The 561,579-nt window shown below is 43.1% G+C and overlaps 3 protein-coding genes, 5 long non-coding RNA genes and 1 other non-coding gene across 22 annotated transcripts; 4 read left to right on the top strand and 5 right to left on the bottom strand.

Moving 5' to 3' along the window:
* Positions 1-85,935: 85,935 nt before the first annotated feature.
* On the bottom strand, positions 85,936-88,576 carry LOC120398822. Its single transcript, XR_005594729.1, has 3 exons — positions 88,460-88,576; positions 87,781-87,827; positions 85,936-86,765 (listed from the first exon to the last, which is right to left on the bottom strand). It is a non-coding gene; the product is annotated as an uncharacterized LOC120398822 (long non-coding RNA).
* Positions 88,577-95,415: 6,839 nt separating this feature from the next.
* MYO10 (myosin X) lies at positions 95,416-340,291 on the top strand. Of its 5 annotated transcripts, XM_039527600.1 has the most exons (41): positions 95,416-95,683; positions 142,583-142,681; positions 197,739-197,897; positions 224,637-224,824; positions 234,668-234,802; positions 236,618-236,742; positions 237,726-237,739; positions 237,863-237,947; positions 238,963-239,066; positions 243,982-244,111; positions 245,762-245,880; positions 252,878-253,024; positions 253,211-253,311; positions 253,555-253,621; positions 255,237-255,329; positions 256,196-256,264; positions 256,425-256,507; positions 259,983-260,091; positions 265,158-265,238; positions 292,036-292,160; positions 292,332-292,446; positions 297,044-297,150; positions 298,159-298,371; positions 298,677-298,716; positions 299,104-300,006; positions 302,631-302,754; positions 304,723-304,966; positions 308,494-308,589; positions 314,647-314,740; positions 315,869-315,924; positions 320,961-321,103; positions 321,646-321,840; positions 323,305-323,462; positions 324,938-325,061; positions 327,799-328,096; positions 332,138-332,345; positions 333,030-333,166; positions 334,240-334,360; positions 337,447-337,899; positions 338,314-338,505; positions 338,877-340,291. In XM_039527600.1, the coding sequence occupies exons 1-41, from the start codon at positions 95,663-95,665 to the stop codon at positions 338,985-338,987; spliced, it is 6,186 nt and encodes a 2,061-aa protein (XP_039383534.1). In that variant the 5' UTR covers positions 95,416-95,662; the 3' UTR covers positions 338,988-340,291. The 5 variants fall into 5 exon arrangements, with proteins under 5 accessions (XP_039383534.1, XP_039383535.1, XP_039383536.1 ...); XM_039527601.1 differs by lacking the exons at positions 95,416-95,683; positions 142,583-142,681; positions 197,739-197,897; ... (4 more) ...; positions 237,863-237,947; positions 238,963-239,066 and adding an exon at positions 241,479-241,609; XM_039527602.1 differs by lacking the exons at positions 95,416-95,683; positions 142,583-142,681; positions 197,739-197,897; ... (4 more) ...; positions 237,863-237,947; positions 238,963-239,066 and adding an exon at positions 242,475-242,533.
* LOC120399711 lies at positions 225,690-225,791 on the bottom strand. The gene has a single exon (XR_005595314.1). It is a non-coding gene; the product is annotated as a U6 spliceosomal RNA (small nuclear RNA).
* Positions 240,495-242,253, bottom strand: LOC120399399. Its single transcript, XR_005595131.1, has 2 exons — positions 242,199-242,253; positions 240,495-241,027 (listed from the first exon to the last, which is right to left on the bottom strand). It is a non-coding gene; the product is annotated as an uncharacterized LOC120399399 (long non-coding RNA).
* LOC120399398 lies at positions 315,128-389,389 on the bottom strand. Of its 6 annotated transcripts, XR_005595130.1 has the most exons (6): positions 389,288-389,389; positions 328,539-328,623; positions 328,031-328,263; positions 326,441-326,489; positions 316,308-316,371; positions 315,128-316,195 (listed from the first exon to the last, which is right to left on the bottom strand). It is a non-coding gene; the product is annotated as an uncharacterized LOC120399398 (long non-coding RNA). The 6 variants fall into 6 exon arrangements; XR_005595125.1 differs by lacking the exons at positions 315,128-316,195; positions 316,308-316,371; positions 326,441-326,489 and adding an exon at positions 352,596-352,723 and having other exon boundaries at positions 328,091-328,263; positions 389,288-389,378; XR_005595127.1 differs by lacking the exons at positions 315,128-316,195; positions 316,308-316,371; positions 326,441-326,489 and adding an exon at positions 367,551-367,804 and having other exon boundaries at positions 328,091-328,263; positions 389,288-389,335.
* RETREG1 (reticulophagy regulator 1) lies at positions 389,380-493,197 on the top strand. Of its 3 annotated transcripts, XM_039527606.1 has the most exons (9): positions 389,380-389,856; positions 417,230-417,336; positions 420,033-420,063; positions 467,622-467,748; positions 471,719-471,803; positions 476,245-476,382; positions 480,216-480,280; positions 488,247-488,373; positions 490,298-493,197. In XM_039527606.1, the coding sequence occupies exons 1-9, from the start codon at positions 389,615-389,617 to the stop codon at positions 490,807-490,809; spliced, it is 1,434 nt and encodes a 477-aa protein (XP_039383540.1). In that variant the 5' UTR covers positions 389,380-389,614; the 3' UTR covers positions 490,810-493,197. The 3 variants fall into 3 exon arrangements, with proteins under 3 accessions (XP_039383540.1, XP_039383541.1, XP_039383542.1); XM_039527607.1 differs by lacking the exons at positions 417,230-417,336; positions 420,033-420,063; XM_039527608.1 differs by lacking the exons at positions 389,380-389,856; positions 417,230-417,336; positions 420,033-420,063 and adding an exon at positions 445,439-445,706.
* Positions 493,198-504,536: 11,339 nt separating this feature from the next.
* LOC120399068 lies at positions 504,537-513,572 on the bottom strand. Its single transcript, XR_005594942.1, has 3 exons — positions 512,982-513,572; positions 505,917-506,036; positions 504,537-504,846 (listed from the first exon to the last, which is right to left on the bottom strand). It is a non-coding gene; the product is annotated as an uncharacterized LOC120399068 (long non-coding RNA).
* A 319-nt stretch (positions 513,573-513,891) lies between these two features.
* On the top strand, positions 513,892-534,517 carry ZNF622 (zinc finger protein 622). 2 transcript variants are annotated; one of them, XM_039526274.1, is made up of 7 exons: positions 513,892-514,009; positions 521,728-522,333; positions 524,005-524,244; positions 525,032-525,194; positions 525,858-525,970; positions 531,492-531,635; positions 532,925-534,517. In XM_039526274.1, the coding sequence occupies exons 2-7, from the start codon at positions 521,730-521,732 to the stop codon at positions 533,050-533,052; spliced, it is 1,392 nt and encodes a 463-aa protein (XP_039382208.1). In that variant the 5' UTR covers positions 513,892-514,009; positions 521,728-521,729; the 3' UTR covers positions 533,053-534,517. The 2 variants fall into 2 exon arrangements, with proteins under 2 accessions (XP_039382208.1, XP_039382207.1); XM_039526273.1 differs by lacking the exon at positions 513,892-514,009 and adding an exon at positions 514,055-514,457.
* A 7,931-nt stretch (positions 534,518-542,448) lies between these two features.
* LOC120396652 lies at positions 542,449-559,734 on the top strand. Of its 2 annotated transcripts, none has more exons than XR_005593281.1 (3): positions 542,449-543,270; positions 557,164-557,329; positions 559,501-559,734. It is a non-coding gene; the product is annotated as an uncharacterized LOC120396652 (long non-coding RNA). The 2 variants fall into 2 exon arrangements; XR_005593280.1 differs by having other exon boundaries at positions 557,159-557,329.
* The last annotated feature ends 1,845 nt before the right edge of the window (positions 559,735-561,579 follow it).

Raw genomic sequence — 561,579 nt, 5'->3', positions numbered from 1 at the left:
ATGGAGCAGCTGCAAAATAGAACCAATTGTACAAAACTTCTAAATGTTTTGGTGAAATTTAGTGCAAAACTTTCTACTATTAAAATGGCTACAAAAATGTGGTGGCCAATTTTTGCATTACTTTTTTAGAATTTCAAGCTGGGTTGGCTGTTATGGATCCCAAAATGTGTATTCTGGTCCTCTGAGGGGCTGATCCTGCCCTTTAGAGTCTTGAGGGCAATTAGCAAAAATTGTCTTGATTTATTTTCTCATAAGGCATGATTTAATTTTGTGTCTGTGCTCTGAGCCAGAATATAGCCAGCAGGAATGGCTCTGTGCTTACCCCTGTGTCAGAGGACACGGGTCTGGGGCTGCTTTTCAGATATAGAATGATTTGATGTGCTGTTTAGAACCGGGCAAGAAATGGTTTTCCCATCCTATGAACATTTTTAAGATTTACAGAAAAAATTCCCATTCCACACTGGGACAAAACCAGAACCTTTCACAGTTTTTGGCAAAAAACAACACCACATACAGGGTATATCTACACTACAATTAGACACCTGTGCACGGCCCATGCCAGCTGACTCAGGCTCACAGAACTTGGGCTGCGGTGCTGTTTAACTGCAGAGTAGATGTTTTGGCTCAGACTGCAGCCCAAACTCTGGGACCTTCCCACCTTACTAGGTCCTAGAGCCCGGGCTCCAGCCTGAGCCCAAACATCTACACAGAAGTTAAACAGCTGGACAGTGGGAAACTCTGATTCAAGTCCCGCTGTGTAGCAAGGGGGCATGGCCTCCCTCAGAGACTGACAGGGAGGAACCTCCACCCACTTCTTGATGGGCAGAGCCAAGACACCCATTCCCACCCCACTAGAAGCAGATGGGCGGGACAGGAAGTATAAAAGGTAGGCCTTGCATCTCAGTTGGGCTGGAGCGGCAGAGGGAGACTGAGCCTTCCTATCTGCTGTTGGAGCAGGAGCCTGAAGAGAACGTCTGCAGCACTGAGAACTCACCAGAACTGCCAGCTGAACAGGGCACTGAGGAACTACAGGGACTGCTACTGGCAGTGTACCCTGGGGAGACAGAGGATGACCCAGAGATACAGGTACACAGCGAGGGGAGCATAGAAAGTAGCAGAGATGCCAGACTTTACTTCAGGTATGCTGTTGCCTGAACCCTGGTCAGCGTGCTTTGTTCGGATTCCCACTGCCCCAGCGGTGGAACATACACCACAGTTAGGAACCTGGGCTGGGACCCAGTAGAGCAGGGTGGGACCCAGTAGAGCAGGGTGGGACCAGGTCCCCCTACCTCCTGCTACCATCCCCACCCCTGGGATGGCAGCATCCCCACCTTAGGCCACGAGGCCTGCATTTGTCTGCCATCTGCCTGAACTAGGACATCAGACTGTTTGGTGCCTCGCCCTGCCTGAGGCTGTTGCCCTGGACTACTTGCTGTTTGGTCCTGCCTACAGGGCCAAGCCTCAGAGACTACTAATTTCCAATAACCCTTGCCTTGCTAGGGACCAAAGAGTGAGAGAGTGTGGCCTCCCTCCAATAGGGTGAGACGGCCACACACACCTACACACCAAAACAGAGATTTGAGCATGTGATTCCCCTGCTAGAGCTCTCTTGTTTTGACTCAAAATTCTACTCTTCCTCTTCAGCGCTTAGCCTAATGGTCGGCTGTAGTGATCATTTGCCATTTGGTCCATTCCTGTGTCGCCACAAAAGCTTGATGAACCAAAAATCCAATGTCAGAAGAGATTTGATGCACCCATATAATAGGGGGTCTGCCTCTGGGCTGCCCCACCCCTTGGTTGGTGGAATTTTATCCTGGATGTTACAAGTGACATGGAGAACAGTGTTTGCCGGAACATCTTTTGGCCTTCTTGCAACATGTCTGAAAAGAATAAGACACTGAAATTCTACTCTGGACTTGAGAAACTTGCTGCCCTCCCCAGTGTCCCTGTGGAGACATTAAGCATGAGTGGTCCATCCACCCAATATGCAGGAGGAGGGTACCAGCCCACTGTTCTTTCTTGCAGGAAAACAAAATAGGTCAGTGCAGGGGGATTGTTAAGAGACAGTTCTTCTCAGTGCTTGTTGGGTGGGAGTAGTACTGTATGGCCTGGTGGGGGTAGGGTGACCAGATAGCAACTGTGAAAAAACGGGACAGGGGGTGGGGGGATAATAGGCACCTATATAAGAAAGTCCCAAAAAACAGGACATCTGGTCACCCTAGGTGGAGTCCTCCATGTGCCTAAACAGCCCAGATAAGCAGCCAAACACTGAATCTTTTGTGGTTCCTCCATCATAGAGCTGAGTTCTATTTTGAGCCTGGCCTTCATCAGCTCCATTTTTGTCCCTGCAAACTTGGAAGTACAATCAAGTTCTTAGCTGTCCAAATGGCCTAAATGCCATAACCAGTCAGGGAGAGCAGGCTCTGGAAATCTGGGCTATGCAATTCTGTTAGACTGAATGGTTTACTGTGTGCTTTTACATGTGATTTTGCAGTGATGAAGCTAGCTTACTGTGTTCCCTTATATGCAGTTTGACTAATATGACGTTGGGGTTGAATGTTTTTCTTTTATTCCCCTTGCAGTCGAAGTGCACAGGTTACAATCAGTTATGCTTTGAGGACAATGTGGGATCTTGCTAGGGGAACAGGCTAGCTATTGTTTTAGTGACCTATTTCTCTTCAGCATTATTGGGAGATTATTGGTTTTCCTTAGTTTTCCATGGCTAGGTGGAGTGTGTGTGTGCTTGAGGAGTAGCCAACGGCCCTGAAATAGATCTAAACACCAAAACATAATGTTAGTGTAGTATAACACTTTAGTGCAGATGCTCCAGAACTCTGGACTCAGAGGCCCTCACATCATATTGCACTGGGAAAACCTGACTCCTGGTATCAAAAGGTTAAATTCAAAAGCAGTTATTTGTAGAAGCATTAAACAGTTCTTAAACCTCAAATAAACAGAGGAGGGGAGAGGAATATATTTTATTCTCCAGTTTCTTAGCAGGTCCAAAATATCAGATTTATAAAATATTTCCCCAGATTCTGGGTAGCTCAAAACCAGAAATCTAATGGAGTTATGAAACATGTTTGAGCAAAATCTTGCACTACAGAGCAGCTATTCCAAAGGTGGGCAAACTACATGTGGCCCGCAGGACCGTCCTGGCCAGCCCTTGAGCTCCCGGCCAGGGAGGCTCGCCCTCAGCCCCTCCCCTGTTGTCCCTCCTCCCCGCAGTCTCAGCTCACCGCGCTGCCAGTGCTCTGGGTGGCAGGGCTGCAAGCTCCTGCTGGCAGGGGCAGCTCTAGGCATTTTGCCACCCCAAGCACGGCAGGCAGGCTGCCTTCGGCAGCTTGCCTGTGGGAGGTCCCCGGTCCCGCAAATTCGGCGGCAGCCTGCAGGAGGTCCGCCAAAGCCGCGGGACCAGCGGACCCTCCGCAGGCATGCCGCCGAAGGCAGCCTGCCTGCCGCCCTCGCGGCGACCGGCAGAGCGCCCCCGTGGCTTGCTGCCCCAAGCACGTGCTTGGCGTGCTGGTGCCTGGAGCCGCCCCTGCCTGCTGGGCAGCGTGGCGACGTGGCTGGCTCCAGTCGGGCGGCATAGCTGCCAGTTCTGGTGCTCTGAGCAGCATGTAGGATGACCAGATGGCAAATATGAAAAATCAGGACAAGGGGTGGGGGGTAACTGGTGCCCATATAAGAAAAATCCCCAAATAGCAGGACTGTCCCTATAAAATCAGGACATCTGGTAACCCTAGCAGCATGGTAAGGGGGCGGGGAACAGGGGGGGTTGGATAGGTGTGGGAGTCCCGGGGTGTTGGGTAAAATCTGTTTCTGTCCTGTTTTACGTAATGTCCATCTTGGATTTATAAAAGGACAGCTAAGCCTCCATCTCGGATACCCTTCTCCTCCGATGATTTAGTGGCCTTTCAGCCTTTTTCAAGTCAAGGAGGGGAAAGGTCAGGGCAGTTAGAGTCATGTGATAGCCATAATCTGCCTAGCAACTGCAGGTTATTTAGTGAGTGGCACGCCTGTCACTCAGGGCTGTCCATCTGAGTGGCAGCCAGAGTCCCACACAGTTCAGCTAGCTGCCAGGAACCCCAGAGGGACCAGGGCTCATAGGACTTTCGATTCTTGGCCTCTATTAACATACTTGCACTCAACTGCTACACACCATGAGCACGTACTTGCACTGGACTGTGAGGTCAAGCAGAGACTGTGTGGGCAAGCACTGAGGGAGGAGATCTACCCAAGAGGGAGAAGACCTGCCCAGAGGACCTGTCCAGAAGGACAAGAATACCCAGTTCCTGAGTTCCTGTTTGGTGTTCAGTGCCCCTGATTTTCACCACTATCCCTGACGGTATCCTGAGTTTTTGTCATTGTCTCCCTGTCTTCGGGATATGGTATTGTAATACCCATTGTGGTTTCCTTTGTTTTACATCCATTGGTTAAGGGGGTTTAAGGGCTCTGAGTTTCATACTATGGTAACTGTTAACAACAGAATGTATCTTCGTTATGTTGTTTATTGTCTGAAGGGGGTCTTTGTCTAGTTTACTGACTAGTGGCATAATAAATGTGTGTTTTACATCTTATTCTGCCTCTGTCTTACTAAATCACCCGATGACAGATGCGGGAGGGGGTGGGATCTGCAGACAGCCCATCTTCTGATCTGTGTAGACCATAGTTAAAATAGTTTGGGCTAACAGGGGGGCCTGTCAGGGGGCAGGGGTGTGCATAGGGATCAGGGCAGTCAGGGGACAGAGAACAGGGGGGGTTGGATAGGAGGTGGGATTCCGGGGAGGCAGTTAGGGGCGGGGGGTCCTGGAAGGGGGCGGTCAGGGGACAAGGAGCAGGGGGGTTGGATGGTTCTGAGGTTCTGAGGGGGGCAGTCAGGGGGCAGGAAGTGGGGGAGGCAGATAGGGGGTGGGGGCCAAGCTGTTTGGGGAGGCACAGCCTTCCCTACCCGGCCCTCCATAGTTTCGGAACCCCGATGTGCCCTCAGGCCAAAAAGTTTGCCCACCCGTGAGCTATTCTGTATGTGGAGAGCAAATTCCATCTACCTTAAATAGATTATGAAATGTTACTTTGAAAAACAAATCTGTCTGTTGCAGAATTGCTCTACAATTTTGTATTTTTAACTGTTTTTCTTTTAACCACCAAATTCCCCCAAAACTTTAATTATTCAAAATAATTGTGTTCAAAGTGGGTGTGTACTTCTTTCTGACCCAAAAGCAAAATAAAATTGGCCCAAGCCAGCTCTAACTGTATTTATTTAATATCTATCTGGACATTTCCTATTGTCACTAGACCAACTAATCAGCCTTTTTGTTTGGTGTGTGCATTTCTGACACTTACTTTTGTTTTTTCCTGTCTCTTTCAAATTTATTATTAATATCCTCAAACATTGATTTATAATTGAGAATATGATTTGAGTCTCTCAGGGATGCAGTTTTCAGAGAAAGGGTGAGTGAAGATGAATATAGTTGACATTTCTACGGAAAGGATTGCTGCCATTTTAAGGTTAGAAGCCAAATAAGGTAATTTGATAGAGCTTCAAGGGCCAAATATGCTGAGAGGAATGATGCTAACAAAACAGACTTCAGTTCTGTTTCCTATCCCCATATTTGAAATTTAGGAGTGCACTCAGAAATAATAAACACTAGAAAGCTGGCAGTGATACTGGACATGGACTTTGCTTGCACATGTTAGGTTCACCGTTCTTAACAACATAACACAACAACTTTTTTTTAAAAGTGTCAGGTACAACTCAATTCACTAATCCACACGCTCAAGACATTTTTTTTCCTGTGAACTATAGAAACTTTTCAAAAACAACAGTGAGGGGCTCTCTTACCTCAAAACGAGTGGTTCTCAATCTCTTCCATACCACACAATCTCATGTTACAACAAAAAGTGTTTCAGGACCCTTCTCCCATCTAGTCATAAAGAAAGGGATGCGTGAGCATGACCTCAGGCTGAGGATCCAGGCTCAAAATCAAGGAAAGTTGGAGCTCAGGAGATAGTTCCACTCCTCCCACACTGGGCCATAAAAGCCTTATTACTCAGATGCCATTAACAATTCCACATCTATAAACATGAGTTATTTTGATGAGGATGAGCAGCCTACCAGCTAAAAGGTTGATCCTTCCAAAATGGTAGACATGAGAGCCTAAATATTGAAGAGTGGCAAATGACTCTTAATTAAAGTTGGGCAAATAATAGATTTTTTGGTTTGCTGGCAATTCCAAGAAGTCAGAAAAAAATTATGTTGGCTTAAACCTAAAATTAAATTTTTGAAGGTTTTGGTGAATTGAAAAGTCAAACAAATGTTTCAATTTTGAGCATTTAATATTCTTTTATTATTTTTAAAATAAAATTAAAGGAAATTTTGAAACAAAGTCATTTGAAATCAAGATATCAGTGTTTCATTTGGAAAATGTTGAAACAAAATGTTTGGGTGTTTTTTTTTATTTTATTTTATGTATTTATTTATTTATTTATTTTAACACTTAAAGATATTATTGCCTGAAACTATTTGGTGAAATGGACAGGAAGTTGCAAAATGCTTCTATCATAGGTCTCACCCCCACTTGAAGCTGTTGGGTTCCAATGTGGGGACCTGCCTTGGTTTCCCTCTAAACTAAAATCCTAGTTTAGATCTGGTAAAACTGCCACCACCCAATCAGGTACGTGGATTGGGACACAATCCTTCCCCAAAATCCTAGGGGATCCCAAGAGCCCCAAATCCATGGAGTTCTTACACCCAGGAGAAATAAACCATTCCCCCTGCTTCCTCCCCCCTCCCTTTTCCTAGGAGAGATACCGGGATTTAACTACAGAGGGACCTCCCCCTCCCCTTTCCCTGAGAATCCACCCAAGGAAAGGTCAACCAAGTCCTTAATAGAAAAGAATTTATTAAAGAATAAAAAAAAGAAAGTCACGGTCTCTGTAACCAAGATGGAACAATATACAGGTCTAAACTTATCAATCTCTGGAGAGAATTCCCCCTCCTTTCTTTCTCAGTAAAAGCAATACAGCACAGACTTAAAGAAATTATATAGAGGATGCCGCAGTCCTAGGAGTGACATGGGTCCTGGAGCAGAAGTGACCGCGGGCGAGACACCATCGAGAGTCAGTGTACCAACCTGTGGAGCTGATTGGCTAGAGCCAGCAGGAGGTACCGCAGTGGTAAGTGACACACCTGTCACACCTGTCCTTAAAAGAATCTCAGTGGCAGAGCATATTATATAAAATGTTCAAAATGCCTCTGTGAATCTTGGATGATACTGATACAACAAAATATTTGATTCAAAATGGATTGGATGCCACAGAGGTTGTGCAAGATAAAGGTCTTAGCCTATGTGATTCCACCATTATCACAGCACAGTGTACAAGCCTGGGCTAAGGATTGGGGGGAGAGGGTGGTCAGTGACATGATTTCTGGCTGCAGAGGCAAAGCTTGCTCTCTTCAATCCTACTGATGGGTTTATATTGGTTTACATTTTAAAAGATATCTTCACAAGAAAGAAGGCTGGAAACCCTTTAGAAGATTGAGGATATAGTCAATTTTTAGACTCCCAGTTCTTCTCAGATCAGATGGGGTGCATAGAGCCATCGGGCCCAAAGTCTGGTTTTGCCTGCATGACTGCAGGGTCTCCCTGTCTGAGTGATAAACATCCTGTGGCCCCCTCCCTGGAGGCACAGGACCTCGTCATCTTAATTATTTCTCCCATTCCTAATTAATCGTGGTCAGAGGAGCAGAAGCATACATAATCCCACATGATCACTAGACTTTTTTAGTGCAGTTTGACTCAATGCCTCCACCCCTTTATGGGGGGGTCTCACTGGCAGCTACAGCAGTTCCTAGGCAGCAGTAGTCTCTAAGGTCCTTGAATATGAGGCAAAGGGGAACAGTATCTGCAAACTCCTAGTGGAGAAGGGATTGGGAATTCATTTGCATGAGCTTCCCATCTCTGCTGAGCCTCTGCAGGTGCTGGCTACATGGCATCTGAACAACCATCCACACCACTACACTAGTCTGACCGTCCTGCTGATCGGTCTTGAAGCCACAGACTTCCTCTCCAGAGAGCATAACATTTGGGCCAAATATTTTGGAGATGGACCCAAACTGCAACATTTGGATTAAGATCTGGATTCCAGCTTACAAAAAGTTCAGTGCTGTTTGGATCTGGAGTTCTGGTGCTGCCTATTAAAGAGAAGGACCAACTAGGAAGGTTGAATCCCAAATGCTTCAACATTCAGGGCTTTTCAGACCCCAGGGTTTGGTTTGGCCCATCTCTGCACAGAAAAAGGACTACTTTTTCATAACATTTTTCACTATGCCAATTCAGCATTCACTTGAATAAGGTCTAGCACCATCAAAAAATTCCCATGGTGAGGTCAGTGGAAGTCTAGAAAAATGACACTGTGAGGGACACATACAAGATTTAAATGGAAATTTAAGACACAAAAGAGACACAATTACATTGATCATGCAACTCTATAGCAAAGATATCACAGTGTAAAGGAAATATATTAATGTAGGTTTTGACATATTTAGTTGTGAGCAAACCTCACACAGTCTGGCAATTCCATTCAGATCATCATACACAGGTTTGGATTCTTATCCAAGCCTCATTGAGCTGGAAGTAAGTTATGATAAGAAGTATACTCAACTGTGTACCTCTACCTTCCCTTCCTCAATATGAGCTCTACCTCCCCCCAGTCTTGTTCCCCCATCCACCCACTTACAGACCTCTCCCTGCAGCACTGGAAGTAACCATTCACCCACCCACCCATGAGCAGGCAAAGAGTCACAAGTCTTTCCTCTGGGGGGAGGGATAGCTCAGTGGTTTGAGCATTAGCCTGCTAAATCCAGGGTTATGAGTTCAATCCTTGAGGAGGCCACTTAGGAATCTGGGGCAAAAATTGGTCCTGCTAGTGAAGGCAGGGGGGAGGACTTGATGATCTTTCAAGGTCCCTTCCAGTTCTAGGAGATTGGTATATCTCCTTTTATTACCTTGGTGTTAGCCTCACCGTTCTGTATGGAAATATTTTGGCCACTGTGCCAGTTCTTATATTCCACTCCCTACCCTTCTTATAGGTGCTAGCTCTCCCCTGGTAGTTTTTGGCCTTCAGGGAACCTATGTTTCCATAAAGGGCATGGATGAGGTTGGAGCCACCAGGATTCTCAGCAGGTATGAAGCCTGAACCTGGTCTGACATCCAATGGTCAGAAATCTTACCTCTCTAAGACATACTTCTCAGTGGCCCTGAAGAAACTAGTGATTGACCAGTTCTAGGCTGACATCCACATGAGGATTAACTTGTTTAAAATGTGAGTAAAGTTGAGACGGCTGCATTTAAACTATCTGCTTGTCATCACTACTCGCTTTTAAAACAAACCACCCTGCTGAAATTCCCTTCCCAGAGGAACTATCTGGATCATGTCACAGTGACGGAAACTGGAGGCTGATGCCATAACAAGATCTCAAGAAGTACTACTTTCTACAGGGTCACTCTTGGAAATTGAAGGACAACTATTGGTTAATAGGTAATGGGGCAAACATGTTTTTCCTGAGTCTGTTTTGCTGATCAACAATATTTAGCTAAATTAGCTAATAGAAATTGTACTATGATAGGAGGAAGGTCAAAATAATGTACAGCCGAAGCATGTGTCCATGAAGCTACAGAATGCAAAACAATGTCAGTTTGTATTGGTGGAGATCAAATTACCAGGAAAGGAAAAGAGTAATTGAGGTCAGGAAAAAGAAACCTGGTAAGTATGTTATATTACTATGTTGTACCGTATGTTTATATCTGTGTGAATAATGTAGTTACACCAATTTCCATCAAAAAGTTTCCAATTTTGGATATTAAAAGCTATTCTGAAAAAGTTGTAATGTAAGCTGCATCAGCTTGTTTAACCTTGGACCACTAGCTTCAGATTACACCACTAAACAGAGTCAATATTATTTTTTGCTTTTATTACTATATCTTATCATCCCATGCTCTATGGCAGTGGTTTTCAAACTTTTTTTCTGGGGACCCAGTTGAAGAAAATTGTTGATGCCCGTGACCCAGTGGAGCTGGGGATGAGGGGTTCGGGGAGTGGGAGGGGTTCAGGGCTGGGGGTGAGGGCTAGGTGGGGCTAGGAATGAGGGGTTCAAGGTGTGGGAGGGGGCTCTGGGCTGGAGCATGGAGTTGGGGTGTGGGAGGGGGTCAGGGCTCTGGGCTGGGGGTGCAGGCTCTGGGTGGGGCCAGGGATGAGGGGTTTGGGGTGCAGGAAGGGGTTCCAGGTTTGGTGGGGCTCGGGGCTGTGGCAGGGGATTGGGGTGCAGGGTTAGGGTTTGGAATTACCTCCAGTGGCTCCTGGTCAGCAGCGCAGCCGGGGTGCAGAGACAGGCTTCCCGTCTGTCCTGGCACCATGGATCACGGCCAGCAGCAGGTCTGTCTCCTAGGCGTTCATGTACAAGCAGCTTTTTGCGACTCTCGCCTGCAGGCACTGCCCCCCCACCCCGAGCTCCCATTGGCCAGTTTCGAGTGCTCGGAGCAGGGGCAGCGTGCAGAGCCCCGTGGCCCCCCGTCTATAAACCAGACCCGCTGCTGGCTGCTTCCAGGGCGCAGCACAGTGTCGGAAGAGGTAGGCACTAGCCTGCCTTAGCTGGGCAGCACCGCCAACGGGACTTTTAACGTCCTGGTCGGCAGTGCTGACCAGAGCAAGGCGACCCACTGCCTTACATGCCACGACTCAGTAGTGGGTTGCGACCCACAGTTTGAAAAACACTGCTCTATAGGTACTTATCTACTTTGATCAGGGGGAACAATCAAAATATTAGTTATGTTGAACCTGACCCCACAAAGAAGAAGAAAAGACTCCCGTTAAGGACTAGTAATGTAAAATTTTATAGAATATAACATTTGTTGGTTTTTGAACCATCCTATAAAATTTAATCATTATCTCCCCTCATATGAAATTCTATTTAAAAAAAAACCTACAGAGAGGCTACCATTTTCTATTAAACTGTGTTTGATTTAAAGAGCATTTTCTATAGAACCCTACTGATTTATCTGCATTAAATTCTATAGGATTTTCCCATAAGGATGAAAATATGTAGCATGGTTAGTTTTTATTTGTAACTGTATCTAATGGATAGCCACATTGTATTGGCCTTATTGTTTTTCTTTTTTCACACTTGCAAAGATGATTTTATTTTTGTGGATTTAATTTTATTTATGTTGGCTGCCACATCGTCCTTTAAACCTTCTACAAATACACAGTGAAGACTGGGATCTTTAAAAGCTATTGGCATTGACCTAATTCTGCATACCACTGGTTTAAAAGGCAGCAGAAAGAGGATAAAACTAAGCATTTTGAAAATCCTATCTCTCAGGTGTGTATAAAACCGTTGCTCCTAATCTAACCAGCTAAAACTGTTATCCTTTCTTCATTTGCAGGGTGGTTGCCCCCTTTCTGTCATAGCATATCATACTGTAGCACAGCTAGCCCCCAAAACAGGGTGTGATGGGTCCCCCCTGGGGTCCACCTGGAACTGGGGTTCCACTGAGCCCTCTGACTCACTAGCCTGGGCTCCCTCTCACACAGTGCTGCTGTGAGAAGCTGCAGACCCGCTCCTGGTCTTATGCTTCCACGAGCATTCCACCCAGCTGCAGTTACATACAGGCTCTCTGACTAGCCACTGAATGAACCAACAATACAGAGGCTACAGCTAAGATAATCCCCAACTCCCCCAGACACATGCCCCCTCTAGAATAAAAACCCAAAAGTAACCCACCTTGCGCTGCACAGGGAACTGTACAGTGTAAGCTCATAGAGTTCACTCCTCCCTCAATGTGGAGAGGAAATGCAACAGCCCCTCCCCCTTGAGCACTTCACTCCAAACTTACTGGTTTAGAATAAAACATAAAACAAGTTGATTATCTACTAAACAATAGGTTTTAAGTGATTGTAAGTGATAGCAAACAGATCAGAGCAGATTACCTAGTAAATAAACAAAAATGCAAACTAAGCCTAAAATACTAGAAAGATAGGATATGAATTAGCAAATTCTCACCCTGGCTGATGATACAAGCAGGCTTGCGGATTCTCAAGGCCCAAACTGCACTTGCTTTGCAGCTTGGGATTCCCCAGGTTTTCATACACAGGCTAGAAATCCCTTTAGCCTGGGTCCAGCACTTCCCCCAGTTCAGTCTTTTTGTTCCTTGGGTGTTTCCAGGAGTTTTCTTTTGTGTGGACTGAAGAGCAACATATGATGTCACTCCTTGCCTTATATAGCTTTAGCATCTGGTGGGAACCCTTTGTTTTAAACTTGGTTCCCAGACCAGTTTGTGGAAAAATACAGGCATCCCAAAATGGAGTCCAGAGTCATATGGCCTGATCATATGCCCTTGCATACCTTGCTGAGTCATAGCAGCCATTACATACAGGCTGTCTGGAGCATTCTCAGAAAGGCTTACTAGGTGTCAGATAAGCTTCTCCTATAGGGTTTTTCCTAATGGCCCATCACCTTGAATAGGCCCTTCACAGCCAGCTATCTAGACTGGAAACATTTTGCCTAGTGGGTGTCACCCAGGTGTAACTACATTTGAAATAAAGATACATAGTCAATATTCATAACTTCAGATGAAAAAATGATACATACATACATACAAATAGGATAATCATATTAAGCAAATCAGCCATTTCAATGACACCTCACATGACCCATCTTGTACAAAATCATCATAATTATGCCATAATCATATCATAATATCACTGTGAAGACTCTGTGTCGCACAAGTTTCTTAGGGCTAGTTACACTGGCAACGCTAAAGCGCTGCCATGGCAGTGCTTTAATGTGGCTTGTGTAGTCATGGCAGAGTGGTGGAGAGAGCTCTCCCAGCGCTCTAAAAAAAAAACACCTCCATGAGAGGCGTTGCTACCGCTGGTGCACTGTTTACACTGGCGCTTTACAGCGATGAAACTTGCTGCGCTGGGGTGGGTGTTTTTTCACACCCCTGAGCAAGAAAGTTGCAGGGCTGTAAATTGCCAGTGTAGACAAGCCCTTAGTCAATTTCTCTTCTTTCCTCCTAAGTAAGAGCTCTGATTATGGGCTTAGTGCAGTAACCTCCCCCCAGAATTCTGATATAATCCTAAATGCAAAAATCTTTCACCACTCTGCAGTCCAACATAATCAGCTTCAGAAAACACCTTCCAGGCTTCTTACAGCCATTTGATACCCCCCTTGGAGAATGTAACCATACTAGCTGGAGTCACATAGACTCTATGAATTAATTTATCATTTACTTATTTGAATTGTGTCATCTTAGGACATGATCTTACAAACTCTTTCTCATGCAAGTAACATTGGTCCTATTACAAAGTGGGACTACTGCCATGAGTAATTAGTACTCACGTGAGTAAGAGTTTTACATGATCAGGCCCTTAGACAACAAGACATTCCCAGATTTTTGCAGTCTTCTTTCCCTTTCACAGAGCTTTCTTAATTTATTATCCCGTGGTCCTTTGATCTCCTACAGAAAGAGAGACAGACTAAAAGCCTAGATCCAAACATTTCCGAACTGGGTAGGAAAGTTTGCATCCAAACTTTGTGGCTCATCCCTCTCACAGTTCTGAACCAAATCAAACCCCTGGCGAAAAGCTCCACCCAAACTTAGTAAAGTTAGAATATGGATAAAGAGACCAACTGTGCAACTCATTAGACTTATCCATATACTATTTTGTGTAAGTCATGAATGCTAGGCCCTTTTTCCCTTACTTTAACTGTGATTCTTTTGTCCTATTCTACCTTTGCTGTGCTCTAGACCTACTTGCAGTTAATAAAAGAAAGGGGAAATAAGTACAAGCTGAGGGATTCAAAGAACTGAGTCGCATTGTATAGTCTTTAAATCCAGTTATCCTCTGAGGTCCACATTCAATGAGAGCTAATCCCCTTCCTTTCTCTCCAGTGTGGTTCAAACTGGAATGTGAGGGTTATAGCTCCCTCTCATTTGTCATTTATTTAGCACAGAGAGATTTTATACAATCTTAAAGATTAGCAAGTAATAAAACTAGACACTGAAGTAATCAAATCACCGAGGAAAAGAATAATTGTAAATGACCCAGAGTCACCAATGGCATCTCTCTGGCAAAGTGTCGACTGCACAAAAGACATAAAATATTAACCATGGAAACACAGGGGTCTTGATTCTCCACTGTGCTGCACTTCATGATGGCATTTACAGCTGTGCAAAATGAGCATGAAATACTACCAGATAGAATGGTAGCGCTCTATAGTGGGTCCAGCTGGGGATGTTGTGGCAAGTTTGGTTTTGCTGTCTTTTGAGCAAATAATGACTAAACACAGAACCAGGAAACATTAATCACTGGTGAAGTTAATGGAGTTACTCCGGGGATCTAATTGGCCCCAAAGGTGCAGAACGGAATTGCCTTCTTCTAAATCAATATTGATCCAAGGTCTCAGCATATTGTTAGGGAGTACTGGCAGCTCATCTTTTAAAGGAGATGAATATATATCAAACAAAGATCCAGATCACTTATCATCAACAAAAGATCCCATAGCACTTTTTGTAAAGTGTTAGTGCCAGTACCCCCACCAAAATCCAACAAAAGTAACTATATTCTACCTTCAGTGAATAAAACTGTGTTTTCATTTGGAGGATATTTTCTTTACTTCATCTCCCAAGAGCTGTTCTATAGTGTTGATAGTGCAGAACAGCTTCCACACATGCAACCTTAGAGCTATGATGCTATGAGACACAGTCCAAAAAACTCTCTAAGTTCCTAGAAGTTGCTTTTGGGGATGATGATGCTTATTTCCACCTCCCTCCCCTGCTGCAGATTAAAAACCCAGTGGAGTGACCTTGAACTGGATAGGATGTAAATGTGCATGATCCAGGGCATAAACCACCCTCTAACTCACAGGGATTAGGAAAAAAATTCTCCAGTGTGCAGGTTTTCATAAATTTCCACTATGGGATTTCTTCTACCTTCTTCTGAAGCATCTGACCTGGCCACTGTCAGAGACTGGACTAGATGGACTGCAGGTGTGACCCAGTATGGCAATTCCTAGGTTAAACCATAATACGTTCAAGTTGCTACAAAAATAGCCAAATCTGTGAAATGGTGGTAAAATCCTATTAAATGATAGTATAGATAAATTGACATGACTGATGTAAAATGAAGTAGGGACCACAGGGAGGGAGGTGATCGAATCTAAATGCTTTCACCGCCTAGTCAGAATTCAGATCCTACCTAGTTTGGTAGCAACACAAAATTATTATCTGATTGTCCAGTGGTTTGGTAACTTCAGTCCATTTTCCTGTGGAAAAGAGCCCACACAACAAAAAAACACTACTACACATGATGCTTATTGGTTTTCTGAGGACAGATATAAAAGACTGTAGAGATATGGAGCCTGAACCAGTGGCAGATTATCCAACAGGCCCATGGGGCCCATGCCGAGGGACCCCAGCCGATTCACCCCTGGAAAATGAGTATCTCAGCAGAAATCTGCTGCAGGGCGGGAGAAGTCCAGAGCCCTGGCAGAAGCCACGGGGCAGCCCAATGTCCTGACCCCCAGTCCCCGGCAGCAGCGCCGGGCAGGGCGGGGGAAGCACCACACCCAGACCCCGGCTGCGGCCCCAGCACTGGAGGAGTTCTCTCTCCCTGCCGTGGCCTCAGGGCTGGAGGAACTCTCTCTCCCCACTGCAGCCCCGGGGCTGTGGTTGGGGGGGACAGAGCTTTCTCCGGTCTTGGAGCTCCAGTGGGAATGGGGAGAACAGAAAGAAGTGAACGGGGCAGGGCCACAATAGGGGGCGGAATGGGGCAGGGGGAAGGGGCAGAACGAAGGAAGGGCCAAGGGTGGGGCCACAGTTGGAAGAGGAGGAATGGGGGTAGAGCCATGGACAGAAGGGGTGCGGCAGGGCCACAGTTCTGGCACCAGGGGCCCCTCCACTTGCTATGGCCCTGGACCCCAGAAGACCTTAATCCACCTCTGGCCTGAACTATCTTCTAACTCCTAGAGTGGTGCCCTCCATGACAATATGAGGATGCTCAGGCAATATTTGTTATAATTATACATGGCCCTCCTTTCTGCACCTCAGCAGAAGCACTGTCTTTTCTGTTCAAAAAGCATTACACAGAGTTAACCTCAAGGCTTTTATATGTAAAATCTTCATAAATGGATGTTATTAGTCCGCAGTCAATTTCAAAGACAGAGCGCCATACACTTCCTTAATATTTGCTTCCAAAAAACCCACTGCAGGTAGTACATTTTATTGTAAATAATATTTGGATTACTATAAATAACTTATAAAGCAAAGCTATTAGACAATAAATCAACTGGTGTTCCTTATGCAGAGTTCCTCCCTTTTCCTTCTGTTGCAAACATTCAAATTTAAGATTTCAGAGTAATATTTTCTATATTTAAGCCCACACATAAAAACACATCCCCGGTGATCTTTTCTAACAGCTGATTTCTCACTATTTATAGTATGTCCATCGTACATGTGCGTCACATAAACCAGGAGTGGCAGCAGGTCCCTAGAAGTGGGGGGCCCACCAATGCCCAAACTGTGGCCCTGCCTTCCCATGCCTCCCCTTCCTCCTGAGTCCCTGCCACCTCACCGCCCCTCCTCCCCGAGCCCCCCCCTCACGCCACCCCACCTCCCCAAGCCCCCACCCTCACATCACCCCTTCCCCCAAGGCCCTGCTCCAGCACTGCCCCTCCCCGCCAGGCTCCCTCTTACTCTTGTCCACCCCCTACCCTCCCCCACCCCAATTGCTTGTCCTAACAGCCAGTAAAAAGTAGAAGGACATAGCCTCCCACTTTTAAAATTGGGAAGGGCCATGACCCCCTGGCACCTCCCTCCCTTTTCCAATGCCCCTGACGTGAACGCTCCAGAGACTGAGAAATGGCAGCATCTCAGTCCTTTCAAAGACTTCAGAACCCTGTCAGCAAACAAACAGGCTGGATCTCCACAGATAGCGGCATTCCAGCCCTTGAGTTAATAGCTGACTGTTCCTCTCAGTTGCTGGTGAAACAGAAGTCTGTAGCCTGTATCCAAAGTGGTGCAGGGAATGGGATCAGCATATAACATATCAATTTCCTGGATCCCTACAAGACTCTCACTCTATAAACTACCATCTTCTCCCATAAGCCCAGCTAATTCAGGCAAGAATTCACACACCCTCACCTCATTAACTGCTGCCCTGTTCTCGCTCTTTAACTGAGATAGAATCCCAATTTACAGCAGTTAGCTGATAGCTAAATGCAAGTTCAACAGATTCTGTAGCTTCTAAGGGTAACAAATGCCTCAGCTCTACCTCTTGGTCCATAAAACACACCACAGTGGACCAAACATTATCATAATGAAGGGATTCCCTAGTAAATAAAATTAGAATAGCATTCAGTTGTATCCAAAGTGGTACAGACAGTGGGACCCAGCCCGCACAGTTGACACATCTTGGTCTTGTGTTGATCAGCCACTGAGTCCACAAGGACAAGAAAGACTGTCTTTTACTTCTGTATTCATAGCCTTTCCCCCCTTGCATTCTGATTGGCTCAGCTCTAAAAGGGTGTGACCTGCCAGGTGGGTTGCCAACTTGCCAACAATTAGAACTATACAGCCTCAGAAACAGCTACTGTGCATGTGTAGAACTGCCATACCCTGTTCTGGATGTTTCTGGGTCCTTCTAATGGAGTTGCCCTGCCCTGCTCTCTGCATGTGTGCAGAGACACAGACTACCCAGCTAAGATCCATGTCTCCACCCCACTGCTTCTCTTCTCCTCCCCTTGAGAAACAAATTCAAATGCTGCAGTACAAAACATGTGGGTTACACATACAGCTTCCCAGCTTGGCTTGATTTAGGTGCTTCAATGGCCCTCATCACCATTCTTCATGTGTAGAGTACATATTGCGTTGCAAAATTGAGACCTTCGTTCATTTAACTTTTGCCCACAAAGTATGCTATTACTAGCAAATTACCAGGGACTTTTTAAAATGTTTATAGCCCACATCATCTGCTTGAGAGTGTGAGTCTATGTAGTGGAACAAGGAGAAGAATGGTACTGAGAAATCAGTACAGTTACTAAAATATCCAGTGCCAGCTCTGATACAAAATTATTGTACCTATAGAGAAAGCACTATTGGAAGGTAAGAATGCATCACAAATATCTTCTCTTCAGGCTTTCTACTTGCTCTTCTCCAGTATTCTTGATTAATTTCATTATTTAGTATCACTGGCTCCTAGAGATTTATCACTCCCCATTTGATAAAAAGCCAGTACAATTTCCTCTCATGTTAAGCATTAGGGTTTTTATTTAAAGTCCTCTTCATCTGTAGTACACAAACCATGCTTCTGGGCCAGTTAAGCTCTGTCCCATGCTTCACTGACACAATCAATTCTCCCTCTCTCTTATAGACTAAAAAATTCTCATGTTATCATTTTAAGGTAGCCCCAGCAATCCCGCTCAAGCAGTTTAATTTACAGAAAGGCTACAAGTTAAATGAGGGGCATGGAGGAAAGGAATCATTCCTCTTTGAATTACAGCACCAAGTATGAGTATAATCCACTTACAAATGATACAAGTTGACATCCCTTAAATCTGCTGCGAGGGAGTCTTGCTTCTAGCAGAGAGAGCAATAGAAGGCATTGCAGTTCACTACAGCCTTCATTAGGGCTTCTCCAGTGTGTTGGGCAGCTGGCTTGGAGCAGTGCAGGAGTTTTATCCACAGCATCACCACGATGTGAACCAGCCTACATTAACTTCCTATCATGGAGCCTGATCATCCTTTCTACTCCTTGAGTACAGGGAGTCCAGAGCAGATGGAACTGGGCTTGAGGAGCCCAGCTAAACTCCACTGCAACCTGACCTTGCAGTAAACCCTCTGTGGGTATCAGACCATGGGTATCAGACCATGTGGGACTGGTTGGGAAATGGCTGCTGTCTGCAGCAACATCCCCCACAACTTTAGCGTGCAACATAGCATAATACTAATACATGCAGCATTACTTTATATTGGTAGATGTCTCTACAGAGGGGGCCTTGGGGGAAGACACCAACAGCCAGGCCAAAAGAAGTGGCCTGGTACCTTGAAATTAAGACTTTGCAGCTATTGGTAGTTTAAAACCAGGTCATGCCTGAATCTAGATAAAAATGACACTGAAGCATCTAGTGTCCTCTATGTGAGATTAGTTGTTCATATCCTATGGGAAGACAGATGGGCAAGTCAAAAGACATATACCTAGGGTGACCATATATCCCATTTTGGCAAGGATGGTCCCTTTTTTAAGCCCTGTCCCAGCTGTCCTGACCTTTTTGGCAAAAGTGGAATGCAGAGGGACAAGCAGTAATGCCATCCCAGTGCAGAGTGAGGAGGGAAGGCCTAGGTGGGGGCCAGGCAGGGCTCGGGTGAGCAGCTCAGGTCAGTCCCACATGGGGATGAGGGTTCAGGCAAGCAGCTCAGGCCAGCCCTGCGCAGAGGGAGGGGGAGCTCAGACAAGTGGATCAAGCCAGGCCAGGCCAGCCCTGCCTGGGGGGCCAGGCACTAGCACACCAAGCGCGTGCCTGGGGCAGCAAGCCTCGAGGGGCACTCTGCCAGTCGCCACGAGGGTGGCAGGCAGGTTGCCTTCGGCGGCATGCCTGCGGAGGGTCCGCTGGTCCTGCGGCTTCGGCGGACTCCCGCAGGCGTGCTGCCGAATCTGCAGGACCGGGGACCTCCCGCAGGCAAGCCGCCAAAGGCAGCCTGCCTGCCGTGCTTGGGGCTGCAAAATGCCTAGAGCTGCCCCTGTTGAGGGGGATGGCCTCGAGCTAGCCTTAGGGCATCCCATTTTCCTTTTGGGAAATATGGTCACTCTACATATACCAGAGACCTGGTAGGTTAAATTGTAGATCCCCCCCAGCAGTTTCCTATCATTGTCAATAGCTTGACACACGTGGATACTGTCAGGGATCTTGTAGCCACATTACTCAAACCCTACCAGTTTTCATGTCAGGAGTCTGACCAGCCTATCCATTATTTGGAGAAGAATGAGGAGGGGAAGGCTTTTCTAATGACTTTCCTCAGGATGATCCTGCTGACAGGGAACGAAGCAGCCCAAGAGGCATGGTGAGGAAAACAGGACCTTGCTTGAAAGTGGGAGCAGATTGGAAAATTGCTAGGATTTCAGTATCAGAATAAAGAACAGGAGTACTTGTAGCACCTTAAAGACTAACAAATTTATTTTAGCATGAGCTTTCGTGAGCTACAGCTCACTTCTTCGGATGCATAGAATGGAACACACAGACAGGAGATATTTATACATACAGAGAACATGAAAAGGTGGAAGTATGCATACCAACAGGAAGAGTCTAATCAATTGAGATGAGCTATCATCAGCAGGAGGAAAGAAAACTTTTTGAAGTGATAATTAAGATGGCCCATAGAAGGTGTGAGGAGAACTTAACATAGGGAAATAGATTCAATTAGTGTAATGACCCAACCATTCCCAGTCTCTGTTTAGGCCACAGTTAATTGTATCTAGTTTGCATATTAATTCGAGTTCAGCAGTTTCTCTTTGGAAAGTTTTTTTGTTGCAAAATTGCCACCTTCAAGTCTGTCACTGAGTGGTTAGAGAGGTTGAAGTGTTCTCCCACTGGTTTTTGAATGTTATGATTCCTGATGTCAGATTTGTGTCCATTTATTCTTTTGCGTAGAGACTGTTCGTTTTGGCCAATGTACATGGCAGAAGGGCATTGCTGGCACATGATGGCATATATCACGTTGGTAGATGTGCAGGTGTACAAGCCCCTGATGGCGTGGCTGATGTGTTTAGGTCCTATGATGGTGTCACTTGAATGGATATGTGGACAGAGCTGGCATCGGGCTTTGTTGCAAGGATAGGTTCCTGGGTTAGTGTTTATGTTGTATGGTGTGCGGTTGCTGGTGAGTATTTGCTTCAGGTTGGGAGGCTGTCAATAAGCGAGGACTGGCCTGTCTCCCAAGATCTGTGAGAGTGAGGGATCATCTTCAAGGATAGGTTGTAAATCTTTGATGATGCGCTGGAGAGGTTTTAGTTGGGGGCTGTAGGTGATGGCTAGTGGCGTTCTGTTATTTTCTTTTTTAGGCCTGTCCTATAGTAGGTGGCTTCTGGGTACTCTTCTGGCTCTGTCAATCTGTTTTTTCACTTCAGCAGGTGGGCATTGTAGTTTTAAGAATGCTTGATTGAGATCTTGTAGGTGTTTATCTCTGTCTGAGGGATTGGAGGAAATACGGTTGTATCTTAGAGCTTGGCTGTAGACAATGGATCGTGTGGTGTGTCCGGGATGGAAGCTGGAAGCATGTAAGTAAGTATAGCGGTCAGTGGGTTTCCGGTATAGGGTGGTATTTATGTGACCATCATTTATTAGCACAGTAGTGTCTAGGAAATGGACCGCTTGTGTGGATTGGTCTAGGCTGAGGTTCATGGTGGGATGGAAATTGTTAAAATCACGGTGGAATTCCTCGAGGGCTTCTTTTCCATGAGTCCAGATGATGGAGATGTCATCAATGTAGTGACCATCAGAGATTTGTCTTAGTAGGACTTTGAATTCCAGATTTATAAACCTCTCAGAATATTTGGGGGAATTTTTGTGATCACTCGCTTCAGCTGTCCTTATGGTTTACAGTGGAAGGAACTGGCTGGCCCCAGGTAGTTTCCAAAACACTTGTAATGGTAGATTAGTGAGTGTAGTCAGGGTAAATAATGCGGATTGAATCTCCAGACCTAAAAGCATGAGCTGAAGACATCTCTGGGGGTCAGGCACAGAGGAAAATATATAACATCCACTGACTAATAATAATATATATGGAGATATACCTATCTCATAGAGCTGGAAGGGACCTTGAAAGGTCATTGAGTCAAGTCCCCTGCCTTCACTAGCAGGACCAAGTACTGTCACTGACAAGTTTTTTGTTTTGTTTGCTGTCCCTAAATGGCCCTCTCAAGGATTAAACTCACAAACCTAGGTTTAGCAAGCCAGTGCTCAAACCACTGAGCTATCCCTCCCCCCTATGTCCTGTCTGCAGTCCCATTAAAATCAATGGGGTTCTCTTGAATAAAATCTGGAAATGTGTTGATAGATAAGCATACAAGCAACATTTAATATATAGCAATAGGTGGATAACATCTGCCCCCTGGCTCTTCACATTTACATGAGTTCCTCTGATGCTTCTCCACTGGCAGAGAAGCTACTTCAGTAAGAGAACAGAGTTGTGGGGTGTCTTTTAAAATGCCATTTAATAACTGAATAATATTAGAAACATTTGAAAGGGCTTAAAAGCAATAAGATAATCGCTGTATAGAACTGCTGGTGTTCTGGTACGATTCTCTGACTGCTGTTTTTCATCCGCAAATGGTGATTACAGGAGAAAAAATGAGCATGACAACAATGAGAATTTTTCCAAAGATGGTGATAAAGATCTCTTCCCTTGTTTGGAATTGCCCTTTGACCACTAGACTCTTAATCAACAGAAAGAGGAAACAAAAGCTTCCTTCCCTGACTTGACCTGGTTTCAACTGAGATGCAAGATTACCTTTCAGAAAACACTCTCGTCATCATCTATGTAAAAGCCAGTTTTTAAAAATAGCTTAGGGTCTTGCTTCCTCCACTTCTTAGACTAAATAATAATTATAACAGCACTCTTTTTAATGTGCGTTTGTACAAGGGAAAAGCCCTTCTTGCTTGACGCAGATATAGCAGTTTCAGTGGTGTTATTCAGACTGCTTTACAAGCGCCACAACTGTTTACATCTAATTCAAGGAATGACATTTCAGTAGGTAACCTACATTTAGGAAAAAAGAAAAAAAAAACCTAGCCAGCTCTGTGGGAAGTCAGACTAATTGCAGGTTGCTGACAGTTGTCTGCATGTTTGAAAGCAGCTAATCGGTCCCTATGCATTACTTGGAAAATTTTTGAACTCTAGATCTGGTGAAGAGGGGTCCAAATATGGGACTATGGGCTATATTATCCCTTAAGTGGGGAAAAACCCATGTAGAAATCATGGACTTATGGAGTTTCAATTCTGATGTTCCATTCGGGGCTGGGATTTACCACCACCCCTTGCAGAACAGACAGGGAGTTCATACTATTAGCCCATATAACTTGGTACATCCACCAAGGCCAGAAGCACATCTGTGCCTACAGCCCCCTGGACTATCACCACTGGGCTTCTCCACTAGTGGCTTCATCCAAAGCCACCTTCAAAGAGCTTTACTATGTGCAGGGGAATGACCACTAAGTTCCCTCTAAGTCGGTCACTGAGTGGTTAGAGAGGTTGAAGTGTTCTCCCACTGGTTTTTGAATGTTATGATTCCTGATGTCAGATTTGTGTCCATTTATTCCTTTGCGTAGAGACTGTCCAGTTTGGCCAATGTACATGCCAGAGGGGCATTGCTGGCACATGATGGCATATATCACGTTGGTAAATGTGCAGATGAACGAGCCCCTGATGGCGTTACTGATGTGATTAGGTCCTATGATGGTGTCACTTGAATAGATATGTGGACAGAGCTGGCATCGGGCTTTGTTGCAAGGATAGGTTCCTGGGTTAGTGTTTATGTTGTATGGTGTGCGGTTGCTGGTGAGTATTTGCTTCAGGTTGGGAGGCTGTCAATAAGCAAGGACTGGCCTGTCTCCCAAGATCTGTGAGAGTGAGGGATCATCTTTAAGGATAGGTTGTAGATCTTTGATGATGCACTGGAGAGGTTTTAGTTGGGGGCTGTAGGTGATGGCTAGTGGCGTTCTGTTATTTTCTTTGTTGGGCCTGTCCTGTAGTAGGTGGCTTCTGGGTAATTTTGGCAATTTTGCAACAAAAAAACTTCAAAAACAGACTCCAAAGAGAGACTGCTGAACTTGAATTAATATGCAAATTAGATACTATTAACTCAGGCCTAAACAGAGACTGGGAATGGTTGGGTCATTACACTAATTGAATCTATTTCCCTATGTTAAGTTCTCCTCACACCTTCTATGGGTCATCTTAATTATCACTTCAAAAGTTTTTTTTCTCCTCTCAAGTACTCCTGTTCTTTTTACTCAGACATGTGTATCTTCAGTACTTTCAAGAGAGAGAGAGAAAGTAATGAGCACACAGGAAAGATACATTGGGCTAAATTAAGGTCTGAACATACACTGATATAATTATACCACTATAATGTCACCATGTGGACACTCCTGTTTCAGAATAAGTGTGGCTTTTTTCAGTTTATCTTATATTACTTTGGAAGGGGTTCAAGCTAAAATCAAAGAAAGGTACTCTTATTCCAAAATAAGTGTGTCCACACAGGGGCCGGTTATACCAGTATTGGTTTAATTATATCAGTATAATTATATTGGTATAACTAGTGAAACTTTCCCATGTAGACAGACCCCAAGAGAGTACATAACCTGTTGTAGTGAAATGTAGGAGTGCTAACCCCTGAATTATCTCCACTTTTTATTGACCTTGCAGTACTTTTAATTTAAAAACAAGACAAAAAAAAAACTGTGAATGTAACCACAGTGACCTCAATCAGATACCTCAACTATCCTTTCCTACGGTATAGGATGTGTTGAATCAAAAGCATTTTTGCACTTGACAAGTTCCCTTGATTCATATTTTCCAGTTGTCATGAAGAAAACACTATGAAGTATACATAGACAACTTTTCTTTAAACACTGATCAGGAAAACTCCTGACAAGAAGCTTCCAAATTAAAAAGTAGAAGTTCAAGATTGAGACTCTTCACCCAAATGGGACATCAGTGTTCATTGTGTTGGCCAGTGTGATAAGGAAAAGAGATCCTAACATTACCAAACAGTTTTTTAGTTGTGAAAAATTGTAATGAAAGTTTAACAACCCGTGCAAAAAGAAAAAATCTATGCACATTTGTACTGTATTTGAATACAGTGTAAAAATTACAAACTGTCACTTTAAATCCTAAGGGGTTTCCTGGTCCTGCTTGCAGGGTAGGGGGCTCTGAGAGAAGCAGGTGATTGGAGTCCTCTCTCTACAGTGAGTCTGCAAAGAGCCAGCCTCAAGTAAGGTGGGTTGAGCTGTGACTTTCTGCCATACGGAGCAGCCCATTTTTTCTGTGGTTTTGGATCTTGCATGTTAAAGTTTTGGATTGTAAGAAATAAAGTAGTTTATATTGCAGCCTTCCAGGAGGAGCATTTTATGTTTTTATATAAGTGTTTGGATGCCATAAGCATAACAACTTTCACCACAGTGACTGAGATGGAAAACCTAATGTTTTACATAACCATCAAAAAAGTTATTTGCCCCAATGGTGGGTAGAATTTTTGTAAGGCTGCAATTCAGTTATATATGTTTATGTCCTCAGAGCATTCTTCCCAAGAAAGTGCCAGCCTGACTTATTCCAGCCTATACACAGGGCCGGTGCTACCATTAAGGCAAACTAGGCGGTTGCCTAGGGCACCAAGATTTGGGGGCGCCAAAAAGCGGTGCCCGCAATTTTTTTTTTTTTTTTTACAAAGTTCCTGGGCTGGGCTGCAAGAGGCGCACTGACATGTGCGGCTCAGACTCCCTCTCCCAGCGCAGCTGCCGCTCCACTTCTCCCACCTCCCAGGCTTGCGGCGCCAATCAGCTGTTTGGCACTGCAAGCCTGGGAGAGGAGGAGAATTAGAGCAGGGGCGGCATGCTAAGGGAGGAGGAGGAGCAGAGGTGAGCTGGGGTGGGGTGCTGCCGCACGGCTCCCCGGGGGCAGGGGGGAGCTGCTGCGGTGGGGGCGCCTCAGGGCGGATGGGGGGCGGGGAACTGCCATAGGGCTGGGGGGCGGGTGCAAGGTGGAAGTTTCGCCTAGGGCACAAAACTTCCTTGCATCGGCCCTGCCTATACACTATTCATTCTGCCTAGAGGATGAGTGTGTTAATGGTTATTTAGACCCTTTGCTATATTCAGTGTCATATGCCACTCTAGATTAGGTGAGGGTAGCAATTATGAATTTTGCCTAAGGCTCACTGTGACACAGAATGAGCTTTTCACTTTCTTACCCAGCCAACCAATTTTCACTAGCTTGGCTCTGACTATGAAGACAGCAAAATATGCAGGTAAACATATGCCTGCCGGGTGTCACTTTTCTTCATTTTTTGAGACATTAAAGTGTGGTTCTGTGCTTAAAAATCACTATTCAAAATTACACCTTCTTACTTAGCATTTCCATTCCCTGACTCTATTTCTATTTGCATCTGCTTTCTGGGATGACAAAAGTAAGTTTTCCGTACTTTAACCCTGAAGAACCAACACCGCTCTGGGTCAGTGAAGTGGATCTCTTCTGGCTCAGATATCAACAGAATTGTAAATTATTAAGGGGCAGATTTTCACTCAAGAATCAGCCCCAACAATTGGGACCAGATTTTCAGAGGAGCTCAGCTCCCATTTCGACACCAGAATGAGTAGCCAGATTTTCAGTATGGCTCACTGACTTGGGTGCTGAGCTGTTGTGAAAATCTGGCCCTAGTATAGGTGTTTAAATGGGTGCTGGGGTCTTCTGGAAAATCTGGCCCTGGTTATGGGTGCTGACCACTTGAAAAATTAGGCCCCATGTTCCCCTTGCAGAGGCACCTGTGCAACTCTCTTATCCTCCAATTATCCCCCTCAGTGACAGCTGTGCAACTCCACTGGTGGCAATAGGGTTGCACAGCTTAGGCATCACTAAGAATGCAATTTGATAGTGGGTCTGCACAAATGTAACTCAGGAAGGATTTAGCTTGAAGACTTTATTACTGGTGGTGTGATTCCTACCTGAGTTTCCAGGACCTCCATCTTTACACTGGTAAACTGAACAAATGTGATACGCAAAAGATTTGCAAAAAGTTGGTTAAATAGTCTTCTAGGCAGAGCTTGATAACTAGCACTATTTAAGACCCTGTTGTCAATTACTTATAACTTTGACAAACTGTAACTGTTCAGGATGAAATTTTCCACGCCAAGTGTCTGCTGCAGGTTGAATTTTTTTCCGGTTTCAGCTAAAATGGTTCATTTATGTCTGAGATTAAGACTAGGAAAAAATACATTGTTTTGACTATGCTAAACAAAAAAATTTCAACCATTTTGTTGAAAAGGTTGGGTCCCCCATGCTTTGAAGCAAGGCCTTGAATTTCATAGGAGGGTGGCCTGTCTATCAGGTATATATGTCTTTTGCTGTCTCTATAAAATTGGACCAAGTTATATGCCTCTGAAAACTCTGTTTGCTCATGATCTATAGAGTGTTTTAGAGTGTAGCAGCCAAATTTTCCAAAGATTCCATCTGCCATCCAGACAGAATATCTAGCCCTAATGTGCTGACTGGAGCGCACATGTGCCACTTCCATGGAGCGACAGAGCATGCTCCAGCCTAGGGATGCAGGGGCTGAGTGGTGCTTTTTCTGTAATTGCTCCTCCTAGCAGCTGGGGGACTACTGTGGCATCAGACCTGAGAGCAGGGAGATACTGGTTGGTGCTTTCAGTGCCTCCTCCACTAGTTCCCAGGCAGTGGAGAAGAAGGGGGAAATAACGTGACTTCAATGCAAAGAGGTATGGGGGGGCAGGGACAACAGATGGGGTGTAAATAGGAAATGAGGGGCACAGGGACAGTAGGCATCAGGGTGGGGATGGACAGTGGCCAAGGGTGTGGAGGAGAAGAGGGCTAGGAGTGGAGTGGGGCAGTGGCAGGAGCCAGGTGAAAAGAGAGTTGCGGGGAGGGATACAGGGACAAGAACTGGGGACTTGGATAGGAGCAGACCAGGACAGAAACGGGCAGAAGATTCTATAACCATTTGAGAAGATTCCCCCACAAACCCAAGAACTGAACCCCTGATTCTTCAGTCTCAACATTCCTGTGCTGTCTTACAAATAGATGAGAAACCCTCTGGCAAATTGTCTTCTTCCTCTAGTGGTCGGTCCATGTAGACGAGAACAGCCTGATACTACTAGTTACTCTGTTGGTTGTAGTGACAGTCTGTGCTGTGGATCAAAAAGTTACAATCCTGCTGATGAGTGATGGCCCACATGGGTGTCAGTACTGTTCCAAAAGATGGAATTTGATTTTCTGTTTGTTTTTTTTTAAATTTTAGCTTTTCTGTATGTAATTTTCTATGTTAAAAGAACACGATTAAAGTTTCAAGTCAAGCCCTCAAAAGTTGGGAAATGCCAGAACTAAATTTGCCTGTGTAACCTTAGTTGGGCCTGAAGTGCATATGCATTATGATGCAATCTTTAATTAAGTGATCACATATTTCTTCCATATGTCCATAGATTTGTCCAGTATGAATTATCCTTTTACTGACAACTTTCTGGATGTGTCAAGTGCTTCTACCAGCACTAATCTAGAAACATTGCTAATAATTTCAGAGGACTAACGTTTGCTCTCACTTAAACCCATGTAATTCTGAGGAGAATTTGGCGTAGATATTTTAGCAGAAGAAAAGCTTTAAATTAAAAAAACTAGAAAAGGGGATTAATTAAAATACTTTGTATTAAAATTAGGATTGTTTAATACCCCCATTTACAGATAGATGGATTAAAAACTGAGCAGGGAATCTGATTCTATTTTTATATCACAGCTTATAATCAAGAAAAGGAGATGAGTTAAAAGGATGGATCTCTTGCTAGTAAAAAGTTAATTCGGATATCTAAAGTAACTTTGATCTTTCTAAACTACTTCGTTGTGTAAACATGTAGGCAAATCCAGAGAGTTTAAATTGTAGGGGATTTAGTAAAGTATCATCTTAAAAATAAGCAAAGAAACTGCATGCTTGAAGAATAGCTCATGCATTCGTCACTGATTAAATATGGGTATTTTTTCAGTGACTTACTTTATTTTTATTAACTAAAAGAAAATATAGCCAGATGTGCCATCCAAAACAAAAGCAGCTTTATATTAATGTTGTTAATAAAGTTGGGATTTTTGGCTGCAATTAAAAGGACCTTCCTGTCTTTCTCAGTATTAAGCCAAATACAGATACGAGGGCTCTTACGACTTTAGTATTTAGAGACTTGTTAATCATGCACCTATTGCAACTATGAAGGACAGTTACAACAAGGGCACTGTTTGTGTTTATTACATGAATCTGGCCTATATCTGAATGTTCATAGTGATGACAAATTCTCTTTAGGCCCCTTTTTGCTTATGAGCCCAATCCTTTTATGAAGTGCTCAACACCTGCAGCTCCTAGTATGCCAAACTCTGAAGTCCTTGCATAGGGCATGCCATGTCATCAATTTTTAAGTGACTTTGAGATTAATGGAAAGTGTTTAAAATCTGATAAGTTCAGGCCTGCAGTTTAAACTCAGTCCTTCCTCAAGCAAAACTTGTATCGACTAATGGGAGCATGATCAAGACCTAAGATTGTTTGGAATGGTCAGCATGTTGTATTTCATGGCTTCCTGCAGCGAGGCCGTGGGACACCCCACCGCTCCGCTGAGCGACAAACCTCCCCCAAGCCCGCTGTGGGCGGAGCCACTGGGTCCTGCGCCTGCCCCTCAGAGGTCACAGCGCAGACCCGGAAGTATAAAAGCTGGCCTGCAGAACTCAGTAGGGGCCCAGCCACCGCAGGGACCAGACGTCTGCGGCCGCGGCCCGCCGGGGCGTACGCCTGCCCAGCCGAGCCTGCCCCGCACTCGCTACCCGGAGGAGGACTGGCCAAGCCTGCCCCGCGCCAGCTACCCCGAGGAAGACTGGCCGGGACCACCCCGTGCCGGCTACCCCGAGGAGGAGCCGAGCCTGCCTCTCACCCGCTACTCCGAGGACCCGCTGGGCCTACCCTCGAACACTTACCCCGAGGAGCCGATGGTGGTTGAGACCGCCAGTGACACCATAACGACGCAGGTACTCGACAAAGGGGAGAGTGGAAGTAGCCCGGGGGTAGCCGACCCCAGTCTGGCTGCAGCACTGCCAGAGCCCATGTCAGTGTGTTGCAGCCAGGATCCCACACTGACACAGCAGCAGGCTGCCTGCTGCTGTTAGGGCCCCGGGCTGGGACACAAAGGAGTGGGTGGGCCTGTGTCCCCCCTGCCACCCCACTCCCGGGTGGCAGTATCCCCCTTGCCCCAACGCTCAGGCCCAGGAGCCTGGGCTTCTTGGGCTTACTGAACTGTTTGCTCAGCCCTGCCTGAGGGCCTGAGCATATTGACTCACTGGTTGTTGCCCCGCCCTGACCGAGGACCGGGCTTAAGGCTATTTGTAGCGAGGCCGTGGGACACCCCATTGCCCCGCTGAGGGACAAACCGTGGCCGAGCCGCGTTACACTTCCACTGTGTTTATTCTGTAAGGATAAAATATATTAAGGACCAGCTCAGAATCTCAGCTTCACTTAGGTCAGGGCCCTCAAAAGTTTTGAAGTGTTTCTCTGCACTGGCATGAATTTCACCCTCAGTGCAAAAAGGATATGACTATATCAAATTCAAGATCTTGGCCATCATCTTCAAGGCTGATCTGGGCCTGGGATACTTAAAATTGCTGCATAATCCTGAATCAAAATGGCATTTGTCCATCCTACTCATCTGGCACAGGAGAACTGCCATCTGTAAGTTGGAGAGCGCTCACCGGCACTGCAGTTATAGTCCTGCTGACAGCCAGAGCTCTGTGTTCTGCTTTCTGCTAGATGATTTTTTTTTTAAATAGGTAAACACCCTAGAATGGCTTTTACTGCATGCACAATCTCTCTGGTGCACTAGAACATGAAAAAAAGCTGTGCTTTGCAGCATAGGCACCAACAGCATCGGTGCTCCGGAGCTGGAGCACCCAGGGTAAAGAAGTAGAGGGTACTCAGCACCTACCAGCCACAGCTGTCCGGCAGTTGAGGGAGGGCAGAAAGCAGCAGGCAGGCGGGGGCCTCGGAGGAGGGACAGAGTGGGGATGAGAAGAGTCGGAGCAGAGGAGGGGGTGGAGCGGGGCAGGAGGAGGCAGAACAAGGGCAGGGCCTCGGGAGAAGAGGCAGAGTGGGGGCAGGGCCCAGCGGGGAATAGGGGTAGAGTAGCACCAGGGAAAAATAAAAGTCAGCACCTATGCTTTGCAGAGGAGAGGCTTCAGTGAAAGTGGGGGGCCTCACTTGAAAGGAAAGGCCGTCTATGCTGCGGACCTGAAGAAGGGGGAACAAATCGCCAGAAGCCTGCCTTGAAGAGCCAATGGAGGAAATACATGTCCTGTCTTTCCTGATTTTCCTGATTGGCAGTCGATAGATCCTATAGTATCTGGCCTTACTTGGAATGGTTTTACCACCAGCGAAGCCATAGAGCTGTGCAGAGTACGAAGGAGAGGCAAGATGGGCATGTTAGATTTGTTGCATCAGTCTTTAGAACCTAGGACAGTAGGAGATTGCCCTAGCCAGATACAGCACATCCAGGACAGCTGAGCCCTGTGTAATCTCTTCCCAAGTCTTGTTTGGCTGTGCCAGTGGGAACCAGGCACATTTCACATAAACCACTGAGCAGATACTTGATAGTAACAACTTTTGGTCACTACCAACCCTGCCTGGATGTGAACTCTGAGGTGAAAAACTCAAGCCCATTCAGGTCTCAGGTAAGGTATAGGTGCCATAGGCCTGGCCCCTGCTCGTGCAGTGGTATGATCAGTTCAGAATCTCAGCTTTCATTTCTAATAAAGTCAGTTTCTCGCCTTCATGGTTGTGAAGAAAAGCTTGAAAATGTGACCTGAGTGTAAACTGGTGCAACAGCAGGCTGCAGGAGCCTGATACAATAGTTTTGGGAAGGGGAATTGCCCCATTTATCTCAATGGAGTGTTAATACGAAGACCCAGTGCTCTGAGTAGCCCAGCCTATCCAGTGAGGCACATTGTCCCAGCCGCTGGGGTAAGTACTGCCTCCCACCTCACCTTCTATCACCTGCCTCTCTGGAAGGAAGAGGATGCCTGCTGCTGCTCCCAAAGGGAGGGGGCCCCTTTTGCCATTTCTAGGGAGGAAAAGGATGCCACATGCTGCAGCCCAGGCCCCTCTTTGGAAATGGAAGCCCTTGACATGGGTACTGTAAGTGCAGAAAGAGCAGGACCATGGTGTGTCAACAGCAGACAGCTGTTCCTAGACCCGCAGATTGGCTTAGACCCTGACCCCATTATTAAACCCCTTGCTCTTTCAACGTCCACAGACGAGGTTACTTTGCTTGCTAACATTATGTTGTATAACAATACATGCACATACAACACGAAACAAAAAACAATAGTGTTTACCTTTGCTGCCATGCTGCCTTTTTCTAAAACAAACCAAAGAAACATTCCCCTGGTGAGAACTTAAGGGCTGGCATTGCTTACTGAGGAAGGAGTATGGGGCTAGCTATTTCTGTCAAAGGAGGAAAAGCTCCAGTGAATGTTGATGATTGTTCCCATAGTATTCGGACTTATTGTTTTTCAGTAGCATTGTGGAGCAGGTTGTGCCAGGAATGCAATGGACTTTGAATGGAAGTGGATGTTGATTGGTACTGCACCTCTCATTGTGTGCCACAATGGACTTTGTGAAAAAGGAATTTGTGCTGTGTGTATTGCACTGCTCAGACTCTCACATGCTAAACTGGCTTTAGAGATCCATAGAAGGAAATAAACCTTAACCATGAAAATACAACTCTGAGCAAATAAAAACAAAACAAAACAAAACAAGGGGGCCAGCTAAGATGGCGTGCGGTGCAGCTGTAGAGAAACAGGTACATGGAGAGTTAATTTCAGACACTTAAGATAATTATCAGTGTGGTCCAGTAGACAAGTACTGGACTAATAGTCACAAGACTACTATTCCGCATAGACTTATAACCTGCTGTTGTCTTGGACAAGTCCTTGTGCCTGTTTTCACTCTTGCACGTGTCTCTAATCCATTAAGACTGTGCAAGTACTATGTTTGTTTGTACAGCACCTAGCACAATGGAGCTCTGATCTTTTGGGGGGGTCTCTAAATGCTAAGATAAATAATCTTATCTGACAAATCAGTTTCTCCATCTGATTTGAATTTTGCAGGCAAAGTAAGATGGGAGAAATAACACTTAATGTTTTAATGTTGCAATAATTTGCACGTTTACTGCTCCTTCCATCCAGAAAGTCTCAGAACACTTCCACTCAGATAAATTAAGCCTCCTGGGCAATATCCTTTTTAGGCGAGTGATAGGAGACCCATTTTAAAGATGAATAAACTAAATTACATTGAGCTCACTTGTGCCATTTAGGCACAGCCCTACGTAGCCAGTGATGCTAATCTCACAAGCCCCCAGGGTAGCACTGGCAAGCAAATGGAGAGCAACTGCACTGGTGTGCCTGTTTATGGGTACAGTATCTTCTCCTTCTCTCAATCACCATTTAGTATTAACTATTTCAGTGCCAATCATTAGGCATGAACAACCCAGGCTACTTTTTTAATATGGACAAGGTTTGGGATTGTGGGAGGAGCTTGAGAAGGGTACCTCCACTTTTTTTCCCCATTTTGCCCCCCGATTAGCTGGTTGAATTTCCCATAAAGAAATCAGAGGGGAGTGTAGTTGACTGGTTCTATATATTATTCAGTCCTTTCAGGGATGTAAAAAGAACATGCTCATGAGAGGCTGCATTTGTGCCTAAAACCTAGGCATAGAAACCTAGAACACAGGAATGTGCCAGTATGTGAGACAGCATAAAGTGATGTTTTAGTCCTATCAGCATGTTTAATGTGTGCATTAGTGTGAAACACTAAGAACACGTAAGACTTGAGATGCGTATCAGTAAAGCCCTGTGCTATGAAAAGCTGTTGCAAACTGCATGTTAAAATAAAGTTTTCTTTCATCCATCAATGTTTGCAATGTGTAGCTCTTGTAATAGAAAATGTGGAAATGGCAGAGGTGCTTAATGACGTCTTTGCTTCGGTTTTCACCAAGAAGGTTGGTGGTGATTGGACATCTAAAATAGTGAATGCCAGTGAAAATAAGGTAGGATCAGAGTCTAAAATAGGGAAAGAACAAGTCAAAAACTACTTAGACAAGATAGATGTCTTCAAATCACGAGGGCCTGATGAAATGCATCCTAGAATACTCAAGTAGCTGACTGAGGAGATATCTGAGCCATTAGCAATTATCTTTGAAAAGTCATGGAAGATGGGAGACATTTCAGAAGACTGGAAAAGGGCAAATATAGTGCCCATCTATAAAAAGGGAAATAAGGACAACCCAGGGAATTACAGACCAGACAGCTTAACTTCTGTACCCAAAAAGATAATGGAGCAAATAATTAAGCAATCAATTTGCAAACACCTAAAAGATAATAAGGTGATAAGTATCAGTCAGCATGGATTTGTCAAGAACAAATTGTGTCAAGCCAACCTGATAGCTTTCTTTGATAGTGTAAGAAGCCTTGTGGATAGGTGGGAAGCGATAGATGTGGTATATCTTGACTTTAGTAAGGCTTTTGATACTGTCTCGCATGACCTTCTCATAAACAAACTAGGGAAATACAACCTAGATGGAGCTACTATAAAATGGGTGCATAACTGTTTGGAAAATCATTCCCAGAGAGTAGTTATCAGTGGCTCACAGTCATGCTGGAAGGGCATAATGAGTGGGGTCCCGCAGGGATCGGTTCTGTTCAATATCTTCATAAATGATTTAAATAATGTCCTAGAGAGTACACTTATAAAGTTTGTGGACAATACCAAGCTGGGAGGGGTTGCAAGTGCTTTGGAGGATAGGATTAAAATTCAAAATGATCTGGAGAAATGGTCTCAAGTAAATAGGATGAAATTCAATAAGGACAAATGCAAAGTACTCCACTTAGGAAGGAACAATCAGTTGCACACATACAAAACGGGAAATTAATGTCTAGGAAGGAGTCCTGCAGAAAGGGATTTGGGGGTCATAGTGGATCACAAGCTAAATATGAGTCAATAGTGTAATGCTGTTGCACAAAAAGCAAACATTCTGGGATATATTAGCAGAAGTATTGTAAGCAAGACACGGGAAGTAATTCTTCCACTCTACTCCGTGCTGATGAGGCCTCAACTGGAGTATTGTGTCCAGTTCTGGGTGCCACATTTCAGGAAAGATGTGGACAAATTGGAGAAAGTCCAGAGAACAGCAACAAAAATTATTAAAGGTCTAGAAAACATGATCTATGAGGAAAGATTGAAAAAAATGGCTTTGTTTAGTCTGTGGAAGAGAAGACTGAGAGGGGACATGATAACAGTTTTCAGGAACATAAAAGGTTGATACAAGGAGGAGGGAGAAAAATTGTTTTTCTTAACTTCTGAGGATAGGACAAGAAGCAATGGGCTTAAATTGAAGCAAGAGCGGTTTAGGTTGGACATTAGGAAAAACTTCCTAACTGTCAGAGTGGTTAAGCACTAGAATAAATTGCCTAGGGAGGTGATGGAATCTCCATCATTGGGGATTTTTAAGAGCAGTTTGGACAAACACCTGTCAGGGATGGTAATACTTAGTCCTGCCTTGAGTGCAGGGGACTGGACTAAATGACCGCTTGAGGTCCCTTCCAGGTCTGTGATTCTATAATAATGCCACAGCTTTTCAATTAACCAACCAGGAAAATCTATGGGAAAAGTGAGGTTTCATGGTTAAAATAGTGGGTGGGGAATCAGGATTCCTCCCTTCTCTCCTGCCTCTGCCAATGACTTGCTGAGTTTCCTAGGGAAAAATCACTTAACATAACCTCTCTGTGACTTAAGTCCTATCACAGACCAGTATGATGACTACGAAAGTGCTGGTGATGTTCTTGCTTCTGAACAAGGCACAACAGAGGCAGGTTCTGTCTCACATGTAAAATGCACAGTAAAATGCGAAAAACACATTGTATTCAGTCTATAACAGCAAAATCAATTATCTTCAACTTTCTTGAGATGTTACCCTCTTATAAATCAGATCCCCATCACAATTGTTACATGAGATGATGGAGTTTTGTTTACTACTCTATAAAAGAGGTATAACACTTCACAGGGGTAGTGTTAATAGCATGGTTACTTAATAAATGATTGTGGTGTGTTCTAAGATCCTCAGCTGAAAGGGACTGTATACTTGTAATGAATCATGACTGAAAAATATTAATAAAGTGTTCTGCATGATTATTATACAGTAGCTTGTGACAGGTTTATCATAATAAAAATGATAGATTGAAGTTTAAATTAAATGTGTGTTCCCTGACCACAGTTTATTATTATTCCTTCAAAATCTGATTATCTATGTTAACTGGAGAGGGTCCATGTTCACCTCTTCCTACAAATTCCAATCTACACTATTAATAACTATGCTGTATGAAGAGTCATCAGATAACCCATTTAATCACTATTCATTACATTTCTGCTCCATGCAGCTCATCTGATCTGTCAGCTTGAGATATTAAATGTTTCTTTGCAGTACTTCTGAGAGATAACAGAACATCTTAAAGGTGAGCTGCAAAGAAGAAAAAATTTGGGTAAGTGCTTCTTTATAATTGATGAAGAAGGCCTGAAAAGTGTTTTTTTCAGGGTATTTTCTTTGGTAGTTTTTTTTATATGAAATCAGGAACTGTCTACGTTCCCACCTATGCAGTGTCAGTTCTGAAAGTAAAAACATTTTTTTGAGCCCCGGCTGCAGTTCTCATGATCCTCCAAGGAGATCTGTATAAAAAGCAGGGGATACTTGTTATTTCTGATACATCTAATATAAAAACAAGCAGGAAAAAGTTTATTAAATACAGAGCTTAAGGACACAAATATATTTTCTTTACAAGACACATTTAGCTTCAACTGTAAAAAATTCAACCCCTACAAGTGCATGTTCTTAGAAGGTATTTTGAGGTCTAACTACATTATACAAAGGCTGTTGTAATTGTCCACAATATGATGTAATAGTATTTATCAGGATTTTCTAAATGTAGATGTCTAAAACTTTTTTCTAATTACAAACTATCAATTTAGCCAGCTCTTTGGTTATCTACCAAGAAATTAGAAAGCCATAGGCTCCAGAATGATTTCTGATTGTATATATCAGCATGTTGCAGTAACTTATTTCTTAGCATATTTTCTTCTTAAAATTATCCTTCTGATCATTCTGGTTTATTCATTAGCCAAACATAAGTCAGGATATATTGGGCAGTATAATTCCAAATGGGGGCACCCACTTTTGATTTTTTTTCCAGGTAGTCCCTCAAGCTGCTGTAAGATTAGTCTGTTTCAAAGTATTGAGTGATCACATTCCATGGGCTTGTCTACAGTAAGAACAAAGGTGTGCAAGACAGACATTTTATTATACTAGCCAAGCATAGAGAAGGAATCTCAATGTAGCTGGTTAAGGTGAACTGACAGGGGCAGAAACTGCCAAAGGAGTAACTGCTTCACTGAGAGAGAAGGGGTAAAAATGGGGCCCAGCCAGGGCCACCTCCATCCCCCTCCCGGACCGATATCTGCACAGAGAAGACACCCTCCCCCCCCCCCGCCCCATACACTAGGGGCAGTAGGATCCACAAGGTGTCTCTCTCCCCACTACATAGGCTTGGGAGGAAACTGCAAAGCGGAGCCAGCCAGAGATTTCAATTGGGAGAAGCAACCAAAGCAGGGACCTCTGGTCCTTTGGAGAATTTTCTACTGTTTTGACTGGACTTCCTCTGCCTTGTGCGGATTGGATGTTTGTGCCAACCTTCTCCCTCACAGTCTCGCCACCCCAGTCTCACTCCTTCCCTTTAGTGGCCCTTCTCCCTTCCCTTTAGCTTGGCCCCTTCTAACAAAACACATTAAAAAAAGGTGGAACTAACATGATATTTGCTGTCATCACATTGTTCACTCTGCTTGTGAGTTCTACCCCTTTTTCCATCCTGTGTCTGTCGTGTCTATTTAGACTATGAGCAGTTTGGGGCAGGGACTGTCTTTTTTCTTTTCTTTGTACAGTTCCTAGCACACTGGGGACCTAGTGCATGACTAGGGCTTCTAGGTGCTACAGTAATGCTAATAATAATAATAATAATAATAATGAAGCCTTGGTGAGGCCTAGCCTTCACCTCCACCAGCTACACTGAGATAAAAGTACCACTACATTGAGGTTGGTTGTCTCCGCTAAGATATTATGTGACAGATATTTCATTGTTAAAATACACACCCACACACCTTTTTTCCCCTAGTGTAGGCATAGCTCATATTAATTCTGACAAGGGCTGCAGGAGGCCATTTAATATATGATCAGATTTTTAGTTTCATTTTGAAGTCTGTATATAAGATTATACAAGACAAGACTGGCAAAGCTCCCAGTTCCACTCATGTTGCTCAAAAACATGCAGCTGGGGGCAAATGTACAGAGGGGTCTTTGATTAATGTTACCTAAACTCTCTGAGCCACAAAATAAAATCAAACGGATAAAGGGAAGCACTGTGTTTTTAAAACCGAGTCAGTTAACTCCTCCCCTAGGCAGGCTTTTACACTTTGACGAGGTGTGACACTAAGCATTGACCCAAAATGAGTATTGTCCTGCACAAATCTGCTGACATCATCTGACTTATTAACGTCAGCTTCTGACAAAAATGTTTAAGGTAATGTGTAAGGTTCTAGAAGGCGGTATACAACTAAAAGAAATTGAATCCCACCTTTTAAGCTTCTGCCTCTGCTAATTTTTGTTGACTCCTTCATTTAGAGTGTTTCCAATTTTAAACACTCTGTCATGTCATACATTTGGACACCAGCCAGCTCAGAGCTATGGGCCTGTGTAGTCAGTGGGAAGCTTTCCATCAGCTTCAATGGGCTTTGAATTAGGCCCTGTGTCACTAACGCCTTGGTGAGACGAGGAAACAAGGTGCTCCCCCCCTCCAGACAAATTAGTTCAATCAAGCTAACTTAACTTGATTAAAAACCCCATTAATATCCACGTACACGGGTTATATTGTCACTGCCAAAAAAGCTGTCTCCGCTAGGAGTTTACAAGGAGATAAGTCAGGGGTCGTTTTTACCTTGATGTAGCTAGGTAAACCCTATACGCTCCACCTGGAGTTTACCACACTAGCTACATCAGGGTAAAAAGCCCAGTGCCTTGAGTCCACTAGGATTTTACATCGAGATAGTTGACATGAGTGATCTAGCTTGCTGTAAAAAAACATTCATCTTATGCAGTGAAGACAGCCTGTGAGAATGGAGCAAGCAGGCAGAGTGCAGCTATGGTGGGTGTGGTGGGCACAGGTGCAGTAGAGATCTCAAACACAGTGGTTGGAAAGTTGCCTAGCTTTTAAAATATCCGTCCTCCTTTTCCTGTGCTAATAACAGCATCCAGTGCTCACTCAGCAACTAAAATGTTCTCAGAGTGAAAATATGGAATAATGCCTCTAGCAGAGCTAGTTTCTAAAATACAGGTCTCCTCTTGGCAAGTTTGAGTCTGTCTTAGAATATTTTAAATACGGGATCTGACCTGGCAGCTACTGAGCCCCCTCCACTCCCATTGAAGTCAATGGGAATAAAAGGCATGTGGTACTTTACACAAGGCCCACAGAACTTCTCAGGGTCAGCCCCAGCAGAGTGGTTCCTAATGCCCCAAGCCTGCACGGGTTGGCTCCTTTGCTCATGGAGAGCTCATCACAGGGTCAGGGTCAATGCTAGAAATATCAACGCTAGCAAACCCTTTAATTTCCAAAGAGCTTTTTCTGGAAGCTCTGAGGTCACATCCACATTAGGAAAAAATGGGTGTTCTTGCCCCACATACTAGTTAATATATGGTAAAATCCGTAGTAAAGACAAGGCAGTTTTTAGTTTTTACATGTATTAACAGGTCAGGGTACATTTTAATGATAAGAACACGCCTTTCTTATTAGGGAAGACAAGGCCTCTATTACACAGCCATGTCACAACATGTTACAATGCCACTAGCAAAAAATATTCCAGCTTGTGTTTTCTCCACCCATCTATCACATTCCAGCCCAACGTTAATGCTATAAATCAGCTGCTCACTTTTGTCAATAGCACTCGGTAGGCATCTTTCTAATGCTAATAGGAAAGTTTACGCAGACCAGCGGGCTCATCTGAATTTGTCATCACTCCATTTCAAAGGATAAGAGGGAAAGACTTCCAACTCTTCTCCTTCTCCCCACCTCTAGTTGCTGTGAGTGGGGATAAAATTGGGCCCAGGTTGCCCTTTAATTGTGGTATTTGTCTATAAGTGATAGTGATAAGGGCTGAAGTTAATTTGTTCCCACCGATATGCTGCCGTCTTTCAGTCCATTCTCCTTCTGTTGGGTGGGGCGTGGTTTACTTGTTCCGAGATATAAGCCCACATTACTTGCAGCCAAGATCAAATGGTTACATGTCTTGATTAGAGGGACTTCATCTGCAAAACTCAGATTTGGATTTGAACACTACAAAGTTTAGAAGCAGTCCCATCCAATCCAATTTAAAAATGTGGAAATCACCAGGGCTTTGGAGCGGAACCCGGAGCTGGAGCGCAGAGCAGCTCCGGAGAAGTGGAGCTGAAGGTTTTTTCCTGGAGCTGGAGCAGAGCCGGAGCACAGCTCCAAAGTCCTGGAAATCACAATATGAAGATGCTGCCATTACTTGCCAAATATTGTATAGAAGTTGTTGCCTGCTTCCCAATTCTGCCATGATAATGGGGTCTGACTCATCCTTCCCTTGTACATGCCTCACCCACCCTGACGTGATGATGGGGATCTCTCTCATCCTCTCTCTCTAGAATGGGGTCTATCTCTCTCTTCCTTTCCCCCCCATAATTTGTGGATAAATTTGAATAGATGGGCCACAAAGTTTGTCTCAGATGAACCTGTCCATAAATTTAAAAAAAAATGTCACATAATCTTCAATTTCTTGTACTTGATTGCATATTTCCTTGACAGATAACTAGGAGCTTGTACTTTGTATTTGCCAGCAGTACAAACCTGTGGGTGACCAGTTTTATCTTACCCTTACTTAACCATAGCATCTGTCCTCACTGCAGAGTTATCCAGGCTCTTACTCAGGTTTTAGCCCAAACCCTCCTACCATCCACACACAAACATTTTACCTGGGTTTGGTGATGCTTTAAGACTAAACTAGTTTACCTGGCTTGGGGAGGAGGGATTAAAGCCCAGGTGCCATTTTAAGTCAGGCTGGAACATGGAACCCACCCGTTGTACAGGAAGGATGCAGGCTAAATCACTTAAGTGCCGATAGTTCTCCAATGCCTTCCCACAATTCCCCTCAAAGATGGACAAGTTCTTCTGAAATTGACTGGGAAAGAATCCTAGATCATCTCAGCACAAAGAACCATGGGATATGTCACCCGACACACAGGTGAGTGCAGATACAGTGAGGACTCAGTAACATGGGTGGGGCTGTGCAGTGAGGATGCTCACACCAAGGCTAAGCTAACCAGGGTGCTAATCATCCAGGCTAACCCTACAGTGAAGATATATGCTAAGAGAGTGACCATGAGCTGTATTTGGCCTTTGGGACTCTTTTTTTGGAGTCAAATTCGAAGCAAAGAAGGCACCCTTATGTCATAGTGAGACATAGGACTTGCTTCCATTCACATTGATTTCAACTGAAACAGGATAAGAACAAAAGAACAGCCATACCTGGTCAGACCAATGAGCCACCTAGCTCAGTATCCTGTCACCAACAGTGGCCAGTACAAGAGCTTCAAGGGGAGAGTACAGAACAGGGCAGATGAAGTGATTTCCACCACCACCCCAACTTCTCCTCCTGGCTTCTGGCAGTCAGAGGTTTAGGGTTGCCTGAGCATGGGGTTGCATTCCTGACCATCTTGGCTAAGAGACACTGATGAACCTATCCTCCATGAACTTATTTAGTTCTTCTTTGAACCCATTTATCTTTTGGCCATCACCACATCCCATGGCAATGAGTTCCACAGATTAATTGCACATTGTATGAAAAAGTGCTTCCTCTTGTTTGTATTAAACTTACTTCCTATTAATTTCATTGAGTGACCATTGGCTTTGGTATTGTGGGAAAGGGTAAATAGCACTTCTGTATTCATTTTTTCTACACCATTTGTTGATTTTATGGACCTCAATCATATCCCCCCTTAATCACCTCTTTTCTAAGCTGAACAGTCCTAATTTTTTTAATCTCTTCTTTTTGAGACGATCAAGCAGAATTTGCTTATTTACCCAAAACAATTTTTTAAAAGTGGAATTAACACGTTTGCTGCCCATCGTTCTGATCCCTTTGCTTGTGTGTTTACATACTTTTTCTCTTCATACGTCCGTATAAAGATTAAGCCCTGCAGAACAAGAACTGTCTCTGAGTCCTGGTCCTCACAACACCTCTGTGAGGTAGGGACTATTAGTATACCCATTTTACAGATAAGGAACTGAGAGGCTAAGTGACTTGCAAAGTATACACAAGCAGCATATAACCAAGCAGGGAACTGAACCTGGCTCTTCCAAGTCCCAGGCTAGCAATCTAATCTCTGGACCAGGCTTGCTCTCTTCATTCATGCCAGGTACTGATATAGGTAAAGCAATACAACCGTCTAGCGCTGATTGGGGCCTCTAGATGCTATTGGAATACAAATAATAAGACCTGACTAAGGCTTGGTCTACACTAAAAAGTTAGGTCAACCCAGCTAAGGACATAGTTAAACTGGCCTAACACATGGCATAGACAGTGCTAGGCTGAGAGAACAATTCTTCTCTCCACCTATCTACTGCCTCTCAGGTAGGTGAATTATCTATGGGAGGAGACCCCTCCCATCGCTATAGGGAATGTCTAAACTGAGGGCTTGGCTACACTTGCAAGTTACAGCGCTGGTAGAGGCTTTCCAGCGCTGCAATTACACCCTGTCCACACTTGCAGGGCACAACCAGCGCTGCAACTCCCTGGCTGCAGCGCTGGCCGTACACCCAGGTCTGCTTGGGGTATAAGGGTTGCAGCGCTGGTTCTGCAGCGCTGGTCATCAAGTGTGGACACTCACCAGCGCTGTTATTGGCCTCCAGGGTATAAGGAGTATCCCAGAATGCTTTTAACTAAATTATTCCCTTTGTTTTGTTATGCAGCCTCTCTTTGTTTTGTTGTCAATTCGGAGCTCCGGGAGCTGCTTCAAACATAGCTCCTGTTTGCTGTCATTAATCTGTAACTACTGTCAACAATGAAATGAGATAACCCCTGCAAGGGTTGAGTGTTTGCTTTGCTTGAGAGAAACGGGGGGAGGGGGCAGAGGGGGGAAAGAGTATGTTGGATGCAGGTTGTTTGCAGTTAACAGTAAGGGGGTGGGAAAATTTTCTGATTTTGCCCAGTGTCGGTTCCAAAAATCCACTCTCTCTCTCCCCCCCCCAGTCCCTGTCACACTGCCCCACACCCCCCTCTTTTGAAAAGCACGTTGCTGCCACTTGAATGCTGGGATAGCTGCCCATAATTCATCACTCCCAACAGTGCTGCAAATGCTACAAATGTGGCCACACTGCAGCGCTGGTAGCTGTCAGTGTGGCCACACACCAGCGCTGGCCCTGCACAGCTGGACGACCAGCGCTGCAACTACCAGCGCTGCAGATTTGTAAGTGTAGCCATAGCCTGAAACTCTACAGCAGTGCAGCTGCAGTGCTGCAGCTGTACCAGTGAAGCATTTCCAGTGTAGACAAGTCCTAAGGCTTTAAAAAAAAGGGTCTGCATACCTCATTTCTCAGATAGGCATGCATAGGACCAATTTCTAGCAGGGGCTAAAGTTTTCTGATGAAAATGGCTATTGCTGAATGAAAACAAATATTTGGGGGATAGTAAAGGATCCTGATAAGATGCAGCATAGCATTCAAAAGATGTACATTTGAGCACTATGTGTCTTTCAAATCCTAGAGGAGAAATCTTAAATTATAGGGAGATTCTTTACATACTCAAAAGTATCAAAATGATATTTATAATATTGAAGCATTACTTTTTTCTACCAAAATCTGAGCAAGTCACACCCCCTAATGCTGGCTTCTTTGACAAATCTCTCTTGGAATTTAAAGAGATCACTGAATCCTAATAGGAAGACGATTCCTATGTACTGCTGAACTCATCTTAGCATATGACCACAAGTTGTGCTTACTCTTTTTTTCCAGCATGACTGGAAGATTTACTATTGACTAGGGAACTACTGTAATCAGTAATAGTAGCCAGTCTGCAAAAGATCTGAAAGGTTTTCCCTTCGTGTTCATTGTGAGTCTTTGCAGAAATAAAATATATTTTCAACTATTGGAAAACTGATTCTGAGAACCAGAAAATCTGGGGTTTACTTTCCATTTGGTGTTCAATTCCTGAAATGCAAAATGCATGCAGAGCCTGATGCTGCAGTCCCATACAGTCAAAACTCCAATGTTCCCACCCCTCACAATTTTATCATGAGTCTCTCAATATTTGGTGTTTTTACTTAAATCCCCAGCTTCTGGAGTCATGTGATTATTGGGGTGGGATCTCAGTTTTTAATACAAGATTAGGAGGAAAAGTTTGTGGAAAAAAGTTTGAAAACGTAAATCCTAAAAGATAAAAAACCAGAAGAACCAAGAACCTTACACAGGCAAAGCTTCCATTGATATCAATGAGAGTTTCAAGAATGTATTATTAAGAACCAAGAATGTATTATTTTCAAGCCAGTCTTGTGATTGGCAATATTGAAACTCTCATTGATATCAATGGAAGCTTTGCCTGTGTAAGGACAATGGGTTTGGCCTTATAGTCCTTTACATGATATGGTACATCGATTAGCTGCTTTGTTTTACTAAAGATAGAACACGTCATTAGGATTCATCAAACTGCCAAAGACTGGATAATCACAAATATTGACATAGTTCCAGTTTGGATGCTGAGTATGAAAAAGTGTCAGATGGGTTTTTATTTCTTCTTTCTTTTTAAGAGAACCAATTACGTATTCATTTGTTTATCCGAAACTGACTATAATTAGCTGGAAAAGAAGCCCCATTTTAGGAGCTTAAGCCCACCTCGCCTTCTCCCCGGAAGAACTCTTGAGAGGGATCAGAGAAAAGAATCTCTGAATTCGTCCATAAAGGGATGGGCACTTGTCCCTTGCAGAAGAGTCAGGGAGTCCAGACTCCATAGCACAGAAGGGATGAGCAGGAAATGCTATCCTCACTTGGTAGCATATTCCCTGTGAGGATTGTGGAAGGAAAGATATGTTAACCCCACCAGGACCACATCTGGCCTAACTCCTTCCATTCCACATGCAGGCTCTGCAACCCACAGAATGGCAGGGGGGAGGAGTGTCTGGGGGGAGCAGCTGTCCCATCCTTCTGTTCAGACACGGCATGATCCTTGCACAGAGGACTGCTCCCAGCTTGCCTTTGATCAGTGGGGACTGTAGTGGTGCCTTCACCCAGCCCCTCCACAAATGCAAACAGAGACCAACTGAAGTGCAGCACCCGTGTCCTTTTATTGTTTGTGTCCGTTCCCACCACCTATTATTTACAGATATGTATAGAGACCAACACTCTGGGAGACTGCTAACTTCCCAGCCAGCAAGGCACTAGAGTCCACACTCCTCCCTTTCCTGTCTCCCCCTGCTTCCTGTCTCTTAGCCAGCTTTATAGGGCAGGCTGGCTACCCAGGCCTGCAGGTGGATCCAGTCTGGTAATTAGGGCGTGGCCCCTCAGCCAGCCCAACTACTACCCTTCTTCCCCTGGAACAGGGCTAACAGGGGCCTGGCTTGTTTTTCCTAGCCAGCACCCTGTTACAGGGAGCAATGGGGCCTACAGTCGTTAATGAAAGAAATAACTAAATAGATCATTTAGGGAGCTTTGGGTTTGATATTAAGAAAAAGCTCCTAACTATAAGGTTAGTTAAGTTATGGAATAGGCCTCTAAGGGAGGCTGTGGAATCCCCATCATTGATGGTTTTTAAAAACAGGTTGGACAAAGGCTTGTCAGGGATGGTCTAGATCAGGGGTGGCCAACCTATGGCTCCGGAGCCACATGCAGCTCTTCAGAAGTTAATATGCTACTCCTTGTATAGGCACCGGCTCCGGGGCTGGAGCTACAGGCGCCAACTTTCCAATGTGCCAGGTGGTGCTCACTGCTCAACCCCTGGCTCTGCCACAGGCCCTGCCCCCATTCCACCCCTTCTTGCCCCCTCCCCCGAGCCTGCCATGCCCTCGCTCCTCCCCTTTCCCCTCAAGAGCATCCTGCGCGCCACGAAACAGCTGATTGGGAGGTGTGGGGAGGGAGGGGGAGGCGCTGATTGGCGGGGCTGCCGGTGGGTGGGAGGCACTGGGAGCGGGGGTACGGGGAGCTGATGAGGGGCTGCTGATGTATTACTGTGGCTCTTTGGCAATGTACACTGGTAAATTCTGGCTCCTTCTCAGGCTCAGGTTGGCCACCCCTGGTCTAGATTTACTTGGTCCTGCCTCAGCATAGGGAGCTGGACTTGATGACCTCTTGAGGTCCCTTCCAGACCTGCAGGTCTGTGATTCTATGATCACAGAGGGCTAGACTTATTTAGGACATAGAACCAGAATATATCAGATAAACCAATATCATGCTTGATCTTCACTCAAGAGCCTTCATCAAATGAGGTGACTTTAACTACATTGCTTAGCAGAGTAATCTTGCTCATATCTTGTAAATTGTCCAATCATGCATTAATCTGAATTTTAAAAAAATAATTAAATACAAAAAACACAACAAGGATAAAAGTAGCACTGGACCTCTCCGTAATACTTAAATCAACAAGCACTGGAGAACTATGGCCCAGTCCTGAAAAGACTTCAGCACATTAGCAACTTTACTCACATGAGGTTTTTGCCAAGGGGGCATCTCACAAGTAGTGATGCAACTGGTGTTGCTAACTCTTGCTACTTTACTGTGAGTCTCTCAATACTTGAGTGTAAAAGAGGACGTTTCTAGCCCTCATTGCTGCAGAGAAAAGCTTGAAAACATTAACCAATGCAACCTAGAGGCTCAGAACCTCAGAGGCAAATAAAAAGAACCAAAAATGATTGCTTTTTTAAATCTCATGATTTGTGGGAGGTCTGACTCAAGATTTTTGACTGCTTAGAATTTGAACTGCTCTGGCCCTGATACAAAGACCAATTAAGTCAATGGAAAACACAGAAAAGCTCAGGCACCTAGGTAAACTATCTTACAACAATGACATTTTTCCCAGTTATATGGCCACATTCTACGCTTATGGTATTGAAGGAGTTTATTAAAATTAAACTATAAAATATTTGCTTTTCCTAGAGTCTGTTCTAGCTATGGATCTCCAAACCCTTTTCAAGCAAGCTAAATATGACTAACTCCTATGTGAGGGAGGGAAGTATTATCAGACACATTTAAAATGAGGAAACCAAGTCACAGAGAGGTGAGTCAGGCCAAGAATTCTGTTGTAGAACTGGTAATGGAAGGTAGATTGCTTGACTCCCAGTCCTGTTCTTTAACCACAAGACAGTCCTTCCTGTGTTGCTTCACAAAATAAACTGGGAATAGTTATGAAACAGAGTTAATTACATCAGAAAATTGATGACATCAGGTAAGCTATCAGCTATAACAACAAGTGTATATTGTAATAAACGTGTAACACAGTAGTTCTGGAAAGAAATTGAATCGTATTTCATGGGCCCATCACTTGACCTGAGTCAGAGTTACAAGAAGCTAATACCCTGCCCTTTGGCTTCAGTGGCTCCTGTTACAAATGTGGTGTTCAAAGTGGGTGACTAACAGCGCTGACCAGATCCAGACGCAACGTCTGCAGACTTCCCTGCACACAGCTTTATATCCCGTCTAATTTACATCATCATTCTGAGTCCAGTCTTGAGCCTTTCCTGGACAGAAACTTCCCAAATTTACCATGTTGCACAATGTTTGGTGATGTGGCCAGGCATCCACGAGGGACTGAAAATGAGGCTGCGTTCATTTTCACTATTGATCTAAGGATGTGAGTAGCATTGTTTTGTGAATTAAATCTCTTGAGGGGAAAAGAAGCTCTTTGTCATTTTATTCTGACTCACGGCTTTTGTACAGTATTTTCCAGCTTGACTGTGGACAGTGTTTTCCTTCATATTTCCCCCCCCTTTTTAAATAACACCTTTATCCTAAATGAAAAGTGATTCAGGACCCTGTGTTTTCATGCACATTCTCTAATACTGTATATAGATATGGCCACATGTTTTTCTTTCAAGAGACATTCCTGCAGGGTCCACCTGAGTAGCAGCTGAATAGGAAACCCACAAAGAGTTGTTATAGCTCCAAATGCATTACTTCCTGGCCGGATTTCCACACAGAAATCTGGCAAGCCCCCAGGGGCCTGTGCTGTGGGGATCATCCAGTTCCTGTTCCTCCCCTGGCTCCCCGCCCTGCTGTCCAAACCAGCTGGAGCCATAGCAGAGAGACTTGCACAGGTTTAACACAGTGAGGGGAGCAGGGACAGATGATGTACGTTGATCCGGGCAGAAACCCATCTTGTGTTTGTACATCACCTGGCACAATGGAGCCCTGCTCAATAATCGGGGACCCTCGGTCTTACTGCAATTAGAACTAGTTGGGAATGCTTCAAGGAAATGGTTTATCGTTGGAAAATGGAGATGTGTCAAAACTGAAACTTTGCGGGGTGGGGGACTTCCCAGTTTAGTCACAGAGGTTTCTCAGGTCCAGGATGGAACTTGGAGAGACCTCACCCCACAGTAGTCAGTTGACCAGAGCACTCAAAGTCTGATTCAGGCCAGGGAGTTGAACCTATGCTGGGGTGGGTCTCTTACTTGCTCTGTTTTGTTACGAAAAACTTGAGAACGTCTCAGTTTCATCCCACTGCAGAATGGGAACATTTTTTAAATCTCAAAGTTTCATGGACGGAAGAATCATCTCCCACCCTGCACTAATTACCATACAAATAACCATGCTCCCTATCCACCCAGGCAGAGGAAGAAGCATGTGCAGACATCCTGCTCTGTGCAGAGCTCCACAGGTGGAGCCAGTGTTAAATCAAAGACTGGTCTTAAATTCCAAAATAAACTGCCCACTATTTGCTGTGGGTGAGGAAGAGAATAGATACAGAAGAGCAGAATCTCCATCCTGCCCAAGCTACGCACAGTGCAGGCAACAGAACCTGTGGCTTGACCTCACCTTTGGGTCTGCTCATACTCTGAGCTGGCTGAGGGCTGGTTTGACTTCAAGTGCAACTTCCAGCAGCCTCGGGGCTGCTATAAATTGCACTGATTTGTAAGAGCTGCAAATGAGAATAGCTGGTTAGATGCATGCTCCAGCCACATCCCTGGCACCCTTCCCATTGTCAGAGAAGGAAACAGAGCCATTTTCACAGCTCTGTCTCACCAAGGGAACTCTCTCACCCTAAGAGTATTTCCTGGGGCTAGATTATGACTTCTTTACACTGCTCTGGTAGTGTACAGGTGTCCTCAGCATACTGCAGAAGCTGCCCAAGTATGTTCAAAATCTAGTTCTAAGGTGACTTGAGCCCATCTCTTATTTTAACCTTGGTTTGTGACCAGTAATAGAACAGGTAGAGGAAGAAAATACTTTTTCTTAGCCTGATAGTGACCTAAGATCAGTCATGGTACTAGCCTGATAGACTCCGTCCATGGAAACTCAAACAAAAATTAAAAACAATTCAACAACAACATTCCCAGAGGAACAAGCCAGCCAGCTCCCATCACTGACAATATTCAAGCTGGCTGCAGGGTCATCCATGCTAGAAATACATTGGTTAATGGCCAAAACATCTCAAGAGATGTGCATGTGTCCTTGAAATTATACCTTCAGTTTTGTCAGGTATAGAAAAGACAACCTCACATGTATTGTCCTTTAGGCTTTTCTTTGTCAGCATCAACTCTCTCCTTTTCATTTGCATGCTGTGACTCATATTGGGGAAGAAAAGCACTTTACTCTAGTTGTAAGGGAGAATATATTTTCTTCTGTATAGCATGCAAAATCCAAGCCAGTTTCCCATATGTTGGAAACTGTAATTATAATATTTCTTATACTGGTCTTGTTGGCGTCCCAAGTCTCTCATTTTGCAATCCTATAACAGTTAAGTAATATTAGTAGGTTAGACTGAACGCCAGCGTTAAGATCGTTTTGTGGTGAAGGCATGGGACTAGAACATCTGTGTTCTATGTCCAGTTCTGACACAGACTTAACCTCTCTGTGTCTTGGTTCCTCATCGTAAAATAGGGATAATACTCACCAACTTAACTAAGGTGTGGAAAGGCTAAATTCATTAATAATTGTCAAATGCTTTGAGATAGATGGTGTCACAGAAAATTACAAGCTGTTGTAACTTCTGGGATCCTTTTACATTAAAAAACTATGTCTGAATCATTTTAAAAAAGCCCCAGTTTCTTCTTCTTTTGTGTCAGGATCAGTTTGCAAATGATTCACAAATAGAAAAAAAGTGCTAAACTCACAGCAAATATGGATAATCTGATCAGCTTTGTTCAAGATTACACTGAGCTTCATCTTAAATTTAAAGAAAATTAAGGTCACACGATCATGTGTCCAGCTCAGGCCCCAGTTCAGCCAAATGCTGAAGAATTGCTTTCAGTGAGACTTAAGCACGTGGCTCAGTGCTTTTCTGAATGGGGGCCACAGGCACTAGCTTGCTCACCTGTCTTCAAGCTATATTTTTAAAGTTCATTTTAAAATAATAGTTATTGGGGAGATGATTTAGTTGGGGATTGGTCCTGCTTTGAGCAGGGGGTTGGACTAGATGACCTCCTGAGGTCCCTTCCAACCCTGATATTCAATGATTCTATGAGAATTTCCAAACTCTACAAAGAGCATTGTCTATTTGAGATTTGGTGAATATTCTTATTTTTATTATTATTGTTATTATTATTATTAATTATTTGATTACCATAACACCTCAGCCAGGAGCCTTAGTCATGGACCAGGACCCCATTGTGCTAGGTGCTGTACAAATACAGAACTAAAAGACAGTCCCCGCCCCCAAAGGGCTTACATTCTAGCCCCCAAGTTCCTGCCAGCTAAGACTGTCAGCCTGTTCTTGACTTCATAGCCTTGGTGGATATTGGATCAGATGTAGTTAACTGTCTTGCAACTGCTAAACAACTATTAAGATGTTGGATATTGGTAGATCAGGTATGACTCAGGCTGGCAGGGTGGTACTGTACTATAGACCTTTGACTCAAGCAGAGCTGGCACTAGGCATAAGCAGACTAAGCAATTTCTAAGGCCCTGAGCTTGCTCAAGGGGGGCCCTAGGCCTGCTGAAAGCAATTCCCGGCCCCAGAGCAGAACAGTCAATGGGTGCCCTTCCAGCATGGCCAGGGCTTCCACATGCCCATCCGGCTGCCTTTGCCTCCGCCGCCGCCGGTACCACCCTGCACGCACCTAGGAGCCCTGCGTCCCGCCTGGGCTATTTAAAATGGCCCAGGACTACCCAGCCCTATTAAATCGCCTGGGCCCCTGGGCAATTGCCCCCTTTACCCTCCTCCCACCCCTCAGCAGGCCTGGGGAGCCCTATTAATTATTAGTATATGTTGGGGGGGCCCAAAATATTCCTGCTTAGGACTCCGAATGGGTTTGCACCAGCAGTTGCAGGGGGCCTAGAGAAACATATGTGGCATGAAAATAACTGCAAACGGACGCAATGCAGAGATTAATGAAGACTGTGAAGTGTTGATAAATTGAATTGATGACCTGGAAAACAAGCTCAGATCAAGATGTTAGATTAGCAGGGGGTTCCCAAAGGCACGGACGCAGCAATAATGAAGCTGTTATTATTTGTCAAAATGGATGAATGGTGCTGTGGATGGAATATTTTAAACTTTCTTTATGGTCTGTTTTGGTTCATTATGGGCCTAATTTTGCTCCCAGTGAAATCACTTGCATTTATTTCAATGGAAGCATATTCGGAATATCTGTGTGAGGAGCCCTCTAGGGTAGATGCAGCTTTGGGAATAAGGAATAAAATGTGAAATTTATAGATAAACATTAATAAATACGAGGGTGAACGACACTTACATTATTTCATGTTCAGCTTGCTGTTTGATGGCGTTTATTGAATATTACACAAACATCCTGAGATGAAGCAGAGAAACTGCCAGCCAACACAGCAGGGGTTAAAGAGAACCTTTGGGCTCAGCTAGCCCCACCCCGCTATACCTGCGGCCAGTGCCAGGCCTCGGGGTGCGGGGGGAGAAAAGGCTCAGTTTGGGGCTGACTGGCAAAGAGGCAGGAGCTAGCTGCCTCTCTACCTGAGGGGCCAAGGCAGCCCAGAAGGTGTAAGCCCTGGACCACAGCCAAGGGAGACTGTGAAGGGGACCTAGTAGCCTCCAGTGCTGGAGGTAGCTGAGTGAGCGAACCCCAGCGCCACTGTGGGGCTTGCCCTCACCACCTTGCAGCTGCCCTGCCTGAAGGAGCCTGGGACTGTGGCCAGGTGCTGCCCAAGACCCCAAAGAGGACCCTACGGGAAGCAAGCAGCCCAGCAAATTGTACTAGACGGCAGGGCCGGTGCAACCACTAGGCAGACTAGGCAGCCGCCTAGGAGGCCAAGATTTGGGGGCGCTGCCGCCAATCAAGACGCTGGCTGCAGATTGCAGACTGTAGGGAGGGAAGACGTATATGGTAAGAACCACACTCCCAATGAATTGCTCTCCTGCCTTTAGAAAGTCAGCGAAGTCCTTTGATTTGATTGCTGTGATGATAGCTACATTTACACAGTAATAGCTCCTTTGTCTTGTAGATTGCACAGCAGCCAGAAGGGGAGTGGAGCAGCTTGCGGCAGGAAGTGTAAGGGCAATTTTAAAATCCCTCCCTCCTGCTGCAGCCAGTGTGTGTGGTGTGCAATCAATCTTTTTCAGTGTGACCATGCCCCCATGCGCAAACGAGCCCCAGCATGGGAGCAATGCGAGCTGATGGACCTCATCAGTGTTCCAATCCACGGATGACATGGACACAGGGCAGGCTGGGGAGGGGGGGAGGAGAGGAGAGAGAGAGAGGGAGGCGCGGGGGGGGGAGAGAGGACCGAGTGAAGAAGCTCCTGGGGGGGGGGACCCAGAGAGTCTGGAGAGGCATGCAGCCAGGAGCTTCTCTCAAAGGAGGGAGAGTACCCAATCGCAGCAGCCAGCAGTTGCAGAAGGACAAGCAGAGGAGTCCCAATCAAGCTCAGCACACACCCCCCAGCATTTTTCTTTACCACCCCACCCTGCCCCCCCCCAACACCCACCCCCCCCCCCCCCTACCACTACTACACCACCACACTACCCTCTTCATTCCCCCCCATCACACCATATATATATGCCTGAAGTGCAGGGATTCATTAAACAACATACATACAGACAGGATGCAAACTTGTGACTGTACAGTTCACCAACCCACACCCCCTGCCCTCTTGTGTTCATGAAATGTTGTGTGTCTGTCTGTCTGTCAAGGAAAAGACCCCTGCTGGGGCTGAGCTGTGCAGTCATTGAGGTGCAGCCGGGCCGGCTTGCATGGCATGCTCGGAGAGCGGGCTGCAGGATTTGCAGGCAGAGGCTCTGCTGCTCTGTGGGCTCTCTCGCGTGGAGGGGCGGCTAAGCCGCTTTAACCCACCTCCCTGTGCCCCAGCTTTCTACCCTACCGACCCTGCTTTGGCATGAGGGCAGCACACTCTCTGCCTCACAGTCCTGCCTGCCCCACACCCCCCTGCCAGAGCGAGAGCCCAGCATTCAACTCCGCAGCCCGGGCGCAGGACGGACTCGTGAAGGCAAAGCAGGCGACACGCTTCCATTGCCCTGTTGCGGTTGCACTTGGCCTGCTGCTGCTGCATGCCAGGGACTGGAGAGGAGAGCGCCCATCTCACCTTGTGGCTCTTTGAATCAGGGCCGGTGCAAGGATGTTTCACGCCCTAGGTGAAACTTCCACCTTGCGCCTGCGCCCCCGCCCTGAGGCCCCACCCCCCGCGGCAGCTCCCCCCTCCGCCCTGAGGCACCCCCCCATAGCAGCTCCCCACCCCCCCTCTCTGCCCTGAGGTCCCCCCCGCCCTAGCTCACCCCTGCTCCACGCACGAGCACCCTGAGCATACCGTGGCTGCTTCACTTCTCCCGCCTCCCAGGCTTGTGGCGCCTAAGCTGATTGGCGCTGAAAGCCTGGGAGGCAGGAGAAGTGAAGCAGCCAGGGCGTGCTCAGGAAGGAGGCGGAGCAGGGGTGAGCTGGGGTGGGGAGTTCCCCTGCGTACCCCCCCTTCCTTGCTGCAGGCGGCCCTCCCTGCGCTACCCTGCCCCAGCTCCCTCCGCCTAAATGCCAGCGGCGACCAGGGCAGCCAAAGATCCATTCACCGCGGTCGCTGCCGAAGAAAATGGAGCCCCCCAAATCCCAGCATCCTAGGCGACCGCCTAGGTTGCCTAAATGGTTGCACTGGCCCTGCTTTGAATCCTTCCCCACCCACCGCCCCCTGGCCAAACCCAGATTGCGCCCTCTCCCCCCTCCACACCCAAACCCGGTCTGTTTCCCTTCCCCTCCCCAGCCAAAACCGAACCCCGACTGACCGAACCCAGTCTGCTTCCTTCTCCTCCTGGCCAAACTCAAACCATCACTGACCGAATCTGGTCTGCTCCCCTTCCCCTCCCCAGCCAAACCCAAACACTCACTGACCAAACCCAGTCTGCTTCCCTTCCCTAACAAATCCAGTTCCCAGCCAAATTCGAACCGTCACTGTCACTGACCGAACCTGCTCTGCTCCTCTTGCACTCCTCAGCCAAACCCAATCCCCCACTGACTCAAACCCAGCCTGCTTCCCTTCCCCACCAAACCCAAACCCAATCCCCCAATATGATGGAGTATCTGCCATTCTAATTTTATAAAAACAACAAGGAGTCCGGTGGCACCTTAAAGACTAACAGATTTATTTGGGCATAAGCTTTTCTGGGTAAAAAAACCCACTTCTTCAGATGCATGGAGTGAAACAGCTGCAGGCATTATATAATGACACATGAAGAGACGGGAGTTACCTCACAAGTGGAGAACCAGTGTTGACAGGTCCAATTCAATCAGGGTGGATGTAGTCCACTCCCAATAATAGATGAGGAGGTGTCAATTCCAGGAGAGGCAAAGCTGCTTCTGTTATGAGCCAGCCACTCCCAGTCCCCATTCAAGCCCAAATTAATGGTGTTAAATTTGCAAATGAATTTTAGTTCTGCAGTTTTTCTTTGAAGTCTGTTTCTGAATTTTTTTTGTTCAAGAATAGTGACTTTTAAATCTGTTATAGAATATCCAAGGAGATTGAAGTGTTCACCTACTGGCTTTTGTATGTTACCATTCCTGATGGCCGATTTGTGTCCATTTATTCTTTTCCATAGGGACTGTCTGGTTTGGCCAATGCACCTGGCAGAGGGGCATTGCTGGCATATGATGGCATATATCACATTAGTAGACATGCAGGTGAATGATCCCTTGATGGTGTGGCTGATGTGGTTGGGTCCTCTGATGGTGTTGCCAGAGTAGATCTGGGACAGAGTAGGCAACTAGGTTTCCTACAGGGATTGGTTCCTGGGTTAGTGTTTCTGTGGTGTGGTGTGTAGTTGCTGGCGGACTCCTTGTTGTTTTTGTGGATACAGACTAACATGGCTACCCCTGATACTTGACACCATGCACGGCTCTAATTTTATAAATGTTATTAATAACAATAATTGGATATTATAAAGGTAGAATAAAATGTAGTAGATTTTGATATGAAAGAATGAAGGAAGGAACTGACAGTGTATTGTGTATAATGTATGTGATTTATTTTAAGATCCATGCTATGTTGTGCAAAGTGAAAACATAATGTCAACACTGTCAGGTTGTTCATTTATTTTTATTAAATATGTAGTCTAAAATAGTGAAATTAATAAATTTTCAAGCCAAATGTGTATTAATTATAATGAACAATGCCACATTATGCAGTATTCATTTTTGAAAGTTTATAATAAGCGATGCTCCAGGGGAGGGGAGGAAGTGGGGGGGGGCGGAAGGTGGAAGTTTCTCCTAGGGTGCAAAATATCCTTGCACCGGCCCTGCTGGAGGGGCCATGCCCCAAACTGAATAGACTGGTAGAAAGTAGTCCAGGGCAGTTGATTTTGACTCCCTGCCGGGAGGGCCTCCTCCCCCATCCTGTTCAGGGGTTGATGTACACAGGGCCCTGGACGAGGACCCGGTGGAGACAGAATGCCCACGTGCCCCCATACCCCTTGGCCTTAAAGACTGAGGGTCCTCAACCAAGCAGGGGGCTGAGAGCCAGGTACTCTAACCACTAGGCTACCTGGCCCTCCAAGCTGCCTGTCACACACCCAGTATTGAATAATTTGGGTCTGGAATAGAGTGGGTCCAATTATTCATTGGAACTAATATTCATAAGAAAAATAGTTCTCTTTTCTGCTTGTGAATTGGTCCTGATTTCTAAGAGTATATTTTTGGATTATTTGATCAGCTCTGGAACATGCATTGTTTTATTTTGCTAGTGCAAGAAATGGCTGTGCATGTATCCAATGTTATCAAGGCACTTTATTTCTCCTAGCAAATTATTGATGTCCTGAAAACTTATTAACCTCCAGACTATCTTTTAAATAAGAAGGCTTTCAACCCTAACAATCAAGTTTTCATAACCAACAACTTGTTCATTCACCTTGGAGTTTTTCTTCATTGACATTGTTACAAGAGCTTCCTTAAAGTGTGGTGCCCAAAACTGGCTTCATCTGGAGCACAGTTTTGAGCACAACACTTTAAGAACGAGGTTGGCAAATTGGAGACAGTCCAGAGGAAAGCAACAAAAATGATAAAAGTCTTAGAAAACATGACTTATGCGGAAAAGTTGAAAGATGGGCATGTTTAGTCTTGAGAAGACAGAGAAGAGACATTATATGTCTTCAAATATGTCAAGGACTGTTATAAAGAAGATGGTGATCACTTGTTCTCCAATTGTAGGACAAGAAGTAATGGGCTTAATCTGCAGCAAGGGAGATTTAGGTTACATATTAGAAAAAAAATTCTAACTATAAGGATAGTTAAGTACCGCAACAGGTTATCTAAGGAGGTTGTGGAATCCCTGTCACTGAAGGTTTTTAGGAACAGGTTAGACAAACATCTGTAAGGTCTGGTCTTATAGGTATACTTGGTCCTACCGCAGTACAGACTTTTTGAGATCCCTTCCAGCCCTACGTATGGACAGGGCCATCCAGAGGATTCAGGGGGCCTGGGGCAAAGCAATTTCGGGGGCCCCTGCCATAAAAAAAATTGCAATACTATACAATACTATATTCTCACGAGGGGCCCTGCGGGGCCCAGGGCAAATTGCCCCACTTGCTCCCCCACCCACGGGCGGCCCTGGGAAAAATAAACCTTCTGCATCTCGGCACAAACCCAGTTTTGAGAAAACTTCTTTACAAGGTATCACTGGTTCTCAGCATCAGCTAGTGCTAAAAGGCACTAAAGCTCATTAAAAGAGTTGGACAAATATTTTTCATCAAAACTTTTTCTGGATCGAAAACTAGGGGGTTTTACAAAGCAGAAAAAAATCGTGGACAATGTCTGCTTTCCTTCAAAATTTGTTGTGGTTTTTTTAATTGAAAAGCTGAAATTAGTCTGCCAAAACCTGAGTATGGTTTGGAGTTTCAGAAGTGTGTGGCCAAATATTTGCTGCTTACTGTGTTTGATTGTTTAAAGAAGCGATAAAAAAATTCTGCTAAAAAAAAATCCAAAACTTTTGGACCACCTCAGCTTGTGACCAAACGCCTGAGCCCATCCAGTCAGAGAGTTTTCCAGGTTTCTGATACTGTGCTGGCTTCCTTGACTCATATCTGTCTCCATAACTTTGGGTTCATTTAGGTTAGAACATAAGAACAGCCATACTGGGTCAACCAAAGGTCCATCCAGCCCAGTATCCTGTCTACCGACAATGGCCAGTGCCAAGTGCCCCAGAGGGAGTAAACCTAACAGGTAATGATCAAGTGATCTCTCTCCTGCCATCCATCTTCACTCTCTGACAAACAGAGGCTAGGGACACCATTCCTTACCCATCCTGGCTAATAGCCATTAATGGACTTAACCTCCATGCATTTATCTGTTTCCTGGAGACTGGCTCCACGGGGTCCCTCACAAACTGGAGACGGTTCCTGTGGGTTTGTCTTTAGTATAGCTTATGTACATACTCCACGAACTGAGCATTTGAGCTTGTTCCAGAATCTGGGATGAGCCTATGCTGTGAAAACTGAAATGCTCAAAACAGCACATGCATGTGAATGGACACAGGGTGCTAAAATTAAATTAACCCAGGGGTTCTCAAACTAGGGGTCGGGACCCCTCAGGGGGTCATGAGGTTATTACTGGGGGTCGTGAGCTGTCAGCCTCCACCTCAAACCCTGCTTTGCCTCCAGCATTTATAATAGTGTTAAATATATTAAAAAGTGTTTTTAATTTATAAGGGGGGGGGTCGCACTCAGAGGTTTGCTATGTGAAAGGGGTCACCAGTATAAAAGTTTGAGAACCACTGAATTAACCCTTCTGGAGCCTCAGGGAATGCAGGGGAGGGGGGAGTCTCCCTTGGTAGGGTTGGGAAGGATATTGCTCTTCTCATGTGATTCCCTCCTCCAGTGGCTAATTTTAAATGAAGCTACCCTCCCCTGACATGAATCTCCCTATGGCACTGACATTAAATTTAGACTATAATTAGGCATTTGAGAAGTGAAAGGGATGGAAGCCCTAATGGAAAAGCTAACAGCTTGGCTCTCCTGCAAGCCTCAAACTGCTGAATGAGCTTTAGAGTAGGGAAGGCTGTGCCTCCCAAACAGCCTGGCCCTGCCCCCTATCCGACCCCCACCCACTTCCTGCCCCCTGACTGCCCACCCCCCTCTCAGAATCCCCGACCCATCCTGCTCCTTGTCCCCTCACCATCCCCCAGAGACCCCCCCAACCACCACCCCAGGACCCCACCCCTGCTCCCTGTCCCCTGACTGCCCTGACCCCTATCCACCCCCCCGCTGAGTCCTGACAGACCCCCAGAACGCCAATCCAACCCCCCCATTCCTTGTCCCCTGACCACCCCCCCAACCTCTGCCCCCTCCCTGTGCCCTGACTGTCCCTGGGACTTCCTGCCCCTTAACCAAACCCCCCGGCCCTAGCCCCTTACCCCCGGCTCCCCCCTCACCCGGAGCCTCAGCCCATCCAGGAGCGTCCCTCGACAGCTGCAGCATGGCTCCGGCGGGGCCCCTGAGCTCCTCCCCGCTCAGAGACGCGTGGTAAGGGGAGGAGCCGCTCGGCCCGGAGCTCGCAGCCCTGCCCCCTTACCACGCGGCTCTGAGTGGGGCGGAGCTCAGGGGCCCCGCCAGAGCTACTCTGCAGCTGTTCAGGGACGCTGCTGGATGCGCTGAGGCTCCGGGAGAGAGGCAGAGATGAGGTCGGGTGAGGCCGGGGAGGGAGCCTCAGCCATTCTCGTGGGGGCCCCTGCAGAGCCCAGGGTCTGGGGCAAATTGCCCCCCACCTCTGGACGGCCCTGCATATGGATGATTATCTTGCTGTTGGTTTAAAGAGAAGAAATTCTCCAAACATTTAAAATCGCTCTCTTTCTTGAGCATCACAAAATTCTAACACTGTCAGTGTTGCCAGTTAATAAAAACAATTGAAATCTCTCTTCAAAATAAAAACCAAATGTATGCTTGCAGGGTCATTCCAAAGCTTAGTTGTGCTGAGTCCCGAATCCCATCTATATCAAACGACTTATCTCCTGCTTCCAATTCTTTAGAGAATTAGCCAAGATTTAAAAAAAAAAAAAAAAAAAAGTGCCTAAAGTTAGACTCCTAAAGCCATATTTAGGCACTGAAATAGGTAATTTGGTTTTGAAAAGTGCAGATCACTCAGCAGTTTCTATTGAAACCCAAGAAAAGTGCTAGGGCTCTGCACTTTTGAAAATCAGGCAACCTATTTACCAGGCACCCATTTAACTTCGGGCACCCATTTTTTAAATTCTTAGCCTCCTTAGTCCAATAGTCCACATAACTATATTGTCTTGTTAAGATAATGCTGAACTTATGTCTACACTGAGCAATGTTTACACTTACAAGCTTGCAACAGCATAGTACAGCTGTGCTGCTGTAAGTGCGTGCATCACTCCTGGGGGAATTCTGTGCCACTGCAGTACATCCAGGGATGTTAGTCCCAGCTGGTGGAGGGGGGGAGGAGGAGGAGGAGGAGGAGGAGGAGGAGGGAGATGGAGATGTCCTCCACTCCACTGAGCCAAACCCCCTGCATCAGGAGCCCCCCACGCCCAGACTCGCAGCCCCCTGAGCCCCCAACAACTGCACCCTGACCCCTCACCCCACCAAGCCCCACTCACCCAGCCCCTACCCCCCACTGAACCCTAACCACCTTCACCTGGACTCCCCTGCGGACTCCCATTCCCCCTGCACCCAGAACCCCACACCCAACCTTTGTGCATCCAGATTCCCCCCCGCACCCAGACCCCCCCACACCAGATTGCACCAAACAGAACCCTGGTACTCTTGAGGGAATTCTGTGCCAAAAAATAAATAAAATAATAAAATAAATAAACGTTTTATAATTCTGCAAAGTTCTGCATATTTTGTTTGTCAAAATAACATAGTAACAACAATATAATCACACCATTTTCAGTTATTTTGGTAATTTATTTCAAAATACTTGTCAGCAAATAATTGAAAATAGTGTGATTATATTGTTTTATTATGACAAATAAAATATGCAAAAAATTTTTGCCATAGAATTCCCTTAGGAGTAGCGCTCCTGTAGCCGCTTTACACCGATGGGGGAGAGCTCTCCCATCAACATAATAAAACCAGCTCAATGAGCAGCGGTAGCTATGTTGCCAGGAGAGCATCTCCCACCGACAGTGCTGTGCACCCGAGCGCTTATGCCGGCAAAATTGTTGTTGCTCGGGGGGGCAGGGGATGTTTTTTCACACCCCTGAGCAACAAAAATTTTGCCGACATAAGTGCTAGTGTAGCCATGGCATTAGAAGCAGCGTTTTACACATAAGAACCTTTTACTAAGGTACACTTAAGAGAGTTCTGTAGACCATTTTGCAGTCTATTACTGGTACAATAAAGTGACTACCTCATTGATTGTGAATATTATTTTCTGAATCTATTACTGTTTGCAGCAGTTGCTATTAAATTCCTCAGTGCTCCATATTTTACTTTCTACAGCATTTCTATTATCATTAAAATGAGATCCAGCTCAGCTCATCACTATTAAAAGGGCTCTGTCAAGCCTCAGCATTCAGCCTCAACATTGACATCAAAATGATATATTTGGTTTTAAAATAGCTACCGCAGCTTAACTGTGGATCCTCCAAAATGAGTGTTGCAACAGGGTTTCAGTCCCAGCTGTTATGCTGAGTGTCGCAACACCAACAATTTCTAGATAATGGATTTGTTACAAATCTGTATGTACATATGATGGGAATGCATGTGTGCCTGGCATGCTTTTCCTCTCCCCTCCCTTTTAGTTCCAAGCTTCAGAATCATCAAGGGATTACAATTAACAAGATTCTTACTCTCTAAAACCACTTGAAGAGTGAGGATCTTGTCAATTTCAGTCACATGCCAGTTCACAAGATGAGACAAGACAGAGCACTGAGACACAGTGCCTCTAAGTGGGTGCCTCTGCAGTCATATAACTAAACATTTGGAGTCTGATGGTGGAAATCTGGTGGCAAGACTTTTAGGTGACTAGTGATTTTGCTGCCCAACTTGGAATACCTTTAAAGGGTCTAATTTTCAGAAAGTGCTGGGCATCCACCTTCTGAAAATCAGGCTCCTCTAAGATGGCCGTTGGGACACCTAAAATCAGAAATCACATTTGAAAATCCTGGCCGGAGATGTGAAAGCCCTTTGTTATGCCAGATAGTACAAGGGAAACATTATCATGCTTAATAAAAAAAGAAACATCTTGACCTAGGGAGAAATCAAATTATATTCTTCAACAATGATATGTTAGACCAGGGGTCAGCAACCTTTCAGAAGTGGTGTGCCAAGTCGAAACATCTTGACCTAGGGAGAAATCAAATTATATTCTTCAACAATGATATGTTAGACCAGGGGTCAGCAACCTTTCAGAAGTGGTGTGCCAAGTCTTCATTTATTCACTCTAATTTAAGGTTTCGCGTGCCAGTAATACATTTTAACATTTTTAGAAGGTCTCTTTCTATGTCTATAATATATAACTAAACTATTGTTGTACGTAAAGCAAATAAGGTTTTGAAAGTGTTTAAGAAGCTTCATTTAAAATTAAATTAAAATGCAGAGCCCCCGGACCAGTGGCCAGGATCCAGGCAGAGAGTGCCACTGAAAATCAGCTCGCATGCTGTCTTTGGAACGCGTGCCATAGGTTGCCTACCCTTATGTTAGACTCTAAAGATAAACTAGTTACAAAGAATGGCTAACCCCAAAGGAACATACTAATGGTAATTTTTTAGTTCTGCTTATTTCATTCTGCCAGTCCTTGAAGTTGAAAGGCTAGAAGAATGAGGAATTCTCCAGTCAGTATCAGAAGGAAATCTGCTTTCCTTGCTGAATTTAAATATGAATTCTGCAAGGCTTTTAGATGAATTCCATACCTGATTCATTACTGTTGTATCATTTGCATCCTTATTTATGACTGTGTAGAGTGTGCACTTTCTGGTGTTCTTTATACAGTGGATACTCCAGAGACCTTTTTCAAAAGCTTTTTTTTTTTTTTTTTAACTACCAACAAGTTTATTTTGTTGGCTTTCACAATTAGTGGCCCAAGTCCATCACAGTCTAGTGGACATTTGACACTAAAAAAGTGAAACTGTTCAAGGTTCTGAACAGCAATTACCTCAAATTAAAATGTGAATCCAGTTACCCATGAGTTTTGAGGAACTTCACATTCGGATGTGCACCTTCATAACTTGGGCCCACCTACAATACATAAGTATCCATACTACATACGTGGTCCTGCCTCAGTGCCAGGGGATGGATTAGATGACCCCTCACGATGCCTTCGAGCCGTACATTTCCTTGATTCTGTGAATTTTGAAATACTTAATGTTACAACCACACAATCCCCACATTAACTTGACTGAACAATTAGGTCGCACAGTTAAGAGTTGAACTGTCAGGAAATGCTCAAATTAAGGTAACCTTAATTTTCTCCTTTGATGTAGTCTTTTGTAACCACACACTAAGACCTGGTCTACACTACGGGGTTAGGTCGAATTTAGCCGCGTTAGGTCGATTTAAAAATGACTGTGTCCACACAACCAACCCCGTTCCATCGACCTAAAGGGCTCTTAAAATCAACTGCTGTAATCCTCCCCAGCCACGGGAGTAGCACTAAAATTGACTTTGCTGGGTCGAATTGGGGGTAGTGCGGACACAAATCAATGGTATTGGCCTCTGGGAGCTATCCCAGAGTGCTCCATTGTGACCGCTCGGGACAGCACTTTGAACTCCGATGCACTAGACAGGAACACAGGAAAAGCCCTGGGAACTTTTTAATTTAATTTCCTGTTTGGTCAGCATGGCGAATTCAGCAGCACAGGTGACCATGCAGTCCCCCCAGAATCGTAGACCGTAGAATGTTTCTACGCTCCCCCTATCATCTCTGTCCCTGAGGTTATCGCAGATTAGAAGGCGAAAAAAACCGCACTCGCGATGACATGTTTTCTGAGCTCATGCAGTCCTCCCGCACTGATAGGGCGCAGCTTAATGCATGGAGGCATTCAGTGGCAGAGGCCAGGAAAAAATTAAGTGAGTGCAAAGAGCAGAGGCAGGACGCGATGCTGAGGCTAATGTGGGAGCAAACAGACATGATGAAACATCTGTTGGAGCTGCAGGAAAGCCAACAAAATCACAGACCCCCGCTGCATCCACTGTATAACCAGCCACCCTCCTCCCCTTTTTCCCTAGCCTCCTCACCCAAACGCCCAAGAATGCAGGGGGAGGGGAGGCTCCTGGCATCCAGCCACTCCACTCCAGAGGATGGCCCAAGCAACAAAAGGCTGTCATTCAAACAGTTCGATTTTTAGTGTGGTTACAATAAGCAATGTGATCTTGTCCTTCCCTCCTCCCCCACCCCACCCCGGCTACCTTGTCCATTATCTCTTTCTTTTAATTAATAAAGAAAGAATGCATGGTTTCAAAACAATAGTTACTTTATTTCGAAATGGGGAAGGTGGTTGGCTTAAAGGGAATTAAAATCAACAAAGGGGGCGGAGAAACACAAACACACACAACTGTCACACCGAAGCCTGGCCAGTCATGAAACTGGTTTTCAAAGCCTCTCTGATGTGCAACACGCCTTGCTGTGCTCTTCTAATCGCCCTGGTGTGAAACGATTGTCTGCCATTGCTTTCATGGAGGGAGGGACGACTGACGACATGTACCCAAAACCACCCGCTACAATGTTTTTACCCCATCATACATTGGGAGCTCAACTCAGAATTCCAATGGGCGGCAGAGACCGCAAAAACTGTGGGATAGCTACTCAGAGTGCACCGCTCCATAAGTCGATGCTAGCCACGGTACTGAGGACGCACTCAGCCAATTTAATGCGCTTAGCGTGGACATACAATCGACTGTATACAATCGATTTCTAAAAATCTACTTCTATAAAATCGAAGAAATTTCGTAGTGTAGACGTACTGTAAGGGCTCATCTTCACTAGACTTTTGTACCTAAAGTAAATTGATTGCCAATTAACTCTAGGTACTTAATACACTTGTAAAGGCTAGTGTGGACACTCCCTACATGTTTGTTCTTGGTTACTAATGTTTGTTCTTTAGCCTTACGTGATCACTAGTGTAAAGGACATGTAGGGAGTGTCCACACTAGCCTTTAGACGTGTTTTACTACCTCAGGTTAATTGATTGACAATTTGTATGTCTTCACTGGGGAAAAAATGGTGTTTTTATATCCATAGCATTCTCAACATAAAATCCTGGTGGAGACAACAAGCCACTCTAACTTCTTACCTCAGTGTAGCTTGTTGAAGTCAGTCCCCCTTAATATCAACCAGATAAATAGAGGTAAAAACTATAGCACCGTCTCTACTAGTTTATATGGTGATATTGTTATCTTAATGTTAATACACCTTTTTTTCTTTCAGCGACAACAGAGCCAAATGGTATAGATGTATGGCCTATACCTAAAAGGCCTAGAGGAATGGAGCTCCCGGGAGTCCTGTGTAGGTGAAAAGGGGAGGAGACAGCTGTGTGAATTCTACTTCCATAATTATTTACCCACAGTCCTACTTATCAGGTTGGATATTAATTTATGTTTGAGTATAAGGGCAATAATAAATAATTTCCTTGTCAGTACTTATTGTCAGTACTTACAAAAGAGACATCGTAATTGTGTTGAAAATGCCCCGAGTGCAAGGTCACCCTAACACTACCAGAATTAGATTTCAGTGGGGTAATGAAGCTTGAGCCCAGAAAGAACAGATGGAAGGAGCTCTTTCAGGTATGAGATGCCTGACTCCAAGAAGCAGGCACTCTCCCCAGGGCTTCTGTGTGCCCTTGGTTCCTTAACTGAGGATCCTGCAACCTAAAGGGAGTATCTGTGGATTCCAGACTGGCAGTGGTGTGGGGTGGACTCCCTGGCTGGACCAGCTGAGCAGACTTCTGCATTGGGGCGAGAGTGGAACAGAGTGGATTCTAGACAGGAGGCAGTGACAGAGTAGACTCCATAGCCAGGTTAGCAGAGTTATATCAACCCAACTTTGTGGGCCCCCTACCTGCTCCATGCTAGGGCAAGCTGACATCTCAGGGTGGGATCAGGCTGAGCAGCACTGGATAGACCAACAGAGAAGAGACTCAACACTGGATGAAACAATAAAATTGTGAGTGAGTGAGTGGAGTTGTGGCGATCAGTGTGTTGGACTTCCAGCTAGTGGAAACTTCCTGAGACTGGGGTTGAATAAACTCTTATTATATTGATTTGGGTTTCTTGCTTATAGTATATACATAATACACACACATAAGAACGGCCATCCTGGGTAAGACCAGTATCCTGGTCCAGCATCTAGCCCGGTATCCTGTCTTCTGACAGCGGCCAATGCCAGATGCCCCAGAGGGAATGAACAGAACAGGTAATCATCAAGTGATCCATTCCCTGTCGCCCATTCCCAGCTTCTGGCAAATAGAGGCTAGGGACACCATCCCTGCCCATCCTGACTAATATCCATTGATGGACCTATCCTCAATGAATTTATCTAGTTGGTTTTTGAACCATTTGTCCATGTTCCCTTTCTCATTAATAAAATATTTCTTTGCTTAATATCCCATACTAGACTTGGAACTGCCTGCTAAGGGTGACCAGGGAGAGTTTTTTTTTTTTTTTCCCAGACCTGACGTGAATAAAAGGCTCAGTGGGCATGCTCGAGCCATTTATTTTTAGTTAATTTCCGAGAAGGACACCTAGACATTTTGATGGTGGCCCTTGATGCTGTAAGGTAGAAGGGAGAACTCTTTTTTGAAGGATGGATTTTTTGGATAATATAATGCTTAGGAAGCTGTCAAACAGTTTCATGTGTGTTCTGCAAATTTTAAATCGCTTTTCTTTGCCTTCTGCCTTTCATTCTTCCTAGGAAGAATATCAGCTAAAAGGCACAATCCTCTGGGCAGCCCTCAAACACTTGGGTTGTTGGGGGAATTATCTCTGGGAACTTTCACGCTGTGGTGAGAACACTACAGACAAGGTGACAGAGACAGGGATTAAGGACCTGAGCCTCCACAGTGCTACATTCACTCTGTTCTCATTACAGATAGTGGGAGCTGAGGGTGTCTGGCACTGTGCAGGGCCAGGTCCTAAGTGACTTGTCCAAGCTCAAACAGGAAACCAGGAGCACTGCCAAGAGCACTGTCACTTCACATTCCATACCTCAAAACCATACCACCATACTTCCTTCCTGATCATGCTAATGCAATATTAAAGCTGTACAGCTAAAAAACCAAAGTAAGGCCCTGATCCTGCAAAGACTTTTGCACCGGCTTAATTTTACACCCATTGAAGTCAATGGCATTACAAAGCATAAAGTTAAGCACATACAAAAGTCTTCACAGGATTGGGAACTAAGTAAGGGAATGGAAAACTCAAGGTTCCAAGAGCACCCTTAAGTTGAGTACAGATGTATGAAGTGGCCTTCTCTCATCCCAGTCATCTTGTAAAATGTGGAGCTTATATATAGTGTCTTCCCCTTACAGCTGGCTGTGCCATTGTACAATACTTCATGGGCAGATACAACTCTAAAATAAGAGTTTTTGTTGACTAAGTTCCTGGTGGGAAAAAAACACAAGATTTCACTGTATCAAGAACAAAAAATACAGAATGTGCCACGTGGCCGTAGTAATGTTGCTGTTGGAAAAAGTGTAACTATTGTATTTTGGGTTTTTTTTAAATTAACTCTGCTAACTTAATAGTGCATTAATGCAGTTTTTTGCAGGAAATATGTAAAGACAGCAAGAGAGTCCCCTACAGAAAAAGATTAAAGATCCATCAAAACCAAAAACCAGGCTTCTGAAATTCTGCTGTCAAAATTATTTGATATTAATTTAGGCTCTGGTTCAGCAAGGTATTTATGTATGTATGTGAATATTGTACATTGGCCAAACCGGACAGTCTCTACGCAAAAGAATTAATAGACTCAAATCTGACATCAGGAATCATAACACTCAAAAACCAGTAGGAGAAGACTTTAACCTGTCTGGTCATTCAATGACAGAACTGTGGGTGGCAATTTTGCAACAGAAAAGCTTCAAAAACAGACTCCAACGAGAAACTGCTGAGCTGGAATTGATATGCAAACTAGATACAATTAACTTAGGCTTGAATAGGGACTGGGAATGGCTGAGCCATTACAAACATTGAATCTATCTCCCCTTGTAAGTATTCTCACACTTCTTATCAAACTGTCTGTACTGGGCTATCCTGATTATCACTTCAAAAAAAATTTTTTCTCTTACTTAATTGGCCTCTCAGAGTTGGTAAGACAACTCCCACCTTTTCATGTTCTCTGTATGTATTGTGATACAGCATGGCCAGAGGGCAGCAGGAGAGTGTTAGCAGGGAGCCTTATTCCCTGCAAGGGGTGGAAGGTTTGCTATAAATTAACTAGAGCACCTGAAGCCAATTAGAGTACCAGCAGTGAGTCACATGATATAAACCCCCTGCTTCAGGTCAGACAGTGTGGGTTGTTGGAGCAGGAAGGTTTGGTTGGAGCAGAGAGCGGTTTGAAGCAGAGAACAGTTTTTGAAGAGAGACAAAAGGGAAGTTTGGAAGAGTGCTGCAGTGGGCTGAGAAGTCCAAAAACCCTAGGTAAGGGGCACCTGGCTTGTGTAGAAGGAAGGCAAGAAGCCCCTCCACAAGCTGAAGGGCAGGAGAGGGAAGTAACCCAGGGGTAGGAACCACCAGTACAAGTGGTTCACCACTAACCTCAGGGACCCTGGGTTGGGACCTGGAGAAGAGGGCGGGCCCAGGTCCCTCCCTCTCCACTCCACTCCTCAAGGACACTAGTGGGGTAATTAAAAATACCGGTTCAGAGGCAAGCAATGGCGCCCTGAACCTTCCCCAATGAAGAGAAAGCGCGAGACCCAGCATAACAGTACCTGCAATTTGCCACACGATGTATATATGTCTCCTCAATATATGTTCCATTCTATGCATCTGAAGAAGTGGGCTGTAGCCCACAAAAGCTTATGCTCAAATAAATTTGTTAGTCTCTAAGGTGCCACAAGTACTCCTGTTCTTTATGTGAATAGTGCCATTGACATCAATGAGACTACTCATGTGCTTAAAGTTAGGCATGTGATTACGTCCTTTGCTGAATCATGATTCATGACAAAGGTCATTTATGGCTTTTGTGTGTCCGTCCATCTCTATCTGGACCAAACTGAATCCTGGTGTATAGCGAGTACTCTCTCACTGAAGTCAGTCGTAGTTGCATCCACTTTATGCCAGGTCTGAATTTCCCTCTGAGGCCTGGTCTACACTAGCCTGTTATTTCAGCATTAGCCGAGTTAATTCCAAAAAAAAAAAAAAAAAAAAAAGAAAGATTCCATCCACATGACCAAACCATTTTTTTTCAATTTAAAGAGCTCTTTAATCCAATTTCTGTACTCCACCTCGGCGAGTAGTGCTTAAATCGAGATCACAATTCCAGGTTAAAGGTATTGTGGATGCAATTTGACATTATTGGCCTCTGGGAGCTATCCCAGAATGCTTCCTTGTGACCACTCTGGACAACGCTTTCAACTCCGATGCACTAGCCAGGTGAGTAGGAAAAACCCTGGGAACTTTTGAATTTCATTTCCTGTTTGGTCACCATCAGCACAGTCCACCATCACTGGAGATCACACAATCCCGGATTCGCAGATGAGCTCCAGCATGGTCCAAACGAGAGGTACTGGATCCCATTGCATGTTGGGAAGATGAGTCTGTTATATCAGAACTAGGTTCCAAAAAAAGGAACACAAATACATATGCTAAAGTCTCCAGGGCCATGACGGAAAGAGGCTACTCCAGGGACACACAGCAGTGTTGTACAAAAATCAAGGAGCTCAGGCAAGCGTACCAAAAAGCCAGGGAGGTGAATAGGCGCTCTGGGTCACAGCCCCATACATTCCGCTTCTACTGTGAGCTGCATGCAATTATGGGGGGGGTGACGCCACCACTGTCCATGGACACTTGCAAGGGGGGAGTTGCATGGATCAAAGAGGAACAGTCATTGGAGGACAAAGAGGAGGAGGAGGAGGACAGTGCACAGGCGGTAAGTGGGGAATCCATTTTCTCCCCAGCCAAGAAGTATTCTTAACGCTGGTGCCAATAGCCTCCCCCACTCCCAAGGTGGGCTCCTGGAGAAGTGAGAACTCTGGCGAGTGAGATCCTGATCGGAGCCACGCGGTCGGGTGGGCGGGGGGGAACCCAGCCTCACTTAGTTCACATTTAGTTTAAAGGGCTCATCCCTGCTTAGAGCCTCATCAGAGCCACACGGTGGGTTCCGGGGCCGGGGGCAGGCGGTGTTGTGTGAAGCGATCATCCCAGAGAGTCTGCAGTCCCTCCTTTTATATGGCAAACCCACCAGGCATTGCTTGCTATGGGAAAGGGAGCCCTGCAGTTTGAAAGCACAGAAATGAATCTAGAAGAAGCAGAACCCCATGTGCCCGTAGGCTGCCTGCAAGCTGAATTCTGTTGCCCAGCCATGTGTGATGGCTTATTCACACCAAAGTATCCCCTTTGTTCTCTGAAATGTATATTTTAAAATACTACCCTCCCTTTTTCTCCTCCTGTAGGTGCAAAGGTTTCAGTGTGGCCTCTATCTACTCCATCCCAGAGGCTGGTCTAGATTAGAAGGTGGAAAAAATTAACTCAGGACGACATGTTCGCTGAGCTCATGCAATCCTCCTGCACTGATAGGGCCCAGCTGAATGCGTGGAGGCAAACAATTGCAGAGTCCCGTAAAGCATTACAGGAACACGAAGAGAGGAGGGAGGCGCGCAATGAGAGCAGGCAGGACGCTATGGTCAAGCTCATGGTGGAGCAAACTGACATGCTCCGCTCAGGGGCGGCTCTAGGTATTTTGCCGCCCCAAGCATGGCAGGCAGGCTGCCTTCGGTGGCTTGCCTGCGGGAGGTCCCCGGTCCCGTGGATTTGGAAGCGCGCCTGCGGGAGGTCCGCCAAAGCCCCAGGACCAGTGGACCCTCCTCAGGCATGCCGCCAAAGGCAACCTGCCTGCTGCCCTCTCGGCGACCGGCAGAGTACCCCCCATGGCTTGCCGCCCCAGGCACGCGCTTGGCGTGCTGGTGCCTGGAGCCACCCCTGGCTCCGCTGTATGGTGGATCTAATGTGGGAAAGGCAGCAAGACCACAGCCTGCTACTGCAGGCCCTGTATAATCAAACTCCCTCCTCCCCAAGTTCCATAGCCGCCTCACCCAGACATCCAAGAACACAAGGGAGGAGGCTACGGTGACCCACACACCCAACCCCAGAGGATCGCCCAAACAGCAGAAAGCTGGCATATGCAAACTTAATTTGGTTTCTGGACTTGTCCTTCCCTCCTCCTTCACCCCCCTAACACAATACCCACCCTCCCCCAGTCTATCTTCGGATTTCTCTCAATGTGTTGTGCAACAAATAATAAAGAACAGTTTTTAAACAATTGACTTTTTTCCCCTTTCATATTATATATAAATAAATAAATAGGGGGCAGGTAACTTCAAGAGAAACAAACACAACTGTCACACCATACCCATGCCAGTCATGAAACTGGCTTTCAAAGCTTCTCTGATGCGCAGCGCGCCCTGCTGTGCTCTTCTAATCGCCCTGTTGTCTGGCTGTGCAAAATTGGCCGCCAGGCAAGTTGCCTCAACCTCCCACCCTGCCATAAATGTCTCCCCCGTACTCTCACAGATATTGTGGAGCACACAACAAGCAGCAATTACAATTGGAATATTGGTTGTGCTGAGATCTAACCGAGTCAGTAAACTGCGCCAGTGAGCTTTCAAACGTCCAAAAGCACATTCTACCACCATTCTGCACTTGCTCAGCCTATAGTTGAACTGCTCCTTACTACCGTCCAGGGTGCCTGTGTATGGCTTCATGAGCCATGGCACTAAGGGGTAGGCTGGGTCCCCGAAGATAACTATAGGCATTTCAACATCCCCAACAGTAATTTTCTGGTCTGGCAAGTCCCTTCCTGCAGCTGTTCAAACAGACCAGAGTTCCTGAAGATACGAGCGTCATGCACCTTTCCCGGCCATTCCACGTTGATGTTGGTGAAACGTCCCTTCTGATCCACCAGTGCTTACAGCACCATGGAAAAGTACCCCTTACGGTTTATGTACTGGCCGCCCCGGTGTGCCGGGGCCAAGATAGGGATATGCGTTCCATCTATCGCCCCACCGCAGTTAGGGAACCCCAGCGCATTAAAGCCATCCACCATGGTCTGCACATTTCCCAAAGTCACTACCCTTGATAGCAACTGGTCAATGATTGCATTGGCTACTTGCAGCACAGCAGCCCCTACAGTAGATTTGCCCACTTCAAACTGATTCCCGACTGACCGGTAGCTGTCTGGCGTTGCAAGCTTCCACAGTGCTATGACCACTTGCTTCTCAACTGTGAGGGCTGCTCTCATTTTGGTGTCTTTGCGCTTAAGGGCAGGGGACAGCAAGTCACAAAGTTCCATGAAAGTGGCCCTACGCATACGAAAGTTTTGCAGCCACTGGGAATCATTCCAGACCTGCAACACTATGCAGTCCCACCAGTCTGTGCTTGTTTCCCAGGCCCAGAATCGGTGTTCCGCAGCATGAACCTGGCCCAATGCAACCATGATCTCCCAATCGCCACATGCCATGCTTCTAGCAACATCTGTGTCCATGTCCTCATCAGTATAGTAATTGCACTGTTGTTGCTTCCTCGCCCGGTTTTGTAGGTACTGCACATACTGCTGGATAATGCGCGAGGTATTTACAATGGTCAAAACTGCAGCGGAGATCTGAGCGGACTCCATGATTGCTGCACTATGGCGCCTGCATGGGTAATCCTGGAAAAAAGGTGCAAAACGTAGGAGGCCTGTTTGGTTCAAGATGGCCAATAAGAGCCAGTAAATGGTTGTCTTCTGTAGCTTTCACGGAGTCGGGAAGCTCGCTACAGCTGCAAGAGCAGGAGAGCAGAGTTTGCGGTGGAATCGTGAGCAGAGTTTGCGGTGGAAGCTGTGCAGCTCAGGTCACGATGGCCAAAAAATGGCGGGGAATTGTTGCTATCTGTAGCTTCCATGGGAGCCCAGGACCGACAACATGGAAAAAACAGCGGAAGCTGTGCAGCTCAGTTCACGATGGCTGAAAAACAGCGGGGAATTGTTGCCTTCTGCAGCAACATGGAAAAATTAACTAGCGATGCAAGAGTGGGAGAGCAGAGTTTGTGGTGGAAGCTGTGCTGCTCGGTTCACAGTAGCCAAAAAAGGCAGGAAAATGGTTAGATAAAAAAGTAGATAGAAAGACGAGAGGACATGCGAGGTGGATTCATAGTACCAGGAGACAGGCAGTACACCGTACTGCACTGTCTGCTGGCAGTATGGCGTCTGCCATAGCTTTCACGGAGGGAAGAGCGAATGACAGCACACACTCAGAAACACTCGCAAGAATGTTTTTGCCCCATCATGCACTGGGAGCTTAACCCATAATTCCAGTGGACAGCAGGAACTGTGGGATAGCTTAATGTGGGATAGCTTTCCACAGTACACCACTCCGACATTCGATGCTAGCCTTGGTACTGTGCACGCACTCCGCCAAATTCACGTGCTTTAGTGGGGACACACAACACCGAATGTATATAATCGCTTCCAAAACTTTGAATAGAATAAATTCAAATTAATTTGATACTGTAGACATACCCGAGTGTCAGTTTTCTCCTAAAAATTCCATAGACGTCAAATAGAAGTGGCAACTGACTTAAATTAACAGGATAGCCTAAAACCGTCTCATGAATTTGTTAAGGCAGACTTGAGATGTGGGCTGAGCATTGCTGATCCTTTGGGGATTTCTGACTGTTTAATTACTGTGAATCATATTGAAACATGGATATTGTCATAAATGCTCACTTCATTTTATGAAATTCTTTGCTTGTGAGCACAGACTTTGATGACTTGCAGTGCCTCTACACCAAGAGAGGAAATTTCAAGACCAATTTTAGTTAATTCAGTGGCCATGATTATATGCAGCTGTCACTATTCTGCACCTGTATAATCCACTGTCAAGTGCCAAATTCCAGAAGTCCTGACTTTTCATAGCTCCAGGGCCATAACTCTACTAGCCATTAGATTTGCTTTAACTCTTCCAGTGCAGTGCATCTGCAATATATGCTCAGATAGTCACAAATCTTTTAAAAATTGTGAAGACTGGGGAAATGTTCCAAGGTGCAGCTCACTCAGCACATCAGCATATGAAAAAAAATGCTTGTGTGGTAAACCCAAGGGAGTGAGTCATTGGTTTCTCATTACAGCATGCTTTTAAGTCTGTAAATGACATTAATGAGGAATGAGGCACATTGATAAGACTCAGGAGGGGAATCTGCATTCAGAAAAGGCAGTAGTACTAGTATCTGTTCTGCAGCTAAATAGAAATTAGCAGGACTTTTCTTTTGGCAACTTTTGTATGAGCTAAATTCGCTGTAAAAGAAATGCTATCACCTGAGAAGTCATGAACTGGTAAAAGACCATTTTGCTGGGCTACAGGATGTGAACCTGTGGGCCACTGGTGATCTAAAGAGCACTTGTGAGTGATCATTGGAAAGCTGGCTGGTAACTTGGTACTGGCCCCTCCTCATCACCAGCTACCATATCTCTTTAGAAGAATCTAAAAACTTATATTAAATGCTTTTATTTTTCCATACAAGCAACTGCTGTAGTTGTCAGGGGGATGTTTTGCAGTCATGGATGGAAGGGAAGCTGGTCTTTGGAATGAATCATGACTAGGAGGGAGGTGACTCATGTGAGTGACTCTAAGGGTATGTCTACGCTACATGCCAGATCGGTGGGTAGCGATCGATCGATATATCACATCTCATCTAGATGCGATATATCGATCCCCGAACACGCTCCCGTCGACTCAGGAACTCCACCAGTGGCGGTAGCGGAGTCAACACAGGGAGCCGTGGCCATCGATCCCACGCCGTGAGGATGGGAGGTAAGTCGAAATAAGATATGTCAACTTCAGCTACGCTATTCCCGTAGCTGAAGTTGTGTATCTTACATCGACCCTGCCCCCTAGTGTAGACCAGGCCTAAGATGTGGTCCATGCAGGGTAAAAGCCCCATTGTGCCATGCAATTAAAAATGTCAAGAAAAAAAAAAGAGTAAACTGGATCAGCAGAAGGGCTAGATGACCAGGCTCCTTTCTTGGGAGACAGCAAAAAGCCTCTCCCTCAGAAAGTTGCAGAAACAAAGGCTGAACTGATTGCTGATGTTCTAACAGAATCCAACGTCCTTTACCTCTGGTGTTATTTAGTTGAGCTTGTTTCCTGTTGACCTCATCCACTGTTGCCACCAACATTATTCAACAGCTGAAATCAGAGTAGCATCTCTTTGAATATTTCCATCCGCATCCTCCATACAAAAAGGCATGAACTTTGAAATATCGGCTATCTCCTCTCTCCACTAGCAGCAGCAGAATAGTGTAATTCTCTGATAATTAGCTGACACTGAAACCATGACATCTTTTTCTAACATGTGATACAATGAGATGCACGTAGTTATTAGTAAACTAATATGTAGCACAATCCATATTCAATAAATCTTATAAGGCACGAGGGTGATGTCACATTCAGGAATGGAGACATTCACCTCTCAAAGCCCAGCTGCTTTGGACCCAATTGATACAGGGGTAATTTTAAGAGTGCAGCTAAACCAGCTGCTGTAGCTGCAGTTTGAAGCAGAAGGGGTCAGGACAGAGGGAAAGGAAAGCTGGGCAAGGAGCTAAACAGAAGGGAAAGGAGGGGGAGTGGCAAGATGAGTCAAAACAGGAGGGAAGGAAGTGTAAAATGTGGGGAACTCTATGGACATAGTGCTGTACATAACATCAATAGGCAAGTTTTGAGTTATGAACCTCTATTTCTATTGGGAGGTTCTAGTGACTCAAGATTCACTCTCATAGTTTGACATCACCTGAAACTTTTGATGGAATTATAGCCCTGTAATTTACAGTTGCTCATAATTTATTCCTCATATAAATCGGGACAAGGACTTTCAGTGATATCGTAAACCGCAGAAGCATCGCTCAAGCTATAAAATCAGAATCTTGATATTAGTTTATAATTGGACAAGCTACCCACATGCATTATTTTTGAGAACATACAGAGAAAATGAAAGCTTGTGCTTAATTGTTAGATGTACCATATATACTTGATCAGAAGCCAGTTCGTTTATAAGCTGATTTCCCCCCACCCCCAGCTGGAGAAGTAAAAATGAAATTTTTTATAACCCGTTCATAAACCGACCCTATAATTCAGGGGTCAGCAAACTTTGGCTCCCAGGCCATCAGGATGGTTTGTTTACCTCGAGCGTTCGCAGGCATGGAGGTAAACCTAAGTAAACAAAGTGTCCCGGCGCACCATCTGCTTACCCTGACGGGCTGGGACAGCAACTGGTGGGGAAATGTTTTGGGGGTGAGAAGCTGGGGGGGTCAGGGAGTAACCCCATGACCCCACCCCTAGCCCGGGACCCCCACACTCTCCCCATCCCATCCCTTCCCACCTTAGCTGGAGAGGGCCAGGGGAGGAGGTGTCTGTCCTGGCTGGAGCTGCTCTGGCAGGCTGGGTGGCGCGGCTACAGCATGTTCCAGTGGGCTGGGCTGGGCAGCGCGGCCACAGCGTGCTCTGGTGGGCCAGGCAGTGCAGCCACAGCCTGCTCTGTGGGGGCAGGGCTGAGCGGCACAGCTGCAGCCTACCAGCTCCAGAGCTGCAGCTGCTTCGGAGGCTGTAGGGAGAGCAGCCTAGCCAGAAGCGGAGACACTCTGGCCCCGCCTCTTCCCTTCTGGCTCTGCTGGTTGTACTGCCTCTGTTGGTGGGAGGGGCTGTGTCCCACCTCTCCCTCTCTATACCCGTTCATAAGCTGACCTCCTTCACTGGTGCTTCCCTTTTTTACTAAAAAAATTTGGCTTATGAACAAGAATATACAGTGTGGTGTTTAGATGTGCTTGTAATTATTAGAACTGGGAGCACTGGCTATTGGGAGTCTGAAAGGAAAGGAAACAGGAAGGAGTGGGGAGGAGTTGAGGAGGCTGAGTGGGAGTTACAGAGGGTGCACTCTGTTTCCACTGTAAAAATAAAGTCCTGTTGAAGTTGTTAGTAACTTGCTTGGTTGATACAACATACAGTAATTGTTAACATATGAATTTCATTTATAAAATTCCCTTCCATGTGAATGTTGTTCTTATGCCTCAAATGACTCCATGCTTATTGGATCAATGAACAGGTTCATTAAAAAAAAGTTTTTGCCAGAGTTGTGATTTTACACTGCATATTATAACCGATTCTGCAGCGTCTCATGATGTGATTGTGTAACCCAACGTGATGGGGTGTCCATTGCATACAAGGGGTTAAGGTGGCCAGATGGGCCAATTAACTGCATAGGCTACACCTGGAGGAGCTAGGGAGCAATGCAGATTAATTAAAGAGGAATCTCAGGTGGACAGGAAGAGCCTGTATAAAGCCCAGTAGCGGAGAGTAGAAGTGGGTTATAGAAAGAAAGACTGCAGTCACTCTCAGGATGAGAGATGGCAAGGTAGGTAGTAGCCCCAGGATACAGCAGTAAGGGACAGGACTGTGCAGAACTTGACTGCGGGTTGTAGGGTCCCTGGGCTGGAACCCAGTGTAGAAAGTGGGCCTGAGTTCCTTTACTAGCCACTGGGGAAGTGGCACCGTTAAGGGACAGTGAAAGAGAACATTGCAGAGGGCAGTTCTGAGAGACTTTGTGCATGTGATTACCCTGGAAGAGGAGGACTGTTGTGACTTGCCCAGAGAGCTAAGCCACAAAGATGAGGTGCAGCACCGCCTAAGGAACAAGAGAGGGGATGCAAAGCAAGAGAGCGATGGTGACAGGCCAAGGAACTGCAAGAAGAGGGTGTTGGGCCAAAAGAGCTAATTCCCAGAGCAGCCAGGAGGAGGTGCCACCTAGTGGGGAGTAGAGGCCCCCGACACCCAGCCAAATATTGTATTTACATGTCACAGGTACAAAGAATATCCAGGTTTCTTCTAATCAGAGATTGGTAGCCATGAGCTTAGGCAGTAAATCAGTGTTGGGAATGGTTCAGTGGATATTTCATATGTCCCTGAGCTGAATCAATAGTAGCTTGCTTGCCATATCTCTAGTGCTGTCCTCTGTAAAGTCACTGATGTGCTTTATTGACCTTAATAACTGTTAGAATATATCCAGCAAAAATGAAAAAGGCTTTATTCTGTGATGAAAATCTGATATGCTCTTTTCTATAGTCCTTAGACCTTCAATACATATACCTATATCATAGAATGGGAAGGGACCCTGAAGGGTCATTGAGTCCAGGCCCCAGCCTTCACTAGCAGGACCAAGTACTGATATTTGCCCTAGATTCCCTAAGTGGCCCCCTCAAGGATTGAACTCACAACCCTGGGTTTAAGCAGGCCAATGCTCAAACCACTGAGCTATCCCTCCCACCACTGTACTATGCAATTAATGTAAAATTCCTTGCTAGTCATTGACCTACTTATGAAGTATTTCCTAGGAGTGATACTTTTCCATCCCTCTTTATCTTAAAATACACTAGATCTGATTCTTCTTCGTCTTACACTTGTTTTACACAGAGGTAACTCCATTTGCTTCAGTAGTTACACCAGCGTAAGTGAAAGAAGAACTAGCTCCATTGTGTGTAGCACCTGTTACCTGTTTAAGTAAAATTAGATAATCGTAACAATGGTGCAGTGAGAGCCATAAGTGTTAGTCATCTTTTTATCCCCCACTGAATAAGGTCCGTCCATACAGCAGCACAGACTTCCCCATAGCACCCTGCTAAAGTGCCTCATCTCTGACTTGGAGGGACCACTTAAAGTGAAAGCAAGAGTTCAGCATCCATAACTACTCAATCCTTGGCGTCCCTGGGACTGTTAACAGCAACATGTGTTCGTTCTGGTTTTGTGAGGTGGACATTTAGGACCTGATCCAAAGCCTAATGAACTAATGGGAATCTTTCCCCATATTTCAGATCAGACCATTATCCAGTAGGAACAGAGACCATCAACTTGTTCAATATACCCACCTGTACGGCAGATTCCCTTCTTGACTGGGATGGGGAATTAAAGCGCTCCTTTGTTCCCAATCCAGCTCAACTCATTGCACCTGTGAGGCTTGTCCAGCCTGGAGATGGGTAGGCCCTTAAAAGGGAGGGTTTCCACTTAGTGCAGGGAAAGTAACAGAATTGCAACCCAGAGCTCCCCAGCTTCTGGAAATGGGGTTGCTGACTGGGAAAACAGTTTGAGGGCCTTGGCTAGCCCTCTCAGACAGGGGAAGACCAAGTACTTTTCCCATTAGCTTCCTGAAGGAAATCTGCTTTTTGTGGCCAGCAGAAGCATGCAGACTTATTTTGTTTGGCCTACTTTAACTCCCCATGTAAGGGGCAGGCACCCTGAATAGCATAACTGGAGGGCTGTGTCTGGACTCTGTCAGAAGTCCCCTCAAGGGGGTGCTAGAGAGAAGTATAGGCTACTACACTACCATGGTATGGTATCAAGTATCAGAGGGGTAGCCGTTGTTAGTCTGAATCTGTAAAAGCAGTAAAGAGTCCTGTGGCACCTTATAGACTAACAGATGTATTGGAGCATGAGCTTTCGTGGGTGAATACCCATTTCGTCAGATGCATGTCATGGTATGGTAGTCACTTTTGATCACTACCAACCTAGATTAGATTTGAACCTGTAATCTAGTATTGCAAAGGACTCTGGTCACATTACTGATCCCCTGAACTATCTAGTTCCTGTACAAGTGCACTTTCAGACAAAGTGGTGATCAGAATAGCTCGCTATCCCAGCTTCTAAAACAAATTAAACCAGATGCTTCAAGAATCAGCTATGTACCGGTGTCTTGTTACTGGAGATTTTTAAGACTGATAATCCTATGGCTGCAGACTCATCAGTGAACACAAGTATTTGCTCAGTATTGTGAGCCTCTTACATGTGTTGTTCAAGAAGGTCTCACAAGAAAGCTGATGGACATTCTATGTGAGATTCATACAGCAAATGCTCTATCACACATTTCAAGTGCCGAGGGAGTTGCAGCAAGGAAAGCTTTGCTCATCTGTGTTTCTGAATGGTATAATGCTACCATTTCTGGCCTGATAATAGGTCATAATCATGGCATTTTCAATTGCTGTTTTATCAGGGTAAGAATAAAGACCAACTGCAAGAGATCCTGTAGGATTATCATATTACAAACACATAAAACCACTGGTGCTGCTCTAGCAGCATTCAGATTTTGCAGTAAAGTACCATATAGATTGGCTAGTGCTGAGGTCAAAGTAATCTGGGCAAAAAAAACTGCCTTACAAAAGAGACAATATTCCCTTTGTTGGTCTGTTCCTCAAAATGAAAGCGATCCAATCTCAGTACTGTTTCCTGCTGGCATTAGCCTTCAAAAAATCAATTCTGCCTTTGTGAATTTTTTAGAGGTTGTGCAAGCATTAAAAAGGAAACCTCTGTCCATAGATCTAATGTAGTTGGGACAAAAGACGTAAATGGCTGTGGGGGAGGGCTGCAGTGGAAGGGGTCTGAGCATCCTAAACATCCCCCACATTGTAGAGTTTGGGTAATTTGAGGTCACTCAAAAAAACAAGCCAGTTATAACTTTACTGCTTCTTTAAAAAAAAAAAATCTTTTAATTACTAAATACAAACGAAGTGCAACTATGAGGGCAGGGAGCTGAGTTCTGCTCTTAGGGCATGGCTACACTTGCAGCTGTACAGCGCTGGGAGTTAAACCTGTCTTCGTACAGCTGAGTAGGGAAAGCGCTGCAGTCTGTCCACACTGACAGCTACCAGCGCACTGTCGTGGCCACATTTGCAGCATCTGCAGCGGCATTGGGAGCAGTGCATTATGGGCAGCTATCCCAGCGTTCAAGTGGCTGCAATGTGCTTTTCAAAATGGGTGGGGTGGAGTGTAACAGGGAGTGTGGGGAAGAGAGAGAGTGGATTTTTGGAGCCAACACTGTGTCAGCAGCTGCAAGTTCCGACCCCCTCCCCACCCCTCTCTCACTCACTGAAAGCAAACAACAGCTCTTTTTTTCCCTCACAGACCAGATAAGCAGCCTCGCCGAAACGGACCCCCTCCCCTCCCGCCGTGCTGCTTCTATCCTCAAGCCCTCTCCTTCCCGCTCTCCTCAAGCAAACACTAGCTGTGGGCATTCCAAAGGGAGCCCCCTTCCTCTGCTCATTCACAGCAAATAGGAGCTGTGTTTGGTTTTTTGATAAGCAGCTCCGGAGCCTGGAGTTCACAACAAAACAAAGAGAGGCATCACAACAAAACAAAGAGCAGAACCTTCACTTAAAAGGATTATGGGAAGCTTCCGGAGGTCAGTCACAGCGTACTAAGATTATTCCCTGTTTACACAGGCAGCGCAGCGCTGCAGCAGCAGCGCTATACTCTTTATTCCTCTCGTGGAGGTGGAGTACAAGCAGCGCTATAGCCACGGAGATACAGCGCTGTATATATCTTGCCAGTGTGGACGGGGAGTGAGTTACAGTGCTATAAAGCCACCAACAGTGCTGCAACTCAAGTGTAGCCAAGGCCTTAGAGAGGAATCCAGTCTCTTCCTCTGCAAGCTTAGCTGGCCTCTTTGCAGTGGAACCACATTGCTCCATTGTGCAAGCTCTGGGGAGGGCACAGAAGGACAGGCACAGGTGTACCCCAGTGTGCAGCAGAATGCCCTGCTCTGCACAAGATCCCTAAACTGCAGCACAGGGGACAAAGCATAGGCAGGCTGCAGGAAGAAGCAAAAGAATGCAAATGACTGAGCAAATCCATGATAGGAGTTGTGTTAAAGAGCATTTGGAGGCCACTAGCCTGAAGTCACCTCTCTGGAGCAACTCCACAATCACTTCATGGCCTAATCTGGGTATACCTCCACACTGCCCATCTTGCCCAAGCTACTCAAGGTGGACTCTGGATTTATCCCTCAATTACACAGATGTAATTAAGATGTAATAGTCATTTCATTACAGCTATTGAGTTGCACTGATCTGAGTTAATCAGTAGTAAGTCTCTCTCAAAAATGCCCTGACCTATGTTACTAATATTACCTGAAAGGCTCTTAAAACTGAAATTTATTTTATCATTTATGCAGTTTGGAGTGTTTTGCATGTCATTCAGCCTGGATAATGATGCCAGACTGTTCGGTTATCTGGTTCTCAATATTAATTATGCAATGCTTGAAAACAGGCTAGGTACTCTCCAGAACAACAGTAACAAGGCAAGCTCTTACAACCAGTGGCCCTAGTCTTTCCAAGACTTACACAATCTCCTTTACATATATGGCTTTGGTGGGCTATTCAGATGCATAAGGGTGAGCACGTGTTTGTCTGAGCAGAATGGGTGCCTAATTTATGGCCCCCATCCTGCAGCTGCATCTGTGCAAGTAAATCCCTGCATCCATGCAGACCCCCATTGACTTTGTGTGGTTCTCCACAGTTGCAGTAGTCTACCCATGTGGGTACAGAGCCATGATGCCTATGAGTGACAGTAACACATAATAGGAGGACATGGGGTGAGGAAGGACAAAGGTTAAAGCACTGGGATGATACAGCTACATAGACTTGAATATAAGCAGACCCTGAAAGACTTTTTAAATATAAATAGCTCACGTGAAGCATAAGTCTAATATCGTTCCCGGAACCCAAGGGATTGCTTAAACTTTTAAAAAGTTGAAATGAATTAAGACCAAAACCTCATTTCTCTATTAAAATGTTGTAACCCACTTTTTTTTCCCCCCACAAAGTCTAAGTTTGGGGACCTGTCTTTTTAAAATTATTTACAAATAGCCAATTATGAGTTGTTGTTTTTTTTAACCTATTGCATGTACAGCCATAGGTACAATTAAAACACATGCCTTGATTTAATATGAATTTATTATTAGTCTCCAAGATCAGATCATAGACCTGCTAAGACCAAGCCAAATCAATTAAATATATGGGAGAAGACAAAATGACTAGTCTGACCCTAAAATGCCCTTATAGGGACAATTCTTTATTATCCTTACGGGTGAGAAAGTGAAAAAAAAAATTATAAATGTGATGCTGAGGAGCCCCAAGGCAGGAAAGTAACATGCATTACAAATAAACTGTCACCCACGTTAATAGCACGTATTAGAATAGTTCCAATTGCTAGAAGGTCACAATGACCTCTGAGTTCAAAGACCAAAAATGGCGTCTTTTAGTCCAACATCTGCCATCCTCCTCCCCGCAGAGAGACCCATATACAGCCATGTTACCCGAGTTCAATGAAAGGGCAAATTTTATAAATCTAAATAAGGAAAAGTAACACTGAAAACAACAGTACTAACGCCCTTTATTGTAGCCCTTGTTATAAGCTAAACAGCTCAAAGGCAAACACAAAAGCAAGGTGCAAAGAGAAATTACAGTTGCTGGATTGCAAATAAAGATTCTTTGAAATTAGGCTCAATTCAGGCTAAACAATTTAACCAGATTGACTCCTCTCAGTCCTGTAAGTCTGACACCTCTGAGTTGGGATCAATTAAGTCCATAGTCACCAGACAGCTGACAAATTCAATCACTGCTTCTAGGGATAAAATGTGGTATTGATCTCTTAATGAGTGGGTGTGAAAGGGGCATGCTTCCATTTCAGCTACTCTAGCCTCTAAGTGACTGTCTCCTTTTATAAAACCATGCCAGTAGGTGAATCACGTGGACAGATGATTAAGCATCTCTACAGATTCCTCAATAACTTGAGAATTTTGTAGCGTAAACTCAAGGGTGTAAGCAATCATGACAGATTTCAGTTTAATCTGACACCTTGCTTACACAGGGAAAATAGAAGGGCTTTACTGATTCTAGATATATTGGCTCAGAATTGTCCCAAACCACAAGTACTTCAGTCATCTAGCGAGTCAATAACTCCTGAGCTGCTACTATTACAGGAACATCAAGCTCTACAAACCTAATTTAGCACAGTCTGTTCTCAACTGCATCCAACTTAAACTTCTGATGTTCCTTTATTTTTTCTGAGAAGATTATACCCAGTTTCCCAGAAAATATTTAAAAGGAGCAAACCTTCTACCCATCACCTTGAGCTTGAATTTAGCTGGAGCCTACCCTAGAATTTAAGTAAAACTGAGTTACAATGTGCTATGTTGCGCCTAAGCTATGAAAAAGGTCACGTTTAGGTTGGGTTTAGCTACTTCATGTTAGCTAAAACTGTTCTAAACTCAACTACTTTTCCTAGTCAAGACAAAGCCTTAGGTTTGTTTAAATGACCAAGAGAGACTGAAGTTTGCTAGCATATGTTAGCTAACCCTGACCTAACTTTGACCTCTTTGCTTAGTTTACTCTAGTCTAGACAAAGCCTTAGACTGACTCTGCAGGTCAGGATGGAGGCAAGCCTATATTGTACCTGTTCTCTGGATGGATAAATAAAGGGCTTCATTCTCCAGCATTTCCACTCTGGTACCTTTCATTAGCACTAAATTCACATGAACATGTTTTTAAAAGGACATTAAGAAAAAATTCTTAAAGGTGTCCATTAAAATTTGCAATTGATCATAAGGATGTACAGAACTACCTCTTCCAGCATCTTCTAACAGCTGCCTCCCATGGTAGCTGCTCAAAAGCGACCTTCAGTATGATATTTTGTATATCCTGCAATAAGCATTCAAACAATAGTATCAAAAAGCAAAATAAAACAGTTCCCCCCGTGGCCCATCATCTTGCTATTCAAGTTAACCTGGGAATAAAGAGGATATTTATAGATGACAAACAAGACAAATTCTTAACACCTGGTCAGTGGCTGAATAGACACCTCCAAGGAAGGTCCATCATTTTGGGAAATGGTGTTTGCAGTTCATTATTTGCAATATGTTTCTTATCTGAGGCAGCACTGAGCCATGCTTCATGGTGCTAGGGGCATTATGATACTGGAGGTGTGGTCTTTAGATCAGATGCAAGTCTGAGGTAGTAACCCAGCTGTGGTTATTGTTAATCTCTAGTACCATAGCACCCGGAGACCCTGGTTATGGGCAAGCACACATGCCATTGTACTATCACCACAGTAAAGATATCGGGTCTGGAGGGCTGGCAAAATTCTAATTTAGGTCATTTCCTTCTGTCTGACTCAATTCTGCTGGGAGTTTCAAACGGATATGTTGTCTTTCACTTCCTCTACTTACCTAAGAGGTTGCTTTCTGCTTTTAAAGCTGTTGAATCCAGAGGGTTCAAATGTCCAGATTAGGTTTAGATATTGTAGATTCTATAGAGAGTGAGTTGGGATCCTTTTGCATGACACTCACTGTGTGACTGTCAAAGATTTAAAAAGCCTGCAATGGAAATACTTACCAGCATATTAACCGAAGAGTAAAATTAAATATATCCCACAATGTTATATACCAACTTCTGTCCAGAACCACAAGAAACTCCTCACAGTTATGGGAATGCTGAAATGTTTAAAAACCCAAAAATCTTTGGCAGGTTAGTGTGCATTTATTGTTGTTAGCCAGAGCCTCATGGGCTCCCACACCCACACAGTAACATTCACCACTGGTATAAGCAAATTGCACTCCAATGCCAATAGAGCTTTCCTGCTTCATCTATGAACTGGCCCCACAGTCTCAATATTCTTGACATGCATGTGTCTTGATGAATCCAGACTAAAATCAGTTGTCTATGGGGCAGATTTTCAAAGGTACAGATGGCAGTCCTGTAACTCCCACTGATCATCAATGGGAATTAGGGGCCTAAGTACCATTCGTGCCTTTGGAAATCTTCATCTTTTTGCTACTACATTTCCTACATATCAAAAATCCCATGAGTGTTTTCTGCAGAATTGCTCTCCTCTGTTTTTCCATCCAAGATTCAAAATACCACCTATAGTTTATTGCTGCAACCTATTCAAATCCCATCATCTTTGCAGAAGCATAAAATAGGTGCTGCCGGGTAGGTGCTGGAGGAAGCACAAGTTGTATGAACATTCTAGGCCAATAAAAACTAGAACAATTGCTTTCTTAATATTCATAACCTCTCCAACCAGCTGGGAACAGAAGTTCTTCATCATCCCAGTTTAGTCTCTACTCTGTTCTTGATTGCCATTAATGTTGCACAGATAAAGAACAAGTGCAGACTTCATGCCACTACCACTACCAGCACTATACTTGCTAATTTCCTGAACTTCCCTGACTTCCTCTGAGTCTTGAAATTGGAGTGCGTAATCTTGTTGTTTACCCAAAAACAAATGCCTTCCTATTTCTAAATAAGGACAAAACTAGGCTGATTACATTGTAATCCCAGAACAGACACAAGAACAATCTCAGACAGGAATTTTGCTTTTGTCTAGTTTTAATTAGAGAGCCATTCAAACAAACATACAAAATCCAATACATAAGCAAACCTATAAAGCTGTAATTCCACAAGGACCCAAGCCACTTCCCAAAATAACTCAAGAAAGTTAGACCTTAAAATGACCACAACTAATCAGGCCTCTGATATGTATCATGTGTAGTCCACTGCCAAAGACTCTGTTGTGGGGAGTCTGAGGACAATATACCAAGTTGTTAATAAAATATACCAATATGAAGAAAAATCATATTTCATTTTTATACTATTGATCACATTTTTGGAAGGTGATTTTCCAAACCACCTTGGCCTTGAATTTACAGATTTTCTTTATTCTATATGCCCATTAGCACTTTGGGCAGGGTGCTGTGGTTAATATTTAAATTTGGTACAGGCTGCTGGAGAAGCTTTGAAAATTCTGCCCTGGGTAAAGTGGGTATCACACTTCCATATACAGTCAATGAGGCTGAGACATCCAAAGATGACAGGAACTGAATAGAGACTGTTCTCTCTCCCTATCTGTGTTAATGTTGTGTGAAAGAGCAGAGGAGACAGGTACTATAGGAGGAAGTGAAGAAAAAGACTATGTCTTTTAAGTAGATCATAGCAAGATTTAAAAAAATGGGAAGGCAATGCCTGGATGCCCTAACAGAATTTAGAAACTGGAATCTGAAATGTATGGGGAGTCATGGAGTGGATTGAGAATGGAAATCATGGACTTGTGCTTCTTGGTACATGTGTTGCCTGCTGCTAAATCCAGAGGTGACTGCATTTCAGTAGTAGATGAAGAGATTAGGTTAGACACAGTCTGTTCTGGAGAGTGATTGAGGATCCTTTTGAGTACAAGTCACTGCGTAAATGTAGAAGAAATTTTTTTAAATCATGTAATGTAATTACTTAGTAGCATATTAAGTAAACAGTAAATCCCAATATATCCCACAATGTGGTTCTGGGCATAAGTTTGTAAACAATCAAATCCTTGCTCTTGTGGGAACTCTGAACAAAAATCATTGGCAGTGTAACAGGCACTTAATGCTGTTAATCAGAGCTCCATAGGATCCCAGACACTCAGGACTAAATGCACTGTGGGTGTAAGCAAACTGAACTCACCAACCAATGGAGTTGTACCCACTTACACAACATGTGAATTGGGCCCATAATCTCAGGACTCCTTATAAGCACCCAGCCTGACAGATACAGAAAAGCATCAAGTCTCTCTGCATGTTGCTACTAGGGTGACCAGATGAGAGGGAGAAAATATCGGGACACATCGGGGGAGAGGGGTCCGCCAGCGGAGCAGTGAGAAGAAGGAAAAAAAATAAAAGGCGAGTGCTGCTGGCGGAGCGAAATGTCGGAACAAATTGCGTCCTGACCAAAGATCGGTCGGGACACAGGACAAACACCTAAATATCGGGACGGTCCCGATTTTATCGGGACGTCTGGTCACCCTAGTTGCTACTATATTTGCTACCTGTCTATTCCAAAAATCTGCAGTTGTTCTAAATCTTTTTCCACCTAGGAGACTCCCAAAGCTATCTATACTGAACAGATAATAGTTTGGAGACCTGGGGCTTATGGAGGTTATAATGAAGGAAGAGGCATTAGTCAAGGCAGGAAGATATGGAGGTTTGCGAAACAATCAAAGAGTCTCCCTTCCTAAATTTTTTCCTCTCCTATCAGAAGCTTGTTTACTTAATGTGGGAAGGTTGGGATTACTCACTGCTACAACTGCTATAAACATATAACCAAATTCTGCCAGCTATACACATTTTTGAATTATTACTCCTAGTGGTTAAAAACTAAAGTTCAGATATAAACATTATTAACTTGATCCATTACTAGTTAAGATTAAGAGCCTTACTCACCTTTCACATTGGTGTAAATCAGGAGTAAAATCCATTGAACTCAGGTCCTATGTCAGCATATAAAACTGGTGTAAGCGAAAGGAGGTTTGCTCAAAGCCTTACGCTGTTCTGCAGTGAATTTCCTGATGATTCTACAATCAAATCCTCACTAGGTATGGAAAGCCATTATGAGTCAACCCTCCTATTTTGTGCTTCATTTTTAGGTGTAAATAAAGCAGCCTGTGTGGCCTTTTCATGGGATAAGCAGCAAACCATGGTTTAATGGGTGTTATTTTCAAGTCACAGAATTAAGAATTATTCAGGAACACGATGTTAATCTCAGGCATTTGCTCATTAAATGGAGGATCCTGCAATAACACCCTTGAAACAGGAAGTCTTTCCTGACATATCTTAACAGTAAAAACAATTTTGTTCCCTGTTGTGGCCCAACTGGTAGGAATCAAACAGGAAACAGTTTTTTTGATCATAGTTCCAAGCCTCTTTCCACCCAGCACTCTGCCCAAAAATCCTTTGCTTTGCTTTTGCTCAGAATCACACTCCAACTGCTCCTCTTATGGTCTCTTTAGCTTTCTGGCTGCTTCTGCTCACAGATAGTTCCCACTCCCAAATATACCCAGTACCCTACATTTGCATTCAGTGCCTAGTGAAGTCCCCCCACCCACACAGCTCAGCTTCTCACCAGTATTGCATGTGACTTGTGAGTGGCTTCTACTGTTTCATGTCAGGAACTAGGAGCTTGAGTTTTCTCAGATCAGTCAAGGACTAGCTTCCTCAGCCTCAGGCCAGTTAATTAATCTAGCTGGGCTGTGTCAGGATCAACTAATTGGCTGGCCCACCCAATTGGCTGCAAGTAGCCAATAAGTCTTCATTTAAGCTCAGCAGCAGTGACAGGTGGCCAGCTACACAATACTTGTACCTGCAGCTGCAATTGCTTCTGGGTCTACCTTGCTACTGTCTCATTCCTGTCATGCTCAGTTCTGCTTGGCTTTTGTCTCCAGCTGTGATCCCTGGCTTATCTCCTGGTTCCTGTACTTAGGTCAGATTACCCATATCCTGGTCCCTGAAACTTCCAACATTTGTCCTGAAGGAAGGGCACTATCACATCCATCAGCTTCAACCTCTATTAGAATAATACCTTTGCATTTCTAAGGCAAGTCATCATCCAATTGGATCTCACATTTCAGGACAAATGTTTGTAGTGAAAACAAACCCTTTAAAAGATAATATCCAAGATCTAAAAAATACACATGTAGCTATAATGTACTGTCCTACACTGACTGATAATAACCAAGGCTCAAACGCTATACTGATTGGACAGACCTCTTGTGAACAGCTCCCAGTTCAGCTCCTGGAAAGCTTGGCTGCTAAGCATTCTTTGTGAATTAAGCAACACATGCAGTCCATCAGGGTACCTTCACCAAACAGCTTTTACTATTGTTTATGCTCAGGTACCAGACAACATAACAGTAGCTATATGAAACCCCTTTCCTGCACACTGGCTCAGCCATTTATGCTACTTGCTTTCTTCTCAGTGCTACTCAGCCGGTGAATTAATAAACTCATTAGTGCATCAGGCTCCCTACAGATGCAAGGGATCCCTTTCACCCATCTCAACCCAAACTACCTAAATTTCTCCTATGCTCTACCCAGTGACTAATGTGCTGGTTTTCAAAGGGCTCAATTTATAGCTGCTAACAGCATGCTGTCACCCCCCTACACACAGGCAACTAGATGCAATTCTGTTCAGGGGGTCAGACCAGATGAGAATAATGCTTCTCTCCTCACCTTAAAAATCTATGCAGAGCTCTCATTACTTCAGAGAAGTCCTATGTGGATGCAAGTTGCCACTTGTGTGAAGCTCATGATAGTTCTGTGACTTAACACTTTTTTGTTCTACTGACACTTGCATTGTTACTCTGTAAACTCTGTACATTCTTCTCATGGCCATATTGAGTTTAAAGCTACATCTGGACAAAAAGTTTACATTCTTGTAGGCCAGTCCTATAAATCCTTACTCAGTGTACAATGGAACCACTTATTATAGGTGGGGCTGGTAGCATTGCCTATTATTAAGATTTCCTTACACTCACCATTATGAGACCCTGTTTGAAGTTGCTTATAACTTTGCCAAAGTTAAAGCATTCAGTCTGAAATTTCCCAGGCAGGGTATCTGCCTCAGGCTGATTTCTTTCTTTCTTTCTTTTTCTGGAAAGTTTCAGCCAAAATGGCTCAGCTGTTTCTGAGAAAAGGACTAGGGGAAAATATGTTGTTTTGCCTTTGTTACATTCTGGCAACATTTTCTTTTAAAAGCTCTAGAGCCCCAATTCTTTGGATCCGGGACTTGAAATTTGACAGAGAGGATGTTTGTGTTGAGGATGTGCCTTTTGTCATCCTCATTAAAATTTGCCCAAATTTGGCCAAGTTATAAACCTTTGAAAAATCTTTGGGGGAGGAGGAGCTAGGAATAGAGTTTGGCAGGGTAGGGGAGAGAGGGAAACTGGGACTGGATGTTGGACGGGGGAGACTTGAATTATCTGGAAAAGGAGACTGGGAGATGAGGGAGTGGAACATGACTAACTGAGTAAAGAGACTGGGACTGGGGGTAAGGAAGGGAAATGTGTGTGGCGGGAGACAGAGAATCAGTAAGTGAGGGGGAGACTTGGTTCAGATAAGGGGCCAAGATGGGGAGAGGCTTGGAATGGCTGGACAAAGAGAGGGACTGAGAACAAGTGGGACTGTAGAAGGAGGGGAAGGGAGACAGATCTGACAAGGAGCCAAGATGTTGGGGGAGGGGGGGCAGCTAGGACTGACTGGGCAAAGAATCTGGAACAAGGACCTTGGAGGCTGAGGGCAGGAACTGTGAATTGCTGGACAAGGAGATTGGGACTGGGAGTTGTGGGGAGACTGAGATGGGAAGTCTCCAGAGATGAGACTAGGACTTGCTAGGCAAGGAGATTGGGAGTGGAGAGTGGTGCTGGCCAGGTGAGTAGAGTGAGACTGGGGGGAGCCATGGGTGGGGAATAATAGCCAGGGTGGAAAGGGGACAGAGCAGAAGTGGTGATACCTGTGGGGCAATGGGCAGAAGAAGGGTCTGTGCCACCTGAGAACACTCCCCTCCAGAATCTGGAATGGAACCCAAGATTCCTGAATTTCACCATTCCTCTGCAGTCAACAAATACTGTGAAACCCATGGAGAAGTGTCTCATCCCCCTCTAGTGTTTGTTCTCATAGAGGATGACAACTTACTACTGTTATCAGTTAATCTGTTACCTCAAGTGGCAGAGGTTTATGCAGTGGATCTAAAAGTTCCAACCCTGCTGATAAACCATGTGGGTGTCAATGGAATGCCATGTGATGGAATTTCTGGTTTTCTAGTTTGCTTTTCAAAAAACACACACAAAAACCCTATATTAAAAGAACATTATTAAGGTTTCAAAATCAAGCACTCAAAAGTTAAGAAATGCCGGAATTAAGGTTGCCTGTGCAACATTAATTTGACTCTCTTGTATGTCGCTTTATGATACAGTCTTTAATGACAAGATCGCATACTATTTTTTCCACAGGACCCTGCTTCAGTCACTGCATTAGTTTGAGGGTCAATCAAAGTCAATATGTAATTCCTAACTTTCTCCCACTAGTAAAAACCTTCCATGTTTATTTATGGGCCAAAAAAGGATGATATTGCTACTCAAAACATAAAAAGAGGACCCTTTCCAAAATTCAGGTGCCCCCCCCCCAAAATGCAAGGCAGTTGTCATATTAGCACTGTTCCATAGTTCCTTCACTTTACTTCTCACAGTTCATCCTTGCTGTCAGTCATGCTAACTACTTATGAAAAGTCAAATATTTTACAAATATTTATAACACATGCATGGCTAAACAGAGTACTAATTTTCTGTGTGGCAGATCCTCAGCTGGTGTACACTGTCACAGCTCTAGAAGGCAATAGTACTTGAATGGTAATGGTTTATTGCAAATTAGTAAATGTTTATTTTAAAATACATATGCTACTTTTATTGGAATGATGAAAATTTTTCACTTAACTTTTCATCTTTATGAATTTAAATTATTTTGTTTTTAAAATTGTAAATTGCATTTAACAAATGTCTGCAAAAGGATGTATAAAAGTCAAGCACATGAATTAATTACCAGTTGCACATGGATCCAACGTCAAATAAGAGTCAATCAGAAGTCTAAAGAATTTAATATATCCCCAGCCTGACTCAGCCCTCTTCAGATTAGAGCAGGCCTGCACAACATATAGCCCACGGGGGGTGAGTAGGCAAGCAGCGGGGTGAGGCAAGCCAACGGCTGGCCGGCCAGCGGGTGGGCGGGGTGGTGAAGAGGCCAGTTTGGACTATGGAACAGAGGTATTATGTTGTACCCATGAGAAGAATTACTAAATAAACCAGGGGCCCCAATCTTCACTAGCTAAAGTGAATGAGCAGTTTTCAGATGTAGCCTCATGTAGAAAGCTTTGTTTTATTCCAAGCTGGATGTGAAAAAGACAAGGTTCCTGGTGTGTGTGAGTCACAGCAAGAAAAAAAGTTTTTTTCCACAGATGAAAATACACTCTTGGCTATAGCTGCAACTTGACTATCTAAAGACTCAAAATGTCTAGCTAGAGGCTGAACTTTATTTTGCAGCCTTGGTCACCTGACCTAAATCAAGGTTCCAGGGTAATTTGCACTATCATATGACAGGGATCAGTATCTATTGACTCTAATGGCTTATGTTATAATGGTCAAGGGGAGCAATCAGGTAAAGACATTGTGACAATTCTTGTTGCTGGACTGAGGTCCCTAGAGGTCTATCCCCAAACAACAGCCAGACAAGATTCAGAAGATGTGCTGCTTATATCCCAAGTCTGAATACATGCAGACAACAGCCAGTTTCAGAAGTAGTCACAGGAGCTGGAATGGCTAGTGGAGAAAAATGCACTGAGTGGCAGAAGTAGAGAAGTGACAGACAGTGCTGCTTTCACATGGTGATGTCATAGGGTTGGGTGATGCATTCCCAATTACTCTTCTTTCCTGTCCGTCTCTATTGTGATCATTGCCTGTACCAGATCACTGTCTTTTGTCTGTCCTGCTGCTCATGCTGCTATGTGCTTTTGCCTACTCTTTCACAAAAAGCTCTTTGGGTATGGTACTGAAGCCAGAGGCTCTTTTATTTGAAAATGTGTATTTCATGGGAGAATACAATACAGAGACATTTTCCCCTGGCTGTATTCTGTGTTCCTAAGGCTATTGCTTCTGGTGCTGTGTGCTACAGGAATGCAGCCATTCCCTTCATCCTTTTATGAGCTGGGGGAGCATAGCTATTAGAAGAGGATTAGTACCTCTTTTCTCACCCTTCTCAGGAGTTTATCCTTTCTTCTGTACCTTCAATGGCGAAGATCAAGCCCAGACTGTTTACAAACACAACTTCATGTAAACTAAACTAAAGATGTAGCTATTAGTGTAAATGACCCCCTTGCCTCAACTGTAGGATTTTTGTATATGTCTGATCCTACTTTTCAGCTGTATCTCCCATTGCTTTACCTCTCTTATTTTAGATCTAAATCTACTTTTGTCAATGTCATACCTACTGGAATTTCACTTTTTATTTCTACATATTATGACACCTAAAATGTGAAACTTCAAATGAGGATGAAAGGTAACTTTATACATTTGTGCTGAAGAAAAGATCCCATGTTATTTCAAGTTTGTGTAGTAGTGTTTGTTGTGCACCTTACATCTGAGTCTGTTACACCTTAAAAAGGCCAGTGTTGGATGTTATGCTGCTGATTTCCAAGGATCCTGTCCTTATTACTCACCTATGCAAAACTCCCAAAGAAGCCAGTGGGGCTCTAGGTGTGAGAGGAATGCAGGACCGAACACTACATTTTCTTTATCTATTGTTGTAACTCTTTTTTTAGTGCAGTTCTTTCTGAAATATAAATGTGCCAGGTCACACCTTTTTAACCATATACTTAGAGGGCCTGACTCTCCCTGGCCTTGCACCTTGTGTAGTGATTTATGGCAGCACAAGGCAGGTGTAAAATGATATTAAAGCAAAATGGTAGCATTCTACATTCGCTGTGTACAGATGTAAAAATGGCTGTACAAGATGCAGGAGAATTAAGCCTAGGATACTCTAAAATGATGGACTCCCACACTGAAATAGGACTATTTTGATATGTACTACTATGCCTGTAAAATATTGAATACTACAGTATATTTTTATAAGGGCGGAGGATGTGCCCTGATGAAGTAGGTGCTAAGTACAAAATTCCTACAGACTTTAATGAGTTTGTTGTGTGCAAAAAGAGTGAAGGATGTATATCCTTTAAAACAGGTGTAAACAATGGTCTCCTAGTACCTTTGTTTGATGACAACACTTCACAGGGCTTTGCATTTCAAAATAAACAGAACCTTTTGCACTAGGAACTAAGGGAGTATGCAGGGCCAACTCTTTGTATCTTATGTGTCTGGGTTTGTTTGCATTTGTGTTTACATTTTGAAAAGGCTTTCGTATGCCTTAGGGTGGGATTTGAAGTGTCTTTTCATGGCAATTCAACTTCTGATTGATAGGAACACAGGAAAGAGAACAAATATATATTATTTTTGCCTCCTCCATGGCTCACTGAGGCAAAAAATAGAAACAAAACAATAATTTAAGAACACCCTTCAGCCGGCAGGAACAACACAAAATCCAGACGGGTGAATTTCCTTTATTGCATTATGAGGTGGGAAAGTGCATTGGATTCCACACGAGCCTCTAATAGCTCAAAGTAAGCTGCTTGGGACAGAGACTAGCTTCACTTCTGTGTCCTTGGCGGCACTAAACAGATTATTTTTAAGCACCAACAAAACAGTGGTGTTCCTGAATCGTTTACTGTACACGGCTCCAAACAGCGTGCTGGACTCTTGCGTCTCCCATAAGTTTATTTAGTTTGTGGCTGCCTCAGGGAGCCATCGATGGGGGGTGCAAATGAAGCGAGATCAGGTCTTCGCAACCACGCCGCTGCAGAGCAAAGAAGTGACCCCCAATGCCTGCGTTCCCCCAGGCAGCTCTGAAGCCCCCTTCCCTGCTCCTCTTCAGGAGACTGCGCGGCTTAGTGAACGCTATTGCAGGGCAGTGGGAGGCTCCACGCGCGGCCCCGTCTCTCCGGGTAAACACCCGCAGCAGCAGCAGCGATCGCATCGGCTCTTTGTTGTGCGGGGGCAACCCCGAGCGAGCCCTAGGTGAGCCGGGCAGAGCGCGCGGCGGCCGCCCCAGCCCGCGGGCAGAGGAGGGCTCGCGCCGGCCGGGCCGGGATTCCAAAGAGGCGCTTGGCCGGGATTGGCGGCGCCTCTCCCGGGGGGGCGGGACTCTGCCAATCCCCGGGGACTCTCCCGCGAGTGACCTGAGCGGGCCCTGCCGGCTGCTGCTCTGCGCAGGGAGCAGCGCAGCCGGAGCGTGTGTGTGTGTGTCTCGCTCTCTCTGCAAGTCCTCGCAGGAGCTGCACGCCCAGGGGAGCTTGGGGGCACTTACGCGGAGCAGACACGTGCTTCTCGGCGGCTGGATCCTCTCTCTCTCCTCCTCATTTTCCCCCCCAGCCCCCGCTCCAAGCGAAGGCAGCAGCGTGCCACCAAGGTTTCTGGTGCAGCCACTTGCCACGGATCTGAGGACACTGGGAAGAGAAAGAGACAAAGGAGCCTGTCTGAATGAACGTGCTGCTGACTTTGGGGGAGAGGAAGGAGTCAAGCGAGGGGGCAAAAGTGATGGCTGCGATGGAAGGGGTGTGAAAACTGAAATACCTCAGTCTTGCTGGGAGTAATCGCCCTGGCCACACATGGTTTGCTGCTCAGCCCTTTTGCTGGACTGACTTCCTCAAGTTGCATTCTCCACTTCAACAATGGATAACTTCTTCACTGAGGTGAGTACGGCAGGGGGCAGTTCTCTGCTGTAGTGATCATCTCTTTCTAAAGAGCAGATTTATGAGATCTATTCCCCCCTCCCTCCCTATCTGGATTGCTTTGTTACAGGAGCCCCCTCCCTTTAAAAATAAAAGGGGGGCAAGCTTCTCTTCCAGTAACTAGCCCTTTGGCTGAAAGTTTTCCCATTGCAAAAAATATTCTTTAATGACAAGAGGGAGATAGTTTTAAAACTATGAGTCGTGGCAGGTCTGCAGTGCGATTGCCTCTTTCTCCACGTTATACTGTAGGTGAGTTTCCTTTTGTGTAGACTGTTTGCTGTCTGTGTGGCACACGCTCAGTGTACTCTGTGTTAGGTCAGCAAATCATAAGGCTTTTGGCCCATTGACGGCATCTGTGAGCTAAATGCTAGAAGAAAAGTGCCGGCTTTGCAAGATCACCCTTGTGCAGAAAGCCCACTAAAACTTTAAACAAGGACATGGCTAAATGCCTGGTTTCTCACGGAGAGGTCTGGTATTTCCTTTCAAAAACTTGTTGGCTTCCTGTGAGAGGGGTACACTAGTGACTGCAGGGGTTCGTGCACTTCACTGCCAGAACAGAAGGAGGGGGGCAAGGGGAAAAGAAAGGATTTATTCCACTTCTGTTTCCCCTGCTGACCAAGTCATAACATTGGCCAGACATTACTTTTTTTTGTAGCTTGGGATAATTGCAAACGATGCAATTTTAAGATTGTCACTTGTAATCCTGAGTTAGGTCAGTTCATGGTTGATATTAATTGTGCTCTGACTCAAGTTAATTTAAGAACACTTTGTAAAGAGTATAATAAACATTTCTGGGGGACTCTGATGGCTTGATTTACGGAAGTGCTGAGAACTCACAGCTCTACTGAAGTCAATGGGACTTGTTGATGCTGTGCACCTTTTGAAAATCTAGATCTAATGTCCCAATCCTGCAAAGATTTACACTCTTGTTCATCTGCACAGCGAGTAGTGCCATTCAGATCCCTGGGACTGCTCACTGCATAAAGTTAAGCACATGTGAAAGTCTTCACAAGATTGGGACCCAAGTGTGCTACTGATTGTCAACCATAATGTCTTCAATTTCACATTCACACATATTTAGAGCTGAAGTCAAAATAGTAGGTTTAAAGCAACAAAGAGTCCTGTGGCGCCTTATAGACTAACAGATGTATTGGAGCATAAGCTTTCGTGGGTGAATACCCACTGCATCTGACGAAGTGGGTATTCACCCATGAAAGCTCATGCTCCAATACGTCTGTTAGTCTATAAGATGCCACAGGACTCTTTGTTGCTTTTTACAGATCCAGACTAACACGGCTACCCCTCTGATAGTAGGCGAGTTTGCTACTTGCAAAATAGCTTTGGTTGCTGTTCCCTTAGCTGACTCAACAGATTTCAGTATTCTTGCACAGTACTTCTGCATGTAATTTTGTATTCAGAGAAGGTGGTGTGTGACAGTTCTCCCAGTTTTTTGTTTTGTTGAACGTTGTGGTTTTAGCATACTAAGGGGGTACCCACAAATACAGTATAGTGCTTTTGATCTTTTGACACAGAGAAAAATGAAATATATCTGAGGATAACAAGCAATAAAAATGACACAGCTTTGACCATCAGAATGTCTTATGGACACTGCGTAAATGCTGGTAATTAAGGTTTTGGATAACCGAGGACTTTCTCAATACAATACATATTGGCCGACATGATCCTGTTTTGGATAATTGGGATAGTACTAATAGAGAACAAGGCGAGGTGTTGTGTGTGATTAAAACAGGACCAGGTATCTGGAAGTCTGGTTTCTATTCTTAGCCCAGCCACCAATTTACTGTGAGACCTTTGGGAAATCACTGCTACTCTGTGGCTTAGCTTCCTTCCTCCATAAAAGGACCAATCCTCTCCTACCTTGCAGAGGTGTTTGATGTCTGTACAATGCGTTGTAACCTCAGAAGAAAGGTGTTAGAGACGCAGGAAGTAGTATCACTGTGAATGGTAAAACACAGTGTCTTCTCCTGAAGTGGAAGGGAAAAGCAAACAGCATGCTTTATTTTGGCATAGCTATTCCAGTACAGGAAGTGGAATAACTATACTGGTATAAGCACATCTGCAGTAGGACTTCTTCCAGTATAACTATTCCAGTTAAAAAAACACAACAACATACTGCTAACTGAAATAGTTATGCCAATAAAGCTTCAGGTGTAGACTGGGCCTTTGTCTTCCAGTACTGTGCTTCAGCCACAAGACTGTCCTGTACCCTCATGATATAGCATCTTTCATGTGTTTGCTGCTGCTGCTATACCGCCACCCCACCCCCATGGAAAAAGAAAATAGCTGGTCTGTTTACCAGAATTGTAATTAGTCAGATAAAAGAAGGTTGTATCCAGCACTGCATACAAGACATCTTCATATGTAAGGCAAGAAAAATTCTGTCATATGCCGTAAGAGGGAAATTTGCTAGGTTAACTCGCAAGAATTGTGAGTGGTAAATCCTAAAGTAATGTTGGCTTTTCTAAAGAGAATTGTCCCTCATCTTTCAAAAGCTTATTTTGCATTAAGAGCAAGTCTCTCTGTAACGTTGCCAAATTATCGTAAAAAGTCACCAGCCCTGACATAAAATACACTTGTTCATCCTACTATGATGATGAAGAAAAGAACTAATGGTATTTACTTGTCCATTAGCTGAAATTACTTGCCCCAGGCAACTGATTGAGTAAAATTTTGCCAGGCTGTATTAGCATTTCAACATATATTTATGTTAATTTATGGTTGCTAAATGTGCCTTTGATCTCTCCTAAGAGCTTTTTCAACATGTTGATATTACTTTAAAAGATCGGTAAACATAGCACCTTGGCTTTAATCTATATCCAAAGTCCCACCCAAAAGTATAAACATTTTCTTTCCTTGAACTGGTGAATGTAAGTTCTATATTGAGCTCAATATATAGTAAAGTAGAAACACATTAAGGGCCTGATCCAGCTGCCACTGAGATCAGTGGAAGTCATTTGAGTAAGCCGTTAGTTGGCTAAACTTGATTGAAGCAAACATCCTGTAACTGATATCTTTGAGAATTTAATTATTTGTGACCCATTATATTAATATCCCATTGTACCATGTGAAAGAAAGAAGCTGTGTAAGAAAAATGTGTATCCAGGTGACAGGCCTGATTCTGCTCTCTTTTAACAGCAGCATAATCAAGAGCAATCCCTTTGAAATCAATGGTTAAAAACTGTTATGAGAACAGAACATATATGACTTTATTTCTTTTTTAAAAATAAAATTTACAGCGCACCTCCAGTCTATGTGTTCTCAAAATATTGCAGGCCAGGTTATTCACAAAACTCTCCTTTTTTGAGATTTGATAATAACTGCAAAACAGCAGGACTGTTGCAAACAGGCATTATGGGAAAAACATACCCATTGTTGTCTGCATGTATTTTTTTCATAAGTGCCTAGATAATGATAGGTGCTAATTGTAACCAGCTTTTAATACATTGTGTTACTCACTGGAGCGAACACATCAAGCAATTGCCTAATTGTATTAACGTGTGTGTACGTTACAAAAAAACCCATTCTTGTTGGCACTTGTCTGTTTTAAACAAGATCTGGAATCCAGACTGCGTGTTGGGAAGTTCATGCCACTCAGCTGACATACTCACTTCAAACTGATTTTTTTTTTTTGGAGTGAAAAACCTGAAGGCATTAAACTCACAATTGAGTTTCTGTTTCCTCACCACCTACCTTTGTTAGGCAGTGCTGTAACAAGAACTTGTGTCTGGCCTTCCATAGAAGCCTTTTCTTTTTTCCAGTGGTTTATAACTCAGCCGTTTAAAAATTGTTTCAGGGAGAAAACTAGTCTAGAAGGTCTCAGTCCAAGAACCCGTTTTTCCCCTCCCGCCTTCTAAATCCTGTTAAAGTTATACTTTTAAAGAGTTACTTTCTTAAAGTTCTTAATTAAATAAAATTAATTAAAAATTGATTTTGATTTTAAAATACTTTTTCAGGATGGTTAACGTGGATTAAGACCTTTGTTTATTTGAAAGAAACTGATTGATTAGGTTATTAACTTTCACTGACCATGAACTTAATAGTATTTCATATTCTTTTAAAAATTGTCTGTTAACATCCTAAGGCTCTATGATAAGCAAATCCATTTTAAAAAAATCATTTTAATTCTTAATAGAGCCATTATGATCCATTAAATAAGACAGCCCAAATATTTCCCATATATATAGCCAACTGGTTAAAAAGACTGGCTCAAGAGGAGACATTCTCGTCTTTTAGCTGAGGTCGAAATCTTGGGATTTCAGTGGGAGTTTTGCCCAAATAAGCACAGTTGGCTGCGGGATATAATCGTAGCGAGGAAGGAACACAAGCAAATATTGTGTCTGCACACAGAAATGGAGGCATTGGCGGCAAACAGCACCATCTCTTTTGCCCCTGAAACTTGTAGGAGGCCACATCTAGGGTGACCAGACAGCAAGTGTGAAAAATCGGGACGGGGTGGGGGGCAATAGGAGCCTATATAAGAAAAGGACCCAAAAAGTGGGACTGTCCATATAAAATCAGGACATCTGGTCACCCTAGCCACATCACATGTTTAGCTTCTGCAGTTTTGGAGGCTGTGTAGCAGAGGATGAGGCCAGGAGAAAGTTGCTCTCCATAGCATCCATCCCCTTCTGACCCCATGAGGATGTTGCAATATAGAGCTTGTCAGTGCTGACCCAATGATCCATCATGCGAGTCGCCTCTTGGGGTGAAGCTGAGGTTCCTGAGGAAGCTGTGCTATCAGGGGGGCCAAGGGTGCTCCGAGAATGGCCTTCCCTTTCTCATGGAAGTTGCATGGGATTCCCTCAGGCTCACAGGAGCTCTGTGCTCCTGCTGTTTCTTTGGTGGAGCTTGTGTGGCCGCATCCCCTTGAGCACTTGGGGGGGGGGGGGGGCAGAAAACACTTTGGCCTACACAGTTGAGAGACTGATGAGTAGGAGACTGAGAAACTTCACACGCATCAGGATGTATTTCCCTGATTATGCCAAATGGTTCCAAACATAGCATGTTTCCTTGAAAGAAAAACAGAATGTGTTAACCAAAGCAGGCTCAGTCCTGCAACCTGTCCACATAGCGATTGAGTTCAGTGGGACTTACACATACAGAAAAGCTGCAAGATGGGACCCAATTGCTGTTATACCTAAAACTCTTTAAAAAGACAGCACCAAGGGACTGTTTTCCCTAATTCTTGCAACATCTGGGCCAATGCTGGCCTCTACCCTGGACTCAGATGATGTATGGGCCCTAAAGGCACTGCAGCCATCTGAGGGGGAGAATGCTTCCTTGTGCAGGAGCAGCGTAGGATTGCTATATGCAGTCCTACCTACACCCCTTTGCAGACTTTGGCACAGAGGATGGCCTGGGGAATAGAGGAGGAATCTCTTGTGGCACAGCATAGAATGAGTCTGTGTGTTTAATTTAAAGTATTTTATGCTAGTTGACCTGTCCTTTTACACCAGTGGTTCCTAGCCCCATGAAAGAACAGAAAAGAAGTTTCAGGATACTCTGGACCCCCTCCGATTTAGCCACAAAGAAAAGGAGGATGGTCATGATTCCCCTAGATCTGTTTGTGGAATCCTTCCCCCCTCCTGATTGAGAGCCCATGTATTAGACCAAAACCTGCATCTGACTTCTAGTAAGTAGTCTGTCTACTTGAACATTACCAAGATTATATTATTATTTGTTTAATAAATAGAATATCTTACATGTATGTGTAGATCAAATGCCTTTCATTCCAGATGATCACCCACCATTTCACTAACTACATATGCAATTAAAATTCAGCCACTACTAGGCCGGAGAGCAGCCGGAGGTGAGATATGCAGCTCCTATAGATGTACCTGCTTTAATTTAGCTAGCTCACTAAAAATAGCAGTGAGGATGCAGCAGTGTGGGTTTGAGCATGGTCTGTACAAGCCCACCCAGCCTCCTGGATTTGTACTGGAATTGCTAGCCTGTGCTGAAGTCTGCTGCTGTGTTTTTGCTGCTGTTTTTGGTGAGTTACCTGATTAAAGCCAGAATGGGTATTTTTGCACGACTGCAATTTACACCACTGGTTGCAGTGTAGAGATAGCCAAGTGCCAGTTGTAAGCCTCCTTTTATGTGATTGTTGAATCTGTTTTACAGGCTGAGGAATGGAGGTTACAGCTGAAAATATAGCAAGTACAATAGCTATTTTTCTAAATGAAAGTGTCCTGCAAGTGGGCCAAGTATATTTGTTGCTTTTTCCCGTCCAGAAACAACCTGAACGTCTGAAAAGATTTACTCTGGAGATAGTAAGTGAGCTGCAATGTATACATGAGGCCACCCTTATAAGGCAACTTATTTATTTTTTAAAAGGAGCTAGTAATTTATCAAAATAAGTCATCTGTATAGTTTATTGACCAGTGGCCTGTGGTTTATGATTATTTTATTATTGGTTGAAAATGTAATCCAACAGATGTGTTGGATTAGAGAGTGAGAGTTTCAATGCCCATCTATGTGGGGAAACAGAGCTCAAAGGTCTGTTTTACGCTATACCATGCTAGTAGAAATCACTTGAAAACCGTGTGGTTTAATATATTTAGCTGACAGCCTAACCCTGTGTGCAACAGCAGTGTGTGTCACTGACAGATTCTGTGGGCTTTCAGTGGATTTGCCGCCCCATTATGGCACAGATGATGGGGTGGTGCAACTCATCAATAATTACAATGTTAATTAGGTCAGGCTTTCAGTAGATTGTACTGTCATTGTAATATTCTTGCTGAATCCTAGGTTTATGCTTGGTGAAAGCCTATTAGTTTTTCATGAAGCTCTTAAATTATTTAGCTTTAAAAGTTGTCTCCAGGAAAAGTGATACTTCTGGATCTTTGTATAAACTACTGTAGTTCCATGGAACACACAAACAGTCCCAGTCCCTGGTAAGCGTGTGTGCGAATGTTGATATAATTGTATTAGAAACTAACATTCTGCATGTGTTCAGCTTCTTTTTGTAGAACTCTGAGAAGGTTCCAGTGGCTGGGAACATTCAGCAGATAAAACTGGCCACAAGGGCTGTACTTTCCTTAGTGAATCACAGTTCCCGCTTGTGGTCTGAGCAGAGACATAGTTCTGGGTGGAGTCATGGTTAAAGGGGCAGGAGATGAGGAAGTCTTTATGAATCAATAGACTGCTGGAAAAAATAATACCAGCCTTCAACTACTAATTCTAGCCACTACTGCATATGTACTTACAGTCTCTTGTAAAGTATTCAAGGCTTGTCGTCGTCCCAGACAGATCACAGTTTCAAATTCCAGGGAAAGGGTCGTGGTTTGGGTGTTACAATTTCTTTTGATTTTCTTCTATTTCCTCATTATCCTGGATTTTGCCAGTAGAGAGGCAATAAGCAGCAGGATGGCTGGGCACAAGGACAGCAGTTTTCACCGAATTCACATCCATTTATTTTTTGTTTTTGTTCTGATTTTTGGCTGAGTGAAATATAGTTAAGTACCCCTGAAGAGGAAGAATAAAGGTATGTTAATAATGGTTATAATTTCAGAGAATGCTACCATGGAGGTCCTGGACTTCAATCTCTTACCTAGCAGCCTAGATTTGGCCTTCAGGACCTCTCTCCTATCCTTCCCTGTCTCATCGGTACCTACGTGTCCCACGACCACTGGCTCCTCCCCAGCACTACACATACATCTCTCTAGATGTCTCAAGAGATCTGCAACCTTCGCACCAGGCTGGCAAGTCACCATGCAATTCTCCTGGTCATCACAAATCCAGCTATCTATGTTTCTAATGATCGAATTCCCCATAACTATTACCAGTCTCTTCCTAATAACTGGAGTTCCCTCCCCCTCTCAGTGCAATTGGATACCATGACATCATCTGGAAGAAGGGTGTCAACTATGGAATCATTTCCCTCTGTTCCAATTGGATGTTCTCCTTCCCTGAGACTTTCATCCTCCCCAACAGCACAGAAGCTGTCAGATGGGGGTGGGACCGTTCTACTGTGTCCCGGAGAGTCTCATCTGTGTCTCCCTTAGCTCCTCCAGTTCAGCCACTCTGGTCTCCAAAGCCCGTACACGGTGTATGAGGGCCAGGAGCTCCTTGTACTAAATTCACATATATGCCACCTGCCCATAGGGCAGATAATCATACATGCTGCTTTGGGTGCAATAAACTGGATAGCTCCCACTGTGTTGCTGAACTTCTGCCTGCATTCTCTTTTTACTCCTGCAGTTCATTCCTTTGTTGACGTTTTGTTTTTATCAGGGGTGGTTTTGGCTTTAAGTTTAAAGAATGTTAAGTGTATCTAGCCCCCTCTCACAATCCCCCTCTAAAATTTTTAAAGTCTTGGTCTTCCTGAGTATCCCTGCCTTGTGGTTAAGGGTTGATGGGTACAAGTACAATTCCGTTTCAGACAACCCCTCCATTAAAACAGGTTTACAACATTTTCATTATTGTAGAAAAGCTGCTAAATAACTCTGGCACTCTGCAGTTTAAAGAGGTGACCTTTTGAAGTTTGGGAGTAAAATGAGAACTGATACTGTGATACAGAGCTAGAAAATTTAAGTACATCCATGCTAAGGAAAGTATTAAAATGCTGAGTGGTCTGTAATATGCCAAGGCATTATCCATGTTTTGGGAACGTAGGGGGGACAAAACTTCTATCTAGTCTTCAGCATTTCTAAAGATACCATTTAAAGATAGCATAGAGACAGGATTAATTTGATTGGCTTCATCGTAAATTCAAAGGTGCAATGAGGGTAATTAACCATTGGAACAATTTACCAGACGTTGTGGATTCTCTGTCCATTTTAAAACCAAGATTGGTGTTTTTCTAAAAGATATGTTCCAGTGGAAACAAGAGTTAATTCAGGGAAATTCTATGACCAGTGTTATAAAAGAGGTCAGACAATTGTCCTTTCTGATATTATAATATATGAATCTTTTGTATACAGGATGAGTCCCTCAAAATTGGAGAAATCTGGATTATTTATTGTTGGTTTTGTCTAAGATTAGCAACAATTGGGAAGGGAAGAATGAAGAAGGGGGGGAAACAAGGTTGTCAATTAACATCAGCTTTGGGTTGATTTGATCTGTGGTGTCTGTCTAGATCAAAAGATATTACTATATGACGGCTGTCCAATTGGGTTGGTGATCACTGTTCAGTTTCCCTTGGGCAGGTGTCTATGTCACACAAATCACAACATTTGGCTCCCTGATTAGCAACCTCCTTAGAGAAGCCAATGACCGAGTGGGTAGGGACACTGAATTATCCTACATGCAGTCTCCTATTATTGCAGCAAACCTTATAAATTAGGTAAAAGGTTCCCCACGGTCACTAATGCTTTGGCTAAATAACTGTTGTACAAATTCTGTTCAAGGAGGGAAAATATTTATTATGAAATGATCCTGACAGTTTCTAAAAGGCTTTTCTCCAAGTAAGCTCATTATAGTTCACACCAGCATAAGGAGCTCTTCCAGTCACAGATGGGTTCAGATGGGTAGGTAAATTGCAGTACAGTCCTTTATAGGTGATATTATTACATTTCTGTGTGTATTGTGCCCTTCTCCCAATGGAAGAAAAAGGGAAGCAGGAGGGAGAGGAGCTTTTCAGCATGGAGTCTAAGCCTAAGATTCTTAATTACCCATATGATCCCAACAAAGGGCTATGCTCAATATATGTAACACCTTTTTTAAGCTAATGACTCAGAAAATATTAGGTTAGGCTCACTTGCATGGAGTCAAAATCATTTCCTTTTTATCTTCTCTTCAAAAACCGTCCACCCTCATTTCCTTTCCCCAATAATAGCACAACACTAAAAAGATTAGGCCAAAACTTTCAAAAGTGATCCTGATTTTGGTGCCTCAGGTGCCTGCTTGGAGATAGCAAGGGCTTGATTTAAAGATAAGTGCCAAGTACCTGCAGCTGTCACTGACTTTAACTGGGTTAGTGAGTGCTCAGCACTTTGGAAAATCAGATTCAACCTAGAATCTTGTATCCCATCTTCCTATAACTTCTTGCTGGATGCTGAAGGCATCGTCATTTAGAGCAGTGTTTCTCAAGGAGACCCCAGGGGGTCCACGGGCCCTGCTGATCAACTGCACCCCCTTCCTCCCAGCGCCCCTGAACATTTTAAAATCAAAATGTGGGTCCTCGGGTGGCTAAAGAACCCCTGATTTAGAGAATGCTCAGTCCACAAAGTTTCTCTACATTCTGGTATCCAGATTCAAAAGTGTCAAATCTGTTACAGACTTGATAAAAAAATGTTTTTATTATCTGTCTTCCAACTTGCACATTTTTGTATTGTATGTAATGTGCACGTTCCTGCTCGCGTTGAAGTTAATAACAAAATTCCTCTTGACTTCAGTGGAAACTGAATCAAACCTTACAATTGTGTTTAGTGAAATCAGTCCTGTTCCCTTTTTTTAATGAGTCTACTCATGCATTTCATCTGTTATACTTCAGAAGAATATTTAGTCCCATTTTGTAAATATTAATTGGTTAGCATATCATTAAAATGTTTTCAAATGAAGTTAGCATGTACTTTTTTTTTTATTAAATTGTTACTACTGTTGGAAAAAATCAAGTAATTTTTTTTTGTCTCTCTGTCTAGTTAATGGCAACAAACTGAACTAGGGGGAGGGATAATTGCAATTTGACCAATTTTCCTTCTCTGGATAATATAATGAATAGCATATCTTGGCATGGGATATTTATGTACTCCAGAAAAAAGCCAAGCTTGCAGAATTATGGAGTTCAGGTCAGGACAAGAAGTGGTGGAGTCTCTAGTTCAAACTTCTAGTCTTATTTGTCTTGGTGTTTGTTTTTTTTTACTTAATATACACTGTAGTTTTGTGATTAGAGCTTTTTGTTGATCTGCGCGATGAATAGTTTGCTTGCTGTGTTTTGAGATGTAGAACACATTTATTAATTTTTTTCGTAGAAAAGACCAGTGTGGCTTTTATGGCAAAGCTGGCATTTCCTGTTTCTTTTCAAAGTGTATACCAGGAAGAATATCCGATGAAGTGAGCTCTTTGTTGTTTAAAGTCTGAGAATCATATTCTGCCATGTGATACTTAATAGTCTGTTTTCAAGAATAAACAAGTCATGGGGCTGTTTGTCTATGCTGCATAGCATAATTTGTGCAGCTGCCTTCTTTTCATGATTTTTTTTTCTATTTCCAATATTTTACACTCCAAGTCTGAAAATGTATAACAGATGGCAGGCAGTTCTTGGGGCTAAGGAGGCTTGGGGAATGTGGAAGTTGTGTTTTTATCTTATACAGCAGTTGCAACAAAGGATGGTTTTATTACTATTAATTTCTTACATTGCAACACCGAGGGCCAAATTCTAATCTCAGATGTGTATCATCATTACAATGGAACAGCCACAAAATCTGCCTTGCTCATTCAGGTCCTAAGTCCCACACAAGGTCCTTCAGTCATCTGGGCTTGCTCTCTGGGCTTTCCTGAGGGAGCACAAGAAGAATGTAATGTAGCTCTTTATGTTGAGCTGATGATTACCAGGCTCCTGCACATGTGTAATTGGGCTACCTCCTCTTTTATATTATAAAGGCAGGGGCACTATCAGTGCCTGGTGCAAGGACAGAAGGTTATAGCCAATTAAATGTGACATTCCTAACATTTTTGCTCGCTTTTGGGATGCTCTTGTTAAAGGCTTAAGCCTTAGCTCTCTGAGGTTCTAAGCAGCAGTTATTGGAGTCTTAAGTGGCAAATTGTTCATCACCTAGCACACTGTGAATGCTGCTGGAATCTAATATGTGTTGCATTGGTGGATTTGAAACTATTCTGAAACTTTTACTGCCACTTTATAAAATTAGTAGAATTTGTGTTGCCTGAGAATTCTCTAATTGGGGAGAATCAGCCAAACAGTCCCTTCGTGAAGTCAGTAATGCCACAAAAGCTTTGCTGTTTCCCTGTCTTTGTCTGTTAGAAACACTCTGGTACAGGCACAGAGAAGGACTTTGGGAAACCGAACAAACATGAAAGGCAAGAGAGTGCCTGTGACGCTCCCCGAGGGTAGCCAGGGTTGTGAGGCACCTCACCGCCACCTGCTCTTAGTCTGAGGAAGACTTGTTGATGCCTGCTGTGGGTCAGCTCCCTGAATTCACCACCAGCCTTGGGTGACACAAACACTACCTTCGAGGCATCGCTCTCCCTGTACAGGTAACGACAGGCGTATTGCAGCCCCTTATCCACTGAATGCTTGCAGAATTACCTGGCCTGTTCCCAAAGGAATGGCGCACACCAGCTTAGATTCAATTCAGGATCAGCACTTTGCTTAACACCACAGCACTTAAACGTATTCCTGTTTTCACTATAAATATATCTCTTATCAAAGAACAGCGATTCGGGTGATCCTGAGGAAGAATATTGGAAGCAAATGGTTACATATAAAACAAAATCATAACATAGGTGCCGACTCCATGGGTACTCTGGGGCTGGGGCACCCACAGGGAAAAATTAGTGAGTGCTCTGCACCCACCGGCAGCCAAGCTCCCCACCTCCTCCTCCGCCTCCCCCCTGAGTGTGCCGTGTCCCCGCTCCTCCGCCTACCTCCCAGCGCTTCCTGCCTTGCTTCTGTTTGGCGGCGTGCTGGGAGGGAGCAGGAACGCAGTGCACTCAGGGGAGGAGGCGGGGCCGGAGCAGGGGTTTGGGGAAGGAGTCAGAATGGGGCAGGGAGGGGGCGGAGTTGGGGCGGGGACTTTGGGGAAAGGGTTGGAATGGGGGTGGAGTTGGGGTGGGGCCAGGGGCAGAGTGGGGTTGAGCACCCACCGGTGGGAGCAGAAGTCGGTGCCAATGAATCATAACACGCTTTCTAGAGATTAAACTTAACTAATAAGTTATCCTTCTGTTTAAGGAAGCTTATCTCACCCGAAGTTCTCGCCAGCATTTTCAGCCAAGCCTAGGTGAGGTGCCCCACTGTTTACTTCCTAGATGAAGGATGTCAGCATGTCTTTGTCCAAAAATATACTACAACAAAGCTTTGATGTGTACCTAAAGATAGGGTTCCCTCGTGCCACGGCCCCCCACCCCTCACTATTTTCTTCTTCTTGTTACTTTTCTCTGAATTTTTCACAATCCTTCATTAGCATTTGATTCAGGCTTATGAATGGAGGCGCATTGTGTACCAAGCAATACTTACTTTAACAGATAGATACAAATATTTTTGCCCGAAAGAAAACCTGTTTTCCACCTTTCCTGGTGACCAATCTCTAGACACTTAAGAACATAATTTTCAGTGTATATACATAACTCATAAGAATGGCCATATTGGGTCAGTCCGATAGTCCCTCTAGCCCAGTATCCAACAGTGGCCAGTGCCAGGTGTTTCAGAAGGAATGAACAGAACAGGGCAATTTTCAAATGATCCATCTTGTTCAGTCCCAGCTTCTGGCAATCAGAAGTTTAGGGACTCCTAGAGCATAGTCATTGATGGAGCTATCCTCCATGAAGTTTAGTTCTTGTTTGAACCCAGATGTACTTTTGGCCTTCACAACATCCCCTGGCAATAAGCGCCACAGGCTGACTGTGTGTTGTGTGAAGAAATGCTTCCTTTTGTTGCTTTAAACCTGCTGCTTATTAATTTCATTGGGTGATACCCGGTTCTTGTGTTATGTGAAGGTTCTTCACTTTCTCTACGTGCTTTTGTAGACGTCCATCATATCCCCTCTTAGTCATCTCTCTTCTAATATGAACAGTCCCAATCTTTTAAATCTCTCCTCATATGGAAGCTGTTCCATACTCCTAATAATTTTTGTTGCCCTTCTTTGTACCTTTTCCAATTCTAATATCTCTCTTTTGAGATGGGGCAACCTGAACTGCACACAGTATTCAAGGTATGGGTGTACCATGGATTTATAAAGTGGCAGTATGATATTTTCTGTGTTATCTATCCCTTTCCTGATGGTTCCTAACATTCTGTTAGCTTTTTTGGCTGCTAGTGCACATTGAACAGATGTTTTCAAAGAACTATCCACGAGGACTCCATGATCTCTTTCTTGAATAACAGATAATTTAAATCCCATCATTTTGTATGTATAGCTGGGATTATCTTTTCCAGTGTGCATTACTTTGCACTTAATTGAATTCCATCTCCATTTTGTCGCCTGATCACCCCAGTTTTGTGAGATCTCTTTGTAACTCTTTGCAGTCAGATTGGATTTAACTGTTTTGGGTAATTTAGTATAATCTGCAAACTTTGCCACCTCACAGTTTACCCCCATTTCCAGATCGTTTATGAATATGTTGAACAACATAAGTCCCAGTACAGCTCCTTGGGGGACCCTGGTATTTACTCCTTTACGTGGTAAAAACTGAACATTTATTCTTCGTTTCCTGTCTTTTAACCAGGTATTGATCCATGAGAGGACATTCCCTCTAATCCCTTGACTGTTTACTTTTTGCTTAAGAGCCTTTGGTGAGGGACTTTGTCAAAGGCTTTCTGAATGTGCATGTACACTATATCAACAGGACCACCCTTGTTCATATGCTTGTTGACACCCTCAAATAATTCTAATAGATAAGCGAGGCATGGCTTCTCTTTACAAAAGACAGGTTGACTCTTCCCCAATATCATCTGTGTTTGATAATTCTGTTCTTTACTATAGATTCAACCAATTTGCTGAGTACTGAAGTTTGATTTACTGGACTGAAATTGCCAGCATCACCTCTGGAGCCCTTTTTAAAAATTGGCATTACATTAGCTATTTTCCAATCATTTGGCACAAAGGCTTCTTTCAGCCGTAGGTGGTACATACAACAGTTTGTAGTTCTGCAGTGTCTTCTTTGAGTTCTGTCAGAACTCTTGTGTGAAAACCATTTGGTCCTGTTTAAAATTGCTGTTCAATTATCAATTTGTTCCAAAATGTCCTCTGTTGACACCTCAATTTGGGACAGTTCCTCAGATTTGTTACCTAAAAAGAATGGCTCAGGTGTGGGGAATCTCCCTCACATCCTATGCAGTGAAGACTAATGCAAAGAATTCATTTAGCTTATCTGCAGTGGCTGGGTCTTCCCTGAGTGCTCCTTTAGCACCTCAATTGTCCAGTGGCCCCACTGATTGTTTGGAAGTCTTCCTGCTTCTGATGTACTTATTTCTTTGGGGTTTGTTTTAGTATTAGAATCTTTGGTTAGTTGCTCTTCACATTTTTTTTTTTTGGCATGCATAATTATACTTTTACACTTGACTTGCCAGATTAATGCTCCTTGCTATTTTCCTTAGAAGGATTTGAGTTCCAGTTTTTTAAAGGATAGAGGCAAAAATACATCTGCTTCTTTTAATCTTACATGACATCCACACATGTGTTTCAGAATGATATTGATGGACAATGTGACATGGGCTTTTTAGTAGAGACCTCACATGACACTGTTAGTGAACGAGAATGTAAATTCGAGGCCCAGGAGATCCTTGTAACCCCTACTCATCTCCTCTGTGCTCCTTGCGAGTTGCCACTGAGAGGTTTCTGGGTCAGAATGCCCACAAAGGAGCTGATCACAAGATAGAAATAATGGGCCTGATTCAGCACCTATCATCTGTTGTCATTATGTGGGTATACAGTGAGGCTGGATAAGGTGGAGGTTCTGTGGGCTAAAATTAAGGAAAGAAAAACAAAATATCTGACCATTAGAGTAACTGATCATTGGATTAAATCACTTAGTTAGGGATGTAGTTGAGGTAACCTTTCTGGAGGTAATTATGAAAAGATTAGATTAGAATCTAGGCAGAATAGAGGAATCAGCCTTGTAGAATACCTGTCAAACTGAGGGCTGATCTACACTATAGTTAGGTCAGTTTAACTACATTGCTCAGGGCTGTGAAAAATTTCAGCCCTATGTGATGTAATTAAGCCAGCCTAAGCTCCAAAGTAGACCCTGCTAGGACAAGAGGTAGATTTAAAGTTTATTAGAGAATATTTGAAAATAAACGATACAAAGTGTTTGAAGCGTCAGTTATTGTGTCATTGGGTGTAACATACAGGTTGTAGGGGGATATTAGCGTTTTGGTATTGGACAGCATATACCATATACAGTCTGTCATGTCCCCAATGTGGGGTGTACGGTGGGTAGGATCAAGATACAGTCAGGAGGCAGTGGGGGTACATCACTCATACAAACAGGTTACAGACAGTCATGGGCATGAATAAGCGGGCTGGATAATGGGGATGGGACGACCCTCACATGGTGGAGTTCGGTTCGGTGGGTTTAGGGCTCAGGGAATAGAGTCCAGCAGGGGGGGTTCACAAATCTCCTCACCCCTGCAGGTGCATGAAGCCACGCCCGCTCGCTCCTGGTATTGGCGGTGGCCGGTGATGTGCTCCGTGTAGATGTCTCTAGACCAGCGAATAGTGTCCGAGACCATTAGGCATCTCATGAGCCGCGCGTAGCGACGGCCCACCCCACAGGTCCGAAGCACGCGTTCATTGCAACGGTCCCAGGCACCCAGAGCCCCAACAATCAGGGCGTCGGTGCAGACCTCGTAGTCCTTTGACCGCAGGGTGTCCGCCAAGGGGGCGTATTTTTCAAGCTTGCGGGCTCGGGCCTCGCGGAAGGCCGGGGTCCTATTTTCGAATGGGATCGTCACGTCGACGAGGATAATCTTTTTCCGATCCTCGTCCGTGACGACGATGTCCGGGCGCAGCAGGCTGTCGGTGTCGGGGATGGTGCGGTTGACGGCAATTTCTCCCAGGTGCGGAGCGATGAGCGACTGAAGAACCCCTGTACTGCTGTAATGTTTCTTGTGTAGACCAAGTGATCAGTCTTTCCTGGCCCTACTATCTACAAGTTCTGTTTAATAAATAATGTGTTCATACATTATTGTTTACAAGTGTCTTCCCTGCTCCCTCCAAGAAGAAAGATTTCTCAATTGTTATTTGACAATAGCCAAGATGGTACTGGCCACAGGTTGAGAGACGGGTCAAGCTGATACATAGACTTGCCCATTTGAAATCTCATCCAGTCTGTCAATCCCTGAAAGAACTGTGAGTGAAATCCTGACCCTGTTGAAGTGAATGGGAATCTTGCAATTGAAGTCAGTGGGCCCAGGGTTTCATTCTGTGGCAAAGCCAGTGGGCTAGATCATATGGTTTTAGTGACTTTCTGTCAATGAGAACTCAGTTTTGAGGGAGTTTTGCTACTTTGGAGAATGGAATTAGTTTCTTTACCCATAATTCTATTAGGTTTGTTGGTTTTATAACCATGTTTTCCTGTCCACAGTGACAATGAAAATGTTTCATAACACTTCTGCTATGGTTAGTGATGCTCGGCTCTTCTTGTAGCATAGATAGGTGCTTGTACTTGCATGAAAGAGAGAAACATGCCTCTTAGGCCTGGTCTACACTAGGGGGGAGAAGGGGGAATTGACCTAAGATACACAACTTCAGCTACAAGAATAGCGTAGCTGAAGTCGACGTATCTTAGTTTGACTTAACTTGCGTCCTCACGGCGCGGGGTCAATTACCGCGGCTCCCCCATCGACTTTGATTCCGCCTCTCACCGAGCTGGAGTTCAGCAGTTGATGGGAGAGCGATTGGAGATTGATTTATCGCATCTACACTACACATGATAAATCGATCCCCGATAGATCAGTCACTACCTGCCAATCCGGCGAGTAGTGTAGATGTAGCCTTAGCTGCTAATTAAAAAACAAACCCAAACACCCTTCTGTCTTTGCAGTTCAGATCCAATTAAGGGAATGGCTTTCTGTCACCGTTCTGAAAACAATCAGGTGTTTTCATGGCAGTAGTTTGTATGTATGTTTTTATACTCAGTGGGATGGTGTAATCACTGGCAGTTGAGCAGACCTTAGTTCTTATACTATATTGAGCAATGAAATCTACTATGACTGTTACAGTGCGTGTTTTAGGTTGACTATAAAGGGATTAGTGGTAATGTTTTACAGAAAACAGCAATTTGTTTCTGTAGAGAAAACAGGTCTTGAGCATTGTTGTTGTTAGCAACGTTGCATTTGTGGGAATATTATTGTGGTAACAAATGTAATTTTGTTTTGTTGAGACTGAAATTCTCCATGAACGTTGTCTTCATGAGATATACTCCTCTTCCCTTGATTTAGTTCCCGAACTGATCAGAGGTTGCATTTTATGTTGGTATGATATGGTGGTCTTCTCTTTCGTAGTGATGCTGTTGCACCACTGTCATTCTTTACCAAATGGTTATTACAGTAGGCTGCAGTACTTCTAGTAGATTATGTAGTTACAAGATAGAGAAAAAAGAGGGAAAAGTTTAACACAGAAAAATGCTGAAGCATGACTCTTGCACTTCAGAGATAAGATGGTAGATCTATAAGGCAGTAAATTGATGAAATGATCAGAATCTTGAGAATAATTTTTTTTTAAACCTAAAAGGATATGTGAGGTGTCAGAATCTGAGAATTGTTTGTCTTATAAAAACAAAACAGAACTTTGACCTTCCTGAAATATGTTTTTAAAATGTCACTACTAATATGGGCATATTTATTTTGGACTTCTTGCAATACAATAACAGGACATCTCTCCCTATGCCTGCCACCTCCACCTCCAAAACTGGACTGTTTTACATTTCTGCAAATACAGCACTAAACGTGATATTATTGGAGTTCTCTTTAGATTGCTGCTTTGCCCTCCTTTGCATTAGAAATGGTGATAACCAACTTGTACTTTGAAGTAATGTCCCTGTACTTTGCAGATGCTTTATTCTGTTTGTCCATTTTTGCTTTTAAAGTCTGAATAAATAATTGGACTCAGCTGGGGGGAGTGTCTCTGATTTTTTGGAGAAAGCATATCACAATGAATTTATTTGGGAATATTACAGTAAAAAATCGGAATTCTTTTTATGCTGCTTTCCTCTCAAATTTTCCTTGGTTCTCTTAGCTGGAGTTTAATCATTCTGTGGGGAAAAAGTTACATATCTTTTTTGAGTTTATTTGGCAGTATACTAGGAATCATGCTGATAGTTTTGTTTCGGATGGTTTCTGAGCTAACGGAAAAAATCTGAATAGCTGAAAGCTGAAATTCAATTTTGAGGAGGTGGTTCATTAAGGAGAAAAAGTACGTCTGGAAACAGTAACTGTTGGTAGCTATAAATAGATTGCTTACTCATTTGGATGCTTGGATGGGTAAAGGAAGATGGTGTCTGAGATTTTCATCTGTGCCATCTAGTAAAGACTGAGGTACAACATGATGTGTCATATCCAAGATGTCCCTAGAATAACTGCATTCGTTTCATTCTGAACTAAATTTATGTTCAGTGTTTTCTACTTTATGAGCATATACATTTTTCTGTAGCAGAGGCTGCATAAAAAGTAGATTGTATGTAAATGATTTAAGCCTGAAAATCCTTCCACCCCCCACACTTCCCCCCCCACATACCTTCCCCCCCCCCCCTTCTATTTTATGAGCTCTTCAGGGCCAGATCTATTTTGGTATTAGTATGTTCACTGCAGTGGGGGGACTGCAGGATTGTGATCTAAATTCAAGTCTGTTCTTTAGGATCCTCTTGCAAGATTCCGGTATTCAGAGCAATTGGTGTGTGTGGTGACGTTGTGCGTTGGTCTTTCTAGGGACAGAAATTGGTTTGCATCCTCTTGGATTGTATGGTTAGAGTGCATCCCTTGTTCCATTTCCCAAGAGTTTGCAGTGGCACTAAAATTTAAGGGAGAGAGAACTGCTTTCATAGTATTGAAAAAAGCAACGTGAAATTAAATTTGGGCTCAAAATTGTGCTCTTTAAGGATTTGGATTAGTGATTTCTGCTTTTGACAGAACACCTACAAAACTACTTTTAGTTTCAAGTTCTGTTTTGTTGGGTTTAGTGTGCAGGCACTGGCTCGTGTTGGAGGCCTATGATATATAAGAGGTCATGCTACATGATCTGGTGGTCCCTTCTGACCTTAAACTTTCTGATTCTGTGACTTTAATTTATTGTGCTGAAATATTGCCAAACATATAAGATCATCATTTAAGCGAGGAGTTTAGGGCATGCTTCTGCTCCCATATAAGTTAATAGCAAAACTCCCTTTGACTTCACTGGTGCAGAATTTGGGCTTTAATTCTCAAACCTGAATTTCTCTGAGTTTACCTGACCTTTTAATTTTGACTTGAACATAGCTTTTTAAGGAATAACATGCTAATATCCATCATGCAGTATCTGCATATGCTTGTCTGTGTGGATGTGTTTCTTCTAAACAAACCTAACTGAACATCCATCTTAAGCAAAAAGTAATTTAAAAGGACACTGTCCAGCACATTTTGTTAAATTTTAAAATTGTTTTTGGTGTTGGGATGTCCTACTCAGTTTCTCTCTTATTTTAAAGAATAAAACTAATAAAACTGCTCTAACATGAAGAAGTAATAAACACTTCCTCTGCAGAGAGGGTCTTCTCCTGACTTGCAGCAAATTAACAATCACTAATTCTGTATTTTCGTCCCGTTCCCAGAGGTGTTCTAGTTCACAAAAAGTACATAAACAAAAGGGAAGCCAGGACAGCAGCTTCTCAAAACATGGGGAGAGGAAATTTGTTTATTTGGGGGAGGGAGAGAGACAATATTTGTTAGCGATTTGAACCAAAAATATCTGAGATTGTTACCAATAATGGTTAATCAAAACAAACAGTAAAAAAATAGACTGGCGGGCACTATGGTCAAATTATTCAGACTTGGATACCTAGATTAGAAGTTAAACTCCTGACATTTAGCAGCCTAATTTTTCTGAGGTTCTGAGCTCCTGCAGTATCTGTTGAAGTCATTTTTATTGAGGTACCTGTGGTGTTGATTCAGCAAGGCACTTAATCGTTTTTAAGGCCTAAATGTGCATTTAGGTTCCCCGGATCACACTGGAGCTGTGGTGAAACCCAGTCTGTCTATATTGAGATGATATATAAGTTGGTCCTTGCTGTGGAAGAGTTTATGAACCTCTGGCTTAGTCAAAACTCCAAAAAACTGAATTGCTGCTTAATGGTAACTTACTGATTTGTAACAAAACTATTAAAATCCAGCGGACAGATTTTCTTTTGCGCTAAAGTAACAGGCCTCAATCCAACAAAGCATCTAAGTAGAAAATGTTTAACTCCAATGGGACAGGTCATACATTTACAGTTAAGTATAAGATGAAGTGCTTTGCTGGATCAGGGGTTTAGTTTGGAATTTGGTAATGAAGTGGAATGGGTCCCACTCTGGTGTATGCTCCTTTGTTTTTCCTTTAACATGGAGTACTGATGTGAGCTCTCTTGCCATGCTTATATCCTAAAGTAATAGAACAGGAAGTCTGTATCACAGTTGGGTCTGTGTTCTCACTACATAGACCAAGGCTTTGTTAAAAAGTGACTGTTCTAATGCTTCTACAGCTTTTTAAACCATGTCTGTGTCTTTGATGCACTGATGTACATGTTGTCTTTAGAGCTGCTTTAGTGGCAGCTACATTCCCCTGGAGCACTGAGATGTCTTCATAAATCAGAAACTAAATTTCCCTTCTCCTTACCTATCCGGTGAAACAGTGGAGGCCATGCTGTGGGGAGAGGGCAGAATACATATGGTGAATTCATGGCTGAGATGCTGAACATTTACTTAAAAGTTCATAAGAAAATCTCTTTGGCTACCTGCTCTACTGTTCTTATGGGCCAATTGTGTTATAAAGAGATGAGTTTATACTAGACTTCTGTAGATTTGGGAGCAAGACAATAACCATACAATATAGAAGCATTGTATTTAGAAATCTTGTTAGGTGAGTATGATAGCAATACAGACTGCTGTGAGGAAGACTTCATTTTCCGCAAAACGTCTATTTTTATTCTCTTCATCTAGAATTAGGAATTAGGCCCAGCAAAGAGGGAACGGCCTTTCTCGAGGCAGGGTTTTGGACAGTTCTTTGCTCCTTTGCCCCCTTCCTGATGGAGGAATGAAACTGCACCAATGGTAGACAGAACAAATCACATGCTGCGTTGTGCCTTCTGGGCACAAGATAGTGCCATTTTGGCATCGGAGAGGGGAGAATGGTGCAAATCTTGAGCATGAGAGGGATTGTAGAGAAAATAGGTAGGCTCAGAAGGAGAACTAGGCATTGCTCTTGTCATAGAACATGAAGGGGAAAAATGTGTAAATGATGATGTTACATACAATACAGAGTAACCTGAAGAAAACAGGTGAGTTATGCAAGACATTCAGATGTTAAACCTCAGCCAGGAAGTATCACCGTGTGTAGTTGTGTACAAATCACACACTACACACTTAACCCGTGGAACTTGTTGGCAGGGGATGTCGTGAGGGCCAAAACTATAGTTGGGTTAAAAAAATAATTAGATATGTTCAGGGAGGATAGGTGCATCAGTGGCCATTAGCCAAGAAGTTAAGGAATGCAATCCCATGCTCTAGGTGTCCCTACACCTCTGACTGCCGGAAGCTGGGCCTGGACAACAGGGGATGGGTCACTCAATAAATTGTCATGTCCTGTTCACTCCTTCTGAAGCATCTGGCACCGGCCATTGTTGGAAGACAGGATACTGGGCTAGATGGACCATTGGTCAGTTAGAGTATAGCTATTCTTATGCTCTTAGGTAGCATGTACACCCATACAATATTATATCCACACATTTATCTTAAGAAGAGAGTGTATAAACTTACCTGCAATAGACATGATTCATAGCAAATTAATATAATCACATGCATGCTCTCTGTCTCTCACACTCACATATTGTTTTTATCTAAAAGTAATTTTATTTGAGAGAAAAGAGCAGCGTAGTGTACTGATGATTGAAAGAATAAGCCAAAACTTTCAAATTTGGGTGTCCAAAATTAGTCATTTCAATTACTATTTACCATAGACACCTAAATAAGTGACCTAACTTACAGATGTGCTGAGCTGTCACAGCTCATTGTAAATTAAGCTGAAGCTGCTCACCACCTCTGAAGATCATGGTGTTTAATGTAGGTGTCTAAATATGCATTCAGGTGCCTAAATCTAGGCATGCATGTTTGAAAATTGTGGCCATAGGACTTAATCCTGCAATCCTTAAGCAGGCAAAATTCCCATTAACTGCATTAACTTAATTCCCATTAACAGCTGGAGGTTTAAGCCCATAGAAATAAAGAACAAAACAAAAACAAAAAACCTCACACAAAATCTTGCGTGTAGCTCTGTAAGTGGATATTTAAATAAATTGTGTGTGTATAAACACAATGAGGAAAAAATGTTTGACAAGGGCTGTCTTCAATACACAATCATGCAGAAGGCCACACAAGGAGTGTTCAAAATCAAATGGGCACCTACTTGGCCATTTAATAACAAAAACATAGCTGTTTAGATGAACTAGTTAATGTTTGTGCAGTGCTTATCAGATAAAAGCATTACTAATGTAAAGTCATTTGCTACATTTATGTAAAACAAAAGCAAGGAAGCATTTGGACTCATCAAAAACCATAAGAAAGTTTTGCGATATATAACCTATATAGAAGAGGGAACATCATGTTCATGTTGTGATTAAGGCAATGAAATGGGATGTGGCAGATCTAGGTCCAGTTACTGGCTTTGCCAAAGATCTCTGGTGTGATCTTGGACAAGTAATTTAATCTCTGTGCCTTGATTTCTCCACCCATAAAATGGGGGATAACAGTTCTTCCCTTTCCTCATTCTTGTTTGTCTTCTTTATGTAGATTGTAAGCTCTTCTGGGCAGGTGCTGTCGCTTTCTGTGTGTTGCACAGTGCCTACCACAATAATGCCCTGATCCTGATTGGAACTCCTACATGCTATTGCAATACAGCAAATAATACTGATAATGGCTAAGTCTTTTTTGGAAACAGAAACTGTTACTTGCTGCAGTAGCAAGGGTTATGACAGAATTCCAACATGCCTGGGGCATGCTGTTCTCCAGTGGACATGATCCTGAATATAGAATGTTCCCTATGCAAATATATTTAGCTCTTAGATAAACACTGATCCTCCTCCCATTTAAGTCAGTGGAAAAACTCCAATTAACATCTATGGTTCAGAATCAGGTCCATAATCCTTGCAATATAAAATGATAGTAGTATTCATGAAGGGAAAGAATGGATCAAGGGATGCTGTCAAACTCTTTAGTGCTCAAAAGGTTAAGGAAAGAGAAAATCTCACTCATCCCTGGTAGGTGAAAGATTTTATATGCTGCGTGGGATTTCAAGGTAGGTTTATTTTTTTGGACTGAACAAGCTGTCATTGTTCCTTTTAAATTGTTTTTATAGGTGTTTTTGGAAAGCAGATCAGTTACTTTTACAGTCATGTTGTTTGAAATGCACAAGTGTTTTTGACTATCAGTTAAGACAGGGTAATATGGAGCTGGCAACAGATAAGCATGAAGCTAATGAAAGGTTTATCTATGATAAAATGTAAGCAGATTTTGATAGTTCCTCCTGTTGCAGCCCTAGGAAGCACTATGTTGTCACAGCAGTTTGAGGTTTAATAGTGATGTGTGCGATGCTTCAGATGGCTTCTGTATATCTGTTGTTTTTAAGATTAATGATGGTAGGAAAGCTAGTTTACATGACAGAGAGAGAGAGTCAGTTCCTTCTTGGAATGAAAAGCACTCAAGGAAATCTTTGGACTAAAATGGCTGTGAATAATCAGCAACACTGTTAAAATGTTTGAAATTACTTTAGGCTCCCATCCTGCCATGAGCCCCGTGTGAGAGTACCCTAATGGGGCAGAGGTCCGCCAGCATGTATGAACTTACAGGATTCTGGCCTGAGCGTTTTATAAAATGAGGCCCTGATTCAGGAAAGCACTTAAGCATGTCCTTTAGTTCCATTGACTTCAATGGGACTTGAGTACGTGCTCTGCCCTTCATGCATAAGGATACTTTTTTCAACTGGGGCCTGAATCCTGTATTGCATATTATTCCTGACATATCCATATAGCATCTAGCTTTGTACACTTCTACATTTACAAGTTATGAAAAGACTATTTTTAATTTTATGCAGTTCATCTCACTACATCTTTTACATCAGATTTTAAAAAAATCACAGTAAACTAATTACATCGGGAATGAGAAGTTGATTTCACAGTAATGTCCAATGATATGAGAAAGTGACCGATATTGCTGTGTTGTGCAAGGAACACAAACATTAATTTAAATCTCTCCTTTAACTTATATATTTGCAAAATATTTTGTGTGATGTGAGTAGCAATGCACGTAGGTTACATTTTGCATTCCTGAATCAGGGCAGTAAAAGTCTATGTCAATATGCAATAAATATAACTGAAGCATTTTTGGTAGCAATATTTTTAACAGTCAAAGAAAACTCTAGATCGGAGTTTGTGCGGTCTGCATGTATTTGGATACTGTTAATCTTCTACATTTTTTTTTCCTGTGGATGGGATTTTCAAAAGCATCTAAGTGACTTGGAAGACTAAGGGATGTGTGCTTCTAATGGCACTTGTGCTCCTAAGTAATTTAGGAGCTTTGAGAATCCCACCCACATAGTTAAATACATGTATATTGGGTTTATTAGGTAACAAAGAACTTGCAAACTTATGGGGTAAAATTGTTTTAAGAAAATTGCGAACACTGGTCTCATCTTTTGCAGGAATGCCCAGATTTCAGCTCTCCTGCTTTCAGAACCAATTTTCCAGACACGGGTGCCATATTTGGGGCACTTACATATGGGTGTAAGCATTCTCAGGCCAAGTCTTTGTTTAAAACATACACCAGCATGGCTATGTGGGTAAGGGGTGTGAAACCCCTAGTGACATAGCTGTAATGACACAATCTAGAAGACACATCTATACTGACATCAGAGTTAATGTCATTTGGGGAGATGGTGTTCCTAAGTCTGAAGAACTCCTTCTGACAGCGTCCACTGTGTGTTTACACTAGGACTAAGGCAGTGGCTCTCAAACTTTTTTACTGGTGACCCCTTTGATATAACAAGTCTCTGAGTGCGACCCCCCCCCCTTATGAATTAAAAACACTTTTTTATATATTTAACACTATTATAAATGCTGGAGGCAAAGCGGGGTTTGGGGTGGAGGTTGACAGCTCGCGATCCCCCATGTAATAACCTCGTGACCCCCTGAGGGGTCCCGACCCCCAGTTTGAGAACCCCTGGACTAAGGGGTTATGATGACATAGCTACACCAGCATAAACTCTGTAATGTCAACATGGCCTTATAGTTTGAATAGAACGTGTGGTCGTTTTAAAATTGAGATAAGGTTAACCAGCCTCTTTGTGGAGTGTGTAATTTAGCATCTACAAATATTGTCACTTGAAGTAAATGTTTGTGGAGTGTCTTGATGAGCATTTACAACAGCATTAATTGATGGCCAGTTAACTGCACCTAACTAGAGGTAAAAGGGGTGTGACGCTGTTGTGTACGCATACCTTATAGGTGTTTATGGGAAATCACTCCTCCTCTGGAAATGCACATGGTTGGGAAGGTTGTTTATGAAAATTCCTTATTGTTCAGTCCTTGAAGTTTCCTACTTATCTTCTTTGGGGGTGGAAGAACAGGTATTTTCCAGCTCACTAGGCACTGTATTAATTGAGATGGAGTATATGGGTCAAAGGTATTAACATAACCCAGCCACTGTCCAGCATTAAACAGTGTTAAACAAGATTGGGGGTTTGGTATACAGAGACCTTAGCTTGCTTAGTACCATGGCAAACACATAATTAATAAGAGTGAAAGCATTTTTAAAGCTACAGAAAAGAAGGAAAAACTGTTAAAGCATTTGAAATATGAAGTATTAAATGGCTTTCATTTTAACAGCATCCATTTTTCCTTTTCTCTTTAGCTAGAGAGTTTTTAGAAGGGAAAAAAACCCTTGTTTTTGACTGTCTCTTAGATGGTATCTATAGTAATAGCTGTCATTTTGGGGAAAAGGCTGGTGCTGTCATCGTTGCTGTTAAAGTCTGATCCTGTTTCCTAAGAAGATGAAAACAAGACAAACACACACAAAAGGGGTGTGAAAAAAATAGCAAAGATTTAAAAAAATGTAGCTTCTGTCTCTGGTGTTGACTACCACTTGCAACCTCACTTCTGGGAAAACACAGGCAACAGCACACAGTTTTATCACCAATCTGAGACCTGATCAATTTGTACCAGCATGGAGCATTATTGTACCTGTGCATTGCTTTTAGTTGCTGCTTCCTGATCACAGGCTCATAGCTAGGTTGCAAAATATACAGTCTTGGCTGACTAAGACAAATTCTTATTACACGTAAAGAAAAGGGAGAGGCATAGGAAAGAAAAGAAATAAGGTAGAGAAGTGGGGTGGGAATAAGACAAAGTCTCTCATCCCAGCTGGTGATTGGGATTTAACCAAAGCTTATAGAGGTGGCAGGGTCACTGGCTCCCTTTCTCTGGCTTGGTCTGGGGCCAAGACACCTTTCAGCATTAGAAAAGAGAAGGCGCAGGTGCCAGGAGATGGTGGGGATGGCAGCCATGGTGGTGAAGTTTGCTCCAGTAACCAGTTATTCTCTTTCTATAAGGAACCCAAAAGGGAAACACCAATTTTGATTAATTGATTTTGGTTCCACGCTGTTCTTGTTTACCAGGCATGACCTTAACACAGTCCTTGAGTCACATCAGTGAACCTTTTTATTTGGACTGTCAGTCGTCTTTTTGTCTCCCTTTCATACTTTTTCCCATTAACATTTTGCATGTTAACATGACAGTTTATTTTAACATCTTATAAACTTACACTCGCTTTTTGCAGTTCAGTTCACTATTAGAGTAGGGTTGTAGGCTCATTACTACAACAGGCTTTGCCTTCAATTAGGAAGAAGGTGTGGGTTTTTCAATACGTTTAAAATCCTAGCATTGACAAGGAAAGATGTAGTTTAATGTGTGTGAGCTGGTTGAGGTAAAGCCTAAGGTCCTTAATGAGTTAATGTGTTACGAGTGTTTAAAAACACACCTTGTTCCTAGTGAAGATAAGGCCATAGAGGGAAGAGGTGTGTCACTCCAGTCACATGCCCACGTCATGTCTCCCAACTGGCAGAATGACTTACTGACAATCTGCTCTTTTGTTGACTCCCTGTATAAATACTTGTGTAGTGTGTGCACGTACACACGTACACACTCTTGCTCCCTCCCCCAACACCCCGGTTTGCAAACTTGGAGATAATGCTGAAATTGTCAACTTTAAAGTCTACTGGAATTTCTTGTGGCAATTTCACAAGCTTGTTGGGGGAAGTAATATTGCTGTGTAAAACAGATGTTTCCCTGCTATATCCCCTCCTGGTTTAACACACAGTCTCCCACCTCCAATCCACAGCGCTCCCACCATCCAAACTATACTCACTGGTGTTTCCAGGGTCCTGGGGGAGGAGTGTGTTTGATTGTCTAGCTTCCATATTAGCTTTTCTGCTTATGGGTATATGTAGCAGGTATGTGTGCAGTGACCATATTATCCTACCCCTTTGACTTTAGTGGAGATACTCTGGATTTAGACCCAAGAAACTGAGATCAGAATCTAGCCCTCAGCAAAGTATATTGGGATTAAGAGTCATCACTTAGGGCTAGTCTACACTGGCAATGCTAAAGCGCTGCTGCGGCAGCACTTTAACGTGGCTTCTGTAGTCATGGCAGAGCGCTGGGAGAGAGCTCTCCCAGTGCTCTAAAAAACTCACCTCCAGCGCTGGGAGCACTGTCTACACTGGCGCTTTACAGCGCTGAAACGTGCAGCGCTCATGGGGGGGAGGGGGTGTTTTTTCACACCCCTGAGCGAGAAAGTTGTAGCACTGTACATTGCCAGTGTAGACAAGCCCTCAGTTTCAGCCTGATTCTGTAGCATTGTACTCCAGTCAGCAGGGTTCAACTCAGGATAGTGTTTGACCCTAACCCATGCTAATGTCCATTGACTAGAGGTGAGAATTGATTGCATGTGCGTGCAACTTCATCAAAGCTCTCTGGTTGACACAACACTGAGACCGAAATAGACTGATTTTAAGCACACTTTCATTGATGTGCCTTTCTGCCTTTTGCTATTTGAGGCATTCCACAGTTTAACCTTACTCTTATGTAAGCTCACCTTCATTGTGCCTGCATCCCTGTACACTGAGGGGGCAATCTCAATAAAATAAAATCTCAGCTCATCTGTGAGGTATCTTCGTACTGAATTACTCCAAGTCCTTGTTCTGTATTTTCTATCAATTATCTCTGGGAGAAATGCCCATTTTGCCAGGTATTAATGCTTGAAATCACTTTTGTTTAGTTAAGCGTGATAACTGCTTTGTGGTTTAGTACTGGATTATATGTTGCAGTACAGAATGACACGCGCATACACACTTAAAAAGAAATAAAATGAGCAACTGCTTTTTGTTCTCCTTCTCCTGCCACAAATACTGTGCTCAGATGGATGTTCTCTGCCAGCTGCTGCAAGCCTACCTGTAGCAGTGCCATAGCACCGGGAAATGTTTATAGCTCCACTATAGTGGAAAAAGAAGGAAGTATGAGAATGAGTCAGATCTCAAGAAGTGACAAAGAGTCCTGTGGCACCTTATAGACTAACAGATGTATTGGAGCATAAGCTTTTGTGGGTGAATACCCACTTTGTCAGGACTCTGTCGCTTTTTACAGATCCAGACTAACGTGGCTACCCCTGCAAGTGAGGAAATTCACACGCCTTTTCTTACTGGAAGGTGGAGTGCAAATGTCTCTTTATTTAAAAAAGAAGCGTTATGCCAAAGGGCAGGGTCTGTTACATGTCCTATGAGTTGCATTATATCTGTTGTCCTGATATATCATCAAGCTCTAGCCTGCTGTGCACTAACTGTCCATGGGAACCCTAGTGACGCACACTAACTGTTTGTTAGGGCTTGTTTGCACTTAAAACGCTACAGCGGTGCAGCTACGCTGCTGTAGCTACAGTGAAAACACTACAATGGGAGGGACTGTCCCATCAGCATAGGTAAGCCACCTCCCTGAGAGGAAACAGCTAGGTGGATGGGAGAATTCTCCCGTTGACCTAGCACTGTCTACACTGGCAGTTAGGTCAATTTAACTTCGTCGCTCAGGGCTGTGGATTTTTCACGCCCCCTGAGAGACATGATTATACTGACCTAATTTCCTACTGTAGAACCAGTCATTTTAGTGTACTTTAATGTACCCCTGCTTTGAAATGGTTCTGTTTTTTAATGTTAGTGCACAGCAGCAGGGTCCACATGGACAGTTAGTGCACAGCAGGCTAGCATGGATTAGAGTCACGCTCCAGCTTTCTGCAAGCTACGTCTTCGTGTAGAGAAGCCCTATATGAATTTATACAGGGCTAGAACTAGACTGAAAGCAACATGGAATTACAAATTTCAGTCAACCCTGTGTAGTTAGCTGGAGTGTTTGTAGTAAGATCAGGCGTGCTTTGAAATAACTTGTTGTTATCTGGGTTCTCTAGTGTAAGGTGTTAATTTATCACTGCTTAACGGTGAGCAAGTTTAAAGAAGAGTTATTATCCGTTATCTGTAACCTTTGTGATAGACTCCCAATAAAAAAAAAATTACTCATGAAAGTGGGTCAGATGGCTTTCCTGTTGGACACTTCATCTTACGGTGGCATAGTTACAGAAAAATAAAAATGCCATCTGCTAATAGAGTGTAGAATTACTAAAAGGAAATGCATCTGGTTGGTGGGAAAGGAGGGAGACCAAGCAAAAACAGGAGATTGCTTTTCAGAGGGTTGTGACCTTGAGGGATTGATTATAATGAATGCAGTGTTTCAAACCCTTTTTACCTTGGAATTCATGCATGCTGTTGGAAAGTTCACTGACAGTGATGTGGCTCTGCTGTAGAAAATCATACAATAGCATCACCTCATCACTGGTTGGAAGCTTTCAGAATGTGAACAGGTAAATAGTTTACACAAACCAAAATTCACATTTTTCCAAAGTTAATTAAATCATTCATGGATTTAACTTAAAATATAACCTTAAAAAGTTTGATGTACAGGAGACAATGTTGCATAGCTTATTGTCTTCATTAGAGATCCTGAGCCTGAATCATCACTTCTTCTTTGAGTGCTTGCTCATGTCCATTCCATTTTAGGTGCGTGTGCTTGCCACATTCACGAGTGCCGGACTGGAGTGCCACGCATATATGTGCCGGGGTCGCTGGTGGGTCTTGAAGTGGGCTCAACAGGAGTTGGAGTCTGGCCACTGCCTGGAGGGGAAGAGCAGATCTTTGCTCATCTCTGGCTCTCTCTTCCCTTGATGGGAGGTAGGAGATTGCCCCTTCCTGGACTTTCTTTGCTTTTTAGCTGCTACTGGGGATGGGGATTGGTGCTGGTCAGTTACGGTGGCACACTCCGCATTGAGGTTGCGGTGCTTGGAGCAGAGTCTGATCTCGTTGGCTGCGAGGCCGGTGCAAGGGCCGACTCCATAAGGAGCGCTTGGAGAGGAATGTCCCTCTCCTTCTTGGTCCATGGCTTGAAGCTCTTGCAAATGTGACACTTGTCGTTCACGTGGGTTTCCCCTAAACACTTCAGGCAGCTTCTGTGGGGATCACTGACTGGCATAGATTTTTTTGCAACAGTCATGAGGTTTGAAGCCCGGGGACTGGGGCATGCCCTGTCCCTAGGCTGAGTCCCGTATGGGACTAACTATTTCTAATTTAAGACTAAGGGAACTATTAACTATACAACTTTAAACAACTATATACAACAAATTCACTATTAGACACTGTAGAAATAGGAAACCTTGCCGAAGCAAGGAGATGTTCCAGCACAGTCACTGGCGGCAGGAAGGAATTGAGGGAGGGGGGAGCTGGTGGCACCCCTTATACTGGTGCATATGAACGCCACTCCAGAGGGCGCCAGAGCTGGTCCCCTACGGATACCACTGAGGGAAAAACTTCTAGCACCGATGCATGTGGCGAGCACACACACACCTACAGTGGAATGGACATGAGCAACAAATCTCAAAGAACAATAGTTATGAAAGGTAACCATCTTTTCCTTGCACATTGTGCTGTCATTTACACCTATGTAAAATGCTGTAAAATCCGAATACCCCAAAGTCATGCAGCAAATTATTGATAGATTTGGCACTAGCCCTGATTCCCAGTCCCCTGTTCTCACCACTAAACCAAACTCCCTCTATTTGACTGTTTTAAATTAAAAATGTGACCACATCTTGAGATTCCTCATCTCAATTTTTTTTCTTAAAGGCCCCATTCTCTTGATAACGTGGATGTGAGTTGAATATTTTTAAAAATTCTGGTGCTGTCAATTTTTTTTTATTTTTGTAGTTAATTTTCAAACAACTCTTCAGAAATAAACAGTGACTGGTTCAGTACCTGCATTTACATGAATGGAACTGTTCTCTATCATGGGAAGGATAACTATGGGCATGCCTATATTACAAAATTAAGTTGACTTAAGTTACGTTGATGTACAGCCACCGCAGTAGTTAAATCGGTTTTGTATGTCCACACTAGCCCCTTCTGTTGGTGGTGTGCACTCTCACCAGGAGCACTTGTACTGGCTGTCAGTGTGGGGGACTGTGTAGAACTGACAGCCAGAGCACCACTGGGCTGATGGCAGGGTTCCAGCTTTCAGCTACCAGGGGCTGATAGCCAGAACAGTCATCACAGTGACTACACTGAGGCTGCATCAACCTAACTACGCCAACCAGAGTGCTACGCCTCTGGCAGAGGAGGAGTTAAGTCGGTGCAGTGGTTGACTTACATCAGCGAAAACTCCATGATAGTTTAGACGCTTACAGAGTAGTAAAGTGTAGATCAGGCCTTAGTGATGTATCATTGTATTTTCCAGCAGGCGGTTGAGTCTTATCGCTAGGCAGATTAGGACTGAGAAGGTTCAAGTCCCATTTAGGAATAATTGAAAAAGCAGACTGTTTTTTAAAGTGAAGTAACATCAGACATTTAGGGAGCCACCCTTTCTCCTTCCACAACTTTGCATATTCAACACAAATCTGTGGGTTTTTTCCTTTATTGATGCCTTTTAAAATAATCAAGTGAATACTGGTATTTGTGCTTTAGCTCAGGGGTGGGTTTCGTTGAGACCCTGCTCTCAGTTCCTGATTGAGAACAAGGGAAATATTTAGTAATAACACGTGGCATAGGAAGAAATGGCAACAGCTGTTGCTGACAGCCAATTTCTCTGCCTACTGAAAAGCCAAGAGAACTGCTTCCCAGACCCTAGCAAGGGGCTTCTTCCCCAAGAGTCCTAGTATCTTATTAGGCCATGGCTACACTTGCAAATTTGCAGCGCTGCAGCAGGGTGTGAAAACACACCCTCTCCAGCGCTGCAAATTGCGGCGCTGCAAAGCGCCAGTGTGGTCAAAGCCCCAGCGCTGGGAGCGCGGCTCCCAGCACTGTACGTTATTCCCCACAGGGAGGTGGAGTACGGACAGCGCTGGGAGAGCTCTCTCCCAGCGCTGGCGCTTTGACTACACTTAGCACTTCAAAGCGCTGCCGCGGCAGCGCTTTGAAGTGCAAGTGTAGCCATAGCCTAAGTATGGGAAAACTGCGTAAAGTGAAGCAGGGGGCAGGAGAGGGTGCTGCTGCTTCTCCTTGCTAGAGAGGCGGTCAGGCTAGCATCCTCTTTGAGCTGCAGGGAGTGCTGCCTCTGGGCAGGCTGCTTTGCAGTTTAGATTCTAGAATAAATGAACATGAGGGGCAAAATTCTGCCCTTTGCTACACTTATGTATCCCCCCAGTGGGGCCTGCCGGGGGGGATGAAACTGAGGAATGATGCTGGGCAGAAAGCTTGCCATTTCAGAAAACCGAGGAAAACTTAATTTAACTGACAAATGCAATAATTGCTGTAGAAGAGAGAAGAAAGAAATGCCTGTTGAATTTTTCTGTTTATTTGCTACTAGGTTCAATGTTCATCCATCCTTTTATATAATATAAAACTCTTCTTGGACTACATTGCACATTTCTGTGAAAAAGAGAAGTTGGCTAAAAGACTGCCAGGATTTCATTAAGATAGTGTTGTCTGCCCATGTTTGTTTAAATCATGTTTTTTCTTGTTGTAAATATGGCAATAAACCCCAGGAAATCTGAGGAAAAGGATGTCCGGTATTACATTCTGTAAAGAGCGCAAACATCCTTGTGAGTTGTCTCCAAAAAGGCAGAGAAAAATGTTGTTCTTTGTGTGTTCTTGTGTGCGTTTATTAATATTCTTGTTCCCTTAGGCCCACAACTAACTGACTTTCCCCACGTTTTAAGAGTTAGCTTAAAGATTGCAGCAAAAATTTTATATTCATAAACGTATTCTGAGTGGAGGCCCATTGGCTTCAGTGGACTCTGTACAGACACAATAGTTTGCCTGAGTGATGTAAAGTACGAGACAGGGCCTTGCTGTGCCCAAACCAGGAGCTACTATCTCTTCTGAACTGACTGGTGTTTGCCAACTATTGATATGCCTACCAGTACGAGTACCTCAGTTATTCGTGAATAGGCCCCTGCCCTGTATTTTAATGATATATAAGCTCTGTGCGCCATTGCTGTCTCTTGCCCATGCTATTAGGAGTGCTTTTACCGTGTGACCTCACACATTTTGGAGCTGTTCAGTGTGGTTTCGAGTAGGGGTTTACAACTGCTGTGGGTCTCCTACCGGCGGTATGTGAGCTCGATGTTCCAGCCGTTCATTTCACAACCCTTTTTTGAGATGGTCATACATGAACCAATGAAGTTTGCTCTAAATCAGCAGTCCCCATACAAACTTGAATTTGAAGCTGCTCGCAGTGGCTGGCAATATTAGGAACCACCTTCTGTGCTGATTTAAAACAAAAAAGGCAACAAAAGAAGAGTTGCAGGAAATCTTACATTCTGTCCTCCACTCATCATGATGTGTTTATATACTACATTAGTGCCTGTTATTTGAAGACCACCCACTGTTTGGAGACATTCCCCCCTCCCAACCCCCCCGTAATACCAAAGCACGACAGATGTGTTCAGAATGGAGTGATGTCCCCAAATCTTTAATTTCCTTGCTCTTGTTTGTTGTTACAACTTGGTTTTAGTTACTTGCATCCTATATACATAGCACGCACTCCCGGCTGTCCCTACTTGCTTCATAATCCCTCTTGATACCATTTGTATCATGCTGGAAGTCTAGTAGAAATACTTTGTTGAGGTTTCAACACTGTCCTTAACTCTGCCCCTGGCAAGGAGGGGAATTTAGTTGTTGCAGGAATGAAATTTTAGTCTTCCCGGTTGTGTGTGTCTGTTACAATCACATGACCTTTTGTTGCTTGATATTACCTGCACCTACTTTTCTTGCCTGTGTAAAAAGTATGGGTTCTCCTAGACCTATTTTAAGAATGGATGGGCTGTTCCATATGCTCCAGGAAGACTTGGAAAAAGTATATCTTCATCCTGTGTCTGGAGGGTGTCCTCTCTGGACAACATTGGGACTGTGAATGGAGTGGGATAAGGAGTGTGGTGGTGGAAAGGGGAAGGTTTTAGTGGAGAGTGTAGATCACGTGAGTTGTAGTCTGTGGAAAAGGAGTGAGTGGACCCCACCCACAAGTTAGCAGGTAGGTTTGCAGGTTAGAGTTCATTATCTCAGGGATAATTGCGATTTGTGTTCCTTTGTTCAAAGTTGCATGGGAAATGGTGATCATTAGTTAAAAAGCAGCGCTAAAGTTGCTGGGGGAATTTCAGCTGAATAATTTCAGTGGAACATTCTGACTTCCTGACTTTCAAACAATTGAGTTCTTTCCTTTTAATGACAATATTCTAGTCAGATACCTGTGTACAATAAATCCTGATCCTGCAAACACACGCTCACATAATTTTAGTCACATGGGTAATCTCACTGATTTTGATGAAACTGTAGTTGAGTGAAGTTAAGTGCAAGTGGATTATTATTTATTAATTTATTTATTTGTGGCGCTTAGGAACCGCAGTCATGAGCACCAGGAGCTTCGTGTGTTAGGTATTGTACAAACAGAACAAAAAGCCATCAAAGTACAAGACAAGAGACAACAGACGGATATGGACAGAGAGACAAGGTAGTACAAGACAACGAGGAAATGTTGTCTAAATAGACACGGCAGACACTGGGTAGGGGAAGAGGTAGTACACACAAACAGGGTGAACAATGTGATGGCAAAACAATAGTTCCACGAGTTGTTTTTTTTTGTTTTTTGGGTAGGGTGACCAGATGTCTTGATTTTATGGGGACAGTCCCGATATTTGGGGCTTTGTCTTACATAGGTGGCTATTACACTCCACCCCGTCCCAATTTTTCACACTTGCTGTCTGGTCACCCTATTTTGAGGGTTTTGGTTTTTTAGGGTGGGTTGAAAAAAAGAGAAGGGCAGGGGGACAGGGCAGGGAAAGAGACAGTAGAAGGGGCAGGTGTGGAGTGAAGCTGAGACAAAGGGACTGTGAGACGGGAGGAGTAGGGTTGGAACAAACAGCCAGTCAGCGCACAGCAGAGAGAGAGAACAGTCTCTCTAGCTTTGACAAGAATGTCCAAAGGTCACAGCTTTGGCTGCTTCTGGTCCTTCCAGTGTTAGCAGAATCAGGGTCATAAACTATTAGCTGAATCTGGTCCAGAATTTAAATTTGATAAAAGCTAGGATGATAGAAATATTTCTACAGATTGTTTGTTTTCTTTAAATTCCAGTGAAAACTTTAAAAACAAATTCATTCCTTGCAGTGTTTGAAACCCAAACATTGCAATGCCCAGACTCTGAAAATGAAACTATAAACAGAAGTGAAACTGGCTTAATGATTATTCTTTGCTCAAGGTGAAAGAGGCAATAAGCAAAATAAATATAAATATGACTTAAATAGTGACAAGTAAATTGGAATTTTAAAATTCTTCCACTTTTTCAATAATCTACGGTGTTATTAGTAATATAAGTAAAAGAAATGTTTGACTGTGTTCAACAGTATCCCCTTATTTTTATTAGATCTGGGAATACAGTATTTCTAATCCAAAGTGCTCAGAAGTCAGGAGCCAAACAATCCTGAGATTGAGTGATTTTAAAAATCAGGAGACTTTTTAAAATTTGAGTTCTTTTTATTTCCCTTTAGCCTTTAGGGTTCACATTTTCAAGTTTATTCTCTGCAGCCATGAGGGGTGTGTGCGTGTGTGTGTGTGTGTGTGTATATACACACACACACACACACACACACATATATATATATATATATATATATATATATATATATATATAAATGCTGAGATTCTCATGTAATCAGATGTTTCCAGGAGCTGGGACTTTAAGGAAAACACCAAATATTGTGAACCTGGCAGTAAAATCATGAAAATTGGCAATATAGGGAATAGGAAGTGAATCAGTCCTCATGAGCCTTATTTGATGATCATGATTGGCAGAGGTGGAGCTGTGGCTTTCTTACACTGGGAGTACAAGTAACTCCTCACTTAGTCATCCCAGTTAACGTTGTTTCATTGTTACGTTGCTGATCAATTAGAGAACATGCTCATTTAAAGTTCCGCAATGCTCCCTTATAACTTGTTTGGCAGCCGCCTGCTTTATCCATTGCTTGCAGGAAGAGCAGCCCATTGCAGCTAGCTGGTGGGGGCTTGGAACTAGGGTGGACTGGCAGCCCCCCAGTTCCCTATTCCCCTGAGTTCCCTGTGTGGCAGATGCCCAGCAGGCTATCAAGTGCCGGCAGTTCAGCTGTCCCTCCCCCCACTGCCATGTGCTGCTCCTGTCCTCTGCCTTGGAGCTGCTCCCTGAAGCCTCCTGCTTGCTGTGCAGGGGGGGAAGGGGGAAAAGGGGGGCTAATGTCAGGGTGTCCCCCTTGCTCCTGCACCTCGTTTACCCCATCTTCCATAGAGCAGGGGGGACACACGACAGGGCTCAGGATGGAGGAAGCTTCCTGGCAGCAGTTCACGGTGTGTGTCTCTGCCTGTCTCTCCCTCCATCTGTGTTGCCTTGTAGAGTGTGAGGCTACATTAACAACGAGTTAACTCTTGAGGGCTCAGCCAACTGTTAGTTCATCATTTAGCAGTAAGGCATTCTCTGGGAAATATCCCACCCTCTGACTTCACCACCTCAGGCAAGCTTCACAATCATCATCGCTGTGTACCAGTATTAAATTGTTTGTTTAAACCTTATAGAGTGTGTGTGTGTGTGTGTGTGTGTGTGTGTGTGTGTGTGTGTGTGTGTGTGTGTGTGTGTGTGTGTGTGTGTGTGGATGGCGGCGTTAGATTCCAGGGAATTTTTTTTCACCAGACAAAAGACATTTTATATATATACATTTTGTCTGGTGGAAAAAAAATTCCCTGGACTCTAACGCCACTATCTATATTAACTCTTATGTGGAAATTGGATTCGCTTAACATCATTTTGCTTAAAGTCGCATTTTTCAGGAACATAACTACAACGTTAAGCAAGGAGTTACTGTACTGTTTTGAATGTGCCTATCATTTTGTGCAATCTTCTGTATATTAAAAACAAAATGCTTGCTTTTCAGAAGGATTTCATTGAGCCAAGTAGAAGAGGGACAAACTTCACCAGAGTCAGGCAACAGTCTGTCTCACACCTCTGCTTTCAGATCCAGCAATGACATTGTGTATTTTAGTGTTAGAGCTTCTTTCACACAAGCAAATCTTAGTCTGATACACTCCACATACTAAAAAAAAAAAAAATAGGATGACTGGCAAAAAGTAGTTAAATAATAGAGGATTTAGCTACATGACAAATTTATGCCATTGTAACCTAAGAGGTGAATTAAGCTAAACGGACAAAGACTTAATTCAAAATAAATGTGTCCATACAGACATTTGTACTGGTTTAACTAAACAGGTTTAAAAATTGATTTTAAGTTGAACCAGTGCAACTTCCCTGTGTAGACAAGGCATAATGGTGGTTGTGTAGTGTAATTACAGCCTGCAAAAAGTACATTACGACAGGGCTGTGGGGTATTATGTTTTATTCTGAAAAGTGAACAGTAGAGTACATCTTATTCAGCAAAAAAATGTTCAGAAACGGATGCAATCATTGGTGTGATGAGCTGGAAAAATGTGCATCTTTCTAAGTAAATGGCAATTGCTTCCCACCCAAGTCTGTAAGGAAGAAAATTATTTCTTTACTGTTAAATCAGTTTAAAATAATTGGATTAAAGCTGTTTGACCCTTGCCTTACTCTGCAAGTAAAGAATTTAAAAAATAGATTATTTTTCCCTTGCAAGTTGAAAAATTGTTTTTGCAGAGGAATCTGCACAAGCCTAATAAACAGTTAGCAAAAAACATTGATCACCATTGGTCTCGAACTGAACCATGGGCTTTGCTAGTGAGTTCTTCCTTTCGCATGTTGCTTGAGGCATGCATGCCACACAGTACTCACGAGTCAGCTACAATTCCCTTTGTTGTGTGTTCTTTTCTAATCAGCCAGGTGGCAAGCAGAAGAAAAAAACAACTTGGATGCTAGGACATGCTCCAGATCTGTTGTGAATAGGGTTGAAATACTCTTCTCTAGATTGCCAGGTTGCTAAAAGTTAAATAACCTAGAATGTTTTAAGAGGAAGATTTCTGAGTTTAAAAAAAAAACAACAAAAAACTAAGCAGAGTGTTACTGCAAAGCTAGTGCACAGCTAGTGTAGAGGAAAATATTTGTGCATTAATCTAACTTCTGGGCTACCAAAGTTGTCTGGGCAGAAATCTAAACGTAAGGAGAGGGTGGGAATACTAGAAGATGAGAAACGTGACAGTTGTCATATTTTAGAATTCTTTCTCCAGTTAGTCCATCTTAATTTATGATCTTGTCCGCTGTCATAAGCTAAGATTGGGCAAGACTGGCCAGCTTTTGAACTGGAGCCCACCAAACTGCTGAGGTGCTGCATGCACTGTTTGCTCTGAATCCCGGCACAGTGCTAGAAGTGCTCCTTGATGTTTTTGCTGTTGGAGTTACTCTCTTTGGATGAGATGTAAAAACATGCTCCTGACCGTTTGTGACGATTGAAGGTGCCCAGGGTATCAGGAGTTAGGGCTGTTAAATCTAGTGTTTGGCCCTATTCCCACTTGTTTGGGCAATTACATTGGGCTAAATACATCTCTTCTGTAACTCCATTGATTTCAGCAACGTTGTATTAAGGGGTGAAAGTGGATCTTCCCCTTGCCCTGCACCTTCATTTAGACAGTTTATTTTTCTTTCTTCCTGTCCTAAACTACTGTGTAGTTTTGCTGGTTCTGTTAAGTAACTGTCATGTTCCACTTGGAAGATGAATGTGGTGTGTGCGTGCGTATGTGTGTATAGATTGTCAAAGACTTTGAGATTCCTCTAGATAAAAGGTTCTGTAAGGTAGTTAATCAATTAAAACTAATAAATGGGGGAAGGAGGGAAGGTTCAAAAGTGCTCAGTGTTGGCCTAATCTTGTTCCATTTGGATTCAATGGTAAAACTCCCTCTAATATCAATGAAAAAAGAGTTAGGGCAGTGCTGAGTGCTTTTGGAAATCCCACCCCAAGAGAGTAATATTTATCTATTTATCCTATTATTTCAGTACTTTAGATTTATATAAAAAAGGCTCCAGACTTATGCAGTGATTCCAGCCCAGCTGTGACCGATGCTGTTAGGGGACTCGATCAGTATGTGCTACTGCAGCCGTGATTCTACAGTATACAATGGGTGTTCTTCACTGTTAGAAACAATCGTATTTTTGGGAATTAGTCTAAATTTAAATAACATTTACGATGACTCTTTAAAAATTAATCATTTTGGTTGTATTAAAGTATAATGTTACTTCTACAATGTCAGCAGTATGGCACTATAGTTGCAATGTCCTCAGCTGAAGGATTTTCTTTCTACCTTATCTATTATAATGGTGTAACTAAAGTAGCCAACATATAGGTGAACTAATATTGCCTGGCAGTCTCCAGTCTCCTGAAGTTGATGTCCGCTTCTGAAATCCATTAATCAAGGAAATTGTGTGTGGCCATAGAAAAACATCCACCAGTAATAGGTGTGTTGAAACCAACCAAAACTGGTGTGCAACACGTGCCTCTGTGTGTGTGTGTAATATAATATATATATATATATCAGATATGTTTCCATGAACAGTTAGGTTCTGTTTATGAAGGAAATTCATTGCCAATAAAGAATGAGAGAATGAATGGGGTCATGGTCCATAACTAGGGCTCCTCTGTGCTACAATAATACAAACAATAATAGTAATACTATGTACCTAACTTTAAGTGTGTGAGTCCCATTGAGCTTGAAGTTCTTTAAGTATCTTACTAACTCAGGGCCTATGTGAGGTTTTCCCATGAAAGATAGTCACGCCATTTTGTCTCCTTTCAGTGTCTTCACAGACATATTGAGTTCTCCTTACCCCACCTGCCAAATGTCAGTGAAATACTGTTAGTGGAAAGGTAATGCATATTGTGCACTAGAGTCAGTGGATTTTTCCAGAACTGAAATTCTGGAATAGTCATTTATTTTCCTGTGGTAGGTTGCATGGTGCTGCTGAAATAGTAGCTCAGATTTTAAATAAATAACATTGATTTAATACTGCACCTTGCATAAAAGTGCAAATTCTTCTTGTGCTTTTATCAGCAAAGTGATTCAGGAAACATACTGGGAAAATCAATACTACTAGGAAGGAAACATGGAGCAGACAAAATGGCTAGAGACACTAAAAGTGGCATAAAATACATAAAGCAATGTAAACAAATTGTAAAAAATGTCCACTAAATTTGGTTGCCCCGTGCTTGAGTGTCTAGCCTGGCATACACATGGAAGCTTGATTTTTAGAAAAGCTGAGCACCCACAACTTGAATTTGAAGTCAGTGGGAGCTAAGAATATTTGGCATGTGAAATCCTGGTCCCATTGAAGTCAGTGGAAACATTGCCACTGACTTTCAGTGAGGCCAGGGTTTCACCCAGCATTTCTGAAAATCTGACCCCCTAGATGTCTCACCCAGAATTGGAGGTCTCTTCTGGAAATGTATATTTTTCTTGTTAACCAGAGCAACCTACGTTATTAGGTTAGTACTGTTGGTGTGTGTGTGGAAGACCTGTTAAATTATCTTTCTTTGAAATGTTGCAAAGTCTGTAATTTCTGACTGGAAAACTCCTCAAGTTGTAGCTCCTCCACTGGTTTGAGTGTGAGGTGGTAGTCAGGAAGAATTGAAGGCAAACATGGTTTCTTGGGCAGGATTTTTTTTTTGTTCTTACAATTTTTTTAAAATTTTTTTTTAACTCGACCCAGTTGAAGTTGCATCATTTCTCTCTCTCTCAGACTTAGCATTTATAGCCAAGTTGTTGTATGGTGCATAAACTAGAAATCTCTGTATGGCTCTGACATCTATGACTGCTCCATTTCTCTTGCCACACATGAAAACAAAAACACTTAGGCTGATTAGTGAATATAGCTTAAATAATATTAATCACTAGCCTAAATTTAAAGCAGCTTGAAAATATAGTGTAAATAAATCAACATTGTAAACATGTAAATGAATGGCATTTGATGTGGATCCAAAAACAAGTAGTATATTGTATGTTATATGTATAACATTTTAATTACTGTGTAAACAAAAAAACATTGTAACAGTCAGTGTCATTAATATGGACTCTCAATAGGTCACATACAGGTTGTTTTCCGCAGGTAGCTTGTATGCTCACAATTGTCCATTCTTTGAACAATTAACTTTGGACTTTGCTGGCTTTGCAGAAGGTTGGTTTGTCCGTTAGTAAATTCAAATACAGTGTTTGACTAATTTTGTCATTTGTAGAACATACCGGTATATTTCCCATACAAAGGAAATAAGAGCTGGATTTGTTATCCTGACAGCACATAGGTAAGAAAGTATGGGCCATATTTTTATTTCATAGTAAAATATGCTAGATAATCCCCACCCCAAACCTCTTAAAGAAAGTGATCTGCAGATGTGCAATTTACAAACCAAGAGGTAAAACCAATAATAAAAGCTATTTTGGAAATGATAGTGGTCAAAGTGACTAGGTACGAAATCTTACTGGTAATAGGCCTCTCTTTTTCTTGGCACTCTGGGGAAATGTATTTGCTGGTTATAGAAATGATTGTGATGGCCCTCTTCTATGAATGCTATTCTAAACATTTTTATAGTCTCATTTAACTGAAATAAAAAAGCGTTAGGCTCTAATCCAGTGAGTAGTATCTGTAACACAAATGTATGTTTCATGGCTTTATTTTTCCTGTTTATTTTGCCATAGAATAACATATTGGCAGTATGTCAAATTGCATATTAGGGAGCTTTATAGTAACAAAGTTATCAGTTGTTTTTCATCTAAAAATAAGTTTGGAACAATGAGCGATAGCCTGTGCATTCACCAGATCCCTTCCTCATATCAGCCAGTTGTTTGAATACCAACATGAGGCTGGCCAATAGCATGCGATGGTGATATCCCAACCGATACAAAAAAGAAACGGGCAGTTTCTTGTTATCAGCATTTATTCATAACTGTCCAAAAGACCTTTGGAATAAAGCAGTTTGTATTTCTGCTTTTTTTCCTCCTTCAGGGGAAAATGTTGCTTGTATGGACATGCACAAAAACCCTTCACTTCAACCTGTGGTAGTTTCTTTCTCTCATCAAAGTGAAGTGAGCACCCATGGTCTTGAAACTGTTCTTATGAATGGAGTCGCCAAAGATATTGACCGACACCAAACCACTGTTCCCCAGTCTCATCTAAAAATGATGCAAACCTAAGAAAGGAAAAATTTCATTATGAGTAAAAAGTTCAAGTGAAAATGTACGTAAAGATTTTAAATGAAGCTTACCTTTGGTAAGATTTATTTAAAAAGCTCTTGATTCTGAGGTAGAAAGAGGTGTCTGTTTTCTAACCAAATATAGTCCAGTGAGATTTCTGTGTCGCTACCCAGTACATGTCATGGGCTATTGTATAAGGTCTAAACCATGGGTACTCAACCTGGGGGTGGGGGAGATCAAGACACATGCCCTTGGGATCACAAACTAGTTTCAGAAGGTTGGGTACATCCACCTTTTCTTTATGGCTAGATGTAAATGGTGTACGTTTGTCCAGAACTTTTTTTTTAAATTTCTGTTTTAACATGGGGATGGAAAAATTTGAGAAATATCCTTAATAAACAAAACAGAGGTGCTGCATCCTACAGCATATAAGTCAGTTGCACTTAGTAAATGATTTTGAATGCATATGAATGGGTTACAACAAATTTACAAGATGTATCTTTATTTTTCACACCTTTTAAATCTGATTCCAAGCCATTACTTGCTGTGTGTGCCAAATTTTGCCTTGTAATCCAGAAATATTCACAATGGGCAATTTAAATGACAGGCTGACATTTACCTCCTCCCCTTACGAGAAAACGATTTGAACACAGAAGTAAAAGGGTATACATGTGGGTAAATATTTGTTTTGGCAAACCTTGCAGGTCTGTGTTTGTAAGTCAGACAGTATCCGTACAGAGGAAATGACAAATCCTGCAAAAGTGCATGGACCTGATTTACCACAGTGGATTACTCCAACTGTACATGGGCGGGACTCCGGTTGATTTCAGCAGAATCACGCTAACCTAAAACTAGGGTAATGCAATGGTGAATCAGGCTGCACAGTTGTATTTATGTAACATAATTTGTGCTCAAACAGCTTCTTTCACAGCAGTGTTCTCAAATCACTTTCTTGACATTAAGCCTCACAACACTCCTGTAACCTAGGTATTATTTTCGCTATACAGAGGGACAAAGCTAAAGTGGAAAGGATCATGACATGACCAAGGACATGCACGCAGTCAGTTGCGGATGAGTCCATGCTGTCAATTCTAACCACTTTACCATCACTTTCTGTATATATGTTATGTCTTAGTTATGTATAGATATGGCCAGATTGTGTAATTCATTCACTAGGGTACTGCTAAATCACACATTACCACAGGGGAAACTTCAGGAGTCTGTCTGTGTTGAGAGGCATAATCCCTCCCAGAGTTTTAGCTGGTGCAGGGGAAATATGTTTACTGCCCCGTCCTTCAGGGAATATGCGCCTTTCTTTGTGATGGCCAGTTTGCAGGCCCAGCATTGTTCCTGGGAAAAGGTTTATGGACCTTTCTTGCTCCCCTTGTGGTAGTTTGGACCTCTGGTGAGAAAAGTCCCTTTACTTGCCTGGGTAAAGAGACTGCAATTATGAATAGCCTAGAGTGGGAAAGACACTTAGTGCTCTTCTTTTTCCAGTGTCCTTGCACAGGGGCCAGCATAATCCAGGTCTGTGCGTATGTCTACTCTGGCTCTGCGTTCATGCAGTTTAAAGCAAACAAAAGCGTGAATGTTAAAACGCCACTTAGAGAATTGGAGAAAACAGCCATGCTTCCTAGGCAGCAGCTGTCTGCTAATAACTGAATTGACTGTGCTGACAAGCAGCTGCAAGTGTCAGTTTTATCTTTTGAGCTACTGCTGTCTTCATATCACACTGTCAACAGTGAAGACTGTTTCGATCCAAAGGGTATGGATCTGTATGAAAACAATAAGCATGTATCTGAGCAAGCACGGGCTGGCTTTGTGGGGTAGTTGTGTTGGCAGAACCTGTTCTTACTGATGGTGACGAATGTATTTATAGCAATAATGTGTCAGTAGTTAACATAAGAAGGCCTTTGTCCTTTGCATTTGGAGTGCTCTCATTTGTAGTAATGGTGAGAAATACTGCTCGATGACAAGCCCGTTTCCTTGTAAGTTGTGTCATCACTCTTGAATCAGAATGAGCGTTACACTGATCTGTAGGAGAAAAATAACTTTTGTGGGAATACTTTGTACAGACAGATACTTTTTTTACTTACCTTGTCGGCTCTTACAGAAATGTTAACAGTGGGAGAAAATCCTAAGATAAAATGACTATTGTGCTGCAGTACTAAAGTTGGATAGATCTAAATGTTCTGCAAACCACATGACTCTCAAGCATCCAGAAACATGGCTGTCCTCAAAGAGGAACAAACCTACCATCCTCCCCTGAAAAGGCAAAATAGAATGTGCTCCCAAGTCATCATCCTAGGGCCTGATCCTGCCAGGGCTAAACGTACTTGAGCTCTTAATTCCTTGTAGGAGAGGCCCATAGGGTTGGGCTGTTAAGCAGCTTTAGGGCCTGATCCAAAGCTCATTGAAGTCGGTGGGAGTCTTTCCATTTTCTTCAGTGGAGTTTGGATTAGATCTTTAACAATCACTTAGGGCTTGTCTACACTTGAAATGCAACGGCAGCACAGCTGTGCTGCAGCAGCTGAGACACTGCCTACACCAATGGGAGAGCTTCTCCGTTGGCGTAAGCAATCCGCCTCCCCAAGAGATGGTAGCTAGGGCAACAGAAATGTTCTTCTGGCAACATAGCGCTGTCTGTGTTGAGTGGGGTTAGGTCAACTCAGGTTCGTCACTCAAGGACGTGCATTTTTCACATCCCTGAGCAACGTAGCTGAATCGACCTAACTTTTTAGTGTAGACCAGCCCCCAACCCCCTTCTGCCTTCCTTTGTCACACCTCTTTCCCAGTCCCCCAATGTAAGGAGAGATTCTGAAATGTCTAAAATGCAGTTGACTTAAAGGGTGTGGAAGAGCAGTGCCTTCAGGAAAGGTAGAAAATGAAAGCACAGTGGGGTTGCCAGCTCTAGGAAAACCCTTAACTTGGGCTGTAAACTTAAAAACCACTTTGATGTAACTTCATGTACATTAACCCATAAGGCGTAAGACCCAGTGATTTGGTTCCAGCTAGTTTTGCTGACAATAAAGGGAGCATTGTAGTCTAGATATCCCACAATTACTGTTTGAGTAGTAATTGTCAAATATTCACTGGGAAATGATCTTATTCCATTCTCTTACTTGCCTAATTGGACCAGACCTTTGCTTTGTCTCTTGTTTGGCAAATGTTTCCAAGAAAAATATTTCAATTGAATAGTTTGTGTTTGTTGCCTATGTGCACCCACCTTCTAAAGTCTGAATGTATTTGTTTGTTATAGGGATCACGAGTCTGGTTGCGAGAAAATGGTCAGCATTATCCAAGCACTGTACGTTCCTGCGCAGAGGGAGTTGTTGTTTTCAGGACAGATTATGGTCAGGTAAGATGCTACTCTTAATCTTTGTTATCACTGTTTAGAAAATAAAGAAGACGCCCTATGTTTTAAAAAAAAAATTATACAGGGTTAAGACGGGTGATGAACTTTGGGGAATTTGGATATAAAAATGTTGCCGTTTTTAATAGATCTTCCGGTTGTATTGCTGGTGGTTTGGTGTAACTATGTTGGACAAAGCTGAAGAAACATTGTCAACATTTGTGAGGTTTAAAAGTTGATCATCTTCGCAGAAACAAAAATCCAATCCTTATTGACACCAGTTGGAAACTCTGATCTCATACGAGCTATACATTGGTAATCCACAGTTCATATGATACCTATCCAGTAATTCTGCCTATTCTCACTGCATCTTACCCTGTTTCATCCATTGACAGAGATTGAGCTCCAATTGTATATTCTCCAATCCTACAGCAGGTGACCGCAGAGAATCAGATTTTTGTAAGAGTAGTCAGAATCCCTCAGCAAACATCTTTGCCTTAGCCTGATGCTAAAAAGTAACAGGAATAAAACCAAAATGTGTGCTATCATAAGAGAGAACCCTTTATATTTTGGCTTGTTTATATTGAGGGACACGTTAAGTTGGGTGTCGAGTTAGCTAAAGCTTTAAATGTCAAGCTCTTGAATGTTCCTTCTTTACTCTCCATTCTTCAGTACCAGTTTGAAATGTTGGATGTAGTTCTACCCACCCTGCAGTTGGAAACATCACACAAATTCATTCCAATTTGTCCAGTGAATTTTTCAAGTTATTTAGGTTTGACCGTTCCTGTTCGATCCATTTGTGTAATGTTGATCCATACCACTTTCCAACCCTTCTGAAATTTTAAGACTAGATCATCAGTTGGTGTAAAATCTGTCACTTTACAAGGACTGATAATCTAATCAGAAAAATGGAAAGACAGGTCACGTTAAAGCTTTGTAACTTTATTTGTGTTTACAGAATAAATTAATATGTACATCATGTGTACATATGACACACGCATACTTATTTTTAAAATAAAATGCAGGCTGAGTCTGGTACTAGCTGTCTGGTTTAATCACAAACCCTACCCAGCTTCTAAAAATAACAGCCCAAATTTTCAGTCTTGGGCATCTAAAGTTGGGCATCTAACAGAGCACCGCAACTCCAACTGGAGGTAATGGGAGCTGCTGGTGCTTGGCACCTCTGAGCCCGTTTTAATTAGTTGTTCTAAAAAGGAATTAGGTGACTGACTTTGATCCCCCACAATGTAAAATATGCCCAGTAGTTATTATGTGAGTATGAACAACTCTTGTGTACACATAATATCTGAAATGTAGTGTTGCTCTCTTTTCAGCATGTACATACTGAACGGCACAGGACTTGAAGCAGGGTTCATGCTGTTACCTTTGTAAAATATGAATGATTCCATTTCCTGAGGGACCCCTTACCTGATAGTAAATGGCACGTTGAGTGTTTTAACAGACACTATTATTTACAGTAGGGTGAAACATAAGATGTTGGCAACAACCAGCAGAACCATTAAGTAACATTGAATATAAATAATACAGCCTACAACTTGATTGGCTAGCATATTTTTAGTGGGACAAAGCAACTTTTAGTGGGACAGTGAGTAATCCTGGTGTTTTCAGAAGGATGCTTTGGGGTTTAGCAGTACCACACCGGTTGACATTAAGGATGTTGCACAAGTAAATTCTCTTGCACTTATTTGAAAGTTTCCCCTTGATGCGTTAACCACTTGTGTGCTGTGTAATGTAACAAATATATGGCTTAAAACAGATTACCAGTGTTGCCTGTTATACAGTACCGGGCAGTCACCTTTGAAGTGCTGACAATCCAATGAGACGCTAGAACTTTAAAGGAATACTGCTGCATGGGAAGTCACACGGGTGTAGGGCTGAGATTTTCCATAGAGCTTATGTCCAACTGAAATTTTATGAGTTTGGTAACTAATTCCTGGGCTCTTTAGGAAATTCCAAGCATGACACTTATGTCTATCAGCAAATTGATTATGGAAGTGTTAAGATCTTTACTGTGCACAGAACTATGTTTGACCCCATATCTGCTGCCAGAACTTGCAGGTATTGCCCCACACTCAGTTTTCAATTGTACATTCGGTCATTTGAGTGGAATGTGAAGATGTAATCAGGGAAACATTAGGAAGACATGTTTCCTGGGGTTGCTCTTGCACCCTTGTTCATCCAAGAGACTCGTGTTATCTTGACTTTAGCATGCTCAACATGGGAATCTTTTTCTGTTTGGACTTGAGCTCATTGTCACTTTATATTACTGCAATGGACAATTTGCTATAGCTAAGCAGAAGACAGTGTTTCATTTTTTCTTCTTCTTTCTTTCCATACTATTCTGAGCACTGGAAACTTATTTTTTAGATGACTCTATGGCACTTAATTGTTCTTTGAAGGAATGCTAATCGAAGTGAATGCTGCTGAATACAAACACCCTTGCACAGTGTTTGATACGACATTAAGATGACAGTAAATTACACATCAGGAGTCCTCATGGAAAATGGAGTGCACCACTATTTCTTGAACAGGAAAAATTCAGATAGTATTAAACTAGTCATTTAAAATAAGGCTGTTTGATTTATTATGATTGAAATGCTGTGGTAGCATCACCCTGCCGCTGATGTGGTACTTTGTACATCTGCATGGAGACAGTTTGAAACTAGTAGCAGCTGGTAGCTGACTTTGTTTCACACAACCTGGCTACACCCAAGTCACACCAGCAAAACCACAGACACAGTGGTCACCCTCTACCACCTCTCCACAACCCCAACAAAAGAAACCCCCAAAAGATCCCAACACCACCTTAACAAAAAAAACCACCATATAATCAGTCCCAAACCACCCAAGACCCCAAAACCCATACAAATCAGATCCCTAAAGAAAATCCCCATGTTGCCAATCCTTTTACATAAAAAATCAAAAATCTAAAGGTTTAATTGCAAAAAAAATAAAGGCAAAATGATTAGTTGTTTAATTCAAAGTTGAAAGTACAAATGAAAAAAAGAGAGGTTAAAGGGCAAAAATTAAAGCAGAGCATCTGGCATGTAGAGAGAGTCTCTGGAAGCATTCCCTGGGATGATCTGTCCTCAGTCCCCCTTAAAAAAGCTTCAAAGCCCCAAATGAGCATCCAGAGTCAGTCCAGCAGGATTGAAGACAAGATGAGCGAAGCATCAGGCAAGATGGAGTTTTTTACAGCAAGATGGAGCCTTGAGTCTCACTGTGAACATAGCAAGACTGCCTTTTGTTTAGTCACATGAGTCTGCCCTCTCATGCTTGTCTGAGTCATCCTTAATGGTCCTTAATGGCCCTGTGAACCTCCAGGCACAATGGTCGTGGCTTGGCCATCAAGAAGGCTAGAACAGCACACAGCTTGCTTGTGGCCACTTCACACCAGCACCAGCACTAACACCAGCTTGTAAAAATATAGCAGACATCACAGCAGCATAACATAAAACATACAGACGAACCTGCAGCATACAGACTATATAACCCTATTACCGAACATTAGACACACCTACAGGACCTTGGTTGCTTATTTAGGACCTCTACACAGGATATATGATAATACTCATGTTCTATGGGGCCCCATTTAACCCTTGGGCACACAATAATGACATATAGTGCATGCATTGATCCCCCACCTCCTCGCTTAAACCCCAGAGCCCAGAATTGGCCTGAAGAGGCCATGACTGCATCCCAAATCTCAGTGTGGGTGGTGATTGGTTTACCAATGTCATGAAATATACAATCAACCAGTGTATAAACAAACTTATGGTATAACTTACAGAGCTATGTTTATGTGATCTTGTTTTCAGCAAAAGAAAATGTAAACTTTATCCATACCAGCCTTGCCAAATAAATTGAAGCTACTTACATTAAACCATCTTGGATATTGTCCATACCAATAATTAACAATAAACCAATGTAGAATTGAAATTTGTATATAGTACATGATCTTTGTTCATAGTCCATTGAATGGCATTTAGCCATGTATTCCCTTTGATAGTAGTGTTCCCTGTGCAAAGTCCCATTTTCCCTGTGAAAAGTCCAAAGTGAAACATCAGTATCTTAATGAAGTTTCAGTATAAAGTGTGTTTTTTGCATAACAGTAGCACATGTTTTAAGGGATTTAAGTTATTTAATACATTTTTTGATGATGTTACAGATTTTACAAAAGATACATATTATTGTACAGCACAACAACAAGCACAGCACAAAACACATTAGCATTTGCAATTTACAATCATGTTACACATACCCACAAACACATTGTTTTGTCAAGTTTTTTTTCACAATACATTGCCCTTGGGCATTTTAGGGTTCCTTCTTTCCTTCCTCTTCCTTTCTTGTTTCTCTCTTTCCTTCCTGATTTCTTTCTCTCTTTCCTTTGCTTAATTTGTGCCACTGATTCCTCTTCTTACCTCTCTGTCATCTCCTCTGTTGAATTGCTTCTGTCTTCAACCCAGTGCTAAAAGCCAACCACTCACAGCCCTTTGGATTCCAAGGCTCTTTTCAACACAGACCCTGACTTTTAACTTTTCCAGACAGCTGGCTGAGCTTGAGAGCAAGAGCTCAAGACTGAGAGCAAGCATTCAGCCATAAAACTGTTCTCCTTCTAAACTGAAAACTTCTGAATACAAACTTCAGACACAGACTTCTCAAGAACAGACCTGGCCTCACTCCTGCTGACTCCGATCCTCACTGTAGACATCAGCATGTCCCAACAACACCACCCACACCAGCAACTGGTTAACAGCCCCTTAAGCCAGCTTTCCAGCCAACTTCTGCACTACCTCAGCTTCAAAGCTGCCCACACTGGACCTTTTCAAAAGGGCAACTCCCTTCACAACAGAAACAGAAAAATCTTGATTCTGGAAACTTTCTTGATTCAGCTGTTTCTTAACTTTACACTCTTTTTGCTGTGCAGCTGTTCTCTTTTGCTTGCACCCCCTTTTCTCAGGATTCCTGCTTGCACAATTCACTCTGAGATTTTCTTTCCCCTCTTCACCTTTCTGCCCTTCCCCTCTCCCCCTCTTCACTCTGCCTCTTCACTCCTCTACAGCTTGGAGGAGATCACAAAGCAGAAGCACTTCACACAAGCACAGAGTCTCCAGACTTTTCCTCAAACAGTTCAGAAGCAGTGAAGTCTTTCAACAAGTAACAAGTTCATGCTTTAAATATGCTAATGCTCACCTTGTCTGTCTTGACTCTCCTGATTGGCTGACACTGCTGCCCCACCAACACCAACCACAGCAACTTTTCTTTTTCAACATTAGCAACTGGCATCTGTCAAGCCACATTTTGTTAACTGGCTAACTGGATGCAACAGACTTACAGTTTTGCTATGTTCACCACCACAAACTCAGGGTTCACTCCTTCCTTCCACCAGCAGACACAACTTCAGCACCATTTCCACCCCTTCCAAACAACTAGCTGGCAGGCTCTCTCTTCTGAACACAGGAGGACACACCACTTCTCACAGACACAGACACTTCCTCTCCAGGGACACACAACACCTCACACACATCACACCACCCAGCACACACAGACACCTGCCACCAGACAGGGGAGACAGCACACTTAGACTTTGAGTCCACACCTGCACTTGCTGAGGCAGTCACCTTCATGCCCACACTTGCACACCACAGGACTGTCACACACAGGCAACAGGGAAGGGACAGATCCACATCACTTCCATCCCTTCTCCACTCACAAATCTGCAAACTCACTTAGACAACAAACTGCTGGCTGCACCAGCCCTGCACTCCCTCCTCTGCCCCTACCAGGCTTCTTTTTCTTTTTCACTACACTTTTTACACTCTCCTTACTTTACTGTTTACTGTTAGTTACCCATTTCTAGCTTTTTTCTTCCACAAGCTACCATTACATTACAAACTTCTACCATTCCATTTTTAATCTCCTTCCTTAGTTTACCTCCCTCTCTACTTCCACATTTTCATCACCTCCCTCATCTTCTTTCTTCTGCTCCTGAATTCCTTTTCAATCAGATCTCTCTCTTGAGGATCTTCCTCAGACAGACACACAGACCATCAGACAGAGACAGACACAAACAGACAGACCAGACAGACTTTCTTGAACAGTCTCCCACATTACTCCCTCCCCACCCCCCCTGAAAAACATACCCAGAGTAACCCCCAAAACTTAAATAAAAAACTGCCATATATCAAGACAGTTATAAACTTTGTTTCAGTATTTTTTTTTGTTGCTGACTCTGCTTTTTTGCTTCTTTTTTTTTGGAGCTGAGTTGAGCAGAGTCTTGTTGTATTTTCCTGAGTCTCCTGCAGCACCTTCTGCTCCTCCTCGTCAGCTCCAGCTCTTTCTTCTCTCTTCTCTCTCTCTCTCTCTCTTCTCTCTCTCTCTCTCTCCTCTCTCTCTCTCTCTCCAGCCTCTTTCTCTTCCTCTCTCTGCTTTGCTTCTTCCATGCCTTTTTTGCTCTTCTTGCTCATAAATCAACTCTCAGCTGCTCTCTCTGCAGGCTCTTGTTTTTTCTTTTGGTTCTCTTGCTTGATTAACCAAACCAACATCAACTCTCAATCCCACATGGAAATTTTGGATAGCGTTGGGGGTTGAGAGGGTGCTTGATTCTGAATAATTTCCCTTCTGACCTGCCTCTGTTGCGCCTGGTTCTGGCCTGCTGTGACTCTGTGGAACCCCAAGGGAGTGCCAAATCAGGACATGCTTACACAGGGGCAGGCACAGCCCAAGGCTGGGCCTTTCCACCAAACCAAACCAAACAAGCCAGAGAAGCCAGACCACCCCACTGGGTCACAACAGCTCACACAAATTTCACACACAAGCAATTTCCTTAGACCTCCAGTCCAGTGCACCACACCACCTGTCCTGGGGAGGGAAAAACCAACAAAAAAAAAAAAGAAAAGAAAAAAAAAAGAAAAAAGCATCCCACCCCCAGACCCCCCAGGTCCATCACCATCACAAATCACACACAAACAAATAATTGCAAAAATCTAATCCTTTAGAAATAAAAAATTAAAGTTTTTATTTACAAAGGGATAGAGTAGAGGAGATGCAATGGTTAAATAAAATCAATTACATACAGTAATGTCAGTTTCAGCTTTCAGGCTTGCAGCACTGCTGCTTGCAAACTGCAGGTTTAGATTAAGTCTGGGATGGGTCCCCTGGATGGGTCCTCCAGTCCCTTGTTGTGCTTCTTGTCTTCAGAGGTCAGAGAAGTCAGAAGCAAGAAGCAGGATGAAGACAAGATGGGAGCATCAAGCTTATTATATATACTTTTTTCCTGTGTGAGAATTTTGTGTCTCTTTTGTGGAATACAAAAAATGGAGTGAGCCACATGAGCCCCCCCAGTCATGCTGCTGTCTGAAAGTCATGTCTGTCTGTCTGCCTGGGTCCATTGTGTCCTGTGTGGTTAATGTCCCTTAATGGCTAAGGGGCAAACAGGAGCAGAGCTAACAGAGCTTCTGGAAGCTTGCCAGAACACACAAAACAAACTTGATATTTTGAGCCAGCATGCCCATATTCATAACTAACTAAAAACAGACATACAGACAGACAGCATAATATAGCAACAGCAAACGAACCTGGTCTTACCTGGTATATATGACCCCCTTTACTTAGGATTTGGTGCCACTACAGGACCTTGGTTGCAACCCATGTTCTATATGGTCCCCATTTATATCAATAACGTCACAGTAGCTTAACTGTAATATGTGGTCCTGGCCATCCCCAAGCATCTGCCCATCCAGTTATTCCTGGGGTCCACTTTTGGGGACTCCCCTTTTATCACCCTCTTCTCTCTCAATTCTTGGTGGAAAGAAACGAGAGAGTGTGTTGCTTCTTCGTGTTGCATTGAAATCAGCTGGTGGATGAACTTCCAAAGTGGTTTGAAGACTAGGTTGAAGCAGAGATTTATTTGTCCTGTCTAGAATGAGCTAAAAATTGTGATGAGTGGCAGTTCAAAATTTTATCCTCTTTTCTTTATAAGCTTCTATGGGGTCTGGGTGCCTTCCAGAGTGGGAGAAACTTCACTGTGATTGTTGTTTTTGTATCAGACTCTTTCCTTTGTTTTGACCTGAGTAATGCTAATGTGTGTATAGTAGTTGAGGCTATGCATAATATTTTGTAAGGTGCATGGAACATCTGTGTATGGTTCTATATAGTGTGCGTGTGTCTCTGTGTGTATTACGCATACAGAGTCTGAGACTTATTCTTCCCTTGGATCCCCATCATATTTCAAAGAGTGCATTAAACTTACTGAATCATTTTTATACTTGTGAGTACTTTCATAAGCTCTTTTGGGGATAAAATATGATATTTTCTCCTTTTAAAAAGCCTTTATTTATTTAATGATAAAACAGGCATTTCCTCATCTCCACGTTCTATAAATTTTAATGGAGTTGTGTGAGCTTATAAAATACTCAACTGAATGAAATAAAACCCTAAAAGCACTGCTGTCACTGTAAGCGCCACTTGAAATGGGTGCATTGCACACACTCAATAAAGAGTATGAATGGCTCCATCTATCAAGATGCCACAAGAGACCTCAAGCAGCTGTTGAAGTTAGGAAAGGGTCCATCTATCCTTTTGCACTTCTTCAGATAGTATGGATTTCACTCTTACTATTATTATTACTTTGTTTTATACACTGTAGTGTCTAAAAGCTCTCCCGAAGATTAGGGCCCCATTGTGCTAGAAGCTGTACGTAGCCATAGTATGAAATTAGTCTCTGCCCCAAAGAGGTTAAATCTAAATAGGTAAGTCAAAGGGTGGGAGAAAGGTGAACCCAGATCTCTTGAGTCCCAGTTTAGTGCTTTAACCACAAGACCATCCTTCCTGTCCTAATCAAGATCCTTTTCCAGCGCTTATATGTCAAAGGGCTGGTCCATGTTTAAAAGTGCCCAGAACCTTGTATAAGCTATATAACAGCATACTGGGGATTCAGTTTTTAGGCATCTGTTCTTGTTTGCAGAAGTTTTATATAATGGATTTGAGATGGATAGCTAGCAGTCTTCTGAACAATCCCATGAAGAATATAATTTCTGTAACATCCCTTTCCTTTCCCTTCCAGAAGACCTTGCCTGTAAGTTTAACAAGACTTGACACAATGGGGGGACACAACTTGTTCTGGTATGAAGAAACTTGCACAGAGAGTATAAGCTGAATTAATTGCCACAGACTGATTAGCAACTGTGACATTGAAATTGCAGAATGCTTAATTACATACTCCTTTAGTTGACTGAGAGAAACTTTTTAAATCAAAATACATTCTAAATGGAAGCAGCTGAGATATAATATCCCTAAAATATAGGTTCTTTAAAAACACAGATGGTAAATATCACTAGCAAAGACCTTGTCAGTCAGAACAACTTTCTTTGAATTTGCTTTACAAAGAAGTAATTCATGGTACAGTATTATGTCAGCAAACAGGACATAGCTTAGTATCCTCGGCCTCAAATAAGAGCACCTGTAAATGGTTTGGTCTGCGATTTCTAGACATTTAACTTAACGTGGCTCTGCTGGAGTATTTATGCACAGCAAGAATGGGAAGACTACATATGTTCTGTGTTAAGCACAACTCAAGTATGTTTTCCACAGGGGTTTGCACCTTCCTTTTTTCCTCCTTACTCTGGGGGCTGGGAGAGTTTCTCATGATGAGCTCATTCAGGAAGGTTAGAGCTGGACTTTACTTGAGAATATGCTTAAGGCAATGATGTTCCTACAGTGAAGTTGCTGTGTGATATATACATCCATCCAACTAGACAACATTTAAATTAATTAAAGCAAATCCCCACAGTGTTACAACAAGCATCCTGAGTCTTATTTTTATATAAACACTCTGTCCTATGCCTCATGTCATCTATTCTTGCATCATAATTTAGGCCCCTATTCTGCAGACTTGTACTACTGGGTGTAGTGTTAATATGATGAGTTGTCTCTTTGGGTCAGATTCTGCTACCCATACTCTGTGTGGCATACTCAACTGTGTAGGTAGACCCACTGAAGTCATTTGAACAAAATTCTTCTTTGCCTTGATGCCGACAAAAAACTTGTGGTTAAGCTGTTTGTGGACAGAGATCATTGTCTATCATGTTTACCAATATTGTTTCATTGTTTACCTGTACTCTGCCATTTGCTGGCTCCTTCTGTTGTCTCCTACTGAGATCGTAAGCCCATTGGGGCAGGGACTGTCTTTTTGTTCTGTGTTTCTACAGAGAGGTCCTGGTCCACGACTAGGGTTCCTAGGTGCTATGGTGATAGTACTACTACTACTAATGAATAATTAATAATGAAAATACTGAAGGCAATTGAACTGGTCATCAGTAAATGCAATACTCTATGTTAAGAGTTTGTAGACTCATCCCAAAATTCTGAATTCTTCAGATCAGGGATTGTACATTAGTTCGCTTTTTAAAGTCCTATGCGCTCCTATGACACTACATACAAATAAATGGTCAGTAATAATCCCCAAACCATATTTTATTATAACTCCTCGGTTGAACCTGTGTCACTACTGAAGCATGCCCACCAAAAGTGTCTGCTTTTTAACACTCCTTCATGGTGTTCCTTGCATTTTCAAACTTGCTTAGAAAATATGCAGGGATACTTAGGTGACTTTTTTTTTTTTCTGAAAGCAACTTTTGGAGTTAAACTTTGCATAAATACTGAATGATTATCACTTGTAAGGATTTTTCCAGGATGCTTTCAGTTTAAAAAACGCAATAAAATAATTTGCAGGACTATTGGCTTACACCATTGTAGTTTTACAGCATCTTTCAAATAGCAGATATACACTGTCCCTGGGCTAGATTTCAGATTCAGTGGCTTAATTTCAGGAAATTGGATTCCATCTGTCTAAACACTGTGAAGTTAGGACTAATTCTTTAGTTAGTGGATATTGGGCTCTGCTATAATAATTCTGGTATTAAATCTGATTCTTGGGTATACTTGCAAAACCTACTGCTGCGCTTATTGGGACCTTGGTTTCCCAGAAGAAAGATAGGGCAATATTGGGGATGGAGGCAGGGAAAGCACTAAAACTCAGATTGTTTTTAGTACCCTGGTTTTATCTTGTGTTGAGTAATGTATAAATCTTTGTGCAGGATGTCAAAGTTCAGTGTCTTTTGCTCCAAACATCTGTTGACACCCTTGTAAACAGAGCTAATGACAAATGTTAACTGAGTGACTTCTGGAGATGTATACTTGTGTAAAAATGGGTTAGAGCAGGGGTTCTCAACCCTCATTGCACCAGGACCGCCTTGTGACAACAAAAATTACTATGCAAAGCCTGCGCCCCACTGCTCCAGATACAGGGGCCGAAGCTGAAGCCCAGAGCTTCACCCACAGGAAGGGGGCCTGTAACCTGAGCCCCAGCGCCAGGGGCTTAAGCCCTAGAGCTTCAGCTTCAGCCCCGAATGGTGGGGCTCAGGCTTCAGCCCCAGGCCGCAGCAAGTCTAAGCCAGCCCTGGCAACCCCATTAAAATGGAGTCATGACCCACTTTGGGGTTCCGACCCACAGTTTGAGAACCGCTGGGTTAGAGCATGTCTTACCCCCAGTCAGCAAGTGATTGGCCAGTTTTTGTGCAAATATTGTGATATTCTAGAAACAGCCTCACAGAGTATAACTGCCAAGATGGCAATAAGCTTTTTAGGTCATTTCTCAGCTTTTGGGTCATGACCCCAAGAGGTCACCAGAAGTTGTTGGAGTGAAGAGGACTGTGTGCATAGTCTGTCTCTGGTGCGCCTTTGAGGCAGGTTTGTTTAAACCAATTCAGTCCTCAGATGCCGAAAGTACCTCATGGGGACCATTGTGCTGAATGTCATAGTGCCTCCTATCAAGCACCTTGTGAACTGTTGCAAAAGATTCTGGGATCCATTTAGCACCTCACTAATTCACACCCCCTATAACTGAAACACAAAAAAGCCTGTCTCTCCACATCAGTACAAAGATTTGATAGAATGCTGTCATGAGATCTTGTGTTACTAAGGCGTTCCTTACTGTTACAAATGTATACTTCAGAACACTTTCTGATATACTAATTCAAACTAAATACACTTGCAGAATTAACAAAGTATATTTTCTGATGAATGATTCTTGCCTTTTGAGTACTTTGTTTAATTACTTACTAATTTGCAAAATTCAGTAGTTTGCAACAGGCCTCGTTAGTGTGTGTTGTGGAGGTTCTGGTTTATATAAATGCTAAAAAGAAAAATGAAAACATTCAGCACAGCCATTACTTTAAAGGAAAATGTGATTCCTTTGCTTGCAGTTGAGCTGATATAGCAACTGTCCAGTTATAGCTTTGAAAGGCCAAACCACGTGCTCTGTCACTTGCTTTGCACCAAGTGTGATGTTTTTACACACCAATATTAAGTCCTTGAAAGCTTGTTCAGGGCTAATTTAGTCCATAGCGTTTTTATTTGGCCTTGCTCAAGACTAACCTAGTGTTCAGAAAAACAAGCCTTGCTGTGTTTGTTTATATCAAAGGCTGAGTGGAGAGATTGCTACTAAGAAGGAGCAGTATTTTTTTCAATTTGTTCCCTCTACTATTTGCTCATTCCATCATACCCTAATGGGCATTTATTGTAAAATGTGTAAAATATCATCTACTGAGGCATACATTGCCTTTTCTTTTCCAAAGGCACAGTCTCTTGGTATTTGTCCCCTTTCACTCACCAAAACACTACCCTTGGTTAGCTGCAGGATGGGAGCATCTGGGAAATAGAGTGTTTAAAATAAAGTTTAAATTGAACAAAGATTATAGGCCAAATTATGCTCTGTTATACCTATGCAACTCCATTAGAGCCACTGGGATTAGCTCTCTAATTATAGCAGTTTAGCCACCCTGTATTTAATGCTGCATGGTCAAAAATGGGAGGGTTTGAAAGAGGTCGAGCCAAAGAGTTAATAAGCACATGAATAATTCTTAAAAAAATAAAAATGACCACCAAGTCAAACAATTTGTTTCTTTTGTTTCTTCAAGGGTACTGTTCTCGACTTACTGAGCATTATTAGGTACTATTTGTTGTAACTGCGGAAATCCATTCTTTTGGGATTAGTGTCGCTATCATTTTTGGAAAAATGAATGTTTTAGTGCAGTATGAATTAAAACTTTCCTCTCACCGCTGTGCAATGCAGAAAGTGGTATTTTTAGTCCCCGTGAGATGTCAGTGAGAGCAGTAAATTTCTGAGACACCTACATAGGGTACTTTTTTGTCTTCTAGAAATTCTTGACCTACTATGATCCCTATGATCTGTCTTGGCTATGTAAATAGTTAAGATGTCAGTCTTTTCAGTTGCTTTCTGTAAAGAAAATCTAAACCATCTGTGCTTTTATTATGCCTGCACTAAAGAGAGCAAAACTGCTTTTGTTTTAAGATTAAAGCAGATGTACACAGACTGCCATTTTAATTTCTTTTGTAAGGGTTACAATACATTTCAGCTGTTCACAAAAAATGGACAGGAATTCAGGCTACTTTGTTCGTAAAAATCGAGTATTGTGATGAGTAAGCTTGTCAATTCAATTTTTAGCACTGTTTCCAGACTCCTTTGGATGTGGAACTGAGTTTATTGTTCGGTGTTATCAGTGCCTTATGAGCATATGGTTTGGGTTAAACAAAATATACATTACTGTGTCAGTTTGCAACAGGGAGATGCTTCATATTGCTCAGCTGAAGTGTTGTACCATTGGGCCAAATTCCGAGGTTCTTATTCAAATCAAAACTCCTGTTGCCTTGAATGGGACTTTGCCTGAGTAAGAACTGAGTGAAAATGTAAGGATCTCTAATGGCTCCATCCTGCAAAAGTCTACTTTCAGGGAGACACTGAGGCTACTTGTTTGAGTAAGGACTTCTTATGTGTTGGGGTTTGCAGATCGGGACCAAACGTTTTAAAGAAAAATGTAAGGAAACTAAATTAGGTAAGTCTTTTTCTTGGGGTCATTTAATTGCATCAACTTTTCAAATAGATAAAAATATATTTCCCCCCCTCTCAGAATAATTTGTCCCAAACATTGTATAATGGCACATTGCAAGCTGCAGTGTTTGAGCCACTACTATAGAATGCTGCTGTTCTGGTTTTTTTTTGTTTTTTGTTTTTTTTTTTTAAATAAGGCTTTATACATGATGGAATACCACTACTGTGTGTGAAGCATGGCAAGGGAAGACAACTACAAGAAAAAGACAGGCTGAACTTAAGCAAAGAGCTATGTGGCAGGAACTTCACCACCTGTAATCACATAAGAAGTAACTGTTATCCTATGAAAAGGAGAGGCCAACAGTCCTTTTAACACTTAGGCTTGGGTCTCCAATAATTGGCTGTTGAAAAGAATCTGATAGCAAGTACAAGAAACTAAGAGACACTTATTCTGGTAACATGTAATTTATACTTAGCCACCCTTCATTAGTGTCAGAGTGAGCCATATCTCTTTCCTCTGTTTTTGTACTGTCTCTTTTTATTTTGTACATGGTTTCTCAACGTAGCATCGCCAAAAAAGATCCAAACTCAAGAACATTAAGAGTCTGCCTCAAATTTTCTGAGGGTAATGTGTGAAGTTGCTGCTTTCTTTCTTTCTTTTTTCTTTTTTTTTCTTTTTTTCCTTTTTTTTAACCTCTAAGTTATTGGTTCAAATCCAGCCAAGTGAGTAGTTACAGATTTATTTATTTTTTTTAAGTCATCTGACAGCTGTTCGGGGCCTATGTGAAATGAGTGATCTCAATCCAGTCCTTAGTGAACAGCTATCCAGGTAGTAAAAAACAAAAAAAAACAAACAAAAAAAACCCTATGGTCACAGCTGGCATTATTTGGCATAATAGTTGCCAGTTTCAGCAGACAGGCCAAGTTGGGAAGTTTGTGCTGCTGACACCTTCTCTGTGCCTGGTTTGTGGATTTAAAAAATGGCTTTAATTTCCACTGTAGGCAATGAGAATGATTTAAAGAGCTGAATTAACTTTATAGTGTTTTAAAAGAAATAAGGAATAAAGAAAAGTGGACACTACATGAGATCAACACTCCTTTTTCCACACAAAGTAGCTTATTTTGTTTATTTCAACTTTTCCCCTCAGGACTCTCAATGATATTAATATTCATTATGGTTAATGTACAGATTTTTTTTTTCCTTCAAAAAACCTGATGGATTTTGGAAAGAGAAAATCAAATAACTTTTTGTAGTTTTAAGTTTTCCTTTGAACTTACGGAAATAGATATTTATAATGGAAATGCTGTTTGCTAACTGCAGTAACTTTAGTCAGAAATATTTAAGCGAGAGAGAACATATGCTTTTCAGATGTAGAGGTGAGCCCCAAATACATGTGTTCTGGAAAATTTCTAAAGTGACCTTTTATTATTTAATTAAGAATATTAAATTATATCATGAATGAGAGGAATATCTGTGCAATGTTTCCCCCCAAAGCATATTGCAACGTGACAGTGAAGTTATTTTGATATGGATATTTTAATTAGCTTCAAAAGAGCTTTGAAGTACTTTTGCATGTTTGGTTTAACTTACTCAAAACACAGAAAAAGACTTTGAACAAATAGGTCACCCTTTCCTCCCCTCCATTTTTAGGAATAAGTAAGTCACACTTCATTGCACACAGGTTGGAACTGAGATAGCTAAACAGACATATTGTATCCAAGCTGATTTATATTAACTATATTGTACATTAAAATACCTACATTAAAAGCACATTATTAAGGTTGCAAACTCAAGCACTGAAAAGTTAGGAAATACCGTAATGAAAATTGACTGAAGAACCTTAATTTAGCTCCGTTGTGCATATGGATTATGATGCAGTCTTTAATTACATGATCAAGTACTATTTTAAACTTCTTCACTTAGTCCTATATTCAACTCCTCAACATTAGCGTTTTGGAAAGGGTCCTCACTTTGTTTCGAGTAGTATCATCATCCTTTTGGGGGCCAGGAATAAACACAGAAAGCTTTTAATGCTGGGAGAATGGCAGGAATTACATATTGACTGTGATTTACCGTCAAACTAATGCACTAAATAAGGCAGGGTCCTGTGAAAAAAATAGTATGTGATCATGTAATTAAGGATTGCATCAAAATGCAACACACAAGAGGGTCAAAGAAATGTAATGTTGCACAGGCAGCAACCTAAATTCTGGCATTTCTTAACTTTTCAGTGCTTGACTTTGCAATCCTAATCATGTTCTTTTAACATAGTTTTTTGTGCGTATGTCATTCATAGTTTAAAAAAGCCCTGAAAAAACAGGAATTCCATCATGTGGCACCCTATCGATACTGTACAAGGGTTCGCTGGGGCTCAACCCTCTCCGGTGTGGCGGGGAGCCACACCGGCTCACTACACACAAGTGATATTGGGGAATTAGTCTGGCTGCGGGGTCTCCCTTGGCAGCCCTTGCTGTAACAGGGACAAATACTGTAAGCCCAGGCCCTGGGTCAGGGCAGGGCAACACTGGGTCAGGTGCTCAGGCCCTTGGGCTGGAGCTGAGCACTGGTACTATAAACAGTAGCAATAAACCCAGACCCTGGGTCAGGGCGGGGCAGTGCAGAGTCAGAGCTCAGGCCCTCAGACAGGGCTGAGCAACAATAGTAGGCCCCAGGCCTCTAGAGGCCTGGGAGAGGGGGAGACGGCCACCCCTGCGTTGGGTGGCAGGGGGGGACATAGGCCCTCCCATTCCTCTGCGTCCCAGCCTGGGGCCCTAGCGGCGGCCGGAGACCCACTGCTTAGTCAGTGGGGATCCTGGCCGCAACACACTGACATAGGTTCAGGCAGTGCTGCAGCCAGACTGGGGTCGGCTGCCCCCGGGCTACTTCCAGACTCCCCCTTGTAGGGTACCTGGGTCAGGGGATGTCCTCTGGGGGGTTCAGCACCATAGGGTCCTCCGGGTAGCGAGCGCAGGGCAGGCCCGGCCAGTCCTGGTGGCCACCTTGGGCCGCGGAGTTTTCCCAGCCATAGGCTAGACTGGAGGCATCTGGCCTTTCCGGCGGCTCAGGGCTTACTGAGCTCTGAGGCCGAGTCTTTATACTTCTGGGTCGCTGCCTGACCCTCTGAGGGGCGGGCTCTGAGCTCCCTAGCTCCGCCCACTCCAGCCTCCGGATGGGCTCTTCCCCCTCAGGGGGTGGCGGGGAGCCACACTGCCTCACTACAGACACCAACATGGTTCATCAGCAGGGTTGGAACCTTTACATTCACCACACAGACTTCTGCCACTTGAAGTAACCAAGTAACTGATAGCAGTAGTAGGTTATCATCCTCTATCAGAAGAAACACTAGAGGGGGATGAGAAGCTTTGCCAGTGGATTTCACAGATGTTTGCTGACCACAGAGGAATGGTGAGACTCAGGAGTTTTGGGTTCCGTTCTAGACTCTGGAACGGAGTGTTCTCAGGTGGGCACAGACCCCGTACTCTTTCCCACATGCATGACCCCTTCTGCCCCATTCCCTCCAACCTGTCCCTATCTCAGTCCTGTTCCTTTACTACCACAGCTGCTTATTCCATTCTCATTCTCCTGACCTACCCAGTCCCAGTCTCCACTCCCAGTCTTTTTGCCCAGTAAGTCCTAACCTTGCCCCTCCTGACTCCTAGTCCCAGTTTCTCCCCACTCCTGGTTTCCTTGGCCAGCCATTCCCAGTTTTTTTTCCTTACTTCAGTTCCTTAACCCCAGTCGTCTTGCCCTGCCAGTCCCAGTTCTCCTCCTCCCAGCTTCTCATCCAATCTCTCTTCCCCATGACCTCCAATCACACAGACCTGTCCACTTTCCCCAACCCCGCTGGCTCCCCTGGTTTCTAAATAAAAAGAGGAGGAGGAGAATGACTATATCAGATTTTTTTAAAATTGTTGAACAGGGGCTGCTTGGTTTGATGCTTCCTGAACAGAGACATACTTAAACTGAACCCCCAACAAGCTAAACAAACAGAAGTTACCCTAAACTCTTAGCTGTTTAAGCTGCTTGAAGGAGCCGAAGTCTTTAATTTAAATTGTAAAGGTTTAGAGGACTTCAGTTGCTGAAACTACTTTAGAAGTATGGGACATGTATATGCTTGAATGTTTAGCGGGTTTTAACACATTAACTAATTGTCAGTTATAGTGTTGCCACTACCCAAACATAGTTGCTAATCGGGTTTAACTCTGCAAGAAATACTTGTTTTATTCAAGCTTGAATAACTAGGAAGTGGCTGATTGTAAACAGTTGACTATTTTAAAACAACAACAACTAACAAATCAGACTCCAAAACAAATTCATTTTGGGTTGAGAGCAAACATGGAAAACATTAACCTCAAAGGCTTTCCATCTTGGGAAATTTCTAAGTAAAAATGACATTTTATTATGGAAGATGGAATTCAGCCTTAAGTACAATGGGTGCAAAATTCTGTCCTAACATCAAGGTGCAAACTGAGCCCCTCTGCATACCAGTGAGTAAATGGAGATTGCTATGTCATGAAAAAGACAATCTCCCTCACCATTTGTGTGATGCAGGTTTTAAACCTGTGCTAAATTTGCCTTCAGACCTACTTGCATTAGAAGTGGCAGGCACTGAAAAAATGATTTAGAAGCATAAGTCAGTCATACTAAGCTCTAGCCTACAAATCTACACAACACTCCATGACTTACTTGGGAGTTCCACACACACAGAGGGGTTGCAGGGTTGGGCCCCGTGTTTGCGTCATGAGAAGACATAACTGCCCTCCTTCCTGTCATATTTACTAAGTCCAAAATGCACTATGATTATTAAAGTTTTTGGAAGGGTTTGTGGAATAGAAATGTAGACTAAATTCTGGGTACTAATCTGGTAGTTGAAAATTATCTCTATTGTAATAATTAAACCTTGAGCACTTGTAGTTTTGTTGAGTCTGTGTTTTGTTTGAAGCTAATTTAGTTTACAGTCTGGTGAGAATAATCCCCTGAAGTCAGTTTTTGTTTAGCATTCCTAGTTTAGTGCCTAGTTACAACGGGGATAGTATAAGGTGTCTATCTACTGAACACGTCCCCAGAATATTGACCTAGTTCTTGCGTTATACGCCTACCATCATGCTTGTCTCCTGGGTGAGTAACAGTTCTGCAGAGCACATTGGGTAAATATTTACATTCTAGTTCCCTCCCACTTGTTAAAATATTCTATTTTTAAATATTTCAATGAAAAGCACTGTGGGTATAAAACTCAGACTGTGCTTTTTGTTTTGAGGGGGTGATGTATTTATTTAACAAAGGCCAACCTAGACACAGCATGTGTTTTCCAAGTCTTGTTTTCAAGCAATTTCACAGCTGTGTTGACAGATTTACTAGGAGGTGATGGACTTTCTCAAGGTCACACAGTGGTTGATTAGAGAGTAGAACTCCAGATCCTGCTGGCTCTGGTGCTTTGCTTAGTTACTAGAACATACACCTTTTTCTTTCCAAATTATTGCAACAAATAACCAGTGCTCTACTGTTAATTTATATGAATAAACATTGGCTTGGATTCTATAAGCACTTACAGCGAGATTGGTACTGAGGGACCAAACTTGCTCTCATTGAAGTTGGTGGGAATTTTGAAAATTATTTCAGTGGGATGTGGCCGTGAACGATCAAAAAGACGAGATGTTTGGCAGCTTTACATTAAAATAAATATATATACATGGTTTTTAGGTGAACCAAGTACATTTTTGTGTTTTTGATTATCGTGGTTTCACATTCATATTGTGGACCCAAAGGCCCCAATCTTGATTGGGGTTCCAGTGTGCAAAGAGCTGTACCAACACAGGTAAAGAGACAGTCCCACAAAGTGACAAAATAGCAATGTGTCAGTTCTGTATAAGAAACTATTGCTGGTTTGGGCCAATCTCATTCCAAAATATATTTTTTTCCCTCCATTCCCCTCCCCTGTATTTTGTAATCGGGTAAGGTGGACTCTAGGGAAGAGGGTGGGCTTGGGTGACTAAGTGAAGCCAAAATTGGCATTAACCATTCTTTTCTAAGGAATAAGTCACTCCTTGGAAACGGGAGTAGCTTATGGAAGCCAGCAGCCCTGTGGGCAAATTTCATGTTGATGTGACTTTTTAACAGCAGTAATTTCTGAAGTGAATATAACACACTCTGTGGCACATATGCCACTGGAAAGGCCAGCTTCTTCTCCCCCTAAAGTCAATGTGAGTTTTGCCATGGACTTCAGTAGGATCAGGAGTCCCCAGATTTTCCGACATTAAATAAAGGGAAGCATCAAGTGTTTTTATACTCCAAATTTTGCTTATTGTAAAATTAATAATTTTGCAGATGAAGATTATGCCAAACGTCTTCCTTGTTCACCCAATAACTGATGTTTTTGTCACCCATACTCAGATTTATCCATACAGAATGTTCCATTTCTTAAAAATATGCTTTTAAATTCAAATATATAGGTTAGATATGAATGAAACTTTACAGGTGACTACAAGGAAAGGATGGAGAACAGTCAGCATTTCTTAAGAGATCTTATACTACAGGAAATTAAAAGCAATTTATAACTATGTAGCTAATATAGTGATCCATACAATACATTTCTCTGTCACCATACATATATATATATATACACACTCACACATGGTATTTTTGCATGTTTGGGGTTGGCTGTATAAGACTATACACATGTATTTTCCAGACACAATTAGGACACCTGCTTCTGAAAACTTGGCTAAAACTTTTTAAAAACCCTTAAGAACAATCAGCCCTTTAAATTATTCAGTTGTTATTTAATTAATTATTTATTAATACTATATTTTAAACTTTAAAAAAAGTTTTAGCAAGAGTGGAGTGGCCAACAGACCATCCCATTCTCATTGTTTGGAGTGGGGAATATTTACAACACCTCTTACACCTTTTTGTCAGACATGCGTCTGACCAAGTGGGTCTTCGCCCATGAAAGCTTATGCTCCAATACGTCTGTTAGTTCATCAGGTGCCACAGGACTCTTTGTCACTTTTTACAGATCCAGACTAACACGACTACCCCTCTGATACTGGACACCTTTTTGTTTGTATTTCTTATATAATATCAGGAACCTTGTTTACTTGCACCTGTTGATACACACTTTTGGATTTATTTTTGATTGGTCAGTCTTATTTATTTTGACTATAAGAGATGAGAAGATGCTGCTGCAGTCTTGTGTTTGTAACCCTTGTCAAAGGACTCTAGAGTATCAAGCAACTTTTCTAACTTCCTTCATAAATTGCAATTGATAAATTACATGTCATTGTGGTTTTGGTTTGGACATGCCTTGTGGCTTTGGGGTCTTCCAGACAGCTCACAGGGCCATGCTCTATCAGTGAAATGCAGTGATAGGCACAGGTATTTCTAAAATAATACCTTGCATTCAGATAGTAATTTCCATCCCAAAATAAGCACCCTGCACCAGTCCCAGTGTCTTGCAGGATGTGACCTGTATGTTCAGGAATACCCCCTAACCACCACCCACTTTGGATCACTGATATGTAGCCAGCCCGAGAGAGAAACACAGTGAATCTCATCTATACTAACAGTTTAAGACCAGAATTACTCAAATTGAAATTTGACCTGGGGACCGGACATCACACTTCTCTTGTTAAAAGTGCCACGGAATCTCAAATGACCACAAGGGGTCAAGACCTGGGCTTTAAGTCACCTGTAAAAGAGGGTACCCTCAGCAACTGGAACATGAGTTCAGTTCTGAGCCATGGGAATAGTGCCAGCACTACTTCCTGCAGCACTCTGGGTTTTCCTTTGTGATCTCCTATCTAGCAACTCACCCTGTTTAGCTTGTGAGAGCTGATGAGTTTGCAGGTTAGGGTGGTGTGGCTAAATAATAATTGTATGGCTTTCTTTTTAATTTTCACAGTATGCTAAACAGACATCCATTTCAAAAGCCCATTTCCTCTTTAAGATCAACGAAAGTTTCTGCTACTGCAACCTCTTTATACATATGATACAATATTCCTGATCCAATTTTTTTTCCAGAAGCCCGATGTGATGAATCATTTTTTGTTTCAGCACCACTTGTGGGTGAAAATAATTGTTTAAGAACAGAATGATGCAGTACTTCATCTGTGTGAAATACTTACCAAGGCCAAAGCTCAGGTTTCATGTAGGAAACTAAATGGATATATCCTGCTAGCATGGAAAAGGTCACTTAGACCCTTACTACCTGTCTTTCTGCCAGTTGCATAACGCCCACACCCAAAAAAACCAAGCTTTATGCATTTAATAATTAGATTTTATTGTGGTGTTATCAGCTTCCAGTGGTCTGCTCAGTTGGAAACTTGATGTGTGGTGAGAACTAAAGCTAATACTTGCTGTTCCGGTTCCAAGGAGGAAGGACACCAAGAGCTCAGGATAATGGAACAACAAATTTTGCTATTGGGCACAGTTTAAAAAGTTCATTAAAGGAGGACAGATTTGAGAGAAGGCTTGGTAGGGAAATCAACTCTATTGTTCATTTACAAATAACTTAAATTTTGTTTTAAAGGAAAGTGTGAACTTGTTACAAGTATTTTGAATCAGAGTAGCTCTAAAAGTCTGTTCAGTTTAGGTGGTCTGCAAATGCCCAGAAAATTAAGTTTCTGGACCTAAAAACTGAATGTAACAAAACTTTTGATTGCTCCTGTTCCTTATACCCAAAAATCCAAAGTAAAACTGACTAGTGAGCCCCTCTGGTTTTGCTCTCCACTTCTACTTAATTTTCATTGTTCTTCTATTCTTACTATAAGTACTTTCCGGGGAAAAAGAGAGAGGGGGAAAATTGAGTAATGGAGACACAAACATTTCAAATAAAACTTGTATTAGTCCATAGCAAATCTTCACAAACACACTCTGTTACAAGCTGTAAAGTAGCTTATCTGAGCTAGTTAATAGCTCACTTGGAACAGAGCTAATTCCTTAGCAGACATCTGTTGCTGTACCCTGCGCAACAATGGCATTCTCCTTTTAACCTGCAACATACTTGGAGGATATAGAGCAGGGTTTGGCAACCTTCCAGAAGCGGTGTGCCGAGTCTTCATTTATTCACTCTAATTTAAGGTTCACGTTCCAGTAATACATTTTAACGTTTTTAGAGGGTCTCTTTCTATAAGTCTATAATATATAATGAAGCTATTGTTGTATGTAAAGTAAATAAGGTTTTTAAAATGTTTAAGAAGCTTCATTTAAAATTAAATTAAAATGCAGAGCCCCCTGGACCAGTGGCCAGGTCCTGGGCAGTGTGAATGCCACTGAAAATAAGCTCGCGTGCTGCTTTCGGCACGTGTGCCATAGGTTGCCTACCCCTGATATAGAGGTTAGTCAACAGGAAGATTTCGGACCTAAGCTTCAATTAGGGAAGAGCTCAAGAATCCTCTAGAACTGTATTGTAAACATAGACTATCTACTAATATTAATCGTCTTATGAGGAAAAAATTGTCGTATGATAACGGGCAAAAAATTTGAGCTCCCTTAGAGGTCTTGCCCAATGGAAGCAACCTCTTTGCAATCCATTACATTAGTTTCACTCCTTTATGCTGCCAGTCATAGCATTTATACTGGATATTTTCCAGTTTGCTACTTAGTTTTGAACTTATAAAAGTAACATTGTTTTACATTCTGTTTATTTTGAGGTGACAACTTTTACTACTATTATTTAGACTGCCATCAGGTTATGAGACCTGGCCAGAGCTTCCACTTTATACTTTATTACCATGTATACGCTCCAACACTGTGAAATGTTTTGAAAGAAGATGGGTTGTCTTAGTCATAGTGTCTCTGTTGAGATTTCTGTAAAGAACACAATGCTATAAACAGTCTCTATCTTTGTAACTGTCCAAAACATATTTCAGTACAGCTTTGAACCAGATGCCGTTTAGTCACTCAAATTTTGACTGTCACTGTTATGGAACACGCTGCCCCTCCTTGTCTAAACAACCACATAAACCAGTGTCATACTCAATTGCCTCCTGTAAGAAGCTCCTTGAAAAACCACATCTGCTGGTTGGTCCTGTGCTAAAAATATAGTCACTGACAAAAGGAAAAACTCCCTTGGGAGTTCTTTTACAGAGCAACTTCAAGATACTTAAGGCTTGTCTACACAGGAAAGCTATACTGGTATAAGCTAAGGTGTGAATTTGAGGTGCTGTGGTTATACCTGTGTAACTCCCCGTTTGGTATAAGAGTGCCTTTTCCGGGGTTTATTTGTTGTTTTGGAAGTGGTTTAAGCTAAGCCAAAAACAAAAGTTACTCTCATTCCAGAATAATTATGTCCATATGGAAGTTACACTGGTTTAGCTCCATTGGTTTAAATATAAGGATATAAATGTAACAGTATAACTGGAAAAATCTCCCACATAGTCAAGCCCTTTCTTTAGAAATTAGATTACTTCAGATAGACTATGTCAGAAACAGTACATTTGAAGTATATATGAATTGTCTTGCTGCTTGTTGCATAAAGATGCTACTTAAAGATAATAGGCAGATTTGTTTATTGCAACGGAGCTTACGTGTGCACTCCTTAGCATGCATTCTCTGACTTAATCTAGATAAAATGTGGCATTTCTAGCATACAATTTATTTGATTGTCTCCTACAAATAAGTAGATACATACTTGGAGTTTATTAATAACGAAACTAGTTAACAGAGCTACTCCCTGTACAGCAATCTAGCAGCATGGAGTATGTATCCCTGATAAGGAATATAAAATTCTGCTAATGGCTTGAGCCCAGGAGTGGGAGTACTGAATTCTCCCTCAGTCTCTGACATGAACATCTCTCCTGGTCTTGGGCAAGTCACTTAGCTCAAAATTTTCAAACTGGTGCCTGAAGTTAGGCACCTAAATCCACATTTGGGCACTGTGGCTGGATGCTGGGAATCAGCAACTTGAACTCACACTCTGGTTAACCAACTAGGCCCCCAAGGAAGGCTTGATTAAGGAGAGGAGTTCAGGATTACCAGGTCAGATTGGGGCTGGGTTGCTAATGAGCTAATTAGCCAATTAACAAAGAGACAGGATAACAGAGCCCACGAAGAAAATGCAGGAGGGGAGATGTGAGGATGAGAGAGAATCAAAGACAGGAAGTGAGAAAGAAAGAAAGAAAGAAAGAAAGAAAAGGCTAATAGGGCCTGACAAAAGAGTTTTCTGGATTATGACATCTTCCTCTGCTCAGCCTCCCCCCCGCCCCTTTTGTCCTGTCCTTGGGGAAGGTGTAGTAAAGATGGATAACCTTGTAAATACTGTGACCACACTAGTATATAAAAGGTGGTGAAGTGAAACACCATAAGGGCTGGTCTGCACTGGGAACTTACATCGGCATAGCCACGTTGCTCAGGAGTGTGAAAAATCCACACTGCTGAGTGATGTAGTTAAGCCTCCCGAACCTCTAGTGTAGACAGTGCTAGGTCAATGGAAGAATTCTTCCTTCAGCCTAGCTACTGCCTCTTGGGGAGGTGGATTACCTACACCAGTGTGAGAGTTCCATCGGTGTAGGTAGCATCTACACTGAAGTGCTGCGTGGTAAAGCTGTGCCGCTGTAGCATTTCAAGTCTAGACAAGCCCTAAATAAACTGCATGGCGATAGCTACAAAAGAGTAGGTCTCTGAGCAGTCAGTGTGAAGCAAAAAAGGATGGGTGCAGGGGGATGCCATCACAGGTGCATAGATTAAGTGACTTATTTTTCATTCAGAGATGCTAAGCATTGATATCAGTGGCACCTTAAAGACTAAAAGATTTATTTGGGCATAAGCTTTCATGGGTAAAAAACCTCACTTCTTCAGATGCATCTGGTTTTTTTACCCATGAAAGCGTATGCCCAAATAAATCTGTTAGTCTTTAAGGTGCCACCAGACTCCTTGTTGTTTTTGTGGATACAGAATAACATGGCTCCCCCCTGATAATTGATATCAGGGATATCTGTTGGTGCTGAGCACCTCTGAAAAGCAGGCCACTTGATTTACATGCCTAACTTTAGGCATCCATGTTTGAAAGCTTGGATCCTACTCTCTCTGCCTCCATTTTGCCTTCTGAAAAAATTGGAATAAGTTGCCTACTACACAGTGACGTTGTGAGGATTAACTCAGTTAATGTTTTTGGAGTGCTCTGAAAATAAGTGCAAGTATAATTTTCTTACCTTGACTCCCATGTCTTTATATCACTAATTTTGGGCCCAGTTCTCTGAGGTGTTGCATGTCTCCTTTAAGGTGCTGAACACACTCAACCTATATTGACTTAACTAGGAACTGAAGTCACTCAGTGTCGTGAAGGGTCTGTGGCTTGCTCAACAAATAACTCATCAACACCAAAAGGAATAACAATCTTAAAATTGGTCTCCTTTAAACCTGTCATAGTGAGGAAGGGCTGATAATTGCCCTTCAAATAAAGTATAACCTGAGTGTGCTTCCCCTAAACTTGGAGAGAGGAATATAATTTAGCAAATCCCTTTGGAAAAGCAACTCTTCCTGAATTAGTTTGTTTTTGACTGTAAGAAACGCACTTAAAGAGCATGTTGCTGAAGCACGTTTTGAGCGTGAAAGAGCTTGCAACACAGTTGTTATGAGACCTTTTTGGTAGGATCACAGCATTTATCAAGATTTGTAGTTGGTTTAGGGTTAATCGTTAATTAAACAGTACCTGATGATGGGTCAGTTTAGCACTACAAGGTCACTTCACTATGAATTCCCCTTTTCCCAAGAGTTGGGGTGGGAGAGAAGGGAGCAGGGACTTGAAATGAAGAATTACTGTGCCATAAGGCTTTCTGCTCACCCAGGAATCGCGACCTTCTGTAGCAGTGCCACCGTCCCTTAGCTCAAGTCAGTTTTTGTGGAGATGGTTCAAATAAAATATTTACAGGAGGCAGTTAAGTACCCAAGTGCTGTGAATACGTGATGTATTGTATCTTTCTCATTTTGAGTCACCTCATCTTTTTCCTCAGAGGTGTGGCAAGGATGGCCAAAGTCTAGAAAGTATGATCCTTGCCTTGGATCTGGAACTCTCAAGTTTTTGTGAAGAGCAGAGTGCCTGCCAGTATTGCACTAAAGACTCATCTACACTTCATTGAGTTGGGAGCCAGTCTGTACCATAGTTGATTCCACAGATGGTACTTAGCCACACACAACATATTTGAAGCATGATTGCTTGCTGTGGGGTGAATTGTGTTTTGGCCTTGCTGGTGAGCAGCATTGTAGTACAGTTGTCAAGCTTTTAACATGGTTATGGGATGTTACTGCTGAAGTGTATATGGGACTGCCTTACCATGTCTGTATAATAGTGTTAGCCAGTCTTCATATGTCCCAGACATGAAGAGCTCCACTCAGCACTCTGTGCCCCCTGGATCAGATATCCCACAGCATGTTCTGTTGAGGCACGGTGGTTTGCCCTGTACTTTGGTACACAATTGATACCATGGAATCTAATGATTCTGGGATCACTACCAAGCCCCCTAGAGTCCTATGTTCCCAATGGAAGCCAAGAAAGAGTAGAATAATACTGAGCTCAGACTCTTTAAAAATGAGTGAAACAAAAGATAGATGTTGTAAGACTTGTAAAAAGAACATCTCTACATAAGGGAAAGGTTTCTGTTGCCCATTTAAGTCAGTAATGTGAGTGGCAAGGGAGAATTTCAGACTTGATACTATAAGATAATGAGATTGGGAGATTGCTGTTCTTAAAACAAAGAATTGTAAGCATGCTAGAAACATGCTAGAGATTGGGGGATTGCTGTTCTTAAAACAAAGAATTGTAAGCATGCTAGAAACTTCTGGGTTAGTCTACCAAACTCAAGAACCGGCTAAATGCATTAAGTCAATCGAATAATAAAGACGTGCGTAGAATATATATCCAGTGATTAAGCACCTTCTTTCTAAATCATGTAAAGTAGAAGGTGGGGGGAAGGGTGAAGCAAATAGTAGTGTGAATTATGATGACTAAATACTTCCAGTGTGAAATGCCATTAGCTAAAGATCGGATAGATAAATGAAATGGGTATCTAATATAGTCCAACTTTCTTCTAATCCGATTCCGCGGATGCTCCCTAGAAGTTTTCAAGGTTAACTTCTTTGCTGTGCTATAGTAGGTGAAGGCAGATGCATCCATCACCTTGGAAGCCTTGTGTATAATGAATACTCAGAACAACCGCCCTGGTGTTTGCGGCAGAAATCGTTTTGCTTCCCTTCTGTAACATAAACTAGGTTAATTTTTTTTTTAAAAGTTCCTTGGCTTTCTAGCATTCCACCACAGAGTGGAATAAACAGGGCAGTCATAGTACAGGATGTGCTTCGCTGTGTTAGTATTATTGTATAGTATTTCCATTGTTGTGTGAGCGAAAAAGTGAGAGCAGAGTTTCAGTATTCAACTTGTGAGGACAAAAGTGACCTAAGAGAATCCTTTCCCCTGCGTGGTTGTGTTACTTTTATTCCCTATCCTGTCTCATGTTAAAGATGAGACCAACACTAGAAAGTGCTGTAACTTAAGAACAAATACTACACAGGTAAATTGAGAAAAATGCACAGGAGACAAGAGCATGCAATATGTAAGATGCTCAAAACAGAGCCTACGTTATCCTCCTTGAGGGGATAATCTCATGGAAAGGAAACACTGATATGGTATCAGTGATTGCTGGGAAATCTGGATGCATTCCCCTTTGCCACACTCTAGTTTCCAGTTGCATGACTCCTTTATCATCGTATTGCAGGCAGAGTTGAATAAATTGTAATAAATGCTTTTGCTAATTTTCATCAGACAATTTAGTGCAATTCATTTTGGGTAGCTGAGAGGTGCATGGGAAGGTATGTAAAGAGTAATGTTATTCATCAAATTAGAAGGTTGTCCATATAAGTGTCTCACAACCTTTGCTGCCGTGTGAGCCGATCAGAACAGGGTCTGATTTTATTCAGTTCCTTTTAGCTTTAGAGTGTTTTCAGTAACATGCCTGGATAATCTGACAATATTTCCTGTTGAACTCAAGTGTAACCCTTGTTATTTAAAAGAATGCAGATGAGGGCTTTCAGGGTCTCATGTGCTGAAGGTTCATCAGGCAAAACTCACAAACAAACAACAATGTCCATACTAAGATTTTCAGAAAAATGCTGGGTTTTTTTCCTCCTCTTTATCTCAGATTTTCTTTTGTGTACATATAACTTTGTCTGCAGTTTTATAAGGCTAAACAACTCCCTGTATTTTAATCCTCTTTCTTGCCTACATTCTCCATAACCCCAGCGGTATCTCTCAGAAATACTGTCCTTTGGTGTATCAGATAGATATGGTTTATCCTTTGTGCTAAATGTGCCATAGAATCATAGAATTTAAGGCTGGAAGGAACCACCAGATCTTCTAGTCTGACCTCATGTATATTACCAGTTGGCCTTGTATTGAGCCCAATAACTTGGGCTAGACTAAATTATGCATCCCTCAGGAGACTAAACTATTGTGTGCCACTGGCAGAAAAGAGAAGGAATGGAAGTGCACTAATGCCTGAGGCCTTTGCAATGGCAGGGAATTGATTTGGTGAGATATACCTAGCTAATCCTAGCAAGTGACCCATGCTATTCCTATGTATTCTGAATACCAAATTTTATTAGGGTCCCCCAATATGTATACATGCAAATTGGGGTAGCAAGGTGCAAAATTTTCCAGTATTTAATGCAGATATTGCTTCTGCCTGTAAAAACAGGCTAGTTGTACAAATTAATGTGTAAAAACAATGAGGAGTCCTTATGGCACCTCAGAGACTAATGAATTTATTTGGGCATAACCTTTCATGGGCTAAAACACACTTCATCAAATGCCTGGAGTGAAAAATACAGTAAGCAGGTTATGTATATTACAGCACATGAAAAGATGGGAGTTGCCTTACCAAGTGGGGGGTCATTGCTAATGGGGCCAATTCAATAAAGGTGGAAGGGGTAAATATCAACAGAGGGAATTACTTTTAAATTCACCCCTTCTTGCTGCAATGGGTGATCAGCTGAACATCTCTTCATATTAGGGTGGTCAACTTTCTAGCTGCACAAAACCAAATGCCCCACCCTGTCCCTTCTTTGAGGCCCCACCCCCTACTCACATCACCCCCCCCCCACCCCCCATCACTCACTCTCCTCCACCCTCACTCACTTTCGCCGGGCTGGAGCAGGGGGTTGTGGTGTGGGAGGGGGTGAGGATTCTGGCTGGGGATGCAGGCTCTGGGGCGGGGCTGGGGATGAGGGGTTTGGGGTTCAGGAGGGGGCTCTGGAATGGGGCAAGGGTAGGGATGCAGGAGGAGGTCAGGGGTGCAGGCTGCGGACGGGTGGTGCTTACCTCAGGTGGCTCCTGGAAGCAGCCAGCATGCCTGGCTCCTAGGTGGAGGGCTGAGGAGGCTCTGCCCGCCCACCCCTCAGGCGCCGCCCCCGCAGCTCCCATTGGCCATGGTTTCTGGCCAATGGGAGCTGCGGAGCCAATGCTTGGGGTGGGAGCAGCATGCAGAGCCCCTGTGGCTACCCCTGCACCTAGGAGCCGGACATGCCGGATGCTTCTGGGAGCTGCATGGAGCCAGGGCAGGCAGGGAGCCTGCCTTAGCCCCACTGCGCCGAGCCCCAGAGGTAAACATTGCTTGGCCAGAGCCCCCACCCTGAGCCACCTGCCCCCAAGCCAACTCCTTGCCCAAGCCCGCTCCTGCACCCCAACCCCTTGGCCCCAGCCCGGAGCCCCCTCCTGCACCCCAAACCCCTCATCCCCAGTCCCACCCCGGAGCCCGCAACCCCAACCAGAGCCTTCACCCCCCTCCTGCACCCCAACTTCCTGCCCCGGCCCGGAGCCCCCCACGCACCCTGAACCCCTAATTTCTGGCCCACCCTGGAGCCTAGGGGAAGCCCCGAGCCTCCGTGCCCCCCTGCGGGACTGTGTGTGGCCTACAGCTGATTTTTTAATGTGGGTCAATGGCCCCTGATTAAAAAAAAAGGTTCCCCACCGCTGGTCTAAAGGGTGCTTCAGAAACTTCCTCTTAAATGTGTATTTTTTTTTTATTAAGTAAACACTAGATTCAAAACCATGAATTCTCTGCTACTTAGACAATTTTATTCAACATTAAAAATGTATTTGATAGGGTTTTAAATCAGCTAAAACAGCTATATCCTTGCCACATTATATGCATTTCAGAATAGAAGGGTAACAAGTCTGTATATACTCTTTTGAGAAAGTACTGGCGCTAAGGAGATACAATAAGGATTTACCCCTCTTTTATTTGTCTTCTCTGCTTCACAGGAGACCAAGATTTACAGTTTAAATTGTTGATCTAATTAATCGTCAATTTGCTAGTCATGTGGGAGTAATGAGCTGACCTATCAAATATAAAGAGCTGTCAGTATTTTTACCGGCCAGCGCAACTTATGTCTGTCTGTACATGTTGGCATGACATCCATGGAATAAACATGGTTCTGCAATTTATCACACACCTTTGACCATTTCACTTGCCCTTTGGCTGCTAATCCATCTCTTGGGGTATCTGACATTCCGGGCCTCTGAGCAGCTTCAAATAGCTGCCTTTGTTGTTTTTGTTTTTTCCAGTAACCTGCTTGCTAGAGAAATCTGCTCCACGATGAGCAATATACAGTCCCGAACCAATGATGTGTTTAAAGTTTGATAGCTTGCAATCCAGCAGGGGATTGGAGAGATGAGTTTCGTGGCTTTCCAATAGGTTGCACAGCATTATTTCTAGATGTACAGGGTGGAAGTTGTGACATTGTAAGCTACAGAAAAGCTATTCTAAATCATTCTACAGGTTTCATTGGTTCTCTCTAAGCCTGATATAATTGGGCTTCTTGTAAGTGAAGTACCTGGTTTTATAGGCAAAGAGATTGGGGGGGGGAATTCACTATTAAATCATTTTGCATAATTCAGCTTATTATTTGTATTGCGGTAATGCCTGGCCCTGGGGAGCTTAGCCCCACTATACCAGCTACTGCAGAAAGAGATTGTCCCTGCCCCAAAGAGCTTTCATGTTAAGTAAGAGGTTACCGTGGCATGTCGAGGAATACATGAGGGTGGGGTATAAAGATTTATTAGCACTTACTTGGAATAGCCTACATAATTCATTCACTGCTATACCACTTGTGAGTAATGCAACTGCCCTTACCACATGCTGCTAACACTTTTATATCGCACTGCATCATCATGCACCCTGGAAGAGCATTCTGAACGAAGCAGGGCTTCTGTGGTTCACTGGCTCATTCAGTGTGCAAATCTTGATTACAACGTGTTCTAATAGTGTAGTATACAACTAGGGTAACTATTCATGTGTGCATTATGTAGCCTTCCTTCATCTTTTACTCTGGCTGACTGACGGTTGTTAAAAATATCATCGTTAGTCTTAAAACTATGCACATAGGCTCATAACTCAACCACGTCAAAACCAAGAGCTCTCTTCTTCCACAGGGGTTGAATTTCTGTTTTCTATCCTCAGTTGTTAGAATTGTTCCAAACAAAGTGTGCGACAATGCTTTTATACTGGGGAATGAGTGTTCCCTCCACACACACTTCCATCATTCTTCAAGACTGCTGAACTGCTTTTGCCCAAATTAGAAACAAAAACAAAGTGTAAGTGTGTGTGTGTGTGTGTGTGTGTGTGAGAGAGAGAGAGAGAGAGAGAGAGAGAGAATCATCTTTGAGCAGAACAAGGACTGGAAATTTTAGTTCACTAGCTTATTTGGGGGGTGGGGGTGGGGGCGGGGGCCTGAAAAAGGAGCTCTAATAGAAATTCTTGGGCAGTTGCAAGTAGCTGTGAGCAGCGCACTAGCTATAATGAGTTAGTTAACATTGCTTTATCCCTGTGCATAGAGGTATGATTTCAGTAAACATGAGTTGGTCGTGCTTTGAGGGTGTGGAACATGGTTTCACAGTCCCAACGAAACATGCTCAGGCCAACTTTTTGCTATTATGAGACATGCATGCTCCGGCCTGCCTCTTTGGCTCTTACAGCAAAGATTTTTCCTACTTTGGTTAAAAGTATAGAGAGGGGGAAAACCAGCCTTTAATTACGTGTGCTGTATAATACGTGCTCATCCCTCTCTGACACAGGTTGACTCAGTAGTGGCTATTTAAAGCAACAAGGCTTGGCCGTAGGTGTGGTTCTGGCAAAATGATCACACATCAGTGGAGTCGGAAGACTTCTTACAAAAGCAAGAGTCTTGATTATTTCATAATCTCTGCCCTTCCTGTGTCCAGCGAGGTGCCTTGGTAATTTTTATAACAGATTCCTCGTAGTGTGCAGAGTCAAGTCAAATGAAATGAAGCTGGCACAATGACAGGAGGCAGCAGTATCAGTGTTGCCAGCCCTTGTGATGAGTGGTGTCTTGCTAAAAGCTGCAGCTGCTGGAATCAAGACACTGCAGAAGAGTCTGTTTTCAGTTGCAGATAAAAGCTTGAAAATGTGAACAGGTTTCAGTGGTAGCCGTGTTAGTCTGCATCAGCAAAAAAACCGAGGAGTCCTTGTGGTGCATCATAAAGACTCAGAAATCAGCAGGCAAAATGTATTCATTATTAACAGTAAACTTATGATTTTAAACTAATCTAATTATTTTGGGGGCCCTGATCTTTGGTTTTTGAATGCTTGGGGCTGTCAGTGTGGAGTACGTGACTTGTGTAGTAACCATAAATGATCTAGAGAAAGGGATAAACAGTGAGGTAGCAAAGTTTGCAGATGATACTAAACTGCTCAAGATAGTTAAGACCAAAGCAGACTGTGAAGAACTTCAAAAAGATCTCACAAAACTAAGTGATTGGGCAACAAAATGGCAAATGAAATTTAATGTGGATAAATGTAAATTGCACATTGGAAAAAATAACCCCAACTATACATACAATATGATGGGGACTAATTTAGCTACAACGAGTCAGGAAAAAGATCTTGGAGTCATCGTGGATAGTTCTCTGAAGATGTCCACGCAGTGTGCAGAGGCGGTCAAAAAAGCAAACAGGATGTTAGGAATCATTAAAAAGGGGATAGAGAATAAGACTGAGAATATATTATTGCCCTTATATAAATCCATGGTATGCCCACATCTCGAATACTGCATACAGATGTGGTCTCCTCAACTCAAAAAAGATATATTGGCACTAGAAAAGGTTCAGAAAAGGACAACTAAAATGATTAGGGGTTTGGAGAGGGTCCCATATGAGGAAAGATTAAAGAGGCTAGGACTCTTAAGCTTGTAAAAGAGGAGACTAAGGGGGGGTTATGATAGAGGTATATAAAATCATGAGTGATGTTGAGAAAGTGGATAAGGAAAAGTTATTTACTTATTCCCATAATACAAGAACTAGGGGTCACCAAATGAAATTAATAGGCAGCAGGTTTAAAACAAATAAAAGGAAGTTCTTCTTCACACAGCGCACAGTCAACTTGTGGAACTCCTTACCTGAGGAGGTTGTGAAGGCTAGGACTATAACAATGTTTAAAAGAGGACTGGATAAATTAATGGTTGTTAAGTCCATAAATGGCTGTTAGCCAGGATGGGTAAGGAATGGTGTCCCTAGCCTCTGTTTGTCAGAGGATGGAGATGGATGGCAGGAGAGAGATCACTTGATCATTGCCTGTTAGGTTCACTCCCTCAGGGGCACCTGGCATTGGCCACTGTCAGTAGACAGGATACTGGGCTAGATGGACCTTTGGTCTGACCCGGTACGGCCATTCTTATGTTCTCTTTGGGAAGGCTTGCAATCATCCCATTGGAACATTTTGCAGTCCAAATGCTCATGTTGATTTAGATGCTCAGGATATGCAGGTGTTTGGTGTGGGTGATGTCTCCTACTTATAAATGGACATCTGCGGGCTATGTGGCAGGAGTGAGAAAGGGAGGAGCAGCAACTGGAGTGGAAGGAGATCTTCAGTACATGCCCTATCAGCCAAGAGTTATCTGCTTGGCTGGGTGGACTGAGTCCTCTGCACTCTTCTCCTGAATCCTGACTCAAAGGGTATGTCTTCATTACAGAGTTAACTTCCGTTCTTACCTGAGTTTCGACCCAACCCCCCCCCCCCCCGTCTACATTCATAAACCTTTTGCTGGCTTTGGAGATGCTTTAAGCTAGGGCTAGCTGACCTGGCTGGGTGTATAGATTCTGCTTTCACTCGGGCTTGAATCTGCCCACTTTGCAGTGAAGATGCAGTTTTAAATCACTTAAGTGCTGATAGTCATCCAGTGGCTTCCCACAAATTCCCTGAAGTTGACTGGGAAAGAATCTTAGTGTCTCAATGCAAAGAGCCATGGGACTTTCCCCAGACAACCATGAGTGCAGAAACAGTGAGGGTACAATAACATGGGTGGGACTTCGCTGGCACACCCAGACTAGGCTAATCCAATGAGCTCACACCTGGAGGCTCATTGCCCAGGCTAACCCTGCAATGAAGACATATCCCAAAGTTCCTCTGTTGGGATGATGTTGGCAGGGCCCTCAGAGTAGGAGGTTTTGAAGTTAACACCCCATTGAGAGGAATGAGGCAGGTCAGACCTCTCAGAGCTATTGTTTCAGTCTGTTTGCAGACTCAGGCAGCCATCATTGCATTGGTTATATTTGGGTAACTTTAAAAAAATAAATAAATAAAATAAACGCTTTTCTTTGCAACCATGAGGGCTAGAAACTTTCCAAAGCAAAAGGTGAAATTCTGATGTAATCACATTTCTGGGAGCTGAAGCCTGAGGCAAGGACTGCTTGATTTTCTGTCTCATAAAATAATTAGTCAGCAAAGGGGTTTAGTCATGCTTGATGTTTGGCAAGGGGAAAAATCCTATCTTGTCATAGGGCCCACCTATATGTTTGAAAGCTGAGTAACAGTAAACTGAGAACTAATTTGGATAAGGCTGGAAAAGAGAGGCCTAGGAACTAAGTGGATGCTAATCTGACACTGCCCACGTTAAAATCCCCTGGACATGTCAGAACAAATGGCAGAAAATGAGTAACTGAGAGGCCAACACAGCCTCCCTTTGGTGGCAATGGGAGTTTTTACTTTTTACTGTAGTTAGGTACCATTGGGCAGGTACAGTACTTTCTGAGGTCGGTACTTTATATTATAGGTGGGTGCCTATCAGTGTTCCCCACTGTCCTAATAGAATTTTTGAGCTCTGAATGAAATGTGTCTTAGGCATATAGTTAGCATAATAACCATCTGAAAATGTGAAAGTACAGACAGTCTGTGAGGATAGCTGAAATACACTGTCCTACACAAAAGGCAACCCCAATTATGACTCCAGACAGGCTTCAAACATCATCACAATGGTTAAGAAGCTAGCCCGTTCCCAATTTCTTGGTCTGAACAAAGGGGCGTAGTGGCAATTGTTAGGAGAAGGAGCACATTGCCAGAAGTGCATTTGTTTGCTGTCACATGTTTGTTATCAGTGCTATTTCGGAAGAGGATAAAAAGGTGAAACCTAAAAAAGATGGGTTCTCTATGCCCAGTTTGACAAAATCTGATTTCTGGCTTCATGTACTTTATGTTGAACTGCCCAATGCAATAATTGTATTTATATAAGGTACAAAGAACAGGGTCACTAAACTTGTTAAGAACACAGTGAGATTTATATGTACTGGTACAGTTGCATAAGCTAGTATTTCCCAAATTTAGGAAAGCTGAACTTGGAAAATGAATCCCATCATCTCTCTTTTTTACATGCTTGAGGAACAATAGAAATAGCTAACAAAGGTGACATTTAAAAGGAATATCATTGGCATCGAAATAGCTAACAAAGGTGACATTTAAAAGGAATATCATTGGCATCTGAGGAAGCAGCTGTTAAAATGAATGGGATAGTTCATACCTCAGAGCTATGTTTCAGGCTCTCTCCAAACTCTAGACAGGTGTGTCTGCTTGGAATACACTTGCTTCACATTTTGAAAGTTTTTTTTTTTCTTTGCAAACATAACAACTAGCTACTCCCTTTTTTTTAAACCATGAAAGCTGAGACTTTAGTGTCTGATCCAAAGCCCATTGGAATCAATGGGTAGACGCTGGGAACAGGACTCTGGAGATCATTTGAGAAATCTGTCCATACCTCTGTCCCTCATCATGCAGGACTTCTATGCACCCCGCACTTTGGGACACTGGCTAAACAAAGGTACCTTAGAGATAGACTTGATATTAAGGTTGGAAAGTCACAGTGAAAAGAGAAATTAGGATGAGTGAGAAGAGTAGTCATATAATGTGCTATTTTTGAAAATATATCACAATGTGCAACCATTCCTTCACCTGGAGAAATGTACACCAGTCCTTTAATGTTCTGCAGGCTAGGTGTGGCGGTCTGTACTGAATATATGGGAAAATAAACACCGTACACTTGTGTGGTTTTTTTTTAAACTCACAATCATTTGTGAGATGAGTAATTTGAGAGTAATCAGAGGATGTTGCTGCTATGTGTGTGATACTTAAAATAGGAGAAACAAAGCCAAGATTTAGTGTATATCAGAGAGACTATTATAAAATATACATTTAATCAAAAATACTACCTTGAAAAGAACAATAACATTTCACAGTTGAGGACTCAGAAGCAAGGAAATGTGAAAGCTAAGCTTGCATGTGTATCTGAACTCTGTGTCCATCAATTGTTTTTTGTCTTAAACCAAGGGTATGTCTATATTACAAACGCTACCGTGGCACAGCTGTAGTGTATGTAGACAGATGGAATGGGTTTTTCTATCCCTGAAGTAAATCCACCTCCTCAAGAGGTGGTAGCTAGGTTGATGGAATAATTCTTCCGTTGATCTAGCTGCATCTACAGCGGGGATGAAGGGAGGTTATGTTGGTCTAACTACGTCACACAGGGCTTGAAATTTTTCATAGCAGTGAGCAATGTAGCTAGGCCAACCTAAGTAGTAGGTGTAGACCAAGCGTTAGATTGTAAAATTTATGGGGTATGGACTGTCTTTTTGTTCTGTTTGTATAATGCCTACCATAATGGGGTCCTGGTGCATGACTAGGGCTCCTGGGCACTATGGTAATAAAAATTATAAATAATAATTAGAGCTGTCAATTAATCGCAGTTAACTCAAGCCATTAACTCAAAAAAATTAATCATGATTAAATTAATCTTGATTAATCACACTTATAACAATAGAATACCAATTGAAATTTATTAAATATTTTTGGATGTTTTTCTACATTTTCAATATTGATTTCAATTATAACACAGAATACAAAGTGCACAGTGCTCACTTTATATTATTATTTTTATTACAAATATATGCACTGTAAAAATGATAAACAGAAGAAATAGTATTTTTCAGTTCATCTCATACAGGTACTGAAGTGCAATCTCTTTATTGTGAAAGTGTAACTTACAAATGCAGATTTTTTTGGTTACATAACTGCACTCAAAAACAAAACAGTGTAAAACTTTAGAGCCTACAAGTCCACTCAGTCCTACTTCTTATTCTGCCAATCGCTAAGACAAACAAGTTTGTTTACATTGACAGGAGATAATGCTGCCTGCTTCTTATTTACAGTGTCACCTGAAAGTGAGAACGTGTGTTTGCGTGGCACTTATGTAGCCAGTGTTACAAGGTATTTACATGCCAGATATCCTAAATATTAGTATGCCCCTTCATGCTTTGGCCACTATTCCAGAGGACATGCTTCCATGCTGATGCTTGTTAAAAAAAAAAAAAGCGTCAGTTAAATTTGTGACTGTGCTCCTTGTGGGGAGAATTGTATGTCTCCTGCTCTGTTTTACCCATATTCTGCATATATTTCATGTTATAGCAGTCTTGGATGATAACTCAGCACATGTTCATTTTAAGCAGCAGATTTCACAGCAGATTTGACAAAATAACAAAGAAGGTGCCAATGTGAGCACTTGACCCAAGGTTTAAGAATCTGAAGTGCCTTCCAAAATCTGAGAGGGATGAGGTGTGGAGCATGCTTTCAGAAGTCTTAAAAGAGCAGCGTTCTGATGCGGAAACTATAGAACCCAAACCACCAAAAAAGAAAATCAACTTTCTGCTGGTGACATCTGACTCGGATGATGAAAATGAACATGCATCAGTCTGCACTGCTTTGGATCATTATCAAGTAGCACCTGTCTACGGTGACCAGACAGCAAGTGTGAAAAATTGGGACGGGGGTTGGGGGTAATAGGAGCCTATATAAGAAAAAGACCCAAAAATTGGGACTGTCCCTATAAAATTGGGACATCTGGTCATCCTAAACCCATCTGACTTTCAGGGGATGTTGTAAACAAGAAATAGGCAGCATTATCTCCTTCGAATTGTAATCAACCGTGTTTGTCTGAGTGATTGGCTGACCAAAAAGTAGAACTGAGTGGACTTGCAGGCTCTAAAGTTTTACACTGTTTTGTTTTTGAATGCATTTTTTTTGTACATTATTCTACATTTGTAAGTTCAACTTTCAGGATAAAGAGATTGCACTACAGTACTCATATGAGGTGAATTGAAAAATACTACTACTTTTGTTTTTTACAGTGCAAATATTTGTAATAAATAAAATGAGCGCTGTAACTTTTGTATTCTGTGTTGTAATTCAAATTAATATATTTAAAAATGTAGTAAATATCCAAAATATTTAAAAGTAATGGTATTCTATTGTTTAACAGCACGATTAATTGCAATTAACTTTTTAAATCATGCAATTAATTTTTTTAATTGCTTGACAGCCCTAATAATAATAATAATAATTGTGCATTTACATGAAAACACAATCTTCAATCACATACTTTTCTAAAATAATATAATGTACAGTAATAAACATTTTTGCCTGTTGCAAACCTTAGATTCCTAAGTAACACCTTGCAGTGCTCTTTCAGTGCTTATTTTCATTGTCATGATGGTTCAGTTCATCGTAACTTTGACTTTATATGATCTAAACTTTTTCGGGAATGTACTTCAGTAATTTAGTCAGCACCCAGGTATTATCTATTTTATTTCCAATTAACACCTCTTCCTTCCTTTGGTGCAATACAGGGGACAAACCAGTTAACTATAAATCTGATTTACTAGAGTTCACATGTATGGTACAATCTTCTGTGGTTGCAATTCAGGGAATGAGGTAGTTAATGACAAAGCTAAATTAATACTATATGTCCTATGGGATTGAAGTTAAATGCTTCAGGGGATAATCCACCATCTTGTCACGCACATTATTGGCCTGGCAACGCTGTTGACTGGAATAAATCCAGTGGCCCCATCGAAAAAATTCCTTTGGTGGAGAGAAGAAAGGAAGGAAGTGAAGGTAGTAGAGGGAGGCAGGAGGGAAGTGGCATTGTGGCTGGAATGGAGGAGGGACATTGGCAGTGGGCAGGTGTGGGATTAGTAGCAGTAATGGAACTGGAATTTGAGTAACTGTGGAAAGTTGGAAGAGAGACCATCAGGAGGAAGAAGTAGGAAGGAAATTAGGATGCCAGGCGAGATACAAAGATCGCTGTGTGGACTTGTCACAGATAGCGATGTACAGTTCTAGGTAATGTATAGTGATATTGGATTACTAGATATTTTCCATGGTCAGACAATAACATGTTCATCAGCCCATAAGCGTATTTAGGGACTAGATCCTGCAGTGGCAGTGTGACGATCTGATGGGACTTTTCTGACTCGGCCTTCCATGATTTATGTTCTTTGAGTGTGTTTCATTTCCATACATGATGGAGGAAGCCTGGGAGCTAGTGCCTGTCAGCACGCTGTCTTAGGTCAGCCAGTTAGCACTTGGCTCCGTACACTGTGAAGTTCTCTTGGCAGTAGCTGTTCAATTGTCATCACTGCTGTGCGGGAGCATGAGACACTTCTCACTTCATCATGTCAAGCAAGGAGGGGCACGTGATCCCTTCGTACAGCTACTGGGACATGGGACGTAGTTCTCCCTAGCCAGCCTTTCAGTTGGCATTGTTAATCAAGCAGGCAGTAAAACACGTGCTTAACATCATGGTATTCACTCACAAATGATTGAAATACAATGGGACTGGCTTTTAACTAAAAGTAGATTTTGTCTTGGTTATTTTTAGTAAAAGTCATGGACAGGTGACGGGCAATAAAGGTGTGAAGCCAAATAAAGCCAAAGCTGTGAAGCCATGGAGTGGGGCACACAGCCCCAGCCCTGGCTGAAGCTGCAAGGGGTGTGTGTGTGTGTGCGGGGAGTGCATAGCTACGGCTCCGTCCCCACTGCTGGTAGCTAAAGCTGAAGTCAGGAGGTCCGGTAAAGTCACGTGACCTCTGTGACTAAATCATATATTGACTCATAACAAACGATCCAGTAAAGTAGAATGGATGTCCTAAATTGTTTCAATGCACTGAAATGTGCCAATTGCAACTGTGACTGTGGCAAAGCTCTGCTTAAAATTATTTTATGAGAATATTGATGTCACCATAAGAGGCTTTCCCTATACTGTGTTTTGGTTTTCTCCTTTCCCAGCCTGCAGATTCTGCCTGCCTCCCGCAATAGCTGAGTGACTGTCACCTTCCAGCCTCTGTTGGAGTTGAGGGCACTCAGCACCTTGCAGGAACTGGGCCTTTGTTTTCAGAGTCAATGCTGAGGAAACCCACTTAATTTTTGAAATCATGTGATAGTAACTCATTCAGGAAAATTTCATATGAAGCATTTCTAACAAACCAGCTGTGTTCTGTTGCGTTTCACAGTGCAATTACCTCCCTTGCTTTCTCCAGATGAACAGTCCCCTGCTAGTCATGCTTGATATTAATGTCATAAATAACGGCATACTGGTGCCGCTGCAGTGTGGCTTACTCACTTAATCGCACACCCGCATACAGAGAACCTTTTGTCTCGGGCAGCAGCCATGACTGCAATAATGTTTAGTCTTTGCTCCCCTAGAATGCTGCATGGCTAATAAGCATACATAGGATGAGAGTAAAATAGCAGCTTACGTAGGTGCAAATTATTTCCTAATTCCCACAGGAGGTATGGAGATGGGGCTGCAAGGAACAATTTGGCGAAGGTGTGAAAGTGGGTTGTATATGGAATAACAGACGGCAAATCCTGCCCCATTTCCCCCTACCATTTGTGGGTGTGGAAGGCCCTATCCTGAGGCAGTTCTGCTGAGTAGAGGGGCCATAATGCCAGGGGCCCTTGCAGAAGATGTGCACCATTTACTCACTGCAAATTGCAGTGCCTTCTTTTACATGCACTCAGGGTGAGTTCAAGATGGTGCTGGGCTGAGGGAAAGGTAGGGACAAGGTCCGTGGAACATCAGAAGTGTCCATTTTCCTCAGCTAGGGAGTCTCAGTATCAGAGTCTGGATCTGTAAAAGCAACATCTGTAAATCAGGGCAGACTATCTGTGGCACCTTATTTTTTAGCATGCGCTTTGTGAGCACTTCTTCGGATGCAAGTCATCCAAAGAAAGTGTGGGTATTCACGAACAGCTTCATGCTGTGCAACTCCTGTTAGTCTATAAGGTGCCACAGGATTCTTTGTTGCTTTTAGAGTCTCAGTGACTGACTACCATGGCTCCGGGGGTACTGTGATGCAGCTGCATCCACTACTGCCCCACAGTTTGAAGGAGGATTCATTTGTCTCAGACCCTGGCAGAACCTATCGAAGGACAACCCACTTACTGCTTGGATTTGCTTTTGGGGCAAGATTTGCTCGATCGTGATGGCCTGACAGATGTTAAAAACAGACAGGCTAATTGGCCTCCAGATTTTGTTAGTGTAACATTTCACAAAGATCATCCATTTCTCAGATCCAGAGACAGTCCAGTCAATTGCCTGTAATAAAAAAACCCAACCAAACAAACCCATTTTAAGACTAATTTTGTTACCTCAGCAGAGCTAGTGTAACTGACAGGCTGCTAATTGAAGAGGCTTGTTCCAATTTTCCTAGCAGGATGCTTTACTCAAATTCTGCCTGGTTTGTTCAATTGAAAATAATCATTGTTTATATCTCATGAACCATTGAGCAAATACGAATTCAAAGCAAGGAGTTTGACTTGAACTCTACATTATATTGACAGACAAGTGAGCTCATTCAGTGCCATGTGTTATCTATAAATGTATTTCTCATCTCATGGAATATGAGGTGCAAAGAGTGATAGTTGTGTTGATCTTCCTTCTGTGTGTAACACCAGTTTCTTTCTCTCTACTGGGCTAATCACTGTGGTCCACGCTGAAGGTGGATAGCAGATGGAGTATTTCTGCTACTTTTGTAAGTTAGATGGCACTAGAGTGACAGCTGTGCATTTAGTCACTCCAGCAAACAAGGAAATGAACCAATTATGGGGGTGACCCAGATTGTTATTCTCCTGATGTATGTTTGGCCTTGCTTTCTGATTCCACCTCCCACACCTCCAATTTACTGCAGTTTATTCCGAGGCCCCTTTCAATGATTTATCCACCAAGCACTCAGCCTTGGGGTTTGGTCCCGACTCTGCCACTCTGCTGCATGACATGAGGCAAGTCACTTCACCTCTCTGTGCCTCTGTTCTTCCTCCCACTCTGTCAGTCTTATCTATTTATACATAGTCCCTGCCCCCAAATCTTGCTATCTCTTCATACATGCGTGTGCAGTGCCTAGCACAATGGGGGCCCCAAGTGCAGATGATGATGAGGGAGGTTTGCAGGGTGCCTTTGTTGACTATACAGACAGGCAGGATGACTCTTCATTTGTGCTGTCTCCTGCCTCAAGTTACAAAAAGTTCTGATCAGACGTGCTGGAATGGCAGCTACAAAAATCAGGAGATTCTGAAGGCAGTCAGTAGATTGCACCGGAAATTAGGACATCCTTTCTACAGTCAAAAGTTAAGTCAACCCAGCTTCGTCACTCAAGAGTGTAAAAAATCCACACCCCCTGAGTGATATAGTGATGCCGACCTAATCCCCAGTGTAGACGGTACTAGGTTGACAGAAGAATTCTTCCATGGACTTAGCTACTGCCTCCTGGGGAGGTGGATTACCTAAAATGATGGGAGAACACCTCTCGTCACTGTAATGAATGTGTATGCTGAACCACTGCAGCTGTGCCACTGTAGCTTTTCAAATGTAGACAGGCCCTTTGTCTTTTGGCCTCACCTAGTTTGTGAGGTATCAAGGGGTAGCCGTGTTAGTCTGGATCCACAAAAACAACAAGGTTTTTCTAGTTTTGTGAGGTCCTTTAGCATTTCTCTGAACTGAACGTTGGGAGCTGCATTATTCTTGTGTTGGGAGGAGAGGAGGTACTAAAACAGTGTAATCTGCTTAAAGGATAAATTCTCTACAAAACGTGGGATTTGTTTATCAATTAAACCATTTTTGTTGCACAGTTGGGCAAAGGCTGAAACACCTTTACAAACAAATTTTATTTATTGATGGCAAGATTGTCACTTGTCCTTTGGTGCTCCAGACAATAGGTCTGAGTGCTCCAGCTCCTGCCCCTCAGCCCAGATCACCACTCTGAGCATTAGGGGGAGAGTCGGTGGGTGGGGTGGGCTCAGGGAGTGAGCAGAGCCTCTGGCTTCATCCATCCCAGTATTTACCAGTCAGTGGAGCTGGGTGGATGCAAGAGAGAGGATTCTGCTGTAAAGGGCTGTGCCAAAGTATTTCCTCTCCCCAGAAATAAGGGGGGAAACCATTGGAAAAATTGTGGCTCTGAGTTGCAATTGCTTCTCAGGGTTTCATTTTTGGAGCAATGTAGCTCTGTACCTCCTTTACTCAGGTATAATAGCAATGTCTCAATCTAGGCTTTATATAATCAACACAGTTGAGGAGAACACGTTCCCACCCAAGGATCTTTCAGCCTGAATTAGACAGTCAATACATAGGGGTACATTATTTAATTGAAAAAATTCATTCATTGGTGGTACACCAGTGGTGGATTTGCCCAAGTAATATACCAGATAACCAGAAGATGGCCTGGACTCAAAGCATCATAGGGTTTTTTTTTCTCTGAACATGTTGTGTTTGTGTTGGTGGATTGTCTTTGGAAGGCTCTGTGGGGGGCAGCGTGTATGAAAGAGTGTGAACAGAGAGAGGGTGATCATTTAGCGCACTGGGAAGTGGCTAGGAAGAAGGCACAACGATGAGTCTGAGAAGGATCCAAAAGGGGCTCCCAGGAGGGAGTCTTGGGAGCAGCTTAGATCATGGTAGGTGTAGGAGGAAATGAGAGTAGGAATATAGGTGGGGCAGAACTGAGCAGTGCCTTGAAGGCCAAGGTAGTCAGTCAGTAGAGGATCTGCCTGGCGATGACGCATTGGTAACAGAAGAGGGGCAAAATATTTTAGTAGAAGTGTTTATGGCTGGAGCAGGGGAAGATTAGATAACTTTTCTGTGAGTGTCTGAAATGACTGATAGGCAGTCTCCGGTGTTAATGAACCAGAAAACCCAAGTCTGGAAAGTGGAATCCACTCCTTGTCATCCATTGCTTTCCCTGCCCTGGAGGGAAGACTGAAACTATAAGTGGAGCTACCAAAGGGGATCAAGAGTAGCTGGCAGAGGTTGAGTGGGTATTTCTTGGGGAAGTTGCCAGACCCAGAGCTGAGAGAAGCTGGCATCTGGGCTTGTATGAGAAGACTGTTAGAGGTGGTAAGGAAGAGCTGGTAGTTCCAGGCCCTTGAGAAAACGTCCCACCATGGGGTTGGCAAATACAGAGCATACAGATACTCCTGGCTGGAAGGCCGAAATAGCAGCGAGGTGTACCTTGATGGATGACCCTGCCAGGCCTTGTTGTTTTAAGTATAGGAGGTACTCTAGGATGAGTGGTATAGGCACCTGGATTGGAGTTGTGTGATGCTGGGCACAGCAGCAAGTGAACTTTTTCAACTTAGCTGGATAAGTGGCCCTGGTGAATGGTTTCCTGCTGCCAAGTAGGACCTCCCTTACAGGTTCCGAGCACAGACATTCCATGGGGTTTAACCATGAAGCTTCCAGGCCGCGAGATGGAGAGACTTGAGGTCTGGGTAGAGCAGGCGACCGTGGTCCTGAGTGATCAGGTCGGGGTGAAGTGGCAATGCAGTTGGGGCATCCACTGACAGTTCCAAGAGCATGGTGTACCAGTGTTGTTGAGGCCATGCTGGGACCACCAGGACTACTTCCGCTCTGTCCCTGCGGACCTGGAGAAGAACCTTGTGCACCAGCAGGAATGAGGGAAAGGTGTACAACAGGTGGCCTCCCCAGGGTAGTAGAAACGTGCCCATGACTGAGCCTGGGCTCTGATTCTGAAAGGAGAACATCGGGCACTTCTTGTTGCTGCGGGTGGCAAACAGTTTGACCTGGGGAAACCCCCACCTTTGGAAGATGGAGTGTATGACGTCCAGACGGATGGACCACTCGTGATTGCGGAACGATCTGCTGAGGCGGTCTGCCAGGTTGTTCTGAGGCCCTGAATGATAGGATGCTTCCAGGTGAATGGAGTGGGCTATGCAGAAATCCCACAGCCTGAGGGCTTCTCGACACAAGGGGGAGAAATGGGCTGCACCCCGCTTGTTGATGTCCGTCCTCACTGCCACGCACTGGCCTTGCAGCTGGGCCTAAAAAGTTTGGCATGCTAGACATACTACCCTGAGCTCCTTGATGTTGATATGAAGGGAGAGCTCGTCCTGCGACCATAGGCCCTGCGTTTGTAGATCTCCCAAATGCGCACCCTGATGCATCCGTTACCAGGGAGAAGGAGGGCTGGGGGCTGTTGAAGGAGACTCCTTCGCACCCATCCGAGGGTCGAGCCACCATTGGAGGGACTTGAGTATGTGCTCTGGTACAGTCGCTACTAAGTGCAGGTTGTCGCAAGTCTGATTGGTGCCGCGAGTCTGATTGGTGCCGGGACTCCAAGCAGTATCTTGTCCCTGATGGCGCCGAGGGGCGGAGCATTGTAGGCTTTCTGCGGGACAGTACCACATATGTGGCATCGGGGGCTTGGCGTGAAGAGCCGGGGATCACTGTGCCGTCATGTCTATGAGGTCTTTCGTGGCCTCAAATGTGTCTGGGGTGGAAGGCAGTTGTACCTCCTCCGCCACTTGACATGGTGAGTCCAATTGCACCAGAGTCTACAGCTCCCTTTCATCCAAAGTCCTTCTGCGGTGCCATCTCCACCACTGCCTGGGCATTATACGCTGATGCACTTGGTGCCAGGTCCTGCTGCGCCGATGCTGGTTGCGGTCTAAGTGCCGCCTCCATGAGGAGCTGCTTCAGTCTAAAGTCCTGCTCCTTCTTCATTCTCGGGCAAAAACCTCCGCAAATCCTGCACTTATCCGCCTGATGTATTTCTCCCAAACACTTTAAGCAAGCGCCGTCGCCCATTGGCATAGGCTTGTTGCAGGACTTGCAGGGTTTGAATCCCTGGGACTTAGGTATGCCCTGAGTCCCCAGAGAGAGCATGGTCGGGTTAAAGGGGAACCCCCCACTCCCGACAGCTAACTATTAACACTACACTAACTAATGACTAAACTAACTAAGGAAAACAAACACTAAAGTAAATAGAGCTAGGGAAAGGTAGAGAGCTTGCTGAGCAAGATGCCACAGTTCTAGCGACCCACCGTCATTGGCGGTAAGAAGGAACTGAGGAGGTGCCGGGTCGGCAGGGTCATCTATAGAGCACTATGGAGGCGCCATTCCAGGGGGCTCCACAGCCCACCTGAGGGGTGCTGCTAGGGGAAATACTTTCCAATGACTGTGCACGTGGCACACGCACACCTAATTGGAATGGATATGACCAACACATCTCGAAGAAAAACTCCATTTTGCAGTTAATCTCAAAAGAAATTAAATTATGGATTACAATGGCATTTGTTAAAAAAAAAAACTAGTCTTGGGCTCTAGTAGACTGTTTTGCCTGAGGATCATATTGTCCCATGTCGTAAAATAAATGTTAATAGAATGGAAGTTGAAGGTCAGGTTTCCAGTGGGAGGGGGAAAATAAGGAGGGGAAGATAAAGAATCAAACCACAGTGTTACAGTGGTGTGTAATCTTATTGAAACAAACGCTACAGAAATTTTAAATTCTGCACTTGCAGTTTGCTGCTTCCCTTTTGTGTTAAATTGTTTTGATTTCTAAGCACTCCTCTTCATCCCACATTTTAAATATTTACATTCTATTTTATATAACTAGAAAAGATAAGATTTACAAAACATTTTTTTTTTAATTTGTGGGTCCTTGAAGGACTTCTGGTAACTTAAATTTTTCTCCCTAGGATGTTGCATTCCACAGCTTGTAATGTGAGCTCATGGCCTCTGTTCCCCACTTGGACTCACGTCTAGAAAGATTTTGTAAGATTTATTACAATAGGTCTTGTAACTTCTAAACAGAGGGGAAACATGAATGATTACTCTCCATACAGACCAACAGCAGAGAATGCGTAAAGTTATTTTAAAGCGGATGTTCTGGCTGTAAGCAATTTACTGGAATTTCCCTACAAAAAATGTGATGATATTATTCTCTCTCTCAAATTGAAATTTGAAGGATGTTGTCCAGTTAAAATCCAGAACTTTATAAAATAATACAGACATTACCTGTGTTTTCTTTAAATAGAGATAAATTTAATAAACAATTTTATAATCTAATTGTCAGTTATGCTTCTTGTTCACTTTTTGCACCCCACTCAGGGCTCATCCACATAGGAAGTTAAACCATTATAGTTATACCAGTATAACTGCCTGTGTAGACACTAAAACAACAAGGAGTCAGTCTGGTGGCACCTTAAAGACTAACAGATATATTTGGGCATAAGCTTTCGAGGGTAAAAAACCTCACTTCTTTAGATGCATGGAGAGAAAGTTACAGATGCAGGCATTATATAATGACACTCTTAAACATCCTTATTCCGCTTTAGCTAACACTGTTTCCAAAGCAACATAAGCTAAATAAAAAATGGCACTCATATCAGTATAAGAGTTCCTACCTAGGGACTTATACAGGTATAACTATAGTTTATATTTATGCCTTACTTTATACTGGTATAACTTCCCATATGGATATGCCCTCAGTTTGAGCAATGAAAGGGGGAGGCCTGTCAGTTTCCCTTTTGTTTATAGTTAAATTCATTTTCTGGCTTCCATGCATTAACAAGATGCTGTAGGTCGTGGGTTGCATACACTTCAGGGAAATGTTTATTCTCAAATGTTTCTGTAACAGTAACTTCTGTAAAACTCACTTTCTCTGCCCCACACCTCTTTGAATTTTAGATCTAAACTATAGTACTTTACAATAACCCTCTAATTGTATAAATTCACATAATTCAAATGAAAGTTCCTTTCTTGCACATATGAATTTCAGTAGGGTCTCCCATAGCATTATATATGCAGCCTATGTACTCAACAAAATAATATAGATGTACATTTCAGATGCACAGAAAGTTGCAGTTTAAGTAGATCAGAATGGCAGTACAGAAAAATGTTCAGCTCCTGTACTTTATCCCGCATAAAAACACTTGAGTGTATTTCCACACCACAACACAGATCCCAAAAAACAATGGCATCCTAAATTAAGCCAACATTTATGCCTGACTTAACACCAGTCTCCAGCTGCCATCATGATAGTAAACGACACCAACACATTAATACCCCCCCGCTTTAACCGATTTTCAGTTCAACACTGTCACCAACACCAGAACTGGAGGGGGGGAGAATTCATGTTCCCCGGAGATTATTTTTCACGCCTGCAGAATCTATTCTGCTGGGGAGGCACTGAAATTACACCTTTTACCCACCAGGGTCTGCTGTAGCTCCAGAAGAGAGGGCAGCTGGCTCACTGCCAGAGCAGCTGGCCGCAGAGAGGGAGGGGTCATTTTGGCCTTGTGTCCCCCTCCTCCACTTGTACAAAGTTTCCAGTTCCTTTGGTCACCACCCTCAGTGCTGGATATTTCTGCTAAAATGATCAGTGCTGAAATAGTCGTAAACAGTGTTGACATTTAAATTGTAACTGACCACACCCAGTGGGATTGCTGGCGTGCTGCATCTGAACCATATAAAGTCCTACTAGTCAGTGAGTTTTTCCTGTCCCACACTCCGTGCTGGGAGTCACTTTGACTCAAAGCAAGTATAAATAAAAAGAGAATGACAGAATGAGTGAGCGTGTGGAGGCAGGGATACTACTTGCATGGCATGCCAATAACAGTGATCTCAGCAGGAGACAGAGCCTAAAGCCCTCAGATTGGGCCCCTAGTGTCTATACATTGAGTTACAAGTTAATTCCGCTACTATCATGTTTTTCCATTAGTTCTTGGTTCTAAGGGCCGATTTGTTACTAAAGAGAAATTGAGGCAGTGATTTTTTTTAAAGGTAATGATTAATGAAAAAAGATTCCTCACTATTTTCATTAGAGATTAATCACTGTGCAAAATAAAGTGGTATATTGCACATAAAGAAACAGGGAGGGGCAAACTAGTGGAGATTTTTAATGTTCCTTTAAAAAGCGTCCTTTGAATATTTTAATTATAACGTTACACTTCAAATGCATGGCTTTTTTTTTACTTTTCATAATTCGTCAATGAATTTATGAGTAGGTTTAAAAAAAGGCATGATAACTTACAATAGTCGAACAGCACATTCTAAATGCCAGGGATATATGTAATTCATAAAAGCATGACTTCTAATCATATCACAAACCCAGCCCTCGTGTTCGCTCTTGAACAAAAGGGGTTCTCAAACTTTTTCATGGTGCGGAACCCCTCCCCCCCCAGTACATAACATCCCTGCATCACAGGAATGGCTTATTCAGAAAGTCATTCCTAGAAAAATGTGAACATTGCTGTGATGCCCATATCTTTGTACAGCCCCTTGAAGTACTTGCATACCATTACAGAATGGGGGAGGGATAGTTCAGTGGTTTGAGCATTGGCCTGCTAAACCCAGGATTGTGAGTTCAATCCTTAAGGGGGCCATTTAGGGATCTGGGGCAAAATCAGTACTTGGCTCTGCTAGTAAAGGCAGAGGGCTGGACTTGTTGACCTCTCAGGGTCCCTTCTGGTTCTGTGAGATAGGTATATCTCCATATAGTTAATTCCCCTTTCTAGCTGTCACTTCCTTAGCTGAACACATTAAGGTCACAAAATCATGCCTTGTGTGACCTTGCTTCCACCCCCTCAATCATTTCCTGTTGTCTGTACTACTTCCAAAAGGTGGGTATAGTTTTCGCACTCAATACCCAGAACTGCGTGTGTTATTTCATGGGAGGCCTGGCAAATGGAAGGCTTCAGATGGTACTAGCCTTGAGTGGGTTTTTATTTATTTATTTAAGCACTGGGTGTTTGGTCTGCTTTCAAGTGAAATCAGTGGAACTTTACCATTGACTCAGAGGGAGTAAAGTTAGGCCAACAATAAGCATGTTTGAAAATCCTATCTACTATGTCCCTAGAGTTCTAAACAGAAGTGAGTCAGAAAGCTGAGGTGTGGGGTCATCTCATGCCCACTTCTCTTGCAAGCTTTGATGAAATCAGGGAAGATTATCCACTGTTTTAATCTCACCTTTCTTCATTCCCTCTCCCCCTCTCTGCCTATGTCACCCTCTTGCTAATGTTAACATTTATCTAATCATCCCTGTTCATCCATGTAACATTCAGTATTTTTAGCTGAGAGAAGTCTAACATAGTGGCCTGTATTGACCTGCCTTCAGTCATATTTTCCCCCTTCTCTAAGTTTGGCACTAAACCAGTTTTCCTCCAGTCCTCAGGTGTGTGTGCTCTGTTTTTAGCAATTTCATGGTATCTGGGGATTTGGCAGTTCCCTTCTAAATTCCTTTAGAACCCTGGGGTGTTCATGCTTGTATTTCTTTCACACTATGTTCCCTCCTGACCATAGTTCACAAACAGCCTTCTCCTCACTATTGTCTGGTCAATAGTCACCTCTATCTTTGCTTTATCTATGGCGTGTTTACCTCTGCAGGCTAGTCATTAAGCATTTCTGAGGTGTCACTGTCCTCACCAGGTGGGGTGCCCTTTACTCCTTTAGAGGGACCTGTTTTCTTCTTGTGTATTTTCAGAGCATTTGTTTCCTTTCCAGTTATTCCACACTCTGTGTTCCCTTCTATTTTAACCTCAAACTGATTTTCTTGCAAGATTGAACCTTCCGATTGTATTCCAGTTTTGCTGCCTCTCCCCCCTCCATGGTAATTTTTAGACCTCTTACTTTTATTTTGCATACCCTCTCTTCCTTAGGATTTAATTCATAGCTTCCCTATGCATTCAGCATGTACAAATTATCTTCCTGGTATATTTATATCTTGAGAGGAAAGCATTTTTGCTGAGTCCTCATCTAGTGCTGTCTTAAATTTTGTTCCAACCTTCCTGTGTGTTTTGTGTGACCCTGCGATATCGCTGTCAGTTCAGAGAGGGTGCCAGGTTCTGTGTTCTGCCAAAGTTTGATCTTTTAAAGTACAGAAATCTGCTTGTTCATCTTCCTCTTCTTGTGCTTGCATCGGTTCTGTAACCTGTCATGGTGTTGTAGTCACCCCACCCCGAGGGGTTTCCTGTGCTACAGTATCTCAGACTGTGACCTTCTAATTAGTCCTTGCAAGGTTTAAGGTTGTTTTGGTTTTTTTCACCCTTGTTTCATTCCTTTATTTATTACTCATGCTAATAGTGTTTGTGCTTAACTATTCAGGAACTCCCTGCTCACCTGCGTGACCTGCCTGGATTCCGAGGCAGGAATATGAAGGAAATTGAAATCCCCTAAAAATAAATTTCCCCCTTTTAAAAGTGTGTTTTGTCTATTTCCTTGTCTAGTGCTTACTCCCTTTACATGACCCATACCCTACAGGAAGCTGACTTCACACACACTTTTTTTTTCTTTTTGGCTTCTTAACCCTTCTCAACAGAACCCATTTTGTTTTAATTTCATCTCTTTCCTCTTTGATAGCCTCTGCTCAAGTTGCTTATTTCTCTCATATAATGCTATCACTCTTCAGTCATTTCCTACCCCCTCCACCCCTCTTCTTTTTGTCTGTTCCCTGCCCATGATGTTCTTCCTTCTATCCTGTTCCTTTTGCTTTCCCACCATACGTCTTGTATTTATTAATTAATTTATTAATACATTTACTCTGTTTGATATTGTGATAGAGTTTAAGGCTAGAGGGAACCACCAGGTCATCTAGTCTGACCTCCTGTTTATCACAGGCCACCAACACTACCCAGTGCCTGAAAACTAAACCCAGCAACCAAAATTAGACCAAAGTTTTACAGCCCACAGGAGACTAGGCTGTTATGTGCCACAGGCAGAGAATAGGAGGGATCGAGGTGCACCAGTGCCCAAGGCCCCAGCAATGGCAAGGAAATTGTGCCTGGCTCTGTTTCCAGACTCTGTTCTTTTTGTATGATTTAGTCTTAGGGACTCTAAAAATGTTTGCAGGCCACAGATTTGTTGTGACTTCATTTACTTTTCTCTGACCCAGCTTTCCTCCTGCCCATTCTCTCCCTCCCACTATTGCCTGGTTTAATTCCCTTCCCCTCCTATTTAGCCATTCCAAACAACTTCAGTCTTCCCTGATCAAGTGTTTTTCTTGTCTTCTATATCCAACAGTTCTCCCTGCAGAACACTGTCCAGGGCCTCCAGAAGCTGAACCTTCATTTGCCCTCAGTTAACCATGCATCTTCTGGATCAGCCTGGGTCTTTGTGAATGTGCCTGCAGTACTGAGAGGTTTTGGAAGTCTGCCACTTTTGTTAGAATTGTAAAGTTTTCTGAATTCTTCCTTCTCTTCCACACTATTTGTTCCAATATGAATAATAGCTAGTGGTGGTTCTCATACTTTCTGCCACAAACCTGCGTTCCATCCACATGATTTTTAATGGACTTCCCAGAAGGCCTATTATTCTGATAATGATCCTGAATACTGAATTTCTTCAGCGTTACAACCTGTTTCTGCCTTCCGTTCAGTCTGTAACTGAGCTTGGTCTCCTTCCTCCCTCTGGTTCTCTTGTAGCAGTGACATGGTTTTCACTGTTTTACTATGTCTAGTAGTGGAGGCCTCTTTTTTTGCGGAGTGGCTTCCTATAATTCTGAACATTACTGCACCTGTTCAGCTCCTCATTAGAAAAAATATGTTCAGTGTTTTTCTCTGAAAATATTTGGGTTTTAAAAGTTTTTTCTTTTCCTGAGAAAACTTGGCCTCTTGCACCGTATTGTTCCAATCTCCAGTAACATGCAATTCGTAGCCCACATAGGCAACTCTGAAATGTTCACAACTAGCTAGACTGCCAGTTATCACAATCTTTAAATCGGAAGAAAGCTTTATAAATATTATTTCAGAAGGCTTTGGAAGATTTTTTTCATGTACCACATTATTAAAATCTCTGCATTACCCCGGTGTTTGGATTTCTCAGTTTTTAAGGGTGATTGTTACCAGTGAATAAGATTGCTAAGTAGAGTTGGCTATATAAATAAAAAAGCAACTCCTACAGAAATTATTTTTATGATATATTCAGTGTATATAGAGGTTAGCTGCCAGGAATGTGAGTTAAAAAAGAAACAGGAAACTGAATTCCAAAGATATTAGAATCCTTGGTAATGATTTTGTCACAAGAACCCATACAAGGTGATTTACTTGGATTCTGTATGTAAATATCTTCCAAGCAGATCTTTAGAACAACTGTATGGAAAATGCATGAACTCATTTAATGAGTAAATACTCTAATTGTGTTTTGTCCAATGCATTTTCATCACAGTCTGACACCTGCTCTTGAAAGGCCGCACCATATGGTACTTAACCTGCACATTAATGTTGGATTAATGACCTAACATGTCATTGATCCTGATCATAGTGTACAATGGAAAGATTTAAATGAGCGTTGGACCAAGCCCATAAATGTTTACTTTGCTAGCAATGATTGAATCAATCATTTTTTATTTCTGACACTTGTTACTGCAAAACATGTTTCTTTCCCAGTGTAATTTCACTGAAATCAGTAGCGTTAACATTAGAGAGAAATTTGTTCTGGTAAATGAAGTCCTAAATAGTGCAGTGTGCAATGATGGGTCTCTATTCACCTCAAACTGAACTACCGTCCTCTGACTACACATTATGTAGTTAATAGTAACCTCAGGAGTAGTTTTTTCCTGTGCAGGTCTACAAGACTTATGTCTCCCATAAATCCTCAAAATAGGTATAAATTGGACGGACGTGGTGAAGGTGCTTTGTTTTGACCCTCTGAATTTCACCTCTGTCCAGTTTATCAGCTTGAACAATACTTTCTTGTATAGCCATGATACTTTAATGCACCGCCTGTTTTTCCTCCTTCAGGTATTCACTTACAAACAGAGTACAATCACGCACCAAAAAGTAACGGCTATGCATCAAACAAGTGTGGAGAGTGTGGAAGACATGGCAGCGCTCGTAGACCTCCATGAGGGCTCCATCATGCACAACTTATTCCAGCGATATCAGCAAAATAAAATCTATGTAAGTATCTTCTGAAACAAAAACCATAAAGAATGTTTTCCTGCATGTAACAGCAATATTTTACACTGATCCAGCACCTCCCATCCCCTAAGTTCTTCAAACTATATACATGCATAGGACTGAAATGAATCAATCTATGTGTTGGAGGATGACTTTCCACCAGAAAAAAATGGAGGGAAAGTTTGGTCAAGGGCTTCAGGGAAACCCCTGCTGATGAGAAAAGTGCAATGGAATCTTTGATGTCTATGAAAATCAGACATGATACTGATTTTTAAGGTCTTCCTTTTTTTATTCGTTAAAATATGTTGGGACAGGACAGGAGAGCAAAGATGCTGTTTTTTTGTTTGTTTGTTTGAATATACTGCAACAGATGAAGTTGTGAGAAGATTGTCTGAGAGGACACAATGGAACAGTACTTCTCAACTTTTTCCATACTGAGTCCCCCTCTGGGGATCCCATCGGATCTAGCTGAGACCTTTCTCCCATTCTTCAATATGGGTAGGACAAGGTGGTTATCATGATGCCACAGGTGGAGAGCCCATGCCATAGAAATTGGTCAGGTTCAGGAGCTTACATCAGTGGAAGCAGCCGGGTGCTCAGGGCCTCTGAAAATCAGACCATTAGTCTACATGGAGTTTTATTTTTCTTGACTTTATATTACCCACTTCTGTGGCTACTAGAGTTTAAATTTTACTTTTTAGCACCAATGTTGATCCCAATCTAACATTATTGTGAGCAACATATGGAGAACAATAATGGCTCCTGTAGGCTTTTTTTATTCTTATTTTTCATTTTGTAATAAAGTGCAATAAAATAATTTGACATGCAGAAAAATGTAATTTAGCCTAATTTTTTTTTCCAATTTCTTGAACTAGCCAGCATAATGTTATTTTCTGCCAAGGTCCATCTCTTATAAACAAATAGGCTGAATTTAAGTAAACACATATTTAAAATCCAAACAACTATCACCTTTAGGGAATTTGATTATCCACCACAAAGAAACACAAAGGGGCACAAACCTGTTCTTGTTCCGTTACATGTTGCTGCCAAAGGAATAGTCAGTGATGATAATCTTAAATTTTGAGCTTGTTTTTTTTTAATATGTTTTGTGAGGTCCTCATAATTTTTATTAGGGCTGTCAAGTGATAAAAAAAATTAATCGTGATTAATCGCACTGTTAATAATAGAACACCGTTTATTTAAATATTGTTGGATGTTTTCTACATTTTCAAATATATTGCTTTCAATTACAACACAGAATAGAAAGTGTACAGTGCTCACTTTATATTTATTTTTTATTACAAGTATTTGCACTGTAAAAAAACAAAAGAAATAGTGTTTTTCAGTTCACCTAATACAAGCACTGTTGTGCAATCTCTTTATCATGAAAGTTGAACTTAGAAATATAGAATTATGTACAAAAAAACCCTGCAATCAAAAATAAAACAATGTAAAATTTTAGAGCCTGCAAGTCCACTCAGTCCTACTACTTGTTCAGCCAATCACTCAGACAAACAAGTTTGGTTACAATTTTCAGGAGATAATGCTGCCAGCTTCTTGTTTACAGTGTCACCTGAAAGTGAGAACAGGCGTTCTCATAGCACTGTTGTAGCCGGCGTCGCAAGATATTTATGTGCCAGATGTGCTAAAGATTCATATGTCCCTTTGTGCTTCAACCACCATTCCAGGGGACACGCGTCCATGCTGATGATGGGTTCTGCTCAATGACAATCCAAAACAGCTTTCTTTTTTGGTGGTTCGGGTTCTGTAGTTTCTGCATCGGAGTGTTGCTCTATTAAGACTTCTGAAAGCATTCTCCACACCTCATCCCTCTCAGATTTTTGGAAGGCACTTCAGATTCTTAAACCTTGGGTCAAGCACTGTAGATATCTTTAGAAATCTCACATGAGTACCTTCTTTGCGTTTTTTCAAATCTGCAGTGAAAGTGTTCTTAAAATGAACTACATATGCTGAGTCATCATCCGAGACTGCTATAACATGAAATATATGGCAGAATGCAGATAAAACAGAGCAGGGGACATACAATTCTCCCCCAAGGAGTTTAATGACAAATTTAATTGACACATTTCTTTTAACGAGTGTCATCAGCATGGAAGCATGTCCTCTGGAATGGTGGCCGAAGCATGAAGGGGCATACGAATGTTTAGCATATCTGGCACATAAATACCTTGCAGTGCCCACTCAAAAGTTCTCATTTTCTGTTGACATTGTAAATAAGAAGAGTACAGCATTATCTCCTGTAAATGTAAATAAACTTCATTGGCTAAACAAGAAGTAGGACAGACTGGACTTGTAGGCGCTGAAGTTTTACATTGTTTTGTTTTTGAGTGCAGCTATGTAACAAAAAAAATTTCTAAATTTGTAAACTGCACTTTCATGACAAAGAGATTGCAGTACAGTACTTGTATGAGGTGAATTGAAAAATATGATTTTTTTGTTTATATTTTTTACAGTGCAAATATTTAGAATAAAAAATCATATACACTTTGATTTCAATTACAGCCTAGAATACAATATATATGCAAATGTAGAAAAACATCCAAAATATTTAATTAATTTCAATTGGTATTCTATTGTTTAACAGTGCGATTAAAAGTGTGATTAATCACGATTACATTTTAAAATCACGATTCTTTTTTTTGAGTTAATCGCATGAATGAACTGCGATTAATCGACAGCCCTAATTTTTAAATTTTTTTCCTCAAATGAACCATTTTCTCTAACAAAATAAAATAAAATAAAAATCAATAAATAAAAAATCAATGCTGATAGCTCAGCATACATGAACTACTTCCTTTGCATGCACAGAGTTGAAGAAATTAGTGAAACACGTTTCAGGCTTCCTTGGGATTTATTTATTTTAAGAGTAAAGCTACCTATACATTTCCCAGTGCGTAGACAGGCTGACATTTAGATTCTGCCTTTTTTTTAAGGGAATAAAAGCCCTTGTGGAGAATCAAGAAACAAGCTATATTTACAGAGCTGTGTTCTAGCTTGTTCCCTGTCTTGTCATGGCAACTCATGGATCTCTCTAATATTCTGGTGATGAGTGCAGTATAAATTCCTAGACAGACAGATTTGTGTTCTGTTGCTGGTGACGTGGCACCTTCAATTGCTGATGCTGCTCATTGTCCCTGCGATATTGTTGATTTTACCGTTTGGGTCCACTGTGTCGTCATCTCACAAAACCCAGGCTCATTCAAATACAATGCAGTGAAATTTGTATTCAAGCAACCCACTTGGCCTACATATGCGACCAGAGTCTGATATAGGAAGCAGTTCTATTCCAACCCCGCTAGAGCACTATCGCAGTGCTGAGGGTGATGCAGTAATGGGATAAGGGCTCCAGGAGTGGTGGCACTTCAGATAGCAAAAGATGCAGCCTGAAATTTTTTGTCACTGGGAGTAGCCAGTCATAAGGTGGATACTGTATGCCCAAATCAGAGCTATTGAACCATGTAGGGACAGTGCAATGATACGTTACTGGGATAAAGCCAAAATTTGATAGAGGGGGAAAGGTTAGATTAGGTTCACTTAACATTTGCCAAATGTTTTCATACAGCTCAAGGGATAAGCTTCATTGTCATTCTCGCTTTGCACTGGATTGTTCCTTGCACAGAACACACAAGGAACCTCCCCCTTACATTGAAGTTCTTTCTACCAGGGCCAGAGGCAACCATAGCCTTCCTCCATGTCCTTCTTCCCCACTGGGTCAGGAAGGGTATGGAGCCATTAACCTGACTCCCTGCCACTAGCCCACAGAGGTGGCTGGCCAACAGGAGCATAATGTATTGTAGGGAAATCAGCAAGGAATTGTGCTTCTCTAAGCACTGTCCTCTTCCTGGGGTGAGCTGTCTCCGGACCACACCCTATCACAGGCCATTGTGCAAATGCCACAACCTGGCCTTTAGCTTGTAGATCTGTTGTGGTCTCCCTGCTAACTTTATTTTTTTCTGTGGAAGAATGTATATTCATTGAGTAAAGTTTAATGTGTGTAACTTTTTTTTAAAAAGCAGCATACAAATTATATTTAAAGTAATACAGACATTATGATGTTTTTAAAAAACCTTCTGGCTCCCATGGCAATGATACTAGGAAGGAGCTTGATACTCATCATAGTGAGTGCAGTGTAATGCTGTATATTTACTTGTTTGTTATAACATCCTTGTTTATACAGCAAAATGTCATGATCTGAATGCAGTCCACTAATTTCTAAATTGTATGTGGAAAGGCTTGTGAAGATTATCTGTGAAATTACAAAGGAGAATAAATAGATATAGATATTGTGGAGAGAAAAGTTAACATTGTTGCTTTCCAATGAAAACATTTTAAATGTAGCTCTTTTCTCTTGATAATCCATATGTTCTAAACAGTAGTTTTTCTTTCCTGTATTAAAACACTCTTATTCCTGCAGAGAAGACATAGGTAAATATCTGAAGATTTATGTACAATTTCAGTTTGCAATTCACTTCAGTTAATTACGCCTTTTATGCCTTTTTGTCTGGCATAATGAGACCTTTATCCTTAAACCTTCCATTATTTCCTTATTATCGTAAAGATATTTGCCATGGATGCCACAGTTTATCAGGCTCCTCATTGATTTGCTTAGCCTCAGCCAGCAACTCCAGCAGTGAAGATCAGTGTAAAGTATAAGCCTTATTGTTTTTCCCCTCTTCCATTCAGGGAATGCTGGGCTATAAGAAACTTCTGCACTATCAGAAACTCGTCTAAATCAGTAGTCAATATTCTGAAGCAGATTGAGGCTGGAAGAGATAATAAACTCCATTCTAATTTGAGTTGAACCATTTTGACGTCTCTGCGCCTCCTTTATTTAGGATGTATTTTGTTTTGGAGGAAGTTATCTAAGGAAAGGGACAGTCTTCTTAGCTCTTCTGTAGCCTTTCTTGTGGACGTCTCTCCAAAGAGGTGTGCTATGGGTTGTGCTCTAAAAGAGGAGACAGGAGCTTCTCTTTATCTCTGGTGGTAGGGAGCCCCATAGTTCAGGGCCCTCCATGCAATGCATTCTTCTTCTAACTGCTGAGAGTTGCACCTTGGGCTCTGTCTGCTGTAATGTCCCTGCTGATAGTAGTTTTCTTGGTGTAGACATGAGGAAGAGGTGGATCCTGAGGTAGCCAAGTCCTAGTCCATTGATGGAACTGAAGATAAGGAATTGGCCCTCAAGTGGATCTAGAAATGCACAGGGAAAGAGTGGGGAGCATGTGCCTCCTATCTCTCCTAGAAATGAGGTGAGTTGTCTGGTGTTAGATGAGCTGAAACTTAAATGTGGCTTTCTTGGACAGACCCAAAGAGATCGCGTAACAGTAGCCCAACCTGAGGGGGACGAAGGCACAAGTCACCATGACAAGGGCCAAATCTGAGTGGAAGAGGTGCAGGCTCCTTGATAATCGAATATGGAAGGATATGTTTGTGGCTACTGATGCAGCTATATAGAGAGGAGCCTGGAAAGACTCTGTAGCAATGCATGACTTCAATAATCGAGGAGCAGAGGTTTTGGATAGAGAGAACAGTTGTTGTTTCTGCCATTAGTGCTGTCTGTGTGCCATGTGCAGGTCTGAAGCCTTATGAGGAAGCATTTAGGCAGGACACTAGTGGAGATCAGAGGCTGTTGAGGTGATTATCTCTACCTTCTTCATTACTTTGCCGGGGGAAAGCTGGGGTTCATAGAATCATAGAATATCAGGGTTGGAAGGGACCTCAGGAGGTCATCTAGTCCAACCCCCTGCTCAAAGCAGGGCCACTTCCCAACTAAATCATCCTAGCCAGGGCTTTGTCAAGCCTGATCTTAAAAACCTCTAAGGAAGAAGATTCCACCACCTCCCTAGGTAACCCATTCTAGTGCTTCAACACTCTCTGAGTGAAAAAGTTTTTCCTAATATTCAACCTAAACCTCCCCCACTGCAACTTGAGACCATTAATCCTTGTTCTGTCATCAGGTACCACTGAGAACAGTCTAGATCCATCCTCTTTGGAACCCCCTTTCAGGTAGTTGAAAGCAGCTATCAAATCCCCCCTCGTTCTTCTCTTCTGCAGGCTAAACAATCTCAGTTCCCTCAGCCTCTCCTCATAAGTCATTGGGAGTCCAACTTTGTGTGTGAGCCTAAATGAGGTCAGACTCCCATATTTGAAAGCTCAGATCAGCACTCACAGTAGGTATGTGAATAGCCTTTTAAAAATATCTAGATGCCAGTATCTGCATCCAAATGCTAAATATGGACATCATATTAAGGTGCCCATGCTTGAAAATGTGACCTCTTTGAAGGGAAACCAGGAATTGAGACAGTCTTTCCTATAACTAAGCCAGCGATGTGCACATGATAAAACACACAGTTGAAGGATGTAATTTCTACTTCATTTAAATGTTCATTTCCAAAAGTAGAAGTGTCAGGCAGTTCAGTGGTGTATAGCGGTTATGCTTGTTGCCATATCAAAGGGATAAATGTCCCCAAGCGCTGTTGAGACTGCCACTCCTTGGGTCAGTTTCAGTTAATCACACATCATAGAAGAGACTAGCTCTGTCTTGGGGAAGACACCATAAACCACATCACTTGGAGTGTACCAGGGGACAGGACATTTAAATTATGGTGTTAGAGCTGACACTGAAGAGAGCTGCCTCTTTCTTGTCCCAGCCAGTCAAGTGGTTAGTGACTGGTCCAGGCAAGCACATTTTGTAGAGATCAGAGTAAGGAAGTTTTTTTTGAAGTTAGAAGATATCTAAAAATAAAATTTAATATGCAAGCTCACCTCCTCTTCTACACTTATAAATACTGCATTATTCAATGTTGAAAGCATCTTCATTTGACTTGTTTGTCATTTAAACACAATCCATAAACACGTTTGATTTTTCCTTTTGAATTCAACTCTGAAGTAGGAATTAGCTGGTTCTTGCTTTGAAGTGATTATTTCTTTGAAGTGTGCACTTTTCAAGACATTAGGAAGCTATGAGTAGCTTATTCACTCTAACTTAAACAGCCTTTTTCTTTTACCATGCTTGTGATGCCCAGAGTCAGGAATTCATTCCACCAGAGGTTCATTACCTTGGATTTGCAATTTTGAATCTGTGTTTCATTTTCTTAGCTCAGTATATTCAGAGAAATTCAGAGTGGGTTCTCTCTGCCCCGCTTTTCCCCAGCAAGTGCCAAGGAGCAGTTTGTATGTCATTGCTGCAAGTTCTCATGTGAATAATGAGCTGAAGATTGTCAAAAAGGTCAAATAGTTGTCTCAAATTTGGCAGACAGTCTGTAGTGGGATTGCAGGAGGGGTGGGGTAGGTGAACAAAATGGATTATTTTCTAGCTCAAATTAAGACTGTAGCTGCCTGCAGATGATTGTAACCATATGTTAGGTTGTGTGTGTGTGTGTATACATAGTTCTTGTACCAAGAATTGAGCCGCAAAGTATTCCATCAGACAGTGGCAGTGGTATTTGAGAGCTCTGTTTCCATTATTTTTGCTTTTATACCATCTTTTTGCTACCACTCATTCTCCATTAGATGAAGAGGCAAATGTATAGTAACCTGGGATGAGATAGCAAAATCACTCTTAATTTAAAAAGCTCTGAAACTGGTACTTAGTTCCTTCCTGATTCTTTGTTTGATTGCAGAAATCTCAGCAACTTCATTGGAATCAAAACTAGTTCTATGTCTTCAGAAAAGTATATAAAGTGTCTACAATCAGATTTAACTCTGCTTTCTTTTCATATGATTTCTTTTAACTGAGTATGCTCTGCTGCTAATAATTCAGCCATCTAATTACAGCATGTTTTTCTCTAGTTTAATTCACAAGAGTTCCCTGAGGGAACTGATTCATGCTTGTACATAATAATCAATGATATAATGAATTGTCTTGCCTTTTTTTGTTTTTCAAATTCCACTCAGAGAGCTTTAGCTTTAGCATCCAGGTCAGTAAACCCATCCAATCTATCTAGGTTCTTATATAGTGTCCATTACTATGGTATTTGGTAATTAACATTTCCAGAGGCAGCTGCCTTAGATTATACCAAAGTTTTATTTTACTCACAAAAATATCATTAGGTTTTGTGTACTAGTTGTGCAGTTGCTCTGTGTCGTGCCATGCCTGTGTGGCCAACAGGAAACTGATGTCAGTGCATGTTACATGGGAAAATAATGAAACATGCTTCTGGAACTGTTACCCATCCTAAGGAATTCTGTTTTTTATTGGGTTTAACTAATGCACTATAGAAGCATTTGTCTGATATCCCCTGGCATATGTACAAGTTTAAAAGAGGTGCAGAGGTGAGGGTGAATGGGAGGACATGGTCAAAAAAATAAAATGGTGATTTACAAAGCCAAAACCTGTAGTGATTTTATGCAAAAGTTTGGATGTATTAATCGCAAGCCTTTACGGTATATGTAAACTGCCCCCAAACGGTCCTGAGCAGCTGCATGTAAACAGCCTTTGGGCCAGATCTTCAGCTGTCACAAATCAGCATAGTTTTACTGAGTTTGGTGGAGCTATGCCAGATTACACCAGCTAATGATATGACCCTTTGCCCCTAATTACACTGAAATTGGTGTAATCAGGAGTAACTCTCAGAAAACAGTAGAGTTACACTGCTGTGAAACTCTTGTAAATGAGATCATAAGCATTCCTATATGTCAGTGTCAATTGCATCAGTACCGTTCTCAGTAATTTACAATAGAAGTACATGGCTGTTCTGTATGCACAGATTGGCCAGGTCATCAGTGTCTCAGGACAGATCTCTAGAATGAAGTTAATTCCTTTGTCTTGGTCCAGTTATTTGTAGAATAAGATGCACCATCCAACCAGTAATTGCACATTCCCCTGAATTGCTATTCAGTGTTCTGTAACTATCCCATATTATCATTCTCCATGCAGAGACAACCAAACAGTATTAAATACTCATTAAATAAACTGCTGTTTATCTGGTTACTACACTTGAACCGCATATGTTATAGATATTAGGTCTCTACATTGACAAAGTGGATTGCATAGCTTGTATTAGGTTCCGTCCTGTTGCATCACTGGGCTGAGATAGTTGTATCTGAAAGTTGTTCAGGTCTGTACTAAAGAGAGATAGGGCATGTGTTAAAACTAGGGTTGTCAAGTGATTAAAAAATTAATCGTAATTAAAAAAATAATAGCAATTAATTGCACGATTAAACGTGCTGTTAATAATAGAATACCATTTATTTAAATATTTTTGGATGTTTTCTACATTTTCAAATATATTGATTTCGGTTATAACAGAGGTCCCCAACCTTTTTGGCACCAGGGACCGGTTTCGTAGAAAAAAAAATTTCCGCGGATCTGTGGGATGGTTTTGGGACAATTCAAGCGCATAACATTTATTTTTGTACTTTTATTTCTATTATTATTGTAATATATAATGAAATAATTATACAACTGACCATAATGCAGAATTAGTGGGAGCCCTGAGCTTGTTTTCCTGCAACTAGACGGACCCATCTGGGGGTGATGGGAGATAGTGACACCCGAAGTGTGTTGCTTATGTCCAGTCTACTCCGTAATCTCGTTTTGGTTGCTGTCACTGCAGAAAACCCTGCTTTACAAAGATAGGATGTTGAAAATGTTTATCAGGGGACAGGTAGGGGGTGGGGTCCTGGGGGAAAGCTGGGGGGGGTCTCAGGAGGGGGCAGTTGAGGACAAGGAGAAGGGAGGCTTAGATAGGGGCTAGGGTCCCAAGGGGCAGTTGGAGCAGGGGTCTTGGGGCGGAGCAATTGGGGGACAAGGAGCAGCGGCATTTAGATAGGGGGTGGGATCCTGGGGGGCAGGAGTCCCAGGAGAGGGGTATCAGGGGACAAGAACCAGCGGTGTTAGATAGGGCGTGGGGGTCCTGGTGGGCAGTTGGGGCAGAGGTCTGGGGAGGGGGCAAACAGCGGCTGCGGGCCGGGATTCAAACGGCTCTGGGCTACCCGCAGCCGTGGGGAGCTCTGAGCCCTTTAAATCCCAGCCACGGCTGGGAATCTCTGCGGGCAACCCAGAGCCCTCTGACTCCCGGCTGCAGCTGAGATTTAAAGGGCTCTGGGTTCCCCGCCGCTGCGGGCAGCCCAGAGCCCTCTGATTCCTGCCGCGGCTGGGATTTAAAGAGCTCTGGGCTCCCCGCGGCTGCAGGCAGCCCAGAGCCCTCTGATTCCTGGCCGCGGCTGGGATTTAAAGGTCTCTGGGCTCCCCGCCACTGCGGGCAGCCCAGAGCCCTCTGACTCCCGGCGGCGGCTGAGATTCAAAGGGCTCCCCGTGGCTGCGGGCAGCCCAGAGCTCTTTGCTTCCTGGCCGCCGCCGGGATTCAAAGGGCTCTGGGCTGCCCGCAAGAGCTCTGTGTGCGCTCGGTTCGCAGCCCGGTTCCTAACAGGCCAGGGACCGGTACCGGTCCGCGGCCCGGGGGTTGGGGACCCCTGAGTTATAACACAGAATACAAAGTGTACAGTGCTTGCTTTATATTTGTTTCTGATTACAAATATTTGCACGGTAAAAAACAAAAGAAATAATATTTTTCAGTTCACCCAATACAAGTACTATAGTGCAGTCTCTTTATCATGAAAATGAACTATGTACCAAAAAAACCTGCATTCAAAAAAAAAAAAAAGGTAAAACTTTAGAGACTACAAGTACACTCAGTTCTACTTCTTGTTCAGCCAGTCCCTCAGACAAACAAGTTTGGTTACAATTTGCAGAAGATAATGCTGCCCGCTTCTTGTTCACAATGTCACCTGAAAGTGAGAACAGGTGTTCATGTGGCACTGTTGTAGCCGGCGCTGCAAGATATTTGCATGCCAGATGTGCTAAAGATTCATATGTCCCTTTGTGCTTCAACCACCATTCTAGATGACATGTGTCCATGCTAATGACGGGTTCTGCTTAATAACGGTCCAAAGCAGTGCAGCCTGATGCATGTTCATTTTCATCCTCTGAGTTAGATGCCACCAACAGAAGGTTGATTTTCCTTTTTGGTGGTTTGGGTTCTGTAATTTTCACATCAGAGTGTTGCTCTTTTAAGACTTCTGAAACCATGCTCCACACCTCGTCCCTCTCAGATTTTGAAAGGCACTTCAGATTCTTAAACCTTGGGTCAAGTGCTGTAGCTCTCTTTAGAAATCTCACATTGGTACCTGCTTTGCGTTTTGTCAAATCTTCAGCTAAAGTGATCTTAAAATGAACAAGATGTGCTGAGTCATCATCTGAGACTGCTATAACATGAAATATATGACAGAATGCGGGTAAAACAGAGCCGGAGACGTACAATTCTCCCCCAAGGAGTTTAGTCACAAATTTAATTAACACATTATTTTTTTTAACGAGCCTCATCAGCATGGAAGCATGTCCTCTGGAATTGTGGCTGAAGCATGAAGGGGCATATGAATGTTTAGCATTTCTGGCATGTAGATACCTTGCAATGCTGGCTACAGAAGTCCCGTGTGAACATCTGCTCTCACTTTCTGGTGAAGTAAATAAGAAGAGAGCAGCATTATCGCCCATAAATGTAAACAAACTTGTTTGTCTTAGCGATTGGCTGAACAAGAAGTAGGACTGAGTGGACTTGTAGGCTCTAAAGTTTTGCATTGTTTTGTTTTTGAATGCAGTTATGTAAAAAAATAATCTACATTTGTAAGTTGCACTTTCATGATAAAGAGATTGCACTACAGTACTAGTATGAAGTGATTTGAAAAATACTATTTCTTTTGTTTATCATTTTTACAGTGCAAATATTTGGTAATAAAAATTATATAAAGTGAACAGTGTACACTTTGTATTGTGTTGTAATTGAAATCAATATTTTTTTAAAATGTAGAAAAACATCCAAAAATATTTAATACATTTCAAGTGGTAGTCTATTGTTTAACAGTGTGATTAAAACTGCGATAAATCGTGATTAATTTTTTTGAGTGAATCGCGTGAGTTAACTGCAATTAATTGACAGCCCTAGTTAAAACACTGCATGAAATATGTCCACACAGATCCATTTGACCCTATACTGGGCATTTTGTACTAATATGTACCATGTAAACTTTTGAAAATGTACATCGAAGATAACTCCTGTCACAAAGCATTAATTGCTCTTTGCATTTCCCATTCATTACTAGAAAACAGAATTTAAAAAGCGCTTTAAATCACTGTAGACAAAGATCTGTACAAACACAGTGGATTTATAAATGGAATTATAGTAGCATTTGCTTTTAATGATCTCCATTTCTAGTGGCCATTCAGTTATATGGATCAATAATTTATTTTCCAAAGGCCAAGTGCTATTGATGCTGATGTATGCACCTTTATTCCGGTGAACTGAGTTTTAAGGATCAGACTAGAAGTACACTTGTTTATTTTTATTTATTTTCAAAGTGCAGGTAAAGAAACTTACAACTTATAGGAGTGCCAATTAGAGCCTTACCTAGCTTGGTATAAAAATATGTAGCTGAATTCACTCCACACTTGTTACTGGAGATGGAGATTTTGCTGCTACTTTGTATGTCCCTCAGTTGGGATGTTTGCAGTTGTTTTTGGATTTAGGTGTAGTGATGAGCAGGATATAATCAAAATGGGAACTGTTCAAATAGATTCTGATAACTGAGTTACATTGTAACACTTAGAAAATAGAAGATTACAGATAATGCTCATCACAAGTTGTGTCCATGCTGCATCCACTTGTTTGTCTGCCTGTCTACCTCTGTGGTCCCCATCACCATAATATCCACGCATTGCATAAAGCATAATGTATTTATCCTCACAACACCTCTGTGAGGAGGCAAATATTGTTCCCATTTAATAAATAGGAATTAAGGCACACAAGGGTCTGATCTAAAACCCATTGAGGCCAATAGGAGTCTTTCTGTTGAAGCCAGTAGGTTTTGGATCAAGCCCAAAGTGTCACAGGAAGTCTGTGACAGAACTGGGAAATGAACCAAGAGCTCTAGAGTCCCAGATCTTCTTCGAGTGATTGCTTATGTGCATTCCACAGTAGGTGTGTGTGCTTGCCACGTGCACTGGTGCTGGAAGTTTTCCCCCTAGCAGTACCCAGAGGGGAGTGCCCTAGCGACCCCTGGATTGGCGCCTCCATGTCACGGTATAAGGGGTGCTGCGCTCTCCCCCCACCCTCAGTTCCTTCTTGCTGCCAGTGAAGGTGCTTCAGAACTACTCTGCTCCAGCTCATCCCCCAAAACTGCTTGTTGTTCAGTGTACGGTACCTGTAGTTAGTTAGTTAGTTTAGTTTAGCGAGAGCGCCCGGGTTTTAAGTCGTGTGACACGTGTAGGCGATCTGTGCCAGTGAGTGATCCGCACGTGGACTGTTTACACTGTTTGGGGGAAACCCATCTCAGCAATCGCTGCAAGATTTGCAAGTCGTTTAAGCCTCGGATCAAGAGAGAAAGGGACATTAGGCCATTCTGATGGAGTTGGCGTTGACCCCGGCTCCAGCACGCCACTCCAAGTCGGCACCAGGCACTGCGGTGTGGGTGCGCGGCGACCCTTTGGTGCCATCAACTAGTCGGCACCGCTCCTCATCCACAGGGCACGCCAAGAAGGCTAGGAAGAGGCCTTCTTTGCCACGGCACCGGAGTAAACCCGGGACAGAGGCTAGACCCGTGTCGGGCAGTCCTCAATCCCCACCAGCCTCTAGGCCGCTGACTCAAGTTGAGCGGAGTAGCCTGGCCCATTCGGAGCAGGCCTCCCTAGATGTCCAGATGCCCTCCACACCGGAGGCCCTGCAGGCGGCCCGGGATGTTATGTCCATGCTGGTACCAGGAGCACTGCCGATGTCGGCCCCGTGCTCCAGAGGCAAGCCGCCGCTGGGATCTCCGCAGTCACCCCTGGCTCGGTACTGGGCTCGGTCGAGGGAACATTCCTGATGCCGTTCACCGCTCAGCGACCATTCAGGGCAAAGTCCATGTAGCTCGCCCTCAACGCCCATCAGGCTGTCTGGTTGGGTTCTGTCTGACCAAGACTCTTGGCACCACTCTGCCTTGAGGAGCAAACACCGACGGGACCGAGGTAGAAAACGCCAAAGAACATACCATCCATACCAGGGGTCAGCAACTTCTGGCACGCGGCTCGCCAGGGTAAGCACTGTGGCGGGCTGGGCCAGTTTGTTTACCTGCTGCGTCCGCAGGTTTGGCTGATCGCAGCTCCCACTGGCCGCAGTTTGCTGCTCCAGGCCAATGGGGGCTGTGGGAAGCTGCACAGGCCGAGGGATGTGCTGGCTGCCCTTTCCGCAGCCCCCATTGGCCTGGAGCGGTGAACCGCAGCCAGTGGAAGCCGTGATTGGCTGAACCTGCTGACGTTGCAGGTAAACAAACTGGCCCAGCCCTCCAGGGTGCTTACTCTGGCGAGCCGCATGCCAGAGGTTGCTGACCCCTGGTATGGATGGTATGGTGCCAAATTGCACTATTGTTGGGCTGCCTATTAGTCCTTTGATTCAGTTTATTCATCCTTGTGCATATGCATGTGGAGATCGAATTTATCAAGCACTGCTAAGGGTTCCTTTTTATCAAAGGCCTTTCCACTTTCACCTCAGTAAGGTTTTGATTTTTCTGTATAGTGAAGTGATTCATAGATGTAAACACTTCTTGCTGTTATGGATTATTACCAAGTGTCTGGATACCAAATGGAAGTCTGGAGGCTATTTTTCCAACCGTGGATTTTGATGATATGATTCAGTGGCATTGTGTTTCTTACTGTTTACAATCTAGTTTCTGCTTCATTCTGATCACTTGTTCCAACTACAGAAGGAACTGCTGTACTTCTGCAAGTATACACTTGTATGATTAACCATTTATTTCAAAACTATAATGATATGTAAAAATATAAGTTTTAAAAAAAAGGTAACATAGTAAAATTTTCTAAAGTATCTAAGCTCACCAATAAGATTTAGGCTCTTAAATGCCTCAGTTCCTTTTGAAAAAGGGCCTTGGTTCTTAAGTCTTGGGTGCTGTAGGTTCCTGAAATGGTACTGAACGTGGTTTGTCCTTTCCTACGATTGCAGCTAAGCAGTGTTCGGGACCAGTTCAGCTATGCCATTGTCCAGAATGGATTAGTTGTACTATAGTCAAGGTTATTGTAGTAATAGCTTAGAAGAACAGAGGAGTCTCAAGCAGCTTTCACATAAGCATCCAAACTTTCAACTTAAGTGAATCTAGCTGAGACTCTGAATCTTTTGTGAGTTACCCATCACCAACATGAATGTTTTTAGCATAAGACAAGCTGAAGGTTTTAAGAGTAAAGCAGGCAGGGTACATTTTACTGTCTCTGCTACATACTGCTTAACTGCCTCTTTTCCATACAGTTCCAATTTAGAAGTGTTGTAAGTGTGAAAGCAACTAGATAACCTGAGCACAAACCAAAATCATTGTTAGGGCTGTCATTTGCCTGCATATGGGTCCACAGTCTGCCTTTTGGAAGGATGTAACTTTGTGTGTATTATCCCTCAGTTAGGGTCAAACTTTTCCCTCTCTTCCTTCTGCTCGTTCGTGTTTCTTTTAAAGTCAGTGGGAGCCCAACATTTCCATCTAAGGGTAGGTCTACACTTACCGCGCGGGTCTACGCGGAGAGTTCGACTTCTCAGAGTTCGAACTATCGCGTCTAATCTAGACGTGATAGTTCGAACCCCCGCGCGCTCCGGTCGACTCCGGAACTCCACCACTGCAAACGGTGGTGGCGGAGTCGACCTTGGAGCCGCGTACTTCGATCCCGCGGCGTCTGGACAGGTGAGTAGTTCGAACTAGGGTACTTCGAATTCAGCTACGCTATTCACGTAGCTGAATTTGCGTACCCTAGTTCAACCCCCCTTCTTAGTGTAGACCAGGCCTAAGAGAAGAATTTGACTGTTAATGTTGTTTGTATGTTTTCCCTTTGTGTGGATTTAAGATACGCAGCCATTTGACGGCTAAGACAGTTCAGTGCCCCCACATTATTCTTGGAACTGCTTTAGTTTAGTTAACTGATTGCCTTTTTACATGGCAGGTTTTTTCCCCATGATGGAAGTGAATTGGAGTATACTTATTCTGATTTGGGATTTTTAGTTTCTTTCCTTTTCACGGTCTGTCTACTAATTGCATAGTAAAAACAAAAAAAAAATCCTTTTTTATAGAGAAAGTTTTAAAAGTTTGAAGAAACATGCAGAATATGAAAATCTATGTGCTGGTTTAGAAAATAACCTTAGACAAAATGAGAGCACAGAACTTCAAACTTTATGGTACCCGTAGGGTTCTCCAGTTCTAGAACTCTGTTCATCTATATTTCGTGTAGCAGAATGGTTTTTCATTTGCATGGGACTCTTCTAGGTGGCCAAGAAGCCTCTTAGTCAACACAACATTTGGGTACCTGATTACTTTTTCTGAATGTAGCAGTATGTCTGCATTGGGGCAGGGCTAGGTGGTGTGCATGAGCAGAGATTGATGCCATGATGGGCTTGCTTTTGACCTTGCTAGAAAATTGCATAGGACTAAGCACTTAGCACAATGGTGAACAATAAATGTATCATTTAGGAGCGGAAGAAGAAAGAGGAGAAACCGGGTTTGTTTCATGCTAGGGTATATGTTGCATGCGTGTGTGTATGTTTGCTCTTGATTTTTCTTCTTTTCAAGCCTGAAAATAATGCTGCCTCCACATCCTCTGCTATTGGGCTGTTACAGACTCTCACAGGATGGATGAGGAGTCATGTTCTGTATTATTGCATATAAAAATGAGCAAAATCAATCTCTCTTCCTGAATAATTGAGGCTTTGGCTACACTTGCATTTCAAAGCGCTGCCGCGGCAGCGCTTTGAAGCGCTAAGTGTAGTCAAAGCGCCAGCGCTGGGAGAAAACTCTCCCAGCGCTGTCCGTACTCCACCTCCCTGTGGGGAATAACGGACAGCGCTGGGAGCGCGGCTTCCAGCGCTGGGGCTTTGACTACACTGGCGCTTTGTAGCGCCGCAATTTGCAGCGCTGCAGAGGGTGTGTTTTCACACCCTGCTGCAGCGCTGCAAATTTGCAAGTGTAGCCAAGCCCTGAACCTTTGTTTCAGAAGGTCACTAAACAATATATTTTTTCTATCACAGTATTGAAGGGAAATTCCACTCCAGACAGAGCAGGTCCTTGTACTGATAAACTGTACAAGGGACTAATGGAGGATAAGGGTTTTCTTGTTTTGGTCATAAACATATATATGACCGAGGAAAAAATATATGGTGAGAACAGTAAGATGTACTATACTTGTATTGAGGGAAAGCTCACTTGAGCCTAATGCAGATGTCCCGATTTTATAGGGACAGTCCCGATTTTGGGGTCTTTTTCTTATATAGGCTCCTATTACCCACCACCCTGTCCCAATTTTTCACACTTGCTGTCTGATCACCCTAAATGCAGTCAACTTTTTCAAGCAGGAGAAAAAGTCCCTATGTAAATACACCTCTACTCTGATATAACACGAATTCAGACATAACGCGGTTAAACAGTGCTCCAGGGGGGCGGGGCTGCGCACTCCGGCAGATCAAAGCAAGTTCTCTATAACGCGGTTTTACCTATAATGCGGTAAGATTTTTTGGCTCCCAAGGACAGCATTATATTGGGGGTAGAGGTGTAATACCAATATGACTCTCTGCAAGGTCTCAGAATTTAAGTTTTTTGCCTGGGGTGGTAGCAACACATTCACCCCAACATTTCAGCACTTTACCTGTTTTTCTTTTGAATTAGCATGACTTGATTGCTGCTGCTGCTGCTGCTTCTTTGTTCTCTCTCACCTTAGAGTGCCTCATTCTTTGGGGTTTTTGGACTCTTCCTCCAAGCAGAAATCACCTGGGTGTGCTGCTGCTCAGACTCTGGGCCCGGAATAACCTAATTTCTCTATAGTCACCCATCACTGTGGAATCTGATATGATAAAATCTCTCTTCTTCCAGCCCTGCCACTGGGAACAAGCCTAAAGTTATCTTCGGGATGTTTTGGAGCTCTTTAAAATAAATATGCAGAGCTCAGTTCTTCCCCACATCTGAGCTCTGCTTGGCACAGGGAGCAGAAGGTCCATCAGGGAGATGATTGGTAGTTAGAGCAGACAACAGGCTGCTCCAATATATGCCACTGAGTGGCCAGAGCAGAGCAAAAAGTACAGCCTAATATGCAAGAATGCTGATTTATTTGAGAGGAGGGTTATGGGAAAGCTAAGTTAAGGAGGGGGGTATTTTGCACTTAGTTCTGAATGGGGAGAGCTGATCAATCTTATTTCATCAGGTGGTGACTTCTTTAATCTTGTTCTGGCTCCTAAAAAAGCGTGGACGCCTGTGGATACTAGTTTTCCTCTGTTTTTGTGTGTGTGCGCGTGCATGTGTTTTGCAACCAGTGCTGGCATTGGCCCAATGAAAAGAAAAACAGAAAAATATTTTTTGCTGTGTTTAACAATAAACACTTTGATACCGTGAAGCAACCCAGATTTGTGTTTGTATGGATCGTTTGAAACACGTTGAGCTGAATGCACATGGTAAAGCCTACAAAAGCCCATGCATAAGCATGATTACAGGGTATGACATTTCCATAACAGAAATGGCTCGACTGGTTGAAAACTTCTTAACTTATAATCAAATTGATGTGCTAAACTATGGCTTCTAAGAAAGAAGCTTGGCCTCAGACATATAGCTTATAATTTAGGCAGTAAACTGGACTCAGTCCTGTCCAAATTAGTATGAGACAAGCTGAAATACAGGACATACTTACCACAGCATCTGTAAATCAAGCCAGTAGCATGCGCAAGAGCATTAAATATTTCTCTGTTTGTGATGGGCCAAAAAAAAAAAAAGAATATGCCAAAATGCGGTTGCATCTTGTTTTGCCTTTTGTGCTAATGTGTTTCATTGTTGACCTACTTGACTTTGCCTAGAAAAGAAAGCAAGAAAAACAATGTTAACCCCTTTTACCTGGAAAAAATTAAGGCCTTGTCTACGCTGCCACTTTACAGCGCTGCAACTTTCTTGCTCGGGGGTGTGAAAAAACACCCCCCTGAGCGATGCAAGTGTCAGTGCTGTAAAGTGGTAGTGTAGACAGTGCACCAATGCTGGGAGCTACTCCCCTCATAAGGGTGGGTTTTTTTACAGTGCTGGGAGAACTCTCTGCCAGCGCTGGTGCTGCAACTACGTAGCTGGTTAAAGCGCTGCTGCGGCAGCACATTAACGTTGGTAGTGAAGACATACTGTAAGAAACAGTTGAGGAGACATCACGGCATTCAGTAAGCTCTTCTGTTCCCTGGATTTGTTTTTTGAATCTCTGAAGTTTCAGACTGAAAATGGACACAAAGAAGCCTGGCAGCTATTTGTGGCATTTCAGACTGTAAGTCTTTTAGTGCGATCACTGAACATGACCGAGGCCAATCTTGTAATGTATGCATTAGTTTAAAGGTGATGTGTAAAAGTTGTATAAATGGTGAAGGCAGAACAAGGTTAGGTACTGAGTGCCCCAGCTATGCAGGGGATTCCAGCAGATAACATTGTTTAAAGACCCAACAAGACATCTTGCTAAATGCCTTTTTAAAAAAAATGAGTGTACTGCACATTCTGTACACAATTTAGGACTCAGAGGGCCAAATTCATCCCAGTGAGGTCAATGGAGTTACTTAAGAAATAGTTTGAAAAAATGTCTTTAGAAATGTATGTAAGATGCTCTCTTTTTTCACAGTGAAGATGAATATGTTCATATGTACGATCTGCATATCATGACCTGAAGAGGGGTATTTGGCCAAGAAAAGCAAGGTCTAAGGCAGTGGTTTTCAAACTGTGGGTCGTGACAGTACTGCAGGGGTGGGCAAACTTTTTGGCTTGAGGGCCACATCAGGGTTCCGAAACTGTATGGAGGGCCGGGTAGGGAAGGCTGTGCCTCCCCAAACAGTCTGGTCCCCGCCCCCTATCCACTCCCTCTCACTTCCTGCCCCCTCCCACTTCCTGCCCCCTGACTGCCCCCCTCAGAATCCCCGACCCATCCAACCCCCCCTGCTCCTTGTCCCCTGACCGCCCCCTCCTGGGACCCCTGCCCCTTACCCAACCCCCCCTCGCCCCCTTACCATGCCTCTCAGAGCAGCAGGACTGGCAGCCGCGCCGCCCGGTCAGAGCCAGCCACACCACCGCGCTGTCCGGCAGGAGCTCGCAGCCCCGCTGACCAGAGTGCTGGCAGCGCGGCGAGCTGAGGCTGGGGAGGGGACCAGCAGGGGAGGGCCTGGGGGCTAGCCTCCCCGGCCGGGAGCTCAAAGGCCAGGCAGGACGGTCCCGCGGGTTGGATGTGGCCTGCAGGCCGTAGTTTGCCCACATCTGCATTACTGGGTCGCGGAATGTAAGGCACTGGGTCGCGGCGGCTCTGGTCAGCACCGCTGACCGGGCTGTTGTTATTGGTGCTGCTGGCTAAGGCAGGCTAGTCCCTACCTGTTCTAACACCGTGCTGCGCCCCGGGAGCGGCCAGCAGCAGGTCTGGCTCCTAGCCGGGGGGCCACCGGGCTCCATGTGCTGCCCCCACCCCGAGCTTTGGCCAATGGGAGCTGGTGGGGGAGGGCCAGTGCCTGCGGGCGAGAGGTGGACCTGCTGCTGGCTGCTTCCAGGGCGCAGCCTGGTCTGTGGTGCCAGGACAGACAGGAAGCCTGCCTTAGCATCCCTGCTGTGCTGTTGACCGGGAGCTGCCCAAGGTAAGCCTGCGCTCCAGTCCCCAGCCCTGAGCCCTCCCAACCCAGAGTCCCCTCCTGGACCCCAAGCACCTCATCCCCACCCCCACCCCAGAGCCTGCACCTCCAGCCCAGAGCCCTGACCCGCTACCACACTCCAAACCCCTCATCCCCAGCTCCTTTGGGTCACGGGCATTAACAATTTTCTTCAACTGGGTCACCAGAAATTTTTCTTTTTTTTAAACCACTGGTCTAAGGCCTGCTCTAGGCTTTAAAGTTTTGCCGGCACTGCTGTGTCGGTTAGGAGTGTTGAAAAAAATCACTGCCTTGATTAGCATAGATATGCTGGCAAAAGTACGGTTACACTGGCAAAGGAAGACCTGCTGGCAAAGGCATCATTTGCCAGTATAATCTGTCTCTACACTAGGAGGCTTTGCCAGTGTAGCTATAGCAGTATGGTGAGTGAAAATGGGGAGTAATGGGGATGGGTACACATGGAGTCCCTGTCTGGGGTGAGAATGGGGGAACCATAGGTGCTGGCTTGAAGTGCTTTCCATCATATACAGTGTTTACAGTTTGGTTCAATGGCTCTCAGCACCACCACTATACAAATTGTACCAGCATGCCTGGGGAGGAACAAGAGGGGAATGAGGGGCACACAGGAGCCACTGTCATGAGGAGGTGCGGAGGGGAGTCCCTGAAATAAATGCTGGGGTGGAAGGGTGGTACACTGGGAGCTTGCGGGGGAGGGCAATGCAGGTGTGCAAGGAGCTCAGGCTTTAGAAGCAACAAAGTTTAAAAGTTGGACTTACCCTTCTTTGTGGCTCTATGTGTATAAAAAGGCTGAAAGGTTTTCTGAAGTGTTTAATTTTTGTGTCTGCTTTTCTAACCAAAGTTCTTTTTCTGCATGAGAAAGTTGTCCTTTTTAAAACTTAAATAGATTCTTAAACCGAGTTAGTTAAACTGTTGCAAACCGATTTCTAATCAGTCTTAATCTTAAACAAGACAAAGCGTCCACCCAGCTTTTTGCACCATTTTGACTAATGTTGAAAATCACACCCTGAGTTAACATATTTTGGGGGTAGGCAAGTCCTTAGACATATCACGCATGTCCACTCTGATCTTCCCTGGATTTGCTGGAGGACTTAATCTTACTGTGAACTCTAGCACATTAGCTGAAGGATTTGGGTGTTGAGTCTTTAACAAAGGTTTCCTTTCTCCAAGGTGTTAATTAGTCACTGAAATTAAGTGTTAGCAAAACCAAAAAGAAACTAACAATAAAAGTGTTTTAAACGCCAGCTAAAAATCCCTTCATCCCTCAGGTGCTCAACTTTCACTTTCTTGACTCTTGTTCATCAGTCTTCATAAAGCCTTCTGGGCTAGAAAGGAGCTAATGTAAAAAGACCTTTCTTACAAATATCAAAAAAATACTATTTCCCTCTTTCTGAGTTATAAAGAAGCAAACCCAATTATCTTCTCCTTTTAAATGGACAGACTCCTTTTTTGATTTATTAATTATTATTATTAATTATTGTTGTTTAACATTTTTATTGCAGTGGTACCAAAGCCTCCTATTAGGATTTGGGCTGCATTGTGCTATATACTATTTTCTGACTGTTTTGTACTGTAAAGCAGATTATTAAATAGAGTCGTAGCAGACATCTACAAAGAATGAATTATTGTTCTTGGTTTTGTTACTTCTTGCTCTCAGTGGCACTACAGGGTCTCTATAATAACTCTCAGCAATTCTGTGGGGATCTGCAGTGGGGGGTTGCATGGAAGCTGTTGGCCCTAAGTCTTTTATTTGGATGGTGGTTGTTTAATGGGAACGACAGACAAGTAAATATAAGCTTTCCCATCCAAGATGTTTTAACTGATTTATGAAACTTGGGCTTATGGTGGAGGCTAGGAAAGTGGAAGCTCCTTTAACTGTGTTTCTTTGAAACATCCTTTAACCTTTTCAGAACGTGAAATCCTGTGTGCTTGTTAGACCACTGGCAATTGTAAAAGCTGTCCTGTTCGTTATTCCCTTGTAATGTATGCATCACAGGAAATTAACTCATAATTTTCCAAGTCCGATTAGGAGTTTCAGGAAATCAACAGAAAATGGAATTCATTCTGATTTCAGCAAAGGGGAAATGACGGTCATTTAGTGAGAACTGCCTTCCTTCTGGAACTGCCTTTCTCTGAACCATTGCTGCATGGTATTAGCATAATGAAGCAGTTGATACATATTTTTGACTATTGACTGCTTCAGTTTACGATATAAATGAGGGTTGGCGTAGACATATGATTATTGATGTCAAACCCATGTAATAAAAAATTCTGCTCCTACTTTTTTGCACGTGCACCTCCACCCCTCACAATCCTATTCACCAACACATTCACATATGCACACACAGCATTAGCAAGGAAAGGGTTGTGTCATTTCTAATTTTGCTTATTGTGATTCAGTTAGTGTAGTTCCCATGCTCCCATGTGGGCCAGAAAGTTAAGTCCTAAACTAGGATACAAGCCCATAGTAGTTCTGATCCATACTGTTTAGATTATGTAGGTAATGAAAACAGCCACGGTTATATTAGATGAGCTAAAAATTAGAAGTATCAGGGTCTCGGCTACTGGGCGCAGGTCAAGGCCTGGGTTGGAGGGGGCTTGATAATGTGGCCTTTGTTCAGTCTATCTGCTCAAGGCCAGAAGCAGAAGTCGGTACAAGTGTCACAGTATAGGCTCAGGTCAGAGTTCAGATAGATGAGCCGCAGTGGATAGGAGCCAAGTGAGTCAGCCAAAGTAGGATTAGGGGAACAGAGGCAGGGCAAGGGGCCAGGAGCTGGGACCAGACTTGAGGCTAGGTGTCAGAAGCAGGGCTGGAACCAGGAACAAGGTAAGGTATCAAGAGCAGTGTAGCAGGGTCTGTTTGCAGCAACTAACCAGGGGCCCACCTAGTTGCACAGACACTCTTCACTGCAGGTGCTTTCCCTAGGCTTTAAATAGCATGCCTGAGCCAGTCTGGGCCTCCCTGGGTGGGACATCCAGTGCCGCTTGAGCCCATAGTGCTCATAGACTGGAGTTCCCGTTTCCCCAGAGCTGTCAGGTGACAGCATAGACATGGCAGCAGACCCAGACCTCTCATGCTTAAGGGCATAAATCAGCTGCTAACTAACTGGGGTTAGGATGAAACTTCCCGTATGGCCAAACTCTTGCAGAATTGTCCGTTGCAGAGATTCCAGCAGTGCTCCTCTGAAGCAAATGGTCTTGGCTTCTGGTTTGTCATGAGACCGGGATGGAATGTTCTTTTATTTTGTTGTTACATTTTTGGTCGTGGGAGAGGTTTAGGGTGCATGTTTATATTCCATAAAGGTCAGATTAGTATTGATGTGGTTACATGGGGTCTCCTTAAATCAAACACTGAGACTCAGTAATGTGGTACGGAACTACGTGCATAGCTGTAAGCTTTATTGATTGTCTGTACTGTATTCACGCAATCCGTACTAGTAGCTGAAAATCTTGCCTATCCCAACCTATGCTGGAATCTGTATAAAACCTCTGAGAGATTCTCCAGGGGATGTTTCCTCTTTGATTATTCCAAAATCCTAGAGGGGATGCCCCCAGTAGATTACAGTGATGTTAATGCAATTCTGTAACACGACTAATGTTATTATTATCTTACATTTAGCTTGTGCCTTTCCTCTAGATGTCATGTGCCCTTACGACGGTTGCACGGCATGGGAATTTTTATAAAACCAATGGATTATAAGTACACAGATTTGTAAAATATCCACAGGTTATAATGTGGAATATTGTTCCCCTAACAATGCATAATAAAGCTGTCATAACACCAAGGACATTCTAGTGACATTAGAAAACAGAAGCTCAAAGCATCTGCTTTTATTAGACCCACTGTATAAAAATGAAGGCAAAAGGATTGCAGGAGAGGGAAATACGAGTGCAAGAGAACAATGGGGGATGAGAGCACATACTAAGAAGAGCTTGAGATAAGGAATGTGAGTACTAGGGTGAGATGGGAGGGAATGAAGGAAAGAACAAGAATATGTAAGGATGACAGAGCAGACCTTGGGAAAGGGAAGCTTAGGTTAGTACATTTTGTTGAATTGAATCATGTTTTCAAAGCTTGTTAGAAAGGGGAATTGAAGGGACCAGAGAGCCTGAGGCTACTCTCCTGGGGCATGTAGTGTGAGCCTGGTGGGGAAGGTAGCAACAGAGCAGCACTTTTTTAATCTTTCCCAAGTCAGGCACTGAATTAATAGAAATAAGGTCCCAACTCTGCAATAAGCGCCACACAGGTAGACTCCTGTTGACTTCATGTAGACACAGTTCTGCTCATGAGGTGCTTGTTGCAGGATCAGGGCCTTGCTATGCAAAAGGTGAGTACAGATACTTTCTAAGTGTCCTAGGTCCAACTCTTCTCTTACACCAGTGCCCAGCCAGACCACCTTCTTTGAAAACAGGAATTTGGCCCCTGAATCTAATTTCTAAACATCCCTCAAACCAATGACTAGCAAAATGTAAATCAGAATACCGTGCTCAACAATGAGTGAGTACATGCTCCAGAAATATATTCCAAATGAAGCAGCTCCCCGGATGGGGTGAAATGCTCCTGCCCATTTTAACTCAACTTTATTTGAGGGGCCTGCTCACTGACAAGCAGACGCCTGTTTGCTCTGCCAGTTGGGAGGAAAGTATCCTCCATAGCTCTTCATTTTGTGTTTGTGTGTGTGTGTGTGTGTGCGCGTGTGCGCACGCGCACACAAGCAAGCGCATGCATATGTGTATGGATAGGTTTAATTGCAATTGGAATCAGGATGCACATTCCTGTCTAAAATATGCATTAGACCAGGGATCGGCAACCTTTGGCCTGCGGTCCACTAGGGTAAGCACCCTGGCCCAGTTTGTTTACCTGCCACATCCGCAGGTTTGGCCGATCGTGGCTTCCACTGGCCGCAGTTCGCTGCTCCAGGCCAATGAGGGCTGTGGGAAGCGGCAGCCAGCACATCCCTCGGCCCGCGCCACTTCCTGCAGCCTCCGTTGTCCTGGAGTGCCGAACCGCGGCTAATGGGAGCCGCAGTCGTCCGAACCTGCGGATGTGGCAGGTAAACAAACTGGCCCGGCCCGCCAGGGTGCTTACCCTGGTGAGCCGCGGGCCAAAGGTTGCCGATCCCTGCATTAGACATTGTGAAGATATGCAAAATGTTAGGTAGACTTAGCAGGTAGCAGTGATTTGTGTATGAGTGAGTTTCATGGTGTGGGGGAGCAGGAGAAGTATATACACTTGTTACCCTGTTTGAGAGAAGGATAGATGATATGGATAGTTTGCCCCTGAAAATAGAGGAGACAAAAAAAAAAGAAAGAAAGAGTAAGGGCTTATTTACTTACAGGAAGTAATTAAGATGGAGATGGGGTGTGAATTTAATGTGCAATAGCTATTCCTGATTGATTTGTGTGGAAGCTCTTATTCCGGAACAAAAGTGCCTTATTCCAAATTAGCATAATCCAAAACGGATTAAATGTATTCAGCATATAGTACGGTTATTCTGAAATAAGGATGTCCACACAATCAGTTAATCAGGAATAGCTGTTCCAGAATACCTTCCGTTGTAGCAAAGCGCCCCCCCCCGCCCCCCAAATACTTAAATGCCTATCTTTGGGCCTGCGCTAGCACATGGGTGACTGGCACAGCAAGAGATGCTTCTCTCTCAGTATGGTTGTGGGTTTTGGCACTGTGGACGGTTCAACCGAGTCCTCCAACTGTTTTACGGACCCATGCGTAGCATAAAATGTTAACAGATGAGATTTTAGCTCTCCAAAAGTGTGTGTGAAACAAGCTTTTATTAGTCTTTGTTGACATTTGCATGCAGTTATAATGATGCCCAAATGTGCTAGGCAGGTGGAAACATTTAACAGGCTGCTGCTAGTATCAGAGCAAGACACAGACAACATACTGTACACCTATATCAGATAGTGCCCCTGCCATGTGCCAGGCATTTGCAAACATAGGGTAAGTTGCTTTTTCTGTCTCCAAAGAACTCCCTGTAGATCCTTAACATACATAGTTAACCCAGAGATCCTGTTTTGTGTGCCTTTGCAGACCTATATCGGCTCCATTGTTGCCTCTGTGAACCCCTACAAGACCATTCCGGGACTCTATGGCCGCACTGCAGTAGAGCAATACAGCAAGCACCACATGGGGGAAATTCCACCTCATATCTTTGCTGTCGCTAACGAGTGCTACCGCTGCCTATGGAAACGTCATGACAACCAGTGTGTTCTCATCAGGTAAGTGGCTACTGCATTCATTATTCCTAGTCCTGCCGCTGAGCTTTAAAGGTAAATTGAAAATGAATGCTTGGAATGCCAGGGGGAAAAGCACAGAGGAAGAGCATGCTCTGACCCTTTCCCCTAACCTCATTAATCGTTAGATTTGTGCAGATGTAGAATTACTACGTGATCCTAATCAGCCCTTGAAAGACAAGGCATTTTTTGCTTATATATGCCCAGCAGTCATTTAATGAAAAGATGTCTGAACTCCACACACTTTTTGACTGTTCGCTTACTTCCTTATTTTGCTCTAAATGCGTCACTTTTTCCATTGGCTTCTGCTTCACTGTGCAGTGTGATAATTTGTCATCACTAGTCTTGAAAATTGAATGCATCAAAAAAAGAATGTCAGTGAACCTATAAATAATAATAACGAAGTCCTGCCTACTCATTGGCTATTTAATTCAGTGTAATTAATTTTTCTTGTTTCTCCTATTGTTTAACCTGATTATGCTTTAGTTTGAATGGAGCTATAATAGCTTCCCCTGTGGTCTGCTGTTTGCTGGTGTTCAGAACTGCAGCTGGCACTTCAGTAGCGCTCAGTCGCAGTTCAGCCCCTGCTTCCCCCTTGTTGCATGGGAGAAGTTCAGTGAGCCAGCTCTTTCCTTGAGGCAGACCACTTCCCCTGCTGACTGAGGGTGAAGCTAAGGCTCCGCCTACTCCGTGCCCCTGCTTGCCCATTCTCCACACACCTACGCAGGATGGGGAACAGCAGCCTGGTGGCAGCTGCTTCTCCACTCTTCGCAGGGTTTAGTGATATGGATAGCCTGCATGCAGGAGCAAGAGGCTCCTCACACCCCCTTACATCCTCTACCTAGCTGGGCTCATGACCGAACACTTCATGAATTTGCATGTCATCCTTGCGCAGGGGCCATGCTAATCTTCTCTGTATCATTCCAGTTTTAGTATATGTGCTGCCGAGCCCCCATTAATTAAGCCTCACAACCTCGTAACGTAAGTAGCTTATTCATCTTGTAGAGGAAAAAATAAAGACACAGTAAAGTCAAAAGATGTGTCCGGGATGACCACTGAAGTTACAAGTAGCAGAGTGGGGACTAGAATCCTGGAGTTTTGATTTTCCTCTGCTCTAACCATGAGAAAACACAGCTTTCCGTGAGATTAATGTAAACTGCTGATGTAAGCCCCTCTGAAGCAGAATTATTAAAGCTCACGGGTCATTGGATTTCTTCCTCTCTCTAGTTTATCTTGCTCACTTTCTTAGAGGAAAACAACCTTTTGAAACAAAAATGATTTCTAGGTTAAGCTGTGGAAGATCAGTTGAAAAGGACAGGTCCCCCTTCCAGGATGGACCCTGGAAACAGAGGCATATCACTCCTAATCCAAAAGAGAGGCTGCCTGACCAATATGTTGGAGGTGGGGGGGTAGTTCAGACAAGTAAGATACCACAGGGCCTGACCATGGTCTCTGGAAATGAAAAGGTTCCAGTTTTTGTTGGAGAGGAGATTTGAGGCTCAGACAGCAGCTTTCCTCCCTCCAACTCCACAAAAAGCCCTTCAACAAGTGTGGCGCTCTACTATTGTAAGGGGCATGGCTGGGTTTAGAGGGGATGTGGCCAAGTGAAAGCCACTCTGTGGCATCATTTCCCTCCCATCAGCAGAGGTTTTCCCACATAACCAACACTGCTGATCAGTATCCTCTTTTTCTTGTGAAGGGCATGATCTGCCACATGTAATTCAGAGCCATGCTCTTGCTGGGAATGTAAACCAGATTGAATTATGTTGCCCCTTAAATGTCACTAAAAAGCTCTTAAATACCAATCCCAGCACCCCCCTCCCACACAAACGCTGCCTAGTAACAGTGCCAGTTTGGCTGACTGCATGTTTCAAACATGGGCTGAGAGAATCCCATTTCTCTTTGGACTGTGTAATGTTGAGTCCAGATGGTACCTCTTAAAGCAATAATATACAAAAAGGTCTCTGTCACTGAATATGAAACTGGAGTCAGATGATTTCATGGCATACTATCAGAAAATTGCTTGAATACAGCCTGTTTGCTCTGAAACGCGGAATGTGAAGCCACCTGTGGAACCAGCGTAGTGGCTACTGGTATGACGTCCACTATTTATTAATCCCGTTCCATGCTCTTTTGTGTTGAGACAAGAGGCACCTTTCTTCCAGCTCTTCATATGCCCCTGAGAGGAATGCTGGGTTTTGTCATAACTAGGAACCACAGCACTGGTGAAAAGAGTCGGTATATGTAAGCAGTTTCTATAGAGTATTAGCATAGTGAGGGACAGGGAAGGGCTTTTGCCAGAAAGACATGGGCATGGGACAAAATCCTACACTCTGTCAAATACATCTGGCTTACAGACCAAGACAGTGGGAAATCCTTTTACATTAGTCATAGTAATTACTTGGCTTCACAAAAGAGTTGATGAAGGATGACCTGCGTCATATTGTCATTGTGTTCATATTGGCAGTAACTGATTTGATGCCAGATACAGTAGAAACATTGTAAGTCAACAGTTTTAGCATTTTGAAAGCATCCCCACTAGCATCACCAGTGTTTGTGACAAACCTGATTAATTTACTTGTTCAGCTGACTTTTAAACAAATGTGTCTCAAATCTTGTCTCTGTTGATTTACACGTGTTTATTCGTTTCATTTTTCTTGTTCACTGTTCTCTCATTTGGTCGTGTGTGTGCTCTGCCGTGGGTGTAGCTAATGTTTTGGTTAACATCTGGCCTGATAACTGTGCAAATTGTTTGGAAGAGGTGTGCTACTGGGACCCTCTATCTAAGATGCTGAGGAAGACTTCCTGTGTAATAGCTGAGGAGGCGATCAGAATCATGCCTAACTGTGACACTTCCTTTGGGTGCCCAGGACCGAGTGTAACCTTGTCTCCCCCCGCCTCTTTCCTGTGGTAGCTGAGTGTCAGCGCCTGAACAGCACCAGCCTTTCAACCTCTCACGCACTCTCCTCGGGACTCTACCTGTCCTACTCTGCTTTGTAAGTTAACAACAGGGAAACCCCAAGCACCCTTGAAGAGCATTCCCCTGTCACAGACACTCATGGTAGTTACCAGGTTTGCTGCTTCCAAGGAATAGTATAAACACACCAACTTGTTTGGAGCTGATACTCAGTTGAATCAATCTAACAACACAGCGCTGTAATCTACTTATAGTGAAAACAAATCAAAGGTTAAGATTTAGGAGATAGTGAGCAAGGATAACAAGAACAACAGGTTAGAAATAAAAGTATAACATGGTTTTTTGAGACTAAAAAGTAATATAACAGGCTACAATCCTTGTTGAAAGCCGACTTATCTCACCTAAGCCTTTTCTGCAGCGCTTCAATCCGGGTTGGCTGAGATCCTGTTTTCATGGATGTAACCGCATTGCCTGGTTATCCCCTCAGGTGCAGGATAACGGAGGGGTCATGTTGCCTTCTAATGCCCCAAAGTTAGACTCTGGTGTGTGCTCCCCTGTTGAGTTCACATCCCCACCATCAGCCTGTTTTCCTGTTGACTTTACATGCAAATAGGGCTTGTTTTGTGTTGGTTTTACAATGCTTAATTTACACTGGAGACCTAGTGAGAGAGGTGATTCCACATCCCATTGTCTGGCAAAACCTGCTTGTCTACCTGCCAGGGACACATTCTAAATATATGTTTAAGAATTTGTATGTATGTATTGAATGTCACCCATACTTACATCACACAATGACCAGGAAGATTAGTATGACGTAAGCTTCCATTGGACACTTTGCACAACCCTTTTTGGGTGAATACTGTGAAGCAGTGTGCTAGGTGCAGTGAGTGACTCAGGCCTGATACAAAACTGTGAGTCCTTTGCCAGTTGGCATGGAGAGGTTCTTAGGGGCCACACCAATAATAATAGCAATACCTAGTTTTTATATAGCATTTTCTATCCGTAGATCTTAAAGCAGTTTACAAAAGCAGAAAGTAATCATTTCATCATTCATGCTCGTCACCCCAACCGGGGGGATAACCGCCAAACTCAGTCTCTCTCTTCTTCCTGCCCCATTCGCTCTTAGCTAGCTGGGGTATAGCCCATTTTTTTTTTTATCATCACTGAAGGTCGTGTCGCCAGGTATTTCTTGGGCGGCCTCTTTTCCGCTTGCCTTGGGGGTTCCACTGCAGTGCCTGTCTGGTGATGTTGGTTGGCTGCTTGCGTAAGAAAGTAATAGTACTGCCATTTTACAGATGGGGAAATGAAAGCACAGAAAAGTGAAGTGACTTGTCTAAGATCACTCGGCAGGCTGGTGGCACAGCCGGAATAGAACACAGGCCTGCCAAGTTCCAGGAGCGTGACGGGTCTGTTGAGCCACAGTGCAGGCAAAACATCATTTGGGAAAATTTCACATTCACAGCTTCTGTCCTTACAACAATTTTCTGCAGGCCTGGCCCAAAGCAGTTGGTTAGCATTTGTATAATGCTATGTTTTGGACAAATACTGGAAGACAACTTTATAAGGGTAGGTTTCACTTTTACAAAATTTAAAAGGAAATTGTGCTCATCTATAATTAAAAAAAATCAAAGAAAATCAATGCCAGTTTCTGTGATTTATTTTATTTTATTTTTTTTTTTTTTTTTGGCTGAGAGTCAGTCTGAGCAGACTAATAACATGGGCCAAGACTTTTAAACGTGGCAAGTGTTTTTGGCCATCTCAGTTTTGAGTGGCAGACTTGAGACCTTCAAGGGGCCTGGTTTTCAGAAAGCGCTAAAACCCCACTCTTTGTGGGGACATGGCTGCCCCATGGAAGCTCCCTGCTGACTGAGGATGGTGTGGCTGAACACTCCCTGTCCCAGTTTCCTTTCCTGAGGTTATTCTCCTCGGCTTCCCAGACATGGGTCTGTGCTGGAGTTGTGACTTAACCCTCTAGCCAAGTCACAGAACAAGAAACTCAAACTAAAAATCCCAACAAACAAAAATGTTTTTCTGCTTGCTGGGGGCTTTCCTTCAGCCCATCCTCTTGGGTCTATTCCCAGCCCCTTACTGGGCTACCTGTGAGAGTTTTTATGGCTCTGGGATAGAGCCTTCAGCCCCTGGGTGGACTGTGTTCTCACACCCTGCTGACCTCTCTTCCTGGCATCCTTGCCTGTTCCACTAGAGCGCACTGGGCCCCCGAACTGGTTCTTCCTGAGTAACCCACCTCCTGCAGACCCTGGCTCAGGACCTGCCATAGAAGCCTGCCCACTCCCTGTGGTTCCAGCACACAGACTGGTCTCTAGGCCCTTTTATAAGGCCCAGATGTTTCTTAAGCTATCACGTGCCCCTCCTTAGTCCTGAATCTTCAGGCTGGGAAGCCGGTAATTACTTACGGCACAGGTGTGGCTGGACCCATGTCCCATCAAAGTGGGCAGTTATCCTCTGACACCCTCTGAAAATCGGGCTCCATTAAGGCTTCTCATTCGGGTTATGCAAAAATTGATGTGTTCAAAATGACTAGTCACTTTTAAAAACCTTGGCCATGCCTGGTTTATTTGCTTAGAATTGAAAGATGTTGGAGTGATTAGTTTTGTCAGTTTTATTGGGCAGGTTAGCTCTGATGTTTGAAAATGGTAATGAGAAGCAGAACTTAGCTGCCACATGGCTGAATTCAGAATATTAGTTACATTGCCTGCAAAAGAAGGCACCAAAGGAAATCTGAGCAAATTCCATCTTGACTATGGTATTAAAACAAGTATTGTACCCAAGTTAAGATAAAATGAAGTTGTGAGTTGTCAGCTTTCAAATTCCAATGTATTGCTCCTGTTCATTGTTATGTTGTATCTAAAATTATAGGAGGTTAGAACTGCATTATAAACTAAAGGCATTTAGCACTATTTGGAATTGTCTAGGCATTAAGCACCCCCTAGTGGAGTTAATCAGTTTTACAATGTTTTTGACGAGACTCCTGTGAATTCAAATGTTCAGAATATAATTTAAAAACAAATATGTGGGATTATTTTTAAATGCTATGATTTTTTCTCTAATTGGAGACGTAAGGTAGGAAAATGGGAGTGTAATGTTACCAGGACTGACTCAGATTGCAAAATAAAACCCAGTGTTTATTAATATAAAGCCATCTTTACCACATAAAAGCCAGGGGAAGATTGAGGAAGTGTTTTAAATGAATTTGCAGAAAGACACAGTAATTAAGCAATGTCTGTTAGACAGTGCTGCATTATTACACGATAATACTGAGTCACAATGATGCAGCATCCTAACATACTGATCTAATGCCATGTTGCAAACACTGCTATCCAGCATGTGCATAGCATGCTGTGATTCTCATGTGACTCCATTGCTCCATTAAAACTGGCACCGTGTGAAGTGGCCCTTGAGCTCTGCCAGGCTGAATATTACTGGTGCAGTTTATATACTTAAAGCCTTTGGTACAGAGATGACTACACCGAGGCATGTTCATATTGCTTTAAACTTTGTATCAGTCTACACCTTACCTCACAGGATCATTTCATTCGAAACAATTAGCTATTATAACACAACAGACAGACTGCACAATAACCTACCGCTGTTGTGTTTGGAGAGACGAACCCCAGGCCCGGCACCCAGCCTGAGTAGCTGGACTGGGCTCTGGGTATCTCTGCAGGGGTGGGAGAGGAATCCTCCCCTTTTCAGCTCACAGGGCGGTTGTCTTAACTAGGAAAAGTGGTCGAGTTTAGGTCAGGCATAGGTAACACATTAGCTAAGTCAGACCTAAACTGGACCTTTTCCCTAGTGCAGATGCACCTTAGCTTGGTTTTTAGCTGGCCGTATCCATGTGTATTCCTCTCCTCGTATGTTAGTAGTTCTTCCATTTTTTAAAATTAAAAGCTTAAAAAAATACGGACCCTAAAACAACTAAAGAAATGGAAACAGCAAACCTGAAATCACAATCCAACATCAGACCATTCACTTTATTATCAGCTGACTGCCTGAAACATTTTCGCTCAGATTGAAGATCAACATAAAACAAGCTACTCTTTGGACAAGACCTGAACTTTTTGATGGGAAGACTTTATTTATGAGACTGACATACCAAGATTAAACAGTGCATTTGAAGAGCCATGTTTGCTGTGGGGGCTTTATTTTTTATCTGTCATGTAAGTTAGAAAGCCAAAAGATTGATAGAGTGTGTTGGTTCAGTCATTTTGCATATGAAAGCCCTCGGAGTGAGAAGTCTTTTACTGATCCTCTTTCCCCTCCAGTAGTCCAAAGTTCAGACTGTTTTGCCCTTCAGAAAGCATGACATGTGGAACAAGTGATGGAAAAAGATTAAAGATTTCCAAAATGAGGACCTCACAGACTGCTGTCATACTTCGTGTATCCAGAGTACTGAATGTAATGGATTGGAACAGGCTTTGTGTTTAAAAATGCTTGGGGTGAGAGGTTAGTTGAAAGGTTGAGTGCACACTAAAAAGAGTCTACTTCCCTGAGGATTTTGTAGGACTGAACTACCACAACACAATGTAAGTGTTTGAGTTGTAGCCGTCATGCACATGATGAATGGAAAGTTTGGAGTACATGGTGCTTTTTCATATTTTTTATTAATAATACAACTTGCATTGGGTCAAAGAGCTGCAAAGAAAGCAGCAGCAAAACATAACTAAGCATGGTGCCAACTATATTAGAAATAGGAAGAAAAAAACCTTTAAAAACCAAATTAAAAACCATTACTAGCACAAAAGTATAGCCAAATGCAGCTCCCAGTTACCCCCAGTATAAATCCAGAGTGACTCCATTGACTTCAGTAGAATTACTTCAGATTCACACCGGGGTGAGTCAGAGCAGAATTTGGCTCATGGCACAGGACAGAAATGGCAACTCTAATAATTGGGGAGCAATCCAGATCCTTAGCTGTCTTACACTGGCATATCCAGATAACTGCAGTGAGTCTATGCTGATGTATGCCAGCCAAAGATCTTGGCCCAGAGGGCAGGCAGGAAAATATACATCAGTAAAGTGGAATGTTTTGTTGTTTTTCATTTGGCAAATGCAAAGGCACTGAAGTATAAAGCTATTTTAAAATGAATCCCGGAAGTGCTGTTGTTAATTCTCATGTGCGCAGGGTACCAATGTAATGGAAGGATCGCATGAGAGTTATAAAAGATCAACATAAATTAAATGTTCTGCAGAATTTTTGATAGAATGTAAATGTGTGATGGATGAATGAAGGTCAGCCAAGAGCCTGTTACGATGCTAGAGTTGAAGAGACTCCAGCACATATCAGAATAAATATACTATATCTTATATGAAGTTGTGAATCATTTTTAAGAGTTGCTGACACCTTCTGGAAAGCTATGCAAAACATTTAGACACAGCTCTATCGATACATTTTATATATATATTCTAGATTTCTCTTCCCTGATTTTTATTTTATTTTTAATTGTTGAGGTGTACTTGCATGGAAATCTGATGTTTGCTTCTTGGTGCTGTATCTGTTCTTTGCTCCTCACTAGAAACCACTGTGATAACATAAGGGCACCACAGTCACCACTTTTGCTTAGTAACCAAATTGTGCATTGTATATGTGCCCAGTTCTCATCCATTAAAGTCAATGACAGAACTCCCGTTGGCTGCAATGTGGAGGTGGGATCAGGACCTAAGTGTGCCCAATTTCCATGAAAGTGAATAGGAATTAAGTGCATGTATTTAAAGTCAGAATTTTGTCAAGTGACTTCAGGTGAGAAATGAGCAAGTCAGATAATTGAGTTTTTAGGAAATAAGCTCTGTTAAATTATTGGTTAAATTATGCTCTGAACCTGCCCACATGCAACATTATTGAAGGAAATGGGATTGGACAGGAAAGCAAAATTTGGCTCACTGTGTTTAGGCAAATGGTCTAGTAATAGAAATTCGGTATTTCATATTCTGTTTGTATCAGCATTGATTGTGTTTAAATGGTCTCTTTTTTTTCAAATATCAGTGGGTCTTTAAATGTGTCACATCAAAATCTCGGCACATTTAACTTTTTCCTTTGTTTTGGCACAAATTTTGCATATAATTTTACCAAATCAGATTAGTTGCTATATGGGGCAATAGGCGTGGTTTTGGATTCTGTTTAAAATAAAATATAATTTATACATATAATATTTTATATATAAAATAAAAATGAGTGAGGACTAAGTAAATGTACATAGAGTTGCTGTGGATTTATGCTGGTATGACTAAGTTCAGAGTCTGCCCCTACATGAAAAACCTTTGTTTAAAAGAAACCTGTATCATCATCTTTATTATGAACAGTAGTAATAATATTTAAGTATGCAGTGCTATAAATGTGCATAGATGACTGTCTGCACACTTATTAATGCTCTGTTTCACAGCAAGGCTCCCTCCCCTATGGTTATCCTTCTACAAATAACCATGCTGCAGCCTTACCAAGTCTCCCTCATGTGGTAGAACGCTCCTGATTTGAGATTAGCTTTACAGCAGTTTTTAGCATATCTGTAGCTATGTGGCCATGCCTCCTTGTGCTGTTTTCCATTCTGCGGTGGCTGCATTTCAGCGGTGGTGTATTATGTCATCTCTATAGCCCTGGGGTGCCTCACAGGAGTTGAAGGGGTGCTTGTCATATGTTAATAAATTGAGATCCTGGCTGAAAAGTGTTGTAGAAGCGTGGAGCTATTATGTGTTTAGCATGGTGTTCCAATGAGACATTTAAATTCTCATAGCGTTTTAAATCTCACTCATTCCAATTGTCATGGTCTGACAGCACTCGCCAATCACTCCCTTCACTTTGGCTTGCGAGTGCCTAGATGTAGGCCAGACCAAGGATTTTTTCCCCCATGAGCATAGTCAAAGTAGAAACACTGTGGTATGTTGTTTTTGTCTTTCAGTGGTGAAAGTGGTGCTGGTAAGACAGAAAGTACTAAGCTGATTCTCAAGTTCTTATCTGCCATGAGCCAACATTCGCTGGAATTGTCCTGTAAGGAAAAGACCTCCTGTGTGGAGCAAGCTATTCTTGAGAGCAGGTATTATGTTCATATCCTCATACGTGGTCCGTAGTGTTGCACACAATACAGCGTGACAGAGGTAGAACAACCACTGAAGCTGAAGACATTTAAAACTAGACTGCTGCACAAAACACTGGAAAATAATCCTGCACTGGCATCCAGGGAGTGGCCAGATGACCTGCGAGGTCTTTTCCATCTCCAGTGTTTGTGGTTCTTTGGCTGTAAATTCTGTGTAGCAGACACCAATTTTTGGTGTATGTGGAGCTGTTGATTTACATTGCAGGTTTTTCCCAGTGATTTTTTTCTCTCTTAGAATTTCATGTGCACTATGGATTTTCCACTGTTTTCCCCCTTACATTTTAAATTACAGCTCTTATTTTTTAAAATCAAAATAAAAGTCAGTAGAGCTCTAGGTCAGGTTTGAAGTATATTGATAAGGCTGTGTGGACAAAGCCTGCCCTTCAGATGCTATAGCATTACTGATTATTTGTGTTATGTATTTATAAATCACCAAAATGTGAGGCATTTTATAGAACAAACTAGACTGTCCCTGCTTTGAAGAACTTGCAATCTATTTTATACATGACACATGGGTGCATTTAGAAAACAATAAGCATGGTGGGGGGGAGGGCCTGGGTCACAGTAACAGGATCACCAGTGGAATGGTTCTGCGCAATGCGTGAAGTGGTTTTATACAAATTGGGATTGTTTCTTTTTTAGGTTTTTTTTTTTTTTTCATTTTTGTTTGGGGCTGAGCTGAGGGGATGGGAGTGAGGAAGGCAGCAGGAGGTGCGAGGGAGGGAGAGGCAGATGGGGTGGGGAGATTTTATTATTTGGTGGATAAGAGAGGGGTTTGAGGGGGAGCTAAAGGGAAACAGAAGGGGGCAGTAAGGATCAGCAGGACAACTGCAGGTAGCTTGCTGAGGTAAAGGAAAATCAGGCGAGCTGATTTGATGGCTCTGTTGTTAATCAGGTACCTTCCACAAGCACTAAATTCACTCAACGTTTTAACAAGAAGTTGTGCACACAGCTAGACTATGAACAGATCTGCTGCTATCACTGTCACACATCTTCCCTGTCCCTCCCTCATCTCTGTTTTCATCCACTAAAGTAAGATTGTGTAAGTTCTTTAGGACGAGAACGTTCTCCCATACACCCATATGGCACGCTGCACAATTGGGTCTTGGCTTGACTGGGGGCCTCTGTCTTTACTATAATGCAAACACTAAACAACACTTATAATATAGACCTGTTATAATAAATCCTATTTCAGTTATATATGCAAAGCTGTACAGTGGTTAATGTCTTTTTGTTGTATAATATTATAGCTACTTTACTACCTGCAGACATACAGCCTGTGGTATAACTGAGTTGTCTAGAGCAGCGGTTCTCAAACTGGGGGTCAGGACCCCAAAGTGGGCCGCGAGCCCATTTTAATGGGGTCGCCAGGGCTGGCTTAACTTGCTGGGGCCTGGGGCCTAAGGGCATCAGCCCTGGGTGGTCAGACTCAGGTTACAGGCCCCCTGCCTGGGGCTGAAGCCCTTGGGCTTTGGCTTTGGCCCCTGGATGGTGAGGCTCAGGCGGACTCAGTCCCCCCTCCTGGGGCCGTGCAGTAATTTTTGTTGTCAGAAGGGGATGGTGGTGCAATGAAGTTTGAGAACCCCTGGAGTAGAGCTATGGTAATGAGGAAGGATGTAGGCCATGTCTGAGGATAATGTTAGAGCTGGGCTTTATGGGGATTATGCCTTTCCTTGAGCACTGGAGTGCAGTGCTCCTATCAGTGGCATTCCAGTCACAAGTTAATACTTTTGTCGTCCTCCCTTATTTTCACAGCCCAATTATGGAAGCTTTTGGCAACGCGAAGACTGTTTACAACAACAACTCGAGTCGCTTTGGGAAGTTTGTTCAGCTGAACATCTGTCAGAAGGGAAACATCCAGGGAGGAAGAATTGTAGATTGTATCCTCTCTTCTTGCTGAGTGCCTTTGTAGTTCAGGGTGATGTGCTCCCTGTATCTGTTCTGTGGAGAGTAGCGGGGGGAAATATTAGCCTTTGCCTGTCCCTCTGCCCACACCCAAAGATCCCAGGTTAAAAAAACTGTCCTGGGTGAACTTCAAGAGAAATCAATAAGTCCAGATTCAGTGTTTGTGTCCATCTATCCATTCCTTTATCTAGATATAAAATCACCAAACCTCTCTCATTTTTGGTATTATGGCTAATGAGCATGTTTCTTCAGAGTGAGCTAATAATGTCTTAGCTTCATGGGAAAAACTCTGATTACCAGCTCTTCACCATCCAGGTGAAATTCATCCAAGGGCATAATGGGCAAGGAAAGGCCTGTACAGAGCAGAAGTGAGAGGTTCCATTGTGTGAGGGGGGTATCTTCAGGTTGGCCACACTGCTTGCACTCTGTAGCTCTGGGCTATGCACCAGTTCCACATAGGACACTGCAGGTTGGGGAATTAGGGGTGTATCCTCAGGATTTGCAGTTACGTAGATGAAGGAGGCATAGGCCCTGTATAGGGGTGTTGGGTTGTGGTTGCTATTCCTGCATTGTAGCAGGATTACTGGCTGTGGAACAGCTGCATCCCACTTGCATGTCTTTGAGGGGGGTGATTCTGTCCCCACACTCTCAACCGCCAAATCCTACCTAGATCTTTGCACAAAAATTGTTTGTTCACAGTTCATGCAAGGTGGGTGAATTTCACCCTTAAAGCAGGCACCAAACTAACCAGCAAACAGAAAGTTAAGCAGAAAGGTAGGTGTCACTTCAAATCCTCATTTGGTCCAGAATATGACAATACTTTGTGCAAACAGGTACATGACACAGACCACAATGTTCTTTTTAGTCTCTGAAGTCAAGCCACTAGGGAGTTGTAAGCATATAGTTCTTTAACTTCACCATTTTATTCCTTGACGGATCACTTTCTTCCACACTAAAGATTTATTAGAAAAAGTAAGTCAACATTTGCTGTCATCCAGTATTTTTGTTTTATTCATAGACTTTCTCAAAAATTGCTGGTGAATAGGTTCCCTTTAAAAATAATCCCCTAAACAGAATTCTTATTTGCTTTGACAGAACCGTGTAGTAAGGCAGAACCCTGGGGAGAGAAATTATCACATATTCTATGCACTGCTGGCAGGGATAGAAGAGGAAGAGAAAGGTGAGTGACAAAGCTCAGCTCACACAACTGTTTGCAATGGCTTTTTGCCAGTACTATTTCAGTCATGAAACACCATCTTGCGGTGACAGTGCTGTGGTAAACCAATAACCGAACAAGAGAAATAGATTATTTATTTAATCTGAATTCACCGAGCATGTTTTGTGAGCTCATCTTGCTACAAGCAGTGCCTCTAGCATAGGAATGCGACCAGGCCTCCTGGGGTTTATTCCCAGCTGCCGCAGACTCACTTTGTGACCTTGGGATAGTCACTCAGGCTCTGGACACTGCGATGTGGGCTTGTCCCTGACTATCTTGGCTGAGCACTAGGAAATTCCAAAGGGAAGAGAGGAGAAGGAATCATACTCATGAAGATTAACCCCCAGCAAGAGAAATAGCATTTGTGTAAAAATGTCTAAGCTGTGTTAGCACCACCTTTTTGGCCAACTGTACAGTTCATGGTGTTTCACAACTAATTAAAATGAAAATTATCCAATGAATGTGATACATTTTCCATTGCTTTAAACCAGAGGCTCTCAACCTTTCCAGACTACTGTACCCCTTTCAGGAGTCTGACTTGTCTTGTGTACCCCAAGTTACACCTCACTTAAAATCTATTTGTTTAAAAAAATCAGAAATAAAAATACAAAAGTGTCACAGCACGCTGTTAGTGAGAAATTGCTTACTTTCTCATTTCCCCCATATAATTATAAAATAAATCAATTGGAATATAAACATTGTCCTTACATTTCTGTGTATAGTATATAGAACAGTATAAACAAGTCATTGTATGAAAGTTTAGTTTGCTGGTGCTTTTTATGTAGCTTGCTGTAAAACTAGGCAAATATCTAGATGAGTTGCTGTACCCCCTGGAAGACCTGTGTGTATACCCCTGGTTGAGAACCACTGCTATAAACCACTTGATTTTTGTGTCCCTGCTCATGTATATCTCAAGTAAATGAAACATTAATTATTTTTTTAACTGCTAAGGTGGTGACTAGTTTTTTTGTCTTTGCAGATGCATTTTACTTATCTGTACCAGAGCACTACCACTACCTGAATCAGTCCGGATGTGTAGCAGATAAGACAATCAATGACACAGACTCCTTCAAGGAAGTCATTGTGAGTTGTTTGACCAGTTCTTTATGGTTCAAGGGTGATAAGTTTCACTTCTCTTTGCTTGATAGTGGTTTCAATGAAAGCTATCATGATCTGCAGCTAACTAGGGTCCTAATCTTGCAGAAGGATCAGTCCATGGTCATGGCTAGGTGCAATCCCATTCACTTGAACAGCACTCCACCTGGGCATAAGGTGCCTCATGGAGGATCAGAGTCTACTGTTGCTCAGAAGTGACTAATTTTTTGTCATACACTTCGCTATCACAGGGAGTATTTCTTTCCTTGAATGCAGGATATGAAGTCTCTCTCCCACCACTCCTTGGAAAGGAAAGCAATTAAATTGCAGAACAAAGAAGACAGCAGTGGAAGGCAATCAGACATTAACCCACCTTACCTTCCATCCACGACTTATGTAGAATTACCGTTACAGTAGTTTATAACAAAGGACATATGCATTCATACCTAGGTGCAAATTACTCAGTGCATGATGGTGAGGATGGGATGCTACAGAGTAAATACGTTAATAATGCATATCCGAAATAGGACACCACAGGATATAACAAGGGATGTACACAGAGAGCGATGGAAGCATAGAGCGTCTTGTTTCACAGTTGATTGAGAACCTGTACATTTTCTGATTCATTCCCACTTTTTTTGACAAAACCAAACAAGTGTTCTGTTGTTTACCTAACTTACCCCAAGCAGCCATTAGAATACAGTGTAGCACTCCCATCCCATTCTAAAAGTGTTTGCACCTTGTGTAAGATTTTAGTATCTGGAATAAACTAGATGGCTTTTTTCTTCATAACTATTAGGTGTACACTGTGAGGGCTGGCTGTGTGTATAAAAGAGAAGCATCACTTCCTTATCTGTCTGCTCTTTATGTTCCTGGGACAGTTCATACAAAATTGTCAAATAAAAATACCGAGCAATCAGGAAGCAGCCTTTCTTTTATGGGAACATTAACCTTCTTACTAAAAGAAAACAAGCCACCTTATTTTACATGACCAGTGTACATATTTCTGCTGCTTCTCTCATTTCAAGGATTCATACACTTTCTGCAGCATTTACTGAAATATGGAAATAGCAAATCCATGGTAGTATGTGGACTTCTGCAGCTTTCCAATCTCTTCTAGCCGTGTGCCTTTGGAAGAGAAGGGTGCGATAAAGATAATCTGGTATGTGGAGTAAGTGATCAAATACGATTATTAAATAGAATGGAAACATGGGTGAAATGGAGGCACTCACACTAATTGAGGATTTCTCTGGGTAGCCTTAACTTTCACACCCACATTAGCGTCAGCAATTAGCTACAGTAATTAGCTGTCTCTTACTATTACCAGAATTACCAATTTCTTTTCCTAGTACCACCACCATTTCAGTGTGGCATGTATTCTATGAGATTTGAAAACCAATAAATGGCCTGGTACAGTTTATTTAAAAGGTGTTTATGTATATTTGTTTTTGCAGCTGTAAAATTACCTATTTTCATGACAGAAATATTTTTGTGGATGTGGGTGATATACGCATTGCAGTCATATAGTTCAGGTTGAGTAGCATGACACTTAATTTGTGCTAATCGCCTTGAGGCAGGTAGAGCATGAAATTAACTTGACATTTAAATCTTGCATCCTGGAGTATTTTAGAAGCAGAAATTTGGGAACAGAATTGGGGCTTTTCCACACGGCTTTCCTTATAATGAGGGACAAGGACATTTTGCATCATGGGTTCCTGTTCCTTCCCCGTTTTATGCACTCCCATCCCTTGTTTCCTTACAGATCTTCCTAAGGCCTGAGAATGTGGCTTCAGTGTCTTCAAAATTCCTAAGCCGTACTTCATTCTTCTCTTTCTGTCATATGCATTCTAATGATCTTTTCCAAGAGGCTACAGATGATTTCCCCTCTAGATGTTTTTCTTTCCTTTGTGTTCCAAAAGTTCTTCTCCAGTGGAGTGGGGATCTGCAGTCTGAGCACACACACATGCATTCCTAAGTATTCTTGTAACATCTGTTATTATTGTGCCATGAACTGGATCCTATTAATAAAATCTCTTCAGCTTGTACCTCCCTCTATAGCTATAACTATGGCAGATAGGATTAGAGACAAGCACAAGAAATTTGTTAAAAATCATCAGGAATAAGTGGAATTACTGGGTGAAGTTCCATGGTCTGTGTTATGCTGATTTCAGATTAGATCAGTGTTTCTCAATCTGTGGCTCATGAACCAAAAGGCTCCAGTTCCACGGAGCTGGCTGAGTTCAGTTTCTCACTCCTGATGTTGTGACTTCTGGGGTCGCAGTGCCACTGGGCTTTGGCCGAGCCGCCCCTCCATCATGATGGGCGGGGTGGGCAGCCAGACCAAATTTGAGTGAGTGGCACTGTGACCTCATTTGACAAGTCACAAAACCACTCACGAAAACTTGGCCCTGCTGCAGGCCCCTCATTAGGGAAGCTGAGCCAAAACTGAGTGGTGCTGCGACCTGAATGTCACCACGTCTGGAGCCCAGCCAGCCCTGCGGAACCAGAACTGCAGTAGCTGCTGTTAGGGGGTACGCACAGTGTCATTGTTTAGTACCAATCATGTTAATGTGTATGTTCTATATCATGGGTAAGGAATACTTAGCAAGACGGGGTTTTTGCGCTAAAGCTATTTACTGGGTTGTGACAGGCCATCAAGGTTTATGAATGGGTCCTGAGCCCAGAAAGGTTTGAGAACCGCTGGACTAGATGATTATTGTGACCATAAAATTATGAATCTACCTACAAAGTATTGGCGATGGTATATATTTATTGTGTATTGGAAGAGTGTACATTTTCTCAGGTCTATGTGGATTGCCACGGACTCGCAGGGGACTGTTATTTACCAGGCTGCACGTGGCAACAGACTATATTGGTAAGGGATGCAAGGAGAGTGTGGGTCACGATGCAAACTGCAGACACACACACACACACACACACACACACACACACACTAGACTTAATCAATTTAAAAGTTTTATTGGGGATAATTACAAGGGGTAAGGAGCAGTGTATGATTAGCTAATAGAGTTAATGAAACTTAAAACACACAATGACTAAAATATCTACTAACAATATTTATAAACAAAGATGCAGCATTTAGTAATAACTGATACTTACAAATACAAACCAACGCATAACGACCGGCAAACGTAGAAGCTCTGTTTGAAACACGTGAGCTGAGAGAGAGGCTTCGAGGTGATCAGGCTTGGTTACGGGCATACACAGGATACACGGGTATACACAGGATACACGGGTATACACAGGATTTGTTTTTCTTTCTCCTCTCCCTGCCTGCACATGGCAGGCAGGCCATAAAGTACCCACTATGACATCATAGAAGTGTCATAGGGGACGGGCCCAAAACCTGTTTGTGTTCGTTTCTGATTGGCACAAGCAAAGTTTACACCATGTAGGAGAGCAGGTGCCTTAAAGTCTGGCTTCGCCCCCAAAAGGTGAGGAAATGCATATTGGTATAGAATGCGTACAACACTGAATGACAAAAGAAGAGGCCAGGGCAATACTGGTATGGCAAGTTTTACAGGATGCAGACAGGAACTCATCTCAACAGTCTACAGTACTAAAAGGTGTTGTATGTTCTGTGGGATTTTAGTAGTAGTTATAACAGCTCTTTCTGTGCAGACACAGTGGAATGGATTCCCAGAGCTTCTGCAGATATCCCTTTCCTTCTTATTTACTAAAAATGTTGTTGCAAGTATGTGACTGGAGGTGTGGCTGGGGGAACAGGACGATCCCCTACCAATACCTTGGAGGGATGATAGGTATGAGAGAGAGGAGAGAAGAGAACTTCTTCCTCAAACCCTAAGCTGGCTCACGTCGGGTAGAGCTCCTTTGTGGGGAGGAAGTAATTCCGAGAGCAGCTGCAAAAACACCTCTCAGTGCTGCTTGCGTTTTGCAAAATGACACTATTGTCATTACTGATACACACTATGACCAAAGACCATCTTTTTTTAATCACATTTGCACAGAAATACAACACACTCAAATAGCCCTACTCAAATATGTCATGCTCTGTGTATTCCGCGTCCCTGAACTAAGAGTATTTCATCAGTGCAAACCATGAATTACAGTGAATTTGCACAATCTGGTTCAGATTGCAGCACTATAGAGAGACATTTGGAAAAAACAAGCCATTCCCAAAGAAAATAGTTGTCTGTTTTTCTTGCATTAATCAAATAATACATGTTTTACATTGATTTCTTTGTTTGTTTTGTTCCTGATATACAGTGGAACCGTGGGCATTCTTACTTTGCTCATCCGTAAATCTAGTAGTTTTCACAATAAATCTTTGTCTCACCCCAGTTAGTAGTGTACAATAATGAGGTTTTTCACTTAGACTTTGTTAATTTCTCAAAATATGAGGCAGAACATTAGTGTTACAAGTAAAACTAAATTAAAGTGCACTGACAACGTACATTGCATGATACACATTTGGTTGCTTCCAGGACTAATCTGCAAAATCTGGTAACACACAGGGGAGGTTCCTCCCAGTTGCTAGTACAAATTAGTGAGGTTTTTTACTATGGCCCTGATCTTGTAAAGTACCCAAGCACATGCATAACTTTAATCACATTCTGTTACAGTGGAACAGCTTTTTAGAGGGTCAATGACACTCAGGGGGATGAGATTTTAAAGATGTCAGTGTGTTACTTTATGTGCTTAAAGTTGCACACATCATGTGTTAAAATGCTTGTGTAGATTGAGGGCTAAGACAAGAGATGCATTTGCTGTTCCCATTCCACTGTCCCTACCTATGTCGTTTCAAATGCTAAAGGCTGCAAAACTCAGTTGTTGTGTTTTGTAATTTATCCTCCATAATCTGTTTCAGTTTCTGGTTCTCCAATAAAATCAGACACAAACTGAAAGAAATATTTTCTTCCAGACTGCAATGGAAGTGATGCAGTTCAGCAAGGAGGAGGTGCGAGAAGTTCTTAGGCTGCTAGCTGGAATTCTGCATCTAGGGAACATTGAGTTTATCACTGCTGGTGGGGCACAGGTGTCCTTCAAAACAGGTGAGATCGTTATGGGATAAGGAAATGTCCATGATTGCTTAATAGCAGTGTTGGAAACCATGCAGGACAAAAGTCTCTGGTTCCTTTTTAAGATCTGTGAATGATGGTTAAAATACCATCGTTGTTGTTTTATGAAGATGAAATGAGTTACTCCTTGGCACTGAACTCTGCCTCCAGTTCAGGAAAGAACTCAAGCATATACTTAACTTCCTCATGTGCTTAAGTCCCCTGAAGCCAATGCTGTCCTGAATTTGGAATGCTTTTTCTTAGGTTGATGAGACTTAAGTATGTACTTAAGTGCATTCTGGATTCAAGACTTCAGTGCACTGTGCCTGCCTTGGTTGCCTTGTCAGCAAGTTACATCTGCAGCTGTGTAACCATGGGACAGAAAGTTCAGGGATTGGGTTTGGGAACAATGACATCATCCCTTACTTTTATACCAAATTATGGCAAAGTGCAAATTCAGATGCACAGTTTGGACAAACTCTTCTTCTATTCACCAGAAACATCTACATGATCCGGGGAGAAAGCAGAAGTACCTTCTAATGAATGAGGAAGTGGGTATTAGGTTTCTATATCCATAAAACCGAACATTAGTATTAGCAATAAGATTAGGTTTGGATTTTTATTACGTTAAGAACAAATTAAAGGCTTCCAACTGTGATCTGTAATGAATTGGGGGTGTTTTCAATCAGCTTCTTTCTTTTGTGCACGTTTATAATACTGTATCCTATTTTTTCAGGAGCACTGAAAAGGAATAAGTGACTTAGACAACCACTGTATCAATTTTATTGTAAATGCATTTTCAAGACAGTATTTCAACCTTGTCTCTCTGAAGTTGAGCATCCAGACATTAATAACTGGGTTCGACTGACAGTGAAAATGAGTACAGGGATTTAACCTATGTAGAGATGCTGTACTGGAATGCATTAGCAGCTGGATTTATGCATATATTTCAGGGGATATTAGACCTCTGTGAATGACAATTTCTTTATGATTATAGGTTCTCAGAGGAAGAATTAAAGGGACACTCTCACTCTGAAATGTAGTTAGTTTCAAATATGAGTTAAATGTTTTCCAGAATTTCAACTGTCCCTGAACTTACTTGCTAATTTTTTGGGGTTTACCATGTCATTTTCCTGTTTCTTAAAATGTGCTTTAAGAATGACTAAGAAGGGAAACTGACTGACCCGACCTGTACAGGGAAGAGAGTGAAAATTGAGTGAAACAATACAGAATGCTATCAAGTGCATAAAGTAAAGAAAATGGGAAGTAGACGGTGGTGCCAGTTCTGCTCTCCAATGTAGTGGATGAGAGTGGCGGCTGATGGGAGCCAGGTGTGGTTCCCTGATTAAAGGCTGCCTGGCTCCAGTAGAAGTTAGAGCAGGAATGGAGCTCAACCATGTCCGCTTAAGCTGTAGGTGAGAGATGTCTGGTGTAGAAGGCAGCTACATTACCCCTTCCAGCACTTTGTGTAAGGAGAGCAAAGTCCCTTTAGCAAACCAGAGAATCCAACTCAATATTTTTTTCTAATCTCTGTCAGAAGCTGCTTGGGTTTTGCTTCTAATTACAGTAGGTTAAAAAAATGTTGAGAGAATTGTGCCTTCTGCATACACGTGTGTATTTATTTTTGGCTCCTTCTGTTGCTAGCTCTGGGCAGATCTGCAGAGTTACTTGGGCTGGACTCAACACAACTGACTGAAGCATTGACACAGAGATCAATGATACTCAGGGGAGAAGAAATCTTAACACCTCTCAGTGTACAACAGGTAAAGACATACCACTTCAGATATATTTTAACAAAACAATTGGGCCAGACTTTCAGCTGATGTAAATCCAGCACAGAGTTCCATTGAGGTCAATGACTACAATGAACCAACAGCTTGAAGCATGTATAAGGGCTTGTCTGCACGGGGATACTCAGGAAAATTAATCCGAATTAACAAATTTAGAATTGAAGTAGTCTTCATTCTGTGTCCATAAAGGGGTTTAATTAAATTTAAATAATCCACTTTTAATTCACACCTTTGGTTCATTTGGATTAATTTTCCTCAATGTCCCTATGTAGACAAGCCCTAAGAAGCTGACAGCAGAATTTTAGTCAGATAACTTGTTGGGGAGGTTCAAGTAACCAATACATTACGGGATTTTCTAATATGGTTTTAAAACAAGTTGTTATGATTTATGAGTCAAATAATGCCAGAGATGTGCATAGCATTTTATAACACAGATAAAGACCAAATCCCTGCCTGTTTAGGGGCCCAATCCTGCATGGGATCCACTAGCCTTGTGCCTTTTGTAGAGTTCAGTTGACTTTCATAGAATCATAGAATTCAAGATCAGAAGGGACCATTATGATCATCTAGTCTGACCTCCTGCAAGATGCAGGCCACATAAGCCGATCCACCCACTCCTTAGCAAGTGAACCCTGCCCCATGCTTCGGAGGAAGGCGAAAAACCTCCAGGGCCATAGCCAATCTTCCCTGGAGGAAAATTCCTTCCCGACCCCAAATATGGCGGTCAGCTGAACCCCGAGCATGCGGGCAAGACTCTCCAGCCAAACCCTCTGGAAAAGGTTATATCATACCAGGCACATAATTGACCTATTGACTAAGCCCGTTATCCTATCATACCATCCCCTCCATAAACTTATCTAGCTTAATCTTAAAGTCATGGAGGTCCTTCGCCCCACTGTTTCTAGACTGTTCCAGTATTGCACTCTGATGGTTAGAAACCTTCGTCTAATTTCAAGCCTGAATTTCCTGACTGACAGTTTATATCCGTCGTGTCCACATTAGCACTGAGCTGAAATAATTCTTCTCCTTCCTGGTATTTATCCTCTGATATATTTAAAGAGTGTACTCATATCTCCTCTCATCCTTCTTTTGGTTAAGGAAAACAAACCGAGCTCCTCAAGTCTCCTTTCATACGAAAGGCCTTCCATTCCTCGGATCATTCTAGTGGCCCTTCTTTGTACCTGTTCTAGTTTGAATTCATCCTTCTTAAACATGGGAGACCAAAACTGCACACAATACTCCAAATGAGGTCTCACCAGCGCCTTATATAACGGGACTAGCACCTCCTTATCCCTACTAGAAATACCTCGCCTAATGCAACCCAAGACCGCAATAGCTTTCCACATCACATTGCCTACTCATAGTCATCTTGCGATCAACCAGGACTCCTAGGTCCTTCTCCTCCTCCGTTACTTCCAACTGGTGCGCCCCAGCTTATAACTAAAGTTCTTGTTAGACATCCCTAAATGCATAACCTTACACTTCTCACTATTGAATTTCATCCTGTTACTAATACTCCAGTTTACAAGGTCATCTAAATCTCCTGGAGAATATCCCGATCCTCTTCCGAATTGACAATACCCCCCAACTTGGTGTCATCCGCAAACTTTATCAGCCCACTCCTACTCTTGGTTCCCAGGTCAGCAATAAATAGATTGAATAAAATCGGACCCAAAACCGAGCCTTGAGGAACTCCACTGGTAACCCTCCAACCGGACAGTTCCCCTTCAATACTACCTCTGCAGTCTCCTTTAACCAGCTCCTTATCCACCTCTGGATTTTCACTGATCCCCATCTTTTCCAATTTAACCAGTAATTCTTCATGCGTACCGTATCAAACGCCTTACTGAAATCCAGATATATGAGATCCACCGCATTTCCTTGTCTAAAAATCTGTTACTCTCTCAAAGAAGGAGATCAAGTTGGTTTGGCACGATCTACCTTCGTAAATCCATGCTGTAATCTATCCCAGTTGCCATCGGCCTCATGCTCCGAACCACTCTCTCTTTTAAGATTTTTTCCATGACTTTGCATACTACAGATGTTAGACTAACAGGCCTATAATTCCTGGGTCACTTTTTTCCCTTCTTGAATATAGGAACTACATTAGCTAATCTCCAGTCAGTCGGTACAAATCCGAATTTAGGGATTTATTAAAGATTACGCTAACGGGCTAGCAATATCCTCGCCAATTCCTTAATATTCTAGGATGAAGATTATCCGGCCCCGATTTACTTCCGTTAAGCTGTTCCAGTTTGGCTTCTACCTCAGCTACCGTAATGTCTACCCCCATATCTTCATTCCCATCGGTCCCTCTATCACTATTCCTTAGCCCTTCATTAGCCTCATTAAAGACCGAGGCAAAGTATTCGTTCAGATATTGTGCCATTCCAAGATTATCCCTAATCTCCACTCCATTTAAAGTTTTAAGCGGTCCCACTTCTTCTTTCTTGGTTTTCTTCCTATTTATATGGCTAAAACCGTTTGCTATTGGTTTTAATCCTTCGCTAGATCCATCTCCACTTTGCCTTTCTCACAGCTTCCTGCACCCTCTGACCTCAATAAGGTAGGTTTTGCTGATCCTCCCATTTTCCACTCCTGGTACGCTTTCTGCTTTTTAATGACCCCTCTAAGGCGCTTGCTCATCCAGCTCGGTCTAAAACTGCTACCATACATGCCTCTGACAACTCCTGCAACTTCAACTTGAAGTAACCCCAGGCGTCATCTGCCCTTAGATCCCTAAATATGTTAGCCCAGTCCACTTCCCTAACTAGTCGCCTTAATTTAGTAAAATTAGCCCTTTTGAAATCATACACCCTAGTCTCAGATGCACTATTGATTATCCTCCCATTTATTTGGAAACGAATTAGCTCATGATCACTGCCAAGGTTTGTCCCTACAACAATGTCCTCAACAAGGTCCTGTTACTCACCAAAATCAAATCTAAAATGGCATCCCGGTTCAGCAACCACTTGATGAAGGAATTCATTAGCTATCACATCTAGGAAAAGCTGAGCCATATTATTATTACTAGCATTTGTTTCCCAATCTATATCCTTGAAGTTAAAGTCACCCATGATCAAGCAGTTCCTATTAGTGTTTACCTCCTTAAATACATTATAAAGCTCTCTATCCATCTCTAAGCTAGATCGTCTATAGCACACCCCAATCACTATCCTGGATGAGGCTCTGGTAGTTTTCTTCCCCAATGTGACCATTGCCCAAACAGACTCTGTATTGTCCATTGCAGCGCTAGTTATCTCATTACATTTTACCTCATTATTGATATACAGTGCTACTCCCCCACCTTTACCTTTGCATCGGTCTTTCCTAAACAGCACATACCCTTCCATACCTGTACTCCAGTCATGGCTACTGCTCCACCATGTTTCTGTTATTCCTACGATATCATTTCAATTCCCGGACCAGGAGCTCCAGTTCCTCCATTTTGTTACCTAAGCTTTTGGTGAACAAACATCCTAATTTTTCCTGTTGGGCTCCTCTCACTCTTTTCACCCAACTCGGTAGGGACACAGTACTTCCAGTATGACTTGTAGATCTAGAATCTGTGGCCTCTCCACGTAAACTGCCCCCTCTGGCTATATCTGTTATCTTGTTGTCCTCACTCCCAATGTGAAAATTTGGTGTGGAGAGCACTAGGACCTCTCCCGACCGTCTCCCCCCAGTATCTAGTTTAAAGCTCTTTTAATCAGATGAGCCAGCCTCCCTCCTAGAAGTCTACTTCCTTCCCTACTTAGGTGGAGCCCATCCCTTGAGAACAGTTGTCTGTCCCCAAAAGCCTCCCAGTGCCCATACATCCCAAAGCCCTCCTTGTAACACCACTCCTCAGCCAACTATTAATCATCACGATCCTCTCACCCCTTTGGCGCCTTCCTAGGGACAGGTAGAATCCCACTGAAGATCACCTGAGCCTCATTCCTTGAGCGTCTTACCCAACCTGGCATAGTCTCCTTGATCCTCTCTAGCGCGAATCTCTAGCCGTGTCATGCTCCCACATGAAGGATGATCAAAGGGTTCTTACCGCTCCTCTTAGGATCCTTTTCAACCTCAGGTCCACATCCCGTATTTTAGCACCCGGTAGACAGCACACCCTTCTGTTCTCCGGATCGGCCCTGGTCACAGGCCTGTCCAACCTTCGCAGTATGGAATCCCCAATCACGTAGACCTGCCTTCGCCTGGGGACAGCACGGTCCTCTAACCTATCCCCCTCCCTGGTTGCAAGCTCCTTCCATTCCTATCATCCCTTGTGGTTCGCCATCCTGCATCCTCCTGGGCCCAAACTTGGTGCTACTTCCATAGACTCCTCCCTTTTCTATGGGACTGGCCGCTCTCTTTTTCTTGGCCTCCCACTGTCAGTGACCATCTGCTTTACCCCTTCCTCATTCTCCAAACCTTCAAACCTGTTCCTTAGCTCAATTTCCCCCTCACTGGCTCTCCTTTTCCTTGGCCTGCTTCTCACGGTCACATGCTTCCACTGCCCATCTTCCTCCTCTGGTGGTCCCCCTTCCTTGGCCTCAGCCCCTGCTCCCCTGTGCCCTCGGTTACTGCTTGCCATTGCTCCATCAGCCTCTCAAACCCCCTTCTATTCTCTATCAGGGTTTCCACCTGCAGCTCTAGGCCCTGGATCTTTTCCTCCAGCAGCTCTATTAGGCGACACTTCATGCATATATAGTACTGTTCAGGGTCCCCCGCTAGGACCAGGTACATACCACAGCTGCTGCATGCTCTCATCCTCGGTGTGTCCTCTGCTGCTTGGCTCATGGCTGCTGGCTGCTGCTGTCTTGGCTCCGCTAGGTGTTCTTCCCTGGGGGGCGCGGGGCCTCCCCTTCAACTCCCACGCTAACTCCCCTGTTTGCTGCCTCCTGTGCCGCTGCTCGCAGCTGTGCCGCTGCCTGGCTGGGCGGCCGCTTTTATAGGCCCCTCCTAGCCTGGCTCCTCCCCCTACTCAGGGCTCAGCCAATCCTGGCTCAGCTGCCCCTTCAGCAGCCTGCCCCTCTGGGCCTCTACAGCGAGATACAAACACTACACAAACAGACGCAAAGACACTCACCTGCTCCTCCAATGGCAACTCCCACGCTAACTCCCCTGTTGGCAGCCCTGTTTGCTGCCTCCTGTGCAGGAATCCAGGCTAGCAGATCCCAGTGCAGGATTAAGGCCTAAATTAAGACGAGAACAAGAGTAGATGACCTCATGGGATGGGGAAGAAGAGGTGGACAAGACACAAAGACAATTTGGTTGTCCAGTCATTTGGGAAGCTAATGCATGCTGCTTCTTTGTTACATTTTTTAAAAAAATCTTAATCCATAAAATACAGAAATATAATTTATAAACGTCCTTGAAGAAGGGGTTGTGGGACTAGGCTGAGAGGAAGAAGAGAGTGGAATTGTAGCTCCCATGGTCATGAAGGGTCTTCCTGTCCTAGAGAACAGCAGGAAAGAAAGCATGGCGGAAGCAGGGTGGAAAAGGGGTACAAAAGGGATGGGGGCATTCAGATTAGCAGTTTGGGCCGAACAAACAGGATTAGAGGAGCATAAAAGGAGGCAGCACCTGAGAGGTAATCATAAGAAATGTTGTTGAGAGCCTTGAAGGTAAGACTACCTAATTATTTATTTAGGGGCGTGTTCTGCTGATATCTTTACTCACATTGGGTAGTACCTTACTCTGCAGGTAGCTCCATTGATTGCAGTGAGGCTTCTCTTGTGGTACAGAGCTATTCAATGTGGGATAAGAATCTGGCCCTTAGATTTTTAGAAATCTCTATGGATGTCCATCTAGTAATTATAAGAGCATGAGAGGTGCCATGCTGATCTAGATCAATGGTCTATCCAGAGCAGCCAGTACCAAAGTTCAGGGCTGTGTACAGAGCAGAGCAGTTGGAGTGATCCACCCAGTCTTCCTCTTTGTTTTTTGGCAGTCAGAGATTTAGACTCACCCTGTGCATGGGGTTGCATCCCTGACCATCTTGGTTAATAGCCATTGATGGACTTATCCTCCATGAACTTATCTAGATCTTTTTTTGGTACAGTTATACTTTTGACCTTCCAACATCCCACGGCAATGAGTTCCACAATTCATTATGCATTGTGTGAAAAAGTACTTCCTCTTGTTTGTATTCAGCTTGCTGCCTATTAATTGCATTGCATAACTGCTGGTTTTTGAATTGTGGGAAATGGTAAATAGCACTATTCACTTTTTCCAGACCAGACATGATTTTATAGACCTCTGTAAGTGGAGCAGGAAGGGCTTCCTTTGGTTAAAGGGAGGAGGGATAGCTCAGTGGCTTGAGCATTGACCTGCTAAACCCAGGGTTGTAAGTTCAATCCTTGAGGGGGCCACTTAGAGATCTGCAGCAAAATCAGTAGTTGGTCCTGCTAGTGAAGGCAGGAAGCTGGACTTGATGACCCTTCAGGGTCCCTTCCAGTTCTATGAGATAGGTATATCTCTATTTATTTAAAGTTGCTCGCCACTTCTCACAGTAGGATCCTGTTTTTAGTTGCCTATAACTTTGTAAGACTTGAACCATTTGGGTTAAAATTTCCCAAGCCAGATAGATGCCTACCTCAGGCTCAGTTTTGGAAAGTTTCAGCAAAATATGGTTCAGCCACTTCTGAGAATGAGATTAGGGAAAAGCATACTGTACATTCAGATAATATATGTTTATGTACAAAGGAGCTGAATTAGGTAGCACAGACACCCTTAATTGTGGTATTTCCTAATTTTTGAGTGTTTGACTTTGAAACCTTAACTTCTTTTTAAATGCAGTATAAATACTGAATTATAATAACTCACAGTGGAGCTTTCAATCATTAGTGCTTTGATTGTAACCAATGTAATGTATACAGACCTGATGGAAATATAAAACTACTTTTTCATTGCACTAGGCAAAGGACACTGGCAAAATGTGGTTTCTAATTAAATTACTATGCTGTGTATTACCTCTCCAATGCAGGCAGTAGATAGCAGAGATTCTGTGGCTATGGCACTTTACTCCCAGTGTTTTGCATGGGTTATTAAAAAAATCAACAGCAGAATCAGAGGCAAAGAAGATTTCAAGTCCATCGGAATTCTTGATATATTTGGATTTGAAAACTTTGAGGTATGTTCCAAAAAAATTGCTGGGAATTTATTCTTGAATTTTTATGTATGCCATTGTTCCACAATTCCATTTAACTTCTCTAGAACTGGATTATCAAATGCTTTAGGACTTGAAACAAATCAGTTTATCATTTACAAAACAAATGGAGTTGGAAGTTTTTACCTTTGAATGTCTGTGGTTTTTCAGGTTAATCGTTTTGAGCAGTTCAATATTAACTATGCAAATGAAAAGCTTCAGGAATATTTCAACAAGCACATTTTTTCCTTGGAGCAACTGGAATATAGCAGGTAAGAATTACAACTGGAGTTTGAAAGGTGCCTAGGGGAGAGAAATAACCAAAGCCTTGACATTCAATGGGATTTGGGTGCCTAACTCCCATAAGCACATTTTAAAAATCCTGGCCTATAGCTGCATATTATTATTTTTTTTAATTGATTTTACCCTAACTTGCATGATAAGCATAGCAAACCGCCTCTCCTCCCAACACATTTGTAATTATGAATAAAATGTCCTCTCTTTTCTTACACTAGAGAAGGACTAGTTTGGAAAGATATTGACTGGACAGACAATGGAGAGTGCCTGGACCTGATTGAAAAGGTAATACGTTATTTGATATTGTGGTATGCTTGGACAGATTACTGTGTTCTCATCACTTGTGTGAGCAGGAATTTTAAAGCAGCATGTGATCAAAAGGCAGCCTATATTTTATTTGTTTAAATGTTGATCTTTTAATACAGTGGTTTTCAAGCTTTAGTATATTGTGGATCACTTTCATAGGATCATTATACTTTCATGGACACATACCCCTCCCAATCCTGATTTCCTCACTTTGCCTATAATTTACAGTGCATGGTTGCATACAAGAATGTATTATGAGATCATTAAAGAGATAGCTTGGGGAGAGATTCACATTACTGTGATGCTTCGGGACTTCAACCATGATCAGGATTTGATTGCACTAGGCACTGTAGAAATGTAGATAAAGAGAGAGTCCCTGCCTGAACTCTTTACAACCTAAATAGACAAGACATACAAATGGCTGGGGGGAAGAGATGAAGCATACAAGCAGAATGAACTGTAGGATAGTTGACAAAAGTCAGATTAGTTCCACAATTCTTAAATTGCTTTGTTGGGTGGAGTTTTGTTGAGATGGGGGTTATATATTCTATCTCTGCTCTTAAATTCCTTTTCCTGAATGTTAAACTTCACATTTCAATGTATCTAGTCTTCTCTTATTGCCCGTTTTCCCCCCCACTGCCATAGTGTCTCCAGGTCACTTCTGCAATTTATTTCTGTCCTCCTGTGTTTTTATTAGTTGCCCCTCCCCCATTTTTCTTCCATCCATAAAAGTGATCATGGTTGAATGTACACCAAAGAAACACAAAACGTGTGAAACAGCTGCACAGAGTGTTGATATGTGTGAGTGCATGTTGTTTTTGTTGGGATGGAGGAGAGACGAAATTGATTTAAGTTCTCTCCTTGGAACCAGTAACTCAGGAGTTCCTGTCCCTGTTCAACAGTGACTCCGTTTGGGGCATAGGACAAGTTACTTAACCTCAGTGTCCCTTTCGGTAGAGCTATAATACCTGCCCGCTTCCCAGGGCTGTTATGAGAATTAATCAATACTGTAAAGCACTTATAAAAGATTAGATGTGGTGGTGATTAGTAAAATCTGAATGTAGTTGGTTAAAAAAGATTCTGGAAACTCTAAAAGAGACGTATATTGTTATGAAGTTATCAGTAACTGACTTGAAGAATGACACATGCTTCAGCACTGTGACAGAAGCAGCTCTGTGCACCATTTGGAACTGTTTCTCAAACCTCAGGTTGAGAATACTTGGGCAAATAACCACATTGCAGTTTCTAGCTATTCAGAATATAGCTTGAGCTGGACTACTGGCTCACCCAAAGCAAATTTTAAAGAAAAACAGGATAAATCCCCTTCACTTGAACAATGAATTTGGGCTAAAAAAGTGCTCACATTTTCAATAACTGCTTTTTCCTCCATTGTTTTGCTTTTACTTGCTTTATGTTCCCAGATGAATCCTTTTCCTCTAACAACGTTACAGTTCCTGTGAGAGTTTTTATGATATATTGGTTTGCTTATGCCTCTCTTGACAGCATCTTCAAGACGATTTTCACTAGTGGAAAGATCAGTGTAAACACTCGATGGGCTAATTCATCTTCGTTCTCTTTATTTTTACCGATCTAGAAACTTGGCCTGCTAGCACTAATCAATGAAGAGAGTCATTTTCCTCAAGCGACTGACTGCACCTTGTTGGAGAAGTTACACTCCCAACACGCGGTATGTGATACTCTAATTTATTTAGCGTGCCATTTGTAAGATCCTTTGTTTCTCCAGAGATTTGTGATTCATATGCATGGATGCATAATTTACAGTACATATTAGGCCCAATTCTATTCCCAGTGAAGTCAGTGGCCAAGTCATTTGCTTCAGTGGGAGCAAGAGGGAGCTTGTTATCTGAAAATACGCAATGTGGAGATAGATACTTCCATATGTATAGATAGTGAAATAGGCCAGATTCTAATCTCAGATACACCAATGTAAATCTGGAGTAACTCTATTCACTTCTCCAGAGTTACTCCAGATTTACATTGATATAACAAACTGGAATCTGGCCTGATGTCCATATTCAGATGATCATTACCTTGATTGTACAAGAGCCCCTTTAATATAGAGACAAGGTGGGTGAGATAATATCTTTTATTGGACCAACTTCTGTTGGTGAGAGAGACAAGCTTTCAAGCTACACAGAGTTCTTCTTCAGGTCTTGGAAAGGTGTACCTACAACACCCCCTTTAATACAGTCATATTTCTGTTTTCACAATTACCTAACCTGACAACAGCCAGTTCAGGCAAGCCCTTCTTGTCCACCGTGTCTTTAACTGATCACTTTGCCAGATGGCTTAGGGTTAGTCTAATGCCTTTTAATGTACTATAAATCTCCCGTTACTGTGTTTGAAGCAGCTCCAGACTAACAAATCCTATTACCAATATAGAAATGGTTGTTTGCTTTTGGAGCACTAATCTTTTAGGGTGTTCACTGGAAGACAGTGGTTTGGACAAATTCAGATTGAAGACAACTTGGCTGTTTATCTAGATTCCAATTGTTTTCTCCACTAAAATGTTTTTATTCTTCCTTAAATTAGAACAATTCCTTTTATGTGAAACCAAGAGTTGCTGTTCACAACTTTGGAGTGAAACATTACGCTGGGGAGGTAATTTTCTTTTCTTCATTTGGTAAAATGCTTCAGAATCACAGCCACTCACAAATTAACTGAAGCATTCTGTTCCCTCAGTACACTTTATGGTACCTGCCTTTGTGAGAGGTACTTAACGACTGTGCTTTTTATCTGAGCCTGTTCTGCTTTTTACTAGGTCCAGTATGACGTCAGGGGAATCTTAGAGAAAAACAGAGATACTTTCAGAGATGATCTCCTAAACTTGTTACGTGAAAGCAGGTATGTTGGTGCATTTGCATCTTGGGATGATGCTGGGAGGTGCCACGTGCTTGGATTTCAGTGGGAGTTGAGAGCAGTAACTGCAACATAGGATTGGACCTTTACTGAGGAGAAGTGAGCAACAAACAAGTGGCTGAGGAGATTGGCACTTAATGAACTTCTCTTGTGTACAGTTCTAAATATAATACTACTTCTCTCTCACAATTGGGCCAGATTCTGATACCCTCACCAGGTGGCAGAGTACCTTATTCCTAGTGATTGCAGTGCGTCTGTTAGGGTATGTCTACACTACGGGATTATTCTGATTTTACAGAAACCGTTTTTAAAAAAAAAAAAAGATTGTATAAAGTCGAGTGCACGCGGCCACATTAAGCACATTAATTTGGTGGTGTGCGTCCATGTACCGAGGCTAGCGTCGATTTCCGGAGCTATCCCATAGTTCCCGCAGTCTCCCTCGCCCATTGGAATTCTGGGTTGAGATCAAAATGCATGATGGAGCAAAAACAGTGTCGCGGGTGATTCTGGGTAAATGTCATCACTCAATCCTTCCTCCATGAAAGCAACGGCAGACAATCATTTTGCGCCCTTTTTCTCTGGATTGCCCTGGCAGATGCCATAGCATGGTAACCATGGAGCCCATTTAGCCTTTTTTCACTGTCACCGTATGTGTACTGGATGCTGCTTACAGATGTGGTACTGCAGTGCTACACAGCAGCATTCATTTGCCTTTGCAAGGTAGCAGAGACGGTTACCAGCCCTATTGCACCATCTGCTGCTTTGGAAATTGGCGATGACGGTTACCAGTCATATTGTACCATCTGCTGCTGTCATGGGTGCTCCTGGCTGGCCCCACTGAGGTCGGCCGGGGGCGCATGGACAAAAATGGGAATGACTTCCCAGGTCATTACCTTCTTTAGGTTTTGTCTAAAAATAGAATCAGTCCTGCCTAGAATATGGGGCCAGCCTACTAGAGAACCAGAGAGCACAGCTGCTCCGGGTCAGAGCCCCGGATATCCTGCAGAAATGATGAGCTGCATGCCATTCTAGGGGGTACCCTTGCAACAACCCCACCCGTTGCTTCCCTCCTCCCACACCCCTCCTGGGCTACCGTGGCAGTTATCCCCCCATTTGTGTGATGAAGTAATAAAGAATGCAGGAATAAGAAACACTGACTTTTTAGTGAGATAAAATGAGGGGGAGGGAGCCTCCAGCTTCTACGATATTCCAGGCAGGACATCTCCATTACTCATTAAAGGGTGAGGGGGAGAGGAGCACAGCCTCCCACTGCTATGATAGTCCAGAATCTCCATTAGACATGAAAGGGGGGGTGGGGAGAGGAGCTCAGCCTCCAGCTGCTATGATGAGGACAGTTACCAGCCCTATTGCACCATCTGCCAGGACTGAATCTCCAGGACACAAAGCTTAAAGAAGGGAATGACCGGGAGTCATTCCCATTTTTGCCCAGGTGCCCCCGGCCAACCTCACCGAGGCCAACCAGGAGCACTCACAGGATGATGACGAGGACGGCTATCAGTCATATTGTACTGTACCGTCTGCCACCGGGGAGGGGAGAGGAGAGGATGCTGCTGTTTAGCGCTGCAGCACCCCGTCTACCAGCAGCATCCAGTAGACATACGGTGACATTGAAAAGAGGCGAGAAACGATTTTTTCCCTTTTCTTTGAGGGGGGGTAATGGGGGGTAAATTGACGACATATTCCCTGAACCACTGGCGGCAATGTTTTTGACCCTTCAGGCATTGGGAGCTCAGCCAAGAATGCAAATGCTTTTCGGAGACTGCAGGAACTGTGGGATAGCTCGAGTCCTCAGTCCCCCCTCCCTCCCTCCCTCCCTCCATGAGCGTCCATTTGATTCTTTGGCTTTCCATTACACTTGTCACACAGCACTGTGTTGAGTCCCTGCTTTGGCATTTCATCTTCTGGAACGGAGCTCTGATAGAACAGATTTGTCTCCCCATACAGCGATCAGATCCAGTATCTCCCGTACGGTCCATGCTGGAGCTCTTTTTGGATTTGGGACTGCATGGCCACCTGTGCTGATCAGCGCTTCACGCTGGGCAAACAGGAAATGAAATTCAAAAGTTCGCGGGGCTTTTCCTGTCTACCTGGCCAGTGCATCCGAGTTCAGATCGCTTTCCAGAGCGGTCACAATGGTGCACTGTGGGATACCGCCCGGAGGCCAATACCCTCGAATTGCGGCCACATTAACCCTAATCCGACATGCCAATACCGATTTCAGCGCTACTCCCCTTGTCAGGGGAGGAGTACAGAAATTGGTTTTAAGAGCCCTTTATATCGATATTAAGGGCTTCGTTGCGTGGATGGGTGCAGGGTTAAATCGGTTTAATGCTGCTAAATTCAGTATAAACGTGTAGTGTAGACCAGGCCTTAGAGGAGTAAAGTACTACTCAGTGTGAGTAAATGTATTAGAATCTGGCCCAGGATACTTCATATTTTCAAGGTGCTTTACCAAATGTATGTGTGATTTTTTTTTTCAGTGCCTCTCATAAGGCTTGATTCTGCATTCCTTGCACTTCCCTGACCCTTACTTCACTTGGGGTTTGGGTGCACAAGGAATTGACAGTCAGGCCTGTACTCCCTCTGGGGCAGCGACCATCTTTTTGTTCATTGTTTGTGCGGTGCCTAGCTCTGGGGGGTCCTGGTCCGTGATGAGGGCTCCCAGGAGCTACAGTAGCACAAATAACAACAACAGTAATGTAGTAAGTGACTTACAGGGAGATTTTCAGGGATTTAAGTGCATACATCCTGTTGAAAGTCAGTGGGACTTGTCCTGCTCCTAAATCCCTTAGGTGTTTTAAAAAAATGTCCTTTTAATAAACCCCTAATTGTACGTACTGTTTTCATGTTATGCCTGAGGCCACATTTCTCTCAGCTGAAATATGCAGATAAATGCAATAGGGGAGTTAAAGCTATAGGGCTTGATTCTCTTCCCACTTACCCTCATCTCAATCAGGAACAATTCCATTCAAGTCAGCGGTTATGTGGCTGTCAAAGTGGTGTGAGGGGCCTCCTGTAGTCCTCTGTAATGTACATACAACACCCACAACTAAGTGCTGAAGCTTAAGTTCCCACACACAGTTATCTGCACCCTTGTGAAAAGCAAACAGGAAATGTTATTTCTTGGTCTTCACTCCAGCGTAGCATCCATTAAGGTCAATCGGTTGAGTAACGATCAAGTAAAAAGTGATAAAATCTGGCCATTCATTTCCAAGAGGAGGTGTTGAGAATGTAGTGTATGGCATTTGGACTGTTTTTTCTTGGTCTCATTGCACAAATGATACATCTGAAAGGTCTGTGGTTAATTGTTGTTGAGGGTAAGAGGAGAGTCAATAGGAGTTATTTTTCTTTAAGGAACAAAGCTTGCTCTGGATTGTACTGTGGTCAATTTTGTGGTGTCTTGGGATATTTTGTAAAGATTTTTCCTTCCCTGTTTCAGACTTGATTTTATCTATGATCTGTTTGAACACGTTTCAAGTCGGAACAACCAAGACACCCTTAAATGTGGAAGCAAACACCGGAAACCCACTGTCAGCTTACAGTTCAAGGTTCGTTAGTATGTCCTCTCCTCTACTGTCAGCAACTGACAAATGATAAATAATCAGTAGTCAACAAAGACTCAGAATGGCTGGGTTGGGGGTATATGTCCCTTGGAGATTTTAAAATGCTGAAAATCTTCATTACCAAAATGTTGCCTCCTCCCATATGAAACTTCAGTTACTAATCATGTAATCAGCAATGTTAGCCTCAGGAAGAAGCTGACCTGCACAGCACCTCCATCTTCAAAGAACTGTTGCTTCCCATTCATTGACTTGTCCTTCTTGTTTCAACCATGTTGGCCTCTCCATGGACTAGACCCAGCATACTTCATAGGTTTGTCTTGCTCTTACTCCCCATCTTGCTCAGTTTCCACTTCTATCATTGGTTCCTTCACAGTCTCGCTACTTTTAGGCCTGGTCTACACTAGGAAATTACATATATTGGTATAATTATGTCGCGCAGGGGAATGAAAAATCCACCACCCTGAGTGACGCAGTTAGTCTGACGTAACCCCCAGTGTAGACAGTGCTAGGTCAGCAAGAGAATTCTCCCATCAACCTAGCTGCTACCTCTTAGGGAGGTGGATTGCCTATGGTGATAGGAGAACCCTCCCTTCAACGTAAGTAGTGTCTTCGCTGAAGTGCTGTAGCGTTTTAAGTGTAGACAGGACCTAAGTGCCTCTCCGTCTGTCACTTTTATTTTAAATTGGCTATGCTAATGTATAATCCCGTAAAACCAGGGGAGTCTGTGCCTGAACAGAGTGGGTGCAAAAGGCTTCCAGTATGAATGGATAGCATTTTGCACCCATTTTGCACAAGTATAAAGGACTAGCAAAGGGCCAAGGCAGTGGAGACTCAGGCTGTGTCTACATTATGCACCTTACAGTGGCACAGCTGTACTGCTATAGCTGTGCCACTGTAAGGTCTCCTGTATAGCCACTCCCCTGCTGGCATAACTAAACCACCCCCAGAGAGTGGTGTTAGCTATGTCGGCAAGAGAGCCTTTCCTCCTGACACAGTGCTGTCCACACCAGTTCTTTTGTTGGTGAAACTTACGTTGGTCAGAGGGGTGGTTTTTTTCACACCCCGACTGACAAAAGTGCAAGTGCAGACAAAGCCTAAGGCGCCCTGTGATTGCTTCTGTCCTCTGTGGACTTAGCAGCAGGCCTTCAGTGGGCATAAATCACCATAGCTCCATTGAAGTCAGTGGAGCTGACTTACACCAGCCAGAGATCTGGCCCATAGTGGCTCCAGCATTGTGACTTAGGAGATGCTTACAGCCGTACATATGAAATGATCCCAAAATCAGCTGTGAAATTGGCCTGAGACACTGAAATGAGGTCTGCACACTAGGAAAAATAAGCACCAAATACCTAATAAAAATACTTACAATTCTTGTGTTGACTAGGGAAGCAGGGCAACATTTTAATTATCTGCCCTCTTGGACAAGGAGAAGCAGGTGAAAGATTGTCAGACACATGGGATGGGCTTAAATGGCAGGCTGCAATGTTATTAATTATATCTTGGGGAGGGGCACAACATTACCAGCCCCCAGCTGTCATGTACCAGCCATTTAATTGGCTCTGCAGTGCACGTTACAGGGCTTTATCATGAACCAAAAACTAACTTGGGGTAGGCCCTCCCTGGTCTCAATTCAGTTGTGAAACCTCTCCTCCCTTCCTCCCTCTTAAGGGGATGGAGTGACAGAAGCCACAATGCTGGGTGGGGGAAAACTCAGTCCACAAAAACTTCAAGCTCCTTCCCCCTTATAAGCACACGGTCCACTTGCACAATCCTGGGTCTCGTTTACCTCTGGGAGCTGGCAGTTTAGTCTTTACTCGCACTGGACACCAGCTGCCAGTCATGAAGAGTCGATAGTTTAACAGCAATATAGGAACCTCGAATCCTTGTTTCTAACCCAACTGTGCCTCCAGAAGGCTACAAGGAAGGTGAAAAAACTCACAGGACTACTTGCCAATTTGGTGGGTTTGGACAAAATTCCTTCCTGACGTCTTAAAGCAGATGATCGGTAAGATCTGCAGCATCATAAGTGGCAAAGCTGCTAATCTTCCAAGGGACAGCTAACTGGCGGTAAGCCCTGGCTTAACTTACCTAGGCAAGGACCCGAGGGAGGGTGCACAGCAGCCAAACAGCCCCATTTCCCTTTGCCCAACCAATAGCCAAGCAGAGAACTGAAAGGGAGGGTTGGGGGAGTGGAGGGGACAGCCCCCATCTTCCCCTCTCTGCCATACAATGTGTTTTGGATTCTCTCATTCGCCGCTGTCCAGTCAAAGTACCTCCCCTGCTACAGAGGGTTTATAATTCAGCCATTAAAAATTCCCTTGGGCTGAAACTCAGCATAAACATTTTCATCTGAAAGTGATTATTTTAAAGAAAGATGGGTCCAAATTGTGCTCTGAGTTACATTAGAATAAATTCAGATTAACTCCTTTTCATTGGAGTTATTCCACCTTTATAGTACAAACAAAAGCAGAATCAAACAAAAGCAGAATCGAGCCCATTGCTAGTGGAATCATTACAAAGAAAATCTTGCTCTGATAACTTTTTGGTGTGTTGGACAGAACAACCTATGGAACATATGGTGAGATGAACACTGCTATTCCTTTGAAAAGGAGCATTGCATCCCCTTGGTTGGTGCATGCTGCATACACAAGTGAGGCTGGAGAAATGGCTCTGACCCTTGAGTAGCACACAGCACCCCCTTGAGGTTGTGGAGCGCCATTGGCTGCAGAAGCTCATTCTCCTAACCCTCCTTGGTATCTCTTCAGATCACTGAGGGCTTGATTCACTGCTGCCTTTGCAGTCATTTGCACTTGGGCAAAGCAAGCGTGAGATGTTACCGCATAGGAGTAGCAGTGTTTTGCACTCACTTTGCCCTGGGGTAAATGACTACAGAAGGTGTAAGGCAAGAGAAAATCAGGCCCCTTCTTTCTCTTTGTTTCCTCTCCCCCAGGGGCCCTGAACAACACATGATTTGTTCAAAAGTTTAAAATGTAAAGGAATAGAACTGGTGACGATTCATTATGACAACGTGGTTATTGATTTGTAATGACCCTGATTCAGAGTAGTCTCTGGATCCTATCTTGAGGTGTGGTGAGCATCCTCCTATCCCACTGACTTGGGTGGCAGTGGGAGTCCAGGATGTTAGTAGCTCATGAGATCAGTCCAGAGCTGAGCTGCATATGAAAATGGAATATATCATCATCCTACCTTTGTTCAGGCTCACTTGCCTTCCCTATTACATTTACAAAGTGATTGCCATGACTACTATCCTCTATTGCAGGGTTCAGCAACCTCTGGCACATGGCTTACCAGGATAAGCACCCTGACAGGCCGGGCCAGTTTGTTTACCTGCCGCGTCAGCAGGTTCGGCCGATCGCGGCTCCCACTGGCTGCGGTTCGCCGCTCCAGGCCAATAGGGGTGGCAGGAAGCTGCAGCCAGCACATTCCTCAGCCCGTGCCGCTTCCTGCAACCCCATTGGCTTGGACCAACGAACCGCAGCCAGTGGGAGCCATGATTGGCTGAACCTGCCGACGCGACAGGTAAACAAACTGGCCCGGCCCACCAGGGTGCTTACCCTGGCAAGCCGCGTGCCAGAGGTTGCCGACCCCTGATCTATTGTCAGAGATCACCAAGGTTAGCCAAGTTGTCCTGAAATATAGTGTTCACACAGCTTAAGCATGGATAAAACTTACATTTTTTTCAAGAGGTAAATATTTATTTTACTGCTAGAAGCTGGAGCCTTTTCTATGAAATATTTGCTGCTTGGTTCTTTTGCCCTCTTTGTTCTGTAGCAAACAATGGTTAACCAGACACACTGGAAATAATGGTCAAGTTTCAAATCACTTCAGCATTTGCTTTCTTTGCCCCCATTGTAATATATAGATTTACAAAAACATCTCAGTATCTCCTCGAATAGAATGGGGGAACATTAAATTGGCAGTTCAGTGAAGGGGTGAATTTTTCATGTAAATAATATATGTCAGAAGAGGGATGATGACTTCATGGGCGACCTTTATTTCCAGTTAGATGAGGTAATAATACATTAGATAATCTATGTTATATTGTGTATTTTATAATTCAGAATTCTGTTAGTGCTGAGGAGAAAATAGTGTGTGTGTATAATTACACAATATATATGTAATCTGTTTTATTTTTTATATTGTATTGTAAACTTGGTGTTTTCTTGCTAAGGATATTATAGGAATTTTATTTAATGGAAAAACGTGCATCTGATGCACTGTATTTTAAGTTAAATTACAGCTACACTTAGTAAAATACATATGAATGTCTTTGTTACAGATATACTCTCAACGTGAATTTTGTTCATTGATTTTTTTTTTAAATCTAGTTTCTGAAAGTGTTTTTTAAACACAATTTTAATGTTACTTTTTAAAGAACTTTTGAAATACTAGAGCTAGGTTTTTCTGTGCCGTTGTTGATTTAGTATCTTTCTTATAAGTGTCTTTTCATCAAGAGAGAAACTGATTGCCATATAGGAGAAAGAGTGAAACTGACTATACACAAAATGCTGTCAAATGCACAGAATAGAAAAACTGGGGGAAAATGGGAGGAGGGGAAATTATTTTTGCTAACTTCTTTCAGTAACAATGTTATCTTATGCCTGGATCGTGAATTGTGATTTGCATGGGCACAGCAATGCATACATACAGATCACAATGCAGGACAGAATTCTTAAGTGTTTCTTGTAACTACAACAGGTTCAGCATTTTGAGACAGAAATGAGATTTTCAAGTTGATGGTGTACCTTTATAAAAAGAGCTTTCTTCATGCTGATCAGGACTCTTGTCAGTACTTTTAATCAAAAGGGAAAACAATAGAGCAGTGTGTCACCTCACATGTTAAGGCCTGTATCCCCATTAGCATGACTGACTCTATCATGGAAAAGCTTGTACTATTGTAATTTCTAGTCTACATCACTAGGTGTTGCTATAGGGACTGCCTGCAATGCTTAGTTTTGAGAGAGCTAAAGTGTAGGACTTAAGAAAAAGCCATTTATAAAGTACTGTCTTCTCTTCTACTTTTGTTTTAGGACTCGCTGCATTCCTTAATGGCAACTTTAAGTTCCTCTAATCCTTTCTTCGTTCGATGTATCAAGCCAAATACGCAGAAGGTAAGATTTAAAACTCTATTTGTCTGAGTTGCTTTTCCAAGTATGTGGGGCCCAATGCTCCATATCTTGTATGGTCATTTTCACCTATGCAAATCAGATTAGTAGCATTTTGGACTCACTTTCACAGGTACAATTGACTCCAAAAAACGGTGGCAGGTTCTGGAGAAGTCTCCAGACTTCTGCAGCTCTCATGTCTGGGTTTTTTCATAGCAAGCTATTTCACATGCACTGTACGCAACTAGAATAATCATTACCACAGTTAAATCTGTTTTAAGTGACTACCCAAAGATCTGACAAAAATCACTTACCTCACCGTGTTGGTCCTCTAATAAAGGTGAAACAGAATTGTACTCAATACATTTGGGGATTTTACAATAACAGTCTCTTACAGCAGGAAATTGCCAAATAAAGATGGTCACTTGTACAGGTTTCACTGTGCTATTGCTGTTCTGCTTACTACAATTTAATTTTTAAAAATACTGTTTATTTCCTTTAATGACTTGCAATCCAGTAATTTGAGGGGTTTGCTTTACTGTATTTTTTTTATCATCTGCCACTTAACCTTTCAGTTTCTGTAAAATACGAGGTGAAGTCATGTTTGTTCTTATGTTGTAGGTCTGAGACACTTAAGTACTTAAAACAGAAAAGATGTTTCAAAGAGATCAATATTCACTGTACCAAGTTGCCAGGCAAGCATGGGAATGTGGGGCCCTCTAGGAAATCAAAAAGTTTGAGATCTAGGAGTCACTTAGTCTAATGATGGTAACCTGAAAATGTCAAAGTAGTCCTTTTTATTTGCCCATCATGGTGTGATGTCTAATGTTGAAATTGCAACAAGCAAAGACATTAACAAATGTTAAGCTTTCACAATATAGTCTGCAAACAGTAGCTAGAAATACACTACACCTCTACCCCAATAGAACGCGGGTTCGCATATAACACAGTAAAGCTCTGACATGCTGCTCTGAGTAGTGTGTTAAGGGTGCCGGACCAGGCCAGGGCCGAGGGGTTTGATGAGGGGCAGAGGGTCTCAGGGGTGGTCAGGGGCTTCCATCCCCCAGGGTCTGGGCGGCAGGAGCTGTGGGAGGGCACTTTTGGAGACCCCACAGTCCCAGAGTGGCCTGGGAGATTAACGGGGGGCTGGGAGCAGCCCGCTCTGCTTCCCTCACCCCGGCCCCAGCCGTGTCGCTTAGGGGAGGGGACTTGGGGGAAGGGATCCCCCCCTGCACTCACTGGCATCGACGGGAAGCGGAGCAGCCCGGCCCCAGCCCGCTCCACTCCGTCAGCTCCCAGCCGCAGTGAGTATGGAGGGGCGTCCTTTCCCTAACCTCCCCGCACTCACCGGCGACGGGAAGCAGAGCGCCGCAGCTGGGAGCTGGCAGAGTGGAGCAGACTGGGGCCGGGCTGCTTCGCTTCCCGACGCTGCCGGTGAGTGCCTGTCGGGGGCGGGGAGGGGTAGATAGGGGTCAGAGCAGTCAGGGGACAGTGGGGTTGGGTAGGGGGTGGGATCCTGGGGGTGATTTGGGATGGAGGTCTCTGGAGGGGGCAGTCAGGGAACAAGGAATGGGGGGGGGGGCAAAGTAAGTTTGATATAACGCATACTTATCTATAACGCGGTGAGATTTTTTGTCTCCCGAGGACCACGTTATATCAGGGTAAAGGTGTATTTTGTGACACAACCCCGGTCTTTGATTTATCAGGGCTGTAAAACATCAAGGAAGTTGGCTAGATTCCACTAAAGATTTCATGGCTGTCTATCCCCAGAGCTTTAAAACGTGTTAGCTGCTAACTGTGCTTCAAGTTTTCTTTATAAGGGGAAAACTTTAACCTAGGCTGTTGGGTTTCAAATGATGTGTCTGTGATGCCACCCATGCAATATCTGGGCATTGTGGGGAAATGGCCTGATGCTGGCTCTGAGTGCATCTCGAGACCAACTGTTCTCAGCCTTGGGGCCTGTAGGGTGCTAAGGCCAAATTCTACACATAAAAATCCCTCAGCTTGGTACGTGACCAGTGGCTAGGCCAGTGAGGGCCCACTTAGTCAAGTCACAGCACTGCTCAGGGAGGGATTCATGCACCTGAGAAGACTATTCTCCCTCTTGCTGCAAGGACCCACAGAGCCCTGACCAAGCCCCATTTCTTCTGCCATTTGGGAATAACAGGGGCCCTTTTGTATCTTCTTGCAACCAGGAGCCCTGAGCAAGCCCCTCCCCCCAACAGCAGCAAAAGTGCAAGGACCACAGATGGATGATGCAAGGATCAGTCTCATTGCATTATGTTGCTTGCATCACTTGCGCATGATCCTTGCATTTTGCCAGCATGGCTCTTTCAACTCTTAATGCTGTTGCCACCAGGGAAGAGAGCACAAACACTTTTGCCTCCAGCTCCCGCTGGGGAGCCAGAGAGTTCTCGGCAGCCCCCTTTCTTGCCTCGTGCTACCACTGTCTGGGAACAACAGGGCCCTGTGTAGCCTTCCCTCCTCAGCCTGCCAGTGACACTGAGGTAGGGTAATAGGGGAAGAGAGTGGGAATAAGAAGCGTGGGAGCTCACTGAGTACCACCGCCAAAGTCAGTAGTTTTTCCTCCCATCCTGAATCTTCTTAAAGGCTCCACCCACTACTCTGAACCTCCCAGTACTTCCCATCCAGCACCCCATTACTTCCCACCCGGTCCTCTCCACTCAGTATTCTTACCCTAGCCTGCCCAAGTTTAGTAAAATATGCTGCCATCCTAATCTGTGCATACATTTAATTAAAAATCCTCTCAAAATTAGCAGCTGTGAAGGAGACTGGGCCATGGCTATAAAGAATCCTGGGACCGAGGCTGCAGCAAGAGTCCATGGCTAGTTGTGGGATAACATGTGGGAACAGATTGAGAACTCCTTTCCTAGATAATCCCTTTCAATGTGTTAATAAACTGTCAGCAAAATCTTGTTCACAAAGAGTTTATTCCCTAGTTTTCTTCTTGCCTTGCTGTGATCGTAAATTTAAGCTAAATAAATGTAAGATGACTTTGCCAAACAATAAGCCCTATTTGAAGAACTAGATTGATGGCTTAATTACTAAGAAAGGAGTAAAAAATGTTCTAACCAGCAGCGCCAATTCATACAAGATTTCATGGAAAAGAGGAGGGGCAGGCAAGCAAAAATTTCAGACAATGGCAATTTCCATTCAGTTTAAGGTTCAAAAATCAATGTCGGAAAATTTCTGTTTTTTAATTTAACCCATTGTGCACTGGCTTTTCCTCCGGCGTCTCAATAAAACCACTTCTATTTATTCATCTTTTTATTTCTGTACTATTATTTTTGTGAATGAGAGTAAAATTGTGTAGGTTGAATTTAAGGTACTTTTTTTTTTTTTTTAGAAAAGGAAGTTGATTAATGTGTCACTATAAAGCAGGGATTTTATTAGTTATAGTTCCTGAGATTGCAAACCTCAAAATGATATGAGGAGTTGTTCTGGTCTTATTTTCCCTCAGATCTACTTTGGATTTAGTGAGGCAAACATCAATGGAGTTTAGCAACATTGGGCCTGTGACTTTTATTGGCTGTACATCAGTGTAACTGCAGTGAGGTCACTGGAGTTGGTCTTCATTTAAACTGTTGTAAGATCAGTATCAGGCCCACTAAACCAGATTTGACCCTGGTGTAACTCAGTTGAATTTTTTTTTAAATAGGAACTTTCCAAAGACAACCACTCCCTGAACACTGCTTGTAACCTATTGTTTGACTTCTTCAGGTTCCGGTCTTTTGTAATTGTTACTGTCAGGTGATTTTCCTTTGCCAAAAAAAAAAAAAAAGAAGTACTGTATGATTTATATTGGCTGAGAAAGGTGTGTCAGTTTGTTTAACTCCAAGACAGCTTGGCTAAAAGAAAATTTAGCCTTGTGCTCGCATTACTAGGGAATTGATGACATGTATGTGAGTCAGACTGCAGGCTCTGATAGGTAGACTTGATTGCATGAGCTATTTAGATTAGCTGCTAACACAGAGAAACAAAGGTTGGAAGAACAAGAACTTAGTGACTGTCAAGTCCTTGTCATGTACTGTTTCTGCTCCTACTTTTTACCCTAGGTAAGCAAATAAAGAAGTAACAGGGATCTGGAATGCTAGAATTTCACCCTTTAAATGATGGTACTTAGCATATGTGGCATTTGTAAAGTAACAAATGATATAAAAGGAGACATAGCTACTTTTCCTGCCTTTTGAAACAATACTGCATTATGGAAAGAGGCACAGGAGAGAATCAGAGCGGCGATGATAAAAAAGGAAAGAAAACCACTTCCTAAACCACTTGTTGCCCTTTTGATTTAGTTACACACAAGTTACATCCCTTAGTAAGAAAGTCTGTAATATTTCCAGAGGGCAATAGATATAGGAACTTCAGTATAGTAAATACATATTTGGACTCCTTAGTAAAGGAGATACGACATATGGAAGATAAAATTCAAAATCTGAAAAGCAGAAAAGTACAAGGGCAATACTCCACATTCAGTGCTATATATCAAAGGTTGTTAACAGTGGACAAGAGATTTGATGATTTGTAACAATTATTGAAGTTGTAATTGATTAAGAAGTTGATTTTTATCAAATGTTACAGAAGCAGGCAAGAACAATCCACCAAATGCAGCAAACCACTCATCATTTACATATCAGAGCAGAATCTGCCCTCATTAGAGCTACTCCCTAAAGGGAGCGCACAGAGTGCATAACCTTTTGTCTTAAGGCATTTCAGCAAATAAGCTGTAGATGGAAGAATAAGAGTCCTGTTCATCTTTCTTGGGAGACCCCTAAACAATCAGTGCATCTTTTTTCACATTTTTCAGTCTGAGTTCTGCTCTAGGCAGAGCATGGAAACTGCTCTATGCTGTGTGATTCAGTAATACTTTCTGCTAATGAAGGGTCCTTCTCCCTCATTCTTGACCTCAATGCAACTTTGAGCACTGTGCATCCTTCCATCCTGCTGAACTTTATCCACGATGATTCAGGTGTCTCTCAGTTCCTCCTGTCATGATTCCACTTCTAACTTATCAAAACTGCTCATGCAGTGTATCTGATGGTGATTTCTCCTCTGTACCAAGACCCTTGCTCTAAAGAGTCCCAAAGTTGCATTCTTCCTCTTTTTTCCATGTTCCTCTCTTTCATCTTCGTACCTTGAAGCTCATCAACCACCATCTCAATTGATAATGTTCACAGTTGTAGATATTTTCCAATGCAATGCCTTTAGCATGACTCCTTCCTGTTAACGCCCTCCATCTGTCTTCAGACTGATCCATGGAAATTTAGGTTATTGACTTTCTATGCTGAATGTCTCAAAGACTGAAGTTTGTCTCTTGTTGGGCAGGAGGAGCACCCTCAAACTCAGGTCCATCTTCTCAGTCTCCTTTCCTAATTCAGACTTTCTACTTGTCTTTACTGTCTGTAACACTGGCATAATTCTTAACCCAAAGCTTTCCTGCTCCTTCTCAATTCCCTGTGTCTGCAAATCTGTCTAGCACAACCTCTGAAACATTGCCCACATATTTCATTGTCTCAGCTTCCCCTCTGCTGGACTCTTCATCCACTCCTTCATCTCTTTTTACCTTGACTATTGTAACTGTCTTCTCTATGGCTTCCCCAAGTCACAGCTCTTCAGACTGCTGCATGTGCAGAATGGTGCTGCCTGTCTTCTCACACGTAGAAAGAAGCATGGTCACATCACCTTCATCCTCAAAAAAACCCCATTAGTTACCTCAGGATCTTGTTCTAAATCACCCAGCTTGGGTGAAATCCCCATGGGCACAATGAACTAGATTACAGGCTGTGGCATATTAATTTTTAAACTGGGTTTCAAACTGACCTCTAATACTGCACCCTAATTACCTATTTGCTTTAGTAGCCAGGTTTGATTAGGCTTCTGAACAGCTACAACTGCTGCCACAAATAATTGGGCTACTACTTATTCTTTCTAAATCACCCACTTACTCATAAGGCTTTATTGTTCTTAGGAAAGCCACCATTAGGTGTGGCATCCTGTCCAGCTGATATGCTGCTGAATTCAGCTACCTTCATTTTCAGACCTGGAATTTTGCAGAATTTTATTGTTTCAAAATCAATTCCTGTGAAGTGTGTCCAGCTGTACCTTCTCCTGACACACTGCTCGAGTAACGGGGCTGGGCACTGAAGAACTCCTTTGGGGAGAGGAGGCAAGGGACCCTTCTTAGTTGTGAAGCAGCAACAGTACAGTTCTGAAGCTACTGTTGCAGTCCATATTGTATAGGACCAGATGATGTATCCAGTGGCATGTGTGCTGCCCAGATGGTGCCTATCCCCTGCATAGTCTTCCAACAAGCTTGCTCCCTCCTTGTGCAGCCACAATAGTTCTGCTGCCAAGGGTTTGTCCTTCAGTCCATACCTCTGAATATAGCTGCCTTGAGATGTTGAAGTGGGTGAGATTCTGTAGCCTGCATTGTGCAGGAGGTCAGACTAGATGATCATAATGGTCCCTTCTGACCTTAAAGTCTATGAGTCTATGAGTTTATTGTGTGGATAATTCAGCTTTCTTGAACCAGTGTTCATTAAGATGGGTTGCCTTATTAGTAGCAGAGCGCGTTACTGTTGTATACTATTTGAAAATGCCCTGTAGCCATTGGAATATATTTTGATATTTGGTTATTACATCTTCTGATAATTTTATCACTGTCTTTTGTGTGAGAAATGCATTTGGGCAATCACACATGCAGATCATGTGTATGGAATGTTTGCCTTTATAAACATCAAGCCACGTTGTTTTTTTTCTTTTTTTTTTCTTTGTGTGCTATATCAGTTATGTTCGCATTTTCTTGCAGGTGTATGGATCAAAAAATTGTACTTTTGAAAAGCTATTCTCCAACCCGCACCCCACCCCCCCATCCCTCCAGATCTCTAGATAGAAATTCAAATCCTGTTTACCATGTTGTCATGGTAACGGCACCAAGAAGCTATGCATGGCCCATGATAAATAGCTATAGTTAATGCTCCAGGAGCACAAAACGGGAGAGCAGAATATGTATTCTAGCAAAAACTTTTAAAGCTTCTAAGTCCCTGGCTATACTATGTCCCTGTTGCATTTTACACGGTTTTTCTCTGAAGGTCTAGGAATTCTTTAGCTTTGAAACATATTTACATTCTTGATATTCATAAGGTGAGATTTGCCCTCATATACTGTTGGTCAGGGAGTATCTGCAGTGATTACTGTTGAGCCAACCCTTGCTAGGCGTGACTTCCTGCTGAGTAGCAGCAGGAATGAATTAAACAAGCTCAGCCAAATATATCACATGAATGACTTGAAATACCAGGGAGCTGAAGAAAGCCCTGTTTTGTGTGTCAGTGGTCTGTGTTTGCGTGCGTAGCTGCAACAACTAAAGATGCAGCCTTTCACAATGGACAAAAACTGAAGGGGGGGAAAGCCTCAAAGGTAGGGGGGTTTGTTTCAGCTGAGGTTTTAAAAAGTTTTCATTTTGTGTGCTGGAGCCTTAGTGGACTTGTAGAGGGAGAACACATAGGTGACTGGAGTTTGCTGTTGCAGACTATACTGGAAATGTTTCTAGCCTTGCCATTTCTTTTAAAGAGGGTAAGTGCTGACTCAGCTTATAAATAACTAATCTAATCATTTGTTAATGCCAAGGAAGCCGTATAGCCACACAGACTGCTTTGGCAAGGGTATTCCCTTTATGACTGAAAGGGCTGATTGGTTAAAAAAAAGAAAAAGAAGCAGAAAGTAAATGAGCACATAGTTTTAAATTGAGCTGCGTGTGTGTAAAAGGGTAGAGAGGGTGGTGCTGCATTGATGCTTTGTGTTTTGTACAGAAATATCCCTTCTCCTATCAAGCCAGTTCATTAAATAGTTATAGCTAAAAGCAGATATGCACCTCGTTACGCGTCAACAGTTTTGGAACAAATTGCTCTGGTTGTACATTAGAATATAAAGCATGTCTGTATTTTTGCTTTGATTGCATTATGGCCCACAAGAAAGCCAGAGGGTGAAATGGAAAGTATTAAAGTAGAATGAGTTGTCTGCTGCATGAGTCTGTTTTATACAAGCACCCACAAGTCTAAATGAATTTTGCAGTCGTACTGGAGAAACCTGATGGGGCACATTTGTTGAAATGATGATTCTTTCTTCACTGGAGCAGAGGCAAAATAATTTGCATGAAAGAGAATGTGGAGCAGTAACAAAGAGGTGATACTCTAACGCCTCTACATTTGACCCTGCCTTTTTAGTGGAGTTTATTTTTAACTTTTAACAGGTGTAGAAGTGGTGCTGCTTTGTGGGTCAGATTCTAATGAGTGCTGAGCAACCTCACTGTGGCTACAGAAGGAGATGGGGGTGCTCAGCATCTGGCAGGTTCAGGCCCTTTAGATGGGAAAGCAAGAAGTAATTATTGTACATTCAGCCTGAAGAAAATCTTAAAGGAGAAAACAATGATAATACATTTTTCTAACCTGATTTTAAAGTATATGGGCTTGATCTTGCACCATTGAACTCAGTAGGAGTTTTACCATGGTCTTCAATAGGAGCAAGCTTAAATTCCCATTACAAATCTGGTGTGATGAACTGCCTATGAAGCTGGGAAGCAGGAGACTTCTAACTTGTAATCCTTGTTCTACCACTGACAGTCCATATGGTCTAGGCAAGGAGCTGCGCCTGTTTTCCCCCATCTGTAAAGAGTGGTAGTTATACTTGCTTATCTGCCTCACTGAGGTGTCATGAAAATTTGTCAATGCTTGAATAGTGTTTTGATAATATAAAATGCTACATGGTGTATTGTTAGGTAGAGCATCATATATGTTTAGAACATTTCTTTTGCTAGAAACAGTTAGTAACATATGACTAGATATTTGGGGTTTATATATATATATATATATATATATATATATATATATATATATATATATATATATATATATATATATATATATAGTTTTTCATTTTGCATTTGCTTTGTCATAAATTTATAGTTAACAGCCTTGCACCTGGCCACCTTGCAACAAGAGAAGCAAAATAAATAATTATAACAATGGTAATTTAGATTTTTTTTCCTGTACAGCTAGGTCACACAGCATTTATCTAATAATTACAATATTGCCACGCCTAAGTACTTAAAAATCATGAGTCAGGCCCCCAACAACATGTGTTTGGTGTAAAAATCAGGAGGTTTTTTGTTTTGTTTTTTTTCCAGCAAAAAAGTCTATTTTGGTTTCTGTCTATATCTGTCTTTTCATTTTTGAGACTTTGTGGTGCACTTCGGTCATATTTTAAAGCTTTTTCTCCTTAACCATGAGCCTAGAAACTTACATTTCTTTCTCCTTTTCATACTGGAAGCTGAGTTTCTCTCATAATCACAGGATTCCATAAGAAAGCTAGGACTTTAAGAAGCACACCAATTACTGTAATAAAATCACAAAGGTCAGCAACACTTCAGTTATTTTACATTCATCTAATAATTTAGTCTAACTCAAGAATATCTTTGGGAATACTATTTAGTATATCTGGGAGTGTCTTAAAGCATGTTTTTGTTACCTTTATACTGTCTGTTTCCGTTTCTCTAAAATTTCTGCAGAGTGATTTATTTACAAGCCTAAAAAGCATGAAAATTTCTTCCAACACTATGCTACTTTAAAGATTGAATATTTGAGATGCAATGGGCCAGATTCTGATTTCTGTTATATCAAACAGAATTTACTAGGTGTAAATACCCAGTTTTTCTCTTTAAGTCAGTAGAGTTGTACCTATGTGACTGATCAAAATCTGGCAGAATACTTTTTGCCCAAAATACACCTCTACCTCGATATAACGCTGTCCTCGGGAACCAAAAAAATCTTACTATGTTATAGGTGAAACCGTGTTATATCGAACTTGCTTTGATCCACCAGAGTGCGCAGTCCCCCCCCCAGCACTGCTTTACCGCATTATATCTGAATTCATGTTATAGCGGGTCGCATTCTATCGAGGTAGCGGTGTATGTTTGAGTTCATCTACGCTAAGGCATCTCTTTCAGGTTATAGCTTTATATATCAGTTCAGCAGATTTTGGCACCAGGAAGTACTGACCGGATAAGAAAGTAATAATGCAGATCTCTTTAGGGTCACATGGCTATGTCAGCCACCTGAATTTTGTTATCCAGTCCAATGATGTAATAAATGTTTTATTCTTATCTTTGGTGCTGTGAAGTTACGGGTTTTGTTGCATGCAAGCCAAGAGAAACTTCTCCCTATGGGAATGACTCAGGGCACCAGGTAATTCCTATATGTTTATTATACCCATGGATTGTCAAATACACCTTTGCGTATTATATCCCACTGTGCTTCACTTGGTTAGCCCATAGGGCAAGTTTACCCTAAATTACACCCAGCATCATCTTATCTATTCCTCATTTCTATGTACGATTATCAGTGATCTCTCAGATAACACCCACAAAAACTACATATGTGTAGTGTAATTACGTGAATAAACAATGGATTTCTAATGGCATTTTTGAGAGTGCACTCTGGAGACCAAACTATTTTACATTTAAGAAGCAAGGAGCAAATAATCACTTTTTAATACATTTGACTGTCATTTGGAAATCTCGGTGCCTACAACTTTCTGTAGCAAAATAGAGAGAGAATGTACAGATTGAAAGAACACCTTCGCTTTCAGAGAGCCACTGATAATTGCCAAATCCTGTGTGGTATCAGCTTTCTCCGATGAATGGCTGCCCCAGATTCAGTTTGAAAGAATAGAATACCAATGCAAAATGTGCCAGCCACATAATTTCTGCTTGTTTCAGCTAAAAGAAATACTGCCCAGGCTCAAAACTACAGTATCATAAATTTTAAGCAGTCTTTCAAAGGAAGAAACAGTGGCTTTGTTACAAGTGCTAAAGCAGATATGTCAAAAACACTACATAGCTAATTCCAGACCATAATTCCCTTTAGCAAGCAGAAATATGCTCTTGTAGAAAGCAGAATTTGCTTGAAACGTCTAATTCTGACTCAACCAAGGGCTAAATTTTATCACAGGGAAACCTATTAAGCGGGGTGGCACCACCCAAGGAATTTCCCCTGGGGAAGAATTGTAAATCTGGAAGTGAAAATTACCTCCTTTCTTCTAGTAGATAGTAATTTGCTGCTGTCTTATACTATCAGTAAGGTCCCAATTCAGCAACATACTTAAGCACATGCATAAGTGTCACTGACTTCAGTGGTGCTTAAGCACATGCTTCAAAATTAATCCTGCGTTCAAGCATTTAACCACCCTGCACTTGCTCAGCTGTGCTGGCAAGTGAGTAAAGTGGGTAAAGCCAACGCGCTACCTGCTGTGAGGAGAGAGTGGGAAGGCATGTAGCCCTGCTTACTCTTGCACTCCACATCCAAGATCCAGGTAGTCTGTGTAGAGATGCAAGACAGGTTTTTCCTATCCCTCACTCCACTGATATATGGTCCAAATTGCCATCCAGCCCCAAGACAACCCATTTCAGTATGTCAGTAATCAAAATGCACATAGATGGCTAATGATAAAATGAAGAGTCTAATATTGAATCGTGCTGTAGGTCCCATGACCTTTATCACAGTGCAAACCTACTTAGAAAGAACAAGGGGCCAAATTCTGATTTGTCACATTGTAGTAAGATTGCAAAACGTAAGTAAGCGCAAAATCTGGGCTCACAGGTTTGTCTTTTAAAACAAATTCTTTAAGGGGGTAGATATATACCTTCATACAGCTAAGAAGGACTCAGTGTTAAGGTAAGTCAAGATCAAAAGGACTATGGGTCACAAACTCTACGGGAGTCGGTTGTCAGAGCTCTATTGATGTGAACAGTTGTGCCAATTTAAAGCCACAGAGAATTTGGCCCTACATAGGAAATTTAAAGTAATTTAGGGCCTGATCCAATGCTTATTGAAGTCAGTGGGAGTCTTTCCATTGACTTCTGGGAGCATTGGATCAGGCTAATAATGAGGAGTTGTCTTCCTGTGTGCTTATCTCTGACCTGAGAACAGACTAGGAGTCTGGACAGACAAGTAATCTATGCAGTTTTGTCTAGAGAATTGTCTGGTAATATTTAGCAGTTTCCATTAAAAGGTCAGCATTTACCAACAGTTATCCTGCTGCAGTATCTGAGATCACAATACTTTCCTACATTACAATAAGAAATTCCGGTGGCATCACAGATGCTGTATTGTGGTAATTATTGTGGTAGATGGTTACCACTCTAAGTTGATCATATGTGTTAAATTGTGAATACCACAATCCACTGGGCAGATGAAGTTAAGTTACTGTTGCTTTAGCAATGGTATCGATAAGGGTTACCGGCAAAGAAGGGATGGGGGGGGGGGGGGAAGAGTGTGTGTCATTTTGTATGGTTACACGAGGTATAAATCAATCATGAAAGATTTGTTGTTGTTTTTAGGGGAGGGTTGGGTTGGGGAAGGGACAGTTTTGTTGTTTGTTTGTTTGTTTGTTTTTTGCCTGGTGTATTTTTACCTTAGAAATATCAGGTCTTATTTTTGATGGTAGTCTCACTGGAGCACCAGAGAAGTGTAATGGGAGATTTTTCAGCTGCTAAAGAGGCAGGATGTGTTGAGTTTGGAACAAAATCTTTTCTCCAAACTGTGTGTCAGGCATGTGAGTAAAGTAGGTGTTAACAAAAGCAAACAATTACCAAACTGTTTTAAACATTCTGACTGAAATCACTCCCCTTTTCAATTGGTCAGGTTCACTTGAATCTCCTTATTCTAGTTGCTATCCAGTTACCTGCACAGTCTTCTAGACAAGAGCTGAATTTCTAATATAAAAACAAGTAGGAAAAGAAGACCAGTGTGTGAGAGTAAATTCTGAAGAGAACAGCAAAGAGAGATGCAAGAAGACCAACTGAGATTGTCTTTAAATATGTGACCTCAGAGTCACCAGCTACAGGAAAATACTGTTTAGGCCTGAGAGGAAATTCATTGGAAGGTCTTTACACAATAGAGTAGCTAATATGTTGAATATATCGGATAAAGCTGGATCATCTTCCAAGAGCATGGCATGAATCTTTTGTAGTTAGCCAGGTGGCAAAATGAAACATTTCAGTGCTGATATAAAAAGTCAGTGCAGTTTTTCATAAGTTGAGTTTCTAAGATTGGAGCTAGAGAGGCCATTTAAAATATTTAATAGATCCTATCAGGCTGGCCACAATTGGTTATCTTAAAGATAGCTGGCAGTCGCTCTCTGGGAGCCCTCATAATGAAACCATTGGACTCCCTGACTATAAGTTGACTGGACACCTTGGGTATAAGTTGGGCCCTCAGTTCCATGTTCAGGCAAGCAGGCAGCATTACTTGAATCTCCAGGCAAGGGGAAACTGAAGCATTCAGCCACCATCAGAGTTCAGGGAGGCTGGTGTCATGGGACTCAGATCTGAATCACAATTAGTCTCTATGAGTGTCAGGTCAGAGAGTCTTTGCAGCCAGCACCCACGGAGTCAGGAATTTGGAATGAATAGAACCCTATGAATTTACCAAGGGATGGGAATAATCTGACCTTTGAATGCTGCCTGACCCTTGGTTTCCTAGCAACACAAAGCTGGTCAGTGGAATATTTCGTAGTGCTCCTAATTTACACATATTAAATATTAGCTGTGATCTAAGCCTGGCTAATTTCCCCTTATGACTTTCAGACCACTACCTTAATACATGAAGAAGCAAAAAGAAAGGCTCCTAGGAGGCAGCATTTTTTAATTGGTATTTTCTTACTCCGAACATTAACCTGCTTGAGAAAACACTGAGAAACAAGCCTACTTATTACAGTTGTCTTGTTGCAGAGATTTTTTTCCTGATCTATGAATATGATATTGAAATAAACTCTTATGGGAACTAATTATGTCAGAGAAAGAGAAGTAATTCATTTCCTAGTTCAAGAAAAAGAACAGTGATCAAATATTATGTTTTTAATGCTGCCAACGCCCACAATTTTATCATGAGTCATGAACTAATTGATGTTTTTCTAAAATCCCCAGCTGCTGGCATCCTGAGAATATATGAGAATCTCAGGTTTTCATTTTTTGAAAAGGCACTTTCTAGCCCTTATGATTGGGAGAAAAGCATGAAAATGGGACCTTGGTACACCCTAAAGTCTCAAAAATCCAGAAACAATTAAAAAAACCTGTATCTTTATTGTTCTTAAATCTTGTGGTTTTTAAGCCAATCTCACGATTTTCTGAGGCCTAACTCATGATTGATTGACTGATTTTTAACATTTGGAGTTGTCAGTGCTGTGTTTTCCATCATCTGATGGCTGTGAAATGGTTTAAGTGAAGCCAGTTGATGCTCTCTGTCTGCATCCTCGTGGGCAGGTGTCCATATCACAGTTGGCACCCTTCCTAGCATTGTCAAACATGGGCATAGAGAAGGGATGGTGTTTACCACAGAGACTGTTCGCCCAGGTTGGGGATGAGAATCAGGATTGAGGCACATTGGTGGCACAGTACACACTTTGCTAGTGCCTGTCCTCTACGTGTTCTGTGGATAAATTAAGAAATTCAGTCTTTGTGGCTGTCTGTCCAACACCTGAGGTCAAATAAGCACAGAACTAAGTTCCCTTTAAATAAGTAAAAGTTGTTGTTTTTCATAGATCCTAAAGCTAGGAAGGGACCACTGTGATCAGCTAGTCTGATCTCAATGTAGAGCTACAGCTCATAGGATTACCCTGAATTAATTGCTGTTTGAACTTGAGCATATCTTTTTAGAGAAGGAAAAAAAATGCAATCTTGATTTTAAAAATTACTAGTGATAGAGAATCCACCACAACTCTTGGTTAATTACCCTCACTGTTAAAAATTTACACCTTACTTTTAGTTTTAATTTGTCTTGTATCAGCTTCCAGCCATAGGATCATTTTATACCTTTCTCTGTTAGATCAAAGAGCATTGGACACACTATTCAGTGGCAGTTGCACCAGTGCCAAATATGGTAATATAACCTCTTTGCTTTGTGAATAATTAAGAATGCTGAGCAGCCTCTGCAAGATAACGCATCAGAATGGAAGCCCATCAAATCACTGATAGCATTCGGGCTTGCAATCCAAAAGAGCTAGATAGTAACTTTATAATCTGCCCTAAGCAAGGGGCAGCATGTTGCTGCAATGCACCAGGAGCAGACCAGAGAATAAATTGGTTTCAGAGTAGCAGCTGTGTTAGTCTATATCCGCAAAAAGAACAGGAGTACTTGTGGCACCTTAGAGACTAAAAAATTTATTTGAGCATAAGATTTTGTGGGCTACAGCCCACTTCATCGGACACATAGAATGGAACATATAGTGAGGAGATATATATACATACATACAGAGAACATGAAAAGGTGGGAGCTTATGCTCAAATAAATTTGTTAGTCTCTAAGGTGCCACAAGTACTTCTGTTCTTTTTTTAGAGAATAAATTGTGACTTACAGTAACGGTTCCTCCCATGCATTCTCCTGGCTCTGGGGAGGGAGTTTACTCTTTGTGTGGAGCAGTGCATTGCCCACTTACAGACATCCAGCTACTCTGGCTGGTGAGAAGGAAGGGTGGAGCTGGGCCTCCACCCCTCCCCATCCCTTTTCTTTCTCCTCCCTGCCCACTTGGTCACGGTACGGAATATCAGGCAAGCAGTCCCATGACTTCTCCCCATGTCTGGAGTCACAGTCTGAGCAAGGAGGCCTCATTCCCCATCCTCCCCTGTGTGCTGAGTAAGGGCTGTGACAATCGAGCCCATCACCGTTTGTGCCATTGTGTTCAGGATATGCTGCTGTTGCCATAGTGGCAAAAAGACACATATTAGCACCTGAGTGAGGACTAGCCACATGGACAGTTTCACATTTTAAAGACCGCTGAGTAGTAGTAAGCACTACGCTGGCTAATAAAATGTTTGTGGGATCAGACTCTGTTATAACATTGACTATGCTTGCTGGTGTAGATTGAACAGAACATGTTCTATCAGATCCATGATCCATCCCAGGTATTTATCAGTAGTAAAAAATATGATTTTGTAACATGTTTTTATTTCTGTGCCACACAGGCATGTTACAACCACCATATTTCAATGTTGTTTTGTTTTGTTTTTTAAATGTAGATGTGGACTTTTAAAGAAAACATGTCTTAATATATACCAATTGTAAACTGCTGAAAATGAATCCATATGCCTTGAATTAAAAAATCGAATGTGGATGGGACTGCCATTGAAAATTAAAGTTTATGAGTGAAATCTTGGCCCCATTTAAGTCAATGGGAGTTGTGCCATAGGTTTCTACAGGATCCGTATTTCACCCTGTGAGACTAGTTTGTATGCAGCCTGAGGAAGTGTGCATCTGCTAGTTTTAACAGCAGCCATTATTCTATAAATGGAGTAGTGTATGTTGCAGACATAGTTCTCTTGACCATTGTCATGAACAGTGATGACCTCGACTCTGGTCATCTTAACAGGGTGTTGTAGGGAAGGACAGCTGTCTTTTAATTAGTATTTCACAGCATGTTTTTTCATGGTAAGTCTGTAACTAACAGCTTGCTTGATATTTTTTTTTCAGGGGAGCACTGCTGACCAATTACAATGTGGCGAGAAAGAGTGGCCAGATTGAGGTTTAGCCTGCAGGGATTGGAGCCTTTAATTAGGATGACTTTAGATAAAATGGCAACAGATTATTCACAGGTGGAGAGGAGGGTCTATGAAGATTTCCAGCTGGGGTCTGCGCTGTAAACTGCACCTTCTGTCAGTTTTACCAGGACTGTATCAGTCAAGGCTGCTCCAAATCTCAAATCCCCTTTCTTCAGATGCTCTTAATTGTGTGTGTCTCACATGAGTGGAGACTCAGTCTGTTTTGCGATGAACCCTTGTGAACCTCTCAGTTGATTTCAGTCGGCTCTTTGAAATAACATATTCAAGCAGTAAGGCCCCAATTCAGCAACACGCTTAAGCAAATACTTCATTGTAAGCATGTAGGCCTAACATTTTTAGGAGACAGCATGTCTTTGGATGTATTCGTCACCAGGCTGAAGGCACAGTTGGCCAAATTCTGCCCTTGTATCTCTGTGGACCCTCATTATAATTGAGGGTAGAATTTGGCCCATTTCAACCCAAGAAAGTGATAATTGCCCTGATAATTGCCCTGAAATGTAACACTTCAGTGCTACTATCTTAATTACATTGAATTTTAAATAATAACCAAGGGGGAAGTCTAAAATTCTGTGAATTGACTGGTCATTATTGACAATAGTATGGGATTGCAGCCATTTAGAAGGATCCTGTCTCCCCCTACCCTCCCCCCTCAAATTTGTAAAGCCACTTCTAAATCACATCTTTACCATAAAAACTATTATAAACTCTGGGGGGCAGGCACTGTCACTACTGTATGTGTGTGCAATATTTAGCACAATGGAGCCTTGGCCTGGTTGAGTCTTCTGAGTGCTTCTGCAATACAAATGTAATGGTAATAAAACTGCTCAATAGCTACAGCAACTGTTTAACAGTGCAACATTTCATGTGTCTTAGAGGTAGCAATATGTGTGTGAGGGGGAGAGAAACATGCAATCAGTAAACGTTTGTAAAGCAGTTTGAATGAAAGGCCTTATATAAATGCCATTGTCATTTGTGGTGATTCCTCATGTAATAACTATTTTTGTGAAGAAGAATGGGTAAAGTTGCAGCACTCCTACAGCACTCTTTTAAGCATAAGGGTACAGTAATCACCAAAATTCTGTTGTCCCTCGTCAGTCCGAAATATTCAAGGGGAACAAACTAGAGATAAGTCATACTGTAGCATGCAATAATTGGAATTAAATAGAAGATAGCTAATTGCATATACAGTTAGAAATCATTAGTTATTCCTTGTAATTGGCAAATGTGGTGCTATCATGTTTGTTGTACAGATGATACAAAAGAGCTAAGAGATTGTTATCAAATTAGCGATGAAATCTTGCCTGGAATTTGGTACAGAATGTTTAATCTGAGTATCCATTTCTCAAATCCTCCCTTGGCACTGCTAGATGTGTGTAACTGTCAATTTCATATTCACACACCCTCTCTCTGTATTGTTGCCTTAATCTTAGCAATTAATCACCATCAGTGTTACTATCTCTCCAATTTTTGTTAGAGCTTTTTTTGTGGGGGAGGGGATGGATCAGGGAGAGAAATATGCACACACATGTATATACATGCTCACTCACTCAAAGAGATCCTCTTCATTGTTTCTTACCTATCCAAATATTTCCTTGCCTAATATTGTAGTCTAGTAGTGGTGGCATGTGAATTTCTAGCATTTGTTATCCTGTTCTGTGTCCATGGAGTTTATTTTCTCTGACTCATCTTCATTGGAATAGAGAAGGAACATCTCCCAAAGCCAGTGAACCATCACTTTCGCAGCAGTTCTTTTCAGAGCACTCAGGAGTTGCTGCTGGCTGCATGCTGGAGGGACCAGACACTTGTACATACTCTTTTTGTTTTTTTTTTAAGTTGCCTTCAAAGTGTGTTTTCTTTAAGTCAGTGGGGTCTGAGGCACTCCACACCTTGCTGGATTTGCTCAGCTGTAAATAGGATTGAGCCCTCCATGCCACCTAAGACACTGTCTAAATTTATTTACTCTCTTACCTTATAAAAGGTGCATTGAGAATTAACTCTGTGGACATTGCAGTGCCATGGAAACTGAAAAGAATGCTTAGATTTCACCCCTTGTGGCCTGTGTACCTGCGGGAGATTTGGAGCAATGTAGCTAGACAAGTGCAAACCCCTAACATAGAAGTGCTGCACCAGTGCAAAACAAGGCTTACACCTCTGTGACTTGCCCTGGTAATTTAACCTCTGGGGGCAAAAACTTAAAAACAATGTGGTTCTACTGTACAGAAGGATGGGGTGGGGCAGAGCAGGTTTCTAAAGGATCACAGGTGGTCTGAGGGAGAGGAAGGCATTTGGCCTTCCAGTCTTTTCAGGGGCCACATGGGGCTGGAGTAACTTCCCCAGAGTAGTCCTGCAGCCTGGAAGAAGGATTTATCTGCCTGGCATTCTAGGTCCTGACTGAGATTGGAACCCCACTGTGCATACACACACAGACAGTCCCTGCCCCCAAAGAGTTTGCAATTTAAATAGACAAGACCAATGTGAGCTGGGGAAGATGGGCAGACAGCAGATAGATGATACAGAGATATTTTTTTTTAAAAAAAAAAAATATGCTGATTACATATGTGGAATGGAATTTGCTTTGCTCATCAAATTCATATAGAAAAAACAAGTAGGACTGTGGATTAATCACAATTAACTCGTGCAATTAATCAAAAAAAATTAATTGTGATTAATCAGTTTTAATTGCACTGTTAAACAATAGAATACCAATCAAAATGTATTAAATATTTTTGGATGTTTTTCTACATTTTCAAATATATTGATTTCAATTACAACACAGAATACAAAGTGTACAGTACTCACTTTATATTATTTTTATTACAGATATTTGCACTGAAAATGATAAACAAAAGAAATAGAATTTTTCAGTTCACCTCATACAAGTACCATAGTGCAATCTCTTTATCGTGAAAGTGCAACTTACAAATGTAGTTTTTTGTTACATAACTGCATTAAAAAATAAAACAGTGTAAAATTTTAGAGCTGACAAGTCCAATCAGTCCTACTTCTTGTTCAGCCAATCGCTAAGAGAAACAAGGTTGGTTACAATTTGCAGGAGGTAATGCGGCCTCTTCTTGTTTACAATGTCACCTGAAAGTGAGAACAGACATTCCCATGGCACTGTTGTAGCCAGCGTCACAAGATATTTATGTGCCACATACGCTAAAGATTCATATGTCCTTTCAAGCTTCAACTACCATTCCAGAGGCCATGCGTCCATGCTGATGACAGGTTCTGCTTGTTAATGATCCAAAGCAGTGCAGACCGACGCATGTTCACTTTCATCATCTGAGTCAGATGCCACAAGCAGAAAGTTGATTTTCTTTTTTGGTGGTTCAGGTTCTGTAGTTTCCACATCGGAGTGTTGCTCTTTTAAGACTTCTGAAAGCATGTGCCACGCCTAGTCCCTCTCAGATTTTGGAAAGCACTTCAGATTCATAAACCTTTGGTCGAGTGCTGTAGCTATCTTTAGAAATCTCACATTGATACTTTATTTGCATTTTGTCAAATCTGTAGTGAAAGTGATCTTAAAATGAACATGTGCTGGGTCATCATCCGAGACTGCTATAACATGAAATATATGGCAGAATGTTGGTAAAATAGAGCAGGAGACATAGAATTCTCCCCGAAAGAGTTCAGTCAAAATTTAATTAACAAATTATTATTATTTTTTTAATGAGTGCCATCAGCATGGAAGCATGTCCTCTGGAATGGTGGCCGAAGCATGAAGGGGCATACGAAAGTTTAGCATATCTGGCACCTTGCAATGTCAGCTACAAAAGTGCCATGCAAATGCCTGTTCTCACTTTCAGATGACATTGTAGATAAGAAGCCAGCAGCATTATCTTCCGTAAAAGTAAACAAACTTGTTTCTTTTAGCGATTGGCTGAACAAGAAGTAGAACTGAGTGGACTTATAGGCTCTAAAGTTTTACCTTGTTTTATTTTTGAATGCAGTTATTTTTTTGTACATAATTCTACATTTGTAAGTTCAATCTTCATGATAAAGAGATTGCACTACAGTGCTTGTATTAGGTGAATTGAAAAATATAATTTTTTTTGTTTTTTTTACAAAGCAAATATTTGTAACAAAAAATCAATATAAAGTGAGCACGGTACACTTTGTATTGTGTGTTGTAATTGAAATCAATATATCTGAAAATGTAGAAAATATCCAAAAATATTTAAATAAATGCTCTTCTATTATTGTTTAACAGTGTGATTAATCACGATTAATTTTTCAAATTTCTTGACAGCCCTAAGAACAAGCTTGCATTTTGGAAGAGCACAGTGACCCAACTGCAAAGACCTGGTGTAATAAATCCCTCCAGGGAGCCGAATTAATTTGTCTTTGAATAGAAATCAATAAACTTTAGACCTGTGCATTAGTACAAAATCCACTATAAAACAAACAAGGAACAAATGAGCTCTTTTAATCAAGTGTGTCTCCCTCAAGATACAATATTGCCAAGATTTCCTTGCTTTGCATGTAGAGTGTTTACAAACAGGGAAAGACTTTCACATTTTTAAATGTATCCTGCCACGTCCCTCAGTTAAATCCTTTGCTCTCTCTCTATATATCTGGCTGTCTCTTAGACTCATTTATACTATTTGTTTCAGTGGACTTGTCAGCCTATTTCATGTGTTTCTTCTTTGCCTGAGATAGTTCTTCCTGAATTTTCTTAGGGTATGGCTACACTTGAGAGTTGCAGCGCTGGTGGAGGCTTTCCAGCGCTGCAATTAGTAACTGTCCACACCTGCAGGGCACATCCACCGCTGCAACTCCCTGGCTGCAGCGCTGGCTGTACACCTGGGTCTGCTTGGAGTATAACGATTGCAGCACTGGTGCTACAGCGCTGCTCGTAAAGTGTGGCCACACACCAGCACTGTTATTGGCCTCCAGGGTGTTAGGAGATATCCCAGAATGCTTTTAACTAAATTACTCCCTTTGTTTTGTTATGCTGCCTCTCTTTGTTTTGTTGTGAACTCGGGGCTCAGGAGCTGCTTATCTAAAAAACAAACACAGCTCCTGTTTGCTGTGATCAATCTGTAACTGACTGAACAATCAAATGAGATAAACCCACTACCTTGCTGTGAATGAGGCAGGCAGGGGGATGAGTGTTTGCTTGAGGATGGAAACAGTGGGGGTAGGGGGGAGAAAGGGAGTCCGTTGGAGCAGCTGCTTATCTGGTCTGCAGGCTGTTTGCAGTTAAGAGTAAGGGGTCGGGAAAATTTTCTGATTTTGCAAGGCAGGGAGCTGATACACAGTGTCGGCTCCAAAAATCCACTCTCTCTCTCTCCCCCGGTCCCTGTCACACTGCACCCCACCCCCCTCTTTTGAAAAGCACGTTGCTGCCACTTGACCGCTGGGATAGCTGCCCATAATGCATCACTCCCAACAGCGATGCAAATGCTGCAAATGTGGCCACACTGCAGCGCTGGTAGCTGTGAGTGTGGCCACACACCAGCACTTTCCCTACACAGCTGTACGACCAGCGCTGTAACTCTCAAGTGTAGCCATACCCTTAGGCAATCTAGAAATGAGGAACTATTTATTTTTTATAACGTCTCTGAGCTGTGAAGTTCTTTCTACGTAGCCAAAATCAGTCTGTTTCGCTTGGCAGGGCCATGACTGCCTTATACTTACAAGGCAAGTTTTCCAAGGCAGTTGTAATTATCTTTTGAAATGGAGACTAAACCCAAATTACTCCTACTACTATTTTAGGTGAGGTTTAACCAATGATTGGCACAGTAAGAAAATTGCATCTTTTTATGTGTATTTTTTCCCTCTAAACTCTAGCCCCCCACAGCCAATTTACAAACTAAGGAACTAATTCATATGAAAAAAACCCATGAAGGTGTTAATGTCTGCCCTAAGGGCTTTTACTGATGATAATCTCAGGCACAAGCTTTGCACTTCCAGGAGGCTCAGGACAGATCAGTGTATGCATTTAGCATCTTAAGGAGCCAGAGTCGTGCCTGCATGGACTTCAGGTCATATTAAAGCCCTGACTTTAGTGCCTTCTGGCACAAATTTATTGGAGATCTGTGGACATCACAAACTGATAAATTGCAAGTTGCATTTCCAAAGAGGAGGAGGAGGAGAACAACAACAAAAACATAGCATCAAGCAGAATGGTTCTTACTTGCAGCCATTAAAACCAGGGAAATTCCAAGTTAAGGTTACCTCCTTGCCCTAAACGTGGCTGAGGTGAGATTCTATTACATTTACACTGGTGTAAATATGGAGTATTTCCATTAAAACATTTTGGCCTGTTAGTGAAGCTTCATGTGATCCTCTGTCAGAGTAGCCCACAGCACAGCTTAGTCTGATCACTGATGAGTTATTTATTTTTCCAACACTGACTGTGTGCTGATGGAGCAAATATTTGACAGAGGATCTTGTGTGCAGCATTGAATAGGTGCCAATAAGTCAAGATAAAGGGATACTCAGTTTAAAAATAAAATTGCCCTCCTTCGGAAACTTTGAATATACTCTTGTTACAAGTAACATTTAAGATTCCTGTAAATGAAAAAGAAGAGAGAGGAAAAAAAACATTTGCTTCAGTTTATTTTGCGCATTTCTCAGTGCTTTTTGTCAAGTAATTTTCACAGTTTCTCCTGGATAGTTAAGTCATTTCCCTCTTTTGTTTGTCCATGGGGGGAGGGGGAAACATGATTATTAAAAAGGAAGAAAGGAAAATGCACAGGCATTCAGAGCTGGTACAGAACCTGAAACAATTTCAACTCATTTTGGAAATTGACTAGATTTTATGTTGAGCATATTACAGTAAGGGGCTTTGAGAGCCTTCAGTTGAATCTCTGTGCTTTTCTGAGTTTGCTAGAAAACTGATGTTATTTTAGGATAGTTTTATTTTTAGTATGTTATTAATTTTTACATCAGAGGATACAGTGTATGTTCAATATAGTGTATGTTCAATACAGTGTGTATGTTCAATACAGTGTTTTAGAAGAGATAAGTTGTGGTTCTGCTCACTTTAAAATACTTTACAAAAATCCACTCTTTACAAGTGTGTTTATAAAGTAAACTGCTTTGAAAGCAGTAGCAATCAAATGAGTTTCTCTCTTGCTCTAGTGTACTGGATTCCAGGGCCAAATCTGCCCTCACATTACACTGATTTAAATTGGAAGTACTCTACTGGTGTTACTTCAGACTTAGACTAGTGTAAGTGAAATCAGATCTAGCACAGTACATGAAATAGACACTCTGTGCTAGAGTGAGCATACTTCTGTAGTTCAGGATACAGTTGGCTGCCATTTTCAGTCTCAGAAGTGGCTGTATTTTAATAGTAGTGTATATACACTATTTAGCCTCCAGTTCCACAAACACACACAATTAACTTTAAGGACATGAGTAGTCACATTGATCTGAGGCATAAGTGTTTGCAAGTTTGGAACCATAGTTTGTAAAGTTCTGTTAGATAAAGAAGGAAATGAGCTACCTACCGTCAATTATTGGTCTGTGTACAGTGCCTTCCACGGGGGTCATGGTCCATGACTAGGGCTCCTAAGTGCTAATAATTAATAGTAAGTGTAAGATATATTTATTATTACATCTTAAGGTTTCTGTGCTTTCTTTATTTAAATAAGCTTTGAATGAGTCTGCTGGATAGTTAAGATTAGGACTCATAAAATGATACTTTTCTGTGTATATGCTGCATGTTATGGTATTGTGCTTAGGACTGAATTAGTGTTTCTTTTAGTTGTTTTACTTCTAACTGTAAAACGGTGGATATGCTTAAATGTCTTATCTCCTGGCTCTCTGCAATTTCACCCTGACTGCAGTCTGAGAGCACTCCAAACAGCTTCTTGTGTTGTCAGTGCCAATATTTGCTGCTTATGTTCCTGAGAGCAGAATAGCCAGCAGCGCTCCCTCAAGACAATAAAGTTCACTGCCTCTACAGGCCCAGGTAGTGTGAAATTTGTATCTGCTGCCATGGGGCAGACACACGTAACACAGCAGGCAGTGGCTATTCAAAATGTATTGATGAAACTAGCTTACATAATGGTGGAATTCCTTGAAACAGTAACTACACTAGTAAGAGGAATAAATTATTAAAGTAATGCCAGGCGTGAAAAGCAATTTTTATAGATTCTTCGCCCCTCCCCTTAGGTAAATCAGCATCTGGGTTCCAGCCATCCAATCTCAGTGCGGTGGTGAGAGACGTAAATTTTAGTGGCTGAATTTCTTACTGGCCCACCGTTCTCCCTCTAACCCTTTATCAAATCCTGCAGCCACACCACACTAATTATCCTGAGAATGGGAGGGGTTGCCATGGTGACCGAGCACTTTTTAAAGCACAGGAATGGTGTTCATTACTGTTCAGTGTCTTTAGCTGTGGGGAAAAGGTCAGTGTGGCAGTTGTTTTCCATATGAATTTTGGCCTCTGTGCCAAAGAGGAGGCTGAAATGTACTTGCGATGTCTGTAAAATGGTGAGTGTTACTGAACTTTATAGAGCTATTTGGACTAAGCAGCGTGGTTCAGAAATTTTTTTACTGCCCACGGAGATAAACATGATCAAATATTGCTATGAGAGAGAAATGACTGAAAGGAAGATTGTTGTGGTATTAACATCTTTGTTTTAAATGCTGATTGCTTTTTTGGAGGGGAGGAGAGGTTGAAATTAATACACTAATATTTTTGAAGTTCCTTTCTGTACATATTTTGCTTTATTTTAAATGTCTAGTAAATAGAACATAAAACTAATAAATTAGTTGAATTGTGACTGGCAGCAACAGAAGATATTTAATTCAATGAAGTTGTGCAGTTCTAAAATAATTATTGTGAGGTTGTGTTTTCTGAAAATTACTTGTGATAAATAAAGCGTCATTAAAGTTCACTGTTTGACAAGTAATGGAAAAAGCATTTTGAACCAGTGTCACTTAGCACTCCCACTGATGTCCATTGACTGCGGTAGGAGCTGGATCAGGCCTTATATAACCCATTAGCCATATGTGCCATACTGTGCACTCAAGGCTTACTCAGGTAGATGGCCTGTACCAGCAAAGCAAGTGGTTTACCGTAAGCAAGTGAGTAGCCTCACTGAACTCAGTGGAATTACTCACCTTGTGTAGTTAAGCACATACATATGTACTTTTCAGGATTGGGGTTAGAGTGCTCAGTGCCTTGCAGGATTGCCACCTTACACTGACTTCAGTGGCTTTTCTATAGTTGTAATTTAGGGGAGAATTTGATTCTTCCACTGCAGCATCTGGTCAAAAAGCAAGATATGGCAAAAAAGTAGCAGTGGATCCTAAATAAGAAACACCACTGATGTTAATTTTTAAGCTTTAATATGTGAATGACTGGGTTTATAACTTATCTGGTGCATCTCTGTTCTAAATAAAAAAGGATGTTAAAATAGCTAAACATAAAGCTAAAGAAACAGAATGCTGTGGCTGAATATGCTAGGTAAATAAATGTTTTCTACCATGTACACACAATAAAATGACCTGTCTGCTGCTTTGAATTGTTAGCCAATACATGACTAGTATGAAATAATAGTAATGAAATCTATGACTAATCAGAAGAGGGGAGAGACTGACAAACTTTTCGTCATCAATTTTAAATAGGAAATGAAGTGTTTATCATTGTTACAAAATTAAGAAAACATAACACACACAAACCTATTCCTTAGCTATTCTAACTGGGCTCAACCCCTATGTTTGGTGTCACTGACATTTGACACAGAAGCAGGATTGATTATCTCCAGGGAATGCAGATTAAGGGGTTTTAATTTTTTTTTCAAGCTTGTAGCTATTAATTTAGCAATCCCTTGGTCCTTTCCACTGTTTCATTATTGAGAGCAATGTCTAATTAACAAATACAAGTGAAATGAAAAGAGATGGCTGATTGAGTTAAACAGGGGTTGCAGTGCTGCATAAGGAGATTACATTGTGTAATTATCCTTTTAGTTTGTTTCATCCTGAAGAGAGATTTTATATACCCTGAAATGTTCATGTGTTTAGAAACTATATCTCCAGTGTAAGGTATTTTGGGTGTAGGAAGCTCTGACTTGGCTCCATGCTTCTCTGATTTGTATGTATAGCTTTTCCTTTATTTTTCCAAGATTTCACATTACAAATTTGATAGAGACCATGTTAATATCCGTTATTGTTAAGAAAGTTATTTTAATTTTAAAAATCCATTTGTTTTAGATGCCAGACCAATTTGATCAGGCCGTGGTGCTTAACCAGCTACATTATTCTGGGATGCTGGAGACAGTGAGGATACGAAGGGCTGGCTTTCCAGTGAGAAGGCAATTTCAAGATTTTTATAAAAGGTAAACATGCGATGGGACAAGTCTATGAAACAAACAAAAATCCTGGATATTGAGCTCATGCTCTTAACTAAGGGGATTCGAAACCTTATGAAATGAAATGGGGGAGGGAGGGGGACTCTCTATTGTCAAATTAAGAGATAAGTAATTTTTTTTTCTTGTGGTGGGGACCAGGTATAAAGTCCTAATGAGAAACTTGACTGTGCCTGAAGATTTAAAAGGGAAGTGTGCCGTCCTCCTTCGTCGGTATGACAGTACTAGCACTGAATGGCAGCTTGGAAAAAATAAGGTAACATAATCTTACTAGATGGTTGTCCTCTTTAATTAGAATCATAGAACCATAGAATATCAGGGTTGGAAGGGACCTCAGGAGGTCATCTAGTCCAACCCCCTGCTCAAAGCAGGACCAATCCCCAACTAAATCATCCTAGCCAGGCTTTGTCAAGCCTGACCTTAAACACCTCCACCACCTCCCTTGGTAACCCATTCCAGTGCTTCACCGCCCTCCTAGTGAAAAAGTTTTTCCTAATATCTAACCTAAACCTCCCCCACTGCAACTTGAACTCCTTGTTCTGTCATCTGCTACCACTGAGAACAGTCTAGATCCATCCTCTTTGGAACCCCCTTTCAGGTAGTTGACAGCAGCTATCAAATCCCCCCTCATTCTTCTCTTCTGCAGACTAAACAATCCCAGTTCCTTCAGCCTCTCCTCATAAGTCATGTGCTCCAGCCCCCTAATCATTTTTGTTGCCCTTTGCTGGACTCTTTCCAATTTTTCCACATCCTTGTAGTGTGGGGCCCAAAACTGGACACACTGTTCCAGATGAGGCCTCACCAATGTCAAATAGAGGGGAATGATCACGTCCCTTGATCTCCTGGCAATGCCCCTACTTATACAGCCCAAAATGCCGTTAGCCTTCTTGGCAACAAGGGCACACTATCGACTCATATCCAGCTTCTCGTCCACTGTAACCCCTAGGTCCTTTTCTGCAAAAGAAATTCCATGGCTAATATGAGTCTAAGGACACTATTTAGGCAGCTCCCACACATTTTTTTTTATTATTATTATTTTTTTTTTTTGCAACAACAGAGAAAAAAGCTTGATCTCAAACAACAGGCCTTTGCAGAGATTTCATCCTTCCTGTGAATTCATGCCCCTAGCCTTCTCAAATCATTTAATAGTATTGCATGCATAGATATTCCATTTTATGGGAGTCTAAGAAACAGTTAAAAGTATACTGGGTAAAGTACTAGGGAATATACTGTAAAGATAAATTCCGAATTGGTCAAGATCGTCCAGCAGGCCTCTCATCTGTTACTGCTTTGCCCCTTGGTGTAACTCCCACTGATGCCTTATGTATGGGGAATAAGGGGATAACAGACCCAGAAGTAAAGCTGGCTGAATTGTCGGTGGTCCAGTATAAATATTTGTGAAGAGCTTTGTTGTTGTTCTTCATGTGTTTTTACCATAAGGAATCCATGGCAAAGATACCTTGTAAAATCCCATTGATTTCAGTGAGACTTTCTATAGTAGCATTTACATTTAATTGTTCCATCCATTCCATAGCTCATCTAAAGGGCTTGAAAAGAAGTGAATGGAAGTACCACATGGTTCCTGTGTGTTGTGTTCTTACAAGGTGAAATCTCAACAAAATAGCAGCATGTTAGTAAATCCAAAGGAGCCCATTAAGATAATATAGGTAGAATTGAAACTGTCTCCCATTATTAAGGGACCTAAAGATTTATAGATCACTTTGATTTACATTGACATTGGTCCCACCTTCTTGTACACCACTGTTTACAAATAACGCAATACATTCCAAACTAGGTTTTGCTCAGCCATGCAGTGTGTTAACTGTATTACACCCATTCACGTGAATTAGAGTAATGTTGATTAAACCATGGGCATTGCTTCAAAATTTAGGGAAATATATAGGAGAGACTCCTCACTGCTCTGAAAGCTCCATATACATTATAACCTTTGCAGCTGTCAGAGCTGGTTTTACAACTTTTCCAGCGATGCGCAAGAATCACCTAAGGGAATTGGTGAATGTACTAGTGAAGCAAGTCAGTAAGGAGCTTATTTCTGAGGAGGGCAAGAGGACATTAAATTCAAACCGTACATCTTGCGTGGGCACAAGATCACCCGTATCACCTGCAAGAATCAGTACAGGGAGCAAGCCAAGGGCAAAGTGGCAGCCAGTTGTCTTGATTTTTGCATCTAAGTCAGACCCTAAATGTTGTTTTAACTTTACCTGTAACTGCCCTTCACGTTATTGAGGAAAGAACAATACAGTTCGTCTGTACTACAGTGAAGAGGGAAAGGAGAGCTTTGTATCCGTTTTTTAAAATTACAGTATACAAAAAGAGGAATAAAACAGTTTTAACGGATAGAAAAAGACTTACTGTTTGTGGTATTTAATGATATTATCCCTTCCATTTTGACGTAAAAGGAATGAAGATAACATCATGCGGATTATGGCAGCACTTGAGATATGTCTTGTTCTTACAAGCCCAGATTCAGGAAAGCACTCCTCTTTGGGAAAACACACAAGCCCAAGCTTAATACATGATTAAATCCATCCCCTCTCAGGAAAGCAATTTAGTGCTTTCCTGAATCAGGACCATAGTGATCTAGAGAGTGCTAGAGCAAAATTGGATAGGAAAGGACAGTAGACCCACTGAAGCAGAGGCTGTTTCACACACGGGAGTAAAGATTTTCTATAAAAAGCTTATAAAAAACTAGATGGTGCAACCTTTACACTGGTGAGCACTTAGGCAATGGGACTTCTTATGCAAGCGAGTGCTCACCAATGTTGGATAACTGTTGTATAATCCAGCCCCTTTGAGGCTCCACTCAGGACTGGATTATACCCTCCCATATGAGGAGTGCGGCTGTCTTCATTGGTGAGAAGTTGGCTTGGTGTTTTGTTGTTGTTGTACAGAAGTAAAACAATTCCAGAAAAAGCCCTTATTCCTAGGGAAATGCTCTCTTTCCCATTGAAAAATGCATCAGTGCAGAATAATAAATTTTAGTCGTATCTGACCGTCACCCTTTTTAATGGTTATTTCTGCCAAGTTAACAAACCTTGCTTCAAAAACAAGGGGCCACAATCCAACAGAGCTCTCCCGCTAAGTAACTAGCTTGCGCTTTCCTCACAACTCATTTCCTCGGTGCCCATTGACACTGGAAGAGTGGTGAGGATTCTGGCTCCAAACAGCCAGGAGAATTGCATCCTTTTTCACCTGAACTCCACACAAGATTTTCCTCCTCCCTCATCTCATAGCAAAACCCAACCAGTAGAGTGTCACCCTGTGAGAACCGCAGGGGAGGGGAGGAATGTGAAGGCAAAGCAGCTGCACAACCACCACTACAGCCTGTGGACGGGAGTAGCAGCTGCTGCCTCCTTGTCTTCTTCTGACACCTTCTTGCCCTCCTGCACTACACAGAGTTTTGGCTCAGTGAAGCAGGTGTGTGCCTGTGTGTCCACACTGGCCACACACTCGCCTCACCTCCACAATCCCTAACTCCAGGCTTCTATAAACAGCTGCCCCGAGCTTGGCTCTGGTGTGCTTCAGATGCACTTCCTCTGCCCCAGTGCAGCCTAACACCACATTCCCACCATATTTCAAGCCATATACCCATAGTAGGTACCAGACAATTGGGCCCTAAGATGCAAATGGAAGAGGAGGTCTGGAAAAGGTCTTATACCACACAGGGCACATAGCACAGGACTACGTTATAGCGTCTTAATCAGCACCATTATTATTAAGATTGGATCAAGCATAGAAGATTTGTGATTCAACCATAAAAACTTGCTCCAGGCTGAAAATGAACTTTAAACCCCCCACTTGGTAACGGACTTTCTTTTTTGAGTTCCAGATTGTTTAAAAAATCAAGTTCCAGGAGTGCGAGACTATAAGTAAGATTTACCCATTTCAGTTGCAATTTACACACTACTGTAAACCTCAGAAGCCAAGTGCAACTTTGCAAAGTTGGTGTGGCTTTCGCATGAGTGCTGTAGCTAAGAAGGTACTTAAAAAACAGAAAATATAGAAATAGTAGTAATCATTTACTACAGAAGTGGTTACTCTGCATACCTTTTGCTCATCAAATTTCCAAAGTTTTTTCAGTGAGCAGATTATGCTTTCCTCTCAGCAAGTGCATGTAAGTCTTACTGAGCTATTTGTCCACAGTAGTAGATTCACTGCTTAACAACAGGATGAAAATCTGCTCCTTAGTCAAGCCTCTGGACCTAAAACTGCTTTCATTTACATTGATGCTACTCCTGTTGATTTGATTTGTGCCCTGGCAAGAGGAATTTGCAGGAATGGGCCCTCTAAGAGTTTGTAGTAATTTGTTGTTACTCTGAAGCAGTTTGAGCCTCAAGGCTGAATTTTCTGGCTCTGTCAGTGTAAGTCAGACTGTTCACATTGCCAAGCCAAAGTTCTTTTATGTGTGTATTAATCTTCAGAAGGATAGAGCTACTTTGAAGAAAGTCTAGTAATAATGTTGCTGACTATAGGCATTCATGAGTAGACAATTTGGGTAAAATCCTGGCCCTGTTTAAGTCAATGGGAAAATTCCCATTGACTTCAGTAGGGTCAGGATCTCATGGAATGGAGGAGGAGGAGTTGCCATTTTAGGGATTTTTTGTTTTTTATTTTTAAGAGGAAAGTGTTCCCTCCCACCCCCTTGCCTTTAGGAAAATACATATATTGGATTCTGAATTCCTCCTTCAATGTCAAGGGTGCTATCTAGCTACCTATGTAACCTTGCATCCCAACAGCCTCTTATTATTGTCATTGTTATGTTCATGTGCATTTGTAAGACATCCGTCACTGTGGTAGCTGAATTCAATTAAGCCAGAACTTTTCTTGCATAGGTCTTTCTTCGGGAGTCCTTGGAAAACAAGTTGGAGAAGCAGAGAGAGGTAGAAGTCACCAAGGCAGCCATGATTATCCGAGCACATGTCTTAGGCTATGTGGCACGGTAGGTAACAAGGTGGGAATATTAACTAGTGGGCTGCATATGCAGACTCTCCTCTGGGAGGGATTTCCAATGCTGCTAGAGGATTCTCATTAATTTCTGTTAGGAATTGGGCACCCAGATCCCATAGGTGGTTTGGAAATCTCAACCCCATTTTGTCAACCTTTTAATAAAACAGTAGGTGGTTTGAATTGTTTTTAATAACTAAGATGTCAGAGTGTAGAAGATACACAGAGGAGCATTCATATAATATCATGGGACCAGATACACAGTAGCTCCACTGAAGACTATGGAGTTGCACTGAGTTACACTAGCTGAGGATCTGGCTTAACCTTTTTGCCATGACAGAAAGAGGGAAGAGAAGGTAAATTAGGAATAATCAGTTTATGATTCTTTGTTCAAGAACAAAAGAACAATGGCATTGGGTGACTGAATTATGATGATGTATTTGCTCACCTAGTTTCATGCATTATGTATTAGAGTCGGGGTAGTACATCCCATCTGTTTACTTCTTTATTTCCTCTAAGTCAATAGAGGACAGTTCAATAGTTGTTTGCATAATGAGGTAATTTCTTTTCATGTGCATATTAGTCCTGTCCATATAGTCTGAACAGTATGTCTCATAAAACAACAAGAATTCTTTTTTTTTTTTTCTTTTAAGGACAAAGCTATCTTGCTGTGTGTGATTTTTCTTTTCATGGTGCAGGATATATATAAAAAACCCTTGTAGTTTCTAACAGCATCTCTTTGTCAGGTGGTATTAAAAATGTCAGGCTGGGTGGTGTGTATTTACTTAGTCAAGATACAGCTAGCTCGCTCACAGAAAGGCCTTGTCCGCTTTCTAGGGAGAGATAACATAAACTATAATGGGAGAGCTGTCACAGGACCAGAGTTAGTACCTCTGTCCTTTTTACTACCATGGACTCTTTAAAGCAGGGCAGTTACATAGAAACCTCAGTTAGTTGGTAGTCAAACCCTCTTTACAGAGAAGCTCTTTCTGACTTCTTCCAGAAAGCATTATAAAAAGGTGCTGTACTACGTGGTTGTGATACAGAAGAACTACAGGGCATTCCTTCAAAGAAGAAAGTTCCTTCACCTGAGGAAAGCAGCCATAACCTTCCAGAAGCAGATGCGAGGCCAGATTGCTCGACGTGTTTACAGACAGCTACTAGAGGAGAAACGGCGACAAGAGGAGGAGAGGAGGCGGAAAGAAGAGGAGGAAAGGTGTGCAGTGTGTGCTGTTGTCTGCCTTTCAGATCCAGTCAAACATTAGGCTTCATGCTGTATCACCTTTGCCTTAAGTAATCACAGCTGATTTTGTAAATCTTTACTAATGATGACAAGAGATATGTGCAGCCTTTGTGGGAGTTTCTCAGGCACACAAGAGGAGAATATACCCTTAGTGGTTTCTTTTTGAGTTGCTACTTGTGTTTGACAAAACCTATCTGAAAATTCTACTACTGCCCTAATGAAGTCCCCTCCCCACTTTCTTATTCTTGCTAACTTTTTTTTTCTTCTTATCCTTGCAGGGAAAGGCAAAGGCAAGAAGCAGAACGTCTTGCCCAGCAGGTAAATTACACTGTTAATACTTTCTGCTACCCTGTTTATTTCTGTCTCTTGCCCCAACCAATTTAAAAAAAATAAAAAGAAAAGAAAAAGCACCCAGGGCATTTAAACTAAACTTATTACAGAAGTTGGCAGGTGAAGCCAAAAGAAACTTGATATAGTTGTTTGCATGGGGATGTCTTTCACATCACACTTCATTTAGTTCCTGGCAAGGATTGAGCCTGTTGCATGCATTTGAGCTTTCCAGTGTCTATGGGTAAATGTAACAACACTTTCACTTCATCCTCTTATATGGAGGGGAGAAGGGTTCTTTTAAATGAACAGCATGGAAGGATTATGGAGCTTGAACAACAGAGAGTAAGGAATCTTGCATTTCTTTTTCGAATGCAGGCTGAAGAGGAGAGGAAGCAGCAGGAACTGGCAGCCATTCAGAAAGCCCAGAAGGAATTAGAGCTGAAGCAGGAGCTGGAGAAGCAGAAAGAAAACAAACAGGTGGAAGAGATCCTGCGCCTGGAGAAAGAGATTGAAGACTTGCAACGCATGAAGGAGCAGCAAGAGCTGTCCTTGACAGAGGCTTCCTTGCAGAGGCTGCAGCAGCTCCGAGACGAAGAACTCAAACGGCTCGAGGATGAGGCATGCCGAGCAGCTCAAGAATTCCTGGAGTCTCTGAACTTCGATGAGATTGATGAATGTGTCCGAAACATCGAGAGGTCACTTTCTGTGGGCAGTGGTTATTCTGCCAAGCTCAGTGAACTGACTGGGAATGCATGCAGTGAAAAGCCCAACTTTAACTTCAGCCAGCCGTACCCTGAGGAGGAGGTGGACGAAGGCTTTGAAGCTGATGATGATGCGTTTAAGGATTCACCCAATCCAAGCGAGCATGGCCATTCAGATCAGAGGACGAGTGGCATTAGAACAAGTGATGACTCTTCAGAAGAGGATCCTTATATGAATGACACAGTAGTGCCCACAAGTCCTGCTGCTAGCAACACCATGCTTATTGCTTCCGGCCACGACTCTCTCAGTCTCCACAACTCTTCGAGTGGTGAATCCACATACTGCATGCCAGAAAATGTGTCCTGCAGACCCCAGAATTCTGAGGAACTGATTTCTCCTGATGGGGACTATGATTATGATCAAGATGACTATGAAGATGGTGCCATCACTTCTGGCAGCAGCGTGACTTTTTCTAATTCTCACAGTAGCCAGTGGTCTCCTGATTACCGCTGCTCAGTGGGGACGTACAACAGTTCTGGAGCATACAGGTTCAGCTCTGAAGGAGCCCAGTCATCTGTGAGTACCTTTATTTCTTGTTATCCACTAACATTATACATTCAGAAGAAATGGTAGTTAAATTTTTCCTTGAATAGTAGAGGTACCAAATCCAGTAGCTGTGTCTGTTACTATAAATATGTGCGTGCGTTATATATAGCTTGACCTTGATTACTCTGAACTTGGACATAGTTATCAACTGGCAACTAGATACCATTGGGATGGGTGTACTAGAAATCCACAGACCAATTAGATGTGTGAACTGCATTCCTAGTTAGAGGAATCTCTGGTTACAGGGTTATATCCTATCAATTTTGATGCAGAACTTCCCATTAATTTCAATCGGGAGTTTCATGCCTGGATTAGGACACAGTCTAAGTCCAGTTCTTATATGGGGAAGAGGAGTGAATTCATTGTAAGAAGATTCAACTATATATACAGGATAGAATAGTATTGAATCAACTGTTTGCAAAAAGCCTTGAGAAACTAGATACACAAAACCTTTCTTTGTCAAAAGTAACTATCATATGATAGCAAATGTTCATATTATTGAATGTGAATTCTTGGGGCTCTTCGTTCTCCTTTGTTGAAGGCTCTTCTTCAGGGCTGTTGCTCAAACCCGCTGTAGGCTTTCAGTCCTTTTATTCTTCCAGCCATAAATCTCTTGAAAGAACTTGGTTTCATCTACCAAATATACACCCAAAAGATTTATGTCTGGGAGAATAAAGGGACTAGAACCTATAGCATGTTTGAGCAACCATGAAAACATACAAATTCTGACTGGCTCTGAGGGCAGAAGCAGCACTACAATATCTCAGACTGTTATATTTCAGGCAATACAATACAAAACGAGTTATTTTTACTCTTGTTTTGACTGCTGTTGCCCTAGGAATAAGTTGGTATTTATTCGACTAATTCTGGGGAGTTTGTTTTTTCATCAGCTTATCTTCTGGGGAAGGCTCTTCCTATGCTGGACAAGAGCAGTCTTCAGGAGACATGGAACAGTTTTGGGGCAGAGGATTAGGACCTGGGGATCTCTCCAGATAGGAATGTGTTACAGGGAAGAAGTAAACTCTGGTGCCTTTTCCCTCCCTGACATCAGGGAATTAGCTCATGTGGTGCTATTTGGGAACCTTTCCATACCAGCTTTGCCTAGGATACCTAGTGACCAATTTCCCACCTCAGAGAATGAGTGAACAATTACATGTTTCATCCTGCTACATTTCAACAGTATAGACTAAAGACTCTTTCTATCCCCCACCCCCTACATGGTTATCTGTATATGAAACCAGATCAGGAACTTGGCAAACCTCTGAATATTTAAGGGCTGGGGGGACGGGAAGGGAACTTGCCCGATACCTAAGGATACTTTGTAGATTTTCCTTTTTTGAAAACCTTCTAAGTTGAGTGTTACATACAGGCCTTGAGGGGTGGGAGGAGGTAGTGTACACCAGTTGCACCCTTCAAAAGGATAACTCCCCTAACAGCTGTAAAGCTGTTATATATAGATAGTAGGGCTAATTATAAACCAAGTGCACAGTGTGAACTGCTGAGCTTCCTTTGACTTCAGTGGGAATTGTGAAAGCTCAGTTCTCCTCAGAATTAGACCATAAGGATTAAATTCAGATGTACATGTGTGTGATCAGGCTCTGGGGAATAATATCTGAGGAGGCAGTGACTTTGCCAATGTTCCAGACGGGGTAGGGGGCTTCTTTCTCAGATGGGATGCCTGAATGGGCCACACTGTTCAACATAGTGGGAGGCATTTCAAACAAGCCTAAGTGAGTTAGTTATGCCACTAGAAGTTAAGCACAAACTCACTTAGCTGTTTTTGAAAATCCCACCCTGTAGTCCTGACTGACAGCTCCAAAATGAAATTGTCAGCCCTGTAGAAGATAATAGACTGAAAGTCTGCCCACAATGGGAATTGGGAGAAGAAAGAGCCTTGTTCCCAGCAACACTGCCTACTCTGGCCCCCCTTTTTTGTCCCCACAACACCTTTCCTTCCCCACGGGAGCAACCTGGGGATTACTATCAATGAGGGTATTAACTACAATGGGGGAACATTATTTTCCCAGCTGGAAGGGTATGGAGATGGTAAAGATCCTCCAAGAGCTGTTTGACAAGTGGGTAGGGTTAAGTTTTTCATGTCTGACAGGTTTCAGAGTAGTAGCCGTGTTAGTCTGTATCAGCAAAAATAACGAGGAGTCCTTGTGGCACCTTAGAGACTAACACATTTATTTGGGCATAAACTTTCGTGGGCTAAAACCCACTTCACATCATCTGATGAAGTGGTTTGTAGCCCACGAAAGCTTATGCCCAAATAAATTTGTTAGTCTCTAAGGTGCCACAAGGACCCCTTGTTTTTTCATGTGTGTTTCTCTACTCTCCCCACCCATCCTCCTTATTCTGTTGTGCAATACATACCTGACCACGGAGCATGTGCCGTAGAACACGTCACAAAATGGTATGGTATCATACTGCAAAAAATCTGCTGTATAAAAATCTAAACTTTGCTTTTTCTTAAAATGTTTTCATTCTGGTGTAAGCTCCATCCTATATTAGAGGCAGTTAATGTTTGTTTGACACAATGTGCTTCCAGCCTCCTGGCTGCTCATTTCACCTTTCTTCCCTTTCTTCCACAGTTTGAAGACAGTGAAGAAGACTTTGACTCCAGGTTTGATACAGATGACGAACTTTCCTATCGGAGGGATTCGGTCTACAGTTGTGTCAGCCTGCCCTACTTCCACAGCTTTTTATACATGAAAGGTACAGAGCCGACCAGAGATGGTTAAAGAACCAAAATGTTCAGAAATCTCTCTAGTATTTTCCCCTTTTAAGGATTACAGCTCCACTTCAGCACTGCTTGCTGTTCTATGATTTCTTTAAGGGGTGAGAGAATGACCTGGAGAGAGCCATTCTCAGCTTAAGCTCTGATTGCAATGTCTTGTATCAGGCAGATTTCAGATAGTTCCTCTTCTGCAAGGAATATGGACTGAGCAGCGCAACTTCATTACCTTTTATAGTCCGCATTCATTTGACATAACATCTTCACCGACTAGTGAACAACTGAACATCGGATATGTCTTATAGAGTGGCGAGACAGCCTAGAAAGCCAGGTTGTACCAGAGGTAAAGGAGAGACCGTCCCTGACCCAAGGACCTTACAATCTAAATAGATAAATTAAAAACATTCTGACATGCAATGTACTGGGGCCAGTGCCAGAGACCACTCTGAAGTCAATAGAAGTCTTTCAGTGGGCTTAGGATCAGTAATCCAAAAGAAGGCTACGTTACAAAGTACCATGAGAGATTTAGGAAAGAATATATTCAGGAGTTTTTTTCATTACGATTCTTAGTTTTTCCAGCAGATGAGGGGCAGCAGCCTATAGATTGTATTCTATTCTATATATGAGGTTTATCAACTTAGTGCCCTCACGTAAGAAGCCATGGGAACTTACATGACCCACGAAAATTCAAGAATTTGCTGTACCTCTCCCCTCTAACGACGACAATTACTCTACAAACCATTCAGCACCACAGCAACTCTCTGTACTAATCACAACATCATTCCGTTCACAAATCCAATATTACAAAAATACATTCATCCCCCAAAAATAAATCCTTAAAACCAGTTAAAGTTCCAGAGGGCATATCAGATGTAAATCACAACCAAATTAATGAGTAAATATCCTCCAAGAACACTGCCATCCTACAATGGACAGAGTTAAAGTTATCTGAGTTTGTGTCAGCATGATGACTGTGGCTGATTCGTATAGAGATGGTGAGGTATTTGTGAATGGGGGTGTGTGTGGGTGTGTGTGGAAAAGGTGATGTATGCAGAATGGCTTTATGCTGTGGCCTGGCCTACCCTCAAAAGTTTTACTACTGTAACTATGTTGATTGGGGGATGGGTTGTTTGCTAATGTAGTTATATTAAAAAATCCTAGTGGGGTTGCAATTAGTTCTGGTATCACTTATTTTGTTTCCCAAACCATAATAAGCTATGTTGGTATAAGCACTGTTATACAGGTATAACTGCACCCACGAGTTATGGTGCTTTAACTGTGCGTGTATAGTTTAAGCAGCAACAGTTTCCATGTTAAATTCAGTTCCCTCAGCTGTACCAGCTCTGGTGATTTTGAGTTTGGCATTATTTGCTCATAGCAACCTTAAATGTTTAAGGAGGTTTTTCGTACGTTTGAATAAAATATATTAAACTCCGGTGTTAGCATTGCTTTTGTTGGGATAAACTACTAGGGGCCTAATTCTTATTTACAGTAAGGTCTGTTTTCACCGTTCACCCACTTTAAAGCTGTTTTACATTGCCAAAACAGTGTGAGGTGGCCTTAGGGTACATGAAAATGAGGTCTTCAGTCTCATGACTTATAACAGAATAGGGTGACCAGACAGCAAATGTGAAAAATCGGGATGGGGGTGGGGGGTAATAGAAGCCTATATAAGAAAAAGACCCAAAAATTGGGACTGTCCCTATAAAATTGGGACATCTGGTCACCCTATAACAGAAAGGCATTGATATTGTCACTTCACTGATTGGTTAACACCTTCCCATCGTCTGTGTTGATTCAGTCTCTTGATTTCATTATAAATAAAGGTTACTTATTTCTTAGTTTCTTCGAGATAGACATACTCAGGGGATTAAATTTTTTGGATTGGTGTTTTTTGTTGTTTATTTTTAATGTAACCTTTTAAACTAATCCTCTCTCTTTTCTGCCAGGCGGTTTAATGAACACATGGAAGCGACGCTGGTGTGTCTTGAAAGACGAGACCTTTCTATGGTTCCGTTCCAAGCAGGAAGCTCTCAAACAGGGCTGGCTGCACAAAAAGGGGGGTGGATCATCTACACTTTCCAGAAGGAACTGGAAGAAACGCTGGTTTGTACTCAGACAATCCAGGCTCATGTACTTTGAAAATGACAGTGAAGAAAAGCTGAAGGGCACCATTCAAATCCGAACAGCCAGGTAGGTTTAGATGTGCATTTTGGTTGGACAGAGCTTTACATAAACACCTGTCAGGACTCAACCCTGAAAGTTGCTGAGTGCCCTCAACTCCCATGCATTTGTACATGTTTGTGTGTGTGTGTGAGAAAAGTACTCAGCACTGGCTTAACTTGACTCCAGCTGAAGTGAACTGGGGTCTTACCACAGTCAGACCAACACTGAGCACGTTTGAAAATCCCAGCCCTACTTATTCAGTAGTCACTGAGGACAGTTTGAGACATGCTGTCAAGTCTTCAATCACAGGGAGACCTGGAATGAAGAAGGTGAAAGAAGTATTATTGTCTAGCCTTTAGTCTTAGTAATTTTTATTCTACCGTGAGTCACAGTCAGATGTCTTCTCAGGGAGGCCTGTAACCACACATACATTTTCCTTTACCTTTAATATAAATGCACTAATTTCCTGGCCAAACCAGTTTTCTAAAAGTATATGGTGGTTAAAAGAGGGCTTTATAATGGAAGCTGGTTACAACCTTAACTGTGTAGAGGCTACCATTTCTCTGCACTATACCAGATTCTTATAATGAATCAAAATGCTTTCAGTCACTAGAAAGTGCATTTTCACAACACTGTTTGGGGCTTTAACCAGCATTGACTTTAATTGGAATCAAGTCACTAAAACTCCCACACAGCACTTTAACAATGTAGGAGTGGGCGTATATACTGTTATCAGGTACAGACAGTTCCACGAGTTTCACAATTCCAAGTCTCTGAAGGCATGTTTGAAAAAAAGATTTTCTATGTGAAAATGTCTTTGCTTTCTCTTCTAAAATTTCAGTACATCTTATAGGTTTGGGGGTAGGAGAGTTCCTAAGTGGGTATGAAGATGAAAGACTGATAGTGCTGGCTAGTCTCAGTTCTGTGTGGAAGTGTGTGTAATTTTCCCCACATGGCTTTGCTAATGTATGTTAGGATTGGTTACAACATCTTGTTCCTGTTCTTTGCCTATCTTGAGCAGAGCCTATCATTTGGATTCTATTACTACTAAATTATTTTTAACCTAAATCAAAGCTCCGTCAAGTTTTCTTTGTGGAAGTGGCTGTTCTCGATCTGCTCTTTGGGCTTGATCCAGTGCCTGCTGAAGTGAATGGGATTCCCATTCACTTCAGTGGGCTCTGGATCAGGCCCTTTGAGCAGGTACAGGTCTGTCACAATAGTAGTAATGGGCAGCTACTGACATAGTAAATCCATGAATCTAGATCCTGGATTCTTACAAGGAGCCTTTTGTTACTCTTGAATTCGATATTCACCTACACCATATCGGGTATGGCTAAGGCTCCGTGTTTGTCACAGAGGTCTTTCTGTGACCTCTGCAGTCATTGGTATGCCTGGCCCGGGGCCACCTGAGCAACTCGGGCAGCCCCTGGGCCAGGGCCCCCTGCCCACCAGCAGCAAGAGTTTGGGTGTGGGAGCCTGAGCTGGGGGTTGAGGTGCAGAGTGGTGCTTACTGGCGAGGGAGGGGGAAGGCTCCCCGGAAGGGTGACAGGAACTCCCCTCCCTCAGGTCCTAGCTCCATGTGCTGCCTCCACCCACAGGCACCGCCCCCACAGTTCCCGCTGGCTGCAGTTCCCAACCAATGGGAGCTGCAGAACAGAGGCTTGGAGCGGAAGCAGCACCTGGAGCTAGAAGCTGGGGTTGCTGCTTCCCAGGAGCCAGGTAGGAAGTCTGCCCCTCCTGCCCCCGAGCACCCCCCCACCCCCACCCCGGCCACGACGCAACTCTCCAGCACCCACAGTATCCTCCCTCCCCCTGGCCGTGACACACACACACACCCCAAAGCGCCCTCAAGGCCACCCTCCCGAGCCGCCTCCCCACTCCCCGCCCAAGTTTAATCGGGGTATATAGTAAAAGTCATGGACAGGTCATGGGCTGTGAATTTTTGTTCACTGCCTGTGACCTGTCCATGACTTTTACTAAAAATACCAGTGACTAAAATGTAGCCTTCGTTGTGATAGTCCTTACTACGATGTCTATCAAAATCCAGATTTCTTGTTGCTACATTATATCAGAATATCGTTTCACTAATGGTCATCTTAAAAAGCTTTTTGATGAATTCATCCATTATCCACTCTTCTTTTAAAGATGAACCTCAAAGAAGATGTTTAAAGCTAAACTGAACTCTTCAGATTTTTTTAATCAATAACGGAACATTTATAAACATAGAATAACAAAAAGGAGCTTATATCTGAAAAGATCTACGTGGAACAAAAAATAAAGTGTATTTTCTAGGCAGTGGAATTGGAATTTAAGGGGTTTATTTAATCAGTGAGCAGATTCCTAAAGTATCTGAGCTTTAGTCAAAGACAATGAAATCGTGTGCTCCTTCACTTACATTATTTAAAAGGCAAATACTAGGGTGACAGCATACAGGGGGGAGGGATAGCTCAGTGGTTTGAGCATTGGCTTGCTAAACTGAGGGTTGTGAGTTCAATTCTTGAGGGGGCCATTTAGGGATCTGGGGATGTTTCCTGCTTTGAGCAGGGCATTAGACTTGATGACCTTCCAACCCAGGTATTGTATTGTATTCTATTCTATAGTAAGGAGGAAGAAAGTAAAATTCAGGAAAAGGACAAAATATGGGATCACTTTTTTCTCTTACATTTAAAACTGCTTTTTAATTTTTTTTTATCTGTACATGGATGACAAGGTAGATCAGAAATGTCATGTGCTGTGATAGGAAAGAGATTTATGAGAAGAGTGTTGGTTAATTAACAAGGGGAAAAATAAGCTTAAGATAGTAACTGGGCAGGGGGGACAAAAAGCCAAAAATCACCATTTAAGCCTTGGGAAATGCTTAGCCGTACATGGAAATAACCAAAGTTTGTATATTGCTTTAAACACACAGGGCAAGATTTTTAAAAATGACTTGCGGTATTTTGGGGGCCTTGATATTTCCATGTCTGACTTGAAACACCTCAAGAGGGTTGGTTTTCAGAGGGTGGGTGCTCAGCACTTCCTGGAAACCAGGCCCCTTTAACGTGCCTTAACCTGGGCACCCAAAAACTGACAGAGAAAATGCCGTTACGTTTGAAAATCTTGGCCTGCATTTCTGGCATCTTCAGCAACCCCTTGAATATTTTAAGGAGTCCGAGTAAGACCTTATGTTCCTTTCCTCAACACTGGTTATTTTTTCAGAGATGACTCTCTTCCCCCTTTTGTTGCTCTTAATAAGGTTTTTCTTTGTTGTTGTAAGTATTTATTTTTTAAATGACAAGTGGAAAAAAAAGGCCACTTTAAAAAGTGAGGCTTCATAGTGCTTTAAACATGGGTAACTTGGACAGTAGCTACAGTGGCCATGACAAATATTGTTTTGGTGAATTGATAATGTTTAAGTAACAGAAGTCTGCATTACACATCTTAAGTGAATCAGGGTAAAATAAGTAAATATTATTCTGAAATATTAGAGTGTCTAAGCCGCTCACTATAAGGGCATATTCACTGTGCATGGGGTATCTCTCTAGCTTTAATTCTGGCATTTGCATCCATTTCAGAGAGATTGTTGATAATACTGGTAAAGAAAATGGGATTGATATATTAATGGCCGACAGGACCTACCACTTGATTGCTGACTCTCCTGAGGATGCTAGGTAAGAGAATCATTAAACTCTTCATCTCCGTATCATTCTAACTCTTGCAAACAGCAGCAGTGTATTGACTGTCTTTTATATGTGATCTCTGAAGGTACTGGCCAGCAGTATTAAACACACTGCATTTAATCCCCTTTGAAAGATCTTGAGGCAGTTGAGATTGCAGCCACCAGAGGCTGCCAGTGGCAGAAAAGAGCCATATCAACAGTGCTGCGATAACCAGGATTCGGCCATGCCTGCTCCCTGTGACACCTTTAATGTTCTCTTGCCTGTACAGGGTCATTTCCTTTGGCCACTTCTCTCACTGCTTTTTGTGCTTCTCAGGCCCTTCTTCACCTGCTTAAAAAACTGATGCAATCCATATGATTCACTGTAGGCTCTCTGAAATAAGGCCCTGGTCTGGCAGGCTCCTACACTGTTCTCTTTGCAGGATTAGCGCCTAAGATCTTTTCATATGTGAGATTTCACATGGTCACTGTAATGCAGAGGAGTGCACTCATATTCACAAATGAGAAGACTGTGGTATTTAGAGCAAAGCACATGATCTCCATCTGCTCAGCTGTTAAAGGTCTTAGAATCTGATACAGATCCTTGGCGGCAGCAAGGAAAAATCGTTAACCATGGGCTAGGAGCAAGCTAATGCTGCTAGATCTATTATATTCCAAATCCAAAAATCTGAATTTAAAAAACTGCCTGCAGTTGCTGAGTGACAATAACATACTTGCCTATCACATCATTTACAAAAACACAAGCATTCAAATGTAAGAAAATAAATAATTAAGGTTATTTTAAAATCTTACACTGCCCACTGAGCTGTACTGCCAGGACGAGAAGTGAGGATATGTGGGTATTTTTACTCTGTGGCCTCATCCAAATTACTTAGTGCTAGATCCACAAGGGACTTAGGTACCTAAGTCCAATATTTAGCCTCCACTGAAATCCTGATAACCCCACTCAGCTGCCACCTAACCATGTAGATGTCTAAATTTGTATCAGTAACGTTCCCTAGGTGCCCAAGTTTCTACCAGGAGACGTGCAATATCATCTAAATTCTGATCCCGCTGAGCTGTGCAGCATCCTAGCTCATGCCTAAGCCAGGCCTGATGGGAGTCACAAGCTAGGCATTTCCATTTATCTTTCCTGTGGGGTGACCACACCTACTGGATTGGGCCTCACATAAAACAGCTGGAAGTGACAGATGGGGTATGTGTGTCCATCCCAGAATGCTTAATAGCCCAGTGGTTAGGTCTCCCACACTCCACATGAGTGTCTTCAAATCCCCCCTCTGCCTGAGTTGGAGCAGGGACTTGAGCGTGGATAGTTGGTGGTGTGGCTCCTTCAATCTCTCCTGTTGAAGCTGTTCCATTTTGTATAAATAATTGTTCACTGGACCAGAGAGAGAGACAGACTCTATAGCCTGCTGGTCAGGGCACTCCCCTGCGTACGGGAGACCCAAAGTCAAGTACCTGCTCTTTATCAGACAGAGCAAGGATTTGAAATCAGATGTCCCACCTCCCAGTGAATGCCCTAACCACTACGCTACATAAGCGAGGGAGGGGCACGCTCGCTTATGAGCACATGTGAAAAGGCTGACCTGGCTTAGCCATGTATCTCCAGGAGTGGGTTCAGGGCTGTGAATCCTAAGTAGAGATAGATGCCTCCAACCCAGAGCTAGGTGCCTAACTATGTTTGAGAGGCGGGTCTTAGGTCCCCAGCCCCCTTCTTACTGGCTGTCTTGGGCAGCTCCCCACTCAGCATGCTGGCTTCTGTGGATCCTATTCTTAGCTGCCTTCTCTCCCCTGGCAATATTTAGGGAGCCTGGGCATCTAACTCATGGCTGAAGGTTCCATTGGGCAGCAGGGCATCTAAAAGTCAGGTGTTTCGACACTGAGCCTACATTCCCTTTGTGGATTTAGTCCTTAACATTTCTATTACTCTGTTTTCTCATTTGTAAAATGGGAATAATGCTTCCCTCCATCACAGGGGTATTGAATATAAATTAATGTATATATATTCAGAAGGCCTTGAGATCTTCAGATTGCAGTTCTTCTTATTCATACTTTAAAGGGCAACTTTTCATAGGCTATAACAGCACAGTTAATTCAGTGATCTCTTTTGAAATTAAAATGAGTTGCTAAATCATCCTTAAAATTATAGTGTGAATCCATTTGTAAGCTTTCCATTATTAACTTGAGAGATTTGTCATAAGATACAGTAACATATAAGTATGTAATGATCCAGTTAGTTAGTTTTGTCTGTTTGAACTACTCTACATCTCTGGCAAACTGCTCTACTGAGGAGCCAACAAGAAATTACCAGAGTTTAGGGGCTTTCATGCTCTCAGTTACGTATCTCTACCTTTTTCCAAAACATAGGAGATGACAATGACTTCAGTTTCAGTGTTCGTTTAGTATACACACCACACACATTACAGGTTAATTCACCTGCTGGCATTTTCCTTGTTTCTGTTCCCACAATACACAATTGTTCAAAGATACCTTGGTTCCAGTAGGAGATGTGTAAAGATTTTCAGAGGTGCTGAAGTCAAGGGAGCTCTGAATGTTCAGCACTGTTGAAAAGCGGGTCAAAAAATGATTTAGAAGTATCTGTTAGTTCATTCTGATTACATTGAATGACGTAATGTGTTGTTCCCTATGCAGGTTAATCTCACACATGGGATGGAAATGCCACAAATTTTGTACTTATTGTTTTCTTTGCATTGTTCTGGTGTGGGGAGAAATGCAAACAAACAGTTTGGGGGTTAGCTGATCCTCTGAGACCCAATCATTAACTTGGGAACTGTAGAGCTGAGCTGCCATCTTCCTTTCATCTAGGTGCAGGGTTTTCATTCATTTTGAACTAAGTAATTTCTAAAAAATATTTTAGGAAAATATGTACACCACTTGTACTTGAAGTTAAACTTCGATCACTCTTTTTAAAAATACTACACCTCTACCTCAATATAACGCGACCCGATATAACACGAATTCAGATATAATGCGGTAAAGCAGTGCTCGGGGGGGAGGGGGCTGCGCACCCGGGTGGATCAAAGCAAGTCGGATATAACGCGGTTTCACCTATGACGCGGTAAGATTTTTTGACTCCTGAGGACAGTGTTATATCGAGGTAGAGGCGTACTATGTGCCCACATTAGCTGTTGTATAATAAAAGGTTAGTAGGTGGCTTATACTACGAGGTCTGGCTTTTTTTATATGATTTAATTAACACATTGGATTTTAAATAAAATACCTGTGGGTCAGAATCTGGAAAGGAAAGGAAAGATGAATCACTGTTTATAATTTTGGGTTTAGGATCCTTTAAGAGCCGAACCTTTCCCTCCCTCTTCAGAGGGGCCCTCCTCATGTCAATACTCCCTCCAGCAAGGGAGGGCTGGAGGAGATGCTCTCTGGAATCTGTGTCATTCTGAGCATTGACTAGGGAGCTGTTTGAGAGCTAATAGACACTGGATTATATCTGGGCCAGGCTTCCATAATGAAACCGTTTTGCCTGCTTTCAGATTTTGTCACAAACTAAATTTCAGGCCAAGTTCAGGAAAAGGCTTGCGGAACTTTTGATCAACTTGAGTTTTGAGTAAACCTGGGCTGATTTATGACCATGAGTGGAAACCATGTGAGACACATCCTAGGTTTGAATGGTTTCATCTGAAACTTGGCAGCTCTCCTTCAAGAATTGCCCTGTGCCAAGCTCCATTGCTAGGGCACCTGCACCCTCAGGATGCAGGTACACGAGCCAGTTGGAAATCAGTGTCCAATGTGGATCCAGATTTTTCATGCAGAGGTATATTAAAGGACCATATCCCTAGTCTCAGCTTCTTTCCTACTAACATAGGGTCTGGATCAGAATCAGCACTCTCATTCACTCCCCATTTCCTAGATACTGAAGTTTTTATAGCTGCTATTAATTAAAATGTTACATTTGTGGAAGGAGTTAGGCAGGGTACTAAACCCCTGGCTGTTGTGATGCTGTTTTAACCACTCAGTCTCTCTCAAACTGTTACCAGAATCCAGTTTCCAGATGTGTATGGGTGTGGAAACCTGGCATTTCCTAAACACCACAGTTTTCAATTACATATGTGTGGCCAGAGGATCCATGAATGTAGGCGGTTGTTTCAAAGAGGCCTCTAAACTTAAACCCACAATTTTGCATAGAAAATGTTCATGTATACACAACTTCTGCAGTTGCAAAAAGTTTGAAGATGCAGTTTTAGAGGCTGGGATGAGGCCCTTTGAAACTTAGCCTTAGGGTAAGTATCTTTAGAATGGCAAGTTTCTCAAAGAATGACGTTCAGGAAACCTGCAGAACTGGCCAAGTTCGGTGCTCATATTTCAGTGGGATTGCACAAGATAATCAGGTTCTAACTGTACAGGGACCAGAAGTAGATGAAATATATGCCAAAGGCAGACCATGTGGCTGAAGTTCAGCCCTTCTGTAATTGCTACTAAGGGTTACAGTTTGGAATAGCAACTCCTGCTCCACCACCTGCCAGCTATTTGGGGATAACTTGACCACTGGATTGGAATAAATTGACACTGGCCCATCTTCAGTGCTTCCTTCCAAAGCAGCCTAGCGCTGACTGATTTTTGCCTTGCTCCTGACTACAGACAAATGGAATGTGTGGGGAGTTCTTTTTGTCCTCCTCTTCCTTTGCCACATGCACAGAGGACTTAAATACAAGATTATATAAACAGTCACTTTTTCAGATGTATAGAAATAAGAAATGTCCAATCACAACATTACTACATCAGGATTTAGGGAATCATTTGAGGTGTGAACATCCAGTGTTTTAAAACAAACAAACAAAACATGCAGATTACTAATGTATCTATTCCAGCTGAAGTGTTTGCTGTATGTTTGGGTACATCCAGGTCATAGGAGGGCTTCAGTTGGATTACAGTCAATTCTTTATAGATACCTTGTGCAACTAAAATGATTAGGGGTTTAGAGAGGAGAGGGTCCCATAAAGAGAAAGAGGCTAGGACTCTTCTTGGAAAAAAAGAGGAGGAGGGGGGGGGATATGAGGTATATATAAAATCATGAGTGATGTTGAGAAAGTGGATAAGGAAAAGTTATTTACTTATTCCCATAATACAAGAACTCACCAAATGAAATTAATAAGCAGCAGGTTTAAAACAAATAAAAGGAAGTTCTTCGAACTCCTTTACCTGAGAGGTTGTGAAGGCTAGGACTATAACAATGTTTAAAGAGAACTGGATAAATTCATGGTGGTTAAGTCCATAAATGGCTATTAGCCAGGATGGGTAAAGAATGGTGTCGAGGATGGAGATGGATGGCAGGAGAGATACTTGATCATTGCCTGAGATGGACCTTTGGTCTGATGTTCTTATGTTAACAAAGAGTATTTACCTTAAAATGGTATGGTGTAAAGGGAATTGGTATTGGAGATCTAGGAAAAAGACTTGGGGCAGAGAGGGTATTCAAGGATATTCTGGTTATCAGGGCCATCCCTACCCATACGGCACATACCCAAATTTCCTGGTGCCCTGTGCAGCTGCGTGCTGTCCCAGCCCTGCCTCTTTTCACCCCTGCTCTGCCCCAGCCCTGCCTCTTCTCACCACTTCTCCACCGTAGCCCCCTCCACTCCACCCCTTCCCCAAAGCCCCTGCCCTACTCCAGCCCTGCCCCCACTCTCCAGAGGACTGCAGCAGGGCTGGACCTGCACTCACCAGCAGTGGGAAGTGCAGTGACCCGGTCCCAGCTACACCACCAGTGAGTGCTGGGGGGCAGTTCTCCTCTGTCCCCCAAGCCAGTCCCCCCCACAGGAGGAGTGGGGGTGCTGCATAGGGCTCCAGACTAGCTAGGGACGGCCCTGCTGGTTATTTCTTCTGGGATTCTGTCATTATTTGAACTGACTGCACAGAGGCTTGCTGTTTTTTTGAGTGCTGAGAATAGAGATCCTTTCTGAGGCAGTTCAGGAAACCTGTAGAACCTGTTGCTTTTCTACAGGCCACAAATGGGATAGAGATTTCTTGGGTGTGAGCCTTTTGTCATGCTGGTGTTTGCCTTTCTCTCTTGCAGCCAGTGGTTCAGCGTGCTGAGTCAGGTCAATGCTTCCACAGAACAGGAGATCCAGGAGATGCATGATGAGCAGGCAAACCCACAGAATGCTGTGGTGAGTCAAAATTTAAAGGCATAGAAGCCTATATTTTTAGAAAACAAAGGGCCTGATTGTGACGGGTTGAACACCTTGGACAATCAGGCACAAATTTCCTTGTGTATGTTACAAACGTATTTGTTGTAGTGGCTAGAGGGCCCCATTGTGCTAGGCACTTTGCACACACACATATAATGAGAAGCTGGACCCTGCCCCAAGGAAATATACCTATCTCATAGAACTGGAAGGGACCCTGAAGGGTCATCAAATCCAGCCCCCTGCCTTCACTAGCAGGACCAAGTACTGATTTTTGCCCCAGATCCCTAAGTGGCCCCCTTAAGGATTGGGCTCACAATCCTGGGTTTAGCTGGCCAATGCTCAAACCACTGAGCTATCCCTCCCCCTGTTAAAGCTAATATCTAGAGGTTAAGATTTATTTTATTAATCTAAATTTCCTTTTTACTATTTATAGCCTCTTGATTTTGCATTTCACTGTCCTAAACTAAATGTATTAGTTAGTTTCACGTTTTTTCTAGTCAGTTTCCCTATCAAATTTTCATGCTCCAACGCAGTAGTGCAGTACTTGCAGTTAAAGTACTGGAAAGGCATGCTTGTTTGATTAAATTAAAAAATACAACTATCTGTTAATTAAAAAAAAAATTGGAACATTTCCGTTGGTTATTTTTACAGAACATATAACTGGGGGGCAGATTTAACCCATTCAGTTTAGAGAGTGCTAACAAGGAAACAAAGGAAAATAAAAATCTAGATTTCTGTTTGATGTTGGCTTCCCAAGGTTCTATGCTGTGTGGTGGTAAATTCACTAGAGGGTATTGTAAATTATGTCAAAATTGCAACTGAGTTGTGAAACTCAGAAAAATAGAAGTTGTTTTTGAACTTGCTTTGCAGTGAACGTAACTAAAGTTGATCTGTTATTAGATCTGTTTATCTGAAACCCCTGTTCCCTTTCCCCTAAATTTTAGTGGTTAGAAGAAATTGGCACCTAGATCTATATAGTTTTGCATAACCAAAGTATGCAAAGTAATTCCCAGTTTTGCTTATGCCTAAAAGTAATATATTGAATAATATATTTTAGTGATGTTAAAATGTCTGCCTCTTTTTCTTGGTTGGGTTTTTGTTGCACAGGGCACACTGGATGTTGGACTGATTGATTCTGTATGTGCTTCTGACAACCCAGATAGGTAAGTTTCACTGCCATTTTTGGCTGGGGTGCATGTTTCCTCTTTCAAAATTTGATGTTTTTGACACTGATCTCCATATTTTGCACATAAACTTATTTCACTGCCTTTCCTTTTTGATAGTGCCAAATTGAGATTTTCCAACATAATGTACGAAGTGGGTGGGGAAGGATCTGCATCACTTCTAGAGTGGGTTCTGCTAACTTTCCTGGCACAAACGTCTCTCTTGTTTGGGTCAGCATGTGCATCAATCAAGTCTTGTTTCTCAAGAGGCCTGAAAGTAGGAGAGGAACAATAATGCATTTTTATTTATACAAACTACTTTTAAAGAACAAGGCTTCTTGTTTTAAATCACCGTAAAAAGTAGGATTTTTATCTACCCTTACCAGGAAAACGTCTTTGCATTTTGTTATGGGTCTCTTGCATTTCCTTTTCCTTGCAGGTTATGTTCTATTAAGAAAATTATTTGGATGACACATACAGTTAGAGCAGAATGTTTTTGGAAAACATTTATTGAAATGTTAGAAATGATTTATTGAAACCCCAGAACTCTGGCCAGGATGTACTTCACTTTGAATAACAATGCATAACAGAAGAGGAAGAAACTGACATTATTTTGGAACATAGGGCTAGATTCACTAAGAAATTTAAGCATGGCTAACTTTTGTCACCTAGAAAACCACCAAGATTCACAAAGCCAGAGTTCAGTGGCTAGGCTCCCCAGAATGGGATTCACAAAAGCCAGCATTTCTAGGAGGTTCTTCACCGAAACTAGCCAGTAGGAGATGCCAACCTATGGGATGTGCACTAAGCCCCGTCCCTCTCTTGGAGATAGGTGCCTAAGCCTCAGCTGCAGGGAGGCACTTCCCTCTACTTGGGATTCTCAGCTGCAAACCTCTTGGGGTTAGGTGCCTGTGCCAGTTTAGTGAGGGGGGCGCAGCAGCAGCATGAGGTGGAGAAGCTCACTCATAATTTTGAGCCCAATGGCTAGGTTACTCATCTGGGGTGTAGGAGACCCCTGGTTCAAGTCCCCTTCTGCCTGAGTGAGAGAAAGGGGTTTGGCCAAGAATCTGCTAAGTGCCTTTAACCACTGGGCGATGGAATATTCTGATCAGAGGCTCCCTTGGTCTCTCTTATTGCACTATGGCCAAATAACGAATAATTGGGCAGGAGAGAGAGCAAGCATGAGAATGACTCTGTAACTGGTGGTTAGAGTCCTGCTTCTCCAATGATGTTGGCGAGCTCTGAGCACACTTACTGGATCAGGCCCTGCAGGCAAGTTATGCATAGGAAAACCTGTCTTCCCTAAATGTGTGCATTGCTTTGGGGCATAGATGTCCAGACACCTGGCGTGGGGCTGTAGTGCGCATGCTCAGAGGTAGCAACATAGGACTGTAAAAAAATGTAGGCCCTGAGTGAGCTTATGTGCCTCCAAGGTTTGGGGGCAGCTGAGCAGGGGCTTTGTGAATCCCAGTCAGGCCTGACTCTGGGATTTAGGCACTTAAAGTGGCGGTTATGTGCCCAAAACCTTTTGTGAATCTAGCCCATACTAGCTTGGGCCTTAACAATACTGCAGTGTTATCCGGTCAAAAATGCAAATTATACAGTTCTTTTCTATCCCCTCATTTACAAATATTCATGGAGCAGCTGTTCTGAAGTTATTAACCCCACCACAGTCTACAAAGATCTGAACATTACCAGTTAGGTTAGTAGTGAACTGAAGCTTTATAAACAAGGCAATGCAAGAAAGCAAAAGCCTGCAAATGCGATGGTAGTTAGGTTAAAAAAGTGTTGCTAAGGAAATGTCTGGTGTTCATGTCAGCATCCCCATGGGACCCATCTTAAAAAGAAAAAACTTCTCATCTTCTCACTTGCTGTATTAAGAATCACATAGAAATACAATTTTTGCATCCCCTAGAAATCAGTTATCAGAAAAGGAAAAGAAATATTAGGTTATATAGTCAATTCTATTGTCAGTACAGATTGTTCCTTTCGGTACCAGTGCCTAGTGCTTTATCTAATTCAGTTTCAAGGACGAAATTAAAAAAAAAAAATCTTCAATTTAGCAGGTGCACGACACAGAAAATGTATATCTGCCTGATATGGGTGATAGGACACTTGTGTCGTCCAATTAGATAGCTGATGGCAGTAGTCATAATTGCAGGCTCAAAAGTAAGAGGCTGGGTTGAGATCCCTTTGAATATTTACTCATAAATATTCTAGAATAGGCTTCCGCCACTTTGCTAAGTAGATCTTTTGATGTTATTGATTACAATCTCCTGCCTGATTGTTTGTCCTGACTTGTCTTTTGCAATTTATTCCTGGGGGAATTCTGCTCCAAAAATTTAAAAATTCTGCTCATAATATTTTAAAATTCTGGAAATTTCTGCATATTTTATTTATCAAAATAACACAATATAATCATGGATTTTTTAATTATTTTGGGAATTTATTTAAAAATACCTGTCAGCAAATATGTCTAACAATACAGACAACAAAAAAGATTCAGGAAATGTTTTTTTGACAAACAGATTTCTTAGTAGGCATATTAATACAGAACTTTGAGTAATAATTCATTTAAACTCCAATAAAGAAATGTATTTCCCACGCCCCTCAGAAGCAGTGCAAACACTTAAGGGAATTGGGGTAACGGAGGAGCTCAGGAAGAGGGAAATAATTGCGGGGAAGGAGCCTGGGAGTGAACCTGGAGGTTTGTTGGGTGTGGGTGGGAAAAGTATGAACCCTGGAGTTTTTTGGGGGGGAGAGGGATGGTTAGGGAGTTGGGAGCCTCCCCCTGCAGACCCTGGCTGACCCCTAGCCTCTCCCGTTCAGTCAGGCACCCCATCCCCATGTGTTCCTGCACCCCCACTCAGCCATCCCCATCCCCCCATCTCCATGTGGTCCTGCATCCCCTCCCATTTAGCCCCTGGCTCAGTGCTGTCATACCACTAGCTCCTGTTCCTCTGCCCAGTTTGTCCCTCCCACTAGCCCTACTGAACCCTGTCTGTGAACCACCAGCAACCCCAACAATCCCCCCATATCAGGGGTCCCCAACACGGTGTCCGTGGGTGCCATGACACCCGTGGGGGCATCTAAATGCACCCACGTCCTGGCCGGCGGTGGAGTATCCGCCAAAATGCCGCCGAATTTCGGCGGGTGCTCCACCGCCGCCATGGTCCTTTGTCTGGCACCCGCCAGACGAAAAGGTTGAGGACCACTGCCCCATATCCTGTTCCTCCTCACCTGGCCTCTGCCTCCTCCCTCTTTGTGGCTGGCTGTGCTGGCCTGTGAGCTGGCTGCCCTCTTCTTTGGTGCCACAGCAGCTCCTGGTGGGGGAAAGGTGTAATTGCAGTGCCTCTCCAGCAGAATGTGTTATCTATGGGGGACATGAAGTCTCTGCATGCACAGTGGCGCAGAATTCCACCAGGAGTAGCAATTGTGGCTTCCCTTGGTTCTCTTCCCACCTCTTTGACCTTATCTTCAGCCACTCGTTTGGATGTCTGTCCTCTCCAGCTTTCCAGGAGGGTGTTTTACCAGGCTGCATTCTAGGCCCTCTTTTCTTCATGCTCTCCACCCTCATCTACTCATCTGGTTTCAACTTCCATCCAGTTCCACCTCTCCACCTGTCTCCTGTATGTCTCTGATAATGGTTCACCATCAGGTTAAATGTAACATACCCAAAACTTTGAACTGTTGCTCATTCCTCCTGAACTCTCTCTACTCCTGTTTTTGTTGCTGTTGAGTTTATAACCTAGGGACCAATTTTGACACAGCACCAGCCCTTTCAACACATCCAGACAGTGGCCTGATCTTGCCACTTCTTTCTACATAATATTTCCCTGTCTACACTAAGCTAAAACTAGTCTAGGCCCTTCATTCTCTCCCATTTTGACTACTGTAACCTCCTTTTCACTGGCCTTCCTGATACCCATGTTATCCCCACTCCAGTCAATACAAAACAGTTGCCTGCAGTCACCCTGATCACTTTATAGGTTCTCTATCTTTTCCTTGCCTTTCATCTGTCTTTTGGATTGCACACAGTTTGTTTCAGGAATTATCTTCCTTTGTGTTTGGAAAGTGCCCATCACATTAGGATGAAAGCCTAGTAGCTATTTTTTGCTGCTTTTCTCTGAATTGTCTCCAAATAATTTTGCCATTAAAATGTCCAGAACTGAGTGCAATATTCCTAATGTCTTCTCACTAGAACTGCAAAGTGAAAGTCTGTTATCTTCCTGCTTGATGCTGATGATCTGCTTATGCATCCCAAAATGGCATGGGCCCTGATAAAGGCTTTCTGATATAATTCTTGTGAGCTGGTATCTTGGGGAGACAAAGGGTCTGAAGAGTTCAAAACACATGGCTTGTAGAGACAGAAGGGCACAACAGTAGAATCTAATCCATGTAGAGCCCCAAGACAGTCCACTCGTGTGATCTTAGGCAAGCAGGTCAATTTGCTGGTGCTTCAGTGAATGCTGGGGTAGGATTGGATGAAAGCCAGAATCTCATTAAAAAAGAGACTATTCTGCCTTAATTGCACTGTATTAAAAATAAAGGGATCTGTGTTCACATGCTGCTTCATTATAAATCTTTGTAAATTAGAGTTGGTTTTAGCTAAAGTGGCTACTGAAGCAAACACTTTATATGGAGATGACCATGAACTACAAAGTTTGGATCCAGAGCCAAACTTCAAGGTGGTTTTTTTGTTGTTGGAGTGGGGAAGGGTCTTATGTTGGGCTGATATAAAGATGGGTCAAAGACTGGATATAAGTTTTCCCAAAGTTCAGGGCTGCATAGACCCAGCATTTGGTACAAACCCATCTCTCATTTTAAACAGTCTTTTTAAAAGCTTAACATGTTATAGGGCTAGAGTTCTTGAAATAAATGGTGCAGAAGTGAGGAACACTTGCCTGAATATAAAATACAAACAAGAGGGAAGTGTTTATGCTTATGGCAAGTGAGGTAACTCAGTCATTTAGTTGTGGTGCAAACAGTAGTTATATTTACTGTGTGGGTTTTTCCACCTTTGTTTTTTTCCGTAGACCCAATTCATTTGTGATCATCACTGCTAATCGTGTTCTCCACTGTAATGCTGACACCCCTGAGGAGATGCACCACTGGATAACACTGCTACAGAGATCAAAGGGAGATACCAGAGTGGAGGGGCAAGAATTCATAGTGAGGGGTAAGAATTAATGGGAAAGCAAATCAGAGGAGTTGAATTGTATAGATAAGTGGTTCCCAAACAGTGGTCTGTGGAGCACTTGCTGGTGGTCTGCAGAGAGCTCGCTGGTCACATGCTGCTGGCTTTGTTTCCTGCCGCTAACTCAAGAGATACTACTAAAAACACATTCAGACTTTCTTAATATCACTCTTCCAGGTAAACAGTTGCTGTAGCTTCCACAAGGATGTTTTGTGATTTGTGAATGGATGGGGAAGGGTGTCTATGAGTCAGTCTTTTTAGTAAAATGTGGTTCATGCCATTAAAGTTTGAGAAGCCCCAGTATAGATAATATGTAGTATTTCAACCTCACCTTTTCTTGGGAGTTAATTTGACACTGTTAACTTAAACAAAAGTTATTTAAAAAGAGGACTTGGCAATACTTAGTGATACTTTTATAAATTGTATTAAAATCATTTTTTAAAAAACTCTAAGCTGCCAAAAGTTAACCACAGCTTTGCCTAATTCCATGAAAAGCTTTAATTCATTGGGTGTCTATTTAACAGGATGGTTACACAAAGAAGTGAAAAACAGCCCGAAGATGTCTTCACTAAAGCTGAAGAAGCGCTGGTTTGTCTTAACACACAATTCTTTGGACTACTACAAGAGCTCAGAGAAGAATGCCCTGAAATTGGGTACCCTAGTCCTGAATAGCCTCTGCTCGGTGGTACCGCCTGATGAGAAAATCTTCAAAGAGACAGGTAATTTGTTCATGAGCATTAGGTTTTTGTGTGCACTGAGCTGCGCTCCAGCCTACCTGGAAATGCAACAAGCACAGTAGGAAAATATTTTACATCCACTATTTGGATTTCATGAATACAGATGGGTAAAGAGGTCAGTGGAACTTAGGCTTCTAAATCACTGAGGTACTTCACACTGCAATAAGTCCTAACACTCCTAACTAATTATTCCTATAAAATCTATTCCTATAAATATTACACATCAAGGGAACATTACAAGGCAGGGAATAAAGGCAGCCTACTTCCTTTTCTAGCCTCTCCTACTTTCTAGCCTTTTCTTCCAGCTTCTAGAGAAACAGACTGAGTGTCTACAGTCTACAGATCTACAGTACAGTAATCAAATTTACATCACTTTCTTTGTGTTGTCCTGTCATGTTTGTTTCAAAAATTTTTCAAAAATTTTTTTTCTTTCAATTCAGATTTTTTTTTATTTTTTTCTTTTTTTATATTTGATGTTTTTTGTTGTCTGTACACTGTACCTTTTGACCCTTGAAAAAATTTTTTTTAAATAAAAAAGAGTAAATAAGCTTCGTCTAGACTCTCTTCAAATGAAAATTTGAAATGCAAAATAAAATAAAAATGAATATATGAATATATGCTGGACTCTATCAGCTGTGTATTTGTGTGTAGTGAAAAACAGCAAGAGAACAACACAGACAGTTTGGTTTTAGTTTTTGTTGCTTATGTTAGTATACATTAACAATACATAAATAATGCAGGTTATTAAAGGATTTGTTCTGTAAGACAATGTTGTCCTCTTTGTCCCCTTGTCCTCAGACACTGTCTGGACAAGTCTGTCTTACAGTGCCCTCCAGCCTTACCAAGATGAGATGATGAGGCCTGTGGAGATTGCACATGTATGGATCAGGTGGATGGATGATGCATCCATCTGTTGTCTTGGAGGCTGTAGAGGCCCTCCCTAACTAAACATGGGGTGACTGCCGCACGCTTATTTTTAGTTAGGCTACTTAGGTCTGGTCTACGAACTAGGGGAACTAAAAGTTAGCTATGCTTCAATAGCGTGGCTGAACGTCGAAGTACCCTAGTTCGACTGACCGACGACAGCGGCGCGGCGGCGCGTCGAACTCGGCTCTCCCAGGTCACCCCACACGCGCCGTGGTGGGGTGTGGTGTTCGTCGACCGGACGAGCGCGCGGGGAGTTCGAAATATACCGTCTAGATTAGACACGATAGTTCGAACTCCGAGAAGTCGAACTCACCGCGTTGACCCGGCAGGTAAGTGTAGACTAGCACTTAGTTGCAGACTTTGGGTTCAAGAGAAGTTGCCAGTGAGACTCCAGTGGAGCAGTTTAGCTGTGCCTGACATGCAGTTTGTGTCTTAGTAAAACACTTACATCTCTGCTTACATCAGAATAAGCAAAGCCACAAAACGTTTTGTAATAACTAATTTTTACTATTGTCATAGGCTACTGGAATGTAACTGTGTATGGACGCAAGCACTGCTACCGTCTCTATACAAAATTGCTCAATGAGGCCACCCGCTGGTCAAGTGCCATCCAGAATGTGACTGACACAAAAGCACCGATTGATACACCAACCCAGCAGCTTATTCAGGATATTAAGGTAAAAATAAGCCTCTGAAGGGGGAGACAGTATATACATTTGGAACCTGAGCCCTTTATGCTCCCTCTGTCATGTGATGTGAAAGGAAATAGAAGCCCAATGACCCAATTTATAATATAATAATTATTGGAGATATACCAATCTCCTAGAACTGGTAGGGACTTTGAAAGGTCATTGAGTCCAGCCCCCTGCCTTCACTAGCAGGACCAAGTACTGATTTTGTCCCAGATCCCTAAGTGGCCCCCTCAAGGATTGAACTCACAACCCTGGATTTAATAGGCCAATTCGCAAACCACTGAGCTATCCCTCCCCCTGTTATTAGATGCCTGATACAAACAATCTCAGACACACATACACCATCCAGAAGCCCAAGGAACCTCTCCTTTAACTGTTCCAAGAGCAAAAGAACATGGGGTATATAGCCTGTGGAGGGGAAAGAGTCAGGGAAAAGCTACTCTGTATGTATGTTTCCCTTGGAAACCGGTGTAACTTTTGCCCTGATAATTCGTGTAACTTAATGCTGCTTAAAGCAGCATTAACTAATGCACTTTGTGATCCCATTGGAGGGGTTACATGCATGGGCTCTCACCATCTCTCCCAGGGGATCTCTGTTGGTCTCACTTCAGCAGATAATGTGGTGGATCTTCAGAAAAGATAAAAACTGCAGGTGTCTTCAGAAGGTTTCTAAGGTGCAGGGCTGTGTGGCTACTTTTCACCAGAGAGAGATTAATTGAAAACCTGATCTTTTTGATTGGAAAACATGTTTTGACACAATTCCATTTTGCAAAAATTTTAGAAAGGTTTTGTTTTCATACCAATGTGAAATGAAAATAAATTTTGAAACCTCAAAATTAATCCAAAAATGGATTTTCCATCCTCTGCACAGCTCTTTTGATTAGTCTGTGCAATAAAAGCATTAAAGCGTGGCTCATTCTGGGCCTCATCTTGGAAGCTGCTGGGCACCCATTACTCCCTTTGATGCCAGTGGGAATTGGAAATACCAAGCACCTCTCATGATCATTATTTATAGTAGTGTGTTTTAGAGAACAGCTGCTTGATCTTGTCTGTCAAACTCTGAAAACATCTGGCCAGACATTCTTTAAGTAGGGAAACTGGCAGGACTATGAAGTGTACTGGATTTAGGAGAGTCACGTATAGCATATTCTGTTCTGGGCATAAAAACAAGATGAGAATGCCACTTTGCCATGATACGAGTTTCTACATCTTCAATGCGTAGAAGAATGGCTGGCACTTCTCATACTCTTCTGAAATGATGCCTGACCCCCTGAAGAAAATTCTGCAGGTCAGTTTTTATTGCTGTATCTTTTAGCAACAAGTAATTTTACTAACAGACTTTTTCACATGGTACTGCAGTTGAATAATTTTTTGGACCAATCTGTTCACATGCATCCATCACTGGATTATCATTCACACTGAACCAGGAATTATGCCTTTTCTTTTTTTAAACCCACCAGGAGAACTGCCTGAACTCTGAGGTTGTTGAACAGATTTATAAGAGAAACCCTATTCTCCGTTACACGCATCATCCACTGCACTCCCCATTACTGCCGTTGCCATATGGGGACATCAATCTAAACCGTGAGTTTTTCAGACATGTAAACTTGCTCTCTCTTTCCCCCAGGTTACCTACTATACCCTAGGGAGCACAACTTTAGTTTCCCATCAGGGGCTCCATAGAAGCCCTGCCTTGTAAAGGCTGCAACAGAGATTAGTTAAATAATTTAATCCCATCAACCACCCTGGACACATCTCCTTTTCTGATTATCACTACGCACTTCGGGGCCCCCTCTTCCTGACTGGAGGGGGGACTGCAGCTGCCTTAAGCCACTGCAATCTCCAGTTTAAAACTGTTACATATTTCATCATTTGTGTGGGGAAAACATGGAACCCAATATACATGTATTATTTTTGAGGCTATTTAATTTGAAAAGTCATTGATTTAGATAGATATTGTGAACTTTGATTTCCAAAAAACAGGTGTAATAACCACGCCCGCCAAGTCATGTTTTACCTCCAGGTTAGCACCTCATAGACTTTGAACACTGGGACAGAGTTGTTGCACGATGGTTATGAATTTGATTTCCTTAAAAAGATAAACTTAAGTTATTTTAAAACTCATATTGCCTGTCAAAGAGAGAAGCCTATCCAAATCAGGACTGTTCTGTGAAGATAAGGTGGCAATCATGGGGCTAAACATCAGGATATCAAATGGCATGTGTGTCAGATTTTCTTCTCATCTTCTCTCAGACCCAAGTTATACCCTGCTGCCCCATGGATTTCCTGGGACGGGGAAGGGGACCTGCAAGGGGCCCCTGCTGAGTCTTGTGCAGTGGTAGAACACAGGAGCTGCAGCTCTTCACTCTTTTAAGCTGGCGTCTCTTCACTCTTTTAAGCTGGCTGTGCATGCAGGAAGAGTAAGCTACACCCCTTGATGGGTATAGCAGTTGACATGCTCTAGGAAGAACTCTGGCTACTGAGCAGTGGCGCTGGAACACTTTTAATAGTGGGGGTGCTGAAAGCAGTTTTTACTTCTTACCTCATCCCTCCCCATCCATGCCCCCAATCCCCCAGATCTGGGCCGGAAGAAGGGCTGTGTCTCTGGGAGGGGGGACCTAGACAGGGGTGAGGGGGCAAAGGCCGGGGCTGGGAGCGGGGTGCCAGGAACGGGGCTGGGAGCAGGGCCCTGCGCACAGAGCTCCAGGCACGAGGCCAGTGGCCGGGGCCGGCTGCTGAGACCTGCGCCCCAGGCTGGGAAGTGGAGTCCTGGGCGCAGGGCCGGTGGCCAAGGCCCCGCATAAAACCTGGGGGTGCTGCTCCTGAGGTAAGATTCCTGCCAGAGTTGTCCCTAAAAATGATGCAGCTTCACATAGCTCCTAATCTGAGCTATTTTAAATTTCATTTGAGGCCCAAATTATTTTCTATAATGATAACACGGTAAAGAAAAGTCAGTCACTCACCACTCATAAAATAGACTGCTACCTATCTTGCCAGAGCGATTAAACCTAACTGTGAATCAAACATAAGGATTACTCATCCATGCAGTGTAGTCCCTCCCATTCCTCAAATCCAAATTGTATACAGTGCTTTTAGTTGTACTGACTAAGCCCCTAGTCAACATTAGGTAATACAAAGAGTGATTAATTCATTTTCTTGCATTAAAAAGCAATAAAGCAATTAGCTAGTTTAGCCATTAGAATTTAAGCAATATGCTAATATTACAATATACATGTATATTGATATATTACAATTCCATGTATATTGAAAATGAGTAAATGCAAGAATTCATTAATTAACTTGTGATCTCCACTTAATTTTCCTTATGTTGTTGAAAGAGCAATAGACATTTCAGCAGTACAGATTCTAAGCTGGTCAAAAATGTTCTGACAATGTTTTTATGTTGGAAAATGATGATTCATTTGGGGAGGGGGAACAATTTTGATAAGGGGACTTCATTATTTTTTATTTCAAAATGTTATATTATACATTATAATATAAAATGTTAAAAAGTCAAAATCAAATGCTTCAATTGACCTGAAATCTTTTTTTTTTTTTTTTTTTAATTTCCTTTCATGGGAATTCTGAAATTTTTGTTTTTGTTCAGGTTCAGAATAAAAACAAACTTTAACAATTTCTCATAAAATGAAAATTCCATGTTGGTTTCCACATATTCTAATGGATTCATAGACTTCAAAGTGAGACGGGACCACTATGATCATCTGAATAACACAGGCCATAGAGTTCCGCCCAGTAGTTCCTGCTTCAAGCCCATACTTTTTGGTTGAGCTAGAGCAGGGGTTCTCAACCTCTTTTTCTCTGAGGCCCCCCCCTTGACATGCTATAAAAACTCCAGGGCCCAGCCTGGGGGTAGAGGGGAGAACGGCTCATGGCAGGGGCCTTGGGCATAGACATAGTTCGACTTCTATGGGTGGGGGGAAGGGCCAGCGGTCCAGGGAAGGAGTGCCACTTCCACCCACTGACTCACCTCAACAGGCCATCCACCTGTCTGGGCTGGGGGGAGAGCAACCAAAAATTATAACTCAAAGGTGAGGGGCTTAGCTCAGAAAGTTTGAAAACAGCTTAGGTGCAGGGACGGGGTAGCTAGGGGCTGTGTGCAGGCAGGGGAGTAGCTAGGGCTGTGTGGCTGTGGGTGCAAGGAGGGGGGTGGCTAGGGGCTGTGCATGGGCGGGGGGGTAGCTTAGGGTGCAGGAGGAGAGGTAGCTGGGGCTCAGAGTCTGGGTTTCAGCCATGGGACCCCACAGCCCCCTTGAAAGAGCATCTCTTTTATAAGACCTTATGGCTTACTCTCTTTTTGTAGTGCTGAAAGATAAAGGCTATACAACTCTCCAGGATGAAGCCATCAAGATATTTAATTCTCTGCAGCAGCTAGAGTCTATGTCTGATCCCATACCTATAATCCAGGGTATCCTTCAGACAGGGCATGATTTACGACCCCTTCGAGATGAGCTCTACTGTCAGCTCATCAAACAGACTAACAAAGTGCCTAACCCAGGGAGTGTGGGGAATCTGTATAGCTGGCAGATACTCACATGCATGAGTTGCACATTCCTGCCTAGCCGTGGTATCCTCAAGTATCTGAAGTTCCATCTCAAAAGGTAAGAGGCTACAAATACTTAGGATATAAAAATACTGTTTTCAGCTCTTTTTCTTCACTTTGTCTCCTCTCCTGGTAATTTTTCATAACAGTTTCCAATAAACAGGCATCTTGTGGGGAAAGGATTAGGAATCCCTTGAAGTGTACCAAGTATTTCAACCACTGAGTCTAAAATTTAGAGGAAAAAAGTAATCAAATTCATTTAAAATGTACATGGAATAATTTTAATAGACGTCAATGTTATCTTTTGAAGAATCGGTTAGGACCTCATTCCTGCAAAAACTTACTCATGCACTTAGCTTTATGCACAGTGCATAGTACTTTTTAAGTGAATGGCACTAATGACAGCATCTAAAGTAAAGCATATGCTCAAGCCTTTGCAGGATCAGGGCCTTCTTTTTGTAAACCTGCACAGATCTTGTATTTACTATAAAAACTCTTACCTACAGAAGTAGTCTTAATGGTTTAGAGCCCGAACTCCTGGATCCTACTCCTGGCTCTCCCACCAACGTGCACATGTCACTTCACCTATTTATGCCAGTGTTTAGTGAGAGAAGATAACAAGAGTGTTATGATGCTTAAAGAGATATTATGTTAAAACAAATATTTTTTAAAACCTTTCATTTCTGCCATTTAAAGTGTTACTAGTTAACTTTACTATTTAAAAAGGAAAGTTTTTAAAATTGATTCCCCCCCACAATTTTTGTTGATTACTTTATTTAGACAATGAAATAGATTAGTCAATATCACTCTGAATTATAGTATCATTAGGTTCACTTTTGGTTCTTATATAGTAGAAAGGTACAAAGTGTCTGGGTCACTGGGAAAGTTATTCCTTTAAAAATAAACAATTTCTGTTGGAATTTAAGTCATGTCAACATTTCTGTTCATGTTTGTATTGGTACAAATGCATTTTTTACAAAACCAAAGTTTTGCACCTGAATTATTTGTGTTGCTTTTAATTGTAAGTGTTCCTTTAGTGTTTGTGAAGCATTTTGAGATCACTGGCTGAAAGATATGACTGCAGATTTATTATTTAATTTTATTTAAAAACAGTAGTCATTGACTTTGAGTATATGTTGGCTTGGCAGAATTGGAATTTTGACAGATATGGATGGGTTTTTTAAAAACATTTTTCACAATATTTTAAATTTTCACAGTTGCACAAAATTATGGGTTTGAAGTTTGTTGTGTTTTTGTCTGATTTGTATCATTTTAAATTTTCACAGTTGTCGGAAATTATGAGGGTGGGGGTCAGACAATTATTTAATGAAGGCTAGGACTATAACAGCGTTTAAAAGGGAACTGGATAAATTCATGGAGGTTAAGTCCATTAATGGCTATTAGCCAGGATGGGTAATGAATGGTGTCCCTGGCCTCTGTTTGTTAGAGGATGGAGATGGATGGCAGGAGAGAGATCACTTGATCATTACCTGTTAGGTTAATTCCCTCTGGGGCACCTGGCATTGGCCACTGTTAGCAGACAAGATACTGGGCTAGATGGACCTTTGGTCTGACCCGGTACGGTTGTTCTTATGACAGTAGGTGTTAAGATTAAAAAAGCTAAAGCTTTGTAACTTAACACAAAGTACCAACATAATATGTCAAAATATACAAAGTAAATAGTGTTAAATCAAACGCTAAGATGTTCTTAAGTGGCATTTTTCTTACTTTGCCTAGCTCTAAATTTCGATTATAGATGGAAGTGCTTTTTGCCAGTGTGTGATGAAATTAGAGAGACAAGGTGGGTGAGGCAATATCTTTTAGTGGACCACCATCTGTTGGTGAAAGAGACAAATTTTTGAGCTTACACAGAGCCATTCTTCAGGTCTGGGAAAGATACTCAGGCTTTGTCTACACTAGCACTTTTGTCGGCAAAACTTTTGTCACTCAGCGGTGTGGAAAAAAAACCACACACACCCCGACCAACATAAGTTTCACCGACAAAAGCACGGGTGTGCACGCCCTATGTCGGCAGGAGACGCTCTCCCACTGCCATAGGTACTGCCTTTCGTTGGGGTGGTTTAATTATTCCATCAGGAGAGCTCTCTCCCACCGGCATAGAGCAGTTACACAAGAGACCTTTGGTATAGATGTGCCACCGTAAGGTCTGTAGTGTAGACACAGCCTTAGAGTGTCACAGCTAAGTACAAGGTGGAACAGATCATTTAGCATAAGGAGTTAAAACACATTGTAGGACACCATTCAGGGTGAAGTAGTCAGTCAACACCTCTGCAGTGAGGAGGCAAAAATGGGCGGTTGGGAGGGGGGTTATTGGGTTATAGGTTGTTGTAATAAGCCATGAATCCAGTGTCTTTATTATGTCCATGATTTTTAGAGTCTAGCAAAGTTATGAATATAAGCTTCCTTTCTCAGACCTGAAGAAGAGCCGTGTGTAAGCTCAAAAGCTTGTCTTTCACCAAGAGAAGTTAGTTGATTAAAAGTTATTACCTCACCTCCTTGTCTCTCTAATATCCTAGGACCAACATGGCTACAACACTGCAAACTATGGTGAAACTGACGTTTACTGATAAAAATCTAATCTTTCTAAGCCTACGTATATGTTACAAAGAGTTAAGACTTGTTTGTAAATCTAGAACAAATGCTTAAAACTTGTTTGATGTAGAATTAAGCAACCACAGGTATGGCCATGGTTCAGACTTTTGTGCTGTACTGCTGCATGTTTAAAGGAAATCAGGTTACTTCCTGAATCCAAGCTATTTTATAACACAAGATAAATCCTCCAGTTTTCTTAAAACGAGAATCTGAATTTGTGTTTCATGTAATTGAGTTTTTCCTTTGTAGGCCAGTTGTAAAATATCAGTGCATAAGAATACCATAGTAATGCTATAAACAGTACTTCCATATGCACATGGGTATGTCTACACTGCAGCTGGAGGAGTAACTTTCAGCTCAGGTAGATTTACACACATTAGCTTTGATTGAGCTAGCATGCTAAAAATAGCAGGATAGTCCTGGGAGGTTAGGTACCTAGGGTCTCAGATGGGATTGTTGTACTCAGGCAGCTAGCCTCTCCCACCACCCTTGCAGGTGCTGCTTTTCTGCTATTTTTAGTACAGTAGCTCAATCAAATCTACCAAACGTAAATCTGCCCAAGCTGGAAATTGCATCTCCAGTGTAGACGTACCCCCTGATTTGGGGATCTCGTAGCCCTTTTCACACATCAATTAATTAAGCCTCACAATGCCCCTGTGAGGAAGGTGGTATTAGATCTGCTTTACAGATGGGCAGAGCATGGAGTCTCTTCGTGCTTCAAGTTGTCTAAGATTATCAAGGCCCAGCCTCTGCAATGGTTACATTGTTGAGCACTTACCCAAATTGTCCCATTCAGGTCCATTGATTTACTTGTGTGAGTAGATACTCACCAACATCAGTAACTGTTATACAGTATAACCCAGCCGGGAGGAGACACCAGGAGTCCTGACCCCCGACTATTCTAGCTGGTAAACTACATTCCCTCACTACTGCCACTACGGCAACATGGAGTGGTCAGGACACATTTTGTTGGGCCTTTTTCTTGCTTTTGATTCCTTTTTGGGGGAAAAACATTCTGAGCAAAATAGAACATATTAAGGCTATGTCTTCACTGTCAAAAAGGTTTGCTTTTACAGTGAGATAACTAATGTGATAGTTATCTTGCTGTAAAGTCCTAGTGGAAACAAGGCACCTGTAGTTTTTATCATGAGGGAGCTGGGCAAGATCAACACTAATGCCCTCCCTTACCTTCCACTCCTGCAATGGTTGATCTCCTCTAACTCTCCTCGTGATGTAAACTATAGTGCTTGGTCTCCACTAGGCTTTTTACATTAGGATAGCTAACATGCATTAGTTGTCATGCAGGGCTTTTTTAGCAGTGAAGACAAGCTTCAGCATGTCAGTACACAACTGTGCAGACTTGTACTAACCACTGGAGCCCTGTGTGTGCATCGCCTCCGTGTCATTTAGTCAAGGAGTCCCTGGTGCGCCCCACAGATCTTCCATTTTATCAGCAGGTGATTTAAGTTCAGTGTTTGTGTCACAGGGCCCGTGACCAGTTTCCAGGAACGGAAATGGAAAAGTATGCCCTCTTCACTTACGAATCTCTCAAAAAAACCAAATGCAGAGAATTTGTGCCGTCGCGGGATGAAATAGAAGCCCTGATCAGAAGACAAGAAATGACATCTACAGTTTATTGCCATGGTGGTGGCTCCTGTAAAATCACAATCAACTCCCATACCACAGCTGGAGAGGTGAGAAGAGGTAGTGACAGAGCAGGGCCTCATAGGGATAAGTGTTAAATGTTCTCGTGGACACTACAATTTTAGCCACTAATTCTCACTGAAACTCTGGAGGTGCTTAGGCATTTTGGGCTCCACATTGGGCCCAGCTGATGGAGATTATCAGCATCTTCATTCAGCGGAGGTGAAATTTCAAGGTTTGTACAAGGAGGCACTGATGAGACCTCTGCTTAGGAATCTTTTCACTGGAGAGTCTTGGTGACCATTGATCTGCATCAAATCTGGTTTTGGGAAAGATACCTAGCAAGAATGTGAAGAAGTAACCCTGGTACTATCCAGACTTCATAGGAGTTATTCCACTATACCCAGGGGTAGATGAGAGCATATTTGTCCCCATGCCTGGAAAAATTCAGCCCAAATTTTGATACTTCAGAAATTTGAGTTTGGAAAATTAGGGAGTTAACTGTTGAATGCTGCCATGTACCTGCTACAATTCAATAATCTCTATAGCAAAAGGAGGAGCAGTTGAAAATAAAGTGTTTGGGGAAAACCATTGTTAAATCATTCTAGACAGTAGCTTGGCCACTTTTTTGCCCTAAAATGACTCCTACCTTGTCTTAATTTTCCTTAGACTTAATTACCCACTAAGGTACTAACTTTTTTGTTATGGTTTTGTTGTTGTGCTTTTTTCATTAGGTTGTTGAAAAGTTAATTCGAGGCTTAGCCATGGAGGATAGCAGAAATATGTTTGCCTTGTTTGAATACAATGGAACTACTGATAAAGCAATTGAAAGCAGGACCATTGTGGCTGATATCTTGGCAAAGTTTGAAAAGTGAGTCTCTTTCTCTGTGCTAATAAGCAGCAATTAAAAAAGAAAACTTCCTAACATCAGCAATATGCTCAATTCTCCCTTTCTTTAGACTTGTTAGTGGTGAGGCAGCATATACAACTGCATTCCACATACTGCTATTTCTGAAACAATAGCATCTTTTTTAGAATGATTAACGAAGTGCTTGTAAACTTGATTTCCTCAGTCTCATGACAATGAAATACAAATTTTCCATCATGGTGGTCTTTGCATTCTGTTGTTTCTCTCTCTTTGTCTCCTCACCTCCCATTCTCCTCCCGCCTCCCACCCCAGTTATGTCTATGCTAGCCTTTTCTTCTCTAAAATTTCCCACCATTACCGTGGTGCAGCTCCATGGGGTGAGAGCAGTGCCAGAAGCAACAATATCAACCGGATTCCAGGCAGTCACTGCTATTTGAATCACTGTGTCATTTAACCTTGCTCAGAGCAGATGCTTAAGACACTAGTGTTCCCAAATTGCTACTGCCAATGATAGCAATGGTGGGAGATTTTAGGAAAAACTCCCTAGTGTAATTCAATGTTCAAATCCATATTTCTCTCCTTTTCTCTCATCTAAGGCTACTGTGCTCGGTGTTCCACTACTTCTAAATCTAGTTATAATAAAAATATTTGAAGCACCTTCTCTAGAGATTCCCTACCTTTTAGTTGTCAATAGCCAATCAGACTTTCTGATATCATTGGTGCTTTTCTCTCATTACACATTGTTCAAAAATTTGTTCATTAGATTATTGATTATTTGTTGCCTCAAATCAGAACTAACATTTGTAATACCGGAGTCTTTTTGTAGCCTAACAGATTTACAACCATGAGCAAAATCATCTTTTTAAAGCAAATTGAAAATACTGGGCCAAATTCTTGATCTGTTACTCTGGTGTAACTCTAAAATAATTCCACTGATGTCACCGAGTTACTCCAGATTTACACTGGGTATATGACAGAGCAGAATTTGATTGCTGTCTTGTTTGGAATTCTCAATATTTTGTTAATTTGGAAAACAGTTCTGGTCACTGATGTCTGCTCCAAACTTCTTTTTCTAGGCTTGCTGCCACTTCAGAAGCTGGGGACATGCCATGGAAGTTCTACTTCAAGCTTTACTGCTTCCTGGACACACAAAATGTGCCGAAAGACAGTGTGGAATTCGCATTTATGTTTGAGCAGGTAAAGAATGGGGGAAATGAGATTTATTTTCTTTTAGAGGGACAAGGAGGACAGGAGATCAAGGCAACAGAAACAAATGCTTAACATGCCAGATGGGAAAGGACTGTGCATTCCCAGAGAAGATTGCTCAGAACAGGAGGCTTCCCATATTAAGTTTTAGGGCTAAATTCAGAGATGAGTCTAAGATAGTGTAGTTTACACATTGTTTTCCCCCACTTTGCTTTTACACTGCAGCAGCTTAGACTGCTTTGCCCATCCTAGTCTCTCACCAGTACCATTATGTTATCTACACCCTCCCTTACACATCCCATTTGAATTTGGCTCACTGCATCTAAGCTAGCATAATTTACACACCTAGAGGTCAGAAGAGAAGTATATAACATTAAAAGCAGTTGGCAGGAGCTATAAACATACTGGTCAAAATAATCTCCTTGTCCTTGCTATAAATGTAAGTCTTCCAGCTTCTCAGTATGCAAGTCACGCTAGTTTAGACACCTTTGGATTTCCTTAGTCTACACTTATTTTATACATTTAATCTGAAGAACTAATAAATATTTGGAACCAAGTCCTCAGATGGTATAAATTGGCTAGCTCCATTTATTTCAATGGAGCTACACCAGTTTACATCAGCTGAGGACCACCTGGTCTTCATGATCAGTTACAACTGCTTACGCTTCACCTCTGAATTTGGCCTCTAGGTTTGTGACCTTTTTTCTTCCTAAACCCCTTCATTGTTAAGTCAAAATCATAACTCCATCCCCCAGGGATGGGAACCTGGATTTGCATCCATATATGCTCTTAAGTCGGCACAAGAAACATAAAAGGTAAATAGAAAAGGGAACAATGAGTTTCTACAGAAATACATAAGGGTTGGCTTTTTTTTTCTTTCCTTTTTTTTTTTAAATTCCAAGACTTATACTGACAACTGCAGACAACTAATAGCTCTTGCATTTTTCAGCAGTAGATTAGAGCTTAATAAACTCGGTAATAAGCAATCAGTCTGGCTCCCCCTGTACCCATCACATCACTGTGATAAGTAATGAATGTGCTCTGCTCACCCTAGAATGGGGTTTATTATTGCAAAAGGACAAAACTGGTAATAAACTAAATGGATTTGTGGGTGTAAATTAATCTTAAAATAAATATTGACAGGAAACAGTTTGCTGGCATAATAGAGAGCTTGTTATCAAGCAAAACAAAGATTCTCACTGTTGGAATTTATTATTGCAGAAGGTTTTAGCTGTTGTTTCATTTTGTGCCACACTGTGAAGGACTAAGGAAAACTCTTAAGTAGGCTGTCATCTTCTCTGTCTAGTGACCACTTTAAAATGTCCCCAAGGCTTCCTGAATAAGTATGTTTGACCTTTTGTTCCTTCTGTTGACCTAGCATGGTCTGCAGTAGCTAGGTCAACTTAACTTTTTAGTTAAGACCTGGCTTAAGTATCCACATTACAGACACAGTCCTTCTGGTCTACCTGGGCGCCTCCCTTCAGAGCTGATCAACACACTCCTTCATTACTACTCCTTGTTTACTCCACTGTCTGCACAGATCTCAGAGGCTGAACAGGCTACCGCTGCAGTACTCCAAGCCCCTGCCAATCTAGAGAGAGATTGTTAGGCATTGAACAGCCAAGCAGTTTTTTTTATATGAAACTTGAAGAGAATCATTAAGAAAATCTTTTACATAATATAACCTAGAAGAGCTGTGGAGCACTGAAGTGCTGTCTTCTGAAATATCACATTGTGGTATTGATCTGAACTGCAGACATGTGCTTGCATAGTTTGCAATTCAAATGAGTGCAATTATATGAAGGCAATTTCCTCAGAGAATCTGCCTCGTAACTGTCTTATGGCAACTATAAACACACCCTGGTCACTCAAGCACTCTGTGTATATTGATAGGAACAATAGTAATCCAGCTAGAAAGCATAGAGTATTCAATCACTAAAATGAATTTCATGGATATATCTTAAGGATGTGATTAATTGTGATGTGGTTTCAGCCATGCTGCTCCCTTTTTTATTCGCTGCATGGGTTTGCTGCCAAGTAATTGGTATTATTTTATCAGTTAAAAATCAGGGTCTCCAGTTTTGAATTTTAGTGTCTCTAAACCTCTGAACTGTTTTAACATCTAAAGTTAACCCTTACAGTGAAGACACTTCTTTGACACTAAGGTGCTTCTTCACTACTTAACTCTGCTGCACACATGTGCACACACGCAGCCTCAATCCAACTATTCATCTCTTTCCCTCCCCTCTTTTCCCCCAGTACACCTGGTTAGACAATCGGGGTTTTTTTTTCCCTTCATGGAAAATTTTGACCAAAAAAGTATGTCATCAAAAATTTTCCACAGAAAAAATTGACTTTTCAGGAAAAAAAAAATAATTGAAAACTTTTGGCTGAAAATTTCAATTCAGAAATATCACCACAGTGGCAATGAGTTGTAGTTTGGCTTCCTCTTGCCTTCATGCTCCTTTTATGGGCTGGACTACATCTCTCACAATGCACCATGATCTTTCTTTTTGATGAGCTAGTACAGTGCATCGCGGAAGATGGCAGCCCGACACATAGAGGAGAACCAGGACATGAGTCACCTGAACTATAACTCCCATAAGGCACCAGAGGAGCATTTCCAAATTGAAAGTTTCTGATTTTTTGATGGTCAACATTTTCCACAAAAAGCAGACACTTTTCACAAATTTCATTTTGTCAAAAAAAGTTTTCTTATCAAACCGGTTGATGGAAATTTTTCAACCAGCCCTATAACCCAGATTAATTTCTTCTCCCCCATTGCTGCCACCGCTACTGCTGCCTGGTTTCCTCTCCGACCCCACTATATTCCCCACTGATCTCTTGCTGTTCTTGGCTTGATAGTCCAATTAAGAAGGCACTTTGAGATACTTTCCATTCACGATTCCTGACGTACCCTCCCTCTCTAGTCTGCTAGAGACAGTCTCTCAAATCCCTATACTAGCTCTCTAAACCTGCTCCTAGGAAGAAGCCAGTTTGCAGATATTATCTAGTTTCCAAAGAGTTGAGTCCTACTAGCTGTGTGTAAAGCTAGCCCTCTTCTTACTTTCCATTAGGCTCATGAAGCAGTGATTAAAGGACACTACCCTGCTCCTGAAGAAACCCTCCAGGTCCTTGCTGCCTTGCGACTCCAATATCTACAAGGAGACTACAGTCTGCATACCACGATACCAGAAATAGAAGAAGTCTATCCCTTACAAAGGCTGAAGTCTCGTATTACACAGTCTACTAAAATGTTTACCCCCGCAGAGAGGATTGAGCGGAAGCGAGCCAGCTTTCTTGAAGGAACGCTGAGGAGGAGTTTCCGCAGTGGCTCCATCAGCAAACAGAAGATGGAGGAGGAGCAGATGCTGGATATGTGGATCAAAGAGGAAGTCTCAGCTGCAAGGACTAGTGTTATCGACAAGTGGAAAAAACTGCAGGGAATGAACCAGGAACAAGCTATGGCCAAGTACATGTATTTGATTAAGGAGTGGCCTGGCTATGGGTCAGCACTCTTTGATGTGGAGGTGAGCAACACAATTAGCACTGATGAGCTGCTACTATTCTGGGCAATGAGCTTGATGCCAAAGTGTCCCCACTGAATGTAACAGTATATTATTTCAATGAATATTACTATTTTTCTCTTGGAGGGAGAGAAGGCTGGCATAATATGGAGTATTTAGTTAAAAGGCACTCTAGTTATAATGCCCAATGTAGACATTTATATTTGTCTATTCATGAACCATAATATTTTTCTACAAGATCAAATAACTGTCTCCCATAAAAAAGTTGGCAGGATGGAGAATAGAAAATATTGTACAGAACGTAATATTGTACTTGAACTGTGATTTAGGGTGCACAGAAGGCGACCTCAGTGCTAAGTGTTCCCCACCACCACCCAAGTTTTCCTGAATGTTCATTTATACTCTTTCCTTCACTAGTGTAAAGAAGGGGGCTTCCCACAAGAACTCTGGTTGGGAGTCAGTGCTGATGCAGTTTCTGTCTACAAGCGTGGGGAAGGCAGGCCTTTAGAAGTGTTCCAGTATGAACATATCTTGTCCTTTGGGGCACCACTTGCCAACACCTACAAGATTGTGGTGGATGAGAGAGAACTGCTTTTTGAGACCAGTAAGGTAAGTAAAGAGCAAGAGGAATTTTAATATGCTCTTCTTGTTAATTTCATCTTTTATTAACTAGCACTCTTTTTTCCAGGTAATACTTCTAGCTCAGTTTTTAAAGGTTTAAATACAACTTTGTAGATCTTCATCTAAAACTGACAATTGTTGTTAAAATCAATATAAGTAATTGTTGTTCTGTAGCAGAGACAGAAAGAGGCAAAATAGGAATTGGGTAGAAGCTACTAAGTTTCTAAGTATTTGTGTTAACTAACAGTAAGGGTTTTTTGTAAGTGGTTAGATAATGGAAGTCAGACTGCTACTTTATGTGCAGAGATGCATTACTGTATCACATTAAAAGGTTTGGGTTATTTTTACTCTCTTGGCAGGTGGTTGACATCGCAAAACTGATGAAAGCTTATATCAGTATGATTGTGAAAAAACGTTACAGCACCTCTCGATCAGTGAGTAGCCATGGGAGTCAAAGCAGCTCCAGGTGAAAACAGAACCAGTCTCACTGTGCCATTACTATCAAAACATATCACTGCTGGCCTGGAAATACTGATCAAATTTGTCAACGAGCTACCCAAGAAACAGAATTTGGGGGAAATCTTCAATCAAAGTTTTTTTTTTTTTTTGAGGAGGCCTTTGTAAAATATCAACTTAAATAGTCATATACTAAAAACAGTTGGCTAACATTCTTCAAAATTTCCAAAGCTTTATTACCTTTAGTTGACATACTGTATGCCTTAATACACTGCCATCCAAGCAGTAAGAAGTGCCTTAAGACATTAAAACCAACTTGCATTTACATAAATCGTGGTGTTGAGCGGGATGTGCTTTTTCTCCCTCTTCAGAATACGAAGAAAAGATGGAAGAGGAATTAATTGATCCATAATGCACTAACCTACTGGCCTGATCCATGTGTGGGGGAGAAAGTATTTTTGTTGGAATGCTGCTGGCAGCCTTCCTTATGGACTTAGTTAACTGTGTGTTTTGTTTTCCCCTTGTTTTCATGGATGCATGCTTGTGTGTGCATGCATATGACCTGTGTAGACTCTAATTTTATTCCATATTTCACAAGCATTTAAAGCAAAGGGAATAATGATGTGCAATGGTGTAAACAGTCTTTCTGTACATTTTAATAGTCCAGAGAGTTATAGTTGTTTCAATTTTACAATTACTTTTATAAGCCAGTTTTATTAACAAATCAAAATCTGGGATTTTCATATCTTTTTAATTTACTATTACAAATGCATTTTACCACGTATGTAGCAAGTCTGCATTCTGTATGTGCTGTATTATAAATAGATATGTAGCTGAAAAACTATTTATAAACTGCTCTAATAAGGAAATGCAGTTATCCGTACAATATTCTTTTATTTGTTTCAATTAAAAATTTTAAATATTACACATACTTTTAAAGATGCTATTCTTATAAAACTCTGATTGGATGCTCCAAAATAAACCAATCAGAAAAAGTCAGAACCCTTCAAAGTAGAAATTAAACAGGAGAAAAATTATATATAGTTAAACTATTGTATTGTATTGTATTGTTATAAATGCCTCTCAATATTTTACCCTGCTGCCTAATGATGGTTCTTGACAAAACACCTGTAAATAAGTCAGTGCTATCAGCCAATAGTAAAGCTGATTTGGGACTTTTATTTTTATATGGAAAAGCTGTAATATAAGGTAAAACTTGAATTGATGTCTTTTGTCCATTGCAATAAGCAAACATGTATTAGCCCTTATTGATGACCTCAGCCTTTAAGAAATATTGATTATTTGCTCAAAGAAAGTCCAGCAATAAAAGATCTTAGTTATCATGCTTGTTTCCCATTTATATTGAATCTGGTTTCTAGATAAACATTAGTTGTCTGCCAACTTTTTGGGGGCAAGGCTATGAATACACTGCAAACTGGAGTTGCTTTTACATCTGTGATGGTATTTGTGTTTTACATCAAGTAGAGAACAGTACAGAAATATATAAACGCTTCTAATATATTCAGCTTCCAAAAGCCCAAGTGTAAGCCCAAATCACCTGCTTGGTAAGAAGCTTTATGAATTACAACAAAAATTGGTATTATACAAACAATCCACAAATAGCAAAGGATCTGAGTGCAGCCTGAGGAAATGTGAGAGGAATCAGGGAAATGCTAAAGCATGAGAATTGTTGAGTTATCCCTGTACAATGTAAAATCTCTCTGGAAACAATGCAATTAAACACAAGAGCTTTCACTTGTGCTGCCCTAGCAATCAATAACTTAATCAGCAACCAGACACACCCTAATCAGCAACAGCAATGGGAAACAGACTCTGCCAGCATGTAGAGCTATGGATATGCTTGCTTGGAACTAACCCTAATAAATATTGCATTGCCTGCACTTTGTAATTCTTGTACCACCTAACTATGAAGGCCACCTTTTTAGTGGCCATTACCTCAGCCAGGATAAGAGAGATTCAGGCACACATGGCAGGGCCTCCTGACTTAGTATTCCACAAGGACAAAGTGACCGTGAGGCCTGGTCTACACTACAGCATTAGGACAACTTAAGGCAGCTTATGTCAACCTAATTATGTCACCGTACACACTACAGCCTTGCTACAGCTGATGCAACTGCCCTACTACACCGACATAATAACTCCAGCTCCATGAGAGGTGTAGGGTTTAAGTCTGAGTTAGGATGACGTAGTGTCCCTGTAGACACTGCATTACTTACATCTATTGGCTGTCATTCTTGCCAATTTCACAGCTCCAAAGTCGGCTCCCCAGCCAGGCTGCTGCCTGATTTCCTCGCTTTCTGTGGGAAGCCCTGCTGCCTCCCGGAGTCCTGGCTCCCTCTTCCCAGCTGGGCTGTTGCCCAGGCTCCCGGCTCCAATCAGGGAGCATGGCAACCAAACGAACTCCGGGGGCAGATCTCCCCACTGGAAGTCCAGCCCCCCCGCACATCCCCTCCTGGGCTCTCTGCTCCCTGCCAGAAGCCGGGCAGCTGTATTGGGCTTCTCGACTCCCACTCCTTGCCGGGAACAGAGCAGCTGCACCGGACTCCAGGTGCGGATCTCCCCACCAGGAGCCCAGCTGCCCCACTGGGCTCTCGGCTCCCCACTCCCCACTGGGCGCATGGCTGTGCCCAGTGAGGAGCTTTGCACCTGGAGTCTGGTCAGCTGCCATGCTCCCAGCAGGGAGCTGAGAGCCATGGGGGGCAGCTGAACTCCTGGCAGGGAGATCTGCACTCAGTGGGATTCCCCATTCCTGGCAGGGAGCTGGGAAGCCCACTGCCCCTTTTAACTCACTGGAAGTGCTCTTGGTGAGGACGCGCACCACTGACAGAAGAAGGGCAGCATGGACATGAACCACCATAGTAATTACTGTGGTGGCTGTAAGTCGACCTAGCATATGTCGACTTAAGTTTTATAGTGTACACATGCCATGAGACTTCACCCGAGGTTCCTACTAAGTGGTTTTTTTTGTCATTCATATTAATCAGCTGATTCACCTGCCTGACTTCTTTTTCCCCCTCCAGCCTCACACCCCCGAAGAGGAAGCCAAAACATCATACTCTGGTTATTGTCAGGTGTCCCTCTCCCATTATTTGGGGAGAACGAAGCTGTTCAGGAAATCTAGACTGTTGTAAGCATTTGCTGACAAAATGGGTCTTAGACTGTAGTAAAACATGATAAGAACAGGCCTACTTAGACCTATCTGGACATATTTGTGCTCCCTCTACGAGAACTCAAGCTGACTCTGTTTCATCTTTCCATGGTATCCCACTCTAAGAGATTTGTAAAGTTGTTATCTAGAACTCAATTCACACCTTCACTCAGCACTCCTTGGTAGAGAGCTCCCAATCCAATGCTCAATTCAGCAGAGCTGACTTGCAGGCCTTATTTCAATAGATTCAGAGTACCCACCTACAGGATATGAATTCACTGCTTGTTAGTTACCATATGAGGAAGGAATATACATGGCCAAGAAAAGAAGAAAACAGTTACTTACCCTATTGTAAGGTTGAGGTTCTTCAAGATGTATTGTCCACATGTACTCCATAACCTGCTCTCCTTCCCTGCTTTTGTGGAGTCCTTGACCATTGGGATTCTGCTCAGGTAAGGAACTGGAGAGCAGTTGCAGCCACCCTGTCCTTTATATCCTTCTCTATGGATTACTACATGCAGGGCACAGGTGCAATTCCAAAATACACTGCTACTCAGAAAGATTTGTCTTGAAGACATGGGGTCCGTGCGCTCTAGAAGTGGGATACATGTGGTCAACACATCTCAAAGAACCACAGTTATTTTAAGGTAAGTAACTGTTCTTGCTGCTCATAACAAGTTGTTTAGATACATAAGACTGCTATTGCCTTCAATGGGGGCCTGGATTTCACCACTGAAGTGACACTAATGAGGAAGGGGTACACTTTAGATTTAACTATTACAAATAAATATTTAAAGTACTGCATTACAATAGCATCCTACGACTCTAGCCAAGATTGAGCCTCATTGAGCTTAGTGCTGCACATCTGCATAGTAGGAGGAAGTCCCTGCCCTGAAGAGTTTGCAATCTAAGCAGATAGACAAAGGGTAGGAGAAAGGAAGATTATCCCCATTTTGTAGATGGGTAACAGGGAGATGAAGTGACTTGTCCAAGGCCACGCAGGAAATCTGTAACAGAGCTGGGAATCAAACCCAAATCTCCAGTGTCTCAGTCCAGGGACTTAACCACAAGTCTGTCCTCACAGTAGTACCCCAAAATCTCATCCCTTGTTAGGTGACATACAGAGTAAGACTGTTCCTGCATCAGTAGCCAAGCTATTCATTTTTACTGGATATAAAATCCTGCTGCAAGCCATATCTATATCCAAGCTTTACACCTCAACATTTTTATAAAAACCAGATACTTCTCACTAATGCCAAAGCCAAACTATGCCCTAGACCGGGGTCGGCAACCTTCCAGAAGTGGTGTGCCAAGTCTTCATTTATTCACTCTAATTTAAGGTTTTGCGTGCCAGTAATACATTTTAACGTTTTTAGAAGGTCTCTTTCTCTAAGTCTATATTATATAACTAAACTATTGTATGTAAAGTAAATAAGGTTTTAAAATGTTTAAGAGCTTCATTTAAAATTAAATTAAAATGCAGAAACCCCGGGACCGCTGGCCAGGACCCAGGAAGTGTGAGTGCCACTGAAAATCAGCTCGCATGCTGCCTTTGGCACACGTGCCATAGGTTGCCTACCCCTGCCCCAGACCCAAATGAGACCCTCAACACAGCCGGTCCTTTCCGTTCCTCTCAGGCTACATTCATGGCTTGTCATCCAACTCAGCGGTCGAAATAAAACAAAGATTCACAAACTGACATTTGGGTCATGGAAAATTAGAACTCTTCTTGACAGTGACCAAATACCAGATTGTAGAACAGCCCTTATGGCCAAAATACTGAAGAGGTATAAACAGACATCACTGACCTCACTGAAACCAGACTCGCTGATGAGTCGCACCTTGAGAAGATGAGAGCAGGCTACACCTACCACTGGACTGGCAAGACCAAGGATGAGCCAAGACTGTCAGTTCGCCATATGGTCTGACACTTCCAATCAGTTTCACTCCCTCCCCAAAGGAGTTAATGACTGACTCTGGTGTTCCACATAAACTTGCCCAGAGACTAGTAGGCTACCATTACCAGTGCCCACATGTCATCAATGACGCAGACAGATGAGGTCAAGGAGGCATTTTATGAAGATCTCAGCACTGTTGTCAGAGGAGTGCAATACCAGGACAAACTCATTGCCCTTGGGGCGTTTAATGCTTGTGTGACACATGGCTTAGGATGCTAGGCGATCAGGGCATTGGAAGGTCAAATTCCAATGGCCAGTTACTTCGCTCCAGAAGTACTGAGTTCAATCTCACTATTACCAACAGAGTCTTCCAACAGGCCAACTAATATAAGATAACATGGATGCATCCCAGGTCAAAACAGTGGCACATGCAATTGTATAGTCTAAAGATATTAAAGCTGTGCACAACATCTGCTCACTGAGAGGTGCCGAATGCTGGTGTCTGACCATTGGTTTGTGAGAAGCATTAGTTCACTGAACTTCTTACCAAAGCATGCCAGAAGACACCTCCAATCACCAAAGAAGAACAATGTGGCTGCCATGAAAGACCCTAACAAACAAGCAAAGTTGGACCCTTCTTTAGATGAGGTTACTAAGGCCATCAAGCAGCAGTCCGTAGGCAAGTCTCCAGGTCCTGATGGCATGCCAGCTGAAGTGTAGAAATGTGGAGGTGCCTACCTGGTCAGGAAACTTAAACCTGCCTTTTCAAGACTATGGGAACAGGGTACCATGCCCCAGGAGTATAAAGATGCTTCCTGTGGTTAGATGTTGATAGATGTTTGGCTGTGTGTGTTTCCTTTGTGTGGCACCCCAGCCCTGCGCAGACAGCTGGCATGGCAGACCTCAAGTAAACCACCCAATAACCACAAGATCCGTTAAGGGACGAAGGCACCCAGCCAGGTTTATTGTTGACAAAGCATGGTACTAGTTTCCGGCAGACTTTACCGGACCACTAATACACATATGCCCATAACAATGGACCAGCTCAGTGAATGGTGGGACTTTCCGTTCCTCCCTAAGGCCAGACAAATATATTCCCTCTGAGATACATCTTTATACCCCAATACAAACAAGTTAGTACTGCCTCTCTGCCATAGTTACTGCCCCTTGACGTGGCTAGTTATTATTCATTATTTTGTACATGTTGTTTGATTAAAACATTTCTATTACATACTGTCATCCTGACCTTTTCTTCTATGAGGAGTCAGTGTGTTCCTATTATTTTTGGGGAATGTTTTTGTACCATCTTTGATATTGGGATATTCTGGTGTTACTTGATATCGGGAAGTGTTTGCGTGGGCACTCTGTGGGCAGGTCTACACTAAGGGCGGGGGTCGAACTAGGGTACGCAAGTTCAGCTACGTGAATAGCGTAGCTGAATTCGAAGTACCCTAGTTCGAACTACTCACCCGTCCAGACGCCGCGGAATCGAAGTCCGCGGCTCCAAGGTCGACTCTGCCACCGCCTTTTGCAGTGGTGGAGTACCGGAGTCGACCGCGGCGCTTCCGGAGTTCGAACTATTGCGTCCAGATTAGACGCGATAGTTCGAACTCCGAGAAGTCGAACTCACCGCGTCGACCCGGCTGGTAAGTGTAGACTAGCCCTGTGACTAGCACTTTTTAGGAATATGTATTTCTGCAATATTAGCCTTGTTCTTGCTAAATTCTGTTAACAGGCGCTGCCTCATACCAAGCCTCTGATACAAGGGCTTATGTCTTAGGCTCTCTTCCTACTACATTTCCATAGTTCATTTATACAAAAGGAAAGGAAGCATATCTAGCCATGACAGCCATCACCAAATCTCACTGCTGTTTATAGTGGGGAAGGTCCTTGCACAGGTTGTCCTCAATATGCTTGTGTTACACCAAGTCCACTAGGTGAATCTAGAGTCACAGTGTCGTTTTCATGCTGGCTGTGGCACCATGGACATGATCTTTGCAGCCTGACAAATACAAGACAAGGCTTGTGAACAGATCAAGGACCTGTATATAGTGTCTGTTGACCTGACCAAGGCCTTCGACACAGTGAATCATGAAGGGACTATGGAAACTCATTCACAAATTTGGCTGCCCAGAGAAGAAGACTGCTGTCATCCACTCATTTCACAATGGTATGATGGCCAGGGTGATAGAGTGTGATGATTCACCAGAAGCCTTCCCTATCGCCAACAGCGCCAAACAAGGATGTGTAATGGCTCCAGTTCTCTGTGCCATTGTCTTTTCAGCCACGCTCTTGTTCACATTCCAGGACTTTGACAGAGGCGTAACCATCCAGTCTATTCAATGTATAGTAACTGAGGGCCCACATCAAAGTAATTGAGCCGTTTGCTGACAATTGCACCCTCATTGCACATACACTTGAGGACATTCCGCTTATCGTGGATCACTTTGCCTACGCCTCAAAATATTGTGGTTTCATAATCAGCTTGCAAAAGACGGAGGTGCCATGGCAGCCAGCACCAGACTACCAGCATAATGAGAACCATGATCCCATTGTCACAATTGACAACACATACCTCAACTCAGTCAGGAAATTCTGCTACTTGGGTAACACGCTTTTCAACACCCTCCTGTTGGATGCTGAAATTATTCAGGGCCTGGCAAAGGCCAGCTTGGCATTTAGCAGGCTCACCCACTGGCTCTTGAGGAAGCATGGAGTCTGCCCTCAGAACCAAAGTAAGAATGTTCTGTGCTGTTGTACTCACCTCACTCCTCTATGGCTATGAGACATGGATGCTCTAACACCACCACCTCAAAACATGGAGACCTTCCACCTTTGCTACCTAACATCAAGTAGCAGGACAGGATGCCCAACACTGAAGTCCTTGAAAGGTGCTAAATCCCTGGCACATGGTACATATGGAAGTTTCCCATATACCAAAAGCGGTGCTCTACAGCCAACTGAGCATGCAAACCCACTCTAAGGCAATGTCTACACTATGCAGCTTTTAGCGACAGCTGCGTAGCTACAGCTGTGTTGCTAAAAGGCCCGCAGTGTAGCTGCTGTTTGTCAGCTCTCCTGCCACCAAAAAACTTCCACCTCCAACGAGTGGTGTTAGCGTGGTCAGCAGGAGAGTGCTCCTGCTGACAAAGAGCTGTTCACACCAGCACTTGTCGGCAAAATTTTTGTCTTTTGGGGAATTAGGGGTTTTTAAAACACCTCTGAAAGACAAAAGGTTTGTCGTTCAGTTGTCAGTGTAGACATAGCCTAAGTGTCAATCCATCCTTGTATATAAAGACAGCCTGAAGGCAACCTCAAAGCATGCACAGTAGACATTAAAACCTGGGAACCTGTTGCACTGGACAGGCCCAGATGGAGAGGTCTGTGCCACGAGGCCACGTCCACTTTTGAGGAGTGGCATGTGAGGTCTCTGCAGGAGAAGAGAGCACATCACAACAATGGCTACACTTCCAGACATGCAACCACATTTGCAAATCCAGGATTGGACTCACGTTTCATGTAAGAAGCCATAAAAACAAAAACTCAGGACTCAAGTCAACAAATCTATGAAAATCTGCTAGAGGAATGTGTAAGTAAGGAATTCTAAAACTGCAGTGTCTGTAAAGCATAAGAATGGCTAGACAAGCTGAGTGATTACTTGTAATCAAAAGATCACAGGCTATAATTCTAAAGGGAGTGTTGGTTCTGTCTGTTTCTTTGAAATGACAGACATTCATTTAAATATTCAACTGAGCTTTGGCACTTGATACAGGGGTGATATTAGTGGATTTTTCCTTTACATCATGAATCAATGAGCAAAGTCATCCCAGTGGGGTTTTAAGGCTGCTGTGGGAAAAATAAGGCAAAAATAGAATGTAAGCACAAAACTGTAGATACAGCTGGCTGGAAATGTGGCAAAAGGCATGAGATGGCTGATAGAGAGGGAGGGATGTAAAAGCTAATTTAAAAAAAAAAAGCAGACTTGATGGTGCAGAACAGAGGGGGAAAAATCTAGTAGAAGGATAGCAGCAGAAAGACATGAGGCCACATCCTGTTCCCTTTGAGAGAATGGGACTTTTAGTACTCATTATGGCATCCAGGCCCAAAAGCTGGTGTAACCATCTGCAGGGTGATCACCCTAGAGTAGACATGAAGCTAGTGCAGTGTCTCTTCTGTCACTATCCCCACGACTGCTACTGGCATGGCTTGAGATTCTACACAGCCTGCTGATCCCTGACTGATCTTTAGGCCCCTTGGTAGCTGGTATGAGTCAGAGCTGCCCTGAGTTATAACAGAATTTTCAGAATCAGAGGACCACATAAGCCACCTTTGCACCATACTCCTCACTTGTGAGCTGCATAGGGGCTCCTCAGCCATAAACAAGGATCTGCATCATGAACGTCAAAAGGGAGAAAATAGGAACCATGGGGGACCAGGCACAGTGCAGCTATGTGAAGGAAAGAGAGGCTGGAGCCAAGGGAGAATGAGGCAAGGAGCAAAGAGGCAGTCCAGACGGTCATTCCATATATAGTTTATGTGGGCAGGAGTCTCAAAAAATGGTTCAGAGATGTTATGAGGCTTAATGCATGAATGTCTGTAAAGAGTTTGAGATCCTTGGATGAAAGATGTATACATTCACAATGTTACTACAAGAACTACAAACTATTCCTGAATGGTCATTTTTGTTCTGTAAACAATATTATCCATTTTAATTTTTGCTAATCAGGGACAGACAGAATCCATTCTGGAGAACTTTAGATAATCGATTAGCACTTTTGTAATATACAAGAGAACGGCGGTATAGCCCACAATTTTTTTTTTAAAAGGCAAAGCTAAGCTGATCCAAATACAGCAAATACTGATAACAGTTCTGACACTGGCAAAAAAGAAGTGCCAGCTCATGCTAAGGCCCAGGGCCTCACTGAACAATGACAAATGCATAACTGGAAACCAGTCTGGCTTACCTCTGGGTTTGTATAGTTAAAACAGATATTAGTGTTATAAGAATGTGTTTAGACTTTATTAAATGCTTGTATGATGCTGGATGTATACAACATGGCATAAAGGTATATTGAGTATTTGCATTGTAAACCTCTATAACTATGTAACTCACCAAACAAGAATAGAAGCATAGAAGAATTAATTAATATAAAGTCCTGACCCTGCAGATGAGAGGGCCTTTGAAACCATAGGAGCCATTGTGTGACATCAAAAGGACAAAGATTGTGTTGACTGCCCTCCCCAGTTCAGTTATATGAAGAGAAGTCAGATACTGAGACTTGTTCTATCAGTTTGGACTTTAGGAAGAAAGGGATAAAAATCCCTGACAAGGAGAAACTAGGTCTCGGGGGGGGGAATAGCTCAGTGGTTTGACCATTGGCCTGCTAAATCCAGGGTTGTCAGTTCAATCCAGGGGTGGATCTGGGGCAAAAATCTGTCTGGGGATTGGTCCTGCATTGAGCAGGCACTCTCTCTGCTGCTTAAGCTTGCAGCCTGTTTGCTCTGTCTCACTAAGTTTAAATCTCTAGCATAAAACCCCATTGGTTACTTTCTTCCTCTCTGATACCCCTCACATTCTACATTTACACCACTGTGACACATTTTTACCTAAAATTGTTTGTTATTTAACACATTTTATCCATAACTGTTAGTTGGTTATATGCTGCTGTGACACACCTTTTTACATAGAAATCGCTAGCTACCTGTTACATTTATACCTCAGTGTTAACTGATTACCCACTGTATTGTATCCTACTGTGTTGTACCCCACTATTGAAACCCCCTTACTGTTTACCAAAAAAGAAACCCCTGCCCAATTGTCTACCTTAACAACCCCATACCCCTCACTATTGAATTTTCCCTGTTTTTGTATTTTCTTAATAAAGTTTATTTTGCACCCCACCCATGTGGTAATTGTTCCCCAAGATCCCATATACCTGCTGGCAGGGACAATTTAGTAAAAGGGAATTTTTTTTGTTCTTATTAAGTGGGCTTGATCTTTCCCTGAAGAAGCAACATCTGGCATCTCCCTGAGTTTAAAACATGTCCAAAAATGAGATTCCCCTGACTGCTCCTCCCCCCCGTCCCAGATTGGGCTCTGTCTTGATTAGTAAAGAAAGGAATAAAAACTCATGATGAGCAGCAAATGCAGCCAATATATTAACATGCCAGATTACGGGTCTGGCTGATATAAAGTTTAACAATACATGTAGGGTTAAAGATCACAGCCATTTCATAACACTACAGTTTCTGATATTTTAGGTATTTATATGACCGTCATCACTGAGCACCTCAGAATTTTTAATATATTTATCCTGGCAACAACTTTGTGAGGAAGGGGAGTGGTATTAGCTCTGTTTACAGGATGGGGAACTAAGGCCCAGAAGCTCAGATCCTCAAAAGTATTTAGTCACCGAACTCCCACTGAAATCAGTTAGGAACCTAAATGCCTTTGAAGATCTGAGCCAAAGAGACTAAGGCTCAGATTATACCAAGTGGGATTTTCAAAAGTACCTACATGCCTAATACCCATTGAAATAAATGGGCATTAGGTACCTAGATGGTTTTGAAAAATCCCACCAGGTAGCTAAATACCTTTAAAAATCTGGCCCTAAGTGACTTGCCCAGGGTCATCTAGGATGTTTGTGGCAGAGTGGAAATTGAACCCAGGTCTCCCACAGCACATGCTAGTGCTCTCTCCATTGGATCATCCTTCCTTAAAATCAACACCAACAATGCAACGCAGCAGAAATGCAACAACTTCTGATCAACACCAATAATCCATGCTTAAATAATACCCATGTTTAAATAAGCTTCATGGGATAACATGTACAATTCACGATGGAATATGAATGCATGACTCCACAGTATTGGACTTAAGAGTTTAAAATAGCACCTAAGGAAAAAGCCTCTTACTTTAATTTAAAATACCTGCAGCTAACCCCACTGAAGAGAAGACTAATACTATACTTGTGACTCCTTTTTAAGATTATCCTTAAAATCAAAAGGATACATTGTACCCAGTACACAATAAGATAATAATACTACTGCTAAAGTACCTCCATCTAGTGGCCATAGGGACATCATCTAGTATTTTCCAGTCAATTACAATCCTGTAACTCCTACTATAAAAAAATTCTATAGTTTTGCACAATAGAAGTATCTCACTACATCTTGCTTCAAGTATAAGGATTCATACAATTCAAACTACCCTGTGCCATTTTAAGAACTCTGCCATTTACATGCAATTTACCATTTATACAATATAAAGGCTATTTGCATAGAGTGACCCTGTCAACGTTCTTTGAGAAAGACAAGAATACAGATTTCTCCCTGTCACTGGGTGCATTTTGTGCAGTATAGCCAGAGAAAGAAGTTCCCTGACTCCATGGGACATAGACGCTGTTAGAGTCTGTCAGGGGACCTGTTGTGTAAAACCCATTCAAAAAGCCAATGAACCTGTTAGGCTGAATGATGTAAGAAGGAAAAAGTAGCTGCACTGACAACATGACTGTGTCAAAGTCTTATAAGAATGCTCGTATCCAAATCCCCTAAAACCTGACCACAGCCTGGAGACAGTAATGGACTTCGGGCCCAATCTAATGACCGTGTTTCCCTTTTGCCTCATGACACAAATATATCAGACAAGGCAAGTCATTTAAACATTATGAAACAGATAATTAATATCTTTCACTGATATAATGCCTTTCATTCCTAAGGAAACTCTTTAGAAACTTAAACTGATATACAAACTAGACAGAGGGAATCACTTCATCCAGAAAGCAGCAACAAGTGTTTGATCAGAAACAGGCCTCGAGTCCTGTCTGCATGAAAGAAATTTAGACTGCATTACTATACTGATCTAGTAACACCAGTACAATCCGCTAATGTAGATGTGCTACTCACAGGTAAGTCACAATGGCGTAACAACAGGTAAGTCACAGCAGTGCAGCACATCTACATCAATATAATCACATCAGTGCAAGTTTCTCTAATGTAGATTGGACCCAATTCTCCATTGGCTTGCACCTTGGATCATCAATTTCACCTACGCAAAGTGAGGGTAAAAGACCCTCAGAACAGAATAGCCACATTTTATGCAAGTTCAAATAAAGCCACAATGTGCAAGGCAATAGAAAATCAGACCTTAATTTTTTCTAAAGCAGTTTAGTGCTTCATTAAGGCCAGTAATCTCATATTCAAATATAGGTTTCATCCCACTCATGGGCCAACTCCATTAAGTTATTACCAATAAGAGCATTTTCTGTACGTATAGCATCAGCTCTTTTAATTTATTTGTATTATTATAATAGGGAAGCACAGAATTACATACATAGCAAACTAAATAATGTGTGTTTACACAGGCCATACAGTTGGTTTGTCGTCCCCCCATCCTCCTTTTTTAAATTATTATTAAAATAAAAAAGGTGGCCAGACCAAGTAAGGTTAAAATAAAATGTATTAATCCTCCCATTACAGGGAAAGAATGCAATAGTCACAAGTACAATAAAAGTTATAATATTTAGCCCACAAGTGGTACAAGGCTTATTAATTACCTGTGAACTAGATTTCTGGTCCTCTCTTCAGAGCTTACTCGGATAGGCTGACTTTCTCCTGAGGTTCTTTTTAATATTCCTGTAGCTTCCTATATGTCAGACTCTGGGAGATTATACATTTGCTACACCTGTGAGTTAATCAAGACAGAGCTGATCCGACCCTACTAGCCAGGTAACTACCAATCCCAATATTACTAGCTTCATATACACAAAGATATATATATTTCCACATTAGTTGTTTTCCACAGAGAAAAGAGCAAATCCTCTAAGGGCTTGTCTACACTAGGACTACATACTCTCTCGATCTACTTAAGTGAAATTTGTGGATTCGACCTTAATAAGAATTTGTGTATCCATACTAAATACACATTTCCTGGCTGAATGAAAAATGGGAAAAAATGTGATTGAATTGTCGTCCCAATCCTCGTCCTTCTTGCTCCCGGGGGAAGAAATCTGTCGCGCCTGTTCTTACAGCGGCGGCGAGCGCGCGCGCAGCACAGCAGAGCATGAGGCCATAGCTGCACGATCGCTGCGCTGCACTTAGCCGCTGTCAACTCCGTTATACGTTATCACTCCTCTTCACCAGTCAGCCAGAAGAAACCGGAGGAGGAGGAGCAGCAGGTGAGGAGTGAGGTGGCGCTCTCAGAGAAAGAAAGCAGACGGGCAGTGGTGGTCAGATCATGGTGGCAATGGGTCAAGTATGGTGGTGGTGCGCGATTCTGGGGGGGAAAACAAGCACAGACTGGTGGGACCGCATAGTGCTGCAGGTCTGGGATGAAAACTAAGGACATGTTTAGTAATAAATAATAAATCTTTCGTTGACTTTGCATTTCTCTTGGATGAGGTTTGGGGCTCAGGGCACGGGAGGATCGTGACTATGGTATGGTCCAAGTGCATGTGAAGGAAGCCTGCCTTTATTCTGGATGTGTCAGGCACAGGACCTGCTGCAACATACACATCAAGGGAAGACGGGGGCGCATACACACACAGACTGTCCCTGGTGCCTAGTGACTGCAGTCTGTGTGTGCCTGCAGGAACAACAGAAGTCTCTTCTGACACAGACGCGTGTGACGAAACAGTAACACAAACCGCTTTTAATTAATGTATACACAGTGGGGGTTTGAACTTGGAGTTGGGACTGGTTGATGCTTTAAGGAAAGAGCTTGTAAATTTACATATTTAGGTGCCTAACTCCTATAGAAATCAATAGGAGTTAAGCACCTGAATGTCTTTGAGAATCTGGGCCAAAGATGAAGTAGGAAGAAAATGAAAGAAGAGTTTACTATGTTTCACATTGTTCCACATGCTCACATCATACAAAAAAGCCGTGCCCAAGGGGGGGGGGGGAACCCTGATTCTCAAGGGGAAAAACACTAAATCAGAAAGTGAGTCTTAAAATAACAACCATCTTCTCATAATATCCCAATACAGATTTGTATCATACAAGAAATATAAAATGAAATGAAACAACAATCCTGATTCTCCACCGCCGTACTACTATATTTGGCAGAATTCATTTTTTTTAAATGAATTTCTACAGATTTTAATCACTGTTTATTTTTGTAGGAGTGAAAGAGAGCCTGAAGCCCTGGGCCTGGTGCAAGACCTGAGGCCTGAACCCGAGGCCATGTATTAAGGCAGATGCTTACAAATTCGTGGTCCAATACATGAACTTGGCAAAGGCACTGCTAGCATCGCTAAAACACAGGCACTCTGACAAAGCAACGTAGCTGAAGTCGACGTACTTAGATCTACTTACCATGGTGTCTTCACTGAGGTAAATTGACAGCTGACGCTCTTCCGTCAACTCCACTTGTGCTCCTAGTTCTGGTGGAGTGCCGGAGTTGACGGGACAGCGCTCAGCAGTCGATTTATACTAGCTGCGATAAATCGACCCCCCCCTGGATCTATCACTGCCCGCCGATCCGGCGGGTAGTGTAGACAAGGCCTGGGAATGTATGTGAACATATTCCAGATTAGCCTAGGTACATCCTGACCTAACCCGGATAAGAGGGTTTGACAGAGGTGATGAATAGGGATGTTTTGCCTGAGACATCTGGAGGAAGGTACCGGGGGGAGGGGAGAAGAGGGGCAGTTACAAGCAGATGTCATGAAACATGTAAGGTGGTATGTAAATTGTTTATCTCAGTCTATAAATGTGAGGGTACCTCGCCTTAACCATTTCTGTGGCCTAGGGGACAGCAGAGACTCCCACTGTTGACTGAGCTACTCCCTGCCACTGGGCACTCATGTTAGTGTAACCTGTAACCATGGAGCCCGGACAATAAACAAGTGCCTTTGTCACCAAAACCGTGCCTGTGGTCTTTCTTTATGAGTAACATTGAGGTCTGCTGAATTAGCAGGCTGCATTCTCTGCTAGTGCTAGTAACACCAGAGCTACAGAACAGAAACACTGAGCAGCCAGGACAAGATTCTTCAGCAACATTCTTAACAATTTAAGCTTTTTTTCCTATTTTTATCTATTTAAATTTTCAAAGTTGTGGAAAAATATGGGAGCTAGGAGTCGGACAATTATTTAATGACAGTAAACGTTCAGATTAAAGAAGTTAGAGCTTTATAACCATTAAAACACAAACTGTCAACATTAGACCAAAATATAAAAAGTTAATAAATAGTCTTAAATCAAACTGTAATAAGTTCTCAAAACAGCATTTTTTTTCTTACTTTGCCTAACTGTAAATTGCTATTATTACTGATGGAAATATTGTTTCATTGGTGGGTGTGTGTACTGTAAAATTGATGTTTACTGACATTTACTAATAAAAATCTAATCCTTCCAACCCTAATTACTCCAATGTTACATCTTAACATCAGAAGAGTTTCAATGGCATGTAATGGAGTAGAGAAACAGGCCCAGAAATTTTAACAATGTCTAAACACTATGGCAGCATCAGTCAATATTTATGAATCTTTTGTCAACAAGTGCTACGCCATTGCAACACGTTCCAAGTTCTAAGGAAAATATTGTATTTTGGAGTTTTGAGTATTTCAAATTATAACTCTTTTTGAAGTGATCACACTTCACAGCAGCTGCTAATATAATAATGCATGTTTCCTGGCCCCTGCAAATGAAAATTACTTATTTCCACTTAAGTGACATTACAACAGAGGTGTCCTGCATTTAATCACCAGGACTTATCTTTCTGTTTCATGGGTCAGGAGCTTTGTGTAGGCAGTGAACTCAATTCTGGGTGGAGAAGTGTGCAAAAGTTGTTAAAAGAATTTTATATAATCATTACACCTAAATAAGTAGTTAGAAAGGGACAGTTCTTATGCTATATTCGTCAGGTTGGTAACTGGACAGGACTCAAAAATGTAAATATTTAGCTCAAAACATAACTGCCAACATCTGAAAGAAATAGAGATATCTGTTCTGAAAATAAGTCATGCCCCTTCAAATAGAAATAGATTGGACTAGGAGAGTTTTTTGAAGGGACAGAATGAAAAAAAAAAAGTGAATATTTAGCTCAAAACATAAGAACTGTCCCATCATACACAGCTGTGACAGAAAGCCTCAAAAATGTGAGGAAGAGAATTTAATCTTAGTGGCTAACTAACGTAAATACACTTCTACCCCAATATAACGTGACCTGATGTAACACGAATTCGGATATAACCAGTGGTGAGCTGGAGCCAGTTCCCACCGGTTCCCGGGAACCGGTTGTTAAATTTAAAAGCCCTTTTCGAACCGGTTGTCCAGCAGCTCCCTGCCCTTCCCCCAGCCCCAGCTCACCTCGCTCCGCCTCTGCCTCCTCCCCTGAACGATCCCCCGGCTTCTCCTCCCCCTCCCCGGCTTCCTACGAATCAGCTGTTCGCGCAGGAAGCCTGGGAGGGCTGAGAAGGAAGCAGCGGCTTCCTGCAGGTGACCTGGGGCAGGGGCGCGAGGAGGGCTCCAGGCGCCGCACGGCTCCGGCCTGGCCCCCGACCCCGTCCCTGGGCGGTGCGGCTCCGGCTCAGGCCTGACCCCGACCCCAGCCGGCACGTGACCAGCCCGGTCCCGACCGCAGCCAGCCGGGCAGCGCAGCTCCGGCTCGGTCCCAATCTCAGCCAGCCAGGCGGCGTGGCTCCGGACTGGCTTCTGGGCCCGGGCCCGGCCCCAACCGGCGCAGCTCCGGCCCGGCCCCTACCTCAGCTGGCTGGGCAGCCCGGCCCCTGGGCCCAGCCCCGACCGCAGCCGGCCAGGCGGCGCGGCTCCGGCCCGGTCTCATCCGGCTGGGCGGCGCGGCTCCGGCCCCAACCGGCGTGGCTCTGGCCTGGCCCCTGGGCTCGGCCCTGACCATGGCCAGCCGGGCGGCACAGCTCCGGCCCGGCCCCTGGGCCCAGCCAACAAGGAGGCACAGCTCTGGCCAGGCCCTGGTCCCGGCCAGCTGGGCGCCCCGACTCCGCCCGAGCGACTCCGGTCCCAACCCCGCCCTGGCCGAGCGGCCCAGCCCGGCTCCAGCTGAGCGGCTCCGGCCTGTGGCCCTGGCCCAGTCCCCACCTCCAAGCAGGGCGGTAAGGGAGCAGGGAGGGGTTGTTGGATAGAAGGCAGGGGAGTTGGTGGGGTGGATTAGTGTCGGGGTGGTCAGAGGACAGGGAACAGGGGGATTGAATGGGGGCAAGGGTCCTGCGGGGGGCAGTCAGGAAGGAGCAGGGGTTGGATGGGGCAGTGGGGGGCAGTCAGGGGTAGGGATTCCAGGGGCAGTTAGGGGACAGGGAAGAGGGGTGGATGGGGCAGGGGTCCTGGAGGGGGGGGCTGTCAAGGAATATGGGAGGTTGAATGGGGCAGGAGTCCCTGGGCGGCATGACCCCCTCGTGGGGTGAGGAGGAGGGAACCGGTTGTTAATATTTTGGCAGCTCATCACTGGATATAACATGGTAAAGTAGCACTCCAGGGGGGCGGGGCTGCGCACTCCAGCAGATCAAAGCAAGTTTGGTATAACGTGGTTTCACCTATAACGCGGCTCCCGAGGACATTATATCGGAGTAGAGGTGTACATTGAGCCAAGTCTTACCATACACCAAATTCCCTTTTGTGCCACTCCAGCTGCACCAAACTCTCAGGAACCAGGACTTACAGCAGAGCCAGTCTTCAGGCAAACTAATGACCACAGCTGGCCTGCAGCAGGTTGACTAATTGGCTCCAGAACCTGATTGATTGGAAGGGTCAGCAGACTGGCTCTTAAGCCCAGCAGAAACACTTCACTAGCTCCTCAAAGCATTTACCTATGTTGCAATAGTATCTGTCTGTTCCCAGCCTTGCCTTATTCCAAGTAAACTGGTTCCGAGCCCTAACTTTGGCTCTGATGCTTTGCTCTGGCATTGGGCCTCTGACTCCTGTTCTAATGACTAGGTATGACCACCCATATCCCAGTCACTGATACAAATGGACTTCTCTGAAGTGGCAGCTGGGGTTTTGCCTTGCGCACAGGAATCCTCAGATGGCATCAACTCAGCTGTGTGCCTCCTGCTCCCAAGTTGCACTTATAAAATCAGTGAGAATTGAGTGCTTCTAAGGGACTGGCCATAAATCACTTAACACATCTTATGTGATTTTTTTAAACTGCCCCCACCTCTGCCCCCAAGACACTGTAATACTGAAACAAACATGCAAAATTAAAAAACCACCCTCTGCCTAATGGGTTATATAATTCATGGGCAGCCCCTAAAAAATTTACCCACTGTGGTGTAATACATAATTTTGAAATACACTTATTTGCACCTTGTGCGGTTGAAGTTATGGAATTTTCAACTAATACTCTTTAATGGTATAGTCTATTACTTTAGGCTCCAATCCTGCGAGGACATAAGCTCCAGGAGACTACCCACATTCTTAAAGTTAAGCACATGCATGATTCTTTGCAGGATCAGCCCCATCAACCTGAAACAAATACTCACCAATAACCACCCACCACAGAACAAAACCACTAACCCAGGAACCTATCCTCGCAACAAAGCCCGATGCCAACTCTGTCCACATATCTATTCAAGTGACACCACCATAGGACCTAATCACATCAGCCACACCATCAGGGGCTCATTCACCGGCACATCTATCAATGTGATATATGCCATCATGTGCCAGCAATGCCCCTCTGCCATTTACATTGGCCACACTAGACAGTCTCTACGCAAAAGAATAAATGGACACAAATCTGACATCAGGAATCATAACATTCAAAAACCAGTAGAAGAACACTTCAACTTCTCTGGCCATTCAGTAACAGATTTAAAGGCAGCAATTTTGACTACAACAAGAAATTGCTGAACTTGAATCGATATGCAAACTAGATACTATCAATTTAGGCTTAAATAGAGACTGGGAATGGCTGAGCCATTACGCACATTGAATCTATTTCCCCCATGTTAAGTACAACAGTTCATCTTAATTAATTAGCCTCTTGGAGTTGGTAGGGCAACTCCCACCTTTTCATGTTCTCTGTATTTATGTATATATATCTCCTCACTATATGTTCTATTCTATGCGTCCGATGAAGTGGGCTGTAGCCCATGAAAGCTTATGCTCAAATAAATTTGTTAGTCTCTAAGGGCTAGTCTACACTTACCAGCCGGGTCGACGCGGTGAGTTCGACTTCTCGGAGTTCGAACTATCGCGTCTAATCTGGACGCGATAGTTCGAACTCCGGAAGCGCCGCGGTCGACTCCGGTACTCCACCACTGCAAACGGCAGTGGCGGAGTTGACCTTGGAGCCGCGGACTTCGATTCCGCGGCGTCTGGACGGGTGAGTAGTTCGAACTAGGGTACTTCGAATTCAGCTACGCTATTCACGTAGCTGAACTTGCGTACCCTAGTTCGACCCCCGCCCTTAGTGTAGACCTGCCCTAAGGTGCCACAAGTACTCCTGTTCTTTTTGCGGATACAGACTAACACGGCTGCTACACTGAAAAGTATCTCAAAAGTTACATGATTCTTTTTGAGAAAAGTTGATTAACTGACATACAAAATTATGTATGCAGTGAAACTGCAGCCGTGTCAGTCCCAGGGTATTAGAAACACAAAATAGGTAAGGTAATATTTTTTACTGGACCAACTTCTGTTGGTAAAAGGGACAAGATTTTGAGCCACACAGACTATGTCTACACAGCAATGAAAGCCTAGAGTTAGTGGGACTCGAGTCAGCTGACCCATGTCAGGGAAACCTGGGCCTGAGTATCTGCACTGCATTTTAACCCTAGATTAAGGATTTTGTGACCTCTACCTGAAGAGAAGGTTACTCACCCTGTGCAGTAACTGAGGTTCTTTGAGATGGTTGTCTCTGTGGTAGTTCCACTTTAGGTGAATCTGCACTTGTTATCAGAGATTTTTAGTAGCAGTGCCTGGTTGGGTTGCACAGACACGTTTCCCCATCTCATGCTGCCTCAGGCAGTTACATAGCATTGTGCGACCAACCCCCCGCTCACTTCCTTCTCTACTACAGTCTATGGTTCAAAAGAATTCTGAAGTAGAGGAGAGGAGGGAGAGTAGTGGAGCACCCCCAGGGATAACCATCTCAAAGAACCTCAGTTACTGCACAGAGTGAGTAACCTTCTCTTTTTCTTCAAGGAGTGTCCCAGTGGGTGCTGCACTTTAGGTGACTGTAGAGCAGTGTCCCTTGGTGGAAGGAAGGTGTTTGAGAATTGCAGTTCTAGTGAATGATAAAACTGCAAGTCACAGTAGAGCATCTGATGTCGAGTGCTGCTCTATGGCATAGTGCTGTGTGCACGTATGGGTGGATGCCCAGGTTGCTGCCTTACAGATGTCCATGATAGGCACATTGTTGAGGAAGGTTATCGATGTAGAGAGTGCTCTGGTGGAATGTGTGCAGGTCCCTGATGCAGGTTGTAACTGTTGCTGGCAATACCAAAAATCAATGCAACCGGAGATCCATTTCAACAGCCTCTGTCTGGATACAGCCTCTGTCTGTCTGCAATACGTCTGTTAGTCTATAAGGTGCCACAGGATTCTTTGCTGCTTGTCTGGATATGGCATCTCCCCTAGATCGTTCCATGATGGAGAGAAATAATTTTTGTGACTTTCTGAAAGATTTTGTCCCTTCAATGTAAAAAGCTAGCACTTTCTGGACATCCGGAGTGTGAAGCATTGCTTCTCATTTGTTCCCAAGAGGTTTTGGGAAGAACAATGGGAGATGGATGGATTGATTCAAATGGAATAATGAAACTATTTTAGGTAGGGATTTTGGATGTGGTCTTAGGGTAACTTTGTTTTTGAAAAATATTGTGTATGGAGACTGTGCAATGAAGGGCCCCGGTTCCCCTACTCATCAGGTGGATGTGATAGCAATGAGGAAGGGCCACCCTTCATCGAAAGTGGAGAAGTGAACATGTCACTAATGGTTCAAAAGGAGCCCCTGTAAAACAACGCAGCACAAGACTGAGGCCCCATGATGGAGTAGGGGCCCATATTTCAGGGTAAAGGTTATGAAGGCTCTTGAGGAAGCGTTTAGTGGTAGAGTGGGTGAAGACTGAGAAATCATCCACTTTGTGGTGGAAAACCCTGATTGCAGCAAGGTGTACTCTGATCGAGCTCATTGAGAGGCAAGATTTTTGGAGCTCCAATACGTAGTTGAATACCATTGGTAAAGGACAGGTAGTTGCCACTGTTTGCCTATTTTGGCACCATACATGGAATCTCTTCCATTTGTGCAAGTAGGTATACCGTGTAATATACCTTCTGCTGTTTAAAAGAATGTCCCTTACCTCTTCTGAACAGGTCATTTCATTATCTCAGAACTATGAAATAACCATACATTCAGGTGGAGTCTTGACATATTCGGGAGGTAGACCTGGCCTGCATCCTGAGACAGAAGATGAGGTAGATGTGGAAGAGTGCATGGTGGGCTCACTCCTTACATCTTCAAGAGGTAAGGAAACCACATTTGTCTAGGCCACATCGGGACTATCAAGATGATTCTGCACTAGTCGGTCCTTAGCTTATGTACGAGTCTGAATAGGAGAGGGGTTAGGGGGAAAGGCATACAGTAGATGTGTATCCCATTTTAGGAAGAAAGCGTCACTGATAGAACAGGGTCCAAGTCCCGCTCTGCAACAGAAATGTGGGCACCTGGAGTTCTGATTTGTCACAAATAAGTCTATAGTTGGGAACCCCATTGTTTGAATATGTCCTGCAGTACCCTGGTATTTATTTCCCACTCATGGTCCTAGAAAATTTTTCGGCTCAGTGCATCTGCAATGGGTTTTGGCATCCCGGTAGGTAGGAGGCTGAGATGTCAATGTTATGGCAGATACACCAGTTCCATAGTAGGATGGCTTCTGTGCATAGGGAGTGTGACTGTGCCCCTCCATGGCAGTTTATAGAAAACATACAGGTGATGTTGTCTGTCAGCACCTTCATGGTCTTGTCCCTGATCGCAGATAGGAAGCGTGAGTATGCATTGTGAACTGCCCGCAGCTCCAGTAGGTTTATCTGTAATGTTGATTCTGATGCGGACCAGCAGCGATGGATTGTGTGGTTGTGCTGGTGTGCTTCCCAGCCTAGCAGAGAAGCATCTGTAATGACCATCATTGATGGAGAGGTCTGTGCGAAGAGAACTGCTGTGCAAATGTTGGGTGATTGAGCCCACCAATGTAGAGAATTTTTTATGTTGGTTGGCATTGTAAGATGTTTGTTTATACTGTGTCTGTGTGGGGATATACTGTTCTGAGCCAGCCTTGATGGCATTGCATGTGCAGTCTGGCATGTTTAAAGACAAATGTTGTAGCTGACATGTGGCCTAACAGTTGGAGGTAGCTCCTGGCTGATGTCTGTGGGCTGGCTTGCGTTGTAGTGATTAGGTTGAATAGAGGGGTAAATCTGTGACAGGGCAGGGAGGATGTAAATTCCAGAGAGCTGAAGTAGGCCCTGATGAACTCTAGTGTCTGCACAGGTATGAAGGTTGATTTTTGTTTATTTGTAGACCTAGCTGCATGAAGAGAGCTACTGTCTTTTGGGTAGCTTATAAAGCCTATTCTCAAGTCGAGGTTTTGAGTAAACAATTGTCCAGATAAGGGAATATTATGACCCCTTGTCCATGGAGGTGAGTCATCACTGTCACAAGGACTTCTGAGAATACCCATGGAGCCGTAGATATTCCGAAAGGGAGTACTTTGTACTGGAAATGATCTGTTCCCAGAACAAATCTGAGAAATCTCCTGTGTAAGGGATGTTTTGTTACGTGGGAATATGCATCCTGGATGTTGAGGGCCAAGAACCAGTCCCCTCATTCTAGTTCTGGAATTATCATGGCAAGTGTGACCATCCTGAATGGCTGGATCTTCATGAATTAGTTGAGTCTTCCTAAGTCGAGAATGGGCCTTCATCTTCAGTTTTTTTTTCTGGGTTAGAAAATAATGGGAGTAGAAACTCTTCCCTCTGTGTTGTGTTGGTACTGGTTCTATGGCACAGGTGTATGAGGTGGTTTACCTCCTGTCATAGAAGGTGTTTGTGAGAAGGGATCCTGAAGAGGGACGGGAAAGGAGTGTGGATAAGGGAATAGAGGTAAGTTGGATGGAATAGCCAGTTTCCATAATTTCTAGTACCCATTTGTCTAGCATGATGTTTCGCCACACCGGTAGAATGGAGTCAGCTGGTCCCCAAACGGATAGATGGTGTCGGATGGTTCTAGCAATAGAAGATGTGGGAGGTGTTTCTGGTCCTCGACCAAACCCTCAAAAATGTTGTTTAGAGAGAGGATGTTAGGATGTTGAAGGCTGAGAAGGGAGTGATCTCCATCTTGTGGGTCTCTGCCTCCACCTTTGTGGGTCATATTGCCTCTGTGGTTGGATGTAGGGTGCGGATCTAGCTCTCTGTGTCAAGTAATACTACCCCTCCCTCCTTTTTTTTTTTTTGTGTAGGCACATAGGGTACGTCTACACTACGGGATTATTCCAATTTAACATAAACTGGTTTTGTAAAACAGATTGTATAAAGTCGAGTGCACGCGGCCACACTAAGCACATTAATTCGGCGGTGTGCGTCCATGTACCGAGGCTAGTGTCGATTTCCGGAGCGTTGCATTGTGGGTAGCTATCCCGTAGCTATCCCATAGTTCCCGCAGTCTCCCCTGCCCATTGGAATTCTGGGTTGAGATCCCAATGCAAAAACAGTGTCGCGGGTGATTCTGGGTAAATGTCGTCACTCAATCCTTCCTCCAGGAAAGCAACTGCAGACAATCATTTCGCGCCCTTTTTCCCTGGATTGCCCTGGCAGATGCCATAGCATGGCAATCATGGAGCCCGTTTTGCCTTTTGTCACTGTCGCTGTATGTGTACTGGATGCTGCTGACAGACACGGTACTGCACTGCTACACAGCAGCATTCATTTGCCTTTGCAAGATAGCAGAGATGGTTACCAGTCATATTGTACCGTCTACCATGCCATTGTAAATTGGCAATGAGATGATGGTTATCAGTCGTTCTGTACCATCTGCTGCTATCATGGGTGCTCCTGGCTGGCCTCGCTGAGGTCGGCCGGGGGCGCATAGGCAAAAATGGGAATGACCCCAGGGGGTCATTCCCTTCCTATGTTTTGTCTAAAAATAGAGTCAGTCCTGCCTAGAATATGGGCCCAGTCTACTAGAGAACCAGAGAGCACAGCCGTTCCGTGTCAGAGCCCCAGAGATCCCGCAGAAATGATGAACTGCATGCCATTTTAGGGGGTGCCCCTGCAACAACCCCACCGTTGCTTCCCTCCTCCGCCAACCCTCCTGGGTTAGGGTGGCAGTGTCCCCCCATTTGTGTGATGAAGTAATAAAGAATGCAGGAATAAGAAACACAGACTTTTTAGTGAGATAAAATGAGGGGGAGGAAGCCTCCAGCTGCTATGATAGTCCTGGCAGGACATTAAAGGATGGGGGGAGAGGAGACCAGCCTTCCGCTGCTATGATAGTCCAGGCAGTACAGAATCTTTTCTTTATACATGACAGAGGGGGTGCTGATGGAGCTCAGCCCCCAGTTGCTATGATGAGGACGGTTACCAGCCGTTCTGTACCATCTGCTGGGAATGACCAGGAGTCATTCCTATTTTTACCCAGGCGCCCCCGGCCGACCTCACCGAGGCCAGCCAGGAGCACTCACGGGCTGATGACGAGAACGGATACCAGTCCTTCTGTACTGTACCGTCTGCCACTGGGGGGAGGGGAGAGGATGCTGCTGCTGTTTAGCTCTCCAGCACCCCGTCTACCAGCAGCATGCAGTAGACATAGGGTGACATTGAAAAAAGGCGAGAAATGATTTTTTTCCCTTTTCTTTCGGGGGGGGGAGGTGAAGGGTGTAAATTGACGACATACACCCTGAAACACCCAGGAAAATGTTTTTGACCCTTCAGGCACTTGGAGCCCAGCCAAGAATGCAAATGCTTTTCGGAGACTGCGGGGACTGTGGGATAGCTGGAGTCCTCAGTACCCCCTCCCTCCCTCCATGAGCGTCCATTTGATTCTTTGGCTTTCCGTTACACTTGTCACGCAGCACTGTGCTGAGTCCCTGCTGTGGCCTCTGGAGATTTTTTCAAATGCTTTGTCATTTCGTCTTCTGTAACTGAGCTGTGATAGAACAGATCTGCCTCCCCATACAGCGATCAGATCCAGTATCTCCCGTACGGTCCATGCTGGAGCTCTTTTTGGATTTGGGACTGCATCGCCACCTGTGCTGATCAGAGCTCCACGCTGGGCAAACAGGAAATGAAATTCAAAAGTTCGCAGGGCTTTTCCTGTCTACCTGGCCAGTGCATCCGAGTTCAGATTGCTGTCCAGAGCAGTCACAATGGTGCACTGTGGGATACCGCCCGGAGGCCAATACCGTCAATTTGCGGCCACACTAACCCTAATCCGATATGGTAATACCGATTTCAGCGCTACTCCTCTCGTCGGAGAGGAGTACAGAAACCGGTTTAAAGAGTCCTTTATATCGATATAAAGGGCCTCGTTGTGTGGACGGGTGCAGCGTTAAATCGATTTAACGCTGCTAAAATTGGTTTAAACGCGTAGTGTAGACCAGGCCATATATGCCCAAAGACCTCAGTGTCACCCTCGGTGTGTGAAGGAACTTCTCTGTTTTGGCTGTGAACAGCTTGGGGCCTTGAAAAGGGAGATCCTTGAAAGTGGGATTATACATCTGTGACACTCTGACCTCAGGGGAACACTCTACACCCCCATGTTCATCTTTATAAAATGATTGTGTGGTATCCAATGCAAAGTTTGTCATGTTGGGTGTCTTCGGAAGGCTCATAATGCACTGAGCATGATTATTATAGTGATGTCATAGTAATTGTTACGGTAATGTTATAGTAAGGTTATAGATTATAATTTCATGTACATAGTTATGAGGCTGAAAATGTATCCTCAAGGCTTAAAGCAAGCCCATCATGTGCCAGCAATGCCCCTCTGCCATGTACATTGGCCAAACCGGACAGTCTCTATGCAAAAGAATAAATGGACACAAATCTGACATCAGGAATCATAACATTCAAAAACCAGTGGGAGAACACTTCAACCTCTCTAACCACTGCCCACCTAAAAGCTGGAGCTCTAGACTCTCAATTTGTGGCAGCCCTAGAAAGTGATGGAGGCCCTAAAAGTGATGAAGGGTTCCACCATTGGGTCAGCAGGGAACCTACCGAAACACAATGACCTGTGCTCCGGCAACAAAACCGGACTAAAGTCTGGCTTCCCTGGGCTATTTTCTACCACAGTCTGGGCGTGGGGGTTCCATAGTCCAAGGGTCCTCTGTCTCCTCAGGGTATACTGTGGATGGCAGTCCCTGTCAACTTCTCTCCAGGGTTGGTCTCCTCCAGAGGGAAGCATGTTGCACAGAACAAGTTCAGCTCTGGAGTCCTGCAGCAGGCTGGAGATGTGTGTCTCTTTTCCTGGCTCCCATTCGACTGAACTGCGGGGCCCTCCCTTTATACCTCCTGCCCTGCCCCAGTACTTCCAGTGAGGGAGGCGGTGCGGGTTTGGCTTTGCCCACCAGGGGATGACAGTGGTCTCTCGCTCTCAAATCCAGAGGGAGACCACTCCACCTCACTAGAACTATACTAAGGGGTATACTAATAACTGAATTTAAACAGCTAAGGTAAGAATTTTTTTAAAGAAAAAAAATTAATGGGGAAGAGATAGAGTAGTAAATTATGAACTAACTGACTGGGTTCTAACTGGTAGTCTAAAGTTAACACTAGACTAAAGATAAGCTCAGAGGCACTGCCAAGTGCTCTGTCTCAAGTTGATGGTGGTAGAGAAGGAAAGGAGGGGAGGGGGTTGATCACACCACACTATGTAACCACATGAGGCAGCACGAGACGGGGACAGTGCATGTGCGACCCAGCTAGGCTTTGCTACTAAAAATCTCCAATTACAAGTGCTGGCACACAGATTCACCTAAAATGGCGCATCCATAGGGACGCTCCTCGAAGAGCCTAGGGCTCTGGCATCCACATTGCAGTGCACACACCTGAGTCAAAGTTACTCTATCCCAGAGTGCCTAGTGTCCCCCTGCCCAGTGTCGACGCTCCAACCCTACAAACGTGTTGCACTGTGGGAAAACTCTACTGCCAATCCTGTTTCCTAACTGTGACAGTGCTATTGATGGGACTCGGGTGCCCATAAGGAGCCCATGAGTACATGGACCACATAATTAGCTTATTTGGTGGCTGTCTCAGCAGAATGACTGCAGTTTGAGAAGGCTTTATACTGAACTATCATCTAATCTGATAATTGGGCTCTCCACCGCTAGACTGAGTCACATTGGCAGGAAAATGCCCCTGTGCACCTGTTCTGAGGATAATTAGGACATCAGTCTCCAGGGCTGTCAAACTGTTAAAATGAAACTTAACAATTTGTAATTTTTAAAATGGGGTGTGCAGTGTAGGTGGTTTTGTAGGCTTGGTTTTTATTTATTTATTTTTGGTCCGTTTTGAAGTTTGACATAGAAGAAGAAGTTACTCACCTTGTGCAGTAACGATGGTTCTTCAAGATGTGTGTACCTGTGGGTGCTCCACTTTAGGTGTTGGTGCATCCCTGCGCTGCAGATCGGAGATTTTCGGTAGCAGTGCTTGGTCGAGACGCACATGCGCAGAAATTGTCTCGCAGTGCTGTTGGTGCCTCATGTAGCACACACGTGACCCAACCCTTCAGTTCCTTCTCAACCATCCTCAGCTGCAGACGGATCTCAGTGGCAGCATTGCTCTTCATTTTTTATCTCTATAGAACAAGTTAGACTAGTTGTAGTTTAGTAAATTTTGTTTAATTAGCTAGTTAGCTAGTGGTCTTTTTAAAACATTTTTTTTTAAATTAGAGATATTTTTTCCACCCTTTCCCCGTTGGGAAACTTTAACAGACACAATGCCCAGCTCGCCCAGGTTTAAATGATGTGACTCTTGCCATGAAGCGATGCCTGTGTCAGACAGCCACTCATCATGTGTCCGTTTTCTGTGTCCCACTGCAGTAATCTTAAAGAAAGGGCACAGCGTGACAAAGATTTTCACCTCAAGATGATTTTAATGGAGAAGTCCTTTCAGCCTACTCCTCAGGGACCAAAATCAACACCAGCAGATGGTTCCCCAAACAATACCTCTGCTAATGGGAGTGCTCAGTCTTCCAAATGGTCCAGGAAGCGAGCCACGACTTCCCCAAATAGGGACACTCAGAGAAGGGAAAAAAAAGGTCCCCAACGAGGTTGCTCTCCTCAGTGCCGAGCTCAAGTAGAGTGAGCACCTTTGAGGCTCTGGGCACCTCCAGCACTGTCCCTTTGCAGACCTCTACCAAGCCCCGCTGCTCCGGAACGGAATCAAGATGCTTCTCCTCCCCAGCACTGATCACCCCGGTGTGGGAGTTGGCACTGAGATCATTAGAACAGATAATGCCACTCCCACCAGCACCAATCCAGTCATAGGCACCGACAGAGAGACCAAAAATGGCACCAACCATCTCAACAAAGGCACCACCTGCATCTACACCAGTGGCACCACCATCACAGAAACAAGTGATGCCGCAGCAGTTACTACAGCACAAGGATATAGCGATCACCTTGGTGCCGCAATCACCCTTGCTCGGTACTGAGGAATCTCCGGGCTAAATAATTGAGCAGTTATTCACTTCTCCTGCTCCCCAGCCTATCTCCAGTGACAAAGAGGAGGAAGTACAGGGGAGCCATTTCTCTTCCCACCACTCTTCATCACGGGACGAAGACCACCATGGGAAGCTGCTAGGACCAAATCTTGCCAATCTTGCGAGATGCAGCAATGGTATGGACAAACCTGGATGTGCCCACTGATGGTCCCCCTGGGGCCCCTGGGCGGTGTATAGGGCTCAAAACACTAGGCCCTGGAACCCAGCCCAAAGGGAAATTCATTCTCCACCTTCCCCAAACAGGGAGATATCAGAAACACAGGGGGACATGGGAGATGAGGAGGAAGAAGGTTCAGACCATGCAGACACTTCTCCGGACCACAGCTCATCATCCTCCCCTGCCGAGGCAGTCATAACACCATCTCCAAGCACACTAGACAATCTGAAACAATTTCAGGAACTCTTTAAAAGAGTAGCTGCTAGCCAATACATCCCCCTAGAAGAGGTGCAAGAAAACCAACACAAGCTACTGCAAATCTTACAGATAACCACTACCTTCAAAATTGCTCTATCAATCAATGATGCTCTAATGAACTGGCAGAGAATATCTGGCAGACCCCTGCCTGGATACTATCTATCAGCAAACGAGCTGACAGAAAGTATTTCTTCCCAGCTAAGGGGATGGACTTTCTCTCCTCTCATCCACAACCCAATTGCCGCCAATCACATGGCCTCGTGGTTGCAGTCGTCCGGGATCCCAAAAGAGCTCCAACTCAAGGTAGAGGATCTACCTCTTGGTCAGGGGAACCGGGCCCACCCTCTCCTCTGGGTCCTGACCTGGGCCCTGTTAGTAGCAAGTTCGGGGATCTGCCCAAAACACGCTGAGCCTCTGTGCAGCTCTAATGCCATTTTCTTCTAAAGTTTCCCTGGGTCACTTCCTACCATAACCTCCGGGTCCTCCATTTCAGGGGGTCCTCTGGTCTGTTCCCCTTCTGTGATGTACGCGGTCTGGGCATCGGGGCGCATCCCAGCTTGGCTGGCTCCCGGATCCTGGCACACAGGCTGTCTCTCCTCGGGAGCTGGCGGCGAGGCTCCTTCCCCTCCGGCAGTCCACCCAGATTGATCAGCTCTGCAGGCTTTTATACCTGTTCTCCAGTTGGAGCATACCCAGCAGAGCCTCAGGGGCATGGCTTCCTCAGCCAGGAAGAAAGGGTTAACCCCTGTGGTACCAGTGTGGGGCCGCTCTGCCCCATCACAGTATCATGGCAAACGAGGGATCTGAAGGAAGGTAATGAGGTAGCTTTGAATATTTTATGGGGAGCTCTCCCCAAGTGAGAAGGATAGCACGGGAGAAAGCAGAAAATGTTTTGTTTGAACATGTAAAAAGTGGGTGATGGAGATGCATCATCTGACCAATTGGAAATGGGAATGATCATGAATGAGAGATGATAGATAAGATGGGGACAGTCTGCAAAGGGCCTTGAAAGTGAAGACAAGCAAATTCTGTTTGATGCAATAGAGAAAGGGGAGCCAGTGGAGGGATGAAAAGAGAGGGGTGATATGGTCGCAGCAACAGGCTGGGGAAATGATCTTATGTAGCAGCATTCTGAATGTGTATGATCAGGGCAAGAATGTATTAGTCAACACCAAAGAAAAAAATGTTACGGTAATCAAGATGCAAGATGAGCGTTTTAACTGTGTGAATGGATAGAAAAGGCCATATCTTAAAGATGGTATGTAGAAAGAATCAGAAAAACTTACACATAGCCTATATGTGAGGGCCTAAAGAGGGGTATGAGTCTAAGGGTTACAGGCCTGAGCATCAGGCAGGGAGAAACAGGCCCAGTTTGATTTGGACAGAAGGAGACAGGTCTATAGTAGAGAGGTAGATCTTTGAGTAATCAGCACAGAGATCACTGTTGAATTTGTATTTGTGGATGAGATATCCAGAAGGGGACCAAGGGGAGAGTCCTGTGGAACCAGCATAGAAAGTTGGAAGTGGGATGAAGAGGATCCTGCAATGGACATGCTGAAGGAAGAATTAAAGGAGCTAGGAGGAGACCCCCTGCCCCAGCCCTGACCCCCCTCCTGCCCTCCAAACCCCTTGGTCCCAGCCCAGAGCACCTTCCTGTTCCCCAAACCCTCATCCCCAGCCCCACCCCAGAAGAGAAAGTTACTCACCTTGCAGTAACTGAGGTTCTTCGAGATGTGTGTCCCTGTGGGTGCTCCACTCTAGGTGACGGTGCGTCCCGGCGCTGTCGATCGGAGATTTTCGGTAGCACACACCCAGATGGTATCTCCCGTCTAGTTGGAATCTTCCTGAGTGCGTGCGCCCTACACTCTTCTCAGTTCCTTCTCTACCGTGGAGAGTCATACCAGTACTCCAAAGTAGAGGGGAGGAGGGCGGGGAGTGGAGCACCCACAGGGACACACATCTCGAAGAACCTCAGTTACTGCAAGGTGAGTAACTTTCTCTTCTTCTTCGAGTGCTGTCCCTGTGGGTGCTCCACTCCAGGTGAATGTGTAGCAGCACCCACTATGGTTGGTGGGACTTTGGAGATGCGGCAGGAAGTGCTGAAGATAGTACTGTATGGCCTACTATTGTGTCTGCCGTGGTGTCTTGCGTGAGAGCATAGTGTTTTGCAAACGTGTGTTCAGATGACCATGTAGCCGCTTTGCAGATATCAGGAATGGGAACGTTGTGTAGGAAGGCAACGGATGCCGACATGGCTCTAGTGGAATGAGTTCTCATGTCGTCGGGCGGTTGAAGATTCTTCACACGGTAACAGGATCTGATGCAGTCAGAGATCCACTTGGATAGACGTTGTTTAGAGATAGCCGTGCCTTTCGATCTTTCGGCAATAGAAACAAAGAGTCGTGGAGACTTGCGAAATGGTTTGTTCCTGTCTAAACAAAAGGCAATTGCTCGCCTGACGTCGAGAATATGCAGGGTTGCGTCTTGCGGAGTTTTGTGAGGTTTGGGATAGAAAGTAGGTAAATATATAGGTTGATTGAGGTGGAAGGTCGACACCACCTTAGGAAGAAATTTAGGATGTGGTCTCAAAGTGACTTTATCTTTGGAGAAAATTGTGTAGGGAAGGTGGGCCATCAGGGCACTCATTTCACCAACTCTCCTTGCTGATGTTATGGCAACTAGGAAAGCCACCTTCATGGACATATGGAGATGAGAGGAGGTAGCCAAGGGCTCAAATGGAGGTTTCATGAGAGCATGAAGAACGAGGTTAAGATTCCATGTAGCCACTGTTGGGTGAATTTCAGGGTAGAGATTTTGCAGGCCGGTGAGAAAGCGTTTAATGGTGGGGTGTTTAAAGAGTGAGTACCCATCCAATAGGTCATGGAAGGTGGTAAGCGCCGCCAGGTGCACTTTGATGGAGCTGAGCGAAAGTCCATCCTGTTTTAGTTTCAGGAGGTAGTCTAGAATGTTAGGGAAGGTCACATTATTGGGTGCTAAATGTTTATGTGACCACCAAAGAGCGAAATGCTTCCACTTCTGCAAGTAGGTTTTACGAGTGGAGTCTTTCCTACTGTGCAGGAGGACATATTGGACTTGCTCGGAACAGGCTAGTTCATGGGTTTGGAACCATGAAGGAACCAGGCTGTGAGGTGGAGCTTTTGGAGCTGGGGGTGAAGAACTCGTCCGTTGTCCTGGTAAAAGAGGTCTGGCCTGTTGGGGGAGAGCCTATGGGTGACGGGAGGACATGCGGAGAAGGTAGGGATACCACATCCGTCTTGGCCAAGCCGGGGCAATAAGGATGACCTGGGCCTTGTCGTCCGCGATCTTCCAAAGAACCCTGTGTAGCAGAGCGATAGGTGGGAAGGCGTACAGGAGGTAGTTGTTCCATGGGATGAGGAATGCACCCCCTAAGGATGCAGTCCCGAGTCCCGCCCTAGAGCAAAACGGGGCATTTTTGGTTTTGGGTCGTGGCGAAGACATCTATTGACAGGGTGCCCCAGTGGGAGAAAAGCTGTTGGAGTATTGCGGGGTGCAGTTCCCATTCGTGTTCTGTCGAGAAGTGCCTGCTGAGTGCGTTGGCAGTAGTGTTGTGGCAGCCTGGTAGGTAGGAAGCAATGATCTGTATTCGATGTCGTATGCATCAATTCCATAGTCGAATGGCTTCCATGCAAAGGGAATGTGATCAGGCTCCCCCTTGTCTGTTTATGTAATACATACATGCTATGTTGTCTGTTAAGACCTGCAGGTATTTGTTCTTTATGAGGGGAAGAAAGTGAAGGCATGCTCTCCTCACTGCTCTGAGCTCTAAGAGATTTATGTGTAGATGCGTCTCTGATGCGGACCACCGGCCTTGTGTCCTGTGTTCCCCTAGATGCGCTCCCCAACCGATCAGGGAAGTGTCTGTGGTGAGCATGAGCGTTAGGGATCGTTGCTGGAAGGAAACCCCTGTGCAGAGGTTTTCTGGACTTGTCCACCATTGTAGGGAAGTTATAACATTGGGAGGAGGAGTTAACAGCATCCCTAAGGGATGTCTGCTGGGTTTGAAACTGGAGTTGAGCCAGCCCTGGAGGCATCTCATATGTAGCCTGGCGTGTTGAACCACGAAGGTGGTGGCTGTCAAGTGACCAAGGAGCTGTTGGCAGATTCTTGCTTGCGTCCTGGGACGAATGAGTGTGCGTATGAGCTGCGTGATAGCGAGGAATCTGTTGTATGGGAGCGAGGCCCTGCTCTGGGTTGAGTCGAGATGAGCTCCGATGAACTCGATCTGTTGCGTAGGTGTCAGGGTGGATTTTTGGATGTTTATTTGGAGGCCTAGGCTGTGAAAGAGGAAGATGGCGAAACGCGCGGCTTGAAGTGTCTTGCCATAGGAGTCGCCCTTGATGAGGCAATCATCCAGGTAGGGGAACAGTGTGACCCCCTGTTTGCAGAGGTGAGCCACAACCACGGCTAGGGTCTTGGAAAAAACTCTTGGAGCTGTGGAGAGTCCGAAAGGAAGAACTCTGTATTGAAAATGATCCTGACCAATTGTGAATTGTAGGAAGCGTCTGTGAGCTGGATGAATTGATATATGGAAGTAAACATCTTGTAGGTCGAGGGCTGTGAACCTTGATCCAATGCAGGTATTATTGTGCCCAGTGTGACCATCTTGAATCTTTGTGTCCTCACGAGTTTGTTCAGTCGGCGTAGGTCTAGTATAGGCCTCCATCCCCCGGTATTTTTCTGTGTTAGAAAGTAATGGGAGTAGAAACCTGTCCCTTGGTGTTGCGTTGGCACAGGTTCCACTGCGCCTAGTTGCAGAAGATGTGCCACTTCTGTGAGAAGTAATTGCTCGTGAGAAGGGTCCCTGAAGAGGGACGGGGAAGGGGGAAGGGTAGGAGGGTAGGATATAAAAGGGATGGAGTAACCGGTCTGAACTATTTTGAGGACCCAGCAGCCCTGTGTAATCCGCTGCCAGGCATGTTGGAAATTCTGGAGGCGGTGGCCAAATGAGCAAGTAAGCGGTGGAATCAAGAGGTGGTCATGCAAACCCTCGACCAACGTTTCAAAACTGTTGTTTATTGCCTGGTGGACGGAAGGTGGTGGCTTGATTTTGATTTTGTCTGTGTTTGGGGGGTCTAGTACGATTCCTAGTTGTGTCATATTGTCTGGGTTGAGGGCGATAGTACTGATGTGTGCGTGGTCTTTGGTAGGGTTGGTATCGTTGTCTCCTGGGAAGAGATGGGTGAATGCCCAGGGAGCACAGTATTGCTCTCGAATCTTTCATGGTGTGGAGGAGTTCATCAGTTTTTTTGGAAAAGAGTTTGTCCTTATCAAAGGGGAGATCCTCCACTTTGGTCTGGAGTTCTTTAGGAATGCCTGACGCAGAGAGCCATGAGGATCTGCGCATAACCACAGCAGTTGCAGTGGTACGGGCTGCTGTGTCCGCCGTGTCTAAAGACGCCTGTAGGGCCGTTCTGGAGATCAGTTGTCCCTCAGTCAGGATTGATTTGAAGTCTGCTCTTCTGTCCTCTGGAATGTAGGAGGCAAATTCGAAAAGCTTATTGTAGTTATCAAAATCATAACTGGCGAGGAGAGCAGAATAGTTTGCAATCCTGAATTGTAGTGTAGAGGATGTATAAACCTTGCGGCCCAGGACATCAAGACGTCTAAGGTCCTAGTCTTGCGGGGTGGGTCGATATTGTGACTGTTTGGTCCTCTGTGCAACTGCATCCATGACAAGAGAGTTCGGTGGTGGATGAGAAAATAGGAAGTCTGCGTCCTTTGCAGGAACGTAGTATTTACGTTCAGCCTTCTTGCAAGTTGGTACTAGAGAAGCTGGGGTTTGCCAGAGAATGTCAGCTGGCTCCATGAGTGCTTCGTTTATAGGGAGCGCGATTTTTGAGGGCGCAGACGGTTGAAGGATTTTGAGGAGTTTGTGTTGCGTCTCCTGAACCTCTTCTAAGAGGATAGCCTGACTGAGTGCAACCCTCCTAAAAAGTTCTTGAAATTGTTTGCAGTCATCCACGGTCTGTGGAGGTGAAGAGAGGAGGGCTTCCTCCGAGGCTAGTGGAGAGTTAGGGTTAGGTGAGTCAGGATATGGTGCGTAGCTCCCAGTCTCAGGAGGGGGCTCAGGCATCCTAGAAGTGGATGGAGCAGGAGACTGAGGCACAGAAGGAGGATGATTGGTAGGAGGATGTTGCCACGGGTACCAGTGAGGCCAAGGCATAGGGTAGGAGAACCCAGGTGCTGCCCACGGGGGGGGCAAAGTAGGGAAACTGAGGATGCTGAGCTTGAGCCATGACCTGAGGTGGTAAAGGCGCCTGTGGAGGAGAAGCAGGAGGGGAGAACTCCGCTTGCTGCTATAACTCAAGGTCACCGTCAGTGAAAGCCAGTTCAGGTGGAGAGAGTGGCGGTTCAAGAAAAGAGTCCTCTGTATCTAGGAGCGGAGAGTGAGGCTCAGGTGGCACTAAAAGGTCACTTTGAGTGAGAAACTGTTGCTCCTGCTCCCTGGGCTGAGCTAAGCCTGCTCTCTGCTCTAGCTCATTAGTAGGAGAGAGTGACAAAGAGTATACTGTTGTATTGGGCTTAGAGGTGCCCTGCAGGGGGTCTGCTGCTGGTGCACGGGTAGAAGAATGGCTGGGTGCCGACGCTCTTCTCAGTGCCGAGGCTGAGCGCGCTGTTGGCACCGCAGCTGTTTTTGCTGCTGAGGCAGAGTGCGCTGTCGGAACCGCGGCCGCTTTTGGCACCAAAACTGATCGCGCTGTGGGTACCGTGGCTGTTTTTGTTGTTGGTGCTGAACGCGCTGCCGGCACCGCGGCCGTTGTTGGTGCCGAGGAGGAATGCGGTGCCGGTGCTGTGGCCGTTCGCGGTGCCGAGGAAGAGTGAGGTGTCCGCACCGCGGTCATTTGCGGTGCTGAGGGGACCAAATCAACAAGTACCTTACCGGCGCAGGAGGTCAAGTCCCTGCCTCTGTGCTCTGTCAGAGCCGTTGCTGAGGCATTAGAGGAGGCTGAAGCACCTGCCTTTCGTGCTGTCAGCACAGAGGGTAGGGATCTCGCGGGAGATCCCCTACCCTTGTTAGAGTCTCTTCTGTGAGACTGTTGCGCTTCTTGCCTCCGCTCCAGGGAGGGTGAAGCAATGCTCCCCACCGGTTCCGATCTGGCTGGGGAGCGTGTGGGAGCAGGTTCAACCTTTCCCGTCTCCGACAGTGGCTGCAGGGATTTTTCCATCATGATGATTTTGAGCCGCAGATCCCTGTCACGACGAGCTCTTGATTTGAGACTCGCGCAATGGAGGCACTTGGCGGGGATGTGGGTGTCCCCGAGGCACTTCACACAGTGTGAGTGCCCATCTGACCTTGGCATGGATTCCTGACAGGAGATGCATCTTTTAAATCCTGAAGCTCCTGGCATTATGAATTAGAGATGGGCGAGGAAAGTGTCTCACTGGGAGACAAGCCTGAGGGGCTCTTTTCTTTTTTTTTTTTTAAACTAAGTAACTAACTATACTAAAGGAAGGGAAACAACTGGGAAGTAATTACTAATTATTTCTATGTTTTTTGTTTCTATTTCCTATAGAGACCAGGGAAGAAAGGCAGCACTGCCCCAAGTCCCGTCTTCAGCAGAGGACGGTTGAGAAGGAACAGAGGGGGGTGTGGGGCGCACGCACTCAGGAAGATTCCAACTAGACGGGAGATACCATCTGGGTGCGTGCGCCCCAACCAGCCACTGCTACCAAAAATCTCTGATTGACAGCGCCGGGACGCACCGTCCACCTAGAGTGGAGCACCCACAGGTACAGCACTTGAAGAAGAACTCACACCTCCAACCGGAGCCTCACCCCCCCCCCCGCCACACCCCAACCCCCAGCCCGGAGCCCCTTCCCGCACACTGAACTCCTGATTTCTGGACTCACCACGCAGCCTACACCTCATGCCAGAGCCCTCAGCCCTCACTTTCATGAACATTCATGGCCCGCCATACAATTTCCATACCCAGATGTGGCCCTCAGGCCAAAAATATTGCCCACTCCAATGTATCATTTTTGTATCTGAAGTTAGGAATATTGACTAGGTATCTGTATTTCAAATGTGCTTACTTTGGGAACACCCATAGCTAGCCTTTCAGGTACAACAATGAAGAAGCTAAACAAAGCTGATGGCCCATCAGCAAAGACAATGGACTATGGAAGAGTTTAACCTTCCTGTAAACATTTCAGCCAGCTTGTAAGTAATGGCTGCTATGACTTACCAAGGGCATGTGACCAGACCGCATGACACTAAACTCCATTTTGGTACCTGTATTTTTCCACAACCTGTACTGGGAACTTAGCTTGGAACAAAGGTTTCCCACCATATGGTAAAGCTATATAAGGTGGGGTGTGACAGCATCTAGGGGCCTCACTCCCAACACAAGGAAACTCCTGGAAATAGCTGAGGAACAAAGACTGAACTGGGGGAAGTGCTGGTCCCAGGCTAAAGGGATTTCTAGCCTGGGTATGGAAACTTGGTGGACTGCTTTTGTGACGTTACACTCCAGATTCTTTACGGAAAATATGCTTATGGTATGGATATGACATAACTGAGATATACTTTATGCACGATGGCTCATGTAAGCGATCATTGGAAAGATTATGATTTACCAAATGTGATTATTCAATTTGTATGCCTGTATCATTTCTGTATCTGAAGTTAGGAATATTGACCATGTATCTGCATTTCAAATGTGCTACTTTGGGTGTCACCCATAGCTAGTTCTTCAGATACAACAATGGAAAAGCCAGACAGGACTGATGGCCCATTAGCAAAGACAATGGACTGTGAAAAAGTGTAGTCTTCTTGTGGACGCTCCAGACAGCATACAAGTAATGGCTGCCACAGCCCTGCAGAGACATGGGTCTGGGTCACCTGGTACTGGACCCACCCCTTGGAATACCAGTGTTTTTCCACTGGAAGACAAAGGGTTCCCGCCATACACAAAAGCTATATAAGGCAGGGGAGTGAGGGTTCTCCTCAGCTTCCCCACCCAAAGAGACACTGAAAAACATCTGGAAGTAAGAACTGAACTGACAGGAGAAGGGTTGAACTCAGGCTGGGAGGGTGTTCAGTCTGTGAGTGGAAACACCTGAAGTCTCAAGCTGCAGGCCAGTGCAGCTGCCTTTCAAGACTTTCTGTAATCTACCTGTGACAATATTTAGGGTGAGAAATTACATTTTGCAACCTGTTTCTTTAGTGAATCAAGCTTAGTTTGCATGTTTTGTTTTATTTGCTTAGTAATCTGCTGTTCTGTTTGCTATCTCTTATACTCACTTAAAATCTACTCTTTCTAGTTAATAAACTTGTTTTTTGTTTATTCTGAAACCCAGTTTGTGCAAATCATAATGGGGAGGGGGGAAAGAGGCTGTGCATGCCATCATCCACATTGAGGGAGGGGGTGGATTTCACAATATATGTTTGGGTCTGCACTCCAAGGGAAGTGGGCACTTGAGTGCTGGGGCAAGTCCCTTAAGCGAAGTCTTCCCAGAGCTGATCTCAGTGTCTGTCTCTTTCTACAGCAGGGTATGGCCCTGTGTGTGCTAGAGGAGGCTTAAGAGCCTGGCTCAGCAAGACAGGTTAAAGGGGGCCCATGCTGGAAGAACAGGCGGGCTCAGTGGTATCTCGGCACATCAGGTGGCATCTTAAAGAGGGCAACCCGTCACACCTTGTATCATCAGTCAGGGTGATAAATAGATTTGATATGAATTAGCAATCTAGTATGTTAGGCTTAGTTTGCAGTTTTGTTTATTTACGAGGTGATCTGTTTGCTATCACTTGTAATCACTTAAAAACTATCTTTCTGTCATTAATAAACTTGCTTTATGCTTTATCTAAACCAGTGTGCCTTTGAGTGAAGTGTCTGGGGAAAATCTCAGCTTGGCTAACACAAGCTAGTTGTGCATACCTTTCCCACATTGAGGGGACAGCGAACATATTAATGAGCTTACTTTGTACAGATCCCTGTGCAGTGTAAAATAGTATAATTTTGGGGTTTATACTCCAGCAAGGGTGCAAGGTGGGAGGAGCTGGGAAATTGGCTGTTGTTTCCTGCCTGTCTTTGATTGGCATAGGTAAAGCACTCAGGTAGCAAGTTTGGGTGTGTGATGCCATCTGCTGTCATGTTGGGTGATAACAGGGCCTGGAGGGGCTGAATCAGCAGCAAAGCAGTGTGAGCAGGGCCAGCCAAGCTGATTAGAGGGGCAAAGCAGTTCTCACGGCTCCCAGACTGCACCCCAGGCGTGACAACCCATCACACATGGTTGATAGTGTCAAAGGTGAATGACAGGTCAAGGAGGTCAGGGATGGAGTACTGGTTCTGAGCTCTGGCTTAGAGTAGGCCATTAAAAGCTTTGGTGGGAAGTGGTTTCAGTGGAGTGCAAGGGGTGGAAGCCAGATTGGATGGAACTGGAGAGGAAATCCACAATGTAATCATAGACAATACATTCAAAGATGAAGGCAAAGTGGGAGCCATAATTGGAGAGACAAGTGAGGTCAAGGATTTTTTTTTTAAAAAGATGATAGAGTACATGCTAATATTGTGAAAGGAAAGAACCAAGAAGAGAATTTAAGGACGAGTGCAAGGAAGGGGATAAGTGAGTGCAAGGGAGATCAGGAGATGAAATGGCATCACTAAGGCAAGTGTAAGGGCTAGAAAAAGAAAGCAGATGAAAAATGTATGTGTCTGTGACAGGAGAGAAAAAGATTTGAAGGAGAGGAAGAGTAGCAAGCCGAGGTGAGGAGGAAGGTCAAATTGTATTATGTCAATATTCTCTTGGCAGAAACTGGAAGGTCCTTTCCATACTATCAGTTTCTGTGGTCTCACCAATGGATGGAGAGTAGTATGGGGAAAAGTCAGTAGAGGGTGTACTGTTTAAGAACAGTTTTAACTCTGTATGTCCTCTGTTTTTAACAGGGCCACCCCTAGACATTTTGGTGCCCTATGCAGCCCCCATGCGGGGGGGGCTGGGCCCAGGCCTCTGCGGGGGGTGGGGGGAACCCAAGGCCTCCATAGGGGGGACCCCCAAGAGCAGGCTTGGGGATAGGGGGGAAACCGCCCCCCAGCATGAGCTGGTGGAGCAGAGTGGGTTGGGGCCAGGTTGCTCCACTTCCTTCTGCCTGGTGATTGCAGGTTGGGCAAGTGGAGTGATCCAGAGTGAAGTGGACTGATTTGGCCCCAGCCCACTCTGCTCCGCTCCCCTGGCTCCCAGCCTTGGGACTTGGGGGGCAGGAGGGAACCTCCCCCCCAGCACTCACTGGTGGCACGGCTGGGAGCCGGCAGAGCAGAGTGGGCTGGGTCGCTCGACTTCCTGCCGCCCGGTGAGTGCAGGGCACGCCCGACCCCTCATGCAGTCCCCCAGGATGTAGCTCAGGGGAACAGGTGGAGTGGAGGTGGGTCTGGGGCGGAGCAGGGGTGGGGGCTTTGGGGAAGGGGTGGAGTGGGGGCAGGGCTGGAGTGGAGCAGGGGTGGGAAAAGGTGGGGCGGAGCAGGAGTGGGGACTTTGGGGTAGAGGTGGGGCAGGGCGGAGCAGGGGTGGGGGCTTTGGGGACAAGGCAGGACGGGGGTGGAGCAGGGCCAGGGTCAGCTTTCCTGGCCAGCTCAGCCGGCTGGGGGATCGGGTTGGCTGCTGAAGCAACACGCAGCTGCGAAGGGCACCAGAAAATTTGGGGCAATTTGGTGCCCCAAATTTCCTGGTGCCCTACGCAGTTGCGTAGTTTGCATATGGGTAAGGACGGCCCTGGTTTTTAACATATGTGGGTTTTTTGCAATGTACATGAAACATAGAATCTTTTGAATGTAGGTCAAAAATCTTCAAACCTGAGTACTTTAACTTAAGCACTTACATCCATGTTTTCAAAGTGGCCTGATTTTTAGAAGTTGAGTACCAACAAATATCAGTTGTACTATTTTAGTACTGTATCCAAGTGTTACTGTGCCTTAGTGAGTCACAGCTGAGGATGCCAAATTCAGAAAAAATTGCTGAGAAATAGGACAAACTCACCCCAAACTGGTGTTTTTTCTATCATTAGATTATAACAAGGCAGAAACAAAAGTAAACTTCCATTTTACCACACTGGTTAGCAAAAAATCAAAGATGCAGTCTCCTTAGGCATTACAGCCATTGTCTCAATTTCATCATACATAGCATTCTTCTAATCCCAAGAGATCAACCACATAGCCAGGTCAATATATAACCCAAATCTTACCCAATAATCACACTGATGCCAATACCTTAGTAACTAAAACGAAAAGTTTAATAATAAAAAAAGAGAGTTAATAATGGTTAATCACATATATATAAATAATTGCAAAGTCCTTATAATCAGGTTTGTAGCAGTGATGGAATAGACTGCTGGCTTATAAAGTCTCTCTCTCTCTTTTGGCAGGTCCTCAGCCCAGAGTTCAAAATGCTCCCTTTTAGTTGTAAATCCACAGTCCAGCAAATCAGGGAAGGAAAGAGGCAAAATGGAGATATCTCAGGGGTCTTTTATATCCTCTGCCATGTGCATGGAATTTTACCATCTCAAACAAAGCTCACAGCCTCTGTTTGTGGAAAGTTACTGACCCAAGATGGAGTCCAGGCTCACATGAGCATATCACATGTCCTTGTATGCTTTGATGACTCATAGGGGCAACCATTACCCATATTCTTGCTGAGGCATATACAGGAAGGCTTACGGGGTGGGATGAGTTTCTTCTATGGCCCATTGTTACAGTGAAGTATCCTTAACGGGCCATCAACACATAGCTGTCTATGCAAGCCGCCTGCTCTCCAGGATGGAGGCTCTAACAACCTCCACCAATTCTGGACCCTACACTTCTCCACTGGCCTTCACCAGGCCATGGTGCAATGCAGTCTGAAGGTCCCACCTCTCTTAATTTCCCTCACACCAAAGTGAATAACAACACAGGCTGAACCCTAGAAGAAAAGGCTCCTGTCCCATCTACAAGCTGCTCTGCCCCCACCAGTGTGATGAGTTGGTACCCAATACCAATAGTTTTCTGTGCTGAATGCCAAGACACGTTAAGAGGAGCTAGAGCCACCAGCGCAGCCTGGATGGTGCAGAGCAAATGGTCCCAGTCAGTGGTGGCATGTGAGGCACATATTACAAAATATTTCTATCCTTAACAAAAGTATAATTTAATATATCTATTGCAAGCTTACCTTTTTATAGTGAGCTTATAGTACACCAGGGGTCTCAAACATGCGGCCCGCAAAGTTATTTTCTGTGGCCCGCGAGCTCCTCACAGTCCCCCCGCCCTCCCCCAGTGTTTACCTAGAGCAGCTCCGGCCCAACGCGCACTGGGGGTGGGGCAGGGCAGGGCAGGCTGCCTGCTTGCCCTGCCCCCGCGCCGCTCCAGGAAGCCGAAAGAACGTGGGGGAAAAGAGGCACAGGGGCGTGTGTTGATGTTGCTTCAGGCACCGCCCCCAGCAGCTCCCATTGGCCGCGGTTCTCCATTTCCAGCCAATGGGATATGCTGGGGGCGGTGCCTGAAGCAACAGCAACACATGCCCCTGTGCCCTTGCTCCCCCACGTTCCAGCCACTTCCCAGAGCAGCATGGAGGCAGGGCAGGCAGGCAGGGAGCCTACCCTGCCCCCCGAGCCCTTCCTGCAGTCAACCCCCCTGCCCTGAGCCCCTTGCCGCACCCTGCACCCCAACCCGGGGTACAAAATATATCGGAAGGACAGAACAGGCCGTGCAGGGGGAGGAGTGGCACTATATGTTAAAGAAAGTGTAGATTCAAATGAAGTAAAAATCTTAGGCGAATCCACAGGTTCCATAGAGTCTCTATGGATAGAAATTTCATGCTCTAGTAAAAATATAACAGTAGGGATCTATTATCGACCACCTGACCAGGACAGTAATAGTGATGATGAAATGCTAAGGGAAATTAGAGAGGCTATCAAAATTAAGAACCCAATAATAGTGGGGGATTTCAATTATCCCCATATTGACTGGGAACATTTCACTTCAGGACGAAATGCAGAGATAAAATTTCTCGATACTTTAAATGACTGCTTCATGGAGCAGCTGGTACGGGAACCCACAAGGCGACTCTAGATTTAATCCTGAGTGGAGCGCAGGAGCTGGTCCAAGAGGTAACTATAGCAGGACCGCTTGGAAATAGTGACCATAATACAATAGCATTCAACATCCCTGTGGTGGGAAGAACATCTCAACTGCCCAACACTGTGGCCTTTAATTTCAAAGGGGAACTATACAGAAATGAGGGGTTAGTTAGACAAAAGTTAAAAGGTACAGTGACTAAAGTGAAATCCCTGCAAGTTGCATGGGCCCTTTTTAAAGACACCATAATAGAGGCCCAACTTCAATGTATACCCCAAATTAAGAAAAACAGTAAAAGAACTAAAAAAGAGCCACCGTGGCTTAACAACCATGTAAAAGAAGCAGTGAGAGATAAAAAGACTTCCTTTAAAAAGTGGAAGTCAAATCCCAGTGAGGCAAATAGAAAGGAGCACAAACACTGCCAACTTAAGTGCAAGAGTGTAATAAGAAAAGCCAAAGAGGAGTTTGAAGAACGGCTAGCCAAAAACTCCAAAGGTAATAACAAAATGTTTTTTAAGTACATCAGAAGCAGGAAGCCTGCTAAACAACCAGTGGGGCCCTTGACGATGAAAATACAAAAAAGATGATAAAGTCATAGAAACTAAATTGATTCTTTTCTTCAGTTTTCACGGGTGAGGATGTTAGGGAGATTCCCAAACCTGAGCTGGCTTTTGTAGGTGACAAATCTGAGGAACTGTCACAGATTGAAGTGTCACTAGAGGAGGTTTTGGATTTAATTGATAAACTCAACATTAACAAGTCACCAGGACCAGATGGCATTCACCCAAGAGTTCTGAAAGAACTCAAATGTGAGAACTATTAACCAAGGTTTGTAACCTGTCCTTTAAATTACCCAATGACTGGAAGTTAGCTAATGTAACGCCAATATTTAAAAAGGGCTCTAGGGGTGATCCTGGCAATTACAGACCGGTAAGTCTAAAAATTAGTTGAAACAATAGTAAAGAATAAAATTGTCAGACACATAGAAAAACATAAACTCTTGAGCAATAGTCAACATGGTTTCTGTAAAGGGAAATCGTGTCTTACTAATCTATTAGAGTTCTTTGAAGAGGTCAACAAACATGTGGACAAGGGGGATCCAGTAGACATAGTGTACTTAGATTTCCAGAAAGCCTTTGACAAGGTCCTCACCAAAGGCTCTAAATTAAGCTGTCATGGGATAAAAGGAAGGTCCTTTCATGGATTGAGAACTGGTTAAAGGACAGGGAACAAAGGGTAGGAATTAATGGTAAATTCTCAGAATGGAGAGGGGTAACTAGTGGTGTTCCCCAAGGGTCAGTCCTAGGACCAATCCTATTCAATTTATTCATAAATGATCTGGAGAAATAAACAGTGAGGTGGCAAAGTTTGCAGATGACACTTAACTACTCAAGATAGTTAAGACCAAAGCAGATTGTGAAGAACTTCAAAAATCTCACAAAACTAAGTGATTGGGCAACAAAATGGCAAATGAAATTTAATGTGGATAAATGTAAAGTAATGCACATTGGAAAAAATAACCCCAACTATACATACAACATGATGGGGAAAAAGATCTTGGAGTTATCGTGGATAGTTCTCTGAAGATGAGTGTGCAGAGGCGGTCAAAAAGCAAACAGGATGTTAGGAATAATTAAAAGGGGATAGAGAATAAGACTGAGAATATATTATTGCCCTTATATAAATCAATACTGTGTACAGATGTGGTCTCCTCACCTCAAAAAGATATTCTAGCACTAGAAAAGGTTCAGAAAAGAGCAACTAAAATGATTAGGGGTTTAGAGAGGGTCCCATATGAGGAAAGATTAAAGAGGCTAGGACTCTTCAGTTTGGAAAAGAGGAGACTAAGGGGGGACATGATAGAGGTATATAAAATCATGAGTGATGTTGAGAAAGTGGATAAGGAAAAGTTATTTACTTATTCCCATAATACAAGAACTAGGGGTCACCAAATGAAATTAATAGGCAGCAGGTTTAAAACAAATAAAAGGAAGTTCTTCTTCGAACTCCTTACCTGAGGAGGTTGTGAAGGCTAGGACTATAACAATGTTTAAAAGGGGACTGGATAAATTCATGGTGGCTAAGTCCATAAATGGCTATTAGCCAGGATGGGTAAGAATGGTGTCCCTAGCCTCTGTTCGTCAGAGGATGGAGATGGATGGCAGGAGAGAGATCACTTGATCATTGCCTGTTAGGTTCACTCCCTCAGGGGCACCTGGCATTGGCCACTGTCGGTAGACAGATACTGGGCTAGATGGACCTTTGGTCTTACCCGGTACGGCCTTTCTTATGTTCTTATGTTCTTATGTAACCCCTTGCCACACCCCTCCTGCACCCCAACCCACTGCCCTGAGCCCGTCACACCCTGACCCCCTGCTGTACCCTGCACCCTGACCCCCTGCTGCACCCCGCACCCTTCCTGCACCCCAACCCCCTTCCGAGCCGCCTGCTGCACCCTACACCCAACCCCCTGCCCTGAACAGCCTGCTGCACCCCAGCCCCCTTCCCTGCACCCGACCCCCTGCCACACCTCGCACCCCTCCTGCACCCCAACCCCTTTCCGAGCCACCTGCTGCACCCTGCACCCAACCCTGAACCCCCTGCTGCACCCTGCACCCCTCCTGCACCTCAATCCAATGCCCTGACCCCCTGCCGCACCCCTCACCCCTCCTGCACCCCACACCCCACCTCCCTGCCCTGAGCCCCTGCCACACCCCACACCCCTCCTGCACCCCCTGGGGGCAGTGAGGGGGCGGAGTCAGGGGTGGCAGCTTATATGGGCTCGAGGTGCTTAAGCACCAGGAATATTCAAGGCTGAGGGCTCTGCTCCACCAATATTTGGAGCTGGGTTTCTCCCCTGCCCCCGCATCGGAGCTTCCCTTCCTGAAAGAAAACAGACAGTGCCTCTCTCCTTTGTTTGTGCTGCTTCTGCCTCAGGCTATAGAGATCAGCGGCTGGCAGCCTCTTGGAGCACCGGGGGAGGGGAAGAGGGAGAGAGGAGGAGGAAGGAGGCACACAGGTGCTTGGGAGCTTCCCCTCCCCGCCCCGCACCCAGGGGCAGCAGCAGGGGTGGGGAGGCCATACATGATAGCAACCCCCCGCCCCGGTTTGACGAACTGGGAATGTTCTTAATGTTTTCTCTGAATACTGTGTTGGTGCCTTAGTGTCCCCTATGCAGTTCTTAAGTATCTAGGTGGTGGATCAGGGTGTGTGATTGCTACAGAGCAAAGGGCCAGTGCACCTAAATGCCTGGCACTCTGTCTCCTAGCAACTGATGGCCTGGGCCCCTTCTCTGCAAAGGTGCCAGCTGAAGGTGTTGGAGACAAAGAGGTCAGGTGACCTCCTGGCCCAGGGAAAGGAACTGAGCAGAGAGGAGGGGCTGGAGGGGGTTTGGGAGTCTGGAGCTGGCTGGGGACGAGGAGTGAAGTGCAGATATGGGAGGGTCTGGCTCACTGCCCCCAGAATGGACCCGGCCGAGGGGTCCGGTTCTCTGTACCTACAAGCTCTGTTTTAGACCGTGTTCCTGTCATCGAATAAACCTCTGTTTTACTGTCTAGCTGAGAGTCACGTCTGACTGCAAAGTGGGGGTGCAGGACCCTGTGGCTTCCCCAGGACCCCGCCGGGGCGGGCTTGCTGTGGGAAGCGCACGGAGGGGCACAGGATGCTGAATGCTCCAAGGAGAGACCCAGGAGGTGAAGCCGTGTGAGCTTCTTGCCCTGAAAAAGTCTGCTCCAAGGGAGAGGAGGCTCCCCAAAGTCCTAACTGGCTTTGTGAGGAGCAGTTCCAGAATATCACCCAGGGACTCCGTGACACCCGGTACCCACCATAGGGGAGGCGAGTGGGCTTTCTGGACCTGAGAGAGTCCCTAGGAGCATGTGCAGTGACTGTGGTGCAGAGTGAGTGTGCTGCGGGGGGGAGGGGGAGAGGAGGGGTCCCTCCCCTGGAGCTTGCTGCTGCCGGTAATGGAGTCGGGGGGGAGTCCTCTCTGGCCCTAGCCCTGGGGCAGCCTGTCTGCATCCCAAGTTCTTTATCCCCAGCCCTGCCCCACCCCAGAGCCTGCGCCCTCAGCACCCCAACCTTGAGCACCCTCCTGCACTGTGAACCCCTCATCCCCAGCCCCACCCCAGAGCCCTCACCTGACGGGAAAAACGTGCAACTTAAATTTGGTGGTCAGTTTGGTGGTCAGTTTGGAGCATCATTGTGTTTAGCACAATACTTGATTATTTTACACCCCTTTAAAGTATATAACTAGTCATATACAGGTGTTACAAAGTGGGAATTTTCTTAATGTTTTCTCTGAATACTGTGTGGGTACCTCAGTTTCCCCTATGCATTTCTCAAGGATCTAGATGGTGGGATAAGGGGGTGTGATTGTTGTAGAGCCCTAGAGGGCCAGTGTGATGCCGTCTGCACAGAGAATGGCCGAAACCCTGTCTCCAGGCAACTGATGGCCTGGGCCGCTCTCCTGCAAGGTGCCAACTGAAGGTGTTGGAGAACAAAGAGATCAGGTGGCCTCCTAATTCCTGGAAAAGAGACAAAGTCCAGAGGAGGGAGTGTCAGTGCCCGTGCAGACTTCCGGGAAGCGCATGGTGTAGAAGGGGATGCTTTGGAACTACTCCATACAAAGCCAGTCAGGACTCTGGGGGAGCCTCCTCTCTCTGAGCATACTGTCTGCAGGGCAAGAAGCTTACACCTTCCTGGGTCTGACCTCTGAGCATTCAGCATGCCCTTCCACACTGTGCGCTTTCCACAGCGAGTGTGCCCAGGCAGGTCCTGGGGCAACCAGAGGTCCCTGCACCCCAACTTTGCAGTCAGATGTGACTCTCAGCCAGCCGATAAAAACAGAAGGTTTATTAGACGATAGGATCACAGTCTAAAACAGAGCTTGTAGGTACAGAAAACAGGACCCCTCCGTTAGGTCCATCTTGGAGGATGGGGAGCCTAGACCCAAGTTCTGGGCCTCTCCCCATTTCCCCAGCCAGCTCCAAACTGACACTCCCTCCTCTAGCCTTTGTGTCTCTTCCGGACAAGGAGGCCACCTGATCTTTGTCCCCAACACCTTCAGTTGGCACCTTGCAAGGGAAACTGAGGCACCCACACAGTATTCAGAGAAAACATTAAGAACATTCCCACTTTGTCACAACAGGTGCAACAAAATTTAATACCGTATATTGAAGCAGGCAAGTGCTGCTTCTGACTTTCCACTTTTAATTGACTCTTGTGATCTTGTGGTGCCAACGCGTTGTAGCTTCATTTTATATCGATTTACAGGGTGAGAGCGGGGAGGGGGGACCACCATTTTGGGCACCACCAAAAATTATACAAACCTGCTGCCTATGGGCAGAGTTCGGGTGGGGATTTCGGGGAAGGTGTAGGAATGGGGGCAGGGAAGGGGTGGGAAGAGGCAAGGTGGGGCAGGGCCTCATGGAAGGGGTGGAATGGGGGCAGGGCCGAGGTGTCAGTAATGCGGCCCTCGTGCCAATGTACTATCCTCACATGGCCCTCGTGGTCATTTGAGTTTGAGACCCCTGCAGTAGACCAACCCAGGAGCGGGAGCCATCACTGACTGTTGGCTCCTCCTGCAGCTACGCAGGGCCGGGGCAGGGGGAAGGGCAGGAGGAGCACAGGGCGCAGGCCCCCCTCCACACTCCGCGTTTAACAGCTGCAATCCTCTCCCGAGACCGCCCTGTGGTTAGCACAGCCCCACCCCTAGGAAGGGGCTGAGGGTGTGGTAGGTTGCCACGGTAACAAACCAGTTTTGTGAGGCATGCTTAGCCCTACCCGGCCTGCGCCACCCCCGCGCCACCAGCTGCCACCTTACCGGCCCTGCAGTGCCCTAGGGCTGCCCCACTGGTCTGACACTGGCATCAAACCGCAGGCTTAAGGGCTGTCGCTTCATCGCAGCGCTCTCGGTAGCTTTGGGGCGCCCGGGCTCAGGGACCGCCCCGAGGGGCGCCCACTTCCTCCCCCCTCCCCGGGCCCCGACCTCGCAGCCCAAACCGGAGCCGCTTCCCCGCGGCCTCCCGCCCCGATCCAGCGGCAGCGGGCCACAGGAAGTACCTTTATGACGCAATCGCTCCCCTGGTGACGGGCACCGTTACCCGGGCCTGGGCGGAGCCTGAGAGCGACACACGGGGACGGGGCATTGCTGCCAGCAACGGCGGCGACGAAACGCTCGAGCGGTGCGCGCGGGCGCGCCCCTCCCCCGTGGGCTCCCCTCCCAGCACCTGCCTCGCGCAAGCCCCCCTACCGGCCCCGCGGTGACGTCAGCCGGTGCCTGGCAGAGGGAGCCGCTGTGCGCGCGCGGAGCCCACCCCAGCCTCCCCCGGGGCGCCGCGCCCTCGCCCCGCCCCCTCCCAGCTCGCACCCAGCAACCGCCGCCGAGACATGGCGAGTGCGGGGTCGCCGCGGCAGCAGCGGGGCGCAGAGGCGGGCGGTGGCTGCGAGGTCCCCGGGGCTCGGAGCGCGGCGGCTGGAGATGAAGAGCCGGAGCAGGTGTCGGGCGGGGCCGCGTCCGCGCTGCTGGGGGAGACCGGGCTGGCGCTGGGCGGCTGCATCGCGGCTGCTCTGAGCTGGGAGAGGCCGCTCCGCAGCCTGGGCGGGTTCGTCTGCGCCAACCTGCTGTTCTGGTGAGAGCGCCTCGCCGGGAGCGGGGGGACCTGGGGGCGATCCCCGACCCCCCCCCCCGCTCGGAAAGAGCTGGTCCCTCCTCTGCCAACCTAGACCCCGACACACCCCGCCCCCTGCAGCCCTTCCCCAGGAGCAGAGCCTGTGCCCAGTGCACCCCGCTTTCCGTTCTCCGTGGGCGAGACCCCGTCCCCCAACTCCACTAGGGCAGAGCTACCCCCATGCACCCTCTCCCCTTATTCTCCCCCCCCACCCCATGAGGACACTGGCCCTTTTCCATTCCTCTCTTCTATACACCTTATTCCCGCCCCCTTCCCACGCGGGAGACCCCCAGTCTGCCCCTCCTGCCCTTGGGAGAGACCCCAGCCTTTCCTTAATATCGCCATGATACCCAAGGGAGAGATTCCTCAGCACTTTATTCCCTTCCTCTCCCACCTTGCTGTCCAACACCCAGAGCTGAACAGAGTATAGTGTTTCCTTCTTGCACTTGTTTTCATCATTTTTGTCCTTTCCCAACAAATCCATGCTGTGGGGATTAGACTCACCCAGGCACCAAATATCATCATCTGGGTTTGAGATAAAGGGGACACATGAATTCCAACACATTTTGGGGAGGGAAGTGAAGCTCATGAAATTAGACCCCAATCGGGAAATGAGCTCTGCACTGGTAAAGTGGTCCACTGATGTGGAGTTGATAGCAAGGGGAGTGAGGCCAGAGGCATAAAGTTAAGCATGTGTGTGTTTTGCAGAATCAGTAGTCTTATTTAAAAGCCTATTGCAGAATAAGGGCTTTCTGTATTTTGTGTTTTGTGCAGCAGCAAGCATATTTTCTGTGCTTGACTCAGTCTTTTCTAGTTGGTTTAGGTCAACTTTGTGTATAAACAAGGAAGATTTATAATTGAAATAGGCATGTTTGCATTGTGTTGAAAATCCACCCTGCATGCTCCACCCCCAAATCTTTATAATTTAAGTAATTTATTCCTATAGGAATATTCTGCATTTTTCTACTTGTGTTTCAAGTCTTCTTTGATCTGTGGTTGCACCAGTGCATAAAAAATCCCTACATCTATCACCAGGTCTTCTGTGTTCATACATTCAGCATTGTGTATATATACATACATCTCAGGGCTGAATCTTTTAATACAAGTGAGACTAGGGCACTAAATTATATTTTCTCCCATAGGATTGTCCTCTTTCCTCCTCAGTAAGGCACGTAAGAGACAAAGCAAAAAAACAGGTGGATTATTGACAACTGCATTCAGTGCTGTATGACCTTGGAAATGTTTATTTTTTAAATAGTATGCGGTCCAAATCATAAGGAAAGAACTTGAGTATTTTCTTAAGCATCACACTACGCAGGAAAATATTCTGTTGAATACAAAAATATAGGCCTGTGCTCTTTAATTAAAGGGAATGTGGTGTCATTTGCTAATTTGAAAGGAGAGAAATGTTCTAGTGCTGAGGCTAGACTAAAGGGTTCTTTCCTGGCTTACGAGATTGAGCTTCAAATGAGTTATGTATCACCTAACAATCCCAATTCATAATATACATTACTATACTTGCTATAGCAGGTAAATCTCTTGCATTAAGAAAATAATTATAAAGTTGTGCCATCATTTTCTAGATCTGTCAGATCCAGTTTCTGCAACAGTAGTTGCTTACAATCCGGAAGGGCCATAATGCCTTGTTGACCTGTTTTTAACCAAGCTGTGTAATAAAATGATGAAGAGTAGTATTGGTAATAGCACTAAAGCTGGTTAGATTATAAAATAATTGTATTAAAGACTGCATTTCAGGTAGAGATGGTTGCATTTGTTTAGGGCTGGGGTCGGCAACCTTTCAGAAGTGGTGTGCCAAGTTTTAATTTATTCACTCTGATTTAAAGTTTTGTGTGCCAGTAATACATTTTAATGTTTTTAGAAGGTCCATTTCTATAAGTCTGTAATATATAACTAAACTATTGTTGTATGTAAAGTAAATAAGGTTTTTAAAATGCTTAGACACTTCATTTAAAATTAAATTAAAATGCAGAGACCTCCGGACCAGTGGCCAGGACCCGGGCAGTGTGAGTGCCACTGAAAATCAGCTCGCATGGCGCCGTCAGCACGCGTGCCATAGGTTGCTTACCCTGGTTTAGGGCATCACAGGGCTTCCCATTTGTCATTGAGTTTGAGCATAACTGAGCATAAGGAATAGTCAGTTAGGATAAGGACATTTGGTCTGACCAGATTGTCACATTCAAAAGTTGCTGCCATTTAGAAACACTGCTCACACAGTAAGGCTAAAATTGTTTGTGGCACAGTTAATTTAGCCTCTGCAAATATGCGTACTTTTGTTATACATTTTACGGGGGAAAGAATGATTCTGTATATATGTATGGATGTGTGTATATATTGTTTTTGTTTGTGTGTGTGTGTAGAATGCATCATATTGCTGCAATTATGGCTTACGTTTCCTAGAGACATGACAGATAAGGATTTATATGGCTTACAGTCCGCTGTGGGATAAAGTGATCTGCCTCAGTGTGACTTTGTGTACTACTCAGAGTGAGCAAGAGTCCATGAAAGTTGTTGACAGTAACACTACATTAAACATTAATTGACATGAGGAAGTACATCTGCATTTACACAGCTTCTACATTGGACAGAGTGGAGGGTGGGTGAGCTGGCTAGACTTCTCAAGAAAAAACAAGTGTAATCTTCTTGTTTTTTGTCATTATATGAAGCCGCCTTTGTTCATCTCCTGAAAGAGTGCAGTGACACAAATATCGGAAGAGGAAGCAGCAATTCATCATCCATCCGAAGTGTCTGTATGCATGGAGATTATGCTAAGAAAGTATCAGAGGGGTAGCCGTGTTAGTCTGGATCTGTAAAAGCAGCAACGAGTTCTGTGGCACCTTATAGACTAACAGATGTTTTGGAGCATGAGCTTTCTTGGGTGAATACCCACTTCGTCGGATGCAAGAAAGTTTTTCCACCTGATACCATGAAATCAAACTTACTCTTGGGGGAATTCTGCACCACTTTGCATGTGCAGAATTCATATCCCTCATAGAAAAGAAAAGCCAGAGAGGTGCTACAGTTATACCTTTTGCCCACCAGGGGCTGCTATGGTGCCAGGACAGAGGGCAGACAGCTCAGGGGCTGGCTCAGCCAGCTGAAGAGCTGGAGGTGGCAGTGTCTGTGTTCCTCACAGCGCTCTGCCTGCAGGGCCAGGTGAGGAGGCACAGGATATAGAGGGACAGACAGAACAGGGCACACAGAGCTGCTGGGGGCTCACATAGACTGGGGTTCAAAAGTGCTCCGGGGGGGACAGACTGGAGTGGGAGCACAGGAGCTAGTGGGGTGACAGCATTGAGCCAGGGGCTGAGTGGGGGTGCAGGGACACATGGGGAGAGGGGGGTGGCTGAGTGGGAGTGGAGGACGACCTCGGGAAGGGAGGGAGGGGTGCAGGGCCACATGGAGAGGAGGGTCCAGGCTCCTTCCCAGCAATTGCTCGCCTCTCCGTCAGCTCCTCCATTACCCCAATCATCCAAACCTCTGCATTGCTTATGAGGGATGTGGGAAATACGTTTCTGTATTGCAGTTTAAATGAATTATTACTCAAAGTTCTGTATTAATATGCCTAGTAAGGAATCTATTTGTCAGAAAAACATTTCCTGAACCTCTTTTGTTGTCTGTATTGTTACAGACATACTTGCTGACAGGTATTTTGAGTGCACTGCCCTCGCCTGCAGGCACTGCCCCCTACAGCTCCCATTGACTGGGAATGGGGAGCCACGGCCAATGGGAGCTTCAGGGGTGGTACCTGCAAGCAAGGGCAGCACATGGCAGAGCCACCTTCCCCACCCCACCCCCAGGAGCCACTGCCGGACATGCTGGCCACTTCCAGGAGCGGTGCAGGGCCAGGGCAGGCAGGGAGGCTGCCTTTGCCCCACTGCATGCCGCTGCCACCTTGGAACCGCTCGAGGTAAGCGACGCTGGGTCAGAGCCTGAACCCTTTGTGTACCCCACGCCATAACCCCCTGCCTTGATCCCCCTCCTGCACTCCAACCCCCTGCTTTGAGCCCCCTGCTACACCCCTGCACCCCAACCTCCTGCCCTGATCCCCCTCTTGCACTCCACACACACCCTGTACTCCAACCCCCTGCCACACCCCATACCCCTCCTGCACCCTAACCCCTTGTCCTGAGCCCCTTCCTGCACACATCACCCCCTCACACTGCACCCCAACCCCCTTCCCCAGCCCTACATTCATGGCCCTGCATACAATTTCCCCACCCAGATGTGGCCTTCCAAAAAGTTTGCCCACCCCTGATATATGTTGCTAAAGTATTTGATATGCATTAAGACTTGTGATTAAAGGAAAGTGGATTCTTCTCCTTATTTGAAATCTTCTAATAATACTTGGCATTTATAGTGCTGACCGTGCAAATATCTCAAAGCAATTTACTAATGATTTTTAGGTGTGAACACTCCTGTGAGGTAGGCAGATATTGCTGGGCTAGTTTTTCAAATGTGCGCACACACACTGTAAACAACCTCACTGGTATATGCCTATAGGCAAGTCACATATACATATGTATTGGAATGTGCACACACACTATATGAAGATCTGCTCTTTATTTTAATGTTATGAGGAAGAAACTGAGCTACTTGACCTGGTGGCTAAAGCCTAAATTTTTAAAGAGAGGTATGTGCCCTTGCATATGCCCTCATGTAGTATGCTATCTCTTCCTTCTACAAAAGTCCACATGCATATTTAAAGAGGGGAATTTCATGTTTCAGACTGGTATGTACAGAGTTGTTCATAGCCACCCTAGAAAATTTGGTCTTCTATGACTTCCCCATTGTCACCCAGGAAGTTTTTGTCAGAGTAGGGGACAGAACCTGGTGTCCGAAGTCTCAGGATATCCTCTAACCACAAAACAACCTTTTCTTTTCGGCCTTGCCTACATGAGGAGATTTTGTGCTTAAACATAATTTGTATCACTTTAGTTAGCTGACATGATGCTGACCATGACTTTGCAGTTGGTGTAGACAAGAATAAGTCATGTTCAGCATCATGTCAGCTAACTCGACTTTTTAAAAATTGAGCTAAGATTTCTTGGTATAGTGGAGGCTCATCAGAATAAAATCCTCCCTTGCACACACTTTTGTACCAAGGAACCTCCATAGTACTCCTGTATGCAGGAGAGGTAGGTATGTTTGGCTGCTAATGGGATCCTCTTCACTCCTTGCACACAAGTGTAGTAGTCTGTATGCTGTCTCTGAGTATGCTTAGGCAGACCAGAGAGGGGACACTGGATCCACACTTAGGCATAGCTCCCCCAAAGGGTTTAGTGAAGGATAGCATCCTTTATTCCAGTCTATAGTTAAAAGTAATGGCTGTGGAGGAGCTGCACAATAATCCTGCTGCCTAATCTGGGTTGGGATGGTTGTTTCTCCCCTCCACTCCCTGCTCAGTTCCTTGCATAAAGATGACTTAGATAGTTTTTGGAGTGACGATAGGGTGTGAATTTCCTCCAAATGATCATCTAAATCACTCCCCGATGCTGATATGTTATCGGATGTTTTTTAATGTCTCGTAACAAATAAATTAGAGAGTCTTTATATATATATATATATATATATATTGATGTTCTTTGCTGTGTTTAGTTTTAAGCCTAAAAAGAGCAGCAGTCCCAATTTTCAGATCAATTACTGAAATTGCAAGTAAGTGAATGTAGATAGCTCACTCCTTAACATGTTCAGGGCTGCTTTAGTTTATTTCCTTTCTTACAAATTTGTATTATATGTTTCAGGAACAGTACAACAAATGTATAAAGAGCAAATTGGACAGCCCATACCAAAAGAGATTGCACTCTACATGCAAATATAAATTGGGGGACCTCATATGCCCCTTATTTATTTATGAACAGACATTGTTGTGATAAATCTGGGGTCTGCAGCTCAATAATATTCTACAGATGGTGAAATCAGGAGCTGGTGCTGCAACTCCCCAGGAAGTTTCCCTGCACATATATTTTGGGGGTAGGATGGGGGAGTTCTAGAATGGGGACATGGGCTGTGGTCAAGAATAAATTTTTTTGATTCAGTTTAAGGTTTATTGGAATCAAGGAAACTTGTGATTTGTCTTTGACTTGGTTGAGATTAACCTTTTGGTTCAAAGTGAGGTTTTATAAGAAGAATTGGTATTCTGTGTATCTGTAGTCCCCAGACAAGTGATGAGGTCTGAAGACCTAGAGAACAGTGGAAGCCCACATTTCCAGAAGCACACACTGTACACACTTTTTTGTAAATTTTGGAGTATGAGAAGATAAATTTCTCATATGTAATTAAGAGTAAAACAAAGTTTTTATGTTTAATGTTTATTCCTATTTATTGTATATGTATTTTATGGTGCGTTGTATTTAAAAACTGGAATATATAAAAATCTACCTATTTTGTTTTATATTATCCAGCTAGAGAATTGTTTGTAAATCAAGGAAATAAAAGGGCACAAGTAACCTAACTTGTTCATCCATATGTTATGGACAAACCGGTCGGTGCTTGTGAGAAATGAACTAAACTTTTGATAAATGTACATGCCAAATGTGCATCTAAACACTACAGAGTGAGTCCATCAATCAGTGAAATATAATGGCTGTAAGAATATAGAGTGGCATGGCATTGTGTATAGGCAAGAATTTGCTGACAGAATGCGTAATGGTTAATCCTTTCTGCATTTAGGACAATTACTTGTTACTGATAATAGATGACAGCAATGGCTGCAACTGAACTGGTGCTGAACACAGCTTAACTATAAGTACCAAACAAAGTATACCGTGTTCTGCATCTTTTCTGAAACAGTGGTTACATTTTGCAAGGATCAAGTGTTTACCTCTTCCTCTCTCAAGTGGCAGTTTTAATGCTGTTTTAGAGAGCTTAAAAATCAATTGTACATGGAGAATTTAAATTTTTCTTTAAACTTTTGAGAGATGCCTATTGGCACAATGTTATTTCATACCAAACTATGGGGTGCTATAAAATAGTGGCTCTCAACCTTTCCAAACTACTGTACCCCTTTCAGGAGTCTGATTTGTTTTGCGTACCCCAAGTTTCACCTCACTTAAATATTACTTGCCTACAAAAGCAGGCATAAAATACAAAAGGGTCACAATACTGTATTATTGAACCATTGCTTACTTTCTCATTTTTACCATATAATTATAAAATAAAGCAATTGGAATGTAAATATTGTCCTTACATTTCAGTATATTGTATATAGAGTAATATAAACAAGTCATTGTCTGTATGAAATTTTACTGACTTCGCTAGTGATTTTTATAGTCTGTTCTAAAACTAGACAACTGTCTAGATGAGTTGATGTACCTCCTGGATAGGGGTGACCCGACAGCAAGTGTGAAAAATCGGGAAGGGGGTGGGGAGTAATAGGCGCCTACATAAGACAAAGCCCCAAATATCGGGACTGTTCCTATAAAATCGGGACATCTGGTCTCCCTACTCCTGGAAGACATCTATATACCCCCCTCCCAGAGATATGTGTACCCCTGGTTAAGAACCACAGATATAAAATATTATTGTTCCAAGAATCAGAGAAGATATAGAAAAGCATGGTCTCAACCCTGCGTACAGTAGAACTCAGAGTTACAAACTGACTGCTCAACCACACACCTCAGTTGGAACCAGAAATATGCAATCAGACAGCAGCAGAGAGAAAAGAAACAAACCAGTACTTTGTTAAATGTAAACTACTTTAAAAAAAGGGAGGGGGAGCGGTTTAAAAAATAAGTTTGACAAGGTAAGGAAACTGTTTCTGTACTTGTTTCATTTAAATTAAGGTGGTTAAAAGCAGCATTTTTCTTCTTCATAGTAAAGTTTCAAAGCTGTATTAAGTCAACATTCAGTTATAAACTTTTGAAAGAACAACCATAACATTTTGTTCCGAGTTATGAACATTTCAGAGTTACGAACAGCTTCCATTCCTGAGGTGTTCGTAACTCTGAGTTCTACCATAGTTTAAATTGTGCCTTAGCTATAGATCACGGGGCCTAGAAATCGTTTTAAAAAAAGATTATACTCTTTTTAGTTTGATTTTTTTTTAAACCAACTTCTGACTCTTTCTCCTATTCTTTTACAGAGATTTTTCTCAAGAATAATTGTTATGGGAAGATTTTGCTTTACTATTGCAGTTAGGGTTAACTCATTCAAAAGAGAAGCATTTTTATTCCCATTATTTCTTTATGCCCAAAAGACAAGGGGAGTAGGGAGGCTAAAAAGGCTTAAAATTAATCCAGGGCTGTATGGTGCCATAACTTCCCTGTTTTTCATTCATAGATTCAAAGACCAAATGGGACAATTGTGATCATCTAGTCAGCCCTCCTATATATACAGGCCATAGAATATCCCCAGAATAATTCTTAGAGCAGATTTGGTCTTGATTTAAAGATTTTCAGTGGTGGAGAATCCACCACAACCATCGGTAGACTGTTCCAGTGGTTAATTACCCTCACTGTTAAAAATTTACACCTTGTTTCCAGTCTGAATTTGTCTAGCATCAACTTCCAACCAGTGGTTCATTTTATACTTTTTGGTGTTAGATCAAAGACCCATTATTAAATATTTCTTCCCCATGAAGGAACTTGTAGACTGTAATCAAGTCACCCTTAAATCATTTTTTGTGACTCTTCTCTGAACCCTCTCCAATTTACCAAAATCCTTCTTGAATTGTGGACACCAGAATTGGATGCAATATTCCAGCAGTGGATAAGTAAGTAGAGAAGTAAAATAACTTCTCTACTCCTACTTGAATTTTCCTTGTTAATGCATCCGTGGGTTGCATTAGTCATTTAGGCCCCAAGTGCAATGCTGTGGCCTATGTTCAGCTGATTATTCACCACATCCCCCAAATCTTTTTCAGAGTCACTGATTCCCAGGATAGGCCCCCATCCTCTAAGTTTGGTGTACGTTCTTTGTTTTCTTTGACCTATTATCACGACCGGGACGGGGGCGATCTGACCCATTGGTCAGAGCAAGTGTCCTGTGAGGAAAAGGGTTTTCTTTGTAAGATTTCATGTATTATTTTTGAAACACCAAGTGAACCTTCAGCAAGCAGGATAGTTGTAGTTTAAAAGTGACTGAATTAACCTGCCAAAAGATTTTTAAAGGGCCCGGGAGTTGAAAGTCCAGCTTGCAAGCAGGTCTGTTTGTGCACAGATGCTGGGTGGAGAGCCATACTCATGCCTGGTCCTGATGAATCTCTGCTATATTAGGTCTCAGGTGGCTAGGTTGGGAGATGTTGCGGGTAATTGTGGGTGGAATCGGGATGGTACCCTTTTTGTTGTTGATTTTAAAAAATGGTTTTGTTTTGTAGATTCATAGATTCATAGACTCTAGGACTGGAAGGGACCTCGAGAGGTCATCGAGTCCTGTCCCCTGCCCTCATGGCAGGACCAAATACTGTCTAGACCATCCCTGATAGACATTTATCTAACCTATCTTAAATATCTCCAGAGATGGAGATTCCACAACCTCCCTAGGCAATTTATTCCAGTGTTTAACCACCCTAACAGGAACCTTTTCCTAATGTCCAACCTAAACCTCCCTTGCTGCAGTTTAAGCCCATTGCTTCTTGTTCTATCCTTAGAGGCTAAGGTGAACAGGTTTTCTCCCTCCTCCTGATGACACCCTTTTTAGATACCTGAAAACTGCTATCATGTCCCCTCTGTCTTCTCTTTTCCAAACTAAACAAACCCAATTCTTTCAGCCTTCCTTCGTAGGTCATGTTCTCAAGACCTTTAATCATTCTTGTTGCTCTTCTCTGGACCCTCTCCAATTTCTCCTCATCTTTCTTGAAATGTGGTGCCCAGAACTGGACACAATACTCCAGTTGAGGCCTAACCAGTGCAGAGTAGAGCGGAAGAATGACTTCTCGTGTCTTGCTCACAACACACCTGTTAATGCATCCCAGAATCACGTTTCCTTTTTTTGCAACAGCATCACACTGTTGGCTCATATTTAGCTTGTGGTCCACTATAACCCCTAGATCCCTTTCTGCCGTACTCCTTCCTAGACAGTCTCTTCCCATTCTGTATGTGTGAAACCGATAGTTCCTTCCTAAGTGGAGCACTTTGCATTTGTCTTTATTAAACTTCGTCCGGTTTACCTCAGACCATTTTTCCAATTTGTCCAGATCATTTTGAATTATGACCCTGTCCTCCAAAGCAGTTGCAATCCCTCCCAGTTTGGTATCATCTGCAAACTTAATAAGCGTACTTTCTATGCCAATATCTAAGTTGTTGATCAAGATATTGGACAGAGCCGGTCCCAAAACAGACCCCTGTGGAACCCCACTTGTTATACCTTTCCAGCAGGATTGGGAACCATTAATAACTACTCTCTGAGTACAGTTATCCAGCCAGTTATGCACCCACCTTATAGTAACCCCATCTAAATTATTTGCCTAGTTTATCGATAAGAATATCATGCAAGACCGTATCAAATGCCTTACTAAAGTGTAGGTATACCACATCCACTGCTTCTCTCTTATCCACAAAACTCGTTATCCAATCAAAGAAAGCTATCAGATTGGTTTGACACGATTTGTTCTTTCCCTATCACTTTACACCTTCCAAGTGTTTGCAGATGATTTCCTTAATTACTTGCTCCATTATCTTCCCTGGCACAGAAGTTAAACTAACTGGTCTGTAGTTTCCTGGGTTGTTTTTATTTCCCTTTTTATAGATGGGCACTATATTTGCCCTTTTCCAGTCTTCTGGAATCTCTCCCATCTCCCATGATTTTCCAAAGATAATACATAGAGGCTCAGATGCCTCCTCTATTAGCTCCTTGAGTATTCTAGGATGCATTTCATCAGGCCCTGGTGACTTGCAGGCATCTAAATTTTCTAAGTGATTTTTCACTTGTTCTTTGCGAACAAGTGGCTGCTAACAGGGAGTTTCGCAAGAGAGTTCTCCAGGTGAAGGAGGAGCAAATACAGCATCTGTGGGGTAAGTGACTGTCTGTAGTGTGTGTTTGTTTGTGTTTGGGGGTTACTTGCTGTGTGCTGAGCTTGTGTTTGTCAGTCTGGTTGGTTGTTTGAAGGACCATGTGCTGTGGCTGGCAGTTGGAGGCTGTGAGCTTCAAAGGAAGGTTTGAAAGCTAGAAGCCTATGGTAATTGGCTGAGCCTTAATCAGGGGGCGGGGCATTCACTCAGGCCAGGGCTTTATAAAGCAACGCACAAGCGACCAGGGAGCTTTGCGACCAGGGGCTGTTAACAGGGAGTTTCGCAAGGGAGTTTGGAAGGGGAGCAGGAAGGGAGTGGGGGGTCCCTTGTCGGTTCTAACCGTTCCCCTGTATTCCCCTTAAAACCTATAAACCAAACTACATTCAAAACTTAGTTCTTTAAACCACCCTTTCATTAACTAGGACACAATGCAGGCAGAAGCCCAGCAGCAGGGTGGGGGCTATCCAGTTTATTTCACCGAGTGTAGCATGTATGATTACCTGCCCTGTGGGCGGGTGGCGTATGTATGCAGTCGGTGCAAGGAGCTCCTGGCCCTCAGAGACCACGTACAGACTTTGGAGGCCAGGGTGGCAGAACTGGAGGAGCTGAGAGAGGCAGAGAGGTATGTTGATGAGGCTTTCCGGGACACTGTAGAATTGTCCCACCTCCGGCCAGACAGCCCCTGCGCTGTTGAGGAGGAAGAAAGGCCCAGGGAAGCAGAGCAGTCAATGGGAGCAGAGGGAAACCTTCCCATAGTTGGGACCCTCCTTCCAGATGGTACTGGGGTTGCCTCTCGCACTGAGGTTATCTCTCCGGGGGAGGGAACTTCAGTTTCTAGGAAAAGGCAGGTGTTAGTAATGGGAGATTCAATCATTCGAAACGTAGATAGCTGGGTTTGTGATGACCGGGAGAACCGTATGGTGACTTGCCTGTCTGGTGCGAAGGTTGCGGATCTCTCGAGGCATCTAGACAGACTTATGTGTAGTGCTGGGGAGGAGCCGGTGGTCGTGGTACATGTCGGTACCAATGACATAGGGAAGGGTAGGAGAGATGTCCTGGAAGCCAAATTTAGGCTGCTAGGGAAGAGACTGAAATCCAGGACTTCTATGGTGGCATTCTCAGAAATGCTCCCAGTTCCACGCGCAGGGCCAGGTAGGCAGGCAGAGCTTCAGAGTCTCAATGCGTGGATGAGACGATGGTGTAGAGAGGAGGGGTTTACGTTCATTAGGAACTGGGGAAACTTTTGGGATGGGGGGAGCCTATACAGGAGAGATGGGCTCCACCTAAACCAAGGTGGAACAAGACTGCTGGCACTAAACATTAAAAAGGTTGTAGAGCAGTTTTTAATCTAGGAGATGGGGGAAAGCCGATTACTGCAGAGGAGCATGTGGATCGGACACAGACTTCTCTTAGGGGAGAGTCTGATGATAGAGAATCTCCAGGTTATAGTCAGGAGCAGAGGACGGAAGAGGATAATGTAAGGGCAAGATCAGATGATAAACAGTCACATAAAAAAGAATCTGGCACATCAGAAAAGGGCAGATAAATAAACAGGGACAAGTTTTTAAAGTGCTTGTACACAAATGCTAGAAGTCTAAATAATAAGTTGGGTGAACTAGTGTGCCTTGTGATAAAGGAGGATATTGATATAATAGGCTTCACAGAAACCTGGTGGACTGAGAGCAATCAATGGGACACAATCATTCCGGGGTACAAAATATATCAGAAGGACAGAACAGGTCGTGCAGGGGGAGGAGTGGCACTATATGTGGAAGAAAATGTAGATTCAAATGAAGTAAAAATCTTAAGCGAATCCACATGTTCAATAGAATCTCTATGGATAGAAATGTCATGCTCTAATAAAAATGTAACATTAGGAGTCTATTATCGACCACCTGACCAGGACTGTAATAGTGATGATGAAATGTTAAGGGAAATTAGAGAGGCTATCAAAATTAAGAACCCAATAATGGTGGGGGATTTCAATTATCCCCATATTGACTGGGAACATTTCACTTCAGGACGAAATGCAGAGATAACATTTATTGATACTTTAAATGACTGCTTCATGGAGCAGCTGGTACGGGAACCCACAAGGGGAGAGGCAACTCTAGATTTAATCCTGAGTGGAGCGCAGGAGCTGGTCCAAGAGGTAACTATAACAGGACCGCTTGGAAATAGTGATCATAATACAATAACATTTAACATCCCTGTGGTGGGAAGAACATCTCAACAGCCCAACACTGTGGCATTTAATTTCAAAAGGGGGAACTATACAAAAATGAGGGGGTTAGTTAAACAAAAGTTAAAAGGTACAATGACTAAAGTGAAATCCCTGCAAGTTGCGTGGGCCCTTTTTAAAGACACCATAATAGAGGCCCAACTTCAATGTATACCCCAAATTAAGAAACACAGTAAAAGAGCCACTGTGGCTTAACAACCATGTAAAAGAAGCAGTGAGAGATAAAAAGACTTCCTTTGGAAAGTGGAAGTCAAATCCTAGTGAGGCAAATAGAAAGGAGCATAAACACTGCCAACTGAAGTGCAAGAGTGTAATAAGAAAAGCCAAAGAGGAGTTTGAAGAACAGCTAGCCAAAAACTCCAAAGGTAATAACAAAATGTTTTTTAAGTACATCAGAAGCAGGAAGCCTGCTAAACAACCAGTGGGGCCCCTTGACAATCGAAATACAAAAGGAGCGCTTAAAGATGATAAAGTCATTGCAGAGAAACTAAATGGATTCTTTGCTTCAGTCTTCACGACTGAGGATGTTAGGGAGATTCCCAAACCTGAGCTGGCTTTTGTAGGTGACAAATCTGAGGAACTGTCACAGATTGAAGTGTCACTAGAGGAGGTTTTGGAATTAATTGAGAAACTCAACATTAACAAGTCACCGGGACCCGATGGCATTCACCCAAGAGTTCTGAAGGAACTCAAATGTGAAGTTGCGGAACTACTAACTAAGGTTTGTAACCTGTCCTTTAAATTGGCTTCGGTACCCAATGACTGGAAGTTAGCTAATGTAACGCCAATATTTAAAAAGGGCTCTAGAGGTGATCTCGGCAATTACAGACCGGTAAGTCTAACATCAGTACTGGGCACATTAGTCGAAACAATAGTAAAGAATAAAATTGTCAGACACATAGAAAAACATAAACTGTTGAGCAATAGTCAACATGATTTCTGTAAAGGGAAATCGTGTCTTACTAATCTATTAGAGTTCTTTGAAGGGGTCAACAAACATGTGGACAAGGGTGATCCAGTGGATATAGTGTACTTAGATTTCCAGAAAGCCTTTGACAAGGGCCCTCACCAAAGGCTCTTATGTAAACTAAGCTGTCATGGGATAAAAGGGAAGGTCCTTTTATGGATTGAGAGCTGGTTAAAAGACAGGGAACAAAGGGTAGGAATTAATGGTAAATTCTCAGAATGGAGAGGGGTAATGAGTGGTGTTCCCCAAGGGTCAGTCCTCGGACCAATCCTATTCAACTTATTCATAAATGATCTTGAGAAAGGGATAAACAGTGAGGTGGCAAAGTTTGCAGATGATACTAAACTACTCAAGATAGTTAAGACCAAAGCAGATTGTGAAGAACTTCAAAAAGATCTCACAAAACTAAGTGATTGGGCAACAAAATGGCAAATGAAATTTAATGTGGATAAATGTAAAGTAATGCACATTGGAAATAATAACCCCAACTATACATACAATACAATGGGGGCTAATTTAGCTACAACAAAAAAGATCTTGGAGTCATCGTGGATAGTTCTCTGAAGATGTCCACACAGTATGCAGAGGTGGTCAAAAAAGCAAACAGGATGTTAGGAATCATTAAAAAGGGGATAGAGAATAAGACTGAGAATATCTTATTGCCCTTATATCAATCCATGGTACGTCCACATCTTGAATACTGTGTACAGATGTGGTGGTCTCACCTCAAAAAAGATATTCTAGCACTACAAAAGGTTCAGAAAAGGGCAACTAAAATGATTAGGGGTTTGGAGAGGGTCCCATATGAGGAAAGATTAGAGGCTAGGACTCTTCAGCTTGGAAAAGAGAAGACTAAGGTGGGATATGATAGAGGTATATAAAATCATGAGTGATGTTGAGAAAGTGGATAAGGAAAAGTTATTTACTTATTCCCATAATACAAGAACTAGGGGTCACCAAATGAAATTAATAGGCAGCAGGTTTAAAACAAATAAAAGGAAGTTCTTCTTCACGCAGCGCACAGTCAACTTGTGGAACTCCTTACCTGAGGAGGTGTGAAGGCTAGGACTATAACAGTGTTTAAAAGAGAACTGGATAAATTCATGGTGGTGAAGTCCATAAATGGCTATTAGCCAGGATGGGTAAAGAATGGTGTCCCTAGCCCCTGTTTGTCAGAGGATGGAGATGGATGGCAGGAGAGAGATCACTTGATCGTTGCCTGCTAGGTTCACTCCCTCTGGGGCACCTGGCATTAGCTACTGTTGGTACACAGATACTGGGCTAGATGGACCTTTGGTCTGACCCGGTACGGCCGTTCTTATGTTCTTTTTTTATTTTATCTTCTAAACCTACCCCCTTCCCATTAGCATTCACTATGTTAGGCATTCCTTCAGACTTCTTGGTGAAGACTGAAACAAAGAAGTCATTAAGCATCTCTGCCATTTCCATGTTTCCTGTTACTGTTTCTCCCTCCTCACTGAGCAGTGGGCCTACCATGTCCATGGTCTTCCTCTTGCTTCTAATGTATTGATAAAAAGTCTTCTTCTTTCCCTTTATTCCCATACCTAGTTTGAGCTCATTTTGTGCCTTTGCCTTTCTAATCTTGCCCCTGCAGTCCTGTGTTGTTTGCCTATATTCATTCTTTGTAATCTGTCCTAGTTTCCATTTTTTATATGACTCCTTTTTATTTTTTAGATCATGCAAGATCTCGTGGTTAAGCCAAGGTGGTCTTTTGCCACATTTTCTATCTTTCCTATCCAGCGGAATAGCTTGCTTTTGGGCCCTTAATAGCATCCCTTTGAAAAAATGCCAACTCTCCTCAGTTGTTTTTCCCCTCAGTCTTGATTCCCATGGGACCTTACCTATCAACTCTCTGAGCTTACCAAAATCTGCCTTCCTGAAATCCATTGTCTCTGTTTTGCTGTACTCCCTTCTACCATTCCTTAGAATTGCGAACTCTATGATTTCATGATCACTTTCACCCAATCTGCCTTCTACTTTCAAATTCTCAATGAGTTCCTCCCTATTTGTTAAAATCAAGTCTAAAATCATATAAATAAAGATACATGGTCTGCATTGTTATAGGCAAATTCTGTGTAGGTGAGAAGTGAACACCTATTGTCCTCCTGGTGTTTGCAGCATCACAGATACTATTCAAAAATTGGTTGACCCTTTCTGTTTGGCCGTTGGACTGGGGATGGTAAGCAGAGGAAAGATGTGTGGATTCCCAACAGGTGTTGTGCCAGTACCAGGCTATGAACTGAGACCCCCAGATTGGAGAGTGTTGCATTCTGGAAGGCCGTAAAGACAGACTACATGGTTAATCCAGAGCTAGGCTGGCCCTTCAGGAGAGGGAAGGGATGAAGTGGGCCATTTTAGTAAATTGGTCACGGCTGTCAAAATTGTTTTAAAATTGTTGGATTCTGGTAATTCTGTAGTAAAGTCTAGGGTGATAGCTGCCCAATGTCAAGATGGGGTCTCCAAGACTGGAGGAGACTGCAGAGCTAGTGGTGTGGTGTCTTGGTTCAGGAACAAATATCGCAGGAGGCAATGAATGACTGCATCATCAGGCACATCCAGGGTCACCAAAAGGAGCAAGATATTAGTCATTTTGTATTGAAGCACCCCAAATGTCTTGCTAGGGGAATATTGTGGCATAGTTATGGGACTGCAACCCATGAACGTAGATACAGTTCCTTACACATGTGACATTTCCCGGGAGTCATGCTGCTGCTTGTGGATAATAGCTTGTTAATGAGACAGTATTCCTGAGGCAGAGCATATCAATCTGAGTATACTGTGGTGTCAAGCTGCACTGAGAAAATTACGGGATTTGAGAATGAGGGCCTGGATGGGGCCTCGTGGGTTGGTACCATATCTTTGGGACAGGGCATTCGCCTTGCCATTTTCGGGTCTTGGGCGGAAGGTGATAATAAAATTGAATGGTGAGGAAAAATTGGACCACCAAAGCTGCTGTTGGTTTAAGGCTTTCACCGTATGTAGATATTCCAGGTTTTTATGGTCAGTGAATATCTGGACGGTGACAAGCTCCTTCCAGGAAGTGCTGCCATTCTGTACAGTAGGTTTTTATCTCCAGGTGTTCCTTATCAAGTATTTTGTAGCTTAGTTCTTTGGGGGTGAACTTTGAGTAGTAAGCACACAGGTATAACACACATTTGGGACCACATCACTGGGAGAGGACAGCCACAATCACTGTACTAGAGATGTCAGCTTCTCTTGGTAGTCCATCGATCCGATGATGACAAATCTGAGCAAATCATCTATTGTTGGTCTCGTGGTGTGCCCTCTGATGGCTGTACAAGCCAATTCTAGAGGTGCACATTTGGCTGCAGATGGTGCATGGGACGTTTGCAGTCAGTGGGTCGTGCGCTGCTGGTGCTCTGTGAGATCGTTCGCGTGCCTCTTGTAGACGCCGGCAGCGGTCTTCCTCAAAGGCGATGCAGGTATTTCTGACTGTTGCACGCCACTGTGTTCTGTCGCTGGCAGCGTCCTCAAGGTCCCTGGGTTTGATACTGCTATACTGCAGATTGGCTTTGATGGTGTCCTTGTAATGTTTTCGTGGACGACCTATATGCCAGATGCCCTGGGAGAGCTCACCATAGAGAAGCTGGTGGGGGATTCTGTTGGCATCCATGCGGCTGACATGATTGGTCCAACGTAGCTATGACTTCATGATCATCATTTCGATGCTTGTCATCTGGGCTCTCTTGAGGACCTCAAGATTGGGCACTTTGTCTTGCCAGCGGATCTTCATGATGTTGCAGAGGCAACACATACGGAATGCTTCGAGCTGCTTGATGTGACGCCCATATAGTGTCCATGTTTCACACCTGTACAAAAGAGATGAAAGAACAGCAGCTCTGTACACAAGCAGTTTTGTTAAAATCCGGATGTTGTGGTGGTTTAAAACTTTGACACGCAGATAGCCAAGTGCCTGGCTTGCTCTGGATATTCGTGCCTTGATCTCATTATCCAGTGATCCATCACTGGATATGACACTACCCAGGTATTTAAAGTTCTCCACTACTTTAAGCTGAGTGCCATCAATGGAGATACTTGGGACAGAAGCATTTGATCCAGGTACAGGTTGATGGAGAACTTCTGTCTTTCCGAGGCTGATAGTTAGTCCGAAGAGTTGCGAGGCCTTGGCAAACTTGTTGACAATGTGCTGAAGATCATTTTCAGTGTGAGCCATGAGGGCACAGTCGTCGGCAAAGAGTGCCTCAAGAAGGAGTTTCTGCACTGTCTTAGTTTTTGCATTCAGGCGACGGAGGTCAAAAAGTGAACCATCGTGCCGGTATTTCAAATATATACCTCAATCCAGATCTTTCATTGCATGGTTGAGGACGCATGCAAAAAACAGGTTAAATAAGACAGGAGTGAGAACACATCCTTGTTTCATGCCGTTGGTGATGTTGAAGGGGGCAGATGTGGCTCCATCAGACAATACTTCGCCTGTCATGCTGTCATGAAAAAGGCGTATAATCTGGACAAATTTTCTTGGGCAGCCAAGTCATGTTAGAATAGTCCAAAGGGCTTCCCTGTTGACGGTATCAAATGCCTTTGTCAGGTCTATGAAAACAGCATACAGGGGCATGTTCTGTTCAATGCACTTCTCTTGTATTTGTCTGACAGCAAACACCATGTCGACTGTGCTCCGGCCTGGTCGAAAACCACATTGACTTTCAGGTAGATTTGCCTTGGAAATACTGGCTGTTAGGCGGTTCAAGATGATGCGGGCGATGATTTTCCCTCCAACGGAGAGGAGGGATATGCCTCTATAATTTCCACATTCTGCTTTGCTGCCTTTGTTCTTGAAAAGAGAGAAAATAGCAGCATCGCGGAGGTCCTGTGGTATGTTTTCATCCTCCCAGATGCTGATGATCATGCTGTGTAACGCTGCTAGTGCTGCTGGACCTGCTGCTTTGTATATCTCTACTGGTATCCCATCTTTTCCAGGAGCTTTTCCTGAACTCATCTGGCTAACAGCTTTCTTAATCTCATCTATAGTGGGCAGAGAGTCAAGATCTGACAGAGCAGGTTGTTGTGGAATTTCATTGAGGACGTTATTATTCACAGTTGATGGTCTATTGAGAAGGTTGCTAAAGTGTTTTGGCCATCTTTCGTTGATGCCTTCTTTATCTTTAATCAGCGTTGTGTTGTCTGATGAGAGCAGTGGGGTGGTCCTTAGTTTAGAAGGTCCATAGACAGTCTTAATAGCACTGAAGAACATCTTTGAGTTGTGAGTCTCAGCATAGCGCTCAATTTCTTTGGCTTTGCTCTCCCACCAGTTGTCTTGTATCTGACGGAGGTCTTTCTGTGTTTTGCTCTGAAGGTACTTGAAATGGTCCCGTTTGGAGACTGAGGAGGGCTCATTCTGCCATTCGATAAAGGCTTTTCTCTTTACTTCCAGAGCTGAGCATATTTCTTCAGCTTCTACAACAAAGGCAAATGTAATATTGGCATGAGCCAATATGGATGCTTTAGCAAAGGCAAGTTTTAGCTGATTGTATGCATGCTGGGCCTAGGGAGACCAATGGAATTGGACGTTTTTCTGGACGAGAGTAGTAAGGGGCTCAGTTTTGTTTTGAAAAGTTCAGGATAAATCTTTGATAAAAATTGGCGAATCCCAGGAAGTGTTTCAAGACGTGTACTGTGTGGCGAGTTGGCCGATCTTGTATGGCTTGGACCTTGTGTGGGTCTCTCTGGATCTCTTCTGGGGATAAGATGAAGCCCAAGAACTCTTTGAAGATCTGATAGAAGGCAGGCTTCTCAAGCTTTGCATAAAGGCCATGCTGCCATAAGCATTCCATGACGCTTTGGACATGAGCATTATGATGTTCAGGGCAGTTGGAGAAAATCAATGTGTCAGATGTAGCTTCAATGGAAGGTTCTGCCTGGACAGCCACCCCATCTGAGTCTCAAGGTTTGGATGTTGGGACAGCAACCCCTGGTCTCCAACAGTGTTGATAGAAAACAGACTTCTTGTGTTTGTCACCAAGTGAGTGGATTGTGGCGGACCAGCCAGGAGATACCAATGATCAGGGAAAGCATGGTGAATGAATCACATCAAACTGTAATGTTTCCCTATGCCTCTGAAACATGGTCTCCAGGGGAGCTGTTTCCTCCGTTATTGGATCAGAGGACAAGGAGGAGCTATCAGGTAATCTCTATAAGGTCAGGAGTGGCCTTAGGTTTCAGGGGAATCTGCAGGATCTGGGCTGCCTCTGCATCGATGACTCAGGTGTAGCTCACAGATTCAATCAGGGCTGGTAAGATGGGATTTTGTAGGGGCACCCCAGGTATGTGCAACTGGACCAGCACCTAGAAATGGAGAGCCCTTGGGCAGGGCTCCAGGTGCATTCCAGTCAAAACTGAAATATGAGGGAGCTCTTTTCTCCGACTCCTTGGAGTTCGTAGAGGGCAGGCAGAAATGGAGTGACCTGACTCACCGTAACAGAAGCAGAGATGGTGTTGGCGTCGTCGTTCCTTTTTTTCTATGGGGATGAGCCATTGATGGTCCACGTCTGCCCGCATTGGTAGAGACCTGCAAATTTGCAGATATCCGCAACATGTTTGTGGATTGTGGATGGATGTAGATCCAAATTTTATGTGTAGAGCCCAGCAATCTGCAGATATGTGCTTTAGATCCAGGGGTCATGTTTGCAGATCGGATGCGGATACAAATTTTGTATCCGTGCAGGGCTCTATGCATTGGCTTGGCTGGAGGCAGTGGTGAAAAGATCACAGTACCTGGATTGGAGAGTCACAAGACCTCCATTTTTTCCCTCTTTGTTCTAGTAACGGGTTGTCTATACGAATGGAAAGATCCACGGGGGCATCCAGACTCATGAGCGTCTCTACCCAGGCTAATTTGTCCTTCATTTAGTCTTTCAGGTCCACCAGAACAACTACCTCTGTGCTGCCTTGTTCCAGTCAGTATTGGCCGTGAGGCGGTGGAATTGCGCAGCACAAGAGGCGACTGTTCCCTGCCCCTGTTGGAGCTTCCTTAGTGTAGCCTCTGCTGTTCAAGCTCGGTGTAGATCATCAAAGAGGACTGACATGCCTTGGAGGAAGACCTCCCATTTGGACACTACTGGTCTATTGCACTCCAAGAAGGAGGAGACAGTGTAAGGCTTTCTTGAACAGCTGGCTGATAACCAGACTCATCTTTGCATGATCAGTGCTATGGAACTGAGGGGACATCATAAACAGGAGATGGAACTGGTTTATAAACTCTGGGTATCACTGGTGATTATTGTCAAACTGTTCTGGCTGTGGTGTGATGCTGACAGGCCAGATGCCAGCTCTTGCCCAGGTTGCAGGCATTAGCTAAGAACTGACAACCTTGTAACTGGAGACCAGGCCAGGTCTCCTGTATGTTAGTTTTGCTCAAAATAGGTGTTAGACTTATAAGAATGAATTTAGTGTTTAGACACTATGAAATGCTTGTAAGTTGCTGCATGCATTAATCTCACTTGTAATGTGTATACTCCATGTTATAAGAAAATTTATAACTTTAAAAATGTTTGCCCTGAACTTGTGAATTTAGGCATGGGAATCATTCCTCCTCTCCATCATTCCAAAGGACTATCAAAATCAGATAGGCCATCAAGAATTATTGCAATATAAATGACTGGTTAATGGTCCTATCACACCTTGGAAATACTACATGCAAGGAAGTCTTGTGGGCTTGGAAGATGAATGAAGGAAATAAAACAAAGCCACAGGAAAATTTTCCATCTCTTTGGCCATTTGAACTATGAAGGGCCAGAGACTCTAAACTGAAGCCAGAAATCCCCAGGGATTGACTCCTGGGTCTGTTCTGCAAGATACTTTTAATTGATAGATCAATACAACTCTGTCACTCTCCAGATTTAGATAGTAACTTTTTTATGTATATGTTTGCTTGCTTTAACCTGTAAATAAGAGTCGTTCCTTTTTTGGATTGTCTACCAGTGCTGCCTTTGGTGTAAGATCTAGAGTACCAGTTGATTTGCGAGTAACTGACTGGTTTCTTGGGACTGGGAGCAACCTAAATGAGAAGCAGCACTGTCTTATAAAACCCCTGAATCACTGGTGATTATCATCAAACTGTTCTGTCAGTGGTATTGGGGAACGGCTGTACGAGCCATATATGGAGGGTGATGTTTCAACATGCAGCTGCATGACATGGTCCTGCAATAGCTGGTTCTCCGAGGTCAGATGGATGACACGGGCCTGTAGGGGTTAGTTGTCCATCTGAAGGCATGTAGTCCACTCATGTGTCCAGTGCTCCCAAAGGGTTAGCCAGGTCCATTCTGCTGGCACTGGGATTGCTCCTGCGGCTTATGTGGTCCATGCAAAGTGTCGTGACCAGGATGTGGGCGGTCTGAACTAGTAGTTGGTGCAGGAGTTGGGAGTCAGGCCAGATCCAATACCACGAGGTCATAGTCCAAGACAGGCCAGAGGGCAAACCAAAATGAGGTATCAGGAGGCAGGCAGGGCCAGGGTACCAGGCGGTCAGCAGCATGCAGTAGGAGCAGGTATCTCAGGGGAAGCAGCCCAGGGAATCAAAGAAGGGAGAACCCTGTTGCTTGGACAGCTTCCTGTTTCTGTGCTGGGTTTATATAGAAGCTATGAACCAGTCAGGCTGCATAGCATCCTGTCAGTCGGATTCCAGGACTGGGGTCTTCTGTCAGAGTTCAGCTCCTATTCGGACAACAATTAGCAGGTCACTGAGTGACAGTATGGAGTTTACTAGCTCTGGAAAGCCCTGTGGATAAGTGTTCAAGACCTGTGGTCCCTGCACCTGTCCTCTTAATTATTTACCACTCCCACATTTTTGTGCAATCTGAAAACTTTGAGTGATGAGTTTGTTTTCTTCCTGGTCATTGCTAAAAATATTAAGTAGCATAAGGCCAAAAGCTGATCCCTGCAGGACCTCACTAGAGACGCACCTGAGCGGCAGTGATGCTCCATTTACAATTACATTTTGAGACCTGTCAGCCAGTTTAATGTGTGCCAGGCTAATTCTGTATCATGCTAATTTTTAAATCAAAAGTCATGTGGTACCAAGTCCAAGGCGTCACAGAAGTATATTACATCGTTACTGCCTTTATCAACCAAACTTGTAATCTCATCAAAAAATTGGCACAACATTAGCTTTCTTCCAGTCTTTTGGAACTTCCTCTGTGATCCAGGACTTGAGAAACAACATTAGCAGTTCAGAGAACTTCTTAACCAGCTCTTTTAAAATGTTCTTGGATACAGCTTATCTGGGCCTGGTGATTTTAAAAATGTCTGAAAAATTAGAAGTAATTAGGACTACTTTGACTCACTGAAATGTGTAAGCTTGCAATGCTTAGGTCATCATACAGGAAGTATCGTGGCTCAAAATGAGCAATGACCCCATCAATATAAAGTACATACCGTATTTTCCGGTGTATAAGACGACTTTCTATACTAAAAAACAACCCCCAAAAATCGGGGGTCGTCTTATACGCCGGGTATAAACAGCGGGCAGCCCAGAGCCCTCTGATTCCCGGCCGCGGCTGGGATTTAAAAGGCTCTGGGCTCCCCGCCGCAGCGGGCAGCCCAGAGCCCTCTGACTCCCCGCCGCGGCTGGGATTTAAAAGGCTCTGGGCTCCCCGCCGCAGCGGGCAGCCCAGAGCCCTCTGATTCCCGGCCGCGGCTGGGATTTAAAAGGCTCTGGGCTCCCCCCCTCAGAAGGGGGGGTCGTCTTATACGGCGAGTATAGGCCAAAACCTATGTTTTAACTGTAAAATTAGGGGGTCGTCTTATACGCCCAGTCGCCTTATACGCCGGAAAATACGGTATTTGGGGTGGCCGTGGCTCTCAGACCTTCACCAAGGGACATATTTTCAAAGGTAATGAGTCACTTAAAGATGGAAAGAGATGCCTGATTAGATTTTTTTTTTTTCAAAGCACCTAGATGTCTAAATCCCATTCACTTCAATGGAGTTGAGTACCTAAGGGCTTTTGAAAATCCCATTAGGCACCTATTTGCATCTTCAGATGCCTAATTACCCTTGAAAATCTGGACCCAGGTGCCATGCAGTGGTGTCTGCTCACTGTCTTTTAGAGGTCCAATATACTTTTCTTGGACTACTGGGTCATGAGACCCCATTTTCTCAGGGAATAATGTGGACCATTCACACCATATACAGTCTCTTCAGTAAGTTAGGCGTCAGGGCAAGTCTTCACTGCAGCCAGATTAAATGCTCATGCTATATCAAGGATGTTTTCATGGTACAAAATGTTTGAGGAAATATTGGGACAACATAGTTTTGGAACCATTATGGAAAAGGGTTTTGAATTAAGGAGATCTACTACTTGCATGTCAGAGAGGGTGCATGTGTACCTTGTGGTATTATTCTCTGTACACTTGCTAGTTTCTTACGGGCAAGCATGTATGCTGAAGCACACCAAAAATGCCAATTTGTGGTACCATCAGAGTGACTAATTTTTATAATTCACATCTTTTCTATTCGCAAGAAAGCTAATCCTATGGAGTTGACACATTGTATGTGTGTGAGAAAGAGAGAGAGAGACACTGAGGCCTGGTCTATACTAGGAAATTAGGTCAATATAACTACACCACTCGGGTGTGAAAAATCCACAGCCCTGAGTAACTCAGTTAAACAGACCTAACCCCTGGTGTATACAGTGCTAGGTCAATGGGAGAATTCTCCTATTAACCTAGCTACTGCCTCTTGGGCAGTTGGAATATCTACACAGATGGGAGAAACCCTCCTGTTGGCGCAGGTACCGTCTTCACTAGAGAAGAGACAATCACTAATATCGCATGCCTGTAATCACTGAGGAATCTAGCACACTAGGTTAATTCTGGGTGAATCATCTGCCTGATATACTATGGAATTGTTTTAAATGTTGCACCCTTCTTTGGTTGTTGGGGACTGGAGCTAACTTTATTTATTTATTTATTTATTTATTTTCAATAAGCAGAATGTGAGTTTACTTCAAAAACTGTATATTGTTCCCTCTTCTGGGCCCAAGTGGTTAGCTAATATTTGGGGCCTTGTTGTTTCCATTAGGAGGAGAAATTGATTATAAGAATTAGGTATTTTGTTGGTGTAATGCAGTTTATTTACGAAGATTGTACATAAAATCCTGTCTCTCTGAACAAAGTAGAAACAAGCACCAGGCAGTTTCTGTGCTTAGAAATCCAGTGTGCCTTTCTAACAAGTACTGTTAGATCTGTCTAAAAGATCTGTCTCTTGGTTCCCTCCCAGATGTGCACTCACCAAAATTTGTCTTGCTGTTGGGTTCTTGCATGCAGACTTGAACATCTGCAAGCAATCAGTTCACAGTCTCTGGGAAACCCTCAGTTAGGGTGACCAGATGTCCTGATTTTATAGGGACAGTCCCGATTTTTGCGTCTTTTTCTTATATAGGCTCCTATTACTCCCACCCCCATCCCGATTTTTCACTCTTGCTGTCTGGTCACCCTATCCTCAGTTCATATACCTTATTTTCTATTTGGCCACATGATGTGGGCCAGTGTCTTGGACAGTGGCTTCCTTTGTTTTCAGCTACCACTATGTAAAGGAGCTTTTAAATTGCTCCATCTGTTTATCCTGAAAGAAAGGAGCATAACACACCCCATCACCTTTAATGAGGTCTATTAGTGTTCATAGATCAAAGACCTTCTTGTAGAGAGCCATTTACATCTTCCAGCATAATAATATATTTTTTCCACTAAGTGAATTTGGATCCTGTCAACCTTCCGATCATTTCTTGTAGGGATAACTTTAGTGGAAAGTGAAAGATCTGCCAGTGAAAGAGAGAAGATTCTAATTATTTGATAAATGTTTCTATACATACTTGCATGCCAAGATCAGCAGTAGTATGGTAAACCAGTGTATGCACACTCTCTAAGTCAGTGGTTCTCAAATGTTTGTACTGGTGATCCCTTTCACATAGCAAGCCTCTGTGTGCTCCCCCCCTTTTAAATTAAAAACACTTCTTTACGTATTTAACACCATTATAAATGCTGGAGGCAAAGTGGGGTTTGGGATGGAGGCTGACAGCTTGCACCCCCCCCATGTAATAACCTTGTGACCCCCTGAGGGGTCCCAACCCCTAGTTTGAGAACCCCTGCTCTAAGTCCAACTTCTCTTAAATGGACATGGTTGCCATTTTGTTATGAAAAAGAAAAATAAATAATAAAATAATTAATAAAAATAATTAAAACTTAATTTCTTTAAAAGCAAATTGTGGTATTATACCCTGAGCAGTATAATTGTTTAATTTTTCTATAAAGCTGGATCAATCCATATTAAGTAATTTGACCATAGATTAGATATTTAGGGTCGTTGCTGATACTGTATTAAAAAATAAGCAAACAGAAGGGCTTGTCTATAGGGTATGGTAGTGTGCATCAGTGCCACATGAATTCTAATGCACATGAGCATGTCACTTGCTAGTTGGCCTATGTAGACCCTGCCGGTGTACATTAAAAGTTCTCTAATACCCGTTTCAAACAGTACTGTTAAGGCACACTAAGGAACTTTTAGTGTGCATCAGCAGGATCTCTGAAGACCAATTAGTGTGCAGCATGCAAATGTGTATTAGAATTCACACCGCACTGAAGTGCACTACCACATCATGTAAACAAGCCCATTCTGTCCCGTTTTCCTTCCTACCCTTTGTTCATGTTAATTTAAAAAAAAGACTCCCTAAGATGTAACGCCTAGACAATTTCAATTACAAAGTTTTTCCCTCTAGAACCTGTGGAAATGCGCATGGAACACTTGAGCATATTTTGTTTTTGAGGTTTTTTCTTGTTGCTTCTTAGCTAAAATGTTTCATGGGTTTTTTTGTTTGTTTGTTTTTTAAGAGTGTTTCCGCTATCAAGCTCAACAGATGCTTAAATATAGTTTTTTAAGCCAGGGTATAATGGCCATACTATACTATTATTCAGTGTTTGCTTCTTGGAAATGACACTGAGAAGAGCAAATTCAGTGGAACTATTAAAGCAATGTCAATATACATTTATTTTGTTTGTATTTGGTTATTCAGGTTTGGGTACAATCATGGTCCTATATAAGTGCAATCATGGTCTATACTATAAGTTAAAACATTTAGAGTGATTTTTTTTTAAATATATCCTAGGTTCCTTGCACTGACTCCTTGGAGAGTATATCAGCTGACTTCTCTCATAATACTTGGGGTTGTAATTATGCAGATAATGAAGGATATGGTATTATCTCGGATAAAAGGTAAGGCAATCATCAGTATCGTAATTTACCTTTAATTTACAAATGTTTGCCTATGCTGGCTCTCATCCTACTGGTGCCCCTATTTTTTGTTTAATTTTTGTGAGTGTGTAATGTGTCATAGTAAAAGCATTAAATGTGTAACGTTTTCTGAGACAAATGACTAGTAATCTCTGAAGAAGTTTTAAAAGGAAATTCTACTCTAAAATAAAGTGATTTTTCAAAGTGAACTCATTATGTCATTGCCTGTTTTTCATGACTCTTGTTTCCTGCAAAGTGTTTAAAAAGTTTCTAAAGGTATGTTTACCCTACAGTGTAAGCCCAAGGTTCAAACTCAGGCTCAAGCCTAACCCCCCTTGCATCTACACACAAATCACTATGACCCAGGGCTCGGACCCAGCGTCCCTGGATTTTATGGATACATCTACGCAGCAAAGACAAACCCCATGGGCCAGCTGTCTTGGGCTGGGGCTGCGGGGCTGTTTCATTGCTATGTAGACTTCCAGGCTTGGGCTGGAACCCAGGCTCTGGACCTCCCTCCCCATCCCCCGGCTCTGAGCCTGAGTTAAGCTGGGAACCTAGGTTCAAGCCCTATTGCTTAACCATGTAGATTCAACCCCACCGGACTTGTGCTGTGGGAGTACGTCAAAAGTATTCCACAATCCCAGAGATCAACTTTTTGTCTTCCGGGACAGTCAAGCTTGGTGAACAGTCATGTTTTCTCACACGACACCGTGAACAAAGAATTAGAGCAGTCACATTTGGGGCAATGAGGGGAGAGGCGCGCTAAGAAGTCTAGGATATGAGTGGTTGGACTCAGGCCCACATAATGCAGTGTAGGCACCGGAGCCCCAGATTGGGACCCAGGGTTCAACAGTTTCTAACCTGGGGTTACAGATGAGTGTAGATGCCAACCCAAGTTCTGCTATCCCGGGACTTACATTGCAGTATAAGCATACCCTAAAAAGCAGCAGAAGAGTAAGGAAGTATATTTCCTATTTGTGCTGCTGCTTCAGATTACTGAGGCCTTTGTGTTTTCTGTTATGTTACAGGGTTTATGTGATCTTTAGTAATGAGTACCAGCTAATCATTTTTGGCACCTAATATTACTGATCTGATTGGAAGTGCAAGAGTGTACTCCTATTTTTATTATTTGACAGTCCAGCAGTGTTAGATAAGGCCAATAAAGCTATATGTTGCTAACTGTGAAATCATGGGATAGTCATATTTCACCTGGGCTAATATAAAATGTCTCCAGTGACTTCAGAGGAAGAGTTCAGGAAAGCCCAAAACTACTAGAGTACTCTCATGAAGAATCTGTCTTTTAGCTTGAACCAGAAACTTTTTTAGATCTGAAATCAACAAATTATCACTTGAACTAAAAGAGAAAATCTGTTAGCTCTTCGTGGGAGAATAACTTTTATTTAACTCTAGCCAACCACTAGATGGCAAAACTGTTGTTGTATAGTGACAAATACAGAAAGTGATTGTCACATTTTTGGATTGCAAAATTAGATTACATTTGGATAACAAAGTTAGATTACATTGGGTATCTAATCATTCAGACCAGGTAAAATAAGTACATTGATTTTTCATGAATATTTCAAACTGTTTTGAGATATCAAGTTTACAGAAAACATGTTAAAAGAACAGGACTACTTGTGGCACCTTAGAGACTAACAAATTTATTTGAGCATAAGCTTTCTTGGGCTACAGCCCACTTCATTGGATGCATAGACTGGAACATACAGCAAGAAGATATTTATACATACAGAGAACATGAAAAGGTGGAAGTAGCCATACCAACTGTAAGAGGCCAATCAATTTGAGATGAGCTATCATCAGCAGGAGGAAAAAAAAACTTTTGAAGTGATAATTGAGATATGACCCATAGAAGGTGTGAGGATACTTAACATTGGGAAATAGATTCAATTAGTGTAATGCCCAAACCATTCCCAGTCTCTGTTCAAACCTAAGTTAGTTGTATCTAATTTGCATATTAATTCAAGTTCAGCAGTCTCTCTTTGGAGTCTGTTTTTGAAGTTTTTTTGTTGTAAAATTGCCACCTTCAAGTCTGTCACTGAGTGGTTAGAGAGGTTGAAGTGTTCTCCCACTGGTTTTTGAATGTTATGATTCCTGATGTCAGATTTGTGTCCATTTATTCTTTTGCGTAGAGACTGTCTGGTTTGGCCAATGTATATGGCAGAGGGGCATTGCTGGCACATGATGGCATATATCACGTTGGTAGATGTGCAGGTGAACAAGCCCCTGAGGGTGGGGCTGATGTGATTAGATCCTATGATGGTGTCACTTGAATAGATATGTGGACAGAGTTGGCATCGAGCTTTGTTGGAAGGATAGGTTCCTGGGTTAGTGCTTACGTTGTATGGTGTGCGGTTGTTGGTGAGTATTTGCTTCAGGTTGGGGGCTGTCTGTAAGCGAGGACTGGTCTGTCTTCCAAGATCTGTGAGAGAAACATGTTGATTTTCTGAAGCATGTTACTCCATTGTTTAAAATGGAAAGGGTGAATGATTTTTTTTACTAGTAATATGGGTAAATGTGACTTGTATTATAGAACTACAGAGATTTTTAGAGCAATTCTTCTGTAATTTGGAGCACTGTTGAAAAATTGAAAGGGGGAAAACAGTTCTGCTGTATATATCAGTGCTATTTTTCATTTTATGCTTTGCTTATTTCAGGTGCACAGCTATGGAGGAGCCTCACTGACAGGTAGGTGCCATTTAAAAATTCTGAATTTTACAAATGATTCTCCCAAATAGCCCACAAAACAAGAACTAAGTTATTTTGACCACAGTGTAGTTTATTATTCTATATTACTGGCTGTTCACATGATGCCTCAGTTTTAAATAGTATTCTTTGTGAAAGTCATAACATTTTTTATTTGAATTGTATCACAATATATTATTCAGTCAAGTATCAGATTTTAAAAATCAACCTTCTTTTTGAATGTTACCATTTTCTTCTTTAAAAAGTATTGTCCTCTTCTGGGTTTTCTGCCACTTACAATGTGTTTAATTTGAAGTTACTTCTTGAAAGATGCTGGATTTACAGCTCTGAAGAGTGATGTCTTCCATTCTTAGAAGTGTCAGTACAAAGTTCCCCTCTCCAATGCATGCCTGGTCAGTAGTGACCAGCACTAGACTGAAACAGTACAGTAGAACCTCGGAGTTATGAACACCAGAGTTACGAACTGACCACTCAATCACACACCTTGTTTGGAACCACAAATATGCACTCGGACAGCAGCAGAGACCAAAAAAATAAAAATAAAATGTACAGTACTGTGTTAAATGTAAACTACTAAAAAATAAAGGGAAAGTTCAAAAAAAATTTTTTGACAAGGTCAGGGAACTGTTTCTGTGTTTAATTTAAATTAAGATGGTTCAAAGCAGCCTTTTCCCGCTGCATAGTAAAGTTTCAAAGCTGTATTAAGTCAATGTTAGGTGGTAAACTTTTTTAAGAACAACCATAACATTTTGTTCAGAGTTACAAACATCTCAGAGTTACGAACAGCCTCCATTCCCGAGGTGTTCATAATTCTTAGGTTCTACTATAGATCAATTCAATGCTCTGTCAGTTGCTAGCATCTCTAAAATGGCTACCATGGATACCAATTAATGATGGTTGTGAAACCTATTACTAGGCATTGGACTATCACAGCTGGCTAATTTTGTCTGTCTAACCCCCCTATATTTATCCCACACACACAAATGTTTGTATAGTGTCATTGGGGTAGATTAGCTGTATTTCATTAGTGGATGAAATGAATCTTATGTACAGTCTATGAAGTAATTTGGGAACCTTCTGAATAAAAATGCTATAGAAATGTAAGGCATTATTACTTTACACAGGCTACCAAACAGCTGTTAGATGGTAATGATTTTCAGTTACCTTACTACTGACAACATTTGAAACAATGGCCTTGAGGTGTAAGGCACAGACTTAGTGACATCATTTAAAAATTCTACTCAGCTCTAGCTGTGCACTGGAAAGCTAGCAATCCATAATGTGACACGGAAACACAAGATTCAGCTTTTATTCTTTTCTAAATAGGTATTTATGTCTTCCTCATTCGGTATTATTGTATCGCAGTGCTTCCACTGATGTATTAGACAATGTAATGTGGGTCTCCTCTTTTCTCTCATCCTCTTTGTGGGCTGTGTAGTGTTTTGCTTTGGTAGTTTTTCAAAATACATAAATGCAGCTGTTTGCTTACATTAGAGTGCTTGGAATGGAAGGTGGTGAAGTGTGTTTACCACAGAATCTTTGGACCCACATCCAATTTAGTTTGCAAAGAGAGGCTTCTGGATCGTAAAGGAAAATTACTCCTTAGAGAATCAAGGTAGTTAGAACATCACTCCAAGACCCTTTGTCCTCTGAAAATGACAAGCAAAGGGACAGCTCTCCCGGGCGGTTGTCAACTAGAGCATTAAAGGATAAACACCATTAGTAAATCCTTCTTTAAATAACTTATCTCCATATTTTTAAAATGTATGTACCTATAATACTTTACTGATGAATGAGATCAACTATAAATTAACAATAATACAGGTTCTGAACTGCATATTTGAGCGTTATGCTCAATCTTTGCCATATCATTCCTTCTTTCCTGTTTTCCTTACTGAGAATTTTTCAGTATTGCATTATTTAATATTGTGGTATTGGATAAGGGCTAGATCCTAACCTCTGTTGTGTTGGTGCACAAGGTGGAGAGAGGGGAAGAAAACACAGGGAATCTCTTCCTCCCTGTGCAAGTAGTTGGTCCGGACCTCTGCCTAGGGCTGAAGACTGTGTGGCGTTGAGTTGGCCTGCACACCACAGTTCCAAAGAGATGCTGACTGCTAGATAGAAGGTGTGTCCATTGCCCACTGGCAACTAGCCCTTGTACCTGGTTGATGGAGTGTACACTAGCCAGGAGCATCTGCTGCCTCGATCAAAAGGAAAAACAGTGTCTAGCAGCATATTGGCAGTAGCCCTGCCTGTGCTACCTTGACCTATAACTATATGACGGCATTATGTAAAGTGCTAAAGTGGCATGTCTGTCCCCTACTCATGTCCTTTATGAAAGGGGAGGATTTTCCTTTAAGTATTTGTAGTTATTTTCTGATTTACTGTCTAAAAAATGTTTTTAGAAGAAAACTAGTAATGTAGAACAAAGTAATGTATTTAATAAGGTTATTCACATCTTAGTTTTGATTTCAGGCATGCAAATTCAAATGAAATTACATTTGCCTATTTAATAATATGCCTATGTGCTATTCATATGATAAAATTGCCTGTACAATTTATCACATGCTTATGACCACATCAGTGCCAACTAAGCCATCTCTTGGGAATTGTTCTGACGTTCCAAACTCATGAGCAGCTTCAAATCACCCCCATTTTGTTGCAGCTCACTCTACCATAAAATCATTTCCTCCTTTTGCTTCCAGATGTGGAATTTCCTCCTCCTCCTCCCTCCTCAGATTACCCTTGCCTGAGTTCCAAGATAGGTGGGATTCAATCCTGGGCCAGTAACAATTTTTTCTAAACTTAAAATATTATAAATTTACATTTCACTGTCATGCAGAGATAGAAATGGAAACATTATACATTTGGAAAGGGGATATTCTTAGTTTTCCAGTTGATTATAGAATTTGGATTTAAAGGAGTGACCAATTTTTGTACAGAAAAGCTATTTAGGCCATTTTTGGAGGTATTTTTAATGTAATAGTTTTAATTTCTTTCCCCCTTTGAATCCCGTACAGCTGTATTCATGGCAACTGAGGCATATGGCTTTACAGTTGGATGAATAAAAAAGTCCCAATAATCATTTTTTAAACTCCTCTAAAACATTTTAAAGAGAGCATGTTTTAATAATGTGGTGCATACAGAACATCATGGTGTGGAGTGACATAAGTTTTATTGAAGCAGCAAAGAATCCTGTGGCACCTTATAGACTAACAGACGTTTTGCAGCATGAGCTTTCGTGGGTGAATACTCACTTCTTCGGATGCAAGCAGTGGCCACTGCTTGCATCTGAAGAAGTGGGTATTCACCCACGAAAGCTCATGCTGCAAAACGTTTGTTAGTCTATAAGGTGCCACAGGATTCTTTGCTGCTTCTACAGAACCAGACTAACACGGCTACCCCTCTGATACATAAGTTTTATTGGCATGCATTTGGAACAACCTATATTATTTGCTTACAGCTTTGCCACTGGTGAATGATGTGATCATCTCAAACACATGCCAGTAAAACATTCATCCTTCACAACACCAGGTATTCTAAAGGGAAAAACAGTTCAAGAGAGTTGGCACTTTTTCAAAGAGACATTATTAAGGACACACGAGCAAACTATCCCACTGGGTAGGAAAGATAGGAAGTATGGTAGGAGACCACCCTAGCTTAACTGGGAGATCTTCAATGATCTGAAACTCAAAAAAGAGTCCTAGAAAAAGTGGAAACTAGGTCAAACTACAGAGGATGAATATAAAATAACACAAGTATGTAGGGACAAAATTAGAAAAGCCAAGGCACAAAACCAGATTAAACTAGCTAGAGACATAAAGGGTAACAAGAAGACATTCTCCAAATACATTAGAAGCAAGAGGAAGACCAAGGACTGGGTAGGCCTGTTAATCAATGAAGAGGGAACACGGTAACAGAAAATGTAGGAATGGAAGAAGTGCTAAATGACTTTTTTGTTTCACTATTCACCAAAAAAATTAGTAACAATTGGACATCTAACATAGTAAATGTCAGTGAAAATGAAGTAAGATCAGAGGCTAAAATAGGGAAAGAACAAGTTAAATATTACTTAGACAAGTTAGATGCCTTCAAATCACCAGAGTCTGATGAAATAGATCCTAGAATACTCAAGGAGCTGAGAGAGGAAATATCTGAACCATTAGCAATTATCTTCAAAAAGTCAGGGAAGATAGGAGAGATTCCAGAGGATTGGAAAATGGCACAATATTTGTCCATGTATATAAAGGGGAATAAGGACAACCTGGGGAGTTACAGACCAGTCAGCTTAACTTCAGTACCTGGAAAAATAATGGAACAAATAATTAAAAATCAGTTTGCGAAGACCTAGAAGATAATAAGGTGGTAAGTAATAGTCAGCATGTATTTGTCGAGAACAAATCATGTCAAACCAACCTAATAGCTTTCTTTGACAAGCCTTGTGGTTGGGGGAAGTGGTAGATGTGGTATATCTTGACTTTAGTAAGGCTTTCAATAATGTCTCGCATGATCTTCTCATAAACAAACTAGGGAAATGCAACCTAGATGGAGCTTCTAGAAGGTGGGTGCAAAACTGTTTGGAAAACCATTCCCAGAATTATCAGTGGTTCACAGTCAAATTGGAAGAGCATATCGAGTGAGGTCCCTCAGGGATCAGTTCTGGGTCTGATTCTTTTCAGTATTGTCATCAGTGATTTAGATACTGGCATAAAGAGTATGCTTATAAAGTTTGCGGATGATACCATGGTGGGAGGGGTTGCAAGTGTCTTAGAGGATAGGATTAAAATTCAAAATGATCTGGAGAAATGGTCTGAAGTAAATAGGATGAAATTCAATAAGGACAAATGCAAAGTACTCCACTTAGGAAGGAATAATTGGTTGCACACATGTGAAATGGGAAATGACTGCTTAGGAAGGAGTACTGTGGAAAGGGATCTGGAGGTCATAGTGGATCACAAGCTGAATATGAGTCAACAGTGTAACACTTGCAAAAAAAAAAAAAAAGCAAACATCATTCTGGGATGTCTGTACTTGACCTTATTAGGGGGTGGAAAATAAACTTGAATTACGAGAGTTCCACAATAGTAATTCAGCATGCTTCTCTGAATGTTTATTCTGTTGCACACGTAAGTTTTCAGCATTGGCTGTTTGTTACTTTTCCCCCCTGTACTCTTACTGCTTGCCATTTTAATACTTGAACAACTGGTAGAGAGAACTTATAATCCTTCAGTCATTTGGCTTGTCTTCTTAGAGGGTATTTATAAACTATATTGTTAAGAGAGTTCCGTAGTGTCACTTACAACACAGAGAGTACTTTCAGTATTAAAGAAAAAATGACACTGTTTGCTTAAGTGGCTTTTCTGGATCATAATGCAAGTGACAATTTAATGAGAAATTTTCATAGAACCTAACTCATTCCATAAATGCAATATGCTAAAACTTTCTATAGATCTCTTTTCTAGTAAGCAAGAAAGACTACATTAAAAGTAAATGACACCAGTTATGTCAAACTCAAAAATCTAACGGCCAAATTCTACCAAAAATATAAATAGCATTTTTAAAAAGTACAAGTCCAGATCCTTTCTGAAAGGGAAAAAAAAATGTGGTATGTGGGGCTATAGGGAGGAAATATCCATGGGGAGATTTCCTTGAAAACATGGGTGGATTAGGGAAAGGTATACTCCCTACAGAAAAGACTACATGGTTCAACCTAAAACCTTGTCATGTTATGTGACATATGTTTGCATGGAGCATTTATCTCCTATTTTCAGGGATCATTCACCACAGCCACTGCCAGTCACAAGTATCAGTCCTTTTACACAAAGCTGGTGAGCAGCAATCTAGTTACAAGAATATGCATGTGGTCCTGTACAGAGATGGTGTAATAAAGCAGTTGTTCCTAAGCTTTGATCCATTACTCAGAACCTGAGTGTCTGATAATACTTCAGATGCCTTGCTGTGCTTTCTGATGCTAGAACATGGGCATAGAACCTCCAGTCATCTTGCTGCTGCCCTGGCATCATCACCCTTTTCCATGCTGTTACATTTTGTTTCAGAAAGCTAATAATTTTAAACACTTTCCCAGTATCCCCTTTGCATTTTTTTTAAAAAGTCTTGTAAATTCTATAAAGCAAAACATTCAGCTATAGGCAATGTACTGTAGATACAGCAATGAAAATAAATATTTTCAATTAAGAAAGCTGTTTTCCTGAAATCTGTGACTAGAGAAAATATTTTCAGCACTCATAACAAACCAAAGTTACATGATAATGAGCTAATTACTATTAATTGTTTCTAACTTCAGTTTGTAAATCACATTGCAAATTTCAGAAAGGAGAAATTTCAGAATTTTAAAAGAAAAAAGAATGCTGGCTTCAGTTAATTTAAGAATTCCAGGAATGTGTTTCACATTACTGTTATAGTGAATGAAATGAGACACCCAGAAACAATTACTAAAATATTTTTTGTTGCTCCTAAATAAAAATGATGTTAAAGCTTAGTGCCTGTAGAGTGGGGGCAGAGAGAGAGAGAGGAGATGATAATGTGTGAGAGCGAACTTAAAAAGTGGTAGGTTTTGACCTTTACTTGTATGTTGGTTCACTAAATACAAGCATTAGATTACAAAACGTAATACGGAAATTATTTACAGAGGACACAAGAACCTACAGTGACAGCTTTTTTTCTCTGGGTGTCTTGTGCAAACGTCCAGGTTCTGATGACAGTTGAGGGTGTGCTTACTAGCACAGCATCTGATTAGTCACTTAACTTAGCAAGGAATGTCCTGGCACATACCTTATCAAAGCATGTGACTATATCAACAGAATAACATGTTTATTTATTACTAAGCATTTCAACACACAGTCTAATGAAACAACATTGTTTTTGAACAATGTATAGAATACTAAGTGTTATGATACTTTATTTGAGTTGGTCTTCCCTATGAACAGATATTCAGTGTGTGTATCTATTGAAATATATTTTATTCTCCTTAAACTGATTCTCTAGCAGTTTAGTCAGTGCATGGACAATGTTCAAAAGTGTAATGTTGTCTGTCAGACTTCAACTATTTCTCATTCTTGCACTGAAAAAGATTGAAGCTAATATAGCCAACTTTTTTTCCCCATGCTTAGTAGTATTGCTTTTGTTGTATTTATTATTTCTTGAGACCAGGTGACCAAAAGTATCCTTGAGATTAGTCCATTACAAAGTTCCATGGTGATTAATATTTAACATAGGGAGAAAAAGGATTTTAAAGTATAAAATTCCTTCTCAGTTCACCCAGATGCAACTGCCACTCATTTAAACTGTGTCATGACATAACTCTGTCTCCAACCAGGAATGAAGTTTAGTCTAATAAAAATGATATCCTTTTAAAACTTGAAGCTTTCTTTCATTGCATAGTTTCTCTGGTAGTACATGTGAAATAATTCACTGAATTCATCTGTCAGCACTCTGGTCATTACTTTCTGTACTGTCAGAATGATGTTTAAGAGAAGTTCTTTATGAATATTCAAGAAATGCATTTATTTCTGTAACATCCAAACAGGCTAATGGGGACAAAATACATGTTAAAATAATTCTTGGGATTTCCTTGTCCTTTAAGGCATACAACAAGAAAGGCATTTTCAACAAACCTCAATAAAATTTTAACTTTCATGGAATCATAGAAATGTAGGGCAGAAAGGGATCGTCAGAGGTCATCAAGCCCATCCCTCTGAGGCAGGACCAAGTAAACCTAAATCATCCCTGAAGGGTGTTTGTCCAATCTGTTCTTAGAAACCTCCAATGATGGGGATTGCACAACCTCCATTGTAAGCCTATTCCAGAGTTTAACTCCATTATAGTTGTTCCTAATATCCAAGCTAAATCTCCCTTGCTGCAGATTAAGCTCATTACTACTTGTCAGGGCTGATTAATGTTTTGTGGGCCCGGCACCAAACATATTGTTGGCCCTTATGGGAGCAATGGAACATGGCACAGTGAGGTCGGTCCCCGGAGCGAGGGGCTGGCCAGGGACAATGGGGCATGGCAAGGTGGGGACGGACCCACTCCACCCAATGCTAGGGCACTGTTTACAAACCAGCAGTCGCCAGACACACACTGGCCCACCCAGCCCTGTGCTGCCAGTGTGCCCCTTCCCTTTGGGAACGGACCATGCTGCACCACACAGCACACACCCCCCACAGCATCCCCCAGACCCGCTGTGCCCAGCACCCCCCCACACACAAATGCACAGTGCACGCCACCACCCCTGCCCAGTGCCCCTCCTCAGCCCCACCACAACTGCCCAGCGCCCCACACAAAACCCCTACTCTGTAGTGCTCCAACACACACAGATTTCCCCAACTGCCCAGTGTCCTTCACCACAGCCCCACCACCACAACTACACAGCACCTCACACAGACCCTCCTACTGCCTAGCATCCCAAAACACACAAACCTCGCCCAGCGCCTGAGCCTCTCACCTCCTCACAGCTCAGCATCCTCCCCAGAGACCCACTCCCCCATGCCCTACCAAGCCCGTGCAGCAGGGATCCCCCCTACCAGCACAGTGCTAGGGGGGTGTCATAACTATAAAGGGAAGGGAACAGCCCTCCTGTGTACAGTACTATAAAATCCCTCCTGGTCAGACACACCAAAATCCTTTTACCTGTAAAGGGTTAAGAAGCTCAGGTAACCTGGCTGACACCTGACCCAAAGGACCAATAAGGGGACAAGATACTTTCAAATCTTGGTGGGGGGAAGGCTTTTGTTTGTGTGCTCTTTGTTTTGGGGGTTGTTCGCTCTTGGGACTAAGAGGGACCGGACATCAATCCAGGCTCTCCAAATCTTTCTGAACAAGTCTCTCATATTTCAAACTTGTAAGTAACAGCCAGGCAAGGCATGTTAGTTTTATCTTTGTTTCCTCAACTTATAAATGTTCCTTGTGCTAGAGCAGGGGTCGGCAACCTTTCAGAAGTGGTGTGCCGAGTCTTCATTTATTCACTCTAATTTAAGGTTTCGCGTGCCAGTAATACATTTTAACATTTCTGGAAGGTCTCTATAAGTCTATAATATATCTAAACTATTGTTGTATGTAAAGTAAATAAGGTTTTTAAAACATTTAAGAAGCTTCATTTACAATTAATTAAAATGCAGAGCCCCCCGGACCTGTGGCCAAGACCCGGGCAGTGTGAGTGCCACTGAAAATCAGCTCGCGTGCCGCCTTTGGCACACGTGCCATAGGTTGCCTACCCCTGTGCTAGAGGGTTTACCTCTGATTGCTGTACTTTGAACCTAAGGCTAGAGGGGGTTCCTCTGGGCTCTTTGAATCTGATTACCCTGAAAAGTTATTTTCCATCCTGATTTTACAGAGATGATTTTTACATTTTTCTTTAATTAAAAGCCTTCTTTTTAAGAACCTGATTGATTTTTCCTTGTTTTAAGATCCAAGGGGGTTGGATCTGGACTCACCAGGAATTGGTGGGGGGAGGAATGGTTAATTTCTCCTTGTTTTAAGATCTAAGGGTTTGGATTGGTGTTCACCAGGAACTTGGTGGAGAAGTCTCTCAAGGCTACCCAGGGAAGGGTTATAGTACTTGGGAGGGAGATATTTTAGGGGGGATGTAGATAGTTTCCCAAATGACTCATAAATAATTTGGGTGGTGGCAGCAAAATCAGATCTAAGCTGGTAGTTAAGCTTAGAGATTCTCATGCAGGTCCCCACATCTGTACCCTAGAGTTCAAAGTGGGGAAGGAACCTTGACAGAGGGGCTGGACAGCTGAAGCTTGGGAGCACAGAGCATCCCCATCCCCCAGAGCCCCTACCTGCCTGGTGCTGATGGTGCCCACAGCGGAGGAGGCATTTCCTTGCATGAGTAGGGGGCAGGCAGCTGCCAACTTCCCCATCCCGCTGCTTCCGCAGAGCGGCATGGAGAGGTGGGCCCCGCCCCCAGGGAGCCCAAAGTGGACGGTCACTGACCTGGAGAGGCAGCAGCTGAGGGCTCCTCTCTGCCAGCACCTGCCTGCTGGTGATGGGCGCAGAGGGGAGCCCTCAGCCAGCCACCAGCTGAGAAGAACAAGCAGTGGGTGGGGGGAGGGATCAGGGGGTGGGGAGGAGCCGGCAGGCAGGGCTGAGGCAGAGGGAAGCTCTGGGCGGGCCAAGAGATGAGAATGGTGGGGGGGGGGGGGAGCTGGGGACGGAGAGGAGCTAGCTGCTCTGGGCGCAGTGCAAGTGGAATGGGGCAGGGCAGGGCCCCTTTTGAGTGTGGGCCCAGCACCATGGTGCCACTGGCATCATTGTAAACCCGGTACTGCTGCTTGTTCTATGTTCAGTGGACATAGAGGACAATTGATTGCAATCCTATTTATAACAGCCCTTAACATATTTGAACACTGAGACATCATCAGTGCCAAGCAGAGGGAGACAGTTACCTTCCTTGTCTTACTTACAACACTCCTCTTAACACATGCCAGAATATTAGCCTTTTTCACAAATGCCTCAACATTTTGCAAATGTTGACTCAGAGTACTACCACCTACCCGCTTTTCCCTGTTTTGTAGTTGTGCGTTTGATTTTTTTTCTTCCTAAGTGAAATGCTTTGCATTTGTCTTTTATTGAATTTCATTTTATTGATTTTGATCAGTTCTCTAATTTGTGAAGGTCTTCTTGAATTCTAATCCTCTCTTCCAGAGTGCTTCAGACTCCTCCCACCTTGGTGTCATCCGGAGATTTGCAATGCATAGACTCCAGTCCTTTATCCAAGTCATTAATGAAAATATTGACTAGTGCTGGACCCAGGACTGACCCCTGTAAAAACCCCATTAGATATGTCCTCCCAGCCTGACAGTGAACCATTGAGAACTACTCTTTGAGTACGGTCTCTCAACCAGGTTTGTACCCACATTTTAATAATTTCATCTAGACCACATTTCTCCAGTTTGCTTCTAAGAATGCTATGTGGGACTGCATTAAAATCAAGATATATTATGTCTGCTGCATTCCCCCTAGCCCGGGGTGGGCAAACTTTTTGGCCTGAAGGCCACATCGAGTTTCTGAAATTGTATGGAGGGCCAGTTAGGGGAGGCTGTGCCTCCCCAAACAGCCAGGCATGGCCCGGCCTCTGCCCCCTATCTAACCCCCCCTGCTTCTTGCCTCCCTGACAGCCCCCCTGGGACTCTTGTTCCATCCAACCCCTCTCCCCTGTCCCCTGACCGCCCCCAGACTGCCCACCCCGACTGCCCCTGCTGCCCCATCCAGCCCCTCCTCTCATTTCTGACTGCCCCAACCACCCCTTCTGCCTGACTGCCCCCGGACTCCCTGCCCCAACTGCCCCCCGCTGTCCCATCCAACCCCCCCTCTCCTTCCTGACTGCCTCCCCCAGGATCCCTGCCCCCATTTAATCCCCTGTTCCCTGCCCTCGGACTGCCCCAACCCCATCCACACCCCCACCCCCTGACCACCATCCTGAAGTCCCCTGCCCCTCTATCCAATCCCCCCTTCTCTCTGCCCCCTTACCCCACTGCCTGGAGCACCGGTGGCTGGCGGCGCTACAGCCGCACCACCCAGAGCACCAGGACAGGCACCCGCGCCGCCCAGCTGGAGCCAGCCACGCCGCGCGCAGCACAGAGCACCGGGTCAGGCTGCGGTGCTCCAGCTGCGCTTCCCAGCAAGAACTCACAGTCCCACCGACCAGAGCATTGCACCGGTGGCGCGGTGAGCTGAGGCTGTGGGGGAGGAGGAACAGCAGGGGAGGGGCTGGGGGCTAGCCTCCTGGGCCAGGAGCTCAGGGGCCAAGTAGGAGGGTCCTCTGGGCTGGATGTGGCCCGCGGGCCATAGTTTGCCCACCTTCTGCCCTAGCCAGTTGTCCAGTAACTGTGTCAAAGAAGGAAATTAGGTTGGTTTAGCACGATTTGTTCTTGACAAATCCATACTTGCTGTTCCTTATTATCCTGTTTTCCTGTACGTGCTTACAAATTGTTTAATAATTTGTTCCAGTATCTTTCCAAATATCAAAATTAGACTGACTGGACTATAGTTCCCTGGGTCCTCTTTATTCCCTGTTTTAAAGATAGGTATTATGTTTTCCCTTCTCCAGTCTATTGGGACTCACCCGTCCTCCAGGAGTTCTCGAAGATAATTGCTAACAGTTCCGAGATTGCTTCAGCTAATTCCTTAAGTACCCTCAGATGAATTTCATTAGACCCTACTGACTTGAATACATCAAACTTATCTAAATATTCTTTCCCTATTGTGGCTTGGGTTCCTTTCCTTTTGTTGTTAATATTAATTGGGTTGAGTATCTGGTCACAATTAACCTTTTTAGTGAAGACTAAAACAAAATAGGCATTAAACACCGCAGCTGCCTTTATATCCTCAAATATTACTTCCCCTTCCTCACTAAGTAGCAGATTTACACTTTCCTTCATCATTGTCTTGCTCCTAATGTAGTCAGAGAACCTTTTCTTACTGCCTTTTATGTCTCTTGCTAGGTCTAACTCATTTTGTGCCTTAGCCTTTCTGATTTTGTCCCTGCATGCCTGCGCTCTTCTTTTGTACCCCTCCTTAGCAGTTTGTCCTTGTTACCACTTTTCGTAGGATTTCTTTTTGATTTTCAGGCATTAAAGAGCCCGTAATGGAGCCATATCGGCTTCTTACTAGTCTTGCTATCTTTCCTTCACATTGGGATAGTTTCCTTTAATGTTGTCTCCTTGAGAAACTGCCATCTCTCCTGAACTTCTGTTTTCCTTAGATTTTTATTGCCATGGGATTTTATCTACCAGTTCTCTGAGTTTGTTAAAGTTAGCTTTTTTGAAGTCCATTATCCTAATTCTGCTGCTCTTGCTCCTTTCTTCTTTAGAATCATGAAATCTGTCATTTTGTGATCACTTTTATCCAAACTGCCTTCCACCTTCAGATTTGCTTCCAATTCCTCCCTGTTGGTCAGAATCAAGTCTAAAATGGCTGTTCCCTCCCCCCCTCATTACTTCCTCCACTTTTGGAAACAAAAAGTTGTCCCCAATACATTTCAATAAGTTTTTGGAAATTGTGTTTTGCTGTATTATTTTTTCCAACAAATGTGTAGATAGTTAAAGTTCTGCATTACTAGCAGGGCTTGTGATTTGGTTATTTCTATTTGTAGTAGAAATGCCTCATCCACCACCTCTTCCTCAATTCATGGTCTATAGTTGCTCCTTTCCCTCATGTCCCCCACTATTTTTTTCCCTTTCATCTTTATCCAGAGATTTCAGCTGGTCTGTCTCTCACCACCTCCTGGACCTCAGAACAACTGTACAAAATTTTGACCATGTGATGTATAAAGCAAGTTTATTTCTGTTTTTGTATTTTATTTTTGTATTTTATGCATTGTAAAGTCCTGGAAAGGCGCACAGAGTAGCTATTGCCTAAATTCAAACTGAGCACCTGCTACTACCATGAACTTCTAGGGGAGGTGCAGGTGCTCAATGCCGCACAGGATTTGGCCTGTAAACAGCTAGGCCACAGGTTACAATTTAATATGCTACATCAGTAATGGGTGTAAGAGTGTTGTCTGTCTGCACTTGGAAACTACTGGACTTCGGGGGCATTTTTAAGTGAGGTCACTTTTAAACAAAATTTTTTGTCTTTTAAATAAGACAGAATTTTAAGCTGCATCCTCCAATGTTTCCTTTGAACACTGGCCTAAGACAGATAAATGTAAGGAAAATGTCACCATTGTTGGTTGTAAAAGCACCAGCTGAGCCTGACCAATTGCAACACAGGTTTCTTAAAATCTCATGCTGTGGCTGTACAGGAATGGAAGAAGAGATTCCTTGCTTCCACCACAATGTCTGGAATCTCATCAGCAGACCACTTTCACATGGTTGACTGCTTGGTTATTAGTCCTTATTTTTGGTAGCAGTGGCAAGTGTTTCCTACTATGAGAAGTTTTTAGCTAACTTTCCAAATGGGATCATTCAGATTTGGATTAAACTGCTGGCAGCTGTAGGTGCAGTTACTAGAGAGGACAAATACAAATACAAAAACAAAACACATAAATAGTTCCACTGATTTTGAAAATGACCCAATTCACTATTACCTCTGGCACTTACCTTCAGCACATTATTTTAACAAGGGAGCCTTGTAAGTTTTTTGAGCCAAAGTCATTTGAAACCCTGTTTAAAAATAAAAATATAAATACAACTCACCATGCTGTCTAAGTTGCATTATATGAAAAAGCATTTTTGGTTGGTGTGATGACACGCGCAGGTATTACAGGTCCCATTTTACTTCACAAAGTCAAAGGCCCAAGCCTGGAGAGAGATACATTTACGTCTTTTAAACTTTTTTTTAAAAATAATGGTAAATGTACTTCATTTACTGACCAATACATTAAAAAAAAATCACAGAATCTTATTCTGTTTTCTCATAGACTATGTAATTTGTAATCTCCAAAATCCAGTTCAGGGAACATAAACTTTACGTGCACATCAGGCATCGTTTATAAACTCTGTTCTTTGATTCAAGGAAAATACAAATTCTGTAGACGTACAGGTGGAGTTTTTATGATCTCCAAGTCTGATTCAGGAAACTCATATGCTTTGTGAACACAGCAGGTCAAGCTTGTAAAATGTGGTTACCAGCTATAGCTCATATGGAAAAATCTTCACAGCTTATTTTGGAGGGTTGAGCTTACACAGTGCCTTTATTTTGTTTGGAAAGTTTCTAAATCAGAACAGAAAACTTGAAAAAGACATAATGTATGTGTGCGTGTGTGTGTTTAAAAAAATCATTCCAAATAGGTCTTCTGACAGGAAACTTGGACAGTGTTAGATCTTGCTCTGTGCTAAAGTAACACAGGCTTCTGATGCATTGAATTAAAGTGTGTCAAATCAGCACTTCATATCCTTTGCTTTTTGTGCATTTTATATAAGGGCATAATATTGTATTATGAGAAGATGAGCCTCCTGAGCAGAGTGGCTTCAGTAAGTCATAGCAATTCAGTATTAATCCTAACATTGAAAAGAATCAAGCAGCTAATTAAAGCTCGATTTCTTTTCCGCAGAAAGAGCCAATGCCATTTTTTAAGAGATACTTTCTTTTCATCTGAGGCAGATAGAACCAAATCACTCTGGTTTTATTCCTAGCAGTTGCAGAGGCGAGGAATATTCCCTTTTTAATCTTATGGTTCATTATCCCACTGTGTTCTAAAGTTAAATGGTCACTATCTCTAGCTTAGTTAGACTACAGCATGTACCCCCCAGTACCTTAAATTCTGAATAAGTCTTCCCAAGTTCTTCTGGTGTCCAAATAAACATGATCTAACATTGTCATGTTAGCACTATTATGCTGCATGTTATTTTATATGGTCTCTTGGGCAAATGTAATGTTAAACGTATACATTGGGGTAGACTGCAATGAGAAATGACAGACTAACTTAACTAGTCAAGGAAGTACAGGCATTGAAATAGAATCACGTTTGTGACAACTTAGTGGAGGAATGCTTCTGGTGCTAAGGATAAATACACAGTTTAGAAACTATCAAAGTGGTGTTCATGTGGGACATAAACATAATTTTCATTAAAAGGTCTCAAACTCTTTAAAGATCAGTAAATGTTATTCTCATTTTACCTTGAGTTAGACTAAGAGAAAATTTTTGCGACTTGCTCACTGTCAGATGGTAAACCAGTGGCACAGTTGACAATGGAATCTAGTTGTCTGTCTTACTTCCATTCTGTAAGCATTAAACCAGAATGTTTTTCTTAAGGACAACTGAAGGCAAACTGTCATCTTACAAATACCAAGCAGCTGGTATATTAACATGCTGATGCTTTTTCAAGCACTTCAGGTTATCAGTCCAGAGTTAGACATTGACTTGGATCCTGTGGTAAGTTTGACACTTTCTTTCAGCTGGAATTTCCCCGGCTGCACCTAAAATAAGTTAAATATCCAATCAGGAAGCTGACCTCCATGCCACCCTACTTGCTCCAAACATTAGCAGTGCTGAGCTATGTTCATTTGCCTTGGCAAACTGGTGTGTTTATGATCCGAGTTAAACACAGGCATTAGTACTGTGTAGCTGCATATTTCTTATTTACCTTAGAAATTCTGCATGATTGAATGATTCGTCACTACCTGAGCTGGCTTACAAATAACATTGTCTTCTAGTGGCCTCCGCTATCCACAAGGGGTAAACTGCTGTTTGCCTCTCATGCAGGCATATACCAGGTTTGATAGTTGTATTGGAATATACAATGTGCCAACAGTAGCTTAAACACTTTTTTCAGGTCTGTATAATAACTTCTCATGCAATTTGTCTAGACACTTGAAATATTTTAAATATTTTAAACTAGTGAGCCTTTGAGCAATGTCACTTGTTACCTCAGGCTAATTTCAAGGATGTAGTACAGGATTCATGAGTCACATCTTTGAAGTTTTCAGAGTAGCAGCTGTGTTAGTCTGTATCCGCAAAAAGAACAGGAGTACTTGTGGCACCTTAGAGACTAACAAATTTATTTCAGCATGAGCTTTCGTGAGCTACAGCTCACTTCTTCGGATCTTTGAAGTGTATACACTGTTGCCTTAACAAAAGACAGCATACATGTTACATGCTTATCTATAGCAGGAATCGGCAACCTTCGGCACGCAGCCACCATGCCGAAGGTTGTTGATCTCTGATCTATTGGTTTGGAATTTTCCTGCTCTATAATAGGATTGCCCGTCTTTCAAAAATATACACATAAATAGGCCAATAAGTTACCACAAGATAAAATCAAATAAGCCAGTAATAGTATCAATATGACAAAGTAATTTTCCACGAGTGTCTCACGCAACTACTCCCCTCTATCCATCACCCATTTTTACAGATAAGGGAGAAAAGATGACCCTGAAAGCTAATAAACTCGGGCAGTTACAGATCGACCGGTAAAGCACATTCCAAAATCTCAAATTCCCTGCTTGCTGAGTGAAATACTCTCTTACTGCCTTCATTGGGTAGGGCATGTGAGAAGCCCAGAGTGCATGCTGGAAGGATGGGGGCTGTGACTTCCCATTCCCCCTTTGGTCTTTTGCTTAGCTATTGGCTGGAGCAGGAGGTGATGGGGCCAGTGAATTGGCTTCCAGGTGTCCCTTCACTGCCTATTTAAGCTAGCCTAGGCTTTTCAAATGCCTCTTGCTCTCCAATTAGCTGCCCTCCCCTTCTTCCCCTTTGTTGTAGCTTAGGAGCAGTCCCTTTTTTGTTGCTAGGAGTCTGACTGATTGGCTGTGTTCTAGGGATCAGGGAGGAATTTTTCCCCTTAAGGCCACATCGGCAAGTAGTTCAGTGGTTTTTTGTCCGTCTTCCTCACAGCCTCCTGGATGTACAGTTAATTGAAAACAATAGGTAATTGGAAGATTTATATAATGAGGGTAGGACTACTGACTCATCATGTGCCCAATGCATGTAAAGGCTAAAAGCACCAGCTCCCAGAGGCCAGTGGGACTCAGGATCTCACTGTAGGACCTTACACTTATATAAGGGGAGAGACCCAAAATTTTTGCAGATTGAGGTCTCTTCACCACCAGCTTTGTGGCCTCTACTCTGCCCCTCCACCCCCGACACACACACACCCTTACACAGGGATGGGGAGAGAGGTTTTATAATTAAGCTGAGTCCATGAGGTAGGTCAGGGAGCGTCTACCCCAAGTTATTGTTTTGTTTGTGAGGTTGGAGCCCTGGGAACCTATTAAAATGCCTGGTATGTAAGAGTGAGGAGTGATCATTGTAGTGCCAATCCCAGTGTATAATTAATAACGTTGCAGCCTGCTGATTAAACCCATCCCATGTGTCTGTCATTTATTTGCCTGCCTGGCCCAGTCAGTAATTTATAATTCATGTAATTAGCTTGAGTTGCAGATAATAATGGGTAAAGTGGTATATATGTACAGTCTATAGACTTCAGGATATATAGAAGATGGGCTTTGTGAGGAAAAAAGCTCTTACAGTTTCACACAACAGGAAATAATGCCTTGAAAATATGAATGGCACTGAATTCCTTTGACCAGTTTCTAAATTAATTTCTCAATGTGATTCAAGGTGATTCTTCCCACTCTCCCCCCCAAGCCCCCTCCGCACACATTTGTTTCAATGGCCAAGAAAGTCCCAGGGCAGTTGAGATTTTCACCCTTAGTGGTAAGGACTCCTGGCACTCTATCTAGATCCTCTCTCACTTTGTCACATACATTCGCCATGATCTATGACGGGGTAGGCAACCTATTGCACGTGTGCCACCTTTGGCACACGAGCTGACTTTCAGTGGCACTCACACTGCACCGATCCGGGGGGCTCTGCATTTTAATTTAATTTTAAATGAAACTTCTTAAACATTTTAAGAACTTTATTTACTTTACATACAACAATAGTTTAGTTATATATTATAGACTTCTAGAAAGAGACCTTCTAAAAACGTTAAAATGTATTACTGGCATGCGAAACCTTACATTAGGGTGAATAAATGAAGACTCGGCACAGCACTTCTGAAAGGTTGCCGACCCCTGATCTCTGATATTTGTATCTGAGGAAGATGTGCTCCTTTGACACATCTAGGAATGTGATTGTTTGCTTTTTACTCTCTGAAGTGTTTTCTGACTCTCATATTCTTTCTACAGCTTATATGCAAAAAACAGAGTGCTCTGTGTTTCACAAAAATGAGCTAGCATGTGTGCCTCATAGTGAGACGCTAACTACACATAATGACAGTCCATGGCTTACAAATCAGGTGTAGGTGTCTACTGACAGCCATGCCTCCACCATGTTCCATTTTTGTATGTTTCCTTAACAAAAATGTGACTTGTGTGCTTTACTCGGAGGACTAAATATTTGTTGCATGTGCTTTAACTCTGTCTGTGGCTGTTTTAATATTGCGCATATGATTTTTGCCATCCAACCTGAATGGATCTTTTCTAAATGTTTAGCTCATGTTTTTTAAACCTGTTTTAAAAATGAGGTTATTTCCTCCAGGTATGGAGAAGGAACACAACTTGTAGAATTCCATTTGGAGATGAGAATTTTTCATTACAGCTTATTTTGGCTGGCTCTCTAAAGAGTTTCATGAACTGTTGTATAGAATGTTTTTTTTCATTTGCTATTATGCAAAACATCCCGCTTTCAGAGAATTAAGCGAAAGTGCACTGGTCTAACTGTTAGACAAGGATGCTTCTATCTGATTATTCCTGTAGCTAAATATAAACAGATTTTTTTGGTATACAATTTTTTGTCAAATTTTAAATAAAATAAAGTAAAAAAATACCATCTTTAAAACTGGTTTATGAAAAAACAGTAATTGTGTATGTGTATACACAAAGTGTGAATATATAAACAAGTCTGTGTTTTTATAGTAAACGTATAAAAGTATATTTTGTGTATGTGCAAGGCGTCTGCCCTCACATAACTTGTTGGATCAGGGCCTTAGCTAATGTGACAATACTTATGTAAATCACATTGGCGGCGACATATCAGAAATTCTGTACACACAGTATAGACTGTGGGAAGATTTTCAAAGTTCGGCATGTACAGTCTTGCCCATACATTTTTAAGTCAGTGGGGTGCCACACAGAACAGCTTAAAGGGTTAGAATCAGCGCAGCAAGCACATGCCTGGGGCAGCCTGACGGTCGCTGTGAGGGCAGCAGGCAGGCAGCTTTCGGTGGTGCACCTGCAGGAGGTCCGCTGGTCCCGTGGCTTCGGGGACGCCGAATCCGCGTGACCGGCGCACCGCCCGCAGGCGCACCGCCGAATCCGCGTGACCGGCGCACCGCCTGCAGGCGCACCGCCGAAAGCCACCTGCCTGCTGTGCTTGGGGCAGCAAAAAACATAGAGCCGCCCCTGGTTAGAATATAAGTTATACATACAGCATATATCCTTCAGCAAGTTTGCAGTGTTACACAGAAGTTGCTATAATAGACTCTTCTAATGTAAGCAGTGTGAACTTGCATATTTTATGTTGTACTAGATATAAAAATAAATGAAAATTATTTGGAAAATAATTATTTGGGTAATAATGTTCATGGAATATTGGGTTGTATTTATCTTTAGTTGATGTATTTTCTTTTAGTAAAAAATAGACATTTCCAGTTCATTAAAAAGGGGAATGTACATTTACATTTAGACTTGGTTTCAAATGATGAGAAATCCTAACTTCTGACATTAATGCTGTAAGGAGCTATTATGCAGCTTTAAAGTTGAAAGGACTATTCTGAAAGTAGTAAAAGTTTGTGAAATATCATTTTATTGGAAAAGTATGAATATAGAATATACACAAAACCTTTTCATCTTTACTGTTATATTAGGGAAAGATTATGTCCAGGTTATTACTTCAGTAAACAAATACAAAGTATTTTACTTTGCAGTGTTTGCTGTCATTATTCCTGCTGCTAGTCATCATTAGGCTCTTTTGAAAGTAGCCCCAGTATAATCCATATCTATAAAACTATAAGGTTTAAATTTGCAATTCTCTTTATGAGAACTGTATGATTTAAATTGGGTTTAGCAGAGCAGTTACTATACCATATGATTGTTCCTTAAATCAGATTAGGTTTTATTATATCTTTAAAAATACGAAGTTATGTACATGACTTTTTTCATTCACCCAAACTTATGGGATTTATTCATAGCTCATAAAAGTCGTGCTGTACATTAAAGACCTAATTCTTGTTTCTTTATTCATCTGAGTAGTCCATTGAGTTAGGCAAGTGTTTTTCTGTATTCATATGGAAAAATTGATCCATGTGGTGAATCTGCTGGCAGATCTCTCTGTTGCTTTCACATCACTGTGTGCACAGTCACAGCAGAAGTTCTTATTTCAAATCCTTCTCTACTTAACAATTAAATCTAAATTTGTGTGGATCTGGCTGTGGGACAGGCTTCAAGAACTGCACTCAGTGCACGTGATCAGTTCAAATAGTGAAATCCATCTTTGTGTATAGAGTTTAAGATACCTTGGTTCTTTGTTGCCAGACACTGAAAGGATTTCTTATGTCCCTCCTGTCTTGCTGGACAATACAGACTATCATCATGGGGCAAATCTATACTAAAGTATAGATTTCTGTGCATGTATGTTTTAAAATAAACACTATGTGGCCCTATCAAACAGTAGTTTGGCTTTTTAGTTATGATTACCAATACCTTGAGAAGGCTGTCACACTGAACAGCACAAGGAGAAGACTATAAGGGAACATGGAAAATATGCTTATTCAGTATACAAAATTGACATCAAGATTGATTTAAGCTCCTATCTCAATTCCTTAGATATACATCTTTAATAAATATTGTTGTTAGAGATTCCTCATATTTCCCTCCTCTGCTTTTTAACAGAATAAATATAACTTGCAAAACAAAGTCTCAACAAGGTAGGGAGAAATCATTATAAATTGATAATCTTGTAGGAATATTATTCTGTGCAGTTTCTACTGTATTTAATAAATTGTACCAACTATACCCTTCATGCTTACCTAATCCTTACAGAAACAGAACCTTACAGAATAAAATAATATCCTAATGGCAATCTGAGTAATGTAGAGTCATTGTAAGATGATTCATGAAATGTATAAATAACCTTCTGTATACAGAAGCAGTATATACTACTAGTTAAATATAAATAACCAGAAAATTAAGGCAATTGTAACAGACGTAGATCCTATTTTCCACAACTAAGTTGTAGACAAATTAGAAAAGAATGCTACACATTCCATGAGCATGTTCCATACCTTGCCTGGCTTTCCTGTGCAGATTCAATACCATTGGAATGTCATGAAACTAAAGGTGTGTGGCGAGTATGCCTGTGTGTCTTGCTTGTGCAGTTTGTCAGGTAGAGATGGGGAAATTCCATAGATTTGAACTATGGAAGAAAAGAACTGTTAAATGGAACTCATATTTGACAATCTTGCCAGCACTGACAATTGGTATGGCAACACAGTGATTATGCATATTTACTACCAGCCTGCTGCTCATCCTCTAGAACTGGGAATGCATTCCAAATCACAGCCCATGTGATCCAGTCCTGCCGCCTGTCACCTTCACCCTGTGGAGGGAGGAACAACAACCCTGATGTGACTCATCTCTTGTGTGAAATGGAAACAAAATTTATTTTAATAACATGCATTCAAACTTATATGTGTCAGATATTATCTGGGTCTATGTAGAAGGCAGTTATTCAACAACTGTCCCACACATGAGTGAATGTGTTCTCTCTCTCTCTCTCTCTCTCTCACTTTTGCTATGTTTGTAACAGTAAAATTCTTTATCTGGCTCTCTAGTAGCCCAAAATGTCACTGGTGCCAAACCAGTAAATTTTCAGGATGAAATGTTTCTTTTCCCTGTCACATAATGAATCCTTGGTCATAGTAGTACACACTTTGTACTGCCACCCAGAGCTTTATGGCACTGGCCTGGTCTTGCTGGAAATGCATTGTGATTTAAAATAAAATTATTAAAAATAGTGAAATTGATATGAAATTACTTGACAATCATGCTAATAAAGGCTTGGGAAATTTACTTGATGATTTAGTATTGTAATTCTTGTCCAAGTTTTCATCACCTTTCAAAATTTGTCTTGTTGCCCTGACTACATCACATATACCCTTTACGTCCTTCCCTTGGCTCCCACTCTTCCATCTCAAACAAAAATGTATTGTCCTTGGTTTCAAAGCTCATCACAATTTAGTTCCATCCTACCTATCCAACCTGTTAACTTTTTGTCAGGTCAGTTCCTACCTGTGATGCCAGCATTGATTGCCTGCTTCTCAAATAAGCACTTTCCTGGTTCCTTCCATATTACTTGAGCGGGGAAAGCTCCTAGTCAAAGTCCATAAAGCCAACTCCTTACCTTTTCTTAAGTCCATCTTCAAAACTCACTTCTGCTATAATACGGAAAGAAACTGCAGTGTAATATTGGCTAGGTAGATTGTGAATTGTGTGGTGGATATAAAGGTCCACGCCAGTTGATGAGCCATGTGGTATCAATATTATACCACATGATGATGGATTTTTTGATTTTTCTGTTTGCTATTAAAAATGCTGCTTGAGAACTTATTAGAGTTTGATTTAAGAATATTTACTTTGTTTTGACAAGATGTTGACAATTTGTTTTTTAATGGCTATAAAGCTTTATTTTTTTTAAGCTGTGTCAAATGATTGTCTGATCCCCTCCCATAATTTCCCACAACTATGAAAATTTAAATGAAGGAAAAAATGCTTAAAAATAAACACTATCTGTTAAATTTATTTAAAAAGCTGCTTTGGGGATGAATGAGTGTAAAGGAGACGGTTGTTTGTAGGACCCTAGCCTCATTGTTACAGAAGTTGGGAAGGTGTATATTGAATGAATCAGGGAGAGAAAGGATGGTTTTATAGTTAAAGCAATTGAATGCTGCCTTGGAGAACTGGATTCTCTGCCACAAAATTCCTATATGATGCTAAGCAAGTCACTTAAACCAAACTTTTCAGTGTGGGGTCACAAAGGATAATTTTCCTGCATGCTTGATTTCATACCCTGGGTCTGATTTGCAGAAGTGCTGAGTACTCACAGTTCCTCCTGAAGTCAGGGGGAGCTGTGCTTTGAACATACAAAGTGCTATATAATGCTAAGTACCCCAACAAATGAGGTCCAAGGCATCTCAGATTGGGCATTCAAAATTAGTGGACACCTTTGACCATAATCTCTCAGTGGCTCAGGTCCACATGTGTAAAATGGGGATAATAACTCTAACAGGGGTGTTGGAAAGATACATTGTTTGTGAAGCACTGAGATAATATAGTGATGATCACCAAAGAAAAGCCCAGGAGGAAATTAATAATTGTCTTCAGAGCTGTGTTTGAGTAGTGTGCAGTAAATAAAGCCTAAGGCCACATATTAAACAATGAGGATAAAACAAAATATTGAATAGCTGATCATTAAGTGAGCAACATCCATCCTGTGCACTGACTCAGGCAGAGGTCACGTGGAAAAAATACTATATGTTCATGTAATTAAAGATCATATCATAATGCATGTGCACAAGGCAGGAATTAAAGATGTGCAGCAACCTTGATTCTGGCATTTCCTAATTTTGGAGTGCTTGACTTTACAATCTTAATGTTAATTTAATTAGGTGGATGGGCAGGCAGGTGTACACACACATGTTCTATATAAGAAAAACAAGTTCTTTTTGATAACTGATAAGCCTGCAAGCTCAGTCTGGGATCTCAAAGTCAAACTAGCTTCTTTTCTGTATTGCATATCACAATTAATTAAAGAAGATTAGGGAACATAGTTAACAATTTTATGAAGAATTGCAAGCCAGAATGGAATCCAGCTCCCTCTATCTTAGGCTAACACAGGGGTAGGCATGTGAGCTGATTTTCAGTGGCACTCACACTGCCTGGGTCCTGGCAGCTCTGCATTTTAATTTAATTTTAAATGAAGCTTCTTAAACATTTTAAAAACCTTATTTACTTTACATACAACAATAGTTTAGTTATATATTATAGATTTATAGAAAGAGACCTTCTAAAAACATTAAAATGTATTATTGGCACACGAAACCTTAAATCAGAGTGAATAAATGAAGACTCGGCACAGCACTTCTGAAAGTTTGCCGACCCCTGGGCTAACAGGAGCCAAAAGCAGTACACTTGGTCATTGAAGGAAGCAGGTATGACTGAATATTCATAGGGAACAGATCTGGTGTGTAAGGCAGCATCACTTTTACTAGCAGGTGTATACAATTAAATTGGGGTTTTGGGGTGCAGTAACCACCCATGCCTGCTAGACCCTCAACATCTGTAACAAAGGGAGGAAGGAAGGAGTGTGGGTTGGAAGGAAGAGTTGGCTAGCTGAGGACCGAGGAGAGGAACAGTGTGGAAGACTTGGAAGGGGGAAGGAAGCAGAAACTGGCTGAAAAGTTGGGGGCACACAGAATCAAGGAACTCATGCTCACAACACAAGAAGGAAATGAATCCTAACTGGAAATATAGATCTTCCAGTACACTTTCCTTGATGAACTGCTAGTGTCTCATGACATTTCTAGATGTAGGAGGGAAAAAATAGCAGTATGTTATGTCTGCCAACTGTGTGGTAGAGACCGCCAGTAAAAAAAGTTTTTAGATGTTACAGTATACCTTTTTTCTAACCAACTACACAGTATTTTCTATATGATTTTTTAGACTATGACATTCCTGGTAAACTCCACGTACTGTAGCTTTCTATCATTTTGGTTTGTGCTTAGTTACAGCCAAGAAAAGCAGAGACGAAGCAGAGGAGCTTCAGTGAAGTCAGGCAAATAAAGGTTAATTACTGGCTGGTGATTCCTTCTCACATGACCATAAAAAAATATTTGGCTTTTGGGCTGTGCTTGAAACTTAACAGTGTGTCACAGTACTTGTAGTAAGATGTAACCTGTTTATTTATAGAATTAGCCAGTCAAAATAGAACACTCTGAACTTCATTCAAGACAAGCAGTTGCTTAGGATGTGTGTAAACACATACTCTCTGAACAAGAAGCACTTTACTCAGAAGCACACAAAGCAGAGTCCTGGGCTGTTTTTCTTTTAAAACAAAAAGAATTGAAAATCTTTGTCTGGATTAACTAGTTTGGTGTAGATTTTTTTTTTTAATCTGAAATGTCGGAAGGTGAGGACTTTGGACAAAGTAAAAGGTACTGTAATTTACTTTCATAGCTTTTTCATATAGAACTATATATTTTGAAGTAGCATAAGAATAAGATCCTGGAACTCCTGAATTCTGATCCCAACTCTAACTCAAACCTGCTCTGTGATTATAGCAAGACTCAGCAAGTCTGTCTCAGTTTCCCATCTTTGAAATGGACCTAAGGATACTTAGCTCACAGCAATGTTGGGAATTAATTAATGTTTTTAGAGAGATTTTTTGTTGCAGAATGCTATATAAGTGCTAATGTATTTTTTAAGTTAAAAAAAGTGAATGACACAATAATTTAAGATTTCTAATAAATCATTCCTCTCAGCCATCATCCTGAAAACAACATAAGCCTCAAATGTCAGAGACACAAATAACTTTTGTAGAGCCTGTTATTGATAGATCCATAATTCATACTGCTAGATAGGGCACCGTGTTCCTGTGAGGCATGCCTGTGGAATACTTTCTTTCTATGATCTGCTCTGTTTGTTTAAATTAAATTGTAAAATCACAGGAGACATACTGAGAGAGCTGCTGATCTAAAATTTAGTTTTAGAAGCAACTAGTTTAATGAAAATGTAACAATATAATGCAGCATGTTCCAGTGTAAATAAATGGAATGACTTATTTAGCTACATATATGTTAAATGCAGATATTATTAATATTCCAGTTAAAATGTGTTTAAAGAGAAGTATGAAGTTAAACAAATCTTCAGTATATTCCAGGAATAAGTGAGTTTGAATTCCTTAAAGGGAATAGGAAAATATGAATAATAAATGCATTGGATTTAACATTGTGTGGGCTGCCAAAACATGTTGAAACCAGTAACCCTTTAGGAAGTAACATCTAGGCTGTCTGTCGGGAAATGCTTTTTTTTCTTCAGAGACAATACACTTTTATGTGTAAATCAGGCTGCAGCAAAGTTTCTGCTCTGGGGGGAGAGGGAGGGAGTGGTGTTTTTTGAAAGCCAAACTATCTCTCCACTTTGAGATTATATTAAGTATCATGATATTAGTGAAAAATATTGACTCCAAAGTATGACCAAAGGAGCAGTTTGAGACTCCACAAATTACACAATGCTCTGTGTCAATCAAAAGTTTTAAAAACACATGAAGGTGGCAGAAATTTGCTTAAAGACTTCCAGCTTTTCAAAAACAATATTGTGCAGCCATGGCACATTTTAAGGAATTGTAAGAGCCAGAACTCTAGATTCACATAGGGTTTGAATTTATCATTCCAACTGATGCATCTGGATACAAATACAGTAGTTATTTTTTTCAAGATTTATGGAAAAATATCTATAGTATAAAATATCTATTTCTACTTGTCTAGTACAGGACAATAGCTTATTAGTACCTGATTCTGCAATTGGATGTGGCAAACTCCTCTCCTCATGCGGATCACTGGTGATATGATTGGGGTTCAGTGCAAACACATTGGTTCGCCCACACACATCCGATCGCAGGATTTGGGCTTTGGTAAATATATGATTTAAAAATATTGTAACTCTGTGTAACATGGTTATTTTAAAAGTGGAGTCGTAATTGGTTATTGATAGTCTTTATTTTAAAGTATTGATTTAGTTTCTTTTTATTAAAAACACTTTAGCTGGTACTTTTATTAAAATTTGGTTATATTTACAATACAAAGAAGGAATAATATGGGTAACACAAAACTCGGTGGGGGGCGTTAAACAAAAGTGTGATTTTTTTCATTATATCATGTCAGTCTTATGAGGGGACTCTATCCTGCACAGGGGAATGGAACACTTTGATCAGAGAGATTATTTTCCATCTCTGTTGTTTTAACACCAGTGAAAAATAATTGATTTAACTAGTTACTCTGAAACTTTTTGATTAATCTGATGTTACCAATATGCAAAGGAAGCTAGAAGGATATGGAAAGCATATGGAGTTCAGAATTTGTTGTAAGGCGGCCTTGGCTATTAGATAAGAGATAACGCTGTAAAAATTAATGTTTAACCTGTTAGAGTTTTGTAAACTGATGCTTTAGTTAGCAAACATTTCAGAAGAGAGAACTTGAAACAAAACATTAATATTAATAGGGCCCACTCCTTCCATAATGAATTCCTGGAACACCCCTTGAATTCATTGGCCCAGATCCTGGTCCCCACCCTTTGTGCCTCTCCAGTGGAACAAAAGGGTTGGAAATCTGGTGTAATCAACAAACTGGGAATTACAGCTCTGTGCCAACCCCCACTTGCAGCCTCCGTCTATACCTAACATATCCCTCCAGGCTGAAGTGCAATATTTGTTTTCCCTTTTCTTTCCCTTGAACTGAACTCAGTAACATGAATTTCCCAGTTGTTTTCTGCTTTATAAATTCTCAGACTGGGAACTGTTTTTATATTTTAAAAAAGACTCAGGTGTTTATAGAAGTGGGGGGAGGGGACAAAAAGGAGTTTTTCTGGTTTGATTTGCCTTTTTGTCTTGGCAAAAAGGGCATCATTTTTAACAGTGGATTTTTCTGGGCATTTAGCCTAACGAATAAATTTTAGATCAACATTTGAAAATAACTACTGAGCATGTACAGGGGAAAAACACATATTTTAGTTCTATCACATGGTTATATTAGTTTTATGTTATACACCTCTACCCCGATATAACACGACCCGATATAACATGAATTTGGATATAATGCAGTAAAGCAGTGCTCCAGGGTGAAGGAGGGGCTGTTCACTCCGGTGGATCAAAGCAAGTTCAATATAACACGGTTTCACCTATAACTCGGTAAGATTTTTTGGCTCCCGAGAAAGCTCTTGCACCAACAGTGCTAAGATTGTGTGGACAGTCAAAAAGTAGATAATTTCTAGTTGAACAGAAAGAAGTAGAGAGGTTTATTTGGTAGATTGGAGCAATTCATTGTAGAGGTTTAAAAGGGGCAGTTTTGAAATGGATTTTGAAATGAATTGGGAGGTAATGGAGTAACTTTGGTGTAAATGCTCGCTACATTTGAGAAAGAGGGTAGTGGCATTTCTGCATGGGCCAAGTGCCCATAGAACAAGGACTCTGAAGATATTTTTCACTGTCATATTCAGTCCACTCCAAATTTAAACACTAAAGGTGGGATTTTCAAAAGTAGTCAGTGATTATCATTGACTTCCAGGAGAGAAATGTTAGGCCAGTGCTGAGCACTTTTGAAAATCACATCCCAGATTCTTAAGAATTATGTGGCCTGCTGTGTTTCTAATTTTTTATATATTTTGCCCCACTCACAACTCTCCCTTCTCCAGTTGAGCTGTCATGTATTATTTTATTTAAAATGATCTTACAGGCAACTAACTTTTACTCCCCAAAAGGACTGTGTATAGCAGCTTCTGCAAGCCAGTAGCCATGACAACCACCTTCTAATAGTCAAGATACCTATGCTCAAGTTACCTAGTATTTTATCCTCTGTTAGCAGTTTCAATAACATCTTTCTAAAAAAGTCACAAGAATATTAACATCTGTCAGGAATGGTCTAGGTTTATGTGGTCCTCACTCAGCATAGGGGGCTAGACTTAATGACTTCTCGAGGTCCCTTCCAGCCCTCCACTTTTATGAGTCTATGAAATATGCTACAATTGCTTTCTGCTCAAGATGTTTAAACACAGCTGTGCTTCAAAAAGTATTTGAAATATAACTGCCCATATCACTGAAAGCTTCAATTGTACCAAAAATAGGGATATGTTTATTATTGAGAGGTAACGTGGTCCAGTGGCTAGGGCACTAGGTTGTGAGTCAGGAGACTTGGGTTACATTTCTGGCTCTGCCACTGAATTTTTGTGTGACATGGGCAAATTACTTGATCTATCTATGACTTGGTTTCCCCTCTCCCTCACTATCTGCCTTGTTTATTCAGACTTAAGCTTTTTAGGGCATGGACTGTCTCTTACTATGTGTTTGCTCAATACATAGAACAACAGGATTCCAATCTCAGTTGAGACCTCTAAGTGTTATGTACTATAAATAATTACTCCAAACATGGCATTTGCATAAATAGAATAATAGATGTTCCCCTGTGTTTGATAGTAAGTAATAAAGTATAATGTGTTTATTCTTTTGGAGATTTAATTCAATGCACAGATTTAGATATTTGAATAATTGGTTGCTCATTTTCAGTAATTACACCAAATGCTTGGAAGCCTTATTCATTTGATATGGCCAAGTGCCTGGGCACGTGACCATATCACTAAATGTATACAAGGCAGAATGACTGGTTTGATTATATGGCCGTAACATATGATGATGATAATACTGTTATGGCAAAAGTTGCTAATGGCTTGCACATTAAGGGGCATTGAAGTATAAAATTCCCCATACAAAGAGCTGAAAAAGCCATGCAATAACTAATGTCAGAGTTATTATGGGTATTTGGGGAGTTAAAGCACTCTTCTTTGTCTGGCAGTTGAAGATCTGAGTGTTCTCTGTTGAGGAGCAACTTCACAAAAGGAAGATAGATGCCCCACTCACCGTTCAAAATCATGTGAGCTTGGTGAGCAGCCTTCGACTAGGGGTCTCCCAGGTGAAAAGTGTGGAAAACTCGCATAGAGTTTGAGCCAGTGAAACATTAGCGAGGCCTGGGGGAGGGGAGAGATAGATAGAGGTATCTGATATTAGGGTTCTGCAACAAGGGAGTTGCCTGTGTTGTTTGTTACCACTTTTGTTCAAGGAAGCACAATTTCTATACATTTTGTAAACAAACACATACTAAAATACAGTACAGTAGAGCAAATATCATATTGTGGATATATAAAAATCAAGTTTCTAATGGTTTCACATTTCATCAGATGCATGGAGTGAAAAATACAGTAAGCAGTGTATATATGTGTGTGTGTGTGTATGTGTATATATGTGTGTGTATATGTATGTACAGCGCATGAAAAGATGGGAGTTGCCTTACCAAGTCAGGGGTCGGTGCTAATAAGGCCAAGCAGGGGGTGAGTGCTAACAAGGCCAATTCAATTAAGATGGAAGTGGCCTATTCTCAGTTGACAAGTCAACAGTTGATAAGAAGGTGTGAGTATCAGCAGAGGGGAAATTACTTTTTGTAGTGACACATCCACTCCCAGTCTTTATTCAGACCTAATTTGATGGTGTCCAGTTTGCAAATTAATTCCAGTCCTGCAGTTTCTCACTGAAGTCTGTTTTTTGAAGTTTTTTTTGTTGAAGAATGGCCACTTTTAAGTCTGCTATTGAGTGTCCAGGGAGATTGAAGTGCTCTCCTACTGGTTTTTGAATGTTATAAGTCTTGATGTCTGATTTGCATCCAATTATTCTTTTGCATAAAGACTGTCCAGTTTGGTGTTTTATATATTGACACTGAAATGTTTATTTTGTGATTTGGCAGAATCAGGACTTCAAATGAATAACATTTGGCTTCAGTGTCATATTACACATTATTTTTAAAATTAACTCAATACTAGGAGCCTTGTATTATTGATCCTCCTCCTCCTTGGCAATCCTGGACTAGAGGATCGACTATATCTAAGAGATACTGGAGGCATGTGGAACCAGTGGTCTAAAGCAATCTTTTATGTAAGGGCTGGCCCATCAAAATTTGCTCCAAAAAGTAGGTCTGTTTGCAGACATATGGGATGGTAGCTGAAATGCGCAAAACATTTAAACTGGAATTTATGTAGCTCATCTATCAGAAAGTCTTACATGGATTAGAGCAAGCTACGTGTGTTGAGGATCTAGAGGATAGGATTCTCTCCAAGAAATTTTAAATTACAGTTTAATTATCAGTTTTGAGAAAGCCATCAGAGGAAAGTCAAAATATCCCCAAATCAAGTCATGGAATTGTAGAAAATCATCTCTAGCCACAGGCCAAGATAAGTTTTCCCCAGTATTGTAAAACAACTTGAAAGAATAACACTAACAGCTTGATCATCTGCTTTAGAAAGATTTGACTCTCAACTAGCAATGCCAGGCAAGTTCTTCATTTTACAGGAGTAGTAGTTTTCAGGAGCTTTCCTGAGACATGATATTCCCTTACCAATCGTAGAGAGAAAATAAGCGCAACAAATGCCAGCGTTAACGAGTAAGCCAGGGAGCATATTGGTACACGGATCAAACATGAATATATGTTTGGTTGAAACAGGGAAGGTACAGAGTCTCATGTACTATACCATCAGATCTGCAGTACAGTCCCCTGAAAAACACATCCAGGATCATCAAATGCTAATCATGTAATAAAATACTACAGTTATCTCCTGGAAACCATGAAGAAAAGCAAAAGAAACTTCTCTAACCAAAAAAGTCATATTGTTTTGAGTATGAAATGGATGTGCAGTCCGTAAGGGATACAGACACTAGAGTGTCTGAATGAGAGTGTGGATTGGTTAAGCTGACAAATTGTTCATCAGCAAGTGGAACCCACATTCAGAATCTTCCAGTGGATAACCGGAAACTTTGGATACAGGACTCAGAGTCTTCAGCTACCAGAAAAAATAGGCTTTAGTCAATATGATGTCCCAGATTAGGTCAGCTAAGGTATACATATCCTCTGATGCCCTTAGTTCCAGGAAAGATTCACAAGGTAAAAGAGGAAAGGAAATTTATATTACTTATACCAAATAAATAGGCACTCGCTTGGTTTCTACACCTAATGAAGATGTTCATACAGAGTTTAATTTAGGAGCAGTACACCGACTTTTTGAACTGAGGACCAGTACTATATCCAATTATGAAATGTCTAAATTAAATAGCATGGCTATTTGTAGTCCCAATCAGTCTCCGGGTTCTGAAGGTTTAACAGAAGGCACACAGTTAATGCAATGAGTCCCAGCCCTCAGTCAGGGTCCTGCAGCCGGAGCTGAGCAGTGAATCCAGGAGCTCAGATCCCACTGCAGGCTGAGCAGCAAGAAAGTTGTTCAGGACTCAGGTCCTCAGGTCCTGTAGCAGGAGCCGAGCAGCTCGTGCCGGGGGCTCTCCTCGTCGGGCTGCTCCTCGGACTCGGGTCTGGGGCGCTCGGGCAGCTCTCCTCGGAAGGCTCCGTGTCGGTCCGTCCGTACCTTGCCTGCGGGAGGCTCGGGTCCGTCCATGTCGGCGGGCTTTTATACTTCCTGTCCCGCCCCCTGACTTGGGGGGGAACAACAGGTGGTGGGCTCCGCCCACTGGAAGCGCGGAATGGGTGTGACCAAAGGTGAGGGGACACTTCTGATAGATAAGCGCTGGGTAAAGGTGGTTTACAAGGGCTGGGGCTCGCTGCTGCAGAGGTCTAAGAGTCCGAAAAAGGCCCTCCGCACTCAGTAGTCCAGTTCACCTGCCGTGGGCATGAACCATAATAACTGGCCAAGCCTAGAAACTGCCGCACCTGGCTGGCGCCGGTCGGGCGGGGGCAGTTGCGATGCCCTGGACCCCTGCGATCAGGGGTTTTACTGGCGGGCCCCCGTGGAGCCGAAGGGCAAATATCCCTACTTTAGGTCTAGGGTGTGATGTAGTGGCCCTCCTTCCGTATACCAGGGAGGTGAGGTGTGTCGGTTGGTCGTAAGGTGTGGGAAAAAGCGCGCAGGAGGCACGGGTCTGTTGGAGCTGGGGAGGAGGAGTAATACCCAAAGTCCTGGGCGCCGAGGTTATAGTCTGGGCTTGCGTGTCCTGGCGCTCTGAAGTTTGAGCACATACTGTAAGAGACCACAGAGGCAGTTGTTGACCCCCAGATTTCGCGAAACTTGTTTGAGCAGCCCGGGACGTGAAATTGGTCCGGTGCCTTAGGGGGGCAGGCGGCAGGGGGCAGCACGCGCGGCACGCATGCAATAGTCCTTACTTCTGGTACACCCGGGCCAGAAAGACGCCCCAGGATGATCCCAGCGCCTTGTCGTGCCGAGGTGCCCAGCGCTGGGGACATCGTGGGCCAGTTTAGGGGGGGTGGGGGGTCCTGGCAAAATCTGTTGTTGTGGTTCTTCCCCCTCTCCTCCTCGGGAGACGTCCTCCACCTCCCTCTGGTAGGGGGGGGGGGGTCCCCTCTCCCCTTGGCGGCGTGGCCTGCGCGGGCTACTCCTCAAGGCGGCGCAACACGGTGGGAAGTCGGGCCAGTCCGCCCCAGGTGCAAGCCTTCATCCCCGGTGATGATCCCATCGATGGTCAGTGTGGTCTGGGGCTGGGTAGGCTGTGTTATCTCCGTGGATACACTGCAGTGGAATCTTCTCCTGCCACCACCTGTCCCCTCAATGACCACGGGCACGGTGATCTTGAGACGGCCAAATGCACACTCCAGTTCAGGGCAATCCCGCTGCAAATGCAAATTGTTCCAATACAATTTGTTCCATCAGCTCTTCTGGTGTCTCGCAGATCGTCTGGGCGTCCCGTTAAATGGGGGGCAGGGATGGTGCCCACTGTTCCTGGTTCTCTCTCTCTCCTCTGCCCCCTTTTTCAGGTGTCTTCAGTTTTTCGCACATACATTCTGGGCAAAAAGGTCCTCAGAGAACCAACCACCATAGGTTGGGGGTTGGGCTGGGCTCTCAGGGGGGAGCCAGGCCGCCTCACCACACTCCCCAATCCGGTCTCAGTCGGGTTCTGGGTTTTGGGGTTTTGGGCGGAACACAGAAGAGGCACACGGTTAATGTAATGAGTCCCAGCCCTCAGGCGGGGACAGCAGCAACACTAGGGTCTAGGCTCAGACCTTTTCCGCAGTGACCTGGGGAGAGGGAGGAGCTGAGTGTGAGTGTGGGGGTGGGGGGGGACACAGGCCCACCCACTACGATCCGCTGCAGTCAGTGGATCCTGGCCGCAACAACACACTGACATGGCACGCCAGTGCCCTCAGCGGAGCCTGAACAGGAGAGTCCCGTCCTCCGGCGCTGGGCTCCAAATGAGAAAGGAAAAGACTTGTAGATCAGGACTGTTCAGAGCTATTTATTGTACTTATAACTAGGGCTGTCAAGCGATTAAAAAAAAATCTCCCCTGAAAGTGAGAACGTGCATTCACATGGCACTGTTGTAGCTGGTGTTGCAAGATATTTACATGCCAGATGCACTAAAGATTCATATGTCTCTTTATGCTTCAACCACCATTCCAAAGGACATGCATCCATGCTGATGATGGGTTCTGCTCGATAACAATCCAAAGCAGTACAGACCAACGTATGTTCATTTTCATCATCTGAGTCAGATGCCACCAGCAGAAGGTTGATTTTCTTTTTTAGTGGTTCGGGTTCTATAGTTTCCGCATCAGAGTGTTGCTCTTTTAAGACTTCTGAAAGCATGCTTCTCACCCCATCCCAATCAGTTTTGGAAGGCACTTCAGATTCTTAAATCTTGGGTCAAGTGCTGTAGTTATCTTTAGAAATCTCACATTGGTACCTTTTTTTATATTTTGTAAAATCTGCAGTGAAAGTGTTCTTAAAATGAACAACATGTGCTAGGTCATCATCTGAGACTGCTATAACATGAAATATATGGCAGAATGCAGGTAAAACACAAAGCAGGGTACATACAACTCTCCCCCAAGGAATTCAGTCACAAATTTAATTAATGCATTATTTTTTTAACAAGCATCATCAGCATGGAAGCATGTCCTCTGGAATGGTGGCCAAAGCATGAAGGGACATATGAATGTTTAGCATATCTAGCATGTAAATACCTTGCAATGCCAGCTACAAAAGTGCCATGCGAATGTCTGTTCTCACTTTCAGGTGACATTGTAAATAAGAAGCAGGCAGCATTATCTCCTGTAAATGTAAACAAACTTGCTTCTCTTAGCGATTGGCTGAACAAGAAGTAGGACTGAGTGTACTAGTAGGCTCTAAAGTTTTACATTGTTTTGTTTTTGAGTGCTGTTATGTAACAATCTACTTTTATAAATTGCACTTTCACAATAAAGAGATTGTACTATGGCACTTGTATGAGGTGAGTTGAAAAATACTATTTCTTGTTTATCATTTACCAACACAAAAGAACTCTAGAAAAAGCACTCTTCAACTCTTTTATCATGAAAAAAATCTGCTTTGATGAAAGCATGTGTAAGAATTTGCTTAAAATAATAACATTGGTCCACAACAGAGAGGTTTCAACACAAAAAGATGCTGTTCCTCAAATATTGTTTTCTTTTCCTCTAGGGTGGGCCAGTTTTAATGGTTGCAAGTATTAGTATGTTCAGAGTTCAGATAGCACCATTTAATGAAGTACTGACTTCTACAGATCATAGTTATCAAATGTTCCACATATCTCATTACCTATCGGGAATGAACATCATTGGCACCAATGCTGATCAAAATGTGTCCTATTTGTACCTGAATTTAATGGGAAAAATTGTTACTGAGTACATTTCAGTTTTATGCATTCATTATCTTTATTAACCATTAAAACTGGTTTCCTGAGAAGTAACTACATCTGCCAAAAGAGACTGAGATAGGAGCCTGATCCTTTACTGCTAAGTAGTCTTTTTGGACTTAACCTGAACATACACTTGATACAAATTACCATTGATTGTAGGTAATAATTTTGCCTTCATTTTTCCAAAACTTTTTCAAGCCAAGGACAAAAGTTGATCCAAACTGTTAAAGTTACAAAACATTGTACATTGTTAATGGGATTCATCCATTCAGAGCCTTTACAGCTTTGACAGTAGTGATATGCTTGGACTGGGGAGAGGTGTAATTAATTAGAGAGATTGGATTTGGAGATGTTGCTCTTTTCTTCTAGTGGTCAGTAAGTTTCATTAACTTCAATGTAAAAAGAAAATTCCTGACACTGAGAGGAAAGGTGCTGCCAGATCATTAGTGTTAAAGAAATATGGATAATATAGTGACTATAATGTAAAGTGCTGGTGAAATCCAGAGGACTTTCTTCAGGACTGCTTTTGTCAGATACGGTGAAGGAGAACTCCCACATGGATGCCCAGTGGTGGGACTGATTAGGAAGAGAGACTATAAAGATTGCTTTAGAAAACTTACTGTTTATAGTGAGTAAATTAATAACCACGAGTTTTGGTCAAAGAATGTTAATAGTTCACGTGGGTGAGGGCAGAATATATTTCTAGGTGGTGACTATATGCCTTGTTCCTTGCTAACTAAGCAATTCTATGAAACTGTTAAAAGAAAGATGTTTGTCTCATCTCCCCCTGTTTGATTTATGCCACAAATACAAATTTATTCCATTTGCTTTGTCATAGTCCGCTGACACAAATTACTCTCAATATCTTAATATACCTAATTATTGCATTGGGAGCTCCAAGTAGCATAGGAGAAAATACTTAGACTACATAATCAGCCTTCTAAACTAGACAGATACATCACTAAGAATGTGCAGTCTGAGTTAAGTGGTGTTTAAAACTTGATGTTTCTACTTAGCACTAAATGATTCCTACATACCACATTCAATGCTGTTCACAAATCTGTAATACTTTATTACAGTAAACATAATACTATTGCACCACCTTATGATAGAAGTTTTAGAAATTTTTGCCTGTGAGAGTTGTTAACATTACATAATTAAAATGATTAATGATAACCCTTAATTCTAGAAATATACATTAAAATCAATGTGCTTTTTCAAAGTAATTTATCTTATTTTTATTTTACATATTGAAATTTAATTTTGGGGGGGGGACTGGAAGCCATTTTTGTTATCTGTAACTGAATAACATGTAAAACTGATTTTCATGTGATGTCAAACTTGTCTGCATCTGTAAGCTTTTGGCATTAAGAAATTGCAGATGTAATATTTTAAATATCTAGTTTTATTTATGCAAAGGGGGCTTTGAAGAAGTGCGCTTTCTAGGATCTCTTCTACTTATATATAACTTCACAAACTTGCTTTCATTTATTCAAGTTTTATAACTATTGATAATACCCAGAAATAAATGTTCTTAGGCCTCTTAGTTGATTAGTTGTAATATTTATCAAACTCTGTAAAGTTCCTAACTGATGACTTTCTAATTGTTACTTAGAATTTACTTCTCTGTTGAGCTCTGGATTTTGATTTTTTGTAAAGACTGCAATAATAGATATATTAGTTGTTTTAATTTATAGATCTATAGGAATGTAACTTTCAACTCTACTGACTTGAGTAGTAGGTCCTAAATGGCATCTTCTAGTCCACAAAGCCTGCAGAGGCTCAAGGCAGATGTGATTATCGTTGTTGGAAAATTACAAAGGCTTGAAGCTGTGTAATTACTAACTCTTTGTTTGTGTTTATAATCCTCCAGTTGCCACATCATGTTCTGCTTTGTCATGGCTGTAATTTTGAGTGGTGTGTTCACGTGATTAAAAACATTCCAGCACAACTCGTAGAGATTTTTAAATCAGTAACATGAGATCAACTGACCTTCTGAGAAGAACTTGATGGGTCTTTGCTTGAGCAGATGTCTACATGCAAACTGAGAGCATGAGACCATTAGTCATTTCCAGAGAATGCGATGCTATTAAATCTCCTGGCCAGAGTTTGTGACCGTGATGGGTTGAAGCATCTGCTTTTACAGCTATGTGATAGCTTGTGCATTTGCTTGTCACAATTTTAGAAATGATGCAGCAGTTTGCCAGAAGGATGAGGAGAAGAAAAAAATAGCAGTTAAAAACAATGGTTTATTTTTGTTAGTTTTATACATCTGGTAGCATACACAAAAAAGGTAACGCTTCTATAAAGATACTGACATGAAAGGATTCATAGGATCATTCTTGTACAGGCATATATAACTCTATTATAAAAACCTAGTGGTCATTTCAGGCTCAATCCTGCAAACTGCTGAACACTGTAGCCACACTCAAGTGAAGTGATTTAAACACATGCTTAACTTTAAGCACTTAAGTAGTTCCATTGAATTCAGATGGAACTACTCACATGCTTTAAGTTAAACATGTTTAAGGTGTTGCTGAACTCTTAAACCCTGTTCAAGTTCCGATAAGGAAGGGTACTGAGAGCAGGGAGGTGGGTTCTGTTTTACAGGGGAGTACTAGACCCGGGACAGATGGCAAGATTGAGCAAATAAAGGATGGGGGAAAAAGAGACCTTTCCACTCAGATGTTCCTAAATCTCCTCTTCTCCTGGAATCCTACATTGAGAGCCCAAAAAGTCAAGTAGCTGGTAGAATCTTTAGTTATTTGTATGTTTAAAAAATACCACTAATTTCCTTAAATATTATTTTAAAATAAGGGATCTAAAATTATGGAGGGCTGCATTAAAAGAAAATGGTTTATGAATCAGCCGACAACAGAGGCAATACTGGTGATGCTTCATTAAGAGGGACGAGAGGCTAGTAAAATGAGAATCTGGTGTGCAACAGTGTTCAGTGTTGCGCTATGATGGGACTGTGAATGTTGGTAGTTGTATGAAGAGTTGTTGGCACAATGGAGGGAGTTGACAGGAATTCTCTGCGATAAGACTATGTCAAGTAAACTAAAGAGCAAAGTGTATAAGACCTTGATTAGGCCAGCCATGATGTAAGTAGGGAGGGATAGCTCAGTGGTTTGAGCATTGGCCTCCTAAACCCAGGGTTGTGAGTTCAATCCTTGAGGAGGCCATCTGGGGCAAAAATTGGTCCTGCTAGTGAAGGCAGGGGGCTGGACTCAATGACCTTTCGAGGTCCCTTCCAGTTCTAGGAGATTGATTAGTATTGGTAAGTATATGTAGGAATGCTGGCCATCAAGAAAGAGAAAACTACTACTACTTCACATTGCCAAAATGAGGATGCTCAGGTGGATTCTGGGTAAGACGAGAGGTAATTGGCTATGAAGTGAAACAGTACAAGCCATGATGCAGGTGGCCCCCATCACTCAAAAGCTGAGGGAGTATTAACTGAGATGGTTGTGTTATGTGAGACAAGACACAGGGCACTGTGGTCAGAGGGCATTAGATCTAGTAGTTACAGGACTAAGACCACAAGGACAACCCAGAAAAAAGTTGTCCAGGATGCTGAAGGAGAACATGTAAAAGGTTGGTGTCACCTGGAAAACTCACTCAACAGGAATTCTTGGAGACAAAGAACAAGATGAAGGCAAAGAAGAAGAATTATTTTTAAATGTTTTAGACCAAACGATAAAGAAAACTAGGTGTTTCAATAAAGGATAAGAAACAGTTGAAGTACTTTAGTGTTGCTATTTAAATTATCACTAAATTCCTGAGTTAACAAACCATCAAAATGAATTGATATTGTTCAGGGGTTCTCAAAGTTCATTGCACCGTGACCCCCTTTTGACAACCAAAATTACTACTTGACTCCGGGGAGAGAAGGGGACGAAGCATGAGCCCCAGTGCTTTGGGCTGAATTCCTCAGGCTTCGGCCCCAGGCATTGGGGGTTGGGCTTTGGCCCTAGGCCCTAGGAAGTCTATCGCCAGCCCTGGTGACCCTATTAAAATGGGGTCGCAACCCACTTTGGAGTCCCAACCCACAGTTTGAGATAAACTGATACGGGGGGAGGGATAGCTCAGTGGTTTGAGCATTGGCCTGCTAAACCCAGGGTTGTGAGTTCAATCCTTGAGGGGGCCACTTAGGGATCTAGGGCAAAATCAGTACTTGGTCCTGCTAGTGAAGGCAGGAGGACTCAATGGCCTTTCAAGGTCCCTTCCAGTTCTAGGAGATTGGTATATCTCCAATTATTATTATTTTTATTTAGTTCGTATCTTTCTTACAGTTACTGTTTCTGCTTGCAAACTCAATAAGACAGCCTTGCATTGGTTTATATTTGGAAAGTTATCTTTGCAACCATAGGAATTAAAATGTTTTAAATTAAAGCATATATTTTGCAGAAAATAAAGGAAAAAGTACAAGTTCACTAAAACCATGCTGTAAGGCAGGGATTGGCAACCTTTTGCACATGGCCCGTCAGAGAAAGCCGCTGGCAGCCCAGGACGGTTTCTTTACCTGCAGTGTCCGCAGGTTCGGCTGATCGCAGCTCACAGTTCACAGTTCCAGGCCAATGGGGGCTGCAGGAAACAGCACGGGCCGAGGGATGTGCTGGCCGCTGCTTCCTGCAGCCCCCATTGGCCTGAAATGGCAAACTGTGGCCAGTGGGGGCTGCAATTGGCCGAACCTGCAGCCGCTGCAGGTAAACAAACCGCCCCGGCCCGCCAGCAGATTTCCCTGATGTGCCGCGTGCCAAAGGTTGCTGATCCCTGCTGTAAGGTGTGATTTCACTGAGGGGTCATCCCACACACACACCGGAACAGTGTCTCGTCCAGAGAGGATTGTAGCATAGTCATTGTAATAAATGTTGCACTTCTTTATTTCTGTGTTAATGCTTCCAGAACCTCGGATGGAAAAATCTTTTGTATGTGTAAAGTGTTGTATCAACATTAAGTATGTGAAAGCCCATGCTGTGATGGTATGGGTATCTTACGTAATATGTAAAAAAGCCAAACTAAGAATTTAAAAATTGGATGGTAACAGACCACGAATCCCAGTGATGATTGACCCTGGTGATATTCTCAACCATGTAGCTGTTTCCATCAATTCACACTGAGTGAATAGACATCCTAGGCTTCAGAGTGACACATGGTGACAGACCTGGCATCTTACTCAATCCTCACAGCACCTCTGTGAGGAAGATGCATTATATTATTATGCCCTTTTTACAGATGGGCAAACTGAAGCACAAAGAGGTTGCCCGAGGTGACTTGCCAAGGTCACACTGCACATCAGAGTCCTGCCTTAACCACTGAGCCACACATGTCAACCAATGTTTTTATTGTTTGATGTAAAACATACATTGGATTTTACAAAGTCAAACATAAGGAGACAAGCTGAAAAGGTGAGACAGTACAATGAGTGTAGAAATAACATACATCTAGACTTAGAAGTACTATATTTAGTTTGATTCTTGCTTGGATTTAAATATTAAGTAATGATGATGTATAGAGCATGCCATCCTTTTTGTTACTCCTCAAGTCAGATTAATTGTCTGCAAAATAATCAGAGATCATTAACGTATGTAGGAGAGTTCTTCTAGTGGCATGCTGGTTTCATGTCTGTTAGTTCCTGGTAGTATTTTCACTTATTTATTTATTTTTAATTGGTATCCTATTTTGGGGAAGGTGGAAATACTATGTAACTTTTAAATGTTTGATTAGTCATTTAAGTAGAAAATTTAGGTAGTGCTTTAAATACATCCCCTTCCTTAACCAGAGTCAAGGCAAGTAACCAGTAATCCTGGGAACTGAGCCTGTATGGCTGAGTGGAGCAACCTAAATGATTTAAAACATTTTTTTTTTTAGTTGATTTAAATCAGGTCAAGACTTTGTAAAAGTAATTTGAAAAACTGTTGTTACAACTTCAGATTAAAATGTATAATGAACTAAATTATAAATGTCTGGTTTTTAATGCTACAACAGAGTATGTTACATTTTACAAAACCACTGTAGTAAAAAAAACCAAAATATTGAAAGTTAAGGCCCTGATGATGCAAACACTTAAGTAGGTACATAACTCAAATAATCTAATTGATTTCAGTGAGACTACACTCTGGTGTACAGAGATTATTGGTGAAGAGAGTTAAATATGAAAGACTCATAAAGGATTCAGAAATTAGGAAGTGGGTTTAAGAAGGAGGAAGCTTGGGGAAGAGAAAGTGAAAGGCTGTTCCGGGTGTCTGAGGCACCTGAGTGACAGTACAAAACCATAACTTGGAGAAGGGAGCAGTAAGGAGAGAGAAGCAGAGGGACAAGGGAGCAATGAGAATCACGATACAGGTGGGGACAAGATGTGCAAGGCTTTGAACATGAGCATCAGGAGCTAGAATTTGACATGGTTGAAATGGGAAATCACTGAAGAGACTGAAAGGGGATTGATAAGATTGGGGTATCAGTGAAAAAAATTAGTTTTAGTAGCTGTATTTTGGCTTAGGATTTGGGCTTTTGTTTTCTTTTGGGGTTTTAGTTTTTTTTGTTTGTGGTGGTGGTGTTCACTGTTTTTAATATATATAATATATACCGAATTTCCCCCCCAAAATAAAGGGAGAACAAAACAGTAAAGGAATGGGAGCGGGCGCAGAGAAGGAGAGCGACGTTGTCATTTCCAACTGCTAGGAATTAATCAAAGATTTCTAAAAATTAAGACCAGATATTTTCAAATTTGTCTGGGGTCCCCCTTCTCCATAGTGTTGTCCATTGTTTAACTGCCAGGTAAGCCAAGTTGTTGTGCTATGCTTCTATGCCTGGAGCCAATCTACTCTTCTATCTAGTCCAGGGGCTGGCAAACTTTTTGGTCTGAGGGCCACATCGGGTTTCGGAAATTGTATGGAGGGCCGGTTAGGGGAGGGGGTCATGGCCTCCTCCCCCCGCCGGACTCCTGCCCCATCCAACCCCATCCCCCGTTCCCTGACTGCCCTCCCAGGACCCCTGCCCTATCCACCCTCCCCCCCCCACACACCCTGTCCTCTGACCACCCCCGGAACTCCCACCCCTGACTGCCCCCCACTGCCCCATCCAACCCCTCCTCTCATTCCTGACAGCCCCACTGGGACCCCAGCCCCATCCAACCACCCCTTCTCCCTGTCCCCTGACTGCCCCCGTAACCCCTGCCACCCCATCCAACCTCTCCTCTCATTCCTGACTGTCCCGGTGGGACCCCTTCCCCCATTCAGCCCCCCGTTCCCCACCCCATGACCACCCCACCTCCTATCCATACCCCCACCCCATGACCACCATCCCAAACTACCCTGCCCTCTAGCCAACTCCCCCCCCCCCCCGGGCGCCCAGCCCCCGTACTGCACTGCCTGGAGCACTGGTGGCTGGCCTGCCTGGAGCCAGTCATGCCGTCGCCACTGCACAGCACAGAGCACCGGGTCAGGCCAGGCTCTGCAGCTGCCCTGCCCCAGGAGCTCACAGCCTGCCGCCCAGCACATTGTCCTGGCGGCGGGGTGAGCTGAGGCAGGGGGGGAGGGGTCGGGGGCGAGCCTCCCGGGCTAGAAGCTAAGGGGACAGGCAGGAGGGTCCCATGGGCTAGATTTGGCCCGCGGGCGATAGTTTGCCCACCTCTGTTCTAATCACTGAGTCATTTGGCTACAAGCACTGTTCTAGAGACCCAAGGTATACCCCTTTATACCAATATTTCAGTCATGAGACTTATCCCACCAAGTCTCTGTGGTACCAATTGTCATAATTTATCATATGGACGAATACTCTCAGTTCTTAATGTGTGTTCCCCATACTCCTTGCATTTGTGTATAAACATCTGAGATGTTGAGCAGATTTCCCCCCACTGATTTCCCTCTTGTTTCGCCTATGATCCTATTGTAATTTTTCGTGTTCTTTCCCCCTCTCAATATCTAGACCTCTGTTAAGATGGCCTCTTTTTATGCTTACCTGTTAGCTTTTGTCACATCCCCCTGGAACCTAGTTTGAAGCCCTTCTCATCAGGTTGGCAAGTCGGTATGCAAATATGTTCTTCCCCTTCTTGGTCAGGTAGATGCCCATCTTTTCCCAGCATACCTTCCTCCTGGAACTGCATGCCATGGTCGAGAAAGCTGAAGTCCTCCCATCGACACCATCCATGCAGCCATCCATTCATCTCCAGGATGTGCATGTCGCTGCCTGGGCCCTTACCTTCAACCAGGAGGATGAGTGAGAAGGCAACCTACTCCTCTCACCCTTTTCACTCTTGCTTCCTGAGTCCTGTAGTCACCACTGATCTACTTGGGGTCAGACCTGGCAGTATCCTTAGTGCCAGTGTAGATGAACAGCATGGTAAGAGGGACGGATGAACCTTGGCAACTTTTCCATAACATCTCAGATGTGTGCTACAGGCATGCAGCGCACATCTAAAGACATCATATCATGTTGGCAGATGGAAGCCTCCATCCTACTCAGATGGGAGTCCCCAACGACCAGCACCCTATCTCTCTCTCTGAAAAGAATGGTAGAATGCAGAAAGCACAGCTTGCTATTCGGCTGCTATTTTCTGTTTAAGTCTGACAAATTGTGAGTGGGCTCGGAGCCACAATATCTTGTGAGACTGCAATTGTATACCATATATTAATATTTATAAAGCTTAATAGCACAGTAATTTCTCTCAAATTAATTTTGTTGCTTATTGTTGGAGGTTAATTACTGATGTAGATAAGTGCCTATATAACATTAGTACGGAATAGTGTTTTCAAAACCGTCTCTATATTTTTAATTATTTTGATGCATATTTTTAAATATCTACAGTACTTCACAAGGGTACAAATAAGCTTAAATTAATGCTTGCAAAACACTTTGAAGTCTTATTTATAGTGTGTCATTTTTTCACATTTTGTACTGATGCAAGACAGTCTCATATTAAAAAATATAATGACAACAATATGCAATTAAGAGTGAATATTAGCTCATCACTAACTCCCTAACACACTGACTAAAGAGTAATTTAAAAACAATATACAAATTTTAATTAGGCATATGAGGTTTTACACAGCGAATGAGACCAAAGCAGCTTGTTATTTAACCAGCTTTCAGCTTAACAAAGTCAATCAATACAGGAAAAAGTTTGCAAGTTTTAAACCCACTGACACCAATAAAAAAGGCTAAACAAGTTAATACAGTGAAATTTTCAGCAAGAACCACATTCATTTTAAAATTTCTTAATGATTTGAAATTTTTAACAGTAAAGCCGTTTCTTTAAAATCCATTTTGAAATCATTTAAAAATATTCTATATTAGCATACCAACCCAAATAAATTGGACAAATGTTTTGGGGTTCATTTTGAGTACATTTGCCTTCCAAGTTCATGCTAGTTTAATTTTAAATAGCAAAAATGGAGCCAGTATAGCTCTTACAGTGAAATCTCACGATTTTTTACTACTCTGAATGGTATGAAAAACTGAAAATAATGGTAGTTTCTTTGCTATCTAGCTAAGAAAGTCTCCTCTTCCAATTGAATGGTAGAACAATCATCTGGAAAGAGGGGCCTGTGTTTGACAGCCTATAGTTTTATGCAGTGTTGCTGTAGCAGTGTCGGTCTCAGGATATTAGAGAGACCCACCTTGAGCCTATAATTTGTGTATTTAGCGCTGTGCGTCTAGTATGGGAGATTTTCTTTCCCCCCTTCCTCCTTTTATCTAGTTCTTTGGTTTCTCTTTAGTTTAACCTATCTGTGACCAAAAGAATTATTACTGCTAATAGAAAAGTTTTTGTTGATTGTTGTTGGCAATCTCCTAGTAATGCATTAGACTTAATAGGTTGAGTGTCAAAGTAAAAGAACTGTAGTACTGTATACATGTTACTTCCATACAGTCTGATCAATGCTGTGCTAACTGAGTAGTCACTGATCCGGTTGCCAACTCCCTATCTCCTAATGTGGGACATGTAATTCAGCTTCTAGATATATATGTGATGGCACGTCTTTTACATTAATGGGACATAATATTCATAGGCCAGTACCAATTGTTCATTCCATTTGCCACCGTTTCCTGTGTTCATGCACTCATCCAAGCTAAAATTAAAAGCAAACAGGCTATCACTTAAAATGTTGTCTAGGTTGCTAGGACAAAAATTAGATCTATTTTGTGGTTATTTTTTTCCCTAACATCTTTCTGCAAGTTCTATATGGGTTCTAATTCTTGTATATATGGGTTCTTTAAAAAAAAATCTAAAATAAAAATAGCCATAGGCCTGTTCTCTTGAGCAACCCTACAATAATAAATTAGGGTGCCTGCACAATAAACAAACAGAAAAAATAAGAAAATAGATGTAAACCTCAACCCGTCAGCAGATGGCTTTGGTTTTAGGATAGAAAAATAAATCTGATAAAGATTTCTCAAATTTGCAAAAAATTTCTCATTTGCATGCTAAAAATACCCACCAGAATATTATACAATAAATGAACCATATTTAATGGCACATAAGATGGCTTTACATGTATGAAAAATGCCCTGATAATGTCCTTTTTAAAAGGAAACACCAATAACACAAACTTGGTGTTTACTTAGTTGTGTAAGGCAGATGTGGATCTAGACTTTGAAATTAATGCTTCCAGCATTAATAAGCAATGATTCCAGCTGTGATTGTTTATAGGGACCTAGAAATATATTACACAGGACTGAGCTATCATGTATTTTAGGTCTGTTTAGCTATGTAGTTTCAATAAGAGAACGTATTGATAAAGAGTGTAAGATATTGCTATAAGCAAGAGTACAAGTAGTTTATTATTCAAAACACAGTCAAGCTGTGGAAAGATTCTGAAGCTAAGGAACCTGCATGTGTTTGACGACTGTACATAGGGATTTCCCAAATTTTAGCTTAGGCTTTTCATCACTGTGGCTAACTATTATTAATTGTTTGTATTCCAATATCATCTAAAAGACTCTGCCAGGTTTGAGGTTCCATTGTGCACTGTGCAAACATAAAATAAGAGACAATAATACCTCCTCTATGAGTTTAAATCTAAATAGACAAGGCAGAGAAAGGGTGGGAGGAAAGGATGTACCATATAATTAGAGTAAATAGAGTGGTGGTTTGCAAACATGTTAGGAAAGAATGTCCAGAGGAAAAAATTGTAGAAAGTAGTCTGATGAAATAATTGGTGCCTGCTAGCTTGTAATCTTTAAATTGAGTGGTCTATGTACAAGAGAATACTGTGGTTATATATTTAAATATTTATTTAACAATATAACAAATAATATTCTTGACTTGCACCTCATTCCACAAGGAGACTTAATTAGATCATTGTTTCAGAGTACCAGTCGTGTTAGTCTGTATCCGCAAAAAGAACAGGAGTACTTGTGGCACCTTAGAGACTAACAAATTTATTTGAGCATAAGCTTTCGTGATCATTGTGTAATTCATTAGACAGAAAATATGGGATAATAAGCACTATGGATTTCTATAGCAGTAGCTGTAGGATAAATAGAGGACATCAGTTTTCAAAATGGTCAGATTCTGTTTAGTGTTTTTTCTTTTCTTCCACAAATAGTATGAAAGATTAATAATAAGAGCAAAATATTCCATAAAAGCAATGCCTTCTCAGTTTTACTTGTAACTAAAGATTTGTTTTTCTATACTCAGCTGGGAAGTCATCAATTCCAAACATGACTACAGGCCCAGAATAAACCAATGTATTGTAGATGCATTGGTGAATTTATTTCTATTTCTTCAAGAAATGTCACACTTCAAAGAGAAAAACCCTGGCAAGGTAAGTTCAATAAAGTAAGCTCAATATCTTTATCCTGTTTTATCAGGAGGTTTTCTGTCTCAGCAAACTATGATTGATAATATAGTAGGTAAATTTGCTAAAATGAAGACACTAAGCTAGATTCAGTCAGGGTTTGTGCTAGCTTCTTCCTGTACGGATTGTAAGGGAGACTCCATGTAGCAGAAAAGGTGCCCAGAGGAAAGTTTTATGGCAGTAGAGCCCCTCCCCCCTTAGCTGCTGGACTCTTCGCCAGCCACTGTGTAACACCAGAATTAGGGCAGGATATGATATGACCAGGGTGGCTATGGGATGCACTGCTCTGGAGCTCCTGGTGGAAATTCCATCTGTCTCCCTAGGGTAGAGACATCAGAAAGATCCGATCACAATAATAGCTTTAACAAAAGCAGAAAAAATCCTACATCATTTATAAATTTATGTATTTTTAAAAATAGCTTTAATTAATTTTCAGAAAGTTTTTCTCAAGTATTACATAAATAGCATCTAATATTATGATATGAGAGGATCCTACCTATATCATAGTGCTATCATTTATCTGCTCATTCAAGTGTAGCATAATTTTTCCGAGAAAACACATGAGTGATAAAGGCAAGCAAGAGTATAATACTCTTCTTCTATTGGCAGAGTACTGTTTTTGGCCAAATCTGAACTGATCTTTTCTCAATTAAACCAGATAAGAGTAGCATGCGCAGCATTGATAGTGGAACAGCGTATCATGGCAACTGTAGTGGACATTGTAGATTTTTGCTTGTATCTTTGGGTATTTCACTTTTTTTTTCTTTTTTACATTCAAACTTACTTGGACAAGTTACATTTTCTTCTTGAGATCATAACAAAGAGTTTGCATTGAGATTTTTCCTGGAAAGAATGCTCTCCGATGTAACAAAATGAGTTTATATATTCCCAGATTAAAAGTACATTAAGAAGAAGTTAAGGTTGAGAGTATATATCAATAACATAGGGTAAAATACATTATAGGGAAGTTGTGATTATCCTAGAAACAAATATAAATCCAGGAAATTCAAAGTTAAGATTAAACTGGAAAAAAAACAACCCAATCATATGAGGTATGGAAATTCAGCTTTAATGCATCCAGACAACCAGATCTGCCATCTACTGATGCCATGCAATAACCATATTGCACTGGGGGGTAAGGGCACTTATCTCTTGAGCACCTCTTTGTGGCTGAGTGTAGTATTTCAGTCCTTTTGCTGCTCTTGGCACCCCCTGTAGGCTGTTTGCCTGTCTCTGCCAGTTTTCTTTGGCTTGGACCTCCAGCCAGGTCACACAGTCAGACTGAACATCTTGCAGAGTCCAACAAAACGGTCTATCTACCCTCACCAGAGTCTTTAGTCCTAGCATTGAGCCCTTTAAATTCATCCCTTTGCTTGGGCTTCTAAGCGAGACCTGTCCCCTTCATGGGGCTTAGGTTAGGCTTCCTCCCCCCCCTCCCATTTCTTGGGGTTGATGCTATTTTGCTGGTGGACATTACTCTATGTTCCAACCTAGAGGCCCTATAAACAGCAGTCACATACTATTCAGTTATATTTGTTGCTGCTACTTCCCTAGGCCTCTTCCTGTCTGACCCCTTTATCTTCACCAATATACCAGGACCAGAATTCTCAGGTTCCTCTTTCTCTGCAAACCCAACTGTGCAAGCGAGGGCTGAGTTGTACCCTGGCTAGTACTCAGACTCCTTTGGCCAAAGAGGAACACCTTCCCACCCAGGGACTGCCCTACTAAGGCCCAGCATCAAATGTTATCTGAGCCTGCTGGGCACTGATTGGCTGTCACTAGACCTTCTAGCCCTTAGAAGACCAGGTCTTTGTAGTTTCCAATATGGCTGCTTCCAAGAGACCTCTCTAGGCAGGCCTGGAAGACCCAACTTCATTGGTCTTTTTCCTTGCATGTTGCTCCTTTCTGGGGCAGGGTGCAGCAGAGGAGTGGGGCCTCGAGCAGGAGTCCAGAAAGGCCTGGTACATTCTGTCACATCTATCATTAAGGATGCCTGAGGGAATTTTGCGCCACTGTGCACACGCAGAATTCATGTGTGCCGCATAATTTTTCCTCAGAAAATACATTCTGCCCCAGAAGTGCTGCAGTTCTGCCTTTTGCCCACCAGAGGCCACTGTGGCACCAGAACAGCCAGCAGCGGGCTGTTCTAGTGCCACAGCAACCTCTGGTGGGCAAAAAGCAGAACTGCAGCACTTCTGGGGCAGAATGTATTTTCTGTGGGGAAAAAATTCTGTACATGAACAGTGATACAGAATTCCCCTAGGAGCAGAGGTTCATCACAGCGTCTGCCTCCAGAGCCAGGCTAGGACAGACATAGTGGGGCACATAGGGCTGCTGGGAGGGTTCACAGACTGGGGTTCAGAATGGCTAGTGGAGGGACAGCATTGAGCCAGCGGCTGAATGGGAGTGGGGGTGCAAGGCCACATGAGGATGGGAGGTTTGGGGACAGGGGCAGATGTGCCTGACTGAATGGGAGAGGCTTGGGGTCAGCCAGGGTCTGCATGAGGGAAGCTCACCAACTCCCTAACAATCCCGCCCCTCCCCACCCCCAAAAAAGCCTGTTCCATACTTTTCCCACCCCCACCTAACAGCCCTCCAGGTTCACTCCAGGCTCCTTCTCTCTCCATCTGCTCCTTCCCTGTCTATCAGCTCCTCTGTTACTCTTGACTCCCCCGAGCCTTTTCACTCATTCTGATAGGTTTAGGAAATATAGTTCTGTATTGTAATTTAAATGAATTACTCAAAGTTCTGTATTAATATGCCTAGTAAGGAATATATTTGTCAAAAAAAAAATTACCAGAATCTTATTTTGGTCTGTATTGTTACAGACATACTTGCTGACAGATATTTTGAAATAAATTACCAAAATAATTGAAACTGGCATGATTAGATTGTATTATTTTGACAAATAAAATATGCAGAATTTTGCAGAATTTCCAAAAAATTGTGCACAGAATTTTTATTTTTTTGGCACAGAATTCCCCCAGGAGTAGTTGAGGCATTTTAGTGTTTGAGGTCTCAGTTTAGACAAAACTGATTTTTAAAGACACATTAGATTTTTTTTCCTCCTTCCCTTTTCCCCTGATGGTGTCACTGTTCTATTGTTAAGACTATAAGAGAAAAAATAAAGTCTGATAGTGTGTGCTTCTCCTTCTTAATTAATTTTATCTCCTAATTTAATTAATAAGCTTGTAAATTCTCAGAAAATTAATGCTATTTTCTAAAAATAAGTGCTGTAGTTTTGGGGAGGATACGTTGTATTTTTCAAACACAACAGAGATTAAATCCCTTCTTTATATATGCAAAATTCAGATTCATTTATAGAGCAGTAACTGATGCTTCCATAATGATACACGTACAATGTTGACAAGTGCCAAGAGTTAGCACTATACAAGACAAAACAATGAAAATGTCAAGTAAATTACAACTTAATTTGCATAAAGCTATATCTTGCTTTAGTGAGATCTTGTCAGTGCCTTCCTTTTTATGAATGAAATCAGCCCCCAGTTTTAAGTAAAGTAAAAAAACAAACAAAAAAACAAAAAAAAACTTGTAGTTTTCAGGTGGATTTTGAAGATGGTGACCTAACAAAACGAGCACCTGTTATTACTGCCTATTGTATTTCTTCTGATATTCATTGTATTCAGTTTTCGTGATTGGCGATGACCTAGAGGTTGTTAAAACTTCCATATGGTAGGTGGAGGGAAGAAGCCTTATTTTTATAATACCACCTGAGACATAGCCTAATCACCCAAAAATAGGCTGTTTAATTCTTACTGTAATACTTGTATTGCAATTATAATAAAAAATCTTCAATTTTGTACTTTTTAACTAGAATATTACCTTGCTGGGGAACTGTTCTTATCACAAAGTGTAAATATTTAATGTCATAGCAATATGAATTCTAACTATCATCTCTGATCTCTTCTGTTTTCAGTTTTGCCTTCTGGTCTGCAGTGTGTGTACATTTTTCACTATCTTGGGTAGTTACATTCCTGGAATTGTACTCTCCTACTTTCTATGTAAGTATAGTATTTTTTTTTCAAGTCATGTCTTATGCATGTTGTATGTTCATTATGCAGTCTAACATACAGTCTGTTTTTAAAATAAATAGTTCTGTATATGGATCTTGACTGATGATGGTTTTATATGGATGTCAGGTTACAGATTTTTCAGTTTGTCAATTAAAATTCTGGCACATCATGGCACAACTGTATGATATCTTTTAGGCAGTGATACAGAGAGAGACATACTTATGCCAAAAGGAAACATGATCATGAATAAAAAATATATGCTACCATGACCACAAATTCCCTATTGGAGCTTCTGAACATAGTCAGTCACTTGGTATAAGTAGTTGTTATAATGTTGCTATCCCATAGAAGAGAAACCATACACTCCTACCCCACAATGTCTGGAGCTGGTTAGAATGTGCTGGTTTTGATGTTTACTTTATCAATGATTTCCATCTTTCAGCAGTACATTTCCCTTTCTCAGAAAGCAAGTGATGTCTTCAAACACTGATGGTGGGCTGTGAGCTACATCTCACTGAGATGTGTCTTCCATGGAAAATTATCCCACTACCCTTACTGGGTTTTTTTGTTTGTTTTGTTTTTACAAATTATGCCACCAACTACTGTAGTGTATCATGTGTCCATATTGTCATCTAATACTGTTGTTTATATATGAATGGAGTTTAAAAAAATTCAAGAGTGGGTGAAGAGCTGAGTAAATTATATGGAAAAAACCCCAGATGCCTCTGTTTTGCCAGCATTTTGGTGTCAGTCTCTGCTGCTGTGAGAGAGTGCCTTGTCCTTTCAAGAGAACTCCCAGTTAAGGAGGAGGAAAAACAAAGTAAACTGAGGCTGATGCGTGTATTAATCCACTGCATTGGAGTGTGATACCAGTTCAAGCACACCATGTCAGGACCTTAATAGGTATAGTCAAATAGGTTAGCAGAAAAGTTCAGTGAAAATAGCAAGGATTATTAAAAGAATTATTACCACCATTACCAAATTTATTATAATAATGGAGCCCTGGCAGATTTAAGGGATTTATATTTAGCATTGCTAGAGAATTGCAGCACACAGCACAGTAATTTATTAAGATCACCAATACAAAGGTTTACAGGCAGAAGAACAAAAACCTTTCTGCTTACATCGAGCTTTTTGAGCCAAATATAATAAACCTTTATTTGTTCTAAAAGAGCTATATATCAGCTATACAGAATTAATAAAACAAGAATGCCAAAAGTTTACCCCCATTGCAATTGGGAGAGAACATTAATTGCAAAAAAATGTGGCTACCACCCTATTAAGATAATGACTTATACCTTTAGCACCAAGGATCTGTCCTATACCAGGAATAGAAAACATCTACTCAAAATCAAGGAGGGCACTGGCTCCCCTCCCTCCCTCCCTCCCCCCACCCCCCGGGACATCCAGAATGCTATTGATAGTACTCCTGTGCTGACAGAAATGGCACACACACACAGTCACTGACTGGAAAATCACCTGAAGCAGCAAACACAGTGTGGATCCAATCTCAGATACAAATAGACCACTGCAGAAGGAACAGTTTTTAGAACAAGAGGTCATGTGATCAGAAATTCATTGAGATAGTAGTCATTGACAAATGTCCAATACATCACCTCCTCCTAGAGCTTTCTATTTGTTTTGTTAATTGAGTGTATTTGTTTGGGGTTATCTTTAGTTTATATTATATTTTATTTGCATTCAATATTTTCTTTAAATATGTTATAGTAACCTCTGGAGTTTATGAATACTGACTCTGTCACATGGTAGGTGGTTACTCTTTTGTAACTCTGACCGATGTCATGTGACTAGGAACAGGAATTAAAGTTCAATGTCTTACAAGCCTGTAATAATATTATATTGTGGTAACACCTAGAAGCCACAATCAGAGATCCTGGCCTATTAAGTTAGGCACAGTAAACAGGTTGTGATACTTTCTTGGGGTATCCAGAACTGTAAGTCACCCTGTTACTTCTCTGCCTAAGCATAAAAGGGATCTGCTGGTGCTTAACCGAGTGACAATTCCTTGCCCTCCAGTTTGTTAGCCAGCCTCACATATTCCTCAGGACTCTGCCAGTCATAACTGCCTTGCAGATTAACCTTTGGACAACTTCAGTTCCAAAACTCTCCAAAAGCTTCTCCCTACGACATCCAGATCCTGCCCCTGGACACTCACAGAAATTACCAAGTATGCTGTTTCCAAACAGACAGAATATACATCAACCTATTGGTTCACCTGAGGATGCACACCTCACTTTAATATAACAGCATTGAGATGAATTTATAATAAAACAATAAGTTTATTAATAAAGAACTGAGATTTAAGTGAAACTAAGCAGACAGTAGAAACAGAAAACAAAACAAATAATGACATTTTAACAGTTGATATATTATCTGCCGCCACTTCCCCAGCATATATAGAAATGGGAGATAGTTACCCTATAAATCTATTACGATACTGGTCTTGGCAGCAATTACCGGTTGAATGCATTGTAAGACCACACCTTTAAATCCTATTTTGGGATGAGCCAAAATTAACGAAGCACACATTTCTTTTAAGTATATAAATACATTTTGTATTTTTGCTGACCGCACCAGCAATATTATTTCATCTAACGGTTAAACTTGCTGATTGACATAGATTGATCTTCTACAACAGCAGAAACTTTCTCCAGAGTAAGTGGGACAAAATGCACATCAGTTGGATCCAGTCAGGGCCATTACTTGGTAACATTTTTCACTACATTTTAGTAACTTTGTTTTTGTTTTTCTCCTTCCAAAAGATTTTATTTGCCTAAATATATATATTTTAATCAGACTGTGATTGTGACCCAGGGACCTCTTGATGCCAAGTGGCAGCAGGAATAAGTGGTACATAACGGTTAGAGGAATACCCTAGGTCTGGTATTTACATTCTAGTTCACCAAAAGAGTGCCATGTGAGGTCTTTAATAAAAGCCTCTGTCATGCTGGTTGTCAGTATCATTGCAAAATGCATGTACGGGTGTTGTATATGGAGTTACATATGTACACTGAAAATTATGTTCTTAAGGTCTATGTGTAGGGACTGGTCGCCAGGAACAGGGAGAAACTGGTTTTCTTGCTGGCAAGAAATGTTTGTGTTTCCATGTAAATGAAGTATTGTCTGATTCACAATGGTAATCTACTCACCAGTCTGAACCAAATGCTAATGAAGGATAGTGAACTCTTCAAAGAGAGGAAAGGAACAGGAAGAAGTAAATAGTGGGGTAGACAGGGGCAGGGAAACTCATCTTGAGGTGCACATCAAAGCTATGTGCTGGTACATTTTAGGGTGCAAAGAGACAGACTGGCATCCTTCACCTAGGAAGTAGGATAGCAAAATTTGCTTAATGAAAAAGGGGTCTCAACCAGGCCTGGTTGAGAATGTTGAGAGAACTTTGGGTGAGATAAGCTTTTTTAGACAGAAGGATAACTTATTAAGTTTAGTCTCTAGAAAGCATGTTATGATTTTGTTTTATACTAAACCATTTGTTTCCAATATTCTTACTCACTGTAAATTGAATTTCTGTTCTTTGATAATGAAGTTATACTTATTTTCTCTGTAAATATATCTAAGTGCTGTGTGTTTAGCAAAGCTGTATTCTAAGGTATAACTAGTAAGCTGCGGTGTACTGTTCCGTTGGGAACACCAGACCTGGTAGTTCTGTGAGAGTTCAGTGAATAAAAAGCTGACTCTGTAGGGAACACTCCTAGGACACACGGGTTGGTGTGTGCCTATCGCTAACCTGCACTGAAAGAGAGAGGTCTGGAAGGTAGTGCTTGTGTCACCAGAGGCTGCTGGGTTCAGGAAACGGATCCACAGCAGATACACAGACAAGACTTCTTCACACTAAAAACAGGTGGTGGTGAGGTGCCTCACAACCCTGGCTACCTGGGGAAGTGTCACATGGATATCATTTTGCTTCTGATTTGCACTTGGAATGGACAAAGAGTAGGATGAAGAGGATTTATAATTATTCATGTATTTTGAAAAGTAAATTTAGGTCCCTGTGAGAGGGCTTGGATTGATGTCGCTAGAGACTAAAGCTCTGTTTATCCAGATAGATTATGGCATAGGCAGCAGCTGTGGAAAACTTTGCCTACCCTGACCTCAATAGAATGCATTTATGGGGGCAGAAGAGAGGGTAGTTTGATCTAAGTGCCCAGCCTTCTAGAGAGACTATGAAAACAGGAGCCAGTTGATGTGAATATAATGGTAATTTTTGTGATGGGGACTAGTAATTAGTAGGAACTATACTGAGACCAGTAACTCCTCTGATGTGGCATTTACTGTTGTTTAAGTTACGTAAAGGTAATTCTCTTTATATGTATGGTGTAATCTTTAGTTAGTGATTTAAACATAAATATTTAAGTAACCTTTCTGTTTATATCTTGGTTTTGTGTTACAGTACTGTGTGCCTTTTTATGTCCGCTGTTCAAGTGCAATGAATTTGGGCAGAAGATGTGCAACAAAATCAAGTCAGTTCTGCTGAAACTGGATTTTGGAATTGGAGACTATATCAAACAAAAGAAGAGAGAGAGATCTGGTAAGTAACTAATATGAAGGGGAAGGAGGGAGAGGGTTGTTTAGTTTTTCCCATATGCAGTGTCAAATATTATATATCTAAAATTAGGCCAAAATCTGCTCATATTGTCATCATCACAGTTCATCTTTTAAACCAAGCATGAGTATACTTGTCATTATTGGAATTCTAAACTGATGGGTAGGAGCAAAGTTTAAATAGTATATGTCAGACTGACCGGTTAGGATGGGGTGAGGAGTTTTCTCCTCTCATTAGACTTAATCTGCCCCATCAAATCATATATTTAGGAAAACTGAGTTTTAAAGTATGAAACATTAGTCTAACCACCTTACTCAGAGTTAACATGTACTTCCAAATGCATATGTTCTATTCACATTAAAGCACCTAATGTCTAGTGATTAGATTGAGGCTTCTGAAATAAAGACTCCTAGATTCTAACCCAGCTAATTTATGCTAGTGACTGTGCAACTTCAGGCAATTTACATAACCTCTGTGTGTCTCTGTTTACCGATTGAGGTATTGTGAGGCTTAAGCATTTTGAGATCCTTTGGACTAAAAGATACTGTATAAGTGCATGTTGTTGTTTATTTTATTAAGATGTTTATTGTGGAAGGTGTGTGGGGGTCCCAAAGCAACTGCTGGGAAGGATATGAAATAATATACTCAACTATTTTTGAACCATGAAATTGCACTATAGTATAAAATCAAAAGGCCATACTTCTGTCACTGAAATATTAGGAAGATAAATTAAAAAATGCCATCTTCATCCCAGATTTTCTCAGATAAACTTTTATTCTGGATCATCTTTATATGAGCAAAATTATTATGTTGCTTATTTGATTATTCACATGAGGGAGTGTGGCAGGGGGCTGCTAGGAAAGCCCTTAATCAGCTCCCGCCACCCCAGCCCCAATCAGGGGAATGGATTGGGACTGGGTAAATAGCTAGTGCTTGCCAGGAAACTGCCCGCATCTGTCAGCTTCATTAGCAGGAGCTAAAAGGCTGGAAGTGGAAGAAGAGGGGGCGGAGACCAGGAGGGAAAGGTCAGGCTCACAGGGACGAAGGAGCCTACTAGTCTGTTGCTTGTCAGGCTGGTGTGAGGCCAAGCTCTGTAAATGGCCTGTAAATAGTGGGAAACTGGTGGTGGGGAAAGGACACAGAATAAAGAGCCTGGGTGTTGCACCAGCTTGGAGCATCCCTGAGTCTTTAAAGAGTGGGGCCAGCAGGCCAAATCCTATGGGGCACGATGTGCACCCCGTTATACGTGGGGGCTTGTCCAGGACTCGAAGCCACTGCCAGCGAGTGGAAACCTGAGCATGGAGGGAACAGTGCAGTGGCTCATGAAGTAGCAAGAGGAGCTGCAGAAAACCCTGCAGGCCTTTCAGCAGTCCCACCAGGCCAAGAGACAGGTCTTGCTTGTTTGGCAGGCCGAGCAACAAAAGACCCTCCAGGACTTCATCAGGGAGCAGGCCAGTGTACAGGAGCAGCTCCTGCAGCTGTTGGGGAGTCCCCCGGGAGGTGATGACAGCCACGCACCAGGCTTGGTGCTGTGTAAGATGGGCCCCACCGATGACCCCGATGCCTCCCTGTTCACTTTTGAGCATGTAGCCATGAGCGCCGAATGGGACAAGGAGACCTGGGCTCTAAGACTAGCCCCCTATCTGGCCGGAGAGGCGCAGGCTGCCTACAGGGCCTTAACTAATGAACAGGCCAAAGATTATGAGGCGGTGAAGGTGGCAGTCCTGGACCGGATGGGACTGTCAGCCAAGAAGTACCAGCAGAAGTTTTGAGTGGCGCAGTGGACAGGGGGTTTGTGGCCCCGCACGTTTGCCCAGAAGCTCATGGACTGGGCCACGTGGTGGTTAAAGTCCGATACCCAAACAGTGGGAGAGATAATGGTGTGGATAATCCTAGAACAATTTGTGCAGGGCCTCCTGGAAAATGTGTGAGCCTACTAGTTTGTTGCTGTTGCTGGTCAGGCCAGTCTGAGGCCAAGCCGTGTAAATAGCCTGTAAATAGTGAGAAACTGGTGGTGGAGAAAGGACACAAAATAAAGAGCACGGGTGTTGCACCAGCTTGGAGCATCCCTGAGTCTTTAAGGAGCAGGGCCAAGTGGCCGAATCCTACGGGTGCAGTGTGTACCCTGTTATGGGGAGAAAGCAAGTGATGTTGGGAAAATGTGTTTTGTCATCAGTATGAGGCTATTATTGATAATGCCTCTTTAGCACCTTCATTGTAAGATTTTACTTAGCTTTACAAAAACAAATGTAATTAAGCTTTACACCATCCTTGGGGGAAGGTATTCCCTTTGTAGATGAGGAAAACTCTGGCACATAGATCTAGAGAATTACCCAAGGACACAAAGTAGTATGTGACAGAACCAGGAATACAACCTACATTAGGAGATTGGACTCCAGACCCAGTATCTGCATCTGCTTTTTTCCAGATAGAGTGCAGGAAAAAAATTACACTTCTTAAAATATCCTTTTTTCCAAAGATTCAGAAAACATTTAAGAGAATTCCAATAAGACAGTCCAAACAACAAATAAATCAAAACTATCATTTAGCTAGGAAAGCAAATCTAAAATAAGAATTCTAATCACACCTATGTTCCTTTCAGACATAGATTACAGTAAATTCTATAGGCTTTGTTAAGGAATAAATCTATGTCAGAAGCAAATTTCTATTTATAAACTTCTGTTAACTTTTACCTCATTGATATTTTTTTCATTGATATTGTAATTTTAAGCTGAAAACCAGGAAGTACAATGTTATGTTTCCCACAACTGTACTTGGGCACATTGCATGTATTTATGGAGCTTGACTCTTCAGTCACTTAAATGTTAGATCAGTAGAATGCACATTCATTTAAATGTTTTTGTGCCATATAACCATGCATCTTGCAGTGCACTTTTTCCCAGCTGCGTTTTTCTTCATCTTAATATGTATTGTGGGTGCTATCAGAGATAAGTAAAAATTGCATTTGAAGAGGCCCAGGAGTCTATCAGCTTTTCTGCTAGGCTATAATGCAGCTTCCAGTTAACTTCCTTCTTTAAAAAAATGGATGGAGGATGAGACTGTTTCTGAGAGAGGGGCAGAGAAGGGAGAAGGCAAAATGTGTGTTCTTTGTATGTTAATTGGAGACACCTGTGACGCAACAAAAACTACCAGACCTACTTTGTCACTTCCAGTGCAAATTTGAAAGTAGTTAGGAATCGGATGAATGCAGGGGAAAGAATGAGTGGGTAAGAAGGAGGGGAAAATCCTGTGCATGAAGACCTATATATACATCTCCAGAAATTACATAAATTTTAATCAGTATTAAAATAGCATAGTTTGCATACCCACTGCCTGTTTTAAATCCATAAAATACAGCCATCTCAGCACTAGACTAGCTATGTGGAAGGCACAGTTTTGAATTGTAGTTACTTGAATTGTTTAATTTCTGTTAACTTGTACTCAAAATGTAGTTTCAGGGATGTATAGTCTCAAAGCACTTCACACAGCAAGGAGCAACAGGTTTTTAAAAGAAATAAACATAATAAAGGCAGATGAGTATGCGGCAAGACAGTGCAGACGAATGTTGTCTCTCCAGCTATAGATGCTACAGAATAATAGCTCAATAAATATCCAGCTTCTGAGTCAGCTTGTTTTACAACACCAGCCTATTGTATATAATATATGAATCATTCATTGTGTTAACAAATGAAGCCCATTTGTTTATGATTGAATTATTTAAGGAGCTGTAGCTCAACAGAGACAATAGAAATAACTCAGAAATGCTTGGTCATCAGGATAGATAGAAAATAACTAACTGTAATTTTCTTTTATTTCAGAAACTGCAAAACCAAAATCCACGGAAGAGGACAGTGAATTAGACATATCAGCCCTGTGTCCTAAGGTGACTGGATTTTAGTCAGCTCTTTTATGTAAAAAAGCACTGAAGAGCACGAAAACTTCTCTTGGTCTCTGTGCTCTATGAAAGACTAGGTTTTTTTCCTCCTAATAAGAGACATGCTATTGCTGACCAGGAACACAGCCATGTGCATCACATCATGTTCTAAAAGTGACTCTCATTGTCTCTATCCTGAGAAATTGACCCAGAAATTAACCACATCTATGACTACAGGTCCCTGTGAGGGTTTATGCCCCTCGTTGTAGGGCAGCATGGCCTAGTGGCCAGAGTCCGTAGGATAAGCCCTCGTTGTAGGGCAGCACGGCCTAGTGGCCAGAGTCCGTAGGATAAGCCCTCGTTGTAGGGCAGCACGGCCTAGTGGCCAGAGTCCGTAAGATAAGCCCTCGTTACAGGGCAGTAGGACCTTACTACTGGCTCAGCCGGGCGGGCGGGTCCTACCAAAACACGCCGAGGCTCACTGGGGGGAAGGTACCAGTCCGTCTTCCCCCCCGGATCGCTTCCTACTAGCCTGGGAGTTGGGGGGTCTCCCACGAACCCCAGGGCTCTCTGCGGGTCTCCGGGTCCGTTGCCTCCCCTGGCTCCTCCCGCAGTAGGGGTTCGTGACGGTCTGTAGAAGCCTCCATTCCCAGCAGCTTCAAGAGTGTTGGCTGGTCCTCCGCTGGAGCTTCCCAGTTGGGTCCTTCCCCTGCGGCCACCAGCCCAGACTGAGCTGAGTTCCCTCCTTTTATGCTCCTAGAGCATTTGGAGCATGCCCAGTACAAACGGGGCAGGACTTCCTCCGTCAGAGCTACTGGTCTGATGCCGCTGGGGCTAGTGTGGGGCAGGACTGCCCCGTTACAGTCCCCCAAATATCTGTGGCCCACTGGGCTATTCATCTGGCGAAGCTACACCCCTATGGTATTGGCTGCATAAGGACTATACCAGAATTTCACAGCAATTGAATCTATCCCACTTCTCAGGAGTGGAGATACAGATTCTTATTATTATTACAATAGTGCCTAGAGGCCCAACTGACATCACTGTAAAGGAGATTCATTTTACTGTTTGCAGCACCCCCTCTCTAACCTGAAAATATGTGAAGAAACATTCTTCTTCAAGTAGTGTCCATGTGGATGCTTCACTGTAGGTGTGCCTGTGTCCCTGCGCTGCTGATAGGAGAACTTTGGTAGCAGTGTCTGTTGAGCCAGCACATGCATTGTCTCTCCTCCTGCTGCGCCAGGAGGCTAGCCAGTATGCACAGGCTAACCGTCCTTAGTTCTTTCTGAACTTCCCCTGGCTAGAGACGGCGCCATTAGCTGTCTGTTCACAGATCCTTAACCCCTTTTACAATTGCAATTTTTAGCTTCCTCTGAAGCCTCTTTTCTTCATTTGCTTTTCTTATCTGTTGCCTTAAAAAAAGAAATGAAAAAGAAAAGGATTTTATTCTTTTGTCAACCCCCTCCCCCCCCCGGTGGGCAGGAGGACACCCCCTCCCCCCAAAAAGGGTATGCCCAGCTCTCTGGCTTCAAGAAGTCCCACACTTGCAGCAAGGTGATCCCTGTTGCGAACAAGCACTTTCAGTTTATCAACTGCCTGGGCGAGGGCTACATCAAACAAAGGTGTACCCTCTGCCAGCAGTTCTGGCAGAGATCCCTCAAGGCAGAGAGCTTCACCAAAAAAATATCTTCATGGAGGCAGCTCTTTGACTTCAATCTTCCGGTGGACGGTCTTCCCCACAGCCTTCAACTTTGAAGGACAGTGGGTCGAGGAAATGGAATGGGGACTCCTCTCTCAAGTCAAAAAAGAGAGCAGAAAGTCCCCTCAGTGAGCCTAGGGATAGCCATAAGCAATAGCCATCTCACTCGGTATCCTCGGCACCGAGATCGCAATCCGGCACTCGCGCCTCATGGCAACCATTGGTATCCAGTACCATTCACAGGCCCACAGACCCATTGGGCATGGGCACTGAACTATCAGTACTGAAAGATAAGGACAAACATCCTAGGAAGATGCTCCTAGTATGCAAGTCGACCTCGGTACTGCTAGTGACAGTAGCCCGCCTGGCACCGGACAGACCGGTACAGACAAGGTCTCCATCTCCCTGACACCAGGAGGATCGGTACCAGCAGAATTCCACCAGAACAGAGACTTCTGCATGATTTCTGCACTCGAGTCTCCACCGCTCAGTACCATCGTCAGGGCATCATGTTTTTGCCGGGCACAGACTATATCCCTGCAATCATATCATGCCCCTCCACTATCTAGTGAGGGGCCAGACAGTGAGCCAGAGGAAGTATCACAGGACTCCTCCCAAGCTCCATATGCGACCGACTATCAACAGTATCTGGGAATGTACTAGCAGATGGTATACCACCACCATCTTGGTACAGCCACCTATGGGAACCTCCTCTAGGCCCTATGCCACCATAATGGCCATACTGGGACCCTTAGGTGGCACATTGAGAGCCTGCCTCACAAGCTTCAAGCCTTGCCCAAAAACCCTCCCAGAACACTCCTTTGGCCATGGCAATTAGGGCCTCAGAGCCTCAGGAAATGGAGGAACAAGAGGCTGACATGGAAGAAGTAGTAACATCTAAAGCCATATTCTCTTCCCCGGATGAAGCAGTCATGCCTTTACAACTGTCCTTAGTAGACAGTTTCCATCCACTGGAGGAGATCACCAGCTCCTTGATATCCTCCTTGAAGATCGCCCTCCCAATTAATGAAGCCATCTTAGACCTGGCTAAAATGGTGTGGCAAACCCCGGCATCAGTAGCCCCAATGTGCAAGCATGCGTACAAGAAATATTATGTCCCCACAAAGAATCAGAGTTCCTTTTCTCCTACCCACTACCATTCCATCGTGGTAGATGCCGTGAATTCCCTTGACTGACAACACCATTCCAGGGCAACATCCTACAACAGGGATAGGAAGCACCTTGCTCTATTTGGCAGGAAGGTGTATTCCTCGTCCTCCTTACAATTGCGCATTGCTAACTATCAAGTGCTCACAGCAAAATACGATTACACGAACTATAATAAGTTGAATGACTTTATTGATAAACTGCCAAAGAGTCATCGGGAATCCTTCAAGGCCATAATTCAGGAGAGACAACTAGTGGCAAAAACATTGCTACAGTTTGCTCTCGACGCCACCAACATGGCAGTTAGTTCCATCTCCACAGCTGTGGTGATGAGGCAGACATCATGGCTCCACTTGTCAGGATTCAAAGGAGATGCAGACCACAATAGAAGACCTCCCCTACAAGGATTCAAAGCTCTTTGCTGAGAAGATCAATACCTACCTCGAGGAAAGCTGGCTGTATTTTAAAGAAACCTTATTGAGGTTGCAGGAACAAACCATCCCGATGTGTAGGAAGAAAAGTAAATATGGCAGGTGACCAGCTTGGCTTAACAGTGAAATCCTTTCTTGTCTTAAACACAAAAAAACAGCTTACAAGAAAGTGGAAGATTGGACAAATAACCAGGGAGGAGTATAAACGTATTGCTCAGGCATGCAGGTGTGAAATTAGGAAGGCCAAATCACACTTGGAGTTGCAGCTAGCCGGAGATGTTAGGAGTAACAAGAAGGGTTTCTTTAGGTATGTTAGCAACAGGAAGAAAGTCAAGGAAAGTGTGGGCCCCTTGCTGAATGAGGGAGGGAACCTAGTGACAGAGGATGTGGAGAAAGCTAGTGTACTCAATGCTTTTTTTGCCTCTGTCTTCACAGACAAGGTCAGCTCCCAGACAGCTGCACTCTGCAGCACGGTATGGGGAGGAGGTGACCAGCTCTCTGTGGAGAAAGAAGTAGTTCGGGGCTATTTAGAAAAGCTGGACGAGCACAAGTCCATGGGGCCGGATGCACTGCATCCGAGGGTGCTAAAGGAGTTGGCCGATGAGATTGCAGAGCCATTGGCCATTATCTTTGAAAAATCATGGCGATCGGGGGAGGTCCCGGATGACTGGAAAAAGGCTAATGTAGTGCCCATCTTTAAAAAAGGGAAGAAGGAAGATCCAGGGAACTACAGGCCAGTCAGTCTCACCTCAGTCCCTGGAAAAATCATGGAACAGGTCCTCAAGGAATCAATCCTGAACCACTTAAAGGAGGGGAAAGTGATCAGGAACAGTCAGCATGGATTCACCAAGGGCAAGTCATGCCTGACTAACCTAATTGCCTTCTATGATGAGATAACCGGCTCTGTGGATGAGGGGAAAGCAGTGGATGTGCTATTTCTGGACTTTAGCAAAGCTTTTGATACAGTCTCCCACAGTATTCTTGCCAGCAAGTTAAAGAAGTATGGGCTGGATGAATGGATGGTAAGGTGGATAGAAAACTGGCTAGATGGTCAGGCTCAATGGGTAGTGATCAATGGTTCCATGTCTAGTTGGCAGCCGGTATCAAGTGGAGTGCCCCAAGGGTAGGTGCTGGGGCCGGTTTTATTCAATATCTTCATTAACGATCTGGAGGATGGTGTGGACTGCACCCTTAGCAAGTTTGCAGATGACACTAAACTGGGAGGAGTGGTTGATACGCTGGAGGGTAGGGGTAGGATACAGAGGGACCTAGACAAATTAGAGGATTGGGCCAAAAGAAATATGATGAGGTTCAACAAGGACAAGTGCAGAGTCCTGCACTTAGGACGGAAGAATCCCATGCACTGCTACAGACTAGGGACCGAATGGCTGGGCAGCAGTTCTGCAGAAAAGGACCTAGGGGTTACGGTGGACGAAAAGCTGAATATGAGTCAACAGTGTGCCCTTGTTGCCAAGAAGGTTAATGGCATTTTGGGTTGTATAAGTAGGGGCATTTCCAGCAGATCGAGGGATGTGATCATTCCCCTCTACTCAGCACTGGTGAGGCCTCATTTGGAGTACTGTGTCCAGTTTTGGGCCCCACACTACAAGAAGGATGTGGACAAAATGGAGAGAGTCCAGCGGAGGGCAACAAAAATGATTAGGGGGCTGGAGCACATGACTTATGAGGAGAGGCTGAGGGAACTGGGATTGTTTAGTCTGCAGAAGAGAAGAATGAGGGGGGATTTGATAGCTGCTTTCAACTACCTGAAAGGGGGTTCCAAAGAGGATGGATCTAGACTGTTCTCAGTGGTAGAAGATGACAGAACAAGGAGTAATGGTGTCAAGTTGCAGAGGGGGAGGTTTAGGTTGGACATTAGGAAAAACTTTTTCATTAGTAGGGTGGTGAAGAACTGGAATGGGATACCTAGGGAGGTAGTGGAATCTCCTTCCTTAGAGGTTTTTAAGCTCAGGCTTGACAAAGCCCTGGCTGGGATGATTTAGTTGGGTTTGGTCCTGCTTTGAGCAGGGCGTTGGACTAGATGACTTCCTGCGGTCCCTTCCAACCCTGAGATTCTATGATTCTATGATACCTCCATACCTTGAAGAATTCCTTCAGGTTGCTGGGAATCTATACACCAGGGCAAAAGAGACGGTTTAGCACCCAATCCCAACACAGACCATATATGACTCAATTCCCATAACAGCGCCATTATGAGACGCAAAGAAAAAATGGGAAATTCCCGAAGCTCAAGCCATCCAGTCCACAATCTTCAATCCAGTCCCCTGCCTGTAAGCACCACTTTTGATGGGCAGATCGAGGTGCCACAAGACCACTCCCTGGAACTGACTATGATTATGCACCCATTTGGCAGCGTTGCCTGGTGCCTGGGAACACAACATCACACAGATGGATCTTTGAGATCATCTGATCCGAATACTCCATCCACTTCACCTCCCTGCCTCCCCTCCACAGTACCTTTCCCTGTCCCTCTTCAGGGACCCTTCTCACGAGAGTCTACTACAACAGGAGATAGATCGACTTCTCCAGTTAGGAGCCATAGAACGAGTACCTCAGCATCTATAAGGCAAGGCGTTCTACTCTAGTTACTTCCTAATACCCAAAAGAAAGAGAGGTTGGAGACCCATGCTGGACCTCAGAGCTCTCAACAAGTTTGTCAAAGCTCAGAAGTTCAAGATGGTCAGATTATCGATGATTATTCCATCACTGGACCAGGGAGACTAGTTTTCAGCCCTCAACCTACAGGATGTCTACTTTAACATTTCGATCCTACCGGCTCACAGACGATTTCTCAGATTCACTCTGGGACACGACCATTACTAATACAGAGTCTTCCCTTCGGACTCTCATTGGCCCAAAGAATATTTTCCAAAGTTCTCCCAGTGGTAGACACTCATTTACACTCACAAGGGATGATGATCTACCCATACCTGGACAATTGTCTCCTCAGAGCCTGATCACTTCAGGAGGCTCATTGAGCCATCGATACTACGATACACTTGTTTACAGAACTGAGTTTACAGATAATACCCAGAATTCAACCTTCAGGCCAGTGCAGCACCTGGAATTCATAGGGGCCGACCTCGATGTTCTAGAGGCCAAAGCCTTCCTACCTCAACACAGGTTCCTATCTCGTGTCTCATTCATAGACACGGCTCAATGCATTCCCCAGATACCAGCCAGACTGCCTCTAACTATTGGGGCATGTGGTGGCAGGAACAGCTGTGATACCACACACCAGACTCCTCATGTGATACCTACAACTATAGTTCAGTTTGGTTCACAGATCAAACGGGGACAGGCTGGACAAATCCCTGTCACTACCTACCAAGATCAAAAACTCCTTAGACTGGTGGAAGTGTGAGTTACCTCCCCAGGGCTCCTTAGACCAGTGGTGGACAACCTGGAGGCCGCACATGGCCCATCAGGATAATCTGATTGCGGGCTGTGAGACATTTTGCTGATGTTGATAGTCCGCAGGCATGGCCCCCGCAGCTCCCAGTGGCCGCAGTTTGCCTTTCCCAGCCAATGGGAGCTGCGGGAAGCGGCAGCTAGCACATCCCTGCGGCCAACTGCTTCCTGCAGCTCCCATTGGCTGGGAATGGTGAACCGCGGCCACTGGGAGCGGCGGGGGGCCGTGCCCGCGGATGGTCAACATCAGCAAAATGTCTCGTGGCCCACAATCAGATTACCCTGATGAGTCACATGTGGCCCACAGGCTGCAGGTTCCCACCACTGCCTTAGACCCAGCCAATACATGCAAAGTGATCACCTTCTTGCAGACATCACCGTCGTTGCTCTTTACCATCTACACATCACTCATATGGTGGGGTGCACATTTAAATGGCTTCTACACATCAATTTCCTCAAACTGAGAGTGGTCAGGAATGCCTGCACCCATTTCCTCCCTCTGATAGCAGGATCACATACAAAGCTCCTAAACAGACAAAATAGCCTGCATTTACTACATGAGCCCTTGGGGGGGCGGGGGCGGTCACCCTCCCTATGCACGGAGGCAATGAGACTATGGAACTGGTACATTTCTCACAACATCACTTTGTCTGCGGCTTACTTCCCAGCATTCAGAATTCGATAGTGGATAACCTCAGTCACAAATTCCCACATGATCATAAGTTGGAGGTGCCCATCAGTACTCCATGACCAGGCTCCGGGCGGCGCTTCCCTCAAGCAGCTCCCAGAAGCAGCGGCATGTCCCCCCTCCGGCTTCTATGCAGAGGCATGACCAGGCAGCTCTGCACATTGCCCCGTCTGCAGGCGCTGCCCCTGCTGCTCCCTTTGGCTGTGGTTCCCGGCCAATGGGAACTGCAGGGACAGGACTTTGGGCGGGGGCAGCATACAGAGTCCCTTGGCTGCCCTTACGTGTAGGAGCCGGAGGGGAGACATGCTGCTGCTATCAGGAGCCGCGCAGAGCTGGGCAAGCCCCCGACCCCGCTCCCCGACTGGAGCTCGAGGGTCAGATTAAAATGTCTGAAGGGCTGGGTGCAGTCCCTGGGCTGTAGTTTGCCCACCCCTGGTCTATGCGATATCACAAGCAAGATGCATTACATTGTTTTTCAGTGTCTAGGCATTAACTTAACTGTAAAATGAATTCTCTGAGTGTAAGTGCCACATTTCATGTATTTTTATATATTTATAGATTAGTCCTACTGTTATTGCTAAAGAGCTATCGGTGTCTGACACAGATGTATCAGAGGTATCTTGGACTGATAATGGGACCTTTAATTTATCTGAGGGATACACTCCACAGACAGATACATCTGATGGTATGTAATGGTTTCATTTAAGTGTTCATTTATTACAGTACTGGAAATTATCTAAATTTTTTAGGGTACATCAGGACATGACAAATTCCTTGTAAAAGCTGACATTTTTAATTAAAATATATTGCAATAGGTTTAATTTATTGTGTTTTGGGGACATCTGCTGGACAAGGATTATCTGTGTCTTGTACATTATGCAGCACATCAGTGTGTAACTTAAATAACATCAGCAGCAAAGACTAAACTAAACACTTCTTTAACTTGCTGGCAAGAATACTGTGGGAGACTGTATCAATCTCCACCAGAGTTCTCAGGCAGGGTGGAAAAATAGGATTTATTCTCTTGCTCTTTGGTGTGTGTGTACCATGTTGATATAAAGGAAGGAAGAGGAAGAGCATATCTTAACATGTTCGGTAACCACTCCAGCAGCCAATTAAAGAAAAGCATTAATGGGATCCAAATAATAGAATCTTGGGGGCGATAGGCACCATTGAGCCAGGATTGGATGGAGAGGCTCGTATGCTAGAAGGAGATACTCAAGGACACCTTTTTCAAGGCCAGATCATGAGATCCTTACTCTGTTTTTACTCAACCAATCTCCCAATGGGAATTTGCCTCAGTGAGGACTGAGTAGAAGCAAAGTAAGGAGTTCAGGATCTGGCCCTCTGAATAAGTTATGGAGAACTTCCACCTAGCTAGATCAAGAGAAAGACCATAGTATTGTAAATGTCATTGATATTGTAGATACTGTATCTGGTGTCACTACAGTAGTCTTGATGTAATCTATTCAGTTAGTGGTTCTGCTATTCTGCAGGTCCTGTATTTTTCTAATCTGGAGGTTACTTAAAATTACAAGTAGGATAGTATTGCAGGATAGTTATAAATGCCAAATCAGTGTCATTTAATTCTTTCTTTTTTTAAAGTAGCTATCACAAGTTGTAATCAAGCAGCAGTATTTGGTGGAAAAATATGAGTTTATGATAAATATGTATTTAAACTTCAGGGCTTTTAAATCTGTTAGCCTTTATCAAAATGCCTCATCACTTGTTCTTATGAAACAAAATAAATTAAATCAGATTTTTTTTTTTTATATCCTCAGTGCACATTAGAACAAAGGTTCTTTTCATATATATATATTCTCCTTAATTCACTTCCTTAAGGCCTGGTTTACCAGCCTTTGGTCAGTTGGTGTTTTAGTAGAGTAAGGACTCTAGCATTAGGTCGTAAAGGCACACTGTGAAGTTTTAATTTTTTTAAAAATTCCGCATGTTACTAATAACACTTTGGATTATTAAAAACAAAACTATTAAAATCCAATTTACTTTTAACCATTAAAAGTGAAACTACACTGGTCAGTTTTGCTAAGGTTTTGTGTTCAAAATTTGTGGGGGATGTTTTACATACAACTTTGATATTAACAAAAATGTTTTCATGATATTTTTTCATACCTTAATGAAAAGAGATTTGTTAATGGATTCAGACATTCCCGGGCAGATTTTACAACCGACCCCTCTCAGTATGGTGCTCATGCATGAGGACCGCAAGATGAGTTTCACCAGGCAGTTTTTATTTTGTAGGCCAAGTGAAATGTAAAATGTAAACAGTGTAAATTGTAAAAAGGAAATTAATTTTTACATTTTTAATAATCTAAGGAAGCTTTTAATATTTACTTTTAACCTGACATTCTTCCATTAAATTATTAATGTTTTCTCACTGAAGTAATATAGTCAGATTTTGAGCAACAATGTTTGCAGCTTTGAAATACTGAGTATATAATCTGAGAAATATCTAATTTGAATGGTGCCAGAAAGCTCTCCTTGTTAAATCACAAAATTGTGGTAAGGAATAAACTTTACTAATAATTATTTGTGTTCTTGCATTCTCCCTTGTTTGCTAACAGTATTTTCAATTGTTAATCACTTAATAGATTTTGACCGACCTAGTGATCATGAAGAAGCTTTTGCCAGAGATCTTGCAGAATTTCCCTCTCTAGAAAATGGTGCAGGAACAAATGATGATGATGACTCGAGCATTGGCATTCCCATCCAGCAGAAGAGAAAAAAGGAACAGATGCCTTCCAAGATGGCTCATTCTCCTAGACAGAGGAAAGAGAGGCAGTCTGCCACAGGTCTCTCCCTTCCTTTGACCACTGACCAAACCTTTAACTTAGTGAGTGATATTGCTGGTGATGTTATTGCAGCTGCAGTGTCTGCCGCCATCAAAGACCAGCTGCAGTCCACACAGCCAGCACCCTCACAGGTAGTCCCCAGTTTGAGTGAGGAGACAGACACAGAAGAAGCTGATGATTTTGAACTGCTTGACCAATCAGAGCTTGAGCAGATTGAGAGTGAACTGGGGCTTACACAAGGCCAAGAAGAAAAGCCACAGGAAAAAAAGAAATCTTCAGGCTTCCTTTCAAATCTGCTTGGAGGTCATTAACCTGGAAATTGGAGCTAGTAATGTAGCAGAAGTGAAACACAAAATCAAATGCAAAAAAAAGGAAAATGCTCAGCTGTAAGCTTTAACTATTACTTCAGATGTGTTGTAATAATTTCCCTTACACAGAGTGAATTAATTGAATACATATCAGCTGACCCTGATAGTTTAATGTTTCTGATAGTTATGCCTCAATGTAGTAGCATGGAAATGAAGTATCTAGCCACTCTGGTCACTGATGAATGTTAGAAGTCAGTTGTTATTTAAGAAAAAATTAAATTGCCAAATCTAGATTTTGGGGCCAAATCTAGATTTTGGGGTCCTCAGTCAAATGCTCTTCACCTTCAGTTTGTTTACACTTAGTTTTCAAGCATCCAAAGCAGTTAACGATATGTACAGTGAAGAGAAATTATGAATAGGATGCAGTGAGATTAGCAAAATCTTATCTGCCTCTATTATAGTGAAATATCTAGATCCCTATTGTGTGTGGCACGTTCGATGTCCATATTCTGCATAAACCTCAAATTTAAGGATGTGTGCAACGCCATCAAAATTAACAAAAGTGGTGTTGCATATGTAAACTTTCAAATTAATTTTTTGATAAGCTGATACATTTCCAAGTTATCTCTGATGTTTTAGGCTTGTAGAGTTATGAAATGGCATGCTACTAAATTGACCGCCTGCTGTATTCTCTGCTAGAGTCTGGTACTGGGCAGCAATGTCCATAAAAAGCAAGGCAAAAACAATGTTACACTTGAGATTATGAATATCATGTAAACTGAACAAGGCCTTTGTTTGTTTTGTTTTTTAATTTTAGTTTGGAATAGGGAAACCAAGAATATTCAAGGTGAACAGAGAGAGGCTTTTTACCTGCCAATACCTGCAGTCAGGGTTCTGTTTTTTTCATGAGACAGCTGCTATCACTCCTAACTGAAGTCTAATATTAGAGAGTTATTCTTTAAGCTGTATCTGGTGTTCAGTGAGGCCAGATGTTAGAGAAGAAACACAGAAACTTCTTGGCATACAAGTGAAGGAGGAACTTGTATAAAAATATTTATTGGTAATTTTTAACTCCTCACATACTCAGACTGGCTTGGGATCTTAAGTAACTTAGTCCGTTTTGTTTTTGTTTTTCAAGATTTTTGGTTCACCTTTAAACAAAGATGAAAGGCAATGCCCATTTAAGGTAAACAAAGATTAACAGGAAGAAGTAAAGATAGTTTTATTAATGAGCTGTAAATTGTTAGCAGGGTTGAGGGACCATGTCAGCTGTTATCACTAATCTTTATGTGATCTCCTATTTGCTGGCATTTTACAGGTGAATGTTGTCATCTAGATCTGTCAGAAAGTTCAAACCAAGCTTATAGCAAGGTCAGCTTTTCTTCCATAATAGAATATATTTAGAAAAAAACCTTGTTTTGAAGTAGCACCGTTTTAAATTTGTTTTTCTTTCTGAGGCATTTAAAAGCTAGACAGATTGCCAAAAAGATTTTAGGTAAAGGAAAGCTATGGAAGACTTTTGACACTAGCTTTATTGTTGCGTGTGCTTGTGTGTCAGTAATGCATATTAACTGTGTTTGCTGTCCTTTATCGGTACAAAAGTGAGCCTGTGCCTTCATTATCTAACCCATCCTGAAAGAAGTGAAAACTGGATATAGAGGCCACAAAATGTAGTTTTTAAAATTACATCATCTTGACATTTAATACAAGTTTCTGAAAAATATAGAAAACACAGCCATATATTTTATGCAGTGTTAGCTGTTAAGTTGTTTTATGACTTTTTCCCAGCTTGTGCATTCCCATTTAGTAAACAAACAAACACAAAGGCTGTGGTCACGAAATTAGTGAGTGTAAAAGCCATTTCAGTTTCTCAGATGAATAAAGAACACTGTTTCCTTAATGCATGTTTAAGACAATCTACATAGTCAGAAGAGTATAAGTTACAAGTCACTGATGAAGCTTTCAGAACATCTTGACATTAGTATGCTTCCCTGTGTGATAGTACAAGTAACAAGAATATTAACAGGGTAGAACACACGAAGAAACTGGATAGGCAGGGCTGGAGAGGGGGAGGTCTTTAACAAGACTGTAAGTGGATGATGAGTCATGCTAGCTTACTGTCGATGGTGGCATTGTAACAGTGTGCACTTTATTGTTTTCTGAAGAATATTTGTGGTTACACAATTATATAATACAGGGGCACTCTTATAGAAATGCAAATTACATCAAGGAAGAAAAGCAGTTGCAGGAGGAGTTGCTCAGACTTTTTGTAAATGATCCATTTTCTGGTTTCAAGATAGAAAAGTAAACCAATTTGACTACATGTTCCAGTGTGGAATAAGTCCTGAATTGTCCATAAGGAAGCAAGGCAAAACAAACCTGAACCTACAACATACTGAAATGTGGGAGCACAACTGCTCATTACCCTGTGTTTGGCTTTTTAAAATATTTTGTTCTTCTGTTTTTATAGTAGTTAAAGAATCATTAACTGTTCAAGACCCAAATACTGCAGGATTGGAAGAATAGGACTTAATAAAAATTATTAGTAGTAATAAAATTATAGCATATCTTTCATACTTTATTAATATCAGATTGACCCACGAGCATCTGTGAGAGCTGAAAAAGGAGGCTTTGAGCTCTGAATAGTAAGTAATTGAGCATGCCATGATTTTCTGCAGAACTTCCGCTGTCTTTTTTTGAGAAAGTCTGAAGTACTTGGTTCAGAAATAATTAAGGGCTGGTCCACACTAAGAAGCGGGGTCGAACTAGGGTACGCAAATTCAGCTACGTGAATAGCGTAGCTGAATTCGAAGTACCCTAGTTCGAACTACTCACCCGTCCAGACGCCATGGAATCGAAGTCCGCGGCTCCAAGGTCGACTCCGCCACCGCCGTTTGCAGTGGTGGAGTACCGGAGTCGACCGCGGTGCTTCCGGAGTTCGAACTATCGCATCCACATTAGACGCGATAGTTCAAACTCCGAGAAGTCGAACTCACCGCGTCGACCCGGCTGGTAAGTGTAGACTAGCCCTAAGAAATATTGGTTATGCATTCCCTTTGCATTAGTTGGACAGTTGAGCATGAAGAAGCATTTTCTGTTCTTCTAAAAGATCCCGTTCACAGTGTGTTCAGTTGGAATTCGTATTAGGGATCCTAAGTTTTCTGCACTCAGCAGCAGCAGCAACAAAATAAGCTACTGAAGAATTACATCATTTTACAATCTTGCAATAATTCGCATGGCTTCTTTCCTACCAAGAGTCCTGCCACCTTCAAAAATTAATAAAATTACAGAAACAAAGCCATATGATTATGAGAGTAAATTAAGTAGTGTAAAAGTGTATATTTGCTTCATAGAAAACGTGTTTAGACACAATGTATTGTAAAATATTATATACACACATTGAGCTAGATAGTGATTGTATCTTTAAAGGATTTCTCCATTTGTTACGAGAGTATATATGGACCCCCCTCGTTCAGTCCTCCTTACTCAATAAAATTCCTATTGACTTAATTGGGCCTGTTGCCCTAGTAAGAATGGCTGAATTGGGGGACTTAATTATGTCACTCCTGTTTCTTGAACAATATGTTAAATCCAGAATAAAGGACCCTTTCAAAAAGCTTAAACTTGGAGATAGAAGCCTTTTTGGCACATACATAGTCATAAATGCATACCTTTAATCCTTTAGTGAGCTTGTTTCTTTTTTAAATTGAGTCTACAATGAGGAGGGATAGCTTAGTTTATTTGAGCACAGATAAATAGGACATTACTAAATATGAAAAAATACAGATTTACTTGCTTTTAGTTCATTTTGCACTTATTCCAAAAGAATGCCCATTTAACTAAGCACTCTGTTGAACAGACATACCTTGGTCTCCATTTATTTAATATGAAAGCAATTAATGGTCTCTAGACAAGCTATCCAGGTAACCAGAAACTGGAAAATTACAGAATGTCTTAAACTGTTTATCTAAAATATTTTGCAGCACTTTACCTAATATGATTACTGTTTTATAAACATGGAATTATTATTAATTATTATTATTGTAATTGTTTGTAAAACCATTTAATAAATATGGTAGTTTTTATCTTTCATTATATAAAATTGTATATTTGTTATTCCAAAAATATAACTTTAGTCAAGTTAATGCCACTTTTTTTCCCCTCCTAATCTGATGTGAACCACTGTTTAATAGTGTGGAGGGTCATACTAAATAAATGATCTTAGCTCTCAGCTACAGCCTGATAATTTTAGAACTTTATCCATGTAAGCAGGGTCTGAATGAGCTCTCTGCTGACATATTGTGATGAGCTGGAAGGAAAGACTTCAGGAACAGACTGTATTTGCATAGGCACACCTACTCTGCCTAGATACACAGCAGAGGGAACTGCTCTGCCAAAATGATCAATTTGGGCTGGTGTTGGGTTACAAGTCTCTCTAGTATTTGAATGCAGGAGTAATGGAATGTTGTTATCCTGATTGTATGAGTAAAGGGCAGCAGAACTGTATTTAAGTTGCCCTGATTGATGGCTCACCCTAAACTTAACCTCACTCTCTAAGCAGCAGGTAGGGATGCCAAATTCCATTTGAAAAACAGAGAGGGTGGAAATGGGTGTTTATACCTGGTGTTGTGGGTTCTGTCTAAAGGTCAGCTCTGACTACACTCATTGAGAGTCTTTGTTTTGTTAAGTGATCACTACAGCTGAAATCACTGATAATCACTGTGCTGAGCACAGTGACAGCATGGTGGTGAAAGAGACTACCCAGCCTGCAGGAAGGTTCCCCACTACCTACTGAAATCATTGAGTGCTGGATTAAGTCGTGAACATCAGAATGAATGGTGGTGGCAGTGGCCAGTGGTGGCAGAGTGAACGAGGCCAGGAGAGTGAGTGGCAGCAACTCTGAGTCAGTTGCTGAGATGGGTGCAGCAGCTGAGGCACTGCTTCATGCCTTCGCCAGCTCCCCGGGGAGGGGAGGTGAACTCACGTGAACACACCTCTGAATTCCGGGCCTTCACTGACCTAGGACAGTAACTGTGAGTAAGGTGTAGTGGAAGGAGAGGGAAATGGCAGGTTAAAGGAACATTTGTTGGACTTTTACACTGCAAGGTGAGAGCAAAGGACATGGCCCAACACACTCTGGGGTGGGTGTTTAAACTTACATAAGAATGACCATACTGGGTCAGACCAATGGTCTGTCTAGTATCCTATCCTCCAACAGTGGCCAAAGTCAGGTGCCCCAGAGGGAATGAACAGAACAGGCAACCACTGAGTGATCCATTCCTTGTCGTCCACTCCCAGCCTCTGGCAATCAGAGGCTAGGAACACCCAGAGCACAGAGTTATATCCCGGATCATCTGGGCTACTAGCCAGTGATGGACCTATCCTCAATGAGCTTATCTAATTCTGTTTTGAACCACATTATAGTTGTGGCCTTCAGAAAATTCCCCAGCAATGAGTTCCACAGGTTGACAGTGTTGTGTGAAGAAGTACATGCTTTTGTTTGTTTTAAACCTGCTGCCTATTAATTTCATTGGGTGCCCCCTAGCTCTTATGTTATGTGAAGGAATAAATAACACTTCCTTATTCATTTTCTCCACATCAGTCATGATTTTATAGACCTCTGTCATATCACCTCTTAGTCATCTCTTTTCCAAGCGGAAAAATCCCAAGGTTTTTTTTTAATCTCTCCTCATATGGGAGCTGTTCCACACCCTTAATCACTTTTGTTGCCCTTCTCTGTAATTTTTCCAATTCCAATATAACTTTTTTTTGAGATGGGGTAACCAAGACTACATGCAGTATTCAAGGTGTGAGCGTTCCATGGATTTATATAGTGGCATTATGATATTTTCTGTCTTATCTGTCCCTTTCCTAATGGCTCCTAACACTGCACACTCAGCCGATGTTTTCAGAGAACTATCCAAAATGACGCCAAGATCTCTTTCTTGAGTGGTAGCAGCTAATTTAGTCCCCATCATTTTGTATGTATAGTTGGGATTATGTTTTCCAATGTGCATTATTTTGCATTTATCCACATTTTGTTGCCCAGTCACCCAGTTTTGTGAGATTCCTTTGTAAGTCTGTTTTGGATTTAACTATCTTAAGTAATTTTGTATCATCTGCAAATTTTGCCATCTCACTGTTTACCCCCTTTTCCGGATCATTTATGAATATGTTGAACAGCACCTGTCCCAATACTGATCCCTGGGGGACACCACTGTTTACCAATCTCCAATCTGAAAACTGACCATTTATTCCTACCTTTTGTTTTATATCTTTTCACCATGATCTGTGAAAGGACCTTCCCTCTTATGCCATGATTGCTTACTTTACTTTAAGAGCCTTTGGTGTGAGGGATCTTGTCAAAGGCTTTCCGAAAGTCCAAGTACACAATAATCACTGGATCACTCTTGTGCATGTGTATGTTGATCCCCTCAAAGATATCTAATAGATTTGTGAGGCATGATTTCCATTTACAAAAGCCATGTTGACTCTTCATTTAGCTTCTCCACAACGGCCTTGTCTTCCTTGAGTGCTCCTTTATGACCTTGATCATTCAGTGGCCCCACTGATTGTTTGGCAGGCTCCCTGCTTGCGATGTATTTTTTTTTTTAAATTGCAGTTAATTTTTGAGTCTTTGGCTACTTGCTCTTCAAATTCTTTTTTTGGCCTGCCTAATTATTCTTTTTTTGCTCATGGTTACTGTAGTAAGAGGAGGCCCTAAGATATAAACCTTGGTATCTGAGGCCTGGTATGAGGCCTGAGGCCTAAGGTAATGGTCAAGACTTTGCTAACATAAAGCAAAGTTAAGCTGTGAGCCAGAGGCAGGCCCTGCTCACAGAAGCTGGCAAGGAAAGGGCTGATGCTGCAAGAAGATACGTACCTAAAAGGTACTGAACACCAGATATCAGAACATTCACATACTTGCACATTCCACACAGATAACAAAGAACAGGCTGGCCCATCCCAATGACAGGGGCAAAAGGGTAAAATGATGGATAGAGTTGTTTTGATCGAACCAACATGTACAAGGTAGAAGGCGGCACCTAAATACGTAGAGGGGTTGTACCTTGCTACGTAGAAAGGTGGCCCCTCAATACGTCAGGTGTGATGTGTAACTTGTTTGTATCTGTGTATAAGAATGTACCCCTGGGGCGGTGTCTTTGTCCAGCCGAGGGGGCAGTGGAAAGTCCTGCCACTGAGCCGGGTCCATTGCCAAGAGGCACTTTCTCGTAGTATGCCCTGAATTAGGCTAAGAAACCCACAGGGAACTGCAATTGTGTCCGAGGTCGCAATAAACCTAGCCGACGTGACTTTGCATCTTACTGGACTCTCTGGTTATTGGGGGTTTTCGTTGGGTCTGCTGTGTCAGCTATCTGCAGAGCTGGGGCAGCACACAGAGGGAACTCACGCACGCAGCCGAGTGATATCAACAAGGAGAAAGCAGAGCACCACACCGGTACAACTCTGACAACAGTTACATGCTGTCAAATTATGTTTTTGGTGTTTTCCCAAATTAATGCCAGGTTCATATTCTCTTTTTATTAAAAGGTTTTGGTTTTGGTTGTTTTTTTTTTGTGGGGGCGGGGGGAATGTCATACACAGTCTCAGTGGTTAGGGGAGTGGAGTGGGGAAGTATTACCTCTTAAAGACTCCTGGGGTAGTTTTAAGTCTTTTCAAGTTACTGGGTGGGGCTCAGTTCTGTTTTGTATTGATAAGAGGAACCTCTCAATATTGAATCCGGCCCTTGTTACTGCTGACTCCACCTGGCAGAAGGGTTACATCAAGAGACAATATTGGGACTGCTCTAAGATGTTCTAATTGGACAATATGCTGTGATTGAAGAATTCAAAGATTCCTTGGTTGCCCCCCAAAAAGGTAAGATCACCAATTGAATCCCAGTCCACATCAGTAGTGACTGAAAGAGGTCATTTGATCACTGCTTGGATTATGTGAAATGAGTAAGTGGTCCCATATCAATTTCTATGGTTTTGTTTTGAAGATACATTGAAGTCATCAGGAGCTGTGAGCTCTGAGCACTTTTGAAAATCAGGCTACCTTCTGGAAAGAGGCCTGAGCTATACTACAAAATTAGGTTAACGTAAGTCACTTTGCATCAACCTATTGGTGCATGTGTCTAAACTCAAATTTGTCTGCAGCCCTATTAAGGGGATGCAGTAAAACCACCTCCAAACAGCATAAAGCCATGGTCGACCTAGAGAGGTCAACACAGTGCAAGTGTGATCTGTATTGACCCTTACATTCCTCCAGCAGCTGTCTCACAATGCTAAACAGTGACAGCTCTGGTCACAATTGTCAACTGCCCAAGGGTCATATAGAGCCTGGAAGCCATCCCCTGGCTGAAGTAGACAGGAGGCACCGGATCTCCTGGGCCTGAAGGGAGAAGATGCTGTGCAAGCACAGCTATGGTCTAGCCATAGAAACATGGATATCTATGGAAAACTTGCACAGGAGCTACAGGCAAAGGGGTATGATGGCTCTGCAGCAGCGCTGTGTAAAAGCAAAGGAACTCCAGCCAGTGAACCACAAGGCTGGGGAGGCCAACAATTGATCTGGTGCTGAGCCATACACCTGCTGCTTTTACAATGAGCTGCATGCCATAATTGGCAGAGACTCCACCAGCACCCTGCAGAACACCATGGATACCTCAGAGGAGCCTGAGACACAGACCTGTGCTGTGAGGGGGGGAGAGGACATCGTGGGTGTGTCCAGCTATCCTGTGAGCCAGGTCCTGTTAGAGTCTGCTGCCGTCTAGCTAGCTCCACCAGCCAAGTGTGGACAAGCCCATTGACAGGGAAGGGACCTCAGGTAAGTGTGTGCCTGCATTTTCCATTATAATGTTTAAATGTAAAGAGGGGGCCTGACCTGTCCTCAAGTTAACAAGACACAGGTATTGACTTTTCATTGTATTTGTACTAGGAGGAGGTAGCAGTACATCAAACAGAGTAAAGTTACCTCATTTTCATTCTCCTGTAGGATTAGGCAGCGGAGGGCAGGGGGATGGAATACTTTATGTACACAAGAATGTCCCTCGTATCCTCCTGAGAGAACTCAATTAAACTTTCATGGAGACACTCTGCAGTGCTTTCCCTAAAGTTGCTAGGGATGGCTGCTTTATTTCCTCTTTCACCCTAGGACACGTTCCCATGCCACTCCTCAATAAGTTTGGGTGGCACCATTCAGGGCCGGCTCTGGGGTTTCTGCCGCCCCAAGCAGCAGGAGAAAAAAAACTGGCACCATTGCAATACACTGGCTAGCAGCAAAGGGTCTGCTTCAGAAGCTGTGTGCCTGTGTTACCCTCAAGAGTCAGATATTAGTTAAAATTCATCACCACCTGTGGATTATAGTGCCAGCGTTCAGTGCCATTGTCCTATGCTCATACCCATGGAAATAGAGACCAAAATGTTGTTGTTTCATGCAACCAAAAATCATAATGCCTTCCTGTGATGTTATATGATTAAAATATGACCATGTATATCATTGTTGCTACCACTGTTATACAGTTGCAACAAATCTTGTACAAAGTATGTCATATAAGGTGTCAATGAAAAAGTTATGATTTGCTGAAAATGATTATCCTGTTTGTATGTGTATATCATTTTTGTATCTGAAGTTATGAATATTGAATATATGCCTGTATTTGAAATGTTTTTGCTCCTGTGGTAACACCCACAAGGTAGTTGGTTTGCATCTAGTCTAGCCAACACATTGTGAATGGACCGTTCAAGTTGATGGCCCATTAATGAACACAATGGGCCATGGAAGAAGCTTATCCCCAGCTGATGGACTTTCCTGTGAACGTTTTAGCCAAAATATGGGTAATGGCTCCTACTGTGACTCATGTGACTTGCTCATGTAACCCTAAACTCCATCTTGTGCCTGTGCTTTTCCACAAACTGTGCTAGGGGCTTTGTTTGGGACAATGAAGTTCCCTCCACATGGCAAAAAGTATAAAAGGCCTTGGAAGCATCTACCATTTTGCCTCTTTCCTGCTCTGATCTCTAAACTATGGACTTACACTAACAGGACCGTTACAACCAATGGACTGAGGACCTTCCACTCTTTTGGATGTTACCAGAGATGACATAAGCCAGCAGTTTATTCCATCACTGCTACAAACCTGATACAAGAACTTTTGCAATGATTGTACATATTTGATTGATTCCTTTGACCATTTTAACTCTCTCTTCTTTCTTTTCCCTTATAAATAAGCCTTTATATATTAGATTCTGAAGGATTGGCAACATCGTGATTATTGGGTATGTGGCTGGTCTTTTGGGATCAGAAGAACCCTTTGGTCAATTAAATTGGTTTTAAATATGGCTGTTAAGTGATTTTAAAAGTAATCACAATTAATCACACGAAAAAAAATTAATTGTGATTAATCACGTGATTTTGGAAGGCACTTCAGATTCTTAAACTTTGGGTCGAATGCTGTAGCTATCTTTAGAAATCTCACATTGGTACCTTCTTTATGTTTTGTCAGATCTGCAGTGAAAGTGTTCTTGAAATGAACAACATGTTATGGGTCATCAGCTGAGACTACTATAACATGAAATATATGGCAGAATGCGGGTAACACAGAGCAGGAGACATACATTTCTCCCCCAAGGAGTTCATTCACAAATTTCAGTAACACCATTTTTTTTTAAAGAGTGTCATCAGCATGGAAGCATGTCTTCTGGAATGGTGGCTGAAGCATGAAGGGGCATACAAATGTTTAGCACTACTGGCATGTAAATACTTTACAATGCCTGCTACAAAAGTGCCATGTGAATGCCTGGTCTCACTTTCAGGTGACACTGTAAATAAGAAGCAGGCAGTATTATCTCCTGTAAACGTAAACAAACTTGTTTGTCTTAGCGATTGGCTGAACAAGAAGTAGGACTGAGTGGACTGGAAGGCTCTAAAGTTTTACATCATTTTGTTTTTGAATGCAGTTATGTAACTAAAATCTACATTTGTAAATTGCACTTTCACTCTAAAGAGATTGCACTACAATACTTGCATGAGGTGAACTGAAAAATACTATTTCTTTTGTTTATCACTTTTACAGTGCAAATATTTAATAAAAATAACAATATAAAGTGAGCACTGTACACTTTATATTCTGTGTTGTAAAATTGAAATCAATATATCTGAAAATATAGAAAAGCATCCAAAATATTTAATAAATTTCACTTGGTATTCTATTGTTTAGCAGGGCGATTAAAACTGGGATTCATCACAATTAATTTTTTTATCACAATTTTTAATCATGTGAGTTAACTGCGATTAATCAACAGCCCTAGTTTTAAATAACCACTCATCATTAAGTTTAGTGTCTGGGTAGTGACCAGTTTAGGGGTGAGTCTGCCCTATTTCTCAGCAGTTTGTCCTGAATCTGGCATCCTGAGCTATGACACACTGAAGCATGGTGACACTTTCTCCTTTCCCTTCTCCCCCTTTCCACTGGAGGGCCATACTCACCATGGCTAGGACTGGAGAGTAGTGCTGTGCAGAGGCACTCCAAAGCTGAGATGTCAATAAGCATTTCTTATTAGAAAAAGTTATGAAATTAGGAAAGGGAGTATTGAAACTTACTTTCCTTCTTCGAGTGATTGATCATGTGCATTCCACAATAGCTGTGCATGCTCGCCACGTGCACCAGTGCCAGAAGTTCTTCCCTTAGCAGTACCCATAGGGGAGAGCCCCTAGCGACCCCTGGAATACTGCCTCTATGGTGCAGTATAAGGGGCGCTGCACGTTCCCCCTCCCCTGCCCCCAGATCCTTCTTGCCTCCAGTGAAGGTGCATCGGAACTGCTCTGCTCCAGCTTGTCTGCAGCTTTCCTCTTGAACTCTTGTTCATTCATAGTTAGTAGTACCTGTAGTTAAAGTAGTTAGATTAGTGTTAGTTTAGTTAGTGTGCCTGGGTTGGGGCATGCCCCATGCCCCAGGCTTTAAGTCGTGTGACACTTGCAGGCGGCCGATGCCAGTGAATGACCTGCACGCGGACTGTTTACACTGTCAGGGGACAACTTATCTCAGCAATCGCTGCAAGATTTGCAGATCTTTCAAGCCTTGGACCAAGAAGGAAAGGGACATTTGGCTCTGAGCCATTTTGATGGAGTCGGCGTTGACCCCAACTCCGGTGCACTGCTCCAATTCGGCCCCGGGTACCACAGTGTCAGTTTGTGGCGACCCTTCGGTGCCTTCCACCAGTTGGCACCGCTCCCCGTCCACGGGGCACGCCAAGAAGGCTAAGAAGAGGTCTTCTCCGCCAAGACACCAGAGCAAGACCGTGGGAGAGACTAGACCCACGTTGGGCAGTTCTCAGATGTCCGAGTGCCCTCCACACAGGAGGCCTGGCAAGCAGCCTGGGACGGTATGTCTCTGCCAGTACCAGGGGCACGGCCACTGTTGGCTCCCAGTCCAGAGGCAAGCCACCGCTTGGATCTCTGCAGTCACCGCCTGGTCAGTACTGTTCGTGGTCGAGGGTGCAGTCCACACTTGTCCCCGTCGACCCACCAAGCTGTCAGGCTGGGTTCCAACTGGGAGGGGTTCCGGGCAGCGCTCTGCCTCGAGGGAACCGTAGGCTTCACGAGGGGAGCGGGCCCCGTCGAAACTGAGACAGACAGGCAGACAGCACCAGAGGTCCTTGTCTCCGAGAGGCTACCGTAGCCCGTCGTGATACTGGCGTCAACGCCATTCCCGTTCTTCTTCTCACTCCAGGACTCCACCACAGCACCACTCCCACAGTCCCGGGCATTGATCGCTGGCACCTCGCCATCGCAGATCTGCCCGCGAGAGCCGATCGCAGAGCAGCTGCTACTGGCGGTACCGCTCCTTCACATCAGGATCATGGTCTCATGGTCAGCACTGTTTCCAATGCCACTGCTCCTCCCGGTCCAGGGACAGTGGCAGGTTGTACGCCAGCCCAGCCTCCCTTTGGAGTCATCAGTTGATGGGACAGGCTAGTCAGGCTAAACAGCCTGCTCCACCAGTCGGTGCCACAGCAGGTGCAGTGGCACCAGGCTCCTTGGCTGGCCCCGTGGTACCAATGGGCCCCGTGGCACCTGACGCAGCCCCTGGTGGGGGCTCACTCAGTGGCCAGAGCCTTGGAGAGACCATCGACATCCCTTTCCCAGCCTCCCAGAAAGGAGTTGGTGGGGAGTGCATCTTCGGTTCCATGCCCGCAGGGCAACCAAGTGGTGGGACCTCCGGTACCGGTGGGTACGCAAAGTACCGCACCCACATCCTCATCCTCCCCTGATGAGGCGATTATGGCCCCTCCTCCCTCTGTTCCGCAGGAGGACTCTAAGGCCCACCAGGGACTATTGAAAAAGGTGGCATCGAGCCTCAACCTTCAGCCCGAGGAGGTGGAGGAACCCTCACTCCCTCTTCAATGTCCTCTCGGCCTCAGCACCGGGCAGGGTGGCCCTCCCACTCCACAAAGGGGTGGCAAAAATTTCAAAGGCCTTGTGGCAAATCCCAGCTTCCTTGCCCCCAGTCTCTAAGAGGGCAGAACGGAAGTACTTTGTGCCTGCCAAGGGGCATGAATATCTGTACACCCATCCTGCCCCCAGCTCCCTGATGGTCGAGTTGGTCAACCACAGGGAGAGACAGGGCCAACCAGCCCCTACTCCGAAAAATAAAGACTCAAGGAGGCTGGACTTATTTGGGGGAGAGGTTTATTCATCCTCGAGTTTCCTGTTAAGGGTGACGAACTATCAGGCTCTCCTAGGTCGGTATGAGTTCAATTTGTGGGGCACTCTACCCAAATTCGAAGACTCCCTCCAGGAGCATGACAAAAAGGAGTTCAAAGCTCTGGTTGAGGAGGGCACAGCGGCTGCCAGGGCAACCCTGCAGGCAGCGTCAGATGCCGCAGATAAGGCTGCAAGATCTATGGCCTCCGCTGTGTTCATGAGGAGGGTGTCATGGTTCCTGCTGTCTGGACTGTCCAGTGAGGCGCAGAACTCCTTGCACCATATTGGACGGGTGACCCCTTTCACATGGCAAGCCTCTGAGTGTGACCCTCCCTTATAAATTAAAAACACTTGTTTATATGTTTAACACCATTATAAATGCTGGTGGCAAAGCAGGGTATGGGGTGGAGGCTGACAACTCGCAACCCCCCATGTAATAACCTTGCAACCCCCTGAGGGGTCCCGACCCCCAGTTTGAGAACCCCTGTCCTTGCAGGCCCTTCCGTTTGATGGCAAGGCCCTGTTTGCGGAACAGACGGACGTGAAATTGCACGGCCTGAAAGATTCCCGCACAATGCTTAAGACACTTGGCCTCTACGTCCTGGCTACGGCCAGGACCAAGTTTAAGCCTCAGCAGGCTCCCACCCAGGCCTCCTACTCTAAATATGAGCCCCCTTATAAAAAGTCATGGGACTATCAGAAATGCCCGCAGAGGCAGTCCCGGTCTACCCTGCAGCCTGGACCGTCCAAGGGTAAACAGGCGGGGAAAAGGCAGTTTTGACAGGACGCCCGGGGGTGACCTACTAGTTCTCACCAGGGATCCACCTGCAATAAAGCTTCCCTTCTCCAACCGGTTGTGTGCTTTTCTCCCAGAGTGGTGGCGGCTGACCTCAGATCGTTGGTCCTCAACACCATCTCCCAGGGCTACACCCCAGTTGACCTCTACCTCGCCCAACCATCCTCTGTCCCCATCCCTCCTGGGGGACCCTTCTCACGAGGCTCTGCTCAAGCAGGAGGTGGGGTGGCTCCTTGGCTTAGGAGCAGTGGAAGTGGTGCCAGCGGAGTTCAAACATAAGGGGTACTACTCCCGCTAGTTCCTTATCCCAAAGGCCAAAGGGGGGCTCAGGCCCATCCTGGACCTGCGAGGCCTGAACCACTACATGGTAAAGCTCAAGTTCCGCATGGTCTCTCTGGCCTCCATCATCTCCTCCCTGGATCCCGGGGACTGGTACGTCGCCCTCCATCTGTAGGACGCCTACTTCCACATCCATATATTCGAGGGGCACAGATGCTTCCTCCGTTTCACAGTTGGGCAGGAGCACTACCAATTTACGGTCCTCCCATTTGGCCTGTCCACTGCTCCCGGGGTATTCACAAAGTTCATGTCTGTGGTGGCGGCCTACCTCAGACGTTGTGGGGTCCAGCTCTTCCCCTATCTTGACGACTGGCTGGTCAAGGGCAGCTCCCAGTCACAGGTGCGGGATCAAGTGGTGCTCCTCCTGTCCACATGTGCCACCCTGGGCCTGTTGGTAAACAACACCAAATCCACGTTAGCCCCAGCACAGTGCATAGAGTTTATCGGGGCAGTCCTGGACTTGACATTGTCCAGGGCCTCCCTCCCACCAAGATTCAAGAACGTGAAAGGGCTCATTGACACAGTCACAAGGTTCCCGGTGACCACAGCCAGAGCGTGCCTCCAGCTCCTGGGTCCCATGTCGGCGTGCACATATGTGGTTCGCCACGCCAGACTCAGGATGAGGCTCCTCCAGCTCTGGTTGGCCTCGGTGTTATCCCTGTCCAAAGACAGGATGGACAAAGTCCTCACTGTGTCCAAGCCGGTGATCACCTCCATACAATGGTGGTCCTCCCCAGGGATCATGCTCCATGGGGTCCCATTCAGGGGCAGGCCCCCATCAGTGGAGCTGGTGTGCAATGCATCAGACCTGGGATAGGGAGCCCATGTGGTGACCATTCAGACCCAAGGTCTGTGGTTAGCGCAGGACCTTGCTTTGCATATAAACATCAAGGAACTCAGGGCGGTGCAGCTGGCATGCATGGCCTTCCACTCGCACCTGGAGGGTAGAGTGGTCAGGGTTCTCTTGGACAACACGGCCTCGATGTTTTAGATCAACAGGCGAGGAGTGGCCTGCTCCTCTTCCAGGAAGCCCTCAGGCTGTGGGACTTCTGTATAGCCCACGACATTTGCCTACAGGACCACCGCTTACCGGGCGCCCAGAACTCGCAGGCAGATTGCCCGAGCCGAGACTTCTCCTCTCAGCATGAGTGGTCACTCCACCCGGAGGTGGTACACAGGCTTTCCCAAGAGTGGGGCACTCCCCAGGTTGACCTGTTTGTGACTCGGCAGAACCGCCGGTGTCCCCGTTTCTGCTCTGGGGAGTGGGGAGAGGGGGAAGGGGTTGGTAATGGGCGCCATCTCCGATGCCTTCCTCCTTTCCTGGTCGGGCCAGCTTCTTTATGCCTTCCCCCTGATCCGGCTGATCGGCATGGTCCTGGAAAGGATAAAAACGGGCAGGGCCCAGGTCCTCCTGATTGCCCCGGCGTGGCCTAGGCAACATTGGTAAGGGATCCTCACAAGCCTGGCAGTTGCCCCGCCATGGCCGTTGTCGTCCCACCCGGACCTGCTCTCCCAGGGCCACCACCTCTACCCCAACCTGGTGGCACTCCACCTCATGGCATGGCTGCTCAGTGGTTAGGCTGGGAGGAAAGGACGTGCTCGGAAGGGGTTCAGCGCGTCCTCTTGGAAAGCAGGCGGCCCTCCACGCGCTGAGCCTACTTGGCAAAGTGGTCTTGGTTTTCCTGGTGTGCAGCTGAGCGGGGCGTTTCACCCATGGCTGATCCAATCCAGCTCATTTTAGACTACCTCCTTCACCTTAGAGCCCAAGGCCTAGCGCCCTCGTCCATCAAGGTGCACTTGGCAGCCATATCAGCCTTTGACCCACTGGTACAGGGGCACGCTGTATTCTCCCATGCTATGACTGGCCGATTCCTTAAGGGATTGGATTGTCTCTTCCCGTATGGTAGGCCCCCAGTCCCGCAGTGGGACCTGAACTTGGTGCTGGCCTGGTAGATGGGTCCCCCTTTTGAGCCGCTGGCTACATGCTCCTGGTCGCACCTCTCGTGGAAGGTAGCCTTCCTGGTGGCGATCATGTCAGCTAGACGGGTCTTGGAACTCAGGGCCCTGACCTCAGAGCCCCCATACACGGTGTTCCATAAGGATAAGGTCCAGCTCCAACCACATCCTCCCTAAGGTGGTCTCCGCCTACCACATGGGTCAGGACATCTTCCTGCCGGTCCTCTGTCCCAAGCCCCATGCGTCCAGCGAGGAGCGCCGTCTCCACAGGCTGGATGTGAGACGGGCTCTGGCCTTTTACCTGGAGTGGACTAAGCCGTTCAGGAAGTCTTTGCAGCTGTTCTTCGCCTTGACCAAACGTACGAGGGGTCGGTTGGTCTCCACTCAGCGTCTCTCCAACTGGATCACCTCGTGTATCTGTATCTGTTACAACCTGGCAGGAATCCCCCCGCCATCGATTGTGAGGGCACACTCGACTAGGACGCAGGCCTCGTCGGCTGCCTTTTTAGCCCATGTCCCAGTTCGGGACATTTGCAGGGCTGCCACATGGTCTTCTGTTCACATGTTCACCTCGCATTAGGCAATATGACGCTGGGTTCAGCAGGGCTGTACTCTGTCCCGAGAGTCTGTGAACTCCTACCCACTTCCAACAGATACAGCTTGGAATCACCTATTGTGGAATGCACATGAGCAATCACTCGCAGAAGAAAAGACAGTTACCTTTTCTGTAACTGGTGTTCCTCGAGATGTGTTGCTCATGTCCATTCCACATCCCGCCCTCCTCCTCCTCTGTTGGAGTTGTCTGGCGAGAAGGAACTGAGGGTGGGGGGAGCACGCAGCGCCCCTTATACCATGCCATAGAGGCGCCACTCCAGGGGTACTGCTAGGGGAAAAACTTCCAGCACTGGTGCACGTGGCGAGTACACACACCTACTGTAGAATGGACATGAGCAGCACATCTCGAAGAACACCCGTTACGGAAAAGGTAACTGTCTTTTCCCTTTCCGTTGTGGCTGTAAATCCAATTATACATCTGTCCTAGCTGTAGCAGCTGCAGTTGCAGCCTTGAGGGGTGCCCCCTCCACACGCATAGAATGCCTTACCATGATAAAGAAGGGAAAAGAAGAGGACTAGAGAAGATATGTTCACCAAGATCCTGCAGTCAGTGCTTCATTGAACTGCAAACAAGTGTCTGATGGGCCAACATGGCAGATGGCCTGGAGCGGGACAGACAACACAGGACAAAATGGAAAAAGACCCTGAAAGCCCAACAGGAAAAGGAGAGGAAGATGCACCAGGAAGTAATGGGGCTTCTCAGGCAGCAAATACAAATGCTGCTGACTCTAGTTGACCTACAGATCCAAAATCATAGACTCGCCACCCTTTGCAGTCCTTGGAGAGCTCCCTGGTAGCAACTCCCTACAACCTACATTCGACATGGCATCATGGGCTGCATCCTACCCCCTACCACTCCATGCCAGGGGACAGTTAGAACAACCACAGCTTTACAGGCACTGATCTAGAAGAGGTACAATCGACTGCATTTGTGCACTGAAATGGACAGAAATGTTTGCTGTCTTTCTAATTTTAAAGTTCTGTTCTGTTAATTTGTTAAGTTTGTATTGTGTTGTCCTTTTTATTTGTACATTGCCTTTTTGCACTTTTTGTCACTCAGTAAAATTTTATTTTTTTGTAATACTCATCTTTATTAGTTCACCAGATATAATACAGAATGTACAGTAGTGCTCAAAGCACCCAGTACTCGTAAATGTACAGCACCACAGGTGTAACATATTCAACAAAACACCCAGTCATATGTCTAAATATACAGTAAGCACCACATAATTCATAGGTTCATTAGAAGTCACAATGTGTAGTGCTTGGTGTACATTTATAAATGTAACAATTCCTAATAGCCCACACACTTCAGGCACAAAGCGCAGTCAAGCACAGCACGCATAACTGCATAGTTCGACATTGAGTTCTTGTACTAGCCCTTGTGTCTGGCTCTTCAAACTCAGCAAGTAGCCGCTCCACCTCCGCCCCGCCAGCAACTTTTTCCTCTTTGCCTCGCTTATATACAGGACACAACTTGCAGCTATAACCATTGGGATGTTTTTCTTAAGATCTAATCTAGTGAGTAAACACCCCCAGCATCCTTTCAATGTACCAAAAGCGCGTTCACCTGATTTCCTACAATTGCTGAGCCAGTAGTTGAGTCTTTCCTTGGTGCTGTTGAAGTGGCCAATGTATGGCTTTCATAAGCCAAAGAAGCAACGGGTGGGTTGGGTTCCTCCAGGATCAAGGGCGGCGGGTGAACTGCAGGCTTGGGGAGGCTAGCCCCTGGATGGCCCTGCCCCCCCACCTGCGGACCAGTCCCTTCCCCTGCTGAAGCCCCCCCCAGCCCTTGAGTGCAGGGCAGGCAGTGCGCCAGCCCCAGCCCCTGAGTGGGTGGGCCAGCAGTGCACGGCCCACCCCAGTCCCCAATCACAGGGCGAGTGGGCGGCATGTAGCCCCAGCCCCACCAGGTCCCGGCCACCCTAGCCCCAGCATGCTTCCCTGAAAGCAGCAGCCTACCTGGGCTGGGGTCAAGAGGGAAGGGCAAGCAGCAGGGGGCTTCAGGGAGGAACGTGGGTGGGGCTACACAGGGTTGTTTGGGGAGGCATAGCCTTCCCCAGCCTATGCAACGCACCACCCATGCCCAGGATTACTACTGGCATTTCAATATCAGCAATGGTAATTCACTTGTTGGGAAAGGATATGTATTGCCTCACTGCAGTTCGGGAACACCACTGCCGCAAATCCATCCACTAAGTCCTGAACATTAGTGAGAGACATGGTCCTGTGCAGCAAGAGATGATTAATTGCCCTAAACACTTGTATGACAACAGCCCCCCCCTGTGGATTTTCCAACTCCAGGAGAATTTCCACTGACCGGTAGAAATCTGGTGGTTCAAGCTTCCACAGTGCAATCACCACTTGCTTCTCAGCTGTCAGTATAATTCTCATTCTGGTATCCATGTGCTGCAGGGCTGGGGCAAGCTCATCACACAGATCGAGGAATGTGGCCTTTTGCCTCCAAAAGTTCTGCAGCCACTGCTCATCATCCCAAATCTTCATTATGATGCAATTCCACCAGTCAACGCTCATTACTTGAGCCCAGAAGCGGCACTAGGCCATCTGAAGCTGTTCTTTGAACATCACCAACAACCTTGAATTGTTTTTCGCTATGTCCCTCAACTACGTCTCCTTGAAGAAATCATCATGTCCCCCAGTGCTGCGAGTCTTCCTGCAGTTCCTGCAAATACTAGAGGATTGTGTGTCCTGTATTTGCAATGTTTATGAACACAGTGTTGTGTGGGCTCGATGCTTCTGTCAGAGATGGCAGCGAAAAGTGCCACAAGGGTTTGAGAGAGTTTTTGTAAAAAAGGCACAAAAATTATCGGATCTGGATGGCATTATAGGATGGAGAAAGTTGCATGCTGGGAACTCTAGCTCCCAGAGACCTCTGGGTAAATCGTTTCTATCCCTCAACACATTGAAAAACTCCCCAGAAGGCACTGCACCAGACAGCAACACGTGGCACACTGGGAATAGCTACACAGGATACACTATACTTTGCATCAACACAAGCACTCCCAGTGAGTGTGCACAGCACTGACACAAGCATCCACGTATGCACACATATGAACACTATAACTTGGGTAGCTTGATGCCAATGTAACTTGCATCAGCCAAAGTTTGTAATGTAGACAAGGCCAGAGAGTTTCACTTTGCTATCTCATCTCAAATATGATTAATGCTTAGATTCCATGCCTTTCCCACACCACACAGGCCCTTTCTCAATTTCTTCATTTCCAGTGAACCTTAGAGACACTACTGACATACAAAATGCCATCCAGTATGGAAATATAGTGCAAAAAGAAAAATAAATTAACAAAAATTAAATATTAGCTATTTTATTTACATAATTCTTTTCTACTATTTCCCAATTCTGCTTTAGTAGCAGTTATATTTATTTTTTCTCTGAGTGATATCCTTGCAGCAGACTTTGACTGACTTCTGTGTAACAGTGGTTGCATGCAATATAGTTCACGAGGCAGCCTAAGGTGGCTTGCCCCATACTGCTTTAAACAAACATTTACTGCTGGTCACAACTACCTCATCCTCAACTTCAACAGTTGTGCTCTTTGTCACAGTTCAGGGCAACTGCAGCTATATTCCCCTTCTGTGATCCAGCAAGGACACCCAGTCTAGACTCCTGGCTCCTCAGCTGTCATCTTTCTTGGGCAGAGACCCATGTCTCTCTCCCTCCTGACTGGATTTTTCCAGGCTGCACAATTCCCATCCTACATTGTGATATCCTCAGCAAGCCAGACTGCCTAAAAGGCCAGTGTCTGCTCTTTGCTTTCTTTCCAGAGGCTTTGAACAGCGTAATTGCCTGCAGTTATAAGTTACCACACAGGTCTTTCTAAGCAAGCACATTTATTCTTCTGATGAAAGCTTTATAGAGTAAAATATATTAAAAAATAGAAGACCCTACACCCATGCCAGCTCCACTGTCAAGCTCTGGTAGGTGTCAGTCCTTTAAAACTCACAACTGGGTTTTTCCATGGTTACAAGTTCCTAACTGTCTCAGATTCTGAACACCTGTGAAAAATTCAGTCTTTCCTTTATGCAGGTACACCCCGTATGGTATAGTTTTTGCATAACTGGAGGAAGGATATTCCCCAGGAAAACCACTTAACACTTTGTTCCAAAAGTCCATTCTTGTCTGGCAAGTAGAGTCCTAGATTTTAAGGTCAGAAGGGACCATTGTGATTATTTAGTCTGACCTCCAGCACATTGCAGGTCCCAGAACCTCACCCACCCACTCCTGTAACAGACCCCTAACCTCGGGCTGAGTTACTGAAATCCTCAAATCATGGTTCAAAGCTTTCAAGTTACAGAGAATTCACCATTTACACTACTTAAAATCTGCAAATGACCTGTGCCCCAAGCTGCAGAGGAAGGTGAAGCCCCCCCCCCCTCAGGTCTCTGCTAATCTGACCTGGGGGGAAATTCCTTCCTGATCCCAAGTATGGCAATCATTTAGATGCTGAGCATGTGGGCAAAACCCACCAGGCAGATGCCTGGGAAATAATTCTCTGTAGCAACTCAAAGTCCTCCCCATCTAGTGTCCTGTCTCCTGCAGTTGGGGATTTTTGCTACTGACAGTTGTTGATGGGCCACATTGTTAAGTATCTAGTCTTTTGAACCTGCAGGTCTCACATCTGTCACATCTCCCCTGCTGATAGATTACATACACTCCTGACAATAATACAAATTATATAACAATACACATTCATTTAATAGGATAGACCCCAAAGATACTTACACTTAATCCAATGAAGCCTCCCCAGGATATGGCAGAAAATTCCTTTATCTATCTCACTCTCCTATTTATATTATTTTATTATTTTATATATCCTTTGCATGCACATTGCATGCACAAGACAGAGCAGTGCAGGGCTATTTAGCTAGAGTTGATTAAAAAAAAACCTTGAATTTTGAAAAATGTTGACTTTCTCTCTAGATATAGGAGTACTTGTTTGCGGATACAGACTAACACGGCTGCTACTCTGAAACCTCTCTAGATATAGATATTGTTCGCAAAACGTGTCCATTCCCGCCTGCTCTATATTTACCAAATAATCCCATGGCATTTCCTCCCCGTAGATGTATTAAAAGTGACCAGAAAATGCTTTTTAAAAACGGGGTTGTGCCCTTTGGGCTTCTTTCAGCACCGTGGTGCCCTGAAATGACTGTTGTCAGGGCTGTGTGGGCTCTGCTCCCCCCTCCGCCCGTTTGCCCCTTTTATACCATCCGCCCGCAGTGCGAGGGCTCTTGGAAACTCCGCACACCCGCTCCAAAGGCGTTTCCCAGCCACGGGCTGAGCCAGCGGCCTCCAGGGCAGACAGACACGGGGGGGGGCGGTTGTAGCTGCAGATGGGACCCGAGCTCACGAGTCCTGCCTGGGCCCCCGGCACTGACCCGCCCCCCCCGTGACACCAGCGGGCGGGCGGGATCCCCGCCCTGCGCGAAGCTGCGCGATGCGGCTCGTGCCCCCTGCCCCGGGCTGCATCAGGCGGCGCCGCTGAGGGGCCGGGCCGGGGGGGGAGGGGCGGGGCGGGACGGCGGGGACGCTGCGTGGGGCCCGCCGGGCCGGCAGGGGCGGTGGCCTCCGGCAGAGCAGCTAAAGGCGCCTCCTGCGGCGGGGCGGTCCGGCGTCGCGCGCCCCACGGGGCGGGGCGGTCCGGGGCGGTCTCTGCTTGTGGCCGCCGCACGTTGGAATCCCCGCGGGCCGAGCGTTCCAGGCCCATTGTCCCCGCGTTCCAGCCCGGCCAGGCGTCGCGCGCCCCGCAGGTAGGTGCCTGGTCACCCCCGGCCCCTTCCCGGCTCAGCTGCCCGCGGGCGGCCTGGGCCTGGGCCTGGGGGCGGGGCCCTGCGCTCCCGTCCCGCAGCCGGGGAGCTGCGCAGCGCTGCTGGGACCGCTCGCCTGTGGCTTTCCCGGGGCGTGGGGCCCTCGCCTGCCCCCGCAGAGGCAGCTCTGGTGCTGGGATGTGCCCGGCGCCCGGATTGCTGTTAGCAGCCCCACCTGCGTGGCAGAAGAAGAAGCTGGGCCTAAACCCAGGAGTTCAGACTGGGTTGCTTCATGCCCGGGCTCCGTTGGTTGTGACAGGCATGGAGGGAGGGCACCCAGGGCAAGAGTTGTTGGAGTTGATTAGCCAGACAGTCATGAAATGAATCCTACCAACCCTGTTTTAATGCTCTTTCTGCTGTTTTATGCCTCCCTCCTGTCCTCCTAGGTTTAGTAAGTTGTATACACGCGCTGTATATTTTATCTGTAGCCGAGTTTCTTTTGACATTAAACTCAACTCATGGTGTTTAGAAGTAACTTTGGGATTATCTGATTTAAAACCACCAAAAAGGAAACGCAGAGTGAAGGCAAAAATTGATTTATTTGTCAAGCCATTCTTATCTAGGTTTTATAGTTCCTAACTGACATAATAGAAGCTCTTATATTCTACTAACTTCTGTTTAGCAGCTGTCATTCTAACACTATGCTGGAATTGGAAAAGGTTCAGAAAAGGGCAACAAAATCGATTAGGGGTATGGAACAGCTTCCGTATGGAGCTAGATTAATAAGACTGGAACGTCTCAGCTTGGAAAAGAAATGACTAATGGGGGATATGATCAAGATCTATAAAATCATGACTGCTGTGGAGAAAGTATATAAAGAAGTGTTATTTACTCCTTCACATAACAGAAGAACGGGGTCACCAAATAAAATTAATAGGTAGCAGGTTTAAAACGAACAAAAGGAAGTATTTCTTCACACAAGGCACAGTCAACCTGTGGAACTTTTTGCCATAGGATGTTGTGAAGGCCAAGACTATAAAAGGGTTTAAAAAAACTAGATACATTCATGGAGGATCGGTCTACCAATGGCTGTTAGCCAGGATGGGCAGGGTTGCAAAACCATGCTCTGAAGTGTCCCTAGCCTCTGTTTGCCAGAAGCTGGGAATGGGTGACATGGGATGGATCACTTGATGATTCCCTCTGAAGCACCTGGCATTGGCTACTGTTGGAAGACAGGCTACCGGGGTAGACGGACCATTGGTCTGACCCAGTATGGCTGTGCTTATGTTCATTAGTCTATTGATTTGGTGTCATGTTAAAGTAGCAGAAATCAGGTGCAGTAGAGGACCAACGGCAAACAAGTTAACTCTTCCAAAAATTAGATGAAACAAGTCTGTTCTTGGATTCCAAAAATTGTTACATTTAAATTTTGCCCCCTCAACACACTCATGCAGACATGTGAGAGAGAGAAAATTGAGGGGGTTTCATAGAATTCAAGATCAGAAGGGACCATTATGATCATCTAGTCTGACCTCCTGCAAGATGCAGGCCACATAAGCCGATCCACCCACTCCTGAACTAATTCTCTCCCTTGACTCTGCTGTTGAATGCTCCAAATCATGATTTAAAGACTTCAAGTAGCAGATAATCCACCAGCGACCCTGCCCCATGCTTCAGAGGAAGCGAAAAACCTCCAGGGCCACTGCCAATCTACCCTGGAGGAAAATTCCTTCCGACCCCAAATATGGCGATCAGCTGAACCCCGAGCATGTGGGCAAGACTCTCCAGCCAGACCCTCTGGAAAAGGCTAACAATATCCCAACATTGACCCTTTGTACTAATTATCAGTGTGGCACGTTATTGACCTATTGACTAAACCCGTTATCCTATCATACCATCCCCTCCATAAACTTATCCAGCTTAATCTTAAAGTCATGGAGGTCCTTCGCCCCCACTGTTTCCCTCGGTAGGCTGTTCCAGAATTGCACTGCTCTGATGGTTAGAAACCTTCGTCTAATTTCAAGCCTAAATTTCCTGACTGACAATTTATATCCGTTTGTCCTCGTGTCCACATTAGCACTGAGCTGAAATAATTCCTCTCCTTCCCTGGTATTTATCCCTCTGATATATTTAAAGAGTGCAATCATATCTCCTCTTATCCTTCTTTTGGTTAAGGAAAACAAACCGAGCTTCTCAAGTCTCCTTTCATACGACAGGCTTTCCATTCCTCGGATCATTCTAGTGGCCCTTCTTTGTACCCGTTCCAGTTTGAATTCATCCTTCTTAAACATGGGAGACCAAAACTGCACACAATACTCCAAATGAGGTCTCACCAACGCCTTATATAACGGGACTAGCACCTCCTTATCTCTACTAGAAATACCTCGCCTAATGCATCCCAAGACCGCATTAGCCTTTTTAACGGCCACATCACATTGCCTACTCATAGTCATCCTATGATCAACCAGGACTCCTAGGTCCTTCTCCTCCTCTGTTACTTCCAACTGGTGCGTCCCCAGCTTATAACTAAAGTTCTTGTTAGTCATCCCTAAATGCATAACCTTACACTTCTCACTATTGAATTTCATCCTGTTACTAATACTCCAGTTCACAAGGTCATCTAAATCTCCCTGGAGGATATCCCGATCCTTTTCCGAATTGGCAATACCTCCCAACTTGGTGTCATCCGCAAACTTTATCAGCCCACTCCTACTTTTGGTTCCGAGGTCAGCGATAAATAGATTAAATAAAATCGGACCCAAAACCGAACCTTGAGGAACTCCACTGGTAACCCCCCTCCAACCCAACAGATCACCCTTCAATACGACCCGCTGCAGTCTCCCCTTTAACCAGCTCCTTATCCACCTCTGGATTTTCATTTCGATCCCCATCTTTTCCAATTTAGCCAGTAATTCCTCATGTGGTACCGTATCAAACGCCTTACTGAAATCAAGATATATTAGATCCACCGCATTTCCCTTGTCTAAAAAATCTGTTACTTTCTCAAAGAAGGAGATCAGGTTGGTTTGGCACGATCTACCTTCGTAAACCATGCTGTAATTTGTCCCAGTTGCCATCGGCCTCAAGGTCCGTAACCACTCTCTCCTTTAAAATTTTTTCCATGACTTTGCATACTACAGATGTTAAACTAACAGGCCTGTAGTTACCCGGGTCACTTTTTTTCCCCTTCTTGAATATAGGGACTACATTAGCTAATCTCCAGTCAAACGGTACAACCCCCGAGTTTAGAGATTTATTAAAAATCATCGCTAACGGGCTTGCAATTTCACTCGCCAATTCCCTTAATATTCTAGGATGAAGATTATCCGGGCCCCCTGATTTACTTCCGTTAAGCTGTTCAAGTTTGGCTTCTACCTCAGATACCGTAATGTCTACCCCCATATCTTCATTCCCGTCAGTCGCTCTACCACTATTCCTTAGCCCTTCATTAGCCTCATTAAAGACCGAGGCAAAATATTCATTTAGATATTGTGCCATGCCAAGATTATCCCTAATCTCCACTCTGTTTAAAGTTTTAAGCGGTCCCACTTCTTCCTTCTTGGTTTTCTTCCTATTTATATGGCTAAAAAACCTTTTGCTATTGGTTTTAATCCCCTTCGCTAGGTCCATCTCCACCCGGCTCTTTGCCTTTCTCACTGCTTCCCTACACCCTCTGACCTCAATAAGGTAGGTTTCTTTGCTGATCCCTCCCATTTTCCAGTCCTTGTACGCTTTCTGTTTTTTCTTAATCACCCCTCTGAGACGCTTGCTCATCCAGCTCGGTCTAAAACTGCTACCTACGAACTGTTTTCCCTTTCTCGGGATACAGGCCTCTGACAGCTCCTGCAACTTCAACCTGAAGTAACCCCAGGCGTCTTCCGCCTTTAGATCCCTAAATATGTTAGTCCAATCCACTTCCCTAACTAGTCGCCTTAATTTAGTAAAGTTAGCCCTTTTGAAATCGTAAACCTTAGTCTCAGATGCAATTTTGTTTATCCTTCCATTTATTTTGAAACTAATTAGCTCATGATCACTCGAGCCAAGGTTGTCCCCTACAACTATTTCCTCAACAAGGTCCTCGTTACTCACCAAAATCAGATCTAAAATGGCATCCCCCCTCGTCGGTTCAGCAACTACCTGATGAAGGAATTCATCAGCTATCACGTCTAGGAAAAGCTGAGCCCTATTATTATTACTAGCATTTGTTTCCCAATCTATATCTGGGAAGTTAAAGTCTCCCATGATCATACAGTTCCTATTAGTATTTACCTCCTTAAAAACATTAAAGAGCTCTCTATCCATATCCAGGCTAGATCCCGGCGGTCTATAGCACAGCCCAATCACTATCCCAGGGGACGCTCTAGTAGTTTTCTTCCCCAATGTCACCATTGCCCAAACAGACTCTGTATTATCCATTGCATTGCTAGTTATTTCGTTACATTTCACCTAATTATTGACATACAATGCTACTCCCCCACCTTTACGTTTGTTTCGGTCTTTCCTAAACAGCACATACCCTTCCATACCTGTACTCCAGTCATGGCTACCGTTCCACCATGTTTCGGTTATTCCTACGATATCCGGTTTCAATTCTCGGACCAGGAGCTCCAGTTCCTCCATTTTGTTACCTAAGCTTCTCGCACTGGTGAACAAACATCCTAATTTTTGCTGTTTGGCTCCTCTCACCCTTTTCACCCAACTTGGTAGGAACACAGTACTACCAGTATGACCTGTCGGTCTAGTATCCGTCCCCCTTCCTTATACCTAACCCTCCCCCTCTGGCTATATCTGTTGTTATCCTGTTGTTCTCACTCTCACTTTTTTAAGGTTAAAATTATGGATGAAAGTAAGTGTGTATAACAGAAGAGTTGACATAGCAGCATGTGATCCCATAGTTAGTCTCTTCTATTTTATACCTTCAAAGAGAGTGAATTGTTCCTTTGGTGAGTTAGCAGGTGTAAATATTTTTGGTTGTTCTGGGTTTTCTTGAGTTTTAATTTTATTTCTGAAATTGGTCAGAGAGGAATCTAGCAACATTCTTGCTTGCCATGTAACTCTAACAAGAGTTAGCAAATACCTAAAACATCATTTTAAAAGAACCTGTCTAAATTATACATCAGTAAGTGCTTCTTAGATGGCTTGCAGTGTTATCATTTTTCCTTTCAAGGACCACGTATTGCTGAATGGAAAGGTTCTCATATCCGTTTACAATGGTTAGGTCAGGGGTGGGCAAACTTTTTGGCCTGAGGGCCACATCTGGGTTCTGAAACTGTATGGAGGGCCAGGTAGGGAAGGCTGTTCTCCCCACCCCAACAGCCCGGCCCCTCTCACACCCCCATTTCCTGCCCCTGACTGGCCCCCAGGACCTCCAACCCATCCAGCCCCCTGCTCCTTGTCCCCTGACCATCCCGTCCCTAACCCCACCCTCTTCCCCACCCCGGGAGCCCACCTCCTATCCAGCTTCCCTGTCCCCTGACTGCCCTGCCCCCTATCCACACCCCTGCCTCCTGACAGGCCCCCTGGGACTCCCATGCCTATCCGAACACTCCCTGTCCCCGACGGCCCCCCCCCCCCCCGGAACTCCCTGCCCCTTATCCAACTGTCCCGTCCCCTTATCATGCCACTCAGAACACCAGGACTGGCAGCCGCGCCGCCCGGCTGGAGCCAACTGCACTGCCACGCAGTCTAGAGCACCGGGGCAGGCCGGCGGCTCTCGCAGCTGCACTGCCCAGTGGGAGCTTGCAGCCCCAACGCCCAGAGCGCTGGCAGCACAGCGAGCCGAGGCAGTGGGAGAGGGAGACCAGCAGGGCAGGGGCCCGGGGCTAGCCTCCCCGGGAGCTCAAGGGCTGGGCAGGACAGTCCTGCGGGCTGGATATGGCCCACCTCTGGGTTAGGTGGTGCATACTTGAATTAGAAAGCAGAGAGTGAAGTTGACCCTGACTGAAACAAAACATAACTATTTGAGTGAACATAGACCAGGGGTCGGCAACCTTTCAGAAGTGGTGTGCCGAGTCTTCATGTATTCACTCTAATTTAAGGTTTCACATGCCAGTAATACATTTTAATGTTTTCAGAAGGTCTCTTTCTACAAGTCTATAATATATAACTAAACTATTGTTGTATGTAAAGTAAATAAGGTTTTTAAAATGTTTAAGAAGCTTCATTTAAAATTAAATTAAAATGCAGAGCCCCCCCCCCGAACCAGTGTCCAGGACCCGGGCAGTGTGAGTGCCGCTGAAAATCAGGTCGCGTGCCGCCTTTAGCACACGTGCCATAGGTTGCCTACCCCTGACATAGACATTTCTCAGTGAAGAATGAGTGGCTTTTTCTCTTATGTATAATAATTTACTGGTTTATTTTGTACTGCTTATAAATGACCATTTTTCATATTTTCTCGTGTGTACATGTTTTTTCTCTGCATTTGCAGATAAGAAATACAGCAAAAGCAAATGCTGGTTTCTAACAGGAAATGTCAGTTCTGTAATGTACTTGTCCTCGGATTAAAATCCATAACTTTCAGTGCTGTACAGGCTCATGCTAGTGTTTGTGGGGGAGTTTTTTCTGCCTATTGGTCCCCTTGGGGGGATTGCAGTTTTTGTTTGCTGTTCAGGACTTGATTTTTCTCCCCTCCATATTACAGGATTGAATTGCGCTTTCCTTAGATTAGTCACATATCTGTAAACAGGCATGGTGGGTTTGATCTCAATTTGTGACCATCTCCTTGTGTCCGTTTTGTTGTTTATTACCACTGTAGCATCTAGCATCCCTAGCAGTAGCATCTAGCAGTTCTGGACCAGGACTCTATTGTTCCAAGTACTGTACAGACACAGAACAAAAAGACAGTCCCTACCCTAGAGAGCTTACGATCCATTATGGTTTTAAAGTCACTCCATCAGCATTGCATCTATTCAATTTAAAGAAGCGTTGATAACTTTTGCCATTGTTGCTATGTATTTGTGTTACTGTACCCAGCAATCGCCAACCGAACAGAGGGCCTCATTATGCTGGGTACTTTACAAACATACAATAAAATATGGTCCCTCATTCTCTCTGCCAGTTTTTGTTGTTTTATAGTCACATTTTCCTATTTAACTCTCCCCTGTTGCTATGTGGGAGACTCTCACATACAAAAGGGGAAAACGACTGATATTGGAGGGTAAAAAGTGTCATTGTACACAATATGCTGAAGACCAACTGAAAGCTTTCTCTATCCCTTTCACACTGTATTATCTGAGTCATTTCTTGTGACAATAGAAGGCTTAAGAAAAACCAAACAGAAGTTTTTTGTTTTTTTTTAAAGACCTACGGGTTGCATCCTACTGACTAGAGACTTCAGGAGTTTGCTCTTTGGTGGAAAGTGGAGAGAGCTATAAATAAGTCTCTTTGGGGCCTGGGCCATCCTTTTGCTTTGTGTGTGTACTTGGCCTAGGGGTCCTTGTCCTCCATGATGAGGGCTTTTAGGTGCTACGATAATACAAATAATAAATAGTAATACATCTTTGATAGTTGTGACTAACTTTATATCTTTGTTTCATCCCTTGCAATGTCTAACGCATTATCATCATTTCATAAACTTTACTAATGCACCTGCACCAGGATTGCATCAAATGTGCAATTGCTCAGACAGGCAAGGACCTGCCGCTGGCTTGTTTTTCATGTCTCCTCCTCCTGCCATATTTTGATCACTTTCTTTTGATATGCTGCCTTTCTTTGCTTCCCAGTAATGGCGTCTTATACCTGCATTACTTGCCGTGTGGCTTTTAAGGATGCTGACGTTCAGCGTGCCCACTACAAAACCGACTGGCATAGATATAATCTAAAACGGAAAGTTGCTGACATGCCACCTGTGACTGCCGAGAATTTCCAAGAGAGAGTCCTAGCTCAGAGAGCAGTGACAGAGGAACAGAACAAAGTCACTGCCACCTACTGCACAGCTTGCAGCAAGAGGTTCTCCACATTCAATGCCTATGAGAATCATTTGAAGTCCAAGAAGCACCTAGATCTTGAAAAACAAGCTGTCCAGGCTGTCAACAAGAAGGTAGAAACCTTAAATGAGAAGAACCTGGAAAAGGGGCTGGCCCAGGAGAGCCTAAACCACGATGAAATGAATACAGCTATTCAGCAAGCCATCAGGGCCCAGCCATCCGTGTCTCCAAAGAAGATACCATTGCTCCCAACTGATACAAGCAGCTCTCCACCTTCTGCTGAAGGTAATTTGTCACAGAGCAGAGAGCAATTGGAAAAACCTCCAAGGCTACAGTGGTTTGAACAGCAGGCACGGAAACTGGCAAAACAGGATGCAGAGGATGAGGAGGATATGGAAGAAGGTAAGAAAGCCAGCAAGGTGGTAAAATGGTGGCTCTGGGTAAGCAAACTTAGTGATTGGTTTTGGGTGGAAGCCTTCTGTGTGTTTTTAATAAGAATGTTTTCCTGCCTGGAGAAAGTTTAACAATTCCATGGGGGAGGCTTTTTTCTAATGAAAGTTCACACAGAAGAGGTTCCCACCAAAAAATATTTGCCATAAAGAGGGAAGAAAGATTCAAGTCTAGCAAGGTTTAGTGGCCAGCGATCTCATTCATAACTTTTTTCTTTTTCAAGATGAACTGAAAAGTTTTCTAGTTTCTAAGAATAGAGGTCATGTGTTTTTCTCTCATAACTTCTGCTTCTATTATGTCCATCAAAAGCAGTGCAGGGACCTGCACTCCTTAGCCTAATGCTCCACTCCGTTACAGCAGATTTATGCTGAAGTAATTCCATTGATGTCGGTGGGGATCAGGTCCCCATGTGTTAGATGTTAGAAACGTCATCAGCTGTTGTACGATAAACCCATTTCTGTACTCTGTTTTGGAAGATATATAAAAAAGAAACCAACATGAAACTATTTTGCTTTAAGATATATTTAAGTTGTAACACCGTATCTCAGGAGGTTTCTGGGCATTCATTTTACCTTTAACGTTTTGATACTGGTGCTGTTTGTTTAGAGGTGTACCATGAAAGGATTAGAGAGAGTAAGAAAGGAGTGGTCTCTCTGATTATCCTGGGACCAACCCAGCTACAGCAATACTGCAAACAAAGGTCAAAGGATTGTCAGTTTCAGGCTTTTAAAGCTAGAAACCAATATCCCATAGTAACATTATCAGGTCACTGGTTTGAATCCCATCTAGGTTGGTAATTACTAGTTACCATCTGAGAACTCTCTAGTGGCCTATGTGAAATGAGTTTACTGTCTTCTAGTTCCTAATGGACATCACAAACAGCTTTCTCAGTTGCCCCTTTTTGGCATTTACAGAAGATTGAAGTGTCACGGGAAATTATCTTGATGCCCCTTCCCCCCCCCACATACACTTTTACCCTCCCCAGTGAAATTTGAAGTATATTGACAGAGCGATGTGTGGGATCTTGCATGAGTATCAGAGGAGAAAAAACCATGACTGGAAGCAGTACAAGTGACCATGAAAGCAATTACATAGCTCCAGTTACTTTAAGAACGCTGCTTATAGATAACTTAAAATGTTTCTTTTGTCATAAAGATGTATATATGAAAAGAGTATCTTTGATTTTATAACTTGCTGCTCAGTCACTACAGGAAATCAAAATCCTCATGTTTATGACAGAATTGGGTTGCTTTTTTACCAGTTATACTTTGTTTTAATGTTACATGGTACAGTAGTAATGTTGCTCCTAAACAGCAATAGGATTTTCATACTAGAGAAGATTGTAACTAAATTCTTAGCTCTGGTGACCCTGTTATGAGCAGTTTTGACTTTTGCCTTAAGCTTCCGTCATTTCTTTGTAAGTTCGTTTTATTGACAGTGGTATGAGCTCACCACTTGATTGATGTAAATGTCTGTATAGTAATTAGAACACAGCATTTTATATCAGTTTATAATTATTATTGGTGTTGTAAACATATTCTGTACTAGAGCATACAGATTACACTTATTTGCTTGAAAAAAAGATGATGTAAATAAACCTAATGTTTTAACTTGCACTGAAAGGCTGGGAGGATGCAGATTCTGATGAAGTTGGAGATTCTGAAGATGAGCAGATGGAAGGTGCAGTGGGTGAAGATGAGAAGCAGATTGCTGCTGGTGCAGTACCACTCACAGACTGCTTGTTTTGTCCTCACCATTCAAGCTCTCTCATGAAAAATGTGGCCCACATGACAAAAGCCCACAGTTTCTTTATTCCAGATATAGAATACCTTGTGGATCTCAGGGGACTGATTAAGTACTTGGGTAAGTGTGACTCTTCTTCACCCTCCCTCCCCCACCACCACCAAGGTTAAATACTCTGTTTTGTTGCAATAAAGTTTCCATGATTTGAGCTATGACTTCTACCAGATGCTTCAGAGGAAAGTATAAGAACCCTGCTGCACTGGACAGCTTTTGGATAGTCTGCCCCCATATTAGGTCTTAACCTGATCTCTAATAGTATTGGTTTAAACAGCATGAGGTTTATGCAAAAAACTTCAAGTTCTGAAATATTTACACAGGGTGTGCCTATTACATGGACTCATAGCTCTCCTAGTGAATGATGATGCAAATATTTGCCAAACTACTATTACAGTTATAAGAAAGCAGCTCCACCGCAAATGTAATGTTTGCTATAATCAAACTAGATTCATATTAAATTTATCTATCCTCACTAAAGCTCTTCTCACAGGAACTGACTCCTTGGAACGAGCAAGAAAATGCACAAAATAAAACCTTTTTTTATAGCATCTCACAGAGTTTTTGCCCAGTGTGTGTGAAGCCCTCTGTTCTGTCATTTGAATTATTCTTTAAATACATGGACTTCTTCTGTGAGGAGGCAGAGTGGTTAAAGTCTAGGGGGATCAGGGCCCTAATTCAGTTTCTGGCAATGACTCTCTAATCTGGAGAAAGTCACTTACCCTGGCTGTGACTCAGGTCTCCCATCTGCAAGTGGAGATAACCACTTCAGGGATGCCAAAATTGATCATTGAATTGAATGTAAACTCAAAATTATACTTTTATTTTTTTTCTCCTTCCCCCCACTGTGCAGGAGAAAAAGTTGGTGTTGGGAAAATCTGCCTGTGGTGCAATGAGAAGGGGAAATCCTTCTACTCAACAGAAGCAGTGCAGGGTCATATGAATGATAAAAGCCACTGCAAGCTCTTCACAGATGGGGATGCTGCCTTGGAATTTGCAGACTTCTATGATTTTAGGTAGGGAAATTTCTTTCTTCCTTGCCACAAAATTGAAAGCAGAGAGAAGTGTTGAAACTTGAAACCCACTTTTCCATTGTTGACCTTCTAGAAACTAGACCTATTTTTAGCGTTTATACTTAAGGTCCTAGCAATTCTTGAAAAATCAGTTCATCAGTCAGAAGCTGTCTTGGGGACAAAGCTACTGTGCACTTCAGAAAAAAATAACACCTTAAGCATTCACTTTAATACTAATAATATATTAAACAACCCTTCCAAGTATGCAAGTGCATAATAGTATGTGCTGTTGTTGAGTGTGTGGTTTTATTTATTTAATTTATTTATTTAAAATGAAATGTTAGACCTGTTAGGATGCTGTTGTTCATCCATACCAGGGGTGGGCAATAATTTTCGTAGGGGGGCCACTCTACGAATTTTGGGAAGTCATCACGGACTGCACATTTCTACTATATTAATGGAGGGGGTGCGGGGTCTGGGAGGGAGGTTGGGTGCAGGAGGGAGCTCCGGGCTGGTGCGGGGTGTTGGGGTGCAGGAGAGGGTGAAGGGTCTGGGCTCCGGGAAGGAGTTTGGTGCTGGGGCAGGGGATTGGGGTGCAGGACGGGGTGCGGGGTCTGGGAAGGAGTTTGGGTGTGTAATTTAGCAGCTGCTGCTGCTGTTCCACAGGAGCAGTTACCCTGATCACGGGGAAGGAGAGGATGTGGTGATGTCTGGAGAGCTCCCAGCAGGGAAGAATTTAGAATATGATGACGAAAGTATGGAATTGATCCTCCCTTCAGGTCCGTATAATAAATACTGTATCAAAAGTACCTATCTTCTTGGCTTTGCTGTAGTTTAAATTATTGCCAACAAAGACAGAGAGATTGTCATGTGAAATTCCCATTTGTGTCATGAAGCAAATGGTTTGCTATCCACTTGTCCTTCATCTGCTTTGATCTCAAATTCTTTTGTTCCAGTTTTCAAATTGAAGACTCTTATTCAGTTAGCTCAAATTGAAATGTATTAGATTTCTTAGTCTTTCTAACTTGTCATCCCCTTGCATTTGTGTGTGTGTGTTGGGACATCACTTCCTCTTATTTAACCTTGACTTACTTCATGCATGCAAGGATGTAATATGTACTTCATTGCAATACATCTTACAGAGAGTAAGTTCTTCCAGTGTAGTTCTGTGCAGTGTAACCTGGTCATAGGTAACTAATTTTGACAACCTTTTACTCAGATATTAATTTCCTTAAGCAACCACATATTGTTGTTTGTGTATTCATTTCTACACTGTCTGATGCTCTGGTGTATAGTTCCACATGCTGAGATCCCTTGCATATGCTTAATAGCAGCACATCCCCATGATCCTGTAAAGTGCTGTCAAATGCACCGTGAAAATGGGAAAAGAGATCTTTCCTCCAATTTTAGTTACAATAGTCTTGTGTGTATTACTTGAAATGGTAGTAGGTTTTAAAGAAAATGCAGATAGTGAATAAATTGATATCTCTCTTTAAAGGTGATCGGTGGAGGAACCCTTGCTTTTGTACTGTTTTTTGGTTCTTTATGATTTATTATAACTTATGGTGGTTAAAGATGGCATGAAAAGCAGCTGTGGTGCAGTAAGGGAGGCTGTATGTTTTTTAAAACTTCAAAAATATCAGGAACATTGCATTTTGTATTCTGTTTTTGCTGAAGGACTCTTTGAAGGACCAGCGAACCAAAGTAGGAGCTTTCTCAGCCTTCCTATGGAAGAGTTGGATGTTAAATCTTTAACAAAAAGAGGCCTTTCCTCTTAAGCAACTGAGCTGAAGGGCCCCATCTTAAAAATAACATCTATTGTCACCAGGAGCAACTAAGCCTAAAATGGTTAGAACTGAAAGATTAGAGGAGAAGCTTTCTCTTCTGTTTTTGTTTTACTGCAGTCTGGGGGAGACTTTCAATGGGAGATGAGTGCCAAACTCCCTTTTATTCCTTTGAAAATCTTCCTCCTTCCAGTTTCATAGTTTCTCTCACATAGTCAGTTTCACTTTTTATATGCTGCAGGTCTATAAAGACTTTTGTGAAAAATCCCATTCTTTCAGGGTAATGTCAAACATATGCCAGACCTGACATTTATAGTTTAAAAAAACAAATCAAAACACTTCTTGATCTGCCTTTTAAAAAAGGGTACAAATGCTTTGGTTTTTAGTTCTGGTCCCGTTTAGTTTTGAGGGTGAAAAACATTAGAAAATACTGGCGCATAAATAGAAAAACTGATGATTTTCTCACTAAATTGTAGCTGGTCTAGTGATACCTTGCGTATCTTTTGATCTCTAAATTGATCAATGATGGGAAACCAGTAGGTGGCACTGTGGTGCTTTAAATTTTTTTTTTTTTTTTAATTCTACCCTGTGTAATCAGACCGCCTTTCTCTGCAAAGGTTCTGTAGGTGTTTATTGCATGTTACAATGATAACGGTGTTTTAATCCATCACCATTTCAGTGCATGGAAAGGCTAATACAGCAGCACTCAAAAGTTCATTTTTCCAGCCATCTGTGTTCCTATCTGTTGTGCAATACTTGTATTTCTAGAGTAGATTTGGTTGGTGTAAAATGAGGTCATCTAGCTTATTTGCTAAACTGCTACTTTAATATTAAAGACTGGACACTTTTTAAACAAATCTAATTATCGGACGTGTAGATACCTGGCATGTAATTCATTTGCAAGATATGTGAGTGGAACAATGGAGTATGTGAAAGTTCACTTAGGGAGGCTGGAATGATAAAAATACACTTCCAGGCAAGGTAGAATTAAATTATTGATTTTAATCTTATTATGCATTTGCGCACTTCAGTTATTTTTCTAAGGAAAGGTTGATTCTTAGTCGTTGATAACTATTAAAACATGTTTTAATTAAAACATGCTAAATTTCCTGCTTTTGTTCTAACCAGGAGGATACACGGTATTAGTACACTTATTTAAACAAGTATATTGCTTAATACTCATTGATTCGGCTGCTTAATTTTTATGTTTGAAAATGGTGAATGATTCATTTCTTTCTGACTAGATTGATTTGAGGTTTTTTTGTAACTTGGTATTTGTGCCAATTTGGATACAAGTTGGAATTCAATTAAAAATGCACCAAACCTGGAAAACCAGCACTTTTTAAATGACCTTAAACACATTTCCCCAGTACATTTATCAAAACATGTTTTGCATTTAAAACTTCCTTCCTTTCTTTAATAAATGAGAATTCTCAATAGTTAGTGAATTGAAATGATTGTTTTTGGCCACCATGGCCTACAAGATTTTAGGACTATTAGCTCAGCCTATCATCTTTTTATTTATAGATTGGAGGAGGAAAACAAGCTTTCCTGCTTTTTCACCTCCCAGTTGGTTTCTCAGCTTTGAATTAATTAGTTATTGAACTTAACTAGTCGAATAAACTGAAATGAAGAAAATATTCTCTCTGCATCTGTAGAAAAGAAAAGAAAAAAAAGAAAAAAGAAAATTGGAGATATACCAATCTCCTAGAACTGGAAGGGACCTTGAAAGGTCATCGAGTCCAGCCACCTGCCTTCACTAGCAGGACCAGTTTTTTGCCCCAGATCCCTAAGTGGCCCCCTCAAGGATTGAACTCACAACCCTGGGTTTAGCAGGCCAATGCTCAAACCACTGAGCTATCCCTCCCCCTGGCAACTGCTCTCAGAAGCTGGCTTTGGCCTTTAATAGGAGCTATCAAGCAATTTTAAAAAATTGTGATTAATCACATGATTAATCAATAATAGAATACCATTTATTTAAATATTTTTGTATGTTTTCTACATTTTCAAATATATTGATTTCAATTACAACACAATACAAAGTGTACAGTGCACATTTTATTTTTTATTACAAATATTTGCACTGTATAAAATAAAATAAATAGTATTTTTCAATTCACTGTTGCAACTCTTGTAGTGCAATCTCTTTATCGTGAGAGTTAAATTTACAGATGTAGAATTTTATGTTTTAAAAAAAACAACAACCCTGCACTCAAAAATAAAACAATGTAAAACTTTAGAGCCTACAAGTCCACTCAGTCCTCCTTTTTGTTCAGCTCAGACAAGCAAGTTTGTTTACATTTTCAGGAGCTAATGCTGCATGCTGCTTGTTTACAATGTCACCTGAAAGTGAGAACAGGCATTCTCATGGCACTGTTGTAGCCAGTGTCACAAGATATTTACATGTCAAATGCCCTAAAGGTTCATACGTCCCTTCATGCTTCAGCCACCATTCCAGAGGACATGTGTCCATGCTGATGATGGGTTCTGCTCAATGACAATCCAAAGCAGAGCAGACTGACTCAGATGATGAAAATGAACCAGAGTCAGATGCCACCGAGCAGAAGGTTGATTTTCTTTTTTGGTGGTTCGGGTTCTGTAGTGTCCGCATTGGAGTGGTTTTTTTGAGTTAATCGCGTGAGTTAACTGCAATTAATCAACAGCCCTAGTCTTTAACAAACTCGGTAGTTCCAGGTGCTTAGCCAGTGACTGCCACCAGTTCAGTGGTTTGACTTTCTTTAAAACTTCAGCCGCAAACTTGTACTGCTTGAATATTGTTTTTGATTAAATTATTTTGATAGACTAATAATTTCAAATTTAATTTTAATTTTTTTAAAAATAAACCTATGGTCTTAATTAAATTAAATTTAAATTAAAAAACAATTTTTTTTAATCATCAATTTTTATCCATTCTGCTTTCACCTTTTTAGAAGATTACTGGACAGAAAATAGTTAAAGGAGATTTATAGAATCATATGGGCTAAGAGTACATCTTAACGGAGTACTGTTGAACTAAAAAACCTAAACCACATCACTGTCTAGTCTAGGGTTTTCCTTCCCTGTAGCTGTAACTAACATGTGACGACACATCCGATCAGTGTATCGGTGCTAGTAACCACAAAGTAAAGCCAGTATTCACCTCCTTGGTGTCATTGGTCTGCCATGTCAATAAGCACAAGTCTCTCTCACTTCAGGAAAATATAAAAGCTGTCATCAAAATTAGCAATTGTTAGCAACTAGGGGTTGACAGTCACTGTTGACAAATAGGAAAACAAGCATTTGTTCTCTTGTCATAAGTGCTCATCTTTGTGGAATTAAGCATTTTGGCTGCAGAGTCTGTCCCTTCATTACCCGTTTTTCTTTATTATCCAGTGAGCGGGGGAATGTTAGCCATTCCAGTTTGGTTTGTTTATGCAGGGGTTCCACAGGGAATCACAGAGTAGTAACTGAAGATCTCGAGGGAATTCAGAGTTTTGGATTCCAGTCCTGCAAACTCTTGTGTGATTGGAGCTTCAGGTCTCCACAAAGCACTTCTGCAGGCTGCTGTGTTATTGGGGCTGTATTTTGCCATGAAATTACCTTTCCTGTTTTCACTACTTAGTATAACCTGACAAATTGTCAGTTTGTTTAAAAAAAGAAAAAAATGGAGGGAAGGGAAATAAGATTTATTCCAGTGATAGGCAGAGGCTTTATTCATCAAATGTCATGAATCAAGAAGGGACTGTTATAACTAACACAACTTACCCTACCAGTCTTCATGTTCTGGTTTGGCAGTAAAAATGTAATTAGAAAATCTCTCCCGTACTCCTGAATTGTGTAATGATGTTAACGTGCTGTCTGACTATTTGACCAGTTACAAAACACGGTGCCATGTAAATGCAAATCCTCTGTACTTATCATGTTATATAAATCTTGATGTTGGGGCCCATTTTTTTGACTCTGCACAGCTCAGATTGATCATCTCTATTGTTTCACAAGGAGTAGAGAACCTTAGTGAATTTGTATTGTTTTGTCATTAGGACAGTGACTCCTACTGACCCTTAAATCAAGATGGGATGGCTTTCTAAATGAGATGCTCTAGTTCAACCAGACGTTATTGGGCTTGATGCAGGAATTACTAGGTGAAATTCTTTGGCCTGTATTCTTTAGACTAGCTGATTATAAAGGTTCCTTCTAGCATTAAAAAGCTGGCCCAAATCCTTGCAACAAAACTAACAGTCAGTCGTCTTCTCCATTTCCTGCCTTTAATTAAATCTTCCTGGAGGCTTTTATAATTCCTAACCATCCTTTAGTTGAGCTGCTGGTCTTTTTCTGCCTTTCCTCTCTCCAACATGCGGTATACTATAGAAGCTGCTATATTAGTCACACTCTATCATAGTCCTAAAACATCAGACCCTTTTAAAAGGCACTCCTCAATGTGATTACTTTCCAGAGGCGCGTGGACGATTACTTTGCTTCAAAAGCTGGTGGCTCATTGTGCTTGACTTAAACTGTAAAATATTCTCTTGTGTAACAGGTGCCAGGGTTGGTCACCGTTCTTTGATGAGATACTACAAGCAGCGGTTTGGTTTGTCAAGAGCAGTGGCTGTTGCTAAAAATAAGGCGGCAGTGGGCAGGGTGTTGCAACAGTACAAAGCTCTGGGTTGGACAAGCAGTACAGGTAAGTGACAAACTTAAGTTCTTTAAACTCTCTTTTGAGCCTGTATTCTTGGAGGCGGGTGGGTGTCAGACACTGGTTTCCAGCCCCGCTCAAGCATCTACTCCGCTATTTTTAGTGCTGTATGTGAGCCATCCCGGGCTGTGAGACTTGCTGCTGCTCCCTGTGTAGGCACACTCTTAGAGTAGTCTCCTTATACTAGCATTTACATGATTGAATTCTGTCCATATAGCTATTGCTAGGTGTTGTCAGATTTGGTACTTCACTTCCTAGCAAAGAGCAATATCACTTTTGCAAGGAGAAACTAAACTTCTGGTAGGTGAAAAGTGAGAAGAGCATCACTGCTCTGTGGTAAAAGCTTGGACCTTGTCTCCTGCACCATATCTGACTTTTGGGTGTCCTCTTCATTTCTGGCACGTAAGCACAATACATTGTAGAAATTTGCCACCCCTGCATATACACAAATTAATTGTAGACACACTGCTTCTTATACCAAAAGTGCATTTGTGTACAAGCCTGAAACTTTCCAGTCACAGTTGGGTGATGTGAAGTTATGAAGGATGAATCTAGGCTAATGTACAAAATAAATAAAGGTGAGGTTGGTTTTTCAGAACTAGAAGTTGCATAGCCTGTTCCTGCCTGCTAAATTCAAATCCTGTTTTCAGTTATTACATGTTCTCCCTTAGTTTGTGCTATTGTACTTCTCTTCGCTCCTGCACTACTGCAGCTATATGTATTGCACTGTAACTGTGTAGTTCAGATATTTTGTCTGAACAGTGCTATGCCCAAGCCTGTTGTGTAAGAGTAAAGTATTGCGGAATACTTCAGAGGATTAATCTAGAATTGAATTCTAAACATTATTTTGATACTCAGATAGGAACATAAATATTGTATTGACCACAAAGTAAGGCTGTCACCCTGAATGTGTCAAGTTCTAAGGTTAATAGTTTCTTTGTCAGAGGTGGCTGACGGTAATTAAGATTACCTGTCCATTTGTGTGTCACTCTTTCCTTCAGCTGTCAGTGCTAGCATCTTCTGTTCTTGCCATTTAATATGTTGGACACTCTTATTCCAGCATGAGGCCTCTTTTCAGCTTAGTTTACATTGCTTGGGGAGAAGGTAAAGCTAAAATGAAACAAGCCACTCTTACTGCAGAATAAGTGTCTACCTAGAAGTTTAGACCTGGGTAACTATATTGCTGCAACTAGACTGGTGTAATTGGCAGCAAGGCCTTATACTGTAAATCAGTCTTGTAAGCTACTAACTTTTCACCCTTTTCTCCTTTACAAAAGGAGCAGCACTAGCACGTGAACGTGACATGCAGTATCTACAGAGGATGAAGTCTAAGTGGATGCTGAAGACGGGAATGAGTAACAATGCTACAAAGCAGATGCATTTCCGGATGCAAGTCAGATTCTGAGCTGCCACAACTCTACGGAGCTTGTTCCAGGAGAGGAGAATTAATAGCTTTTTTGGGGGTGGGGAGGGGAGGGAATGTCATTAAAATGGACCCTGGTACCTAGCCAAGGACTGTCTGGATGCTACTATTCCTCCTCTGCCCAAATCTTGTTAAGAGATCTTGTATTCTAATAACTGGCCTATCACATTTAAGTGTCCAAATAAAGTATGTGGTATAGGTTAGTCACTGGTGTAGATGATGCACATTCTACTAGTGTCCATCTTTATGCAGTAGGTTTTGGTTGAATAGCTAACTTGGTGTTGTAATTGAATTTCAGAAAACTGGGGAGAGGGGTGGCTAAGAGAAGATTCTGATTATAAACCTGAGGGGTGAGAGAGGCCTGCGCTTCAGCCCTTCTGGATTAGGGCAGATGATTTTCTTTTGTATGAAGTAGGAGAGAGCACTTTACCAAAGTTATACGCTTTCTTTATATCAAACAATCTTGTAAGAGGCACTTTAGACAGGAGTGTTAAAATCCTTCAGTGGGTGACTTAAGGAGAGCTTTTCAAAATGAGCACATTGCCAGCACATGATGAGTGCCGGGTATCTACTCCAGTTGTGTTCAGTTTATGTAGAAATTTCCCTGCTAGTTGTTTGAAGTAACACTTGACCTAAAAGGAAATGGTTATTTTTTGTTCTGAAACCATAGTTCCAGAGTTTCAGTTAATAGTTTCTATCCTGTCAGACTCACTGTGCCAGGAAACAGTTGGGTTTACTACAAATATTACAAGTTGTCTGTTTGGATTTAACTTCATTGTAATGTTTTGAATACTTTATTCAAATTAAAGTATACGTTTAAAGTATTTTTACCAGCACCACTCCCATTATGAATTGTTAAAATTACTCATTACTGATGAGAGTTGAAAAGTTAAGGTAGTGGTCACCTTTGCACTTGTGTAGAGAGGCATTTTTACATTCTTGATAAAACACACCGACCACACAATCTTCTCTAGAAAAGCAGTCTGCTAAACTGGGGTCTGTCTGGCATCAGTCAGAAATCAGATATGCTGTTACCTTTGTCACCCCACAGTTGCAGTAGAGTATGAGAAGTGCAGAAATATGAACATGTCAGCATGGTGCACACCAGTGCTAGGTGACTGACTATGGAATGTGGCTAAGAACCAGTCTTTTCTCCCAAGGTTATCCCAGCTACTACTACATTACTTTGTCAAATTAAATGCAAGTTTTAACCCTGTGCCATGAGATTATTTCTGTGACAAAGATTTGGTCTCCCCTCTAGCTCTACATACACAGAACCGTCTTTCTGTTTCCTGGGACTACTATTAGGTTTATGAAAAATCTGAATTTCATCATTAGGATTGATACATTAGTGGTTTATTGGGAAGGTAAGGATTATTAATGTAAATTTCACTGAAAATTAAGCATGAATGATAGCCAGCTCATGTTTTTAGAAAAACTACATGAATAGTACTCCACCTTGGTATAATTTTTGCTTAAGGAAGCTTGCCTGCAAGTTAATAAAGCAGGACCAATGTCACCATTTTCAAAATGTGTTGCTTGTAATGAGAATGTATTAGAGAAGCACCAGACCTCATGTTGTTAGGCCCATGGCACCTGTGTTGCTCAGAAGCCCTTTAAATAATCAGTAAGAACAGAAGGGTCCTTTAGCAATCCAAATAAAAACAAACACAATTTGACAGTGTTCCTTTTATCATCCTAGGGGGAGCATATTACATGCTGTCTCAGCTATTGTTTAGTCTAACATCACTGCTTGGGTTACTCTCCGGCTTTAGGTTATCTTTCCAACCATAAGGGAATTCAGATTCTTAGTTGTGAATACATGGGACCCTGACCAAGCCTAGGAAAAAGGTGCAAGCTGCCACCCGATTTTAACTTACTCTTTCCTACATACTGTGTGGATTCCTCCCTAACCCCTTGTCTAGTAGCATGCTATGCAGGAGTGAGAATCTAAATTGCCAAAACATATGCTACACTACATATCACCTTTGTAGAATAAATTCAAACTATTAAGGATCTCTCTCTCTCTGAGGGTTGCTGAGAAGGGCAGAGAAGATGCATATGGTGATCACAACTATTCCCACCTCTTGCGTAACCCAAGCTCTGCCACTGGTAATTTCTGCCTCATACCTATAACTTGTCCTTGAACTACAGCATTACTTTAGATTTAAGGATTATCTTTCCCAGAGTGGCTAAGTGACAGAGACTCCACTACAGCTTTAGGCAAACTGTTCCAATGGTTACCTTTTGGTTTGTCACTTCTCTGAATTCCTTGCAGCTTTTCAACAGTTTTGGAAGTGTTGCTACCAAAACTGGACTCAGTATTTAAGTGCAGTGCATACACTACCGTAGTTTTAAATCAGCGTTAAGAAGCAGTTTTTACAAGTGTCAATTGATTTAAAGTACAAAAGATGGAATGATTATTCAGCAATATATTGTGCACTTCATACTTGTCCCTGCCAGCAGGTATATGGGATCTTGGGGAGCAATTACCACACAGGTGGGGTGCAAAATAAACTTTATTAAGCAAATGCAAAAACAGGGAAAATTCAATAGTGAGGGGTATGGGGGTTGTTAAGGTAGACAATGGGGGAGGGGTTTCTTTTTGGTGAACAGTAAGGGGGGTCTCAATAGTGGGGTACAACACAGTAGGATACAATACAGTGGGTAATACATTTATACCTCAGTGTTAACTGAACAGGTAGCTAGCGATTTCTATGTAAAAAGGTGTGTCACAGCAGCATACAACCAACTAACAGTTATGGACAAAATGTGTTAAATAACAAACAATTTTAGGTAAAAATGTGTCACAGTGGTGTAAATGTAGAATGTGAGGCGTATCAGAGAGGAAAAAAAGTAACCAATGGGGTTTTATGCTAGAGATTTAAACTTAGTGAGACAGAACAAACAGGCTGCGAGCTTAAGCAGCAGAGAGAGTGTAACAAGGTAGAAAGACACAGAGAAGCTGGGGGGGGGGTGGTGCAGTGGGAAGATAGACAATTACAATTATACAGAACACAGCAAAATCTTATCTATGATCTAACTTAACCAAGACTACACAAATTAAAACACAATGCAACAATTCTCTAAGCCTAACAAAGTATAATGCTAAACCTAACTTAATGGGTGCACCTTATGCTAAGGATAGTTTCAGAGGGCTGAGTGGTGTGTGTCCAGGACACAGCTCCAAAAAGGGGGGGGTGACTGCAGCAGTGGGATGGCTGCAAGCAGGCTTGTTTCTAGCAGCAAAGGCACTGCAGAACTAGAAACAGATTACAGATACAGCTTGGGTCTGCCTGCTGGGGAAAGAAAGCCAGCAGCCAAGACGGGGGGAGTTTAAGAGAGGTTTTAAGACAGAGACCAAGGTTTAGCTTGCGTCTGTGTGCTGGGGAGACAGAGCCAGCAGCTAAAATAATAAAATAAAAGTACAGAAAGTTTCACAGAGGGATTCTTACCATCCCCCAAGGCAGCAGCAGAGGCAGAAGCAGCAAGAACATCAGAAGGCTCAGTACATTCTTGATAATCAGGAGATCTCTCAGGCAGCAATTCGTTCTTTGTGGGTTTTTTTTCCCAAAAACAGGGGTACGCTCAAAAATAAAACGAGAGCGGAGAAAGGACCCCCAGAACCCCTGGTTGATCAGACCAGGCAGCAATGCAAGAACCTTTCTGAAGTCTGTTCAGAAAATGTCTGTTTTTAAAGGCAAACCCTGGCAGCTTCCCGCCAGTAACTCTGATTGGCTCCCCCTCTTACAGGGAGGAGAGAAGGCAGAGGAAAAAAAACTGCAGGCAGCCACCAAGACATGTCTGGACTAGCCCTGAGCCCAGAGGTATGACTCATGCCCAGGATCTTAAAAACACAATAGGTCTTGCAGCTCTGGACAGTGCCCACCCTACACCAAGCCCAGGTTTAACAAGGTGATAACAGGACTAACCCTTTGAACAGGGCAGTGGTCCCACTTAGCATAAGTGGCCATCCCTTTGAGAAGGGCAATGGCTCTGGTTAAACAACTTAAGAGGCCCTCCCTTTGAGAAGGGCAGAGGCCCTGGTAAACAACTTAACAGCCAGGGAGGGGCGGCCACAGGAGGAAAACAAGAACAAAATGGAGTAAGGGGACAGCTGTAAGAACAAAATGGAGCTGTAACAGACAATACTTACAAAGTACAAATCACAAAAGCATGGCTGAAGGAACAGAAGTGTTGGATCTGTAACCAAAATAATGCAACTAGTTTAGAAGACCCACAGCTATGAAGGCCTTGGGGTTAGTCTTCCAACCCAACAGTGGTTTGGGGTGTTTTTTGTAATCCCATATTCTACAGGCAATAGGTTTTTTTGTTTTGTTTTTTGGTGTTTGGGTTTGGTTTTTTTTTTTGGTTTTTTTTAAGTCAATTGAATACTTGCTCCAAAGGTTTTTCAGCCCTCCCCTTTAACATGGAAGTGCAGCTGTGTGGACCACAGCTCCCAAAATGCAGTGGTCCACATGCAGAATGGTTAAGTAGTGGGCTGAAACAGATCAGAAGAGGACCATTGCTTAGAGCAGGGGCAGGCAAACTTTTTGGCCTGAGGGCCACATTGGGTTTCCAAAATTGTATGGAGGGCTGGGTAGGGGCGACTATGCCTCCCCAGAGAGCCAGGCATGGCCCAGCCCCTGCCCCCATCCAACTCCCCATGCTTCTCGATCCCCCCAGACCGCCCCCCCAGGACCCCTGCCCCCATCCAACCACCCCTTCTCCCTGACTGCCCCCATAGCCCCATCCAACCCCCCCTCTCCTTCCTGACTGCCCCCCAGGACCCCTGCCCCCCTTCAACTGCCCTGTTCCCGCCCTCTGACCCCCCAACTCCTATGCACACCTCCACCCCCGAACTGCCCTGCCCTCTATCCAACCTCCCTGCTCCCTTACCGCACTGCCTGGAGCACCACTGGATGGCGGCACTACAGCCGTGCCGCCCAGAGCACCAGGACAGGCAGCCATGTCGCCCAGCTGGAGCCAGCCACGCCACTGCACAGCACAGAGCAACGGGTCAGGCTGTGGCTCTGCAGCTGCGCTGCCTGGCAAGAGCTCGCAGCCCTGGCGGCGCAGTGAACTGAGGCTGTGCGGGAGGGGGAACAGCAGGGGAAGGTCCCAGGGCTAGCCTCCTGGGCCAGGAGCTCAGGGGCCGCGCAGGAGGGGCCCGTGGGCCATAGTTTGCCCACTGGGCTCAGATTTCTCATCTGCATCTGGAAGAAATACAATAATTGTTTACTGGGACAATACCTATTGCATCTTCGACTACAAATGGTATTCAACAAGCTGTTCTTTCCCATAGATTTCACTGCAGAATAAAGAACCTGCCCATCCCCCCTTACTTTCTGGACATTAACAGGAAAGTGGAAGCTACCCTCTCAGGAGTCTGTTCTTCATTTTGCTGACAATGCTTGGTATCCATTTTTATACACATTTTATCTAGCTATGTTTTTTAGACGGGTGACCATCATATTTAAGCACCAGCCATGAATGGAAATGGTAAAAATTATGACATTTTGAAACCTATAAATTGTTTTTAAAGAAATTTTGATATTTAGTCTGTAGTGTAGGGTAGTTACAAGATTTCCTATTTTGAATAAAAACTAATTGGAAAAATTGACGTAACTAATTGGCCAAGTTAGTATTGGAAAATGTAGCTGTGGACATTGTCACTTTATTAAAAAGGGAACTAGTTATGCCACGTAAGTTTATGACTCAGTATGGCCTAAGCGTAACTGGTCAGGAATGTCAATTTTTTTTATTTTTAATTGTTAACCAAACACTACCCATGTTAGTTTAAAAATTGGCCACTTAATTCTTGACCTGGTAGTTCACATGCCACAGCCAGCCAGTAGAGAACGCAGCAACCCCATTCTCCAAATCGTTATCCTCAGAGCCATTAAGAATAAATGGTTTGTGCCCCAAAAGAAACATTGAAAAGAAGGGGAAATACGGGTCTAGGAAAAGAATGAAGCTGGACACTGAACGTGTTACTTTCAAGCTACGTCTGGTGCCGTTCCTGCGGACCTTAAAGCAAGTAACACTCCCATTAGTTATATGGAAGATTTGCCTCATTAGAGCAGCACTGTTGAGCAGAAGGAAGATCTCACAAACAAGGGACAGTTTGTATTTGTGCGCGTGAACACAGAGTAAATAGCGCCAAGGGGATCTACTGGCCTTACCCATTTATAACATGCAGTCTTACCACTATGGAGGAGCTGGCATGCAGAAGACGACTTTTAGTGGCCAATGATACAGATGACCAAACCTAGCACATGGCAAATAGCTCAGGTTCAGTTTTATTATGGTTCAGTATTCTGATTCTATGCATAGTAGGTGTTTAATGTATAATTCCTGATTGTAACTAAGCATGAATACAAGTATCTGAGACTTTAACATGTGCATTAGTTTAACCCTTAGGAAACGGTCTATTTCACAGGGGCTTAAAGCATGGGAAGTAGCTATTTCCCACGGCTTTTGGAGATATGCACGATAGGAGTTAGTGGTGGGGACACTTGCGTGAAGGGTGCTTTTCTTCCAGAAATGCTCACTGAGCCCCCAGCACAACACATGTGACCCACCCAGGGCCGCCCAGAGGATTCCGGGGACCCGGGGTCTTTTGGCAGCAGGGGGCCCTTCTGTTCCGGGACCCGCTGCTGAAGTGCCCCGAAGACCCGCGGCGGGGGCCCCCCCGCCGCCGAATTACCGCCGAAGCGGGACCCGCCGCCGAAGTGCAGCCCGGTCTTTGGTGGTAATTCTGCAGCGGGGGTCCCCACCGCTGGTCTTGGGCACTTCGCGGCGGGTCCCGAATGGAAGGGCCCCGCTGCCAATTACCGCCAAGACCGAGCTGAACTTCGGCGGCGGGTCCCGCTCCATCTTCGGCGGTAATTCGCCAGCGGGGGGTCCGTCCGCTCCGGGGCGGAAGGACCCCCTGCCGGCGAAGACCAGGAGTGAAAAAGCTCCTGCGCCCGGCCCCTCAAGAGTTTTCCGGGGCCCCCGGAGCGAGTGAGGGACCCCGCTCCAGGGGCCCCGAAAAACTCTCGTGGGGGCCCCTGTGGGGCTCGGGGCCTGGGGCAAATTGTCCCTCTTGCCCCCCCCTCTGGGCGGCCCTGGACCCACCTCCTCTGTTCAGGATCTTGCTTTGCCACAGGGGTAGGAATGAGAAGAAAGTGTTAGTTGGATGAGAGAAGACGTTCAAAGCAGTCAGCAGGAAGCTCAGAGAGCTGGGATTAAGGCAGAGTGGTGACAGACTGGCCAGTAGTAGTGGGTATGTTAGGGTGGGAATTTCCCATGGATGGCTGGTGGGGGTGGGAAGATGGGAAATTCTGGAATGGTTAAGCAGTGGAGGTTTTCTTCCCATAGGGGAGCAAGTGACGGTTGAGAGGTAAAGTGTCATACATCTAAGGAAGCTAGTCAAAAAGATCCTCGAGTGTAAAGAAATTAAAATCCTTAGACTGAGGCTAGAGCTCGAGCCATGGAAGACATGCATACCCGTGAACAAAACAGGAAAGAAAAAAAAAGTGTACGTTAAATGGCAAAGTTCGAGAGTCTGTTCTAGCCCCACAGGTACCGTTCTGAAAATGGAAACTCAACCCTGGAGAGGCCAATAGAAAAAGAGTAGAAGCTCTGGCACATAAATTTAAGATAGAAATTAGGAAGGCGAAGGAGGACCTCGTAAATAGCCAAGGACATAAAGTACAGCAGAAGCAGGAAACTTATGAGAAGATTGGTGGGGCTGATGGCTTAATAAAGTTTCAAAAGGAGCAATTGAAGGTAAAGAAATTGCAATTACACTGATCTGTTTCTTCAGGGTGTTAGGGAGATACCTACTTGGACCTACTCTTTTCTGCTAATAAAAATGAGGCATTGTCAGGGGAGGTGCTGGAACAAAGTGACAGAAAAGAAACAGGGCACCAGACTTGGATAATATGCACCCAAGAGCTCTGAAGGAGTTCAGATGGGCTGCAGCAAAAACATGTAATCAGCATCTATGCTGGAGAACTGGAGGGTAGCAAATGTACTTTAATAATGGTTCTTGGGCCCAGTTGAGAATTACAGGCCCATAAGCCTTATTTCAATAGCAGGAGAAGTGGTTAAAAGGATAATAAAAAATAGACTTACTTACATGAACATAACATGGTAGGGACAAATCACACAGCTCCTGTAAAAGAAAATCATTCCCCTGTTAGCTACTATAATGCTTTACATTAATCAACAAAATAGTGGATAAGCAGATGTAATTTATTAATAGAAGACCTTCAAAAAATCTTTAACAAAATCCCTCAGTGAGGCTTAGGAAACAGCATGGTCTCAAGTTATGTACTGTCAAGAGACAGAGAAAGCATAGGAATAAAATGATTTTCAACATGAGAAAGAGTTAACAGTAGAGTGCTACAAGGGTCTTTAGTAGAACTGGTGGTGGTAAATATATTATTGATCTCTAATAAGGGGTGAGCAATGAAGTGGCCAAAGTTGCAACTGGCACAAAATTATTAGGTTAGTCAACCGGAGAAAACTCAGAGGGACCTAGACCTAACCAAGCTATGAGGAGGTGGATAGGAAGCAGGATGATAGATTAAATTCATTAAGAAATCTGTAGTAGTGCACATTGAAAAGAACAATCTGAGATACTCTTCAACATTGCTGCATTTCAAAACTAACTGTAACCGCTCAGGGGAAAAACCTGCTTATCGGTGTGAACAATTCAATGTAAACCTATGCTCAGTGCACAGCAGTGGCCTAAACAATGCAGGTATTAGGAGGTATAAAGAATGGTATAGAAAATACTATAGATCATATGTCAAAGACTAATGTCCCCAAAGTCAGCTCACCCTGTCTCAAAAAGGGACATAGCATTAATAGTAGGGCTTGCAAGACAGGTAACAAGATTGAAAAGTTATGGAAACTTCCACACCAAGGAGCTGAGGACCGTTTAGTTTATACAGAAGATATGTAATAGGAGGTCACAACCGAAATATAAAAATAGAGAATGGTATTGAGAACGTATGAATCCTGACAGCTATTCCTCTTTACTATTTCTAATAATGAAGTGGCAAGATAGTAACTGAAACAGAACAGCAGCAAATATAAAAAAAATTATATTTAACAACTATCGCCTTTATCTAACACTGCATAATTGGCTAGGGGAACTGATTTCCTTAAGATACCACTAAGGGCAAGAACTGAGCAGGAGTTTAAAAAGGTTTAGCCAGCCAATGAGACCATCCACTCTGTGTCTGTGTTAATTGGAGTGACCAGATGGTCCGATAGTAGGGGATTTAGCTGATAGATGCGACTATCCTCCCTTCCCCCCCTGAAAAAAGGTGTCCTGATTTTCCACACTTGCTCTCTGGTCACCCTAGTGTTAACCTTTTTGCTACAAGTAAACCACAATGAAGTAAATGTTACATTTTGTATTACTACTGCCTCCCATTAATTTTTTATCACATTGCATAATCTGTAACCCCACTTCCAGCTTTATCCAACTTTGTGTCACTATACATGCCTTGCAAGGATCACAAAGATAAATCCACTTGTGACATGCACCACATATTCTTCATTGTGATATTATTATATGATTATGGCATAATTATGATGCATTTTGTACAACGTGGGGCATGTAAGGTGTCATTGGATTTGCTGAATATGATTATCCTGTTTGTGTGCATGTATATTTTTGTATCTGAAGTTATGAATATTGACTACATATCTGTATTTCACATGTAGTCACACCTGGGTGACACCCACAAGGCAAGATGCTTCCAATCTAAATAGCTGGTTGTGCAGGGCCCATTCAGGGTAAAGAGCCATTAGAGAAAACAATAGGCCTCAGGAGAAGCTTATCCCCCAATCTGGTGACCTTCCTGTGGATGTTTCAGCCAGCCTGTAAATAATGGCTGCTATGACTCTGCAAGGGCATGTGACTAGCCCAGATGACTTTAGACTCCATTTTGGTAGCCTGTATTTTCCCACAAATTGGGCTGGGAACTGTTTTTGGAACAAAGGGTTCCCACCCAGTGCTAAAGCTCTATAAGGCAGGGAGTGACAGCAGCTGTTGCTCTTCACTCCCCCACAACTGAACACCTGAAAGAAGCTCTGAAAGAAAAGGACTTGGAATGGGGATGGGGAGCTGAAGCTGAAAAGCAAGTGAAGCTCGTGCCTTGAGAATCTGCAAGCCTGTTTGTATCATCAGTCAGGGTGAGAAACTGCTAATTCATATTCAATCTTTTTAGAATTTTAGGCTTAGTTTGGGGTTTTGTTTATTTGCTAGGTAATCTGCTTTGATCTATTTTATATAGCTTTAAAGTAATTATATGCAATCTTAATACACTTGTTTTATGTTTTAATCTAAACCAGTGTGCCTTTGACTGAAGTGTCGGGGCAAAATCTCAGCTTGTTTACCACAAGTGTGCATATTCCTCTCCACATTGAGGGAGAGGCAACTGGGTAATAAATTCATACAGACTGGGGTTTTGATCGAGGGAGCTGGGGGTTAGTTTGGCTGTAGCCTCTCTATTGTTGGTTCATGCAGTGGCTGGTCACCCTGCATGTAACTGTAGCTGGGTTTGTCCCTGCCTGTGTGAATGCTGGTGGAAGCGTAGGACCGGGAGCTGCCCCTGGCTTGTCCTAGCAGCACAGTAGTGAGAGGGAGCCCAGGCTGGTGAGTTAGAGGGTTCAGTGGTACCCCATCCCCTACATGAATACAACACAAGAGAAGAGTGGTACGCACCAAACATAGCAAAGGGCTCAGCCTAGCAGGTAGTGGGAAAGATACACGTGGCTGCACATCTTGTAAGTCATCCCCTTTCTTGTGTCGATCCTTATGGATTTGAGGGCTTCTAGAGCTCCTCTGAGTAGTTATGTAGCTTAAGTCAAAGAGGTTGATCATTTAAACGTAATGATTCCTAAAAGCTTTAAAAAGAGTAAAGGGCAAAGATCAAAACGTGCCACATTTCATAGTGACTTAGTGGCAAGCAAAGCAAATTAGCACTTCAAAAAATAGTTTGGAGGTAATTAGAGTTGTATTTCTTTTTTTTTTCACCCTGCCTGCATAATGAGAACAAACATTTAATTAAAGCATGCCTGGAAAATTCAGATATGGTTTGCCAAATTGGAGGGCATAGTCACTAATCAATTATATAGCTGGGTAGAGAACTTGCATTTAAACCAATCAGCAATCACAATGTTAAATATATCCGAGGGTAGCCGTGTTAGTCTGGATCTGTAAAAGCAGCAAAGAGTCCTGTGGCACGTTATAAACTAACAGACGTATTGGAGCATGAGCTTTCGTGGGTGAATACCTACTTCGTCAGATGCGTGTTAAATATAGAATTGGTGCATCATAAGATAGCACAGTTGTGTGAGGTAACAAGATTGAAGCCAGCCCAGCGCCACTGATCCAAGTGCCATTTCTCTGTGAATTGCAAAGGGGGGAAAAAAAAAGAGTAAATATCTTGACTGTGACCATGTATTTGGGGCCTTAAACTTTTCAGCAAGATACTCATTTTTTTCAGTACACATTGACTTCAAACTCTGACTGCTGCAGTGGGTTGTCCACTTCTATCTTCAATACCATCCTCACAATTCTGAATCACCTGACTAGCAGGTTGCATCAATCTGGTCACAAACCTAGCTTATACTGCATCAGTAAGCAAAACATTTTATTTTTGTTTTGCCATTCGCATGCTACAAAGATTTAGCTTTAAACAACATCATTTACTTATAAATCTCAGACTCGTATTAGCTCCCCAGGAAAAAAAAATCGAGTGTACCCCAACAATCCAAAAACTCCTTGGTGAGCAGTACAGTAATCTTTCTCTTTAATACAGGGAAGACCCTTTCCCACTCAGCCTGCTTCCCCAGTTGTGAAAGGTTGAAGGTTGCATGGAAATAAGGGAATGTCTGAGTTCTACCTAAGCAATATATCCCTTAAATAAGGAAACGATCCACACCCAGCGGCCTAGGCAATAAGTGGCAAGAGAAGGCCCTGTGGATACTTCATCATGCTACATTTTCACGTTCTACATTGTTTAGCTAAAAGAACAAGGAGTACTTGTGGCACCTTAGAGACTAACAAATTTACAGTAACTCCTTAGTTAAAGTCATCCCAGTTACCATTGTTTCATTATTAGGTTGCTGATCTATTAGAGAACATATTCGTTTAAAGTCACGCAATGTTCCATGATAAGGTTGTTTGGCTTGCCCCGCTCCGCCCGCCCGACGCTCCTGCCAGGGAGTGGGGTTGGGGCACGGGGGCTTGCCCCGCTCCACCCGCCCAGCGTTCCAGCGGGGGAGCAGGCGCTTGCCCCGTTTTGCCCATCTGGCGTTCCAGATGGGAGCAGGGTCAGGGTGTGGGGGCTTCTCCCACTCTTCCCACCCAGCATTCCAGCCGGGGAGCGGGCAAGCCTCCAACCCCCAGCAGGAGCATCGGACGGGCGGAGTGGGGCAAGCCCCTGCACTCCGACCCCACCATGCCCTGCCTCAACCAAGCTTCACAATCATCATTGGTGAGTACAGTATTAAACAGTTGGTTTAAAATTATTTTTAAAAAATATATACAGTGTGTATGTGTATATATATGTCTTTTGTCTGGCAAAAATTTTTTCCCTGGAACCTAACCCCCCCCCCTCCCCATTTTCATTTATTCTTTTGGGGAAATTGGATTTGCTTAATATTGTTTCGCTTAAAGTAGCATTTTTCAGGAACATAACTACAACGTTAAGTGAGGAGTTACTGTATTGGGGCACAAGTTTTCGTGGGCTAAAACCCACTTCACCAGATGCATGGAGTAGAAAATACAGTAGGAAGATTTTATTTATTTTATTTATATAATATGCACACCTTCTTGTCAGCTGTTTGAAATGGGCCATTCTGATTACCACTACAAAAGTGATTTTTTTCCTCCTGCTGCTAATAGCCCACTTTAATTGATCTGTCTCATTAGAGTTGGTAAGGCAACCCCCATCTTTTCATGTTCTCTGTGTATGTATATATCTTCCTACTGTATTTTCCACTGCATGCATCTGATGAAGTGGGTTTTAGCCCACAAAAGCTTATGCCCAAGTAAATTTGTTAGTCTCTAAGGTGCCACAAGTTCTCCCCATTCTTTTTGCTGATACAGACTAACATGGCTACCACTCTGAAACTTGTTTAGCTAGTCCTTATTAGATAACTTGTATAGTCTATTATATTTATCTGGTTAGGTTCTTATGTGCCTGCTCCCCCACACCATGGGGTCTGAACACTTCAGAAACACTAATGTATTTATCCTCACCGTGTAAACTCCTGTGAGACAGGGAAGCACTGGTATCCCCTTCTTGTAGCTGGAGAACTGAGGCACAGCGAGCTCTAAGCTGCAGCAAGCAGTACCTCCAGTGGATCATTCTGGCCTGGGCAGCTAAATGACTCGGGGGTTTAGCAGAGAGACCCAGGATTGAATAGCATAGAAATTCAGTTATCATCTTACCCATACTGGTGGTCCCTCACGGGAGCAGTGGAGAACCATGGCTCCACTCTTGCGCTGCCCTTTCTCCCCGAGCCCCCACTCCCCCCCAAGGAGGGGCGGCTCTAGCTTTTTTGCCACCCCAAGCACAGCAGGCAGGCTGCCTTCAGCGGCTTGCCTGCAGGAAGTCCCCAGTCCTGCAGATTCGGCGGCTTGCCTGTGGGAGGTCTGCTGGTCCCGCGCCTTCGGTGTACCCGCTGCTGAATTGCCGCTGAATCTGCAGGACCGGCAGATCTCCCACAGGCAAACAATCAAAGGCAGCCTGACTGCCACCCTCGCAGGGACCCTTGCAGAGCACCCCCTGCGGCTTGCCGCCCCAGGCACGCGCCTGGAGCGCTGGTGCCTAGAGCCGCTGCTGCCCTCAAGGCCCCGACCCCCCCTCACTTCGCCCTTACAGCTGGTAAAAAGCAGGAGGCAGAGCCCTCCCACTTTTAAAAGTGATGGGGCCATGGCCCCCTGGGCCCTCCCTCTCTTGACTGAATCACTTTGGTAGGAAGCTTGCACTTCTGGCATCTATATCAGTCACCCTCCCATTTTTGTAGCCAAACACAGGACAGGGTCTCACTGAAGTGCACAAAGGGGAACATTTTCAGAGGTGCCTGAGAGATTTAGAAGCCCTAAGTCCCAGGCATTTTTTAAAATTCTACCCTAGCTGTATTTAAAATAATTATATCTACTAGGAAATCTTGAAAACAATATCAAATAAAAAATGTAGCCATTTAGCAACACAGGCAGGAAAATAAGTTCTATACAAACATGTTTTCTATTGCAGTTAAGTCAACAGGAGCAATCCTGGAGCCGTACTTTCCCTCGCAGACCACGCAAGTGAAACATTGTTCATTTAAATGTTTTATATATTTACTAACTCAAACTTCCAAACCTACTTGTACACCTATTGGTAGCAGCTGCAGGTAGTAAATGATTTGGTGTGAAGTGGGGGGGAAAAACCCCTAAATCTCCAAATTAGTCATTCAAGCATTTTACTAGCTCATTAATTACACGGAAATAATCCTATTTTGATTAGCCATCTCATTCAATGTCTATTGGCAAGTACCAGAAATTACCTCTCACAGCACTGAAGTGTCACCTGAATGCAGTTAGCCTCTTGTCAAGAAGGTATAAATTAACACTGCCCCTGCTGCCCACACATGTCTAGCAGCTTTCTAATCCTGTATCTTTGTGAACATTTGAACTACCTTAGGGGGAGATTGTTCGAAAGATACAGAGCTTGATGAATAAATGGCAGTAGTGGCATTTAAAATGTTTAAGCAGCATTTAAGAGGTTTCTGCTTTTTATATTGTATAGCAAGGCACATCATTTTTTTACAATACGTATCACAACAGCTGATGGTCATTTTGACCTTATTAGCATTTCATCCTAGCTCTGTGTTTGCCCTCCTAATGAATTCTTCTCTCATACAGAAGAATCTTCCACCATTTACTGCTCCACAACTTGGAGCCATCAACCTCAGGGGTATTTGAAGCATTACTCCCTGCTGGCTATCTATGTGATGGGAAGCTCTTGTGAATATCCCCAATTATCTGATCATCTCTTTCCTCCTCCTCTTTTCCATTTGCTCAGTCTCATTAATTGCCTCCCAGAATCTCTCAAGGTTATTAGAACAAATCAAACCAAACCTCTCATCCTTCCTGGGCAGTTGAAGAGAGAAGGGAGGGAGGAAAGAGTTTAACAAGCACAGTGCAAGGAAGATTTGTCATTCAGATATTAATGCTTAGTATATACTTAAGGGCCTGCAGCCTTCTCAATGAGCAGAGTCCCTGTGGATCATGAGAATGTAACACAATGTGTACGGAGACACTAGCATGGCAGAGGAACTTTTAGAATATTCAACAATTTATTAGGCAAGATATTTTAAAATGAACAAATCCATTAGTTCCTCTCTCGAAGTTTGCATGTAGTAGGTCTGCTTTGCAGTTTATGTTGAACTCTGGTGTGTTAACATTTTTCAATGTAACACTGAGTGTAAGAAACTACAGGGCTCTGAAATAGGTGCAAACTGTAGTGGGTTTTGCCCCCTTTTAGCTTTCCTGCTTCTCCTTATTTCCTGGACAATACATGAGTTTTCCTATTTGTAGTGTAGATGGAAAAGCAAGTGACTAGGAACTAAGAGTTTTGGGTTCAATTCCTTGCTCTGTCAAAGTCATCTTATGCGAACTTGCGCAGTCACATAGTCATCCATAACTGAACATACTGGGGCAACAAGTAGGCAACTAAATCCATAATTGGACTATTCAATAAGTGGCCTGATTTTCAGATGGGCTGAGTGAGCACTCAGACCTCTAATGGCAGATGCTCCAGGGCTGGAGCATCAAAGGAAAAAAATAGTGGGTGCTCAGCACCCACTGGCATCCTTATGGATCAGCTTCTCTCCCTCCTCCCAGCACCTCCCACCTGCTAGCAGGCCCCGCCAATGAGCTCTTCCCCCTCTCCCCAGCGCCTCCCGCCTGCCAGTGATCAGCTGTTCAGCAGCATGCAGGAGGCACTGTGGGGAAGGGGAGGAGCAGGGGTAGGAAGAGGCAGGGGTGGGGGGTTGGAGGAAGGGTGGAGTGGGGGCAGGGCCTGGGGCAGAGCCGGGGTCCAGCACACCTAGGGAAATCACAAAGTCGCTGCCTCTGTTTGGGAGCCTAATTACGGAATTATTGTAGGTATCCAAGTGAGACGCTTGAATACGTGTGAGGATTTGGGCCCAAGACCCTGATGTACCATTAGGGTTCTCAATTTTTATGCCTAACTCCATTGACTGAAATAATTAAATTCAAAGATAAATACCTATAATAAATCAATATTTGACATCAGTCAGCTGTCCAGAACATTCTTCCAGGTCTCTCCGAAACTAGATCTAACAAAAAGCTTCCTTTTTCATTTACTAATTTATCTATGGAGGCAGGGCCGGCGCTTCCATTAGGCGACCCTAGGCGGTTGCCTAGGGCGCCAGGATTCGGGGGGCGGCATTTTGTGCGCTCCCCACGGGGTGCACGGGAGCTTCCGCTCCCATCGCGCCACTGCTGAAGGACCTTCTGCCGACGTGCCACGGAAAACAGTGGCAGGCAATTGAGCAGCTCAATGACTGCCGCTGTCGCCTGCGGCATTTCGGCGGAGGGTCCTTCTTCGGCGGTGCAACGGGAGCAGAACCAGAAGCTCCCACGCGCCCCATGGGGAGCGCACAAAATGCCGCCCCCCGAATTCTGCCTAGGGCGCCAGAAACCCTGGCGCCGCTCCTGTATGGAGGATATTAACTTTTACAAAGATCCAAGGTATTCAGAATAGATTCAAGGTGTGAGTTAGGCCGTTACTTGCTTATCTATACAAAACCCAATAAAAGCCCTCATTTGGAGATAGGTTTCCTAGATCACACTTTCTCACCTTATCTTTTATTGTAATTTTGCAAAGTAGTATAAAACTTTACATTCACCATATCAAGACAGGTTGGCATAAACTCTGTATCTCTATGAATTGAGTTGACTAAGTTGTAATCAAGAGCAGTTTAAACTAAACTTTAATGAGAGAGAGGATGGAAATCCACCTGATTGGTTTTGCCTGCTTCCTTCTAGGCATCAACTGAAGAGCAGAGCGATGGATTAAAAGTTTTAGTGATTTGGGAATTCAATGATAAAAAGACACTTGCCAAACAAAGCATATATATATGTGTGTGTGTGTGTGTGTGTATATATCCCCTCTCCCAAATAGGCAGGACATAAACCATTCAGACAGCAGTGAGTGGAAAGTGGATGATTATTTTGAATGAAGTCCGTTAACCGAATTAAAACTAAAAAGAGAAAAATGGATGCTGGAGATAAAGATATTGCTACCTAGTTGGAAGGGGGTTTATGTCCTGCCTATTTGGGAGAGGGGATTTTATATATATATATAATCCAGCTGCCCACCAGGCCAGAACAAAACTATATGCAGCACATAAACCAGACTGAATTGCTTCAAATCAGCATCCATTTTTCTCTTTTTAGTTTTAATTCGGTTAACGGACTTCATTCAAATAAGCCATCCACTTCCATCACACTCACTGTCTGAATGCATTTGTGTACTCTGTTCGGGATGTCTGTCTCTTACAGCTTTAAGAGAACCCCTCAGGCACCTCCCTGAACTAGAGCGGCATGCAGGAAGTACTGCCAATTCCTTCAGGGTAGGCATGAGCTAGGTAGGGAGTCCTCTCTGTGACCTCAGCAATCTTTCTGTTGTTTTCTAACTCTGGATCACTTGTATGTCAGTTTCCCTTCCAGCACAAATGTGACCTTCCAAATAGGGAGACTAGACAGCAAGTGTGAAAAATCCAGACAGCGGGTGGGGAGTAATAGGCACCTATATAAGACAAACCCCCAAATATCGTGACTGTTTCTATAAAATGGGACATCTGGTCACCTTACTTCCAAACTCTATATACCTCTACCTCGATATAACTCTGTCCTTGGGAGCCAAAAAATCTTACTGTGTTATAGGTGAAACCGCTTTATATTGAACTTGCTTTGATCCACCGGAGTGCGCAGCCTCCCCCCTCCCCCCCCCCTCCCGGAGCACTGCTTTACTGCATTATATCTGAATTTGTGTTATCTCGGATCGCGTTATATCGAGGTAGAGGTGTACTTATTTTTGCAAGCCTAACATCTAAGTCTGAGAATTACTACTTAACAATGGGAAAAGGAAAAAAAAATATTTCAAAACGGGTGATTTGGGGAACATGCAGCAAAATTCAGCGTCAATTTTCTGAAATTACCTCATGTCCTCAGTCACGTGGTAAAGATAGTGGGGAAAAAGACTCTAGTGACTGAATAAAAGTCCTTTTGCGCCTTTCATTTGGTTAAACAAGTTTCTGTGAACATACCAGTGCTCCATTCACTTGCATGAAATATTGCCACCTTGCTGATGGGGCAAATGGCTGCTTTAATGCAAGTCAGTTCCACAGTAATATTAAGACAGATGCTTAGCAGTTGATGAACTGGCAATTAAAACTTAGGAAGAGCCAGTAATACTTGCTATTTCTCAGAATGTAATAGACACGGGGTGAAAAATGGAGCAATTATAGCACGAGAGGTCAGTGCCAGAATTCAACACTGCAAAAAGCACTAATTTTAACTGATGATGATGTCATAAAAAACCACTCTCTGTGGAGCTGATTCTGTTTTCAGATTACTCAGTATAAAACTGGAGTGACTCCACTGTCTTCACAAGTTGAATACCTCTGATGTTCCTAGAATAATTCGCAACAGTTTTTTATTTCAGGACGCTCTTCACCTGCCTGTGTATCCATACACACCCTGATCCTGGTCTCATTTAAACCAGTGAAAATTTGAACTAAGTTACTTCAAATTTTCACTGGTTTAAATGAGACCAGGATCAGGGTGTGTATGGATACACAGGCAGGTGAAGAGCGTCCTGAAATAAAAAACTGTTGCGAATTATTCTAGGAACATCAGAGGTATTCAACTTGTATATAGGTTCTAATTCTAATACCTAAATGCACCATGTTGAAGAAACTAGATTACCCACCCCCACAGACACACACGACTTGTTTACATGTTAATATCATCTGCAATTAGGTTCAGCTAAAGCCTTTCCCAAAAATATAAGTCAAGCTACTGATGCTTTTGTGTAAATCAAAACACACAGATTATTCTTTGGTCATGATGGGCCACATTCATCCCAGGTGTAAGGTCATTCAAGTAAATGGCTGGATTTGTCCCTACAGGTCTAAAGGAAATAAATCACAAAAGAACAGAAGGGAGACGCTGACTCCTTTATCCACCCGACCCTCCATGTCTCAGACACAAAGGTCTGCACAGAGCTATTGAAACTGGTCATGCTGATGCTCCTGTGCAAATGCCAGCTTTTTATTCTTTATCTTCTTTCAGTGCCAACTGTCATCCTGTGTGATTACATTAAAAATCAATAACGTCACCATTACAAGACCCAGACAGTTCAGTGGTGCATACTAATTCACCCTGGCTTGCCTTTTAATATGCTTCAAAATACAAAAGCCCAGCTCATCTGCTTGCAGATCTTTATTAACACTATTTATAAACTGAAATTGTCATCTCACTTGGAGACATTTTCTAAAAGCAATAATGAACAGACTCTGCTCATACTGGAGGAGACGTCTCTGTAAATCAAAGCCTTCCCTTTGCGTACCATTAGGGTGATTAAACCAGACTGTAGTTCCTTGCAAGAGGGTGGGAAAAGGGAACAAACAGCATGCAGATCAGCAATAAGAGTGACCATAATCTGACTGTTTGACAGGAATTATTTGTCCATTGGAATTATGGTAAATTATTGACCCATTTAACTATATGCAAGTTAGAGCTCTCAGCTGCTAGGGGTTCTTTTGGACTGATTTGGTGTTTGTAATTTTATTTGTATTTGTTTCCCTTTAACTATGCTATAAACAGATACAGGATCAAGAGACAGATAATTGCATATGAAGTACTACCTACCCTGTTTGCAGCTGTGGGCAGGAGGGCACACATGTGCTGCCAGTGACTCAGAAGCACAGTGCCAGGAGAGGGGGAAAACCAGCAAGGGAAGGGCATGTCCCAGGTTTAGGTCCTACTTTTGATGGGTGGTTTAGGATCGGCAGGAAATGCCCTCTATCACACTTGCAAGACTGCAAACCTCTTCCTCCTTTCAGAGGCTTTCACTCCCTACAGTCAACCTTGTGGCATTTTAGCAGCAGTTTTCCATGGAAGAGGCACTTAGCTAATGAACAATCATCCCTGGGAAAAAATAAGTGCTATTAGCTAAATGCAAAAATTTGTCATGCTGCATCCAGAGACATGATTGCTGATTTGCAGTACTGAAGTTGTTTTTAGATTTTCAATATAAGAACTACCAGTCACACACTAAATTGTGCAAGGAGGAAATAGTTATGGACAACCATCCACAGCTCACTGAGCAAAGATCACCCAGTTATCTTCCCACCAGACCAAGTCCAATAAAATTTAAGGTCTTAGATATGAATGGGTATTAAATATGGTTCTATCCTTTACTGTACTGAGAAACTTTTTGCCCTTCATCAGTCTCCCTCATATGTCCTGGATACTGATGAAATATTAGACATGTAGAAAAATCAATACATTATACTACAGTTAATCTCATATTGCAGTATCAACACATTGTATAGTAATGATATATTTGAGCTTTATCTTTTGACCTCTCCTCCTTTTTCTTGTTTTAAGCAGGAAAGGTTATATGCCTTTGGCAGGGATACTTAATGGACTATATTTGCTGTTGAACTCAATATTGTTTAGGAGCTAAGTAAAGTGAAACATACATGAATATATTGCAGACCCAGGAAAAACCTTCTTGTATCTTCCTCATGGTGCTACGGAGAGATACACAGAATTGACATATTGGACAGACCAATCATGCATCTAGAGCAATCCGGTCTCTGACAGTGGCCAATTCTGGATGCTGCAGAGGAAGGCATAATGCATCAAATTGTGCATTAATGTACCATAAACAGACATTTCTTCCCAAAGCCATCAGATGATCAATTTATACACTTAGGCACAAGAATTAATAGCCCATATAATGTTATGCTACAAGAGGTAGTGTATCTGCAGCTGCTATTTTCTGAAATGTTTATCTTTTATTGGGGTGGAGAGGGAAATCTAAGAGGAAGAAAAAAAATACCATTGTTAGAAATCACACCACAAAAAACCTTCTCAAATTTAATTTCAGATACTTGGTATTGACTTAAATTGACAGTTTTTCAAGATTGCTGGGTCTAAAATTAGACCTTCAGAGCCAGTGATGTAATGGTAAAAAATAGAAGTAGGTCAACTAACTTTGACAGACAGTAATTTCCTACAATATCCTGGATAATCCTTATTGAATCAAGTTTGTGTGTCACTGTGGGCCATAGATTGTATGTCCATGCGGGAGGGAGACGACAGCCCTCTAGGAACGCAGGGTACATGTACACTGCATTTTAAAACTTGTGGCAGAGAGTCTCAGAGGCTGAGTTTACAGATTCAGACTCGCAGAACTGGTGCTACAGTGCTAGAAACAGCTGTATAGACGTTTACACTTGGGATCTGAAGCCCAGAGACGAGGGTGGGTTTCAGAGCCTGAGTTCCAGCCCAAGCTGCAGTGTCTACACTGCTGTTTTTAGCCTTGTAGCAGGTGCCCTGCAAGCGCGAGTCTGTAGACCTGGGCTCTAAGACTCATTACCGTAAGTTTTAAAATGCAGTGTAGACGTACCCCCCCACTCCGCCCCCAGAACAATCGGAGGCGAGTAGGCAAAATCTCTCAGGTTGTAACACTTCCTGAGAAATACCACCACCTGGAGAGGCTCATATATGCCAGTTATGGCATATAGTGTCAATACATTTGATCATAATTAAACTGAAATTATAGACCAATGTGCAACCAGGATGCACCAGTTAGTCTCATCATGCAAATATGACACATTTACAGATGAATTTAGAGATTGTGTAGTTTTAGGTACCAAAGATGATAAAACCAGAACATACATGCCAATCAAGAGTTGGAACTTACTCTGTCGGTTGATATATGCTGCAGCAGTGAACAAGCAGAGAAACTTCTGCAAAAATTGAAAGCATTAGAAATAATGGAAATTATGCACCACACACAAATAAGACAGTAGGGTCAAGATACCTGGAGATATTCAGCCTGAAATGCTAACCTGCATACACTTGAGCTATATTGATGCTGAAGCATGACTATGCAAGGCCTAAGACATACACAAATATCAGCACTGAAGTGAAAGACTTCATGAACCATGCAGCGTCTGCAAGGAACTCCTAGTAAATAACTCAGGCTGCATGAAATACCAGGGAGCAAACTAGCCCTGGATTTTATTATATCCCTATTATTTTTATACACACACACACACACACAGCGACACGAAACTTTCCAGGTTGATTACCTGTTGGATTATTGGTAAACAGATTTTTTTACATGCAACAGCCTCCATCATTGAATGCTGCAAAGTTAAGTTACTGGAATTCCATGCCATACAAACTGATTACAGATAATAGGTGTTAATTTGCCCATCAGGAATTTGCATGGTTTTCAGCATCAGCAAAATTTGAACATACCATATCCTTCTCAGATCGTGGCCAATATAATAGCAAAGCAGAAACAGCTGTCAAGATTGCCAAGAAGCTATTTAAGAAAGGCACATGGAGATAATAAAGCCTAATTGATTGATCCTGAACTAGAGAAATACAAGGGCAAGGTCTTGTCACATCACACACACACACTCTCTCTCTCTCTCTCTCTCTCTCTCTCTCTCTCTGCCCACAGTAAATAAACTTTTGAAGCCAGCAGTAGTGGAAAAGGTGACAGAACAAGCTAAACAGCAGTGACAGGAAGCAAAATATGACTACTGATGAACTAAAAGATTGGTTCTATGAATATGATACATATTAATGAGCACCTAAATTAGAACCTAATGACAGAGACAAGAGATTAAAGGGGAGGATGCACGTGCAAAGAGTTGCATCAAGCTCATATGTGGCGGTAACACAAGGACAACTCCAACACCACAACCATTGTTTGGATAACCCAAATGACAGGCAGACAGACACCCTTGCACATGGATGCAGGTGCAAGCAAGACTAGTGGGGAGTGTAAGGGGAATTCACCTACTGGCAACCCTCGGGAGTTAGCAAAGGTGATTCCAGAAAAGTCTAGCAGCACAGACAATTCCTTAGTGTAAATGGCAGGAGAAGGAAGGGATTCAGTAAAACCATCCTAGGCCTAAAAATATTAGGCAACTAAAGCAGATCAGACATAAGTTGATAGGCCTGGGTTGAGTGGTGTCATGACAGATATTGTATATTCAAATAATTGCAACTGGATACACTACAATATTCTTTTTCAGTCCTGAGGCATTTAGTATTTGTTTCTGTGCACAGATAAACAGCTGCTGTGTTCCATCCCAGAGGTGGCTGCATTTCACTGACAGGTGAAGCAATTATAGATGCATGTACATATACAACAAGTGCTTTCAGATACATCTGTTGATAAATAATATTGTGAATGTTGGTCTTGTTATATAGATTTTCACAGCGGTCTTTCTGAGATCCTTTAGTAAATACAATTATGGATTACATGGAAGTCATCTTGGTAAGTTTAGGGTGACCAGACAGCAAGTGTGAAAAATCAGGATGGGGGTGTGGGGTAATAAGAACCTATATAAGAAAAAGACCCCGAAATCAGGACTGTCCCTATAAAATTGGGACATCTGGTCATCCTAAGTAAGTTTAGAAATGTAATAAAGTGAACAGCATTCACATTTACCTCCTGCAATGCAAACCAGTGTTTTTTACTCTGTATTTAACAGACTTTTTTTCCCCCTCTTGCATGAAAAACTTCACATGCCAGTTTATCAAAAGGTATCCTTGTAGCACGGCTAAACAGAATAAAAGAGGTGATCGGGCAAAAAGTTGAGCTCAAATCCTACTGAGGAGACTAGAAAGGAGCATAGACTCTGGCAAGTGTAGTGTAAAAGTATAGTGGGGAAGTCCAAAAAAGAACTAAGAGCAACTAGCAAAAGAGAAAAACTAATAGCACTTTTTTTTTTTAAGTACAGCAGAATCAAGAAACCTGTTTAAATGGTCAGTGTGGCCACTGCATAGTCCAGGTGCTAAAGGACCACTCAAGGAAGACCATTGTGGAGAAACAAAATTAATACTTTGCATAGGTCTTCACTGTAGAGGTTGTGAAGGAGATTCCCACACCTGAGCCATTCTTTTTAGGTAAGAAATATGAGAAACTGTCCCAAACTAAGGTGTCAATAGAGGAGGTTCTGGAACAAATCAATACATTAAACAGTAATAAGTCACCAGGACTAGATGGTATTCACTCAAGAATTCTGAAGGAACTGAGATTCAAAACTGCAGACCTACTAACTGTGGTGTGTAACCTATCACTTAGATCAGCCTCTGGACCAGACGACTGGAGATTAACTAAAGGAATGCCAATTTTTCAAAAAGGTTCAGAGAAATTACAGGTCAGCAAGCCTAACTTCAGTACTAGGCAAATTGGTTGAAACTTTCATAAAGAACAGAATCATCAGAAACAGATGAATACAATATGTTGGGGAAAAATCAACATGGCTTTGTAAAGGAGAATCATGCCTCACCGATCTATTAGAATTCTTGAAGGGTGTCAAGAAGCACAGGCTTGAGGATGATCCACAGTTGAAATAGTGCACGTGGACTTTCAGAAAGCCTTTGACAATGGACCATGCCAAAAGCTCTTAAGCAAAGTAAAGAGTCATGGGAATAGAGAGAAGGTCCTTGCGTAGATCAGTAACTGGTTAAAAGATAGGAAACAAGTTAAATATAGGAAACAAAGGCCAGGAATATGTGTTCAGTACTGAGACCTTTTTTGTTCAACATATTCATAAATGATCAGGAAAAGGGAGTGAACATTGACATGGGAAAGTTTTGCAGACAATGCAAAATTACTCGATAGTCAAGTCCAAAACTTTCTTAAGAATTACGAAGGCATCTCACTAAACTGGATGACTGGACAACAAAATGGCAGATGAAATTCATTAAGTGCCAAGTAATGCACATTGGGAAAACATAATCCTAATTACACATACAAAATGGTGTCTAAATTAGCTATTACCACCCAAGAAGGATCTTGGAGTCATTGTGGAGAGTCCTCTGAAAACATTTGCTCAATGTAAAGTGATAGTCAGGAATCCAACAAAATGCTAGGAACCGTTAGGAAAGGGATAGATAAGACAGAAAATATCATAACGCCACTCTATAAATCCATAGTATGCTCACACCTTGAATACTGCATGCAATTCTGGTCGACTCATCTCAAAACAGATATATTACAACTGGAAAAAGTATAGAGAAGGGCAACAAAAATGATTAGGGGTATAAAGCAGCTTCCATATGAGGAGAGATTTAAAAGACTGGGATTGCTCATTTTAGAAAAGAGATAACTAAGAAGGGATAGATACAGGTCTATAAAACCATGAACGATGTGGAGAAAGTGAGTAGGGAAGTGTTGTTGTTTACCATGTCACATAACACAAGAGCCATGGGCTGCCCAATTAAATTAATAGACAGCAGGTTTAAAAACCAAACATAATGAAGTACTTCTTCACACAATGCACAGTGAACCGTGGAACTCACCAGGGCATGTTGTGAAGGCCAAAAGTAACGGGGTTCAAAAAAGAATTAGAGAAGTTCATGGAGGACAGGTATTAGCAAGATGATCAAGGATGCAACCCCATGCTCTGAGTGTCCCTAAGCCTCTGACTGCCAGAACCTGGGAGTGGACTGCTTGCTAATTGCTCTGTTCGTTCCCTCTGTTAAGCTTCTGGCACTGACCATGATACTGTGGCTAGAAAGACCATTGGTCTGACGCAGTATGACCATTCTTATGGTTTTTATCATCTGATAGTACAACATCAATATTCTTTTAATCCTTCCATTTACTCTCATTACCATGGTATCAAACTGCCTTACAAGGGAATAAGGCAGGTAGTTGGCAGTCCTTTTGTGGAAGAGACTTCCAGCAGTAGAATTGGCATTTGCAGTATTATGTGGGCTTGTCCATCTAAACCCATTATTGCTTGGCACCTATGCCTTCATGAAACAAACTCAGATTTCTAAATTGGCTGAATGCCATCCTAACAGATGGTTGGGAGTGTGAAGGCAGCCAGAAACCATATCTGTATGCAAGAGCAATGTTAGTTGAAGGCAACATTCTCAATCTGAACATGTCTGTTCATCCTGAGAAGACTTTTAGTTTCTGAATAGGATTCAAGTACAATTGAGAACCTAGCTTTCAGTCTTTTAAATGAAATTTTAAAAAAGTAACTGTATTTGAGGCACCTGAGTATCTTGCATAACTGCACACATCTTGATAAGTAAACAAATAATAATAGTTACATTATTAGGCACTCTACAAGTGAGAGAGGTCAGAAAGTCACGTAGACTTCTAGGAGCCCGCTAGCCTCAGCTGAGAGAGCAGCCATGAGTGGGAACAAATTTTTGTAGTGCAAGATCTCATGTCTCTGTTCGACTCTCCCAGGCTAGGACACCAGGAAATAGAGCATCACTCTGAGCCCCAGGCTTATGTAGCTTATGCAGCCCTCATGTAATTCAACTGTAACCAAAACAGTTATGCAAAATGCCCCTGTATTCATGCCCTGCCCACTACTGTAATACTTTGTACAATATATGCCTTGTGAGTTATCATTTGAAAAAGAATAACTTGTTAATAATATCCTGGTGAAATGTATGTAGCAACATTAGATATAAAGTTATGAATTCCCCCGTATGATGTTGGAAGCACATGTTCAAACCCTCACAGCACTGACTGGGCAAAAGTAGTTAAATAGGTCTATCCTAAACAAAGGAATGTGTGTTTATCTCAATTTACATAAAAGTAGCAAACAGGGTTCCTGAGGCAGCAAGAAAGGGAAATTGCAGGAGACAAAGACAAATCTGCATTTCAGCATACACGGGGAGAAGAAAGAGCATGGAAGGAAGAGGCAACTTCACCAACAGACTCTGTGTTGCCTCCCTTACTGTTTGAATAAACTTTGCTTTGAGGGGTAATCCTCAGAAGAATCCACTTCAAAGGGTGACTGGACTATAAAAGTAAGGGGCAAAAACACCCTGTATCAGACAGTGAATTTGTAATCTGCTTTAATACATGGCCTGACTTTGGTTCACAGCCACTAGGTTCAAGAATCAGGTCTTGCACCAGGCTCTCTCTACTACACACCTCAAGCGCTCTCTCTCCCCGCCACCCCCGCCTCAACTAAGACAGCAAAGGGCTCTTTGACTTTACAGGTTCCTGACCTGCGAATATGGTCAGCCATTTGCTGGGAACACGTGATAAGGATTTTACCTTGAACTAAGTCTAGCTTGTTAAGTTTTAGCTACAAGGAAGCATTTTATTTTTATTTCTCTGGTAACCATTTGACTTTAATACCTTGTTCTTGTACTCATTTAAAATCTCCCAGTAGTTTTATTTTTAAATCAAAACCAATCCAGTCTTGTGTGTAAATTGAGCTATTTGGTAACTTCAGTTAAAATAGCAAACTGGAGAATATTGACCCCTTACACGGGCAATGGAACTCTATCTGAACTGCCCAGGAGAGGGCTGACCAGCGCAGAACACATGTTTTGGGGAAAATTTGGGAATGTGTGGGGGTCACCTTGCAAGTGGTAACCAAGGCTGGTGGAAGCCAGAATGTGACTGTAGCGTTCTGACAGGCTGCTGGGGTCAGAGCTGCTGGGTCAGGGCTGTAGCTATACCTAGACATTCAGGGTGTGACCAGCATACTGTAAGGCTGTTTGTGAATGGCCCAGGTTGGGAGCTACAACAGCAAAGCATTGTGAGGCACCCAGCTTACAGGGCAGGCAGTGACACAAACCCTTACTGGTCTGGATTGCACCCTGGAATGTGACACCATCCTCAAATAAATTCAAGACATTAATTAGGAGTCTACCTCTGAATGAAAGCCATTTGGAAGCTTTAGGTAATGAAGTTAATGCTTGAAGAGGAAGAGGTTGTGACCCCAGGGACCTCTTGATGCCAGTTGGCAGATGGCACAGAAAAGTGTAGCCCAGGGTTTTACAATGATCCCCATGATCTGATATCTGCATAATACATCGCAGAAGGGGGCATGTGAGGTCTCTATTGAAAGCCACCACCACATAGATCATCATAACTTTTGCAAAAAGTATTGTGATGGAGCAAGGCCGGATGGCTACAGGAAAGTACTCAGGAACAGGTATGTTAGCCCCAGGCTAAGCAAATCCCTAGTACCATGGGAACCAAAATGGCAGTTGCTCCAGGGTAATTAAGGCACCTGGGGCCAATTAAGAACTTTCTAGAAGGCACCGGAGAGAGCTACATTGATTGGAGCACCTGCAGCCAATCAGGGCAGGCTAATCAGGGCACCTGGTATAAAAAGGGGAGCTCACTCCAGTCAAGGAGGAGGAGCCAGAGACACAAGGAACTA

Source organism: Mauremys reevesii, linkage group 2 (assembly GCF_016161935.1).
Source record: "Mauremys reevesii isolate NIE-2019 linkage group 2, ASM1616193v1, whole genome shotgun sequence".
NCBI classification, from domain to species: Eukaryota; Metazoa; Chordata; order Testudines; family Geoemydidae; genus Mauremys; species Mauremys reevesii.
Note: the sequence above shows the minus strand (reverse complement) of the source record. Positions and strands in the feature narration are given on the sequence as shown.

Coding starts and splice junctions, on each gene's coding strand:
- MYO10 (XM_039527600.1), top strand. CDS start 95,663: ATGGATAACTTCTTCACTGAG. Junction 234,803..236,617: donor CAAGCTATTCTTGAGAGCAG/GTATTATGTTCA, acceptor TTATTTTCACAG/CCCAATTATGGAAGCTTTTG. Junction 338,506..338,876: donor TGCTTTTTGAGACCAGTAAG/GTAAGTAAAGAG, acceptor CTCTCTTGGCAG/GTGGTTGACATCGCAAAACT.
- RETREG1 (XM_039527606.1), top strand. CDS start 389,615: ATGGCGAGTGCGGGGTCGCCGCGGCAGCAGCGGGGCGCAGAGGCGGGC. Junction 420,064..467,621: donor TGGAGGAGCCTCACTGACAG/GTAGGTGCCATT, acceptor TTCTATACTCAG/CTGGGAAGTCATCAATTCCA. Junction 476,383..480,215: donor AAAGAAGAGAGAGAGATCTG/GTAAGTAACTAA, acceptor CTTTTATTTCAG/AAACTGCAAAACCAAAATCC.
- ZNF622 (XM_039526273.1), top strand. CDS start 514,430: ATGCCTCCCTCCTGTCCTCCTAGGTTTA. Junction 522,334..524,004: donor TGAGGAGGATATGGAAGAAG/GTAAGAAAGCCA, acceptor TTGCACTGAAAG/GCTGGGAGGATGCAGATTCT. Junction 525,971..531,491: donor GGAATTGATCCTCCCTTCAG/GTCCGTATAATA, acceptor CTTGTGTAACAG/GTGCCAGGGTTGGTCACCGT.